The sequence below is a fragment of the Bos taurus genome, chromosome 2 (assembly GCF_002263795.3).
Source record: "Bos taurus isolate L1 Dominette 01449 registration number 42190680 breed Hereford chromosome 2, ARS-UCD2.0, whole genome shotgun sequence".
NCBI lineage: Eukaryota > Metazoa > Chordata > Mammalia > Artiodactyla > Bovidae > Bos > Bos taurus.
Genome location: NC_037329.1, coordinates 134,115,082 through 134,686,714, shown reverse-complemented (window position 1 = coordinate 134,686,714; position 571,633 = coordinate 134,115,082). Strand labels below are relative to the sequence as shown.

General features: G+C 52.5%; 2 protein-coding genes, 5 long non-coding RNA genes and 1 other non-coding gene across 8 annotated transcripts; 5 read left to right on the top strand and 3 right to left on the bottom strand.

Moving 5' to 3' along the window:
* Positions 1-22,967: 22,967 nt before the first annotated feature.
* Positions 22,968-24,312, bottom strand: LOC132343509 (uncharacterized). The gene is made up of 2 exons (XR_009492384.1): positions 24,076-24,312; positions 22,968-23,609 (listed from the first exon to the last, which is right to left on the bottom strand). It is a non-coding gene; the product is annotated as an uncharacterized lncRNA (long non-coding RNA).
* Positions 24,313-63,553: 39,241 nt separating this feature from the next.
* Positions 63,554-67,520, top strand: LOC132343508 (uncharacterized). The gene is made up of 3 exons (XR_009492383.1): positions 63,554-64,395; positions 65,656-65,721; positions 66,278-67,520. It is a non-coding gene; the product is annotated as an uncharacterized lncRNA (long non-coding RNA).
* A 36,856-nt stretch (positions 67,521-104,376) lies between these two features.
* Positions 104,377-105,408, top strand: LOC104971381 (uncharacterized). Its single transcript, XR_805212.3, has 2 exons — positions 104,377-104,753; positions 105,281-105,408. It is a non-coding gene; the product is annotated as an uncharacterized lncRNA (long non-coding RNA).
* Positions 105,409-129,566: 24,158 nt separating this feature from the next.
* On the top strand, positions 129,567-410,148 carry IGSF21 (immunoglobin superfamily member 21). Its single transcript, XM_024983246.2, has 10 exons — positions 129,567-130,041; positions 256,842-256,954; positions 319,689-319,810; positions 364,345-364,463; positions 394,116-394,231; positions 397,631-398,105; positions 408,093-408,178; positions 408,558-408,750; positions 409,160-409,198; positions 409,926-410,148. The coding sequence occupies exons 1-10, from the start codon at positions 129,972-129,974 to the stop codon at positions 409,997-409,999; spliced, it is 1,407 nt and encodes a 468-aa protein (XP_024839014.1). The 5' UTR covers positions 129,567-129,971; the 3' UTR covers positions 410,000-410,148.
* Positions 213,142-213,213, top strand: TRNAC-ACA (transfer RNA cysteine (anticodon ACA)). The gene has a single exon. It is a non-coding gene; the product is annotated as a tRNA-Cys (tRNA).
* LOC132343507 (uncharacterized) lies at positions 326,105-332,043 on the bottom strand. The gene is made up of 3 exons (XR_009492382.1): positions 331,796-332,043; positions 330,634-330,692; positions 326,105-327,639 (listed from the first exon to the last, which is right to left on the bottom strand). It is a non-coding gene; the product is annotated as an uncharacterized lncRNA (long non-coding RNA).
* Positions 410,149-467,950: 57,802 nt separating the features above from the next.
* Positions 467,951-486,853, bottom strand: LOC112443471 (uncharacterized). Its single transcript, XR_009492381.1, has 3 exons — positions 480,769-486,853; positions 472,038-478,812; positions 467,951-469,999 (listed from the first exon to the last, which is right to left on the bottom strand). It is a non-coding gene; the product is annotated as an uncharacterized lncRNA (long non-coding RNA).
* A 9,166-nt stretch (positions 486,854-496,019) lies between these two features.
* KLHDC7A (kelch domain containing 7A) lies at positions 496,020-508,752 on the top strand. The gene has a single exon (XM_005203361.5). The coding sequence runs from the start codon at positions 496,052-496,054 to the stop codon at positions 498,440-498,442; it is 2,391 nt and encodes a 796-aa protein (XP_005203418.2). The 5' UTR covers positions 496,020-496,051; the 3' UTR covers positions 498,443-508,752.
* Positions 508,753-571,633: the final 62,881 nt, after the last annotated feature.

Below are 571,633 nucleotides of genomic sequence, written 5' to 3'. Positions count from 1 at the left end.
AACTATATGTCATATGTATTTTAAACTTTTACCAAAGTCAAAGTTTCTTTGGTAACTTTGCCTCTCTGGTTTATCCAACCATGCATGAATTCATCCATCTGTCCGTCTGCCTAACTAGCATCTGTCCATCCATCCCTTCCCCCATCCATCCATCTGTCCTTCCATCTGTCTGTCCTTTCTTCTTTCCATGCCTCCATCCATCCATTTCCATGTAGTTTCTAGGACTTGCAAAATTATTGGATTTTATGCTGTCAGACGCTTCAAAATGGACGAACCTTGAGGATGTTATGCTGAGTGAAACCAGACTGTCACAAGAGGACAAATGCTGTACAATTACACGTGTGCGAAGCACTTAGAGCAATCAGATTCATAGAGGCAGGAAGTAGAATCGTGACTGCCAAGAGAGGGGGAGTTAAGACTGGGGAGCTTAGTGCTCAACGGGTATGCAGTTTCAGATTTGCAAGATGAAAAAAGCTCCAGAGGGGGACGGTGGGGATGGCTGCACGACAACGCCAGGGTGTGAACGCCGCTGAACTGTACACTTAGAAGTGGCTAAGAGGGTACATTTGATGTGTTTTTCTTACTACCATTAAAAATAAGTGAATTAATACAGAAAATCATCTGATTTCCCGAGCAAGCCTGTACAGAGTGCCACCCCTCACCCACCTGTTCAATCCAAGCTACCATTGGTCAGGCTGGGCCTGCAGTCTGGCCCCCACGCGTCCCCAGCTGGCTCCTCCGGTCCGCCTCTTGCTCTCTGGACCCCCAGCTCCCCAGGTGCTCATGGTGTGTGCAGTCATCATGGCTGTGCTTATCATCGCGCCTAACGCTGTGAGCATGCTCTGTGTGGGTCTGTCCCAGGTCCTCTGCATGAACTGTTGCATGCCCATAGGGGCAGCTAGGTACTGTCACTGCACCTGTTCTGACGGCGAGGAAACGGAGGCCAGGGGAAGTCAGGTAGCCTGTCCATGCTGCCCCGGAGACTGAGCTGCAGCACAGGACTCGGGCCAGCACGCTTGCCACCTCATCTGCCCCCAGCGTCCGTGGTTTGCCCACAGACCACACCCGCTTGGGTCCTTCCCCAGGGAGCAGGCTTCCTTGTTTCCCCGAGACCTTGTGGGCACCATAACGATGAAGCTCATCACTGCCCACTCCTGACCAGTGCGGACATGAAGTAAGGAATATGCAGTGCTGGCTGGGGCTCCAGTGAGGGGGGGCCATGAGGGCAAAATTGAAGGGGGTTCCCCAAATCTCAGTGATCAAGGTAAAGACATTTTAATCTTATATGTATTTTAAACTATTAAAATTTAATGCAAAAAACCCATGTTGGTGTTGTTCAGTCGTTCAGTCGTGTCTGACTCTTTGTGACCCCATGGACTGCAGCATGCCAGGCTTCCCTGTCCTTCACCCTCTCCTGGAATTTACTCAAACTCATGTCCACTGGGTCAGTGATGCCATGCAACCATCTCATCCTCTGTCATCCCCTTCTTCTCCTGGCCTCAATCTTTCCCAGTATCAGGGTCTTTTCCAATGAGTCAACTCTTCGCATGAGGTGGTCAAAGTATGGGAGCTTCAACTTCAGCATCAGTCCTTCCAATGAACACCCAGGACTGATCTCCTTTAGGATGGACTGGTTGGATCTCCTTGCAGTCCAAGGGACTCTCAAGAGTCTTCTCCAACACCACAGTTCAAAAGCATCAATTCTTCGGCGCTCACCCTTTTTTATGGTCCAACTTTCACATCTGTATTTGACTGCTGGAAAAACCATAGCCTTGACTAGATGGACAAAGCTTTGCTTGGATTTGCCAGCATGGATTTGTTGGCAAAAAATCCATGGTGAACAGAATATCAAAATTTGAAGTATAGACAAGATCTGATCCTACACCATCCTGCCTCACCTTCCTTTCTTTAATCCCAGTTCTGCTTTAACTTTACCTGTGGGGTTTGTTGAAGTGGGGCCATCCTCTGGCATGTTTGGGAGTGTCACTGATCCCACTGTGTAAGTAGCCATTCTTCTCTGCACTGACACATTTGGCATAGACGGTGTACTCTGGGGCAGGAGAGCACAGACCTGGAGTCTGTCTTGACCTCCACAGCTGTGTGGCCCTTGGCAAGTTGCCTAACCTCCCTGTGCCTCAGTTTCCTCTCCCATCAAGGGTGCCTCTAAGAGAACCAACATTGTGGTGCAGCCTTGAGAATTAAACTAAATAATGCATGCACAGCACCCAGCACTTGGCTAACTAAAAAGGGCAAGCTCTGGGAAAAAACGATTCAAGTGATGCTTCCATCCAGGGAAAGAAAAGCAAGCGTAGCGTGAGTTTATGTTAGTGGCATCACAAGCCATCGGCTTTTGTGTTTCCCTTTCTTGTTTTCCCATTGACATTTCTCAACCACCCCTGGCACAAGGGAGTTGGCACTGAAAGCGAGTACAGAGAAGAACAGGAGAGGGGCTGGAAGGACCAGGGCGGGCGGCGAAGCGGCTCACAGCTCATCGGAGCAAGGCAGCTGGCGGCTGCATTTTCCACCCTCCAAAGCTTGCACGTTGCTTGTCGACTTCAGCAGGAGACGCTCCTGGTCCTCCAGAAGCATGCTCTGTGGAGATGGCTACACGTCTGGAGGACAAAATGCTAGGGAAAGCGAGCTTCATCCCCCTGTGCTGTTCAGGAGTGTTCCGAAGGCCAGATGTCCAGGGGTGGATGGTCAGCACCTCTGCAAGGCCTGCTGAATCCTTTCTTTTTAAATTTTATTTTATGGAGTTCTTTACTGATTTATTTGGCTGCATCGGATCTCAGTTGTGGCAAATAGGATCTTGGTTGCGTGGCATGCAAGACCTTCTGCAGAGGCACACGGACTCTCCAGCTGTGGCGTGAAGGCTCAGTAGGTGCTCCTCAGCTTGCAGGATGTAATGTCTTGTCTGGGGATTGAGGGCTTCCCCAGTGGCTCAGCGGTGAAAGAATGTCTGGAATTCAGGAGCTGCAGGAGACGTGAGTTCAATCCCTGAGTCGGGAAGATCCCCTGCAGGAGGGCCTGGCAACCCACTCCAGTATTTTTGCCTGGAGAATCCCATGGACAGAGGAACCTGGTGGGTTACAGTCCATGGGGTGGCAAAGAATTGGACATGACTGAAGCGACTTAGCACGCGTGCACGGCAGGGATCAAACCCACATCTGCTGCATTGCAAGGCGGATTCTTAACCACTGGCCCACCAGGGAAGTCCTCCAGCTGAATCTTTTCATCCAGATGTGTCAGGTATTGCAATGACTGGGGGATGCGCAAGGCTCCTGGTCCTGGGGACCCTGCAGAGACGTGATCAATCCGGTTCCCCTCTCCAAACCGAGTTAAGCTGCTCTCTCCACCTCTCCAGTGTAGCCGTCAAGTGAGAATGAATTCCAGCCTCCTGAAGAAGAAGGCTCTGGCAGAGTGTTCTGTCCAAGAAGCTGCCAGTGGGGTGTCTCTTGAAGCAGTCACGGGGACGGAGCCCAGCTCGTGGTGCCAGAAGGAAGGGGCACACTTCTGGTTGCCTAGGGGCATGTTGGCCACTCGGCAACCTCATTCATAGGCTGGTTCTCAAAAGAATCTTGGGAGGGGGAGAAGCCACAATGACTTTTCTTATATGCAGCTGGGGAAACTGAGGCTTGGGGATATTAGGGGATTATATTGGGCCATCCAGGAATACTGGGCAGTGTGAGGATGGGCACTGTCGTTCATGGAGGGTGGTTATCTTCCAATATTCCACACTAAAAATCTAGCTGCGATGGTGTGACTTTTTCTTCTAGAGACATTGACCTGCCTCTCTCTTCTCAAGGACCAAAGAACTGGGGGGAAGTGGAGGGCGTGTCCACCACCCAGCTGTGGTGGGTGGGAGAGAGCAAGAATCAGCCCCAGCTCTTCATAGCAGCCTCAGCATCATCGAGCTCTGCAGCGGATCGTAGCACCCAGAGCAGCAGGGCTGCAAGGGGCCTTGTTGCTTCAGTTCAGCCCCCATCCAAGGTCCAACCAGTAAGCCCAAGGCCAGGCACAGGAAGCAGCCTGCCAAGGAGAGATGGTTGTTTCCTGGAAGAGCTGAGACCACTACTCAAGCCTTCTGACCCTTGTGATCAGCTCCTGGGGGGCCAGCCCCCCACTGGCTCACTCTGTGACTGTGGGCAGGTGCCCCTCCTCTGAGCCTGTGTTTCCCTACATGGATGGATGCGGGGGACGAGTCCCTGCTCTGGCAGTTGGGAAGTTACACAATAGTCAGCTGTGAACATAAGGATAGAGAGAATTCCTACTCTGTGCCAGATCCTGGGCTGGACTATGAGGCAGTCACAACTACCCCATCTGCCTGGAACGTGTCCTGACTTCCCCTCCCCCGGTGCCTTCCTCTGATTTCTTCTTTAGGCCAACACCCACTCAGTACTACCGTCTCAGCGAGATGTCACCTCCTCCAGGAAGTACACTCTGATGACCGATGCCCCACCTTCGTGTCCCCACCCAGCGTGAGGACCCTGGCATTGCACTGGTCACAGAAGGGGCTCACTGGCCGTTTCAATGGCTGTATCGCATTCTAGACGTAGAGACCTGAGCGTGTAGCCATCTTGTTCACCGTGGCATCTCCGTGCACGTCAAGGCGTCTGATACAGAGTATGCACATGATATGTGTCTGCTAAGCTTCACCAGTGAGGAATCTGAGGTAATAGAGATGGAAAAACCGCTAACTGCAAAGGACCCTTTCACAAGAGGTGTGAGGTCTTGCAATTCCATATCTCACATACAGAGGGCGATGCTGAACCCAAGGGACTGCCCCAGCGGTGGGGGCATTTTCGGCTAAAGCGGGGGTGATATTTGGAGGAAAGGGGGGTCTATGGCCTCTGCATCACGACACACAGAAAGGATACAGAGCCTGTTCCAGTGATTTCTGAAACCCGCATAGATTAATTCCAGCAATGGGAACAATTTCCTGGGGTTTTCAGCTCCTGGCCCCGGAGCTCTGCCCAGCCTGTGGTCAAGGGGTGATCAATCACAGTTAAACCTGATTTATTATTTTGGCTGCATTTTCTTCCCCTCTCCTTTTCTGTCCCTCCGTTGGATTTAATTGGATATCGATAACAGATGCAGGTGGAGTGAAACTCCGTGGTCCTGAGCTGGATGGTGCGCGGCAACTGTAGAAAGAGGATGCTGGAAGCAGGGGACGGACAAGCTTTTGTGTCAGGACTTGTGGGGTCCAGGCCCTGGGGCTCCGAGCGCCACTGCCAGCTCATGCATTTTCATCCCCCACCACTTCCTGCTCCTTCTGCCTCCACCTCTGTTTTCCTGGACCTGCCCATGCCTGGACTTGCTGGTCCTCCACGCCAGCCAAATCATTTTATTTCTCTAAGTCTCAAGCATTTTGAGCTTCCCTGGTGGCTCAGACAGAAGAATCTACCTGCAGTGCAGGAGATCTGGGTTTGATACCTGGGTTGGGAAGATCCCCTGGAGAAGGAAATGACAACCCACTCCACTATTCTTGCTTGGAAAATACCATGGACAGAGGAGCCTGGTGGGCTACAGTCCATGGGGTGGCAGAGTCAGACATGACTGAGTGACTTTCACATCCATTCTTTCAGGCATTTTAATGCAGGTCCTTCCTGGAGGGAGGTGGGACCCTTGGGGTTACTGTTCAGCAGACATTCAGAAACTGTTCACCTCCCGCCATGGCAGAGCATCCCCTTCCACTGATGAGCAGCTTTGACGAATGCAAAGTCAGCAGGCGTGATCCAGGCAAGAGCCTTAAGTATGCATGTGTCAGTTCTCTTGTGCTCTTATGACTAAGCAGAAGATGCTCAAGGCTCCAGAACAACCTCCCGAGGTCAGATCTGAACCCAACCTGCGTCTGGAGTACAGCAGCCACCCTAGTCCAGCCCAGAGCTGCTGAACCACAGCCAAGCTGAGCCCTGTGAGCATGAAGACAAATGCTTATGGTTGGGAGTTCCTGAGAGTTTATGCTATTTGTTACACAACATTATTGCTATAAAAGCCTGGCTGATGCAGAGGGTAGGGTGGGACCCCAGTGAGTGATACAGCAAAGCAGATTATTCTAGGCCATGAGACAGGAGACCTGGACTCTCTTGCAAACATTTCTGCTAACTCCCATGCGCCTCTGGAGGAGGAGGAAAGAAGCCAGATCCCCCCACTCCCCGCCCCGGAGGGCCGGGCACATGCTCCACGCACACCACGCGTCCTTTCATTCTGTCGTCACCGCTTCTGTCTTATCTTGACCTTTCTCTGTGTCAGGCAGGGCACTAAGTACTTATAAGGCTAATCAGGATTATGCTAAAGATGAAACTGATGCTTAAATGATTAATAGCTTAAGAGGCATTTGTCACATGCATACTGTGGGACAGGCTTGCATCAGGTTATTTCAATGTCTTGTTTCAATTTACCCTTAGCACAACCCACTAGACCGCAACTTGTGGAGCAGACATCACATCTGTTAGCTCACTGCTGTGGCCCCAGGGCCTGTGCATGCCTGGCACATGGGTACTCAAGCAGTTGTTGTTGAAGAGAAAGTCCTATGAGATAGAGGCTTGCATCAGTGTTACCTACCCCCACCCCCGGCCAGCAGCTTCCTTTCTACAGCTGCTGAAATTGAGGCAGGAGAGCTGGCCTAAGTGGTGGGTCTATCGTCTCAGTTGGGGGTGATGTTGCTCCCCGAGGGGACATTTGGCAGCACCTGAGGATGGTTTTGGTTGTCAGTGGAGGGCATAAGGTAGCTATTGGTGCGTAGCAGGCAGAGGCCAGAGACACTGCTCCTGTCCTACAGGGCAGTCCCGCAGAGAAGAATAATCTGACCTAGAACGTCAGTGGTGCTGAACGTGGGGGATTCCAGCTTGGCTGTTAGGGGAGTCTGGCCATGAGGGCCCCTGGGGGGGGCCTCTTTACCAGGTGGCACCATGGTAAAGAACCTGCCTGCCAAGGCTGGAGACGAGAGAGCCAGTCCCTGGGTCGGGACGGTCCCCTGGAGGAGGAAACGGCAAGCCACTCCAGTACTCTTGCCTGGAAAGTTTCATGGACAGAGGAGCCTGGTTGGACTGCAGTCCAGGGGGTCACAAAGAGTCGGGCGCGACTGAGCGACTGAGCACCACCACCAACTCACGCCCACGGCTGCCCTAACAACGGAACAAACTGGGTGACTTGAAACAATGGAAATCAGTTTGCTCACAGCCCTGCAGGGTGGAGTCCAACGTCGAGGCATCTGCACGGCTACACTCCCTGGAGGCGCTGGGAGAGCATCTTCCTCGCCTCTTCCAGGGTCTGTGTTTGCGGCACCCCTTGGCTCCAGTCTGCATCGCTCCAGCCTCTGTCTCCATCTCCACCCCACCTCCCCTCCTCTGTCTCAAATCCCTCTGATTTTTCTCTTAAAAAATGGTGGCTCAGATGGTAAAGAATCCCCCTGCAATGCAGGAGACCAAAGTTCGATCCCTGGGTTGGGAAGATTCCCCTGGAGAAGGAAATGACAACCCACTCCAGTATTCTTGCCTGGAGAATCTCATGGACAGAGGAACCTGGTGGGCTACAGTCCATGGGGTCACAAAGAGTCGGACACGACTGAGTGACTAATGCTTTAGATACTCTTGGATCATCTCACAGCCCCTTACATAATCTTACCTGCAAGGCCATTTTTCCAAATAAGGTAACATCACAGGTTTGGGGGATTTAATGCGGATATCTTTTGTGTGAAGGGACATTTTTCAGCTGCCTACAGGACTTCTTGAATGTGGACTTGGCCTGCTCTTCCACAGGTGTTATTTATATTTTATCTTCGTTCCAAGGAGTGCATGTTACTCGGTGTTGCTCATGGAGCACTGAGCTCTCCTGGAAGAATCGTCAGTGGGTCAGAATTTGCCCTCTGGCTTGAAAGCTCCTGCTCTCATTTTCAAACTTGCTTCTGGAACCCTACCTGCCCGTCTGGGCTCCGAGGAGCTCCTACTCCAAGGAGTGCCTGGAGATGCCCCCTGGACCAACCCTGCAGATGGTGATCAGGGGACATCCTGCCTAGATGACACGGGCCACCAGCAGCCTTTCCGGGTGAATACATCTTTCACGCATCTGGGGACGCTGGGTGGAGAGAGACCCAGGACCAGCCTCCTATGGAGACGGGGAGCAGATGGCCTTGCCCTGGGGTCCCTTCAGTCACTGCTGCTCCAAGAACTCCAGGTCTCCCTGTCCCTGGCCGTCTTCCCTCTTACTGGCCCTCTGCTCGATGAGCGTGCCCACACGCTGTGGGGGCTCCTGCCTGGGAGCAGAGCAGTAACGTGGAGAGACCCGTCTGGCCTGGTGGGCGCTTGGTGCTGTGGGGGAAGTCAGTAAGGGCCAGCGGGTGAGGACCGCGCCTCCGCCCGCCTCCGCCCGCCTCCGCCCTTGGTGCAGTCCCGTCAGTGCAGAGACCCGTGGGGGGCGCTGCACATCACACCATTTAATAAGCTCAGTAAACTTTCGTTCTTCCCCCTTTCGGTAATAACTCTATTGAATCGTAATTCACCCACAAGAAACTGAGTGTCTTTAAAGTGATGCATTGGCTATATTTTGACACATATACACCCGTAAAACCATCACCAATATGAAGACGATGAAAACATACGTCCCTCCTCAAAAGCTTCCTCGCGAACCTTTGTGATTCCTCTCTTCCCCTCCTCACCACCCCTCCCACCCCCCGGCAAATCACTGATCTGCTCGCTGTCACTATAAATTAGTCTGTATCCTCTCGAGTGTTACATAAGTGAAGCCTACAGCACAGGCTAGTTTTTGGTGTGGCTTCTTTCACTCAGTACAAGCGTTTTGAGCTTCAACCACTTTGTATCACGTATCAGCAGTTTGTTCTTTTTATTACGGCTAATAATGCATCTTATGGCCGTTCTACAGTCTGTGTATCCATTCCCCTATTGATAGACATGGGATCTTCCCGATTTTTCACGATTGTGAATACAGATGTTATGAACATTTATGTGAAAGTCTTGGTATGAACACTGCTCTTGCGTGGCTAAGCTGTGTCCAACTATTTGCGACCCCATGAACTGTAGCCCACCAGGCTCCTTTATCCACGGGATTCTCCAGGCAAGAATACTGGAGTGAGTTGCCATTTCCTTCTCCAGGGGATCTTCCCGACCCAGGGACTGAAGCTGCGTCTCCTGCTTGGCAGGTGGATTCTTTGCCACTGAGCCACCTGCGAAGCCCAGGGAAGGTAAAGGAACACAAGCTTGCTTTGCTCTTGGGTTAAACACTGAGGAAGGCTGGGCCATGTGGTGGGGCATGAGTAACTGAAAGAGCTGCAGACTGTTCTCTGAAGCGTCTGTGCCATCCCACTTCGCCCTCAGCAGCGAATGAGATTTCCTGTTGCCCCACATCCTCACCAACACTCAATGTGTCCACTTGTCCACGGTTAGCCATCCTAATACATACGCTGGCTTTAACTGGCGTTTACCTAATGCCTAATAATGCTGAGCGTGTGCGTGTGTCCGTGTGTGCACGCGTGTGCGTGTGTGTATGTGTGTGCACGTGTGCATGTGCATGCACGTGTGTGCACACGTGTGCGTGTGTGTGCGTGCATGTGTGTGCGTGTTTATTTGCCATCCAGATATCCTCTTTGGTGAAGTTTCTGTTTAAATCATTTGCCCATTTTTAACTGGCTTGTTGATTTTCTATTGCATTTTGAGAATTCTTGATTCCAGACATATCTTTTAGTAATAAATGATTTGTGAATATTTTTTCTCTGTCTCGGTTTTGTCTTTACGTAACAGTCTTTTTCAAAGAGCGTGAGTTTCCATGTTGATGAAGCCCAGTTTTTCAACTGGCTTTTTGATGGGTCATGTTACTGATTTGTATCTAATGAAATCTTTGCCTCACCCACAGTCTGGAAGTTCTTTCATGGTAGTGAGCCTGGCTGGTGAAGGACCTGCCTCACGCATTTCTTCTTTCTTGGGGATTAAGCTCAGTGTTTTGAAAACCATCGTTCGGTATATCTTGTCTGCTTTTTCTTATTGCTACTGCTGTTTTGGGCAGGAGGGTAGATCCAGTCCCCATGGCTCCACCCTGGTCTGAGCCCCCAGCCCATTTTTAAGGTAAGCGTCGCTTTCCTCACAGTGCCACCCATCTCTCAGTTGAGGAAGTAGAGTCCCGGGCCCCACAGCGCATAAATGGTAACATCGGGGCAGAAGCCCAGGGCTGCCCAGCTGGCTCGAGTCCCACTTGCTGCTGGAGATTTCTGAGTCCGGCATGCGTCTGGCATCTGGGACTGGCCAGCCCGGAGACTCCACCCAGTCTTGCAGGCTAGGCGCTGGCACTCTAGGTCAAAAGCAACCTCTGCGAGCTTTAGACGTCTAACTGTGGCAGGCGTGCTCGCTACATGTAGTGGGTGTAGTGAGTGTGTGTTGCTGCTCTAGCACGCACAGTCGTGTCCGACTCTCTGTGAGCTCACGGACGGTTGCCCGCCAGGCTCCTCTGTCCATGGGATTGTCAGGCAGGAATACTGGAGTGGGTTGACCTTTTCTCCTCCAGGGGATCTTCTTGACCCAGGGATCGAACCCACATCCCCAGTGTCTCCTTTATTGCAGGTGGATCATTACCACTGAGCCACCAGGGAAGCCCCTTAGATATTTAATCTGCTTACCAAAAATGTTAATTCTGACTCGACTTGCTCTGCGATGGGTACAAAAAATGCAATCACAAAGTCATAGGTTTTCTAAGACCTGTCAGATCTGGACTCCAGCCTTCTGATCCATGCCACTTCTACAGGAGGATTAAAAATCTAATCCTGTGTCTGTGGCAGACATCACCATCATCGATGGAACTCTTCCTGCTGAGCTAGGCTGCATCTCAAAATCCACTTTTGAGAACATCTGATACTCAGACAGCCCACCACCAGCTGACCAGATCAGCAGGTGAAACAACGCCCACTTGCATGTTGGTTCTAAAGCATTCTGGCCACGTGCGTCTCGCCTTGTGGACACACCTCATTTGACCAAGTCTTGGCCACCTCCTAAGACAGGGTGTTTCATTATCATCCAGCTGAGATGTGAGGGAAGAATTTGCCAGACAGGCCTCTCTTCCCACCTCCAAGCTTGTACCTGTCATACCTGGACAAGGATCCTCAAAGGGGAAAGATAGGAGGAGGTGGCCAGCTGGTGAATCTCGCCGTCTAGTTGGTCAGTTTCTCTGCTGAAGGTCTGTGCACACCCCAGGGGCAAGCAGGTGAAAGCAGATAAAAACCCAAGGGTGAGTCTGCACACAGCTCAGCCTGGCAGTCCAGACACCCAGAGGGTCCGAGCTCTGGCCTTGGATTCATGACTCAGAGCTGCCTCCTGGAGGCTGCTCTGCGGGTGCCCTCTGAGAGGGGCACCACAGGATGGAGGCCACCTTCTCCCCTCCTGGGCTGTGGGGAAGCCATGTCTCCCTCGTCGTGAGTCCTTGGCCTGGCGCTTGCGTGGACATGTGACCTAAGCCGAGCCGGTCAACATACCTCATCTGTCTGCTCACGTGTTGGATCAGCTTCAGGGGCACGGCCCAGCCTGGGCCGTGGAGATGCAGGCCTGGGATTCCGATGGGAATTGCTCTTTTCCACAGACTTGAACCCAGGAGTAGAACCTTGAGCCTTCATGGGAAGAAGCTGCCTGTCTGTAGAAAATGCCGGAGGGAGATGCAGAGCGGAGAGGCCTTGTTAAGCCCGAAGTCTGCGTGCTGGACGGCTCAGCTGTCAAGCCTACGTACTTCCTGGGCTTCTGAAGCGGGTGGGCTGGTGTTTAGACAACCAACGAGCTCTGACACGGACGACTGGGACTCCAGGCCCTGTTGGGCCCTCTCTGGCCGCCGTGTGCCAGCCCAGGGCCAGGGGCCATGAGGGGATTTGCTACCACCGGCATCAAATGCAAGCCTTAGCAACATGTCAAAACATTGGGGTACAGAGATAAATCCACCCAGTCTGTCCCTGGAGAATTCACAGCCAGTTAACACTGAATCACCACGTACAGCAAGTCATGTCCACACATTGTGGACACCTACCCAAGACGCTGGGAACTCAGAGGAGGGAAGCAAAAGCAAGGACGATGAAGCCCGTGCCCAGAGAAAGCGTCTAAGACAGCACCTGAAGGGACGCTGAGGTTAACGGCTCAGGTCCTGCAACAGTCCTGGGCTTAACGCCTGTGCAGCCCCTTGCTCGCTCTGTACCACTGGGCAAGTTAGTTAATGTCCCTGTGCCTCAGTTTCCTCACCTGTAAAATGGGCATCCACCTCAGGGATTATTGAGAGGATTAAATACGATAACCTAGGCATAGTGACTTCGTGATTAGTACGGTGACTAGAGCAAATGTTTAGAAAAGATATATCTATTATATTGTTATTATCTCACTGAGGGTGGGTGCAGGTACAGGAAAAAGAGGACACTAAGAAGCAGACATTCATAAAGGGGTTAGGTTGTTGCATTCAGGTTTGTGGAAAAGAAGGAAGGGTCCTGGGTAGTGGGACTGGGGTGGGTGATGGTGCAGAGGAGGGACAGAGTGAGGGGTCCACCCAGTAGAGCCCCCCGCCCACCGCCGGCGGCAAGGAAGCGGGCAGGAGGACAGGCATTAGCGCTCAGGGTGCGGGTCGGCCTGCAGACACCCAGCTTGTTGCTGTAAGCAGCAGCGCCGCATCTCTTCTTTAGGAGAAGGCTCTGCAGCCAGCTAACCCAGAAGTTGATTTGCTCGATCCAGCCAAGTTACTGGGCAACTCAGCAAGGAAACAACAGCACAAGAAACCTCGTCGGGCCAACTGTCTGGCGGAGGCAGGCAGGCACCTGGCATTCAACGTGCGTGCCAGGAGACGCTGTTATGCAAACACCGAGGCAGGTCTGCTGGGCACAGAGGCGCCCTCGGAGCCCAGCCTCCGGGAGAAACAAGAGAAAAGTCACAGGAGACAATGTCACAGTTATTTTTGCTTCTGATCACAGGGAGAAGAATGATGTTTACTCCTGCGAGCTCCTGGAGCAGTGGAAGAGGGAGTCTTCGGGAGGCCAGCGCCCTCCCACCCTGCACGCAACCCCTCTTCCACATCTAACCTTGAAGACTGCGGTTCTCCGGAGGATGGGGTGTTGACTCAGGAAGTCTGTCTGAATCCTTTGCACCCCGACTTCCTGGGTCACTTGAGGTCACCTTGGCCGGTTTGCACAAAGATACCACTGGCTCCTTGGGAAAAAGAGCATCTCCCTGCCTTCCTCCCCACTCCCCGCCCCTACTCACTGACCTGCTCTGCCCTCACTGACCGCCATCCTCACTCACTCCTTGGTTCCCGAATCCAGCCTTCAGATCACTCTTTTCTTTTCTTTCCCACTCACGCATCCTCATTTACACCTTCATGAAAGCTTTCTTGCTGCTTGGGTGCCAGGCATTGTGATTGGATGTGGGTGGCCGTGGTGGCCATGGCTGAGGTCACTGCAAGCGGATGGGGCTGCCTGTGACCGTGGGATGGCCCTAGACCTCCCTGGGACTATCCCCGCAGGCAGCTGGGCCAGGAAGAGACAGAGAGCAGGTGGGGAGAGCAGGTCAAGCCAGGGCAGCCACTGGGCTATGTATGGGCAACCTGAAGCAGGGTCAGGGAGACTTCTGGGCTCCCGACTCCTAAGCATCAGTGGCCTGGGATTGCAGCTCCAGATTAAACCACATTCTAACCCTCCCTCTTACCAGGTCTGGATATTCACCATCTCTGAGTATTTCAAGGCTTTATCATTTCCTCCAGGATATGCAGGAGGTTAGGGCCATGGAGGACCAGGAGAGGATGCAGGAGAGAAGAGGAGGTCTGGCAAAGAGAAGTTCGGAAGGCAGTCGTAGGAGACAGGCTTCTCAGAGCTGTGTACCTGTTGGTCAAAAGCACATGCTTTGGGGACCTCCCTGGTGGTCCAGTGGTTAAGGCTTCACCTTGTAACACAGAGGACTTGGGTTTGATCCCTGGTCAGGGAATTAAGATCTCCCATGCCGTGAAGCTCCAATACTTTGGCCACCTGATGTGAAGAGCTGACTCCTTGGAAAAGACCCTGATGCTGGGAAAGATTGAGGGCAGGAGAAGGGGACAACGGAGGATGAGATGGCTGGATGGCATCACCGACTCAATGACATGAGTTTGAGCAAACTCAGGGAGAGAGTGAAGGACAGGGAAGCCTGGCGTGCTGCAGTCCATGGGGTCGCAAAGCGTCAGATACGACTGAGCAACTGAACAGCAACAAAATATGCCATGGAGCAACTAAGCCCTTGAGCAACAAGTAGAGAGTCTGTGCGCCACAGCAAAAGACTCCGCGTGACTCAAGACCCAGCGCAGCCAAATAAATACATAAATAAATATTCTTTTAAAAAAAGACCCAAAATAAAACTCCGCATGTCTTAGACAGAGGTTTGGTGTCTCCTTTCCTGGCGTCTCATGTGAATACAAACATCTCCTGAGTTCCTGCAAACTAGGTACACTCTGAACGTCTTTTAAGTTACTCCAGACCCTGAAGGGCCACAGCCACGGGAAAGGGGTCCTGGAGTCTGTAAGTCAGGTTTCTTGAGAGAAGAGCAGCATCTTAGGCTTCTCCACTCCTCGCCCCTACTGCAGGGGCTGCGAGGGAAGATGTTTTCCTTCATTCGTTCATCAAACACATGTCCCTGCTCCGTCAGTTTCTCGGGACTCCCGTCGCAAGGTGCCATAAAGCAAGTTGCTGAAAATAATAAAGAATGCATCGTCTCAGTTCTGGAGGCCGGAAGCCCTGAATCAGGGTGTCCATCGTGTTCTGTCTGGCGCTCTGGGAAGGGTCTTTCCCTGGCTGTCCCCAGCGTCTGGCGGTGACTGGTGGTCCTCGACTCGCAGCTGCATCACTCTGCTCTGTCGTCACGGGGCCCTTCCCCCGGGTGTCTGTCGACGTCCCCCTCTTCTCATAAGGATGCCAGTGTGCTGGACTAGGGCCCACCTAACACTCTCGTCTTAACTTCACTACAAAGAAAGGACGCCCTTTCCAACTAAATTCACATTCATAGGTACCTTCACATTCATTGGAAAAGATCAATTCATTGGAAAAGACCCTGATGCTGGAAAAGATTGAAGGCAGGAGGAGAAGGGGACGGCAGAGGATGAGATGGTTGGATGGCATCACTGACTCAGTGGACATGAGTTTGAGCAAACTCCAGGAGACAGTGAAGGACAGGGAAGTTCACATTCACATTCATCTTCAACTAATCGTTTGTAGGGGGCACAATTTTACCCATGACACCGACTATGTGTCAGGCCAGGTGATGGTCATTGGAGGAAAATACTCATTGGACAGAATATTGGGGAACTGCTTTCCTAGAACTGATGACTCAGCGAAGCTGAAAAATTCCTGGGTCCCACGCTGGCTGGGACCTCCCAGCCGACCTCCAGCCTTACCTGTCTGGTTGTAGCTTCTAGTGGGGCCTCAGCCGCTCATCAGTAACCATAAAAGGAACAGCAGGCAGGATAAATCTCACTCTGAAATTAATGTAGCTCAGGAAAAAAAAAAAAAAAGTACATTTACTCATTTCAACTCCTTGTTGCAAGACTCATAAGTGAATAAATTCAAAATAAATGTAACCGGGACGAAGGGAGAAGCCACAATAAATGCGATCCTGTTGCCCTAAATGAAGACAGAGGCTCCAAGACAATATTAAATTCCATCCCTGAAGGCTCATTTCATTTCAGACCCAGATTTCCACAAAATCGAGTTTTCCGGCGAGCCAGGCCCGGCTTCTGCTCCAGCCTGCTCTGCCCCTGCCTCCTCCCTCTACAAGTGCCATTCCCCCTTGTCCACGCAGAGACTCTGGGTGCGCTGGTCCCTGCAGGTTACCTCCTCTGGTTCTCACCCAGCGGCTGGCGCACAAACTCCCCAGACGTGGCGACTTCCTCAGCTCTGGGAGTGAGGCTTCCGCAGCGCTCCGGGGACCCGAGACAGCTGCTCGGGCTTCTGAGCTCTGCATAGTGCTGTTCACATCTTCCTGCAGCCCAGGTGGGGCCTGCGCGGCCCTCCACTCACCTGTGTGTCTCCAGGACACTTTGGACCTGGGGGCTGGGAGAGCAAGAAGCAGGATGTTCAGTACTGAGCGTCCTGCTAGCCAAAGTGCGTCAGCTAGATCTGCCGGGGGTGGAGGAAGGTCTTTTTAAATACGTATTTTGAAATTTGTTTGTTTCGGTGGCACTGGGTCTCCGTCGCTGTGCACGGGCATTCTCTAGTTGCAGCCGGAAGGGGCTGCTCTCTAGCTGCGGTGTGCGGGCTTCTCACCGTGGGGGCATCTCTTGCTGTGGGCTCTGGGGGTGCTGGCTTCACTCACTGCAGCAAGTTCAGCAGTCATGGCACTGGGGCTTAGTCACCCCACGGCTTAGGTATCTTCTCAGACCAGGGATCCAACCCGTACTCCCTGCGTTGGCAGGGCAGGCAGATTCCGAACCACTGGACCACCGGGAAGTCCAGAGGCAGGTCTTAACTCGCGTCACGTCAGCCTGACAACGATGGATCCCATCCTCGCCCTTCATTCTGCGGACCCAGAGGCTTGACATCCTCAGGGCAGGGGAGGTTGGGTGTGTGGAAGGCAGAGAAAGGAGCAGCTGGGGACGAGGTCCCTAGCCTGCATGGGGCCCTCCTGCATGTACTGGTCTCCTCCGGGAAAGTTGATCCGGGCTTTATTCGTGGACGGAGGGTAAACTCAACCAAGCCAGGGGCTGTATCTGCCAGTTCACGCCCGGCACAGAGCCTGACACACGCAGGGCGTCACACACACTTGCCAAACGGATTAAATCACGCTCACTGACCGGTTCCCCACCTTAGTGATGTCACCAGCCAGGCGATCTTGGGTGGACTGTCCCTGACCCTGACCGTGGATCAGCTGGGCTGAGTGTTTCCCCATCTTCATGACTCAGCTGAACGGACTGAGGAGCTGGCGGAAGACTTTCAGGGAATCCAGCGAGCCCCCTGATGGAGCCGAGGGATGGCTGTCCCAGTGCCAACAGGCATGTCTGAGTCAGGACGCTGCCCATGGCGGGAGCTGCTTCACCCGCGCCCAGCCCTTCCCAGGGAGGTCGTGGCATTGGCCTTGCTACTGGCGGGAGTGGGGGTAGGTTTACTTTCAACAGTGGTGAGAGCTGCCATGGATGAGCGCCTACTGTGTGCCAACCCTTTCCCCAGGCTTCTCCACCTATTCTTCCAGCACATCTCATTCGAAGGCCTATTTGCTAGGTTTTGTGTTAGTAATGGTGGCTCAGACGGTAAAGCGTCTGCCTGCAATGCAGAAGACCCAGGCTCAATCGCTGGGTTGGGAAGATCCTCTGGAGAAGGAAACGGCAATCCACTCCAGGATCTTTGCCTGGAAAATCCCCAGGACGGAGGAGCCTGGTGGGCTCCAGTCCAGGGGGTCTCAGAGAGTCAGGCACGACTGAGCGACTTCAGTTCATGTTAGCAGTGCTGGGGATTGCTCTGGTGTCATGAAGTTTAGATTCTGGAAGGGGGTAGTATATTCTATTTTATTCTATTATGTTCTAGAGGGAAGTGAAAGTGAAAGTCACTCAGTTGTGTCCAACTCATTGCAAACTCATGGACTCTACAGTCCATGGGATTCTTCAGGCCAGAATGCTGGAGTGGGTAGCCTTTCCCTTCTCCAGGGGATCTTCCCAACCCAGGGATGGAACCCAGGTCTCCTTCACTGTGGGCAGATTCTTTACCAGCTGAGCCACAAGGGAAGCCCAAGAACCCTGGAATTGAATCGGGGTCTGCTGCGTTGAGCTCTCCGGTTGAGGGGAGTCATAAGTATTGTCACCATGTACTTATTTTTATTATATAAATTTAATTTTATTAAAATGTATTATACAAAATTTACATTATGTAAAAGTTATGTTCTGTTTCATATCATATCATGCTCTTCCCATTTAACCCTCATAATGACCCTGCCAGGGAGATATTATCTTCATTTCGTAGCTGAGAAGACAGGGTCAGAGCGATAAGTAATGGGTTAAGAGCTTGCAGCTGGGGGGCAGGCAGGCCGTGCTGTGAGGGGGCCTGGCAGGGGGACGGTGGCCCCGGGAGCGGAACAGACCTGGATTGGAATCCGAGAAGGAGACCTCATCCTCTGCAGACCTCGGTTTTCGGAGCTGGGGTGGTTTCCCTGTGAGGACAGCTGAACACATACCTGGGTTAGTGTGTGTGCTCAGCTCCTGGCTCGTCACGGGCGCCAGGCCAGAGCCACCTTCTTCACGGACATGGCCATGATCCCTGTGAAGTCAGGGCCAGCGGGCTGCTCTGGGCGGGACCCAGGCTTCTGGCCGCTGGTGTGGAGCTGCTGATGTCATGTCAGGGTGCGAGGACCAAGCGAGAATCAAACAGCCCACACCCCCTCTTGCACTGGGCTCCCCTAGTGGCTCAGACAGTAAAGAGTCTGTCTGCAGTGCGGGAGACCTGGGTTCGATCCCTGGGTTGGGAAGCTCCCCTGGAGGAGGAAATGGCAATCCCACTCCAGTATTCTGGCCTAGAGAATGCCATGGACAGAGGAGCCTGGCGGACTACAGTCCGTGGGGCTGCAGAGTCAGCCATGACTGAGCACAGCACAGCACAGCTCACCCCCGCTCGCACCAGAACCCCAGGCGGGGAGGGGCGGGGCTCTCAGCCCGCCTAGTCTCTTGGCCTCCCTCTCGCTGGAGGGACAGCGGGCATCAGGGTCAGAGGACAGACTCTGGACCCAGGCTGCTGGGCTCCAGTCCTGGTTCTGTCAGCGCCGCATGGACTGGGGCAAATTCCTTATCTGTTAAATGAGGTTTTACCACGGAGAGGTGGAGGGAAGGCCGAGCCTATGCACAGAACTCCGGACAGAGCTTGTCCCAGGGATCGTTAGTGTGCGGCTGCAGACCATGATGCAGAGGGCCTCCCCTCCTGATGAGAGCCGGGTTGACACCCAGCCCCACCACAAGGAACTGCAAACGAGTCTCAAAATGTCAGGGAAGTGGCGGCTTTCATCCAGAGAGGAGCCGGGCAAACCCCTCTCCCTCATCTTCAGCTCGGTCCTCTGGGAGCAGAGTCCAGGAAGCCCACCCTTGACCCTGACTCTCCTCTGCCCTCCAAAGGGTCCTGGTGGCTCACTCGGGCGATACGGGTGGCTGCCTCGGGATACAGTTCCCAGGACCATCGTCTTAATCATTCATTCCAGTTTTCTGAGAAATACTTAAGTCAGACTTTTTTTCCCCCTGCTTTTTGTTTTTAACGACTCAGTGGGTTTTTGTGTATTCACAAGGTTGTAAAACCATCACCACAATCAATTGCAGAACATTTTATCACTCTAGAAAGAAATTCCATACCATTTAACCATTACCCTCCCGCCTAACCTCCATTCCCCCAGGCACTGGCAACCATGAATCTGCTTTCTGTCTTTATAGATTTGCCTGTCCTGGACATGGCTTATAAATGAAACCCTACGCTACGTGGTCTTTTGTGACTGGCTTCTCCAGATTTATTTATAGACGCCTGCACAAATAGAGTTAGGAGGGATCTCCCAGATCATCCATCAGGTTTCAGGTCATCCTTCATCCTTCAGTGGGGCCAGAGTTAAGCAGTTGCCCCCATTCATTCATTCATCCATTTATCCATTCATTCAGCAGAAAACATTTATTGGATACCAGTAATATGCCAGGCTCTGGTCCAGGAAAAACAGAGATGCAGGCAGACAAGACAGATAAGTCTGGTACGTGAGGCCACGGTCAGTAAACACAAAAACACAAACAAGACAGAAGCTGTCAGGTTGCAACCAGCACTGCAAACCAGCGAGAGAAGGGAACGCGGGAGACTGGCCTCAGGGAGGGATGCTGCTTCGCCAGGTGGTCAGAGGAGGCTCTGGTGCGGGGGATACTTGGAGCAAGGGAGGCCCCGAAGTGAAAGTCTAGAGGAAGGGCATTCTGGGAAGGTGGACTGAGTTTAAGGACTGAGTCTGCAGTGGCCCGGGGTGCAGAGAAGGCCAGAGTGGCTACAGCATCGACGCAGGGGACAGCGGCAGGAGGTGAGGTCTGCCTTCTCCTGGATCTTCACTGCCGTTTATTCACTGCAGTGCGCTTGTTTGCTCATGGTGGGCTTTTCTTTCCTGGTCTGGATGGCAGGGTTCAAACGCTAGCGATCTCTTTATGCCTGGTACCCAGCCTGAGGCATGGTTCCCACCGTGATTTGGGTCAGCATTCTTTGAAGTGATGTCTTAACAGGGATCCCCATCACAGGCCTTTCTGAGAGCAGGTTTACCTAAATGAAGGTGGGGTGAGAGGCAGCTGCAGAACCCAGAAGGGAGTCAGGAGGGCGGACCCCGGGAGTGGGGCAGAACCGGGTCTCCCAAGACACGCTCTCCCCATCTCCTGCTTTCTGCATCATGTGGGTTTTTTTCCCCCACATGCCCTTGTTTCTTCTGTCATTTCTCCTTGAGAAGCAAGTTGTTTGGGAAAAAGAAAACCAGTTGCATAACTGTGTCTGTTGGCAGGCGTGTTCTAATTTTAAAAAATGTGTCACTCTCCACGCTGCCTGTCCCTTAATCAGGCAATTACTTTATGATGTAGTATAGTTAGGGAGAGGGAGAAAAAAAAAAAAACCACCAACCCTTGAAATCTAAAACACTTTCTTGTGGGGAATTAACTCAGTGGATGTTTGACTTGAGCTCAAGAATGTCTTTTGTTTCCCTTTCTAGATGACAAAGGGGACACCAAAGAAAGGTAATAACTTGGTATTAATCAGTCTCCTTCATTAAAATTAGCTCCTCAAGCTGAGTGTCATGGAAACAGTGAACGTGGCGAGGAAGTCTTGGGGGGCCGTGAAGAGGGGCCGTGAGGCTGTTTGTGGGAAGGGCAGGGTCGTTGTGTGGGCGCAGCTCCGGGGAACGCGCAGAGGCGGGGTGAGTGGCGCCGGCGCTGAAAATAGGAACATTGCGGGCTGCATCCTGCTCACGTTCCAGCCCTTGTTAAGCCTTTTCAATCACTCTGTCCTTTTCTACCTAGAGCACCCCTCTGATGTAAGTCTCGCTAGGCCCATTGTACAGCTGAAAACACCGAGCCTCGGGAAGCTCAGAGAATCTGCCCGCTGCTTGCAGCTGGGTGGGACGAACAGGGACTTGCACCCAGGTCTCCTGGCCCCAAAGGCCATGCTCTATCCCTGTCTAGTCTCTTCGTTTCTCAGTGCCCTTTGCCCCTTGCCAAGTCTTGGGGGCAGATCCCGGCAGATTCCCAAAGCCAGAAGGGCTGCCATGATGCCCTCTAAGTTTATCAAGAACTTAAACCATTTCTGCCAGATTTTCTGCCAAAGATGCCCTGAGTAGAAAGGCAAGTTTGAGATACCTAAGCAGCTTCTCTCCAGCACTCAAGTCTTCCACGGGACTCCGTTCCTCCCTTTCCAAGGGACCCCAACCCTCCTTTCTCCTGTGAGATCTGCTTCCCAAATCTTACCTGAGCCCCTCCCTTCATCAAAACACCCAGGTTTTGCATCTTTTCCATGGCTTCCTGGCTCAGGTCAAGTCAGTAAGCCGGGAGGTCAGCCTCTGTGCCGACTCACGGAGGAAGCGTGTGTAGCTGGAAGGCGAGGGGCGGGGTGGGGTGGGTGGGGAGTGAGGCCACTGTTCTAACTCTCTCTCTCTCTGAGCCCAAGCCCCGAGCCTCCTCCTGCTCCTCTAGAACTCTTCATTATGTAAAACAGCCTAGATAGCCATTATGGCTAATTCTTTCCCCAGTTATTCCTCACGTCTGTATCGAGTATCTGGGCTATAAACATGGGGCTGGCCATCACTGGAGGTGGAGGCTGGGGACGGGATCTTTTTGCAAAGACAATATTTTCACTGGTGAAAGTTGAGGGTGGTGAGGAAGCTTACTGTTAACACATCCTGTCTCTGTCCCAAGGTCACACGTGTTATAATAAGCCTGCCATCTGGAATTTGAACAGTGCTCTTTACTGGCTACAGCCGTGTCTTGAGACAGCAGGAAGTCCAGAGAACCCGTGAACACATCCCCAGCAAAGGATGGTGGGCTGTTGGTTCCCTGAAAGGCTCACGTGTCAGGGCAAGGGGACATTTTAGCCTGGACAGCCCCAGGAGGACCCTAAGACCTCTGACAAGTTGAAACGGGAACCCCTAGGCAAGTTATTGCCTCACATCAGGCTTTGTGACAACAGCAAACAATTATTAAGCACCTACTGTATACAATTGATGCTTTTGAACTGCGATGCTGGAGAAGACTGTTGAGAGTCCCTTGGACTGCAAGGAGATCCAACCAGTCCATCGTAAAGGAGATCCGTCCTGGGTGTTCATTGGAAGGATTGATGCTGAGGCTGAAACTCCAATACTTTGGCCACCTGATGCAAAGAGCTTACTCATTAGAAAAGACCCTGATGCTGGGAAAGATTGAAGGTGAAAGGAGAAGGGGACGACAGAGGATGAGATGGTTGGATGGCATCACTGACTCAATGGTCATGGGTTTGGGTGGACTCTGGGAGTTGCTGATGGATGGGGAGGCCTGGTGTGCTGCGGTTCGTGGGGTCGCAAAGAGTCGGACACGACTGAGCAACTGAACTGAACCGAACTGAACTGTGTACAAAGAACTTAACTTCTCTACAGACAGGGATAATCCCCTCTATCCATTTTACAGAGCTTCCCAGGTGGCGCTAGTGGTAAAAGAGCCCACCTGCCAGTGCAGGAGACATAAGAGATGCAGGTTCGATCCCTGGGTCAGGAAGATCCCCTGGAGGTGGGCAACCCACTCCAGTGTTCCTGCCTAGAGAATCCCATGGACAGAGGAGCCTGGCGGGTGAGGGTCCACAGGGTCTCAAACAGTTGGACACAGTGGAAGCAGCTTAGCAGCAGCAGCGTCCATTTTACAGATGAGAAAACTGAGTCTCAGAGAGGTTAATTCACTTGTTCAAAGTCACACAGCTTGTAAGCAGTCAAGCAAGGCCTTGAGCCTAACCTTGCTGCTGCTGCTAAGTTGCTTCAGTCGTGTCCGACTCTGTGCAACCCCATAGACGGCAGCCCACCAGGCTCCGCCGTCCCTGGGATTCTCCAGGCAAGAGTACTGGAGTGGGTTGCCATTTCCTTCTCCAATGCATGAAGGAGAAAAGTGAAAGTGAAGTCGCTCAGTCGTGTCTGACTCTTAGCGACCCCATGGACTGCAGCCCACCAGGCTCCTCCGTCCATGGATTTTCCAGGCAAGAGTACTGGAGTGGGGTGCCATTGCCTTCTCCGGAGCCTAACTCTGCCTGATATCAAAACCCACCCCCTGACCGTTACATCCTCCTGCTTCCCAACAATGAACACGGGGCCTGTCTTCCTATCTGCTGAAAGAGGCACAACCTCATTGCACTTTCATGGATGCAGCACTGGAAGCGAAAGTCTGTGATGTCTTCTTCCAGGACTTTGAGTAAGGCTGGACTCTGGGGCAGGCTGGGACCCCTCATCGGGTTACCATTTCAAGATCTGTGTAGCATTTGGTTACCGTGGCAAGAAGCTGATGTAGCCAGTTCGTGGACTCGTGCGTTCAGTCACTCGAAGTCATATTTTTTGTGTGCCCACGGCGTGCCAGGCAGTGTGATGAATGTTGCCATTGTGAGCACAACTCATTTTGTTCCTGCTGGCATGAAGTTTGCTGTTCTGTTGGGAAAATGGCATTTGACCAAGTAATTAAAACATCATATCTGTCAGAGTGCAGTGCTGTATTTTCAGAAGAAAGGGATTTAATACAGGGGATTATGTGTTTACAAAACCACTAGAAGGTCTGAAGAAGCAGGGCCTAGGCATGAGTCTCAGAACAATGCAGACGTCACCAGGAGGCGGGGCTGGGCCCTGAGGCCACTGGATGCCCTGCCATTCTGGGTTTGGAGCCACCACCACCGAGGGCACTGAGCCCCACACACCAGGAGGAGCTGAAGGGCCACCTGATGCTGTGACCCGGTGATGAGGGAATCAGCTCTAGAAGCTCTTGTGGCCACCACTCTTTCATGACACCCAGGATGCTCACTGCAAGGAACACCTGGGAGCTCTCTGCAAGAAAGTCACAGACATTCTAAGCAGTGGAGAGGGCCAGAGTGTGCAGAGAGGGCACTCGCTCCATGCTCACCTTGCAGAGAGGGCGCTCGCTCCATGCTTGCCTTGCAGATGGAAACCTCACTTTATCCTGCATCCTTGGTGCGAAGGTGTCTGTGGGACCAGGCTGCTGGCCACCTGGACCAGGAAGTGTGGGGAGAATAGGCATCAGGTCTCTATGGACAATATCCAGAGAAGTCGTGGTGAGGGTTGGGAAGGAAGACACCCAGGGCGCCGTGGGTGCATAATGATGGGATGCATCCAGCTTGTGGGGTCAAAGGCAGCTTCTCTCAGGAAGTGATTTCCAAGCCGAGGTCTTAACCGTAGAGCCTGGGCAAAGGCCCTGAGACTGGGGTGGAGGGTAGGCAAAGCATGTCTGTGATGGTTTGGGTGATTGTCCAACAAGTATCCCCCCCTCCCCCACCGTCTGAGTGGTTGGCAGGCACGTCCCAGCCCAGCAGCACTGGCTTTGCCATGTGCTTTGGTTTGGCCAGACATGACACATGCCTCGTTTGGTCTGGATTACTGCATTCGGGTGGTCCACTATGAGAGACACCCTCTAGATTCCAGAAAGAAAACGAAGTTTAAACGAACCATTCGCCTGAGCCCAGCCTCTATCAGCCAAACCCCAGCCAACCTGCAGGCCCGTGGACCTGGGAATAAATGCTTGTTACTGTCAGTCACTGAGGTTTGGGGTGGTTTGTTACGCAGCACTCAGTGGCTGTTGCTGACTGATACACAGTCTAAGCTCCTGAAAGAAAGCAGTTCAGTTTGACTGGAATGGGGGGAAGACTGGGGACCGCAATGCAAGAGGCAGGGGCACAGCTGGCAGGGGCTCTGCAGGCCCTGTTAGAGGACGGGGATGTCTCTCTTTCACTCAGGGTCCGGCCAAGGTCAAGACAGGTGAGCTGCCAGTGGCCCGTGGCAGGTCAGGGGCAGAGCGGAGGTGGAGCCCAGGCTTCCCGGATCCCACCTATGCCTGTCCTCCTTTCAGCTTATCTAAACGACAGCAGCAACCTCCCCACACTGCCTGTGTTCACCGTGATCGGTTATCTGCTGACGCGTCCAGTGCTGCCTGACTTAACCTTGTCAGTATCTCCACTCGCAGGTGAGTAGATGGGGCATCAGAGAGGGTCTGCGTTCTGCTCAAGTCCAGCACCCATGATCCCAGCCGCTGGGCACCACTGGCCGCTCACCAGCCTGGCTTCTCCTCCCAGCTTGCTGAACTGGACTGCCGGTGCCCTGGGCCCCACTTCCTGACTCTGGGGCTCTGTGCAACCCTGCTGGCTCAGGTTAGCTGCGTTTACACCTCAGGCGGGAGCGCTTGGGGACTGTTTGATGTCGGTGATGGAGAGGGTCAGTTCCCACTGTGCATTCCTGGTAATCACAGGCTTCTTTGTCAGCGGCAATCACTCCTGTGGGGGAAATCTCCTTCTCAGAAGGTGGCTCACAAAGAGGGCTTAGCCTGTGTCTAATGGGAAGTGACGGGGCAGGGGACAATGAGGGGAGAACGGAGGAAGGAAGACACGGGCCATTCTACTCTGGGCCACTGGAGGAAGGAGGGAGATGAGAGCTTCAGAAATCCAAGGAGAGGCTGCCTCTGGTCCGGCCGGGGCACTGGACCGCCTGGCGTCGCCTTCCCAAATTGGACTGTGCCAAGCACGGGGCTTCCCAGGCGGCGCTGCTGGTAAAGAACCTGCCTGCCAGTGCAGGAGATGTAAGTGATGCCGATCTGATCCCTGGTTGGGAAGATCCCCTGGAGGAGGGCGTGGCTACCCACTCCAGTATTCTCACCTGGAGAATCTCAAGGACAGAGGAGCCTGGCGGGGTACAGCGCATAGGGTCACAAAGAGTCAGACACGACTGAGCGACTCAGCTTGCATGCCAGCACGGGAACCTGTGGGATGCTGGCAGACAGTCTGCAGACTAGAGAACGCCGGTCGACCCTCTCCCACATGTCCTAGCTCTGAGCTTCCCGGGTGCACCGCAGTAGTGCACCTGCTGCACCCCTTGTCCTTCTGTGAGGTCACGTGACTCACCCTGGCCAGTGAGCCGTGAGTGAAGGTGCCACGCCTCACCCCTGGACTGGAGCATTTAAATGCCGGTGACGCCTCACCCCTGGACTGGAGCATTTAAATGCCGGTGACGCCTCACTCCTGGACTGGAGCATTTAAATGCCGGGGCACATCCTTCCAGGCCCCCAGCTGGGACGCACCTCTTGAGAACGAAAAGCAGGAGCCAACACCCCCGTCACCCTGCAGTGGACACACGGAAGAGGTGAGACGTATGCCTGTGTTGTCACAAGCCGAGAATATTCTGGAGGTTTTTGTTACTGCAACATAGCCGAGTCTAGCCCCACAGATAAAAAAGATTCAATGAGAAAGGGACACACTTACAAACCTGAGCTGTTTCTTAGAGATTCACAGGGCACATTACCTGTGAAGGGTCTGAGGAGGCCTGAAGAACAGAAGAGAAAACTTGTCTACGCTGGTTTACTTCAAGCTTTCCCAAATGTATAGACCAGCAATCCTTCCCACCCGTGGGACATCTTTCCGGGGACAGCGGGATGACATGGAGAATCTTCCAGGGTGCTCTCACAGACTCAGGAAGCACCTCTGAAGACATCTCATCTCAGACATCCTCCCACGAATGCTGGCGGGGAGGAAGTGGGGAAGGATCTGGATGCTCAGATCTGAGCGAGACAGTCTGCTTATCAACCTCAGCCTGCACCAGCTCCGTCTCCAGCGTGGAAAGTCGTCTCATCTCTCCCAACCCCGGCACCGTTCCTCTGCCTCCAGGCTCATGATGAGATGACTCTGCAACGTGCTTGGCACGGCAGAGGTGCTAAGTTGGCGGCTGCAGCTGTCCCCAGATGTGCCAACAGCTGTCTGAAGGGTGGACTGCAGCCATGCAGGGAGCACAGAGCCAGGATGTGTTAAACCTGCCAGGGGAGAGATAGCCAGATTTGGAAAGTAGCCTGGCAGTCTGTAAGGAGATCAGCAACACAGAAGACCTCACGCATCACCCCTGGGATATCCTGTATCTCCCCTGACATGGTGAGTCTCCCAGCTGAGCTTCCCACACCACTGCCGGAGCCCACCCTCTCCCTGCAGCCCCAAGGATGTGGCATCCTGCCACCAAGATCCTCCGCCGGGACTTGCATTGGCAGGGACCATGGAAGTGGGTTCTGATCGTCCCGATTCCAGTCAGACTGCTGTGGTCCTCGGGGCTCAGCTTTCCCTGTTGCAGCCACTGCCATCTTCCCGTGGAATCCCCCGGGATCCCATTTCCACCTTTGCCAAGGCCCACCCTCAGCAAGTTTTCAAGTTTAGACACCTGCTCCTGTGTCCCGCTGGGGACTAAACAACTGACTGCGAAGAATGTTGCTCTTTCCTCTGGGCCTCTGATGGCAGCAGTGGGGAGGGGGACTCATCATTTGTGTCTTGAGCCGTGGACTCTGCCCTTTGGATAACACCTTCGGTGGAGCCCCCAGACACACAACACAGGCGAGAGCCCCGCCCCTCCACGCCTTCCAGCTCACAGAATGGGCTCAAACCCACCTGAAGAGCCTCGCAGCTCACGAGCGGTGCATACCTCGATGAGATACATCCCCACCGCCTCTCCCGGGGACCCACACCCTCTGCTCCCTGGCGTCCCCTCCTCCCACGAATCCGCCTCCTGGCTCCTCTGCTTAGGTCAGAGGAGCCTGGCCTCTGTTTTAGAGGAGGGTTCCCCAGACACCTCTGCTGCTCAGGGATTCCAGGAGCTCACGATGGCGGCAGAGCCCCTCCTGTACTGTGGGCTTGCCCCCCACCAGCAGGCTCTGCTGCAGTTAGGTGCTGGAGGTGGGGGCGCAGCTGGGGATCCCTGTTTTTTCACAGCACCCCTGAGCTAAGACAGGCCTTGAGCTGTGCCCCAAACCTTCTTGGTGTAGGGGCTGGGCTATCCTCTCTGCCCCAGGAACAAGCACCGCAGGCCTCTGAAAACCCTGCTGGCACCAACCCCCTTCTGACCTGCTAGCTGAAGAGGGGAGGAGAGCTCGTTAGCGGCACATTAGCATTATTATTCAACGCAAGTGCGCTGCCAGGGCTTACACAAGGGAGCCGTCAGGAGCCCAGTCTACGGGCCTGCTTGTCCTTGTTTGAGACTTTAATCATCTCTGGAGGTGGCTTAAAAAGAAAAAAAAAGGTTATAATAATAATGATGGTGGTGGGTGGGGACAAGAGCATTCCCTCCTCATCCTGAGTCCTGGTGCCCAGTGGGATGGCCTGAGGGGGGCAGGGTGGCAAAATATACCCCCTAAAACAGCCACAAACTGGTAATAACAGACCTTGTGAGTCCATTCTAATCTGCTCCCTACTTCTAGACCTGGAGAAGGACATGGCAATCCACTCCAGTATACTTGCCTGGGAAATCCCATGGACAAAGGAGACTTGCAGATTACCGGCCGTGGGGTCACAGAGAGCTGGACACGACTGAGCAACTGAACAGCTACTTCTAGAATCACGCCCAGTTTCACATTTCTTCATGAGTGAGGATGGATTCCAGAATTTCACACCAGTCCCTTTGGGGGAGCTCTCCGAGGTGCGCACAGATCCTCTCCTGTTCCTTTTGAAATGGTTCACTCCCATCAGGTCATCTGAGATTGACCAGGAGAAAGAACAACTATATTATACTTAATAGAATCTTCTGCATCAGAGAGAACTCTTTTGGGAGCAAGTGACAGAAAAGATTAAGTCTAAAGGGCCCAAGAAACAACCACTACCGGCGAGGTTTTAGGCCACAGAACACAGACATTTGGGAGAAAGCTTCAGGTCTGGTTGGATCCAGGTGGCTCTTAAAAATACTGGCAGAATAATATAAAAATATAAATATGTTTATTTACATAAGGATAATACGTCCCTGGGTGTTCTTTGGAAGGAATGATGCTAAAGCTGAAACTCCAGTATTTTGGCCACCTCTTGAGAAGAGCTGACTCTTTGGAAAAGACTCTGATGCTGGGACGGATTGGGGGCAGGAGGAGAAGGGGACAACAGAGGATGAGATGGCAGGATGGCATCGCTGACTCGATGGACGTGAGTCTGAGTGAACTCCAGGAGTTGGTGATGGACAGGGAGGCCTGGCGGGCTGCGATTCATGGGGTCGCGAAGAGTCGGACACGACTGAGCGACTGAACTGAACTGAACTGAATAAGCCCCAATATAAAAATATTGGCATCCTCCTTTGCCATCACTTGGTCCTGTTTTCCTTCCTGTTGACTGCATTCTCAGGTATTCCCCTGATGGTGCCAAGCTTCCATCCCACCTTCTTAATGGGAGCCTCTTCCTCTTTTTGAACCAGTCCCTACTGAAGTCCGGCATTGACTCTTTGGCCTCCCATTGGCCCAGCTTAGGTCACATGCCCACCCCTGAGCCAATCATTGTGGCCAGGAGGAGGCGATGCTCTGATTGGACAGGCTTGGATCACATGTCCAAGCAAGCAGCAGAAAGGAGGATGACCCCATTCAAGTCACAGTGGACTGAGAGGGAGAGGAGGGTTGGGTTTCCCCAGAGTCAGGGGTCCATGTCCCAGAAAGGCAAAACCTGGATGGATATTTATATATACCGGTACTACAGATGGAACCGCTCAACATGCAGCGCCCGCAGTCACCCGCACGGCTTCCAAATCCAGAGTTGGCTGTATTTCAACCCCCACCCCAAATGAGGCAAAGCTCTCTTTATTAAGACGGCTGCCTTTATCAAATAGGGGTAGAGATCTTGGCAATGGTCAGCTGAAATTCAAGGACTCATAGATGCCAAGGTTACTCAGTTTAACCTTCACCTGAGGCTTCTTCCCTTTGCAGCCCGAGAGGTTGACCAGTTTCTGTGTCCAGGGAATTACACGTTTACACTGCTGGGGTCCACTGGACAGTGACCCCCTTCAGGGTGAGGATTTTGTTTTGTTTCTTTCTTTAATCCCAGGACTAAAGGACAGTGCCTGAAAATATATGTATTGTTGCAGAAATCAATAAATTTCACAACTGGCTGGTTCTGACTTAAAAGAAAATTCTCCTTATAAATGTATTTGTTGTTGTTTAGCTGCTAAGTTGTGTCCAACACTTGTATATTTAAAGAAAATTTAGCTTTTGAGGATTTTTACCCTCTGATTAGGACCACTCAGAAAAACATCTTCAGGGGACTACATGTCAGACATTTGATGCTACCAAGAATCCATCATCTCCATTCAGTCTCTCCTCAGGCTGCTCAGTGTTGGTTCTTTTAACTCCTTCCACAGGGTTTGATGACACCAACCTTATGGGAGAAAGTGAAGAGGAACTAAAAAGCCTCTTGATGAAAGTGAAAGTGGAGAGTGAAAAAGTTGGCTTAAAGCTCAACATTCAGAAAATGAAGATCATGGCATCCGGTCCCATCACTTCATGGGAAATAGACGGGGAAACAGTGGAAACAGTGTCAGACTTTATTTTTCTGGGCTCCAAAATCACTGCAGATGGTGACTGCAGCCATGAAATTAAAAGACCCTTACTCCTTGGAAGGAAAGTTATGACCAACCTAGATAGCATATTCAAAAGCAGAGACATTACTTTGCCAACGAAGGTCTGTCTAGTCAAGGCTATGGTTTTTCCAGTGGTCATATGTGGATGTGAGAGTTGGACTGTGAAGAAGGCTGAGCGCCGAAGAATTGATGCTTTTGAACTGTGGTGTTGGAGAAGACTCTTGAGAGTTCCTTGGACTGCAAGGAGATCCAACCAGTCAATTCTGAAGGAGATCAGCCCTGGGATTTCTTTGGAAGGAATGATGCTAAAGCTGAAACTCCAGTACTTTGGCCACCTCATGCAAAGAGTTGACTCATTGGAAAAGACTCTGATGCTGGGACGGATTGGGGACAGGAGGAGAAGGGGACGACAGAGGATGAGATGGCTGGATGGCGTCACCGACTCGATGGACGTGAGTCTGAGTGAACTCCGGGAATTGGTGATGGACAGGGAGGCCTGGCGTGCTGCGATTCATGGGGTCGAAAAGAGTCAGACACAACTGAGTGACTGAACTGAACTGAACTGACAGGGTTTGATTTGGAGTCCCTCTCCCCATGCTCTCTCTAGACCTAATCCCTTTGGCCATTCAGTTCAGTTCAGTTGCTCAGTCGTGTCCGACTCTTTGTGACCCCATGGACTACAGCACGCCAGGCCTCCCTCTTCATCACCAACTCCTGGAGTTTACTCAAACTCATGTCTATTGAGTTGGTGATGCCACCCAGCCATCTCATCCTCTGTTGTCCTCTTCTTCTCCGGCCTTCAATCTTTCCTAGCATCAGGTCTTTTCAAAGGAGTCAGTTCTTCACATCGGTGGCCAAAGTTTTGGAGTTTCAGCTTCGACATCAGTCTTTCCAATGAATATTCAGGACTGATCTCCTTTAGGATGGACTGGTTGGATGTCCTTGCAGTCCAAGGGACTCTCAAGAGTCTTTTCCAACACCACAGTTCAAAAGCATCAATTCTTCGGTGCTCAGTGTTCTTTATAGTCCAACTCTCACATCCGTACATGACTACTGGAAAAACCATAGCTTTGACTAGATGGACTTTTGTTGACAAAGTAATGTCTCTGCTATTTAATATGCTGTCTAGGTTGGTCATAACTTTCCTTCCAAGGAAGAGGGTCTTTTAATTTCATGGCTGCAGTCACCATCTGCAGTGATTTTGGAGCACCCCAAAATAAAGTCTCTCACTGTTTCCACTGTTTCCCCATCTATTTGCCATGAAGTGATGGGACCAGATACCATGATCTTAGTTTTCTGAATGTTGAGCTTTAAGCCAACTTTTCCACTCTCCTCTTTTCACTTTCATCAAGAGGCTTTTTAGTTCCTCTTCACTTTCTGCCATAAGGGTGGTGTCATCTGTATATCTGAGGTTATTGATATTTCTCCTGGCAATCTTGATTCCAGCTTGTACTTCCTCCAGCCCAGCATTTCTCATGATGTACTCTGCATTTAAGTTAAATAAGCAGGGTGACAATATACAGCCTTGATGTACTCCTTTTCCTATTTGGAACCAGCCTGTTGTTCCATGTCCAGTTCTAACTTCTGCTTCCTGACCTGCATACAGATTTCTCAAGAGGCAGATCAGGTGGTCTGGTATTCTCATCTCTTTCAGAAATTTCCACAGTTTGTTGTGATCCACACAGTCAAAAGCTTTGGCATAGTCAATAAAGCAGAAATAGAAATAAAGTAGAAATAGTTTTTCTGGAACTCTCTTGCTGGATGTAGAAGCTAAGGATGGGGAAAATTAATCTTCTGGAGAACTTCTTCTGTCCCAAGTACTTCACTTGAAAATGCATTCAGCTACTGACTGCTAACAGTATTATGGAGTTGGCACGTGTGTGTGCTAAGTTGCTTCAGTCGTGTCTTATTCTTTGCTACGCTATGGACTGTAGCCCACCAGTCACCTCTGTCCATGGAATTCTCCAGGCAAGAATACTAGATAGAGTGGGTTGCCATGCTCTTCTCCAGGGGATCTTCCCAACCCAGGGATCTAACGCACATCTGTTGCATTGCAGGCAGATTCTTCATCCAGAGCCATGAAGCCCAGGAAGTAGGTCTAACTGTCCCCAGTTTACAGATTTTGAACCTGGAGGCTCAGACAAGTTCCTCATTTGCAAAAGTCACACATCTGATAAGGGGGCAGACTCAGGATTCAAACCCGGAGTAGCCTGGCCCCCAAACCCAAACTCTTCTGGCAACACCATGAGTTCCTCCTAAAGACAGGGGTCTGAATTGAAGGTGTGCGAGCCAAAGCACGCCAGGGAGGGTCTGGCTGTGCACTGTGGAAGCTCTGGGTAAGCCTTGCCCAAACCGTCCCATTGCACTCCCTGTGCCTACCCTTCTAGATACTGCTTCCAGCATCCTGCAAGAACCCTCACACCCAGAAAGTTCTCTGTGTCCATCTGCCTGCTTGGCACAGCTGTATCTGCAGGGCACTGCGGGCAGCAGATGGGGGTCAGCGAGTCCAGGGCTAACGAGCCATCTTGGAAAAGGTATGCAGACGAGAAAAGGCCAGTGCAGTCCACTGCATGCCTACCTTCTATTCACCAGCTGTCAAGGGGGCTCACCAATTAAGTGGCTGTCTAGGGCTTTCAAAACCACTAATCAAACCTGCCAAAATCGTTTAAAAAGAGCTTTTTACCAAGTTTCTCTTCATTTATTTTTTAAGTGTGTTAAAAGGTTCATTAAAGATCTGCAAAGGATGAAGAAGCCCTTCTCCAGCTACCCTCCTCCCTCGCTCAGTAATTAAGAAAGCAGCTTCCCCCAACAGTGGCTTCTGTGCCTCCCGCGTTGGCAGCAGAAGATGCGGACGGGAGTTCAGAAGCGTCTTGTTAGCCTGTCTGCCTTGCAAGAATCGCTCGCTAATGGGAGATGCTGGGAGTTGGTAATTTGGTAAAAACGTGCTGTTATTGTCAACAGACGGCTTCTACAGCTCCTCGCCCGGGCCCCGCCTGCTCCATCTCTTGTACTAGGGACTCGGCTGGGAAACAATCAAAGAAGAGATGGCCCTCTGGGAGCCCGAGCAGAAGGTGTTCCCTTAAGGAATGCTCCCAAAGAAGTGGCATTTGGGAAGATGCAGCTCACATCCCCCCCAGAGAGAATGGCCTCCCTGCTACCATGAGAGCTGGGGCCTTGTGGGAAGGGTGTGGGTCCCGGAGTCAGAAAATCCTAACGTGGAGCCCCCATCTCCGCCCCTGAGTTACCCAGGGCAGCCGGTTTCATCTTTCGCCTCCAGGGTCCACACCTGTATCGTGGCGACAGCAGGCTCCTCCTTGCAGGACTGCCTCTGCTGCCCACAGCGGTCGCTAGCATCTCTGACACCAATGGGGCACTGGCCAAGAGGGAGGTGCTCTTGCCAAGGTTCCCCAAACACCCGTTTCTCAGACAGGGCCACTGAGGCTCATAGAGGCTGAGTGACTTGGCAGCGGCCACACAGCCAGGAAGCGGAATGGAACTTGAAGCCTTGTATGAGGTGCACGTCCTTGTTTCAGACTGCAGGTGCGTAACCACAGTGCGTGCAGAGGAGGCCCCGCGCCTGCCCGAGGCTGTGGAAACTGGGAGCTGCCAGGCTCCAGGAGCAGGGGGGCAGAAGGGGGGCAGAAGAGGGTGGTGGGTAAAGGGGGAGGGGGATGAGGGGGAAGGGGCGAGGAGGCTGGTTGGAGGCCCCGCAGCACGTCAGCCAACCCATGCACCTCCCACTTGGACCAGATGGCGGAGGCTCTGAGTAATAGACAGCCCGGCCCTTACCTAGCGTCGAAATTCCCATTCTAACAGAACAGGAAAGCTGACATGGACTGAGGGGAAAGGTACAAATAGCCAGCAAAGCCTGGTCCTCATTTATTCACCAGATATTCCTGAGCGCCTGCCCTGAGCCCTAGGGGGATGGCGGGGCGCTGTTGGAGGCCTCTGCCCAGAGTCCTTGCGCGGCTCCCAGGGCGGCTCCTTCCTCACCTGCCTGCCACCACGTCTCCTCTCCCAGGACGCCCCCTCCTCGTCGTCCCCCAGGCTGCAGGCCACTGCCCGGAGTCACCGCCCCCAGCCCCTCCTCCAGCGTTTCCACAACGAGCTTCTTGTTCATCGTCCTTCGGGTTTCAGATCCAGCGTGCTGCTTTCGAGACGCCCTCCCAGACATCTCCCCACCGCAGGGCCCTCCCTTCCCTTTGCAGTCTCTGTGTTTCCCTCCTTTCTGTCTGCTGTATACCTGTGAGCATCATTCACAGTTATTTCCTTATCCGTGTGCTTCCTCCACGTCTCAGAAACTCCTTGAGGAAAGGAACGGCGTCTGTCTTGTTTACCGTCGCATCTCCAGAGCCCGAACCCCAGTAGATTCTAAAAAGCACTGACTGTAGAAGCCACACACAGACAGTTTAACCTGCTGCTGGGGGCCTTCGAGGGGAATCACAGGCGGCATCAGCAGCTGGTAGGACCGAAGCGCTCCTCCCCGTGGGCTGGGGAACGACGCCTCCCTGGTAGGGATCCTGGAGCACAGATGTCGGGGTGCGGGAGCTTATGAAAATCGATGTGCACAGTAGCCGCGGTCTCTGGGCCTCGGGGCAGAGGGCCTGGCCCCACTCATGAGGCATCAGCGCCAGGGCTGCCGAGGATCGTGGCTGTGACAGCCGTGTCGTGGGCAGAGCTGGGCAAGCCCAGGGAAGCTGGCAGCTCCAAGGTTGGCCTGCCCACAAACCCCGATTCCAGTTTTTCACCTGCTGTTAGAGCAGCTGCAACTGGGCCCCTTAGCCAGACACAGAGAGGGGAGTCAAAAAAAGAGGAAGGGAAAAAACCCCACACCGATTCCCTGGGAAACACATTTGAAAACAATATTTCAAGGAACAAGGATCATGTGCGAGGCTCCAGGTAGTGCGGTGAGTGACCTCATCTCCTCCCCTGACACAAGGCCCTCCCGCTGCCGGGCGAGGCTGAGCTGGCTGCGCCTGGGCCTCCCCAGGCGGGAGCTTCCGCCAGGCAAGATGTTTCTCCTGGAAAAAAGCACCGATGCCCAGCCGGACCGGCAGGGGTCTGATGAACAAATGCTCTCTCCTCTTTCAACTTCTCGGGTCGATAGATGCTCCCTGAAGACTGCTGGGTTCCAGGCCCTGAGCCTCATGCTGAGAAAGCAGATGCAATAGACGGAGCCTGGCCCTTGAGAGGCTGGTAGTGAGGAAGGGGAGAGGAACACGGAAATCAGACAGCGGGATCACTGCGGAGGTGATGAGGAGCACAAACAAGGGCCATCGAGACAGGCCCTGAGACCCCACCCCTTCTCTGGGGGCTAAAGGTCAAGTGTCATGGGGATGGCATGCTAGATGAAGGCAAGGGCACCAGTTACCTCGGAGCATCACTGCCCTGAGGGCACCACCGTCCTGGGAGCACCATGGCCCTGGGAGCACCATGGCCCTGGGAGCATCACCCCTGGGAGCACCACCGTCCAGAGGGCACCACCACCCTCGGAGCACCATCGTCCTGGGAGCAACACCACCCTCGGAGCATCACTGCCCTGAGGGCACCACCGCCCTGGGAGCACCATGGCCCTGGGAGCACCACCGCCCTGAGAGCACCACTGCCCTGAGGGCACCACCGTTCTGGGAGCACCACCATCCTAGGAGCACCACGGCCCTGGGGGCACCATGGCCCTGTGATGACACCCAACTTACCCAGCTCCTCCGAGGCCCGAGGCTGGATCAAGGTACCTTTTTGGCACCAGTAACTGGTTCCGTGTAGATCGGTTTTTCCGCAGACTGGGAGGGGATGGTTTCAGGATGATCCAAGAGCGCTGCATTCACTGTGCACTTTATTCCTGTTCTTATTTCATCAGCTCCACCTCAGACCATCAGACGTTGGATCCCGGAGGTTGCGGGCCCCTGCCGTATGTGATGGAGGGTGAGCACAGAGGCTGTCCAGGGCTCCCTGTCGCCAGAGGTGAGGAGGGAAAGGGAGAGACCTGGAAGGTTCCGCCTGTGGTTGGCACAGGCTGTTAAACTGCGGTGTTACAGGGTGGCGATGGAACGATGGCTGTGAGTCGCGGTCAGGATGTGCGGTGCTGCGGAGGAGCTATTACCGTGGCTGAGGCTCTGATACCCCAGGAAAGGAGGGAGGTGTTGCTGATGGTGATTACAGTCGTGATCATAGTAGTCTGGATCCGGGCGTTCCCTCACCCTCCTGTGTCTCAGCTTCCTCATCTGTGCAACGGGAGTGATGCCTGCTCATCAGGGCTGCTATGAGGATTATTAAAAGGAAGCTCAAGATCCAGAAAAGGAACATGGAGGGGCAGATTTCAAGGTGGGAGGGATGTTTTACAGCTACGGTGACCATGAGAGTCTATCCTGAGGAGCTGAGTTTCCAGTGAAAGCTTGGCAATGGCCGATAATCCAGGTGGGATGCTGGGAAGGAGGGCGCTGGCCAGAACAGCTGGTAATGAACACAGGGCTCAAAAAGGTCACCATAGAGAGGGCAGCCGCGCTCCACTGTGCCAGCCTGCTGGTATCCTATGATCCGCATCTCTATTTGAAACTGTCGTGTTTACACGCCATCTTGTTTATTGTCCATTTCCTCTAACTAGGTCTTCAGCGCCGGGAGGGCCGCTCCTGGGTTCCAGTGCTTACAGTGGTCTGGGCCAGAATGGGCATTCGGTCACTGCCGGGTGGACACGTGAATGAAGCTGTAAACGATGCTGCTGTGTGAATCCAGCGAGGGCAGCCTTTCAGCGAGGCCATTGATCTACTAGCTCGTGGCCTTCCGAGAATTGAGTTGCTGACTTCTGGGGACACTGATCCCACTGATCCCACTGCATGTTGAGCGAGTGATGTTCCAAAGGAGGAGCCGTCCCCGCCTGCTTCCTTGGAGGTACTTGGCGCTAGGATGCTCCCTGCTATTATATCAGCGCTATTATCTCATCTGTCCTAGCCGGCGGGGCAAGACTAGTGACCCCGTTTTCCAGCCCAGGAAACAGAGGTTTGGGAGGGCGAAGTGCCTCTCAAGTTCACACAGTTGGGGACAGGCAGCATCAGTCCCCAAGCCCAGGGCTCTGTCGCCAAGCCCAGAGCTCCTTCCAGAAGCCCCATTCACCTCCAAGGTCATAGGCATGGATTGGTTATGCTCTCAGAGCAGTAGCTTCATTTCCAAGCTTTCTCTTCTGCCAAGTGTGATTTGTGTGTTGCACAAGGGGGTGCAAATCCTTTTCCTCTCTGAGCCTCAGTTTTCCCACCTGTGCTGCGTGCATGAATGTCTACACTTTCCTGCTTTGTACAAGGATAACCTCACAGTTGTAAAACCTGACTGAGTGCCGTGCAAATAGCAGGCGCTCACCTATGGCTTGACTCACCCCCTTTCCTGCCTGGGCTGCTATCCTCTCAGCCCCAAGGAAGAGAGGTTGCCAGGAAGCTGCTCTACAGATGAGGGTGTGGAGAGCAGACAGGTAGACCGGGCTGGAGAGAGGGACACAGGTGTTGGGGCGGCAGGCAGCCCAGGGCAAGGGCTGAGAGTAGGAGCAAGCACGGAAACCCAGAGCCCAGCAGGACTGATCGTAAGCAGGAAGGAGAAGAGCGCACACTTGCCGTGTCATATAAGTGATACACAATAATGATAACGTTGGTTTGCGTGTAGTGAGAAAGTCTGCAGGGACCGAATCACCTTGGTAATGGGTCGCAGATGTCAGCGAGTCATTTGTTTCTTGAGGGAAGAGCTGAGGTTTGTATTCTCTCTCTCTCTAACACACACACGCACACACCCAGGATGTCTCTCCAGGTGGGGAGAAGGGTACCGTGGTAGAGTGTGAAGCAGCTGGGAGCTCAGGAGAGGGGTGCGGTGGTGGTTGTCACTCGTCAGATACGTTCGTTCTCGTCTCACAGGCACAGGCAGGTTTGCATTTCCTGGCTCCCGTGTAGTTGCTGGGGAAGTGATGCAGGTCCCCTCTGGGCGGCAGCGCTGAACTGCTGGGGCGAGACCCTTCAGAATTGCCTTCTGTCGGTGGCAGTGCTTGTGGCAGTGTGTGTCAACAGGAAACTGCATCGGCCGGGGTCCCGGAGTGAACAGGAGGCAGCGCCACCTTCCCACTGTGCTGGGCACACAGCAGGGGAGAGGATCCACCCTCTGCCAGTGTGAGCCATGGAGGCTGGGGTGCCCGTCACTGCATCGTTACCCATCCCACCCCCACCAACACAGGAGCCTGCTTTGGGACCAAAGTCTAGGACCATCAGCCCCAGTCCATGGGGCTGTGCAGCTGACCAGAATCCTAGCCCCTCAAACATGGTTCCCCTGGCCAGATGGAAACTGCTGCCAAACCTCCAAGACAAGGAGATGGGTCTCTCAACCTTGACTCATCTGATGGCCTGGTCTCCCCACCACTTTGTTCTGCTGGTCGTACCACTGATCCAGAAGTTACAAGACCCTGTCCTGTTCAGGATATCTGATGGGATGTCCAGCATCATGGAGAGAAAAGGTGACCTGTTGGCTGAATTTTGCTTTTTCAATTACTTTTAAGGTCATGAGGTGTTGGAGCATTGTGGTTTTGGGGTGAGAGCCTGCATAATGCATAAGTGGTGGTTATCACAAACCGTGTTTTTATCCCATCCCCTTATTACAAGGTGGGAGATTTTGGCTCCCTGTGTTCAAGGTCATGCCCACTACACTGTGTTGTTTTAAACTCTCCCTAGAGTTCCTCTTTACATTTCTCCCAGACAAGTGGTCTCAGAGAGCCTGATTACTACCTACATGTCATACTTGGGGAGGTATAAGGAGTGAAGGGAACTTTGAGAAAGAAAACCTCACACCTGGGTTTAAATCTTACAGGAAAGATAATGATGGACACTCTTCTGCCAGGTGGGTGAAAATTTAACCAGCTCTCTGCTTCCCTTGTAATTATCTGGAAGCTCAGCTGGGGTCTTACCCCCAGAGTTTCTCGCTGTATGGGAAGAGCTGGTGCCTGGGAATTCTTCCCTGTAACCTCTCCACCTCTGGTCTTGTAAATAATCCACTCCTCGCCTCTCTTGCCGGGAGGTGCTGTTCTTCAGACCTTTAATCATGTCCGCAGCGCATTTCTGAATCCTTTCCAGTTGCCTCACCGCCCGGCATCTCTGCACAGATTGCACTTTTACTGCTTCCCCTTCTCATATATTCCACACTGACGTAGTTGGCCTAATAGCCCTCACAGCCTGGAAGCATAAATCATGTTTAAAAATGGAGCAAAGTGGTTTAGCATCTTCAGCTGGAATAATAATAACAGGAGGTAACACTGATGGAGGGTGCCAGGAATTGTGCCAGGGACCATGCCAGGGGCCGCTCCAAACACTCCAGATGAGTTAGCTTATTTCTTCCTCACCGCAACCCAGAGAGGTGGCATGGGTATTTTTCTACCGAGGAAACTGAGGCACAGGGCATTTCAGTAACTTGCCCAAGGTCATGCATTGGAGACAGTATCCGAGCTCTGTGTACTAAACCCTGGAGTCTTCCCTCTTAAACACTGCATTCTGTACTTCTCCAAAGGAACTCTGGGGGTCTTCAAATCCAGCCCTTATGAAGGACAAGGCACAGAGGAGCAAAGCAACCTTCCCTGACTCCCATGGGAAGTTAGTGGCAGACCCACTAACGGGCCCACTCCCACCAGTTCTGTTCCAGGCTTCCTACCTCCCTCCGGTGGGGAAGCCTTTGATTTCTACAAGGCTGCCTGGCTCTCTTTTCTTTCCTGCTCCACCCACAAGCCAGGCTTCCTTGTTCTTTCCAGAGACCCAGGCCCTGGGGAAGAGAGGAGCCCACACAATCTGCCCTGCTCCTGGCACACCTGGAGGTGAATCTCAGATGAGACACAGCCGCAGGAGAGAGGCATCCTAGGCACCATTGTTAAGAAATGCCAGCAGAGGGAGGGGATTCCCTCTGGGCCCTCAGGGCCTGGTGGAGCTGGCTAAGATTCTTTGAAGGAAAAAAGGACCACACACAGCTTGGCTGCACCCGGCTTCTTGTCCAAGCCAAGTCCAGACTCTGGTGAACTCCTCTCCAAGCCCCTCTGCTTGACAAGAGACAAAACAGATCCTTAAACAGAAATCTCAACTTGCCAAGGAGTCCTGGAGGAGAAAAGGTAAAATCAATTTTCAGTCAGGAACAGGAAAGTCTAAGGGGTCTTTGGGTCAACAGGTGAGAACCAGAATTAAGAAGAAAGCTCCCTGAGCTCTGAATTTACCTCCTCAATGACATATCGTGGAGCATTAAAACTAATCAGCTATGCAATGATTTTATTACATAAGCCAATAAAATGGAAAAATTAAATTTTCACTGTTCACTGTTAGGCTGAGGTTCTTGAACCTTATATTTTATAGCTTCATAGTTCTCGAAGAAGATTTTTTAAAAATACATTCTTCCAATTTGAACGGAGTTACTCTCAAATATTGCACGTGCATGTGTCTGGTAGGTAGACCTCTTGCTCCTGGTTCTTCAGTGACCCGCATTCCCCTTTGCTGCGTGACTTTAAAGCACAATGGCATTGCAGACATCCCTGAGGCACTGACCCTGGGTGTGGCCATGTGACTTGCTTGGACCAATGAAACGTGAGAGGAAGTGACAGAGCACGGTCATGTGTTTCGAAGTGTCCTCGGCAAACGTTTTGCCCTCCATCGTGAGCGGGGCATGCCCCACGCTGTGTGGTCTTGGAATGAGAAAGATGTGAAACAGACCTGAATCCAACCCACAGCTGTAGCCTCCACGAAGCCTGGAGCCCAGCCCTGCTGAGTTGTAACTGGCCCACAGACCCATGAGCACAAAGTCAATGCTTGTTTCTGTAAGGCATTTCGGTTTGGGGTTGTTATGGGCTTCCCTGGTGGCTCAGATGGTAAAGAATCCACCTGCAATGCAGGAGAGGTGGTTTTGATCCCTGGGTTGGGAAGATCTCCTAGAGAACGGAATGGTACCCCATTCCTGTATTCTTGCCTGGAGAGTTCCATGGACAGAGGGACCTGGTGGGCTACAATACATGGGGCCTCAAAGAGTCGGACACGACTGGGCACCATAATGCAGGTTTATTGTTACAAAAATGTATTACAATACAAATACTTACAGAGATGGACAATCTCGGAATCTGTAATTCAGAAGACACTTTTTCTTAATTAACAACATGACCGTCACTTATCAAGGACTTATTAAATGCCAAGCACCTGTACTAGATAATTTATATGCAGCATCATTTTCAATTGAGAAAACAGAAGCTCAGAGAGGTCAGGTAACTTAACCAAGGCCACTTAGCTAATTAGTGGTAGGACTGGGGTGTCTCCCTCAGATCTTGCTGACTACAAAAGACTCACTCATCCATGCTGCCCTCACCTCCTCAAGTTGGTCAGCCTCAACCTTCCGTGGTCCAGGGCTCTGTGACATTGACTCATCCTCCAAGATCTTTGCCAAGGTTTCTCTCAATGTGACTTCAAGCCCTTTAATTAAAATAAATTTATCTCCCCCCCCAAGATGCATTCCATCTTTGAACGTTTAGGGTTACTGGAAATTCTTCCTTATCTTGAGCCAAAACCTGTCTGTCCCTGGTCCTGATTGCTTCCTCCTTTGGGACGATGTAAAAAGAAAGCTGGAGCTCCGCGGTCTACACCCTGATCTTCTAAATGTCATTAGACAGGCTTTGCATTCATTGCATGCTTTCTGTTCTCTGAACTAAACCTCCCCACCTCTTTAGCTGTCCTTAAGAAACATATTTTTCGGTGAAATATTGCATACAGAAAAGTGCATGAGACATGAATGTGCAGTTTGATAAATAACGCTAAAGTGGGCCTCATAAAACTCTGTCCAGACCAGGAGCTGGAGTTCTGCCGTCTCCTGAAGAGCCTGTGTGTCCCTCTGTTTATTTTTGCTCCTCACCTGGCTGGAACCACCATCCTGACATTTATGGTGATAATTTCCTGGCTTTCCTTTATTGTTTTATTAGCTGTGCGTGCGTTCCTAAACAACATAGCTTAGTTTTGCCTGTCTGTGGACTTCATGTAAATGAATGTGGAAGTGCTCTTTTGTGCTCTGTTTCTGTTGATTCACATTTTGTTTATAAGATCCATTTGTTGTTACTTGCAGCTAGACTTCATTTCTTTTCCTTCCACTCTGTGAACACACTGCAATTTGCTTATCAGTTCTGTTGTAGGTGGTCATTTAGAATGTGCAGAGGCTTTGGTTATGGTACATGACACTGCGATACAGGTTCTGATACATGTGCTTTGGTCATATACCTGAGTTTCTTTCGAATCAGGGGATACAGGTGTCTTCAACTTAAATAATTCCCAGCTGATTTTCAAAGTGTTGGAACGTAATTCGTGTACCTATTAATAGTTTTTGTGGATGTCTGTTGTTCTTCTGTCTGCTCTTTGCATGGCTTAGCTTCAAGTAGCCTTGATCCTGGTGATTTGGTCTCCAGGTTCTCAGTGCGTTCCTCTTCAGAACGGGGATGCACTTATAACTATACACACATGCTCACCCAATAGTACATGAGCTGTGTGTAGAGACAAGAACGCATTCACTGTTCATGGTGGGAGATTGGGTCACAGGTCTGCCTCTTCAGTCTTTGGCTGGGAACAGGTTTATCCACACTCTCAGGCATGTGCCTGGGCATGGGTTTATTTCTCTGTCTCTTGAGCGGGGCTGAGCCATAGGCCAACGGAAAGCGAGCAGATACAATGCGATGCCCTTGTGCACTTCAGCTAGTGCCCTTTCTTTTGACTCTGCTATTTCCATGGACCCAGGAAAAGTATAGCTTTCCCTGGTGGCTCAGCAGGAAAGAATCTGCCTGCAATGCAGGAGACGTGGGTTCAATCCCTGGGTTGCAAAGATCCCTTGGAGAAGAAAATGGCAACCCACTCCAGTATTCTTGCCTGGGTAATCCCATGGACAGAGGAGCCTGGCGGGCTACAGTCCATGGGGTCACAAGAATTGGATGCGGCTGAGTGAATAAACCACCACCACAGGAGAGGTGTGAGAGCCACATGAGGTCCAGCAGTCCCAGCTGAACCCAGCGTCCATCAGCCAAGTCCCAAGCAACTAATCAATGAACTAGCTGAATGCTGTTGTTTTATGCCCCTGAGATTTTGTGGTGGTTTGATATGGAGCGATGGTTAACAATCATTCCCTTAACAATAGCTACCAGTGAGCACTTATCATGTGCCAGGCACTGTGCTAAGAACTTTATATGCATTACCTTGTGGAACTCCCACACAACCCCTCTGTAGAAAATACCGTATTCTCTCCATTTTGCAGTGGGAATCCGAGGCTCACAGAGTTTAGGGGACTGGCCCAAAGTCACAGAATTAGGAAGAGGAGGCACCAAAATTTATATTGAGTTCTCTGTGATTCAAGAGTTTGTCACCAGCTAGGAAAGAGGCAGGCGAAGGTCCTACCAAGGCATCAGAAGACCTGGGACTCACACACACTCAAATGGCCAGACTGAAATAGAGAAGCAGCCAGAGAGTAGGCCCTTTTCAGGAGCGCTGTCCTCATTGGCCAGCTCAGGCTGGCCCTTGGACTGTCTCCCTGATGCTGGAGTCTGGCCACAAGGCCACTGCACTGTCCTTACAGTGTTGACATGGAAACAGGGTAGAAACATGTCTGGGCTGGGTGGGAGTCCTGGTCTGACTTCCTACCAGTGGTGTCTCCCCGAGCATGTGACTCAGTCACTCAAAGCTCCATTCCCTCATCTATAAATAAGGAGATAAAAAAATTTTTTTTCCCCTGGAAACTTTGACCCAATTTACTGTCAGGGACAGTGCTACCAGGGATGGGCAGAATTTGTAAACGGCACAGCCCTCTGTTGCGGTTGTCATTTTTTACTGTTATGCTTGCAGCATGGGTCTCCATTGTGACCGAGCAAAGATGCTGATGCTGCTGAGCATCGACAGGGTTCTTATACATAAGGAGGAGAACCGGGAATGTTAAAAACAGCGAGAAGGGCAGAGATCACTCAGGTCTCAGGACAGCCTTTGGGTTGACTGATGGTTGTTCCTCTGTCTTCTCACCCAAGCTGAAAAGACTTGAGTTTGAGAGGGAAACATCCTCATTTCATCACCCAGAAAAAGAATCTTGAAGAGCAGAGGGATAGCCGGTGAACTGCTGAGGCTCAAGGGAGGACCACCCTTGGCCGGTCAGAGTCCTCCCGGGGCGCCCGCGCATCCTGCAGCCCCCGGAGTGGTGTCGTTCGGTGGGCTGGCCGTCTTCAGTGTCCTGCATGCTGCCAGACAGCTGGAAGGGGGGCCTCTGTGTTGACCTTCAACTTTTATGTGCTTTAGTTTCTGCAAAAGCCTCTTTCATTTCTCCCCAGAACAGCATCTGACAGCTCTCCTCACTCCTCTGTGTGCGATGGTTTCTTTGTTTGCTTGAATAAAGAAGCTTGTTACCAGGGAAAATGCCTTGGCAAGTGTCAGTGGAGATATCTGTTTCCTTGAAGAAACTCCCGTAAAACCTTTCAAACTGCAGCTTTGGAGTCCCAGAGCCCCCTGGATCCAGAGGCCTCTCTTTATTCCGTTACCTTCTTCAGCCCTCGTTGGGTGATTTTCCAAGACTCTCCTTTGCAGCAGGAAGGCTGAGCCCAACTCCTAGAACTGCTGGGGCACCCGGCGAGCTCACCTCCATCAGTGTGCTTTGCTTCTGGTTGACCCCAGGCCAAGGCTTCTGTGCCGGGCCGGAGAAGGGAAGGGATGTCTCAGGAGGGGTCATTAGGGGACATTTGCCTATTGTTACCCGCTTCAGAAGATTTCTCCAGGCCCTCCTGGGTGTTCACTAAGTTTCTAGCGTCTGGGAGTTACCTGAGCTCAACAGAGGGTGACGCACAGCAGGTGTGTCTGACTGTGGGCCGCAGGCCTCGATCCTCAGCAAAGACATTGCGAGACAGCCTCATCTTCTGCTCTGGTTTCCTTGCCCACTGCTCCTCCCCGGTCTCAGGCTTCGTCCATCGCACGCCCTCTGCCTTTGCACACAGGCTTCCTGCCCCAGGATGCTCCTCTTCCTCCCGTGAACCCAGTTGCAGCATCACCTTCTCAGGCACCCTTTTCTGACCACTCCGGAGGCCAGCTGCCTGCTCTCCCTCACGCCTGCTAAATCGATTCAGTCGTGTCCTACTTTTGGAGCCCCTGTGGACTGTAGCCCACCAGGCTCCTCTGTCCATGGGATTCTCCAGGCAAAAATCCTGGGGTGGGTTGCCAGGCCCTCCTCCAGGGGATCTTCTTGACCCAGAAACTGAGCCCATGTCTCTTAGTATCCCGCGCTGGCAGGCAGAGTCCTTTACCACAGCACACCTGGGAAGCCCAGAGCTCGCTCTGTGCCTGCTTTTATTTTAGGACTTCTCACGTGCTCTTGTAGTGATCTGCCTGGATGTTGCCTTGTTGCTCGGTCGGTAAAGAATCTGCCTGCAGTGCAGGAGACCCGGTTCAATCCCTGGGTCAGAAAGATCCCCTGGAGAAGGGAATGGGAACCCACTCTAGGATTCTTGCCTGGAGAATCCCACGGCCAGGGGAGCCTGGCGGGCTACAGTCCACGGGGTCGCAAAGAGTCGGACACGACTTCCCAAATAAACCACCACTGGATGTTCACCTCGCACCAGGCAAGAGCTCCTCGGTGGCCAGGAGCTGGTCTCACACACACTGCCTGGCACTTCACAGACACTGTATCAGTTTGACTTTCTAAGGCTTTACGTATGAGCCTCATCCAGGTTGGGGCTTCCTTGATGGCTCAGACAGTGAAATATCTGCCTGCAGTGCAGGAGACTGGGTTGGATCCTTGCTTTGGAAAGATTCCCCTAGAGGAGGGCATGGTAACCCACTCCAGTGTTCTTGCCTGGAGAATCCCATGGACAGAGGAGCCTGGGGGGCTACAGTCCACGGGGTCAGACATGACTGAGAACTAACACTTTCACTTCACACTTCCCATCCAGGCTGCCTTTGGCGCTGTGGGCACAGCAGGTACTGCGCAAATGGGAAGGGTGGTGAGCTGGCAGGGGCACACCATCATGCTGGCTTCCAGAGTTTTGGGCTCATAAACAACAGAAACAAATATTCCGCAGTAGCCCCCAAATGCCTGGAATGATCCACCTTCTCTGGGGCCCCTGTGTCTAGAGCCCTAGAAGAGAGAATCAGATGGTCCTGTTTATTTCCACTTGGATAAAGCATCATTCCTGGCTGTCCTTCCCTCCTTCCCGAGCCTCTGCAGAGGACCTAGGCTTCTGCTGCAGGCTTGGGCACTGGTCTTGGCTGCACCTGAGGTGACGGGTCAGCAGGGCCTCCACGCTCAGGGCTGCAGCCACTCTTCAGAAAGACTGTCTAAGGGGGACAGCAGGCACAGTGACCCCTGGGCCCCTCTCCAGGGCCACATGCCATTCACCGTGAGCACCAGGAAGGATCTCACAGGGGTCTCACTTTGCAATGGTAAGACACCTGGCCTCACTAAAGGAACTGAGACAAATAAATTTCAAGTCCCCATGGCACCTCAAAACCTGCAGGTAGTCAACAGAACATGTCTTTTTTTCCCAGTTCAGTGTTCCTGAAGATGAGATCTTAGCATCCAGAGTGCCTTGGTCCCCTAGCAACAAAAGCAGCTAAGAATATACTAAGCACTTCATTGGTATCAGGCAAGTATTATTCCATCCCACCCCACTTCCAGTTTGGTGCAGTCAGGCCCTAGGCCTGTCCCACTTGACAGATGTCAAAACAGGACTCAGGTTGGTGGCATGAGCTGATTGAGTGCATGGAGGGATCAGGTCTCGAGGCCAGTTAGACTCCGTAGCCCATGCTCCAGACCTGTGTTCTCTGTGGCCCAACCGGCATGTCCCAGCAGCCCTGGTCTCCAAGACTCACCCCTCGCCAGGCTCAGGTCAGCTCAGCCTACACCAGCTCCTGAAAGCTGCACATTGCCCCTGTGTCAGGAAGGGGAACATCCGACCCCATCTGCCTGCTGATGTCCAGAGGTGAGCCCCAATCCCAGCAGCAGGAATGGCTGCTCCTCAGCGCTTCGCTGCCTGGGAGGCCTGGGGCCGCCCTGGTCACCCGCGCGTTCCCTCAAGCCTCAGTGTCCTCCCATGCCAGGCTCACCGACCTGTGGATGCTCTTTCATCTCAGCTGTCTTCCTGGAGGCACCTTCTTTCTTTCTCTAGATCTGAACTCTGCTCACCACTGGCTTCACCAGTTATCACCTGTATAGACTGAACCTGGCCGCCATCAACCCCAGACATTGGTGGGAGTACTTCTACCCTCCATGGTAGCGCTTGTCCTCACTCTAGAGAACCCCCCTGACCCCCAAACACTGAACGCATGAACTTCTGGGCTCTGCCCTTTGGCCACATACTGCTGTGAGCAGTGGTAATACTAATAATCCAAGTTATTTATCATCGAATCAAGCATATGTGCCAAGCAAAGGGAGGGGACTTTATGGTTTATCTTTTCTAACCCTCACTAGGTTTCATGGTGCCCTTGTACAGATGAGGAAACTGAGGCTCAGTGGGAATGGATGACTCTCCTAAGGTGGCAGGGCTGACATTGTAGGCTCTCTTGGAGCCCAGCCTCTCTCTCCAACCCCTGGACACAGTGAGTGGACCATTTCCTTAAAGATGTCTCAGTTGAAGACATGGAAGCAACCTAGATGTCCATCAGTGGATAAATGGATAAGGAAGTTGTGGTACCAGAGAAGGCAATGGCACCCTACTCCAGTACTCTTGCCTGGGAAATCCCATGGATGGAGGAGCCTGGTGGGCTGCAGTCCATGGGGTCGCTAAGAGTCGGACACGACTGAAGCAACTTAGCAGCAGCAGCAAGTTGTACATATACACAATGGAATATTCAGTTCAGTTCAGTCACTCAGTCGTGTCTAACTCTTTGCAACACCATGGACTGCAGCACACCAGGCCTCCCTGTCCATCACCAACTCCTTGATCAAACTCATGTCCATTGAGTTGGTGATGCCTTCCAACCATCTCATCCTTTGTCGTCCCCTTCTCCTCCCACCTTCAATCTTTCCTAGCATCAGGGTCTTTTCCACTGAGTCAGTTCTTCACATCAGGTGGCCAAAGTATTGGAGTTTCAGCTTGAACATCAGTCCTTCCAATGAATATTCAGGACTGACTTCCTTTAGGATGGACTGGTTGGATCTCCTTGAAGTCCAAAGGACTCTCAAGAGTCTTCTCCAACACCACAGTTCAAAAGCATCAATTCTTCTGCTCTCAGACTTCTTTATGGTCCAACTCTCACATCCATACATGACTACTGGAAAAACCATAGCTTTGACTAGACAGACCTTTGTTGGCAAAGTGATGTCTCTCTGCTTTTTAATATGCTGTCTAGGTTGGTCATAGCTTTTCTTCCAAGGATCAAGAGCCTTTTGATTTCATGGCTGAAATCACCATCTGCAGTGATTTTGGAGCCCAAGAAAATAAAGTCCGCCAATGGAATACTACTTGACCATAAAAAAGAACACATCTGAGTCAGTTCTAATGAGGTGGATGAAACTGGAGTCTATTATACAGAGTGAAGTAAGTCAGAAAGAGAAATACAAATAATGTATATTAACACATGTACATGGCATTAAGAAAGATGGCAATGACGACCCTTCATACAGGGCAGCGAAAGAAACACAGACCTAAAGAACAGGCTTTTGGACTTGGAAGAAGGCGAGCGTGGGATGATTTGAGACAACAGCATTGAAACGTGTACGTTGCCATGTGTAAAATAGATGACCAGTGCAAGTTCAGTGCATGAAGCAGGGCACCCGAAGCCCGTGCTCTGGGACAGCCCAGAGGGGTGGAGCGGGGAGGGAGAGGGGAGGGGCGTTCAGGATGGGGGGACACGTTTGTACCCGTGGCTGATTCACTCCGATGTACGGCAAAAATCATCCAATATTGTAAAGTAATTATCTTCTAATTAAAATAATTAAAAAACAAAAGATATCTCAGCTTTCTCTAAGGCCAGGTGACCTCAGGCTTTAGTGCTCCAGGAAGGGACTAAACTGCTCTCCAGTCTAGAATCTCCTCTCAATACTCGTCCTGCTTTGATAAAAGCTCAGAATAAAGCCACCAGGGGTTCCAGCAACGGAGCGAGGATTTTATCTGTAAATTGCTACACTCTTGGGCGACCCTAGGCTCCTTCCGTACTGTAGACCAGCTGCTGACCATGAGCAACGTAGCAGAAATGGCGATAACGGCACAGGGCGACGTTTCATGAGCGTCTCCTGGGTACCTGGTCTGTGCTGTCTTCCACAGGCTCCAGAGAGAGCGTGTTCCCTCAGTGACGTGGACGTCACAGCAGCTTCAAGGATCCAAGGGACAAACAGTCTCTCTGTTCTTCTTAGAAGCCTCGACAGCCAATCTGTCAGCTGGTCAACCCGCCCCGTCCAGCCCGCTTCTTCCACCTTTCCTTCACCAGGTGACATAAGGAGGTTTTTGCTTTGTTGCAAAAAGTGGGGAGAGGAAAAAGGAAAAAAAAACACACTCTCAACAACCAACAAGAAATAATTAGTGCACATTGTGTCATTAAACACTAGACTTTAATTAAATCGCATGGAGATAAATACCTCTAACGACTGGAAATCTGGGGACCGTAGACAGCAAAGCACTCAGCATAATGGAGTAATAGACTCCGCAAATAGCGTCAAGTCAGGGATTCTGACTTGATTAAGAATCCGACTAAATTGGGTTGTCACCTCGGAGGCTGCACCTACTACCTGAAAATTGCTCATTATCTTCCCCATTTGATCTTCTTGGAGTTAACAAGCCTTTGCGGAAATCGGTCCAATGATCAAAGGACCCATTTATTTGGAATTCTTTCCTGTGTCGGGGTCCTCATCATTGCTGTCTCCTTCCCCTCTTTCTTATTCGCAATGAATCCTCACCTGGCAGCAGCCAGTGGGGAGGCCAGGCTGGAGGTGACCTCTGCGATGTCTGAGATGAGCGGCCCTCTCGTCACCCTGCTGTGGGGACCGAGGCAGCTGGCTCCGGGCGGCAGCGTGGGTGTCTCTCACTCTCCTCTGTCCCCGCCGGCAGCCAGCCCCCAAGTCCAGTCTCAACCTCTCCCTGGTATCTGATCTGTCCTTCTGTCTCCTGCTCCCGTCCTAGGTCAGCATGAGGTCATTCTCATCCAAGGATGAGGATGTCCAATCACGTTCTCATTCCCATCCTGCCCTGGCCAAAATGACACTGGTAAAGCCTAGGTGCTCAGTCGCTCAGTCGTGTCCGACTCTCTGCAGCCCTGTGGACTGCAGCCCGCTAGACTCCTCTTTCCATGCAAATTTCCGGGCAAAAATAGTGGAGAACTTTGCCATTTCCTCCTCCAGGGGATCTTACCGACCCAGGGATCGAACCTGGGTCTCCTGCATTGCAGGCAGATTCTTTACCGTCTGAGCCCTAGGGAAGCCCATATATAACCAAATAAATAAAACGTATAGTCTCTTAGAAAGTCATAAGAGCTATGGTAAAATGGGGGGAAAAAGTAGGGCAGGGCAATGATGATCAGAGTCCAACACAGCGATATTTAAAGGGGGACCACTCATTTGACCCCTTACAACAATCTTGTGAAGGAATTCGAGCATTTCACCCAATTTCCACTTGAGACAAGCGAGACCTAATTAACACGTAACTTACAAGGTGTTAAACTGCCAAGCAGGAGGAAGGCCTGGGGTTTAACATACATGAAGAATAAAAAGTTTTCTATAAGTTTTGGTAACTTCTGGTGATGGTGATTTTACATATAGTTGGTCATTTCAGTCGCTCAGTTGTGTCCGACTCTTTGTAACCCCATGGCCTGCAGCACGCCAGGCCTCCCTGTCCATCACCAACTTCTAGAGTTTACTCAAACTCATGCCCTCATTCACCCTGTGAATATTCAGCTTTCTGGCTCCTTAATGTGGAGAGCAGCATCTTTGAATACACTTCGTTTTTTTGTAGTTTGTTTACAGAAACTTGGACGCTGGAGACAGGAAGATGGGAGTGGAGTGCGCAGTGGGGCCCTAGAACCCTTGGGGACAGGCAGAATCTTTTTTGTGTAGGAGGATAGAGTGCTGTGATGTTGAAATACTAATGATCACCGTCACATGGCTGTATGTGCTCAGTCGCTTCAGTTGTGTCCAGCTCTTTGCAGCCCCGTGGACGGTAGCCCGCCAGGGTCCTCTGCCCACCGGATTCTCTAGGAAAGAATAATGCAGTGGGCTGCCATGCCCTCCTTCAGGGCGTCTTCTGGACCCAGGAATCGAACCCTTGTCTCGAGCACTGGCAGGCATTAGGTTACCACTAGCGCCACCTAGGAAGCCCCGATCACCATCATAGATTGCGTGCTTACTGTGTGCTGAGTGTTGTGCTAAGTGCTTTAGCACTAACTCACTCATCTGTTCACGCATCCAGCCTCCAACTCTGGAGATGAACAGCTGAAGCTTAAATTCTGGCTCTATTTCCAGTGCCCGACTCTGTGACCCTGCTAAACCTTGCTGATGCTTCAGGGTCCTCCTCTGTGAAGCAGGGTGACGGGGAGAAGTAGATAACTGAATACGTGTGACAGCACCAGGAACAGTGCTCGGCATGTTCTTCAGTTCAGTTCAGTTCAGTCGCTCAGTCGCGTCTGACTCTTTGTGACCCCATGGACCACAGCACGCCAGGCCTCCCTGTCCATCACCAACTCCCGGAGTTCACTCAAACCCATGTCCATCGAGTCGGTGATGCCATCCAGCCATCTCATCCTCTGTCATCCCCTTCTCCTCCTGCCCCCAATCCCTCCCAGCATCAGAGTCTTTTCCAATGAGTCAACTCTTCGCATGAGGTGGCCAAAGTACTGGAGTTTCAGCTTCAGCATCAGTCCTTCCAAAGAACACCCAGGGCTGATCTCCTTTAGGATGGACTGGTTGGATCTCTTTTCAGTCCAAGGGACTCTCAAGAGTCTTCTCCAACACACAGTTCAAAAGCATCAATTCTTCGGCACTCAGCTTTCTTCACAGTCCAACTCTCACATCCATACATGACCACTGGAAAAACCATAGCCTTGACTAGACAGACCTTTGTTGGCAAAGTAATGTCTCTGCTTTTCAATATGCTATCTAGGTTAGTCATAACTTTCCTTCCAAGGAGTAAGAGTCTTTTAATTTCATGGCTGCAGCCACCATCTGCAGTGATTTTAGAGCCCCCCAAAATAAAGTCAGCCACTGTTTCCCCATCTATTTCCCATAAAGTAATGGGACTAGATGCCATGATCTTAGTTTTCTGAATGTTGAGCTTTAAGCCAACTTTTTCACTCTCCTCTATCTCTTTCATCAAGAGGCTTTTTAGTTCCTCTTCACTTTCTCCCATAAGGGTGGTGTCATCTACCTTCTCCAAATCTCTCTAGGGGATTTGGAACATCTTGAGGATGTGGAAAAGGAAGCCCAGAGAGGTGCAGAGGTTTGCCCAAGGATTTACAGCTGACATTGGAAAAACCAAGTTCTGTCTGACTCCAGAGCCTATGTCCTTAATGAGGGCCCCAGACTGCTCCCAAGAGGGAGCACAGGTCCCCAGGAAGGCAGCCCAACTTAAATAAGGCCAGTGTGGATTTGTGTTAACTCTGCATTAGGGAGTGTACTATGAGAGAGGCAGCCAGGGTCTCTGGGAGGCTCAAACCAGCCACTCTCACAATGCTGCTAGAGAGAGGCCCAGCGAACCCTCCTTAATGAACATGTCAAAGGCACCTCCAATCAGCAGCTCTGGGCATTAAACCAGCCATGCAAGGCGATTTGAAATTGTAGTCTGGGCTCATACACAGAGAGGAAAGGAAGTGAGGCATGCGGTTGGTGGGTTGGGGTCTTCATGGAGCCCCTTCATGTGCCTTCACGCATCATTTAATCCTCATAGTCGCTGTGAGAGTGTCAGTCGTGTCTGACTCTTTGCGACCCCATGGACTATATGTCCATGGATTCTTCCAGGCCAGAATAGTGGAGTGGGTAGCCTTTTCCTCCTCCAGGGACTCTTACCAACCCAGGGATCGAACCCAGGTCTCCCGCATTGCAGGCAGATTCTTTACCAGCTGAGCCACAAGGGAAGCCCAAGAATACTGGAGTGGGTAGCCTATCCCTTCTCCAGCAGATCTTCCCACCCCAGGAATCAAACTGGGGTCTCCTGTGTTGCAGGCGGCTTCTTTACCAACTGAACTCTCAGAGAAGTCCTTCATTGTAACCAAGAGTTGTGCAAAGGACCACCCTTACGTAAGAACGCAGGGTTCGTCAGTATCGGGTAGTTTACCGGTGGTCACCCAAGCAGGAGGCAGGGTGCTAGGGTAGAGTTCAGGCCCAAAGCCCCGCCCCCACCCCAGGTCTATCACCAGGTCCAGGTGATGCTGAGCTCAGGCTACCCGTGTTCGCCACAGTTACTAATTGGCCAGTTCTTTCCTGTGAATATCAGAAGTGAGATATGGTCACATTCATTCACAACCAAGGCGGCCATGGGTCTGGGAATCCCAAACTTCTTAATGAAATTCCAAGGCACTCCAAGGTCTGCTGGGGTATCAGCTCTGGGAGGAGATGCGCCACCTCTGGGGACACAGTTGTTCTAGTGGAGTGTGACTAAATGCGATCTGGGTGACACTCCCTGGAAAGGAAGGGAGAGGGAGCATCTGTGGTTGTACACGGCCGAGCCAGCTTGTAGGAGACGCCATCTGACGGGGCTGTCTTTCTAGGAGGGCAGGGCCTGCGTCTGTTTCACCAGCGAGTCTCCCGGACCGTGGGTCTAGCAAAGAGCCTGGAGAATAGTCAGGGGTACCAACAAACAGGTGCTCTGGGACGACAGTAGCTTGCGCTCACTGGGTCCTTACTAGGATCTGGACACTCTGCTAAGCTTTTCACATGGATGTAACCTCAGATTGAACGTCTGAGGCCCATTCCCCACAGAGCCTGCTTTCGCTGGATTAATTGGACACAGGCACTTTTTAAAGCTCTCGTGTCTAGCCGAGGCAGGGAGCGTTGCTTTTCATCCTCGTCTCATCTAACCCTTCCAGTGGCTCCAGCAGGTGGTTGGTATTAATGTGCCCATTTTGCAGATGAGAAAGCAGGTGTTCAGAAAGTTTAAATAGCCTGTCTCAGGCCACACAGCAAGGAGGAGGTACAGTCCGAATCTGAACTGAGGCAGCCTGACTCCAGTACCTGGGCTGAACCCCAGAGCACACGGAATGAACGGAGGGGACAAGGGCATCCTGGGAAAAGAAGGAAGTGGAGGCGGGGTTAGGAAGCACCTGCAGAGGCCAAAGGCAAGGCAGCTGCCGTCAGCACGAACTCCTCCAAAAGAAAAGACTCCGCTCACGGAGAGACCCCATCCCGGGCTGTTTCTAGAGCAAGAGGGACACCTTTCTGTGCCCGTCGCCCAGCCCTTGGGTGAGAAATGTTTGGACTCGGGGCAAGTGTTCAACTCAAGGACAAATGCCTCACAGACTGGGTAGCAGCCCATCGCGGGGCCTGATAGAAAACAAAAACAAAAACAAACTTTCTTTTGTGACATAGCCCAGTTTACACAAGTTAAATAAGCATTTATGAAATTAATTGCTTGATATTGCATTTTACAAGCCGATGAGTACATCCGTGTACTGTTCACATTTCCCTCTTTAATCCCAAATATCCACTTTCCTTATTGTATCCTCTAATCAGCTTATCCTCTCCCCTTCTGACTGTAATGATCAGTGCCCTAGGGCAAAGCATTCATTCATTCATTAGCTCAGCCTGTATCTCTTCCGTGCCAGGATGGCTTCTAGATGCCACAGCATTTTCTTGTGGGTAACCACGCATCAAACCGCGAGGAGAGAGGGGGCCGGGATGCGTGCTGATTTTCGCTTGCCTTAATATAAAACAGGATTGCCTGCATTTCGGAATTCGCTAGTTTATCTTGCACGGCCAAAGCCCCAGTTACCTCTGCTTCACTAAGTCTTGAGATTGGTTTGGAACTTGAACATATATTCTTCGAAACCATTAAAAGTGGTTTAATTGGCTGCTCAGGGATGTCCTCCACTCTACTGTCTGCATGGATCATCCCCCTCCATCTCTCCCAAGAACTGGGAGGCTGCAAGCCCTCGCCTGGATGATCCACTCCCCTGGATTTATTAATCTTGCTCCGGGCCCCAGAAGCATCAGGCTTCACATTGCAGATCCAGCCTCTGTTCACAGCTGCTCATCCAAGTCCTACCAGAAATCCTACCAGAAATCAGAAACCCAACCAGAAATCAGAAATCCACTGGTACCCACTAAGCTTCACACAACGGGCAAAGCCAGAGTTCTTGTCTGTCAGACTCTTTAACAAGGCACCCCTTACCTTGATGAGCATGGAGATGGGGTGGCCCAAAGGAGGACTTCAGGAAGGAAGACAGATAGCCACCTAGGGTCAAGTAGCACAGCAGGCAGGCAGTGACCTCGGGGGTCATTGTCCAGATCTGTTGGTCAGCCACCAAGCATCTGTACAGACCCAGGGCTGGTTCACATGCAGGCTTTCCCGTTTCTTAGCTGTATGACCTCGAACAAGCCACACAATCCCCTTGAGACAGTCCGATTCTTGGTATCTCTGGAAATTAAGCAAAGCTATGATTTCACTTTCACTTTTCACTTTCATGCGTTGGAGAAGGAAATGGCAACCCACTCCAGTGTTCTTGCCTGGAGAATCCCAGGGACGGGGAGCCTGCCGGGCTGCCGTCTATGGGGTTGCACAGAGTCGGACACGACTGAAGCGACTTAGCAGCAGCAGTATATATATATATGTATATATATATATATATATATATATATATATATATATATGCATGCATGTGGCAAACTACAAGAGATTGGAAAGTGTTGGCACAATGGCTGGTTTATTTTTATTCTTTTTAAAAATTTATTTATTTTTATTTGGAGGACAATCACTTTACAATATAGTGTTGATTTCTGCTATATAGCAACATGAATAACCATAGATATACATAGGTCCCCTCCCTCTTGAACCCCCCCTCCCGCCCCCTTTCACCCCTCCAGGTTGTCCCAGCGCGCTGGGTTTGAGCTCCCTGTGTCACACAGCAGACCCCGCTGGCTGGCTGTCCCGCAGACCCCCCCACCCCTCCCACCCCTCCAGGTTGTCCCAGCGCGCTGGGTTTGAGCTCCCTGTGTCACACAGCGCACCCCGCTGGCTGTCTGTCCTGCACACCCCACTGGCTGGCTGTCCTGCAGATGGTGATGTGTATGTTTCCAAGCTCTTCTCTCCACTCGTCCCTTCCTCTCCTTCCCCTTCTGTGTCCACACATCTGCTCTCCACGGCTTATTAAATTGTCCAAATAGCATAACCTATTGCATCCTAAACCATTTTCAAGTCCATATTTAAGCTACTCAGAAAAGCAGGTTATTATTTTTAAAAGTCACTTAACGTTGACCAGACAGGACCTCTTAAAAGATGATGTCACCATCATGGCCAATACAACAGTTTTCCATGCTTCCTGAAACCCTTTTGCATATACTGATCTTGCTACTTCAGCACTTGCTCGCATGCAGACCAAATAAACACGCACACTTCTCATAGGGTGCGTGCGGGAGAGTAGCATCAACTTGATACAGCATCACACTCATTTCAAAGTCAAAAAATTGTACTACTAATAAAAGAGGTCCAAGACAAGAAGCTGTAACTGAGAGAGGGGCCTGAGGTTAGCGGTGCAGGGGCAATGAATGTAATGGGGAAAAATCCAGCAATCTGAAGATCTGCTGGGGATTGCAGAGTGGCAATGGCTGCTTTAGAATACCAGTGCCCAGTCACTGGGAACAGGACACCTCATTTTTATTTACTGTTATTTGTCAGAATGTGTCGTCTCACCCAACCCCAAAGTGCTACATGATGCAGACATGTGTGTGTTTGCATACACACTCAGTATAAACACACATGTACAATAAATGCATGTGTCTTTTACAAAGAGAGAGATATGGAAGTGACTGGAGATGTAGAGATAGAGACAGTGTATTTCTAGATACTTTCTTGAAGTCACTTCTAGATTCTGCTGCATACTTAGTAGCTCAGGCATGACCTTTGCAACACTTTGGACTGTAGCCCGCCAGGCCCCTCTGTTCATGGGATTTTTCAGGCAAGAATACTGGAGCGGGTTACCATTTTCCTCCTCCAGGGGCTCTTCCTGACCCAGGGATCGAACCTGCATCTCCTGTGTCTCCGGCATTGTGGGCAGATTCTTTACCTGCTGAGCCATCGGGGATGCCTGGAAAAGCCTTTGTTATATAACAGAAACTTACTGCATAGTTGATGAATGAATACATTTAAGAATCCAGGATTCGTGTATGTGTATGTGAGAAAGAGGATGTGAATGTGTTTCTATGTAGTTATAACAGTAACTCAAGGGACAATACCACATTTAATATAAGTTCCCAGCAAATAAAACTGCTAGAAAAAAATACTGAATAAAATACTGGAACACATAGATATGAATTTTTAATCTCCCCCTTTTCTTTCTTTCTCTTCCTTTCCAATTAGGGTTGCCAGGTAAACAACAGGATATACATTTAAAACTGGATTTCAGACTTGAAAATTAAATAATAGTATGTCTCAAATGTTGCATGGTGAAATATTACATGGGATATTTGGAGCTAAAAAATTATTCATCCTGTAATTTTTATTTGTTAAATCTGATGACCCTACCTGACCATTCCAGACAACAAGTCTAAATTCTAACCTTTTTTTTTTTTTAAACGTCATTTCACTACTCAGAGGCTTTCAGAGGGTTTTATTCACCTATGAGATCAGGAAAAACCACCTCCTGGCATCTGACCCTGCCCCCTGCCTCCCGCCCAGGGTGGATGCCTGACCACTGCTGGGTAAGCCCTCCCCTGCTCAGACCTGGCCTGGCCGCCTAAATGCCTGCAGGCAGCCGGGGGCAGAGACCGAGTTTGTTTTGGTTTGTAATTCACATTAGTCGATTCTCCCAGATAAAGTCACAAATCACCGGTCACGGAGTCCTGCTGTTTCATGCATACAGTAGTATCCTGCTCAGATTCAAGCTGCACGCCTACACAGAACCCTTTTCTCTACCTTTCCAGACACTAAAACTGCAATTAGCTTTTCTCTAGTCATGGAGGGGCTTGTAAAGAGCCTTACTGGAGATAAAGCCTCTGCTGTGGGTCAGCGGCTGTAACTCCTGACCTGGTGCGGGGGTGGAGCGTGTCACCCTGGCTCCAGGGATGGCGTGCAGGCTCTTTGGAGAGCATTCTCTCCCTACCAGACATCCCCAGGCTGCCTTGGGGGGTTTGGAAAGCACAGGGCTGAGAGTACATCAAGGAGAGGTAGGACTGGAAGAGGCAGAGAAAGGGAGGCCTTCAGGAAAGGGGCAGAGGCAAGGCGGCAGTCTGGTGGGACGGATGCAAGGTCCCCCTTGGGGACCACCCTCTGAGTATCAGCTCATCTGGAAAAATGGGATCCCAAGCCTGCTTCTCAGGGTGGTGGAGGGACATCGCGACGGTCTGTGAGAAATGCTCCTGGCAGTCTGCCCTCAATAGACGCTCACGTTCCTTTCCTCAATGCACAGCCTACAGGGGCACCTTGGCAGCCTCCTTCCAAGGCTGGCTTTCATCACGATGGCATGAAGCTGAAGCCACGAGGAGCATGCGCTCAGCAGCTGTCTGAGGCTCAGCTGATGCGAAGATATGAGACCCTGCCTCCAACGGCCTCGCCTGCAACGCATCCTGGAGACAACCTGAGGGCCTGACACCTCTGCCGGGTGGTCCACTCTGCCCTGGCCAGGCTCAGCAATGCCAGAAAGCCTAGGCTCAGCGTCCACCCTCCAAAAACCGCCTGTCACTCACCAGATTCTTTCCAGCCGCTGCATTTTCGGAAGAGCAAGAAGGCTGGCACCATGGCTGTGGCCTCATTTTACAGAAGGGGGATCAAAGCTCACAAATCTGATGTCACAAGAGCCGCTGGTCACCATGGTCACCAGGCTGAGCCGTTTGATTTCAGAGCTGGGATCTTCACCCTGGATCTCTGAAGAGGCTGGGGGTGGATTGTGGCTCCGAGAGCACAGGTTTCAAAGTGCCATTTTTTGTCTCCCTTTCACCCTGGGAATAGACTGCAGTCCCTAGCAGCCACACACCCCTGGGCCCCCGAGGCACCCAGATTTGCTTCGAAAGCAGCCCACAGCCGCTCTCAAAAGGAAGTCTCCCCACTCCCTCCCTCACAGCTACAGTTTTGTGTCTTTATTTTCCTGGGTGGGTTTTTCCTTTATTTCTCTCTGTAGCTCTGGTCCTCTTTCCCTGAAAATACAGTTAGCTGATATTAAAAAGAAACACACAATCACTAAACACATTTTATATCGTCTTTGAAGCCTAATGGCCTCCGGCTTCCAGATTGAGAAGTATGCAGTTGGAGTGCAGACCCAGATGAGCTGGGAAGAGGGGCTGCAGCGCTGCTCCCTGGAGCCCAGGGCAGGGGGAGGGCCCGTGGGGATCCTGGGCCCCTTGGAGTGGTGCTGAGTCCTAACGGGGAGGGGCGATGGCAGGGAGACATACACAGGGTCAGGAGGGAGGTGGTCCCCACAGGGCCCTCTGAAAAAGGGTTTGATCTCTCAGAGGCGGGGTAACTGGGGCTTCTTTCTCCAGACAGTCAGGCAGTTCAATTGCTCAGTTGTGTCCGACTCTTTGGGACCCCATAAACCGCAGCACACCAGGCCTCCCTGTCCATCACCAACTCCCGGAGCTTACTCAAACTCATGTCCATTGAGTCGGCGATGCCATCCAACCATCTCATACTCTTTCATCTGCTTCTCCTCCTGCCTTCAATCTTTCCCAGCATCAGGGTCTTTTCAAATGAGTCAGTTCTTCACATCAGGTGGCCAAAGTATTGGAGCTTCAGCTTCAACATCAGTCCTTCCAATGAATATTCAGGACTGATTTCCTTTAGGATAGACTGGTTGGATCTCCTTGTGGTCCAAGGGACTCTCAAGAGTCTTCTCCAACACCACAGTTCTGAAGCATCAATTCTTCAGCACTCAGCTTTCTTTATAGTCCAACCCTCACATCCATACATGACCACTGGAAAAACCACAGCCTTGACGAGACGGACCTTTGTTGGCAAAGTAATGTCTCTGCTTTTCAATATGCTATATAGGTTGGTCATAGCTTTTCTTCCAAGGAGCAAGGGTCTTTTAATTTCATGGCTGCAATCACCATCTGCAGTGATTTTGGAGCCCCCCAAAATAAAGTCTCACTGTTTCCACTGTTTCCCCATCTATTTCCCATGAAGTGATGGGACCAGATACCATGATCTTAGTTTTCTGAATGTTGAGCTTTAAGCCAACTTTTCCACTCCCCTCTTTCACTTTCATCAAGAGGGTCTTTAGTTTTTCTTCACTTTCTGCCATAAGAGTGGTGTCATCTGCGTATCTGAGGTTATTGATATTTCTTCCGGCAATCTTGATTCCAGCTTGTGCTTCATCTAGCCCAGCGTTTCTCATGATGTACTCTGCACATAAGTTAAATAAGCAGGGTGACAATATACAGCCTTGATGTACTCCTTTTCCTATTTGGAACCAGTCTGTTGTTCCTTAACTATTGCTTCTTGACCTGCATACAGATTTCTTGGGAGGCAGGTCAGGTGGTCTGGTATTCCCATCTCTTTCAGAATTTTCCACAGTTTGTTGTGATCTACACAGTCACAGGCTTTGGCATAGTCAATGAAGCAGAAGTTGATGTTTTTCTGGAACTCTCTTGCTTTTTCTATGATCCAGTGGATGTTGGCAATTTGATCTCTGGTTCCTCTGCCTTTTCTAAATCCAGCTTGAACATCTGCAAGTTCATGGTTCACGTACTGTTGAAGCCTGGCTTGGAGAATTTTGAGCATTACTTTGCTAGCGTGTGAGGTGAGTGCAATTGTGAGGTAGTTTGAACATTCCTTGTCATTGCCTTTCTTTGTGACTGGAATGAAAACTGACCTTTTCCAGTCCTGTGGCCATTGCTGAGTTTTCCAAATTTCTCAAGACAGGAAGGGGGGAAAGAAAGTTTTGTGCACCTCAAGGCTTCTGAGGTGGCACAGTGGTAAAGAACCCGCCTGCCAATGCAGGAGATGCAAGAGGTGTGGGTTCGAGCCCTGGGTTGGGAAGATCCCCTGGAGCAGGAAATGGCAACCTACTGCAGTATTCTTGCCTGGAGAATCCCATGGATAGATGAACCTGGCGGGCTACAGTCACAGGGTCACAAAGAGTCGGACGCGACTGAGCACACACAAGGCTTCAGGGGGCATGTTTGTATCAGGAGAAGGACCCAGAGCGGGAGGTGCTGAGGTTCTGAGTTCACATGGACTTGGGAAGTGCAGGTATATATGTGCCGGCGGGGGATGGCGGTGGTGTGGCAGATGTTGGCTCCGTCAGCCCCCTCCTAGAGAGCCGCTGGGGTAGGGACAGCAGCCCACATGCAGACACTCAGCCAGAGCACTGGGGCCACGAAGCCCTGTAGGTAGAGCAAAAGAGGCCCAGGCTGGTGGCGGAAGTTCCAGCCTATAGCAGACCCGCCTAAGCATGACCATCACTGACCTAGCAGACGTCCTCTGCAGCCTCAACTCCTCATCCTCCAAACTGGGCATTTAGCACCTAGCTCCCAAATTTCTGTGGAGGGTCCTCCTGGGAAAGAGATGCCCGCTCTACTTGCCAAATCCATGGAGCTGCTCCGACGTGGCCTCTAGAGCTCCAGATTTGGTCTCCCTCAAATCCACCGTTGAGCTTCCCAGGGGGCTCAGTGGTAAAGAATCCACCTTCCAATGCAGGAGACGCAGGTTCGATCCTTGGGTCGGGAGGGTCCCTGGTCAAGGAAATGGCGACCCGCTCCAATATTCTTGTGTGGGAAATCCCGTGGACAGAGGAGACTAGCAGGCACCGTCCAGGGCATCACCGAGAACCGGGCGCATCTTCGCAACAGAGCAGGCGCACACACATGCAAATTCTCTCTTGATTCTCTGGTTGCCCCTAGTCCCTCTGACCCTGTCTCATTTCCGCTTTAACCACCCCCATCTTCCCATCCATCTGCAGTTCCTCCCGCCCCATCAGCCCATAAGGCCTTTAGCTTGCTCCTGGCTTCCGGTAACAGAAGCCCGCCCAGGGCAGGGCTCGAGTTCTGACATCCCCATCAGTGCTCCACACGGTGCCAGGAGCTCAGCTCTGTTACTAAACGTGCGCTCTGTTCCGAGCCTGTGTGTGCCATTTCGTCCACAGATGGGAAACTGGGGCTCTGAGAAGCCTGGGGGCGTGCTGCCCCGTTGCCTGGGTGATTCTTGTTATCTTGGGTTCCCATCTAAACGGCCCTTCCTTAGGGCAGTCCTTTCTGACTCCACCACCCGCCCCACACACAGAGTCCTGGTAGCGCTAATCATGGGGCATTGAATGAATCGTTTCTTTGCTGGTTGCCTCTCCCTGCTCGTCTGTGGGAAGGGGGGCATAACTACATTGCTGACCTCTTTGTCCTGAATGCTCAGCATGGACGCCAGTTCCGAGAAGACCCCAGGAGATGTTTGCTCTCTGAGGAGTGAATGGCTTCCTGATTTTGCGCACCTCGAGCTCTCTGGACTTTCAAATGCCTCACGTGTAGGTAGGTGGGAAATAGGTCCCCAGCATCAGCTTGCTGCAAAGGTGGCTTTCTATTCCTAGGCCCTAGAAAATACTTTTAAAAAATCCACTTTCCTTCCTCCAATTAAAATGACAACATTCATTTAAAAAGCTACAAATAACAAAAGCTAGAGAGGGTGTGAAGAAAAGGGAACCCTCCTACGCTGCTGGTGGGAATCTGAGTTGGTGCGGCTACTGTGGAGAACGGTATGGAGGTCCCTCAGAAAACTAAAAGTAGAGTTACCATGCGATCTAGCAATCCCACTCCTACACGTATTTCTCGACAAAACTATGATTCAGAAAGATGCTTGCACCCGTATATTCACAGCAGCACTGGTCAAAATGGGCAAGCAAACAGCCTCAGTGCCCACCGGCAGGCGAATGGGTACCGATGCGGCGCATGTACACGATGGAATACTACACAGACGTCACAAAGAATGAGGCCCTGCCATTCGCAGCAACACGGATGCAATCCGAGATTAGCACACCGAGTCAGAAAGAGAAGGACAAATACCGTACGAGAGCGTTTTATGCGGAACCGAAAATATGACACAAAGGAACGTGTCTGTGAGACAGAAACAGACGCGCGAACGTGCAGAACAGACATAGCTGCGGGAGAGGGGCTGGGGGAGGGACTCCGCGGGAGGTCGGGGCTGGCGGCCGCGAGGCCTCACAGACAGCGGGCGGGCAGCAAGGTCCCGCTGTGCAGCGTGGAGAGCTATGTTCAGTGGCCTGTGATAAACCATCATGGAAAAGGATACAAAAGGGAAAGTATTTATATGTACAACTGAGTCACTTTGCTGCACAGAAGTAATGAACGCAGCATTGTCAATCAACTCGACTCCAATAACAACAGGGACATCATAGCACTTCACAGCGATCGGATTGGAGAACAGCTTTGAGTTGGTAATGCTGTGTATTGACAGCAGTGTGTGGAGCAGCGCGTTCTGGAAGGAACCTGGCAGCGTGAGGGGAAATGAACTGTCGCACCCCTGTGCCCACTTCAGCCCACTCCTGGGCACTCCAGGGAAACCCTCTCACAAGTCCCTGGGGGGATCTGGTATCCACTCTTTGCCGAGCAGTTGTCTCTCTGGAAAGCTCTGCAGCAGTCAGAGGCATCAAACAAGGTTTACACACAGGAGCAGAGATAGATCTTAAAAACACAGCATTAAGAGCAAAAATTAAGCAACAGAATGAAATCTGCAGTCCAATACCATTCATGTAAATGAAAGCCCATTCACCGATCGACGACACCACGTGTTTTATGGGAAGCCTCATGTGTAAGACACACACTGGAGGGGTTAGACTGGGGTTCTGCGGTGGGGAGAGGGGAGAGAGGGGGCCAGGGTGGACACCCAACCAAGCAAAGCAAGAAGGGGTGAGGCTGCGAAAGCACGAGGTGATACCGGGTGAGTGAGGGGTGTGGAGGGCTTGATGCTCTCTCCTTTCAAGGAAGAGGTAACCACTGACTCAGCAGCCTTTGACCTCCTCTTCCTCCTGTGGACTCCTGTGGGGTTAGAACAGATTTGGACAGGGTTTCTCAACTTCAGCACTACTGACATTTTGCCGGGGGAACCGTCCTGCCCCTTGTGGGATGTTTGGCAGCAACCAACTCTCCCCACCAGCTGCTGACAGCACCCACTGAGTTGAGACAACCAAAGTGTCTCTAGACTTCGCCAGATATCCCCTGGGGGAGCCGCTCCTGGGTGGGAACCACTGGGGGAGAATTAAAGCCTGGAAACCAAATCTTCCAAGTTAAGTGGCCCACACTTGCTTTGCACACACACACACACACACACACACAGACACGCGCGCACGCAGAAGCTCAGGGTCTGGAGCTCCATCTTGAAAGCTGCCAGCTTTGCTCGCACGTCTGAATCACGGCTCTAGAGATTCCAGTTACAGCCCATAACCGCGTCTGCCTTGGGCTTCCTCCTAATTTTAACCAGCAGCTGGATTTGCATAGGATATTTGCATCTGAGATTACCCATGGTTCTCTGGGAGACACAGTTGATAGCAGACGATGGCAAGAAATATATATAATTTCATTTCAGCTTGCAGGGGAGGAGGGGGAAAGGAGACGTGTTTCAGGAAGGGAGGGGACGCGTAGGAAATTGCAACGCCTTGTGCATTTGAAGAGGGGACGCAAAGCGGCTATTGCACTGGTTACTGGGCAGGAAGGGCTGTCTGCGCTGGGCTTGGGTATTTGGTGGGCAAATGAGTGAGTCTCACAGCAAATGGGTGGGGCTCCCTGTGGCTCCCTCAGGAGGGGACTGCTGGTCCCAGTGGAGGCAGACAGAGGGGAGGAGAGAGTGGCATAGATGGTCTCCAGACCAGCACAGAGACCCAGGCCCTGCCCCAGGAGCTCAGCCGCCCACCAGCACTGCCTGACAGCCTACTGTGTGCTTCTCCTGCGCTTTCTCCACGTGGGGCCGTTTCAGCCCGTAGTCCGCCCCTCTCAAGGCAAAGTTACCTTCCTCTTTTACTTTATTTTTTATTGGAGGATAATTGCTTTACATTGTTGTGTTTCTTTCTGCCAGACAACCACGTGAATCAGTAGTAACTATGTACATCAGAGGAGGAAACAGAGGCGCCTGGGTCTCACGGTTAGTACAGAACAAAGCTTGACTTAAAACCAAAACCTGCCAGATTTGAAAACCAGTCTTTTTCCCAACCCCTTGGTGAGCTATCGCTGACTTGCAAAGTGTATGTGCCACGTGGGCCAAGGCTTAACCGGTGAATTCCCTGCTCTCCTCACACCCATCTCCAGGCACCCAAGATTGCTCACACTCTCCACTTGGCTGACCCCATGCCTTGCAATCCTCTGCTGCTGCTGCTGCTGCTAAGTCGCTTCAGTCGTGTCCGACTCTGTGCGACCCCATAGACGGCAGCCCACCAGGCTTCCCCGTCCCTGGGATTCTCCAGGCAAGAACACTGGAGTGGGTTGCCATTTCCTTCTCCAATGCAGGAAAGTTAAAAGTGAAAGTGAAGTCGCTCAGTTGTGTCCAACTCTAGCTACCCCACGGACTGCAGCCTACCAGGCTCCTCTGTCCATGGGATTTTCCAGGCAAGAGCACTGGAGTGGGGTGCCATTGCCTTCTCCTGAAATCCTCTACCATCACATATAATTTATTTTTTCTCTGTCTCTCTCCCCTGCTCTAGACCAGGAACGTCTTAGGAGCAGAGAACATAATTGGCTCATCTCTCTCTCTAGTGCTCAAGAAATAAACATGGTAAAATCTGAGCTAATTTTTGACTGGGAACAGGAGAGGAACCAATCCACATCGCTGCAGTGGAATACTACCTCGTTCGGGAAGCTTCCTGATTTTCCCAGAAGGGAGAGACCGTCAGATGCGATCTTTGCTCTAAGTCACCTGTGGCAAGAGGCAGCCGATATTCCTGACCACATTTCACCGTGCATAGCTGATCTCTGTGAACCTGCTGATGACTCCTCAAGCCCAACTGCTTCTGCAGCCTCAGTGCCTAGAACATAGTCTTGTATACAGGAAATAGAATACAGAAGAATGGGTAGATGAGTGGATGGGTGGACGAGACGAGGGATGGATGGATGGATGGATGGATGCGTGGGTGGATGGGTGATGAAAAGGGAAGAAGGTAGACGGACATTATATGATGGGCATATGTTTGGATGGTGGTTTAATAGTTAAGTCAGTGGATACATGGATGGTGAATTTATGGATGGTAGCTGGATAGATGGAAGAAGAGCAGATGGTGGGGTGGGATGCTGGGATGTGAGAGAGTGAGCGGGTCAGTGAGTGGATGGATGGATGAAAATTTGGGTGAGTGGAATAATGGCTTGGAGGGTGAGTAACTGGGTGGTGGAGGCTGGATGGGTCTGTGGCATGGGAGGGTGGCTGGTTGGTGGGGTGATGGCTGCAGAGATGGAAAAGATGTCTTCCCGTCCCCCAACAGCACACTCAGCCCCCTTAAGTAAAACAGCCTGCCACCCTCCTTTCCCAGGTGCCCCTGTTAGTCTCCCTGCCTCTCCTGCTCCCTTCCACCTTCTGAGCGGGGGCTCCGAGGTGCCAGATGGACGCCTTCCCAGGCAGTGCAGCTCCAGTCTCTGCCTCTGTGCTGAGCCATTCTCGCTGCGCAGAGATTTAATGCTTAACTCCGGCTTCGTCCCGCTCCTCACCTGCCTGAGGAGGTAGAGGCGGCAATTTGCATGTTTATTAAATATCTCTTAGCAGGATACACAAGCAGCATTGCTACATCCCGCTCCCAGAGTCGTCCTGCTGGCAGACAAGACCGAGTGTGATCAGCGTGGCATCACTGCCCATTAAATAGCTGTTTCAGGGCCCAGAGGGCTACGAGGGGAGCCAGGGGCCGCGGGGCGGGCAGGCAGACGAGGCCCTGGAGGCTGGTGCTCTGCTGTTTCCCAGCTCTTGGGCACTGGGGAGTTTTCTGTTCTCCACCCAGGAGGAAGGGCTCTGAGGGGCTCTCTTCCAGCCCCCTGCCTCCACGTGGCACCCCTGAAATCCAACACTTCCTTTAGAAATTTCCCAGAGGAGAGGATTTAGAAGCACCTCTGTGTTTCTTTCGCTGCTCAGTTTATGCAGAAGTCCTTCCTAAAGTCTAAACCAAAGTGAGCCTGTCTTTGCATAGGTGCTTTGCTGCAGTGTTATCTTTGGCCAAAACGGGACTGACATCAGCACGAGTTGGGATGTCCCCTCCCAAGCAGAGCCACCCCATGAGGTCCAGCCTTGGAGCTAAAGTGTCTGGGGCCTGGGACCACCCGCCCTCTGTTATCTGGAAAGGAGGCCTCGGGGTGGGGACTGGGTGTCTGACTGGGGACCGGATGCGCTCTGCTATAAGCCCGGATGAACCTCCCCCTACAGACAGGGCACCCCGTCCCTTCCTCCCCTTTCTTGTCACGATTCCGAGGATGTGGTTTGTGCAGCCAGACATTCCAGGTGCTGACTGACCTGTCTCACCTCGTAGCTGGGTGACCTCGGGTAAGTGGCACACCCTCCCCGAGCCTCAGTTTGCTCATCTGAAAGTGAAGATGACAACGACACCCACCGTGTGAGGTGATCACAGCGAGTTCCGCGCCCCAGGACGTGAGCTGAGTAAGGAAGCTCCCCTGCCCTGAGCACCGTCCAGACGCCCTCCCCCAGGACAGCAGGAAAGGACCAGGCCCTGTACACCTGGATCTCCCACCCAGTGTCCCCCACGTGCAGTGAAGGACCTTCAGGGCTTAGCATAGAGTCTGACTTTGGACTGAACACCAATTGGTCGTTCCTGTTACGGAATCATGGAAAGTTAGAAGTCCCAAGTGAGGCTGGTTGCCTGCCTGCATTTCCCAGGGAGACGGGAAGAGCTCGGGGACGGGGATCTGTCCTGTGTCCTGTGCTGAGCGTGACTCCTCCCAGCCACCCTCAGGCTGGTGCTGCAAACACAGCCGCTCGACAGACGGGGAGACTGAGTAGCGGAGGGAGGAGGAGACACCCAGGACAGGACCGTGGTGAGCTGGGGACCCACACCTCGCGTGGCGTTCTCTTCCCAGACAAGTCACCAGGGGTCCTTGACTCAGAAAGAGCCCAGCGCTCCAGGAAGAGGAGACGGAGATCCACCAACAGCTTTTCGAGCTCCTTCTGCCCCCACCTCCCGCCCCCCGGAATGGTCCGGGCTACAGCCTCATAAACCCTCCTGAAAGCGCTCGTAAACACAGAGCCGGGCGGGCTCCAAGTCTGCTGCTGCAAAAAGCAAAATCTCTGCTCGTAAAGTAATCCCCATAAAAAAAAAAGACGAAGAAAGAAAGGAAAAAATCCAAAAGTAAAAACAGTAACATTCTCTGGGAGATAAGGAAGAAGAGGCTAAGCTTCCATGACCGGATGGTGAGGGGAGCCGGGGACCCTGGCCCAGAGGCCCCACCTGAAAGGCCCCAAGCTCGGGGAGCCTGGTGCACCGTGGTCCAAGCTGGTAGAGGGGCTGGGGTGGCTGGGGACGGGAGACGGAGGTGTTGAAGACTGGTGGTGTTTCCGATGATGATTTTAGCACTGAAACGGCTTCTGTGAGAAGGATGTTCACGTCCGTCCCCTCGCTGGGGCCACCAACAGTATCAGGGTTTCCAGGGCTGGGATACCCATCGCACAGATGCAGAAACTGGGCTCAAGGAACAGTAAGGACTCTCAGCCCGGGCTCTGGCCTGCGGACCCTGCAGGACTCCACACTGCTGCACTGGTGAGCCTAAGTCCCTGGAATAGATGGGGCCTGACTCCACCCAGCAAGAGGCACGCCAAGGCTTGGGAGGCACACAGCTGTGGGGTCCCAGGTGGGTGCGTCTGTCTGTCACCTATTACTCACGGAAAATGATCCTTCTTACCTCCCCTGGGGGATGAAACGATGCAAGAGAGGCACACACACAGGCTCTGGTGCCTGCTCAGGTGTACTGGGGCTCTGGGAACCCGGGTGGGCCAACTTGGCATCCTGGCAAAGCGACGTTTCCAGGCCCAGGGGCCAACATGACGCTTAGGGGTGGGGACAGACGGGCTTCCCAGGTGACGCAGGGGTGAAGAACCTGCCTGCCAGTGCGGAAGATGCAAGAGATGTGGGTTCAGAACATGGTCTGGAAGATCCTCCTGAGGACAAAATGGCAGCCCACTCCAGTATTCTTGCCTGGAGGATTACATGGACAGAGGAGCATGGCAGGCTACAGTCCACGGGGCCGCAGAGTTGGACATGAATGAGCATGCATGCGTGCACACACACACACACGTCACCAGCTTAGACTGGCATAAACCGCCTTTAGCCCTCTTCCACACCGACCCGGCCCCAGACAAAGCCGCCCCGCTCAGCTCCGAGCCTCCCCACCCTGGCAGCTCTTGCTCTTCTCTCCTTCCCCAGCCTTTTCATTCCCGGCCTTATCTCTTGCCCAAGACTCTCTCCTTCCCCGGCAGCCTTCTCTTGGCTGGCTTTTGTCTGCCAGGTTCGGCTTCCCCATCTTCCTGCTGTGCTGACAATCTCCTTTGCTCTCTCTCTCCAGGCCTGGGGGCTATTGTCCTCCTGCTGTGGGAGCGGGCTCTGCCTTCCTCTAGTGAAGACAACGTGGCCCAGCCTCCCCCTGGACCCTCCGGGGGCCCCTCCAGGACCCAGCCTCTGTCCCAAGTCCCGTCCCAGCCTTCGTCCCTCAGGGAAGCCTGACTTCGATCCTAGCCCACAGCCCCAGGGAAGAGTCTTATCCTTCAGGGAACAGAAGTTCCCCTCCCCGTCCCCTTTCCCAACCCAGCCACCCCAGCCCAGGGCGTGAGTTCAGTAAGGCAGCACCCTGGCCCGCGTACCTGTCCAGAGCATCTGTGCCCCCAGGACAGCAGGAAAGGACTCCCTGCACGTCTGCTTCTCCCGTCCAGGGTCCAGGGCCCGCAGCACAGGCAGCGCTGTTGTGAGTCAGACTCCCTGGTGGCTCAAACGGTAAAGAGTCTGCCTGCAATGTGGGAGACCCGGGTTCGATCCCTGGGTTGGGGAGATCCCCTGGAGAAGAGAATGGCAACCCATTCCAGTATTCTTGCCTGGAGAATTTCATAGACAGAGGAGTCTGACGGGTTACAGCCCACAAAGAGTCGGACACGACTGAGGGACTAACAGGAAGCACACAAGCAAAGCAAGGAGGGAATGGTCTCCCTGACTCTGACTCAGGGACCTCCGCATTAGAGAACGGGTCCCCGGCTCCCAAACTCACCACCCCCACTCCTCAGCTCCTGCTCGGGCAAAAAGCCAGTGCAAGCCGTGTCCTTGTAACCCTCCACCCCGGACTCAAAAACACTTGGGGAGGGGAGGATCCTAGCCCCCTACTCTAATAACCTATAAAATGGGGTAACAGTAGCTACTTGCAGGGCTGTTGGGGGAGCCTTTGCATCCGTGCCTGGCATCTGGTAAACACACACGGAGTCGTGTTTGCCGCTGCCGTGGTTGGCGATGGCCGTAATGCCCCAGGCTCCCTTCTGCCTCCAGCCGCACTTCCAGCCTTAGCTGCTTCTTTCCAGCCCTGGGGAGGGAAATGAGTTCCAGGTGCAGGAAACGGCAGTCTTCACGAGCAGAGGGCTGATCTCTTTTAAGAGCTGAAACGGTAATAGTGATATCAATGACTGCGTGCCTCCCACAAATGGGCTCGTGTAACCTTTGGCAGAGCCAATAAAGCAGCCCTCATGCTCACTCCTCCCAGACGACAGGCCCAGATTGGCACAGCAACTTTCCCAAGCCCACGGAGCCCCTTGCGGGCAGAGCACTGATCTGAATCTACAGCGGTGAGTCATCAGGCGGCACTGGGCAAGCCACTCGTCCTTTCTGGGCCTTAGTTTTCTCATCAGTAACATGGATGCCAGTGCCTACACGTCTGGGATTTGATGAAGACGGTGCTCTGGTTAAGATCTGCCGAGGAGGCCAGGAGCTGCTAAACCTACCCCGCCTGCAGAGAATTGAAATGCCAGAGCCCCCGGGGCTGCCTGGACTTGTTCAGGGGCTGGTTCCTCCCCGCCCCGGGTCCATGCTGACTCTTGAGGGCAGACACGCCCTGACCCTTTGGCTCCGGTGTCACTGCACTTAGGAGCGACCAGCACATCAGCCAGGCCGAGGACAAGCAACCGGAGACTCAGGTGGTGCCTGCCTGGTTCCTGGGCTCCGCCACTGGGGCACCTCGGCGGGGCTCGGGAGGGTGCGGACGAAGGGACAACAGGGTCAGGGGCTCCAAGTCCAGCAAAAGCAACCCTTTTAAAACCCCGGACTTCGCAGGTGTGACGCCCGACGCCGGAGAGGGAGGGAGGGCGGAGCCCCTGACCTCCAGCCCCGCCTGTCGCCCCTGTGCCTCGCCCCCTCCCTCAGGGGCCCCTGCGGGTAACGACGTCACTCGCATCTCACGGGGAGCCCCCCAGCCCCTTCTCTATGCCAGATGCCTGCTGGCAGCTTACACCCCCACAGCAGCCCCCGGGAGGGGCTCATCTCACCAGCCTCACGGTACAGGGGAGGGGCACGCAGGTTCTCCCAGGCTCAACCCCTAGTGGGCGGCAGGTCTGGTTTTGAACTTGAATCTGACTCTCAAATCTATGCTTTTTTTTTTTTTAAATAGCTAACCCGCCCTCATACAGGACCCGTCATTCATTTTTCTCATGATTCTGTGTCCACTTCCAGGTTTGGCACAGACCTGGGCACACTTTGATGGGGGTCGCCATTAGCACTGGGGCTGGGCAGACCTGGGTTCACTTTCTGACGCCGTGTCAACGATATAGAGTGCTCTATACACGACGCCTGAGGATGCTCCTGGGCACGTGTGTACGTGGTTAGTTGGTTAAGAGGCTGGTGCAATCCCCAGCTCACTCCTGACACAGGGTGAGTGTTGACTGTTTTCTGTGGTCTTGGGAATCCCTTGCATTTACCCAGAGCCCATTTGCATTTTGGGCCTTCCCTTCTGCTTGGGATTGCCTCTTCTTCCAGTTGGCCTTTTTCTACTCCTCCTTCCAAATGGTTCCTCAGGAAACCTGTCTGATCCCCTAGGCTGAGTTAGACGTGTCTCCTCCCTTTCTGGGCTGCAAAGTACCTTTAACAGCTCTTTCTTCCTGCTAATTGCCAATTACAGGTCAGTCTGGAGTATGGTGAGGTCCCTGCGGGCAGGGATGGTGTCGGATTCACGGCAAGTCCCCAGCGCGGTGCAGCTCTTTAAAAGCGCTTGGATACGGTTGTAGAGCAAGTGAGCGAGCAGGCGCAAGAGTGAACAAGGAGCACGCGGCTGACGGGGAGTCTGCACGGGTGGCAGCCCTGCCGTATTTGGGGTCAGAGACGTGGGTAACAGGCCCCCCGTCCCCAGGCACCCCACCCTCTCCCCTACCAAGGCCCCTCTGCTTAGCCTGCAAATCTGCTTGTTGTCCTTGCAGAAGATGCCGCCTGGTCATGAGTATAGAAGGTCAAGGCCACAGTGACCTCTGGACCCTGCAGCCGCTGGCCAAGGGGTACAGGAGGTCATGGGGTCAGTGTGACATGAGGTATCAGGGCTGAGCCTCCCTGAGAGACCAAGCCTTCCCTGAATTTGCCTGCGTTTTCATTCCACTTGGCTCTTCTCTGAGAAAGGAGAACACGTGTACCACAGTCCTGACTTCAGAAGTACACGCGCTCCTTCCTTCAAGCATCCGTCCCCAGAAACACTCTTGTCAGGGGAAGAGCTAGATTTATCGTGAATTGTTGAACACTCCCTGACCCTGGCCCAAGTCCATTCTCTGTCGGAGAAGCAAAGTTCTACTTGCTTTGCTTTGGGCATCAGCAAGAAGGTTTCTGGGCTTTCAAATACTGTCTTCCAAGAAGCTGGAGTTTGAACACGATCCCTTGGGTGATGCGTCCATTGGAGAAGCTCTTGCTGCAATTCCCCTGCATCGTAAAATGTCAGGATGTCTGCGGTCTTTATTTATAGACAGATTGCTTTTTCAACTTTTCCTCACTCCAGCATTTCGATGTGTTATTCCTGAAGATAAATGCACATTATGATTTCATAATAGAAATTGCATCTCTCCCCCGTGTCACCTCTAAGCTTGTGTATACATAAATATGGCACATTGCCTCTGACAGTAATTTAAAAGGCACTTTGGAGAACATATTGATCATGACCAGAGACCGGGGCTGGCATGGGCTAGATTTCGTCAAAGTCTGCCTCCTCCCGGCCCCCCACCCTCTCTCTTCGTCTTTGTTTGGATTCTGAAGCTTGGGAAGTTATGATTTCCATTTATCTTTGTATATCGAGATGTTTGTTTATAGGCACCATGGGCTTTCGGAGGGAGGAAGAAGTGAATTTTTATAACTCTAAAGTATAAACAAGGAGTGAAAAATGTAGCCTTCCTCCTGGAGTGAGTTCCCTGGAGGCAGGAATCCTTCAACTGACTCCGGGATAGACTGAGATCCTGTGAGGTCAGCTCTACCCACGGCCGCCGCGGGGCCACCTTCATTCCCTTCCAGATCATCATCACATGCTCCTGGGGCTGAGTTCTGGATCCAGCCAGAGCATCCTCCTCTCTGCTCACTTGTCTGCCTCCGAGGGAGCTCAGGACGTTGGCCTGCTCCCAGCCCTCTGAGCCACCCCTGGTCATTCCTGGAACCAACTAGCAGCTCACCTCTTCCAGGGAACATCCAGGATTGTTCAGAGCTGCATCTCAGCACTCCAGCATCCCACTCTCTCTGGAACCCTCCATACTCTTCCCATTTTAAAAATGATTTCTCTTTGGGCTGCTTTTAAGATCGCATTGTTCTGGGCCAGGTAGCTCAGTGAGCTGGAGGAAACCAAATAGAAATTTGTTGAGCATTTGTGGTACATCAGGCAAGTTCTGGGAGCCTGTCTCATTTAGCCCTGACAACTGTCTTTATGGGTTGGGTTTTATTCTCCCATTTTACAGAAGAGAAAACTGAGGTTCAAAAAGTCAAGCTGGCTATTTAAGGTCTTGAGCTGCTAAGAAGAGCCTTGATTCAAATCTCCAAAGACTCCATTCCCTCTGACACTTCTAAAGCTGATGGAGCTGGATCTGGTGGGTCAGTTTTTCAAGATGCAGATTAATGTTCCAGTCCAAAAGATTAGCCCCATAGCTGTCCACTGACAGCACCAGGCCTGGCTGAGTGTCCTGCAGACACCCATCTCTGGCCTCTCTGGCCCTCCTCCTCAGTCTACACTGGCCTCTTTCCTCTCTCTGCTCTTTCAACGTCAGTATTCCCTCCACTTTGAACTGGGACCTCTTCTCTTCTTCCTTTAACTCTTCCTGGACTCTCACTTACCCCCCCACTGCCAGCTTCAGTGACCGCTTTTCTCTTGGGGACCTTCCAGTCCCCCTTCCAGTTCAGATCACTCTCCTGACTATCTCTCCATTGGACATCTCCGCTGGGATCTCTTGCAATCCCCTCAAATGTAATCTAGCCAAGCCTGAGCTACACATCCCATCTGTGAGGGTACCATCTCCCGCACAGGTTGCTCATGCCAGAAACCGTGGCCATCACACCTGACTCCTTCCGCGTTAGCACACCCATTCCTTCCCAGCCCCCGTGTCTTCCTCGTCTGAATGCCTCGGGACCATCTCCTTTCTCTCTGTCTCCTCTTGTTCCGCTTTAATTCAGGCCGCCACTCATTCTGACCTAAGTCACGGCAGCGGTTGCCTAACTCATCTCTCAGTCCCCACTCTTGCCAATTCCAGTCCATTTTGCATATGAGAGCCAGGGTGAGAGTCCTCGAGCAAAAAACCAACCACATGGCTCTTTTGTCTGAGACCCGCCATGGTGCCCACTAACGGGCACTGGGCGTCCCCCTCTGTGTCCTCCTGCCTCGTGCCAGGCACGTGTGGCAGGCACTCAGTAAGCAGCTACCAAACGGATTCTCGGCCCTTTTCCTTGTGTCTGCTCCCTGGCTTTGTGTCTCTTGACTTTCCCTCCCAGCATCGCCCCTAAACTGCTTCAGCACCGTGCTTTGCCGTGGGGCTAAGGCTGTGGGGCCTGAGTTGGCCTTTGCCTCTGCCATTAGCAGTCTTCCCCTCTCAATTACATGGTAATCCCTGTTAAAATTACAAATTTATTTATAGTTTTTTTCCTTTCTTTTTTCTCCCCCACTCGGCAATTTTTACGGCTCATCGGCTGTAACAAATTCTACTTCATAAGGCAGAGACACGCGTTATTATTACCTTATGGAAACAGACAGCGGCAGCTGACTCCCATCTCCAGCCGGCGTGCTGTCTCCACGGATCCATGATGGTTTCAATCAACACCCCTGTGGGATTTGTTCCGCTCTTTGAGGACGCGAGCTTGTGGATGTGGAAATGGTGTTTCTGTCTCCATGCCAGATGGCAGCAGAGGCCCCGCCCGGGGTCCCTGGAACTTGGTGGCTGTTCTTTTGAGAAGAACAAGGCGGAGCAGTCTTGGTGATTCTGTTTTGTCTAGGAATAAAGAGACCACACTCCTGCACAACAGTGACTGAATATTGTTCAGTCTGTACTGTGATGGAAACCATACGAAGTGGGTGACAAAGACGGCCTCATTTTATTGAGGAAAGTGGCTCAGGGACCACATGTAACTTATCCAAGAGATCAGAAGGGTCGGGGGTCTCCAGGCCCCCAGAAGTGGGGAGGAGGCTCTAAGGGTATCCTGAGCTCCCTGTCACCCATTCATCTTTCATAGGATTCACTGTGAGGGCTTTAAATCATTCTCTCCTTCCTTCATTCATGAGTCCATCCATTCATCTTTCAATGCAAATGTACTAGCCCTGACTGTCTGTACTGCCCGTGTCAGATGCTTGGATCCTGGGATAATTCAGCCACAGGAGAACGGGGTGGATGCTATCCTCTTCCTCATCCAGTTAGAGGGCATCTTTATCAATTATAAGAATGCTCAGAAGGAAGATAAGGCTTCAGAGAAGTCAAGGATGAACGCAAAGAGGAAAAAGAGCTAACCACAGGTTCCCTGGGGTTGATTCCAGGGTGTGATTTCACGTCATTCTCACAGATGGTGGGATCAGAGGTCTTAGGAACACAGACCTTGCACACCTGACTCTGACTCTCAGCCCCTCCCTTCCAGCCCTGTGACCCCGGCCACGTGACTGACTCTCATGACCTTATCAGTGAATTGGGGATGCTACTAACTGTTGCTTTTAGCTTATCACGAGAAACAAAGACAGCATACTTGTGCCTGGTCTTTATTATTAATAAAAGTACTCAATGAATATTATTATCAGTAACCATATGAGGTTATCCCATTATTATCCCATTCAACAGGTGAGGGAAATGTGCCTAGAACTATCGTAACTTGCCCTAGAAAGCAGAGTCAACAGGAGAGTTAACCAGCAGAGTCTCAACAAGAGGCGGACTTCTGGAGTCAGCTCCAAGGTCTGTTTTCTCACCCATCCTCCAAGACCCCATTCTTATAATGCTTCCACACATCTGTTTGGCTATTACTATTAGTTTTGCCGGAGCTGGGGCTGGACAAACGAAGAGGTAGTGTGGGGTCAAAGTATTAGTCGCTCAGTTAGTCGCTTTGTGACCTCATGGATCCACCAGGCTCCTCTGTCCATGAGATTCTCCAGGCAAGACCACTGGAGTGGGTTCACATGCCCTCCTCCAGGGGATCTTCCTCACCCAGGGATTGACTGAACTGGGTCTCCAGCATTGCAGGTAGATTCTTTACCACCTGAGCCACTGGGGTCTGCCCTTCAGGAGCTTGCAGTCTTACAGAGTAGAAGGCTTTTAACAGGAGTTTGTCCACTTTCAGCACAGCCATGGAGACCTATGAGCTCGTGATAGTGGGTAAAAGGAGGAGGGAGGGGTCTCCTCAGCCAGGTGACAGAGGGAAGGGGCTGCCAGGAGAAAAGAATAATCACATCTGAGATGCGAGAAGGAAGGCTGGGAGAAAGATCGGGTCTGACCCCTCTCCTTTGTCGTCATATCGGCGTCTCCTTGCTCCTGACGCTGGGTGCCTCCTACACGCCGGTCAGGACTCCATTCTGGAGTCAGTGCCCTTCCTGACTTCCTGAGCCCTCGCCCCTCCCCGGGGACCTGCCTTCCTCTGTCCTCTGGACACTTGCCACCCTTGTCAGATCTTCAGATCGTCATTGTGAACGTTTACCTGCCTTTTCAGGACAGTAAACGTCCTCTTCTTCTCTTTCAGGGTCACTCCTGGTGTAAACACAAGTACCACCCATACAAAAGCACCTGGTGTGTTAATTATCGGATTGTTTTCATAACGAAAGCAAGATGCTTTTTGCAAACACATCCATCTGCAGGTCTATTGGACCTGCCTTTCTGGAGCTTACAACTGAAGGGCAGCCTGACATGTTCAGGGACTTCCCTGGGGTGACCCATAGGCTACCCTCTCCCACCTGGCAGGGTAGAGGAGGCTTAGGGGCTATGACAGGGGCTGTGAATGAATACTGGTAGGGATTTGGCTACTCTGTTGACTTCTTCCTGCCTCTGCTCCATTCTGGTCATATTTGGGAGGGAAAATCCATCATCAGGCATCCCACTGGTTGTGCGTGGAGTTGAAATTACTAGAAGGGCTTGCCTCTTTCTGCCTCACTTGAATGCCTGCAGAGACCGGGAGCTCACTACCTAAACAGCAAGCCCATTCCTGCGAAGCCTGGCTCTCACACCGTTTTCTTTCTGTGGAGACCAAATTGACAATTCTGCAACTGCTATCCATACGTCCTGGTTCAGCTTTAGGGAGCAGCACGAGTGAGGCTACTCCTTCCTGTCCACCTCAGCCGCATGGCCACCACAGGCAGAATACTTGTCCACCTCAGCCACATGGCCACCACAGGCAGAATACCTGTCCACCTCAGCCGCATGGCCACCACAGGCAGAATACCTGTCCACCTCAGCCGCATGGCCACCACAGGCAGAATACCTGTCCACTTCAGCCGCATGGCCACCACAGGCAGAATACCAGAGCTGGAAGGGACTCGCGGAATTCACTCCTCCAGCCCCGCCTTGTGTTACATGGGGCTGCGGTCACTGCACCTCTGAGCAGCTTGACGGCGTCTCGCTTTCCTCATCAGTGTGGCAAGGTCTGTCATGTACAGTGTCTGTCAGAGACCTAACCCCAGAGCTGGGGCTAGATCCTGGTCTCTAGCCTCCTCATTCACTGCCTTTGGTCACCACCATCAGACAGGATGGGTCTGCCTTCAGCTCTGTCCATAGCCCAGAAACCCCCTGCACATAGAGAGAAGCCCCAGCGTGGCCTGTGTGAGGTGCTGAGTGCTTTGTTTCAACCACATCTTCATCTTCATCCATCTGCCTAATTCGGCTCATGGGAGCTGTCCAGGGTGCTAGCTGGCAGCCTTGGGATCCAGGGAAGTTTTACCATCAAGTTAATTCTTGGGTTTACTCCCAAACCCAAGCATTAACCCACTTCAGTACTCTTGCCTGGAGAATCCCACAGACTGAGGAGCCTGGTGGGCTATGGTCCAGAGGGTCGCAAAGAGTCAGACACGAGTGAAGTGACGGAGCACACACCCGTGGAAGGGCTTGCTGACTCTTGGCTCCCATCACCCCTGAGCCAGGCTGGAAGCCCCGGGGTCCTTTCCCTGGCCCTCAGAGTCAACCCTCCCTGAGCCGTGGAGGCAGCCTGGCCAAGCAGAAAGAAAAGGCTGGGGCTCTAGAGACAAAATGCAGATTCCGTTTTCTGGCTCTTTCTCTCACCTGCTGTGGGAGCTGATTCAGAACTCTCCCTCCTCTTGGTCTCAGTGTCCTCATCTGTGAAGGAGTGATAAAAATATCCTACTCACAGGGCTGTGTCTGGGTTCCAAACAAAATAAGTGAAGGAGAGTCTGAGGTCTGGCACGTGCTCCCTGCTCAAGAGACCTGGCCTTCCCCACCCCAGCCCCCTGCACAGGCACCCCTGTCCTTGGCAAATCCCCCCAGACCTCAGCCACCATTGGCTCACACTTGGTAGAGCAGAGTTACCATGGCAACTCATGGGTTGTGCAGTTCCGGGTCCCTGTTCCCCCAGACTTGTCCCTCTCCATTCCTGTACCCAGCCCAGCCCAGCCCAGCTCAGAGAGCTGCCAAGGCAGCCAGATTGCACTGGGCTCCAGCAGCCCCATCCTCTGAGCCGACCCTCTGTTGCCGAGAGATTTCAAGGGGTTTAGAGCTCGGTGGACTCTATGGGCTTCTCTCAGCCAGCACAGGCCTCCTGCTCCCCTGCCAGCAGAGGCTTGGCCCTGCTGTGTCCCAGCTCCCCAGGACCCTCTGGATCCTCTTTGCTCTCTCATTAGGAAGACAGGCCGGGCTAAGACTGGTGTTTGGAGAACTCTTCCCTGCAGCAGCCCCCAGCCCCCACCGCTTCCTTCTATGGCCTGCCTCCTCCAACCACTGGCTCAGCAAAACCCCTCTCCACTCCCCCCGGCTGTGTCTGGGAGAGATGTCTCAGTGCATGGAGAGGTGGCCAGCATCGAGATCAAAGGACTCGGGTTCGAATCCTAGCTCCGCACTTCCCAGGTGCGTTAGTTGGCCAGAGCTGCCAGAACAGAGTACCACAAACTGGGTACAAGACGCCCTCCTTGTGGATGTGTCTGTCCAAATTTCCCCCTTTTATAAGGACGCCAGTTATAATGGATGAAGGGCCCACCCTCCTCCGATATGATTGCATCTTAACTAATTACATCTTAACTGATTACCAGGTAAGGTCACGTTCTGAGGTTCTTGGGGTTAGGACTTCCACACTTGAACTTTGGAGAGAGATATGATCCAACCTGTAGGACTAGCTCTGTGGCTAAGGGCAAGCCATCATCTCTCGAAGACTTAGAAAGGCTCATTTTGAACGTGGGAGTGAAAATAGCAAAGTCCTATTGCAGATGTTGTAAAGATTAAACGGAACAAGCACGCACATTGGTTAGCCTGGGGCTAGCAGATACTGGAGTCAATAACTGTAGCAGCTGTGAATTCCTGTTTGGAGGGCGATCCTTTTCCTTGGGGACCCTTTTCTTCTGGATGGGGGCAGTGAAAATACGGGTGAGTTCAAAGCCTTTGGGTCTCATTACTACAACCTCCCAGAAACCCTGGTAGGATCACGGATTAGGGATTCATTCATTGACCCCAGTTTATTCTACAGATGCTGGGTGCTTTATGCATTGCTATTTTATTTCATTCTTACAAATGTGTTAGTGTTTCCCTTTAACAGGTATGGAAATGGACAAGGGATGTGGCTTCCTCAAAGCCCAGTGGTGAAGCGGATGGTAGGGGCTGGGCTTGCAGTTTAGAGCGTAGCTGTGCCTGGCCTGGGGTGGGTACCTGCTTGGGAAAGTTGACCATTTCTGCCTGCAGTGAGCCACGCAAATCCTTCACTGACGCCCTGTAGCCCATTCCTAGAGGAGCTCTCAAGTCCTCCCATGCTGTCGGCACACGGCTTCCGCTTATAATTTTTTGTATTTATATCTTCTTTCCATTGCTTGTCATCAGGCTGTTTATCGGCATGCAGAGATGCACCCCTCATACATGTTAAATATATATGCATCTCTTTGTATATGAGCATGCCTTCCCAGTTATATTTATGCAGTTCCTCAGAGGATTAATTTAGCCAAATAACTGAAGCTATTTAGGTAGCTGACATTCACACTGTGATGGGAATGCAGGAGCTAAGTCAGCAAGATGCTGGCTCCCACCCAGGCCTCCCCAGGACTCAGTTTCCTTAACTTGGGGCCCCATGTGGCAGAAAGTGCAGGAGCTCCGCTAGCCTGGATTTCAAGTCCAGGTTCAGTAATGGGGAGCCGTGAACTTTGGGGAAAAGTAATCACCAACTGAGCCTCATTTTTTTCTTTTCAGGTGAAAGGTCATTTTTCTTACAGAGCTGTTGCAGACTTAATTGACTTAATGTGTTTGAAACTCTTTGTTCATAGTAGTTGCTATGTGCTGGTGGCTGCTTTCATTCTCCTCTTTCACCTCTCTCTCCCTCCGTGTGGCTCCAAGAGTAACTTAAGATAAGGTTAAAATCCCCTGGTTTGGCTCTTAAGGTCCTCAACTCTGTGGTCTTGAATGACCTTCCTTCCTTCAGAAATTATCCTCACACTGTGTTTGTATCATTGAGTTGGGATGGACATTGCTGTTGCTGCCCACCGTTCCTGTGCAAGCCAACCCAACAGCTTCAAACCAGCCAGCATGTGGTGGGCCAGAGCCCATTACCTGCCAGAGGGGCAGGCTCGGGGGGAGCAGCTCTCAACCAAAGTCTGAAGGGATGTGGGCGTAAGCACCCCAGCTGTGTTGCCCCGTGCTTGGACGAACTCACAGGTCTGTTTTAAACTCTCGTCCAATGTGCCCCAGTGGGGTGGAGTCCTGGTCGCCCAGAGTGGAAACCTTCTCCGTTGGCTTTCTTCTCTTTCTTTCCCTGTCTCACTCCCTCATGCTCCTGTAAGTGTGTTTAGGATCCCCTTCAAGATGAACTCTGCACTTGCAAATTCTTGTCTTAGGGTCTTTTTCTGGAAAAAACCCAGTTTAAGACCAGATGTGGTGGGGAGTGATGAGAATCTGGACTCTGGGGTCTCCCTCCCCCCGCAAATATTTTAATCCTACCTGAAAAGGCAGTGATGAGTTAATTACTTAAGCTTTCTGAGCCTGTTTTCTCCTTTGTAAAGTCGGGATAGAGTTACAGTTCCTGCCCCCGAGGGGCATGAGGTCACTGACCTTGATAACCACCCATGTTTCTCCAGCCCCTTGTACTAGACTTCAACTTGTTCCATAGCCCTCTTTACCCTCTTATTTTGGAGGTTACCCTCTTACTATTATTACCCTCTTACTATGGAGAAAGCAATGGCACCCCACTCCAGCACTCTTGCCTGGAAAATCCCATGGATGGAGGAGCCCGGTAGGCTGCAGTCCATGGGGTCGCTGAGTCAGACACGACTGAGCGACTTCCCTTTCACTTTTCACTTTCATGCGTTGGAGAAGGAAATGGCAACCCACTCCAGTGTTCTTGCCTGGAGAATCCTAGGGACGGGGGAGCCTGGTGGCTGCCGTCTATGGGGTCGCACAGAGTTGGACACGACTGAAGCGACTTAGCAGCAGCAGCAGCAGCATGGAGATTATATTATTTATTAAATTTAATTTTTTTCTACTGAAGTGTGGTTGACTTATAATGTGTTAGTTTCTGGTGTACAGCAAAGTGACTCAGTTCACTTCAGTTCAGTCACTCAGTCACGTCCGACTCTTTCCGACCCCATGGACTGCAGCACGCCAGGGCTCCCTGTCCATTACCGACTCCCGGAGTTCACTCAAACTCATGTCCATCGAGTCAGTGATGCCATCCAACCATCTCGTCCTCTGTCGTCCCCTTCTCCTGCCTTTAATCTTTCCCAGCATCAGGGTCTTTTCCAGAGTCAGGTCTACACATCCGGTGGCCAAAGTACTAGAGTTTCAGCTTCAGCATCAGTCCTTCCAATGAATATTGTTATACATATACATATATGTGTGTGTGTGTGTATGTGGGTATATATATGTATTCACATCTGTATATATATTCTTTTCAGATTCTTTCCATTGTGGATTATTGTAAGATGTTGAATACAGTTCCTTGTCTGTGCATGCATGCTCAGTCATCTCTGTCATGTCCAGCTCTTTGCAACCCTGTGAACCGTAGCCTGCCAGGCTCCTCTGTCCATCAGATTTTCCTGGCAAGAATACTGGAGTGGGTTGCCATGCCTGCCTCCAGGGGATCTTCCCAACCAAGGGATCAAACCTGCGTCTCCTGCGTCTCGTGCACTGCAGGCGGATTCTCTCCCACTGAGCCACGGGGGATCTGCTCTACAGTGAATCCTTGTTGTGTATCTATTTCACATGTAGCAGCTTGTATGTGCCAGTCCCAAGCTCTGAACTCATTCCTCTCACACCCCTTCCCCCTGTAACTATAAATTTGTTTTCTATGTCTGTGAATTAGTTTCCGTTTTGTAAATAAGTTCATTTACACCATTTTTCAAGATTCAGCTTGTGACATCATACAATATTTGTCTTTCTCTGACTTCGTGTGATGACCTCTAGGTCCATGCATGTTGCTGCAGATGACATTATTTCACTCTTTTTATGGCTGAGTAGTATTCCATTGTGCACATGCGTGCGTGTGCGTGTGTGCGTGTGTGTGCATGTGCGTATGCATGTGTGCTTGTGCGCGCGCGCGTGTGTGCATGTGTGCGCGCGCACGTGTGTGTGTGTGCATGTGCATGCGTGTGTGTGTGTGCGTGTGTGCATGTGCGTGTGTGCGCACACGTGTGTGCGTGTGTGTGCGTGCACATGTGTGTGTGCATGTGTGTGCGTGCGTGTGCGTGTGTGTGCTTGCACATGTGTGTCTGCGTGTGCGTGTGCATGTGTGCGTGCGTGTGCGTGTGTGTGTGTGTGTGCGTGTGTACTCATCTTATTTACCCATTCATCTGTCAGTGGACACTTACGTTGCTTGCATGTCTTGGCTATTATAAATAGTGTTTGTATGAACATAGAGGTGTATGTATTTTTCAAATTAGACTCTTCTCCAGATATATGCCTGGGATGGGATTGCTGGATCATATGGTCACTCTATTTTTAGTTTTTTAAGAACTGGATATGGAACAACAGACTGGTTCCAAATAGGAAAAGGAGCACCTCAAGGCTGTATGTTGTCACCCTGCTTATTTAACTTCTATGCAGAGTTCATCATGAGAAATGCTGGGCTGGAAGAAGCACAAGCTGGAATCAAGACTGCTGGGAGAAATATCAATAACCTCAGGTATGCAGATGACACCACCCTTATGGCAGAAAGTGAAGAGGAACTAAAAAGCCTCTTGATGAAAGTGAAAGAGAGTGAAAAAGTTGGCTTAAAGCTCAACATTCAGAAAACTAAGATCATGGTGTCTGGTCCCATCACTTCATGGGAAATAGATGGGGAAACAGTGGAAACAGTGTCAGACTTTATTTTGGGGGGCTCCAAAAATCACTGCAGATGGTGATTGCAGCCATGAAATTAAAAGATGCTTACTTCTTGGAAGGAAAATTATAACCAACCTAGATAGCATACTGAAAAGCACAGACATTACTTTGCCAACAAAGGTCCATCTAGTCAAGGCTGTTGTTTTTCCAGTGGTCATGTATGGATGTGAGAGTTGGACTGTGAAGAAAGCTGAGCACGGAAGAATTGATGCTTTTGAACTGTGGTGTTGGAGAAGACTCTTGAGAGTCCCTTGGACTGCAAGGAGATCCAACCAGTCCATCCTAAAGGAGACCAGTCCTGGGTGTTCATTGGAAAGACTGATGCTGAGGCTGAAACTCCAATACTTTGGCCACCTGATACGAAGAGCTGACTCATTGGAAAAGACTCTGATGCTGGGAGGGATTGAGGGCAGGAGGAGAAGGGGATGACAGAGGATGAGATGGCTGGATAGCATCACCAACTCGATGCACATGAGTTTGGGTGAACTCCGGGAGTTGGTGATGGACAGGGAGGCCTGGCATGCAGCGATACATAGGGTCGCAAAGAGCGACACGACTGAGCGACTGAACTGAACTGAACTGAAGTGAAGGAACTCTACACTCTTCTCCATAGTGGCTGCACCAATGTACACATGGAGTTTTTTTTAATAGACTTGTATATGGTCTTTTTTCACATAGACTGCCCTATGCCATCTAGAAGATCATCTCCATAAGCAGAGTCTCTGTTATTAATACTTAACTCGTTGCTGATTTTCAACACCCTGGACAGCACCAAGCTCATTCTACTTCTTAAAAATTACTAATATCATTGCTTTGCTCCTTCCTGCCTCTGATTTTGCTATAGCTGTTCCTATCACCTTGTATTTCTGTTCTATCTAAAGCTTTATTCATCCATTACAGCCCAGGAGGCTTCTCAGGTCAACTCTGACCCCTAATGAACCCTACTTCCTCTGAGATTCCCCACTGAGGCCCTTCCTTGGGGACACAGACTGAGGTCTTGGGCCTCAAGATAACACTGACTTGGTGCCTTTCCCCTCTCACCCTCCTTCCCAGGTTCTGGCTGGATGTACCCGAGGCCTCTGCAGCTTGCTCCTTTCCTTGGCCATCAGCAGCAGACAGAGGGGCTTGCTGACAACCTCTCCAGCTCCTGCCACGTTTGCAAGGCCCCATCAGTCTAGTGTGGAACCGCAAGGCTACAGAGTCTCTTCTGTTTCCCCTGGGTCCCCTGCCACACATTCAGCCTGTCCTCAGACTCCTCCTCACACAGACACCAGCTGCCCACTGAGCGCCTGCCACGCACCTGGCTCAAGGGGCTGCACTTACATGGGTCACTGAGCTTTGAGGCATATGGCCCCACACTTGCTCACGCTGACTGGATCCAGGATCAAGGCCTGAACCAGAGGCAAACACCCTGTGGACAGGCCGATGGGGAGCCTGTGAGGCAGCCTGGGAATACCAGCAGACTTGTGTTGAACATGTCCTGGGTACCAAGAACTCCCCTACACATGTCTTTGATCCTCACAGCCATCCTTTGAGGCCAGAGCTGTTATTATCATGTCCATTTCAAAGATCCAGAAACTGACTCAGGAACTTGCCTGGCATTATGATTTGAGCCAGCTCTACCAGACTCCAGAGCAGGTACTGGGAATAATGTACCACCCTTTCTTCTCCTTTTGGGTGGTGATTAACTGAAGAGCACAAATCCTCCTGATGAAACTGTGCAGCTCTAGGTGTCCTGCCTGCCACGAATGACTATGCATGTGTGTGTGTGCGTGTATGTGTGTGCGTGTGTGTGTGTGTGTGTGTGTGTGCATGCTGAAGGGGGCTAGCAGCCAAAGCCAGGAGATGATAGAAGATTTGAGGGCAGAGATCAGGAGCAGCGAGCTAATCATCAGCTCCTGAACGGAGCCCCATTCTCCTTGAGGCCTGGCCCAGCAGTAGCTGGAGGGCTTCCCATCCCCTGGGGAGAACCCCAAGCCCACCTGCGTCCCTGGTAACCCAAGGTTCCTATGACAGTGTTGCTACCAAGTCCAGCATCACACTCCACCTTTGAATGACATCATCCCAGCCGTAGTCTCCTCTGTCACCATCCTTGTTATCACTGGCATAGATGTCTTCTCCATGCCACTCACACCTTGCCTATCCTTACCACCCCACCACCCACAGCACCTCCTTCATTCACTCATTCAGCAAATATTTACGGAGCACCCTTTACATGCCAAGTGCTCTTGTAGCCACTGGGAGTGCAACAGAAAGCAAAACCAAGTGTCAGCCCTCAGGGACCTCCATCCATTGTCCTCGCTCCCTCCCTCCCTGCAAGACCTCGAGCATGAGCGTCAGCCCCTCTGCTGCAAGAGCATCGGTCATTATTCACCGAGCCCCTGCTCTGCGCGGCACCCCAGGCTGGGAACTGAGTGCGTAAGAGGCACCCACCCTTACAGCACGTGTGCTGCTTCCTCCTCTGTCATCTGCATGAAGGGAAAGCCCTCCTTGCAGGGACACCCCTCCAGTTTTCCCCCAGATGGTACCCCTCAAAGCCTGCTGCCGGCTGTTAGGCTGTCTGACCTACTTGGAAATCCTTTCATGCAAAAAAAAAAAAAAAGGAGCTGACGCTTCATCTCAGAGGCAGCTGCTGCATTTCTCCAGAGCAGGAAAGGAAATAAGACAAAGACTGGGCTCTCCTAAATTAAAAACATGCCCATGAGAAGCCAGAGAGGGGCTGAGGAGGACCCTGGGGATTGCAGAGGGCTCTGGCAGCCTCTGCTTGCAGCAACGCCTTGGCAAGATCACCTTAAGGCAAAACTGATGGGGCAGTAAGGACACATGGGTGGGGGCAGAGGAGCCCTTCTTCTCTGGCTGCAAATGAGCCCAGCCGTTCACCCAGGTGGCTCCCCCTGCCCAGCATCCCAGCTTCCTTCTAAGCCAGCTCTCCATCCATCTGTCCATATCACCGAGGGCCCATCAGCCCCCAGGGCTGGAATTCATTTAAATGGTATGTGAGCCGTGTGGCTAAAGTGCGTGTTAAGCAATGTTTATTACAATCAATAAATCATGGTCCCGTATCTGATTCAGAGACGGAAATAGCTCATGAGCCCGGGCCGCTGAGGAGAGAGAGGTGACCGCAGGCCCGGAGATAAGACAAACTCGATGAGGTCAGCCTCTCCATATCAGCTGCGAGGAGCTGGTATCCTGAGCCCTGATTCCATTTCTCCCGACAGTTCCTCCTCCCCGTCCTTCTCGGGGGAGCCTCAGGAGAGCCCAGATGGTCCGTGTTTCCCTCCTCTGGAGAGAAGGCTGGCCTGGGAGCAGGGGAGCGGCTTAGCTGGCCAGGTAGGTGCCTCACTAAGAGCAGGGCATGGAGGAAAGGTTGTTGGGCCGCCTTTGGCGACTTCTTTCTGATTGTGGGAGGAAGTCTGGCTCCATTCCCTGCAAGCTGGGAAGGGAGGCAGGGTAAGAGAAGAGGAGATGCCTTGAAATGCCATGACTGGAAAGTCTGCAGCTTTGAGTGAGGGGTGAGAAGTGCTGTGGGCAAGAGGTACCATATGGATTCAGAGCACAGCATTGTCATCACAAAGAACTGGAGCTCACATTCCAGCTTTGGTACTTCCTTGAATGAGTTCCCTAACCTCTTTGAGCGTCCCTTCCCTGTGTGTAAAGCAGGGGAAATACTATCACCTGCCTCACAGGAAGGTTGGGGAAACACAGTGAGTTAATGTCTACAGAAGCGCTCAGCACAAGGGCTACAATATGTGTTGTTGTTGTTGAGTCACTAAGTCGTGTCCGACTCTTTGTGACCCCATGGACTGCAGCAGGCCAGGCTTCCCTGTCCTTCACCAACTCCCGGAGTTTGCTCAACCTCATGTCCATTGAGTCAGAGATGCCATCCAACCGTCTCATCCTCTGTCGTCCCCTTCTCCTCCTGCCCTTAATCTTTCCCAGCATCAGGGTCTTTTTCAATGAGTCAGTTCTTCCCATGAGGTGGCCAAAGTATTGGAGCTTCAGCTTCAGCGTCAGTCCTTCCAATGAATATTCATGACTGATTTCCTTTACGATGGACAGGGTTTGATCCCCTTGCTATCCAAGGGACTCTCAAGAGCCTTCTCCAACACCACAATTTGAAAACATCAGTTCTTCAACACAACCTTCTTTATGGTCCAACTCTCACATTCCTACATGACTACTGGAAAAACCATAGCTTTGACTAGATGGACCTTTGCCAGCAAGGAAATGTCTCTGCAATATGTTTAGTGCCCATGAGTGGCATTTACCGTGGGAGGCCTGCTGCGGCCCGTGGAGTTGCAAAGAGTGAAGCATAATTTAGTGACTGAACAACAACTGTGGGAGGCTGGATAATGGCCCCAAAGATGTCCTCATCCTGATTCCCAGAATCTGTGAATGTTTTGCATATGGAAAAGGGATTCTGCAGATGCAAGTAGCTAAAGGAGCTAGAGATGAGGAGATTATCCTGGATTATCCAGTGGACCCAGTGCAATCACAAGGATCCTATTAGAGGGAGGAAGGGGAAGTTGGAGTGAGACGGAGGGGACACTGCACTGACCACAATGGAGACGGAGCAGGGGCCGCAAGCCAAGGAATGCCGGCAGCTCCAGACGCCGCAAGAGGCAAGGGAATAAACTCTCTTCCAGAACCTCCAGAGAGAACCAGCCCTTCCAACAGCTTGATTTTGGCCCTGTAAGGCTCATTTCAAACTTCTGACCTCCAGAACTGTAAAAGAACAAACCTGTGTGATTTTAAGCTACTGGTTGGTGATTATTTGTCACAGCAACAACAAGAAAACTAAGACTTGTGAAGTGTACAGGGGACCCCTCCCTGATGAGAGATCAGAGCAACAGCAAGAAAACTAACACTCGTCACAAAACTAACGATTGTGAAGACGATGATGTTGGTGACGCTATACAAACGTCTGAGATGCCTCCCAGGGTCCCTGGCTGGTACAAGCAGCTGCCATCAATCCCCTTGTAAGGTGAAACCTGGAGAGAGAAGACTCTGCTTGTGCCCATTTGGCATGACCAGTACAGACCAGGTGGGAGGTTGGAGTGTCTCTTGGACTTCTGATGCCCTGAAGGTGGCAGCCAAAACCGCGGTGGTCCCGGGCTTGTGGGCTGATACGCGGGCCATCTGAGACATTGAGCGGAACGGATTCATAGGACTCTGAGCTGTTGGTCAGAACTTGTACACTGGCTAGGGTGGCCACTGTTTGGAGCTTGGAGAAGGAAGAGATGGCAGGAGCAAGTTTTGGGGGAATCCAAATGCTGTGTGGGCAATTAAAAGTAAGGATTTGAGAGAATAGCCCGGAAACACATACATTACCATATGTAAAATAGACAGCCAGTGGGAGTTTGCGGGATGACACAGAGAACCCAAAGCCGAACCCAAAGCCGGTGCTGTGTGACCATCTAAAGGAGTGGGATGGGGAGGGGTTCCAGAGGGAGAGGACATGTGTTTCCCTATGGCCGGTTCGTGTTGATGTGTGGCAAAAACCATCACAATATTGTAAAGCGAGTGGCTTCTAATTAAAAATAAAATTTAAAAACTCAACATTAAAAGACTAACATCAAAATAAAAAAAAAGTAAGGACTTGGCAGAACCAGTTGTCAATATGGAGAGCTGGACAGAGGCTTGATCACAGAGCCGAGGCAGGGGACCCCTCCCTGGTAAGAGAGCAGAGCAAACTGTCTCTGATAGAGACACCTGACCCTGTTCCAGGGCTACTCACAAGCCCCCTGGCTAAGATGAGTCCCAAGCCTCAGAGTCAGGGGCGCCTACCATGCTGTCCATGAACTGCAGCTCCAGGAGAGAAAGACCAAGAGACTGTCAGAATGAGGAGTTTCATGTTCTTTTGAATTATCTTCTCTCCTGGATGAATGCATGAACCCAGTACCAGGTTCTCCTCTGACGAAGGCAGGGTTTTTGCTCCAAAATTAGACAGCCGAGCCATGCTCTGCAGAATGGCTTGGCTGGTGGGAAGCAGTGGATGGCACTTTCCTTTTCCTTAGGTGGAGCTGCCAGCTCTCCTGGAAGCTCCTTGTCTGTCCCATGAAGGACTGCGGTGGGCGAGGGAGATGGTGGGTGATGGTGGAGCATCATGCATGCTACGTGATGGACACTGGTGCCGTCTCGGGGGGAGATGCCCAAGAAGAGAGGGACGAGGTGTCAGTGGCCTGGGTGAGTCCAGGGTCTACACTGGTGGTTCCCAAGTGCTGATGCCTGGATGAGCCTCAACTGAATCACCCAGCGAGGGGAAGGGGTGTGGGTCTAAAGTATGGGCTTCAGGGACCTGCTCCCGGAGGAGACGCCTACTCAGGCGTCTGGGGTAGGACATCTGCAACTTTGTTGCCGCCCTCTCTACAGTGACACCCAGAACCTGCCCCCAGCCCCCTCTCGCATGATCTGGACCAGTTCCTGCTACGAGCCAGCCTCCCTTGGCTTCAGAGCTCAGTTACGACCCTGGCCCCCGGACCTGGCACGGGGCATGGCTCTTCCCCACACGCCTCGGGCCCCTTCCCCAAGGACTGAGGGAGCGGGTTTGTCCTTCAAATGGCATCCCCAAGCAGCTTCTTTTCTGACTCCCAGTTCAGAACAGCATTGCGGATGGGTCCCCGGAGACTGGGTTATTTTGCCTGCAGTGCCTGTACCCAGGGGTTGATACGGGAACTTGGGAGACGGGGAAACCGGTTTTGTCTTATTGGTTCTTATCTTGTGATCAAACTCATCTCTAGCCTGGCATCCCCAGAGTGTGGCAGGCAGGGCCAGAGCCCATCCAGAAGAGGTGCGATTATAACCTCATCAGGAGAAGACTGTGAACGAGGGGGAGGGAAGGGGCGGGGGAGGGGAGGGGAGACCGGAAAGAGGAGGAAATAGAGGAAATAATGGCAACCTCCTTCTTCCCCCACCCCCATGCAACACCCCCCCCCACCACCGCCCAAGCACAGCAGCTGGAAACGTGACTCTGATGCATAAATATAAAGATCTTCCTCTATTGCGGGGCTTCCCACTGGCATTTAGGACTGGGCAGTTCTTTGCTGTGGGCACTGTTCTGTGCGTGGAAGGATGTCTGGCAGCATCTCTGGCCTCTGTTCACGAGATGTGAGCAGCATCCACCTCCAGTTAAGACAACCGAAAACATCTCCAGATACTGCCAAGCATCCTCTTAGGGGCAAAGCTGCCCTTAGTGGAGAGCCACTGCCAAACTGCCGAAAACCCGCCGGTGGCCTCTCTGCTGGAGTGCGTTCTTGCTCCTAATTCCTCATCCATGCTTTAGCCACACGGCTTTGTAGTCCCTTCCATTGGGGGCTGAGTACACTTCCCCAACCCAGTGACGCTGGGGTCCAGCCAGAGGCTTGCTCGCGCCTGAACAAGAGCGGGAGACACGGAGTGGCCGTGCCGAGACCAGGCATTTAGAGCCGCCGCCTGCTGGAGCTCAGACCTCACGCGTGTGCCACCCAGCCTCTCAGGAACATCAGACCTGGAGGTGCCCACTGGCTCCAGGAAGACGAGGTGCGCGTGTGGGGCAAGTCTGCACCCCGTCCGTGGCTGGTGGCAGGCCCCACCAAGCCCAGGCTAGACGAGGCTGCCCCCAGACACCCCGCAGGTGAGTGAGTGAGGATACACGGTTGCTGTGCTAAGGCACTGGGTGGTTTGCTATGCAGTGTTATTGGCAATAGCTGACTATTACAGCTTCCTGTTGAAATCGGGAGAATCCTGAACTACTTACTCTGACTCATGAGGCTCTACATGACCTGGCCACTGCCTAACTCTCTTGGGTGTTGGGCAGGGGTGGAGTAAGCTCACCAGGGTGAAGGAAAAGCAAGAAAAAAGACCCTGACATTGAGTGGTACAAGCTGTTTGTATTATATATTTGGGGACCTAGAGATTATCTTTACTGAATGAAGTAAGTCAGATGGAGAGAGGCAAATATATATCGCTGATATGTGAAGTCTAATAAACAGAAATGAACTTGTTTCCAAAACAGTAACAGACTCACAGACATAGAAAACAAACTTATGGTTACCAAAAGGGAAAGGGAGGGAGGGGTGAGTTAGGAGAAGGGATTAACATATAAAATAAACAGCAAAGTGTTCAGTATCTTGCAATCGTCTGTGGTGGAGTCTTAAAAGACACATGTATGTTTGTATAACCGAATCGTGTTTTGCTATCCACCTGAAGCTATTAATAACGCAATATTATAAATCAGTTGCAAAAAGAAGGTCCTGGAGCAGGACCGAGATGGGGCCTTCAAGGGACAGAAACGTGCCCAGTGTTAGGCAGCGAACAGACCTCCTTTTGGAGACCTGGCGGGCTACGGTCCACAGGGTCGCAAAGACTCAGACATGACTGAAACAATTTAGCATGTATGGAGACCCGTCTTAAGCAGGTTTTCCATGGACAGAGGAGTGTGGTGGGCTGCAATCCATGGGGTCTGTCCCTGGGATTCTCCAGGCAAGCATTCTGCAGTGGGTGGCCTTGCCCTCCTCCAGGGGCTCTTCCCAGCGCAGGAATCAAGCCTGCATCCCTTACATCTCCTGCATTGGCAGCTGGGTCTAGTCAGAGTTAAAATCCAGGCCATTATGATGATAGATTCCGGGCGTGTCCTTGTCGCCCCCACCACAGATGACGATATTATTGAGTAAGCACTTCTTCTGGACCAGACGCTAGGCTAAGTACTTAGCATCCAGAATCAATCTTCCCATGCTAATGAGGGTAGTTCGATTATGCCCATTTTGCAGATGGGGAAATCAAGTTCTTACTTGCCTGAGCTCACACTAATAGTGGTAATAGAGAGAGAATTCAAACTCAGGTCCGCCTGACCCCAGAGCTCCAGCTCTCCAGCCACTGCCTGGTCTTCCCCTGACTAGCACTACACACCCAGCCATTTTCCAGAACAAATTTTCCCTTCAGGGAGCAGGAGAGACGTGCTGCCTTTCAAGTGCATGACACCTTCCGGAGACAAGTGTCACTGCGCTGCCATCAGAGTCTTCGGTGACTCTCAAAGGCCTGCTACGCGCTCTCCAGGTTCACAGCGCCAGCACCCTCTCCTTCAGCAGGGTGGGGTGAGTTGCTGGCTTATCTGAGGACAGGTCTCCGGGTGCACATTATGGACAGACTCCAGGGGGATGTTCAGACTCTGTAGTCTGGTCCCACGGTTAACGGGCAACACCAGTAGAGTGAGGCAACAGATAGGGCAAGGTAAGAGACTGGTTTTGCGGGAGACTGGCCGGGGCAAAAGGGTCTCCGGGAGGGCCTTTGGGGCTTAGGGGAGCTTTAAAGGATACATAAGTCTGGACTCCACCCCAACCTGGGATTTGGAGCTTAGGGCTGTATTTCTTTTAAGGTTTCTTCCATGCCCAGCTGGTTCCGATTTGCACCCCTGCTTAAGAATTTCCATCCAGGAGGCAGTGCTCCATGGAATATATTCTGCCTGTGCCACTCTGTTCCCATCACGTTTCGTGGCCAGGGTCTTGCTGTCACCTCCTCTTCCATGATGCCTTCCTGGGTTTATCATTCAAAGGCAGAAGCCTTTCCTGAACTCCTTTCTCCGTACCTGATGTTTGACCCTTCTCAAAGCACACCCATAGGGAACTCAGTCAGCTTTGTCCCTAAACTTTCTTCTGTTTCTTGGGTTCTCTGCCTCAGTAAGGCCTACCTCCATTCCTCCAAAAAGCCAGAAAAGGTGGGTACCACAGATGATTAAGGGTTGAGGCCTGAAACCGTGCAGTCAATCCCCCGAGTTTGTGGCATGGCTGCGCTTCTCTGGCTGTGTGACTATCAGCCAGTTATTTAACCTCGCTGAGCCTCAGTTTCCTAATCTGTAAGATGGGGCAGCAATACGCATGTACCCTAAGGATATGGTTACTGCTGCTACTGCTAAGTCGCTTCAGTCGTGTCCAACTCTGTGTGACCCCATAGACGGCAGCCTACCAGGCTCCCCCGTCCCTGGGATTCTCGAGGCAAGGACACTGGAGTGGGTTGCCATTTCCTTCTCCAATGCATGAAAGTGAAAATTGAAAGTGAAGTCGCTCAGTCGTGTCTGACTCGTAGTGACCCCATGGACTGCAGCCTACCAGGCTCCTCCGTCCATGGGATTTTCCAGGCAAGAGTACTGGAGTGGGGTGCCAGTGCCTTCTCCAGGATATGGTTAGGAGTCAATGCGATGACACACACAGGGTGCTGGGGCAGCACTCAGCACGCAGCGTGGCTCAGCCCGTGTGCAGTCATCCTCCTTGGGGCCTCGCTCTGCACTCCTTGTATCCAATTCACCCCCGAGCCCTATCATTCCTGTCTCCCAAACATCAACTCCATCCTCTTTACTCATCTCCATGGCAACCCCCTGAGCGCAGGTCACTCTGTGCAGGACAAGCACACTGCCTCATCCCTGGTCCCCTGCTTCCCTCCTACCCGCCTCTGACCTGTTCTCCACACAGTGGCAGGGGAAACGAACCTTTAAAAACACGGATGGGGTCGTGGGATCCTGCCCCTTTGCTGATAAAGCCTTCAGTCTGTCGCAGTGCGCGTCCTCTGCCTGGCCCTCTGTCCACCCCTCCCATCTTCCCTCGGCTCTCCCCCGCACATCCTCAAAGCTGAGCCAAGACATCGTCGTCTGAGGGGACCCTGATTCCCAGGTCAGATCCCGGGCTCTGTGCCTCCAGGGCCCGTCTCATGCATCCCCTGTTACAGCACTTTGTGTGCAGCGTTACCGTGACTGTCTCTGGTCCAGTCTGCTCTCTGGGCTTGAACACAACACCCCTCACTTGACACAAAGCAAACAGGGGATCGAAGCTCCCGCCGTATTTGTGATCAGCAACGCCCGCGTCACCTCTCTGGTCAGCTCCTACCGTCACCTCCTGCTATGACTGATGTCTGATACGGGAGCCGCCTAAGGCAAGGGCAAGTTAAGGCCTCAAGAAAGATGTTTCAACGCCTTACATCTTCTCTGCCACCCTCTCTTCTAAATCTAGGGACCAGCTGGAGCATTTCAGCCCATCTGTATGTGGTCTCCCCTCCCTTCCTCCCAAACTGTGATCTGAACTTGAAGAGCATCTCTGAAATCCCCTAGGGCAAAACCCTCTGCAGGAATGAGGGGGCGAGGCTCCTGAACAGCCTGGTGCAACAGGGCTGGAGCCATCAAATGACTCCCCAAATCCCAGCGCCCGCCCACACCCCCACACCTGAGGCTCATCTGCCCTGGTTGAGGCTCTCAGTACTCCCTGGAAAGGGCCTCCCAGGCTTCTTGTGGATTCTTACGGCTCACCCCTGGCTTTGTCTCTCAGGATTGTGCAGTAAGCACTTCTCTTGGGTGTAGAGTGAGCAGTGACTGGGATGCTATTTTTGGCCTACCCCGTCATCTCTTGGTTACCATCTCTGCCCAGCCAGCGTTTGGATCCAGGTCCAGCAGAATCCCATGCACAGAGGAGCCTGGTGGGCTACAGCTCATGGGGTCGCAAGAGTCGGACATGACTTAGTGACTAAAGCACCACCAAGAGAAACTGGGAGAGAGGCTTTGAGAACTCAACACTTAATTCGATGTCTTCCTTTTTTTCTTTGAGAGAGGTAGTGAACAAGGCGATTTTACATGGAGTAAATTTTTGCATCTGTCTGAATCCAGTCTGGAAAACTCGCCATCCCCAAGCATTGTGATGGGAATGGGTAAATTCCTATTGCCTTGAGGCTACCAACTTAGCCTCCTTTCATTTGCACTGAATCAGCCAAAACAGCAGACATCCCCAATATTAGGTGCCTTCCAGCCCAACGTTAGACCCGAAGCACATTCAAAACCAAAGAGATGTTTCTGAGTATTCTAAAATTGTTCAGACAACTCTCAGATTCCCAAGGGATGTAGGAAGTGCCATCTGCTCCATGACGGCCCCCGGGAAGATCACTTCCTTCCCCAAGGCTGGTACCGAAGGCTGTTTCTCTCTAAGCGGGGGAGTGGGCTCCATCAGCCTCAGAAAAGCTCCACAGCCATCTTTCCAAAAGGTGCATCCTCCACAGGACTCAGCAAGTCCACTCCCGCATGTGCACCCAAAGGAACGGAAACCTGGATCTCGAAGAAGAGTTTGCACATCTCTGTTCATGGCAGCGTGCTCACACCAGCCAAAAAGTGGAAGCAGCCCCAAGAACCAACCCATTCATGGATGAATGGATAAGCAAACTGTGGCATATACACTCGATGGAATATTACTCAGTGGGATACTGAAAAAGGAGGAAATGTTGACGCAGGCTCCAACACGGACGCAGCCTGTGAGGACACTGTATGCTTGGCTGCTCAGCTGTGTCTGACTCTTTGTGATCTGACGAATTGTAGCCTTGGAGAAGCGCACGGCATCCCACTCCAATATTCTTGCCTGAAGAATCCTGTGGACAGAGGAGCCCGGCGGGCTACAGTCTGTAGGGTCGCAAAGAGTCAGACATGACTTTGCACGCACACATGGAGTATAGCCTGCCAGGCTCCTCTGTCCATGGAATTCTCCAGGCAAGAATACTGGAGTGGGTTGGCATTTCCTACTCCAGGGGATCTTCCTGACCCAAGGATTGAACCCCCAGCTCCTGTGTCTCCTGCATTGGCAGGAGATTCTTTACCACTGTGCTGCCTGGGAGGCCGGGGAGGACAGTAAGCTCAGGAAATAAGCCAGTCACCAAAGGCAGTGTTGTGTGATTCTAATATATGAAGTACCTGAAGTAGGACAATTCACAAAGACAGAAAGCAGAAGGGCAGTTACCAGGGCGGGTGGGGAGGGTGGGAAATGGGGAGTTCTTGTTCAATAACTCCAGAAAGAAAGAAGACACAGAGCCAAAGCACAAACAACACCCAATTGTGGGTGTGACCGGTAATGGAAGCAAGGTCCGATGCTGTAAAGAGCAATATTGCACAGGAATGTGGAATGTTAGGTCCATGAATCAAGGCAAATTGAAAGTGGTCAAACAGGAAATGGCAAGAGTGTACGTCAACATTCTAGGAATCAGCGAACTGAAATGGACTGGAATGGGTGAATTTAACTCAGATGACCATAATATCTACTACTGTGGGCAAGAATCCTTAGAAGAAATGGAGTAGCCATCATGGTCAACAAAAGAGTCCGAAATGCAGTACTTGGATGCAATCTCAAAAACGACAGAAGGATCTCTGTTCGTTTCCAAGGCAAACCATTCAATATCACAGTAATCCAAGTCTATGCCCTGACCAGTAATGGTGAAGAAGCTGAAGTTGAACGGTTCTATGAAGACCTACAAGACCTTCTAGAACTAACACCCAAAAAAGATGTCCTTTTCATTATAGGGGACTGGAATGCAAAAGTAGGAAGTCAAGAAACACCTGGAATAACAGGCAAATTTGGCCGTGGCGTACAGAATGAATCAGGGCAAAGGCCAAAAGTTTTGCCAAGAGAACACACTGGTCATAGCAAACACCCTCTTCCAACAACACAAGAGAAGACTCTATACATGAACATCACCAGATGGTTAATACCGAAATCAGATTGATTATGTTCTTTGCAGGCAAAGATGGAGAAGCCCTATACAGTCAGCAAAAACAAGACCGGAAGCTGATTGTGGCTCAGATCATGAGCTCCTTATTGCCAAATTCAGACTGAAATTGGAGAAAGTAGGGAAAACCACTAGACCATTCAGGTATCACCTTAATCAAATCCCTTATAATTATACAGTGGAAGTGACAAATAGATTCAAGGGATTAGATCTGATAGACAGAATGCCTGAAGAACTATGAATGGAGGTTCGTGACACTGTACAGGAGACAGGGATCAAGACCATCCCCAAGAAAAAGAAATGCAAAAAAGCGAAATGGTTGTCCGAGAAGGCCTTACAAATAGCTGTGAAAAGAAGAGAAGCAAAAGGCAAAGGAGAAAAGGAAAGATAAACCAATTTGAATGCAGAGATCAAAAGAATAGCAAGGAGAGATAAGAAAGCCTTCCTCAGCAATCAATGCAAAGAAATAGAGGAAAACAACAGAATGAAAAAGACTAGAGATCTCTTCAAGAAAATTAGAGATACCAAGGGAACATTTCATGCAAAGATGGGCTTGATAAAGGACAGAAATGGTAGGGACCTAACAGAAGCAGAGGATATTAAGAAGAGGGGGCAAGAATACACAGAAGAACTGTATAAAAAAGATCTTCACAACCCAGATAATCACGATGGTGTGATCACTCACCTAGAGCCAGACATCCTGGAATGTGAAGTCAAGTGGGCCTTAGGAAGCATCACTATGAACAAAGCTAGTGGAGGTGATGGAATTCCAGTTGAGCTATTCCAAATCCTGAAAGATGATGCTGTGAAAGTGCTGCACTCAATATGCCAGCAAATTTGAAAAACTCAGCAGTGGCCACAGGACTGGAAAAGGTCAGTTTTCATTCCAATCCCAAAGAAATGCAAAGCCAAAGAATGCTCAAACTACCTCATAATTTCACTCATCTCACACACTAGCAAAGTAATGCTCAAAATTCTTCAAGCCAGCCTTCAGCAGTATGTGAACTGTGAAATTCCAGATGTTCAAGCTGGATTTAGAAAAGGCAGAGGAACCAGAGATCAAATTGCCAACATCCACTGGATCATCGAAAGAGCAAGAGTTCCAGAAAAACATCTATTTCTGCTTTATTGACTATGCCAAAGCCTTTGACCGTGTGGATCACAATAAACTGTGGAAAATTCTGAAAGAGATGGGAATACCAGACCACCTGATCTGCCTCTTGAGAAACCTGTATGTGGGTCAGGAAGCAACAGTTAGAATTGGACATGGAACAACTGGCTCCAAATCGGGAAAGAAGTACGTCAAGGCTGTATACTGTCACCCTGCTTATTTAACTTCTATGCAGAGTACATCATGAGAAATGCTGGGCTAGATTAAGCACAAGCTGGAATCAAAATTGCAGGGAGAAATATCAATAACCTCAGATGTGCAGATGACACCACCCTTATGACAGAAAGTGAAGAACTAAAAGGCCTCTTGATGAAAGTGAAAGAGGAGAGTGAAAAAGTTGGCTTAAAGCTCAACATTCAGAAAACTAAGATCATGGCATCTGGCCCCATCACTTCATGGCAAATAGATGGGGAAACAGTGGAAACAGTGTCAGACTTTATTTTTCTGGGCTCCAAAATCACTGCAGATGGTGACTGCAGCCATGAAATTAAAAGATGCTTGCTCCTTGGAAGGAAAGTTATGACCAACCTGCTGCTGCTGCTGCTAAGTCGCTTCAGTCATGTCTGACTCTGTGCGACCCCATAGACGGCAGCCCACCAGGCTCCCTCGTCCCCTGGGATTCTCCAGGCAAGAACACTGGAGTGTTCTATGACCAACCTAGATAGCATATTAAAAAAGCAGAGACATTACTTGGCCAACAAAGGTCCATCTGGTCAAAGCTATGGTTTTTCCAGTAGTCATGTATGGATGTGAGAGTTGGACTATAAAGAAAGCTGAGCACTGAAGAATTGATGCTTCTGAACTGTGTTGTTGGAGAAGACTCTTCGAGTCTCTTGGACAGTAAGGAGATCCTAAAGGAAATCAGTCATGAATATTCATTGGAAGGACTGACACTGAAGCTGAAACTCCAATACTTTGGCCACCTGATGTGAAGAACTGACTCATTGAAAAAGACCCCGATGCTGGGAAACATTGAAGGTGGGAGGAGAAGGGGACAACAGAGGATGAGATGGTTGGATGGCATCACTGACTCAGTGGACACGAGTTTGAGGAAGCTCCGGGAATTGGTGATGGACAGGGAGACCCGGTGTGCTGCAGTCCATGTGGTGGCAGAGAGTCGGACATGACTGAGCGAGTGAACTCACTCACTGTTCAATGGACGCAGAGCCCTAGTTTTGCAAATGAGAAAATTTTAGGGATCCGTTGCACAATAGTGTGAATATACTTAATACTCCAGAACTGTGCCCTTAGGTGGCTTCCTAGGTGGCATTAGTGGTAAAGACCCCACCTGTCAATGCAGGAGACATAAGAGTCGTAGGTTCGATTCCTGGGTTGGGAAGATCCCCTGGAGAAGGAAAAGGCAGCCCACTCCAGTATTCTTCCCTGGAGAATCGCATGGACAGAGGAGCCTGGCGGGCTACAGTCCATGGGGTCGCAAAGGGTCGGACGTGACTGCGTCAACTTCACACAAGTACACTTAGAAATGGTTAACATGGTCGAGTTCATGTTAGGCGGTTTTTACTGTAATTAAAAATTTTCAAGTATACATTATACATGTATTTGATTTTTTAACACAAAAGCAGAAGAGGCTCTTAATTCCTATGGCCTGGATACTGTTTTTTGAACATTCCCCCAAAAGTAAGGTAATATGCACAATGATTAGAATACCTAAACTTTACAGAGAAGCATAAATTATATCTATTTTTTAAAAAATTCACACTAAAAGGATAATTTACACCATTCTGGATCTTGCTTTTTTCACTTAACAATGGCTTGGAGATCTTTCTTAATCAACGCACGCAGCCCCATCATTCTTTTCAACAGTCCCACAATCATCAGAAGAGTGTCCATTATTTGAGCCCTTATTGTAGGTCACGTGTTATTCAAGCAACCAACATGCACTGACTGATTGAGTCTCCCCAGACTTTCTGAAGCAGGTCCTACAATCACTGCCTTTTATACAGAGACGGGTCCAGGGAGGGTCACTAGCTTGTCCAAGTCCACAGGGACGGGGGTGACAGGGCGGAAGCTGAGACCCAGAGGCCTGGGCTCCAGGTGTGGCAGCTTGACCCCAGCAGCAGGTGCTTATACCAACGAACGAGACCTTCCTACCAGTTCCTTTTTCATGGCAGTTCTGGCTGTTTTCACTCTTTTGCTGTTGTAAATAATGCTGAGTAAATATTTTTGCCTGTGTGCAGCATACATGTGTATGTGTGTGGGTGTGGGTGTTTATCTTAAACACAAATACAAGAAAAAGTCTACGGGGTAAATTCCCAGCTCTGGAATGGATGGGTTGAAAGATCTGTGCATTTCAAGCTTTGGTATTAGTGTCAAATCACCTTCCAAAGAAGGAGCATCTATTTACTCTCTCACCACTAATGGATGAGCGGGCTGGGGGGCGTCTCCTCTGAAGTGCGCACTGAGAATGTTCCAGGAATACCTGAGCAGGCGCATCGCTTTCTTTCTAAGAGCTGGCTTTTTGCACTTCACCAGTATCCTGGCTAGCTTGGACCAGCACCTAAGGGAGATCGAGGGCTGGACTTGGGGTGGGGTGTTACCCCAAAACCAGGACGGAGGAGAAGCAGCATGAATGACAGTGATGTCGCGACTCAGCCCTTGAATGCTGACGGGCCAGGCTCTGTGCGAAGGAGAGGCCACGCCGATTTCCGGTTCTCCTAGAAGACGGCAGCTTGCCTTAGGGTACCCGCACCCCGAGAGGACCCTGGCGACACTGCCCAAGGCTGCAACCCTGCTGCCTGGGAGGAGACCTGGACTGGGGTCCCGGCTCTGCAGTTAACTTGCTGTGGGACCTGAGTCAGGTTACCTTCCCCTGGGCCTCAGTCTCCCCATCTGTAATATGAGAAGGAAGTACTCAGGGCCCTGTAACCCCTTTCCAGCCGCACCATCATGCGATTCTGTGATTCTCCACATGGGCCGGGATTCCCGGAGACCTCCTTCAGGCTTGCGTGTCTCTGTGGAGCGCGGTGAACTCCATGCGGCCTGTAGCTGGGCCGCCTGGGGACAAAGCCCAGCTCGGAGTCGTACTAGCTGCGCTGTCATTGTTCAGCGTCTAAGTCGTGCCCACCTCTTTGCAACTCCAAAGACTGCAGCGCACCAGCCTCCTCTGCCCTCCACTGTCTCCCAGAGTTTGCTCAAATTCAGGTCCATTGGGTCGGTGATGCTATCTATTAGCTGTGTGTCCTCCAGCAAATAACCTAATCTCTCGGACTGTTGGTTCCTTCATCTGAAAGAAAGAATAAAATAGTTATGTGTTAGAGGTTTGGGGAGAACAGAGAGAATCCGTGTGAGTGTCTGGCATGTAGCAAGCTTCGCCATTGCTCCTACTAGCACCTCCTTTCCACTGGCACCCGGGGCAAGGAGACGCTGGTAAAGCCTGCTTCTTCTTGGCCTTTGGCTGCCTGGCTGAACAAGGCCCCTCACGCCTTGAAAGTCACCCATCACCCAGCCTCTGTGTGCCTGCCAGAGGTGGAGAGACACGTTTACAATTGCAAGTAACATTGGTAGAGGGGTCAGGGGCTCGCCAGGGAGTGGACGCTGTAGGAAGTAAAGAGGCCGGTGGTTCCTGCCTCGATGTCCCCGTCTCTGATCTGGGAAGGCGGCTGCTGACAGAGAGGTGGAGAGGATCCCGTGGGGTGCCCCTGCCCTCCTCTGTGGGAAAGCAGGACTGGGGAGACCCGCACACCTGGGAGCAAGGTCTGGGGCTGGCACCACGCAGCCAGCTGTCTGTGGGCAAACAGCTGTGCTCTCTGAGCCTCAGTTTCTTCATCTCTAGAATGGGCACAGCAGTGGCATCGCCAACTATTGTAAGTGCTACTAGAGCACTTACGCAAAAGCGCTCTGCACACAGTAGGTGCTCGTGACCGTTAGTGCACCTCGCTCCCCTGCTCTGCACACAGTAGGTGCTCGTGACCATTAGTGGGCCTCGCTCCCCTTCTTGGAGTCCAGGAAGCCCTGTGAGCAGAGCCCCAGCTTGCACGCCAAGAGAAGGCAGGCAACGGGGAGTGGCAGGCTCTGCCCCTTGCCCTAGCAGAGCTCTCGATCCCAGGGCCACCCCAAACCCTGTGCACAGCGAGCGGCACGCGTTGGCCCTCAAGGTCATTCCCTTGTGTCCATTCCTGAGAGGCACCTGGGGCCTCACTTCTCAGAGAGTGGCTGTGGACCAGGAGCCCCAGCACCCCCTGGGATCCTGTAAGAAATGCGCATCAGTGTCTGCCCTTTAACAAGGTCCCAGGGGGTTCACGTCCACAGCCAAGTTTGAGAAGTGCTGGATGGATCCTCGTCCCCATGGTCCCAGCTCACCTTTGCTGCTGTCTCCTGGGCCCAGAGGTCAATGACAGGAAGGAACGGATGTGGTCATTTCAGACCCGCAGAGGAGGGAGGAGATGCTCTGGAAGGGCGCATCACTTGGGATGCAGGTACTTCTTCTGGGATGGCAGCCTGCCTGTGCCCCCACCCCCACTTGCCCGGTCCAGGGGGCCGCAGGTATAGGGGACTGTGTCATCACCCAGCGAGCAGCCCTGGGAGGTCAGACTGCAGGACAGAGCCTTTGCCTTCCCACCAGCCTCCTCCCACTCCCCTGGCCCCGTGTCTGAGGGGGCGAGCGGTGGAAACTGACGCAGCTGGGGCCAGCCAGCCGGTAATGAGGCAGATCCACCAAGCAGCTGCTGCAGAAGGCGCATTAAAGATGCTTGATCCCACTTTAATAACCTGCCAGCCTGAGCGGCCAAACGTGGCTCAGAAGTTGTGGAACAAGAGGGCCATTTCTTATTATTTTTAATAAAGAGCTTTTCATAACTGACTTCATAGGTGCTATTAACATGCCGCATGTTTAATAAGATGACATGGTAACAAGGGGGCTTCCTCGTTCCTCATGTGCCGAAGAGGCAGGAGCATCTGTGGGCACGTCCACAGTCACATGCCAGCATGCACCACGCAGCTGGAGTGGTCCACAGGCCTATACACAGGGCTGCCTGGGCACCTGTGGACACACGCGTGAGCGCATGCGTGCTCTCACAGGTGTATGCATGCCACACACGTGCAAGTGCACGAGCCTGCAGCGGGAGCATGTGGGTCTGGTCGTGGGAACTGCACAAACACGCCCTTGTGACAAGAAAAGTGCATGTCCGTGCACACATGTGGCTTTCCAGTCCAGGACACAGAAGGGAAAAACGTGTTTGAGCTGTGTCTCCATGGACACACAGGAGTCCCCTCCCACGCGCCTCGCAGGGCAGCAGGGTGGGGGATGGGGTGCTGGGACCCCCTCCTCCCGCATGTGTGCCAAGCAGCCGCGGGAGAGTGGATCAGACCCGAGAAGGGTGGTTAGGACGGAGGGCCAGGCTGGCAGGAGACGGGAGGTAACCAGCCCGTGACGTCAAAAACACAGAGGCTGTGCTCCCGCAATGTCCCCCCAGGCCAGCCATTTTTTCAGTCCAGTGCAGGCATTAGCTGATTCCCCATCCTCGGGATGGAGTCGAGGACACGGTGAGGGGTGCAGGGCTCCATGACCAGCTCTACAGTCAAGGAAAATGCTCCACGGAGAGGACGGGTGAGTGACGGGGAGTCAGGGCTGGGGACTGTGTGTCCACCCCTCTAAGAGCAGAGGTGGGGGCAGACGTGGGGCGGGAGGGCTCAGGGTTCGCGGTGGAGAGGGAAGGAGAAGAAAAGGGGAAAAGAGGTGCTGTGTGCCCCGCGCGGGGTGGGGCAGCCCGAGGGTCGTGTGGGAGGCGGCGAGCTCCTGGGGCTTGGGGGGCGGGGTTCACACCCACTCTCGAGCCTGATGCCCACTCACTCTGGGAGGAAGGGAGGGGTCGGGGGCCCGTTTTCTCCACCGAGGTCTGGGAGGTTGCGCCCCAGGTGATGCTGCGGAGCCGGCCCCCTCCCTGGCCTGCGGGCTCCAGGGGAGGTGTGAGCCCTCTGGGGCCCGCAGGGCAGCCCCACGCCTTCCGGCCGCTGCCCTCGCTCCTCTCGCCCCTTTGCGGGCAGAGCCCGAGAGCCATGGGTCAGCAGCTTGCTTACAATGCCCCCGTGCCTGGCGACTGGCAACGAGACACCTGTCAGCCCTTTCATCCCCAGGCCTCTGTGCAGAAAAGATGAGAGGAGCTCTTGGCAGCATCGCGCGAGTGCGGATAAAGAAGAGGAGACGGGCGGGGGCGAGATGCGGGCGGAGGACGATGAATAAATCCACCGACGTCTGCAGAACAGACGAGCTTTTCTGCTTTCTGATCCGCATGCCTCTGAACACTGGGCGTCTGCAGGGGTCCCTCTGAGCGGCCGTTTTAATTCTGGCCTCTCTGCTCCGTGCGGCTTTCTGGAGCCGTCATCGAGCGAGCTCCCCGAAGGAGAGACATCGACAGAGCCGGGAAAGACAAAACTACGGATCCACGGCCTTCTTGGGGCTGGGAGGGGGTGGCAGGCGGCTGGGGAGCGATCGACATTCTAGCAGCTGCAGCCAGTGGGGCACTGGGCAGCCCAGGTCCAGACAAAGAGCCCAGATCCCTCTTCCCACCCCATCCTGGCCTCCTCCCCAGAGGCGGGTGGGAGGCTTTCTTGAGCCTTGTTCAAAGTCGGCCTCATACCTGCTGAGCCCTCCGAAAGGTCAGAGGCTCCTTCCCGCCGGGGTGAGCTTGGGCCTTGAAATTTAAAGGGGAGAGCAAGAGGCTCCTGGGGGCTTGTGGAGCTGAGGAAGATCAGGGAGGGGGTTTGGTTGGGACTATGGTGCTTGGGGACAGCAGGGGGCCCAGGCCTGCCTACAGAGATGAGCTACGCAAGCAGAGCACCGTGGTTACCAGCTGCGGCCTCAGCCGCCGAGGCTCGCGCACTGACCTACTTTCCCAGCCCTTCATCGCCCACATCGAGTGGCCGCCCCTCCGTGGACTGAGACCAGTGATGACCATGGACGTGTCTTAAGTGCTGCCCCTGGGCCCCTGCTGCTGCCCGCTGCTCTGCTCTGCGCCCCTCCCCTCAGGTTGCAGAGGAAGTGAAACAATGGTCAGAGAGGGTTTGTCCACTGCAGAGGGGCCGCACAATGTGATTATTTTAATTACTACTAGGAGGGAAGTACTTTTGTTACCATCATGACTGAGACATAAGTACCTGGTTTGAGTATGTAATTTCTGCCAGGTTTGCATAGGTTAAGTCATTTGCATAAAAACTTTATGTCATCTACACAAGAACCCTAAAGGGGAAATGTTATGATCTTCCTTTTATAGATGGGGAAGCTGAGTCTCAGTTAAGTGACTTGCTCAAAGTCACCCACAGTAAGTGGCTGGTCTGGATGGGAGCTATGGCTACCTGACCCCAGCTACACATTCCTTGTCTTCCCTCGGTGTGGGGAGTATTTAACCCTCTTCGTATCCCCCTTTCCCTGTCTCCCTGTGAAAGTCCTTTCTGCTGGTCATCTGTTCCCAGTTTTGCACCAGTGCAGGGACCTCTGAGTGTTCCTAGACCTTCGGTCACTTGCTATGACACCACTTTCCCCAGGGACTCTGAAATTCTCTCTGTAGGGCACTGGAAGTCGGACAACAGCTGATGACCATGTCTCAACTGGCCCCAGAGAGGGGGACCTCAGGGTCTGCATCCAGAGACCCTGCCAGAAACACCGAGTGTGGATTTATAAGCGCAACTGAGTGCACTGAGATGCTAGCCCAGGAGACCTCTGGGAGCTGGGGTGTGGAGAGGGCAGGGTCTTTTCTGGGTGTTTGAGGCCGACGGGAGGAAGGGCCTATGACACAGCCCCCGGAAAGTGGGCGAGGCCCTTGCCACAGCAGGGACCCCATTTCCTGCTCTGTTGTCAGCCCGCAGTCTGGGAAGTGGGCCCCCGCAGCCCCCTCCAAACATGGAATCAGCCTCCATCATCCATCCCTGGAGGTTGAGGGCGACATGAGAGACAGCATGGGAGACTGCCCAGAACCCGCACGTGGGAGTCAGCCACACACAGGAGGCCAGCCCCCCCCCCCCATCACCTATCACTGGTGGGATTCTGGTGGGCACTTTCCTCAGACTGAGCCCATCTGGGGCCGGATTTTTCCTATCTGTAAAATAGGGATAGTAAGATCTATCCCATAGATATTACAAAGATTAAACATGCACAGTCAGACACAGATATGAAGTAAGTGATACCGCCTGATATAGGTAGAGAGTTAGGTTCAACTGAGGTCCCCGGACACACGCCTGCAAGTCACCATGATATCTTTGAGAACAGGGTGACGAAGAAGAGGGGGACATTTGGGGCCACCAAGAATGGGATGAACTAACTTGGGTCACAAGCAGTGGGCAGGCAGCGGACAGAGGCTGGCCGACCACTTGGTAAGGACACTTTGGAGGGATTCTTTGTGGGCAGGGAGGTGAATTGGATGGCTTCTGAAATCCCATTCTATCTTCACAACTCTGTCTTACCTGGGTCACTCTGCTCTTCCCTGACTCTTAGCTAGACAAATGTCAGTGCTTGCTCAGCTGACCTGGGTTGGATCAAATTGAGGACTGGGCCGCTCTGCGAGGCTCCATGGTGCAGCTGCGTCATAGCAGGGGCTCAGCAAAGACTCTGAATAGTGATGATGAGGACAGACCGGCAGAAAAGCCCAAGGATGAGCAGCGAAGAACTGCCAGGGACAAGAAACAGCTCTTCCAGGTTAGTGTGAGAGTGACGCCCTGAACACTCTGCCACGCTGCTGGCACTGGGCTGAGGGCCGGGGGCTCCAAGATGAGCTCCGCTGAGTTCCTGCCTGGGCCACTGGGAGCCAATTCAAGGTGGCAAGGCTGTCAGAGGTGGATATGGGACACTGCAGGAGCCAGAAGAGGGGCCAGCCCAGAGGAGATGAGCCCTGAGACAATCCTCCCAAATAAAGTTAGAAAGAGTGATGGCTGAGAGAGATAAGATATTCCAAGTAGAGAGAAGGAGGTGGGGGGGGGATATATATATGTATATATGTGAAGAGTTGACTCATTGGAAAAGACTCTGATGCTGGGAGGGATTGGGTGTAGGAGGAGAAGGGGACGACAGAGGATGAGATGGCTGGATGGCATCACTGACTCAAATGACTTGAGTTTGAGTGAACTTCGGGAGTTGGCAATTGACAGGGAGGCCTGGTGTGCTGTGATTCATGGGGTCACAAAGAGTCAGACACGACTGAGTGACTGATCTGATCTGATCTGATATATATATATATGTGATATTCAGCACTGAGTACAATGCCTGGAAATAGCGGGTCCTCAGTAGACACTCTTCAGATGAATGATAAAGCCAGTGCTCACATATCACTTACTAATCTAACTTACATGTAGCCCTATGAGGTGGGCACTGTTATTGCTTCATAGATGGGAAATAGAGGCAGAGAGACACTAGCAACTTGCTCAAGGTCAAGTGACTTGAAGGAGCTAATAATCAGCAGAGCTGGGATTCAAATCTGAAAGATCCTACTGGAGTGAAGCCCTACTATGCTCCCTGACTGCTGAGCAGCACACTCTGTGCAGGGACTACACGTAGGCGTATGTTAGTTTCCTGCTGCTGCTGCTAAGTCGCTGCAGTCGCGTCCGACCCTGTGCGACCCCGTAGACAGCAGTCCACCAGGCTCCCCCGTCCCTGGGATTCTCCAGGCAAGAACATTGGAGTGGGTTGCCATTGCCTTCTCCGGCTAGTTTGCTTGGACTGCCCTAAAAGAGTACCACAGATTGAGTGGCTTAAAGGACAGAAATGTATCTTCTCACAATTGTGGAGACTAGAAGCCTGAGATCAGGGTGCTGGCAAGTGCGGCTTCTTCTGAGGCCTCTCTTCTTGGCTCGAGGATGGTCACCTGCTTCCTGCGTCTTCGCATGGTCTTCCCCTGCTGTGTGGCTGTGTTCAAGCTTTCTCTTCCTACAAGGACACCGGTTGTGTTGGATTAGAGTTCACCCTCATGGTCTCATTGTAACTTTCCTGCCTCTTTAAAGACCTTGTCTTCAAGTGAAGTCACATTCCGAGGCACTGGGGTTGTTAGGATTTCAACACGTGAATTTGGTTGGAGGGAACAATACAACCCCTAAGGGGTTCATGGCATAGGTGGGGGATGAAGCTAGAGTTAGAGGGATGGGAAGGACTCAAACCCTGCTGAGTCTTTGCAGGAAAATATACATCCAATTTCATCTGGAGACATGGGCCAGAACCTAAGCAGGACAACTAAGCCATTACGTGCCCTCAGATTCTTTGGCACAAGGATTACTTCAGTGGGACAAAAGCCATAGGACCAAAGGTTCCGCTTTGCAACTTAAAAACATGAAGAAGCGGTAACAGTAAAACATCACCGTCTTGCAATTCTGTACACTTGCTTTGGTCAGGGACGCGTGGATGGCTCCTTTTTAACTGCAACACATTCACATTTGAACATCTAGCAGGGTTAACTAGAACACTGTAAAATTAACCAAACCACTCCCCCCACCAAACTAAATTGATAAATGGTGCAGTTAAACTGGAAGGCGCCACTAATTACAAAGCAAGGAGAGAAGCAATTGAAAATCACAGCGTACTCAGGACCACCCTGCTGACTCGCTGATGACAGGGCGCCCCTCCGCTCTGACGCGGGGGACGGACCCCGTCTGCTTGAGCGTGCAAGAGGGGAGCTGCGTGAAGCCGTCAAGTGTGTGAGGCAGCCAGGCCCCTTCAGAGACAGACGAGTCTCGGGCCTGAGTTGGTGATCTCTGTTAATCACTCACTGCGTAGGTTAATAATGAATAGGTCTCAGCCTGAAGTCTAAACAAAAGCTCCTGGAAACCCGAGCCACTCGCCTGGAAGGATGAAAGGGAAAATCTGCATTATGAATTTGTTCCTGGCCCATCAACTGACCCTCAAGGTCCCCCAGTGAGCTATAAACAGGACTTTGAAAATTTCCTCTTGTAGAGAAAGAGCTCAGATTCACCACTCGCTGACCTGCATCCCAGGGCTGTATAATGTAATATGGGTCCGGATACAAATGGAACATATTTAAACACATCCTCAGTGAGAGATATAAGTGCTTTCTAAATCCATACTTTAAATCCCAAAGAAATTGAGTGACAACCTTCAACAGTCTGTATGTCTGCAGAAAGAGTTCTAGACAGAGAGAAAGAAGGCCTGAGGTCTGTTTATCTGTCCAGACCCAGCTCAGTGACAAATGAATATTTTAATCTTCTCTTACCTATAAATGTGCCCATTTATACAAGGCATGGCTAAGATTCTTCAAGGTCTGTGCTCCTGTGGATATCTTCTGTTACTTGTTCTGATTCCTTTCCCCATCCCCTCCCTGCGTTCGCTATTTACTGCTATATAACAAGTTATCTCAAAACGTGGAAGCTTCAGACCGCATGTTTTCAATACATCAGTTTCTGTGGGTCAGGAATCCAGGTGCCACTTAGACAGGGCCCCTGGCTGAGAAGGTCAGCTGGGGCTGTGGTGTCACCTTAAGGCTCAGCGGGGGATGGATCTGTGTTGAAGTTGACACCAGCGGTCACGGGCAGGATTCAGTTCCTCACAGATCTGTGGACTGAGAGTCTCAGTGTCTCAGGAGCTATTGTCTGGGGGCCTCCCTCACTTCCTTGCCACGTGGGCCTCTCTTTAGGGCAGCTCATGACAGAGCAGCTGGCCCCATCAGAGTGAGCAGGGAGGGGGCCAGAGAAAGTGCTTGCAAGACAGAGGTCACAGTCTTTTGTAACCTAACCTCAGAAACGACATCTCTTCACGTTTGCTCTGGTCTACCCCTAAGAAGCGGGCACTGGGTCCAGTCCACAGTCAAGGGGAGGACATTACACCAGGTTGCGGAAGCAAGAGATGGGGGCCACTGGGGGGGGACCGTTTTAACCACCCTGACTTTTTAAATGAAATTTTATTTATTCATTTATTTTGGCTGCATGTGGGATGTTAGTCCCTGGACCAGGGGTTGAACCCGTCACTACTCCTGCAGTGAAAGCATGGAGTCTTTACCGCTGGACTGCAAGGGAAGTCCCTCACTGGGAACCGTTTTAGAAGCAACCCACCATACCTCCCCTCTCCACTGAACTCTTGGCCCCATGGGTCACCGGAGACCACAGTTCTCCTTCCCGGACTTTTGCAAGAAAGGGCTCGAGAAGTGGGAAGCAGAGACGTGGACGAATGTGATGTAGGTCAGCCAAGCAAACCGCCTGGGATGGGTGCCCTAGGAGGAGGAGGAGGGAACGGACACAGATGGAGCCCCCCTACTATTACCGGGACTGCGACAGCCAGTTACCCGATGGGCACTGCATCTTCACCCCGCAGAGAAGCTGGGAGAGGTGCCAGGGTTTGACGCACATTCGACGGGACTCTTTCCAACGCTTCACGAGGTCTCTCGGCCCCAAGTCCTCCAACTCCAAACAACAACTTGGGGGAGAGAAAAGACAAAAAAAGAAGGATCTCCTAAAGCCTCTTTAAGAAGTTAACGGGGGATTCTCTCCATCCCATGGGAGTACCACTTTCTTGCTGTGGCAAGCTGGGGATACGGTGGGTGCTTTCTGACACGTGGAAGAGAAAAGCAGTGCACGTCTCAGTGGTCTTGCCTCTTTTCTTGCCTTGGACCAGCGGCATGAAGAAGCAGGCAACCCAGAGGGCGGAAGGCGAGATGCGGCGCGGTGCCTGAGGCCCACTTGGCCCGTGTAAATATTTAGTTAGTGTTGAACTTCAGCTCGGAGTTTGGCCTCAGGGATGTGGTTTCAACACCCTACAGCTCCCGGGGGTCGAGCCAGGGGGCTGTGGCCAGGTTGAGGCATTTGGGGCACAGTTTTAAAGAGGGCCTCATTTCTCAAGAGTGCAGGACAACCCTAGACCTGGCCCTGGGGTAGGCTAATTGGTTATGTGATTATTTATCCAGTGTCAGCCTCTCCGTCTACATGGAGGTTCCGTGTCTGATTTTGTCCGCCACTGTGTTTGCTGTGTTCCCTGTGGGGTCTGGCACTTATTTGTGGGATGAATGAATGAATAAGTCAAAGATTCAATCAATAACTCTCCACTGAGTGAGATTCTGCTTATCTGTCAAGGCCCAACTCAAAGGCTCTTTCCCCTGCAACCTTGCAGTGTTGCGGGCCCCTTCTTGTCTTCTCAACACACTCCATATGCCCCATGCCAGCCAACAGTGTGCCCATCAGCAAGATCCAGGATGGTGCTTAAAAGCTTGGGTGCCAGGTCGTACAACTGGGGTTCACATCCCCTCTCCATCTCGTTAGCTCTGTGACCTTAGCCGACTTGCTTAACTTCTCCAGATCTCAGTTTCCTCATCTGCAAATTGGAGACCATCATAGCTGTGTCATAAGGATTAAAGACACGGATACATGTTAACCGCTTAGGATGCTGCCAAATGCATAGCAAGTGCTTCGTAACAGCCGGCTGTTCCCCGCATCAGCTCGCGTATCATCCCGCACTGTAATTATCTGCTTGATTGGGTTGTGAACTCCTCAAAAGCAAGGACTGCAACTTACAATAGTATCTGTTCTCCAGGAACCCCACAGGCTGTATCTCCTGATTTATTTGTGGGAGGCTTAGCCTAAAGCAGACAGAAGGGAGCCTTGAACTCTGAGACTAGCTCTGTGACCTCTTGTCTCTCCACTCCCATTCCCCAATACCCCCATGTGGCACAGACCCCTCGGCCCTTGGAGATGCTTGGAACATTCTAGGCCCCTGGTTCCTACCTCCCCACCCCCTCATTAATCTTGATTAGGGAGTCCTTGCACCGGAGTTAATTTTCTTGTAGACGCCTATCAGTCATGTAGCAAGGACTCTCTCCCAAGCTAATGAGGAATCATAGGCTTGCCATGTTATTACTTATCTAATTAGCACACAGGCTTCTTTGGGGGTGGGGATGGGGGAAGGTCAGGGAAGATACCAGGAAAAAGGGAGAAAGTTGAGATTTCCAGGGAGATGGGATGTCGGTGGTGCGCCTCACAGGAGCGGAGGGAAAAGCCCAGCTCCTGGCTTCTCCTCCCCCTGGACTGGCCCCTGGAACTCAGGCTGGGCCATCGGGGGCTGCCCAAACTTGAGCCCAGGGCCCCATGGGGTGGTGGTCAGGCCACACCACCTCCTCCCCCGCCCCTGCCCAGGTAGTGAGAGCCCTGGCTTGCAGCTGGAAAGTCCTGGTGAGGAAGGCAGAGGCCAACTGGGCTGTTCTCAGGGGTCCGGGGATGTGGGGAGGCCTATTTGGCTGCAAGCAGGGAGGACTGTCAGGGCCAGGCTGGGTGACCAGGAAGCCAGGGCAGAGCATCTGCCTTCTCTAGGCAGCCTGCTCTTCTGCTCAATATTCCAATTCTAAAGAAGGAGAGGGATTCCCTGCCTGCCCCTTGGGGAATGGAAAGTGGGGTGATTGGGATGGTCCCATAGACTGACATTACAGGAGGACAGATCTGTCCCAAAGGATGGAGCCTCGCCTGGAGGGGAGAAGGCAGGCACGGTGTCATGCCCTCTCTGCCTGCCTCATGAGCGATTTTCTTTCGTTCGTCCAACAGAGAAAGCTGTGTTAGGAGCCCTGGAGATGCTGCACCTTGGAAAGGTCGGCGAGACCCCCCTCCCACCGTGCGTCTCCCGGGCATGGCACACTCTGGAGGGCGCACGGGTCACAAGGTTCCACCAGGGACGCAAGTGACCTGCAGATAGGGGGGTTGTGACATCCAAGGCAATTTCAAACCCGGGCGGGCTCAGGACCAGGGAGGTGGCACAGCCCAGCGGGTCAGGTGGGCTTTGACCACTGGCCATGTGACACGGAAGTTCATGTCTCTGGGTCTTACCTACGCACTTTTACAGTGACTGCTTCTTCAGTGGACTGACGTGTATCATATTTAGCAAGGACCTGGCACACAGTGGGTTCAGGATCCAGAATTAGGCCCAAGACGTTTGAGACTCTATCAGGGAATGGCGCAAAAGGTCAGGCTTGAAGGAGGAAACCAAGCCAAAGACAGGACAAGGTAGGATGGTTCTGGAAGGCCCTTTGGGTTGGAAGACATGAGGGTGCACGCGCTGATTTAAAGGCGGATGCAAAGCGAGCGGCAGAGCCATCTCCCCGACTGGCGAGGCCCGTGGAGTCGGTGGGTCCTTCCTCCATCGGACTAGGCACTGCCCAGGGAGGGTGTGTATCTCTCCCATCAGTGTGGTGTTTACCATCAGACTCCGGAGCCGACTGCTTCTGTTCGATTTTTTTTTTTCCCCAGCCACTTCTTAGCTGCATGGCCTTGGGTGAGCTTGTGAACCTCTTTGAGCCTCAGTTTTCATATCTATAAAATGGGGTAATGGCACCTACCCTGTAAGACGTGTGCGTGTAAATCCTTCCTTGCGTCTAAAGTGTTCACCAGTGCCTTCACCATCCTCTGCTGCATAACCAATTTCCCCAAAACTTAAGAGCTTCAAACAGAAGCATTTACTGTTGAATCAGGGGTCTGGACTCCAGGCATGGCTGAGCTGAGCCTCTGGCTCAGGGTGTCCCCCCAAGTTGATAGGCCAAGGCTGCAGTCACACCCGACTCAACTGGAAGAGGAGCCTGGGCCTCTCCAAGCTCTCTCCCGTGGTGGCTGGCGGCTTCAGCGCCTCACAGGTTATTGGATCAAGACCTCAGCCCCTCATGCTGTGGTGGGCCTCCCTTGGTTCCTTCCCACATGGGCTTCTCCAACGGGCAGCAGACAACATGGCAGCTGGCATCATTAGGGCGGGCGAGGGAGGGGCAGGTGGAAGCACCACCCAGACCAAAGCCACAGTTCTTCTGTGGCCCAGTCTCAGGAGTGGGTTTCCCAGGTGGCTCAGTGGTAAGGAATCCGCCTGTGAAAGGAGGAGATGCAGCAGACGGGAGTTTGACCCCTGGGTCAGGAAGATCCCTTGCAGGAGGAAATGGCAACCCACTCCAGTATTCTTGTCTGGAAAATTCCACGGACAGGGAAGCCACGTGGCCCACAGTCCATGGGGTCACAAAGGATTTGGAAATGGCTGAGCACGCACGCATCTCAGAGTGGAACCCTGTCCCGTTTGCTTGTTCTGTCCCGGAGAAGCCAGTTACTCGGTCCAGTTCATGTTGAGGGGAGATTACGAGGTGCAGACACGGGAGGTGGCCCCCTGCCGCTGGGACCCGCACGCCTGATGGGCTGTGTGGAGGGCTGGGTGAGGGGCACACCCTCTTCCTTCACGGCACCTCGCTAGCACCTGGAGAAACGCCTGGCATTTTTGTCCAGAACATGAGTAGGGCTCCCCTCGGGGCAGGAGCTGCAGGGAGGGAGTCCTCTCTCCCCACTGTCCTCCTCTGAGCACCCAGACAGGGCTTTGCTGAGCCCAGAATAAGCCCCCCGGAGAGCCTCCCCCCACCCCCTTGAGAAGCCTGCGGTTGCATTGCAGTGGTTCGCTCTGACCTCCCAGTGGGAGAGAAGGCAAATTCTACCCAGAAGGAGATGTGTGAAAATTGGATTTGCTGCCAGGGTCAAACTTCGCAGGGCTTTATCCCCGGCTGTCACCTGCCTTTGAAACAGAGAGCTTTCCTCCTGGTGGGAGCGCTCACTCGTGGCCGCTCCCCCAGAATCAGAGCCCATCAGCTTCCATCAGCCCCCATCCCCCGACCCCAGACGTTTCTAGGCCTCTCTCTCCGGCCCTGGTGGTGGCTCCTAACCAGTGTCATCGTCCCCCCGGACCCTCCTCCTTCCCATTTTTCACACAGCCGCCAGAAAGATTTCTCAACAAGCAAGTCAGGTGGCGTCATCCTCCTGCTGGGCGTCCTCCAGTGGCCTCCGCTGCCCTGGAATAAAATCTCGGCTCCTACCCATTCCCCCGTCCTGTCACCTCTCCTCTGGGAGTTCATCTAACACTCACCCTGGGCACCGCCAGCCATTTCCTGAGGCACCTGAAATTCTTCCTCCCTCAAGGCTTCTCTCCTGTTTCTTCCTCTGCTCTTGGCAGTGCCAGCTTCTTCTGATCCTTCTTATCCAGCCAGATTGCCACCTCTTCAAGGAAGCCTTCCCTGACTGCACCATGCTCCCATTATTACTGTTCACATCCTCCTGTTTCATTGCATCCTGGCACCGATCGCAACCTGTCATCATTTTGGCTTAGTTGCTAACCTGTTTACTGCCTGTCTTCCCCCATGATGGTCAGCTCCATGAGGGCCAGGAGGATGCTGGACTGGCCACAGTTTTGTCCCCAGAGATCAGCATGCCATGGGACAAACCAATTCCCCTTCTGAGGATTACAGCACGGTCTCGGCTCCCTTTCTGTCTGTGGGCTCACCTCCCCCAGCCCCCCTGTCCACAGCCTCCAGATGAATTCAGGTAAAGCACAGCTCTGAGCACTCCCATCTCTAGCCCTGACTGCCCAACGGTATCTGGGACACTTGGCTTCAGGTTCAAGGTCTGGCCCAATCATTTCCCTTACACCCTGCTCTGTTCAACTGGAATAAATATTTGCTGATTTCCTGAATGTCCCTTGCCTTTTTCTATCTCTGGGCTTAACCTGGTATTTCTCCCTCTACCTGGAAAGCATTTTTCTCCTTTAGAGACAGATGTGCATACTCATCGTGGCTCAAGTCACCTCCCCCAGGAAGCCCTCCCTGGCCGCCTTTTTGTGAAAATGGAGGAACTTGGTATCTGGGGCCAGGCCTGGATTCATGCCCTCTCTTCTGCCTTTTGCAGTGTGGCCTTGGGCAGGTCACCTCGAGGGTCTGGACCCGTGCAGTGGGAATAGTCAACAGTCCTGGCTGTCAGGGTTGCTGAATGAAATCCTCGTACAAAAGCACCTGGCCAGGGGCTGCTGCAGAAGAGGTGTCAGTGGCCATCGCCACACTTACTGGCGACCCCTGGCTCTCCCTCACACTTAATCCTTCCCACGATGCACTCGGTGGTGGGCTCGTCTCCCTCTGTCCTTCCCACGATGCACTCGGTGGTGGGCTTGTCTCCCTCTGTCCTTCCCACAATGCACTCAGTGGTGGGCTTGTCTCCCTCTGTCCTCCCACGATGCACTTGGTGGTGGGCTCGTCTCCCTCTGTCCTCCCACGATGCACTGGTGGTGGGCTCGTCTCCCTCTGTCCTCCCTGGGCAGGACCATGCCTGCTGCCCCTCCGTCCCCTAACTGCCGACAAGGAGCTTGCTTTGCACCGTGCAGGGTCCATGCAGAGTCTGTTGAGTGTTCCTGACCTTTCTTTTCCTCCGGATATTCTTCCTTTACAGAGAAAGCAGCCTGATGCCGTTGTGCACTCATTCACGCACAGAGCGTCCATCACATAAACGCATGAGCTTCTCATTTGACGGCTCCGTGGAACCTGCTTTCTAGAGTTTCGGAACTGCCTTTGTTTATTCAGCCAGCAAACATCTACCAGGGCTTAGTGTGTGGACCCCACTCCCCTCACTGAAGTCTCCAGCCTCCTAGCAGTCGTCAGCAGTTGCCAAGGACACGTGGTCCCCCTTTCCTGTGTCTGCAAGTTTTCTGGGCATGGTTCTTTCCAGCTCCACTCTGCATCTGCAAGGAGGCCCACGAGACACAGGACCCACGTGGGCAGAGGACTGTGAACCTGCCACAGTCGCTGCCAGCGTGAGGGTGTCGAGCCCCCTGCCTCCCAAGCTCCTGGTGCCTTCCAGCCTCTCTGGCCATGCTCACGCCTTTAGAGGCAGTCGGGAGTGCCTGGCAGACAACATCCCACGGAGCCTCCCTCCTTAAAGAGAACCGACCATGCAATCCATTGATTCTGCTTCTGGGTATGTATCCAAAAGAATGGAAAGCATCTTCACAGTGGAATATTCACAATAGCCAAAAGATGGAAGTCGTAAGTGCCTATCGACAGATGGCTGGATACATAAAACGTGGCCTGTCCATACAAAGGAATATTATCCAGCTTTGAAAAGGAAGGAAAGTGTACTATATTCTACAGCATGGATGAATCCTAGAGACATTACGCTGGGTGCAACAAGGCAGTCACTAATGGACAAATACTGTATGTCTATTACGTGTGAAGGACTTAGTCAAAGTCATTTGTATGAAGCTCTTAGTCAAAGTCATAGATGCAGAAAGTACAGTGGTGATTGCCATGGGCTGGAGAGCGAAGGGAGAATGAGGAATTACTGATAATGGGGATAGAGTCTCAGTTTTGCAAGATGAGAAAGCTCTGCAGATAGGTTGTTCAACAATATGAATATACTCACTACTGGACCAAACAGTTAAAAACAGTTAAGATGGCACATTTTATGTTGTGTGTACTGTACTGTAATTTAAAATGTTTTGAAAGCGAGACTGAGGCGAACAGAGAAGCCTTCCTGGGAAACAACCCTTGAGCAGGTAGGGACAGCCCTGTGAGAGCTGACCCTGGCCTCTGAGAGCCGCCTCCTCCCGAGAGTCCTCCAGCTTTCACTTCTATTACCGCCAAGTTGGCCAACCATCTCCTCTTTCTTAGTAGCCCACGTATGGAGGCACCTCCTTTCTACAGCTGACTGAGGCTGGTGCGTCCAGCTTTCTTGTAAACAGAAATAAATTAGAAAGAAAATAGAGAAAAAATCGAACTGGAAAGAACAGGTTTCTGATCCAACAATTGCCAACCAGCTCCTCCAGATTCTGAGCCCTGTGATTCCACACGGGCTTCCTCTGACGGCCTCCCTTAATTGTCCATTTGCAAATCAAGATGACTTTTCCTATCAGTTACGTCATGCTGGGCCCTCACCAAGTCCCTCTCCTTCTCACAGCCATGGCTCCCCTCGTCCGGGGACCACCGCAGCCTCAGAGGTCCGCCCCGCTGTCCCTGCCATGGGTGGGGGGCTCCCTCTCATCAGTGGGTGAGGGTGTTAGTCACCCAGTCATGTCCGACTCTTTGCGACCCCATGGACTGTAACCCACTAGGCTCCTCTGGAGCTCCATGGAATTCTCCAGGCAAGAATATCAGAGTGGGTTGCCATTCCCTTCTCCAGAGGAACCTTCCTGACCCAGAGATCAAACCTGGGTCTCACACATTGCAGGCTGATTCTTTACCATCTGAACCATGAGGGAAGCCCAACGTCAGTGGTGTTGGGTAACTTCCTTGTCCCATGCCAGCCTGGCCTCCGGGCCCTAAACTTGGCACTTGCCCTCCTGGGTTGTACCTCTTCTGACCTTCAAGATCCAGTCACGGGCATCTCTTCATCAGCAGCATACAGTCACGGGCATCTCTTCATCAGCGGCTGCGCCTCCCTACCCAGGGCAGTCACGGGCATCTCTTCATCAGCGGCTGCGCCTCCCTACCCAGGGCTGTGGGGCCCTCTGGGGAGATGAAAGCAGCAGAACCGAGATCCCGAGCCCTTGACTTTCTAGCAGCTCCGAGACAACTTGGCCCCTTGGGGGAGAGCAGCCTGCATCCCTTCCTGATCCTCCCACAGGCTGATATGTGAGTTCAAGAGACAAGAGGCCAGAGCTCAGCATCCTTTGCCCCACTGTGGCCCCGACCATGACCCTCAGAGAGCTCTCAGTGCTCCAAAATCCACTCTCTACCTGGGCACATCCCCCCGAAGCCTTTGATTTCTCTCTCTGACTCTGGGGACCCGGCAGATGAAAGTCATTCTCTGCTTCCGTCTCTGCCTGATGAAGGAAGGCTGAACCCAGCTTTCAGAGGTGGAGACAGCCTCACAGCCCCCTTGAGGACCCCAGGCTCACTCCCACCAGCGTCACCACAGGGCTGCTTAGAGGCCCACCCCGTGGGCTGGTGGCACATCCCCCAGCCCCAGTGTCCCGGCCATCCCTAGTGGCCGGTGGTCAACCCACAGACTGTGGTTCCCTTGTGGCCACGAGAAGAAAGGTGAGTCTTGCCCCTGATTCAAAGCCGGGCTCCTCTGCTCCCTATGGCCACACACACATTCCTCAACCGTTATGAGCGTTAGCTTCTCATCAGTAAACAGGGACGGCACACTGCCTCTGAAAGTGTCACTGTCGTGTCCAAATGCCAAAATACATGTGAAGCATCCAGCCCTGTAGCAGGTCAGCAAGTGCTGTTTCCCTCCTCCTCTCCACGATGACTGAGGCCGCCTGTGATGCCCACAGCATCCGATGCCTGTGTTACACCAGCCACGGTCTGTACCTTCACTAACCTGCTCCAAATGAATGGCTGGGGAGGAATAACGATCAGCTTCCTACAGTTGTATATTACAGTTCTCCAAGCCCATTGCAAATTCTTCATGGTTTTTGTTCTTTCAAAAAGACCGGGGAGGCTGACAGGGCAGGCATGATTAACCCCACTTTTATAGACCTCGACGCTGAGACCCAGAAGAAGCAAGAAGGATCTTTGGTCAAGGTCACCCCAGCTGGTAAACAGCGGGGTTAAGGAGAGATCTTAGATCTGTTCTTGTTTTAAAAATTTTTATTCTGAAAAGTTTGCCAAGGCGCCCCCTGGTTCTCAGGAGCCCACGAGGGCCCTGTTCTAAGGAGAACGGGCCCAGCGGTGCCGGCGAGAGCGGCAGCTTCGGGTCTCGTGGAGCCTGTGCCCCGGCTGAGCTAATTGCCATGCTCCCTCACACTCACACCGCGCCTGCCTTCCAGAGAGACCCTAAAGTGCTTCTGAGCTCCTCGTACATATTTATATGCCTGCGTGTGCGATAAAAATAAAACCACTTCACCCAGCGCTGAAATGCAGCCACTCGCGGTGTGAAATATGGGGCTTATGGAACAGTGGCAAGCAAAGCTCTCTGGAAGAGGCTCCTGTCCCTCCTGACATTGCAAGGGGGCTGCTGGAAGGGGGTGGGATTTAATTATCTTGATAAGTAAGTGTTAGACTTGGAAGCAGGGAGACAAGTGGTCCCCAGGCGCCCAGGACACCTTCGATCCTCTCTGGGATGGAGAACTACTCCTGCCCGAGGAGACAGAACTCTCTAAACAGCAGTGTGGGCCCCTTCACACACACCCCTGAACCTCACTCCCTGAGAGCCAGCCTGCAGGTTTAATGGACTTACTCATCTCCTCCTGGGCCCTGTAGTCCACCATGCACCACTTCTGCCCCTAAGGGAAGGTGTCAGGGGTCTTCAGTGATCTCACATGTCTTGGAACAGGAGCCAGCACCTCTGTCTGGGGTCCATTTAAGGCAGCCCTAAATTACGGCCGTCATGCTGGAGGGGCTGAGCACCTTTTCTGGACGTTCCACCTTTTCAGTGATACCTTGACTCTGTTCTGATTGCTGATGCTGAGCCTTACTCTGATGTCTGCCTCTCTCATCCCTGTCTCCCTCCTTCCTTCCTTTCCTTCGCCTCCCTGTGCTTTGCCCATCTCAACACTATACTCTTAACCCCCCGGGGCAAACAGAGAAAGCATCCAAGGCAGACTCCCAGAACTAAAGACAGCTAAAGCTGAGCCCTGGGGTCTGAGTAAAAGCCAGCCAGCCTAAAGGATGCGCGTGGCACGTGGGGCCAGGGTAAGGCAGAGGGAGTGAGCAAGACGGGAGGCTGGAGGGGCATTTCAGGCAGAGGGAACAGCATGTATAAACGCCTAGAATCAAGAGAGCTCTTACCGGCACAGCAGCCCCAGACGTGGGTCCAGTGCGGCGATAAGACCCGCGTCAGCTGTTCCCAGGGTGGTGGCTCTGGTCTTCTGGCCGTGGAGTCAGCGGAGGGTTTTGAGGAGGTCGTCCTGACCAGGCTGTGGCCCCTGGTGTGCCCAGGGGACCTGCAGAGTGGGTGAGCGGAGGCCGTGCTTCATGCAGGATCCGGTCCGGGGAGCTGTCCAGGGGACAGTTCTGAGACACTCCTTCCTTCTGTGAGAGCTTGAAGGGGTGAGGACTGGGGGCACCGCAGGAGCCGGGGGCCCGGGGAGCCATCTTGGAAGGAGGAGCTAAGCGAGCAGGTGGGCGGGGGCAGGACCCTGACAGTGAAGAGGCCAGGCGGGCAGACGCAGGTGGGCAGCCCTGACGTTGGCATTCGGGCCTCCTGCTGGGGATCCAAAGCCCGCTGACTGTGAGCCCCTCAAGGGCATGAACTCGCTCCTCCTGCCTCTGCTCCCCTGGCACCCAGATCAGCGCCTGATCCAGGGGCGAAGGCCTCCTCAATGCCCTTAGAGGAGGTGGGCACCTGTTGGAAGCCTTTATTTGGGGATGGGGCATCCGCTTTGCCCGTGGCACAGGAAGGGAGAGAGAAAGACAAGGAAGGTGGAAGTGGCCTCAGGCCCGGGTGAGACATCATCTATCAGGGAACTAGCCTGGCCTTCTGCCTCTTAGAAATGGGAACTCCGAAGCCCAGAGAAATGGAATCATCTCCCTGTAGTATAAGCTGAATTGAGATTTTCCTCAAATGTTTCAAGGACCTAGAAACTCAAGAGAGAAAGCAGACTGCCAGTGAGAGGAGGGAATTGTCAGGTCTCACCAGATGACTTTTGTAATTAACTAGAGCATTTCCATTACTGACACCGTTTTACTTCTGACTGAACAACTGATCTGGTTAGCTGGATCTTCCTCTTTTGTTTCCTGGCCCCCGCAGTAACTGTGACTCCGGCTTTCAGCAGAGTGGTCCTGGAGGTGCCAAGGAGCAATGTGAAATGTGCCCAGAGCTTCCATTATGACCTGGGGAGACAAGACGCCCAGGTGAACTGACTGAAGAGAAGATTGCTTCACTGTGTTGTGAAGAGTACATACACCTCAAATAGTGAGCATGCGGTGAGCCGACAATCTTGCTTTGGGTCTCAGTTTTCTCATCTATAGTATTATGGACCCATCACAGTATTGTGACTAAGGACTTTATGTATATATGTTTGTGACATCATGCCTCATTGTGAATATGCTAAAGCTTAATGGACTCTTGAAATAGGAAGCTGGTTTGTTTTACATAATGTAGACCCTCACACCTAAAAGGTTGTAAAAATAGAACAAATCACATATTGGATGTCGCCACCTGTTGTCTCTGGGTGGTATTGCAGTTTGGCGAGGAAAGCAGGAAATTCTGCCCTTAAGATCCCAGGCGGGACTTGACAATCATGGAGACAAGAGCGCAAAGCCAGGAATAAACTAATGTTGGCGAGTGCCATAAAAGATAAGTGAATTACAGATCCTGCTCACATGGACCTTTTCCTTTGGTTTGTGGTCAGGGCAACTGTCTGCTGAGTCCCTTGAGACCATGACCCTGGAGTCTCAGACCCTGCCCCTCTGCCCGGCAAAGTGAAGGAAGCTAAGGATGAAAAGAAGGAAACAGACCACTGGGGTAATGATAGTATCCTGTTGCTTCTTACAGAGGATAATTGCTACGGTTACTGTCTATTCAGTGCTTACATCATGTGAAACTCTGTCTCATTTAATCAGTGCGAGAGGTAACTTTCTCCTGCCCCCATTCTGCAGATGAGGAAACGCAAGCACAGGGAGGTGAAATAATTCGGGTTCTCAGGCTCCTCTCTTCCTTCCTTCCAGCTCGCTTCTTCCCTCCCTCCCTCCCTCCCTGCCTTCCCTCTCTCCAGCAGTTTTTCTCCTGAGCGCTATAGACAGGATTTGGGTCCAGGCAGGCCAGCTCCAAAGCTCATGCTTTCCCTCCTGTTCCTGTTACCTCTGTTGCCACCTTCTAACTATGACTAATACCTGTTAGCCCAAGCCTCTTATTTTTAGCAAATCCGATGATATAGGAGCAAGTGCAAATCTTTCTGATGCTTTCTAATCTTGACTCATATCCACTCCTCCATCCGCGTGCTTATCCACCCATCAACCCTTTCTCTAATCCATCTGTCCGCACACCCACCCACCATTGCCCACCCACCCTTCTTTCCATCTTTCCGTCTGTTCCTCCACCCGCATCATCCACCCGCAGCCTACTGGCCCACTCATCCATCTATCCAGCCTGTATGCTCACATCCATACATCTGTCCATCAACCATCCATCCATCCTTCTCCCACCCATCCATCTTTCTGTTCATCCATTCTTCCGTCCATCCAACACTTTCTTGAGCAGCTACTACCTGCCTGGCACCAGTAATAAAGAAATAAGTCAGATGTGGTTCTTCTTTTCGTGTTGCCTCTTACAGTCTCAGAAATATATAAAAGCAATGTGACCTCAGGTAAAGGGCCTCACCTGTCTCTGTCTCAGTTTCTTTGTCTATTCTATGGAGTTGAAAACAGAGCCTTCCTCTTAGGGTATTGAAGAGGATTCAATGAGTTAGTACAAGCTAAATATTTCAGAAAGTGCCTCGTACGTGGTAAGCACTCAAAGTGTCATCAGCTGTCAGGGGCTATTGCTCTTATCATGGTCGCTGTCATCTCCATTATCCCTATTGCAACTACCATGATAATTCAGGAAGAGATCAGGGGACATGCCCATGGTCAGAGCAGCATCTTCCAACCATCCCATAATCTACAAAACTCTTGACGTGAAATATGTCTAGGTATTTATGCAAAGAGGGCTCTGAAGCTAAACAAATCTGAATTTCAAGCAAATAAAACCAAAAAACTCTGTAGGATTTCTCATAGCCTTTAAAGGCTCCTGTGAATTGTAAATCTCCAAGATGTAGAGGATGAACTAATACGCAGCATTTCTCAAATATACTGAACCTCTGAACCCTCTTTCAAGGCATCTTTATTACAAACTTGCAAAACAAGTGGTTAGTGGGACCCAGTTTAGGGAGTCCTGGTCTCCAGGGTCAGTCTGCTTGTCTCCCCCTCCCCACCTCCACACTGGTCCCCAGGACTTAACTTCCTGTCCTGACTCCTTCACACATTGTCCAGGTTATTTCTCCAGACCTGTGATGCTGAGGTTCATTCAGCACCCACAGCCTTAGAATCCCCATGGAAAGCCTGCCAGGCTCTCCCTGGGGAAAGACCTGCTGGAGCTGGAGGTGGAGTTCAGGTGGGGTAGAGGTCCATTAAGAACATAGCTTTGGACTTAATTCCAAGCAGCCAACTCTGTATCAATTTGGGTCACTGATGTTAAGGCATCACTTTCAGTTGCTTTTAATTTAAACAAACAATAAAAAAAACTCAGTCTTGTCTGGGATGCAGCCTGGGGGATGTTTAATTCCCAGCATGGACAGGCAGAGAGCAAGATAAGAAGGAGCCAGAGGACTGCGTGAGTGAGTGTGTGAGTGTGTGAGTGTGTGTGTGTGTGTGTGTGTGTGTGTGTATGTGTTAGAGAGACAGAGATAGGGAGAAAAAGCATGTGTGGCTCTCTGAGACAGAGCCAGGGAAAAGCTCACACTGGATTCCTGTCCTCGGAATCCAACATTCCTCTGCCTTTGTCACTCTGGGTAATTCTTTTCACTTCTCTGAGACTCAGTTTGCTTATCTGTAAATTGGGCTTAGATCAAGCCGCCACAGGGGGCTGTTATGAGAACTGAACGTGATGAGAAATGCAGAGCACATTGGGCTTATGAAAGTTTTATTTTTATATCACTTTCCATGGGAATAGTGGCTTCCAGGTTCTGTGTGACCTGTGTGACAGTGTGTGTGTGTAAATGTATGCACACATCATGTGTGCATGTGTGTATCTTAGCCTGGAAGAGTATTCAAGAGCTCTGGCTCTGCACTTTGTGTGGGTTCAAATCTGGTCTTGTTATCATGTGGTACTGGGCAAGTTGCTTAGCCTCTCTGCCTCAGTATTCTCATCTGTAAAACAGGAACAACGATAATACTCACACCATACACTATTGTGTAGATTCATTGAGTTTATACACATTGCTTGGCATAAAAGGAGCAATTTCACAAAGGCTTACTACTCTTAGCGTTATTATCCAACCCCACAGGAGGGCCTACCCCAACCAACAGAGCCCAACCCTTTGGAAGCCAGGCTGTGGGAGGTAATAATAACCCGTATCCTTTCTCTCTCGGGGGACTGAACAAACTAGAGGTCACAGAGGACCCCAGGGCCCCTTTGACCTCTGGGGGTGTTCCCTAGGGTCAGGAGAGGAGAAATTTGCTTTGTGCTGTAGTGCCCTCTGTTGGGAGATCCAAGCTCAGCACCATGGACAGAGGGAGGCTGGGGGCAGACAGCCACGCCGCCAGCCGCCAGCCGCCAGCCACAGGGAGGTCCAGGGCTCCCACTCTGCCGGTGCCCCTGGAAGAGGCATGTCCCACTGTGACTCACGGATCTCGGTGCCAAGACTGCAGAGTGGAGGCCCCGCTGCAGGTGGCCCATCCATTAGGAGACAGGAGCCGAGAGACGTCAAGCGAATTAAAAGCCTGTGGCTGCCCTGAGTGACTTTTCCCTTGACTAAGTCACCCTGTGCCCTCCCTCTGCTCATCACGCCTCTCAGTGTCGTGGGTATACCTTTCTCTGGGGCAAGAGAATAGCATCCAAAGCTGTGTTTTGTGAAACAGGAGCTGAAGGAGTGTGTGCCCCCAGGAAAGGGTGTGCAGAGGTAGCAGAATTACCATGAACAATTGCCATATGGTAGTAAACACGCGCTTCACAGTCGAGCCCCTTAACTGTGCGCCTGGGCGGGATGTCCTTTATCTGAATGTGTAATCGAGGGGGCTGTTGACTCTCTGAAAAGGTTCACGGCCACAGGATTCATGCTAGCACTAGTCAGGTGCTGTCTTTGTTCAGTCGCTCGGTCGTATCTGACTGTTTGTGACCCCATGGACTGCAGCACGCCAGGCTTCCCTGTCCTTCACTATCTCCTAGATTTTGCTCAAACTCATGTCCATTGAGTGGGTGATGCCGTCCAACCATCTCGTCCTCTGTCGTCCCCTTCTCCTCCTGCCTCAGTCTTTCCCAGCATCAGGGGCTTTTCCAATGAGTCTTCTTCAGGTGCTAGCCCTGTGCTGAGAGCTGAGGAATGGAATGAATATAACACAGTGCCCTGCCCTCATTCATTCATTCATTCATCCACCCAACAAGTATTTGTTGAGGGCCTACTATGTGCCAGGCATTGGCTAGGAAGACCGATAATCTTAATTATTCCCAGGTGGCGCTGTGGTAAAGAGTCAGCCTGCCAATGCAGAAGATGAAAGAGACATTGGTTCCATCTCTGGGTCAAGAAGAACCCCTAGAGTAAGAAATGGCAACCCACTCCAGTATTCTTGCTTGGAAAATTCCATGGACAGAGGAGCCTGGTGGGCTACAGTTCATGGGGTTGCAAAGCCTGAGCAGCTGAGCACACACAGGGTGGTGTTAAAAGAGAGATTCAGAAGGTTGGGGATGAAGAAGGGTTAGCTGAGGTCTCCAATCCCCCACCTGACTCCCCAGCTCAAGCTTTGGCCCTAGGGGGCAACCTTTTCGATATCACGCCTCCCTTTCTCCTTGCTGGCTTCTCACCAGATGTCATTTGCAGCTGACTGACACCTTTGCAGTGCTCCTGCGGAGGTCTTTTTCCCAGCTGGTATGGACCTGGACGGGGAGGAAGTGTCACCAAGGAGGGTCCTGAAATCCCACAGATCCCTGGCTCTAATGGCAGACAATAGGGCTTCTGTGAGTACAGTCAGTAAGCCTCGCCTCTGCAGGGCTTCATCTGGCAAACTCTTGCCTGTCCACTGCACTCAGATTTGCAGCTGGGCCTACAGAGCAGGAATGCCCACGCAGGGATACCTGGCATTTACCTGAAGAACTCAGACCAACATGGGGGTCTTCCCAGCTGGATGCTGCCCCCCAGCCAGGAAGGCCCTTCCACAGGGGAGCTTAGCACCTACAATGGATCTGGATTCTGTCGGCCTTTTTCTGGGCAGAACTGGGGAGGGGGTGGGGCAGAGAAGAGGCAGTCAAGGACTGCACCTCATGGCATGGCTGGGGCAGCCCAGAAAGAAGGTTCAGGGGCAGAGGTGACCTCAAGCTGACCCTCAGCAGCTGGGACAAGGCGGGACCTAGGTGGGTGGGGGTGAGAGGGAGCAAAGAACAGCCAGGCAAGGGGAGAAGAAAGGGCCTAAGACGCCAGTGTTCAAGCCATATCCAGCCCAATCAGCCCGGCAGCCAATTAGTCTGATTCAAAAAAAACCCCACGTAGGGACAAACGGTAATCAAACACCTATTTATAAGGGTTTATTACGATCATCATTATTATTTTACCAAGAGGATCATTCTAAAGCCTGTCAGGTGAATGTACGCTTTCAGAGCTTCGTAAATGCAAATCCCTCCTTCCCCAGGGGTGGAGGGTGTGGGCTGCAGCCCCAGGAAGTGCCTTGGTGAGGCTTGTAGAGGGCATGTGGAGGGACCAGCTCCCTGCCCTGGGGCATCGCTGCACAGGGCTCTACCCACAGCTCACTGCACTCCCAACACACCGTCAAAGGGCTGCTGGAGATGGAACTGGCTTCATACCCATTGTCCACCTAGGTAAACAGACTCACGGTCTGATACGGCAACCTGGCAGAGATAGAGAGGCTGGGAATTCACCACAGAATGCCGGGAGTACAATTCCATGCTGTAAGCTCCCCCATCTAACCTCACCCCCTACCACTCTGACCTCTCCCAGGACTGGGACTTCTCCCCTCTCAGGAGACCACAAGACCATAACCAGGCCTGAGGCTCAATAGCTGGGGCGTACCCATGTGTGTGTGTGAGAGCATGTGTGTGCATGTGCATGTGTATGCATGTGAGCATGTGTGTGTGCATGTGAGCACATGTATGTGCATGTGAACATGTGTGTATGTGCTCGTGTGTGTGCACGTGAGCGTGTGTGCGTGTGAGCATGTGTGCACGTGAGCATGTGTGCGTGTGAGCATGTGTGCACGTGAGCATGTGTGCGTGCACGTGAGCATGTGTGTGTGCGTGCACGTGCGCATGTGTGTGTGTGTGAGCATGTGTGTGTGTGCACACGTGTGTGTGTGTGTGTGTGTGTGTGTGTGTGTGTAGTGGGAGGAAAAGGGTAGATACAAGTCCCAAACCCCCATTTTCAGGCCCAGGGAGAAAAGAAATGAGGTCTGCCAAAAAGGTGAAACTGGTCTCTGCCAGGAGGAAACACCTTCCTTACCCACTTCTGGCTGGATCCAAGAAAGTGGCTCTTCTCGAAAGAAAGGACAAAACGCACCCCAATCCACGAGTGCCTGGGGGGAGGGCAGCCATCATTCGGGAAGTTTCCGAACACCCGATGCCCCTCACCCTTAGTTAATAGGTGGCGGCGAGACCAGTACTCCGGGCCACACCCTGCCTGCTCGACTCCCCGGACCGACGGCCTCTCTCTCAAGGGGCAGGCGGCCTCGCTCTCCAGCCTGGGGACGAGCGCGGGGAGGGTGTCCCGGGATGGGACTCGGTGGAGCAGGATCGGACGGAGCTTGGTCTGGAGGGCAGGGCACTCAGTCAGCTCGGCGAGGGTTACCGAGCGACCGGGGCTGCGAGCGCGTAGAGTGAGGAGGGGAGCCTGGGGAGAGGGGGTGGGCGACCTGGAGGAGGCGAGGGGGGCGGGAGATGGGGAGCTCGCCTTGTCCCTGCAATAAATCGGCTTAGTGGCCGAGAGCCGAACGGCCCAGAAAGGATTAAAGAGAAGTCTGTATAATACAGCCGAGAGCGCGGCGAGGGGAGGGCAGGAGGGCGGGGGGCGGGGAGAGGAGGAGAGGGGGAGGGGCGGAGGGCGGGCGCGGGGAGGGGGCGCTCGCGCAGCCGGGAGAGGCGGGCGCCAGGCAGAGAGAGCGCGGTTCGGCTGCAAACTCCGGCGCTGCCGCCCAGCTGACTCCGGGCAGCGCTGGGCACCGCGCGCTGCCGGGGAGCCGAGAGCCGCGGCGCGCCCGAGGTCGTCCCGAGAGCAGGGGTCGCGGCGTCCCGCAGAGCCCGAGCCGAGCCCGGCGCCCCGGCGGCCCAGCCGCGGCGGCATGGGGGCGCCCCCGCGGCGCCCCACGCGGCCCGCCACCGTCTCGGCCGGAGGCCGGAGGCAGGAGCGCGCCTGAGCCCATGGCGAGGGGCCCCGCCGCTGCCGCCGCCGCCGCCGCCGCCACCGCCCCGCCAGCGCCGCCAGCTCCCGGGCACCATGCGAGCCGCCCCGAGCCTCCGCGGCTGCGTCTGCCTGCTGCTCGCCGCGATCCTGGACCGGGCGCGGGGTGAGTGCGAGGGCGCCGGCCGGAGCCGGGGCCCGGGGCGCGCGGGGGCGGGCAGCGGGGGAGGGCGCCGGCCAGGGGCACCCCGGGGACGCTTCGGGTCTGAAACCCGCGCTCGGCGCAGGGGCTGCAGAGCTGGTGGGTTTGACGAGGGAGGGTGAACGTCTCCTCTGGAGAGAACGCTCGCGGGTCTGTGCCAGGGTGTGTGCGCGCGTGTGTGTATGAGCGTGTGTCTTTGTGGCGTCCGTGTGAGGGTGTCCGGGAAGGCGCTGTGCGTGGAGAGGGTGCCGAAGTGTATCTGGAGATGTGAGTGTGTGTGATGGTGTGTGAGCGAGCGTCTGGAGGGGTGTTTGAGTGTCTGTGTCAATTACACAGAAAAGGTGTGTGTGTGAGAGAGAAGGAGTGTGAGCCAGAGTATTTGGGGGTGTGAGCGGGCGCCCAGCTTCTCGGTGAGGGTGTGAAGTGGGTGAGCCTGTGTCATCGTATGTGGGAGCGTGTTGACGGGTGGGTGAGTGTGTGAGGTGTGGCGTGGCACGCGTGTCCCAAGTGTACGGGTCTCTTTAGGGATACATGGCAGCGGGTGACTGTATTTCCATGGGGGGGGGGGGGGGGCGGGGCGCGTGTGCAGAGGAGGCGGGATGTGACCCTCTGGCCAGAGTGTACATTTCTCGGATGTGGAGGTGCAGGCGCGCGGGCCAAGAGTGTGTGAGCGTGCTGTAGAGCGTGTGCATCCAGTGTGGAGGGAGGCACCGACGCGTCCGGGGACGGGGGAGGTGTGAGCCGCGGTGCGTGTGTGTCCCGCGTGGACTTGGTCCCGATCGGGCTAAACCCGTTGGAAGGAGGGTTCCCGGAGCGAGTGACCGGTGCCTCCGCGGCTCCAGGGTCCAGGGTTCGCGGAAGCCTCGGGGCCTCCCGGCCGGCGCCGCCACCTGGCGGGTCTAGAGTGCTGCGGCCGCCCAACCTGGCGACCCGGCGCCTTTCGGGCAGAGCCAACTCGTCCGCTCAGAGCCGGCGGGAGCGAGGCTGCACCTGCGGAAAGCGGTGGCCCAGAGACTGGAGGTCCGCGCCCGCGGTTCGCCCCAAGCCTAGTCCCGAACCTGGACGCCCAGAACCAGGGCGTCTGGAGTCACATCCCGGCTCTGCCGCGGAGGGGCGGGGGATGCGCGCTGCCCAAAAGTAGCCGTTATGACCGGTGGGGTCTCAGCCCCCAGCCCAGCGGGTGATGGATATGGGAGGATCTGTTCTTTTCCGTGTGCCTTGCACTCCCGGGAGGTGCCAAGCCGGACTCTGAGAATGCCTGCCAGCAAGCGGTGCGCCCTAAAATAACCCCACCCGCTTCCACTCCGAGGTCCTTATAGAGTGCTTGATCCGCTGACGGGAGAAACTGCAGGATTTGAGCCTGAATGGTGGTCCTGCGGGCAGAGGAGGGGGAGGGGTCGGTGTAAATCAGGAGGAATGCAAGCCCTGTTCTTGGTCTGCCTACCCTTGGAACAACAGACTTTCCAAAGTGCATGGAAATCCGCCCCTTCCCCTCCAACTTCGAGGCGATGGCTCCCTCCCTCGGAAGCCTCCGGAGGGAAAGGTTATATGGGGGCGGGGACGGGGTGGTGCCCGGGTGCCAGAGCCACGGCGAGGACGCTGGGCTTTGTCGAAAGGCACTCGGAGCCTCACCTGGACACCGCAGGGAGCGGGGGTGGGGTGGGGTGGGGTTGGTTAGAGGGTGGGGGCAGGAGTGGGGCACCCCTTTCTCCAGATACGCAGAACCGTAAAGACTGGTCAGGGGTAAGGATGGCGACTAGAAGCAGAAGGGTTTAGTGGGGAAAGCCCGCTGCGTCAGGATCCCACCGCGCGAGTTCCCAGAACCTGCGAGCCGCGGTTCTTGGAGCTGCGGATACCTGAGCGGGTGTCCTGGCTCCTCCGCCCGCCGCCCACCTCTGCAGCTGGCAGGAGGCTGGGGCGAGCGCCTCTGGGCGAAGGGAGCCGGCCTGGCCTCTGAGCTCCGCTGCCCGGCGAGAGGGGAGAGCGCCGACTCGGATCGCAGACGGGCAACTTTCCGAGCGTGGGGCGCGGGCGGAGCCATCCCTTCGCTGCAGAGGAGATGATGAGAACGCGCCGGGCGCGATCAGTCCTTTGGTTCTCGGAGTCAGCGCCCGCCCACGGCGAGGGTACCAGAAGGGTTGGTACGCGCTGTAACAGGCCGTCTGGCCGGAGGAGGGCGCCCTTCCAGGACGTGACGGAGAGCCGCGCACCTGGCCCTTGGCAGGGCCGGGCCGCCTGCCAGCGCCTGCGTCGGAGGACGGGCGGGCGCGGAGGGTAGGGTCCAGGGCAAGCACTCGGAGACACGCCTGCCCAGTGCGGGGGCGACGGCGGTCACCGCTAGGGAAGGCACGGCTGTGCGCCGGGGCCGGTGCTGCACCGACAGCTCGCGGCGCACAGGGACTCCACTTTGGAGAGGTGGGCCTGCGCCTCGGGAGGGGAAGGCAGCTGGCGGTACACAGGACCGGCCGGGCTGAGGGCTCCTGCCCCTGCCCACCACTCCCCGATATCTGCCTTTCCAAGAGGAAAAACCCACACGGATTCTAACTCCTCAGACCCCGTTTAACCTGGCCTGGGCACTTCTAGGAGGGCAATCCAGCACTCGTGCCCGGGCGCTGGCCCAGGATACAGAGGGCCCCGGGGACTGGGAGCGCAGGGAGGACAGCGGTTCATAGACCTGCCTCCGAAGGGCAGCGGGGGGCAGGCCGAGGTAGGTAGGGCGCGCTAGAGGCCCCAGCCCTTCCACTTCCACTGGACGCCCTTCCACTTCTCTCTCGGCAGCAGCGTGTCAAGGGCTAGGTGGGATGCGGGGGCTGAGCGGCTGGGCCGGAGCTGCCGCCGCACCGGGACTGCGGGGGCTGCGCGCGCGCAAGCTGGTGTGACGCCTTCGTATATTTATCCGCTTCGCCATCTCCACCCCACGCCTGGCGGGCACCACCGGACCGCTGCCAGGTGCTCGGCGGGGAGTTAAGGGCCCGGCCTGGACTAGGTCGCTCCGCCCCTCCTCGCCCTGCCGCCCCGCCCCCAGCCGTAAGCCCCACCCCTTCCCTCTCAAGATGCAAACTGAAATTTCTCCTGAGAGGCTGAAGGAGTTCTTGCTTTTTAAGTGGAGAGAATGTTCGAGCTGGAAGCGACCTCCGAGATCACTTACTGCGGTGGTTCTGAAACGAGTAATTTTTAGCAGGAGAACCCTTTTAGAGTAGGAACTGATTACGGCCCCCTAAAATCCTAATGCCTTGGGCAAGATGGTAAGCGCCAAAGGACAGCGGCCCTGATGGAAGCAGATAATGAGACCCAGCATCGAACGATCTTTCCTCAACAGTCCCCTTAAACAATCTTAAGATTGCTGCTCTTCTAATCTCAGAGCTGGGTTTCTGTTTTTTTTCAATAGCCAAGATTACATGGATCAGCTGCTGTGTGGCCAGCACGCGCTGGCTGCTTCGCGGTGCTCATGCAGGGCAAGATGGGTTTAAGCGCCTCTTTTCACAGATTAGGAAACTGAGGCCCAGAATTTCAAAGTTTGTTCGTGACAGGCTGTCAAGTGTCTTCCAGGTCTCGCCTGGTCCGGCCCCTGGCTCCCGCTTTCCTTCCAGTGTTCCTTGGACAGGGCGTGTGGGCAAGGGCTGGCAAGGTGCCAGTGGTGCGTTAGATCCGCCTGCCCACCCCAGCTTGTCAGAACATTGTCTCACACAGACCTGATCTTGCTACAGTTGGGGGCTGGGGGAGGGGTGGGGGAGGAGATGAGGAGACTTGTTGCGGTTCCTGGGTGTTAGCAGCCCTGACTTCAAAACCAAACGAGGGCTGAGCAAAGAGGAGGCTGGTTGGTTCTGTTCACTGGGTTTCCTGGGACCCATGGAGGCATCTAACCTGGCTTACCGCCCCGTCCACCTCTACTCCATCCCCGGGCCACTTGAAATTCATCCATTCAGCCCTGACTGTGCCAGCTCTGGGCCGTATGTGCTTTGTTCTTCTTATCTTCGTTAATCCTTGTAACCATCCTGAGAGTTAAGGTTATTTTCCAGATGAGGAAGCTGAGGTTCAGAGAGGTTAAGTGGTTTGTCCGAGGTCACCCAGTCAGTACGTGGCAAAGCTGAGATTCAGACCCAGGACCGTCTGTCTCTTTCCCCCTGGGCTCTGCTGCCTCCTGTGAGAATGGGTCCCGGTCACTTCCTCAGCTCCAGCCACATGGACAGTTGCCATGTGTCCAGTGCCCTGTCTGGCTGCCTTTCTCCTTCCCAAGCCCCATTGAAGTCAAATTATCCAGTGCGTTCATCTGCACAGATGGGAGAGGGGACACCCCTCAAAGCCCTTGTCATCATCAAGAGAATGAGTGGGCATCTGTTGTGGGCAGGGTGCATCTGAAAAGAGAAAGACCTATGACCGTGACCATCGTTCCAGTGGGGTGAGAGGTCAGGCCCGAACCCGTAAAGATAAAAGACAATCCAAGTGGAAATCTGTTGATACCTGCAGGATGCCAAGTGGATTGACGTCTCCCAGAGGAGGTTTGTGGGGGTAGAGTGATTTCTTTGCGGGTGTTAGGGGAAGGCTTCAAAGGGGAGGGAGGACTTGAACTAGACCTTGAAGCAAAGGGAGGAGGTTAATAGGCCAAGGGCTCATGTCCCAGGGAGGGAACCCAGGTGAGCCAAGAGCCAGAGGCAGGATTGTGCTTGGTGGGGCCAGCTCAACCTCAAGGCTGTTACTTCTTGAGTCTAATTGAGGACAGGGAGAAAGAAGACTGATATTACTGGTAGCTTCCATTTATCGCACACCTATTAGATGTTCCTTATGCATTAAATGCCCTCAACAATTCATGAGGCAGTCTCAGTAGGCGTGTTTTACAGATGAGGACAATAGCCCCCAGGATACCCCCCAGCGCCCTCTTGCCATCTCTCTCTCCCTCTCTCTTTCCCTTCCTCTCTTCCCACTTCCTTCTTTTCTTTCTCAAACAATGAATGAGGCTCAACATCTTGTATCAGGGTAAGAACTGGGAGTTTCAAACCCAGGTCTAAAGCAATCCAAGGACAATGCTGCTTCCAGAGGACAGGGGAAACTTTATTTTTTCATCACAGAAGGAGGAATGCAGCAGCCTCTACCCTTCGCAAGAGGAGGCAAAGTCCCCCATTTTAAACAATGAATGTCAGTCCAAGTGAAACGCGTGATACCTCCTAAGAAGTATCTGTCCTCAGGATGAAGTTTCCGGGAAGGAATCAGGGGGATGAGACCCTGGAGCCCACCTTTACACTCACAGTAGGGTTCCCTAGCAGAGTGGGCTCAGGACCTACTGGCCAAGACTCCATGGATGCAGCAAACGAGTGCAACGTGCATGGGGCTAGAGGTGCGCAGAGTAGCAGCCCAAAGGACTGGGAAGGACACTGACACCCAGGAAGCGAGCCTGGGGTTTGTGGATCCGCCGGCCATTCCCACACCTCCTGGCAACACACCAGAGTTGCTTTGGGAGAGTATGCGCCCCCTCTCGTTTGCATGCCATCTTGGTAGGTGACGCAATCAACCGTGGCCCCACTAAGGCGAGTCCGTCTGACACACGATCCCTAGAATCTGGATACTGAGCAGACGAAGGCTGAAACCCATCGGAAGGTCCCCCTGATCAACAGGAGCCCCAGAGACACTGCACTTCTCTGGTTTCCCAAGGCTAATGACGACGGGATCTTCCTCCCAGGGTGCTATGGGCAGGACGCAATGAGTCATGACACACAGAGCTCTTAGCTCGATCCCGGGGGCTCAGATGACTGTCATCAGCGTTAACTGTGATTATGCCAGAGCTGCTCTGGCTCTAGTGAAGCGGGCTCCTGACACCTGCGGCTCCAGCTTGTTCCTGCATTCCATGACTTTCCCCATAATGTTCCACCAGTTACTTTTTTGTTTTTTTGGCTTGGGTTATCTGGAGTTGATTTCTGCCCTTTATAAGAAAAGGACCCCGCTTGATACCCTCCCTAGGCATGATAAGCCTTAGAGTTGCTGATTAGCCGGGCTTGGTAACTCCTGGAGGATGGTTCATAGTTTGCTGAATGGGGGTGATCAATTCCCCTACCTGCTCCCTGACTTCCCCTGGAGTTCTGAGGCAGTGTCCCCTGCCCACACCCACATGAGTGCACTTAAGACTCAAGACGCAAGTTGTTTCTCCCAGTGGAATGTGGGAGAGGCAGTTTCACTGTGACCCTCCCATCCCCTAACCTAGTAAAAAGTTCTGCAAAAGCAGAGACCTGTCCGGTTCTTCTCACTATTGAATCTTCCTCACAAACACACGATGGATACTTAATAAAGGCTGGTTGTGTGGATGAATAAGGCATCCTTGGCCCTTGGACATGTCCTGGTGCTGGGGCACGTGGGGAGGGTTTGGGTATGTTGCTTTCTACAGAAAGTGTATGCAAAGGCTTATGGCTTGTGGAATTCAGGCTGGATTCACAGATGAACTTCCTGTTGGTAAAGTTCTGCTCCTGGAACTGCCTTCTGTCTTTCTTGAAGACTCTCAGATAATCGATGTGACGAAGACTCTGATTCCAGACATCCTGACTATGCCTGCTGGTGGTACTTGAGCATTGACGAGATGCTCTGACCCCCATCCTTCCATTCAGATCTCATGTCAGATGTGAAGGAGGCTACTCTTGTGCCCATTGAACCAACAAGGGAAACTGAGCCTCAGGAAAATGAAAAGATGGTGGTAGGAAGTAGCTGGACTAGAATCCGGGTTTGTGGCTGCAGGCTCAGCCTTCTTCCCTCCCCAATCCATTGTGGTGCTTCCTTCAGCCCTCAGGGGTCTCCAATGAAACAGGCCAGCTCCGCATGAGCCCATAGGCCCCTAAACTAACCAGAGAGCTTGCACCGTGAGCTGGGTGCTGACGTAGCCACTTTGCTGATGTGACTCCTTCATCCTCCACTGCTATCCACGGGGAGGACACTGACGGAGCTGTGCTCACACCGCATGGGGCCCAGAGCTCGCTGTCTCTCCACCCTGTGGACCTGGCCTGCGCAGAGATGTCTTCCCCTCCTCCCCTACTTCCACCCTTTCTTGGCTCAAAGAGCAGACACCTGCCCTCAGCCGGTACAGCCCTGACTCCACATAACCTCCCTCCCAGGCTCTGCTTGCCCACTTCTTGCCCTCCACAGCCCCGCCAGCCCCTGCCAGCAGAGGCCACCTGTGCCTGCTGGCAGCGATACTTTGGGCAACACATTGTTTAAATAACTCTCCTCTGGGGCTGGACCTGGTCACAGGCTCGACTCCCTATTGAACAGAGAGCTGTTGAGGGCAGGCATCCCTGTCCCACTGGCTCTGGCATGAAGCCTGGCTCCGAGCAGATGTGGCTTCAAGATGTGTTTGTTGAATGACTCACTGATGGACTGAATGAATGATGTCTTCCCTGAGCCTGGGGTTTGGTCCAGATGCTGAGCCTGGGGCCTGTTTCCTGGCCCTGCTCAGTCACCTCTAGAAGTCCCTTCTGGTGTGAGAATGTGTCTACTGTCCAGCTCTGCCTGCCATAGCTCACCCTGGCATCATGGCTGGTGTCTGGGGGATGAGCCAACAGTGGAAGGGGAAGACCAAAGGGCTTCCTGTTCCTTCTGGGTTCTCCTTGGTTGGAGGGGCTGTTCTTCATTGCTGGTGGGTGGGAGGTTGGGGGAAGGAAAGAAATGGTAACTGTTATGTGGCAAGCCCCATGCTAGCTGTGTGCACACACAGTCATGAAATACTCCCAGAAACTCCCATTTGGGAGTTAACAGTCTCCTATTTTACAGAAGAGCAATGCAACTTGGAAAGATTATGTGATCTGCCTAAGGTCCCACTGCAAGTGGGGGGCAGAGCTGGATTCTTAAGCCAGGCGTTGATTTACACATCTCCCCCAAAGCCCAAGTTGGTCTTACTGGTAGCTTGAAGCTGACCACGGTGATTTACACCGTGGAGGTGGGCAAGCCCTGCAGCTTAGTGCTCTCCCCAGCCCAGAGCTGGCTGCTAAGCATTTCCCAGCCTGCCCCGGGCCTGCCCACCCTTTCCCAATCCCTGTCTCCGTGTGATCCAGATACTTTGGTTTCCATCTGAACTGGGTACAAAGCCTGGCCCGGCCACTCCCTCGCAGAGTAGACACTTGGGCAAATCAGTGCCTCTCTAGGTCACGGTGTCCCCATCTTTTGAAGATAGAGTGTAGCGTGGAGACGAATGGAACGACCCAGGAAAGCAGGCGTGTGATGGGCCCTCGGTCACCAGCCGGTCCCTTTCTCCTGGCCCCCAGGCTGGAGTCAGACGGCCACGGGGTCACTCTGAAAGGCTGGGGAAGCTCCTGTTTTCTCCTTCCTGTCCTGGAAGCTGCCTTTGCAGCCACGTCAAGGGATCCAGTCACTTCTGTTCATTGAGCAGCTGTCCCAGCCTTGTTCTGGATCAGCAGAGATATCCCCTAAGGAGTTCTGGCTGCTGGCAAACCCCATAGAGCATGGGCTCATTTGAGAATGATGAAAGATTATCTCTAATAAATGGCCGGTACTAGGGCACCGAGAGTAAACCCTTGGAAACTAAGGGGAGTGGCCCAGGAAGGCTCTGCGGGATTGGAACAAGCTTGACGGGTGGGGAGGGAACCCCAGGCCGGGTGGAGGGTGCATGTGCAAAGGCCTGGAGGAGGGAACGAGCACCCTGTTGGGCTTGGAGGCTGGGAGGCAGCTGGCCTCGCTTGAGCAGAAGGTGCTTGTTGAGAAGCTGGAAATGAGGTTAGAGCTGTTGGCAGAGGCCTGAGAGCTGGAGCGAGGGGTCTGGACTTGAGCCCAGGGGCTACGGGGGGCAGTTGAAGAGAAATGAGTGACATTCTCAGAGCAGGACTCTAGGAAGATTAATTTGGCTTTTCTGGGCCACCTGAAGCTGGACATCCTTTGGAATGCCTTTGTGTTATAAATGATGGCTCTGGGGTACCCAAAGAGACAATGGCCTCGAGGCAGAAATGCCATCGTTTGGACATTGTTCACCTCTCCCAGTGTCCACACCTGGCAAGGAGGGAAGACAAGGCCTCTGCCTAGAATGTGACTGTTCCAGCTTCGGCTTGAGCCAAGAGCGGCGGGGACAGCTTTTCCTGGGGAGAAGCTTCTAGATGCCCAGCAGGCGTGAGCTCTGCGGTCTGGCACGGGTTCAGATCCCATCTCCCCCATGCATCCAGTGTGTGAACTCAGAGAGCCTCTCTGTTGCTTCCAGCCTTGACTTCTCCAACTGAACAGGTGGCTCATCGTGGCGGCTTTGCGGGGTGCGGGCTGCTAGGAAGGGGACATTTACATAATTTGGGGAGGATCTGTATACAGGGTACCGAGCACAGAGTAGGCATGTGAAAAGCCGTTGCTGTTGTTATAATGATGTTTGGAACGTCCACAGGTTTGAAGAGGAAGAAGCATTTATAAGCCCCAGTGCCCAGGAGGAGGGGTATGTTGTAGGTTTCCCACACAGAGTCCTAAGCGAGTTCTTGGGTTTAGGACTGCAGAGCACCGGGCCAGGAGGGAACTGGAGAATTAAATGCACTGTCTCCGGTCTCCCATTTTAAAGCTGAGAAAACTGAGGCCAGAGAGGACCTCACACTGTGCATGACGTGTGTGTGTGTGCATGTGAGTGTGTGTGAGTGTGTGTGTGTGAGTGCCTGTGAGTGCCTGTGTGTGTGTGAGTGTGTGTGCGTGCGTGTGAGTGCGTGAGTGTGGGTGAGTGCATGTGTGTGAGAGTGTGTGTGTGTGAGTGTGTGTGTGTGTGTGTAGGCGGGATGGGGAGGTAGTGCTGGAAGCCAGGTCTTCTCCCTGGAGGTCCTAGGGGCGATCCTGGGGGCTCAATTGGGCAGACCCTCCACCTCAGAGCCTTGCGTAGGGAGCATCGGGGTCCCCAGGCTTGAGTGGGGATCTTGGCGGCACTCCAGCGGGGAGCACCCACCAGCCTCCGACATCACAGGAGCGGCTCGGGAGTCACCAGGGAGAGAGACAGCTGAGCCACTGGGCTTTTTTGTTGCTTTGCCAAGCTGTTCCTTCTGCCCTTTTTTTTCTCTTTCTGCAGAGACACTCAGCGCACCTCCGACGGGGCTGTTTGTCACCAATCACTGGCGCGTCCATTATCCTCCCGGCTCCTTAATGCTGCCCCAAAGGAAGGCGTCCATCGCCGGCTGCCCTGGCGTCATGCAGGGCTGGGCGGGGGAGGCAGCCCTGGCAGGGTGGAGACAGAGGCTGGCATGGCCAGAGGGTGGGTGGCAGTTGTCTCTCGAGCTGGTGCTCACTGCCCGAGTGTGCAGGTTTTTGTCAAGTGGGTATTCAGGCCACACAATAACCCAAGGCCAGGTGTCTGGTTCTACAGAAGCAGGTGATACATTGCTAATTGTCACCAGGCACCTAATGTCCCAGGCAGGGGCTAGGGAGTGAGGTGGGGGTGGCGGAAGCAACCACATCATAAAGGCTTCTTTGTTTGCTCGGGCAGCAGAGAAGTGGGCCTGAGCTCAGCTTGGAGAGGAAAAGGCACCGTCAGAAGGCGAATTCCTAGGGCCTGTGGCCTGACTGTGGAGCCTGGTGGGAGGAGAGGGGCAAGCAACCTGGTGGGGGAGGAATAAGGTTACTTGGCTTCCCAGGTGGCTCGGTGATAGACAGTCTGCCTGTCAATGCTGGAGAAACAAGAGACACGGGTTCGATCCCTGGGTCGGGAAGATCCCTGAGTAGGAAATGGCAACCCACACCAGTGTTTTGACCTGGAGAATCCCATGGACAGAGGAGCCCGGCGGGCTACAGTCCAAAGGGTAGCAAAGAGTCGGACACAACTGAGCGACTGAGCATCACAAACAAGGAAGAGCTGGTGGTTTCTGGGACAGTCCGAACGCAGAGAGCAAAGTGCTGTTGCAAGAAGCAGGGCAGCTCATTCGTTCATTCTCTGGCTCACCCACCGGTGCTCTGCTCCTGGCAGTCAAGCATTGTGCTGTTCTAGAGATCCGGACGAGAAGGAATAGACGAATTCTCGCCCTCGTGGGGCTTGCGGAGCTGTGTTCAACATGGAGCCATGTGTGACAACCCACATTTACATTAAAACGCAGCAGTGTCTTGGCTTTTGTTTAACCGAATTAAAACACATTTTAATTCTTCCGCCACATTTCAAAGGCGCAACAGCCACACGTGGCTGGTGGCTCTTGCGTTGGAAAGCACAGATGTGGATAAGATGCCTCCATCATTGCGTGAGGCTCCGCTGGACATCACGGGTCTAGGGGAGTGTCCCTCCTACTGCCAGTAAGTGACAGGAATCCCAGAGGGGGAGGGTCTTCCCGCTTCCTTCCCCAGGCCATCTTCCTCCTTGTGCCTTGTGCCGAGGAGAAAGCCTCAGGCTGATGCCATCAAGCTCTGACACCCTCTTGCTTGCTAATCTCATTTTCCAACAAAACAGGTGTGGGGCAGCACGCCTGCAGTGAGCCAGAGGAAGTCAAAGTTTTAATAACAGTGTTTTGTTTTCATTATGATTCTTTTCCAGTCATCCTCTGTTTAAGGCAAGTGAGACTGGTTTGCCATTTGGGGCAGTGATTTAAATTCTCTTTCCCTTTTTAAAAATGGCTTATTTAAGTTTTTTTAAAAAAAGAGTCAAGTTTAAGAAAAGTGTTAAGTGCATCGTGGAGCAGGTGGCACGCGAACGTGGCCAATCTGGGAGGTGTGAACGTCTGCGGTTGGGAAACCGCAGTTCCGATGGGATGACACAGGCTTTGGAGGCAGACACAGGAGGGCTGGGGCTTCGGTGCCGCTGTTGGTAAGCTCTGTAATTTGGGGACAATTTATTTCCCTCCTTATCAACCAGGTTCCAGAAGGAAACACCAAGCTCAGCCTGGGGGGTCCGTGGAGGGCTTCTTTAAAGGACTACCAGGTTCAATCCCCGGGTCGGGAAGATCCCCTGGAGGAGGGCATGGCAACCCCCTCCAGTTCCTGCCTGGAGAATCCCATGGACGGAGGAGTTTGGCGGGCACAGTCCATGGGATCCCAAAGAGTCTGGGACAGAGCTGAGCGACTAACACTTTCACTTTTCGCTGGCTTTGGGGTTTAGTGGGGGCACAGGGGATGGGGCAGCCCTTTGGGCCAGGATCAGTGGGGAGTTTCTACCGCCCGCAGACTGGAAAGAGGGCTGAGAGGAGAGGGCTGCAGGCAGGCCTGGGGCCCCGGGTGGAGGGATGCAGTCAACTCCTGGGGACCTGGCCGGCAGCTGGAGGAAGAGACACCCCAATTTCATCCTCCTCCTGCCTTTGGGTCTCTTGCTAGTGCTGCACATGGACGAAACTCAATTGCATGGATGCCCACGCAATTGGGCCGCCAGGCGCAGGATAGGTGGAGAAGGGGAGGGAGTGACCTGGGGAGCAGATAGCTGAGACCTAGCACCATCCTGCCCAACCTCAGTGTTCCCGTCTAGAAAACCGGGTTGTACGATGTGCCAGCTGAGTTGCTGACACGATGGAAGGAGACAGCGTGCCGTGCTCATAAGTGATCGGTCGCTTCTTACACTAATAACAATTGCAGTAATAAAATGCCTGCCCTTATGCCCCATCCTGTGCTGGACGCTGGATTTTCCTGAGCCAAAATGTAGCTCATGGGTCTGAGGCTTTAGAAACGGGGAACCGGCCTCCCAGGGGCACGGGAACTTGAAGGGACGGGTAACTTTGGGGGAGCGCTGCACTCTGTCGAGAGGGAGCGCCCGCACCCCTCCGCTGCCGCTGATGTGTCATCTCTGCCCCAGACTCTTCGACGTCCCCACGCCTCCCTGTCCGCTGGCCCATCTCGCTGATTGATCGCTCCGCCCCAGGGCACACCGATGCCTCGCTCCCCAGTCTATTTTCCACCCTGTTTCCCACGACGAGGTTCTTTCTCCTCAGATCCATTTAGGTCATCTTTCTTGCCATCCCCACCGGCTCTTACTATGTGTGGTTCGGTCCACATTTGTCCGGAACGGCCGCAGAGCTCCTTCCTTGCAAGGGTAAGGCGGGTGTCCTTCACCTCTGAGCTAGTCTTCCCGGAGGCTGCTCCTAACCCTGCAGGTGGGGGAGGAGGGAATTGGCAGTGAGTTAGCCCTTTGGATCGCCAGACCATTTATCCCTCACCTGAAAGCTAACCGTGCCAATTCCCTATTTAGAGGGATCTTCTCAGCGAGTAGCTGGAGTTTCAGGGGTGGCTGGCTTCTAAATGGAGCGACCATTTCTTGGGAAAACTTCCGCGGACAGTCCCTTTGGCTTGCTGCTCCTGAATTGGCTCAGGGTACTCTCCTCGGGTCCCTCTGTTTTCCTTTGTCCGGCCCATTTTTTCCATCCACCTTGACTGTTCAAATTGACTTTGACGAGGACTAATTTTGCCAGTTGAAATTCGAGACTCTTCGACATCCGGTGCGTTGCTGAAATTGCCGTGACAAATATCAGCAGCGATTTCTTCCCTGGCTTATTCTCTGAGGTGCTCCGGCCAAGACCGAGTGCCCCTGCCCCACGCCCACATGCCGTCTGCCCCGAGCCCGGCTGCTTACCCTGTCCCCGCGCAGGTCGGTCTCAGCCCTGCTACTGACTCAATGGCAGTGTGACCCTTTGAGAGCGGAGGGTCGGTGGCTCACTGGGGATCAATATTCCTTAGGGAAATCTCCACCAACCATCCCCTTGGGTCTCAGTGTCCCGTCGGTTGAGGTGACATTCCTTTGTTCAGCCGCCCTTCCATCTACCTGACTGTTCACTTTACCTTAGAAGAGGTTCATTTCCAGTCGAACATGGAGCCTGGTCCTGCAGGCTGGACCTCTGTGTGCGGGCTGCGGGGCGTCCATCCACCCACCCACCCATCGCAGTGCCGGGGGCCACCCCCGGCTGGGGCCTGAGTCTCAGGGGGGCCTGTGTCACCTGCCGTGCTCATGTCCCGGGTGGTGGAGTGTGGCTCTGCACCATCCCGGGGGTGCACTGCAGACGCTGCCAGACCCTAGTCACCACCTTCATGACTTTATCTCCATCCCACCCAGGTCTTTTCTTACATCACGATCGTCTTAAAATCAAACTTAAATCGATTCCCTCTTTTTGTCGCTGGTACGAAGGAGTAATGTACAGGCCTGTGGCGCTGAGTACATCTTTTTTCTTAATCCATATTAAAATGAATTTTTAAAAAGGCTTCCTTGTTCCATGTGACCTCATCCCGTGGGTGAGAATGGAGAACACTGGCTCGGTGGGAAGGAGACCAGCCTCAGAGCGACGAGCCCCAGGATCTGGTCTCAGCTCCTCCGTCAGCTGGCACCATCACTTGCTCCCCTCCCCGTCTAACCTCAGGTCCGTAAAGCAAAGGACTGAGTCTGGGTGGCCCAGTTCCAAGATTCTCTGGTGAGTAATAAGGTTGGGACGGAGAGTCCTGTCTAGGTCCAAAATACTTCCTTTAAGTCATGTTTGCGGACTTCTCTCATAATCCACTCATTAAGACTCTGCCTTGCAATGCTGGGGACGAGGGTTCGGTCCCTGGTCTGGGAACTAAGATCTCACGTTCTGTGGAGCAAAGTCCATGCACCACAACAAAAGACCCCACATGCCACAGCAGCTGCCTGCCACAACAAAGACTTCATGCAGCCAAATACATAAAATTTTTTTTTTTAAAAAGACATATTTGATGCCCCCGTTCCCACCCTGGGATGAAGTGTCCTGCCTCCAGGGGTGTTGCTGAGAGCAGCTGCGTCGGTGGTGAGGGTGCGCCCACAGCCACTTGCCTCTTGATGCACCTCATTTCGGTTCCATTCAGCAGCTGTTTTCTGAGCACCAGCCCTGAGCTGTGGCCTGTGCCAGGGCTGGCACCGAGGTACCAGCGAGACCTCCAGAAGTCCACAGTCCCCTGGGGCAGAGGAGCAGGCACGGAAGTAAATTACTGATTAATATTGTAGGCTCTGAAATGGCTCCCAAGTCCTTACGGGACAGCAGCAGAGGGGACGACTAGTCTGCCAGAGGCGCTGGGCAGTCAGAGAGGCTCAGCCACTTGCTCGGGTTGCACAGCTACTAGGTGGCTGAGCTCTGAACTCAGGGGGTCTCACGCTTTACCTGCCTTCTGCCCTCTCTGCCTGCATGCTTCTCTGCCAGAGACCCCTTCCAACCTGACCTTTGGTGATTCTGGGTCTCTCTGCACCTCCCCTCCTGATCCCACTTGCCTCTGGGGGAGGGGGTCAGGGGCTCGGCAGCAGCCCGAGGTGGCCGTGGGCCCCCTGCCTGGGCAGTCACTGGGTGGCAGCCGGCTCTGCCCTGTTGCCTCCGGCCTTGTTATTATTATTATTATTTCTTTCCAGCATGCTGCTAAAAGCTTCCCGCAGAGATCACACAAACCCAGCTCTTTAAAATTTAAAGGGCTTTACTTAAACAATGTTATTTCCCTCAGAAAAGAGACAGGAGAGGTATTTGCAGTGGATAAATTTAGTGCCGTGTGTGGGTCTGAGCAGATGAGTGTGGGGTTCGGTGGGTGTGGAGGTGGCCAGGGAGATGCTCCTGGCAAGGGGAGCGGCTGTGGCTTGTCACCCCTCCCTCTCGTCCCCACAAGAGCGCGACCTCAGAGGGGACCTGTTGTGCCCAGGGTTCTGGGGAGCACTGGGTGCCACTTGTGGGGAACCGCTGGGGGCAGGGGGATGTGAAGCCTGCGTCACAGGACCTTAGCCGGAAAGGCCGGGTGCCCCTAGCTGCGCCCCAGGACCTTCGCAAGGGCCAGAGCCTCTGCAGGAGCCTGCCTCCTTCCCTGGACTAAGACCTGCTCATCGTTCCAGTCTCAGCTTAGACGCCGCTAATTTATTCCACAAGCATTTCCTGTGCACCTACTATGCTCACAGCGCCCAGGGGCACAGCTGGCACCGTGACTCAGCTCCATGTTCCCTGTCCCTGGCGTGGTTCTGGCACAGAGCGGGCATCAGTAAGTGTTTATGGAACTGATAAGAGCCTGTGTGCATGCTGTGGGACCTGGCGGAAGGATGGAGTTGCCTCTCCAGAGCTTAGAGCCGCATGAGAGTCATATTGGGTTGGCCAAAAAGTTTGTTCGCCACCCCCCCCCCACCCCCGCCCAAATCTCGAACATCTTGTGGAACATTCAAACTTTTTGGCCAACCCCAGTAACAAAAGACATTTTGAACTCTGAATGAACCTATCAGGGCTGGCAGATTTACACTGACTCAAGGAAGAAAAGGAAAATTCCTTCCTTCTTTCGTTGGCCATATATCCATCCATCCCTCCCTCCAGCCATTCATTCATCTGACAAATTGGACACTTACTTTGTTCCAGATGGTGTGCTAGGCACTGGAGATATGGTGCTGAACAGAAAAAAAAAACGAAAAAAAGCCTGCCCTCCTGGAGCTTAACTCCCAGGCTGTATGACCAGAGAGATAGGACATACATGAGCACACGGAAAGAGGAAGCAATAACTGCGCTGGGGAACAGGGCTGGGGTGATGGCCAAGTGTAGATGTGTGCGGTCGGGGAGGGGCCCTCTTACTGAGCATCCGCCGTGTCTCCGACGCTGTGCAGCCCTGGCTGCAAGCAAGTGAAGAAGCACAGCCACTGGCATGATAAGTGTCAGGATGGTGAGAGCCGATGTGGCTGGAAGTGACTAGCACAGTTGCACCATTAATGAGGCTTCCGATGAAGTTCTCAGACGTGAGCTGGGCCTTGAAGGATTCAGTGTAGGCAGGATGGGCCGACCCATGGTTCTCAAACTGTGCTCCTTGGAGGCCCGGTTTCCCACGGAGGCGCCCTGCACCACTTCTGGCGGCCAAAGCATCAGGCAAAACAATAGCTGAGGGGGGAGTCCTCATCCCTAGATTGAGCCAGGAGTCCGCGTCGCCTCTTTAACAGACGGGCTTCAGCTCTACTCTGAATGAAAGACTTTGAAAATGAGTGTGTTGGCCTCCTGTTAGAAGAGTTCTCTGTTTAGGTTCAACGCTCATTTCATGTGGGGAAACGGAAGCCCAGAGGGGCCCGTGACTGGTACCAGGCCTCCAGCAGGAGGGGGCCGTTTCTGGGGGAAAGTCTCCGCCTGCTGCCGCTTTCCAAGCTGAAAGGGAGGCCTGTGAGAAAGCCCCCTCCCCAACCCCGGCCCTGGACCAGACCCTCGGCCGCTGCTCCCAGCTTGTCCTGTTCCAACCCCCAGCCAGCCCCAGGCTTCACTCTGTAAACCGTTCTCCTCTGCCTGCCCAGCAGATCTGCCCCGCCCCCATGGGAGCCTGGAATTAGACAAAATATTTTATGATCCTACGCTTCGTTATGCTTTATTAAAAGCGCCCGTACTGGCTTCTGCTGGCGCATCTGCCAGGCCCAGTCTTGGGGCTTCCTCCCCCAACCCCCCCGCCCCGGCCACCATCTCTCATTGCTGGTGGGGGGGCCGACAGCTGCCACCCGACCCCCACCACCTCCCCTCACAGAGCAGGGCCCCAACCTGGCTGACCTGTTCATGAGACAGAGCAGAAACCTGCCGGTCAAGGCAGACCTGGGCATTTAGAGAGACAGCGATAATTCTGAGTGTTCGCACACATAAGCCCATCTGGTCCTGTAGCCATACCCCCTCCCCCACTGGAGGGGACTGATTCAGAGAGGAGGAGGAGGAGTCCAGAGTTAGAGTCACCTGGTCCCGCCTTCTTGATCCCCTCCACGTGACCGTGCAGATCCAAGATCAGGCTGATGCCCCTCCCCAGACCGGTTGTCGCATCCTCCAGTGGCCAGAGGGAAGGCCCTGCACTTTCTCTTCAGCTGTCAGTTTCAATCTGGGAGCCAGGAGGGAAACCCTGGCATGCAGACATGCCTGGCACAGAAGGAGCTGTCCTCGTTCCTCCTGGTGGGATGTGCTGTGCCCTACTGGGGGCTCGGGGGAGGGCTGGGAACGCGTGGCCCACCTGGGTCTCACTGACAGCCGAGTCACAGCTGAGTGTGGCACTGGGGACAAGGCGTGTGACTGCTCTGAGCCTCCGTTTCTCATCCGGCGCCCAGGAGACACTGAATGCACAGTCGCCGTGGTTGTTGAGTCCCTCGGTCGTATCCAAGTCTTTGCAACCCCGTGGACTGCAGCACGCAGGGCTTCCCTGTCCTCCACCATCTCCCGGAGCTTGTTCAAATTCATGTCTGTTGAGTCGGTGATGCCAGCCAACCATTTCACCCTCTGTTGTCCCCTTCTCCTCCTGCCTTCGATCTTTCTCAGCATCAGGGTCTTTTCTAATGAGTCAGCTCTTCACATCAGGTGGCCAAAGCATTGGAGGTTCAGTTTCCTAATCAGTCCTTCCAATGAATTTTAAGGATTGATTTCCTTTAGGATTGACTGGTTTGATCTCCTTGCAGCAGAGACAGCGGAAATGCTTTTTTAATAGGATGCCCCACTAAAGGAGAGAGGACATTTAATCAGCTCTTCATTTAAGGGGAGAGGAAAGTGATAACCTTGCTTATGTTTATCAACATTATTATTATTATTATTGGCTAATATTAGTGGAGAACTTGTTATTCACTTATCAGATAGTTACTGATCTCCTGTCTGCCCAGGGAGAGTGAAAACATTAGTTGCTGGGTCATGTCGGACTCTTTACAACCCCATGGACTATAACCCACCAGCCTCCTCTGTCTATGGAATTCTCCAGGCAAGAATACAGGAGTGGGTTGCCATTCCCTTCTCCAGGGGATCTTCCCAACCCAGCGGTCGAGCCTAGGTCTCCTGCATTGCAAGCAGATTCTTTACTGTCTGAGCCACCAGGGTGCCCAGGGAGATGATACCAAACAGGACAGTCAAGTGCTTAGGCCTCACGGGACTGACATTCTGATGGATGAGACAGAAATAAACAAGTAGGTAAGTAGCCTGACTCTGGATGGTACTATCCTGCGAGGGGAATTCAGGGCTCTGGGATAGTCCAGGGCTTAGGACAGACCAGTGTCTCTAGACTGTGTGGTTCAGGAAGGCTTCTTGGAGGAGGTGGCTTTTGAGCAGAAAAGGGAGAACAAAAGAAGCAGGGAAAGCCTGGCTGAGCTCCTGACGTTGACCCTAGTCAGCTTCGGCTTTGGTGTCCCAAACCAGGCTGCATATTGTAGCTAACGTCTTCTTCTTATTATTATTATTCAGTTCAGTTCAGTTCATTTCAGTCTCTCAGTCGTGTCCAGCTCTTCGTGACCGCATGGACTGCAGCACGCCAGGGCTCCTTGTCCATCACCAACTCCTGGAGCTTACTCAAATTCATGTCCATCGAGTTGGTGGACATCCAATCATCTCATCCTCGGTTGTCCCCTTCTCCTCCCACCTTCAGTCTTTCCCAGCATCAGGATCTTTTCAAAGAAGTCAGTTCTTCGCATCAGGTGGCCAAAGTATTGGAGTTTCAGCTTCAGCATCAGTCCTTCCAATGAATATTCAGGACTGATTTCCTTTAGGATGGCCTGGTTGGATCTCCTTGCAGTCCAAGGGACCCTCAAGAATCTTCTCCAACACCACAGTTCAAAAGCATCAATTCTTTGGCACTCAGCTTTCTTTATGGTCCAGTTCTCACACCCATACATGACTATTGGAAAAACCATAGCCTTGAGTAGATGGACCTTTGTTAGCAAAGTAATGTCTCTGTTTTTTAGTGTGCTGTCTAGGGTACTGGAGTATAATTGGTTTACAATGTGTTTCTGTAGCTGACTCCTGTATTGGGATCCTCCCTGGAGCCTGCTCCCAGCACTGGGAATGACCACCTGCGCATTCCCTGACACCATGGCGACAGCACCCCCGCCAGGCCCAGAACAAAGGCCCCAGGGAAGCAGGAGGCGGGGACTGTGTGACGCACATTCTTGCTGCTGTTATTCAGTCGCAACTCACGTCAACTCTTTGCGACCCCGTGGACTGCAGCATGCCGGGCTTCCCTGTCCTTCACTGTCTCCCAGAGTTTGCTCAAACTTAAGTTCACTATGTTTATCTGACCATGTCATCCTCTGTCGCCCCCTTCTCCTCCTGCCCTCAACCTTTCCCAGCATCAGGGTCTTTTCCAGCGAGCCGGCTCTTCGCATCAGGTGGCCAAAGTATTGGAGCTTCAGCTTCAGCATCAGTTCTTCCAGTGACTATTCAGGGTGCATTTCCTTTAGGATTGACATTCTTGACCTGACCTTTAACTTTTGTAGATCCCTAGGAGGTGGGTCCTGTGACTTTCTGCATTTTGCAGACAAGGAGCCTGGGACCTAGAGGTGAAAATCTCAGAGCTGATGTGACTAGGGGCTGGCAGTCGAACCGCGGTCTGACTCAGTCCCTTCTGAATTAGTCTCCGCCCCGTGCTCCCTGGCTTGTATCTGTGTGTCCAGTGGGAGGACAAGGAGAGGGGAGAAGCCCACCTTTTCTTGTTCCACCTTGAACCCCCCAGGGTGCCTCTGACCTGGGGCTGGAGTCCCGAGCGGTGGGGGTGAGTGGCCGGGTGGCAGGCAGCCCGTGGAGTATTGATGGCCCTCAAAGTTGGCAGGCACAGGAAGGCAGAAAGGTATTAATTAGCAGTTATTCCCCGGCAGCGAGGAGATGGATAGAGATAAAGGTGGCAGCCTGCGCATCCGTTTTGTAGCAGCCGAGAAGCAACAGTAAATCAGTGCTATGAATCGATGCTGCAAGTAGGAGGTATGTTTTATTTATTTATTGGAGGTATGTTTTAATCTTATTGGCGGGATAGCATTACGGGGAGCGAGGCAGGAGGGCTCCTCACTGACGGAGCCTGGGTCAGGGAGGAGGGAGAGAGGGGACAGGGGCTTGGGCCAGTCCTTGGAGGACCCCCAGGGGGAACTTTGGCTGTCGGGATGGGAGGCAGGAGCGTGTGAGAGCTGGGAAGGCATCCTGGGCCGGCAGGGGGATCCCGCCGTCTTCCGAGGCCTCCACCACATGCCTAGGTCTGCAGTCCACCCCTCCATCCCTCCCATGAATGGGGGGCTCTGGGCTGGACATGCATTCAACTGCTGGGCACAAACGGGGTTCTCACTCAGGCACTGGCCCTCTCTGGGTTCTTGGCCTGGCCACACCCCTGCCCGTGGTAAAGGCTCAGAGGCTGAGGGATGAGGTGGTGGGTGGAGGGTAGGGTTTGGTGCCTCTGGATGGTGCGAGATCTGAGGGAGATGGGGGCATGGTCATGGCCTTTAGTCCTCCTCCCAGCAGCCACTGTGGTGGGTGTTTGGTCCCCATGCACCGAGGGGAACAGACATCGGAGTGAGGGACACGCTTGGGTGTGGCAGCGCCAGCATCCAGCATCATCTCTGACCAGCAAAAGCATCGATCACCCCCGGCAAAAGCCGCGGGAAAGCCTACAAGCTCCAGCCTCTGAGTGTGAGGAGGGGCTCAGAGACGGCCCCTTCTTCTTCCCGTTCCACTCCTGGATGCCGCTCTCCACACCAGGACACAGAGACTGGGAGGCAGAGGAAAAGGAGGGCAAACCAAACCAGGCAGGATAAATCCTAAGCACCCACTGCTCTGTTTCAGCCAAGGTCAGTGGCTGACTCCCTCTGAACCTAACTTTTCCCTACCAGACCTCTCGGGGCTCTTCTAGCTACAACATTCTCAGATTCTGTCTCTCCCTTCTTAAATTATCAGGTACTTGCTATGCCATTTAATCCTCTCCCTCGTTCCTGTGACACAAGCATTATTAGTCCCATTTTACAGATAGGTAAACTGAGGGACTCAGCGAGGCTTAAGGACTTGCCCAAGATTACACAGCTGGGGAGTGTCAGAGCCTGGATTTAGACCCGGGTGGGTCTGCTCTCAAAAGCTCAGCACTGTTCATTTCATGGCACCATCTCCTTGTCTGATAGTCATACAGGCATAGAGGAAAAAAATGTCGCCCGAGAAGGAACTTGACTCCAGGCCTTCAGTGGAGATGGGCAGCCCTTCTGTGGGGTTGCACTGGGGCTTCCTGCCCCCACTGCCTCCAGGACCTGTCCCTGTCTGTCTGCCCCTTGTCAGCCACTCTGCTCCAAGGCCTACGCCAGCTCTGACCACGGCTCTGACGCCTGAACGGGGAACCCCGAGCCCCTCTAGCTCTGGCAGCCTTGGGCCAGCGGACGGAGAGGTCTTGGAGGTCAGCCTGGGCCAGGCCTCCGAACGAAACTTGCTGCCTCCCAGGAGTGGAGACCCAGTGTCTCAACGATCTTGCTTCCTCTGGTCATGGGGGAAAGGAAAGGGCGTACTCACAGATTGAGAAGAGCTCCTCTGGAAAGACAGCGATGCTGAGGAAAGGGGGCCAGCCTGGGACCTCTCGTCTGGCTTGGGGAGGGGACACCAAGGGCAGACTTCTGGTTTTTCTTCTCCGTGTGTCTTGGTGACTGAAACACACCAGTGGCCCAGGGACAAACGTGCTGCCTCAGCGTCTGCACCCAGAGGCAGGGGCGACGTCACTCTTCCTGTTCACGCTGAGGGTCCCTATCTGTTCCCCTGCTGGGAGCCTGTCGTCACATAAAGTGAACGGACGTGGGAGTCAGGTTCAAAGCCTGACCTACTACCCGCCAGCTGTGTGACTCTGGACAGGGTACTTCAGTCTCTGTGCCACAGGTTTTTCATTCATAAATGGGAGCGACAATTAGCTACCACATGCAGTTGTTATAAGAAGAAAATGACATGTTTTTATCCCTTCATTCACTTACAGAAAGGTGTTCTGTAAAATGGAATTATATTAGATTGGGTAATGCTGCTATAACAAATAAGCCCCAAATTTCACTTGCATGGGCTCAGTACTTGTATTTTTAAGTTACATTGCAGGTATCTTTGTGGGTGGGTGCCTTTCCTCCATGTAAGACTGAGGGGTGCAGGCTTCTTATATCTTGTGACTTGGCCATCTCTTGGGGCTTCATAAGCCTCCTTTCCAGCCAGTGGAGTAGGGAAGAGAAAATAGAGAGGCATCTGGGAAATGTCATCTGTGTGGTGAGGGTGAGAGTTGCACCCAGAGACAGTTCCGTGTTCCAGGTCAAGTGGCGGGGGGCTGCTCTGTGTGTGTGTGTGTGTGTGTGTGTGTGTGTGTGTGTGTGTAGGGGTAGACAGATGCTGTCTCTGCTTCAACAGATGTCTTGTTCACTTTACTATCTCACCTACGCCATGAAATCAATAAAGACAGTGTTGCTGTCTGTCTTATTTACTCTGTCTTATTGCTTTTTGTAAGCCTAGTACCTAACATTGTGCTGCACAATATATGTACATACAGGTACTTGAACTGATGGATGGACGGGAAGAGAGAAGGATGGGGGATGGGGGTGGGGGTGGGGGGTGGGGGATGGAGGTTGGGGGATGGGAGTGGGGGATGGAGGTTGGGGGGTGGGGGATGGGGGTGGGGGATGGAGGTTGGGGGATGGGGGTGGGGGATGGAGGTTGGGGGATGGAGGTGGAGGATGGAGGATGGGGGGTAGGGGATGGGGGATGGGGGTGGGGGAGGGAGGTTGGGGGATGGGGGTGGGGATGGAGGTTGGGGGATGGGGGTTGGGGGATGGGGGATGGGGGTGGGGGATGGGGAATGGGGGTGGGGGTGGGGGATGGGGGTGAGGGATGGAGGTGGAGGATGGGGGATGGGGGTAGGGGATGGGGGATGGGGGATGAGTTGAGGGTGGATGCATGACAGATGGATGGGTGATTACATACATGATGGTTGGATGGACGGGAGACAGACGATTGTTAGATGGGTAGATGGATGAAATGATCCTTAGTGAGCCAAGCCACACTGACCTAGTCCAGGGAAACGCATAGATTTATGGTCAACCCTTTGGGCATTCTTGCCTCATTGACTGTTGGATTCTCATCACGAAGCAGGGTCTGTGACAAATGGCAGATTTTCAGTGTTTACTGATCGGAATTATTAGAGAACCTTTGGGAAGGTCAGCGTTTGACCCTGGGCTGAGTTTGGACAGCCCAGCCTTCAGACAGAGTATGTCTGAGGTGACCTAAGAATGTGCTACCTCGGAGAACTGGGAAATGAGTGCAGACTTTTGCACCATCAGTGGATCCTGGGCACTGGCTGCCCTTGGGGCTGTCAGGGAAGGGGATTTTGCAGATATCCCAGTGCATCTTTCAAAAATGCCCTGCCCTCACTTGAGTGGCTGGCGAGGCCCCTGGAGCTGCCCTGCTCTCTCCTCTGGTAGGGTCTGCGCCTGTGAGGCAGACACAAAGGCTCTGTGTGGTGGAGAAAGGGCTGGGGGTGGGGAGACCACCCAGACGGGGTTAAGTGCTTTCCTTGCCTCTTGCCAGACCAGTAGGAATTTGGCTTTACATTTTTAACCTAAATAGAGTTATGTTCATTCTCTTTCCCACTAGATGCAAAGCGTTTTTTTTTTTTTTTTTGAGCAATTAAGGAAAAGCATAAATCAGTCCATTTTTAAAAGCTCAGGCTGCCTTTGTGGCTAAAATTAGCGTCTCCATAAAGAAGGAGGAGGGAGTTGGGGAGAGAAAGCTGGATTTGGCTTTAAGACATCCATTCACTGAGGCCTGGGGGCAACGCCAGTCCTCTGCCCTGAGGCGCCCAGACCCTGGGAAGCCGGGCCCCCAGCCCCATTTGGCTTCTCCTGAATGGCACACCCTTTCTCTTCCAACCGCTGTCTTAGGTTCTTCCCAGTTCTCTGACAAGGTGGAAGGAGAGGGTTTGCAGAGTCTTGGCTTGCTCTTCAGCTTTGCTGCCTACCTGCTGTGTGACCCTGGGCATGCCATGCCACCTCTCTGAGTTCCCAATTTTTGCATCAAATAAATGCCACCGTCTCATCTTCAGTTCTGCTGTCTACCACCTGACCATCCACAGGCTGAGACCCACACAGCTCAGAAAATGAAATGATGGCCCTTCTCCAGTGGGTTTACAATTACCCATTCTTAGCATATGTCTTTGCTGTTTGACCACAACCGGCTCTGCCACTGGGCCGGAAGCCCCACAGGCCTTGTCCGCTGGTTGATTTCTGGCACACCGTAGGTACACAGCGAACGCATATTTCTTTCTTCGATTTTTTTAATTGTGGTAGAAGTCTCGTAACATACTGTGCCGTGCTAAGTTCTCCAGTTGTGTCTGACTCTTTGTGATCCGTGGACTGCAGCCCTCCAGGTTCCTCACTCCATGGGATCCTCCAGGCAATAATACTGGAGCGGGTTGCCACGCCCTCCTCCAGGGGACCCGGGGATCGAACCTGTGTCTCCTGCAGCTCCTGCACTGCAGGCAGATTCTTTACCGCTGAGCCACCAGGGAAGCCCCTAACATAACGCACTGTCTCCACCTTATTCAACTGTGCAGCTCGTGCAGCTCGGTGGTGCCAAGTGCATGCACTGTTGTGCAGCTCTCGCCCTCAGCAGCTCCCGAATGTTCCACCTTCCTAAACCAGAACCGTCTCCGCTAAACACTCGCATGTCCCCGCGTCCCCTCCACCTTCCAGCTCCAGCCCCTGGCGTCTACCAGTGTACTTTCTGAGGCTGTGTGTTTGACAATTCTAGGTTTCTCGAATTATGTAATCAAACAGCATTTGTCTGCACCTAACGTGTACTGAAGTGTGTTTTTAAGGTTAACGTAACGAAGGTCCTGCACAGAGATTGCACCTTCTTTCTGTTCCCTTGGGCTCTAAGTAGGTTCTCATTAGTTACCTGTTTTATACACAGCAGTGTTATTCATAATGAGCACATGGCCAGTCATCTTGGGCCGGTACCTCTCAGAACCTCAGTTTCCCAGCTGTAAAATGAGAATGAGAACTTTTTCTTTGCAGATGAGAACTGAGAACAATAGATTCTCTCTTACTGAGCTCACACGACCCACCAGGCTTCAGGGATAGAGCAGAGAGCAGCTCAGGTGTGGTTCACACCTTTAAGGCGCTACAGACTAGTGGGAGATAACGTCCATTTCAGTACCTGGAGCATCTGACAGTTCCTCTCAGTTGGATAACGAATGACTGCAGGTATAGAGTGAAGGAGCAAATGAATGAATGAGTGGAGGAAAAATCTTCTCCATTTCATGACTGCTCTTAGCTCTCCCTGCGTTTTTGCTGCTCATCATCTGGGGGACCTGCCCTTCATGCTGACAGTTTAGGGATCGGACCCCCTGGCTGGGCTGGCCTGCCACGCTCTTCAGCCCCGTCACCGCCCCCTTCCTCCAGGTCTGATTCTTCTCGAGACCCAGCAGGTTCAGCTCCCTGGGGGAGCAAGAATTACTCACGGTCGCTATCTGCTCATCTCCCTGGCTCTTATCTGGGACATAAACATTTAGGCAAGCACATTAGGCCAAAGCAGGCCAGACACGTGGGAACCAGATCCTTTTGACAAACACCTCTGGGCTTCTCTCGGGTTCGGCCACAGAGGCTATTCGCAGACACTGGCTTGTGTTCATCCGTGCCTCATCCCCAAAGGCCTGGCGGTGCAGAGCCGTGGGTCCTGAAAGTTCCAGTCCTCCATTCCAGGACTGGGCGGGTCAGAGTGCTGGGCCTGCGTCTCCCCCACCAGCCAGCTCGGCCAGGCGGAGGCACCCCAAATGGGGCCTCAGTCAATCGGAGTGAGGCGGAGAAATCCTACTTAGACTTCTACTGCCATGCCCGGGAGATTAGGGGATTCTCTGAAATTTAGATTAATCAACAGATTTTTTCCAGAGGAAAAGGGCGCTGTCACAGAGCATATGGTCCCCCCAGGACAGGCCTTCAAGGCTGTACACCTCCCCCAGCCCAGTGAACGCGTGCATGGGGCTCCCATCACAGGTGGGGGACTCACATCCCCAAAGAAGCAAAGGGACTTCCCCTAGGGAACTGACATGAAATGGGCTCTTTGGCGGGGCAGGCCTTACGCTAGGCGCCCCCCGATCTGTCTCCCCCTAACGTCACCCTACCGTAAGAGCTCTGCTCGGTCTTCCCTGGCGGTTCAGCGGTTAAGACTGTGCTTCCACTGCGAGAGGCACAGCTTCTATCCCTGGTCAGGGAACTAAGATCCTGTATGTCGTGTGCAGCGCAGCCAAAAAATTTAAAAAAAGAGAGCAAGAGATGCATGTGCAGCGTTATTACCCCCGATGGGGAAACTGAGGCCCTAAGGTATGAAGCCACTTAGGAGTGGTGAGGGGCAGGGCCATATTTTACACCTGGCTCTGGAAAACCTCCAAGTCCCTTCTCTGTGTTCAGCACTACGGGGCCCGTGGAGGGAGGCCGCTCTGAGGAGATAGAGATATAAAGAGAATCCATAACTATAATGTATTTGCATGGATTTCTACCACGTCTGAAGGATTTTCATCTATTTATCGTCTGGTGAAACCACAGCAGCCCTTTGAAGTAAGCAGTATAGCTGTTTATTTAACAAATATTTGTGTAGCACTTACTGTGCGCTGGGCACTTTTCTAAGCGCTTCATAAATATTAATGCGTTTAACCTGCATTAAAAGCTCCGTGAATCGGGCTCTGTTATTTTCCTCATTTTGTGAATGAGGAAGCAGAGGCACAGAGAGGGTCGGTAACTGCGTCAAGGCTGACCAGTGGGTGGCTGTCCCCACTCCAGCAGCCCGGCTCGCGGCGCTCCCGGCTCGCTCTGCGGTGGCCTCCACCTTCGGGAGGAGGAGAGGTCAGGCCCAGCGCAGGCAGTGACGGAGCAGGACAGGCTGGGGGCCGAGCCGGGGGCCACCCTCCTTTCCTCTGCCCTGGTTCCGCCAGGCCCCCTGCGCGGTGGGTGCCCTTTGTCTCGTGGCCTGTCTTGATGAGGCTGGGTCCGCTTGAGTGTGTCTGCCCGGGGGTTGCAGCTGAAGTGGAGGCAGCTCTGAGTGACAGGCAGGGGTGAGCGGGATTAGCAGAACTGGAGACTGTCAGTGCCTGAACCCCACACTCGGGCTACGAATCGGCGCGCTTTAAGATCCTTATCTCACTGCGGAAATATCATAATCCCTGCCAGGACATGCCGCCTCCCTTTCTTCTTTTCTGCAGCTTTGTCCTACTGTTTATCACAGTCTTTCCTTCCGATGCCAGCCCGAGAAGCGGGAGGGAGGGCGGTGGTACTCAGGGGTGTAGGGCCGGGACCCTAGGACGGCCTCTGGCATCGTCACCACTTGCTCTGGGGACTCCCATCGCGGTGGAGCCTGAGACAAGGATATGGGTGCAGCTGGTTTATTTGGGAAGGACCCCAGGGCTTCCCACGCGGTGCGAGTGGTAAAGAACTTGCCTACCAATGCAGGAGACTCAGGAGATACGGGTTCGACCCTTCGGTCGGGAAGATCCCCTGGAGGAGGGCATGGCGACCCCCTCCAGTGTTCTTGGCTGGAGAACCCCATGGACAGAGGAGTCTGGTGGGCTGCAGTCCATGGGGTCACACAGAGTCAGACACGGCTGAAGAGATTCAGCATGCACGCACGCACGGAGACAGCAACGTGGGAGAGGGCCAGGGAGATGGAAAAAGAAAGGAAGCTGGCACAGCTGTGTCCGGACGGCTGAGAGGCAGCATGGGACAGGCCCCAGGGTCCACCCCCGCCCAGGGCAGGGAGCTGGGGTCTTATCCTGAAGCCCCTATTCCTCATCGAGGGAGGGTCTGTGGGGGCGGGAGGGCTCTGGCCTGACACGCCTGGCTCCATCACCCAGGAGGAGCGGAGCCTCCTTTTGGGTCCGTGCAGGACGGACTCCAGCCCAGCGCCTGCTCCACCCGCCCCCTTACTGGGCTGCTGTCACCACCCCTTCAAGCAAGCGCTCACCGAGAGCCAGGTTCCTGCTCAGGGCCTTCCCTGGGTCATCTCACCTCCATCCCCTTGACATCCCTGTCTGCTTCCTACAGATGAGGAAACTGAGTCAGAGAGAGGGCCACATACAGAGCCTGCGGGAGGGTTGGGATTCAGTCCCCAGATGGCTCTTCTCCTGGTGGCTCAGTGGTAAAGAATCTGCCTGCCAATGCAGGAGACACGAGAGATGCAGATTTAGTCCCTGGGTTGGGAAGATCCTCTGGAGTAGGAAATGGCAACCCACTCCAATATTCTTGCTTTCGAAGTCCCACGGGCAGAGGAGCCTGGCGGGCTACAGTCCATGGGGTCACAAAGAGTTGGACACGACTGAGCACGCACACATTACCCCAGTCACTTAGTCATCGAGCGTTTAATAAGGGCTTCCCTGGTGGCTCAGCTGGTAGAGAATCCGCCTGCAATGCGGGAGACCTGCGTTCGATCCCTGGGCTGGGAAGATCCCCTGGCGAAGGGAAAGGTTACCCACTCCAGCATTCTGGCCTGGAGAATCCCATGGACCATATAGTCCATGGGGTCGCAGAGTCGAACACGCCTGAGTGACATTCACCTTCGTGTGCTCAATTCTGGCTGGGGCTTGAAAATCCACATTCATAATCACTGAATCCTCTTCAAACAAGCTCTCACCCTTTTTGAGTACAGAGACCATGTTTTCTAGATTCTCCTGGATGATCGCCGTTGCAAGTATTTTTAAAATCCTTTTCAATAAAGACAGTTTCTGACATATATAACCAAATGCACGCTAGTGTTTAAACCCTTGTAAGAACGTTCGCATAAATAAATTCACTCTTCCCTTCCCAGTGGGAAAGCCACATCTGACAAGAAATTCTAGTCTGGGTGGGGAAATGTGGTCCTTGAACCAGAGGGAGAGGGCTCTGATTCAGGCTCAGAACCTTGGGCTCTGGAGGGGCCCTGCCTGGCCTGCGTTGGGGTGAGGCCGGGGTCCCCAGCGAGGAACGCACACCGTGGCTGCCGGGTGAGGCGCCTCACCCACTCTCTGCTTGGCCTCCCAGGCTTCTTGCCCTCCTTCCCGTCTTCGTCCTTCATGCTCCCCTTCCCTCCTCTTGGGAGTCGACCCTGTTGGGCAGTGTGGCTCCAGGGTTATGACTGCAGACTCTGGAGCAGAATCCTGGGTTTGAGCCCCATAATGTGCTGGCTGTGAGAACCTGGATGCTCTGGCCTCAGTGTCCTCATCTGTGGTCAGTGTCCAGCCATAGCCCCGTGGCCTTTCTGTCTATCTGAGAGCCATATCTGCTCTCTGTGAATGCAGTGACCCTCTGCATTCTGGGGGTGGCATCCCTGGCCTGGACACCAGACAGGACAGAAGGAGGGGGAGCTGGTGTTCCTGGAACCAGTCCTCAGCCCAGGAGGGACGGCGGGTGGAGGGGGTGCTCCAGATCCTTGCTTGCGGTGGGATATTCCAGAGAAGCTCAGCGGGCGTGGGCTCCGTGGTGGGAGCTGGTGTGTTAACACAACGGTATCAGCTGCCTTCCCTTCCGCACTCCCTCACTAGTTTCCCGAGTCACCTCCCAAAGAGGCTACCTGCACTTGAATTCTTTTCTGAGTCTGTATCTGGAGGAGCTCAAATCAAGCCCTCATTCTACCTACCTTTGTGGGGATTTCACAAGTACCTGTTGGTCAAACACAGAACTGTGCCTGCATGTGCCTGGCCACAGAAGCAAAGGTCACTGTGATTAGTTCTCCAGTTGGTCGGATACACCAGAGTCTGCACCGTCCCTGGGCCTCGGCTCCTGCTGTTCCCTCTGCTCACTCTTTCCTTCCCTTCCTCGTCACCTGGCTTATGCCAAGACGTCCTTCTGGATTCAGTTCAGAAGTCACCTCTTCTTGGAAGCCTCCCCTGACTACACCTGCGTTTTGCTGGCTGGGGATCCCTCCTCCGCGCCTGTCATGGCGTTTGCACCAAGGGTTATACCCTCCGTGGACTGTCCCTTCTCCCCAGCCGTCCCGTGAGGCCGGAGGCAGCGCTCTTTGCCCTCCGGTTCTCTGCGGAAGTAAGGAGCGGGTGTGTGTGTCACATGCCTCCCTCTGTTCCCCTCAGCCCCTGGCATGTGTCTGCACGCAGCGGTCACGGACTGATGAAGGCTTGGAGCCCACACAGGAGAGCTGGCTAGGTCTTAGGGCTGTGAACCCCCGACGCCTTTCCCCACTTCCTCTCTCCTCACCGCCTCTGCGGTCACCCAGCAGTACAGGACACTGGGGCAACCACGGCTTGAAGAAGGGTGAGCATCCAAGGCGATGGGGATTGGCTTTGGGAGGAAGGGTTAGAAGGACCTTAAAGTCACGGTTTCATCTGGTCAGGAGAAGACAAGAGGGAGAAGGAGGAGGAGTTAACAGCTCTGGAAGCTGCTTTGCTTTGTTCCCATTTATGACGATAATGATGGTTATTCAACGAATAAGATCACCATCTGCCGATGATGATAAAAGGGGATGCAGATTGGTTCTAAAGCAAGAGACACTGCAGCCTGACACAAGATGGAACTTCCCACTCTCTGGTTGAGCAGGGTTGGCTGTCCAATGTCAGCAGGCATTGGATAGAATGAAAGACTCAGGGAATAGAGAGCCTAGAACATAGAGATGCAGACAGAGGAGGAACACTCAGAGACAGAAAGGAGAGAAATGGGGAGAGGCTGAAGCACAGCCATGGGTCTCCAGCAGCTGCCAGGCCAAAAAGAGCTCAGGACAGGGAGGGGCCTGGCGGGGGAAGGCCTTGCTCCACTGCTGACTTGCTGATTGACTTCAGGCAAGTCACTGCCCCTCTCTGGGCCTCGACTTCCTTATCTGTAAAATGAGGCTATATCGCCAACCAACTTCACCAACTATTGCCTAAGTTACTGAATGGAAATGTGCTTTACACCATTTAAATCACAGCTCATACAGAGGATGAGATGGTGGAATAGCATCACCCACTCAGTGGACATGAGTTTGAGCAAACTCTGATGGATGGTGAGGGACAGGGAAGCCTGGCGTGCTGCAGTCCACGGGGTCGCGAAGAGTTGGACAGGACTTAGAGACTGAGTGAGAACAACAAAAGCACATTTCAGATAAAAAGCAAAACAAGCCAACAGGGTGAGGAGAACAGAAGCAGAAGAGAGGCAGGCATGTGCTGTTGCAGACCGTGGCTGGGGACACAGGGAAGCTGCTGGATGAGCAGCGGCCTGCACCTAGCGGGGCTGCTTTGGGGGCGCAGTGGTAAAGAAGGCGCCTGCCAGAGCAGGAGACTCGGGTTTGATCCCTGGGTTGGGCGTTAACTTGGAGAAGGAAATGGCAACCCGCTCCAGTATTCTTCCCTGGGAAACCTCATGGACCATGGAGCCTGGTGGGCTACAGTCTCCAGGGCCACAAAAGAATTGGACATGACTCAGCGACTGAATGACCATTTATACCTAGCACTCCACTATGAGGATTCTTTTAATCCTCACAATAGCCTATGTGGGAGGCAGTGTCTCCATTTTACAAATGCGACAGCTGAGGCCCAGAGAGGTCATTTAAAGTATCCAGACTCACACAGCAGCAAGCGGCAGAGTCTGGATTAGAACTCAGGCCTCTCAGAGTCAAAGCCGTAGGTTGTCCCCTTCGCCATATCACCAGAGCTGCGATGGGGAGATGTCCCTCCTGTGTCTTATGGCCTGAAGGCCCTTCTCCCTCTGCCCAAAGTAAAAGATAAGAAGCCCACACCCAGGAAATCCATGGGCCCTCCCTGATCCTGCCCAGAAAGCCCTGCCCCGCCTCCCTTGCCCTCTGGAAGGAGGTGTCACGCCCGTTCTGAGACTTGGTCTCCCACCCAAGGAGAAGAAGCCGGGCACGAGCCCAGCAGATGAGACTCCAGCACCTCGGCCAATCCCAGCGGCCTTGCCAGGCGGTGGGCTGTGCTGACTGCTCCACCAACACTGGGCCTTGTTTGCATATATGCAAATTGAGGGGCTTATTAGCTCTTCTCCCACATGGGTCAGTCCAGGCCTCAGGCTGACCCCTGCACGGCCCGGTTTGAAGGCTTCACTAACCATGGGGACTAATGTCCTTCCAGATGAGGACTCAGCAGGCGGGGGTGGCCCGTGACCTCGACAGCTGAACGGCTCAACTGGGACCTGGGTGTTTTAATGGGGGTACGGGGGGCTGTGGACCGGGGGACCCCAGGATACCTCAGGGCCTGCCTGGGGCCTTCTCCTCTCTGATCTTGGCCCCACATGGGCTTAGTGACAGCAGAGGTCTGCTGTCTAGGTGTCAGGACGCCCGCAGTCTGATGGGCAGCTTCAGAAGGGGACCCCGGGCCTGCATCCTGGAGCCCAGCCAGGCAGCCGCTCAGAGAGCAGATATCACTGAGCCTTGTCAGGGCTTCAAGCCTTCCCCCAGCGCCCTCTACCACCAGGGCTGGCTCTTCCACCCTACGGCCGGGCCTCAGGCTGGGCCCCCATCACCCCGCCTGGATCATCTCAGCAGTCTCTCCCGCATCCTGCTTCCACTCTCCCCCGCTGCCTCCTCCTCCCTGCAGCCCAGCGGAGTCTTTCAAACTGCAAACCCAACCACCCTCTCCCCTGTTTAAAACTCTTCATGGCTCCCTAGTGCCCAGGCATAAAGCCCCAGCTCCTAACCCAGCCTAAACCCATTACATGGGTTTCCAATCCCAGCCTCTCTTTTTCAGTGTCCAGCGCTCTCCCCTCTGCTCCTGCCCCCTGAGCTCCTTGAAGGCAGGACCCAGTGCCGTAGGCTGACATGTCCTCAGAGCTTGGCCCAGAAATCACCTTCTCCAGGAAGCCTTCCTGGATGCTCTCCACTAAATCCTCCTTTTCTGCATTGAGTCCCGTAGGAATCATCTAATGCTGATGAAGAGGTGAGCCTGCAACCTCATTTCTGTGGCTCTATTAAAGGAGTCTGGGGGCTCCCCTGGGGGCTCAGATGGTAAAGAATCCTCCTGCAATGTGGGAGACCCAGGTTCCATCCCTGGATTGGGAAGATCCCCTGGAGGAGGGCATGACAACCCACTCCAGTATTCTTGCCTGGAGAATCCTTGGACAGAGGAGCCTGGTAGACTACAGCCCATGGGGTTGCAGAGACTCAGACTCCACTGAGCGAATAACACTTTCGTTAAAGGAGCCTAGGTTTCTTTCTGGGTGAGAGTCTTGCCTTCTTTGTTAGATGGGGAACTCTCAAATAATACAGGGGTGTGTCTCCTCCATCTGACGAGGGACCTCCCCAGGGAAGGGCTGTATCTATTCCATCAGACATATGGTGCTTCACCACGCCTGGGGCTCTGTCTCCCTACATAGAGGGGGAGCCCTCAGGGTCTGCGGTCCTTGTCACACTCTGATCTAAGGGGAACGTGAGTGTCCATTCTGTCTGATTTTGTTCCACGATGTTTTCACATGGTTGTCTCAGAAAAGACTCACACAGAGGAAGGGAGGCAGGATACAGGGAGCGGTCTGTCCCTGCTCCCTGGGACAGGGCCGCCTCTCAGGAAGTCTGAGCTGAGTGGGAAGAATCAGGGTCCATGGGGGACTCACAGACACCCCTCCTCTTCTCCAGGCCTGGAGCCAGGGCTTCACACCCTCTGCTCCCGATCCAGCCAGGTCCTGCCCAGAGAGGGAGACACTCCCCATTCCTTCCTGCCCAGGTTGGCTGACTCAGAAACAGCTGATTGGGCCCCACTCCCCACCCCAGAGGCAACCTGGCCCGCCTTTCCTTCCACACCTGGTTTCTGCATCTGCTCCATCCTGACTTAGACTAACCTGGGTCTGGAATCTTCTGGAAGCATCTTGGTCCAGTCCCTTAGTCCCCCGAGGAACCCATAAGACGTTCTAAGTCTGATGTGAAAAGCCTTCAGTAAATACAGCCATCAGACCACCATAACAGAATGCTCAGGACCCTGCAAAGCAAGAGGAGCCCCTCACCCCATCTGAGGGCTATCAGCAGTGATCTCTCTGCCCTGGAGCCACAGGGAGCCGGACAGACAGGGGCAAGGGCCGCGCTGGAGGGGCGGAGGGCTGGTTCCGGGTGAGGCCAGCGGGGCCTGGAGTGAGACACGTGTGCTCTCAGTGCCTCAGTTTCCCCACCAACGAGGCTGGAGGACCACGCCAGGACACAAGCCCCACGAGGGGTTATTATCACAGACGAATCGTGGGTGCCTCAGGAAACATTCCTTTCTGCTGTTTTGAATTATCTGACTTTTAAAAAAATAATTTTTTTTCTTCTACCACAAAAGTAACACCCAGAAGCTGGAGACAATTTGGAGCATTTAGAAAGGCATAGAAAGGAGAACGCCACCGCTCAGACGACCGCTGTGAACTCCGTGGTGATTATCCCGCCAGACGCTTCTGTGCTTGGAGACAGAGAATTCTGGAGGAGAAACAGAAAGGATTTTATGTGAAATTGTTTTTAAAGTTATCATGGGCTTAAGTTTTTGTGGGGAGATGGCAGCTTCTTGCCTTTGTTCCCTGACCCTTGCGTGGGTACCTGAAAGCTGCCCATTACCCTGTTTTTGCCACCAATTTCCTCGATTCATACTCCCTATAAACCACCACAGGGAACTTTATAGACCCACAAAGGCATTCAAAGTTAATGGCGAAACCAACCATGTGAAAACTCTGCCGTAAAATCCGCCTCCCTCCTCTCCCCAGAGCCTGAGTGACCCTGTCCCTCCCAGGTCCCTGGAGGCTGCCCGTTCTCTGCTGCCCAAGCGGCACCAGGTCCTGGGACAGGGGACGGGGTGGGAGGCAGGGAGAGAGTCCTCGGGGTGACCTTCCCGCTGCCAGGGCACGGAGCACGCACACGCCCTTCCCGGCACAACACGGAGGCAATAAATACCGGGGCTGTAATTTATGTAGATGTTTTGGAGTCCAAACAGAAGGGCAGGAAGGGGCTAATGAAATGACATCCCTCATGTCAGCTTCTCGGGGCAGGGAGCAGAGCAGGTTCATGGCATGTGGGGGCACCTGCCAGCTTGAGGATGGAGCTTAGATCAATCCCACCGCTGCCCTTGGGCGCCCCGGCTGAGGTCGAGGCTCTGTCAGGGGATGGATCCCATGATGGGGAAGAGAATACAGCCATACAGCCACTCTGATATTCATCCCTTCAATAAATATTTCCAGGCTCCAGTTCCATCTCTTTTCCAAGCCCTCCCAGGCGGAAAGGGAAAGACTGCCCAGCTTGGTCCTTTAGGGGAGAAATGTGTGGCTTCTGCCAGAGCAGTGACCAAAGCGTGGACGTGACCCTGAACTTGCTGCTGCTGTGTGGCCTTGGACAAATCGTTTGCCATCTCTGATCCTGTTTGGCTGTCCATCTACTAGAGAAGACAAGAGCATCATAAGAACTGAGTGCTATACCACAAGGAATGGGCCGAGGGGAGGGTGTGATAAAGGGCAGTTTCTCCCCACTCTCCGTCCTGTTTCCAACTTCTTGCAAGCTGTGAAGGAGCACAGAACCGCAGAACCCTCGCCTCTTTGTCTCCGAGTCCCTGTCTGGAAGCTCTGGACCGGGCAGGCTTAATCAGTTTGGGTCCTGCCCTTCCCTCTCTTTTGGGAGAAGAGGCTGGTGGGGTGCAGGGAAGGGGATGGGGATTATAGAGGAGGTGGGCCTCTCTGATCTGCTCTGGGCCCTTAACTGGCTCAGCAGGTGACCGTGGCTATCACTGCTTCTCTCTGGAGGGGCTGGATTGGAGCCCTTGTCCTTTCTCAGGGTCCTTTGGGCAGCATCACTCCCGGGCAGGGAGGGGAGGTGATGCTGAGCGGTGGGGCCGCCCCTCCCCCAGCTCCTCCACAGCCCTGCCACAGCCCTGCGTGGGGCGGGGGGCGGAGGGGGTTAGAAATACCTGCCTGTGTCCCCGTGGGAGAGGCCAACTATAGGATCGTTCCTTCAGCCTTGTTTGGCGGGTGAGGAGATGACCTGCTTTCCGGCCAAGGTCGGAGCCACAGAAGGTCTCAGGTGGGACCAGAATTTGGTCCAAATGAATTCAATCTCTCGGCCCCAAGCCTGTTCCCGGCTCTCTATCTATATAGTAGGTTCACATTCTGTGAGGGGCCGGGTGACATTACCCCTGATTAATAAATGGAGCAAGCAAGGCTCACAGAGGTTAGATGATTTACTCAGGGTCAGAAATAAAGCATGTCTCCCAGCAGACACCAAAAGAGAGAGAGAGGGGGAATCACCCATGGTTTCTCTCCTCTTACTTTGCACGTTTGGTCGAAGAACACGTCCCGGGCTGCTTTTCCCCCAGCACCACCCAGACCTGGCTGCCGCTGCCTCCCCCGGTCCAGGCCATCGCCCTGTCTGCCAGAGCCCCCAGCTGGTCTCTGTGACTGCCGCCCTCACATGCCTCCTTGAGTGCCTCAAAGAATCCTGAGAGCTGTAATTAATATGTAAATCAGGCCGAATCACTCCCAGGCTTAAAACCCTCCCAGGTCTGCCATCCTACTTGGAGTCAAATCCCCATCCTGCCTTGCCTGCTCGGGTAGGACCACCTCTCTCCCGCCTTGTCAAGCTCTCTTCACGCCCCTGCTGCTCCGGCCACACTGGCCTCCTGGCTTTCTTCTGGGTGTGCAGGGAGCTGTCCGGCCCGTGGGCCTTTGAACTTGAAGTTTCTCTGCTTGGATCACCCTTCACAGCATCATCCCATAGTTGCCGCCTTGTCTTTTCCCTCTTGCAAGACTCAGAGTAAGTCAAAGGGACTAGGACCTGCCTTCCCTGGCCCTAGTCGTTGAAATGTATCCTTCCCCCGCTTTCTCTCTATTAATACATTTGAATCATCCTTCAGGGTACTTCTCAATGTCCCTAAGAATTCCGTCCGGTCATTTCTCTGCTTGTTCATCATCTGATTCTTTGCTAGCACATATAATTATTACTATTGAAAAATGTGTACCTCCTACATGCCAGGACTGTTCTAGGTTTTTAGACACGATTCATTTAAATTCACAGCACCTCTGTGAGACTTCAGTTCACTCAGTCATGTCTGACTCTTTGTGACCCCATGGACTGCAGCACGCCAGGCTTCCCTGTCCATCACCAACTCCCAGAGTTTACCCAAACTCATCTCCATTGAGTCTGTGATGCCATCCAACCATCTCATCTTCTGTGGTCCCCTTCTCCTCCTGCCTTCAATCTTTCCCAGCATCAGGGTCTTTTCAAATGAGTCAGTTCTTCTCATCAGGTGGCCAAAGTATTGGAGTTTCAACTCCAGCATCAGTCCTTCCAGTGAATATTCAGGACTGATTCCTTTAGGATGGACTGGTTGGATCTCCCGTAGTCCAAGGGACTCTCAAGAGTCTTCTCCAACACCACAGTTCAAAAGCATCAATTCTTCGGTGTTCAGCTTTCTTTATACTCCAACTCTTACATCCATACATGACCACTGGAAAAACCATAGCCTTAACTAGAAGGACCTTTATTGACAAAGTAATGTCTCTGCTTTTCAATATGCTGTCTAGGTTTGTCATGACTTTCCTCCCAAGGAGTAAGCGTCTTTTAATTTCATGGCTGGAGTCACCGTCTGCAGTGATTTTGGAGCCCCCCAAAATAAAGTCTGTCACTGTTTCCACTGCTTCCCCATCTGTTTGCCATGAAGTGATGGGACCAGATGTCATGATCTTAGTTTTCTGAAGGTTGAGTTTTAAGCCAACTTTTTCACTCTCCTCTTTCACTGTCATCAAGAGGCTCTTTAGTTCTTCACTTTCTGCCATATGGGTGGTGTCATCTGCATATCTGAGGTTATTGATATTTCTCCCCACAATCTTGATTCCAGCTTGTGCATCTTCTAACCAAGTGTTTCTCCTGATGTACTCTGCATATAAGTTAAATAAGCAGGGTGACAACATACAGACTTCATGCACTCCTTTTCCTATTTGGAACCAGTCTGTTGTTCCATGTCCAGTTCTAACTGTTGCTTCCTGACCTGCATATAGGTTTCTCAAGAGGCAGGTCAGGTGGTCTGGTATTCCCATGTCTTGAAGAATTTTCCACAGTTTATTGTGATCCACACAGTCAAAGGCTTTGGCATAGTCAATAAAGCAGAAGTAGATGTTTTTCTGGAACTCTCTTGCTTTTTCTATTACCCAACGGATGTTGGCAATTTGATCTCTGGTTCCTCTACCTTTTCTAAAACCAGCTTGAACATCTGGAAGTTCACAGTTCACGTATTGCTGAAGCCTGGCTTGGAGAATTTTGAGCATTACTTTACTAGCGTGTGAGATGAGTGCAATTGTGCGGTAGTTTGAGCATTCTTTGGCATTGCCTTCTTTGGGATTGGAATGAAAACTGACCTTTTCCAGTCCTGTGGCCACTGCTGAGTTTTCCAAATTGGCTGGCATATTGAGTGCAGCACTTTCACAGCATCATCTTCCAGGATTTGAAATAGCTCAACTGGAATGCCATCACCTCCACTAGCTTTGTTCGTAGTGATGCTTTCTAAGGCCCACTTGACTTGACATTCCAGGATGTCTGGCTCTAGGTCAGTGATCACACCATCGTGATTTTCTGGATCGTGAAGATCTTTTTTGTACAGTTCTTCTGTGTATTCTTGCCACCTCTTCTTAATATCTTCTGCTTCTGTTAGGTCCACACAATTTCTGCCCTTTATTGAGCCCATCTTTGCATGGAATGTTCCTTTGGTATCTATAATTTTTTTGAAGAGCTCTCTAGTCTTTCCCATTCTATTATTTTCCTCTATTTCTTTGCATTGATCACTGAGGGAGGCTTTCTTATCTCTTCTTGCTATTCTTTGGAACTCTGCATTCAGATGGGTATATCTTTCCTTTTCTCCTTTGCTTTTCGCTTCTCTTCTTTTCACAGCTATTTGTAAGGCCTCCTCAGACAGCCATTTTGCTTTTTTGCATTTTTCTTGGGCATGGTTTTGATCCCTGCCTCCTGTACAATGTCACGAACCTCCGTCCATAGTTCATCAGGCACTCTATCTATCAGATCTAATCCCTTGAATCTATTGTCACTTCCACTGTATAATCATAAGGGATTTTATTTAGGTCATACCTGAATGGTCTAGTGGTTTTCCCCACTTTCTTCAATCAGTCTAAATTTGGCAATAAGGAGTTCATGATCTGAGCCACAGTCAGCTCCTGGTCTTGTTTTTGCTGACTGTATAGAGCTTCTCCATCTTTGGCTGCAAAGAATATAATCAATCTGACTTCAGTGTTGACCATCTGGTGATGTCCATGTGTAGAGTCTTCTCTTGTGTTGTTGGAAGAGGGTGTTTGCTATGACCAGTGCATTCTCTTGGCAGAACTCTATTAGCCTTTATCCTGCTTCATTCTGTACCCCACGGCCAAATTTACCTGTTACTCCAAATATCTCTTAACTTCCTACTTTTGCATTCCAGTCCCCTATAATGAAAAGGACATCTTTTTTGGGTGATAGTTCTAGAAGGTCTTGTAGGTCTTCATAGAACCGTTCAACTTCAGCTTCTTCAGCATTACTGGTCAGATCATAGACTTGGATTACTGTGATATTGAATGGTTTGCCTTGGAAACGAACAGAGATCATTCTGTTGTTTTTGAGATTGCATCCAAGTACTGCATTTCGGACTCTTTTGTTGACCATGATGGCTACTCCATTTCTCCTAAGGGATTCCTGCCCACAGTAGTAGATATAATGGTCATCTGAGTTAAATTCACCCATTCCAGTCCATTTCAGTTCGCTGATTCCTAGAATGTTGACATTCACTCTTGCCATCTCCTGTTTGACCACTTCCAATTTGCCTTGATTCATGGACCTAACATTCCAGGTTCCTGTGCAATATTGCTCTTTACAGCATCGGACCTTGCTTCCATCACCAGTCACATCCACAGCTGGGTGTTGTTTTTGCTTTGACTCCATCCCTTCATTCTTTCTGGAGTTATTTCTCCACTGATCTCCTGTAGCATATTGGGCACCTACCAACCTGGGGAGTTCCTCTTTCAATGTCCTATCTTTTTGCCTTTTCATACTGTTCATGGGGTTCTCAAGGCAGGAATACTGAAGTGGTTTGCCATTCCCTTCTCCAGTGGACCACATTCTGTCAGATCTCTCCACCATGACCCGCCCGTCTTGGGTGGCCCTACACGGCCTGGCTCATAGTTTCATTGAGTTAGACGAGGCTGTGGTCCATGTGATCAGATTGGTTTGTTTTCTTTGATTGTTGTTTTCAGTCTGTCTGCCCTCTGATGCCCTCTCCCAGCGCCTATCGTCTTACTGGGGTTTCTCTGACCTTGGATGTGGGGTATGTCCTGTCGGCCAGTCACAGAGAGGTACTCTTATTATCTCTGTTTTACAGATGGGGACACTGAAACCCAGAGAAGTTAAGAAATCGCCCAAGGCCATACAGCTGGTTAGTGGTAAAACTGGGATTTGAACCCAGGCAGGCAACCCTCTGCAGTATTATTGCCTGGGAGATCCCACGGACAGAGAAGCCTGGCAGGCTCTACAGTCCATGGGGTTGCAAGAGTCAAAGACAACTCAGTGACTAAACCGCCACCAGACAGCTCTAGATCCAGGCCGCAGCAGCAAGCTATAAGCTGCAGCTGGACAGGGGCCAGGTCTGAACTGTCCCCACCGTGGCCCTGGCGCCTGGTGCTGCCTTGCTTCTGCGGGGCCCAAAGTAAGTCAAAGGGACTAGGACCTGCCTTCCCTGGCCCTAGTCATTGAAATGTCTCCTTCCCCCGCTTTCTCTCTATTAGCACATATTAGCCATCCTTCAGGACACTTCTCAATATCCCCAAGAATTCCGGTCATTTCTCTGCTTGTTCATCATCTGATTCTCTGAGAGCACATATAATTATTACTATTGAAAAACGTGTACCTCCGTGTCTCTGGTTCAGAGAAGGAGCTCAGAGATGTTTATCGAGGGAAGGAATGTGCGTTATGGTGAGCAAGAGGTTGCACATTACAGCTGATTTCACTGCTCAGGAGTAAAGGGGAATAAAAATAAAACGTAGGGAAAAACCAAGCCTGTTCAGTTTTAAGAATGAATGTTTTATCCTTGAATGAGCGACGTTGTTTCTATTCAAGTACAGAGTACCTACCAGCCTTCCTAGCAAACAAGTTAATGTTTTATATCCACTTTAAAAGCCAGAGCATAATCCCTGTGCTTGAACTGCACATCCCCGCGTTCTTACAGCATCAGCATGACGTGCTTCCCAGTGTGTGTCTGCTGCGGTCTTGGGGACCTGTGATGGGCTAGAGGCACAGAGGGGGTTCCCGGTCACACTCCTGTGGCCCACCTTGCCTGCACTGACAGCCAGATCACATGTGTCTCCCCCAGGGGCTGCAGCTGTGGGTGACCCAGCCCCTGCTGCTGAGCACTGACAGACAGGGCCAGAGAGTCTTCGGGGGAAACGTGTGGCCCTCGTGGGGCAGCGTCTGGGGTTCAGGGGAGACCCTGGGGGCCGGGACGGTCCCCAAGGCTCCCGGGAGAGGGCCAGGCTTGAGTGGTCTTACAGGCAAGGGTGACATGCACGGGGGCGGGGGCGGGCTGTCCGGCACGGTTCAGAGGCTCGGACTCATTGCTGTGCTAATCATTAGTGTCAATACCGTGAATGTTCTCGAATCACGGAGCTAATGTTGCTAGTCATCAGGGGTGATATATCCTGACTCCGCCACTCTGGCTGGGTGCCCGACCTGCAGGATCTGCCTCTCCCACCGCTCAGCTCTCGGGGGCCGGCCAGTCCCACAATCGGTCCTAACAGACCTCTGTAACGTGGGCAGGTTCTGGAAACCTTGATGGCTTTTCCGAGGGCTCCTCCAGGGTAGGGCCCTGGCTTCATGTACCCGTCTCTCCGTTCTGGCTCCATCATTTCCAAGCTGTGTGACCTTGAGTGAGTCATTTCTCCCCTGTGCTCCTCATCTGTCAAGTGGGTACTGCAGGGCCTAGCATCAAAGGGAGCTCTGAGGAGTCTCTGAGATAGCATGAATGCAGCGATGGGCAGCACATCTGCTACAGGTTCCCTGTGTGCTAATGACTGTCATGGTTAAGTCATCTCTTCATTTACATAATAGCAGAAAGCAGGCTTTGGGACCAAGTTGTTCTGGGGTTCAAACTGCTGCCACTCATTCTGAACCTGGGTCTCTCTGGACCTCAGTTTCTTCATCTGAAAAGTGGGGATAAACTTCCCTATGGGGCTTCCCTGGTGGCTCAGCAGTAAAAAATCCACCTGCAGGGTAGGAGACACAGGAGACATGGGTTTGATCCCTGTGTTGGGAAGATCCTCTAGAGGAGGGCATGGCAACCCACTCCGGTATTCTTGCTTGGAGAATCCCAAGGACAGAGGAGCCTGGTGGGCTACAGTCCAGTGAGTCACTAAGAGTCGGACACAACTGAAGTGGTTGAGCATGCAAACTTCCTTCTGGGAGGCTGGGAAGATGAGAGATGGTCCGTATACAACCCCTGGTCCAGGAGACTGACGGTGGCTTCAAGTTAGGTCCGGGCTGTGTCCCAGTCACCGTGCTCCTCCCTCAGGGATGGGGGTCCCAGGATTCTGTTTCAGCTGCAGGTATCTGAAGATGGGTGCCCAGAGCCAGAAACACTGGCTTCCTGGAAGAGTTGCGTGTGGGGGCTGGGTGAGAACAGATTTGTAAATATCTGGTTCTGGGACCAGGTACTCCACAGACGTTCCGCCCTGCCCCCTCCCTGGGTGCTAAACCCCTTTCCCAGGTCCTCCCTTGGAACTGAGACCTCTGCATTCACAGCAGCACCTTCCAGGCACCCCTGTGATCTAGCTGCCCCATCAGGGCTGGGCACCCGACACCTCTCCATGGTCTCACCAAGTGCAGTCCCAGATGCCAGTGCCGTCTGGACTGTTCCAAGTGAAGAGTGTCTGGTCTGCCCCGGGCCTCTGAGCTGATAGCCCTTGTCGTTCTCTGTCGCCACGCCAGCCTCCCCACCTCGGAGCCTTAAAGGAGGAAAGCTGGGCAGTTTGATTGGAGGAAATAGCATTTCAGGCAGGTTATGTGAACCTGAGCAGGGTGGCCAGGTGGTGAAGGATGTGACTCGGCCCCCACGAACCACTGAGACTTCTGGGCCCCCGGGGCCTTTGCGCGTGCCCTGCCCTCTGTATGGAGTGACACTTTCTCACTCCAGCTGGGTCTCTGTTCAAGTGTTCCTCCTCAGACAGGCCTTCATTGACTACTTGTAACAGTCAGGGTGATTAACACTAGCTGCTGTAATGAACAACTCCAAACTCTTAGTGACAACACAATAAAAGTGAATTTCTTGTTCAGGCAAAATCAAAAGCATTTATTCTTCCCTTTATGCAGAGGCTCCCCTGGGTGGCTCACCTCCAAGCAGTGAGTCAGCGATCCCAGCCTTTTCTATCTCGTGTCTCTGTCATTCCTAGGACCCCCTTAGGGCTCCTCTGTATTTATTCTGCCAAAGAGGAACGAGAAAGAATACACAGAGCGTCTCAACTGGCATGCCCAGGGCGAGGATCAGATTGGCTCGCATCACTTCTGCCACATTCCAGTGGTCAAAGCAGGTCCCATGATCGTGCCCCACTTCAGTGGGACAGGAAGTGCACTCCCCAACAGTGTGTGGAGGACAGGGGTGAATACTGGCTGACCAATGATTCGCATGAGGGCAGGGGTCTCACAGGGTGTCTGGGGTGGAAGTGGTATCTGACACTTACGACCTCCTTTCATTGACCAGGCCCTGCTTAACCACAGGGAGCCTGGGAGATATTTCTAGCTGCATATTGGTGAAAAACAACAGTTTCTGCCCCACCACCTAATCAAAGGTAGCCCACTGGTGTCTCCCATCATAGATGACCAGAGAATTTGTCACCCATAGGGGACAATTTTAAACCAAAAAAAGACACTAATGATTCCACTGGACACAAGGCTTAAACCAGGGCTGCTCTGGGCCTTCCAGGACGTGTGGTCACCTGCTCTGGGCCTTCCAGGACGCGTGGTCACCTGCTCTCCATCCCCGGGGCCTGGATCATTGTTCTTTTTCCCTCTCGTCTGTACGTGACATTTATCATCTATCTATGTGGCCACTGGTCCACTGTCTGTCTTCCCCACTAGGATGTGGAGTCCATGAGGGCACGGCTTTTCTTTGTACACTGATTGCTGTCTCCTTGGAGCCTGAACCAGACTTGGCATGTCGCAGGGGCTCACTACCTGCTTGTCAAATGAATGAATGCAAATAGTCATCCACAGTCATTTTGCAAACCAGCTATGCATTAGCCCCAGTGTTCCTGCCCTCCGGGAGCTAAACTCTAGAGGGGAAATTAGACTTTGAATCAGGAAGAGTGAATTTCAGGGGCTCTGGGTGGGGTCAGAGAAGATCCTCCTTGGAGGCGATGTTTGAGCTGAGGGTGTTTAGAAAGCAGAGACTTAGTTCTGAATAGCTTTGAGCTCGTCCAGTTTGGCCTTTAGAGGCTGTGTGAGCCCACGTGAGTTGCTTGACCTCTCTGAACTTTAGTTTCCACACCTGGAAAGTGAGCTCAGGTGTCTGTACCTTTGCAGGGTGGAGGCACTGTCTGCCATCTTCCTGGTGATGGCAGGGACCCAGCAAGTGGTGTCGGTCGTCATCATTTCTCTTCTGTAAGTTTTAGACTGGAACTCCCATCCGGGTGGGTCTGGCCTCTGGCGGGGTAGGGGCACGAAGTTCCTGCCTCGCTTGTTATGTATTCACTGAAACTCACCAAGGACAGCTCCCAAGTCGCTCGTGATGGAGCCCTTGAGGACCCGAAGCTGCTTCCTGACGTGCAGCCCCTTGCTCTGGTTTCAGCGAGGCCAGTTGGTGATCCTGGAAGCTTACTCAGTCTCTCTGAACACTTTTCTTTGGAATAGGGATACAAAAAGCTATCTTATGGGGCTAAAGTGAGGATTAAAAGGATAATACAATTAAAGGGCCCAGCACAGCTCCTCCCCCACAGCTGGGATGTAAGAGCACGGAGGCTGACATTTACTGATGGCTGTCAGTGTGCCAGCCAACAGTGGGGACGTCCCCAGATTCAGGGGCTCCGGAGGTGAGCCCCCAAGGGCACCCAGGACCCACTCAACGGCAGCAGTCACGGGGCTTCCCGGCCCTGAAGGGAGGAGGGTGTCTCAAGTTTTGTTCATATTGTCCTCCGCTGGTTTAGAACAGGTGGCCGGTGGCAAGGAAGCTGGGAAAGTGATGGAGGAGTGCCCGGGCACTGCTTCAGCTTTGGTACAAACCGCGGAACAGTTATGGATGGCTTTGTCCTCTCGTCCCATTACCGTCCGCAGACGGCGGTAATTGGCTTCAGGAGGCTTATGCCAGCATCCTCGCCTCCACTCTGCAGAGGGGGCCCAGCCAGAGGGCTGGACTGGAGCTCAGAGCTGCTCAGGCATGCACAGCCCCAGGGGCATCAGAAGGCCCCAACCTGGCTGGTCACACCAGCCCTGCTCCGCCAAGCCCTGGCAACTTGGCTCACTAACAGGATGAAAGAGCAAGGTGTGGTCCCAGGGAGACCGTCACGGCGTGGGCCTGGGCCGGGAGTGGGACAGTGCTGACTCTGAGCCCATGGCCGATGGGCCACATCCTCCTGTAATGCTCATCGCCTGGGGATCGCCCGTGACGGTCCCCTCTACACAGATGTGGTGACCGAGGGTCATGTAGGGCAGCGATCTCCCGGGTGGGTCAGCCAGGGATGGCAAGGGGGTGGGGGTGGGGGGGCAGGGCCAGGACCTAAGTTCCAGGTGGTCCGAGACCCAGACCTGCGTCACTCTCGCCGCCCCGCGTAGCGTCGGCGTAACCCGTCACCATCCACCCGGAAGCACCGCGCTTTACCTCATTTCATTGGTTGCTGATGGAACAGGAAACCGCCTTAGTAACAAGCCCGTGTGTTCATTGGACACACTGAGGCCCGGAGCAGGGACGTGCCTTCCGCTGCCCCGTAGGGAGTTCATTGCAGGCCCCTGTCCACCCCTAGAGCTAACGTCGTCTAGGCCAGTTTCCTGTCACCTGTGTGTGCTGTGTCAGGGAATGCCGTGCCCTTAGGCAGGGCACACGCTCCCCTTTCACCCCGGTCCTCACCACTCCCTACTGCTTCCTCCTGGACGAAGTCGTTCCTATGTCCTGCCTGGTGCCCTCCACACGTGCCTCCCTGCCTGGGCTCCCCCCACGGGCACTTTGATAGAACCTGACGTTGGTGCTCTAGTCTCTTCTTTTGAGTACACCCTTGCCCCCTTCAAGGCCTGCCAGTCCCAACTCCCATTTTACACTTCCTTTCAAACTTCCCTCCTGCATGAAAACGTCTCCCCATTCAAAGCCCACTCCCGTTTCCTCTGATTCTGCTTGGTGTCGAAGGAAAGCCAAGGACAGGAGCATCAGCTGCTCAGCCATCTCTTCTCTGACCTTAATGCCTGGCTCAGGGAGGCTGGGGTCAGCCCTGTGCTCAGCGCTGGGTCCTGCCTGGAGAAAACACGTGTGTGTTTCTGATCACAGTGCGTCTTGTGCTGAGAAAGCTTCCCTTTCACGAGCAGGGAGGCTCATGTCAGAGGTGAGAGAGGGGCTCTGTCCCCGGGAAGGATCCACTGTGAGAGGCTGGTGATGGGCAGGGGCTGGCAGGGGAGGTGTCACTCAGGCTTCCTGTGGGTCCCAGCGGAGGCAGATAGAGCCAGGAGGTCAGAACCACCAGTTTCACTCTTCCTCCAGGCAGCCCTCCTGGACCTCTCCTGATTCTAGCCAGTCTCAAGGGTCTCCAGGAAGTTCCTCCTCTAAGGAAAGGAGAGGAAAGAGAAGAAAGGAAGGGACAGGTGCGAAGGGAGAAAAGTGAGTGCGGGGGAGGGGAGAGGATGGACTTTGGCTACACAAGGCAGGTCCATTTTCTTTGACTCCAAATGGCTTAGCTTATGCTGTTCCACCTGGAATGAACCCCATCCCCACCCCTTTTAACATCCTTCAACTTTTAGCCCAGAAACCACCTCTCTGCCTCCCTGCTTCCCTTCATCCCCCGCCCCCCGACTCCTGTGTTGCGTGGCACTTTGCTTGAGCCTGGGTTTCCTCCCCTGCTTGGGTGTCTGCACCAACCCCCACACTGTGACCCTTGGCAGGGGTCACTGTTACCCTGGCACCCAGCCCAGGGGGCCGCGCAGAGACCCTGACTAGTGTGTGGAGGTTGTCTGAGGGGTGATCCGAGTCTCCGCCTGGACTCTGCCACTCTGGGGCCCTGTGACCTTGGAAGAGCTGTCTGCCCCTCTGGGCCCCTGCTTGTCCGTCTGTGAAATGGAGGTAAAACTGCCTGCTCTGTGGGGATAAGAATCCAGCACCTGTGTATGCTTGGCATTTGTTAAGGGTTCATCAAACACAGCTATGGAGCAGGTAAAAGGGGGACCTGACTCAGGCCAGAGGCTTCCCTCATAGCTCAGTCAGTAAAGAATCTACCTGCAATGCAGGAGACCCCAGTTCGATTCCTGGGTCGGGAAGATCCGCTGGAAAAGGGACAGGCTACCCACTCCAGTGTTCTTGGGCTTCCCTTGTGGCTCAGCTGTTAAAGAATCCACCTGCAATGCAGGAGACCTGGGTTCAATCCGTGGGTTGGGAAGATCCCCCGGAGAAGGGCAAGGCTACCCACTCCAGTATTCTGACCTGGAGAATTCTACAGACTGTATAGTCCATGGGGTGGCGAATAGTTGGACACGCATGAGTGACTTTCACTCCTAACCCAGGCCAGCTCACCCACTCCTCCAAGGGCAACTCTGCCGAGGCCCCAAATGGAAGGGCACGGGGGGCATGCGGGGTCTAGGGTCCCCAAAGAGCTGGGTGCCGGGCAGAGGGCCCCATCCATCCCTCTCCAAAACAAGTGTGGGGACAGAGACCAGCTAGGCAACCCTGAAATTGGGAAAGTGACCCACGCTTGGGGGCTGGCGAGGGGGCCGTGGAGCCCCTTGAGTGGGGCAGGTTCAGGCCAGAGGAGGGCGAGCCGGGTCCCTCTGTGGGTCCTGAAGGCCCAGCTCAGCCTGGCCAGGCCGCCCCTGAGGCCTGGGCCGTGACCTTGGTGCAGTCTGGCTCCCAGCCCCGCCCAGGGCGAGGAAAGAGAAGCTAATAGTGGCGGGCGGTCGGGAGGCTGGGCGTTTAATTGATGAACGTGGCTGCGTGTTTGACAGGCCCAGATGCAGTGCGGGCGGAAGGTGAAGCATTAATACGTGTAATAGGTATTACGGTGCACCTCCGGCCTGGCAGGCCGTGTTTACCCAGCTGGGAGCTGATCCGGGTCTCATGGACATGCAGACCAGCCCCTGCCCTCTTGGGAGGGGCCGGGCCCGGCCTGGCCTTGCCCACTCCCGGGGCCTGGCCTGCCTGGGTGGGAGGGGGTCGCTTCCGGGGCCTGCATGAGCCCTAGACCTTTAAGGGGTGGCAGAGGCTTCCCTGGTGGCTCCAATGGGAAAGAATTCACGTTCAGTGCAGGAGACTGGGGTTCCATCCCTGGGTCGGGAATATTCACTGGAGAAGGAAATGGCAACCCGCTCCAGTATTCTTGCCTGGAGAATTCACTGGACAGAGGAACCTGTGGGCTGTGCAGTCCTTGGGGTCACAAGGGTCGGACACGACTCAGTGACTAAACCGCCACGGCCAGGGAGGGAAGGAGAGCGGGATGGGCCGAGTGGTGTGCGCACGCCCTCCCGCTTCACGCCCTCCCGCTTCACGCCCCTATTTGCATTTCATCCTTTCCTTTTCGTAGAAGAGGAAACAAGCTCAGAGAGGGTAAGCAAGTTGCTTATGGATGTACAGCAGATGGGTGGCAGAGCTGGGCTTCCACCCAGGCCCCCCTGGGTCCAAGCCTGAGTGCTGTTTCTTAGAAGGCAAGACCAAGGCCCCCAGGCCCACCCGTGACCCCCTGTAGTGAGGGTCCTAGGGGCAGTCTTTAGCATCTTGGATTTTTTTCCTTAATGTCACTTGAATGTTTAGTAACCAGGTTTCATAAAGAGGGCTTGGGGAAGACCCCAAGCAACTCTAGGTTTCCCTAACAGCCAGCTCTGTGGCTTTTGTCTCTGAGTCTGTGTAATCTGGGAAGCAGAGCATGACAGGCGGTAACGGTGTGATGGGCAGTGGGGTGCGGCCAGGGGCAGGGCAGAGATGGGGCTGAGGGCTGGAGTCAAAAAGACATGCAACAGCCCTGGCTGCAGCTTCCCAGGCCAGGACCCAGACTCCCCACTGCCCCGTCCCTCTCTGCCCCAGAAGACTTTTTGAGGAGGGGGGGTGGGGTTCTCGCACCTTTCGGGGTGCTCTGATGCTGCCCCCGTCTGTCTCCAGGCTGGGCTGGAGCAGGGCCCCTTCACGGTCCCTCACCTGCAAGGTGGGCCCAGGCACGTCCTGGTTCTCACGTCCTTCCGGGACCTCAGACCCTGCACTGCAGCCCACGCCGGGGGCTCGCCAGGCAGGGCACCCGTGGTCTCTCCATTCATGTCATCTTCTCAGCGCTCGCCCTGGCACCCTGCCTCCCGGTGGGGCTCCAGCAACACAGCAAACCTGCCCTTCCTCTTCCCAGGCTGCGGCGGTTAATGGGACGCTAAGTGCCTATTCTGCAGATGAGGAAATTGCAATTAAGGGAGGTTAAGTAACTTTCCCGGGGTCACATGTTTGGTTTGCCTGATTCCCAACACCAAGAATTTCCCACTTCATCAGCTTGCCTTTTTGATGGAGGGTACTTCCGGGGCAGGGGCCGACACCCCATCAGACTCAGGGCTCCCGCAGGAAAAGGGCTGGGTCTCCTCCGCCAGGGTAGGCGTTTGCTCAGAGCGGGAACTCTGTCTCCCTCCCTGGACCCTGAGCTTCCCAAGGGCACAGGCTGTACATCTCCCATCTGCCTGGGACCCTCCAAAGGTAGGACCTGAGCCTCCCCCATCAGACTGGGAATATCCTCTGGAGGCCCTTTCTCCCTCATCAGATTGGGATCTCCTTAAGGGCCAGCTCAGGGCCGCCCCCATCAGACTGGGAGTTCCCTGAGGGCAGGGGTGAGTCTGAGTGTCTCTGCCAGCCCTCCACCCCATGCCACCTCCAACTTGAGGACACCCAGCCCGTGGCACTCCTCAGCCTGACCATGCCCCGTGCAGGACTCACTCGCAGCCCAAGCAGAAGCTGCCAACAGGCCGCTAAGCCACAGTGCACCCCGGGCATTAATTAGTGTTGCCTCTGTTAAGTGTTTCTTCCCGTTTATGCAAATCAGCGAGGTAAGAGGCATATAATAAAGTGTTTGTGGTCTAATACTGTGCGGTAGGAAGGAAGATGAAATTTTAATTACTGGCTCCTAATTGGACGGACGGCTTGTTAATATCCTGCTGATGGGTTGTCTTAGCCGTTTGCCACCCACCCACCCAGGCCCAGGTGTCTGCTGACCCGCATTGCAGGGCTCCTCGAGGAGCCTTTCCGCCTGCCCTTGTCAGGGGTCATGCTGGGCATCCCTCTGATGTTGCCTTTGGAATCCCCACAGAGACTTGCAGTTTCTCTCCTTCTCCCTCTCTGCCTTTTGCAGGGTCTGAGGGCTCATGTTCAAACCCTCACTGTGCCGCTTGCTTGCTGGGTGACCTCGGGCAAGTCTCTTGCCCTCTCTGAGCCTCGCGTTCTTCAGGTTAAGTGCTGAAGAGCATGAAGTGGGGGCAGTGGGAAGTTGTCAGAGCTGGGTGTTTAGGAGAGGGTGAGCCAGGGAGGTCCTTCAGGACCCTGATCACCCAGAGACGGCAGGAGAGAGGGAGCCCAGCGAGAGTCTGGGGGAGAGAGGCAAGCGGGATGTTTGGGCAAGCTGGAGGTGCGTGCCACCCCGGAGTCAGAGGACGCTGAGGACCATCCCCTCCCACGCATCCCTCAGGGCTCTGCTCGGGCGGCTCCCCTCCAGGACCTCTGCCCCCCGGGGCCCCTGGGTGGAGGGTCCCTACCTTGGGTTTGGTGCAGGACAGCTGGGTTAGGCGACTGCCCCCATCACCCTGTCTGTCACCTGGAGCCATCACTGCACACTCATCATTCGTCCCTCCCCCGTCAGACTGCAGGCTTCATGGGGATAAGGTGTCTGTCTGTCTGTCCTGAAGCCTAGTGTCCAGCCCAGTTCTGGGACCCTCTGTTCATCCAAGACGAATTTGTCCAGTGAAAGAATGATCAGTAAGCAGGACCAAGTTCAGGCTGGACCTGTCTTCTGAAGACACTCTAAGCAGGGTGCAGTCTAGACTCTGGGGAAGATTGGCGATAGGGAGCCATGGAGGACTCTACACAGGGAGCGGGCGAAACGCTGTGATAAACGGCATCTTTGTGCATCCCCTCTGCCTCTCCTCTCATCCCCTCCCCTTTGAACATCCAAATCTTTACATGATCTCAGGTCACCAGATGACAAATTTAGAAGCACTTATGGATCTGCCGGCTTCCCTGGTGGCTCAGTGGTAAAGAATCCACCTGCCAGTGAAGGAGACCCAGCTTTGATCCCTGGGTCAGGAAGATCCCCCGGAGGAGGAAATGACAAGCCACTCAAAGAATCAGACATGACTTCACAACTAGTCCAAGAGTTAGTCCCTCAGCTGTGTCCAACTCCTTGTGACCCCGTGGACTGCAGCACACCAGGCCTCCCTGTCCATCACCAACTCCCAGACTTTACCAGGGTCCTCTGTCCCTGGGGTTTCCCAGGCAAGAATACTGCAGATGATTGTCATTCTCTTCTCCAAGGGATCTTCCCAACCCGGGGATGGGACCTGGGTCTCCTGTGTTGCAGGCAGATTCTTTACCATTTGAGCCATCAGGGAAGCCTGTTCAGTTCAGTCGCTCAGTCGTGTCTGACTCTTTGCGACCCCGTGGACTGCAGCACACCAGGCCTCCCTGTCCATCACCAACTCCCAGAGTTTACTCAAACTCATGTCCATTCAGTCAGTGATGTCAACCAGCCATCTCATCCTCTGTCGTCCCCTTCTCTTCCTGCCTTCAATCTTTCCCAGCATCAGGGTACTTTCCAGTGAATCAGTTCTTTGCATCAGGTGGACAGAGTATTGGAGTTTCAGCTTTGGCATCAGTCCTTCCAATGAATATTCACAACTGATCTCCTTTAGGATGGACTGGTTGGATCTCCTTGCAGTCCAAGGGACTCTCAAGAGTCTTCTTCAACACCACAGTTCAAAATCATCAATTCTTTGGTGCTCAGCTTTCCTTATAGTTCAACTTTCACATCCATACATGACTACTGGAAAAACCATAGCCTTGACTAGACGGACCTTTGTTGGCAAAGTAACATCTCTGCTTTTGAATATGCTGTCTAGGTTGGTCATAACTTTTCTTCCAAGGAGCAAGTGTCTTTTAATTTCATGGCTGCAGTCACCATCTTCAGTGATTTTGAAGCCCCCCAAAATAAAGTCTGTCACTGTTTCCACTGTTTCCCCATCTATTTGCCATGAAGAGATGGGACCGGATGCCATGATCTTAGTTTTCTGAATGTTGAGTTTTAAGCCAACATTTTCACTCTCCTCTTTCACTTTCTTGAGTTCTTCACTTTCTGCCACAAGGGTGGTGTCATCTGCATATCTGAGGTTTTGATATTTCTTCCGGCAGTCTTGATTCCAACTTGTGCTTCCTCCAGCCCAGCGTTTCTCATGATGTACTCTGCATATAAGTTAAATAAGCAGGGTGACAATATACAGCCTTTACGTACTCCTTTTCCTATTTGGAACCAGTCTGTTGTTCCATGTCCAGTTCTAACTGTCACTTCCTGACCTGCATACAGATTTCTCAAGAGGCAGGTCAGGTGGTCTGGTATTCCCGTCTCTTTGCCTGACAACAAACAGTGGATCTTCTAGGAGGGGCAGGGTCTGATCTGGAAAGGGCATGACTAGAGGGAGAGAAGAATTCCTTCGTACCAGGAATTTCACCAGACTGGCTCGAGGAGCATTATAAACAGGTAGAAACGCTATATCCTGAGTTTTTATTAATATGCAGAGCTGCCTCTTTGGAAAAGCACACTGGAGTTTGAACCTAGTTTTGAGACTTAACCATCTTTGAGCTCTTTCTGAGCCTCAATAGACTGATCTGTAAAATGGGCTCAATCTACAGGGTAGGTTGAGAGAACAATCAGCAAAGTCCTCAGCATATAGTAGGTGTTCAACAAATGATAGATATATTTATTAAATCTGCCATGATGAGCGGGACAGAAGAGGTGAGTGCCAGCTTAATTCCCAGGCCACCCAGGCGGGGTGCAGGTCTCTGGGGCGCACAGCTGCCTCTGCCACTTTCCGGCTGGGTGACCTCGCCTCAGTGTCCTTCTCTAAGTCATAATTTCTTTATTGGCAAAATGGGAAACCCGCTCACATGGCCTGGGCAGGTTTGAATGAGGAAACACACAGGAAGTGCCTGGTCTCAGAGCAGGGCCATTCAGAGAGCTGACAGCTGCTCCTGTCCTGGGCTTTTCACTCACTCAACGGAGGGAAGAGCAAGCCTTTTTCTCTCCCTACCAGGGATCTCGGTTTCCGCACAGACGCCCTCCCGGAATTGTTGCAACACCAGCCGAAGGTGTCTAGGCGCAGCCTTCCTAAACTGTAATGTGCTGGGAGGGTTGGGGTCACAGAGGGGCTGGTGGGTGAGGTCAGAGGGGCGGAGGCAGCTGCTCCCACAGGCTGTCTGCACCGGGCCAGGTGGCAGCTGGCTGTGACCCCACGGACCGCCGTACCCGTGTGGACACTGAGAAATAGCCGTGGACTCGGGACCACCTGCAAAGCCTCTGGGTCTTCCCCGGGGCTGGGGGGGTCTCCTGGGCTTGCCCCTCCACTCAGCTCTATTCCACCTGGGGGTCACAACAAGGCTAGGGCTCTGTCCTCCCCGATCTCAACCTGCTGCCTCCTTCTTCTCCACCCAGAGTGCTTGGGCGGCTCTCCTTCCCCACCGAGATGGGGGTGGGGGAAACAGCACTTATTGAATGCCTACTGAATATGGCAGGGCCTCTCCTGAGCGCCGCTCTCATCCTCAGGCTGCCGGTGAGGAAGCCGAGGCGGCTTGTGGGAGGCGGCGACATGAGTGAGCGTCCAAGCTGGGAGGGCGTCCGGGCCCGCGTGACTCCAGCCCTGTGCTCTCTCCCCGGGGCCTGCAGACGCCTGCTCGCCTCCTAGAAGGGGACCCAGAGCACCGGAAAGCCTCCCTCACCTTCACCCACCTCATTCCTTGGGCTCATCAAACAGAGCCCAAGGCGGCTGCACAGAAGGCCAGTGCTTCTTCCAAAGGCTGCGCCAGGGACAGGAGGACAGATAGGCCTGTGCCCGCAGGGACCCCCTGGCCATGAGGCCTGCCAGGGTTTCTAAAGAACAGAAAAGCAAGGAAGCAAAGTTAAAACAACAAAAAAACATTTGTTTGAATGGAAAGCAGAGGCCAGACAGACGTGCTCCTGACTCACACTGCAGCCCTCTAATGGGATAGAAGGAGGTTTGTCTTTGTGTTTAGAGGCCAAATATTTATTAAGTGCTTTGCAGAGTGATGGGGCCAGAGGCTCCAAGGCTTTGAAACCAAGCAGATGAGGGAGGCCTGGCTTTGAATCCCAGTGTCTCTTGAGTGCTGTGTGACCTCGGGCATGTCCTTCAACCTCTCTGAACCTCAGTTTTCTCAGCCACAGAAGAGAATCATCATACCCACCTTATAGGGTTTATTACTATATGTTAGGGACATGGCATTAGTCCTGGCATATTTACGGGTGTTCAGTAAATGTTCATTCCATTCCACTTACTATAGAAGCTTTAGCAAGCTAAGGATATGAAATTTACCAGCACTTGCCCCATTGACTAAGTTCACAGGAGGTGGTATTTTCCAGGAAGGATGACAGAAAGTGAGGTCCTGAGTTCAGGAGGGCTCTACTCCAGAAGACTCGTTGGACTGGGGCAGGGGCGGGGAGTGGTGCAGACCAAGACGTGAAGTGTCAGGGGCTTGGGGATACCCGTGATGGTGTGACACTGTTGGGGGGGCCTTTCAGGGTGGTAAGTGGAGGGTGAATAAAAGTTGGTTGGCAGGATGTGGATTCTTGGAGGTTGAATTCAATCCCCCATCACTCTGGGGTGACTCTGCTAACCTGGAGAGGTCTTCGTGGGGGTTCAAGGCCCCGTGGGAGAGGCGAGTGCCACATTCTAGAGTCAGAAGTCCTCAGCACCAAGCTTGGCTCTGTTGGTTACTAGCTGCTGACCTTGGACAGGACTGCTCCACTTCTCCAAAGCTGTTTCCTAAACTATAAAATGAAGATCATCACACTTACCTTGGCTGTTGCCCAAAAAAAAAGGAAAAGAGAAAAAGCTAAGTGCCAGGCAGGTGGTAAGTACTCGGCAAACAGTGGTGATTATGCTGTTATTGCTGTTGCTGTCCCAGGGGGAGGTCCAGGATGAGTTGCAAAAGGAACTGATATGGATGAGAGGGCAGAGGGAAGAGCTGGTGCAGGATGCGAGGCTCAGTGGCTCTGATGCTAAACCTTTGTGTCCTGGGCCCTGGGGACGTGGTTCATTGACGTGAGCCTGGCACGTTCACCCAGGGCTGGGGCAGCTCTCCACGTCTCTGGACAAGCCTGGTACTTTTCATGCACATTGGCTTCCGTTTCCCCAGCAGGAGGCAAGGCTCCTGACACATACTGTCCATCCACTCAGCTTTATGTGGAAGACCTATACTTTGCCATCTTCTCTTGGAAACACCATGGGAGCAGCCAGTTTTGATGGGTGGGGAAATCCATCTCCCTCTACTTTGGGGTCGGGGAGGGGAAGGGCTGGAGGTGATGGAAGTGTCCATCTGGGTCTTCTTTGTCTTTATGACCTGATGACAGCTTGGGGTGCTTCCTAAGTTAAGCATGAGCATAAGAGCTTTCAAACCCAGTATCAGGGCCCAGGATCCAACAAGAGATGTTTTCCAATTCCTGAGCATGTATTTAGTCCACAAAAAGGGAAATGCAGTGATAGCCATGAATTGATGCCTTCGAACTGTGGAGTTGGAGAAGATTCTTGAGAGTCCCTTGGACTGCAAGGAGATCAAACCAGTCAATCCTAAAAGAAATCAACCCTGAATATTCATTGGAAGGACTGATGCTGAAGCTGAAGCTCCAATACTTTGGTCACCTGATGTGAAGAGCCAACTCACTGGAAAAGACCCTGATGCTGGGAAAGATTGAAGGTGGGAGGAGAAGGGGGTGACAGAGGATGAGATGGTTGGCTGGCATCACCAACTCAGTGGACATGAGTTTGAGCAAGCTCCAGGAGTTGGTGATGGACAGGGAAGCCTGGCAGGCTGCAGTCCATGGAGTGGCAAAGAATCGGACAAGACTGAGTGACTGAACAATAACAGTAATATCAATCCAGTTTATTAGCTGATTTAGCGAATTACTTAACTAAAAAGAAGTGAAGAATGTGAAGAGGACAGAATCCAGTGGCGTGGGAGCACCCTGCGGCCAGCGCACGGGAGGACGGACGATGGTAGCAGTAGGTGGTGCTGACTCCCCTCTACAGCTCCCTGTGGGATGTGCCGTCACCAGTCTCTCGAGAGGTGAGGAAACGGAGGCGCAGACAGTGAGTAACTGTCTCTCCCAAGGTTAAATGACTAAGCAGGGGCAGGGCTGGGATTTGTGCCCAGATTTGACCGACTCCAGAGCACATATATTTCCCTTTTCTGACCTCCCTCCTTTTCCTCATCCCTCTTTCTTTCCTTTCTTCATTTTCCTTTCAACTGAGTATTACCGAGTTGCCATGTACAGAGTTGTCCAGTTTACATTACGCCCACCGTTGCCAGACAGCCCCTCCCTACTCCCCGCTGGTCTTGCCAACGTGGCATTAGCAGACCTTCGGGAATTTGGTCCATCTGATAAGCGAAAGATGATGTCTCAGTGCAGTTTTATCATGAATGAGGTTGAGCATCTTTTCATGTGTTTATGAACCACTTGTATTTCCTCTTTTGGTGAATATCATGCTGACTATTTTTGATATTAGTTTGTTGGTCTTTCTTTCTTCTTGATTTCTAGGAGCTTTTTATATATTAAGGATATAATCAGTAATAGGAAACTGTATTGGTTTGCTAGAGCTGCCGTAATAAGATGATATACGCTAGGTGGGTTCAACAACAGAGCAGTGTTTGCCCCGTCCTGGAGGTCAGAAGTCCACAAGCAAGGCGTCCGCGTGCTTGGCTTCTCCCAGAGCCTCCCTCCCCTTCCGAGCGGCTGCCTCCTCCTGCGTCCTCGAAGGCTCTTTCCTCTGTGCACGTTCAGCCCTGGTGTCTCCCGTGCGTCCACGTTTCCTCTTCTCTTAGGGGCCCCAGTTATGTTGGATTAGGACTCACCTTCAAGGCTCTATTTTAAACTTAATTACCTCTTTAAATATGCCCCGATACAGTCACATTTTAAGATGCTGGGGATCAGGGCTTCAATATAAAATATTGTGTGCATGCTCTGTCTTGCCTGACTCTTTGCGAATTAATGGACTATAGCCTGTCAGGTTCCTCTGTCCATGGGATTTTCCAGATTTGCCATTTCATCCTCCAGGGAATCTTTCCAACCCAGGAACTGAACCCATGTCTCTTGTGTCTCCTACATTGGCAGGCGAATCCCTTACCACTGAGCCACCTGGGAAGTCCTTCGGCATAAAATGTGAAGGGGACACAATTCAGTCCCTAACAGAGTCCTACATATTCTTTAAAGCCTTGCATGCATGCTAAGTCACTTCAGTCGTGTCCGACTCTTTGTGACGCTATGGACTGTAGCCCACAAGGCTCATCTGTCCATGGGATTCTCCAGGCAAGAATACTGGAGTGGGTTGCTATGCCTTCCTCCAGGGGATCTTCCTGACCCAGGGATCGATTTCAAAGCCTTCTTTGTGTATTTTTTCTATGTCCTAAAGCCTCCTCAAATCTCTGAATTTGAATATCTCCAGTCAGGTCTTATCTAGAAAACTGAGCCTTGTCTTGGCTGGTCCCCTAATCTGTCTCCTGAGATGGTGTGTCCTGGGGGAGGGGTGTGGCAGACCCTGGGGTCACTTTGACCTGGCCTGAAGTTCTGACACTTTACAGGGCAGCAGGGTGACCTTGGGCCAGTCACTGTCTCCGAGTTTCAGTCTTGCTTCTATAAATGAAGCTAATACTTGCGAGCTGGCAGGGTGGCTCTGAGGATAAAATGAGATGATGTCTATAAAACGTCTGGCCCATATCAGGGCTCAGTATGCTGTAACTGTCATAATTTTCTGTATGAATAGCTGCTCATTTATCAAGCCTCTGGGATGCGCAGGCATCAAGGGAGGGGCTGCAGAGGTGAATGTGTCCGGGTCTGTTGCTCTCAGGGGCTCCTGGTCTGGGATGGGGGTGGCCGGAGAAGCTAGGCCAGGCCCCACGGTCCTCCAAAGCGCATGCGGGAAAGGGAGGCATTCACAGTTGCTGTAGCGCACATCTGAGTTGTGAAAGTGGACGAGAATTTCTGCAGGTGGTGGGGGCGAGGGGAGAGGACACTGCCAGGGGAAGGCTTGTTATACCAGGAGCAGAGGCAGGAAGTGCAGACCAGCCTCACTGACGGTGTCTCCTTCCGTCTGGGGGCATCTGGAAGGGATGGAGTGGTTGGAGGTGGGCAGCAGCCTGGAGCATCTGTTGGGGAAACAGAACTCCCTCACCTGAAACAAGCGAGCTGCACACGTGTTGAGGGCGTGTGGCCACGAGGGTGTCGGTGCCTGTGGACGAACAGCCCTTGAGCAGACAGAGGCAGATCAGGCTCCACACCCGTGGCCGCGGGGCCAGTCACGGGCAGCCTGGCCAAGACCGAGCTTGCAGAAAGTGGGGGGTGCAGCCTGGCCAAGACCGAGCTTGCAGAAAGTGGGGGGCGCAGCCTGGCACAGACCTCTGAGGACCTGAGGGGGTGGGTCCTAAGCCGGAGTAGAGGATGACCAGAGACAGCACCAGATGATGAGGACTGGCCCAAGGGCCTCTGTCGGCTCCCAGGGCTCAGCAAGAGCTCCAGCACCTGGCACTCGGTCTCATCTAATTCTTGCTTCAAACCCGCACAGTGCGTATTTATTGGCCTCATTGTACTGGAGAGGAAACGGGACTCAAAAAGGCAGAAGAGTTTCCCTGGAGTGAATTAGAGACCAGGTGGTGTGCAGAACTGACTCATTGGAAAAGACCCTGATGCTGGGAAAGATTGAAGGCGGGAGGAGAAGGAGATGACAGAGGATGAGACGGTTGGATAGCATCACCGACTCAATGAACATGAGTTTGAGTAAGCTCCAGGAGTTGGTGATGGACAGGGAAGCCTGGTGTTCTGCAGTCCATGGGGTCGCAAAGAGTCAGACAGGACTTAATGACTGAACTGAACTGAAGTGAGGAGCCAGGCTTAGAACCTGGGGTGCCACATGCCCCTTGGTGCATCCTCATGCTGTACAGAAAGGGTCTCAGATGGGGACCTTTCCAGTGAAATCAGTTTCCAGGTCAGGGGTCGTGGCACCCTGACACCCCAGCCATTGGCCTGGCCGAATCCCCTCTCGGGACGCCAGCGTGAGGTTAGGGTGTGCCTTCTCAGATTCTCGGGACGCCAGCGTGGGGTTAGGGTGTGCCTTCTCGGATCCCTTTCTTAAAGGAAAAGGACGCCTGCCTTTCCGCCCAGTGCTGCAACCTCATTGTTCACTTTACCTTCTTGATCTGATGGAGGTGAATGTATACTGAGCTTCTCCTTTGAGCCCCATCCTTTCTGGTACAGAGGAGAGGAGGGGTCCCCCAGGGGATGCACTCAGTTCCCCGTAGCAAGCGGGGCTGGGTGGCCGGTGCACGGTCTCACCGCGGGGCTCCAAGTGCCTCTCAATTGTTTTGTCTGCTCGTGGGTCCCAGAGACAGGTCTCCTCCCATCGGGCCCTCACTCTCCCTGTTCTAGTTCAGCGAGACACCTTCATCTTATCTCTTGGAGGGACATCTGCTCTCCTTTTAAAGATCACGTTCATCGCTGGTTGGAAGAGACCAACAAGATTAGCTTCATGGTCCAAAATGTCTCCTGGGGGCCGGAGGAGACCTTGAGAGTTGAGCGGGTCCACCTGCCGCTTTTGGGGTGGGGGCTGGGTGAGGGAGCAGTGAGCCCTCTGAACTCCACCCAGGGTCTCCACCGCTGCCAGAGCCCCCCACCCCTCTGCCCGCCGCAGAAGAGCATCTGGCCGTTAACTTATATATAATAACCCTTAAACACTGCCATTAAGTCCCCTCTCATTCTTTTAAACTACCCAGGAAGGGAATTCAGGGTGATATATGGAGGCTTTTATGGCTGGTACTGGGCAGCTTAAGGACTTAGCGGCATGCTGAACACACACATTGTTGCATAAATAAGAATCGCTGTGATATCAAAGCATCACTCAGCTCAATGTCCGGGCATCCTTGTGGCCCTGAATCCCCTGTCTGCATCCGGAGTCGTAACCGCTCGCCAGGGACACTGAGGACAGATGCTGGCTCAGAGCTGGAGCCCTGGAGCCCTGTGATGTCACCACAGCTGGGTGCTCCAGAGATGCTGTCACTCTGTACCCCCACCCCCTCCTTCTTTCTTTAACGCAGTCTTTTCTCCAGTTCTCCTTCCGTGTTGCATGAGGCGCAGAGGATGGCAGTGCGTGGGTGCGTGCGTGCTCAGTCGCTTCAGTCGTGTCCGACTCTGTGTGACCTCGTGGACTGTAGGCCGCCAGTCTCCTCTGTCCAAGGGATTCCCCAGGCAAGGATGCTGGAGCGGGTGGCTGTGCCCTCCTCCAGGGGATCTTCCCAACCCAGGGATCGAGGCTGGCAGAGGAAAGGCACTGTCGTATTTGGGAATTAACCTACCACACGCTGGGCTCTCTACAGGTTTCGCACTTCAGATCTTCGATTGTCCAGTGTCGTAAAGGTTCTCCCATTTATAGCTGAAGAAAACAGTGACAGGCCCCATGTCACCCAGCCCGTGAGTGACAACGTTGGCCTGGAATCCTTCCTCTGTGCCTTTTCTGGAGGTCATCTGCAAGAAACTCGGGCTCTGGGGCAGGGACGGGGGTGGCTCTGGGGGGACTAGGAGCTCGCTGTTGGTGTCAGTCACTCAGTAGTCACCCCAGCTCTTTGAGACCCATGAACTGTAGCCTGCCAGGCTCCTCTGTCCATGGAATTCTCCAGGCAAGAACACTGGAGTGGGTAGCCATTCCCTTCTTCAGAGGAATTTCCCAATCCAGGGATCAAACCCGAGTCTCCCGCGTTGCAGGCAGATTCTTTACCAGCTGAGCCCCCAGAGGGGTGGGCAGGAGCCCTGAGGGGGCTGTAGACACAGCAGTGAGAGAGCAGGGAAGCGGGGCTCCTGAGCTTCTCTTTGGGTTTGCAGGCAAGGGCGCGGTGCTCGCCCGGGGGGTGCATTCTGCTGCTGCTGCTAAGTCGCTTCAGTTGTCTGACTCTGTGTGACCCCATAGACGGCCCACCAGACTCCTCTGTCCACGGGATTCTCCAGGCAAGAACACTGGAATGGGTTGCCATTTCCTTCTCCAGGCGGTGCATTCAGGAAGGAGCAACTGTGCAGTGTTACTGTCTAATGAGCAAGGTTGCCGAGGGGGAGTTGCTATGTCCTCAGCGGCCCTCCCTGCCTTCCCGTAGCAGGGGTCTCAGGACTCAGGCAGGGCCCTGAGGGCCCCAGCAGAGCCACCCTGCCGCCTCGGGCAGCGCTGCAGGACGGGCAGGGCTCACAGAAAGGCAAGTTCCCGGACATACACTGAGCTCGCCTGGCCCAGTGTTAGGTCCCAGGGCGGGGAAGGGCAGAAAGCTCTACAGCCAGGTCGCCGAGCCTGGAGAATCCCACTTTTGCCCTGCAGCAGCTGAAACCAAAGCCCAGGAAAGGCTTCCTCCTCCTGCTTTTCCGCTGACCCTCCTCCTCCTCTCTGCAATGCTGGTTGAGATGCCGGCCACTACGGGAGGAGCGGGCGGTCCCCTGCTCCTTCCATTTTACAAAGGCAGCCCGAGCGGTCAACAGCTCATTCCATTTTGTGTTGAGACCTCAGGGAAATCATACATTTCCTCTACTACGCCCCCCAGCCCGAGGGCAGCATCTCAGTTGGCAGAGCTAGCAAGCGGTTTCACTTGTGGCTGGAGCCCATGCTTCCTGTTCGCAGGGTAGCGAGTTCTTCCTGGCAGTTAGCTATGCCTGAGTAACTGGAAGGTGAGCTTATGGCCAGGGAGCATATGCTGCTTGTTGGGTAGGGTGAGCGGGCTTTCAAATCAGAGTCCTAGGGATGGGGGGGAGGATTGGAAGTGGGGTTCCTGGTACTAGAGAGTTTGGGTTCCACGGGTGGGTGCTTGGTGCTGCCAGTCTGGTGGGGGTGGCAGACAAGTTTGAAAATGTGTGGACTATAAGCCAGGGGTGGGCAGGGTCTTTATGAGTGAGGGCTGGAGGATGCATTATTCTGCAGGAGATGGGACCAGGAGGTGTTTGATGGAACAGCGTGCCAGTAAGGCATGGAGGTGATGGTTAAGGGCGCGGGCCAGCGGGCCAGATAGCTCTACGTTGAAACCCGAGTTCTGTTCCAACGCGCAGCACAGAGTAGACACCTGAGAAGGTCACGCTGGTGCTGGAAGGGCAGGAAAAACGTTCTTGTTAGAAGGGACGGCACAGGCACGGGCACAGCCAGACCCGATGCTGCGTCTGTGGAGTCCTGCGGATGATTAACGCGTGCAGTGGCTGGGGACAGGGCGAGGCCGGGTGAGGAAAGGGGGCTGAGGACCAGACCTCGCGCTGTGAGTGCGGTCTTATTGTGGTTGGCAAAAGAGAGCCAAGGATTAGTTTTGAGTAGGGGTTCTGGAAGATGACTGATCCACGGCTCCCGAATCCTTGTTGGCTGGCTACAAAAGACCCATTTGGGATGATACATAAAAATACAGAATCCAGAGTCTCGCTGCTGAAGAGTCAGATTCAACAGGCAGGATAAAGCCTCGCATATATCAAACGCCTTTTTCTTGCTTGGTTTTACTCTATGCGCTTCACTTTTACAAACCTCATACAATCATCACAGCAACGATTCTGAAGTAGACACTGTTATTATCCCCATTTTACAGGTGGAGAAAGTGAGGGCTACGTAACTCGTTCAAGGTGGCACAGCAACAATCGCCAGGAATGGGATTTGAGCCCAGGCTGCCTGACTCCAGAGCCCATGCTTTTAACCACACTGCTATCCTGTCTCTGATGTAGCTGGGGGAAAGCTTATTTTATCGGGCACCGCCCACCCACAGTGGCTCTAACAGGCTGCAGACTTGGGTGGGTATGTGCTCAGTCGCTCAGTCATGTCTGACTCTTTGTGGCCTCATGGACTGTAGCCCACCAAGCTTTTCTGCCCATGGAGTTTTCCAGGCAAGAATACTGGAGTGGAGTGCAAGTTCCTACTCCAAGGATCAAACTCAAGTCTCTTGCATCTCTTGCGTTGACAAGCCGTACTTTACCACTATCGCTACCTGGGAAGCCCCACAGATTTGGGACCCACGGGCATTAACTATGAGTATCCTTGCATTCAGAGATGGGGAAGGACAGAGGTGGCTCCATCAGGGAGGGCTTCCTGGAGGAGGTGGACTTAAGGATGTTAGGCTGGGGTGGAGGTGGGGAATTAGGGAGGAGGGCATTTTGGGTAGATGCGGAGCTTGAACAAAACCCAGGCATCACTTCTTCTTAACCTCTTCACTAAAGGCCCATCAGTAGAATTAACGGGACCCCCTTTGAATCCAGTGGCTGTGGGACAGGGCGGGAGAAGCCAAGGCTTCTACAGCAACCGGAGGGGGCTTGCTCTCCTCTCTGCCCTGGACCACGAAGCACCTGATGGTCCATGAATCCCCAGCAAGGATAAAAATAATGATGAATACTGTAATAGCCATGCGGAGGATGCGGTGTAGCAGACTGGTTGAGACCCAGTCCTCAGAGACTGGAAGTTCTCGTTCTGGCTCGGCCACTCACTAGCCATGTGACACGCTCCAGCGACTTTCCCCCTCTGAGCCTCAGCTTCCTCTGCTGCAAAATGGGAATTCGTAACCTGCTGGGGTTAAATGAGGCACAGTGCTTATCATAAACCAAAGCCGTTACTGTGACTTCTTGTCGCAGACTCTCTGGGTCACCCACCGAAGGATCCTCCTTAGTGAAAGTGAAGTGAAGTCGCTCAGTCGTGTCCGACTCTTAGCGACCCCATGGACTGCAGCCCACCAGGCTCCTCCATCCATGGGATTTGCCAGGCAAGAGTACTGGAGTCATGCAGGGATGTGGACGCAGAAGGGGGCACCACCTCCAGCCCAAGCACTGAGCCAATCCCAACCCTCCCACACCCTTTGCAAGTGGTTGGTTAAGTCATAGGCACCTCACACAGTTCTGGCCAATGAGAGGGAGTCCTCAAGGGGGCTGTGGAAAACATTCATGCCAACTAATAAAAAGAAGCACATGGGGAGAAGGGATACTTTTTCTTCCCAAGTCAGAGCTGAGTCTGCAATTGATGGCTGGGTTCACTGCAGCCATTCTGCAGCCATCAGGGGTACTAGGCTAACAGGCTGAGGAGGGCAGCAAAGACAGATAAATAAGGCTTGAGAGAGATAGAAAGAAAGATGGACAAGGCCTGGGCAGCTGAACTAACCAGCCCTAGAATTCCCTTAGCTCAACTCTTCTTATGTGGAATAATAGACTTTTCCATATTGTCTTAGCCAACTTGAGGTTTCTTGTTACCAACTTGTGGGCTCCCCTGGTGGCTCAGACAGTAGAGAATCGGCCTGCAATGTAGGAGACATGGGTTCGATCCCTGATTTGGGAAGATACCCTGGAGAAGAAGAGCAACTCACTCCAGTATTCTTGCCTGGAGAACGCCGTGGACAGAGGAGCCTGGTGGGCAACAGTCCACGGGGTCACAAAGAGTCAGACACGACTGAGTGACACACACACACACTTAGCACCCTGTGTTAAATAATTAAAGTTTATTAAGCCCCTGAGTGGCCCGGAGCAAGACTTTACATACATGTCATCTTACACTATCCTCACAATAATATCAATAAAACGAAACACGTGACCCCTCTTGCCTGAGTCCGCTTGTTGTCATTGTTCAGTCGCTCAGTTGTGTCCGACTCTCTGCGACCCCATGGACTGCAGCGCACCAGGCCTCCCTGTCCATCACCAACTTCCCGAGTTCACTCAAATTCACGTCCATTGAGTCAGTAATGCCATCCAGCCATCTCATCCTCTGTCGTCCCCTTCTCCTCCCGTCTTCAATCATTCCCAGCATCAGGGTCTTTTCCAATGAGTCAGCTCTTCACATCAGGTGGCCAAAGTATTGAAACTTCAGCATCAGTCCTTCCAATGAATATTCAGGGTTCATTTCCTTTAGGATGGACTAGACTGCTTGGGCTGCCGTGAAATGCCACGGACTGGGTAACTTTAACAACAGACATTTATTTTCTCACAGTCTGGAGGCTTGAAGATCAGAGTGCCAGTGTGGTCAGTTTCTGCTGAGGACCCTCTTCCTGGCCGGTAGACGGCACCTTCTTGCTGTACGCTCACACGCTCTCTCCTCGGTATATATTTGTGGATGGAGAAAGAGAAAGAAATCTTCTTTTCTTTGTCTTCTAGTCCCATTGGTTTAGGACCCAATGACTTCATTTAACCTTACTTCCTTAATTACCTGCTAAAACCCTTGTCTCCAAATACAGTCACACTGGGTGTTAGGGCTTTAACGTATGAACTGCGGGGGACACAGTTTTCAGTCCGTAGTCATTCTCCCCGCAAGACCATTCAGACTGACTGAGCGGGGGTGGCTGGCCCAAAGCCACACAGCTGCAAGGGACGCAGCTCAGGTTTGAATGTAAAGCTGTCTGAATTCCAAGGTGTGTGTTGTCTGCGCCAGTCAAGTGCCTCTGAGGTGACTGTGTGCGTGTGTGTCTCTTGATCCATGAGTCATTCCACTCTGAGATACACTGGATTTATCTATCTTCCTCATTTGTAAAATCAGCTTCACTGGAGGTATAATTTACCCACCCCAAATTCACCAACTTGAACCATCCAGTTAGAACGATTTTGACAAGTGCGTGCAGTTGTGGAAATACCACCACAATCAAGACGTAGAATAAATCCATCACACACCGCACCACCATCCCGTCATTCTCAGCCTTAGGCCCAGGCAATCGCTCACCCACTTTCAGCCACCATGATCTGGCCTTTTCCAGAATTTCATAGAAACAGGACCATAGTTTGTGTCTCCTGGGTCTGCTGTCCTTCACCCAGCGTTATGCTTTTGCGATTTATCCACGTGGTTCCATGTATCAACAGCGCATTCCTTTTTATTGCTGAGTAGCATTTTATTATAAGGATCCACCAGCTCTGGGTTTATCTGAATATAGAAATAATGCCTTCCACCCGTGGACACTGCAGGAAGCTCAGCCCCGCTGCTCCTCGATGTCCGTCTCCACTGAGTTCCTGTGGGGAATACACAGCGCAGGTAGCGATGCCTGGGGCCGTGGGGTTTGAGCTGCTCTCCACCAGCCGGCTGACGCTCTGTCTAGGACACTCCAGGGAAGGGATCCCACACTCCCCCGTCCCCAGTGCTCCTAGCCAGTGCCTGAGCATCTTCACAGATGGGCCCTTCTTTTATCCAGTCCCAAGCCTTCCTGCTTCATTACCAAGCTTCCTGCTGCTGATGAAATGGAAGCTTTGAAGCGAGAGGGGTGTTCGGTTCTGAAGGCAGGAGGAGAAGTGATAAGAAGACCCAGGAGTCCCTCCCTGTGTTCCTGGTTGTACAAAAAGCAGTTTCACAGCATACAGATGCTGCTGGGAGCTGCTCATCCCACTCACCCAGGGTCTGCTCACATCAGAGTGCACGCCCGCCTCTTGCCTGCCAGCGCCTGCATTTCTTTGCCGAAGGGCTTTCTCTGCCCGTAGGACCTGTTTTGTCTACCCCAGCCCTGTCTGCTTCTCCCCTCGGGCACAGTCACCCTGAGGCTTCTGTTCACACCCGCTCCACAGAGTTCTGCCGGGGGCCTGAGCCTCAGTCGCGCCCCCATGGTAAACGACCTGATAACACGCTTGGGCTGGCTTCTCCAGGGTCCTGGCTGTGGTCCCTGGAATTGCTCCCCTCCCCACCCCACCCCCCAGATAAATTGCATGCATGCAAATCCTTAGCCAGGTTCTGCTTCTGGGGACCATGTACTGAGCACTTTGGGCCGTGAGGCTCTGGGCTAGATTCTCTCTGCTCCGTTCTTATCACCAGGGTCCCCTGACGTAGGCCCCGGGCCACCGCTATCATCATCATCATTACTTGGCAGGTGGCATGATATGAGACCCCGAGAGGGTGACTGACTTGACCCGCGTCAAGTGGCCAACCCAGCTCTCCACCGCCCAGCACTCACCCCGCCCCTGCCCTTCACCCTCTATGTGCGTTTGAGACACTCCCTCTGCCCTGGGCGTCCATAGACCAGGATGCTGTCCCAGCTCCGCCGCAGATGTCCTGTATGACTTTAGGCAAGTCACTTGCCCGTTCTGGGCTCTATCTTTCCATTAGGGTCAGGAGGGCCAGAATTGCTTGATGCAAACCAGCCCTTCTAGCCCTGACGCTCGGTAAAATCTAAGGTCGAAGAAGGTGATTTTTGGACGAAAGATGCCCACCCGTTTCACCCACTGGGAGTCAGTGTGTAGAGTCAGCCTTGACAGATGGTGAAGAGGGAAAGAGAAGGAGTCGGAAGGGTTCCGGGAAGTGGGGTGTGGGGTCACGTGCAGCCCGAGGGGGACAATGGGGCTGGGGCACTGGGAGGGCAAGGCAGACTTCCCAGATCAGGGGCAGGAGGGTCAGCCTGGACTTCTCTCTCCTGGCTGGAAGTGTCGTGGGGACAACCTGGGGAGGGTCCCTTGTGTGGGGTCCCCTGAGCAGAAGCTGCTCCACATCCTGTTTCTTGGAGGGCCCACTCTCCAGGGGTCACTTCCTCCCCTAAGGCTCAGAGCAGCACAGAGGGGAGAGGGGGGTGAACTACGCCCGTGCCTGAACGATCGTGCTAACATGAATTCTCCAGCCCTCCCAGAGGAGAGGCGAAGGGCCCCTAGTGGAGGCCAGGGCTCGGGCCCCCTGGACCGGAGTGCTCCAGGGTGCTGGCTCTCTGCCAACCCCCTGACCACTGCCCCCCACCCCACACCACCCCACTCCCCGCCCTGTGGAGGAGGGAAGACTTGGCAGCCGGCCTGCATTTCTGAACCTGAATAAAGAAGCTCAGAGACGTCAAAGGCCTTAACCATGGGCACACGGCGAGAGCCTGCTTAGAAATCAGGCTTCCTGCTCCCTGGGCTGCGGGCTGTGTCCCGAGGGTGGGGACAAGAAGGATTGGAAGGCAGTGCCATAGCCGGGAGCCGCTTTAAACAGCAGAGAGCTCTGCAACCCGGGGCTTTGTGACAACCTAGAGGGGTGTCAGGGGTGAAGGCTGGGAAGGAGTTTCAAAAGGGTGGGGACATTGTATACTTATGGCTGATTCACGTTGCCTTATGGCAGCAACGAGCACAACATCGTAAGGCAATTATCTTCGAATTAAAAATTTTTTAAAAAGGGCTCTTCATTTGGCCAAATAGAGGCCGGAGGGGATTGGGCGTATCCTCAGCTGACAAATACCAGAGCTGTGAACAGCCATGCAGCCAGGGCTTCCATTTTTAGACACCTAGAGACCTCCTGAAAGAGGAGAGTGAAAAAGTTGGCTTAAAGCTCAACATTCAGAAAACCAAGATCATGGCATCCAGTCCCATCACTTCATGGCAAATAGACGGGGAAACAGTGGAAACAGTGGCTGACTTTACTTTTTTTGGACTACAAAATCACTGCAGATGGTGACTTCAGCCATGAAATTAAAAGACGCTTACTCCTTGGAAGAAAAGTTGTGACCAACCTAGATAGCATATTGAAAAGCAGAGACATTACTTTGCCAACAAAGGTCCATCTAGTCAAGTCTATAGTTTTTTCAGTGGTCATGTATGGATGTGAGAGTTGGACTGTGAAGAAAGCTGAGTGCCAAAGAATTGATGCTTTTGAACTGTGTGTTGGAGAAGACTCTTGAGAGTCCCTTGGACTGCAAGGAGATCCAACCAGTCCATTCTGAAGGAGATCAGCCCTGGGATTTCTTTGGAAGGACTGATGCTGAAGCTGAAACTCCAGTACTTTGGCTACCTCATGCAAAGAGTTGACTCATTGGAAAAGACTCTGATGCTGGGAGGGATTGGGGGCAGGAGGAGAAGGGGACAACAGAGGATGAGATGGCTGGATGGCATCACCGACTCGATGGACGTGAGTCTGAGTGAACTCTGGGAGTTGGTGATGCACAGGGAGGCCTGGCGTGCTGCGATTCATGGGGTCGCAAAGAGTCGGACACGACTGAGTGACTGATCTGAGAGACCTCACAGCAAAAGTAAGGGAAGGGCATGGACTCTAGAGCCAAACGGACCTGATTCCAGCCTGACTTTGTCCAGGCTCTGGATGGGTGATCTTGAGAGTGACTGGCTAACCTCTCCAAGCCTTAGAGGCTGCATCTAGAAAATGGAGCCGCGATGCCCACTCCTCAGACCTGTTGTTGAGACTGAGGGATACCGGGTAAGTAGGGTGCCGCACGGTACCTGGTGGATGCTCCCAGGGATGAGTTTCTCAAGGAGAAATCCTTAATTCCATTGACAGTTGTACAGCCTCTGATGTACACGGGCCCATCGCCTCCCCTCCTGCCACATAACCACACGAGCTCAGGAGGGCTTGCCTCCTATTCCCGGGCGAGGTGGGAGGAGCCCCTGAATCCCAGCAGAGGACTTGGAACACGTAGCAGTTCCCCAGAGAAATAATTTCTGATCCTGGGCAGCCACAAATACAGGTAAAACTTTGGCAGCTACCCCCAGCATGCTTGGAGCAGGGCACGGCAACCCTCCCCAGTAGTCCTGCCTGGGGAATCCCATGGACAGAGGAGCCTGGCGGGGCTACAGTCCGTGGGGTGGGACACGACTGCCCAACTGCCATTTTTGCTTTCCCGGCATGCAGGGGGCTTTGGGGGCTACCCTGAGGCTCCAGTGACCACCAGCCACGAGAGTAATGCAGCTACAACATTAACCGCGGAGACGTCAAGGCCACGCCCACGGCGTCCTGAGCTCTTGCTGGATGTGGACACTCAAAGTCCATTGCGTCCTCTAATTTTTCTAGACCCCTTTGAAGTTGGCAGGCATTTTTCTTCCTCCCTTTCAGAGATGAGGAAGCAGAGCGGGTCGATGACTTGTTGAAGTGTGTTAGCCTCACAGGCGGTTTTTCACCACGACTTTCTTTACTGAGCCCACTGACACTGCTTCTCTGGGAAGATGTATTGCTTGATCCGAGCAGCTGACTTGTAAGTGAAATTTCAGGACCAACCCTTCCACGAGCTAAGGAGGCCATGGACTCTGGAGGCCCGGAGGATCGAAAGCCGGCAGAAATCCAATCGGCTGACACTGGCTCGAGGGTCCAAGCCACAGGGCAGGAGGGCCAGAGCTCAGGATGTTGCTTCTGCCCAGAAAAGTGCTTGCAGAGCTCTGAGCACATGCCCAGAGACAGTGGGCAAGAACTCTGTGTGTGCGTGCGTCTTGGATAGGTGTTTCGCCCCAGCTGATTACTGCCCTGCCCCACCCCCTCATCTCTGTTCACAAACTTACTGATGTGGTCTGCGCTTTGTTAGGGGCTTCCCGGGTGGCGCTCATGGTAAAGATCCCACCTGCCAATGCAGTAGATGTAAGAGATGTGGGTTCGATCCCTGGGTTGGGAAGATTCCCTGGAGGAGGGCAACCCACTCCAGTGTTGTTGCCTGGAGAATCCCATGGACAGAGGAGCCTGGCAGGCTATAGTCCATGGGGTCTCAAAGAGTCAGACATGACTGAAGCGACTTAGCACGCACTCACACACTTTTTTTATCTGCTTGAATTTGCACAATGCCTGACATATGATTGAAAATCTTACCCCTCTCTCATCATCACTCAAGCTGAGAATTCCCTCCATTCGGAGCAATGACCCTGTGCATGGAAGGATGCCTGGGTCTTGGGCTGGGGGAGGGTGGCAGGTGTACTTTTCAAAGCAGTATCTAATATGCCTATTGCCGTCAAAGGATATCCTATAGCAGACGAAGCTTCTTGGGGGGTGGGGAAGACATTAGCAGTCTGAGTTTGAACCTCCTGGGGGTTGGACGGAGAGGCTCTGAGGTCAGTGAGTTACCTAGAGAGGCAGGGGTTGGGGCCGGGGAGCCTCCCCTCCAGGACTGTGGGCTGGTGGGGCATGAAGGTACCACACCGGGATGCCTGTTTTCTGTCTCGGCAGCTCTCATTGGTCGGTACTTTCGTGATCACGGAGATTTCAATCAGCTGTGACAGACATAACCTTGAAGTGTGAGGTTGTTGGGAAAGAGAAGAAGGGGAGACAGACAGGGAGAGAGGAGACACAGAGACAGGAAGGAGAGGGTCAGCAGGACACTTCCTGGCTGTCTGGTGTGCCAGCCGTCCGTCCATTTCTTGCTGACCTGCCATAGGTCAAAGACGCTGCAGTCAGGTCAAGCCTGACTTATGCCCAAGCCACCTTTGGGCATCCTTAATAACTCTTTGTGAGCAAGCTGTATTTCCTCCTCTTTATAGGCAAGGAAGTGGAACCTTACGGGGGTGTCTCGGCCACTGAAGGAGCACTCGGGTTTCCGCCTCACCTCTGCCTTCGTGGGTTCAAATCCCCGCCCCGCCTCTTACTAGCATGTGGTATCAGGCAAGCTGTGTAACCCCGTATTGCCTCCACGCCCTCATCTGTGAAATGGGGACGAGACTACAGACCCACTGGGGGCTGTGTGAGCGTTAAATGGGTTAATGTATGCGAAGCCCATGGAAGCGTGCCAGGCGCATATTAAATTCTGTACAAGCGTCAGCGGTTATTTGGTTATTGTTATTCTGTGTGTAGCTCATTCAGTGCCACTTGGAGTGTCCTTTTCCTCTCTCCTTCTCCCAGTTCCCCCTTCCTGACAGCTCCCTCTCCCTTTTAAAGTTAAGCCCTGGTGTCAGCTTCTCCAGCCAGCCAGAGACGCGGGCACCTCCCCGCCTCCCAGCCTAGGGGCTGGGCTCCTGGGGGGACAGACCTTTCTGTGGTATCCAGGCCCCTCAGAGCAGGCGGAGCAGTGTGGGTGATGGGGGCCGAGACGTGGAGCCCCCCGCCCCCCGCCCTTCTCTCTGAGCATCTGAGGGCATAAGTTAGATAACCGTGACACCTGTTTTAAATTAGCCTTCAGAAGCCTCCGACAGCTGAGAAATTATTTAACAGGGAAAGAATTGAGTACATGAATAAATATTAATATTAAATCACTGCTTCTCTAGATTTAAAGGGAAGGAAGAGAGACTCGCCAAGAAATGGAGACAGCAAGTCTCTAATAGATGCTCCCGAGTGTGGTTTGGAGAAGCGAGAGACGGGAGTCGGGAGCAGCAGGCCGTTGGGCCCCTCTTCCTGGCTGAGCAAGGCGGGGGCTCCACCCGTCGGGGGGCGGGCAGGGGGAAGGGGCTCAGGGCAACTCAACAGTAGCTCCTTTAACTCCAGCCTCCCCTGGCCAAGATCCTGAAGGGGCCAAGGGGCAGCCGGAGGGCAGCCAAGCATCTCATCACCCCTTGGGGCGGGGCTGGGGGGTGGAAGTCACACTGATTCGTGCGTCTGGCACGATCGCTTCTGGGAACCCATTCCTCCATGTGAAAATATTAAAATATCTCCTTTATGACCACACTGTATAAAAGCAAATACAAGTCAGGCTGGATTCAAGATTGTACATTCCTTATTGTTACATTCCCCACCCCCCAGCGATTATAAAAGGAACCCACATGAGAACAGTTTCTGCATCCCGGGCACCGTGCCCGCTGGTGCAGATGGGTGAATTGGTTTGCTCTGCCGGGGGTGGGGGTGCTGTTGCTTGACCTGGGGACGCCGGAACTGCTGGGGAGGGGCCGTCCTGGGGTGAGGGTCCCCCAGGGAAGGCACGTGAATCTTAGGGTTGTGCGAATTTGCAAGCTGGGACCTCATCTTTCAGGCCCAGATCAAATATCATATTAAGGAATAATAATAAATTAGTAGCAGTAATATGATGACAGTAACAAGTAGCTCACTTGGCCCCGGCTGCCCTGGAGTCCTGGGTGCCCCAGATCTGCCCGCGGCGCTGCAGGCTCAGGGGCCTGGTGTTCCTCTCCCTCCTCCTGGAGCCCTCTTCCCCAGCATCCCCTTGCCTCATTCCCTCTCCTCTTGGAGGGTCTCTGCTGTGAGGTCCTCCCCCCAGTGGGGCCCTTCCTGGCCTTTCTATCTAAACAGCCCCTCCCACCTCTTCACTCTTGTCTCCTTACCCTGCTTGACTCTCTCCATTGCTTAGCACTGATATCACATTATGTGATGAATGTAAATATATGAAACAACATACGTGTGCTCAGTCGCTCAGTCGTGTCCGACTCTCTGCAGCCCCATGGACTGTAGCCCACCAGGCTCCTCTGTCCATGAAGTTCTCCAGGCAGGAGTACTGGAGTGGGTTGCCATTTCCTTCTCCAGGGGATCTTCCTGGCCCAGGGATGGAACCAGGGTCTCCTGCAGGGCAGGCAGAGGCTCTACCGTCTGAGCTACTAGGGCAGCCCCACGATGGAATATGTACCACATACAATGTACGTTATCTGTATGTGCCTGGCTGTGGTCCTCTAGGCCGGGGGTCCCCAACCTCTGGGATCTGATGCCTAATGATCTGAGGTGGAGCTGATGTAACAACAGAAATAAAATGCACGATGAAGGTAATGCCCTTGAATGCCCTTGAATCATCCCGAAACCATTCCCCCCACCCCCCACCCTCCACGGAAAAATTGTCTTCCACAGAACCAGCCCCTGTGCCAACGGTTGGGGACCGCTGCCTCCACGAGGCGAGGTCTGCATCTACTCACCCTGTGTCCTCAGCGTTGAGGACAGTGCCTGGCATCCAGCGTGTGCCCACGAAGTATTTGCTGCACGCACAAACCAATGAGTGGATGGGACACTTGCAGCACACGGAAGGCACAGCCGCCGTGGTACCTGGCGTGCTGGCTTCAGTCCTCACCACTCCGCACGAGGAGCTATCACCTCACCAGGGATGCGAGGTCTGGAAAGACAGACGCGCGTGCCCCAGAGTCACATAGCTAGTAGATCAACAGCAGCCCTCGATAGGACAAGGTGTGGAAAGGCCCCAGGTGTGAACCAAGTAGGGGTCTGGAAGGTGCAGGCAGGGAGGCTGTGAGGTGCAGGGCTGGCTTCGTTTCCCTTCTGGGTCAAGTCTAGTCCTCCGGCTCCTGTGTGCTCTGGAGCCTTCCAGGCTGTCCTGTGGGAGGTGACCGGGAGTCGGGGGCCCTGATGGACGCACCTGCCCCCTACAACCTGTGTGGATGTCCCACCCTCCTGGCCTTAGTCTCCTGACCTGGGATTCGGGGGTTCAGGGTTCCCCTCTGTCGAAGCTCCTCACGAGGGAAGGGGAAGTACCTTCCTCATCTCTGCCCCCTCCTCCCGATCCCTGGCCCCGGGGCTGGTGGACCCTCTGTCTTCAGCCAAGCATGTTTTGCACCGTCCAGCACCTCCTGGCATTTCTGAAGCCCCATCCTACGTATGACGGAGACCATGCTGCTCCAGTGAACACCAAACAGAGGCCCAGCTCCTTGTCTGAATGTGGCGGCGACGTTGATGTGATGGAGCTTTTAATTAGAGGCCTGTGTGCACTCCCCCAAAGGCTGTTTTGGCCCAGGGTGTTCCGTCTGGAGCAGCCCAGACTCTGTGTGTGGTGATGACAACAAGGACCTTTGGGCTGTGCTTCGTACAGACGGGTGAGGCAGGAATCTCTCAGAAGGCAGGGGCAGCCATGACCCGGCCTCCATCTCCAGCCCCTCCCTGCTCCTGAGGTCCCGCCATGCCCTGGAAAGGCACCCTCCACCCAGAGGGGACAGAATGTCAGCTTGTTCTCTCTTGAATTTGTCCTCCAAGTATTTGCAGGGGTTGGTGGGGCGGCGGGGGAGGCCTTCAGAATTCACTGACCACCCCCCACCCCACCCAGGGGCATGTCTGGGCCAGCAGCGTGGTTGGGCCCCCTGGACTGGGTGCTTGGGCCCGGGCCACTTCTAGGCCAGTGCGAAGGCCTCTGGTAAGCACATCTTGAACCCAGTGCTGTCATGAGACCAGACAGAGTGGAGTGATGGCTTCCATTCATTTGGTGTCTGGTGAGCTCAGTTATAAGTAAGGAAAGTAGATTCAGAGAAGTTGAAAAACTCACCCAAACTCTCCCAGCTAGAAAGTTCCAGAACTGGACTGAGATGCAGATGTGTGGACATCTGCCCTACACCAGCAGCCCGTTTGACATCCTGTATGTCAGATCTGAACCCTTTCCCGATGGACAAAGCCCTGAGCTCCGGTAGGACACTCTTCTTTCCCACAGAAAGAAGAAGGCTCACCACAGTCTCCAGAAGGTATCTCTCAAGGGTAACTTGATGCTGCTTTTCCTGAAGCTGTGGCCTAGGTCCCATCTGCCTGCTGAAGGCCATCACGGAACCCCAGCCCTTTCCCTCAGAGCAGCTCTGAGCTGGAATTAGGTGACTCGTGAGATAAAAGGCTGTGTCTGTCTTGGTTGCCACTGTTGCGTGAATGGACGGACGCACGGATGGATGGATGGAAATGAGACTCATTCCCGAATTCCATTCTCTCAGCCCCCACCCACCCGCCCAGCTGTGCCCTCGGTTACTGCCAGGGCGGGGTCAAGCAGCACACATGGGGGGACTGGGGCCAATGTGACCAATGGGGTGGAGGCCTCTGCAGCTGGCAAAACTGCCTGCGGGCTCCACCTCTGCGTCCTCGCGCTTGGCCTGCGCTCCGGGCCCCTGGGCCTCGTCTCTCGTTCCCCTGATGAGTCACATCAGTCCCCATGATGGACCTGCCATCCCTGCCCTCATCCTGCAGACACGATGCCACCCTTTCTCACCCGCTGCAAACAGAAGGCCCGAGCGCTGCAGGAATCCACCCCTCCCTCCCAGCCGGGCTGCCCTCGCCGCCTTAATATCTTTTTCCTAATAGAATGCCCTGAACCCTGTGTGCTGGGCTAAAAGCAGCCTCAGAGGCCTCTCTGGGTAATTGCCCTGGCTGAGGCACGATCTCACCTTACGCTCGGGGTCGGAACCTGCTGGCTGGTCTGAGGATGCTGCTGGGGTGGGGGATGGAGAGCTGGGCCAGGAGCCACACAGCCCGGCTCTAGCACACTCTTCCACTCGGAGATTCCACTCCCCATTGATAATAAAGGAAAAGGGCTTCATTCCGTGAACTTTGCGGTGCCATCCATCACTGCAATTTGGGAATTCTCCCTACCCATTGAGAAAAACCCTGTGAGCACAGGCCACATCTGTGAACTGGTAAATTTCATGTTAAGTTATACCTCCATATAGCTGGCAAAAATGAATGCACTTGAGCAAGACATCTATCAGTCAAAAGAACATTCTATGGGCAATGAGAATCTTGTGCGTTTGGTACCCATGGGCAGGAGATCAGAGATAAGCCTGGAAAACCAGCACAAGCCCGATCATGCGGGGCCTTGGGCAGCATTCAGATCTCACAAGCTATGAAATAACTGTCGCTGTGTAATAACCAATTTCAAACTTAGTGGCTTAAAACAATTATTTACCCTCAAAACCATGGCCCTGTGGTTGGCTGAGATCGGCTGATCTGGGTTGGGCTCGGTGGGGCAGTTCTCTTTAAGCTGTGGGTCTGGCCGGCCTTGGCTCTGGGATTCTGGGCTGAGTTCAACTCTGTTTCACGTGTGTTCACTCTTGAGTCCCCGTTGAGGCAGCCGCAGCTCCAGAGGAAAGCCCTTCTCTTCTCTGCATGCAGAGTGCAACGCAGAAATCCAAGGGGCAAGTGCTGCTGGACAAGCCCCTCTCAATCTGCTGTTATCTGTCACCCCACTGGCCAAAACCAGTCACATGACCATAAACTGGGGGGTGGGGTGGGGAGGTAGGTTCTGCTCACAGGGAAAGGGAGAAAGGGTGGGTGTTTGCTGAACCCCAGTCCAAGTGATCACAGGCTACTTTGGTGTAACAGTTAAGAGTCAGGCCAGCGTGGGTTCACCTTCTGTTACTCACCAACCACGTGACTTTGGGCGAGAAACTTTCCCTCTGTCTGTGTCTTAGATTTGTCATCTGAAAAGCAGGTACCAGCAGACACAGCCTGTTCAGTCACATTAGGTCGGGCTTGCACGGGGTGAGCACCACAGGATCAGTCTGTTTCCAAGGCGCTGAGGGGTACTCCAGGTTTCTCTTTGTCATCACCCCCGATTCCCTACCCCCATCTTCCCCTCCTCTGGACCGGACCACCCCCCTCTCTCCCTTCCTAGGGTTGCTGCTCTCTTCAAATATTTGGAAACATCCCTGAAGTCCCCAATCTTTGGTCATGGTTCAGCCAGGCTACACGGATTTAGTTTCTTTAATCTTTCATTGTAAATTAATCCCTCTGAACCTTTAATCATTTTCCTCAAACGAGATTCAAATGAGACTCGTCTCTGGGCTCCCATCGTACCCAGGTGGCGGTCTAGTAACAGGCTGACATGACGACAGGGTTCTGGTCCTTTGGGGAGGGCGCGGCAGGCCACCCCTGAGACAAGGAGATCGGGCGCCTGGAACTTGACTCTGAACTGGAAGCCAGCCCAAGGTGCTGTTGTTGCCCTGCCCACAGGAGGGAGGGCCGTCTGGACCTGAGCGGTTTTGCAGGGGAGGCGGTTGAACACACGCAAGCTCCCTCTCCCAGCCCCTTTCGTCCCCCCTTATCCCTGACATGGACGTGCATCCTGCCTTGTTCGCAATGTGGATGATCCTCCATCTTAAATTCTTAGAGATTATAGCCCCTCCCTTTGTAGAATTCCAAAGCCTGGTGTGGTCCCGGATCTCTGGCTCACCCTTGCAGAAAAAAGCAAGGCATCTCCGCAGACCGGAAAATAGGTGGGGTGGACAGACCCGTCTGTGGGCTGCACCCGTGACCCTGGACGCGCAGAATGCAGGGACGCTCCCGCCCACCCTCTGTCAACCTCCGGGATGCAGGTTTAGAGCTGGCTGCTCATTTCTACACACCTTCTAGGAAATGCTCCCCCCACTGAGCTCTGAAGTGGTTTCTAAATATTAAAGTCAATGATCGGGAGAAACACGGAAACCAAGCGTGCTCCAGGCCCGAGGTCCTCCAGGCAGCGGGATCTACGTGGATTTGTAATTCCTAATGGCATTTCTCAGGCATTTAACTCACAGGTGGTATCACCCACTGACAGCTGAAGTATTGTTTCCTGGACGCTGGGCAGAGCCGAACTGCATCCCTCCTTCCTCACTGAGGATGTATATCCTGGTGCCTAAAGACAGATTTTGGAGTGAGACTTCTTGGGTCGGGATCCCAGCTCCACCACTTACTAGCTACATGGCCTGGGGCAAGACGCATTGCCACTCCGTACCTCTGTTTCCCCCTCTGAAAAATGGGTATAATAGTAACACCTATCGCATAGAGCCCGCTGTAAGAATGAGCGCATCACAGTGTCTGCAAGCGCCTCTGAGAGTATCAGGCTCAGGACACGGGCTTGGCGCACACTTCCCGCAGTTGTAGTTGCCGCTGCTCCCGCTAGGGGAGCCATTTCCGGCCTCTGAGCCTCAGTTTCTCCGCCTGGGAGATGGGCGTGCTGCTGCGTGTCTGTGTGTCTCCCGAGGGCTGTTGTGAGAATCAGGCGAAATAAAGCGGGTGAAAGTGCTTTTTGCAAAACAGCGACGCGTTTCCCGTTTGGAAAGATGGTTAGAGAGACGGCAGGGTAAATGTGCTGGCGATGAGGTGAGTGATGAGCTGTGATATTTAAATGAGAGTTTCTGAGCTCCCCGGAAGCCTTTTATTCCCCGTCCCCAAACACTTATTGTATTGGAGCATCTCGAAGCTTTCTCTGCTCTACCTGGGAGACTGATTTGCTCGAAATTGGCTTGGGGAAGGCAGAGCTATTAGGGGCAGGGCATGAAAGGAGTGCGGCTTACAAACCTTCCCTCAACAGAGAGTTCCCAAAGGATTGGGAAACGGATTGCCGGGTCTCAGTCACTCTCTGGCTTTCTCTCTCTGCATCATTCCACCCCACCTTAGAACTGTGGGGAATAAGATGGATACCATCTGTCTCAAAACCGAGTACTTGGAAGTCATCCTCCATACCTGTCTGTCCATTCTCTGAGGCCTTGTAAAGATCCCTCCCCAGGATCACTGGGAGCTGCCCCCTGCAGTCCCCCTCCTTGGGTGTGAAGTCCAACATCTCTCCCCCTGAATGTCTTCAGTAGCATCCTAGCCAGACCCCTTTCTCCCTTCTTGTCTTCTTAGAATCCGTTCTCAGAGTAGCAACTGCTAGGGTACTTAAAAAATACTAACCCAGGGAACTCCCTGGCCACCCGGTAGTTAAGATTCCACAGTGTCAATGCAGGGAGCGTGGGTTCGATTGATGGGTGGGGAACTAAGATCCCGCTTGCTGCACAGAGCAGCCAAAAGATAAAAAATATCCCTCGTGACTCAGACGGTGAAGAATCTGCCTGCAATACAGGAGACCTGGGTTCGATCCCTGGGTTGAGAAGATCCCCTGGAGGAGGGCGTGGCAGCCCACTCCAGTATTCTTGCCTAGAGAATTCCCTGGGCAGAGGAGCCCGGCAGGCTACAGTCCATGGGGTCACAAAGAGTCGGACGCGACTGCGCGACTAACACTCAGTACTTTCATATATACATTAATCTAATCCTTCCTCAAATCTCCTGGTAGCTTTCTTTTGCTTACAGAAAAAAGGCAACATCCCCTGAAGTAGCTACTGTTATTATTCCCATTTAAGAATTGAAGTGTAGCTGATTTATAGTAGTGTATTAGTTTCAGATATCAATGTTTTTATAGATTATGTGCTATTATTCCATGCTACAGATGAGGACACTGAGGCTCAGTCCAGGTAGGTACTCTGGCCCTAGGTTCCCCAGATCAGAAGTGTCAGGATTGGGATCCCGACCCCAGCAGCCTGGGTTCACCCCCCCTCTCCAGCCTCCTCCTGGGCCACTGGTCTCCCTGTCCCTCTGATTGAGCAGGTTCCTTATAATCTCAGGGTCTTTGCATATGCCCTTTCCACCACCTAGAATGCTCTTCCCTCCTCTCCCTGCCTTCCAGCCTCCACCTAAGGCCGTCTGGGCAGCTCCTGCCCCTCCTCCAGATCTCTATTTTCTCAAGGCAGGCCTCCTCAGCTGAGTCTAGGGTCTGTACACTTGCAGCACCCTGCCTTTCTTCACTGCATGGATCCTAATTGCAACCATCTTCTCTCTAATGACTCTTTGCTGAATGTCTGTCTCTCCCAAAAAAGCAACATCAAGATGGCAAGGGCCGTGTCTCAGCGCAAGGTGTTATAACAAATACCACAGCCACTCATTTCTCACAGTTCTGGAGGCTTGACGTCCAAGACCAAGGTGCCAGCAGGTGTGGTGCCCAGTGAGGCCCCTCTTCCTGCTCTCATTCAGGCACTTTCTCGCCATATGCCCACACGGCAGTGAGAGAGAGAGAGGGAGAGAGGGAAAGCTGGTCGGGTCTGGGAGGCCCCACCCTCACGTGTGTCTGCTGAGTCGCTTCAGTCGTGTCTGACTCTTTATGACCCCATGGACTGTAGCCTGCCAGGCTCCTCTGTCCGTGGGATTTTCCAGGCAAGAATACTGGAGTGGGTTGCCATTCCCTTCTCCAGGGGATCTTCCTGACCCAGGGATTGAACCCACATCTGCTGTGGCTCCTGCATTGCAGGCGAGTTCTTTAGCGCTCAGCCACCAGGGCAGCCACCCACCCTCATGACCTCATCTAACCTAATGACTTTCCAAAGACCTCCAAATATGATACATTAGGGGGTTAGAGCTTCAACATATTAATTTGGGGGTTCACAAGCATTTAATTCAGAATAGGGGATATATATCTTGCTCTGCTCTGGATCAGTGATTCCAAGCACAGTTCTTGGCACTAAGCAGGCACTTAGAACACTTGAGGAAGGAAGGAATGGAGGAAGGAAGGTGGGGGAGGAGACAGGGCGGGAGGGGAGGAAGGAAGAATAAGGAATCACAGTGCTCCTCGGACGTTGAATCTGGAGGTCCCACATGGATTTGAGGGCACCCCACTCCAGTCCTCTCGCCTGGAAAATCCCATGGACGGAGGAGCCTGGTGGGCTGCAGCCCATGGGGTTGCTAGAGTCGGACACGACTGAGCGACTTCACTTTCACTTTCATGCCTTGGAGAAGGAAATGGCAACCCACTCCAGTGTTTTTGCCTGGAGAATCCCAGGAATGGGGGAGCCTGGTGGGCTGCCATCTATGGGGTCGCACAGAGTTGGACACGACTGAAGCGACTTAGCTGCAGCAGCAGCAGCAGCTACAAACCCAGTCATGTCTCGAAAACTTTCTGTGACATCAGAGAGAACTGGATGAATCACCATTTAGTAAAGACTACTTTTTATTAAGAGTGACCTAACCGTTGGCAAAGTTGTGACTGGCTACGATACTTTCAACTTTTCTCGAAACATAAAAATAAATTTAAAAGAAAGAGGAAGCAAAAGTCATGTTGAACTGCTCTGATCTCCCAAGCAAGAAATATTTCCTTGGGATTAGATCCCTGCTATGAAATATTGCCCCATGATTAGATCTCAAGCCATGAAATATACCCATGAATTTAGATCCCCACCTTGGAAATGCAGTTTGCTGATTAGATCGCCCCCATGAAATATGGTCTTTGGGTTAGCGCATGCCCGTAAAATATGGCCTTTGATTAGATCACTGCGGAGAAGGCTGAGTTGCTGGCTGGGAGTGGGGACTTTCAAGACGTCCTCACGGGGTAGAATATAAATATGGGCAGAGGAAGTGGAAACAGCGGAGGTAAATTCATAGCGGTGACGTTTTGGAGCCTGGACTTCCTTGGAGGTTGTCAGCGGGAGGGGCGGGGACGGGGACAGGGCCAGGCTTGGAGACTCACCTCTGAGCCGGCCGCACCCCCAGGTGGCGACGGGGGTGGAGGGGACAGCTGCCGAGCGGGGCTTCCTGTGTGCCGGGCACCAGGCTCAGTCCTCAATGCCAATCAGCTCCCCCAGTTCCCAGGAGGGAGGTGACATTATTACCGTTCCTGTTTACCACTGGGGATGAAGGCACAGAAAAGTGAACTCACAAGCCCAAGGACACAGAGCTGGAACCTGTTAGAGCTGGGGTTTGAGCCTGGGGCATCTCCCCCTCGAGACTGACCCTGGCCTTTGGTTGGGCAAACCGCTGCCAGTCCTGGACTCGCCTGTAAGTGAGGGGCCGTGTGACCCCCATGGGCTAGTCCTGCTGCAGAGTTGAGGGGAGAGGACCCTGCAAGACGCAGAGGTGAGCTGGGTCACCCCGGCTCGCTCTAGGTGAAGACCAGAACCAGAGTGTGAGGTCAGAGTCCAGAGAGACATGGGGTCCAGCTGGGTTCATCCCCCAGATTAACCAGAGCTGGGCAGTGCCAGGGCCAGGCCTAACAGCAAGGCCTTCTAACTTTGAGGCAACCATCTCCTACTAAAGGACTTCCCTGGTGGCTCAGACGGTAAAGTGTCTGCCTACAATGCAGGAGACCCAGGTTCGATACCTGGGTTGGGAAGATCCTCTGGAAAAGAAAATAGCACTAACTCTGTAAGTCTCTCTCTCTGTCTCTCTCTGAAAGGAGCAGAAAGCTAAGTTTGGAGGCTGAGATCATTCAGCAAGGTGGTCTAGAGTCACCCTTCAGAGGGTGGGGAGGGCAGGCAGACCTGGGTTGCCACCCGGCTCAGAGCTGGTAACTCTGTGACTGAGCACTCTCACCCCCAGGCCTCTCACAGCCCAGCCTCTGTGGGGCATTGCCCTTGAAGGCCACCAACTAACCCCAGGCCATGCCTCCCCAAAGGCTGGCCTATCTGATGGCCCCTCGATGGATGCAAGGGCCTTGTGCTCAGGCCTCAATTCAGAGCAATGCTGAAGGCTCGTTTCTGCTCCCGAGACCCAGCGGGGTCTGGCCAAGGCACAGGGCTCGGCTGCCCTCTGCCTGCCCCTCCTGCCTCCCTCCGCGGGTGCCAGCTCTGACACCCAAAGAAATCGCCCTGTGCGTTATTTTCTGTCTCCTGGTCCGGTCCCCAGAGCCCAGCCCACCACAGACCCCAGTCTTCACCTCTGCTCCTAGCTTCTTCTTTACAGCACGGGGATGTGAGCGATCGACCCCTGGGCTGCTGGAGGCAGGCGTGGGGGGATGCGTGTGTGCTTGCCCAGGTCCTGGGGCACAGGCAGTGTCTGGTTAGCGTTCATCAGAATTCCGGAGGGGCATTGCCCAGCTGAGGGCTTTCCCAAGGAGCAGTTCTCTTGGCCTTCCTCCCTGTGCCTGCTCCGTGGTGCCGGTAAGCCTGTCCAGTGGGCTGTGGTGATGTCCGTCTGTCCCGGGCGATGAGGGGTCCCTGCAGGTCAGAGCGGTTCTCATCAGATGTGAGTTTGGGCCCGTCTTTCTTCCCTGGCACGGGTGAGGGCCGAGGGAGGGAGCTGAGGGCATGTCCTTATCTCGCTGGAGCCAGCTGAGCCGCCAGCTCTTATCGGGGATTTGTGAGCTTGTAAAACATGGCCAGCTATCACGCCATCTCCCTGGGGTGAGGGTGCTCCAGCTGGGCCTTATCATGGGGTGACCTCTGTCTGTGATGGAGGGGAGAGCGGGATCATCCTGGGCGGATGGCAGCCAAGTCCAGTGGGAAGCTGGGGTGGGGGCATCAGAGTGGACCAGAAGAGTGCACAATGTCCCTTCTCTCCTCTCTTCCCTGCGGAGGGATTTCAGACTGGGATGGCCTTCAGAGGTTCCAGGAGCCCACAGGGAGGAAATTCTGGGGGTAGGGGGAGAAAAGGAAGGCTGCACCTACCTCAGGAACCTGCTTGATTCATTCATTCCCTGTTACGCGCTCACTGGGTCCCAGGCTCTGGCCAGTGTGCTGAGTTCAGAGCGAAGTCTCAGACTTCCGGTTCTGCCTCTCGTGGTTTCTAGCTGTGTGACCTCAGACCAGTCACCTGTCCTCTCTGAGCCTCGTGTGTCCAATGGGAAAACAGTTCCCATTCCCCCAGGCTGTTCTTGGGATCCCTGGAGACAGCGGGTATGAAAGAACTGCCTTACAAACCATGAGGTTCCGTGCCCACAGGAAGAGGGGCTCGAGCAGTCAGCTTGGGGGCAGATGGCACCCCTGGAAGAACAGAAAAGAGGGCTGAGGGGAGTCCCAGAGTCAGAGCAGGGCTCGGGAGGTGGAGCGGATTCTGCTAGCGCCTCCTGAGGACTCTGGGGAGGGTCTGGGGTAGAGTGGAGACGGTGTTCCAGGCGAGGGGAGTGGCGTCCGCAGTCGGGGTGGACCCTGCCGGTCTGCAGGAGCGGGCGGCCTGAGCCCAGCAGGCCTGAGGCAGCCTGGCTGGACGGGGAGGCCGGTCCATCTGGTTCTGTTTTTCTCCTGTCATTTGGATGCTTTTGTGCTGAGTCCCGCATTTGTCACTGTGTCCCTGAGATTCTCTTTTGAACTTGGCATCTGCGTGGGGCTCCATCAGCTCCCCGCCTCCCATGTCCTGAGGCTCGGATCTGTTTGTGACCTGGGCAGCTGGTCTAGGGCTGTAGGTGGTTCCAGCTCCCTCAGTGGGTCTTGGAGATGGAGCGGGAGCTGGTGGGGCGAGGACAGAAGGCCTGTGCGGCAGGAGATGGCCCAACCTGGATCGGGCACGTGGCATCCGCCTCTCTGAGAGGCAGGAAACAGCTCCCCTTCCTCCCCTGGCCCCCAGGGCGCCCCCTTCTCCCTCTGCTGTGTCTCTCCCCTCCACCAGGTTTCATGGCAGAAGAGCCCAACCATTCCCAGCACTTGCTTTGGAACCAAACACTCCTGACCTTGCCCCTTGGCTCGCTCACTTACAGGCTGAGAATGCTTAGCTGGGACTCCGGGAGCCCATTCCCCACCTCTGTGGGATGAGGATAGCCCCGCTTGCCTGGGGCTTCCACCAGTGCAGAGGAGCTGGGCGCCTGCCCGCCCTGCCAGGGGTGAACACACACGGCCTGAGCACAGCTCTGGGCTGGGCCTCGGGAGGCTGCATCCTGAGTTTCCCAGGGCGTGTGAGTTCACCTCTGTCTGTGCCTCAGTTTTCACATCCGCACGATGGGAGCAAGGCCTGCCTCATAGAGCTGACGGGAGGAATCAGCGAGTGTGTGCATCTGTACAGCGCGTGGACCCCTCCCTGACGCAGGCAGCACTGCGACGCCAGCTCATCACCATCGTCGCTGTCACCAGCATGCTTGGTATCCAGGTGCCTTGCCGCGCAGCTGCCCTGGGACCACAGATAGAGGCCACCACCTGACCAGGGAGTCCAGCACCCAGCCAGGACCGTGCCTCTCGGTCAGGGTTTGAATCAGCGTGTGTGGTGGGGGGTGGGGATGACAGCTGGGGATCAGAAGAGCTGGGTTTGAGTTTCTCCCCTTGCTACTGTCTGGGTAGACTCTGGCTGGTTACTTTGGTGCCAGATTCCAGTAAAACTTCAATTTTTGCCTACTTTTGCCAGAAAATGGAAATAATCTCCTTCCTAAAGCATTTGTGAAAATGAAGTGGGAAGATAAACTTGATTATTTTTTGAAAAATGAAACGCAGATGGATTCAACTCATTCATTTAATACTAATCTGTCTATGGAGCGTCTCCTGAGGGGGAAGTGCTGTCCTGGAGCCGGGGATCCCAGTCCTCACAGAACCCTCACTCTGCAGCTGTCCCCAACTTTTCTGGCACCAGGGACGATTTTCATGGAAGACAGTTTTTCCAGGGACCGGAGGGGAAGGGATGGTTTGGGGCTGATTCAAGTGCGTGACATTTATCGTGCACTTTATTTCTATTATTATTATATCAGCGTTATCTCAGATCATCAGGCATTATTAGATCCCAGAGGTTGGGGACCCTTGCCCTAGGGGAACAAACTCCCCAAGTTCATGGGGTTGAGATAAGTGTTCATCACAGGAGGGGCAGAGGGCTGTGTCTGTGAGGAGGTGACATTTGACCTGGCAGCTGAACGAGGTGGTGACAAGCCTGCAGACGTGGGCAGGGGGATGACAGGCAGAAGGAAAGTGAAGGAGAAGTCGCTCAGTCGTGTCCGATTCTGTGATCCCATGTTCTGTAGCCCGCCAGGCTCCTCCATCCATGGGGTTTTTCAGGCAAGAATACTGGAATGGGGTGCCGTTTCCTTCTCCAGGGGGTCATCCTGACCCAGGGATGGAACCTGGGTCTCCCACCCTGCAGGCAGACTCTAGGTGGGGGAGCGGGGGTCTGCTTGAGTGGGGTGCAGAATGTAGAGGGAACCGTGATCAGAGAGCAGCCACTGTGGGCCTTGTGGGCCAGCCTCGGGGTCTGGAATCTGCTCCAAGGGTGGTGGGAACCATGGTGGGGTCTGGATAGGGGAAGGGTGTGATCTGGCAGGATGTTTGTCTACTTTGCTCATGCGGTATAGAAATATTCATTAGCCTACAGTGGGACGAGCTGAAGGAAAAGGAATTTTCCTGTGTGTGTGTGTGTGTGTGTGTGTGTGTAGGTTATTTGTGGGGTTATATGTGTGTAGGTTATAAGTGCTGTGCTTTAGAAGATGATCAGGAATCAGAAATGGATTGGAGAAGTGGCCTCTGAGATTTCTTTTGACCCACAGACTCTAGTTTTATGAACGAACAGTCATGTGGCTTGTTTTCCCAGTCCCCAGACCATAGGCGAATTTAAGGTAATAGGAGGAATTTAGGATGACGCTGGATGTGAAAGATGCTGTACCAAATAGGGCACAGGGCAAGCCATAGGAATTTCTGCAGAACGAGAGGTCTGTTTCAGGTGGACGGAGGAGAAAGCAGACACATATACTGAATTAATAAAAAGCAATGAGCGCTAACGTGTTCTGAACACCTACTATGCACAGGCTCCTTGCTAACCCATCTTTTGGCTGTTACACTCCCTGTATTAGTTTTCTGGGGCTGCCCTAACAAATTACCACCACCTGGGTGGCTAAAAACAACAGGAATTTATTCTCTCACAGCTTTGAAAGCGAGAAGTCTGAAATCAAGGTGTCAGCGGGGCCAGGCTCCCTCCAAAGCCTCCAGAGAAGAATCTTTCTTTGCCTCTTATAACTTCTGGTCAGCAATCCTCAGTGTTCCTTGGCTTATAGACCCGTCACTCCAACCTCCACCATCATCATGGCAGCGTGGCATTCCCCATGTGGGCATCTGTCTCCAGCTCTCCTCTCCTTACGAGGACATCTCATCTTAACTAATTGCATTGTCCTATTTCCAAATAGGGAGAGGGCAATGGCACCCCACTCCAGTGCTCTTGCCTGGAAAATCCCAAGTACGGGGGAGCCTGGTGGGTTGCAGTCCATGGGGTTGCGAAGAGTTGGACATGACTGAGCGACTTCACTTTCACTTTTCACTTTCCTGCATTGGAGAAGGAAATGGCAACCCACTCCACTGTTCTTGCCTGGAGAGTCCCAAGGACGGTGGAGCCTGGCGGGCTGCCGTGTCTGGGGTCGCACAGAGTCGGACACGACTGAAATGACTTAGCAGCAGCAGCAGCATTTCCAAATAAGATCTCATGCCCTGATGTTCCAGGTGGCCATGAATGTGGAGGGCTTTCTTAAATCCAGTATGCCCACTCTTCTGAGAGTAGACAGCTGGAAAGGGAGGAGCCTGAGTTCCAACCCAAGAGCGTCTTCGTGGAGGTTCGCTCCCGTTCTGCACCACCCTGCTGCCTCCCGTGGCGCGCCTGGAGCGTCAGCCGGCAAAGAGGTGCAAGGCGGCCTGGGGCGCCGGCCTCCTCGAGTGGATGGGCGAGGCTGGACTGAGCCGTGGTGGGAGATCAGACGAGATGGAGTTGGAATGAGAGTCCATGAGCTGCGCTTCTCCATCGTGAACTTGCCGTGAAGCCCTTTCCTCTAAGTCCTCCGGGTGCTCATCCTATTACGCCGTCAGCCCTTGCTCCGAGCCGCCTCAGCCCTGGTGCTGTCTCTCCCTGGAACCGATGCCATTCTCTCTGCACCTTCTCTTCTTGGACAATAAGTCTTATTCTCCTTGGCACTTAGCTTTGACTTCCTACAGGCCAGGCATCCTGCTTCGCTCTTCTGTGTTCCCAGCGCCTAACACGGCACATCGTGGGTGTGCTGTAAATGCATTCACTCCACAAATAGCTATCCTACCCGATTCTGCGCTGGAAACTGGAAACGTAGCCTGGAATGAGACCGTCATGGGGGAAGGGTCATGGGGGAAGGGCAGGGGATCGTGGCAGCCCAGAGGCAGAGAGGGCTCTCCCCCCAGGGCGTGATGGGTGAGGGGGTGCAGTGATGGAAAGGAGGCGGAAGATCCCTGAGCCTGGATCAAGCAGCAGGTGCAAAGCCCTGGGGGCAGGAGCAAGACCTCGGAGGTCTGCAGAGCTGCAGGCAGCTGGGTGGAGCCGGGGCCGTGTCCAGAGAGCAGTGGGAAGGGGCAGGGTTGATGGAGGGATCCCGGTGAGGGAGCTGGGATACCCCCCCCGCCCCCGCCTCCCTGAAACAGACACATCGGGGTGGGAGGAGGCACACGAGAGTTTTAAACAAGGGACTGAGTGTAGTAGAAACCTATTCCTGGTAGCAGGATGGAGTGAGGCTGGAGGCAGGGGAGCAGGAAGGAGGCCAGGCTGTGATCCAGTGGGCTGAATGGATTTGCTGGTGGCAAAGGGGGAAAGGGGGGACATGTGAATATCGCTAAATGCTCGATGAACTGAATTCCATACTGACCTGCAGGACTTAAGGCAACCTCAGTGCAAGCAGGAAGAGCTGTGTCGTGGGGAACTTCTGAGTCCTTGCTGAGTGTGAAAGAGGGTCCTTCCTGCGGGGGGCGGGGACGTGAGGTGCAGGGGGACGGAGGAGAAGCAGACTCTGTCTCCCACCACTTAGTGAGGGAGCGGGACTGCCCGTTCCTCTGTGCGGTAGGTTCCCGCCTGAGGTCAGAAGCCCCCAGCCGACAGGGGCTGGCGTGTCTGCAGGATCCACACACACTGCGTGACCAAGAGGTTACCAGCCGATACACGCAGATGCCAGCAAGAGAGCCCAGGCTCTGCCTTTGCAGCCAAACCTCGGCAGGAGGCTCCAGGAGGCCTGCAGGCACCACCCGAAACCCCCCGTGGCCGGCATGTATTTTCACTATGTGGCTGTGTCAGACCTTGAGTAGAGGCACGCGGATCTTTGTTGGGTCACGCGGGATCTTTTGTTGTGGCATAGAGATGCCCTGGTTGGGGCGTGCAGGCTCCAGAGTGTGCAGGCTTGGGTGGCTGCTGCGTGCAGACATGGTTGCTCCTGGACATGTGGGATCTTCCCCGACCAGGACTGAACCCACATCCCCTGAATTGCAAGGCAGGTTTTTAACCACTGGACCACCAGGGAAGTCCCGGGGCTGACATATGTTGCCATCTCACTGTTTACTCGATTCTGTGGCTCTATGCATCATCTTATCTGAATCGCATCACGGCCCCTTGAGGGGGGCAGTCATACCCATTTGTCAGATGCAGAAACTGAGGCTCCAGCAGGTGAAGTGACCTGCCCAAGGTCACACATCTAGGAAGCGGCAGAGCTGGGACTCGAATACTTGCTCTCCCGACTCCCAAGCCCAGACCTGTGCCTCCAACCCCTGGAAGATGCCCTTTACCCAGACTGCTGATCTCTCCAGAAGATAACCTTCTCCTTGAGCAGCAGAACCAGGTGGAAAGCACCCCACGCCCCCGTCCAAATGAGTGAGAGAAGGAAGACTGACGGGCTGGCTTCCTCTCTTTCCCTGGCTTCCCGTTACCAAGTATATATTTTTTCTAATCGGCCTCTCTGCTGATGGTTATCTGGCTTCGCGAGAGAGCGAAAGAGACTTTGTGTCAAATGCTGAAAAATGACTTTTCAGGCAGCCTCTCTGTCTCCTGAAAGAAGGTGACGTGCTCAGAGCATACAAATCACTCAGCGCTCGGGCTTCTCGAGGCGAGGAACAAGTGTGTTTAGATTGCTAAAACCACTTCCGTCCCTTCCCAAGGTCACAGGTAGGCAACCCCGCCTTGTCAGCACCTGGGGGGCAGCAGGGCCCACAGGGGAGAGCTGAGATGGCCCTGGACAGTGGGTCTAGGGGATGGGGGCCCCGGGAGGGGCCCCTGGATGCAAAGGTGTGAAACTCTAGAAGGAAGGCTGGCCTGGGATTCCAGATCTCCATCTGCCCATAGCGAGCTGTGTGACTTTGGAGAAGTTACTTAGCCTTTCTAGACCTTCGGATCCCCCACTGTATATACTCCCACAAACTCTGTGGTCAGCTTTGCCATTCATCCAGGCGGATGTTCTAATAACTGGTACTCAGTTCAGCTCAGTTGACTTCAGTTGCTCAGTCGTGTCTGACTCTCTGCGACCCCATGGACTGCAGCACTCCAGGCTTCCCTGTCCTTCACCAACTCCCGGAGCTTGCTCAAACTCACGGCCATTGAGTCGATGATGCCATCCAACCATCTTATCCTCTGTCGTCCCCTTCTCCTCCTGCCCTCAATCTTCCCCAGCATCAGAGTCTTTTTCTATGAGTCAGTTCTTCACATCAGGTGGCCAAAGGATTGGAATTTCAGCTTCAGCATCAGTCCTTCCAGTGAATATTCAGGACTGATTTCCTTTAGGATGGACTGGTGGGATCTCCCTGTTGTCCAAGGGGCTCTCAAGAGTCTTCTCCAACACCACAGTTCAAAAGCATCAATTCTTCGGCACTCAGCTTTCTTTATCGTCCAACTCTCACATCCATACATGACTACTGGAAAAACCATAGCTTTCACTGGACGGACCTTAGTTGGTAAAGTAATGTCTCTGTTTTTTAATTTGCTGTCTAGGTTGGTCAGAGCTTTTCTTCCAAGGAGCAAGCATCTTTTAACTTCGTGGCTACAATCAACATCTGCAGTGATTTTGGAGCCCCCCAAAATAAAGTCTGCCACTGTTTCCCCATCTATTTGCCATGAAGTGATGGGACCAGATGCCATGATCTTAGTTTTCTGAATGTTGAGCTTTAAGCCAACTTTTTCACTCTCCCCTTTCACTTTCATCAAGATGCTCTTTAGTTCTTCTTCACTTTCTGGCATGAGGGTGGTATCATCTGCGTATCTGAGGTTATTGATGTTTCTCCCAGCAACTTTGATTCCAGCTTGTGCTTCTTCCAGTCCAGCGTTTCTCATGATGTACTCTGCATAGTAGTTAAATAACAATATACAGCCAATATATACCCTTATTGGGGGTAACAATATACAGCCTTGACGAACTCCTTTTCCTATTTGGAACCAGTCTGTTGTTCCATGTCCGGTTCTAACTGTTGTTTCTTGACCTGCATGCAGAGTTCTCAGGAGGCAGGTGAGATGGTCTGGTATTCCCATCTATTTCAGAGTTTTCCACAGTTTGTTTCCACAGTTTATGCACAGTCAAAGGCTTTGACATAGTCAATAAAGCAGAAGTAGATGTTTTTCTGGAACTCTCTTGCTTTTTCTATGACCCAACAGATGTTGGCAATTTGATCTCTGGTTCCTCTTCTTTTTCTAAATCCAGCTTGAACATCTGCAAGTTCATGGTTCACGTACTGTTGAATCCTGGCTTGGAGAATTTTGAGCATTTCTTTGCTAGCGTGTGAGATGAGTGCAATTGTGCAGTAGTTTGAGCATTCTTTGGCATTGCCTTTCTTTGGGATTGGAATGAAAACTGACCTTTTCCAGTCCTGTGGCCACTGCTGAGTTTTCCAGATTTGCTGGCATATTAGGTGCAGCAGTTTCACAGCATCATCTTTCAGGATTTGAAGTAGCTCCACTGGAATTCCATCACCTCTACTAGCTTTGTTCGTAGTGATGCTTCTTAAGGCCCACTTGACTTCACACTCCACGATGTCTGGCCCTAGGTGAGTGATCACACCATTGTGATTATCTTGGTCATGCAGATCTTTTTTGTACAGTTTTTCTGTGTGTTCTTGCCACCTCTTCTTAATATCCTCTGCTTCTGTTAGGTCCATACCGTTTCTGTCCTTTATCGAGCCCATCTGCATGAAATGCTCCCTTGGTATCTCTGATTTTCTTGAAGAGCTCTCTAGTCTTTCCCATTCTGTTGTTTGCCTCTGTTTCTTTGCCCTGATCACTGGTACTGGTGCTCAGCAGTTCCCAGGGGGCAGAATTTACTGAGTGTCCACTGGGTCTAAGGAAGAGAATGGATTCCGGGACACACCAGAGGGGGCTTGGATTCAGGTTCTGGACCGGGTTCCAGTCCTGGTCCTAGCACTCAAGTGGTGTGACCCTGGGTTTGTGTCTGTCCCACTCTGAACCTGTTTCCTCATCTGTCAACTGGGGAATAATCAAGACAGCCTCATCAAGGGGCTGAGGCGAAGCAGAGGGTTCAGGATGCCACCTGGCACATTCTCAGTACTGACACTGTCACGGTGGCTGCTTCTTAGCTGTGCTGACCGTGCGGGTCTCCTAACCTCTCCAAGCCTTGGTTTCTTCATCTGCGAAAAAGGGGATAAGGATTTAAAAATGCAAAGTACTTAAAAAGCTTGACACATATTAGGATCTTTGTTGTTGTTCAGTCACTAAGTCCTGTCTGACTCTTTTCAACCCCATGGGCTGCAGCACATGAGGCTTCCCTGTGCTTCACCATCTCCCAGAGTTTACTCAAACTCATGTCCATTGAGTTGGTGATGCCATCCAACCATCTCATCGCTCTGTCGTCCCTTCTCCTCCTGCCCTCAGTCTTTCCCAGCATCAGGGCCTTTTCCATTGAGTTGGCTCTTCACATCAGGTGGCCAAAGTATTGAAGCTTCAGCATCAGTCCTTCCAATGAGTATTCAGGATTAATTTCCTTTAGGATTGACTGGTTCGATCTCCTTGCAGTCCAAGGGACTCTCAAGAGTCTTCCAGCACCACAGTTCGAACGCATCAATTCCTCAGCACTCAGCCTTCTTTATAGTCTCACATCCATACGTGACTACTGGAAAAACCATAACTGTGATTAGACGGACCTTTGTCAACAAAGTGACGTTTCTGTTTTTTAATACTCTGTCTAGGTTTGTCATAGCATTCTTCCAAGGAGCAAGTGTCTTTTAAATTCATGGCTGCAGTCACCATCTGCAGTGATTTTGGAGCCCAAGAAAATAAAGTCCGTCACTGTTCCCATTAGGGTCTTAATCACGCATAGGTGTTATTTTGGCTCTTTTCAGAAAATAGTTTGTTTTTACAATTATTTTTGTTGAAGTAGAGTTGATCTGCAATGCTGTGTTACTTTCTGCTACCCATCAACACAATTCAGACATGTATTTTGCTGTTGTTGTTTAGTCACTAAGTCCTGTCCGACGCTTTGCGACCCCATGGACTGCAGCACACCAGGCTTCCCTGTCCTTCACTGTCTCCTGGGGTTTGCTCAGGTTCATGTCCATTGAGTCAATGATGCCATCTAACATATATACATCCTTTTAAAAAGAACTGGGAGTTGGGATTGACATACATACACTATTCATACTGTGTGTGAAATAGATAACTGATGAGAACCTAGCATAGAGCACAGGGAGCTCTACTCAGCGCTTCTGAGCTGTGGCTGGAGGAGACTCTTGAGTGTCCCTTGGACTGCAAGGAGATCCAACCTTGCAACCAGTCCATCCTAAAGGAGATCAGTCCAGGGTGTTCATTGGAAGGACTGATATTGAGGCTGAAACTCCAATACTTTGGCCACCTCATGCAAAGAGCTGACTCACTGGAAAAGACCCTGATGCTGGAAAAGATTGAAGGCAGGGGGAGAAGGGAACGACAGAGGATGAGATGGTTGGATGGCATCACTGACTCAATGGACACAAGTTTGAGCAAGCTCTAGGAGATGGTGAAGGACAGGGAGGTCTGGCTTGCTGCAGTCCATGGGGTCACAAAGAGTTGGATGTCACTGAGCAACTGAACAACAACAAAAAATAAATACATAAGTAAAGAAAACAAATTCTTTTCCATTGTGGTTCATCGCAGGATTAAAATGTCAGTTTTTATGTGTAGGTGATACTTGGCGACCCTTCAAACACTTACTATGAGGAAATGTCTCATGGATCTGTCTCGGTATCAACAATGGATTGATGAGAAATTCCTATTTTCCAAGTGCCCGTGATGAGGGTCCACTCGGTGGCAGAGGCTCCACGAGAACAAGGGCGCTGTGGAGCTCAGGGCTCCGGGAGAATGCCCAGAGCAGGCCCTAGGAGACAGCACATGCTCTGGGCCCAGATGCCAGTTTCCTGGAATGCCAGTGGGTGGGCAGTGCCACCCCATGCAGAGGGGAGTGGCCTCCAGGGCAACAGGCGAGAGAGCAGTAGCCAGGCTCTCAGCTGTGGAGGGTGTTTCTCACTGGTCACCCCCATTTTTACTTTCCTGGCTAAAACGTCACAGAGAAACCACATAGTTGGGCCTTAAAAAATACAGGTGGATTTGTGATGCTGGATGAGGCCTGCTAGGCCTGTCTTCATGCAGTAGCAAAACAAACAGCCGTCCTGAGCCAGGAAACACTCTAAAATTAGGGAGCAGGCGGGCAGAACAAGGTGCCTGGGATCAGAAGAGAGAGCAGAGTATTAAAGTATGAGTCCAAGAATGGGCGCCAGGCAGGACAGGGTCTGGGCGTCACTTGACAGCTGGGTGGCCCTGGGTCTGCTACCTCTTGCCTGGCCCCACTTAACTCCTTGGGTGCTGCGAGGATCTAATGAAATCATGGAGGGAGAAGATTTGCTGTTTGCCAAGAAGCAGCATGAAGTGATGACAGGAAGGCGTCTCCCCGCCCCTCTGCCCAGATGCCCGCTGCAGCAGGAGCCTGGGATGGCGACGGGGGCGGGGCAGGGGGACAGTGAGGGAGCGGCTCTCGATCGGTCCCCCCCCCACTCCATCAGCCTCATCCCCTCCCCAGTGGGCCCAGGATTGAGGCCGGGATGCCCTGTGGAATGTGGGCCAGGTGCAGGGCCGGCGGCCTATGTAGCGGGAGGACTCAGAGAGGAGCACCTTGGAGAGAAGAGAAGCCTGATCCAGGTGGAGGGTCCTGGGGGCTGAGCAGAGACGGAGGCGTCGGGCGTGAGTCGACAGCTCGGGGGGCAGAGGGGCAGACGGTCGATACGAGTGGAAGATGGGGGTCCCGGCATTGAGGAGGGGGCCCGGCAGCAGCTCTCTTGGGGCACATGTCGCCTCAGCTGCGGGAAGGAGGGACGCCAGGCCCCGCGTGGATGCTCTGTGTCTCCAAGCTTGTAAATGAAGTAAAACAAGATATAGACCCATGTCCCGCTGCAGCAAACATTTTTATACACAGCTGAAGATGCACACTAATGTGTGTGCTGAGTCGCTTCAGTCGTGTCCTCCTCTTTGCAACCCTGTGGAGCATAGCCCGCCAGGCTCCTCTGTCCCTGGTTTCCTCCAGGCAAGGACACTGGAGTGGGTCGCCACGCCCTCCTCAGGGGATCTTCCAGACCCCAGGACTGAACCTGTGTCTCTTCCATCCCCTGCATTGGCAGGCCGGTTCTTTAACCGTAGTGCCGCCTGGGAAGCCCACACTGATGTATCAAACAGATAAAAGGGAGCCTTTCTGGTTAAAGAGTGGGTGTGAGACCCACACCCCATTTATGAGAGGCCCCCAAGTCTGCTCCTGCCACTTACCTGCCAGGTGATGGATTTGAATTATTTGACCTCTCTGAGCCTCAGTTTCATCATCTGTAAAATGGGGATAACGCTAGAACTTGGTGAAGATCAAGACAAAAGACGTGCCTGACGCAGAGTAAAACCCACATATGTCCCCATTACAACGGTGCTTATTATGGGACTCCCTCATGCTCAGGGACCCCCCTTAGATCCCTTGGGTACCACCCCTGGAGACATCTGCCAGAGGGCTCATCACGCAGAGCATCCTCTGACTCTGAAGTTCTCACCTCCTGGACCCGGTGAGTCCCTGGGTCGCTTGCTTAGCGATGCTGCCTTTGCGTGATGGGAGTGGCACCCCGTGCCACCATCTCCGTGGTTGTGGTGACAGACCCCAGAGGGAGTGGGCGGCAGCCCCCTACTCCTCTCCCCTGCGCCCCAGGTGCCCCCCTCCACTATCTCTCACTGCAGGCGGTCACAGCCACAACGCTCCCAACTTTATTTAATCGTCTCCATTGTCTGCGCCACGCCGGGTAATCTTGGCTAGGAACACGTGTTAACAGCCAGGCAAAGTTTTATCAGGAGCCGGCCTCCCTCCCTGCTCGGTCAGATAAGATGCTTACACTTCCTGGGCTCAGCTTGAACAGCGGATCCCATGGGAATTGATCCCCGGTAACTGCGTCATCAGCTGCAGGAGGACAGGCCGGGCAGGTGAGGACAGTCCTGGGGAGCTCCCCAGGCCCGGGTGAGGCCACTCAGGGCCTCTGCTGCTTCTCCTCCTGCCCAGGGGCCCCTTGCGACCCCATCAGGTGTAGGGCAGGGGGAAGGCTTGCCTTGGTTCTAGATTCAAATCCCATCTCCGCCTCTTCCTAATCGTGGGTTTGTGCAGAGTCATGTCCCTTTTCTGGGTCTTGGTCAGCTCGTTATAAAGTAAAAGAGCCATCTGCTTCCCAGACAAAGTGAGGTTAAATGGGATTATGAGCATGAATTATCTGGAACCTAGTAAGTAAACAGTTTTCCCCCTTTTCTTCTTACCTGTATTAATTTTCTAGAGCTGGTCTATCCAAGTGGCTTAAAACAGCAGATGTTTGTTCTCTGCAGTTCTGAAGGCGGGAAGTCCAGGATCAAAGTGTTGTCGGGGCTGTGCTCCCTCTGAGGACTCTAGGGAAGTGTCCCCCCAGCCTCCTCCAGCTTCTGGCGCTCCTCAGCCACCCTGAGCATCCTCGGCTTGCCGAGGCCTCCCTCCCGCCCCTGCCTCCATCCTCACAGGGCTTCCTTCCTCTGTGTCTCCGCGTCCCTGTTTCCCTCTCCTTCTGAGAACACCACCATGTTGCATCCAGACCCATCCTCATCTTGACTTGATTGCGCCTGCAGAGACCCTCTTTCTAAATAAGGTCACAGGTCCCAGGGATGAGGACTTTAGCATGTCTTCTGGGGAGAAGCGGTTCACCCCACAGCACCACCCCTTGGCCAAGCCCTGTCAGGTGGTGAAAACTCTGCTTGTCCTTGGAAGCAGCCTTTGTCACTAAGCTCACCTGCTCAGAGTTGCACGTGCCTCAATCTCATACCTCATCATGGCCTCCAAGAGGGGTGTGCAGTCAGTAGGTAACCCTTTTTCTCCTCTGCTGCTTCAGCCTGTTCTAAGCCGAGGACGGGTGTGTAAATAGGTAACGGTGTTTACATGAGATGGAGGGCCACGTCAGAGAGATGTGCCTTATGGACAGGAAGACGCAGTGTCCTTTCCACACTGGGGAGAAGCAAAATCAGGCGTGCTCTCAAGGGACGAGTTGCCGAGCCTGGAAGGATGCAGAGGATGAGAAGGGCCTTCTGGGCAGAGGGGGCGGACGGGGCAATGGGCTGGAGGAAGAGGTGCTCTTAGCTGTCCTGGGTGGGTGGGCAGCCCTGGGAGGCGGGGTCGAGCCTGAGTGTGTGCTGGAGGGATGAAGCCCTTAGGAGACGTGGCTCAAAGGGCAGCTGGACTGACCCCTGGAAGGACTGGATAAGGAGCACAGATGATCTTCAGGGACTGGGGAGCTAGAGAAGGTTGTTTGGTTCATTTCAGTTGCTCAGTCATGTTTGACTCTTTGTGACCCCAGGGACTGCAGCCCGCCAGGCTTCCCTGTCCATCACCAACCCCCGGAGCCTACTCAAACTCGTGTCCATGGAGTTGGTGATGCCATCTAACCATCTCATCCTGTTATCCCCTTCTCCTCCTGCCTTCAATCTTTCCCAGCATCAGGGTCTTTTCAAATGAGTCGGTTCTTCATATTCAATATTCCAAAGTATTGGAGTTTCAGCTTCAGCATCAGTCCTTCCAGTGAATATTCAGGACTGATTTCCTTTAGGATGGACTGGTTGGATCTCCTTGCAGTCCAAGGGACTCTCAAGAGTCTTCTCCAACACCACAGTTCAAAAGCATCAGTTCTTCTGCATTCAACTTTCTTTGTAGTCCAACTCTTATATCCATACATGACCACTGGAAAAACCATAGCCTTGACTAGACGGACTTTTGCTGACAAAGTAATGTCTCTGCTATTTAATATGCTGTCTAGGTTGGTCATAGCTTTTCTTCCAAGGAGCAAGCGTCTTTGAATTTCATGGCTGCAGTCACCATCTGCAGTGATTTTGGAGCCCAAGAAAATAAAGTCTGTCACTGTTTCCATTGTTTCCCCATCTATTTCCCATGAAGTGATGGCACCAGATGCCGTGATCTTAGTTTTCTGAATGTTGAGCTTTAAGCCAAGTTTTTCACTCTCCTCTTTCACTTTCATCAAGAGGCTTTTTAGTTCTTCTTCACTTTCTGCCATAAGGGTGGTGGCATCTGGATATCTGAGGTTATTGATATTTCTCCCGGCAATCTTGATTCCAGCTTGTGTTTCTTCCAGCCCAGCGTTTCTCATGATGTACTCTGCATATAAGTCAAATAAGCAGGGTGACAATATACAGCCTTGACGTACTCCTTTTCCTATTTGGAACCAGTCTGTTGTTCCATGTCCAGTTGTAACTGTTGCTTCTTGACCTGCATACAGGTTTCTCAGGAGGCAGGTCAGGTGGTCTGGTATTCCCATCTCTTTAAGAATGTTCCACAGTTTGTTGTGATCCACACAGTCAAAGGCTTTGGTGTAGTTAAAAAAGCAGAAGTAGATGTTTTTCTGGAACTCGTGTGGAGCAGAGGAAATGGTAGAATGAGAACTGCAGCTCAGAGGGCTAATTCAGCAACAAGAACATTTTAAGGATTTTGCTGAAGGGAAGAGAAGGCATTTCCACGGTTGCACACAATTGTTGCAGGAATTGTCAAGAGCTAGAGAAGTTTGTCAATTAGATATTTCCTCGTGGGGCCTTCAGCCTAGCTGGGTGGACAGCAGCCATTTCGACTCAGCCTTCCGATCCCGATTCCTTCTTCGTGTTAACAGTGGACCTGAGACGTGGCCCAGGATATCCAGGGTCTAGGCCTCAGATGCGCTTCCTCAAGGACATAGCAAGGGCGCTCCTATCCCTGGGGCCTGGCCCCCTTCTCCTCTGATCAAGGCCCGAGAATCTGCCTGTTTCCACTCACAGCTGCTCCCCAACCCCACTCCCAAGATTTTAACTTTTAAAAGTTAAAAGCTTTCCTGTTAGAAGCTCCTAGAAATCAGCAGCAAGAGGGCTCCAAAAGGCCCAGGCATCCACTTCTGTGAACCGTAAGTAAGTGGAATCGTTTATTTCTGTCCTCCAGTTTTGATTAAACCCACCTGCAAATGAGCCAGATATTAAATCCATGACCTTAAATCTCCGTCCCTCCGTGACCCCTCCCTCCCTCCTCTTACCCCAAGAGTGGTCAATTTAGTCCAGGAGAGCACCGACCGACTGGAAAATTCCATTCTGGGCCTGCCCAGCTCATTTCCCACTGCTGAGTGCCCTGCTGCCTCTTGACAATTTCCCTTTTAACTCTATTTACATTCTGGAAAGTACATAAGATTTCTATCATGTACTTTCCTAATGTCAATTTTCCGATGATGAGAATAAGGCTGTGAGCACCCATGTCTTCATAATCCTATTATAGTTCTCCAGGTATTCCCAGGAGCTGAGTGGTACCATGTCACTCCCCAGGGTGGGTGGGCTGGCGGGGGAGGAAGGCCCAAGGCCAGTGCGAGGAGCCAGAGCTCATGGGTGTTGCCTTTACTGTTCGTTGAATGACTGCTTTCATTGCTGTTAGGTGGCCCTTCTCCTTGCCTGAATGACTTTGTCATGTCTGATCGGAGCCGTCACACCTGCTAGGCTACTGTGAAGCCAAAGAAACAGATAAACACCAATCATGGCCCCCAGGGAGGGTGGAGAGCGTGGATCCCCAAGCCCTCATCTTCCCAGGGAGAGGCCCCTCGGGCCTGATCTGCTGGGCCTCCTGGGCTGGACCCTGGACGAGGGACATGTTTCCTGGTGCTCTAAGGGATTCCAGAGAACTTCAGAAGGAACAGGATTCGCATGTCCAGGGGTGTGGCAGTGGGACTCGGAAGCCCATGAGCTTCTGGGTGGGTCAGCGGTGGGCTTCCTCTGGAGGACGTTGGATGCCAGTCACTGGAGGAGTTTTGTGATCAATCCAGTTTAACTAGGAGGCCTCCAGCAGTGAGCTGGCCTGGGTCTCTTCCTCTGCCTCTCAGCCTCAATAAGTAGCTGCTGGGTGAATGAGTGAGTGAACGAATGCGCAGTATTTGAATACCCTTCAGTCTGACCTGAAGGAGATGTCTTCACTCAAAGTGAAGCCACAGAGTCTATATGAAAGGGGACAAGTTTGGGGTCACAGTCCCATCTCTCCCGCTTTTAACCCTTCCTAAGCCTGGGGTTGGCAGAGTTTCTCTATGGGGCCTGATAGTTTTGCAGGCCAAAAGGTAAAATCAAAGATATTCTCTGGATGCTTATATGGCCATTTAAAATGCAATCCTTTCAAAATATAAAAATGCTTCTTAGCGGGTGGCCCATACAGGAACAGATGGGCAGGATTTAACCCTGGGGCCACTCTTTCGCAAGTACTGCTCCTTGTTTCTTTAACTGCCGATCGTGACCAACACTCGTCTTGGTGGTGACTGGAGTCAGTCCATGCAGCAGAGGTAAGGCATCTGGCACCAGTTGGCACATGGTAACAACCCAGTCCTAAAAGCCATGTGGTATGGAAGGCTTCTCAGGCGTCAGACACCGCTCTGTGAATATGGACTCCTCTGGCCCTATGGAGTCAGGCACCAATTAGCACGTGGTAACAACCCAGTCCTAAAAGCCATGTGGTATGGAAGGCTTCTCAGGTGTCAGACACTGCTCTGTGAATATGGACTCCTCTGGCCCTATGGAGTCAGTGGGCTCTATTAGGATCTCCGTCTTACAGGAGAGGAAACTGAGGCTCAGAGTGGTACTTTCACTTGCCCAGGGCACAGCTGGAATCTGAACCCAGGCAGTGGAGTTCCAGAGCATGTGCACTTAACTGCTATAGGCAACCCCTCTAGGAGTCCTTGTTGCTGCTGTTGAATCATTCTCCAGCTTCCTAGAGACATCGCAAGTGAGCCAGTGCGTGAATCCTCCTCAGACAGTGAATGATACACAAGTTCCCCCGCTTGTCTCTGGCGTGTAGTGTTTCTCTTGCTTGACCACTGATCGACTGCCTGAGTCACAACTGCTCGGGTCTGTTGGTTTGACATCTCTGAGCACAGGCTCAGGGAAGGAGAGGCTGGGAAGGGAAGGAGGCCTGGGGATGGTTGAGTCAAGGAGGAGAGGCATCCAGCATATAACGCGTGTGCACGCGTGCCAAGCCTCGTCAGCTGTGTCCGACTCTTTGTGACCCTACGGACCATGGCCTGCCAGGCTCCTCTGTCCATGGGATTCTCCATGCGTGAATATTGGAGTGGGTTCCCGTGCCCTCCTCCAAGGGATCTTCCTGACTCAGGAATGGAATCCGCGTCTCTTATGTCTTCTGCATTAGCAAGCGGGTTCTTTACCACTGGTACCGCCCCGGAAGCCCTCCGGTACACAGACATGCAGGCAAAGCAGGCCGTGTCTGATTGCCTGTGGAGCCGGGACTGGTTTCTCAAGTCCTGAAAAGAAAAACGATGGGATATGGGGGTGAGGTGGGGGCAAGGACAGAAACTAGAGGGAAATCTTTTAAAAACTAGAATTCCCATGTGATTCGTGGCCTGGTTTCATCTTGGAAGCAGGAGAATGGACAGAGTGACCTCTCAGGGCTGCGTGCTGCCTCCCCGTTGGGCTGGGGCATGTACGACCCACCGAGGGAACTACTTCTTAGGCGCAAATGTTCTCTTTACAGTCCGGGTGTTCAAAACCCACTTTTAAATATTTTTTAAAAATAGACTGAGGTTGGAGATAGAGGATCTGAGAGGATTTACAAAAGTTGTCATTCTCTGGGCTAGTCTGAAAAAGGTTTAGCTTATCATGATGTTGGTGCTATGGAATGAATGTTTCTGTCTTCCCCAAAATTCAAATGTCGCCATTTAACCTACAGTGTGATGGTGTTAGAGGGTGGCACTTTGGGGAGGTCATTAGTTCATGAGGATGGAGCCCCCATGAATGGGAGTAACACCCTAATAAAAGAGACCCAGGAGAGCTCCCTCACCCTTTCAAGGACAAAGAGAGAAGATTTCTGTTTATGAAGCTGGATGAGGGCCCTCCCTAGTCACTGAATGTGTCAGTACCTTGATCTTGAGCCTCCCAGGCTCCAGAACCGTGAAAAATAAATCTCTGTTGCTTGTAAGCCACTCAGTCTGTGATGTTCTTTTATAGCAGCCTGAACTGACTGAGACAGAAGTAGAGTCATTAACATCTTTAAATCTAATCAGATTGGAGAGTCAATTCCAAAACCCCAGAATGAATTCAGAAACGTCGCCTTAAAATCCTCTTCCCCTAGAACCATTCTTGGTACCAAAATCTGTATTAGTCAGGGTTCCCCAGAGAAACAGAAGTGTGTGTGTGTGTGTGTGTGTGTGCTCAGTCACTCAGCTGTGTCACACTGTAGCCTGCCAGGCTCCTCTGCCCATGGAATTTTCAGGCAAGAATATTGGAGTGGGGTGCCATTTCCTACTCCAGGGAATCTTCCTGACCGAGGGATCAAACCCGAGTCTCTCTTGCATTTCCTGCATTGTGAGGCAGATTCTTTACCATTAGTGCCACCTGGGGAGCCCATGTATATATGTATGACTTTGTTCTTATGGAAACTGATAAGTCCCATGATCTGCCATCTGCAAGCTGGAGACCCAGGAAAGCCCGTGGTCTAATTCAGTCCAAGTCCAAAGGCCTGAGAACCAGGAGAGCTGATGACACAAATCCCAAGCTCAGGACAGAAGATAAGGTTAGATGTCCCAGGTCGAGCAGGGAGGCGGGAGGAAAAGGGTCAGACTCCTCCTCCCTCTGCCGTTTGTTCTCTTCAGGCCCTTCGTGGACCAGAGGATGCCCACACCCTTGGGGAGGGTGGGCAGCTTTACCAAGTCCACTGATTCAAACGCTAATCTCATCGGGAAACACCTTCACAGACACAACGGAGATAATGTTCAGTCGGACACCCCATGACCCATTCTAGTTGACAGATAAAATTAACCCTCACAGTTGGGCGTGAGAGGATTTGCATTTTCATCAAGCAGTACGAGTATCCCGGAGTCATGTTAAAGAGAGCGGAAATTTCAAAATAGTAACGGTGTCTTTCTCTGTGTGGTGGTTTACAAGAGGGAATTTTTTTTTTCTGTACAATTTCTAGTATTATTTATTTTCTACACTAAGCAAATGTTACTTCTGAAATCACCAAAGGAGAAGTCATTAAAGATAAAAATATTGATAAGAACAGGGCTGTGTCTCTTCTTCCAGAACCCAGTGGGAAGTTACCTTCTCAGTGGAAAAACCGTCCAGTTTATGCAGAGGACATTTGTCATCCAGGTCTTTGCCCGACTCCCTCTTATCTGACTGACAAAGAGAAGGATGGAAACGCGGACCCTGAGCAAGTGAAGCCTATGGGGGCATGACTCAAGCAGCCCATGCTGAAGGGAAGCAATCAAGAAGCGGTTTGAAAATAAAATACAACTCCAGCTTTTGTAGCCAGGAGATGCTGCTCGAGCATTTTGATTCCAAGCTCTGCTGAAACCCTACAGTCCAATTGGAACCAGGGGACAAGTGAATCAAGGTGACCCATATGCAAGCTTCTAATCAAAGTGTAGCCCAGAATCAGAGTTAGGGAAAGCTATAAGTGCTAACTGTTGAGGATGAGTGAGAAAGATACCAGATCCCACCTCAGGGAGTTCTTAAACATCTTGCTCCATAAGACAGTCTGTCTTAATGTTGAAGAATGGGCGTGTTGATTTGTTGTTTTCATTAAAGCAGTAGATGATACCTACCACAATGCCTAGCTCGTCGTAAACACTGTAAAATTTTGATGATTCCCAGATGCTGTCCTTGGGACTGGAGACACTGCAGTGAATAAAGCAGAGGAAGTCCATCCCCTCATAGAGCTGACATTCTATTCGGCAGGGTAGGAGGGTCTATATAATGGGTAATAGACAAAGGAATAAATTAAAATATAACGTTAGGCAGGAAAATAGTGTTATACAAAATAAAGCAATTTTAGGGATCGACAGGAAAGATAAGTGGGAATTTTAGGGAATTTTAGACTGGATGGTCAAGGAAGGCTTCTGTGGGGATAGGACAGTGAGTAGAGATCCAAGTGAGATGAGTAGGTAAGCTTTGTGCATAGCAGGGATGCGAGTATTCCAGGAAGAGGAAGTGGTGAGTGCAAAGGTCTTGAGGCAGGAATGAGCTTGTGATGTTTATGGAGAACCAAGGAGGGCAGCGTGGCTGAAATGGAGTGAGTGAGAGGAAGTGCTGAGAAGTAAGGTAGTGACAGTCCGGCCAGACTTCTCTGGACAGCAGCAAAGCTCTGGCCTGACTGTCCAGAGGGATGGGAGCTACTCGCCTGCTTGGAGTAGGGGAGTGACATGATTTGACTGATGCTTCAAAAGGATCTCTGGTTATTGCAACCTCAGATAAACATGTTATGTGCTCAGTCACTTCAGTCGTGTCCTACTCTTTGCCACCCTATGAAATGTAGCCCGCCAGGCTTCTCTGTCCATGAGATTCTCCAGGCAAGAATACTGGAGTGGACTGTCATGCCCTCCTCCAGGGATCTTCCAACCCAGGGATCAAACCAGTGTGACCTACATTGCAGGTGGATTCTTTGCTGCTGAGCCACCCAGAAAGCCCCAAACATATTATGTTAGCTTTTATTGCTACCTAACAAATTGGACAAACTCAGCAGCTTATAACAACACATTTCTGTAGGTCAGAAGTCCCTGTCGCCCAGGCTTAGTTCTCTGCACAAGTCAAAACCAAGGGGTTGGCTGACCGGGCTCTCATCTGGAAGCTCTGCGGGAGAACCCATTTCCGACCTGGTTAGTGTCATTGCAGAATTCAGTTCCTTGTGGGTGTGGGACCGAGGTCCATGCTTGCTTCCTGGCTGTGAGTAGGGGTCTTATCTGCTCCTAAAGGCTGCCAGCCTGTTTTCTTCACACCCAGCAGGGTATAATGAGTCTTTCCTGGACTTTGAATCCCCTTTGACCTATACACACGTGATGTATGATTTAGCTATGCTTGCCAGAAAGCTGGGTTTCCCAGGTGGCACAGTGGCAAAGAGTCCACCTGCCAATTCAGGAGAGTCAGTTTCAAACCCTGGGAAGATCCCCTGGAATAGGAAATGGCAACCCTTTCCAGTATTCTGGCCTGGAAAAGTCCGTGGACTGAGGAGCTGAGTGAACTGCAGTCCATTGGGGCCACAAAGGGTTAAACACTACGGAGCAACTGAGCACAGACACACAGCAGGAGCGATCTGAGTGCCTGCAGCCCCTCTAACGCGGACCTGGGAACTCTGGAGCAAAATCAAGCAAACAATACTAGCCTCTACTGCACTCTTGAAGCATTTATTAAGCACTTCTGTATTCCTAACTTCTGGCTTCCCTGGTGGCTCAGAGGGTAAAGCGTCTGCCTGCAGCGCAGGAGACCTTGTGTTCAATTCCCGGGTCAGGAAGATCCCCTGGAGAAGGAAATGGCAACCCACTCCAGTATTCTTGCCTGGAAAATTTCACGGATGGAGGAACCTGGTAGGCTACAGTCCATGGGATTGCTAAGAGTTGCACACGACTGAGTAACGTGTGTATTATGGAAGGATTTAAAAAAAAAAACAACTAACAGAAAATTTCATCCCACCAGGGAGCTGAGACTAATAATGCAGAAAGCAAGCTGTGGATCTGATAAAATACAAGGGTGCTCAATGCTAGAAGATGAAAAAGCGGGATGAGTCTAGGAGGGCGTGTGAGCCTGTTTATGCATCTCCAGCTGGACCGATTCACAGCTCTTTTCAGGTCTCTGGCCCAGTAACTAGCAGGGGTTTTACCCAAAAGAGCACATACTTTTCCAGTGAGTGAACAAGTGGATGAATCGATATTCTTCTGTGTTTCTACCTAAAAAATAGGGATATTGGCTTTCCCACCAGGTCAGAACGACGTGTACATTTGTAAAAAGCAAAGCAGGGTCAAATTCATGTCCTTTATTTATTTTGAGGGGGTGTCATAGTTTGGCTTCGTATGCCTGTAGGAGAACCATGGGGGAAGAGCATGCACATCAAAGGCATGTGAGTGGTCAAGATTCTTAAGGGCTGCCCCCAGTGCCCTTGGGAGGAAGGGCAAGGGTACAGAGGGTTGGGTGGGCATGCTGAAGGCAAACTCACCTTCGTAACTCAGCACAGGGCCTCTCTGCCTGGGAGCTGGCCAAGGGCAGGCATCAGTTCCCTAGGGAAGAAAGGGGTTGACCAGTTGTCCCTTGGGTCTAGGCCTAATATTTTAATGACAACTATAGGTTTTGTTTATAATATCCCCAAACTGGAAACCACCTAAATGTCCCTCGATGATCAAATGGATAAACGGATTGTGGCATTTCATACAACAGAATACCACCCAGGAAACATTTTTTAAAAGCACAAACTCAGGATAAATGCAACACGTAGATGAATGTCAAAAGCATTGTGCTGAGGAAAAGTAGCCAGACACCAAAGGGCACCTCTTGCATGATTCTATTTATATAGGAGGGTCGGGAGGAAGCAAAGCTAATCTAGGATGGAGAAGCCAGAATAGAGGTCATCCCTGGGGCTGGTGAGCGGGAATGCCTGGAGAGCATGAGAGATCGTGATGGGGTCCTGGGAATGGTTTATATTTTCATTTAGGTGGTGGTTCATCTGGGTGTGTAAGTGAGATTTTACTACATCTTATTACAGCATTTTACTGTAAATTATACCTATAAAAAGAAATAGAGTCGTTCTAACAGTGGTAACATCAATCACATATTCAGATGCACGTTAGCTCTGTACCTCTATTATCTCCAGCCCTGGGAGGTCCACATCAGATTCCTGCTTAATAGATAAGAAGACTGATGCGCCATATTCCAAGGGCATAGAGTTAGGAAGTGGTAGAGCAAGATTCTGGTCTGTTTTTACGGACTGCCTCAAGCCCTTTCCTACTGGAAAGGCTGGCTGGTTGGGCAGGACTTACCTAATACTTGCCCACGGTAGATTCAGCATTCTTTCGTAAGTTGAGCTAAAACTATCCAGTTGTTGGAGAGTTCCCTGTCTTGTTCTTGATTCTTGTCCTGATGATAAATTGGCCCATGGTCCACGCATCTCTTGCTTAGAGACCCCATGCCTTTCCACCCCCTCTAGGAAGCAGGACACTTGAGCCCTGGAGAATGGGAATCAAATGTCTCCAGCTCATCCCCCCCCCACCCCCGCAACTCCTTGTTCCTCGCCTAACCCTCCACTCAGTGACACGTCTACAATCTGTTCCTCGGTGTCCAGAAGGAAGAAGTGAGATGGTGAACAAATAAGGCCCAAATGGCCTTCAGGTGACAAGCAGGCGCTCTATAACCAAACAGATGTAATAGGCTGATGCTTATCTTGCAAGATGTGTGCATCTAGTAAAGTATTAATATGAAGACCAGATTGCTTCTCCTGCCAAGCAGGCAGAGCCAGATTAGCAAGGAGGGAGGCGCTGAATGCTCCCCTGGGAGGAGGGAGCCCTGAGAATGTCTCCTCTGTGAGCCTGGATTCTCACTTTGCAGAATAAATCCTTTTTTGCCAAGGGTGACCGTGAAAGGACTTTCTCCTAGGAGTCTCCTATCACAAAATCAAAATAGGTTCCAGGGGGCAAGAGAGACACTCTGAAGGAGTGAGCTGATCCATTTCAGGGGGAAGAAGTTTGGGTGGAGGTCAGGCGTTAGACACAGCTGTGCTGGGGTCACGCCGAGGGAGAATTTCCCAGCAGCCTACACTCCCAGCCTCAGGTGGCCGGTCCTGCCGTCTGGAGACGCTCCTTGTCTCCTGGGCTGGGAAGTCCTGAGTGCACAGCATTTTGCTTTTCTTCCTCCGTTGCAGGGCTTCTCAGCCTCGGTACTGCTGACATCTGGGGGTGGACAATTCTTGGCTGTGGGGGCATGTCCTGAACACTGCTGGATGTTCGGCAGCATCCCTGGCCTGTACCAAATAGACGCCCGTAGCAACCCCCCCTCCACTAGCTGTGACAACTGAAAATACCTCTCTAGACACTGCCACGTGTCTCCCTGGCCGGGGGGACTCCCCCCGGATGAGACCACTCTGCTTTATTGGATTGTTTCTAACCGCAGCTGTAAATGAGATGCGAGCTCTCGCTGGGCCAGGAAAGCTGCTGCTCTGATAGCTGAGCCGCTCAGCCTGAAGGCTCTGAACTCAGGGGCTTTGATTCTGCAAAACCAGCCCATTCCCTGATTCAACAGAGAGAAAACTGTCACATGTGTTTATTTAAAACTGATGCAGATCCAGAGAGAAAAGCCACACTTCATTCAGACCATGCCTTAAAATAATAGGTTGAAGGAAACAGAATTGTTGCTGAGCAAATTCCCTCTGCAAAGTTCCAGACCCTCTGGTGCCAAAGCGAGGAAATCTAGTCTAACCCAGGTTGCCTTTCGGAAGAGAAAAATGAAAGACCAAAAAATTAAGGATTCCTTTATTGTGCCTTTAGCTCCTGAGCGCAGCAATTAATTCTCATGTGCTAAAGGACTTCTGTGTTTATGAAGCATTATTATTTAATGTAGGCCTATTTTAAATTGTAATTTTTTTCATTAAGTTGCCTCGTTTTACTGATTAAGACCAGTTTATAACCTAGCTTAGACTGTGTTCCTTGAGTAATAACTATTTTTCTTTTAAAATATTCCTTAATAACCTCTCATCCATATTTTAAATTTTATTTTAAGTCAGAGGAGCTTCCCCGTTGCTCACGAATCTGGCCTCGTGATGCTGAGTGATGTCGGAGGATGAAGGGCCCTCTGTGTGCTTTGCTTCAAAAACCTCCGTAAAGGAAGCAAAACAGCATCGACCAGGAGATGGTGACTTCTCGGCCGCTACGCTCCTGGGGCTAATCCGGCCAGTCCAAAAAAAAAGTTGGGGGAGGTCATTGGCCCAAAAGCTTTCTAGCAAACTCTTTAAAGCAGCCTTGCTGATGAAAGAGGACGGGGGGCATGGAAAAGCGGGGTGGCTCAGGCAGGGCATGCTGCCCGGGTCTCCAGGTCAGCGCTGCCCTGGAGGGCCAGCTGCTGCACTTGGCCCTTGGCCTGGACCATCTCTCTGCGTCTGCCTTTCCCCTACCCCTCCCACTCCTAAGAAGTGCGGATGATCATCCCCCCCTGGCAGAAGTGGAAACTGAGTCTCAGTGAAACAGCTCACTCAGAGCTGGCCTGGGGCAGAGTCAGTAGCTGTCCCAGATTTGTCTGGTTGCCAAGGCCGCTGTTATAACCTCTTGGCACCAATGTCTGCGTGCTTAGTCACTCAGTCGTGTCCGACTCTGCGACCCCATGGACTGCAGCCCGCTGGGCTCTTCTGTCCACGGGATTTTTCAGACAAGAATACTGGAGTGGGTTGCCATTTCTTCCTCCAGGGGATCTTCCCAATCCAGGGATCGAACCCACATCTCCTGTGTCTCCTGCATTATAGGCAGATTCTTTACCCGTTGCGCCATCAGGGAAGCCCCCGGGCACTGGCGGTCCCTGACAATATCCACAGCTTCCCATTCGCCCTCTTCAGATCACTTTGACCTCTCCTGCCCCATCTTAGCGTCACCATTGCCCTGAGAAATAAGCACCATAAACCCCCTTTTCAGATGAGATGACTGAGGCCCGGCCAGAGAAGGAGAGGAACTTGCCCTCTGTGTCAGTGGGAGAATGAGAACTGAACCTGGGTTTTTGGGTTCAGAGTCTGGAGCTGTTTCCTTTTATTTTGGCACCTCCTCTGGGTTCCCCATGGTTGGCTACGGAGTCAGCCCTGACCTGGTGGCCCTGGCCCAGACAGGCCACCACAGAGATGGGCATGGCTGGGTGGGCATCTCATGGGCATCCTGCAGCCCATCAGTCTCTCATCTGTCTTTCCTCTCAGCTTTTCTTTGGATGCTGGACAGACCCAGGGATAAAGACTCAATGATTCCCCTCACCCACCCCTCAGGACACTGAGAAAGTGCTAGAGGGTGAACAGCAGGCTATCAGTTGAAAGGCCTTTGGAGAAAAGACAATGGGAGGCCGGAGGTCTGTTCTTTCCTCACTTGCTGATTGTCCGTGTGACCTCTGCCAAGGCCCTTCCCTTCTCTGTGCCTCAGTTTATCATCTATACAACAAAAAGCTTTCAACTCAAGATCATAAAAACCTCTTCCCTGTGCTACTCTGTGATGAAGAACTAAGGTCTGGGTATCCAACCCAGTGCAGCTGAACCCACTGATTAATTCTGTTACTTGTTCATTTGTCTGCCTGTTCACTTCTTTTTTTTTTTTTCATGAAGAACCTACTGAGTACATACTTTGTGCAACAGAGCAGCGGGTGTGTTAGCAGGATAACTGTCGGGACAAAGCACTTCAAAACCTCAGTGACTGTTGGCTGTAATAATTCTGTGTTTATTACGTTGTTGTCATTGTTCAGTCGCCCAGTTGTGTCCGACTCTTTGCAGCCCCATGGACTGCAGCATGCCAGGCCTGCCTGTCCTTCACCATCTCCCGAAGTGTGCCCAAGTCCATGCCCATTGCATCAGTGATGCCAGCCAGCCATCTCATTCTCTGATGCCCTCTTCTCCTTCTGCCCTCAATCTTTCCCAGCATCAGGGACTTTTCCAATGAGTCAGCTCTTTGCATCAGATGACCAAAAAACTGGAGATTCAGCTTCAGATTCAGTCCTTCCAATGAGTATTCAGGGTTAATTTCCCTTACGATTGACTGGTTTGATCTCCTTGATGTCTGAGGGACTCGCAGCAGACTTCTCCAGCACCACAGTTCAAAGGCATCAATTCTTTGGCGGTCTGCCTTCTTTACAGTCCAGTTTTCACAACCATATATGACCACTGGGAAGACCATATCCTTGAGTATACGGACCTGTGTCCGCAGAGTAACGTCTCTGCTTTTCAACAAACTCTCTTTGTCGTAGGTTTGTTTTTATTACATACAATATATTTATTATAAAGTTATCTTTATAATTAGTGGGCTTTTCTCATAGTTCAGCTGTTAAAGAATCCACCTGCAATGCAGGAGACCCCAATTTGATTCCTGGGTCAGGAAGATCCTCTGGAGAAGGGATAGGCTACCCACTCCAGTATTCTTGGGCTTCCCTGGTGGCTCAGCTAGTAAAGAATCTGCCTGCAATGCGGGAGACCCGGGTTCAATCCCTGGGTTGGGAAGATCCCCTGGAGAAGGGAATGGCAACCCACTCCAGTATTCTAGTCTTTTATAATGAACACAATAGCATTTTATTTCTCACTCATATCACTGTTGGGGGCTGTAGAAGGACATTCCATACCATCTTGTCATTCAGATAGCCAGATTTTTTCCATCTTCTGGTTTCATCCTCCTCTGTATCCATCAGGCAGCTGATACAGAGAGAGGATGTGGAGGATGGCACAGATTTCTAGAGGCCCATCCTGGAAGCCATATTCCTCTGCCAGGTTTTAGTCACATGACCCTACCAAACTGCAAGGGAGGCTGGGAAATGTAGTCTGGCTGAGTCTCTGGGAGGAAAAGGAAACGTGATTTGGGGAGCACATAACACAGAGCAGGCAGGCACTCTGTGCAAGCGAGGCACGGACGACTTCAGGGTGAACCTGGGTGACGGAGCCTGGGGCGAGCTGGTGCAGATGGAGGCTTGATTGGCAGGTCCAGCATCAGCTTCCTGCCACAGCCCATGCACTTGGCCCCGCTGTCAGCCCAGGGCATGCTGCCTGATGGACCGTTCCCCTGGTTGCGTCACCTTGCCTTGCCTGCATCTCCGAGGCAAGAGGAATGAATGAGCAAGCTCTGCCCTTCTCTGGCCTCAGTGTCTCCTATCCACAAACTGGGAAGAAAAATGACCCACCCTGGCTCTCCAGACCCTCCAGAGAATCCATCAGAGAAGCATCAGGTGTCTTCAAAGCTCCACAGAACAGCTTTCCCAAGCCTTCTTATTAATAGTAGAACCACATCATTATCAATAATGAAACACAAATTAATAATAAATAAACAAACTAATGATAAATAATACATATGTAATGAATAAAACATTAATACTACAAGGCTTTTGAGCATCTATTGCCTCTGACAGAGGGGAATTTGATTAGCTGGCTGGAAATCACAGAGGGGGAGTGTTTCAGAAGAGTCTGGGAGGTTTGGGAAGCCGTTGGACACCTGGAAGTGGCAGGCACATCTCCCTGCAAAGATGTAAAATGTTTAAGGCCCCTGGTGGCCCAGAACTGAGCTGACTTTCTGCTGGGGGAGGTGAGAACCAGGAGCCTGAGGGTGGGGCCTTCCCATCTAGATGTCTTTCCAGGGTTCAAATTCAGAGTGTAAATCCATAATCAAGTAAGACAAAAAAAAAAAAATCTTGCTGCCTCAACAGAACTGGATGTTGTGGCCAAGGGGAGGCTAACTGAAGATGTCTGTAGACTTTATTTCTTCATCCATGGATTCATTCATTCATCCAGTGTCTTCAGCGCCAACAGCCCGGCCAGCGAGAAGTTACTACGTCATGCTTTTGGAGTTCATCCTCCAGGAGCTCATAGTTCACAGTGGCGGCAGACAGACTGGCGAAAAAATAAAGGTGACCCCATGTAACATGCTAGGGTTATTTTTGATGCCATGAGAAGGGCACTTACCCAGGATTTGGGGGTTCAGGGTGCAGGGTAGGTGAGGTTAGGGTGTATGTCGGGCGGCCTCTAGGGAAAATGGTGTCTAAACTAAGATGTGAAGGGTTTATCGACGTGATGGAGGTAAAGTGACGGTAGGTATTCCACGCAAAAGGGACGGTGGGTGCCAGGACCCAGTAGCCAGACAAAGCATATTTCAGAAGCTCTAAGTAGTTCAGAATGACTGAGACTCAGCTTGAAAAGAGGCAGAGGGGCAAGAGATGAGCTGGAGGGAACAGGCTCTGAGTGTGGGGGAGGGGCTTTGGACTAAATTCTAAAGGCAACGTGCAGACAAAGAAGGATTTGGGTCATAAATGTGTCATCAGCTCGCTGGGCAGCAGCCCGGTCCGCAGGGCTCCAGGGCTCTGCCACTCACCATGCCCTGTGCTGTGCACTGCACATGTGTTAGTTCATTCATTACTTCATGTGTGCAGCCGCCGGGCCGAACACTCATCACACGCCAGATATCCTACAGGGATGCACGCCAGGCCGCTGACCTTAAGAAACTGCCGGCCTGATGGCAGAGACATACACAAAGAAGCCTGTGTTATACTACAGCGTGATGTGGACCGGCTGTGACTGAACTGTTCACAGGGGGCTGTGTTCTTAGACGAGGGCTCCCCCCATGTTCTTAGACCAGGGAGTGTCAGACCCCTGGAAATCAAGGATGGGGTGACTGTGGCATCGAACCTGGAAGGATGTGTACAAACTTCCCCGGTACGCTGAGAGCAAAAGGGCAGCCCGGGAAGAGGAAATGGCACGGGCTAAAAGAAGAGCTTGAGAACGTCTGGGAGGGCTGGGGCGTGGATCGCGCAAGCACAGGGAGAGACTGATTGAGTTGGAGAGGCTGAGAGAGGCCAGATCATTAGGGGCCCGGTTGGCCATGACAGAAGTGGAACTTGATCCTGAATTGGAAGGCAGTGGGGTGGGGAAATTGCATGACATTAACCAGAGAGGTGGCGTCGCCACATATGCATTTGAGAAATGTCGTGGAGACTCCAGTGTGGTGGAGGCATTGGAGGGACGGGGCTGGAGGCTGGGGACCAGCAAGGGGCCTGTGCAGGCCCTGGGCGGACGTCTGAGGGCCCACACCAAGGCAGGATCGGGGAGGGCAGACAACTTCTGAGAGCCATTGGAGAGGAAGAATTGATCCATCTTGGAGACAAATGAGCTATTAACCTCTGCTCTTCATTCAGAAGCTTTCTTTCCTTAAAAGGCCCCCTCCACCCTCTGTCCCACCTTTGTGTCTGCTGCCAAGGAGGTGAGGGCTGACGGCACCTGTTAGCCCAGCAGGGGAGGGTGTATTTCACACAACCCCCAGCACCTGCCTGAAAGATATGGCTGCAGTAATTGGTCTGTTGTAATATTTATTACAGCAGTAACTACACGACTGCAGCATCCCGGGAGGCTGTCGTCGGTGCCACGCTCTGGTGTTTGTCTTCATGAGGTGGGGTGACCTCTTTTCTTCATGGGTGGTGGTGCATGGAGCTCCTGTTACCACGTGGAGATAAACCCCAGCCCCACGGAAAGGGGAGGGTGGTGTGAGGAATCCTGTGGCCCTGACTTCCACGGTCCTCTCTGAAGGTGGAGCGGCTGCCACCACCCGACTGTCTGCCTACCCCGGGTCAAGTCTTGATGTGGTCCAAGCTGATTCTCCAGGGAAGAAGGGTCCTCAGAGTTCTCTGCACCACATCTGCGATCCCAGACACAGAAGAGGGTGGAACACTGCCTCTGTCCTCAGGGGACGTCTAGTCTGATGGCAGAACCAGCCCCTGCCCTCTGAGAGAAAGACGGTGTTCCCTTGCTTTTGACTCTTCTCTAGTTACTGTGAATCAACGAGTGTGACTTCGGTGACACAAGGTAGGCACTTCTGGGCTGCGGGAACTCTCCAGAGCTGGGTTCAGAGGACAGTGTGTCACGAACGGGAAGGGACAAATGCACCCATCCAGCCTCAGGTCGCTCACAGTCCCAGAAGAGGTCTCAGATCCATCATCTGGCCTTCCTGGAACCTGCCGCTGGCTTTGAACTTGAAAATGGCCTGGACGGTCAGTCATCTGCCTGCTCCGATGTGGAAGTGCTGCGTTCTGCAGTGGTGTATGACCCCCCTGCACTGCAAGAAAGATTTCTTGAGTGCTTCTGGGCACCTCATCCCTCTACCCACTCCTGTTCTCAGCTTCTCCACTTGGAAGAAAGGGACAGGGCCTCCTGTGGGATGGTGGAAGAGTGGTGGATTCAGATCAAAGGACCTTCTTGCCAAGCCTGGTTCTGTGAGATCACGAGAAAGTCATTCCGTATCTCTGAGCCTCAGTCTCCTTAACTCTAAACTGGGGGTGTTATTCCCCAGGGTTGCAATGGTAATCAATGAGCTAATAATTATAGATATCCTTTGAAAGCAGCCAGATACCACATGTTCATTTGCTTATTTTTTTTCATTCATTTAATGCATATTTATTGAGCTACTATTAATACTTATACTATTAAGTGCCAGGAACTGTTCTAATTTCTTTACTCCTTGGAAGGAAAGTTATGACCAACCTAGATAGCATATTCAAAAGCAGAGACATTACTTTGCCAACAAAGGTTCGTCTAGTCAAGACTATGGTTTTTCCTGTGGTCATGTATGGATGTAAGAGTTGGACTGTGAAGAAGGCTGAGTGCTGAAGAATTGATGCTTTTGAACTGTGGTGTTGGAGAAGACTCTTGAGAGTCCCTTGGACTGCAAGGAGATCCAACCAGTCCATTCTGAAAGAGATCAGCCCTGGGATTTCTTTGGAAGGAATGATGCTAAAGCTGAAACTCCAGTACTTTGGCCACCTCATGTGAAGAGTTGACTCATTGGAAAAGACTCTGATTCTGGGAGGGATTGGGGGCAAGAGGAGAAGGGGACAACAGAGGATGAGATGGCTGGATGGCATCACTGACTCGATGGATGTGAGTCTGAGTGAACTCCAGGAGTTGGTGATGGACAGGGAGGCCTGCGTGCTGCGATTCATAGGATCGCAAAGAGTTGGACATGACTGAGCGACTCATCTGATCTGATCTGATCTGAAGTAGTGATTAAAAGCCACAAACCCAAGGATTTCTGGTTATGGTGAAATGGAGTCAAGACCAGCATCTTTTTATTTTTCATCAATTCAGCTATGAGACCTGGACAGAATGTGTGTACATCTATTTGAAAAATCTGAAACATAGATAGTAGCAGGCAGTTTGGGGAAGAACACCAGAATTCAAAGCATATAATAAACAAATAAATATATATCCGGTAGTCATAAATATTTTAAAAAGAGAAGCACAGAGTAGAGAGTTAGAGAATAACAAGGATACAATTTTATATAGACAGGATGATTAGAAAAGGATTCTCCACAGCAGGGGCATTTGGGCAGAGGAAGCACTGAGGTCTTGAGCCACGTGAGTGTCTGGGGAGAGACTGTTCTGAGAGGTGGGGGCAGCAGGTGCAAAGGCCCTGAGGCAGGGATGCGCTCGGAGGAGTCAGGGACCAGCAGGGTTCACTGTGTGTGGAGTGAAGGAGGCAGAGGACAAGGGGAAATGAAATCTGAGGGGTGGGCGGGGTGAAGGTGGGCACGGAGGACCAGCTGGGATGCAGGGAAATAGACCAGTAGCTTCCCCAGTGGCTCAGCAGTAAAGAACCCTCTAGCAACGCAGGAGCCGTGGAAGACACGGATTTGATCCTTGGGGTGGGAAGATCCCCTGGAGGAGGGCACAGCAACCCACTCCAGTATTCTTGCCTGGAGAATCCCATGGACAGAGGAGCCTGGTGGGCTCCATGGGGTTGCAAAGAGTCAGGCACGACTGAAGTGGCTTAGCATGTATGCACACAACCCATCTGCAGCAAGGTACCTGGTTACCTCTGCTGACGGTAGGCAACAGGAGAAGAGAGGGAGGCAGGACCCCAGCTCAGCACAGTGTTCCAGGAGAGACAGGACACTGTTCAGATGCAGCAGCAGCTCTGGCCCCAGCCCTGAGCCTGCCAGCTCTCGCAGTCGCCTTGCCTAGATGGTGCCCACTTTCCTGCTCCAGGGCCCTGTGGGTCCAGCAAGTGCTGCTGGGCCTGGATTCTGCAGCCTCTACCCGTGGCTCCCGCTGCCTGTGGTCTCTGCTCTACCCTCTGGGCTGTCTGTTGACTCCTTTGTTATGTCTCATATCCTACCATCCCCGATGGGGCAGCCACTCACCAAGAGGGGCTTCCTGCCTGACCTCTCTGAGGAGCCCTAGAGGATGCTCTCAGATGACGTCAACATCAGTCCAAGCAGGTGTGGTCAAAGAGGCAGGTTCAGAAGGCATCTGGGGTCATGGCCCCTCTGTCTGGGGCTGCCTCGGACCACAGGGATGAGGTGCCTCTGAGAAGGCCCTCCTGGGAACAGCACCTGCTCTCATTACGGAACAGTCTAGAGGGTGGGCAGAATTAATTCATTTCTTCTTTCAACACATATGCAAATCTGGGCACTGTTCTAGCCATACAGGTGACACAGAGACAGTTGGCCCTGCGTACGGAGAACATATCATCACAGGAGCTTCAAGTGTCCTAAGTGGTCGGAAGGGAGGGGTGGTCAGGGGGACTGTGATAACCTGAGGAGTCAAGGAGAGCTTTCTTGTGGAAGTGAGACCTCTGTGACTCCTTGAAGGATGAGCAGAGTGAGGCCTTGGGACAGAGGGGATGCCTGTGCTGGGCCTGGAGAGGAGTCAGCGTCTGCACGTGATGAAGAGCAGACTCAGTAGGGCCTGGCTGGGCCGTGAGACCCAGGCCTGGGCCAGCTCACCTCCCTTTCTGTGGAGCGATGGGAAGCTCTGGAGGCCCTTTCCGAGGCCAGGGAGCACATTTTAAAGAAAGCACACTGGCTGCTGCTGGTGGAGGAGGATTGGAGGGCATCCACGGATGCAGGAAGCCCAGGACAAATCTCACAAGTTACATCTTAAATAGCGCCAACATCTCGCAAGCATTCACAAGGAAGCGAGGGCTGGGAGGCGTCAGCGTTTCTGCTCGCTAGTGCCTACAGCGGGGAGGGATGGGTCGCCTTACGACTGAAGCAGGTGGAGAGCTTTAGTGATTTAGCCCTCGCCATGGCCATGGTAGGCTTGTAACTATGGTGACCAACTTGTTTTGGTTTGCTGGGGACTTTTTAGTTTTAGCATTGAAAGCACGTGTCCCAGGAAACCCCTCGGTCCTGGGCAGACTGATAAAATCACCCTGATATAATTCATGCCTCTTTCCACTAAACCACGGTGGGCCTCTGCCCCTCCCACGGAAGCCCTCTACCCTTGGGGCCAGACATGAGCCGGCCCTCTGGACACATCCCCCACCCCGAGTTGAGAAAAGGGAGGGGCGCAACGCTGGGATGTCTCAAGGCGAGTTTCTGGATAGAGGAGCCGTTTGTCACCACCTCATTGGGAGGGTGCCTGATTCCTAAACATTGCCTGCGATTTTGCTAAATGTGTCTTAACGGGAGCAGCGTAAATGCTGTCAGAGATAGAGGGTGAGAGTGATGGTCCCGTTCGGGATAATGAACTGCTTAGTTAAGATGAATCCGTTTCCACTCCTGGGGTGGGGGGCTCATGCATCAGGGCTGATTGGTGGCAAGTTTAATGCCGAGGAAGACAGAGCTCCATCTTCAGCTGGTGGCTGATTCATGGACGAGTTCACGTCTCAGAGAAATGGAGCCGCGTCATATATGCGATGACGGTGTCAGGATTTGAGCTCAGTGAACATCTGACATGGGCTGATCAGAACTGGAAGACCCCAAAAATGCAGTTCACCCCTCATTTTGCAGATGAGAAAAAACAGGCCCAGAGAGAGGGGCGGCTCACCTGAGGTCCCAGAGCCGGCGGGCCTCCCAGCTGAGCCCACAATTCATCTCCTGTGCTTGTTCCCCCGGACCCGCTGCCTCCTGGCGGCTGCGTGGGCCCATCTCTCCCATCCCTGCCCTTCCCACCCATCCGGGGGCTTGCTTCAGCGATCCTGGCGGAAGGGGGCTCTTTTTTCACCTATGCATGATTTTATTTATTTTTTAGTTTAAAAAAATTATTGAAGTATAGTTGGTTTACAACTATGTGTTTATTTTCTGCTGTACAGCAAAGTGACTCAGTGACACACACACACACACACACACACACACACACACACATACACACTCTTCTTCATGTTCTTTTCCATTCTGGTCACAGAGTGCTGAATGTAGTTCCCTGGGCTGCACGGTAGGTCCTTCTTGCTTATCCATCCCGTCTGTAACAGTTCGCCTCTGCTAATCCCAGATTCCCTCCCCTCCCCACCCCCGCCCCCCGCAGCCACAAGTCTGTTCTCTGCACAGAGCGGGGCTCTTGGGGGCTCCTCTCTACAGCCTGTCCTCTGCTTCGTGTGGAGGGCTCCTCGTGGGTCTCCTGGCTCTGACCGCAGTCCGGATGGGACACCTGGCTGAGAGGGTCAGCCCTGAACCTTCTCCCACTCTCTCACTAGCTTCCACGTGTCAGATCCCACTCTTCCCACTTCCATCCAGGGACCGCCCTTCCTGGACGGTGGGGACCGGGAGGGAAAACGGATCTGGCGGAGGCTCAGGGGTGCCCCGCTGTGGGCAGGGCTCATGATGAGCAAATTCCTAAAACATGCTTCACCATGGGGGACGTCAGCATTATACACGGGGAACTGAGTCCTTAGCAGCCACACAACCTGCCTGGCGATGACTGAGTCGGGGGGTGAGTAACTTGAACCAGATAACTGACTTCAAACTTGCAGAAAGTCTGTGGGTAGGAGAAGCAAAGGAATTGGGGGAGGGTATTTTCAGAAAAAGAACCAAGGCAGGGTCTTCAGAAGGTGATGAAAACCTGTGAAACAGGAGCTGAAGGAACGCTCGCTGGACCTAGAGGAGAACTTTCGCTGTGTTTTTCTTTTGCAAAAATACTCCTTGGCCATGAACCGTCGCTCTTCCCTCTCCAGCGTGTGTCTGTTTGGGAAGGTGATTCTCACCCGTGACCCAGGTGTTGACGGGTAATGCAATCCTCGCCTGGTTCATAGGTTAGAAAGTCACCCTGCCACCTGCTCTTCCCTCCCTTCCCAGCCACTGATCCTGCCTCCAGACCCAACAGTTACAGTCCACGCATTGCCTGCAGCTTGTCCTGGCCTTGGCTAGGAAAGCCCCAGAGAGCCCAGCTTCGTGGTAAGGCTCTCAAGCCTGGAGGGAACGGGCCTCCATCCGGCGCTGCGGTCCGCCCCCACCCAGACCACTGTGTCTGCAGTCTCTGTCTCTCCCCGGCCATCTTCCCCCCGAGACCCAGGCCTCTGCTGAAGATGCAGTCGACACAACGGCCAGTCACAGGCGAGCCCCAGAATCCTCTTGTGACCTTCAAGTTTCACGACTGCTCTGAGCAGTAGCAAAGGGAAGACTGGCCTCAGTCAGACAGATCTGGGTCCAAATCCCAGCTCTGCTGCTTACCTGGCAGCAGCCCGGCCCTTCATCCCTCTGACCTGCCGTTCTTCCTTTGAGGCAGAGAAGTAGTATTCACGGGGTGGTGTGAGGACCGAGATTGCCTGCCCAGAAGGAAACTCAAAGAGCAGCACTCACACACTTATTTCAATACTCCACTGATATTAATGAAACTCACTTTCCAGAAGGAGAGGCAGATGTGCAAACAGACACACGCCCTCTCCGGTGTGACACACGCGGGAATCGCGGCATCCTACAAGGAAGGCCCAGGTAGGCTGCCGCAGGAGCGGTGGGAAAGTGGGAGGGGCATTTCTGGGAAATCCAGAAAGCGCCATGTGCCCAGGGAAGGAGGTTTTAATCCTTAGAACTGAGACCTCCTGCCTCTTCTGTGGCCTGGCCCTACCCCTCCTCTGCCCCAGCCGCTCCCAGGGGCTCCAATGAGAGGAGGGTCCTCAGCTGGGAGCGATTCACCCCCATCCCCCACCCTCTGTGACTTCAAGGAAGGAAACTTCAGGAGTGGGAGCCATGGTCACTTCCTGAGGGCAGCGTTTGCCAGTGTTTGCTCCAGTGACTCCGGCAGGGCAGGGACTCGGGGTCCTGCAGGGGGAGTAAACGCCTCCTTAAATCCAGCATGCTAGGCACCTCACCGGAGAAGGCAATGGCACTCCACTCCAGTACTCTTGCCTGGAAAATCCCATGGATGGAGGAGCCTGGTAGGCTGCAGTCCATGGGGTTGCTAAGAGTCAGACATGACTGAGCGACTTCAATTTCACTTTTCACTTTCCTGCATTGGAGAAGGAAATGGCAACCCACTCTACTGTTCTTGCCTGGAGAATCCCAGGGACGGGGGAGCCTGGTGGGCTGCCGTCTATGGGGTCGCACAGAGTCGGACACGACTGAAGCGACTTAGCAGCAGCAGCAGCAGGCACCTCACCTGCCCCACCCTCATCCTGGTCCTCAGTCACAGATGGGCTTCAGAGGACACGTGGTGCACAAAGGTTCCCACCACTGCCTGTTTGGAGAATCAAAAGCACACTCCAGTCTCAGGGCCTTTGCACGTGTGACGTCTTCCATCTGCAGTGCTTGCTCCCTAGAATCACACATGGCTCACACTTTGCTTTCAGTTCAGTTCAGTTCAGGCGCTCAGTCATGTCCGACTCCTTACGACCCCATGAATCGCAGCATGCCAGGCCTCCCTGTCCATCACCAACTCCCAGAGTTCACTCAGACTCACGTCCATCGAGTCAGTGATGCCATCCAGCCATCTCATCCTCTGTCGTCCCCTTCTCCTCCTGCCCCCAATCCCTCCCAGCATCAGAGTCTTTTCCAATGAGTCAACTCTTCGCATGAGGTGGCCAAAGTACTGGAGTTTCAGCTTCAGCATCATTTCCTCCAAAGAAATCCCAGGGCTGATCTCCTTAAGAATGGACTGGTTGGATCTCCTTGCAGTCCAAGGAACTCTCAAGAGTCTTCTGCAACACCACAGTTTAAAAGCATCAATTCTTTGGCGCTCAGCTTTCTTCACAGTCCAACTCTCGCATCCATACATGACCACTGGAAAAACCATAGCCTTGACTAGATGGACCTTTGTTGGCAAAGTAATGTCTCTGCTTTTCAACATGCTATCTAGGTTGGTCATAACTTTCCTTCCAAGGAGTAAGCGTCTTTTAATTTCATGGCTGCAGTCACCATCTGCAGTGATTTTGGAGCCCAGAAAAATAGTCTGACACTGTTTCCACTGTTTCCCCATCTATTTCCCATGAAATGATGGGACCAGATGCTATGATCTTCGTTTTCTGAATGTTGAGTTTTAAGCCAATCTTTTCACTCTCCACTTTCACTTTCATCAAGAGGCTTTTGAGTTCCTCTTCACTTTCTGCCATAAGGGTGGTATCATCTGCATATCTGAGGTTATTGATATTTCTCCCGGCGATCTTGATTCCAGCTTGTGCTTACTCCAGCCCAGCGTTTCTCATGATGTACTCTGTATATAAGTTAAATAAACAGGGTGACAATATGCAGCCTTGACGTACCCCTTTTCCTATTTGGAACCAGTCTGTTGTTCCATGTCCAGTTCTAACTGTTGCTTCCTGACCTGCATACAGATTTCTCAGGAGGCAGGTCAGGTGGTCTGGTATTCTTATCTCTTTCAGAATGTTCCACAGTTTGTGGTGACCCACACAGTCAAAGGCTTTGATGTAGTCAATAAAGCAGAAATAGATATTTTTCTGGAACTCTCTTGCTTTTTCCATGATCCAGCGGATGTTGGCAATTTGGTCTCTGGTTCCTTTTCTAAAACCAGCTTGAACATCTGGAAGTTCACAGTTCACGTATTGCCGAAGCCTGGCTTGGAGAATTTTGAGCATTATTTTACTATCGTGTGAGATGAGTGCAATTGTGTGGTAGTTTGAGCATTCTTTGGCATTGCCTACACTTTGCTTTACTCTGGCTCTTTCAAAAGGCCTCCTGGGTTGCACCCTGTCCAGATCAACCCTTCTCCCATTACTCGCTTTTGCTTTACCCTGGTTCTCTTTTTTTCATTACGCTTATTACGTATTAGATCACATTATGCTGGGCACATTTCCCATCATTTGTTCCTTTGGCTATTGTCTCCTCTGCTGGGCCGTCAGCAGGATGTGCCTGTTCTCATTACTGTATCCCTAGTGTCTGGCATAGTACCAGGAAGTGAATGTTGTTCAGTCGCTAAGTCGTGTCCAACTCTTGGCAACCCCATGGACTGCAGCACTCCAGGCTTCCCTGTCTTTCACTATTTCCCAGAGTTTGCTCTAATGTCCCTTGAGTCAGTGATGCCATCCAACCATCTCATCCCCATCTCACCTCATTCTCTCCTGGGATCAGAGCCAGGAGACCCATGAGGAGTCCTCCCCACGAAGCAGAGGACAGGCTGAAGAGAGGAGCCCCCAAGAGCCCCACTCTGTGCAGAGAACAGACTTGTGGCTGCAAGGGGGGCTGGGGCCCGGAGGGGAGGGAATCTGGGATTAGCAGAGGCGAGCTATTACGGACGGGATGGGTAAGCAAGGATTTACCGTACAGCCCAGGGAACTACATTCAACATGCTGTGACAGCCAGAATGGAAAAGAACATGAAGATGAAGAAGTGTGTTTGTGTGTGTGTGTGTGTGTGTGTGTGCGCGTGTCACTGAGTCACTTTGCTGTACAGCAAAAATGAGAGGAAAGAGTCGCCTTCTTCTCCCGCCTTCAGTCTTTCCCAGCATCAGGGTCTTTTCCAATGAGTCAGCTCTTTGCATCAGGTGGCCAAAGTATTGGAGCTTCAGCTTCAGCGTCAGTCCTTCCCATGAATATTCAAGGTTGATCTCCTTTAGGATTGACTGGAGGGAATAGATTCTCAATAAAAACCAGAGTTCCCACCATTTCCTCCAATGCCCGCTGGACTCACACCTGTGGTTCCCTCGGGGCTCGCCAGGAAACGGTGACCCTGCAAGTGGGCGTCCCCCGCCCCCCGGCCAGCCTCACACACACACACCATCTGTACCCACCTTGGGCTGGCTGGAGATTTATGCATCTGAGAATCTGTCCTTTCTGTCCCCTTCCATTGGGAGGGACCATTCTCTTGTCTTGAGCTCCTCAGCCATCTGGACAAATGATGCTCATCTCAATTGTAGTTCCAAAAGTGAGGGTTAAGGCAGCCCTACTGGAAAGGTGGGCCTTGGGTCAGGCTGGGTCAGAAGGGATCAGGCTCTGGTCTCCTGTCGCGCGCCCTCCCCCCAGCGACACACCCTTGTTGTTGTGTTGGATGGGACACGTTGCTGGCCCGCCCTCACTGCGTCCCTCGTTAGCTGTGTGTAGCATGGCAGAATGGCAGTCATAGTAGAATCGGAAGGTCTGGGTCTGAATCCCAGCTCTGCCACTTATAGCTACGTGATCTCGGCAGGTTACTGAGCCTCTGTTTCCGTGTGGGAAGTCGGACTAATCCTAGCTCCTGTCTCCTAGGACTGTCTTGACAATTAAGTGAGTGAGTGTGTATTGTGTGTGGAGTCCAGTGGCTGGCACAGAACGGGTGCCATGGAAATGGGAGCCACTGTTACTGCATCACACTTGGCTCGCCCCAGGGTCCTCCCTCCTCTTGGGGTTCCTCCTCCGGCAGGCGGCCTCCTTGTTTGTCACGGTCTGGCGCCCACTGGGCTTGGGGACATCACTGACCATCCAGGCTGGGCCAGGTTTCCCCTCTTCCCTCCCCTACGCCCTCATGGTCACCTGTCATCACCCTGGTCCAGTGGGGTCGTGTTGTGAATCTGCCCCTCCACTGTCCATTCCCAGAGAGCAAGGCAATGCTCAAGCCTCTCTGCTTCCTGGATACAGCCCAGGGCCTGCTCAGAGCAGGTGGGAGCACAATCTGGGGCAGAATAAATGAGGAGAGAAGGGGACAGAAGACGGTCCCTCCTTCCAGTTAGCTCGGCACTGCTCTCATGGGTCAGGTGTTCTCTGGGGCTCCCTGCGAGCCTGACCTTTGGTCTAAGTTAGAGGCTACCTGGGGTGAGCCCCAACTTCACTCCCTTTCCCTGGGCATTGGGAACTGAAGTTTTGGACTATAGCGGTCGAGTCTGCCTCCAGCTTCCAAATTGATCCCCTCGAGGTCGATTATTTTTTTTTTTTCTGCAGAATGTTGTAACCATTAACTTCCAGGCAGGGGTCAGACCCCTGGGCCCCATGTGCTCAGGTTGCCTGCACAACTGAAATCCCTGAGCCCATTCTGGCTACTTTTCTCATTAAGACAATCGGACTGGATTGATCCATTAGATCAATGGTTGGATATCAACCCGCAGGAAGCCAATCCCATGAGCCTGGATGATCAGCCCAAGAATGCGATCCTCCGCCAAGCTGGAGCGGGTTATTTGCCCTCAGGATGGGGCTCTGGGAGGCAGAGGGGTGGGTCAGAGGACTCAGCAGGCTGGACTTTGGTGAGGAGGCATCAGTGTGGCCTGGCTGTGTCTATCAGGAGAAGAGCTCTGGCTCCTGGGAGCTGGGCAGGGATTCCGGGGACAGCTGGTGTGTGAGAAACACCGTCTGTGCTTGCGGACGATCGAGACCCCTTCCCAGGTCGTCAGCCCGTCACAGTCCCACCACCCCACCCCGGCCCAGGGTTGCAAGGTGTGTGTGATGGGGGTTGGGGGTTCAGGAAGCAAAACAGCAGCTTCCCGGGTCTCTGTTCCTCTCTCACCAGGAGAAATTTTCTGAGGCTGGAAATGCAGAAGTACCTAGAATACCAAATCGGCATTCCAGGGTCTGGGTGCGTGGAATGCTGATGGAGTTTAAGGGTTGGCTAAAGGACACCTATGCAAATAGGTTTGGAAACACTAGTGTTAGCCGCTCAGTCTTGTCTGACCCACTGCAACCCCTTGGACTGCAGCCCGCCAGGCTCCTCTGTCCATGGGATTCTCCAGGCAAGAATATTGGAGTGGGTAGCCATTCCCTTCTCCAGGGGATCTTCCCAACCCAGAAGTCGAAGCTGGGTCTCCTGAATTGCAGGCAGATTCTTTACCACTGGAGCCTCCATGGAAGCCCTTGGAAATGTATTTCAGCCTGTTCATTTCCTACAGAGCTGACGCACGTTACAGCTTTCTAAAAGAAGGGGGAGGAGTGGTGTTGGATGGAAGGTCTGGGACATCTTACAGAAATACACTGAAGCGTAGTCAGCAGGGCCTGCTTTCACGGACAGTTCATCCCAAGGAGTGTCTGCAGGGTTGACGGGATCCCTGAGGGCCAGGGAGGTTCTCGGAAAGGGAGGCACCAGTGAGGAGGAAGTGAGGTGGGCGAGCGCCACTCACGTCCCCTCTCACGTGGACGCCAGTGCAGACAGCGCCACCTGCAGCCAGGGAGGTCCCCTCACGCCACCCATGCGCCAGCCCTCCGGGTCAGCCCACACCCTCACCACCCTCTCCCCTTTGCTCCACAGGCTACTTGACTGTCAACATTGAGCCTCTCCCGCCCGTGGTGGCTGGTGATGCTGTGACTTTGAAGTGTAACTTCAAGACCGATGGCCGCATGCGTGAGATCGTGTGGTACCGGGTAAGTCCCCTCCGCGGTCCGCCCCGCCCCGTGCCTCTGACCAGAACGGGGGGTGGAGTACCCGGAGCCTCTCTGGAGACCCTCGTGGGATCGGCGATGCCCTCAGCCCTCACCAGCCCTGAGCTGTCCTGCGCCCTCTGCTTGACCCCCGTCCTTTGCTGAATCCTTCTGCAAAGATCCCTCTGTCCAGGCTTCCCTTGTGACCTGAGTTTATCTTGTCCTGGCATCTTTGATGTTCCTGACATGCTCTTATGCTCAGGAGACCCCCTGCGAGCCGAGCATTAGTTACGAGCATGGAACGCACTGACTGCAGTGTAATTAAAGAACGCTTAAGGGTGAAGTTTGGGGCATGAGGGTTTGGGTAATGCTTTTGGCAGAGGAGAGAGAACAGGACAGCTTCCTGCCTTCTTAAAAATCAAATTACAGATGTAGTCTGCCTTCTAATCTGATTACACATAGGAGTGGTGTCTGGCATCCTGAGGTCTAAGGAGATCCTGAGAAGGGATGTTGATAAAGATGAGCAGATGTCCCATCTGCCCAGGGCCCTGATGTTGGCAACAGGAGAACCAGCTTGGGGTCTTAGGAGCAAGTGTTGGCCTTTGTAACCGCGGAGACACATATCTGTGTGTCTAGACCGGGCATCCCAGCCTGGTCTCACTTTGCCACGAGTAAGTCGAGGCTGGCTGGGCGCCGGAGAAGCTCGAGGTGGCGTTGACTTTCTTGCCATGTGGCACCCGGCTGTACATAGAACAGGGTACTGCCATCTTGGGTTGGGTGGAGAGCTCTGCCTCTATGAGCTACAACAGGGGTTGGCAAACACTCCTCTGGAGCCCAGATAGTAAACATTTTCCTCTCTGGGGCCCTATGGTTTCTGTTGCAACTACCCAGTTCTTGCTCCAGTGCAGAAGCAGCCACAGACAGCATGTCGATGAACGGCATGGCAGCGTTCCCGTAAAATTTTACTTACAGACACTTGAATTTCATGTACTTTTCACATGTCACACCGTCTTCCCCTTTTTTATTTTTTCAACCATTGAAAAAGGTAAAACACCACCCTGGGCTCATGGGTCACACAAAAGTGGGCTGGGGGCTGCCTTGGTCCACTGGCCATAGCCAGCCGCGGATCAAAACCCGACCCTTCCCCAACCTCTGCTAAGTTGTATTGCCCTTTCTTCAAAGTGAAGCCAGTGGGTGATACAGTCAAGTGGAATTGCTCTGGAGGTAGGGGGTGTGGAGTGGAGAGGGGGTGGGAGGTGGGGGTTGGGTGGGCACTGCTTGGTGATCAGGCATCTGGAAACGGTTCCTGAGCTCCTTCAAGCTACAGCCACACCCGCGGTGCGGTGCAAGGAAACCCAGCGGCAGAGGATCCTGCTGGGGAGTCCTCACCATCCGAGCCATCACTCAGAACTGGGCGCTTCAGCCTCTTTGCTGTCGGTCCAGCCTTGCTTTGAACCATCCTCTCCTTACTGTGCCTTCTTGCTTTGTCTGCCTTTGAGTCATCGTTTTCTAATCACTGTGGTTATGCTGGGCGCTGTGACCTGGGTTCCTTTTAACCAACATCATTGTTCTCGATCTTAGCGTTGTAGCCCTCTCCCATTTAGAATCACTCCAAGGACTCTCCACCCAAGCTCACAGCCTCCCAGAACCCACAGATGTGAATCTGACATTTGATTCCCCGAGGGCACCAGCTTCAGGTGAGGTTTCCTTCCTGGAGAGATCACTCGGGCCTAGAGCAAGTCAAGGCATATGTTAAGTAGCGCTGCGAACCTCATCACTAAGAGGCGTATTTACGTGATCCGGGAACCGCTTGGCTGACTCACGCTGTGAGCGTCTCATTAGCACCTGGCAGAGGGCTTCGATAAATTAACTCCGCTCGCTGCCGACGATGGCACTGCGTCTCTGCCCCGACCCTCCGTGGAGTGAAGGGCAGTGAGAGGCCTGCCCAGCTGGCAGAGAGAAACGCGGAGACCCAATGGGAACCATAGGGGTGAAGACGGGAGGCGTCTTGGAAACAGGAAAATACCAGCAGGCATCTCATCGCTCCCCCATCCCTTGGAGCAGCTATCTTCGCTCCTGTTGGAAATCGAATGTCCCTGCATCAGTGGTGAAAGTCTCCCTGCAGAGGTGGCTGCCAGGGTGCGGCCAACGGCAGTGCCAGGCCCGGGTGTGGGGAACCACAAGCAGCCTCCCTCGTGGCTCACCTCTGCGTGCTCTGAAAACCGGGATGCCCAGGTCCCAGTGCAGACAGAGACCCCCGCTTCCTCCTTCCCGCTCTCTACCCCAATGCTGAGCACCCCCAACTCCGTTCACCACACCACCCCCACCTCCATCTCTGCTTGTGATCCCATCGACTGCTTTAAAAATCAGTTATGTCTCTTATGGGTGCCGGGCCCTGCCTGTCAGGCTACGGGAGGCTGCACTGACTAATTTATTTCGTTTCACATCCTTTGACTTAAAAGCGTCTGGAATTGGGGTGGGGTGGGGGTGGGGTGGTTGCAGATGTATGCAAATCACATGCAAATCGCGCACTGAAGCCAAGTGCCCGGGCCCTTCTGATTCTGTGGCTGGAGTGCGGAAGTGGGGTCCCCGATGGGGTACTGTCCCTGGGACCCGGGGAGCCCTGCACGTCTGTCTGTGGTGGTGGGCATGGGACAGAGGACGGGACAGGAGCAGACGGGGGAGCAGCTCCACGCGATCAGTCCTCTCCTTCCTGCTGCCATTCTGGCCTCCCCTCACCTGTCACCTCCTATCCCAAGGAGCCGGCCGAATGGCCAGAGATGAGAGCCGACCACGATGGGGGCTCCAGGAGCCGAGACCAAGGCGGGGCTGCTGGAGGGACTGGGAGAAGCCTCAGTGGAAGCCCCTCTCCGTCCCGGATCGCCCCAGGCAAGCCCCAGAGCTTCATTCCCCCGCCCCTGTCTTCCCCGCCCCGGCTCCCGCCCGAAGCAGGGGCTGCCCAGCCTTGTTTTTTTGTTTGCTTTCTGTACGTGTGTTTGCTCCCCTCCCCAGCTTCCTCTGCCCGTCCTCCATGAATGAGCTCACAGAGCCCGCCTTGGAAGGAGATGAATAGATTACACAGGCCTGGCCAGTGCTGTGTCTCCAAGCCCTTTAGCCGGGAAAAGCAGGTCATTGTGATGAGGCTGCCTCTGCACGCTCGGCCCAGTGGGTGCAAAATGACCCAAAACGTGTGTCCCGTCCAGAAGCCTCCCCTCTGGTCCTAAAGGCATGAGCTTAGCAATGGGGTCGTCCTAAGCTTTCAGAAGTGCAACGAAGGCATTGGCTTCTTTGGGCAAATTGGGGCAGCTGATGGAGTGGTGTGAAGCAAAAGGGATCCTTCCCTCGGGGTCAGCAAGACCTCTGGCTCAGCATTTGGGGAAAGTCTTGGCTTATGGAGCCCTTAGGGCTGGAGGGTGAGCAGGGATATAGGAGGAGGTGGCAAGTGTCTGCACCTTGGACACTTTGCCCTGAGGTCGAGCCAAATTATAGACAAAGACGACGCAGCTCTAGAAGAGACTCAAGAAAGTGCACAAGATCAGAGCCCCTGGATCTTTGCTGTCCACTGTGGCAGCCACTTGTCACATGTCGCTATTTACATTTCAGTTCAACTAAATCAGGTTAAATTAGAAGTTCATTGCCTCAGTCAGACTTGCCACATGTGATTAGTGGCCACCGCATTGGGCAGAGCAGGTGTAGAGCATTTCCGTCACCACATAAAGTTCTGTTGGACAGCCTGCTGTGGATAATTGAGAAAAATGCCATGGCCCCTCCTTGGAATATCCTCTACTTTCCTGATAAGAGACGGAAAGTGGCTGCCCTTTGAGCCAGTTTTCTAGGCAAACTCACCCTACAGTGAATTTCAAAAAAAGTGAATTGTATTTGTTATGTAACTTACCATCACTGGATTGCAGGGAACAAGGGGACAGAAGAAAGATTATCATTCTTAAAAGACGTCTTTGAAAACAGAGAAGACATCAGGAAAGTGTTCAGGCCCCCGAGGAGCTGGTGTCATGGTCACCTCCCCACGTTTTCTCCACTGTTGTGTGGGTCTGCCTCCCAGATTTGAGCTTCACAGTCTTCTCCAGAGCTTGGGCAGATTACTTTTACCTGCCAAGTATACAGTGGCCAATAGGGCGAGGGTGCAATCCCACGCTTGGCCAACAGGAGGCAGTCACCTTACAAGCAACCGACTTTAGCATTAAGATTGGACCTGGCTCTAGAGCAAGGCTTCCCTGGTGGCCCAGAGGTTAAAGCGTCTGCCCACAATGCGGGAGACCTGGGTTCAATCCCTGGGTCAGGAAGATCCCCTGGAGAAGGAAATGGCAACCTACTACAGTACTCTTGCCTGGAAAATCCCATGGATGGAGGAGCCGAGTAGGCTGCAGTCTAGTCCATGGGGTTGCTACAAGTTGGACACGACTGAGCGACTTCGCTTTTCACTTTCATGCATTGGAGAAGGACATGGCAACCCACCTCAGTGCTCTTGCTGGAGAATCCCAGGGGTGGGGGAGCCTGGTGGGCTGCCGTCTCTGGAGTTGCACAGAGTCTGACACGACTGAAGCGACTTAGCAGCAGCACAGTATTCTTGCCTGGAGAATCCCAGGGGTGGGGGAGCCTGGTGGGCTGCCGTCTACCGGGGTCTCGAAGAGTTGGACACGACTGAGCGACTTAACTTTCGCTTTCACTTTGGTTCTAGAACACAGAGCGTCCCTAATAGTTCAGTTGCAGGAGACCCCCTGGAGAAGGGATAGGGTACCCACTCCAGTATTCTTGGGCTTCCCTTGTGGCTCAGCTGGTAAATAATCTGCCCACAATGCAGGAGACCTCGGTTTGATCCCTGGGTTGGGAAGATCCCCTGGAGAACGGAAAGGCTCCCCTCTCCAGTGTTCTGGCCTGGAGAATCCCATGGACTGTATAGTCCATGGGGTTGCAAAGAGTCAGACATGACTGTGTGACTTTCACTTCACTCCAGAAAACAAATGATAAATGTCATCCTCTTCTTAGTCATTTCTATCCATTTCTACCTGAACTTGGAGACTCGTTCAGTGATTTTGCTGACACTAATCTGAGTGACTAGCATTATTGAACACTTACTCTGTGCCAAGCATTGGATTGAGAGCTTTACAGACATGGCTACATTTCATCTGGGACTTCCCTCATGGCTCAGATGGTAAAGAATCTGCCTGCAATGCAGGAAACCCAGGTTCGATTCCTGGGTCAGGAAGATTCCCTGGAAAAGGGAATGGCTACTCATTTCAGTATCCTTGCCCGGAGAATTCCATGGACAGAGGAGCCTGGCGGGCTATAGTCTGTGGGGTCGCAAAGAGTCAAACATGACTGAGCGAGTAACACTTCCTTAACATTTCATTTTCACGTTGACACTGAGGCTGGTGGAATTGTTAAGCCTGTTTTTCAGATGAAGACACTGAGGCCATCCATAAAGACTATGTCTTGGCTCATGCTGCCCCTTCCCGACTTCTGCAGGAAGTTCTAGACACTTCCTCCTCTGTGATTCCTCCTTGGGGGTTGTGGGTGTCTGCACTCCAACTTGTGTCTCATTAGGTCCAAACACCTGTCTGCCCACTGGGTCGTGAGCATCCCGACCACAAAGGCCACATCTTTTCCCCACTACATCCACCTGCCTAGTGGAGAGTCATCTCAGTAAATATTTGTTACATGAATAGACATTAGACATGGAAATACACATTTTGACAGACCATGCCAGGTAGCCCATTCCATATCAGGTGGGCTTCTGTGTCCAGCCGATCGTATCTGTCTGCTCAGGGACTGAGTGTGAGTCTTTGTGTACTCTGGGGCCTTTATGGAGTGTGGGGTTGGGGGGAAAGGAACATTTCTTATTCGGGAATGCCAGCTAAACTCATTTACTTGGCGGGCACCTGCCCGGCAGGCAGAGCCAAAGGTCTGTTACTATCATAGAAATCCATTGAACAACCACAGAGAATCCTGGGAATTTAACCTTTCACAGCAGTTGTATTTTATCATCTTTCCTTTGTTTCGTCTCTTTCCTTCACGATTTGTTCCCCAGAGCTGCGCTGGGCCCAGGTTACGAGGCCGCGGTCAGAGCGCCATGGAGCTAGATAGAGGGGCGATCTACTGAGAGTGATAAGGCTGCCGCTCTCAGAAGCCCCTTATCGCGCCTCCTCCACCTGGTGGGGACTGTGCGCCTCGGCGTTTGTTTAGTGGCCGGAGATGCCTCCTCCACGATGCTGCTTGGCCGGGGTGAGGTCCTGCTCTGGGGCTCCACTGGCTGCCTCTGCAGTGAGGGCTTATGGCTGCTCTGAGCCATTAGAGAAAGGATTAAGTCCAGAGGCTGGGCACATGACTTTGGGCAGTGACCTAACCTTTCTGCTTTAGAAACCTCATCTGAAATTGGGCATGAAACCACCTACATTGTAGGTATAAATGAGATAATGTCTGCAACTAAACAAGCCCAGTCCCACTTCAGTCCTTATATTCCACCCAACTAAAGCTCACGGGAGTGGTTCAATAAATGGTAACCATTTGTCCTCTCGTGTCTCTTGGTAGCAAGGGATCCAGAGAAAGAAGGTGTTGTGGGAGGACTGCCATGATGAGGTTCCTGAGTTCCATCCTACCACCCGCCTTGCCAACAAAGATGGGCAGAGGTGATACTTAAAGCTGGTACCCTCTTTGTCACTATATGGTTACACTGAATGGTGTACTCACTGGACTTAATTCTTGGAAATGTTATCATATGGCTAAACCATTCCAATGGATCTTAGCTCTCTCTGAGCTTCCCTTGTGGCTTAGCTGGTAAAGAATCCACCTGCAATGCAGGAGACCTGGGTTCGATCCCTGGGTTGGGAAGATACCCTGGCAAAGGGAAAGGCTACCCACTCCAGTATTCCATAGAGTCCACGGACTCTATAGTCCCTGGGGTCGAAAAGAGTCAGACACGACTGAGCGACTTTCACTTTCACTTAGCTCTCCCTGAAACAAGAAGTTATTTCAGAATGGCTTTACTGGCATTGGCTCTCTGTCAGCCTCAGTCCTTGACGATGTTTTGTTGTCTGATACAAAACGGAAAATGATGATTATAAAGGGTCATTACAGTCCGATGATATCATAAGGGCAGGAAGGCAGGTATACTCCTGGTGATGAGTGGAGACCAGGGCCCAAGTCCCAGAGGACTGGGCTGCCTCACTCCTTGGCCCCTCTGGCTTGGAGCCCAGCCTGGCAGCCACTCAATCTGGCTGCTCCTTGTTACCCTCCTCTCTGGTCTTACAGATCCAAGGTCTGGGGGAGGGAGGGATTAAGGAAGACAAGAAGCCGTCTTCACCGAGCCAGGGTGAAGCTGGCTGAGCTGCCGTGCCCAGGTCTCCATCCTTCCCCCTGACCTCCCACAGGGGCAGGCTTTTCCTGATGAGGAAGGTACCATACCTAATTTTGTCACACCAGTCACATGAGAAGAAAGAGAAAGTACCAGAGAGAAGGCCCACCAAAGGACAACTGATCGTAGAATAAGCGTAATGACACACGGAGAGGAAGCAGGCATCTTTCCAAGTCTAGTTCGATTGCAGTCTTTTAATTCCACCCTCAACCATAGACTGTATTCGTCCTGAAGCCCTATCAGACACCTACTCCGGGGGGTGGAGTGATGGGAGCAACTTTAAGCTCCCTCTAGAGGTCACGGAGTGAATTGCTACTCTTGCAGCCCCGATCCTTGGTCTTGAAGGGAAGTTCGGTTGCAAAGGAGCAGGAGCTGTCCATTCTGCCCTTTAGAATTTTCAGAGGGGCTAGTGAAAGCATACCGACAGCTGAGCCTCATCCTACAGTTACTGCATCATAATCTTCTGGATTGAGACCTGAGGACCGAGTCCTGGACTTTGGGAAACTGGTAGAGGAGTTGCTCCATTCATTCATTCAACATTAGTTCAGCACATGGTGACTAAGATAGATAGTTTGAGGCACTGGGAGCACATCAAGAAACAAGACAACAAGATCCTAAATTCATGGAGTTTACCTGGGGGCCTGGGGGACCAGGAAGCAGCTAAAAAGATAAGCAAGAAAACACCAGATAATGTCAAGGGCCTGCTAAGTCACTTCAGTCATCTCCAACTCTTTGCAACTCTATGGACTGTAGCCCGCCAGGCTCCTCTGTCCATGGAATTCTCCAGGCAAGAATACTGGATTGGTTGCCATGGTGTCCTCCAGGGGATCTTCCTGACCCAGGGATCGAACTCAAGTCTCTTATGTCTCCCGCAGGCAGGCGGGTTCTTCACCACCAGCTCCACCTGGAAAGCCTTAGATGATAAGGGCGGAGCACGTCATTGAAATAGAGGGATGTGATAAAAAGGGATGGGATGGTCAGGAAAAGACTCCCATTTAAACTGAGACCTCAAAGGCAATAAGGACCCCACCATGCCAAGAGGGGTACATGGAGCACTCTGGGCAGAGGAAAGAGCAAATGCAAAGGCCTGTGTTGGGCTGAGCTTTGTGTGTTCAAAGAGCAGAAGGAGAGCCCACTGCATGGCCGGAATGAAGTGAGCGAAGGAGAATTAAGAGACAAGGTGAGGAATAGGGGCAGGACCACTCATGCAGGCCTCGAGCTTCAAGCCATGGGGTCTGGAGTGGTTCTAAGGGCAGCAGGAAGCTTTGGAGGGGTTTTAAGCGGGAAAGTAGCAGGATCTGGTTACCTTTACTGAAAGATCATGTCTGGTTGAATGGACCATGGGACGTAAGACTGGAAGCAGGGTTATTATAACAGTTCAGGTAGCACAGGCTTGGGAGAGGATCAGGCCCGCTGTAGTGGAGATGATGGGAGGGCAAAGAAGCTCTGCTGCGACTTGTAGGTTGAGTCCAAAGGGCTGGCTGACATGTGGAGGGGGAGGGGAAGGCAAGACTCAGGATGGCGCCTGGCTTTCAGTTTCACCACCAGATGTGGGATGGTGCTGCTTACTGAGACGAGGGGCACACGGAGGAGAAGGCTGGAAGGGCTTTTTTGTCAGCCATGTTAAGCTCCAGGTGCCGCTAAGATGTGAAGAGAGAGCAGTCCGAGGAGCAGAGGAAGCTAAATCTGGGTTCCTGGGGAGAGATTAGAAGAGATTTACCCTTGGAGGTCAACAGAGTATGGATGGACCTAAAGCCATGGGCTTGGATGAGATGACCTGGGGGAGGGGGCAACCGAACAGCACCCAGAGCAGACCCTGTGCACTCAGAATTTAGAGACAGAGAAGTAAACCAGTGAGAGATTGAGAAGCAGCAGCCAGCAAGATATAAAGAAAGATGATGGAGTAAGGTGACCCGGACCCCCAAGGAAGAAAGTGGTCTAAGAAAGAGAGAATAGTCATCTGCACCCAAAGCTGCAGGGAGAAGACTTAAAGGAATCAAGGAATGTCCATCAATTTGCAACATGGAGCCCGCTGGGGGCCTGGACCAGAGCAGCCTCCTTGGGTGGAGGGGGGGGGGGGGGGCGGGCAGATGCCTGACTGGAGTGGGCTCAGGGGGCACTAAGACCAGCTGTGGCAAAGCCTTGAGGTTTAGACTATTAAAAGGATTTGACCTTGGACTTCTGGGCAAACCTTTGCTGATAACGCAAAGACACCATCGCTTCTATTTGGTCCATCTCCATTTGCATGTGGTTCATCAGCTAGCAAATGCGTTACGTGTTCCAAAATCCCCCAGGTTGCTACCCAGAACTGATGGCATCTCTTTTCAAGGCTGTGAAGGTGGTTGCATAGGGGAGTCTAGAGGGATACAGCAATGCACTTGGTATTTGAAGGAAAGATCCCAGCTCTATCCTGCCATGAACTCAGTGGCCTGTGGATGTCAGCCATTCCCAAGACCCTGCTCAGCACTGAGCATCATACATGGGGCTGGAGATGCAAAGAAGGAGACGGTGGACCCCCTTCCCTTCAGGGAGAACTTCCAAGTCCAGGCATCATTAAATTGTAAAGATCTGTGATTCATTTCCCCTAAGCGTCTCCCAAGTACTGCATTTCGGACTCTTTTGTTGACCATGATGGCTACTCCATTTCTCCTAAGGGATTCCTGCCCACAGTAGTAGATATAATGGCCATCTGAGTTAAATTCACCCATTCCAGTCCATTTCAGCTCGCTGATTCCTAGAATGTTGACATTCACTCTTGCCATCTCCTGTTTGACCACTTCCAATTTGCCTTGATTCATGGACCTAACATTCCAGGTTCCTGTGCAATATTGCTCTTTACAGCATCGGACCTTGCTTCCATCACCAGTCACATCCACAACTGGGTGTTGTTTTTGCTTTGACTCCATCCCTTCATTCTTTCTGGAGTTATTTCTCCACTGATCTCCTGTAGCATATTGGGCACCTACCCACCTGGGGAGTTCATCTTTCAGTGTCCTATCTTTTTGCCTTTTCATACTGTTCATGGGATTCTCAAGGCAAGAATACTGAAGTGGTTTGCCATTCCCTTCTCCAGTGGACCACGTTTTGTCAGAACTCTCCACCACGGCCCGTCCGTCTTGGGTGGCCCTACACAGCATGGCTCATAGTTTCGTTGAGTTAGACGAGGCTGTGGTCCACGTGATCAGATTGGTTTTCTGTGATTGTGGTTTTCAGTCTGTCTCCTCTCTGATGGAGAAGGATAAGAGGCTTACAGAAGCCTCCTGATGGGGGAGACTGACTGTGAGGGAAACTGGGTCTTGTCCTGATGGGCGGGGCCATGCTCAGTAAATCTTTAATCCAATTTTCTGTTGATGGGCGGGGCTGTGTTCCCTCCCTGTCATTTGATCTGAGGCCAAACTATGGTGGGGACAGTGAAGATAAAGGCGCCTCCTTGAGAAGGCCCCACAGAGGCACCGCTGCACTCAGGGCCCCCGACCCTGCAGCAGCCACCGCCACCCACGCCTCCGCCGGAGACTCCTGGGCACTCCCGGGCAAGTCTGGGTCAGTCTCTTGTGGGGTCGCTGCTCCTTTCTCCTGGGTCCTGGTGCACACAAAGTTCTGTGTGTGCCCTCCAAGAGTCTGTGTCCCCAGTCCTGTGTAAGTTCTGGCAGCTCTATGGCGGGGTTGCTGGGGACCTCCTCCAAGAGGGCTTGTGCCACACCCAGATCTGCTGCACCCAGAGCCCCTGCCCCAGTGGGCAAAGCTAGGGGAGATGATGGAATTCCAGTTGAGCTATTTCAAATCCTAAAAGATGCTGCTGTGAAACTGCTGCACTCAATATGCCAGCAAATTTGGAAAACTCAGCAGTGGCCACTGGAAAAGGTCAGTTTTCACTCCAATCCCAAAGAAAAGCCACACCAAACAATGCTCAAACTACCTCACAGTTGCACTCATCTCACACGCTAGCAAAGTAATGCTCAAAATTCCCCAAGCCAGGCTTCAGCAGTGTGACCTGTGAACTTCCAGGTGTCCCAGCTGGATTTAGAAAAGGCAGAGGAACCAGAGATCAAATTGCCAACATCCATTGGATCAAAAAGAAAAGCAGGGGAGTTTCAGAAAAACATCTACTTCTGCTTTATTGACTATGCCAAAGCCTTTGACTGTGTGGATCACAACAAACTGTGGAAAATTCTGAAAAAGATGGAAATACCAGACCACCTGACCTGCCTCCTGAGAAACCTGTATGCAGGTCAAGAAGCAACAGTTAGAACTGGACGTGTAACAACAGACTGGTTCCAAATTAGGAAAGGAGTATGTCAAGGCTGTATATTATCACGCTGCTTATTTAACTTCTTTGCAGAGTACATTATGTAAATGCCAGGCTGGATGAAGCACAAGCTGGAATCAAGATTGGCATGAGAAATATCAGTAACCTCAGATATGCAGACAATACCACCCTTATGGCAGAAAGCAAAGAAGAACTAAAGACCCTCTTGATGAAGGTAAAAGTGGAGAGTGAAAAGGTTGGGTTAAAACTCAACATTCAGAAAACTAAGATCGTGGCATCCAGTCCCATCACTTCATGGCAAATAGATGGGGAAACAGTGGAAACAGTGACAGTTTATTTTCTTAGGCCCCAAAATCACTGCAGATGGTGACTGCAGCCGTGAAATTAAAAGACGCTTGCTCCTTGGAAGAAAAGCTATGACCAACCTAGATGGTATATTAAATAGCAGAGACATTACTTTGAGAACAAAGGTCCGTCTAAATGGCAGCAGCGACTGTCCAGGGCTTGTGAGGGTGGCATGTGGGGAGTGTCATTGCCTCCACCCGTGTGTCACCAGGGTAGCACTCAGGATGGGTCCAGGAGACCAAGAGGCAGCAAGGCTGCGACAGAAAGCCTGTGGTCCTTAAGCTTTCTGGGGACCCAAGCAGGCAGGGATACTGCAGTCAGCCTTAGGTGGGAAGAGTCGGGTGATTTGGGCTCAGTGCAGATGCCACAGGCCAGTCAACCCAGACGGGTGCACAGACACCGTCGGATGGAAGAAGGAGATAAGAGGAAGTAAAGAAATGCTTGCTTTGGCAGCTCTTCATGCTGTCTCTGGTGCAAGGGAAGGGGTTCTGACCAGAGAAATCTATCCTCTTTGGGGGATTAAGATCAGGTTTCTGATATTGGCAATGAGACCATTTCTCTTCTTGGAGATGCTTACCTAAGGCTGATAAGAGCTCTTGGCTCCCGAACTGTTGGGGCGAGGGGCGGGGGTGGAGTTGGAGTGGATGATCGAATAAACAAGACTTCCTGCTGGCACGCGTGTGGACCCCACCAGTAACAGGCTCCCCCGCTGCATGTCCGTGCAAAGAAGACAGGACAGACTGCAGATCCAAGGTGGGTGTGTTGATGGGGAGTTTGTCCTCACCAAATGCACAGACAAGAAAAGACCAGTGGCTGGGGGCAAACTGTCCTGCTGTGTGACTTTGAGCAAGCGACTGCCCCTCTCTGAGCCTCGGGAGAGTCATCAGTAAAATGAGAGTGAAGTGAGATGTCTCTATAGGATGCGCTCTCTCCTGCTTTGCAGCCAACACCCTTTCCTTGGTTTCTTCACCCCCAGCAGACCCAGCCCGGGGGAGGGGGCTGGCCCTTCCTGGTCGGGTTCTGCCTGGAGTGAGGTTTAGGCAATTTTGCATCCGGGCGGAGATCCCGGCCAGAGACGCTGTCAGGCCTCTGAGCCAGTGGATGCCAGAGCTATATTAAGCCCAGAGCGTGATTTCCAGCCGACTCTGCCTGGCTGAGCTCTGCTGGGTTTAAGTGACAAGGGGGCTGACTTAACTTGTCAGAGGAGGATTAAAGGTGAACTTCCGCTCCAGTGCGCCAATGACAAAGGAACAGGACTGAAATGAGAGCCGGCTCCCAGAAACCCAGCTCCACATCCTCCTCCCGCCTAAGTCCCTCCTCCCCTCCTCTGCCCACCTCCTCTGTGTCGGGCGCATCGGCTTTATGTGAAGAGTGGCGGTGTCTTCTCCCCAGGGGCCTCAGAGGTGTCCCCAGGGCCATCGCACAGCCACCCGGACGCAGACAGGCACAGCCTGGCCCTCTTCTAAAATGCACTGCAGCTGCCCCGCACTTCGCGAGAATTCCCTGTCGCCTTAAGAACCAAGCACAAGGTCACTGGCACAGCACGCGAGGTCCTTCACTCAGCAGCCCCCTTGGCTGCTTTCCTGCAGCCTTGCGGCCTACCATGTCCCCACGTGGGCCCGCCCCTGGAGTCACGTGGCCTGTCTGCGGCTCTTGGAGCATGCCAGCGCTCTTTCCCACCTCCACGCTGATGCCAATGCTGCATCCTCTGCCCTCCAAGACCAGCAAACCGTGACCTGCCCTCAAGGTCAGCTGCAGGGCTACCCCCTGAGACCTTTCCCCATCCTCTGTTCCCTTCCATCTTCTTCCTCATGCAATTGCCATGACCCAGGCATCTTAAAATATTCAGAACTCTACCTTAGAACTTAACACACTGGACGATCACACTCATTTATGCAGCAGGTGTTTCTTGAACACCTACTATGTGCCAAGCATTCAGACTAGAGCACTGAGTAAGGGCAGTGATGTTGCTGAAAGTGTCAGTCGCTCAGCCACGTCTGACTCCTTGGGACCCCATGGACTGTAATTCACCAGGCTCCTCTGTCCATGGGATTCTCCAGGCACGAATACTGGAGTGGGTTGCCATCCCCTTCTCTGGGGGATCTTCCCAACCCAGGGATTAAACCCAGGTCTCCTGCATTTCAGGTAGATTCTTTACTGTCTGAGCCACCAAGGAAGCCCAAGAAACATTGGAGTGGGTAGCCTATCCCTTCTCCAGGGGAACTTCCTGATCCAGGAATCGAACCATGGGGTCTTGTCTTTACGGAGTTTGTAGTTAAGCAGGGTAACAGGTATGGCCTAGAAGACTGTTAAATTTCTGTGAAATTGTGGTAACTACTCCCCTAAAGGACAAGTGCCTGCTAGCTAAGAGCTCACAGCAGGGGGATTGAACGTTGAATGTCTCCCTTCCAGAATGTAACTGCGTTGTTGGTAAAGACCGGGTGTCCTGTTTGTGTCTGAGCACATAACTCAGAGAATGAATGAATCGGTGAGTGACCGCCAGTGTGACTCTGAGGGACATGGAGCTAAACTCTTAGTTGATGAGGTGAGTAATTTTCTTGCACGTGGAGCTTCTCAACAATGGATGGGATGCCTTGGAGACTGTGAGTTCCCTACCCCTGAGAGTGTCTAAGCGAGAGTTGCAGTGGCTACCTGTCGAAAGTGCAATGAAGAACTTCCTCGATGGTCCGGTGGTTAAGCATCCACCTGCCAATGCAGAGGACACGGGTTCAATCCCTGCTCCAGGAAGACCCCCCGTGCCACGGGGCAGCGAATCCCCTGCACCAGCTACTGAAGCTGGCACACCTAGGGCCCTTGCGCCAGAGCAAGGGGAGCCCTGTGCTCCACAGCTAGAGCGTAGCCCTTGCCCACCACAGCTCGAGAAAGTCCGCATGCAGCAGTGAAGACCCAGAGCAGTCAAAGATAAATAAATGTATGAAAAAAATTAAATGCCATAGAAAGGATTTATGTCTTCTCGGCCCAAGGGAGTCCAGAGCAGGATGACCCTGTCCATTTCAGCTCCGGAATTCTGCGCTGCATCAAGGTCAGCTGCCCAGTGATGACGTCATGGCAAGGCGGGGGTGGGCCTCCGGCCCACTTGGCTAGACCACCCACCAAGTGTGGGACACCAGGAATCGAGAAAGTCCTAGATCCCCCAGGAGGAGGGTGGCTGTGGATGTTCTGGGAATCTGCTTCATGTGGGTGCCGCACCCTTGAGTGACCATTCAAAGGAGAGGAGGTGTCAGATGCCTGGGGGCTGAGAGGGCACGGGTGTGTGTGTGAAGAAGTTTGTAAGGGTGGAGAGCAGAGCCAGAAGAGCAGTCCACAGCCGGAGGTCTGGTCAAGCACAGCTGTGTCCACGCCACCCTGCCTGGGACTTATCATCGAGGCCTCTGCATTGCTGTTGGGGTGTCTAGCCCCTCCCAGCCTCTCAGGCACATCTCCTGAGTTTTCCTGTGAAAGAAGAGGCTTTGGGCATTCAGAGACCTCAGGGAGTCTCGGGAGGAGGGTGACGACTGGAGGCGGATGGACGGGTCCCTGCAGGCTGGACCCTCTAATTCCCATGTCTGAGCCTGGAGACTGAGCTTAGAGGCGGGTAAGCAACTTGCTCTGAGTTGTGCTCCTAAGGAGGAGTTGGGTCAAGCTTCAAACCGGCTCTCTGGCTCCAAAGCCTGTTCTTTCTTTAGCTTCCACTGAAGGCAAGAGTAGAAGGGGATGATAGAGGACGAGATGGTTGGATGGCATCACCGACTCGATGGACATGAGTTTGAGTAAACTCCGGGAGTTGGTGGATGGACAGGGAGGCCTGGCGTGCTGCAGTCCATGGGGCTGCAAAGAGTCGGACACAACTGAGTGACTGAACTGAACTGAACTGGAGGTCATAAATACCCTCCTGGGGGTGGGAAGGATTTCCACCTGGAGTGACAGGCAACCTGGGGGCTGAACCCTGCTGGCATGGGGCTCCTCTCTCTTCCTCCTCCTCATCAACGCCGTCACTATGGTTTAGGCTATGTCAGGGACATTAACAGAATCACCCCACTGGGTCCCCACAGAAGCCATCTGATGCTGATACTATTGTCCATTTTAGGGATGGAAACACTGAGGCTCAGAGAAGTAAAGCAATTGACCCCAAGCCCCGCAGAGAGTAAGATGGAGCAGAGTCCGTCCTCTGGCCTGACTTCCTTGCAGCAGGATCTTCTCAGCATCCACAGAGCGGACTGGGGCCATCTGGATGCCTCTTGGGGAAGCACCTTAGGTCTGGCACAGGGCTTGCCAGAGAGGGCCAGGGGCCAGGGTGAGGCTGGCCACCTCAGGATGCCCTTATCATCACACAGCCGCAGCCACCTGTCTGCAGAGGCGGCGGTACAGATCCACGCGGGGGCTGTCAGCACTGAAGGAGGACCCCGGGGGGAAACACAGCTTCCGCCTGCAGAGACGACACAGGCAGCATGGTTCACTTACCCCGAGACAAACACACAGGCAGAGGAGACAGGTGGAAAGGACAGGACCCTATCCTTCCACACCCTTCCCTGCACGCCCCTCCCCGCACACACACACACACACCCAGGGCGCCTGCCCACGTCCCTCAGATGAACATGGCAAGATGTGTGATGCTACTGTCCAGAGCTGGGTCTGGGCAGCCAGTCTCCGCAAATCCTGCTGATGAGGGAGACAGCTGGCCTGGATTAGTGTGGAAAATCTGAAATGGAGACCATCCTTCAAGAAATGAATATGTTGATTATTATTATTGTTGTTATTTTGCAAGGCAGTGGAGTAACTCAGATGAGTCAAAACAAGTGTTGTCAAGTGGGATCTTGGGGGACCTGCTTTCATGGTGATAATAATCACTTTAATTGGCACATTAATTATATGTGAGCAGGTGCTTCCAAAATAATTGAGGGTGTTGGAAAGCTGTTTATTTCCACTTAAGGAACAACCTGTGCAGAGCTGTGGTTGCAACACCGAGATGCCGGCCCAGGCTTGTGCTCTGCTAGGAGAGCCACCGAGCGGAGCCCCGCCCTAGTCTGGGGCTGTTTCGGAATAAGGAGGGGACAGAGGGCATGACCAGCAGAGGCCAGGGCACGTACAAAGGCCCCGAGGGTGGCCCATGGAAATCCCACTGGGCGCTGGTGAAGAACAGAGGCACAGGAGAACGAGGAGGCTGAGAGCAACAAGGAACCCAAGCGGAATGAGCCAGAGTTGAGGCTCCAGGCAGTGGAGCTTGGCTTCTGTCCATCGGGTGCATTCAAAGGATTTTAAGCAAAAGAGCAGCATCATTCAGTTTTACAGATCTCTGGGCCTCTCCTGGAAAATGTCTGATAAGCATCTCAGACTTGATACGGCCAATACAAAATTCGGTATTTCTCCCCCAGACCCATTCCCATTGTTTGCCATCTCAGTAAATGCCATCACCATTTATCAGGCTCACTTCAGTTCCGTTCAGTTCAGTCGCTCAGTCATTCGTCCAACTCTTTGTGACCCCATGGACTGCAGCACAGCGGGATTCCCTGTCCGTGACCAACTCCCAGAGTTTACTCAAACTCATGTCCATTGAGTTGGTGATGCCACCCAACCATCTCATCCTCTGTCGTCCCCTTCTCCGCCTGCCTTCAATCTTTCCCAGCATCAGGATCGTTTCTAGTGAGTCAGCTCTTCGAATCAGGTGGCCAAAGGATTGGAGTTACAGCTTCAGCATCAGTCCTTCCAACAAATATTCAGGACTGATTTCCTTTAGGATGGACTGGTTGGATCTCCTTGCAGTCCAAGGGACTCTCAAGAGTCTTCTCCAACACCACAGTTCAAAAGCATCAATTCTTTGGCTCTCAGCTTTCTTTATGGTCCAACTCTCACATCCATTCATGACTACTGGAAAAACCATAGCTTTGACTAGACAGACCTTTGTTGGCAAAGTAATGTGTCTGCTTTTTAATATGCTGTCTAGGTTGGTCATAACTTTTCTTCCAAGGAGCAAGCATCCTAATTTCATGGCTGCAGTCACCATCTGCAGTGATTTTGAAGCCAAAAACAAAACCTCTCACTGTTCCCATTGTTTCCCCATCTATTTGCCATGAAGTGATGGGACCAGATTACTTAAGCCAAAGGGATATTTCCTGCTCCCCCATTCCCTTCTCTTGCTCCTGCCCCCACCCCACAGCTCTTCCCTTGAGTCAGCCCTCAAAGCGTACCCTGAATCCACCTGCGTCTTCCCAGCTCCTGGTCACAGGAGCCTTTGTCACTGCCTGGACGTGGCAGTCTCCCTTCTCCTGCCCTCCACCACCCAGCCTTGGTGGTGTTCCTTAAACACCCTGCAAATCCACTGTTCCTAAAAGTCCAAGGTGACCGACTTGATGTACAGAACCCTCTGTTTGGTGGTGTTCCAAAGAGGACCACCCTGTGCCTCAAGGAGTGCGTGGACAAGAGGTGAAGAGGCCACTTAGCGAAAGAGGTGCCGGAGGCGGAGCGATCTGAATTCAGTTCCGGGCCCGCCTCCTTCTTCTGCTCCGTCTCTCAGCCTCCACCTCAGTGCCTGTGAGATGGGCGGATGATAACGGCACTAACCTCTCAGAATTACCCCAGTTTGAACAATAAATCACGCTGTCTGTTGCCCACTCCCAGCTTACAGAAGTGTTTTCCATATGTTAGCTCGTGATGGCGCTCTAGTTTCCCGGGCACACAGGCTGCAGGATAGCGTGCCAGGACCCCATCCGGGTGTCAGGCTGAGATGGCAGAGGCGGGGGTCTCTGCTTTGAAGGGGTCGTTGCAGGGGCCTTCTGCATCTGAGAGCACGTGCTGGAGGGGGGCCAGCTGGAGGCTGGAGGGAAGTCGTTCCGTAGCTCCCTCGAAGGAACCCAACCGCTTTGCAATAGAGCAATGGCTGAACTATGCTGGCCTTTCTAAGCGATGCTGTACTCTCTACCGATTCATCTGTCAGCAGTTAGCTATCGAGGGTCCACTGTGTCCCAGGCAGGGTGCGAGGTGCTGCTGTAGAGAGCTTCTGCCTCGTGGAATGAAGGAAGTCGTCACGTTTGCACCTTGGCCTTTTATGCAAGCGTCTTACTGACACTTGTCAGTTCTAATAGGCTTTTTGTTTAATTTCCATCTTCTGGCGACTCATTGGAAAAGACTTTGATGCTGGGAAAGATTGAAGGCAGGAGGAGAAGGGGGCAACAGAGGGTGAGATGGTTGGATGGCATCACTGACTCAATGGACATGGGCTTGGGCAAACTCTGTGAGACAGTGAAGGACAAGGCAGCCTGATGCGCTGCAGTCCACAGGTCGTGAGGAGTCAGACAGGACTGAGTGAGGGAGCAACTATATTGTTTGCAAACGACAACCTTTCTGTTTCAACACCTGAGAGACGATATCTCATAGTGTATAAAAGCACATGTCCTGGGACCAGATCACTGAGATTCAAATCCTAGCTTTGCCACTTAGAAGCTTTGTGACTCTGAGCCAGTTACTTTAACTCTCTGCGCCCGTTTTCTCATCCCATTCAATGAACTTAGGACAATGCCTGGCACCGTATAAACATTGGTATTGTTATTACTCATTGAACTTATTGTAATTTCTTACTTTATTCCATTGCCTGAAACCTTCAGAATGCTTACAAAATGTTTCCTTGTCTTATTTTTTTTGTAGGATTGCATTTAACATTCCGTGTGGTATTTGCTGCCGGTTACCAATAAATACTATTTTTGTCATGTAAAGGAAGTTTACTTCCATTCCAATTTCACTTAGAGTTTTTATAACGCAAAATTAATTAAGTGCTTCTTAAGAATCTATTGAAATAATCATATGGTTTTTCTCCTTTAATTTACTAGTGTAATGAATTATGTTGATAGTTTTCATAATATTGAGCCTCCATTGGGTTTTTATAATTTCTTTGAACAAATATCGTGTGTCCCAAATTAAAAGAACTCTCAAGTATTTATATTTTATTATTATAAATGGAATTGTTTTCATCGGATTTTCTGTGGATCTCTGGGATATAAGAATGTACTGCAATTGATTTTTTTGTGGCTTTATCTTGCATCCAACAAATTAGATGAATTCATTTATTCTCTTTAATAAGCATGTGGTGGCTTTCCTTGTATTCTTCAGGCATTCAATTTCCTCAGCTGACATTTCATGTCTTCCTTTTTTTTGCATTTTTTGGGTAGATTTCACTTATCAGTGAACAAGTATGTGATGAGCTCCTGGTATGTGCCAGGCACTGAGTCAGGCTCTGCTTCCTCGATTACTCTTGCTGTGTTTGGAAGATGAAGTCGTTGGTATACCTTCTTCGGCAGATGTATTAAGAACAGAGGTCTGAAGACTGGAAGGAATCCCACCACGTCCCAAATACACTTAGATTCTGATCAGGATTCAAACACCATTAACCCTCATGCCAAGCATTCTCCTGACTGATGCCCCCCTCTTTCAAGAGCAGGAATAGTTAACCTTGAACCCCAAGGGGAGCCAGAACTTTGCAACCAGACATTCCTGCGAAAAAGTGTCATTTCTTGCAGGGAAAGGGAAGATAGATGCCCTGACTCTGAAACCTGGCCTTGAACTGTTCAGCTCTCTGTCCCTCTTTCTGCCTTTGAATCTGGAACTTGCTTGAACTAAAACGGTGCTAATATCTCAGTTCATTTTTTTCCCCAAGCAGCCCCAAGGGGCTGAGGATGGAGTTGCAGCAGGCTGTGCTCCCAGGCTCGCCCCCTGAACCTGTGGGTGATACTGTCTTGCTCCCTGAATGAGCATCTCTTAGAGACTGTCTGCATCTCGGTCCCCAACAGGCTCCACTTTGCCCAGTGCTCCTGCTGCCTCGGGCCCCATATCTCCTGCCTGTCGTCCTGCTCTTGGTGCTTTTGAGCTCATTACCCCGTCTCATCACTGGGCAGACAGGCCCCCTCCCTTTGCCAGCATCTCACATCCCTGGGAACTTGTATCTTGTAATCTCCCTCCATCCAACACCAGTCAACTTAATTATCCTTGTGGAGCTTAGGACTGCAGCCTCCGGCTCAGCTTCTGCGGTCTCTCCGCCTCCGGCTTCCCGCAAAGATGGCAGCCGGTGTCTTGCTGTGATGTCCCTGAAGTCACGCCTGCCTGACAAGGCAAAGGGAACCGACACAGCGTGGGCCCTGATCCCCCAGCCCCGCACTTGGGATGCTTCGTATCCATTCACACCAAACTGCTGTCTGGGTTTGTGGCAGCCTGTTTAGCATGGCCTTGTGGCACTAAAGGGCTGTGCTGCCCACACAAGCCCCAGGCTTGAGAGCCTCCCAGGGTCCCAGGCAGCCCTGGGGTTCAGCCCCCACTCCAGGTTCTCAGAAGATTTGGGGAAATTCATCAGCTGCTGAGGCTATTTGGAAGCTGCTTGGGTTTCAAGCAAGAGAGAACAAATCCCTCCTGGTGATTTATGTCCTGCCAGGCTTTAGGCTAAGAGTTGTCCATGCACCACCCGAAGCAGGAGCTATAAGCAGCCCCATTGCACAGATGGGGAAACTGAGGCTCGGATGTGTGATTTCCCACAAGTGCAGGGCTGGAACTCAAACCCAGGTCCTTCTGACCCTAGAGCCCCATGCTAGCTGTATTCTCGTTCTCCTGAGATGGTCAGTCAATGTGTATCTTCCACTTCCCAGGGGCTGCTGGCCTAGGTGACCCAAGGGTGAGGCCAGCTCTGTTAGGCTTCCAAAGTCAAGACAGGGGCTCTGACCTGTCTGGGGGCTGGAGCAGCAGGTGCATATTCTTCCTTCTCTGGGCCATCAAAACCCCACCTGGGACCTGCCCCCCACAGTCCCCCCCGCTGCCTGTCTTTGCCACCCTGTGTTGTGGCGGAGAAGGAGGGCATGTCCTTTGAGTGTGAGTTTCCAGAGCACTTGGCAGAGTGGGGCCTCGAGGGATGGGAACAAGGGATGAGTTCCCCGAAGCCGCCCCGGAGCTCCAGCCAGCGAGCCTCGACCAGGAGTAGCTTGCAGTGGGGGTGGCAGGTCCCAGCCTCCAAAGCCTCTGTCCCCTTACTTGGAAAATGAAGGGATTAATGCCGCCTCCCCACCCCGCCCCGAGGGACTGTGAGGATAAAATGAGAGCATTCTGGCAAGTCCTCACCATCAGTTCAGTTCAGTTCAGTCACTCAGTCATGTCCAACTCTTTGCGACCCCGTGGACTGCAGCACACCAGGCCTTCCTGTCCATCACCAACACCCCGAGCGACATGAGTTGCTCATGTCCAAAGAATCGGTGATGCCATCCAACCATCTCATCCTCTGTTGTCCCCTTCTCCTGCCTTCAATCTTTCCCAGCATCAGGGTCTTTTCAAATGAGTCAGTTCTTTGCATCAGGTGGCCAAAGGATTGGAGTTTCAGCTTCAGCATCAGGCCTTCCAATCAATATTCAGGACTGATTTCGTTTAGGATTGACTGGTTTGATCTCCTTGCAGTCCAAGAGATTAAGAGCCTTCTCCAACACCACAGTTCAAAAGCATTAATTCTTTGGCGCTCAGCTTTCTTTATAGTCCAACTCTCACATCCATACATGACTACTGGAAAAACCATAAGCTTGACTAGACAGACCTTTGTTGGAAAAGTAATGTCTCTGCTTTTTAATGTGCTGTCGAGATTGGTCATAACTTTCCTTCCAAGGAGTAAGCATCTTTTAATTTCATGGCTGCAGTCACCATCTGCAGTGATTTTGGAGCCCCCCAAAATAAAGTCAGCTACTGTTTCCACTGTTTCTCCATCTATTTGCCATGAAGTGATGGGACCGGATGCCAGATCTTAGTTTCTGAATGTTGAGCTTTAAGCCAACTATTTCACTCTCCTCTTTCACTTTCACCAAGAGGCTCTTTAGTTCCTCTTCACTTTCTGCCATAAGGGTGGTGTCATCTGCATATCTGAGGTTATTTATATTTCTCCCAACAATTTTGATTCCAGCTTACCATAGTGCCTGGCAAATAATATCAATCACAATATAATAGAAGCGAACATGTACTGAGCACTGGTTTGAGACTAGACACTGTCCAAGTGCTTCATGTATGTTAGCTCATTTAATCCTCATAGCAACCCTACGGGAAAGTACTCTCCTTGGCCCCATTTTACAGATGAGGAGACTGAGGCACAGAGAGGGAACAGCTTGCTCAAGATCATACAGCTAGTAAATTAAAGAGGTGGGATTCTAACCCTGGAGATTTGGCTTCAGTGTCTACACTCATTTAGAGTGAGTACTCGAAACACCAGCTGCTTCCCCAAGCCTCTCCTCCCATGCATTCGCAGTCTGCCCAATAGAGAGTGAGCAAAAAAGAGTGAGCCCTCAAGTGGAAAAGCCAGGCATGGAGGTGTCTACAGGGCATGGAGGGTGCTTTCCTAGCCCTGGGGAGAGGTGCCCGCAGAACACGCCAAAGAAGAGGCCGCCAGCTGGTTGGGATTGCCGGTGTCCCACAGCTGGGTCTGCCCCCGCCCCGCCTCTGTCCCTCGCACGCTCCCCACTGGGGCTGTGCACACAGGGGGAGCCGGCCCGTGCTGGCTGACTGGACTTTGAAGGGAGACACTCCGATTCATTTCAAGCGGTCAGAATTAACCCCTCTGTGTGTCTCTAAACTTTGCACAATGTGGGGGTGCTCTGGGCAGACGGTCGGAGGCCGCCTCTGTGGCATTGTCAAAGTTGTGCAGCCTGATTTATAGATGCTTCTGTGGAGAAACAACGCCAGGATTTTCCATTAGACCAGCACAACTCCCAGCTGTGAATTTCTAGACCATTAGAGGGGAGGGGGCTGGGGAAATGCCACCTACCAAAGCGGACAGACAGCCTCCCTCATGGGGCCTTGAGAAATGACCCAGCATCTTGCTTTTGCCCATTGCGGTCAAAAGCGCGGTGGGCTTATTTAGTCGCTAAGTCGTGTCCAACCTTTTGCAATTCCGTGGACTGTAACCCGCCAGACTCCTCTGTCCATGGGATTTCCCACGGAAGAATACTGGAGCAGGTAGCCATTTCCTTCTGCAGGGGATCTGCCCAACCCAGGGATCAAACCCACGTCTCTGCTTCGTTGGAGGATTCTTTACCGCCAAGCCCCCGGGGAAGCTCTGGACCACGGTCCTCAGGACACAGGTTAGACAAGGTGCAGTGGCACCACATGGCGAGCTCCCTGGAGCAAGCTGCCCTCGGTGAAAACCTCGTCCATCCAACATCCCACGTCATTTACTTAACAGATATTTCATGGGCACCCGAGGCGCCAGGCTCTGTGGTAGGTGCTGAGAGGACAGCATGGAACAAGACAGGTTCTCCCTGCCCCCAGGGAGCTTCCATCCCATTGGGGAATGCAGCCAGCATAGATCGGAACCGTTTGTTGGGTGATGGAGAGGTTATGTAGTATGCACACCCAACCCAGACTTGAATGGTCAGGGCTGGCTTCCCAAAGAAGGAAGGTAGAAGCTAAGAGTTGCAGAATGAGATAAACTTGACCAAAAGCTTGTGCAGGCCCCCTGAAAGGGGAGAGATTACGGCAAGCCGGAAAATCAAAGTGGGCCATCTAGCTGGGGTCTGGATGGGAAGAGGTGAAGAAGCAAAAAGCAACTGGAGGGGTGGGTGGGCCTAGATCAGGTATTCATCTTGATAAGATGCTTGAACTTAACCCTGAGGGCAAAGAGGGGAACCCTCTTTCATGCAGAGGAGTGGCAGGCACTGTCCAGCGTCAGGGGTCTCCAAGCTCCGGGCCAGGGATCGGTTCCTCCTGTCGGGTCAGCGGCAGCACTGGATTAGAAATGAACTGCACGATAATTGCAATGTGCTTGCTCCTCTTGAAACCCTTCCCCCGACCCCACCCCACCCCCGGTGGAAACACTGTCTTTCCTGAAATCGGTCCCCCGGTACCGAGAAAGGTTGGGGATGGCTGGCTGGTCTCTGGCGGCTGTGAGGTTAATGAGGGGCGGCTGGGTGGAGGTGGAGGCCCACAGGGCGGGCTGGGGGCTCTGGGCTGGCGGCTGCCGCAGGGATCCAGGAGAGCCGTGAGGGCAGCTGAGTGCGGGGGATGGCTGGGGGCCCAGCAGAGGGAGTAAGACGCTGCGTGGGGGGAGACGAAGGGACCTCAGACAGGAGGTGGCGTCCAGGTGGGCTGAGGCCTGGGCGCCGGCGTCATTTCACCAGGTGGAGCAGGTGAGGGGAGACGCCAAGCGTCCTGGCGGGCGGAGCTCTGTGCAAAGGCAGCTCCTGGGCAGCCTTTCTGAGCTTGGAGGGCGTGGCTGGACTGCTCGCCCCTTCAGCCCCTTCCCGAGCCCAGCTCCGTGCTAGCAGTGTCTCTCCTCGCCCTGGACGGTAAATCTCTCTGGTTGAAGTAAGAGAAATGGGCAGAGAAGAAGCTCCAGCCTTAGGCTCCGGGGCTTGCTCTCATCGTAGGTCTGGCCGCCCCCTCCCCCCACCGGCTCACGGGGGCGAGCTTGGGGTCTTTGACGCAGCAACGGAAACCCGCTGGCGCAGGAGTCGGCAGTGGTCAGAAACTGCACCCCAGGCCCCGAGTCCCCACTGTCTCCCCTCGGCGTGTCCTCAGACTCACTTCCCGCCGGCAGGGCGAGCCGCGACAGCATCCGCTTCCCCTGCCCGCTGGCCCCCCGGCCAGTCTGCTCGCCGTCTCTCACCCGGGGGAGGTGTGGGTGGCCCCTGCTCACGCCTCCCTGTCTCTGTCTCTGTGTCCTCCGTCTCCCTCATCCCCTCCCTCTCTCCCTCTCCTGGTGAATTCGCAGGTCCTCTGACCGCAGGCGCTCCCCTAGATGCTGCTTTGTAAATGCCCCGGGGATCTGCTCAGGTGCGGGGACTCTGTCTTTAGCCGCAGCCTGCGTGTTCTTTCAGAAGAAAAGGACCGCATCTTCCCCATCCGACTGGGAACCCCCTAGGGCGAGGGCTGAGTTAACAGAAATTGCTGAAGACAGAGTAGCTGTCTTCTCTGTGTTGGATCATAAACCCTATGTAATTAAAATATCTTCAAAAGAGGCAAAAATTAGAGGAGAAAGAGGATGTGTGTGGAGTTAGACAGAGCCAGGCGGAGCACTGTCATTGACTGGTTTTGACTTCACTGGGCCTCAGTTTCCTCTTGGGCTGAATCCCACCTCGCGCAGCTATAAAAGTTAATGCTCCTGGTCCAGGAGCACTAGCCCAGTGTCCACCATAAGCCGGGAGCTATTCTAGACACCTGAAGATAGCGGTGAATAAGGCAATCTCCTTGCCTAGTGGGGTGGGGAGAAGACCATTCATTAGTTAATTAGCAAGACAGTATCAGATGGTGGTAAGTGTGGGGTAGATAATTTAGGGTAATGTGAGAGAGGGTGCCTGGGGCTTCCTAGGTGGGCTGGTCAGAAAGGTGTCTTTTAGGAAATGACAGTGACACAGCTCTGTATGACCAGGAGGGGTCAAGCAACAATCTGAGGAGGAACACGGCAGGCAAGAGGTGTCTGTGGAAGGCTGAGCTTGGCGACACTGTCCAGAGGTCAGATGTGTGCCTGGAACACGGTGGGAGGGGGCGGGGCGCAGAGAGGACACAGGTACACGTCACACAGGGCCTTACGGTTCTTATTCATCGTGTACTGTGGGGCTTGGTGGAGAGTTTGAAGTGGGGAGTGATACGGTTCAAAGATCATTCACATTTATGTTCTGGAAATAATTCCCCAGCTGTTGTTCAGAAGGTGGGCTGCAGGAACGTGTATGAGTCAGGATGGCCTAGGTTGTGCTGCATTAACAAAATAACCCCTAAGTCTCAGTGGCTTGATGCAACAAAGGTTTGTTTTTTGTTCACAAAAAGCTGGGTCTGGTGATCCGTCTCCAGGGCAGCTCTGCTTCATGAGGTGGCTCGGGAACCCAGGCTTATTTCCCCTTGTGGCTCTGCCCTCTCATGGTGCATGGTTACCTCCAAAAGAGGACGCTTTTGAAGGGTCCGTGGAATGGTTTAGGGCGTTTCTGCTTATATTCTGTTGGCCAGAACTCTGCCACATGGCTGGAACTGCAAGGGAGGCTGGGAAACGTAGTTTGGCCAGATGCCCTGGAAGAGGATAACATGGAGATTTGGTGATCACCCAGCACTGTCTCTTCTAAGGACCAGAGTGGAGAGAAGAGTTAGGAGGCTCTTGCAAAAAAAAAAAAAAAAGGAGGCTCTTGCAGCCTTCCAGGTGAGGAATGATGGCAGCTCAGGCATACATAGTAGTGATGGGGATGCAGAGAAATGGATAGATAATGTAACATGGATACACATCTGGTACTATGCTGGACCAGGAGGCCTCTACTAAATTTTTGTTGTTCAGTTGCTCAGTCGTGTCCAACTCTTTGCAACCCCATGGACTGCAGCACCCCAGGCTTCCCTGTCCTTCACCATCTCTTGGAGCTTGCTCAAACTCATGTCCATCAAGTCAGTGATACCATCCAACCATCTCGTCCTCTGTCATCCCCTCTCCTCCTGCCTTTGATCTTTCCCAGCATCAGGGTCTTTTCTAGTGAGTTGGCTCTTTGCATCAGGTGGCCAAAGTATTGGAACTTCAGCTTCAGCATTAATCCTTCCAATGATTATTTAGGACTGATTTCCTTTAGAATTGACTGGTTGGATCTCCTTGCAGTCCAAGGAACTCTCAAGAGTCTTCTCCAACACCACAGCTCAAAAGCATCAATTCTTCAACCTTCAGCCTTCTTTGTGGTCCAAATCTCACATCCATACATGACCACTGGGAAAACTGTAGCTTTGACTACATGGACCTTTGTTGGCAAAGTAATGTCTCTGCTTTTTAATATGCTGTCTAGGTTTGTCATAGCTTTTCTTCCAAGGAGCAAGTGTCTTTTAATTTCATGGCTGCAGTTACCATCTGCAGTGATTTTGGAGCCCCAGAAAGATAAAGTCTCTCACTGTTTCCATTGTTTCCCCATCTATTTGCCATGAAGTGATGGGACAGGTCATTGTAATCCCATGCAATGAAAACATTTAAATTTTCCTTCACAGGATGAAGTCAAAGTCCCCAAGTGGCTTTTTCTCTGATTCCCTAAGGTCAGTAGGCCGAGATACTGTCTAATCAATGCTTTGAAAAGACATGGTCATAAGACCCTGGAGCTTTAGCCCTGGAATGGCTTTTAGAGATGTCCAGGACTAACCTCTGTATTTATCAGGTGGAGAGAGTGGCCCAGAGAAGGCCATGGACTTGCCCCAGCTGTCAAGGTAGCCACTAGGACCCCACAGGCCTCTCCACGCTATCAAGCGACTTCTGGATTTCTCCTTCCCCAGCAAATCCTAGAGGACAAGCCGCTGGGGACATGCCTAGGGCAAAGCTCCTCTCTGGGCCATATCTGGTGAGATCTAAGCGGAAGTGGAGGAGGGGAGGAGCGGGGCGCTGGGGCTTGCTGCCCCAAGGCTGCTGTCTCTCTTTTCCATCTCCAAGCTCCTGAGCAGCAGCAGATGCGTTGTGAAAAAGACCGTGGGTCCTAATCCCTCCTCTGCCACTTCTTTGCCGTTACACCTTGAGTTAGTTATTAATACTTAACCTCTCTGAACTTTAGACTTCTTTTCTTTGTAAAGGGGGCTCGCGTCACTGACCTCTTGGGGTTGTTATTAGGACTCAGCGACGTAGTGTAGGTAAGGAGTCTTAAGTTTAGAGCTTGGCATCTAGGAGGGGCTCAATCAATGGGAAGAATTGCTGGGAAGGTTTGCCACGCCTGCTCTACTTAACCTTCTCGTGCCCTTGACCCTGGGTGCTGACTCTGCATCATCTTGTCAGAGACTTTTCCAGGATTAGGACACGTTCAGGGCGTCACTTCACTCCTTGATAACGAGTACTTCTCCCTTCCCCAAGAAGCATCTTCGTCCACCACATAAGGTCCACGGTGCCCAGAGATCAAAGGGCCCACAGGAAACCCAAGTCCCCTGAGGGGTTACTCTATTTCCTGGCAGCCAAATGTCCTTAAATAGGCTCCTGTTGTTTGCCTTGGGTCAAATCTAGAGGGGAAGGGAGAGAGGACACTCACACCCTTGAGGCCTGGGCCAGACCCCAGGCTTCTGGCTACACCCCATCCGCCTCTTAGAAGGTACAGGGGGGTCCTTCATCTCTCTGTGGTCCTGCCCAGGGAAACTCCAGGCTGAATCCTGCCAGTACCTAGAATTCAGCACAGGCGCTCAGAGGTAGTTCAATAAAGAGAATTTTAAAGCCTTTTAATGCTTAGCAGGGAATCTGTCCTTTGCCAAATCACCAATTAAGGGGACAGGCCAGTTCAACATGACTTTATTACTAGCATTTTATCTGGAAGAAGAGACACGGGGAGGAGGTGCAGGCAGTGAAGTTTCTGGGCCAGCCTTCTCAGCTTCCTTTGGTAGTGACAACCATCTACAGTAACTAGGCACCTCCCACCTTGAAGGCTCCAGGGAGAAGCCAAAGGACTCCTTGACGTTTTCCCCACCCTTAGGAGCTTGCAGAGCAATGGAGTGAAATTGATCAGCGATGGCTTCCTGAAAGAGGCAAACTTTTTAAGCTGAACTGTGAAAGATGAGTAAAGTTATTGGAAAGTGGACAGAAAGTAGAGGGCATTGTGGGCAAGGGGCCCTGCAGAAGCAAACCAGGCTCATGGGAGCTAATAAATAATATTTTAGGGCACTTTCTATGTCCCAGGATTGTGCTAAGCATTTTACAAGTGGTAAATTTTTCCAGTTCTATGACACAGTTTCTTTTTTGTTACCATTATGTAGATATAGAGACTGAGGCTTAGGAGTTTCAGCCCAATTCACACTTCTAGAAAGCGCCAGACCCTGGGAGATGATCTCAGTGCTTCTGCCTTTTAAGTCCCAGGCTGAAAAGTGGAGGAAGCGATGTGGAGGGATTAGGAGAACAGGGGCTGTGAAGCAGACAGAGTCCGTCTTTAACTGATGTTCACAGATCCCCAGGTCCCTCTTTCTGAGCCTCCCAAGGACATCTCCGTTCATTCCTCCACCCATCTTCCCACTCACCAGATCTAGACTTACCGTTTAAACTGACCTGGCCTAGGCCTTGGTTCCTCTTATCAGCTCGCTTCTTCCTTCTGTTCCAACAGGCACTCTTGGAAACTGTTACTGCCAAAGGAGTGAATGTCAGGTGGCCTTCTCAGGTTGTAGCTGACTGTCTTAGAATTTCTCATCAACCGCAAAGTAGACTGTTGTGTACACTACTCCTGGACATAGACTGCCTGAGGCTGGCGGCTCTGCACCATTTCTGAAACCTTCAAAGATGCTTTGTCTGTGCTAAAGCCGATAAGAGCATGGTGGTCATTCAGGTGTTTATCAATCCATCCATCCATCCATCCATCCATACCTACATATATACATGCATACACCCATCCACATAGTCATCCATATTTCTATTCATCTATCCATCTGACCATCTATCCACCCATCCATTCACCTATCCATCCATTGGCCCACACATTCATCCACCACTCATCCATCCATCCACCCATCCATCCACCCATCCATCCATCCATCCACTTATTCATCCATTCATCCACCCATCATCCATCCATCCATCCATCCATCCATACCTACATATATACATGCATACACCCATCCACATAGTCATCCATATTTCTATTCATCTATCCATCTGACCATCCATCCACCCATCCATTCACCTATCCATCCATTGGCCCACACATTCATCCACCACTCATCCATCCATCCACCCATCCACCATCCATCCATCCACCCATCCATCCATCCATCCATCCACTTATTCATCCATTCATCCACCCATCATCCATCCATCCATCCATCCATCCATACCTACATATATACATGCATACACCCATCCACGTAGTCATCCATATTTCTATTCATCTATCCATCTGACCATCCATCCACCCATCCATTCACCTATCCATCCATTTATCTATCCATCCATTAGCCCACACATTCATCCACCACTCATCCATCCATCCACCCATCCATCCATCCATCCATCCACTTATTCATCCATTCATCCACCCATCATCCATCCATCCATCCATCCACCTATCCATCCATCCATCCACTTATTCATCCATTCATCCACCCATCATCCATCCACCTATCCATCCACTTATCTATCCATCCATTTGCCCACACATTCATCCAGCACTTATTTTGAGCCAGTGGCCTTGTCCTCTTTATGCTGGGCACTCAGTACTGTAGGCTGGAATTTTCTGGAAAATGGAAAAGTTAGTTTATTCAACCCATCTCCTTTTAGGCTTTGTCAAATGATAGATGCTCTGAATCCACAAAGTGAAATATACCAATCTCAGGACAAGTGACAGGCCTGGCCCTGCCCAGACCAGACCCGTTCTTCCAGCCTCCAGCCCCTTCCGCTGTGGAGAAGTGGGTGGAGAAATGATCCAGCATCTGAATTACAGGGTGAGAGACTGAGGCTTAGAGGAAGGGGCTGAGCCTGCCTCAGGAACATTAGCAGTGAGAAGCCAAACCTCCTCTCACTTCACTGGCTGTTCGCTCAGGGCCCGCCCGCTGGCGCGTGAGGATTTCCTCACCATCCCAGCAGAGCGTTGCTCACAGCCCTGTGCATGCCTGCTGCAAGTCTGTGATTGTGGACAGACAGGACACCCTGGCAGGACACACAGGGGGCAGGATGAAGACTTGCGTTCCTCACCCTGAGCGTCTGTGGTGCTCCTCGCCTTCGCAGGCCTCCCCTCCCCTGCACCCCTCGCCCTCACTTCTGCGATGCTCTCTGCTCTTAGTCACTCCCTCTCCCTTCCTCTGTAATTCCTCTTGATCTCACCCTCTATTCCTTTTCTTCTTCCCGGCTTCTCAGATGTCAAGAGTCATCCTTAAGCCCTCCCTCCTCCTCACTCTGCATCCCCAAGCAGTCTCCATCTAAGTCCTGCCAATTCCACTTCTTAAATCTGTCTCAGATGTGCCCACTGCTCTGCACCCTGAGGCCCCCTGTTAGCCCACTTCCTCGTCACCCTTTTCGGGATGTCTTTCACCGCCTGACCTGCCCAGTGGTGTGGGTTTGCCTGGCCCCCAGGCAGCCTCCTTCTTGAAGCTAGAGGAAATATTCATGATGCACATACAATGAAGTTTCACTACATAAAACCCTGAAGCAACCGGCTCTTGGCCTCAGATTGGAGTTTTACTCTGTTCCGCGCCCTCCAGGATCTGGGCCCTGCCCACTTCTCCACCTCATTTTTCCACAACCCTCACCCAGACGCTCCCACTTGACACCCAGGCCACACAAAGAAGTCTTCTAGTTCATCCCAATAAGCCACACCCTCACTTCCCTGGGGCCCATTGCCTTTGCTGGTTTCTCTTCCCCAACAAGATTCACTCTCCTCTCTCATTAGGGTCATTCTGGCTCATCTGTCAGCTTGGAAACCTTTTCTCAGGCCCTAAATCTGAATCAGACACCTCTGCTGAGCAGCAGTGCTCCCGCCCACGCCTCTAAAGCACAGCACTTATCAAAGTGCATCTGAATTGCCGTTTAACTGTCTGCCTCCAATGCTGGAGCCCCAAGGGCTCAGAGGGCGACAGGCTTCCAGTTTCCCCAAAGAAAGCCTAAGGCCAGATCCCCAAGTCACAGTCCCAGGCCACCACTGAAGCCGGTTTCCAGGGCCACTGTGGGAGCTGTCCATGGTGCTCCCGGCTCCCATGTTTCATTGAGGGGTTTCCTTGATCAGACACCGTCTTGGAGGTGGCCTACGCTCTTGGATATTCCACGAGGGGGAGGGAAAGGCCCCAGTGTGGCCTTGTAAGTTCACAGTATGCACTACCTGGGGGATTTGAATTTGCCTTCATGTTGAAAGCTCAGTGGGAACGCTTCAAGTCTGCTGATACCAAACCTACTTCTTGGCATTTGGCCACATTTCTGAGAATGAGAAGGGGCCATTCCAGCAGCAAATAATTTAATAAAGAGTTTCTCTGTCCACTGGCCTAATCACCTCTCCTTGCCTCTCTGAGCATCAGGGAAATGGAGACCAGGTCACCTTTCTGACAACCCTGGCTCAGGTGCCACAAGCCCTCTTTACTCTATATAACACACCAGGAACCGCTCACTGTCTCTGCGGCTCATGCATGTCAGTTGCTTTCCCTTTTCTCTCCAATTCGGCCCTTTTGATAATTTTGGATTAGCCCACTTTCTTGAAAGCTGATTTCCATTTGCATAATCCTCCCCTCTTGGAGTTGCTAGGTCCTCAGTGATAAGCTGATGGGCCAGAGCAGTCAAGCAAATTATACTCTTTGCTCTGAACAGCCGTTGGAAGTGGAGGAAGTTATTTTTTAAAGAAGACATGTACTTTATTTTTTATCTCTATATTTCTTTTGACCAGTGGTGTCATCTCAGTTTTGGGTGTGCTGGCTAAAGCTTCCTGGAATACATAGATCTTTATCCAACCACAACAGGCAGGATGAAAATTAGACCTAAGGGAGGACTTCCTAACAGTGTCAATGGAGAAAAGGCATGGGAAGCTGCTTGTAATGACAATGCATTACACTTGGTTTATACGAAGCCTAGTTCCATCTGTCATCTAATTATTTTCCCATGAAGGGCTGTAGCCAGGACAGGCGTCTTCCCCAAGTGAGAGTCCAGACGTCTGAAGGTCAGCGAGATCATATGTCAAGTCGCGGAGGGCACTGGAAGTAACGCCCCCGATTCCAGTTGCTATGGTGCCCGGCCGCGGAGGGCACTGGAAGTAACGCCCCCGATTCCAGTTGCTATGGTGCCCAGTCGCGCAGGGCACTGGAAGTAACGCCCCCGATTCCAGTTGCTATGGTGCCCGGCCGCGGAGGGCACTGGAAGTAACGCCCCCGCTTCCAGTTGCTATGGTGCCCAGTCGCGCAGGGCACTGGAAGTAACGCCCCCGATTCCAGTTGCTATGGTCCCAGTCGCGCAGGGCACTGGAAGTAACGCCCCCGATTCCAGTTGCTATGGTGCCCGGCCGCAGAGGGCACTGGAAGTAACGCCCCGCTTCCAGTTGCTATGGTGCCCGGCCGCGGAGGGCACTGGAAGTAACGCCCCCGCTTCCAGTTGCTATGGTGCCCAGCGCACTGAGCTCCAGTCCAGTCCACACACGCCCGCCACCCGCTGTGTGGCGGAAGCCCTCACCCTACAGACCAGCACACCTCTTGCCGAGGGCCTGGTGCGTGTCAGTCCACACGGCACAGCCTGGGGTGCGTGGCACAGACCACAGACCTAAGCAGAAAAGGGACGAAAGAATAGTCAGGAGGGAAGCGTGTCCTTCCTCTCCAGCCGCACTGTGCCCAGTGCCCCGGGACACGGGAGCCTCCCCTCCCCACCGTGAGCCTTTCCCCCGGGGGTCTTCTGAGGAGCCCTGGGCCAGGAGTCCCTGCCCCACCCCTGCAGTCTGGGCTCACTCACAAGTGAATGCACCCTTCCTTGAGCTCAGGCGGCCTCCAGGCTGCCGGCTTCTGTTTATACAAAGTGTGAATCATCCTGTCAGGCCCTCCTGTGAAACCCAAGGACCACTTGCACGGGGAGCCAGTTAGCGGCCTCCGTTGGTCTGTTCCAGTCCCCCAAGACAGCGGCATTCCTGGACATTACCGAAGGCCCCAGCTTCCCGCGGTGACCCCCGCACCTAAGAGACACAGGCAAAGATGGAAGGGGGAGAGGGGAGGGACTCCCCTCCTTTGCTGGGCTGTGCTCTCCAGAATGTTTTCCAGGGGATGTTTGAGAATTAAAATGGTTTCTCTCCACCTTCTCTCTACTTCTCTGCCCAGGCTAAGGAGTGGAATGCCTCAGAGGCGGGAGAAGGCGTTTCACAACTTCTAAGGGCGAGGTTCCAGTAACCTGGGCCTCGGGAGTCGGCAAAGCCAGGCGGGGGGCTGGAAAGAGCACTGCACTGGGAGCCTGGAAGCCTGGGCTCTAGTCTGGATTTTTGTCTTAAGCGCAAAGTTGGGATGACATCATGTGCTCACTGGACATGAGTCTGAGCAAAGTCTGGGAGATAGTGACGGACGGGGAAGCCTGGCGTGCTGCGGTCAATCCATAGCGCTGCAAAGAGTCAGACACGACGACAGGGAAGCCTGGCGTGCTGGGTCAGTTCACAGCACTGCAGAGAGTCAGACACGACGACAGGGAAGCTTGGTGTGCTGGGTCAGTCCATAGCGCTGCAGAGTCAGACACGACGAGCAACTGAACGACAGCAACAGAGTTTAAGCTTGAGCTCATTTGAGTCTCTTCTTCCCCGCGTGTAAAATGAAGACACCAGCGTCAAACTGTGTGAGGAGAGGACCCTTCCTGAAGGCAGAGGTGTTACACTGGGAAGACCTTGGACCTGCACCAGAGCCCTGGCCCTCACACGTGCCAGCTGGGTGACCTCAGAAGCTTGTTTCACCCCTTGAGACTCGATTTCCCCATCTGTAAAATGGGAAGATACTTCCAACCATGTGACTTTGCGAGACCAACGTCAGGCTCCTGCTACGGTGCTCAGCACCTAATGAGTGCTCATCACCTCTCCCTTCCCATGAATCTGGGTTCCCGAGCAGCTTTCTGCAGCTGAATCCCAAGATGTGCCCAGGCCTGAGTGCTCACCTGAGCTCCATGGTCGGAGGAGCCAGGCCCAGCTCCTTCTTCCCTCCCTTTCCCCTTGCCTCTGATGGGGCGCTTCTGAAACCAGGTGAAACACTAGTAAATATTGAAAGAAAGGAATATTGCAGCTGAGGCTTTGGATGTGTAAATAAAACAGCAAAAGGAAAAGGCTTGACCTCGGATTGGGTGTCTACCAGATCCCCTGAGGCTGGGACACACTGCTCAGGCTGGTTTATGAAGGAAAGCTTGGTTTACTGCGAAGACGAGGTACTTTGGGGCCAACCCAATTCGAGTTTGCATCTTGATTGTCCTTTTGGGCATCTCTGTGATTCTCCATGGGACCACTTGGAGCCTCACTTTCTTCATCTGTGAAATGCGAAGATCCGCACCCACCTCCTAATAGTAAGGATTAAAGAGAAAGTGTCTGGTAACGTTCATGGCATCTCAGTTCAGTTCAGTTGCTCAGTCGTGTCCAACTCTTTGCGACCCCCAAGGTCTGCAGCACACCAGGCTTCTCTGTCCATCACCAACTCCCAGATCTTGCTCAAACTCATGTCCATCGAGTCAGTGATGCCATCCAGCCATCAATCTGGGGAGGGTAGATTTACGAGAAAGCTCTAATGTAGTGCTGTTGTCGGCTGTAGCATGGACTCCAGACCTTTGAATTGGGGGCGGGGGAGGCAGCACAGAGCGAAGGATCCAGTGGAGACTGGTGACCAGGATCGGGGACCCTGGAGGGAGAAAGAGGGGCAGGCAGGATGGGGCAGCCATGTCACACTGAAGCTTTTCTAGTGATGAGGAGGCTGGGGTTCTGACATCTTCTGTGGGCTGGGGCTCAGGGCCACCCTTGGGGGTGAACATTAATGCCCAGGAGAGCTTGTGCTGTCTCAGCTTTCTTCTGTCTTCACTGTGAGCACGGTGAGGTGAGAAGGAAGAGATGGGGGTCTCCACTCCCCCGACATCTCTGCTCGGCATCATGGGGTAAGGGAGCCAGTTTTGGACTGAGCATCTCGGTTCTGGGCCCAACTCTGCCTCTTAGTAGCTGTAGGACGTCTGGGGTCTGGTTTCTACCATGATATGAGTTTATCAGTTTATCTCTGAGATCCTTTCCTGCCCAGTCTTTATTTGGTAAGAGTATATCAGAATCCCTTGTGACTCAGGTGGTAAAGAATCTGCCTGCAGTGTACGAAACCCAGGTTCGATCCCTGGGTCAGGAAGATTCCCTGGAGAAGGGAATGGTTACCCACTCCAGTATTCTTGCCTGGAGAATCCCGTGGACAGAGGAGCCTGGCGGGCTACAGTCCCAAAGAGTCAGACATGACTGAGCGACTAACACTTTCACAACACTTTCATCTCAGAACCATAAACGTCCCCAGCCCAGCAGGCTTAGGTAGAATGTAGAGCAGGCTTCTCAAAAGAGGCAGCCAGAAAATCCCAGGGAGTTTGTAAAAAATGCAAGTTCCAAGCCCACCAAGGGCCCCGAGCAGCCTGGGGATCTGTGTCTTTCTCTGCCTGCCCATCCCCCAAGGACTCACACAAATTGCATTTGGGGAAATCCCAGTGAAAAGACTGGAGAATGTTCTCTTCTTCCCTCTTTTCTGTAACCAGTTAAACAAAGCCACCCAGCCGGGCCAGGGCGCCTGATACTGGTGCATGTAATTTCTAAGTGGGAACAACAACTCATCAAATGGAACGGTTTACAATTGCCTGGGATAAAACTATTTTCTTTTCAATCTTACCCGGGAAGTGACAGATAATAACCAGCCTGGAGATTGTAATATTATTAGGGCCAAAATAAAATAAAACCCCTTAACTGCTTCCTCTTACAGAGTGAAGCCAGATATTTTTCAATTCATTTAAATAAAGTAATTGTTTTCCTTGCTCATTATCTTAAATTCCCAGCAACCTGCATTCCCCTCCCTCCCTCTGAATAAGGGGATGGTCCTTTGTTATCTCCTGTTGTCTCCCAGTAGGTCTCGAATCTTTGATGCCTCTTCCACTTTACAAGCTTCCTGTTGAAACCCACCAGCAAGAAGCCCAGCATCTATAAACCACCTTTTGCAAGCTTGCTCCAGCCCAAGCCCCCACCCCTTAAATTAAATGAGATAATACACACAAGCCATATAGAATGAGGCCTGGCATACAGCAGGTGCCCAACTAATGCTTAGTGCCATTGATAATAATATTGAATAGGGTGCACTTGAATCCCAAGATTTTTTTTTTTAATTTTGGCCTCACCACACGGCTTGCTAGATCTCAGTTCCCCAGGCTGGGATTGAACCCGGGCCCCAGCAGCTGAAGCCCAGATTTCTGACCACGAGGCCACCAGGGAACTCTCAGAATCATCCCATGATTCCTGTCACACTACAAATGCGAATGGGAATCTGAGCCCTCAGGCACATCACTGGGCACGGAGCCTCAGTTTCTCCAGCTGTGAAATGGGGAGAGAGAGTGTAGATAGAGGGAACCCAGAGCAGGGATCAGGAGGCTGGTATCCCTTTGCAGGACACCAGGACAGACCCTGAGCAAAGAGTCAGAGGCCTTAAGGCTACATCATGTCCTCATTATATCTACGAACAGAAACATGCAGATGAGTGGGGGGAATCCATCTGATGGACCATTTGATTTAAATGAAACCTCTCCATTCCTAGGCGTTTTATTTCAGGTGTTTCTCTGAGTGCAATTTGCCTCTCGTACACTCCTGTCTCCTCTTACCAACTGTATTGACTTATGCTGTATGCTAAGTCGCTTCAGTCGTGTCTGATTCTGTGCGACCCCATAGACGGCAGCCCACCAGGCTCCCCTGTCCCTGGGATTCTCCAGGCAAGAACACTGGAGTGGGTTGCCATTTCCTTCTCCAATAATGAAAGTGAAAAGTGAAAGTGAAGTCGCTCTGCCGTGCCCGACTCTTAGTGACCCCATGGACTGCAGCCTACCAGGCTCCTCTGTCCCTGGGATTCTCCAGGCAAGAGTACTGGAGTGGGGTGACTTAGGTGCCCCCTTATCCTGCCTTTCCCTTCACCTCCAAAGAGAAAGGGCCATGCCCACTTTTAAGGGCCATGGTGAATTGTCCAGCTGACCTACCACACAGTGGGCAACCCGTACACAGAAGCTATTGTAGCGGCCATTGAGCACAGCGTTTGCTTGGAGAATCCCACGGTCAGAGGAGCCTGGTGGGCTGCCATCTATGGGGTCGCACAGAGTCGGACACGACTGAAGTGACTTAGCAGCAGCAACTGTGATTCTTACTCTATTTTTACACAAGCTTACAACCCTTTACCTGCGACCCAGCAATCCAGAAAGATCTGAAAATTAAAAGCTGTTTTGGTGAGCCAGTTACGGCCAAACTGGACTGACCTGAACTGACTTGGTGGCAAAACCCAGCCTGAGCGAAGGGAGCCGATTACGGTCTCTATTTATCTCATTAATGCTGCCATCCAGACATTTCTCTGCAGACATATTGATGTGGGTGACTAGGGAGTGATTCCTTGGCCCCCTGGGCGGGTTAGGTAATATACTGAGCAAGCAGCACATCAGCCTTTCAGGAGGAGGATGAGGCCTGAGCTCCGGAATGCGTCTGCTGCAGGGTCGTGGACGTGGGCTGTGGGACCAGCGTCCCCGGCAGGCACTTACCTGCACCCCGTGTGGCCTCTGGGTGCCTCCTGCGAGCTTCCACTCCTGGGAAGTCATGGTTTACGGGCCGCCCTTTGACTCACAGGCGCACAAACCCAGTTCAAGCCCATTCCCTCAGGCACGCTTTCCTGCATGCCTGTCCCCACCCCCCCAGCACGCTTTCTCCCAGCATCCCCTTGCCCCTTCCGCCCCTCCTTTGGGGTGCTGAGTCTCTGTTTTCACGTCCTGCATCATCACCCGTTTCCAGGCGGATGTCTGTGCCCACCAGGCAGCGGGCAGGGAAAGCCTGCCCCCACGCTGCACTGCTGCCTGAAGTCTCCGCTCTTCACGCAGGTTCTTGGTACCAGGTTCGCCCAGCCAGGGGTCTCAAAGCACAAGCACGCATTTCCCAGTCTTGTCTGCTCCTTCCTGGAGCTCCCGGACTGAAGAGCAGGCAGAGGCCCAGCCAGTCACCTCTTTCCAAGGTCCTGGATCTTCCGCGGGCATTTTCTTCAATAGGTTTTTCTTCTGAGCCTCAGAGATTAAGAGCTTGGAAGAGACCGCTGAAGAAAGGGTTTTCAGTAACCATGGTGAAGCCAGAAGTGACTGGGGGTGGGGGCTTCTTCTTACCAGCCTGTGAGCGGGTGAGAATGACCCAGAAATGGATCCTTGCAGGCTCTGCTAGCTCTGGAACACAATACTCAGTTCATGTTTATTGACCACTCGCAATGTGTCCAGCTCTGTCGTAAGCACACTTCACACAAAGCATCTCATTTAATCCTCACAGCTCCCTATGAGGTGACTTCTATTATTACCCTTACGTTATAGATGAAGAGATGGAGGGTCAGAGAGACCAGGTTGCTTGCTCCAGATCGCACAGTCCGTGCGCGGTGGAGCCAGGAACTGACCCCAGGCTGTTGGAGCCCAACTTCTTGGCCATGTACCTGTCAGTTACCTACGGCCATGGTGGTTCCGTGTGACTGATGAGCGCAGACTGACCACAGAGGTCGCGACCATCACTCTTTTGCTCACATTATCTGCGAGTGATGAACTAGATAACTCCGTTTTCCTGGCTGTGCTTGTGTATGTGTGTGGGGGTCGGCTGACGATTGATCACCCCAGACACTGCTCTCACCCTAATGGGAATGAGTCGTTTAATGGGTACAGTGGGATGCCCATGTAATCGGAAAACAAATGCCCCTGAACACTGAGGGCCAGCGGATTTGGAGAGACACAGGAAAGACCTGTCCCAAGAGCATGGGCCTGAGTGGGTGTTCTGGAAGAGGTGAGACTTGGCTGCCATCAGGAAGGCAGAGGGAGCTCCTAGCTGGACCAGGATTAGAGGGTGGAAGATCAGGGGAGAAGGTGGGAAGCGGATTTTCCAGCTCCTTGGCCTTTTGTGAGTTTCCTGCCTACCCGGTCCTGGCCTCCTGCTCAGAACCCACTCTCTGAGGGTCTTCTGGAGTTCCTCTGCTGTCCACTCTGCACGGCCATCCCTGTGGGGACAGGTAGCCCTGGGCTCAAAGGGCATGTGCAGGGCGGGATTGGAGAAGGAGGCCCTGCGCCCCTTGTAAACATGAAGAAAGGAGGCGGGGATTCCAGCTGATGAGTCCAGACATGTGTGGCCCGGGGTGAAGGAAGCGTCCCTTGCCTGCTGTCACTCTGCCCTCTGTTCACTCGGCCTCATCTGCTCATTTTCCGGTTGAGGAGATGGAACTGGCAGAGGTCAGAATGAACGCCTGGGTCTTCCAGCCTCAGTAGCAGAGTCGGCACTGAGACCCAGGTCTCCTGACCCGCAGGGCAGATTTCTTCCTAAAATGCTAAAAAACACCCCAAAGCTTCTCTCCCTGCGGGTTCCCTGAACCATCAGCATTGAGGTTTCCTTTTCCGGTGTTGCATAGGAGGCTCCCAGGTGGCGTAAGTGCTGTGGAGCTCTGGATGGGGTACCAGGCACCCCGGGGCCCCCAGGGAGTGAAGCTGAAGCAGAGACGAGCCCGAAGGCAGGGCTCGCCTGTGGCCCATCCTGAAGAACACCTGCACTCAGGTGGGAGGCCCGAGGCTGGGGTGGTGGCTTGCCTGTCTCTGCACCAGCCCGGCTCAGGGTGGTCACGCTCCCACACGGCTTGGAGTGGAGGAAATTCCTTATCGCCAACTTGTGAAACCAAAGCCAGTTAGGTCTTCCCAGGGCTGGAAGCAAGGGGAAGGACGGGAGCCTCAGACCTACAGCTGCCCTCCGTTCCGGGGCTCCAGGGTGGGGACAAGGACAGCAGCCGCACGGCTGTGCCTCGGGCTTCTCTGGGTGGAAGACGGTCGTTTGTCGCGCATGTGCCCCCGCGGCGGGAGTGCCCCTCGGCCCTGTGGATGGCAGATTCCACAGGTTGAAACACACACAGGTGTGCCTTCCTCTGCAGTAGCTCCGGGGCCTTCTGCACAGAAAGCCCTCCGCCGCTGCCAGTTCAGGGTGATCCTTCTTCCCGAGTGGGTCGATTGCTCCCGATGTCTCGGGCTCCTCCACCCAGCCTCTCCGTCCAGGAGCAAATGAGCTGTAAACAAGCACGTCAGGACGTGAAAGGCGCAGCTACTCAAGGTGCAAGCGAGGCCAGAGCAGCGCTGGGAAGGGGGCTCTGATGGAACTGGGGGTCTTCATCCTCTGAGGGGCCCTGATGTCATTTGGGGGTGAGAGGGACTGCACGATGCTGATGGGGTGACAGGCACGGGTAGGTGGGATGCCCTGCGGGGCCTCTTGGGCATTTACCTGAGGCTTTGGGGCGACGTCAGCCCCTCCCTGGTGGCATGTCACGGGTGGCATGCTTGGGGAGGACTTCCTGAAGGAGGAAGAGCAGTGTCAACAAGTTCACGGGGGAGAGTTGATTACGGGCTCATCTCAGCCAAGGAGCAGTCTGAGCAGAAGGTCCTCTCTCAGCTGGAAGCTTCCCCAAGTCCAGAGGCTGCCCCTCTCCATGTGAAGCTGTCTCCCCATCAGACGGGGAGCTCCGTTAGGGTTGGAGCTGTGTTTCCACCATCGGACTGGCAGTTCCCCAACACTAGGGAGTCCCTGGGCTTCCCCAGTGGCTCAGCAGTAAAGAATCTGCCTGCAATGCAGGAGCCACGGGAGAGTCAGGTTTGATCCCTGGGTCGGGAAGATCCTCTGGAGGAGGGCATGGCAACCCACCCCAGTATTCTTGCCTAGAGACTCTCATGGACAGAGGAGCCTGGCGGGATGCAGTCCCCAGGCTGCTGGGGTCGCAAAGAGTCAGACATGACTGAGCAACTTAGCACGCTTGCAGGGAGTACTTGGCTGCCATCAGACCAGCAGCTCCAGGAAAGCGGGTGCTGAAACACCCCCAGTCGGAGGACATACCCCTCTACCACCCTAGCATCAAGGAGAGGCCTTCCTTTCTCTCCACTGATAGCCCCAGGCCTTCACTGCCCTGTACGGCAGCTTTGGGGAAGAATAGAGGCTTCCAAGAAGGCAAAGATAGCCACGGACTTAGCAACTCATCTGTGCGTGACCTCTGGCAAGTCCTCTCCCCTCTCTGGGGCCCAGCTCCCCTCAACACACACCAAGAGGCTGTCCAGCCCTTCAGAAACATGCTTCTGACGCTCTGAACTACCTCCGCGCTCCTTCCAGGGGGAAGCTCCTCCCTTGAGCATCTCCGTGGCCCCCCTGCAGGCTGTTCAAGGACTCCGCTCCTAAGCTGAGCCAGATGATGTCTCTGCATCGGGGCTGCCTGCTGGCAGCTTCATCTCCCACCTCTTTGAGCCTGGAGCATTCCTGGTGGCTGAATTACCAGCCCTGTGGGGAGACAAAATTAAGGGATTCCGCACCCTCTCTGTCCCCTCACCCCCGATTCCCAGGGAAGTGGCTCTTTGAAGACCTCAGTTCAAACAAGAGAGATAATTAGGAGGCATCTGTCCTGCCGGCTTGGTGTCTCGCAGTTATCTTTTCTCCAGCCCCAGATATTCTAGGAAGAATGGACAGAGGACTGGGGGAGCCACCCTGGATGACCCACTCTCCTTCACCTCTCTCTGGGGCAGCTGGGTGCAAGAGGGCGCCTTTTGGAGCATAAGTCAGATCGAGACGCGTGAGCACACAGCTGGCTCTAGGCAGGTGGTCTACAGGCCCAGCCCCTCTTTCCCGTGGCCCCCCCACAGGCTGCTCAGTGCCCACCACTGACTAGAGGCCAGGTTTCTGACCATAACCGTGGAGATGACAGCGTCAGCCACCCTAGAAACAGACCAGGCTCCCTGACAACGGGCTTCCTGCCGTCCAGGTGGTCCCCACCAGGAGAGGAGAGATCTCAGGCTCCTTCACATCAGTGTCTCTCAGAGATTTCAACAGGAAAAAAAGCAGCCCGAAGCGGTGCCATTGAAGCTGTCATTCTCTGCTCACTCGTGGGCCACATGTGTTATTTGCTGCTCTGGTAGCATTTCTGCAAATTACACATCACTCTCCCACCAAAGCTGCACCTTTGACCTGGCCGTGCAGGTAATTTCCAGGCCTCACTTAGCGGGCCAGTGGGCTGTGGAGGAAAGCAGGAATGGAATACACCTTGGACAGCAGGCCCAAGAGGAGGAAAAATGTGGGGAAAAGAGCTCTGAACAGCCCAGCTGAGCTTGGAGAGACGGCTCCTCTGCCTCACCTCAGAGTAAGGGACAGAGGATGGGCTTCCAGGGACTTTTCACCAAGCATCGTCGAACAGTTGCTTGCACACTTCTCACGACGGGGAGCTCACCACTCACTGGAGGCACGGCATTTCATCTCTGAGTTTCTCAGACAGTGTAAAGTGCTAATTTGACACAGATGGGATCTGTCACCCTATAACCTCAATCTGACCCGTGGGTGACAGATAGGGTGACCAGCTTATCCCCATTTACCCAGGACTTTGCTAGCTTTAGCTCTGTAAGTCCCGCAGCCAAGGCCTCCACTAAGGAAGCCCAGCTTGTGGTTTTCTTGCCACTCTGGAGGCGCAAAAACCAGAGGTTCTACACCCTGATGAGCCTCTCCATCCCAAGCAAATCTGGACAGTTGCCGCGTTACATAGAAAAAGCCTCTGTCCACTTTCATGCTCCACTGGATCACCTTCTGGAGGCTCAAAGGCAGTCACGGTGCCCCCGGGCACCATGGGAGATCGGGGTGACCACCCAGGGATGACAGTGGCTGGTCCGGTCTCTAGAAGGAGCAGGATGGAGGAGGGACCGGGCTCAGTCCTTGGCTCAGGCCACCTGTACTGCTTCTCAGCTGGGTGGCCGCGGCCTCTCTGGGTTACAGGAAGATTGCTGTCTCACGACTCATGGATGTGGAGAGGTTTCAAGGAGATCAGGTCTGGGAAACTCCAAGACCACGATTGCCCCTGGCCGGCCCATCACTCGGTGGGTCGCTGCAGGGAAGGAGGGCTTCTTGAGAAGCTGGTGGGTTGAGGCCGACGGGTGCACTAAAACGCTCCCAGTGAGAAGTGGCTGGGGTTACAAGCGGCTTCCAAGCCTGGCTCTGCCACTCCCTGACCATGTGACCTTGGGCCAGTCGATTCACCTCTCGTGGCCTCGGTGTTTTCATCTATAAAGTAGGAAGAGTAAGACCCAAACTTCACAAGGTAGTTGGGAGGATTTGGGGCGAAGACACATGTAAGGCCTTAGCACAATGCCTGGGGAGCTCGCGGGCACAGTCTTATCTCCGCTGCGGTCGTCACTGCCGTGTGTCATTTGCTGCACTGACGCTGTTCACCCGCTGCCTAGATGGCCGCGACAGTCCCGTCTTGCGTTTTCTGGCTTTGAAATGAGTGATTTGGAGGAAATAGGATCTCTGGCGGATTAAGCACGTCCCCTAGTTTCTTGCCAGGCTGCCCAGAAGTGGTGGGGGAGAGGGGACTTCCGCAGCCTTTCCCAGCCTCGCCCACTGAACAAAAGAGGCATTGTAATTCAGGGCTGCGCAAGGTCTGAAAATCCTTTAGAATTTCTTCATCTGGCCTTTAGAAATGCATTAAAACTGCTCTGATGACAGGGATATGTGAAAGGAAATGGATCGGGGGCCTAGCGTCTGTCTACCTCACGTCGTGATGGGAACTGCTGTCCTCCCCACAAGACTAGGGAGCCTCCGGCCAGGTCTTCCTGCCCCCGTGGGCCCTGCAATCCCTTCTCCATCAGCAGCCACAGGGATCTTTAAAACAGGTAAATCAAGTCAGAGAATTCCCCTGCTTAAGACCCTGCAACGTCTCTCCTTTGCAGCCAGAATACGATTCAGCCTCCTGCGACCAACCAGCCTTTAAGCCCTCGTGTGGTCTGGCTGCAGGTGGGTCTCTCAGCTGAGCCCACAACTCTCCGCCTTGCTAACTCCACCTCTGCCACATCAGCCGCCTTGCTCTTCTCTCCCAGCACAAGCTCATCCCATCTCGGGGCCTCTACAGTGGCTCTGACGTCTTCCTCCTGGAAAACGCTTTTCCAAGCTGGTGCTTTACCACTTGGGGTTTGCGTGTGGGGGTGTTTTGTTTTGTTCTTCATTGTTTTTGGAGTACAGCTGACTTGCAATGCCGTGTGAGTTTCAGGTGATCGCAAAGCGAATCGCTTGTACATATATCCACAGTTTGTAGAGCCTTTTCCCACACAGGCCATGACAGAGTACTCCGTAGAGTTCCCTGCGCTTTACCGCCCTCATTGCTTACTCACTCAGTTTTGTGTATGACTCTGTGACTCCAGGGACTGTAGCCCACCAGGCTCCTCTGTCCGTGGGATTTCCCAGGCAAGAATGCTGGAGTGAGTTGCCATTCCCTTCTCCAGGGGGTCTTTCCGACCCAGCCATTAAACCCATGTCTCCCGCATTGGCAGGCGGATTCTTTACCATCTGAGCCACCAGGGAAGCCCGTGCTCTGCAGTGGCTACTTGTTGGTTATCTATTTTATATGGAGCGGTGTGTATACAGCCATCCCAACCTTTCAATGTCTCCCTCCCTGCCTCTTATACCCTGATAACCATGAACTTGTCTCCCACATCTGTGACTCCATTTCTGTTTTGCAAATAAGTTCATTTGTAGCATATTTTTAGATTCTACACATAATCGGTACCATATGATATCAACATATCATATGACATCGACATTTGTCTTTCTCTGGCTTACTTCACTCACTATGAAAATCTCTGGGCTCGTCTTCATCTGAGTTTTAGAGAAGGCTCCTCTGGCCTTTTATTGAATCCCCAGACCCCTCTCCAGCCTCTCACACTCTGGTTTGTTTGCTTCATGGCAATGATCACTTGAAATTGTATCTCTCTTTTGACTTTCTATTTATTTGCAATCCCTCTTGGTACAATGCACGCTCCCTGAGAGCGGGGCCCACGTCTGTCATAAAGGTGATTGGCATGGAGTAGTAACTATTGGCAGCATCATCGTTTCATTTTTGCCATAACCCTGGGAAGGTGGCAGTGGCACCTGGACTTTGTAAATGAGAGTCTGAGGCTCACGGAGCCAGTGAAGGGCCTCAGTCGCTCAGTGGTCCCACGGGACTGGACCCAGGATCGTCTGACCCCAAAGCTCACTGTTTCCTTTTTTCTTTCTTGTAATCACCCTGCCAGTGAAATCCTCACTCTCTAGGGACAAAAAAATAACAAAACACAGATCTATAATGAAAAGCAAATGGAATTTTTTTTCCTGTTGTAATAACACCAAACGTTCGTTCAAAGCCAGGTAAAGATTTTTTTTTTAATATACTGGGTGATTTTTATTGAACAGTTTCCTTGTAATAGGAAACCAACACCAACCTCTTCCATTTTGTCTCCCTCAGAGGAAATAAGCCAGCCACTCCTCCCCCACTGACCCAGCAGAGAGTGACTCCAGCTGCCCGGGGCATCCTTCCGGGCCCGGTCAGGAAGCCGGGGCTGAGTCCTCACTCCTGGGCATGGTTGAAATGGGCCTGGCCTGGGAGTTTGCATATAGCTCTTCTCATTTGTCTGCTGCTGTGTGTCTTGGGGCAAGTCGCCCAACCTCTCTGTTAAAAACACCTACCAGGCCCATTTCAAAGACGATGGCGGGCTCAAGTGGAAAAAAAAAAAAGAATTGTCAGCATAAGGCCCTGCAGTTGTGAGCTGTTCGCTGGCATCTGTGTATCTTGTCACTGCTCTGGGGATACACAGTGTTGAACAAACGGTCCCAGCCCTGCCCTTCTGTAGCTTGTAACCTGGGACTCCCGCCTGGGTGCGTACCACGGAGCTCCATGAAGGCTGTCATCGTGCTGCCTTCCTCACACTATAGCCCCAACGCTCAGCGCAAACCTTGCCTTTTAGTTCAGGCTCAATAAACAAACATGCACAGGTGTGCTGTGGGGCAGGGCAAAAGAGGAGCAGCTAGGAAAAGCTTTTGAGCTGAATAATCAAGAGGAAGCCAGAGAGACTTCCCTGGCGGTCCAGTGGCTAAGACTCCACGATTCTATTGCAGAGGGTGCAGGTTTGATCAGGGAACTGAGTCCGCATGCCACGCAGTGCTGCCAAAAATAGAATGAGCCAGAGTCAGACAGGCAGACGGATAGGAGGGACTTATATTCCAGACCAGCAGTTGGCTACTTATGGTCCAAAGGCCATATCTAGCTCACCGTCTTGGTTTTACAAACAAAGTTTTATTGGAACACGGCCACGTCCATTAATTTGTTAACAGATTACCTCTGACCGCTTTTACAGTCTAACAGCAGGGCTCCGCTATAACAGCTGAGGCTGTAGCGCCTGCAGATTCTAAAATATTTACTACCAGGGAAAGTTTGCTGAGTCTTGATTAAGACGCATGAATCAGGGCTTCCCTGGCATCTTGGTGGTAAAGAATCTGCGTGCCAGTGCAGGAGACACAGGTTCCATCCCTGGACCGGGAAGATCCCACCTGCCACAGGATAACTAAGCCCAAGGGCCACAACGGCTGAGCCGACACCCTGGACCCTGTGCTCTGCAACAAAAGGAGGCACCGCCACGAGAAGGCCACGCACCGCACCGAGAGCCCAGCCCCCGCTTGCTGCAACTCGAGGAAAGCCCGCGCAGCAGTGAAGATCTGACACCACCAAAAATAGATCAACAAACTAAAAAGTGTTAAAGAGCACAAAGGAATCCGACCCAGAGAACCCCTGCTTGCTTGGAAAGAGGATTGGCTACGTAGTTTGTTTGGCCCAGTGCAAAATGAAAATATAGGGTCCTTCCTTTGCAAATGATTACAGATTCCAAGATGGCAACAGCAGAGCATTAAACCAAGTGTGAGATCTTCTCAGAACAGAGCTCCATGCCACCGCGTGGACGGCAGACCACGGACGCCTCTCTCATGCTCTTTCTTGGAGGACCGTCCTGGGAGCAGAGTTATGCGGAGAAATTATGGCCCAGGGCTCCATGCTGGGGCTCAGGGTCTCCAAGCCCCAGGTTTCCCAGGAGCTCCTGCTCCACAGGGCATGAGGGGGAAGGACTGGCTTCCTCTCTCAGCTCCTCTGCACCCCCATTTCATGGAGCCTGGCAGTGATGAAGAGGCAGAGATGGGCTCGGCTCGCCCTCCCCTGCCAGGTGCCTCCTGGTGATCAGACATGAAGCAGCGGTGGGGAGAAACATGACGGCTTAATGGGAGCCTCTCTGATGCTGGTTCCCACACACGCATCTGAACAGTCTGATGGGGTAGTGGGGGGTGGGGTATGGGACCCCTCTTTACGCAGCTATGGGATAGCCAGACAAAGAACAGGATCTAGTGGAAACTTGCCGAGCTGGGTAGCCACTCAAGTTCAGCTCCCTGGAGAACACTCCATGGGACGTCTTAGTCCACACCCCCCAGACCCACTCTCAGCTTCTCCATCTGCTGTGCCTGAAGGCCAACCCAGACCGCTAGCACCGATGGGTGTTCTTGCCCACTGGTTAATGGGAGGCACCTGCAGGAGATGGGGGCAGGCTGGCAGGTGGACATGAGGACAAGGTCTTCATCCCCCAGCTCTTCCCTCCTATGTCCCTCTACCTAAACTCTTGTCGGGTAGCCTTTCCCCTCATCTGCCACTCTCTTAGGGGCAAGTAAAACCCCCACTCCTTTGCCCCTTTCCCTCTGCTATTAAATAGCCAGCAGCTCTTGCTGGCCCCTGGCCCAGGTGCCAGGCATGCCTCACTGGGATCCCTCTGCTCATATCTTTGTAAATAACCCTGAAGCTTCCTCATTTATGCTCTTTGCATGTTTCCTGCCAGACCCCACCTGATACAACCTCTTGCCCTGCATGCCCAAATGTGACTCCAACCCGAAGCTCTCACAGCGCGATGGAGGTGGCCCTGGCGGGTGGAGGCTGGCATGGCGTCCTCCTTGACAACAGGAGGAGCACACTGCCATGGTTATTGCTGCCTACAGATCACACCAAAATGCAGCATCTTAAAGCAACGGCTATGTTATCTTATCACACAACTGTGTGGGTCTGGAATTCAAGCGTGGCTTGGTTGGGCAATTCCAGTGCTTTAAATGGCATCAGCAGGGGTTACTGGTGTCGTGTTTGGTTTGGCGGTTGGTCTAGTCTGCAGGAGTCAAGGCAGCTTTACTCTCGTGTAGGCAAGGCTGGGCTTGTAGGTCCCTCTCCCCGTGATGTGGTCTCTCTATCGCCATGGCCAAAGACAGGAAGTGGGTGCCTCCAGCCTGCTAAGGTTTGGACATGGAAACTGGTATACTTTTAGACATTGCACTGATCAAAGCAGTCACAGAATGTGCCCGGCTCAGATGGAGAGAGCACAGATCCCCCATCTCTCAACGAGGGAATGTCAAAGAGTGTGGCCCCATCCTTAATCCTCTACATGACAGTCATCTTTCCAACAACTGGTATCACCTTCTCTGTTTGCTTAACGCTGGGCTCATAGAACCATTGTCCGGGGCCAAATTCACCCTGAAGATTGCTCTAGCTTGCTATACACCGGGGGTTTTGTTTTTTAATTAAATGACTTTGGACCTCCATAACCTCATCTCATCACTGGGCACACCACTTTTCCCTGTCTGCCAGACGCTCAAACTCAGGTTTCCGCCTGAATCCTGGGGCCTATAACTCTGTGCTCCTAGATTAGCAGGCTCAGGGGACAAGTTTATTCTGACGGGCTCATGCCCTGGGACACAGATACACCCAGATAAGCTGGGCTCTTCTATAACTCAGCTCTCCCAGCCTTATTTCTAGGAGGGAATGCTGGTTCAACAGACACTGAGACCTTATCTGTTAAGACTCCCGAGATGAAGCCAGCATGGTGTTGGAAAGAGCGCTGCCCGGGGGGAACAGGAGCCAGTGTTCCTGTCTCTGCGCTGCCGGTGTGACCTTGAGGAGATCACCTAGCCCCCGCCCCCCCGGGTTGCTGCTTCAGCATCTTGCAGGACAAAGGAGAGGGCACAGCATCTCCCCGAGTTTGCAGCCCAGCTCTGCCGCTTATCTTGGACAGGTCACTCCATCACTCTGGCCTCAGTTGCCGCCTCTGAAAACTGGGGACACAAAGAGCATCCCACGGAGCTGTTGTGAGGATGAAACACAACCTGCGGGGCGCCTGTTTCCTAGCAGGCACTCCGGACATGCTTGCCTGCCTGGAGCCATCAGAGCCCAAGGTCTGAGCTGGGATCACGCACCTCCGTGTCTAGCGCGACGTCTGACATGTAGTAGGCACTCGGAAAACACTTGCTGATATGAACTGACTCTTGGCAAACGAAGCAGTAGCGAGAGAAACAGAAACACTCACCCATTAAAAAACCCGTGTATCAGCGTGTTCTTGGCAGCCGTACGCATAGTAGAGCCCAATCAGAAACTACCCAGGTGTCTATTAACAAAAGAACAATTGAACAAAGCAGTCTCGTCTTCTGATAAAATGCTACTCAGTGATGAAAAGGGATTGCCTGTAGGCACATCAAACACGGGTGGATCCCAAAAATATGATGCTGGGAGAAAAAAGCCTTTTCTAAGAACTACCTGCTGTGTGATTGCTCTTATAAGACATTCTAGTTACGTGTTAGTCACTCAGTTGGGTCCGACTCTTTGTGACCCCACCAGCCTCCTCCGTCCGTGGGATTCTCCAGGCAAGGATACTGGAGTGGGTTGCCATTGCCTTCTCTAGGACATCTTCCCAACCCAGGGATCCAACCTGGGTCTCCTGCACTGCAGACAGATTCTTTACCATCTGAACCACCAGGGAAGCCCTATATGACATTCTAGAACAGTCAAAAAATGATGTGAGGAAAATCAAAATAATTGTTGCCTCTGGGGGCAAGAATTGGCTAAGCAGGAGCAGAGGAATTTTCTGGAGTGATGGTGGTGTCCTACATCGTGAAAGAGGTTTGGGTTACACAGGTGGGTGCATTTGCCAAAACCCATTGAGTAATGCCGTCTGGGTTTGTGCATTTCACTGTATGTAAATTTTACCAAAAGAGAATTGGGAATAAGTGTACCTCTAATGATATGCAGGCTGCAAAAGCAAAATGTGGAGGTATCAGAAAGCACCAGGTAAAACTCAGATGGATGGGTGGGTAAAGGGAGAGAAATACACGGTAAAGCAAGCTTGGTTAAGTTCACTGTAGATGTTGGGCAGTAGGAATACTGATGTTTGCTTTAAAATTCTTTGCGCTTTTCTGTATGTTTGAAAATGTTCAAGCCAAATGATAGGGAATAAAATATGATGCCGTAGGACCAGGCCGGGGCAGTGGCGGGGGGCAACGAGGGCAAGGCCACGCAGCCTTGACAGACATTAAGACTGGTGTTCAGGAAAGTGGAAGTCGGCTGTGAAGACACAGTAGAAAAAGGATTGAATTCCCCGAGCTGAGTCTGGACGGTGGGCACGTCAGCAAACCCGATGACCTCTCTGTGACTCTGTGTCCCCATCTGCAAAATGCAGACAGCTCTGCCCACAGGGGTGTTGCCGGGTGTAAACGAGAAGCCAGAAGCAGTGAACAAACAGGGATTCACAAGGAGCTGGCAGGAAGCAGCCTGATTCTCTCTCCAAGCAAGCCTGACCCCACCTCCTCATTGGGATCTCAGCCTAAATATGAAGTTAAGCTCCAAACACAGGTTTCCTCTGGCTGCCTAATTTGCTGTGGCCGCCACCTTCTCCTGGAGGAGGAAATGGCAACCCACTCCATTTCCTTGTCCTTGCCTGGAGAATCCCACGGACAGAGGAGTCCGATGGGGTGCAGTCCGATGGGGTACAGCCCATGGGATTGCCCAGAGTCAGACACGCGTGAGCACAGACAGCAGCAACCGCCTCCTCCATCCAGCAGTTTTCCTTGTCTGTCGGACACTTCCCCCGTCTGGTGCGTTTTTTCCATCTTCCTTACCTTGGTTTCTTATCTGTCTCCTCCCACGAGCATCAGTCTCCAGGAGAAGAGGGAGTTGGACTTGTTCATGACTTCGCCTTAAACGGTCTCTGGCGCATAGTAGGGATGCAGTGATTCTTTGTTTAAGTAAGGAAGGAGTGAGCAGGGTTGGGTAGGCTTTAGTCTCACCCCTCAGATCGCGGAATTCTGCCACCCAGAGTTTGCCCGTTGCTAATACCACCTCCATGAAATAGCAGGAAGTGAGTTTAGAGACGGCCATCTCTGCCCCCATTTAACAGATGAGGAAACTGAGGTTCAGGGAGAGAAGGCAAACATCCCAGCGTCCGCTGTCACTTAGGGGCTGAGCAGAGAGGGGGCTCTCGCCCTTGCTGTTTCTCTCCAGCAGGCTTCTGGGGCTGACCAGGGCGGCCGCAGACAGACCAACAGGCAGACAGGCTCCGCCGAGCCAGGCCGCCAGGGATGCTGTGTGCTGGTGCGCCCCGCCCCCCGGGTGGCAGGCGGGCGGGCTGGCGCAGGCGGCTGATGGGTCGTGTCTGCCAGTCCGCCAGGGCCCAGCCACGCCGACACAGGCCAGTCACCCGCAGCGCCTGCCGGGTGTGGACGGCCAGCAGCCTGGCATGGGAGGTCCCTGCCGACACCGGCAGCCCCTTCCGACCGCGCCAGCACTGTCCCCATGGTGACCCTTGCTGGTCGCGCGCTGTCCACACAGATGTGCTCGCTGGCCGGCAGCTCGGGGGCGGCTTGGGGGCCGGGCGCTGAGTGGGGCGCTGCGGGACGCTGGCAGGATGTCGTCCAGAGGGGACTGCACGCAGATACACGGATCCCGGGTCAAAGGTGGGACAGCCGTGCCTCCACCCCCACCCCCTGCCCGAGCAGCTCGTGGGATCCCAAATCAACCGCAGCCCTGAAAAGGGGGCTGGAAAAACGATCTTCCCTCTGTTCCAGAGGTCTCTCCCCAGCCCAGACCTGCCTGGCCCAGCTGGGCTGCCCACACATAGTCAGCAGGACTGTTCTGACCCTGGTGAAGCTGTCACTCCCCTGCTTGAAGTCTCAGGGGCTCCCCACCTTCCTGCAACAAAATTATGGCCATAATAGTATCTACTAAAGAATATTTACCTTGCTAAGCATTTTACAACGAAGGCAGAAGGAGAAGGGGCGGCAGAGGATGAGACGGTTCGACACCGTCACTGACCCAAGGGACATGAGTTTGAGGAAGCTCTGGGAGGCAGCGAAGGCCTCTGTGACAGGCTTTCAGGAAAACGGAAACGTTCAGACCTTGCTCCCACCTGGTCAGGGCATGCTGCTGTGCACAGATGTGCGAGTCCCTAGCATCTATCCAGACCCGTCCTGGCCCCACCGTTTTTTGCCCGCCGGCCCCCGCAGCGAGGGGTTTTAGGGTGACGTAGGAGACAGTAAGGGAGGACTCGGCGCCCCGTGTCTGGTGGGGTTTGGGGCCTTTGGTGCTTGGGTCCTGACTGTGGTTTTGCATTTGACTGGTTGAGCCGGGGGTGGGTGATGGCAAAGAGACAGCGTTGTCGGGATGGCGTTTCCTAGCCTGGCATTTCTCACGCACGTGCTCCCCTCACACTTGGCGGGATGGCGTTTCCTAGCCTGGCATTTCTCACGCACGTGCTCCCCTCACACCCACCCTAGCTGACGTCCCCTGTCCCCGGCCTGGAGCAGGGAACAGGGAGTGTAAACCGGGCTTCCGTCATGGGTGAGGCGGCATTCGTGCGCGCAGAGGGGCACACACACTGTGAGCCCACAACCCGACACGCAATCCTGAGCGTGCACACACCGTCTTGCTGACACACCCCCGAGCCCTCACGCTCGCCCCCAGGCATCTAGAACCACACGAGACAGTCTCACCAGTGCCGTGCTTTACACACACGTGTGCATCCTTCCACGCAACCCAGAAGCATGTAGATCCATCCACTCGCCCTTGCTGGCACACGTCCGTCCCCACAGCCCCGAATACAGGCTTTCTCACTTGCACTGGTGCTCAGTCACAGGAGCTGGCCTCCAGCAGCCCTGGGCACCCCTTGCGCCCACACCCGTTGCACACACACCTCCTCACACTTGCATAGGCTCCTGTCCACGTGCGTCAGGCCCACAGAGCCAGCTGCCGCCCCCCCTGCCTGCCATTCTCAGCTGCCTCCGGCCCGGGCCCGCCCCGCACCTCATCCCCGAGCTGCTGTCTGCCTTTGCACGGTAACCAGATGAGACAAGGCAATTTATGACACCAGCTGTCTCTGTCAAAACCGGATCTCCCACACGCACGAGGGGAAGCCAATTACCCCGAGCCCAGCCCTGCCAGAAGCCAGGGCTTGCAGGGAGATAGAGTGGGGGTGGGACCCGGCCACCCGGAGGGGCGTGGTGGGCGGCACCTGCTTTCCCTGGGAATCCGGCACCCTCCTCCTCCAGGCCCCGGGGGAGCCTGTCCTCTCCTCTCTGTGGCTGCCCCCTGCCCCCGCTCCCAGGGCAATGCAAGAGCAGACTCAGGGCAGAGAGCAGGTGGGCAGGGAGTCAAGAGGAAGAGTGGTCCAGGGTCACCATGGCAACAGGGAAGGCAGGAACCCTGTGGCCCTCCCGCTACACAGCGAGCCGCAGGGAGGCCGCGTCGCTGTCCCCTCTTGCTCTCCACTTCTGCTCTCCCTGCTCCTCTCTGAGCAGGTGCCCGCACCCAGCTCACATTTCCCTCTGCCTAGAATCCCCACTCCCTTCCTTGTCCCACCCCAACCCTTCACCCAACTCTACCACTAGCTGGGCCACTTCCTCTCTGGACCTCAGACTCGGACCCAGGTTCAAGTCCTCACTCCTCCACTGACAGCCTGGGCAGCCTGGACGAGCAGCAGCCCTTCACTGCCTTTAGTTTCTGCATCTGTACAAGAGATTTTGTTTCTATAGAAATATTGACCGAGAGCCCCCTCTGTCAGCAACTGTGCTCTGGGCGGGGGAGATACAACGCTGAACGAAATGAAGTCTCAGCCCTCCTGGGCTTCAGATTTTGCTGGAGGAGCTGGAAGACACCCACTGCAGACAGTTAAGTGAGATGATTCTTCACCGGTTCATAAGCTGCGTCCGCAGCAGCTGTCCCAGAATCAAGCATAGCTCTCGAAAGGAACTCAGTCAGTAAGCGAATGCCTGAACGCACAGCCGGCTTGGCCCCAGTGCTGAGGCTGACTTGATCTCAGCCTTTCTCCAGCAGTGTCTGATCTAGCGTCACCTTTGCGGTCCTCAGAGGGCGCTTTCTCCGCATAATTTCTGAGTGGTTGGATGGAGACATGTCTAAGTAGACTTCAGAACACTCCTTCTGTTGCTGACTCATTGATTCACTCCACAAATGTACGTTAAGGGCAGACCATGTGCCAAAACCTATGCTAGGCACTCGAGGTTGAGTGGGGTGGAGAGGAGACTTCCAGGTGCCAATCGCATGGCAGAAGTTTCTAGATGTGCTCTTCACGTTTTACAAGATGCTTTCACATATAGGCATTTCACAGGTTCTTTTTAAGGCATTTTTAACAACTCAGTCGTTTGGTCATGTACAACTCTTTCTAAACCCATGGACTGTAGCCTGCCAGGCTCCTCTGTCCATACAATTATCCAGGCAAGAATACTGTAGTGGGTTGCCATTCCCTTCTCCAGGGGATCTTCCCGACCCAGGGATCAAACCCAGGTCTCCTGCATCTCAGGCAGATGCTTTACCGGCTGAGCCACCAGGGAAGCCTGGGTCTGATGAACTTCTTACAGATAAGGAAATTGAGGCTCCAAGACTATTGGTGACTTGCTTGAGAGCCCAGAGCCAGCAGTGACAGCCCCCACGGGGGAGCTGAGCCTCCTCATGCTTGGCCCAGAGCTCTGGCCACCATTCATCACTTTCAGCGTCCCTCTCCCTCAACGACAAGCCTCTAGGGCAGCCGTGGCTCCTGCCCGTTCTAACAGCCTGGGAGCCGCCTGGAACCTGCTGGTGCTGGGATTTGAACCTGAGCCGGCCTGACTCCCGAGCCCAGGCGCCATCGCTCTTCCATGGCTAATCAGTTCATTAAAGCCCTCCTTGCAAACGCTCCCTCTCACTGCCCAGCCACAGAGACCTCAGCTGCACCATTTCCAGGAGAGCAAATTCCTTCCCGGCTGGAGAGGAGTTGGGATAATGTAGGCAGGCGATTTAAACAGCTGCGGTAAAATACACCAGTGGTTTTCACTCTCTGCCACCATTACACTTTCCAGCCGCGGCGGGATTGGCCCATAAGTGGGATATCAAGTTTATTACAGCTATTTCCAACCTGTAATTGGTTTTGCGGAACACAAAGAGGAGGAGGTTCGGGGTAGGGGGAGGCGATTCCCCCAACTCCTTTTTCTTTTTTCTTTTCTGGATGATGGCACCCAGGGACATTGGGAGGAGGCTAGAGTTGGAGACTTATTTGTTTTTCAAATGGAAAACCCCCGTCAGCCCCGCAGGCTCTCTCGCTGCTGGCTGGATTCAGTCCGTTTGCCACACTTTGGTGGCTGCACTTGCAAAATCAGCTCAGCCCGGCTGAAGCCAGATGTACTGGTCGGGGGGCAGTAGGGGCCCTGAGGCGGGGTCAGGCAGCCTTGGGACCCGGGGGCGGCTGCGGAACCTCGGCTGAGTGGGCAGGGCATGTGGAGGTGCGGCCTCCGGGGCCAGCTGTTCCAGAATCAGAGCATCTGGGCATTCAGAGTAGAAACGGCCCTCAGAGCTCACCCTGCCCCACATCTCTTCACTGAGCATTTCGGGAAACTGAGGCCTGGAAAGAGGAGAGATGCAGAGCGATTTAGAACCCAGGTCTCCGTTCGCTGTAGCTGATCATTCAGAGAACCAATACTAGCCGGGGTTCTTGGTCTTTCCAGATCAATAGAAATTGACTACAGGACAGACAAGAGACTCAGGCAAGGCTCCCCTGGGCCCCTGCTGCATCGGGAGGGAGAGAGAGCAAGTCACAGGGGGAGGGGGTGCTGGCGAGAACGGATCCCTCAGGTGGGCTGAGGGCAGGGGTGTGTCCAGAGGGCTGGCTTGGGTGCCCCCCCTGTGGCTTGAGTGCACGGGGGCATGGGGAGTTCCCTGTCTTCGCTCCCGGCACCTGATCTTTGCTCCCAGTTCTTTAGAAGTGGCAGTTGGTTTTGGGGGTTTTTTTTGGTCTTTTGTATCATTTGGTCCAGAATTTGCTCCCGCTGCAGCATCCACGCAGTCATGTCTAGTCCCACAGACTTTCTTAGTATTTTTGAGAAGTTTGTCCAGGTGGAAGCATGGCAGCAAAGGGTCCCGGGTCCCAGCCTGTCTCAGGATGGCCCCCGAGAGACAGCGCGTCAGGGGCACACGGGTTCTCTCTGGGGCATCACCACACGGATGGTCCCGCCACCTTCCCCGTGGGGCCTGGTCCTACCAGGAAGCCCCATCCGACCCAGGCGTGGCCGCAGCAGGCTGTCCTGAGGCCAGTCTGTGCTGTCAAGCAGCAGGGGTGGCTTCTCGGTTCCTCGTGGGGTCCCCAGGGCCTGGCACGTGGTGCGGATTCAACTCGGTTCAGTTGCTCAGTCGTATCTGACTCTCTGCGACCCCATGGACTGCAGCACGCCAGGCCTCCCAGTCCATCACCAACTCCTGGAGGCTGCTCAAACTCATGTCCATTGAGTTGGTGACGCGATCCAATCATCTCACCCTCTGTCGTCCCCTTTTCTTCCCGCCTTCAATCTTTCCCAGCATCAGCTCATTCGTGTAGCAAATACTTACTAAGTACCATGTGCCCAGCTCTGGGGGGCAGAGCGTGAACAGGGTAAATAGAGACCCTGCCCTCACAGAGTATATGTTCTAGAAGTAGCTCACATTCAAAGCCTGTTTATTGACTCAGTGAAAATCTGTTGAATGAATGGCTGAACACACAAGCCCGTCTCCCTCTGGAGGAAGGAAACCCCACACGTCTTCAACTCTCCAACAGCACCTTGTCTGCCCCTGCCAGCCTTGCCATCCTCTGTCCTGACTTCCTGGCCCCACCTGCCCTGGGCTCTGGGAGACTGTCTTGGAGTCTCTGCGACCAGCCTGCCACCCCGGTCCTTGCTCGGAGCCTCCTCAAGCTCTCTCTCTGGGCTGATGCAATCATACAAGTTCAGCAAGTTTCCGGGCCTCTGTGCTCTCTCCCTGCAAGCATGGACCCCTGCTTTCCATCCTCGGTGCCCACGTTGGCTTCCGGCTCCTTCCACCTGTCCCCCTCCCCAGGGCTGGACCCTTTCTTTCATTGACTGATTTTCTGCATACTCTGGCTTTTCAGCAAGCGATATTCTGCTCTTTAGCCCTGAAGAGGGAAAAGGGACACAGAAAAAGCGGTGACTAAGAAAAGTATTAGTGTTCATAACAGTTGGTATCTCCACTGACCACACACCAGGCGATCTGTCCCAGCCTTGTCTCGTTTAATCTTTCCAAGAAGATAAGTCGGGTTATCCCCATTTTACAGATGCGGGAACTGAGACTTAGGTGCTATAGCTTGATCAAAAGTACCAAGTAGTAACCGAAAACCAAGGATTCGACTGGTGTGGAGGAAGTCAGTCTAGCTTCTTGCTCAAGCCTCCCATAGGAGGGACAAGCAGCCTGAGACTAGGTGCTCCCAGAAGAGGGCCCACCTCCTCCAGGAAGACTCCTGCGATTGCCCCTTCCTCCAAAGAAAGCCTCAGCTCCTCCGTGGGCCTCAGATGACACTTGTCTAATGCTTGTTGCTATAGCCGCGGTCTCCCTGGCTCTGGCCTCTCACTTGGCCGTGGGCTGTGCTATCTCCCATGATACACAGAGTCTGAGAGTGAATTTCGAGTCCGTTACTTTCCTTTACCCTCCCTGAGGCTGAGGAAGACTGGCGAGGCGGTGGCAGGGAGCTGGGACAGCAGATCCCTTGGGTAGAAGGAGTGAGTGCTTGTCTCAGGCTGCCAGTGTAACCACAGCGGCCAGACACAGCCCCAGAGAAAAAGATGTAAATAGAAGGAAAAGAAAGCTAGGTGCGTCCTTGAAACTCCCCGTCCCACAGCCTGAAACAGCGATTTATGACTCAAATAATTCTTCGGTGTTTTATCTGGGGTGTGTGGGTACATGTGAGTGTATGTGGGGTGTGGGTGTATTTTCCCAGCAATAAAAACCTCAGTCCCGGAGAATAAATTTGAGGAGACAGTTTTACTGACAGATTTTTTTTACCCTCCTTTGTATAATAAAAAAAAAATGGAGTGAAATTTGAGATTGGGACGACAGGGCTGCCACATTTTAGGAGGAGATAAAAAAAGCAGCGCCTGAAGGGAGGTGAGGCTGCAAGTCAAATGGGCGGGATGCCTTCCACTCTCACGGCTGTAGCAGAAAGTTCCTCACACCTCCGCTGGCTTCTGGCATTTTCCCTCCTAACGAGGCAGCCGCTGAGGGTAAAGAGAAGGGCAGGGAGGCGTTTAGTTCATTCACAGCCCTTGGCAGCCTAGCGGGTGGCGTGTGAACCCTGATCTGGGAGCCAGCACTCCGCCAAGAGCTCGGTGTGGGACCTCGGCTGCATCACCTTGCCTCTCCAAGCCTCAGTTTCCTCATCTGCAAAATGGGGAGGTTATGGTCCATTCTGCTATATGAAAAGGGAGGGACTTCAAGCAGATTTCCCAACCTTGGATCAGATAATTCTTTGTGGGTGGCGGGGGGAGGTTGTCCTGTGCCTTGTAGGAGGGTTACAGCTTCCCTGCCCCTGAGTTGTGACAACCAAGCCTGGCTCCTGACATCGCCAGATGTCCCCGCGAGGAGGCAGTAAAATCGTCTCCCAGTTCAGGGCTCTGGTTTAAAGGCACTTTGCTCCTCTCCCTCCGCCGTCTTGATTCCCCATTTGGGAAGCTGGTGAGAGGCGAGGGGAGAGACCAGGGATGGGACAGCCTGGCTCCTGATGGCCCTGCGTGCTGCCTGCCAGTCGCTCAGCCCTGTCTGACTCCTCGAGACCCCATGCGCCGCAGCCCGCCAGGCTCCTCTGTCCATGGGATTCTCCAGGCAGGAAGACTGGAGTGGGTTGCCGTGCCCTCCTCCAGGGGATCTTCCCGACCCAGGGACCGAACCTGCGTCTCTATGTCTCCTGCATCGGCGGGCGGGGTCTTTACCACTAGCGCCACCGGGGAAGCCCTGCACCGCAAGCGCCGTCAAAAAAGCGTGAAGCCCCCGGGGAGGAAGCAAGTGAAGTGTATGCGCTGCGGATGAGTCTGCAGGAGACACAGTGGTGTGAGCTCGGAGAAGCCTTGGAGTGGCAAGTCACTGCTGACCCCTCTCGGGGTCCCGGAGCTTGCGAAGGTGTTGCCGTCACTCTGAACCCCGCCAGCCAGGGCTCCCTGGAGACCCCAGCACTGCAAAAGGACTCCTACTCTCACAAACTTGCAGTTTCAGGAGGGTGATCCATACTGGCATTGCCTGTGCCTGGCACACAGCTGGCACTTGATAAATGCTGGCTGGATTGAACTGAATCTCTGTTCTCTGAAGTGTTAGCTGCTCAGTCATGTCTGATTCTTTGCAACCCCATGGGCTGTAGCCCACCAGGCTCCTCTGTCCATGGTGGTTCTCCAGGCAAGAATACTGGAGTGGGTTGCCACGCCCTCCCCCAGGGGATCTTCCCCACTCAGGGATCGAACCAGGTCTCCTGCATTACAGGCAGATTCTTTACTGTCTGAGCTACAGGGAAGCCCCCAAACCAGCAGCAAAACCACCTTGGCCAGACAGATGTGGTCCAAATCAGCTGGGATCCAGACGTGCCCAGGGTGGCCCAGCTGTGCCGAGGCCGGTCCTCCCAGGGAGGTGGAGGACCCAGTGCTGCCTTGGCTAGGCTGGGCGGCAGCTTTCAGCATCTCCCGCATCCCTGAAGCCCCTTGGAGAAACCCCATCCCTGGCCGCCACCCTCCCAGCCCCCTCTCCTGCCTCCAGCACACAGTGCCGCAGGGAGTTAATTCCACTTCTCCAGGACCAGGCATGAGGCCTCCCCGGTCGCAGGCTGTTAGCACGGAGCCCAGCTGAGTGGTGAGAGGCTGCAAGCTCCCGGCCTATAATAGAGTTGCTGAGACAAGCGGAAAACTGCAGCCGGGTAAACAGATAAATAATTGAAACAGTGACAACACGTACCTTGCTGCTTTGTGGAGTAACACTTTCATTAGCGGGGAGCAGCCCGGCCCTGGGGGTGCGGGCAGGCGGGCGGTGGGATCAGGGCACGCTGGGGTCCAGCTTTTAATCAGCTGTGAGCAGCTGGGCACCGAGCAGCCTCTGTCTTCCAGCGGGAGCTTTATTGCCACCTCCCGGGAGCCCCTGCCTTCTGCGGCCTCCGTGTCCCTGTGTGAAATGGGGACCTCGTGCCCTCCCTCCTCGCCTGTGCCGAGGGCAGCCGGAGGCAGGCAAGCCCCCCACCGTGTCGTCTTCTCTGCATCCCCCGTGTCAGTCAACTGGGTTCCTCCCAGGCTCCCCCGGGTTCCTTGGTCTCCAGACAAGTCCCTTCAATCAGAAGGAGCTTGTAAACAGAACCTGAAGCTCTGTGCCTCCTCGGCCCTCAGGAGAGCTGAGTTCTTTTGCCTACCAGGCCCTCCCTAACGAAGTCCTCATTTCACTGACTTCACTTACTCTCCGCCCCAGGTACTCTGAATAGGCTCCTTTCACTGAGCACGCGAAGTTCTTTCCCACCCCAGGGCCTTTGCTGCTGCTGCCCTTTCTGGCTCGAGAGCCCTCCCTGCGGGTACCAGGCTGACTCCTACTCTTGCTTCAGAAGACAACTGAGACTTTGCTTCCTTCAGGAAGCCCTCCAGGGTTACTCTGTCTGCAGGCTGGGTGCTGCCCCGCCTGTGGACTCCCTTGCTATTCTGGCCCTCCCCCTTGTAGAATTTATCAGAAATTGTTGCCGCTTAGCATTTTGAAATTATACGAGATCTCAGCCCAGGGGGACTGCTCCCCGATCCCAGTTCCTCTCCTCTCTTCCTGTTCAGCCTGTTCCACCTTTTCCTCTCTCTTTGGGCAAGGACGGCTTTGGGCCAAACACATTTACGGTCTCTGCCCCAGGCGGGGCAGCGCCCCAAGCTTTGGTCATCATCTTGGCAAGGCCGATCGGTGGGATCACCAAAGTGGCCTCACCTGGTGCCCTGGGACGAGCCCGAGAGAAGGGTGGCCCTGCTCCTGCTGAACTGTCGGGCCTCAGGGAGGGCCTTGAGTTCAAAGCCTCAGCCTGTACATCGTCAAGTGGGGACGGAAGACCCGGGAGGGTAAGAGTGACGCTCACGACACCTCCCCCAGAGAGTCCTCCGGGGCTGCCTGCCTCTCCACAGCGTCTCGGGAGCCCAGCCTCTGCCTCAGGAAAGGCGGTGCTGGCTGAGCGCTCACCCCGGCTCCTCTGTGCTGCGTTGCAGGTGACGGACGGCGGCACCATCAAGCAGAAGATCTTCACCTTCGACGCCATGTTCTCCACCAACTTCTCCCACATGGAGAGCTACCGCCGGCGCGAGGACTTGGTGTACCAGTCCACGGTCAGGTGAGGGCCGCGGCCGCGGGGCGGGGGGCCGCCTCGCCAGCCTTCTCACGCCCACCCGCAGTGCCCGCGGGCTCGGGAGCGGTGTCTCGGGAGGACCCTCCATGGGCTTGGAAGGCAGAGCTGGGGCTCGCTGCAGGAGAGGGGCCCCTTCCCGAGGGGTCATCCCCTGGACGAGGGTGAAGGGCAGGGGTCAGGGGGCCGCTCGGCCGCAGGGAGTGGACCCTGCACGTTGGCCTCCCGGGCACTCCTCCAACAGTCCCGCAAGGTGGGGTTCTCCAAACCCCGTTTCCAGGTGAAGACTCTGAGGTCCAGAGAGGGTGAGCAAATAACCAAAGGCCACACAGCCAGGAATGCCAGAGACAGGAGGTGAACCGGCTGCGCCGGGTTCAGACCCCCGTGGAGCACGTTCTGTGGTTTCCCACAGGCTTCAAACTTGGGAGGGAAACAGACCCTGAACAACCAGACCCGAGGTCCAAAGCAGCACCAGGATGGGGAAGGAAGAGCCCTTGCGGGTGGAGATACTTAGTATTTCTGCACCTGCCCCCTTTGCTAGAAGACTCTAAGGTAGCGGATCCCAGTCCAGGCCCTGCCGCGTTCCCATCTCTCCCTAAAAAGCCCCATTCCTATTTTGGCACTCTGATACTTTATATTTGCTGGGTCCCGCTCCCTTTGATCACCTGGTAAACTCCTCGTCAGCCTTCAGAACCCAAGCGAGCAGGTCCTCGGGCGTGACACGTCCTTTAGACAGTCCCTCACCCCAGCAGAGCTGACCTTCCCCAAAGTCAACGGCCGCGGCTCCTCCAGTACACCCCCCACCGCCAGAGGGGGTCTCACTGCGTTAGTGAAGAGACGCTTCGGCACTGGGCGTGCACAGTTTTACACACACAAGTGTGCATGCTTTCTCACACTGCATAGCCAAATGCTTTGCCTGGTTGCTGTTCGGTCACTTAAGTTGTGTCCAACTCTTGGCAACCCCATGGACGGCAGCACGCCAGGCTTCCCTGTCCTTCGCTGTCTCCCAGGGCTCACTCAGAGTCATGTCCGTTGAGTCGGCTCTGCCTGGTGGCCAGGCAGGAAGTGGCAGTCTGCTCCCAAGCTAGAGGACAGCTTGCCCTGTCAGGCCTGGCAGGAGACGCTGCCTGCTGACTCGCATGCTGCAAGCTGACTTGCTCTATGCTTCGTGGGGAACCTACCACATCCCTGCTTAGTGTCTTATTCCTGACCCACCAGGAGGATAAGGCCCCACTCTCCTTACCCAGGTTTTTCAGAAGGAAAAAGCGGTCTCCCCACCACCTTGTATCCTCAGCTCTCAGCACGAGGCTCGACACACAGCAGGTGTACATAAAAACACCTCGTATCCTCAGCTCTCAGCACGAGGCTCGACACACAGCAGGTGTACAATAAAATGTGCAAATTGAGCGGACAACCCTAGCACCCTCCTTGGCCCTTTGGGCCTCAGTTTCCCCACGGGTAAAATTAGAAAATGGGACAAGAAGATTGCCAAGGGCAGAGCCAGTCTGCAGAGAGAATCTGGCCTGTGGGCCTTCCATGCCCGCTTAGGTAAGAGCCGAAGGTGCGTGTGCTCCCCTGGAGGACCCTTCTGGGTGCTTCCTTTGGGATTCGTGTCAGGAGCTCAGACTGAGCATTTATTGGGTGAATCTGGTGAGAATGTGGACTCCAGAAAGATGTACAAGCCGCCACACAGACGCCTTCATCTATCTATTTATGATTTCTCCTGCACCCACCTCCAAAAAGAATTTGGGTTATCTCTGAGCACACCCAAGACAAGCAGGCTGGGCTTCCCAGGTGGCGCTCGTGGTAAAGAACCCACCTGTCGATGCAGGAGATGTAAGAGACATGGGCTCAATCCCTGGATTGGGAAGGGATCCTAAAGCATGGCAACACTCTCCAGTATTCTTTCCTGGAGAATTCCTTGGACAGAGGAGCCCAGTGGGGTACAGTCCATGGGGTTGTAAAGAGTCAGACACGACTGAAGCAACTTGGCACACATACACGCAAGACAAGCAGGTTACCATCAGAACGCAAAGAAAAAGGTGAAAACTCATTTTGGAGAAGAAAACATTCTGGGCGGCACAAGTGATCGCACCAGTGAACGTCTGGATCACCCCAGGCTTCCCAGAAAGCGTCCCCACCCGCCCCACCCCGCCTGGTGCCCACGGCCTCTGAAAACAACAGCCCCTGCATCCCGTCACTGTCAGCCCCCCACCCACTCCTGACTTCCCTCGTGGCTCAGCAGCAAGAGCCCGCCTGCCAATGAAGCCGGTGCTGGAGACACCTGTTTGATCCCTGGGTTAGGAAGATCCTCTGGAGGAGGAAATGGCAACCCACTCCAGTATTCTTATCTGGGAAATTCCATAGACAGAGGAACCTGGCGGGCTACCCTCCATGGGGTCACAGAGCTGGACACAACTGAGCGCACACACACACACACACACACACACACCTGCTCCTAGAAGTGTGGGTTCCAGAGTAACTCCCTGCCTCTGGTTTCTGAGCCAGGAAGGAAACTCAGGGACTGTCCGAACATCCCGGATGCCCTCCATCTCACGCATCCAGATTGCAGCCCTGGCGTCCAAAGGCCTGGTTCAAACCCCAGCTCAGCTACTTCCTGCTGAGTTACCTTTGACCACAAGGACCTTGACCTCTCTCGGCCTTGGTGTCCTCACCTGTTAAAAGGGCTTAATATGGTTGGTGTTGACTTAAAAAGCACGCGCAGTGTGCGAGCTGCAAGTTAAGTCTTACTCGGGGCACCGTGAGGGCTGCAGCTCTGGGAGACTGCGCCAAAGAGGAGGGGGAGGTGACTCTGGTGGAGGCGGTGTTCGTGCAATCAAGCACTTATCTCACTGAAGGTTTTCTGCTCGTCACGAGGGGCTGACGTCACCGTGAAGGGATTTAGTGCTTTTCCAGATATGAGGAGGTGCAAGGATTGGACTCATGAAATCAGTTCCTGAAAATATCTAAGTATTTAAAGATCTGTTCCACATCCTGGAACACGTGTGTGCTGTGTGTGTGTGAGCGTGCATGAACGTGCAAGTGCTCAGTTGCATCCGACTCCTTGCGACCCTGTGGACTGTATCCCACCAGGCTCCTCCGTCCACAGGATTCTCCAGGCAAGAATGCTAGAGTGGGTCACCACTTCCTCCTCCAGCGGATCTTTCCAACGCAGGGATGGAACCCGCACCTCTGCGTCTCCTGCTCTGGCAGGCGGGTTCTTTACCACTGTGCCCTCTGGAGCACAAAATGTCTCATTCCTGCTGTTTACCCTGAACTTCCCTGAAGGCGTGTCGAAGGTCAACAGCTGCAGCTGCACAGGATTCCGTCCCCACAGAGGCAGATGCCAAGTGCCCTTGGCAAGCGCCAAGTTGGCACTGACATTGCCTTAAACAGTCGTCGTGGGGTTTTGGTGAGACTCAAGTCTGATGGCCTGAGTTCTAAACCCGGCTCCTCCAGCCCTTGCTGTAGTGTAATCTCTCGGGGTGGTAACTCTGTGCCCAAGTTTCCTGATCTCTGAAAGGGGACGACAGGAAGAAGCTCCCAGCAGCCCCGCGAGGCTCTCACGAGTTAGTAATCCCTGTAAGTGCAGCCCCAGCCCCAGAGCCGTGCATGTCTGCTGTTAGTGCCTAGAAAAAAGCCTCTGCCTCACCATTAAAAAAAAAAAAAAAGCTGCCACCTTTTTCTTAATCTCATAAAGCTCCTTATGCACACTCTTTCCCTTAATCATCACTAACGACACCTTGACCGCAGCAGGTATTGTTCTCATTATTATTTTCTATGGTCCTGAGTTTACAGATGAGGTTGAAATTCAGTTCGGGACTCACCCAAGGGTCCCCCACTGGAACAACATCAACTTGCTCAGACCCCAACCCGTGTCATCCTAGCCCTCCACCGTGCAGCCTTCCCTGTTTTACAAATGAGGAAACAGAGGCCCGGAGGGGAGGAGACTTGTCCAGGGTCACAGACACAGCGCAGTCGTGGCCGGAGCTCACTTCTTCCCCAGGCTTCTCCCAGGACCTCAGGCACCAGGGGGGTCTCCCAGGCCGAGAGAAGCAGAGCAGGGGGCCACAGGGACGGGAAGGAAGGGGCAGACCCTCTCGGGTCTGATCTGATTGTGGCCTCGAGGCCACAGAGCAGCTGTGCTGGGAACCTGCTCCTCAACCTGCAGGGCTCATTCAGGCTGTCGAGGGGCAGGGGCTCCGCATTCACATATAAATGAAGATATTTGCAAATTAATGCGTCTCATCTAGAGAGAGTCCCAGCTGCACAGCTGTGTGGGCCGCTTCCTCTCCAGCAGGGAGAGCGGGGTCAGAGGAGGCTGAGAAGATGAACCAGAGTTGGCAGAGAGCAGTTCCTGGGCGGCCAAGGGAGCCCTAGGGACTCCCAGAGCTTCTCTTGCCACCGGTGGGGGGCCCCGAGGGGTGGGCGCTGGGTGGGGTGCCAGGGCTTCTGTCCCAGGTGGGGGTGCAGGTATAGGACCCCAGTTCATGATCTTTTGGGCAGGTCACCGCCCCTCCCAGGACCACCCCCCCACCGTAAGATTCCAGGTATCACATGCCTTTCTAGTTCAGAGCCTCAGAGCCCAGAACTTCCAGCTTGGAACTGACAGCAATTTACCCCTTCAAAGAAAAAAAAGAAAGAAAGTGAAGTCACTCAGTCGTGTCCGACTCTTTGTGACCCCATGGACTGTAGCCTATCAGCCTCCTCCATCCATGGGATTCTCCAGGCAGGAATCCTGGAGTGGGTTGCCATTTCCTTCTCCAGGAGATCTTCCCAACGCAGGGATTGAACCTGGGTCTCCCGCATTGTAGGCAGACACTTAACCATCTGAGCCACCAGGGAAGTCCAAGGGATATTTAATTGAGCACTTCTAAGAGATGGCATGATGCAAGATGCTGGGGATCCAGCGAGGAACGAGAAAGACTGGCCTTTACACTCATGGGGAAGACCGAGCGGAAACAAAAGAAGCAAGACGACTATAAACGTATCGTGACAAGCTCTACAAAGTCTTGAGTCCAGTGACAATCCTGTGGTGGGGGAGCCGCTTGCAGGGTCAGGAGGAGTAAGGTGCTGGGGTGCCAGGCAGAGCCTCCCAGGATGGGCGCCCTGGGCTGAGACCTGTGGGCTGGGCAGGAGACGTCGGCGGTGGGACGAGACGGGTGTGCAGACATTGGAGCCCAAGTGCCGGGGCGTCTGGGGACAGCCTGGCCAATGACCGGCGGGCGGTGTTGGAAGCAGCACCACACTCTTGCACCTCAGGTGCGGCTATTCCGACACATCTTCCCCACTGTCCACGCATTCCCCAGCTGGACCAAGGCTCAGCTTCCCCCTGGAATAAGCTCCAAGAGGCATCCGTGTCACCTCCCTTCCCCCTCCATCCCCACTCTAGGTCCAGCCTCCCAAGTAAGCCACCGGCTCCCAATCAATTCCTTGATTCCAGTTCTGCCTCTCAGGGGCCACTAAGTGGGGACAGAGGATGTCAGCGACAGTCCCACCTGCTGGCCTCCTGCACGTCCATCCATCCTCCCCACCCGTCCTCCCAGGCCCGGCCTCAGACCCCGTTCACCTGTTCCATCAGCCGGGCACAGGCGGACAGATGGGTGGCTTCCCCTACCGATGGGGAGATTGTGTGGGCAAAGCACGTTAATCCCTGCAGTGCGTGGCCATCCCCAGATGGCAGTCGTGACCTCCTTGGAGGTCCCGGTGAAGCACAGCAAGCCTTCCCTGCCCCTGCTCCCCCCTCCACAGGGCGCCCCCTCCATTTCCCGAAGCCCTCTGTGGTCCCTGTCCCATGCCATCAGCCCAGGGTGTCTCCAAGAACACTGAGCAGGCTTCACCAGCCCTCTTTTGTCCATGAGGGAAATCTAGACTCAAGGGGTCAAGAGTGTGCCCTTCCCATGCCTGGCCCACCTCCCTTTGCCAAGGCCCTACTCATCCTTCAGTTTCAGCTGAAATGCTGCTTCCTCCAGGAAGCCCTTCCTGACTGCTCAGGCTGGGGCATCTCCCCGGTGTCTTTCCACCCTCAGCCCACCCCCCACCTCCCTGCCCTGACACTGGGTATTCAAAGTGCCTCCCGCACTTGACTGGAAGTCCCATGAGGACAGGGATTGGGGGTGATGTTTTCACTGCTGTCTCTCCAGCCCCCAGCCCAGCATCCCCTGAACAATTTGTAGATAATTGCAGAGTGGATGAGTTAGTGGTGGAAGGCAGGGTGGATGTCTTCCACTAATGCTCTCCCTGCTGTGGAATAAACTTAGGAAGATGGAATTCAGGCTTCCGCACCTTTCCCCAACATGGGCATCATTTATTTATCACAAAGGAATCGAGCGATTGCTGCATGTCAGGGATGGTGCTGGGGATAAGATGGTGAACGAGACATAATCAGATCTGCTCTGGTGAGCCTTGCAATTCAGGGGGTGAGAAGAGACAGATGGTAAAAATGTGTTTGAAAGAATAAGGAAAATTATCTACAGTTGGTGATGACTGCATGAAGGCAATAAGGGAAGGTGATGGAGAGGATGAGAGTCAGGGAATACGTGAGGGGGAGCGTGATACAGGGTCTCTCACGGGAGACGACACCTGAGCCGGGATCTGTAGGGTAAAAGGGAGCCAGACAGGTGGGGTGGAGGTCGGGAGGGCATCTCAGGTCAAAGCCATGGCAAGTGCAAAGGTCCTGAGGCGAGAAAGAGCTTGGCGAGCTGCCAGAGGACCAGCGTGGCCAGAGTTCAGGAGCACGGAGACACATCGGCCTTTCTTCTCTGCGTCCTGGAAGCCAGGGGAGGTTAGGGCCCCATGTGGTGTGTGTCGTGTGACGCTCACCCTGGTTGCCAGGCGGAGGGTGAGTTGGAGGTCCCAGGAGAGGAAGACAGTGCAGTCACTTCTTAAGTCTCAGGACTGAAATTCCATATCTGAGCTAAGTTAGGAGAGGGAGCGGGACCCCTGCCTCTGGCTGGCCGGGGCCAGGAGGCAGAGGTGGGGCTGGGAGTCAGCCTTCTCCCTGGGGTCTGATGTCCATTCTCCATGAACACTTTACGGTGTGCCGGTCCCAGAGCCGCCCCCCAGCCCCGCAAAGCTGCAGGAGGTTGAGAACAGCTGGGAAGGTGGAGCAGAGCCAGGGGGCTTGGCGCTGAATGTGAGAGCACAGCTACACCTCCTAATTCATATTTATCGGGAGGGAGGTGTGGGAGACATCGGGTAAATGCAAGAAGAGCCGGGAGGATTGAGGATGCGAGAAGAAATGCCACTTCCTTTATTACTCGGAGAGGCATGTGTTCACGTATCCCCTGGATAGCTCGTATTGAGCATTTGCGGCTTCCCGGCACGGACGTGGGGGCGCGGTGCTCAGCGGCGGGCACGAGGCAGCCTCCGCCTCCGTGAGCTTAAAGCCTGCTCCCCCGCCCCCACCCCCACGAGCCCGTAATCTCCTCAAGGCTCTGCTCCCTCCTTTTCATCTCAGTGACCCCAGAGCCTACTTGGCATTTAGAGAGGAACTATAAATATTTGTGGGATGAAAGGAGAGAGGAGATAAAACATGGAGATAAATAGCGAGCAATTCAGGTGGTCAGGTGATGGCCGTCGCGGGGAGGATGCAGATGTAATGTGGCGATGAATCAGAGATGGGGAGACTGGGTGAAGGTGGCGTTTCAAGCGGCCCTTGAAGCGTATGTAGGTTTTTTAGACAAAGGAGCCCAGGATGCTGCAGGTGGAGGCCACGGTGTGTGCAAAGGCCCGGAGGCAGGGAGGGGAGGGCTGACGTCTAGTGAGGCTGCTCTGCGTGGGCAGACGGAGGTTCCCAAGTCTCAGCTCTCTGGAATCTGCTCAAAGGAAAAAACAGAGCTGGTTTTTAAATAGACGCAGTCACTATTGGGTCCCAGGAGAAGAGAAGGGTTTGCTTCCCTTTGAAGTGTTCAGGGTCCCTTCTGTAGTGTCTGCTGTTACCAGACCGGGCAAGCTCCTCCTCCGCTGTTGGTACCAAGAACAGTGTGCTTTGACCCTTGGTGATTTGCAAGAGTGAATTGGGCAGCTCGCCTCCCTCTATCGGGGACCACACGTCTCTTGTCTCGAGGACATTCAGAACCCGTGCTGCTTGTTCAGGAGATGGTCCTTCATTTCTTCATTCATTCAAGCACTCAGCAAGCACACGCTGGATCCCTGTTATGTGCCGGGCTGCCCTACTGTGCGCTGGGAGAGCGGATGAACTCAGATCCTGCCCATTCAGAGTCGTCAAGGTCACATCCAGTCCTTGACCTGCAGACCCACGCCTCCCTCCCACCCCGAAATCTCCCATCCAGGAATTCGAATGAGCCAGAGTGATGTTTCAAGGAGAACCTTGAGCCCTTTCAACACTCTTTTCGTAATGGCTGCCTCTGAGCCTCATCAGAATTGAACACCCCAGGTCTCCAGCCCCAAGGAGCAGCCGGGTCTCCAAATCAAACCCAGGGATTATTTTAGGAGTGGGGGCTGCAGCCCGCCTCCCAGGGAATTTTCAGCCGAGTGCCTTCCTCTCAGCCCACCACGGCCCAAGGAGAGGCTGCCGGTTACCTCGCCTGAGCGCAACAAACCCTCGGTGGTGGTGGCGGCGTCTACACCACGGGCCGATCAGCACTCCACCTACATTAGGGTCACCTTGGGAGTTGCTTAAAAATATCAATTCCTGGGCCCCACCAAGATGGCATTTGATTCAAACAGCCTGGAGCAAGGCCTGGGGAAGCAGTCTTTTAAAAAGTCTTCCAGGTAAAAGACGTTGGCAGCGAGGTTGGAAAGCTCTGCTGCACACAGCTCTTCCCATCTGCTCCGATGTGCAGACAGGGCCAAAGAATTCCACAAGAAGCGGCTTTAGAATTAGCTGGTGCAGATAATTCTACTTGCTGCCGGCAGCCTTGGGCGACAATGTCCTAAAGCCCCCAGGGGCAAGACTTGTTTGGATTAAAGATGCAAGCTAGCTGGAGCAGCCAGGGACCTCCCAGTCCAGGGTGTCCTCCCAGGCACCAGCCATTCCCAGAGCCTCAGGGGTCCTCACCCCCAAATACCACGCGTTGTCCATCAAAAGACTGAAGACAGAAGTTTCTCAGGCAGTGGGGCCTTGATTGGGAGTGGGGCCCCGGAACAAGATATTCTTGCTATAGCTTCCCAGGATTTACCCAAACGTGGAGGGAACCCATGTTTCCTGAGCCAGAGCTTTCACTGAACCCCATCCCAGACCTCCCACCCTCAGAGCATCCGTCAGAGAAGAGTTCTGGCCCCGCCCTCTGTGTCAGGCCCACAGGAACTGCTCTTCAGAGATGCCCGCTCTCAGCCACCCCTCCCGGGTCCCGTCTCTTAGAGCTCGCCGCTCCCTTCTTTGTCTCTAGATCCTCAGCGCCTGACACAGGGGCTGGGATGAGAGCCCAGGGCCTCAGTAAATGTTTCCTGAATCAATAGGCTGACAGGTTATCCAGATATGGAATGATCATTTTAGACAATCAGCAAAAACTTTTTTCCCATCCATCATCATGTTTAACCACTGCAACCATCTCATGGAGTGCAGATCTCAGGCTCACTGGATCCTGTTTGTACAGACGATGACACGAAAGAACAGAGCGGGGCGGTCACTTGTCCAAGGTCACACAGCTTGTGCATGGGGAAGCTTGAGTTCCCACCCAAGCTATGGCATTCACAGGGGCCCTGGAGCCACAGTAGGCCTCTAGACCATCAAGCGCAGGCTTATCCAGTGAACAGTTAAGAGTGACCAGCCCGTGCCAGGCCCCCTGGCAGGCGCTGGGGATTCAAGCGACTTAGTGACAGTGGGTGACCTGTGTCTTCATCCTGACACATACATGAGGTCACACACGCATGCTGGCACACAGCGGATTTGCGGTCCCAGCCGCTTGATGCCTCCAGGTACGAAGCTGCCAGGGTTAGTCATCACCTTAAAAATAGATGCTGCCTGGCAGTTCCTGGCCCCTCGACACCCTGGCCAAGGAGACCTACTGACGCCCGATCCTGGCCCCAGAAGTGCGACTCCCAGTTCTCCTCGGCTGCCTCCACCGGCGGCATCAGTTCCGTGCAGCTGCTGGGAAATCCATTTAGGCGAACATGCTTCCGCGGCTCTGCCCACGTCCCCACTGAGCGTGACAGCGCCCCCGCCCCGCCCTGCTCACCCACCCCGCCCCCCCCGCCCCCGCCACTGCTCCTGGTGCTGACACGAGTCTCCCCTCCTCTCCTCCAGCGGCCGTCTGGCCTTCTTCACCTTTTTGAAGCCCAGCAGTGGGTGCAAACCCAGCCCTCCCCAGCCCTGTTGCCCCCACGCAGAATCAGTGCTACTGACGGTTCTCCAGGAACATCCTGTGCGTGGCATTCAGCTCTCCTCAGGCCAGGTCGCAATCATCCGCTCACACAAACCTGCCCCTCCCTACCCAGCCGGGGCGGGCCAGCATCGCTAGCACATGGTGGAGCTCAGGATGCTGCGAAGGACAGGTCCTGCCTCCTTTCACTTCCCACCATTAGAGGCTGATCTTCTCGTTTCTTGAATTTCCGTCTTTTTTTCTGCTTCCGTGGTTTCCCTTTCTTAGCATGACCTCCTCTTCTTTACTTCAGCTCCCCGTTCCTCTCTCCCGCGCGGGGGCTCTGCCCTCCCGTTCTCTGCCGCAGAGTACAGGGGCACACACACAGGCACAATACATTTCCCTCTCCTCTCCCGGCACGTTCTTGCCTCTCTTGGCTTGAAGCCCCTCTGGGGCCCCAGAATCTCCCCAGCAGCACAGACCCTGGGTCCCAGGGCTCCGGGTGGGTCCCCACCCACCCTGGGGGTGCGGATCAGGGGTGCTTACCGGGGATTGGATCTTGGATTAGTGGAGACCTTAGGTGCAGTGACCGAGGCGGACGTGCTCTGTTGAGCCCACAGTTGGCACGGATCAGCGTGCTGCACCAACATGCCCTCATTCTCTGTTTGTCCCCGGCCCACTAGGCACCCCTGGGACCCCCAGAACGCACCCTTCTCACCAGGTTCTCTGCTGGGGAGGGAGGCGCTTGCAGAGCTGTCTGCTGCCCTCTGGTGGTGCACTCGGGTATTGCAAGGAGGGGGCCCTACCTATGCTGCCCCCGCTGGTGCACTCGGGTATTGCAAGGAGGGGCCCCACCTATGCTGCCCCCACCCCCGCCCCACCCCCTAATCAGCGGGGATGGGTCTTCTCCCTCAAGACAAGGAACTTCCTTTCTTCACCTCTAAGACCTCAGTGTCCAACACAAGGTCTCAGTAGAGATCTGTTAAATTGATGAAGTGAGGTGAAGTGAAGTCGCTCAGTCATGTTCAACTCTGCTACCCCACGGACTGCAGCCCGCCAGGCTCCTCTGTCCATGGGATTCTCCAGGCGAGAATACTGGAGTGGGCCGCCATGCCCTTCTCCAGGGGACTTCCCGACCCAGGAATCAAACCCAGGTCTCCTGCATTGCAGGCGGACGCTTTACCGTCTGAGCCACCAGGGAAGCTGACAGGTTCTCTAAATATGGAATTATTTCAAACGGTCAGCACAACTTTCCCATCCATCATTATCTTGAACCCTATGGAGTTTAGATCTCAGACCCTCTCTATGGGGACCAAGCTCAGCCCAGAGAAGGGAAGTGACTATCCCAAGAGCTGGGAGAGCTTCCCTATCTTGCAGAACTTTCCCCCTCTGGGGGACTCCCCAGGCAATGGGCCTGAGCCCCTATGCCAATGGGACCTGGGTCAGGGGAGGGGTGGGGGACAGAAGGGTAAGAGAGTGGGGGAAGTGGAAGTGTCAGTCACTCAGCCCGTGTCTGACTGTGACCCCATGGACTGCAGCCCACCAGGCTCCTCTGTCCATGGGATTCTCCAGGCGAGAACACCAGAGTCTAGCCATTCCCTTCCTCAGGGGGTCTTCCCAACCCAGGTTTCCTGCATCGTGGGCAGATTCTTTATCATCTGAGCCACCAGAATCTGGACGGGGCAGGCTTTGGCAATTTGCCTTTTACCAGGGGCCTTTCAGAGACAGTGTCTTCATCCAGAATCAACCCCGAGGAACTGCAAGCCCGGCGTCAGGCGGCACCCATGGTGGGGGGGCAGTGACAAAATGCAGTTCTGATGACGGGCTGCTCGCATCACGGTCAGGGAGCGCCCTAAGTGTTCATTCGCCGTTAAAAACTGTTTCTTAACTGAAGACCTCGGGGGACGGGCTGCTCGCATCACGGTCAGGGCGCGCCCTAAGCGTTCATTCGCCGTTAAAAACTTTCTTAACTGAAGACCTCGGGGGACGGGCTGCTCGCATCACGGCCAGGGCGCGCCCTAGGCGTTCATTCGCCGTTAAAAACTGTTTCTTAACTGAAGACCTCGGGGGACAGGGTGAACACGGCCGGTGAGAACCTTGTCCCCATGGAGCCGACATTCCTGGGGTTTTGCCGGAAGCACGGGGTGCTCTTGGAGGCCTGGATGGCAAGATGAAGCAGCCACACCAAGGCCAGGGAGTGAGGACTCCAGCAGAGGGGAAACAAGGGCCTGGGCTGGGAGCAAGCTCCACGTGACAAGAAGAGCGGAAACGACCCCAGAGAGGCTGGGTTGATGAGCCCCAGGAGGAGGTGGGAGACCAGGAGGAGTCAGCAGCGGCCAGATCTCGGGAGCAGCTTCTTGAACCTGACCTTCCCAGCAGTCGCTTGTTCCAAAGCAGATTCTCCTTCTGCGGGCCTGGGGGAAGGGCTCAGAGCCCGTGGCTCCAATCACCCCCCAGACGAGGCCAGTGCTGCATCCAAGGTCCACGTCAGGAACATCCGGGGACTTGACACACTCCTGATGCCCAGGCCACGCCCCGCTGGTCAAGCCAGAACTCTACGGGCTTGGAGGGGAAGGTGGTGGGGTGGAACACGACCGGGGCTCAGCTGTTCAAAGCCCCTAAGGTGATTCCCACAGGCAGGCAGGTCGAGAACCGCTGCTGTAGAACATTCTGGGTCACGAGAGTTTGAATTGTATTCTGGAGGCCATGAGGAGCCCTCGAGGTTGATCTTGCCTCTATGTGTGTGTTTTTGAAAGATCCACCTTAGCTATTGGCGAGGTCGTGAAAGCGGAGGCTGGGAGACCCAGGAGGACAGGTGGCGATGAGCTGGCTAGGGTGGGGGTGGGAGGGGGGAACGGGCGAAGAGCGAGCAGGACTTGCGGACAGACCGGAAGTGGAGGGACATCGCAAGAGAGGATCTGGCGCTGGTGTCCGGGGCCAAGACCCCACATTTCAGTGCAGGGGCTCCTTCCTGCCGCGTGAGGACAGGCAGACCAGCTAGGGCTGCGTGTTGGGTGCAAAATTCGGTTCTGATTGGACCAGGTTAGACATGTCTGTTACCACTTCCCTGTAGCTCAAATGGTAAAGAATCTGCCTGCACTGCAGGAGACCTGGGTTCGATCCCTGGGTCGGGAAGATCCCCTGGAGGAGGGCATGGCAACCCACTCCAGTATTTTTGCCTGGAGCATCCCATGGACAGAGGAGCCTGGCGGGCTACAGTCCTTAGGGTTGTGAAGCGTCAGACACGACTGAGCGACTGACACACACACAGCAGACGTGTCTGTGAGACACCAGAGCAGAGACGGCACGAAGGTCACTGAAAACAGAGGACACGAGGGAGGGTCTGGCCCGCAGAGGTAACCATGCGAGCCGCCGACACAGACACCAGTCCAAGTCGCTGTGGCCTCCCAGGGTCGGGACAGATCTGCAGGAGCTAGGCATCACTTCCAACAGACCTCCTCATGCTCCAGATGAGAAAACAGAGGCCAGAGACTGTGGATGGAGTCCCTGAGGTCACACAGCAAGTCAGCTGCAGAGCTGAAATTCAACTTCTGACGCCTAAAGGGGAGTCATTTCCATGCCACAGAGCTCAGGGCAACTTCCCCCGAACCACAGCCCATGGACAGAGTGGCTGAGATGACAAATACTGTATCTGCAGCCAGAGAACCAGAGCTGTTAGAAATTATCTGCACACACACGTACCCACACACACAGACACTCACACACATATTATCCTCTTCTAAGTAAAAAAAATCAATAACCCGAATGTCAGCTTTATTACTAATTACGCAACTACTTTATTGCTGGTATTAAAAAAATTGAAGGCCAAAAATGTCCAGGAAAGACTTAATTTAGTAAACAGTTTAGAACAAAGTATTTGTCACCGTGGTATGTCTTCACATTAGAATTTGCTCCGGGTGATTCAAAGCTCCTCTTTAATATATTACTGCGGTCTAATAAAGTCCCCAGGTTCTGGGAGAATCTTCCTGGCCTCAAAAGGTAATTGTTTCAGGAGGTGAGGATTGGGTGGAATGAATGGTGGAGGGGAGCCTTGCTGAGCCTAAGGGTCCTGGAAGAGCTTGGCTGGGAGAAGGCAGGAGACAGGAGTGTGCATTTCGTCAGTGGATGCGTGAATGAATGAGTGTGGGCAGGAGTAACTCCCAGCTGGATCACTCGCTTGCTGCAAAAGCTAGTCTTAGTCCAGGAGAAGGAGTCACCTGAAACCTGCCACCAGTGGAAACCAAGGAGAAAGCGTCAGTGGGCCGTGAGCCTCTTGTGCAGAACTGGCTCCCGTCACCTCCAAACTGAAGTGAGAGTCACTCGGTCGTGTCTGACTCTTTGCAACCTCATGAACTATACAGTCCATGGAATTCTCCAGGCCAGAATGCTGGAGTGGGTGGCCATTCCCTTCTCCAGGGGATCTTCCCAACCCAGGGATCGAACCCAGGTCTCCCGCATTGCAAGCAGATTCTTTGCCAGCCGAGCCACAACGTTGCCTCCAAACCAAATGACAAAGACTGAGATGATGGAGCTATACCACCTAAGGCTGCAGGGCGTTCTTCTCATTTTACATGAAGCAGAGAGGCACCCAGAGAAGTTGGATGAGGACCACACAGCCCATGAGCGATCTGCAATGGAGAGGCTGGCTTCTGACGACCAGTGTCCTTCCCGGCTTCCAATGCCTTCCATCCTCGGCGGAAGGAGCCCCCATCCTGACCCAGTCCCTCTTATCCCTTTGCTCCTGGTTGCTTTTCACAGCGTTGACTGCTATCCGTCTGCCCAGCATCGAGGCCAGAGCCCAGGGGTGTAGTCCTGAGTCTGCAATGAAGTTGTGATGTGGCTTGGCCAGTCACTCAACTTCCCAGAGCCTCCATCCCCCTTTTTCCCCTGATGCCCTTCCTGGCCGTAATGTTGTCCACTCCGTGTCCCCTGCACTAACGGGAATAGGCGATGGACCTGGGCCAGGGCCCGGGAGACAGATGTCCAGAGGTTACGACATGGGGACCAGCCCAGAGCGCACTGGCTTCTGTGTGTTCCCGTTTGGATTCTCCAGGGAGTGCAGCTAGTCCGCACTATGGCAATTTCCTCGTGAGCTAACACTCCTAATTATGATTTGGAGAGGTTTGGGGAGGCTGAGTTAATTGATTACATATTTCCTTCCTTGACAGGGCATTCGTTCGGGCATGTCTTTTTTTCCCTCTCTCTTCCCCTCCTAGGTTAATGTTCCTGGGCATCGTGAGTGTTTTGTGGGAGCCATGGGACTAAAGCCGGTCATAACTCTGCCCCCTGCTCAGCTACCCTGCCAGGGGCTTTCGAGCACTTTAATTTAACTTCCCTGGATTTTTGCTTCCCCCACGAGAGCGATGCTATAGACAGAGCCCTGGGATCTGAGAACTAACAAAAATGCCAACGCCAGGGTTTATCAGGCTCGTAGTCTGCGCCATACCCTGCTGGAAGTGCTTTACACACACTGACTCCTAAAGCCTCGCAGTGTCGGGGCTCTTACCACCCTCACTGGTGGCTGAAAAGATGGAACGCAGAGAGAGTAAGTGATTCGCCCAAGGCCACACAGCCAGCAAGCGGCCGAGCCAGGATTTAAGCCTACCAGCTATGTGAGAGGTCAGAGGCAGAACACAGACTCTCAGCTCTGTAAGTGCTCCAGCAATCTCGGGGCACCGGGGTACAGGGCCCCACTCGACTGGGATGTGGGTGGATGTGCCGCTCTGGTTCGCCTCTGCCCGATGCACTCCGTGGTGACACTGAGCGGGGTTTGGAGCCTCAGCTTATTCATTGATAAGAGAAGACTGATGAGTCCAGCCCTTACCCTGAGCTGTGGTGAGGGCTGGTAGGAACTCTTACATCATTTCTGAGCCCCTCGGATGAGCCAGGCGCACTTTAAGAAGAGCAGGAAGACATGATCCCAGAAAAAAGATCCCTCACCTCTTCCAAAGGGAGGGCTATTTGCTGAACACCAACGTGCTTTAAGGGGTTCCCTGGTGGCTCAGAGGGCAAAGAATCTGCCTGCAACGCGGGAGACCCCGGTTCAATTCCTGGGTCGGGAAGATCCCCTGGAGAAGGGAAAGGCTGCCCACTCCAGTATTCTGGCCTGGAGAATTCCATGGACTGTAGAGTCCATGTGGTCACAAAGAGTCGGACACGACTGAGCGACTTTCACTTTTTAAACCTTTTTCGTGCACTGTGTCCTTCCAGCCCCACAGCATCCTGTAAGGTAAACTGAGCCTCGTGTCCCATTTTACAGATGAGGGAACAGAGGCCCAGAAAGACACATAAAGAGATAGTTGCAGGGACCTCTCTGGTGGTTTAGTGGTTCCTGCTTCCTACGCAAGGGGCACGGGTTTGATCCCTCGGCAGGAAACTAAGATCCCACGTGCTACACAGCCAAGAAAATAGTTTACAAATAAATAAAACAGCACCAGTTGCAACAGCATCAATAAAGATGATATTATTTTTTAAAAAGAGAGAGGGCTGCAGTGCAGTGTGCAGAGCTCTGGGATGGACCGTGGGGTCCGGGGCATGCGGGTGGCCTTCCATGCCCGGGTGTCCACATGCCCAGGTTGCAGTGTAGGCATCTGTGGGCCTCCTGGGGCTGGGGGCTGGGGCCGTGGTGCCCGCTTTGGGAGCTCTTCCCTGTGGGGTCAGAGGCCAGGACCCAGGGCCCCCGAGTGTGTGCCCACCCTGTTGCCATCCTCACTGACCAGACCAACCTGGCCACCCGGAGCCCTGCCCTCTGCCCTCGACTCCCTGTTTCCCACTTCCCCCAGGGGCATGGGCCCCCATTTCCTGGCTTGACGTGAGTGTGGTGGGAAGGCAGAGGGATGGCCCAGATGACCCTAAGAGGTCTCTTGGACAAGCAGGGTCCAAATCCAACCCCAGGACCTGTGCCTCCTGCAGGGACGGATCCAGGACTTTAAGCGGCAGCTGGGAGTGGCGGAGCTCGGGCCCACGTGCTCGGGAACGCTGTCCAGAGCTGTCCTCGCGGGATCCCGCTGGTGCCTCGTGTGCACGCTCACACTGGCTCACAACTCACTCACACTCACACTCACCCTGCCACAGCGGGATCTGGGCTTTGCCACCCGCTGCTTCTCCCCACTAGAGTCACCGAGAAAGAGCAGGGGGTGCCCACACGGGGTCTCTCTGGGTGTCTGATGCCCTCAAAGGGATCCCAAGCAGAAATGTGACCTTTCCTTTCATCTTTGTGGCTGCCAATGGTAATAACACCAGCTCATTATTACGGCAAACGTTTGTCTGGGGCTTACTATGTGCCAAGTGAAAACTCACAGCTACGGAGGAGATAACCGCTATCAGTCCCATTTTACAGATGGGAAAACTGAGGGGCCAAGTGATTCGATTCTTTACCCCAGGTTATGTGTGGGGCAGAGCCAAGACTTGAACCAAGCAGTCTGCTTCACTGGACCTCACCCCCTCCAGTCACGAAGGGCCTGGAAGTTCATTCACTTGCTTGTTGCTGGAGTCTGGGGAGTCTGGAGCCGGGGGCCAGGCCTGCTCCGTAGAGCTGTGGGACCTTGGGCGGAGCACTCTGCCTCTCTGAGCCCCTGGCCGTACTCTTCCACGGTGCTTGGTTTTACCCCAGGAGGCCGCTCTCGTCACTGCCTCTGACCAGCTGCTGACAGCCTGCCTTCTTTGCCTCCGCAATGTACCAGCAGAGAACACCAGTCATGAGGGCTTGGAGGTGCTGAGGTCTGACAGGGAAATCCCAGGGTGCCCTGGGAGGGATGGAGTTGATGGGACTAGATCAGAGTAGGGCCCAGCGGAGCGAGCTGGCAGGGGAGGAGAGACGGCCTGGGCTGTGTCTCTGCGCCATTAGCTCTCCCCGCGCTGTTTCTCCCCTGCTCGCCAAGGCTGTGATGTCAGCTTGGGAGACCTGGGGTGGGGAGGGGCAGGTGAGTCCCCACCAGCTGCTCCAGCTGCTGCTGGACGGCGGGGATGGGGGCGTCTCCTGGACTCGTCGTAAAGCCTCTTTAGATGCCAGTCAGTGTGCCCCCAGCCTGCTCACGGCTGCGTGGCCCTCCTCCGCTGCTCAGACCTCATCAACCCTAGCTGCTCCACACTCCCAGCCTCTTGGAGACCAAGCCAGCCAACTCCAGGTGCCTCTGTGAGGCTTCTGAGGCTCTCCCCCATGAGGGGTCGCCATCTACTTACTTGCCTTTTACATCAGGGTATAACATACATGCAGGAGACTGGGGTTCGATCCCTAGGCTGGGAAGATCCCCTGGAGAAGGGAACGGCAACCCACTCTAGTACTCTTGCCTGGAGATTCCCATGGACACGGCAGTCCATGGGGTCACAAAGAGTCGGACTCAACTGAGTGACTAACACTTTCACTTTCACAGCACACACACAGGAAAGGGCTTCATCAAGGCTTCATCTCATCTCTAGCTTAGGGGATTGTTACACAGGTATATACCCTGCTGCCCACCCACCACCCAGATCAGGATATAAAGCGTTTCCAGCATCCCTTGAGGTTTCTCTCCACAAGAGGAAAACGTGATTCTGACTTCTAAATCAACTTAGACTGGTTTTCCTTGTCTTTGCTCTGCACACAAATAGAATCATGCTTTCTGCATTTGGCGTCTCCCTCTCGGCACATCCGGGCGATTCGTCTCTGTGGTGGCACAAGGCAGCGAGCCGTCACTGTTCGTTGCTGTGTAGTGCTCCGTTGCCCGGATCAGCTTGTTCATCTATCCATTCTCCCGCAGAGGGGGATTGAGGGGAGTTGTTTCAAATTTTTCACAATGACATGAAATCACTTGTAACTTGAGTCTTCATTTCTTTTGGGGGTATCCCTGTGAGGCGCTTCAGGAAGGCAAATGTTCAGCTGGGTTGACGCTGCCCATATGGGTTTATTCAAGTTATTGCAACACAATACTACTAACTGCATGTCTTAAAAAAGCAGAAGTTAATTCCCACATAATTCTAGAGGCTAGACATCTGAAATCAAGACATCACCTGGACCTTTGTTAGGAATAATAAAGCTACAACATAAGGAACGCTAAAGACAGAGGTGACATGATAGGGTCCCCCTGGACCTGGGCTCCTGGCATTGGATTCCAGTTCTGCAACTTACTGGTGGTGGGACCCTCCGCAAATCACTACCTCTCTGTTCGTCAGCTTCCCCATCTCCAAAATGGGCATGAAGACAGTTCCGTTCAGTTCAGTTCAGTCGCTCAGTCGTGTCCGACTCTGCGACCCCATGAATCGCAGCACGCCAGGCTTCCCTGTCCATCACCAACTCCCAGAGTTCACTCAGACTCATGTCCATTGAGTCAGTGATGCCATCCAGCCATCTCATCCTCTGTCACCCCCTTCTCCTCCTGCCCCCAATCCCTCGCAGCATCAGAGTCTTTTCCAATGAGTCAACTCTTCGCATGAGGTGGCCAAAGTACTGGAGTTTCAGCTTTAGCATCATTCCTTCCAAAGAACACCCAGGACTGATCTCCTTCAGAATGGACTGGTTGGATCTCCTTGCAGTCCAAGGGACTCTCAAGAGTCTTCTCCAACATCACAGTTCAAAAGCATCAATTCTTCGGTGCTCAGCCTTCTTCACAGTCCAACTCTCACATCCATACATGACCACAAGAAAAACCATAGCCTTGACTAGACGGACCTTTGTTGGCAAAGTAATGTCTCTGCTTTTGAATATGCTACCTAGGTTGGTCATAACTTTCCTTCCAAGGAGTAGGCGTCTTTTAATTTCATGGCTGCAGTCACCATCTGCAGTGATTTTGGAGCCCCCCAAAATAAAGTCAGCCACTGTTTCCCCATCTATTTCCCATGAAGTGATGGGACCAGATGCCATGATCTTCGTTTTCTGAATGTTGAGCTTTAAGCCAACTTTTTCACTCTCCTCTTTCACTTTCATCAAGAGGCTTTTTGGTTCCTCTTCACTTTCTGCCATAAGGGTGGTGTCACCTGCATATCTGAGGTTATTGATATTTCTCCCGGCAATCTTGATTCCAGCTTGTGCTTCATCCAGCCCAGCGTTTCTCATGATGTACTCTGTTTAGAAGTTAAATAAGCAGGGTTACAATATACAGCCTTGACGAACTGCTTTTCCTATTTGGAACCAGTCTGTTGTTCCATGTCCAGTTCTAACTGTTGCTTCCTGACCTGTATACAAATTTCTCAAGAGGCAGGCCAGGTGGTCTGGTATTCCCATCTCTTGAAGAATTTTCCACAGTTTATTGTGATCCACACAGGTAAAGGCTTTGGCATAGTCAATAAAGCAGAAATAGATGTTTTTCTGGAACTCTCTTGCTTTTTCCATGATCCAGCGGATGTTGGCAATTTGATCTCTGGTTCCTCTGCCTTTTCTAAAACCAGCTTGAACATCAGGAATTTCACAGTTCACATATTGCTGAAGCCTGGCTTGGAGAATTTTGAGCATTACTTTACTAGCGTGTGAGATGAGTGCAATTGTGCGGTAGTTTGAGCATTCTTTGGCATTGCCTTTCTTTGGGATTGGAATGAAACCTGACATTCTCCAGTCCTCTGGCCATTGCTGAGTTTTCCAAATTTGCTGGCATATTGAGTGCAGCACTTTCACAGCATCATCTTTCAGGATTGAAATAGCTCAACTGGAATTCTATCACCTCCACTAGCTTTGTTCATAGTGATGCTTTCTAAGGCCCACTTGACTTCACATTCCAGGATATCTGGCTCTAGGTGAGTGATCACACCATTGTGATTATCTGGGTCATGAAGATCTTTTTTGTACAGTTCTTCTGTGTATTCCTGCCACCTCTTCTTAATATCTCCTGCTTCTGTTAGGTCCATACCATTTCTGTCCTTTATTAAGCCCATTTGTGCATGAAATGTTCCCTTGGTATCTCTAATTTTCTTGAAGAGATCTCTAGTCTTTCCCATTCTGTTGTTTTCCTCTATTTCTTTGCATTGATCGCTGAGGAAGGCTTTCTTATCTCTTCTTGCTATTCTTTGGAACTCTGCGTTCAGATGCTTATATCTTTCCATTGCTCCTTTGCTTTTCGCTTCTCTTCTTTTCACAGCTATTTGTAAGGCCTCCCCAGACAGCCATTTTGCTTTTTTGCATTTCTTTTCCAGGGGGCTCGTCTTGATCCCTGTCTCCTGTACAATGTCACGAACCTCAGTTCATCAGGCACTCCATCTATCAGATCTAGTCCCTTAAATCTATTTCTCACTTCCACTGTATAATCATAAGGGATTTGATTTAGGTCATACCTGAATGGTCTAGTGGTTTTCCGTACTTTCTTCAATTTAAGTCTGAATTTGGCAATAAGGAGTTCATGGTCTGAGCCACAGTCAGCTCCTGGTCTTGTTTTTGTTGACTGTATAGAGCTTCTCCATCTTTGGCTGCAAAGAATATAATCAATCTGATGTTGGTTTTGACCATCTGGTGATGTCCATGTGTAGAGTCTTTTCTTGTGTTGTTGGAAGAGGGTTTTGCTGTGACCAGTGTGTTCTCTTGTCAAAACTCTACTAGTCTTTGCCCTGCTTCATGATGACAGTAGTGCCCACCTCTCAGAGTGTTGGTGTGGATTAAATGAGTCAGAGCTGGCACCGTGTGCACGAGAGGAGGGTAGTGGTGACTGTGTGCTCGGCACCTTATATGGATGTTGGTCTCTGCCACATTCATCCAGCAATATTTGTCAAACGCCTGTGGCAAGCCAGGCATGGTGCTGGGCTCTGGGGAGACAGTGGTGAGCAGTCGAGGTAGGCATTATTATTGCTCCCATTTTACAGGCGAGAAAACTGAGCCCTGGATCGGCTAAGGACTTGAGGCCACATGGCGAGAAGCGGAGAAGCTGGTGTTTGAGACCAGACAGTCTGCACTCTGGGCCACTGTCCTTTACTGCCTTTTTAGTTTGCAGCCCCAAGACCCAGAGTCTTGGAACTCTGCCCTGAGCCTTTCTTGAAAACTTGGAAACAATTTCAAAGCAGGTGTCTCTTCCTTTATTAAGGCCACCTCGGGAAGACATGAAAATTTGGCTCTGATCAAATTAGGCCCATGTTGTGATATAACTTTCTATATTCACCATAAAGCTAATAAACTAATAAATTAGACAGAATGAAAATATCATTGGGCAGGACGGCGCACTAAAGCATGGCTGTAATTACTCTCACGGCCGGGGCCAATTTCTCAAATTTCGCCTTGGCCAAGTTTCCTCAGCTCACCATGTCCCTAATAAGGCATAACTCACTCTATAAACATTAAATTGACGTATTCATTTTAAATTGCAGTGGAACTGAAAACCACCTTGATAAACCTATTCTCACGCATCTGCTTTCTCATGAACATGGCCCAATGATTTTTTTTAACAAATAAACTATCTGATCTGTTTCAGGCTTTCCCATCTTTGAGCCCCTCCTGGTTGATCCTCCCTTACCATGATTCCAACTTTAGAGATTGGACTCACCCCCCAGAGGCTAGCGGAGGTTGTCTTTTATGTAGAAAGATGATTCATGTGGAATTAATAATAATTATGGTGCTGACATTTACAGAGTGTGTATGATGTGGATACCTTGGGCAGGGTCTTCTCTATGACCTCCGTACACTTGAATTTGTTTAATCCTCAAATATAAGCTGTGAGGGCGATCATTAAGAGCTGCTTTTTGCAGATGAGGAAACGGGGGATCTGAGAAGGGAGGTGACTTGCCTGAGGCCATGGAGAGAATGACTTGGAGCAGGGCTGAGGTCCAGGCAGGGTGGTCGAGGGTCTCACCTGGGGTCTTACCTGAGGTCTTACCGCTATCCTCTCCCACCTCTCGGTGAGCCCGCTTGGGCAGCGAGGAATTCTGGCTGCAATTCTTTTGTAGAATTTTGTAGTCAAAACAATTCTTTATTTTTTTATATATATTTTTTAACTTTTAAATTTGTATACAATTTTAAAGGTTACTTTCCATCTATTACACATGTGCGCTATATATTATTACAAATTGCAAAATAATGGCCGTACTCCCCATGTTGAACGATACACCCTTGAGCCTGTCTTACACTCGCTGGTTTGTACCTCCCCTCCCCGACCCCATATCTCCCCTCCATCCCTCCCCGCTGATAACCGCCTTGGCTTTCTGCGTCTGTGAGTCCGCTTCTTTCTCTTGTGACATTCACAGTTGTATTTTCAGATTCCACGTGCAAGCAGTGCCCTGCAGCATCCGTCCTCCTCTGCACTACTTCCACCTCTGAATCCATCCATGGTGCTGAGAATGGCAACATTTTGTTCTTTTCATGGCTGAGTAGTGCTCCCTTGTGTGAGCCTGTGTGGTCACATTTTCTTTATCCATTCATTTGTCGATGGGTCCTTAGGTTACTTCTGTATCTTGGTAACTGTAAATAATGCTGCTACGAACTTCCTGGGCCTTTATCTTTTTGAGTTAGTTTTTTGTTTTGTTTTGTGTTTTTCAGATATATACTCAGCAGTGGAATTGCTGGGTTATATGGTAGTTCTATTTTTAGACTTCGAGAAATCTCCATACTGTTTTCCAAAGTGACTGCACCTGTTTACATTCCCCTCAACAGAAAACACATTTCTTGAGCGGCGGGAGGCACTCACACCTGAGGAGCGGGAGCTAGTGCAGGCGGAGGTCTGGACGAGCAGACAGCAGTTATTGGGGGCTGGGAGTGCACAAGGGTTTATCTGGTTTTCTTGATGGAGACACAGGAGGGTTTCTTGATGAAGATGCAAGCTTGGGTGGTTTACCAGAAATATTAGGGGCTGGGGAAAGGTAGATGGCAGATAAAGACACAGGGGGAGGCACCCCTGGTGGAGGGCAAAGCAGGATCCAGGGGTCCTGGACCCAGAGTGCTGCATCCAGAGACCTGTGGCTGAAGCGAGGGCCAGGAGTGTGGGCGAGCTGGGTGGGAGGAGTCCCAGCATCAGGGCCAGGCACCCTGGTCCACGTACAGTCTCCCCGGCTGCTCCCTCTGCCCCGAGGTGATCACACTGCTTCAGCCAAGGGCTGTCCCTGAGCTGACGCGAGCCGGCCCGCTGGACCCACCGGACCCGGGACAGGACGGGGCGCTGGCTCGGGCAGGAAGTGTGGGATCCGGGGTTTGATGGGGCTGCTCTCCCCGGAGATGAACTGGGACTGGCCCAGTTCCTGGGCACATATGCGAGCTCCCTGAGGCCAGCTTCTCGTGTTTAAACTGGGAGTGGTGATGCCTCCACCCAGGGGCTTTTCTACAGAACTCATGCTCAGCCCTTTATCCAACTTCGCTCTTTGGATATGTCTCAGGCAAATTAAACTCAGACGAGACTCATGTGGTCCCCTCTCGGCTTCTCCTGGTCACTTGTTTATTAAAGGACCCTGACATCGCTACCGGCTGGAAACTCGGGAATTATCCGCATGCTTCTCCCTCCCTCCCTCTCCAGGTGCAATCAGACACCATGTTCCACGCCTAACACCTCCTGAATCGATTCCAAGACAGTTCATCTCTCTCTATTTCTCTAGCTCGACCAAACCATTGGCGTTTCTCATCTGACACCACTGCAATAGCTCCGAACTAGTCTGTCTGTCCCCACGCTAAACCTTCCTCTTCCTGTTCTCTGCTTGGCGGGGCCAAAAGTGCAGACTAACCGTGCCGTGCCTCCATCATCACGCTCCTGTGACTTTCTCCAGTGACTGCCGCTGTTCTTGGGGGAAAAGCCAAACTCTTTAACGTGACCCAGGGGACCAGGGCGGACCCCCGCCTGCACGCCCTTCTGCACCTTGTGCCACTGCCATTCTCTCCGTGGGTCTCCCCTAGTCTCTTTAATGACCCTCATCCCCCGCCCTCCCAGGTCTTTCACACTCAAGTTCCCTTTACCTGGAGCCCGCCTCCATCCTCCTCCGCCACCCGCCTCATCTGCCAAGTCCTGCACTTCTGGCTTCTGCGTTCATGCCCCTTCCGCAGAAAGCCGTTCCTGATGTCCCCTGCAGCTCGGTCAGGTCCTCCCACTGTCCATTCCAGGACTGCCCTGGGTGCCTCATGAAGTCCATCCCACGATTTTTTAATTTTTACATTAATTTTTATCGGAGCAGTTGTTTTACAATGTTGTGTTGGTTTCTACTGCACGGCGAAATGAATCTGCTGTATGTACACATATATCCGCTCTTTTTCATCATGCTATTAATTAAACAGGCTTCCCTGGTGGCTCAGACAGTAAAGAATCTGCCTGCAATGCGGGAGACCCAGGTTCAATCCCTGGATTGGGAAGATCCCCTGGAGAAGGAAACGGTAACCCACTCCAGTAGTCTTGCCTGGGAAATCCCATGGACAGAGGAGCCTGGTGGGCTACAGTACACGGGGTCACAAAGTCCATGGGTCACTAATACAAATACGTGTTAATTAAACACACATTTAGGTGGTTAGCTCCAAGCCTGTCTGGAACACTAGAAAGTAAGGTCCGTGAGGGCAGAGATCATTCCTGTCTTGTTCCCTGTTGTCTCTCTACCTGCCGTTGTGGGGAACACGTGGACACTCATCGCAGAATAGTTGGATGCATGGACAAACGGATGAGGCGTGTTTGAATGGATGAGTCGACAGACAGTTGGATGGACGGATGGATGAACTGGTGGGCGGATGGATGGATGGATGGATGATGGACGGATAGACGGTCGGATGGATGCCTGGAGGTTTCATGAGATCCTGTACAGAAGCCCCCAGCATAGGCACAGAAAAGTCACTTGGGGTCTATCAGGTTGGAAACACAAATCCCTGCCACACTCCAGTGTAGGGATTCCCCCTTGCCTCTCAGGCTCACTTTCTGGAAGGCAGAGGCCCTGATGGGGAGCCATGACCCCACAGCCAGTCTGAGACAGGGGTGTGACAGAGGGCAATTGGGGTCCTCATCCTGTACCAGTCTCTGGGCCCGGGCTCTGCCAGGCAGTGATGCAGAGCAGGGGGCAGGAGACCCAGGGATCCGGCAGAGCAGAGCTGTCAGCGTCCCCGCCCTCCCCGCAGGCCGGGGCCACTGAGCGCGAGGTCCAGAGCTGAGCGCTGAGCAGTGGGGTCTCCCCTGCCGGGCCTGACCCCTCGGTGCCTTCCAGAAGCCTCAGTTTCCCCCTCCCCTTGCTCAGGCACCGAGAGGGCCGTCTTTCTGCTCGGGACTCCACGCAGACGCGCTTTCATCGGTTGCCCTCTCTGACCTTGAACACTGGGGGCGAGCAGTTCTCTTACGACCTCGCGTGTGACGCTGCCCCTCCGTTCCACACGGGGGCGCTAGTCTAAGTCCGGCCTCAGTCCGCCCTAGGATGCCAATCCCTCCAGGTAAGACCTCGACTTATCTTGCGTCTCGCATCGCTGATGGAATAGCCAGTGTTTCAGTGTGACCTTGGACATGTTACTTAACTTTTCTGTGCTTCAGTTTCCTCAGCTATTAAATAGGAATGTTAATAACAGTCCATAATACACGAACAGCACATAATAGCAACCGCAGAGTTGTTTTAGGGGATTAGACGAGCTAATACGGGTGAAGTGCTTAGAACAGCGTCTGGCACACGGAAGAGCTTTATGTTACCTACCATCATCCAGCAAAGAGAGGCTGAGCACCAGCATGTGCCTAGGACGCTCTAGGCTCTAGTTCTCGGTTCATAGTTAGCCTTAAAGGGCAGAGCCCACTCCCGGGTCCGTTTTGCAAAAGCAGTGACATCTCTCTCTGCTGCTCACTCTTGGTGTGACCTCGGGGGCGGGGGTTCACATAACCTCTCTGAGCCTTGGACGTCCCTGAGTACAGGGCCTGCCCTTCCGCGTCTGCTGGGCATTAGAGATGGAGTGAGTAGAGGGCTTAGGACCAGTACATGCTCAACGGCTAGTGGTTAGTATTGTTCATCCCAGCTTTCTTCCCAGATCAGCACCCTCTAGTCCGAGGTCTAGGAGTAGAGAAAGAACTTCCCATCCTTTGCCGAGACCATCATCTCGCTCCTCAGCTCTGTCTTGGGAGGCAGGTGTTATGCATTTGATTTTACAGATTACAAGACAGAAACACAGAGAAGTTAAGCCATCTACCCAAGGTCACGGTGCTTCCAAGTGGCAGCTGAGATCTGTGGGATGCTACCACCCCGCTCTTTGTACTCAGCCACTCCTTACCTCTGAGAATCAAGACCACCAGATCCAAGAGACCTCCAAGCCAGGACAAAGCCTTGAAGACCCAAAATTTCATTTGAAAAAGTGAATTCTCTTCTTTGCTCTTGAGTGTTGTCAAGAGCAGCATCTTCTCTCTGTGTGTGCCCCAATGACATCGTGTTCCTGGGACTCCTGGTCCTTTTCCTTCCCTCACCCAGCCTCTGGATGGGATGAATCCAGATGAGATACATCCTTACCTGGGTACCTCAAAGAACAGCAGAGGATGGCTGTGTGATTGGAAGAAGCATAAACACTGGTATCACTGATGGTGATCAATAAAAAAGGCAACTACAGCAAGCATGGCCTTAAGTAGGCATGTTCCGCGTGTTACCTCACCTAACCCTGGCGAAAACCCATAGGAAAGGCGCTGTTCCCATCCCCGATTTTAATGGCAGGGAATAGAGGCACAGAGAGGTAGAGCTAGTAGGTCTACCTCATGTCACACAGCTAGTAGGCGGAAGAGTCGGGATTCAAAGCCAGGCTGGAGTCTGTGCCACCAACAGCACCATGCTGGGCATCCAGAGCGTTGAGGCAGGCGCCTGTGGTGGGTCTGGAGTGTGCACGAGGAAAGTGACTGTCACACGGAAGAACTTCCTCAGAGCCCGGTAACTGAGGCGTGGTGACCGTGGATAGCTCCTCCCAAACCAGGACCGTGGGTCGCACCACACCCAGGCGTCCGTTGGCATCTCTTTGGGCGAGTGTAGCTACTGTTCCATGACATTAGAGCAGGCGTTGCCCTTGGCCCCTCCTCCCGGACCCAGGTGGGTGGACAGCTGCGTCTTTCTTCATCCACGCTTTCTCAGCGCCGCCACCAGCACCACCTCCTCCTCACACTGGTGATCAGCAGAAAGAACAGATGGTGGACGCTTTGGTTTAGCGTGATGCATTCATGAACATTCACCAGGCCATTGCTCACTTCTGCAGGCTTGACTCCGCTGTTAAGGGTGTGTGTGTGTGTGCATGTGTGTGTGTGGTGTGTGTGCGCGCACATGTGTGCATGTGTGTGTGTGTGCACACATGTGGTTAAACAGGACTGTTCCTGTCTCGGCCTTGTTGAGAATCCAGGGTGCTTATTCCAGAATCTTAAACCCGGTGGGGCTTGGAGTGGGAACGCCTCTGCGCAGGTGGCTGTCGCTCCAGCTCTTCACGGCAGGATCAGCTCTGAGCATCTGACGGTCCCCACTCTGCCCCTCCCCTCCTCCTTCAGTTCCCCAGTAAGCCCTTCCTCTCGTGGAGCCTCACTCAGAAACCAGGGATCACAGGTCAAAGCCAGCAATAAACAAGTTCTGTTTGACTCACCCTGAGATTTTTTTTAATTTTTTTAAAAAAAGCTCAAAATTAAATCAATGACAAACATTTGAAAATCAGATTTCACATACAAATCTTTATTTTTGACTTCTTTTTTTAAAAATGATGATGTGGCCTTTTTATTTTACCAGTTATTTCCAAATGATAGCAATTGACTCCCTTAAGTAGTAGCTAGATTTAAACCAAGGAATAACCGCTTTATTCCCCACAGTGCACACCACTCTCTGGGGCCTGAAGCTGTATCTATTGGTATTAGTTTTGTGGCTACAAGCCCCAAAAATCAAAGTAAATGTGTCTTAAATTAATTAAAAGGGCTTTCCTGGTAGCTCAGCTGGTAAAGAATCTGCCTGCAATGCAGGAGACCTCCCAGTTTGATCCCTGGGTCAGGAAGATCCCCTGGAGAAGGGATAGGCTACCCACTCCAGTATTCTTGGGCTTCCCTGGTGACTCAGACAATAAAAAGCATGCCTGCAACGCAGGAGACCAGATCCCCTGGGGGAAGGGAACAGCTACCCACTCCAGTATTCTTGCCTGGAGAATTCCATGGACAGAGGAGCCTGGCGGGTGACAGTCCATTGGGTCGCAAAGAGTTGGACGTGACTGAGTGTCTATGACAAATTAGTCAAAAGTTTAGTCTTCTTTCTCCTGAGTCCCATGTAATGTCTCCAGAGCATATAGGATGTTCCATGGTATTAGGGACCCAAGATCCTTCACTTCTGACACTCTCTTGTGTATGACCTCCTTCTTAAGTTTGCCTCAAAGTCCGAGAAGGCTGTTTTAGCTCCAGCCCTTGGGACTACATTCCAACCAGGAGGAAGGGGTAGTGAGAGAAGAATGCATCTCCTCCCTTAAGGCCCCTTCAGGAAGTTACACAGAACACCTTCACTTACACCCCACTGGTCAGAATGCAGTCACATGGTCACATCTGCTGCAAGGGTGACTGGGAAATGTAATCTTTATTTCATGCAGCCATGTGTCCAGCCACCAGGGTTCTATTACTATGAAAAGAGAATAGCTGTTGAATTGCGGAACTTTCTTACACAGTCCACATGTAAGCTTGTGGAGAGGAGACCTTGTCTTTGACTTTGTCTCTGAGGTCCTGTTACTTCATTGGTGACTAGCATACCGTTGTTCATCTCATGGAGTCGCTCTGAGGAATTCGCGAGGAGACGGTCACTTTGTTAAGGCCTGTCTCCCCCAACTAGATAGAACCCCAGCTCCATGAAGACAGTGATTTTTGTTTGCATTGGTCACAGCTGTACCTAGGGCAGGTGTGTCTAGCAGCACGTAGGGGAGGCCCTGACACATAGTAGGGACTCAGTGAAAATATACTGAATGAGTGAATGAGTCAACAGATGTGTCTTGAATGTCGTCTGAGTCCGAGGCACTGTGCTGGGTGTGAGACGGAGCAGGGAGCAAGATGCCTTCCAGCATTCACATCCCCATGGCATCGAGCCCACAGCTGAACACACTAAGATAAATACCTATTACCTTGGATGAAATCTCGGTGCCAGCCAGAATCCAGGCGTTTTAATTTTGTTTTGACAAAGAGGCTGATGGGAGAGGCTGGAGTCTCCCAGCTGTGGGCGGCCCCGGGGCGCCCTGGCCTGACCTTCTCCCCCTTCTCAGCCCCCACGTCGTGCAGGACAGTAAAACATAATTGGCTTGCCCTACTTTTTAAGAGAATCCAGATTGAAGAATTGGGTTTTTTGGTGGGCTGACCTGTTTAAGAGCCTTAAGAGGAAGCTGGGAATTTCAATTTTCCACTGCCAAAGCAAGGCTGTTTTTAGCTCAGCTTTGATGAAACAGCGGGAATCAGGTTCGGCCCTGGGTCACCCATCAGCTGACCTGGTTGGGAAAGGCCTCCTGAGGGGCCCCGGGCTCAGCTGCAGGCTTGCAGGGAAACCCGAGGTTTGTTTTATTCAAACGGAGTAATTGGTCCTGCTTTGAAGCAGCGCCGGGGCCGTCTGAAGGAGACAGGGAGCGTTAGGCCATGCTCAGATGTTGGGCCCTCTTCACGGGCTCCTGGAGCCAGGCAGATCCGAGTCTCCACCCCAGCGCGCTCAGGCTTTAGCTGTGTGACCTTAGACAAGTTGCTTGCCCCCTCTGGGCCTCAGTTTCCTAGTCTGTTCAGTGAAGTCTGTCATTTCTATCTCCCTGGGCAATTGTAGGTATGAATGACAGAAGGTCCGTGAGCTGCCATGTCCGTCGTGGACTCTGAGGCTGCCTCCCCTGACTCTGTCCCTGCAGGAGGCCAGGCTGATTGACAGCCACAGCTGGGGGCATGGGGGGCAGGCTGGCTCCAGCCCCAGCAGGTGAGGCTTCTCCGAATCGCAGTGCTTTGGTGTGCCGTCTGCTTCTCTAAGGGTCAAGAACTATCTTTGAGCCTCTTTTCTGATCCTTCTGTCAGACTGTGGTTGAAGGGGTTGGCCTCTGGGCCACTGCGGTCCCATATTAAAGGGACCCATGTGAGGGATTCTTGCTGGAGTTTGCTTCCAGGAAAAAGTGGTCCCTGCAGACGAGGCGATCTGACCTTGGTCACCGAAGGTACAGCCGGGCCATGCACCCAGGGACCTATGCTGCTGCCTGCAGCTGGCGGGAGGCCCGGGCAGAAATCATTGCTCTAGAGCCTCACCCCTCTCCAGCCTGGGGGAGTGGGTTTCCATTCTGCCGCTGATTTTCTGCCTGGGGGAGCGACCTTGCAGAAGCCCAGAACCCAGAAAGGTAACAAGCATGTGCATTCCAGACATCTACTCTGGAGCCTGGCCGCCAGGGTACAAGCCCCAGCTCCACCATCCTTTGGCTGTGTGACCATCAACAAGGTCTAAACAACAGCCCCGTGCCTCAGTTTCCTCTTCTGTGAGCTGGGCTGATGATACTGGTACCCAGCTCGTGAGGTTGTTGTGAAGGCCGATCTTTACTGATGGGGAAACCCAGGCACGGATGTGAAGTGACTTGTCCCAGATCCCTCGACTACAGCACTTGAAGGCTGGGAGCATCTGACACTCGGGAAGCTCCATTATTATCGTTACTATCACTTTTCTCATTCCAGAGCTTCTGTGAGGGCTAACAGAGGTCAGGTCCATGCGCCTCCCAGGTGCCCTGCACACAGTGGGTGCTCAGTGAACCATGCAAAGATGAGCGAGGCACACGTTCCTGAGCCTCTCCCTGTCCAGTGGCCTGACTCTGCCTCACACACAGTAGGGGCACAGCCGTGTTCACTGAGCACAGTCAGAGTGATCGCTGACGCCAGGAAGGGCCTGGGTCCCTGGGACAGCCACGGTCCACACCGTCCCCCTCCTGCTGAAGGCAGGCTTGTTTCCAACGGGCTTGGTGTCTTCCTGATGCCAGCTCTCACCCACTGCCAGGTACAGAGGCAAAGACAGATTCTGGTTAAAAAGCAAAGTGCCCCTGGGGCTAGAAGGCAGGCAGCCAGCACGGCCCCCTGGCCTCAGCCCTTCCGCCTGGCTTCCAGTTGCCTCATCACCCAGCTTCCCTGGTCCGAGCTCCCTCTGGCCCGTCTCTGGCTTCTAGTTCCCTACCGCCCAGCATCCTTCTCCACAGGGCATACGCCCCACGCCGAGTGCTTGCGGGGCCTGGGGTGGCAGCGTGGGGTGGAGACGAGGGGGAAGGACTGTCCTGAACCCTCGGGCCCTCCCGCCCTTGCCCGCCTCCCAGCCCAGACCCTGTGTTGAGTGGGCTGACCATGAGGGCCTAAATGGATCAATCAGGATGTGGAGGAGAGAGTGGTTTCCATGGCAGCGGCAAGAGGCTAGAGAAGAGAGGCCAGGAGCAGAAGGGGAGGGGAGAGAGCGGGAGGGGTCAGCACGGGAGGAGCGGGGAGGGGGACGCCGCAGGCCAGAGGGGCAGGAATGGGGTCAGCAGAGAGACGGGGAGCTGGGGCTGGGGTTCGGGGCCGAAGCTCAGGGCAGCAGCTGAGCAGGGTGGGAAGGGCCAGGATGGACGGCACGTTGACCCCCACCTTCCATCAACCGGGCGTCAACAAGGCCAGAGCAGCAGGGACCAGTGATTCTAAGTGTCATCATCCTGCATCCCGGTTACTAATTCCTGGGCATCCCAGGCTAGGATCCCTCCATCTAGAAGTTTCCTTGGGAATTCACCTTTGGAAGATTCAATTTGGTTTCCCACAGGCTTTTTCCCACCTTGGAAACAGGTCAGTTCCCATTGGCCTACAGAGAAATGCCAGCTGCCCTCTCTGGAGCAACCCTCTGGGCAGGAATGAGGGAGCTTCCAGAGTGATCTTGTTCCAGCCTCAGAACAAAAGGCTCGCTATGGCGGTGATGCAGAAGCCAAGGACCTGCGAGGCAGGCAGGGGACCGGCCTGAGGACACGCAGCCCGCGGGGGACGAGCTGTGTTTGGATAAGCATCCCGCCGCCCCTGCACCTTCCTGTCCAGCACACAGGGTCCCTTCTGGGTGAAATGCTAGAACCGAGCAGGGTGTGGCTCAGGGGTGAGCCAGCGGGAGGCAAGCCGAGTCCCTGGGAAAGTCAGCGGAGGGGCAGGGTGGGGTCTCGCGGGTCCTCACCCTCAGCATAGCGAGGGGCTGTCCCTCTGCAGCACTTGGACCCTAATTAATGCTCACAGGAAGGAATTGCTCATCCACAAATCTGGGCCAGGAGCAGAGCCCAAGGTGGGTCTGAGGTCCCTGGATGGGTGGAGGGTGGAGACCAAGGCGGGAAGAGTTGGGAAGGGCGCTTACCGGTTCTGGAACTTCTCCCCTGGCCCCTCCTCTATCTTCCCTCTCCAACCGCTGGGCCTGCATTTGATCAGAAGCCACAGAGAGTTTCATCCCCACTGAGAGGTTTTATGACGGAAACCATTTTCAGGTTGGAAAGAGGGATGGAAACCGCGCTAATGGCTTTTTAAAGGTTTGGGGGAGGGGGAGAGTTTAGGCAGTTTCTGGAAAGAAGGAGAAAACACACAAAGAAAAAGGGAATAAAGCTCTCAGCGCTGAGGGAGGGGCTTCTGGGGTTTCCTGCCCAGAGGTCCCTCTCCCTCCTCTCCCCCGGTCCCCCTGTTCACCTCTGCCTGGGGCTGCTCAGGTGTCCCCAGGTGAGCCCACCGCTTTCAGACTGGCCAGACCCTCGACTGGCTCCTCGGCCCGAGCGGCAGTCTGGAAGCCGGGTCCCCAGCTGTGGGCTTGCAGCCCCTTCGAGCAGTTCTGACGCGTCCTTCTCCGACCTGGCTCAGGGGTGAAGTTGGGCCCGCACTCTCCAGCTCTGCGTTGTAGAATAGCACCAGAGTTTTCCGTCTCTCTGAGACCCTGACTCACAGAGCCTCCAGCTTGTGGTGATCACAGCAGTAGTTCGTGAAAACCCATTCTGTTCCCCCACCCCCACCCTGTGGGGGCTCCGTGAGCCCATCACCGACCTCAGACAGCCCTCAGGGGCCGTCTGGGTCTATTTCCCAGGGCCCTGTCTGGGTCAGCTGGCACCGGGCGCCCGCCCTCTCCAGCCGCAACCTGCTGCTCGCTGCTCTCTGGACCGAGTCAAGCCACTCTCTGCAGTGAGCTCATTTGTTACAAGGAAGGTGGCCGACATCCTGATTCCCTGAAGCTGAAGGGTTCCTGGAACACGGGATCTTCAGTGCTAAAACTGAAAAGTCTTAGACAAACCAGAACTTGCTAGCTGGTTAGGACCGAGGCTGGGAACTTCCATACGGTCCAGGGGCTGAGACTCCGTGCTCCCAACGCAGAGGGCCCAGGTTCAACCCCTGGTCAGGGAACAAGCTCCCACGCGCCACAACTAAAGATCCCGCGTGCTGCTGTGAAGACAGAGGATCCCGTGTGCTTCATCTAAGACCCAGGGCAGCCAAATACATTAACATTTTAAAAATAGACCAGGCTGGACCAGGAGATCTGGTACTAAGGAGGAAAACTCCCAGGCTCATCCACGTTCAACCTGTCCCCATAGGACAGATCCATTCACTGGGGGGAAAGCTCTGTCCTCCACCAGCCTCTCTGCCTGGCACACTCCCCATGGCTGCACACCCGTCCTGGGGAATGTCTCCCCAGTCTGCTCCTGGAAAGGGCTTACCGGAGGAGAAAACCCAGGATTTGGTCCAAAGGAGGAGAAGGAATGTTTCTGACTCCTCGGGTCACAGGCAGCTTCCCCAAGAGTGCAGTAACCAAGGGAGACTCAGGTCTTAACATTTTGGGTGACTTTAGCCAAGTCCACGCCAAATGGGATGAGACCCTTTGCCCTGGACCCAATTCTAGGCTCTGGGACCCACCTTCTCGGCTGACCTTGAGGGTAGACTCACCTCCAGGAGGCAGAATGAGATTCAGCGTCAGGTCAGTGTAAAATGAGAGTGTTGGAGGCCACCTGGCCAGCTTCGTGGCAGCCTCTGGTGGTTTCAAGGACCCGTGCAGAGCTGCAAAATCCATCCATCTCAAGCAGATTCCATTCAACCATACCGTCGGTGCCTTCCAGGCTCCAGGTTCTGTCGGTTTGGTGGAGCCAATGAAGGGGGCCTCCCCAGTGTGTCTAGTGGGAGAGGGCAAGTTTAAACAGATGGATGGATGCAAGGCAGAGGGAGGAGGGCTGAGGACCTGAGACCTACCTGGAGCTCTTTAGAAACTCCTAAGGCCTGGCCCAGAAACCTACTCGAATCTTCATTTGAACCATATCCCCAGGGGATTCTCCAGCACATTCAGATTGGAGCCCAGTACCCCAGGACCTTCTCAGGGTCTCCTGTAGAGGATCCCATCCCAAGATAAGACCTAGATGTAGACACACCCTTTCTTTCCTGTCCACAGCTGCTTTCTCAGACCTGCCAGTTGCAACAAATGCTACCCCCAGCAGCCAGTCCGTTTCTGACTGCGTGGGGAGGTGTGTGTGTGTGTGTGGTGGGTGGTGATTGCAGCCATCCAAGCCCCATGGAGGGAAAGTTAGACGTGATGAGGGCGGCTGGGTGGTGGGGCTGGGGAAGCAGCTGGGGCCGGCACAGCAGGTACATCCTGGGGCCACTGGACCGAACCAACAGATCTGGGCTGTCCGTAGGCTCCCACCCAGGCTCCGTAAACTGCACAGGTGTGCGGGAGGGTCACGTGCCTCGACCCGCACCCCACCCTTTATCGGAGAGCGGTGTCTCGTTAGCAAACAGCCCGGCAGCACCCAAGGCTGCCAGGCCTCGTGGCCGATTCTATTAGCTCTGCCTCGGAGCCCTGCAGAGACGAACGGCATGCTGCAATTGTGCCTCTAGGGTCACAGGGCCGTGACATTTAAACCTGGGGAGGAAGCAGGTGTTGGAAGGAGGGAGAAGCAAGGTCTGGGCCTCGGGGAGTGTGCAGCCAATCGGGAAGCATGGCAGGCGCAGGAACAGTAAAACTTCATTCCTTTCTACTTGAGATCTTTCCAGCAAGCATCATGGACAGCTGGGCAGGCACCCGGCTAATAGCATTGCGGGGGGTGTGTTTAACCTACTTGTGAGAACGAACTATTTCCAGGCTCCTTAGAAGCTCCGTTTCTATGCAAACAATGGTTATACAAATGAAAGGCTCTCTCATCTCTTCAGTAAAGCAGAGCCTCAAAGGACCAATCGCTACCTGAACCTTTTCCATTAGCCTGGAACGAGGTACTGTCTACATAAACGAAAACCCCTGCGTGACAGAATGCTTTTGAAACAGGGTAGACTATCAAAGTTCGGTTCTTACAAGTCTTCTTATTCCGCTGCTGAATTTTGGCAAGAGATGTGAGGCCACATGCCCCTTTCTTCCCTCCACCCCACCCTCCCCTCCTCCTCTCTGGGTTCAGGGCCTGATCAAGGAGGGTCCCACGGTCAGACTGGGTTTGGACCCGATCCTCCAGTGGCTAGAAGCCATGGGGAGGTTTTAAATCGAGAGAGCCAGAGCCTCACTGTGATAAGGCCACTCTGGCAGCAGGGAGGGGACTCGGGCAGGGTGATGGCAAGAATGAGGTTGGAAGTGGAGCGGGTCCAGGCAGAGCAGAATCCGCAGGGTGGAGGGAGGGCGCTGACCGCGGGTCACCTGTCCTGCCAGCGCCCGTCCCCTGAAAGAAGACGGGAAGGAAAGGGAAATGTCACCCACATTGTCCTCATAGGGAAGTCCTGCAGCCTCCCGCTCCTTCCCTGGCCTTTTTATCCATGCGGCCACACCATGCCAATAGGACTTGCTATTTTGGCTTAGAGCAGCATCTTAAAAGTAGAAATAAGGTAATGTGCAAGGAGCTGCTTCTAAAGGAAGCACCCCAGGTAGAGTGTGCAGAGCCAGAAGGCCATAAAAAGCCCAGAGGTCCTCATACCACCTCTGTGTGAATGCAGGCAGGCTGTGCCCTCACGTTAAAACGCGCCCAGCGGCGCCTCCCTGGTGAGAGCCCGGGACAGGTGAGAGTGTGCTCTCACAGAGGCCTGTCCATGGAGGCTCACAGCAGCTGTATTTGTTGTGGCCAGAGAGCGGCCCAAGCATGCATCAACAGGTCAGCGGATAGATCGGAGGGGGTGTTCCTGCCACGGAGGCTGCTCAGCCTTAAAAAGGGACAGACTAGTGATAAAGGCAGCATGCAGGAATCTCAATAATGACGAGCAAAAGAGACCCAACAGAAAACAGTGCACGCTCTACGGTTCCATTTATACGAATCCCTGGAGATCGTGAGCCTGGCGCACAGTGGCAGATAGTGGACAGGTGGTCGCCTGGGGTCAGGGGCAGAGCAGGGGCACGAGGAAGCTTTGGGGCGATATGTTTCCTATCTTGACTGTGGCGACGGCTTCGGCGGTGGGTATACATGGCATGGTGTGCATGCTCAGTCACTCAGTCGTGTCCAACTCTTTGAGACCCCATGGACTGTAGCCCAACAAACTCCTCTGTCCATGGGATTCTCCAGGCAAGAACACTGCAGTGGGTTGCCATTTCCTTCTCCAGGGGATCTTCCTGACCCAGGGGACCGAACCTGGTCTCCTACACTGCAGGCAGATTCTTGACCATCTGAACCACCAGGGATATTCAATGCTTTATTGTAAGATAGACTTTGTGTTGGATGGTTTTGAGCAACGATAGGCTAATGGTAGTGTCCTGAGCACATTTAAGACAAGGCTAAGCTTGAGATCCAGTAGGTTAGGTGTACTAAATGCATTTTTAGCTTGATCTTTCCAACTTTTAATGGGTTGATCAGGATGTGACCTCATTGTAAGTCGAGGAAGATCTCTGTTGCTCTGTCTCCTTCCATGCTATGCACTCCACACTGCAAACACAGAAGATGCTTAAGAGTTTATTTCAAAATTTTAATCCATTAATGGCGTAGGGAAAATCTGACAAGCGCCAGGCTCTTCTCTAAGTGCATATGCATTTCATTAATTTAGGTTTCAGGTCTCAGCAAAAGTCACTTACTGGGTCATCTGATTCACCAACAATACGGGAAGAGTAGCTCTAAATTCTGCAGCCTGCTTCCTCCCAGCCCCGCCCTCTGCTCCCAAGTCCATGATCTCCAGTCTGGGAGAATCTAGAACTCTTCCCAGTGGAGAGACAACGTCAGGAAAGGAAGGATGATCGGAAGTTGTAAAGTCACTGAGTGTGGAGAATGTGACTACAAAGGGCTCTGCAATTAAGGGGCCGCCGCGAGGTGGGAGAAGGGAATTTAGGAAAATAAAAGACCATCCCATTTCTCCCGGCAGGGAGGAAGCAGATGGCTCTTATTACCTGGAAAGGTAATGAGGCTCAGAACAGAAAATACGCTGAAGAGCAGCGGAGGCAAATTCCAGTCTCTAGGAGCTCAAATTAATTTACTGGGGAAGGAAGATCCGAGAAGCAGTGTGGGGTTGGGACTGGAGCATCCAAAGACCTCTCCTGGGTCTTGGCATCCATCAGACTTGGTTCTGGATCACAGCGCCCACCTACTCCCTCTGTGACCTCACAGCCCCTCTTCTCTGGATGCCTGTTTCCTCATCTGTACAATGGAGAGAATATTATTGCTATATAATACATACCAGAGCTGGTTTTAGACACTGCATTATAATCGGGTGGTGTCAAGGATCCAAGGAGATATGGTATCACAATGCCGCTCATTGTAAATCTCTGTAAACATCAGCTCCTCCCAAAGTCTACAATGTCATAAGGCAGGTATTGTAACACTCATTTATGAGCTGGAGAGACCAAAGCTCAAAGAAGCCAAAGAACTTTATCCAACCTCATGCAGCTAGGCAGGTGCAGAGCCCAGACCAGAACCGAGGTGCCCAGCTCCTGGCCCTGGTAGCTTCTGCCACCCTCATTCATACAGAGGATATTCCCGGAGAACCTACCATGTGGCCAGGCTCACCTCTAAGGAGCTTATCTGCTTCCCTGGGAAGGAAGACAAATGGGTACCAACGTAGCAAGATATGGATAGGGTCGGTGCTCCAGACAGACACAAGCCTGGGGAGGTGGAGAGGGACTCTGTCTGCACTGGGTGTGGGCAGTCAGGGCAGCCTGCCTGGCAGAGGCAGCACCTGAATGTGAAGCCTAAGGGCCACTAGTTACCTAGTGATTCTGGTCCATTGGACTCTCAAGCCACATCAGCTCTGAGTTAAGCCCTTGAATTATCCCACATAATCTTCTCAACTGTCTGACGGAGAGGGGTCATGAATGGGGAAAGCAACACTCGACTGCCAGGCTTTGAAAGAGGGCTAGAGGCTTGTCGTGGGAACAAGAAAGGAAGAGTGGCCCAAGCCAAGGGAATAGGCTGGACAAAGAATCGCAGATGCAGGAAAACGTCCTGGCATCTCTGTGTGCACCTGCGCAGGCCCCGAGCCCTAAGCTCAGCGCGGGGCACAGTGCACAGCAGGTGTGAATACCCGTGCTCAACATGGACTGCCTACGGCCCTGGCCCTGGCCCTACGGGACCCCCAGTAACCAGGCTGTGCCCGGCCTCGCCTGAGCCACGGGGGCGGTGGGGACAGCCAGTGGGGCCCTGGCTGTCTCTGTGCCCAGCTTTTCAAACACAGAGTTACTCGCCCTTCAGAACCACTGTCAGTGTTAGTAAACCCCAGCTGCTAAAGTGTATTACACTGAACTAGCCAGAAACCTTTGCCGTTATTAATGGTTTATTGATTGCAGCCCATGGCTGATGAGAGTAGGTCTCCTCACCCCCAGGCCCCTCGGGGCCCTGCTATCTGCAGAAGGCCTTCTAGCCGGCATGCAGATCAATGCCACTCAAATCTGGAGAAAAAGGGGGTCTCCCAGCCACTTAATCCACTTTAGAACGATAACAGTGAAGGCACAGGCTCAGATGAGGCGCTGAGAAGAGGCGGATTGGTCCAGATCAAAGCTGAGTGGGAGCTGCTGAATCTGCAGACAGGAACGAGCATCTGCCTTTGTGGGGGGGAGGGGACGGGGGTACCGCATGGTTTGCAGCAGAGAGAGACTCACACCACGGCTTTCTGGAAGGTCTCGCCGTCCACTCATTTTGCAACTCTTGTCTGAGTACCTACCACGATGACAAGCATGGGGCAGGGCCTGGGACACACTGGCAAGCCAGCTAGTCACAGACATGGCCTTCATGGATTCTTACTGTGTGTGGTGGGGGAGGAGGATGCCTGTGAGTCACTAATGTAAGCCATTAAGTTACAATGTAGACAAGGACTGCTAAGCAGAAACCTCCAGAGACCTGCTGTAAGAGTTAGCTATTGCTACATAACAAGCAGCCCCAAATCCTGATGGTTTAAAGCACCAGCCATGTACTCTTGCTCAGGAGGCTAAGGGTTGGCCAGCTTTATTCCCGAGCGTGGCCTTGCCTGGACCAACTGAGGAAGTGTGACCTCCCTCCACTTACTCTCAGCCTCCATCAGAGGCTTGTCCTCAGGACAGAGGCAGAGGATGGAGAGAGAGGGGTAGGTGGAGAGGGAGAGACAGAGATCATTCTTTCGAAACTTAAACTTGGAATTTGCACACCGTCACTTTCACCACTATTAGCTGAAGCAAGTCATAAGGCCAAGAATGGGGAAATAGATTCCTCTTCTAGGTAGGAGGACTTCCCTGGTGGCTCAGGTCAAGTAAAGAATCTGTTTGCAATGTGGGAGACCTGGGTTCAATCCCTGGGTTGGGAAAACCCCCTGGAGGAGGGCATGGCAACCCACTCCAGTCTTCTTGCCTGGAGAATCCCATGGACAGAGGAGCCCGGTGGGCTTCAGTGAAGAAGACTCCACTTCTAGGTGGGAAGAGCTATGAAGGCATTTTGCAAGATACAGGGAGGCTGTTAATCCAGGTTATCACAGGAATCAGTCCTCCACGGCCACCTAGTCCAGGGGGCCACTCTCTAAGTAACTGTGTGACTTGGAGGTTGTGGCCAGAGGAAGAAGATGCACGATTGGCGGGAAAACAGACTGTGCAAGCAAAAGTACTAACTCAGAAAAGAAACCTGGCTCGACACACCGTGAGTGTCACCGATAATGGATCCTGCGTGGGCTTTGAAACGGAAAAGAGACATTAGTGGGAAAACTGGTGTAATTTGGGTAGAGTCTGGAGTTGAATAAATAACAATGCATTAATGCTGGTTCTTAGTCTGACAACTGTACTATGATCGTGTAGGAGTTAACAAAGGGGGACACGTGAGGGGTGTTAGGGAACTCTGTTCTCTGGGCAACTTTTCTGTAAATCTAAAATATTCCAAAATCAAAAGTTTGTTTTTAAAAAGGAGCTTGGCACCTGGGAGGGATGGAAGCAACAGCACTGTCCCTGGAGGAAGGAGGGCTGAGGCGTGGCGGGAACCAACTGTGCTGAGGCTTGCTGGCCCAGATAAGAGTCCTGGTCTTCACCTGAGGGGCAGAAAGAAGCCTTGGGAGGGCTTTAGGTAGAGCGCCGCCATGAATCCCATTTGCATTTGAAAAGATCTGGGTTCTACCTGGAGAAGGATCGAGAAGGAGGTTAGCATGGCAGAGAAGCTGGTTAACTGTTCCTCCTGTATTTCAGGTGAGACAGAGGTTGACTCTGCAGATACAGGGAAGAGGATGCTTTAGGACACGTCTAGGAGGTAGGACCACCTGACCTGCCTCCCGAGAAGCCTGTGTGCAGGTCAGGAAGCAACAGTCAGAACTGGACATGGAAAAACAGACTGGTTCCAAATAGGAAAAGGAGTACATCAAGGCTGTGTATTGTCACCCTGCTTATTTAACTTCTATGCAGAGTACATCATGAGAAACGCTGGGCGGGAGGAAGCGCAAGCAAGGATCAAGATTGCCGGGAGAAATATCAATAACCTCAGATATGCAGATGACACCACCCTTATGGCAAAAAGTGAAGAGGAACTCAAAAGCCTCTTGATGAAAGTGAAAGAGGAGAGTGAAAAAATTGGCTTAAAGCTCAACATTCAGAAAACTAAGATCGTGGCATCCGGTCCCATCACTTCATGGGAAATAGATGGGGAAACAGTGGAAACAGTGTCAGACTTTATTTTGGGGGGCTCCAAAATCACTGCAGATGGTGACTGTAGCCATGAAATTAAAAGATGCTTACTCCTTGGAAGGAAAGTTATGAGCAACCTAGATAGCATATTAAAAAGCAGAGACATTACTTTGCCAACAAAGTTCTGTCTAGTCAAGGCTATGGTTTTTCCTGTGGTCATGTATGGATGTGAGAGTTGGACTGTGAAGAAAGCTGAGCACCGAGGAATTGATGCTTTTGAACTGTGGTGTTGGAGAAGACTCTTGAGAGTCCCTTGGACTGCAAGGAGATCCAACCAGTCCATTCTGAAGGAGATCAGCCCTGGGATTTCTTTGGAAGGAATGATGCTAAAGCTGAAACTCCAGTACTTTGGCCACCTCCTGCGAAGAGTTGACTCATTGGAAAAGACTCTGATGCTGGAAGGGATTGGGGGCAGGAGGAGAAGGGGACGACAGAGGATGAGATGGCTGGATGGCATCACTGACTCAATGGACGTGAGTCTGAGTGAACTCCGGGAGTTGGTGATGGACAGGGAGGCCTGGTGTGCTGCGATTCATGGGGTCGTAAAGAGTCGGACACAACTGAGCGACTGAACTGAATGGAACTGAAGAGGTAGAACATTCAGGACTTGGTCGCTGACGGTGTTTAGGGGAGCAGAGAAACAGGAGATACCAAGGATGGCACCTGGAGTATCACTTGGATCCCTGGTGGAAGGCAGGACCGCTCACGGAGCTAGGGGACTCGGCAGAAGGAGCATCCAAGGAATAGTCCCAGGCAAGCAGCTGCCCAGGCAGACGTCCCCAGCGCGGTCGGCTTTACGACCTGCGTGTGTCACCTGAACACGAGCACCGTGGCTGCCCAAACACGCCACCCGTGTCCCTGCCTCAGCAATGCGCCTGCTGCACAGCCCACCTATGGGCCGTTGCCCGTGTGCTTCCACCCATGTGTCAGCCGGGTCCTTATTATTTTCTTACACTGCTTGGGTAGCTGCCAGCTCCATGTGCCCCGAAGCCTGCGTCTTCACAGAGATGTCACCTGCGCAGCGTCACCTACGCCTCAAGTGGCCTCTGTAACAGACACTGTAAGCGTCACCTGAACACACCACTCTGGGGGTCTGCCACTGCCAGCCCTGCCCGGCAGAGAGGCACTTTATTTTTTTCCAGGCTAGCTGAGTTACCAACAAAGAAAACAGTTCCCGGAGGAAAACAGTCCCCCGCTGTTTCTGCTGTCACCATGCTCTTTTCCTTCGAGACGGGAGACAGCATCTTCCCCACCAAGCTTCCCTGATGAAAAGCTCCCCATCCTTGAAGTCCTTTCGTGACAAGTCGGTAGACCAGGTTTCAGCCTCCGTGTATTCTGTGGAAATGCAGATGTTTGCTTAGCTAACGTGAGCTGGGCGGTGAGCAGCAAGGAGCCATGGTTAGATGGGTTGGCTTCCTTCGTGAGACCCCTGGATGGGGAGAGGCTGGGAGCCCAGGGGTGTGTGTGTGTGTGCGTGTGTGTGGGGCGGGGCACGGAGGTGTGGGTGGGGGACCGTGAGTCACAGGCCAAGGGGCTGGAAGACAAAGGTGGGGGTGGGGACAGCTGAAGAGAGAGGGGAAAGGCGTGGCCTCGGAAGCAGCAGGTGTAAGAGAGGCTGGCTGACCGAGAGCGACCTGAGCTGGCGCGGGGCTGGGTGTGAAGGCGGACTGAAGGACACGCCTTGGCACCAGCAGGGCTGGGACAGGCGTGCGGGCCTCGGAGCCTCCGCCCGCCCTTAGCCACCACCCTCTCACCCCGCCAGGCCTCTGGTAGGACCGCAGGGCCAGAGTCACGGGTAGGGCCCTGTGCTTGGCACTTCCTGGGGTTCCCTGAGCATCAGCTTCTTCTTGGAGCTTTCTGCGGCTGCGTGAGAACCCCCAAGACGTGAGCGCAGAGACCTTCCTTCTGTCGTGGCCAGAACAGGCCCCTTGTTGGGTGCTCCATGAGGCCCAGAGAAGGCCGGAACTCGCTCCAGGACGCACGGGTTTCCCCGTCGCAGCTGCATGGCCTCTGAGCTCCAGGTCAAAGATCCTCCCCTTCCGAGTGTCCAGATCTCACTTGCCAGAAGCCCCCTCTCCCAGACAGGCATCACAGCATCCAGGAACCACAGGCAGTAGCCCCTCGACCATCTCAATGCGGTGTTCCTGCTTCCAGAGGTCCTGAGATCACATCGTCACATGTAATCTTCACTGCAGGCCACCCCTTCACCCTCCGGAGCCTAGGGCACAGGGCCTGGGTGCCATCGATGTTCCGTGAAGTCGCTCCCGCTCCCAGCAGGGTGCGGGTGTGCGCTGGTGGGTCCAGGAGCGTTGCTGAGAGAACGCTGGACGGTGGGGCTTTGGGGGTTGGTCTTCTCGGTGCTGTGACTTCCGGCCCCGGACGACGGGTCTCCATTCTGCTCCTCTGTGCCACCCACAGGCTGCCCGAGGTCCGCGTCTCCGACAACGGCCCCTACGAGTGCCACGTGGGCATCTACGACCGCGCCACCAGGGAGAAGGTGGTCCTGGCGTCAGGCAACATCTTCCTGAACGTCATGGGTGAGTGCGGGGCTGTGGGCCCTGGTGTCGCCGCGTGTGTGCACGTGTGCCTGAGTGCGTGTGTGTACACAGGCACGTGGAGGGGCTGGCCCGGGAACCTCCTGCCCAGATGCCCACTGTACTGGCAGGAGACCCTCTTCTCGCCTCGGCTTGCCCTTGAGGGCCCGAGGCCAGCCGTGCCCAGGCGTGACCTGTAGCCTCCCAGGAACCCCTTCTCCTTCCAGCACTGACACCCGGGCCTTAGGGAGGAGGGGCTCAGCCTCATCCCTGGAGCCCCATGGACTCATAATTTGGTGGGCGAGAATTTTACCAGGAGACCACCCATGTACCCGGACTCGGTGCTTTGAAGAGGCTCTGATACATTGATTAGGACAAAAGAGGACCCGAAAGGGCTCTGGGACTTCCCGGGGGGCAGCAGCCTGCAGCGGCCTCTGGGCCTCAGTTTCCCCTTCTGTAAGATGGGAGTGAGATGCAGGCCAAGTGGAACATCATGGACCTCCCAGCTCCAGGCTCTGCGACCTACTGAGGTCACAGGGAGGAGACGCTGAGCTGTGTGGACCCTTTTCCAGGTGGAAGCCAGGAGCCATGTTCCTGGAAACCCTGTGGGCAAAGTGCAGTGGGGGGTGGACCCTCCCCAGCGGGGTGAGACTCCAGGAGCCTCCGGGGCACGGGAGGGGGTTGAGACAGGACCTCAGCGAGGCTGCACATGCACTGCAGAGAGAATGTCCCCTCCGTGTGCTTCCCGAGGCCTTTCCCAGAGCACAGACACGTTGGCGGGCAGGTTAGAGAGCGTGCTAGACTGGACGTCGGCGTTCCTGGGTCTCCACCCTGCGTCTGTGCCTCCATCTCTCCATCTGTAAAATGTGGACAAGCATACCAGTGCCTGTCTCTGGTGGGTGTGGCCCCATACCCCGCCTCGGTTTCCCAGCTTGTAAAACGCAGCCTTCTCCCAAGTGGTCTCAGAAGCCCCTGCCGGCACTGGCGGTCTCGCCAGACGCACTCCTGAGTTCTGGGTCAGCCCTGCGGCCAGGATTCTAGGCATGTGGTCTTGACTCCAGACTGTGTGTTCCCTGCTTTCCTCATCCAATGACATATATCAGGGAAACAAAGCTTGCTGTACTCGGGCCAGCAGTGAAAGCACAGAGGCCCCGTGGAAAGTGACTGCTTCTGGGAAAATGGAAAACCTCCAAAGGCCCGACCTCCAGAGGGACGCCGAACCCCACAGAGTGGCAGACTGTGTATTCTGGCTTCCGGGGGTCGGGCCGTGCTGGGAGGGGCTACGCCAGGGAAATCTCCCCTTTTGCAGTCACCCACCCACGGAACAGCTCCTGTGTATTTCAATAAGAAATGTTCTCAGCGTCTGGCCCCGAGCAGGTCACATCAAGGAAGCCAGTGAGGAATGAAACTCTGTCCGATCGAGGGGCTCCCAGTCTGACGAGGGCCATAGGTCACATCAAGGAAGCCAGTGAGGAATGAAACTCTGTCTGATCGAGGGGCTCCCAGTCTGACGAGGGCCATATTCTCAATTGTTTACGCATCAGATATTTGTTGGGAACCTACTATGTGCCAGGCAGTGGCCACACGCTTTCGGCAGGAAGCATCTTTGTCCTTAGGGAATGTGAATCTGTGCGTGCTGTGGTTTAGTCGCTAAGTCGCTGCATGAGGCAAGTCTAAAACATGAGCATAGACAGGTAAGTGAGATGACTGTGGGCTCACTCTCAGTTGCTCAGTGTCTGACCCTTTAAACCCCCCTGGACTGTAGCCACCAGGCCCCTCCATCCGTGGGATTTCCCAGGCTAGAATACCAGAGTGGGTTCTCATCTCCTTCTCCTGAGGAGCTCCCCGACCCAGGGATCAAACGTGCGTCTCCTGCACTGCGGGCGTGTTCTTTACCACTGAGCCACTGGGGCCACTTACGAGACAACTGTCGATAGTGATGAATATTGAGAAGAAAATCACGCAGGGTTATGGGGTCAAGAGTCACTACAAGTGGAGTGGTGGCTGGTTTAGAAAGGGGGCTCCTGGAGGCCATGCACTTAAGTGCTTTCCAGACTTCCCAGTCAACCTGAGGGGAGGGACTCGTTACCCCTGTCTCGCAGACACAGATATGGATAGGCACGAGAGAGCTAGCAACTTGCTTGAAGGCACACAGCGAGGATCACGAAGCCCTCCTGTGACATCAGGCCACTTCGTGCTGGGGTCAGAACCCAGGCCTCTTGACTCCCAGGCCAGCTGGGTTGCACAGATGGAGGCAGCGTAGGCGGTCCGGGTGTGGCCGTGTAGACGGTCCAGCTGAGGCAGTGTAGACAGTCCAGCTGAGGCAGCGAGACAGATGGAGGCAGTGTAGACAGTCCAGCTGAGGCGGTGTAGACAGTCTGGCTGAGGCGGTGAGACAGATGGAGGCAGGGTAGATGGTCCAGCTGAGACAGTGTAGACAGATGGAGGCAGTGTAGACAGATGGAGGCAGTGTAGATGGTTCAACTGAGGCAGTGTAGACGGTCCAGGAGGCACATGGTCTCACCAGCTCACCGAAGGATCCTGAGCCGGTTCCTGCCCCCCTGGGCCTGGTGCCCTTCTTCGCACAGTGAGGAAGTGGAGGGAGGTAGCCCTACGCCTCCCCCGCCAGCTCCCACGGAGGCAGAGGTCTCAGGGCCCAGCCCGGGGTGCCCAGCTGGCCCAGCGGTGTGCTCCCAGCAGGCTCTGGGGGCAGAGGCTCTGAGCCTCTGGGCCTCTCCCAGGGCAGGTGGCGGTCAAAGCAGGGATGGGCAGACAGCTCGTGAGACCCCAGTTACCGAGCAGGAGGCTGAGCTACCAGGAGGGACCAGAGAGGGGCAGGCAAGAGATGCCACCCTCCCCACCCCAGTGCCCCAGAAAGGCTCTGACCCCTGGACATTCAGGGCATCCCAGGTGGGGCTGCCCTAGAATAGCCGCCTCCCCCATCTCGGTCCATCCTCTGACTGTCCTGCTCAGAGACCACCGTGCTTGTCACCAGTCTCTCCAGCCCTGTTACCCCTGATGGGTCAGGCTCGCCGGTGCTCACTGTGCCCACAGGCCTGGATACCCTGTCCCACCCTGGCACGTGCCCGATGGTGGGTGACCCTCCTGCTTCATGCACGTTTTCTTACGGAATCCTAGGGACAGCTCTGGGAGCTGGGAGATGTTGTGACCCCTGTTATAAGAGGAGACGGAGGCTTAGGGAGGGAAAATGATTTATCTAGGGTTGTAACAGCCATCTGAGGCCAAAGCCCACGGTCTAAACTAGCGGTTCTCAAACTTGAATGAGCGTCAGAAGCACCTGGCAGGCTTATGAAGATACAGCCCCTAATTCAGCAGATCTGGGCAGGGCCTGGGGATCTGCATTCCTTACAGGCTCCCTGATGATATCAGTGCCAGGACCACATTCTAGAACCGCCGGCCTAAACCTCTAAGTCTTCCAAAAACACTCATTCTGTAATATCTCTGTTGGTATCATTATCTCTACATGTATCAGCAGCTACTCTTATTTATAGGCAAATATATTTCTCCTTCCTCCTCTGACTCTCACCTGCCCCCAGACACGGGAGAATGCCCCATCCCTTCCACATACAAGATAAGGACACGCGGGTTTGGATCTGAATCCCAGATCCACCGGGTGACCTCGGATTCATTGGCCTCCCTGGGCCTCAGTCTCTCCATCTGTAAAATGGGGGTAAGGATGCCTCCTTCCTAGAGTGATTGTGAGGTTTAAATCAGAAAAGGTTTGCAAACACCTAGCCCAGCCTGAGGTGGCCAGGAGGCTCAGTAGGTCTGATTTCACTGTCTTTATGCACACCATCTTGGCGTGCCTGCTCTCAGGCACGGATGTGGCTGCCTGCTCCTGGCCCCTGGTTTTAGCCCTGGCACAGAGAAGTCTCGTCCACTGTTTCTTATTCCAAAGAGCCTTAAGCCAGTCTGAGAAGTGAACGCTCACAGCTTTGTACACCGTGCTCCTTGGAAAGGGGGCCCAGGTCCTGGGAGTCAGGGCGGCCCATCCTGTCTCTCCATCCTCCTGTGGGTCTGCCCATCCTGGGAGGAGCCAGGACACTTCCCAACCTTGAAAAGGACAGCCACACCTCACCCCTGACCAGTTTGTCCCAATTCCACGGTACTTCCAGCGGAGCCTTTCTCCTGATTCTCACAACAGTCCCTAAGGGGTAGGGTTGCTGGTATCCCCAATTCCCAGATGAGACGACTGAGGCTCAGAGAGGAAAGACCCCACTGGTGGCTGCCCCAGCCCCGGAGTGGCTTGGCTTCTGAGGCTCACCAAGGTCCAGACTGGAGAGGGAAAGGCTGCAAGAGACCGAGGCGCTGAGTGTAGGGAGTGTAGAGCGTATCATCTCCTGTGACCCAGCGGCCGCATCAGACCACGAGTCAGAGCCTGCACTGTGCACGCTGCGTGGACCCAGGCGCAGAGAAGCGAGTGGCTTGCTCAGCCAAGACAGCGAGGATTCAATGACATAATCCACAGTATAGAAGTTTCTGAGCCCCGGCACAGTCTGAGCGTTCCATAAACAGTACCTCTCTGCCAACTACTATACATAAAAGAGACACAGCGGCCCTCCTACTGCAGAGCACAGGGAGCTATGTTCAGCATCTTGCAATAAACCATAATGGGAAAGAGCATGAAATAGAATATGCATATATGCATCCATATATATACGTATGTATATGTGCATCCACAGGAGCGGGTGTATGTGTGTGCGTAACTGATGCACTTCGCCGTACCCCAGAAATTAACACGACACAGTGATGTGTAAATCAAATCATTCCTTGGTTCCGTCCAAAGGTTAGGCCTCTGTGCTTTCGCTGCAAGGGCCTGGGTTCAGTCCCGAGTTGAGGAACTAAGATCCAGGAGCTGTGCTGTGTGGCCAATAATAATGATGATTTCTTGAAAAACAGTGCGTGTGTGTGTGTGTGTGTGTGAGTCGCTCAGTCTGTCAGACTGTTTGCAATCCCATGGACTGTAGCCCACCAGGCTCCTCTGCCCGTGAAATTCTCCAGGCAGGAATCCTGGACTGGATTGCCATTTCCTTCTCCGGGGCTCCTGCAGAGGAAATGAGAATTAGACGCCTCAAGTCCAAGGGAGCCTCCCCGGACTCTCTCAGAGTAAATCGACTATACTTCAATATGCGTAAATACATAAATACATAAAAATAGTATCTGTCACCATAAATAGTGTTCATGTCAGTTGAAAATCAGGCACAGTTAGAAAGGTTTAAATTTTGTGTCCCCCTCCTCCCCCACGACTCTCTTCTTTAAACAGGCAGCTTTCAGAAATGAAAGCCGACTCATTGTTTTGACCCGTCCGTGGCACGACGTAGAAAGATCCCATTCTGTCACACTCATGGACACAGTGACCTCCGAGCAAGTGGAGGTCATTGGAAGCTGGGGTCTCCTTTCAGCCACCAGGGACCCTAAGGGCTGTGGCAGCCAACAGCAGGGCAAGACAGCTCCTGCCCCATTTGGGGGACCGTGAGCGGGGCACCGAGGCGCTGAGCAGCATCCACCCCTGCCCGCACGAGCCTCACAAGCCCAGAGCGGGTCCACGGGAGAGGCGGGCGTCCTGGTCTGCCACCACCAAGACGGCATCCGTCTGGAGCATTCTAACGCGCTGTTTCCAGAGGCCTCGGGGTGGAGATCAAAATGCACGCGTGGCTGTAATTTCACGCCTATAACACCCCCGCTCTGTGGCGGGGAAAGACATTTGGGAGCCCCATGGGTGACACCGAGGGTTCGCACTGCACACAGTCATTAAAATGTTTTTATCCGAGCCGCAGATAAATTGTAAGCCAATTTGAAAGTTGCGTGCTGGGCCCCGGGAACGCATTATACACAGTCATGGAAGGCTCGCTGAGGCTCTTCTTGGGGGTGTAGGTCATGCAGGGGAGCGTGTTCAGCCTGGGATGTTACAATCAATTAAATGTTGAAGGGCCCAGACACCCCCACCCGCGGAAGCAGAAGAGGCTGTTCTTGTGGTTCTGCCGCAAGACCGAGGCACAGGGCTTCTGGGCCACCCTCCCCGGGCAGAGCTTCCTCCGTGGGGCCTCGAACCCAGAGCCAGGAATCAAGGCCCCCAGCAGGCAAGCCCTCTGTGCCCGTCCCTGTGCCCTGAGTATTGAAGCTACAGTTCGTTGCGTGACTCTCACGAGTGCCTCTCAGAGCAGGTGTTGTTATCCCCATTCTACAGATGAGGAAAGGGAGGCTCTGGGAAGTTAACGGGCTCATCCACCTGAGTGCCAGAGCTGAGGCCCCCCCGCAGGCCTGCCCAAGACCACAGCTGAGGTTCCTAACAGCTTCTCTGAGCCGCTGACCTTGGTACAAGGACTGTTGGTGATGAAAGTGCCAAGCGAGCACAGGGAGTGAGGGGGCAGGGAGTGCAGAACAAAGAGCGAGTACCCTGCGGAGCCTGCCCCCCAGCTGGGAGCACCTCACATTCAGAACCCAGTGGGGCTCTCGTTCGTTCAGGGGCCTGCAGGAGTGGGGGGCAGGGAAGAGCACGCCCATCAGTGCCCCCACCCTGCCCGCTTCTCCATTCCTGCACCCAAGCCCCTGAAGCCATTCTCCCATCCACGACTACCCAGGGCCCCTCACTACTCAGGCCCTCTGAACAGAGTACTGGACTTGGAGTCCAGCTGACCTGGGTCCAAATCCAGGTCAGTGTGCACGTGTGACATGGACAGTCCAGTACTGAACTTCCTGTCTGGTAAACACAATGCCAGAATGTCTTCTTTTGTTCAGATATACTCAGTTCAGTTCAGTTCAGTTGCTCAGTCATGTCCGACTCTTTGCGATCCCACGGACTGCAACACGCCAGGCCTCCCTGTTCATCATCAACTCCCAGAGTTTACCCAAACTCATGTCCATTGAGTCAGTGATGCCATCCAACCATCTCATCCTCTGTCGTCCTCTTCTCCTCCCGCCTTCAATCTTTCCCAGCATCAGGGTCTTTTCTAATGAGTCAGCTCTTTGCATCAGGTGGACAAAGTATTGGAGTTTCAGCTTCAATATCAGTCCTTTCAATGAATATTCAGGACTAATTCCTTTAGGATGGACTGTTTGGATCTCCTTGCAGTCCAAGGGACTCTCAAGAGTCTTCTCCAACACCACAGTTCAAAAGCATCAATTTTTTGGTGCTCAGCTTTCTTCACAGTCCAACTCTCATATCCATACCGGACTACTGGAAAAACCATAGCTTTGATGAGATGGACCTTTGTTGGCAAAGTAATGTCTCTGCTTTTTAATATGCTGTCTAGGTTGGTCATAGCTTTTCTTCTAAGGAGTAAGCATCTTTCAAATTCATAGCTGCAATTACCATCTGCAGTGATTTTGGAGCCCAAGAAAATTAAAGTCTGTTACTGTTTCCACTCTTTCCCCATCTATTTGCCATGAAGTGATGGGACCAGATGCCATGATCTTAGTTTTCTGAATGTTGAGTTTTAAGCCAATCTTTTCACTCTCGTCTTTCTCTTTCATCAAGAGGCCCTTTAGTTCTTCTTCTCTTTCTGCAATAAGGGTGGTGTCATCTGCATATCTGAGGTTATTGATATTTCTCCCAGCAATCTTGATTCTAGCTTGTGCTTCATTCAGCCCAGCGTTTCTCATGATGTCCTCTGCATATAAGTTAAATAAGCAGGGTGACAATATACAGCCTTGACATACTCCTTTCCCTATTTGGAACCAGTCTGTTTTTCCATGTCCAGTTCTAACTATTGCTTCCTGACCTGCATATCGGTTTCTCTTTCAAAGATCATCTCTTTCAGAATTTTCCACACTTTGTTGTGATCCACACAGTCAAAGGCTTTGGCATAGTCAACAAAGCAGAAATAGATGTTTTTCTGGAACTCTCTTGCTTTTTCGATGATCTAATGGATGTTGGCAATATGATCTCTGGTTCCTCTGCCTTTTCTAAATCCAGCTTGAACATCTGGAAGTTCACGGTTCACGTATTGCTGAAGCCTGGCTTGGAGAATTTTGAGCATTACTTTGTTAGCGTGTGAGATGAGTGCAACTGTGTGGTAGTTTGAGCATTCTTTGGCATTGCCTTTCTTTGGGATTGGAATGAAAACTGACCTTTTCCAGTCCTGGTATATTAGAAGGTGATTTGGCTGTCCATACAGACAGACATTTTAAATGTCAATTTTTCATTCATTGACTTATTTACTAAATATTTATTGACACCGGGTACATTCCAGGCGTTATCGGATGTATGGGAACTCCGCTTCGGTAGTTGGACAGACAAAATTCCAAGTCCTCCGGGAACAGACAGTGCAGGGAGGAAAGCAGACACGAGCAGTAGACAGCCAGGACTGCAATGTGTGAGAAGGCAGTCAAGCAAAGCAGAGGGAAGCGGGGCTGTTGTAAACAGAGTGAACAGCAAGGTCTCTCTGAGACGCTGAGGAGATGACCCTCCGAGAAGGTGAGGCCTGAGCCATGTGTGGATTTCATGCTTTCATGCGACCAATTCTACAACCACTTGCTTACTCAGCATCTCCCGGGTGCCAAGCATAGTTCTAGGAAATGAAGACACAGCTCGTGGAGGGAGGCAGTTCATGGCACAGATGCAGAAGCAGTTTGGGGACCTTGCTGAGTCCCCAGGGCTGCGGGTAACATATGATCCTGACCTGGGTGGCTCCAAAGAGCAAAAATGTATCCTCTCGCAGTTCTGGAGGCTAGAAGTCCAAGATCAAGGTGTAGGCAGGGCTGTGCTCCCTCTGACAGCTCCAGGGAAGAGTCCTCACTTGCCTCTTCCAGCTGCTGGTGGCTGCTGGCAATTCTCAGCATCCTTAGCTTGTGAACGCATCACTCCGGTGTCTGCCTCCATCCTCACCTGGCGTCTTCCCTCTGCACATCTGTGTCTCTGGGTGCCAACTTCCCTCGTCTTATAAGGACACACAGTGTTGTATGAAGAACCACCCTCATCTATCGTGACCTCGTTTTAACTTGGTTACATCTGCAAAGATCCTACTTTGAAATAAGGTCCCGTTCACAAGTCCCGGGCAGTAAGGACTACAGCACCTTTTGTGAAGAGGTGAAAGTGTTAGTTGCTCAGTTGTATCCAGCTCTTTGTGACCCCATGGAGTAGAGCCTGCCAGGTTCCTCTGTCCATGGAACTCACTAGGCAAAAATACTGGAGTGGGTTGTTCTTTTCTCCAGGGGATCGTCCTGACCCAGGGATCTAACCAGGGTCTCCTGCATTGCAGGAGGACTCTTTACTGTCTGAGTCACCAGGGAAGCCTTATCTTTTTGGGGGGAGACACAGTTAAACCCACAACAGTAGCTGAGCCAGGAGGAGAAGAACAGCTTCACTTGTCTGATTTCAAAGCCCACACTCTGGGCTCCCAGCCACATGAGGCACTGTTCACGGTGCGCTTGCTCACCTGCCGGGCACTGTGCTGAGCTTTTCACAAGTTAATTTACTGAACAGTCACGAAAGCTCTGGAAGGCAGGTGCCACCGCTTCCCTTTTGACAGGAGAAGAAGCTGAGAGGTTATACCACTCACCCAGGCCACCCAGCCTGGTAGTGCCAGCGCTGGGGTGAGTGCATCCCAGACTCTTAACCACTCCACTCGACTGGCAGGCAGAGCATTGATAAGTATTAATAAAATGTTCTCTCTTAGGATCCCTGTGTCTGTTCTAGAGGCTTCCAAGTGCGATTGGCAGATAAAGGTAGAATTCTGCACCCCGAGGCCACAGTGGCACCAAACCACACTAAAAGCTTTTCCAAACCTGGGGCTGGGGGACACGACTTCCACCCCAGAGAAAGGCTGATAATGAACTTTGCACAGCTTGTCTTTTTCATCAGTTATGTTTTACTGAATTTTTATTAAGCAATCTGGTGCTCTTTTCCCCTTGTTTTCTTATTTCAATTGATTTGTATTGTGATAGAATTCACATAATATATAATTCACTCATTTAAAGTACATGAGTCAATGGTTTCCCGGCCAGGCCTCCTAGAAGTAGGCTCAGTCTCTGTTACGCTCCCCGCCCCAACCTGCCGATAGCCCTCTCCAGCCCCAGGTGAATTTCTTCTAATGGAGTGAAATAATCAGAGTCCAGAAAGAAATCCCCACATCTGTAGTCAATTGATTCTCGACAAGGATGCCAAGACAGTTCTGTGGGGAAGGAAGAGTCCGTTCAAAAAACCGTGCTGAAACAACCGGAGAGCCGCACGCAAATAGCAAAGGTGGATGCTCCCTCACATCATGTGCAAAAATCAACTCTAAATCCACCATCAGTCTGATGTAGGAGTTGAAACGATGAAACTCTCAGAAGAAACGCACAGAAGACTGTGACTGTGATTCCACTGAGCCGATGTCTGTCTCCAGTGTGACCCTGCTGCCCCTCTGATGTGGACTTGGGGCCACAAGTCCACGAGACGCCTCCCCCCACCCCTGCACCCCGCCCCGTGGCCACTTCCTGCAGTTCTCCCACCAGGAAGCACTCGCCCTGGGGCTGGTGAGCGTTACAGGCCTGCCTGGAGGGTGACAGAGGCTGAGCCCACTTCCACGAGGCCGGGCCAGAACCTGGGGTTTCTGGAGAGATCTGGAACTCTGCTTTCAAACCAGATTCTTTAATTTTTTAACGGTCATACTCCATTTATATTTGTTATAAAAATTGGCTGTTCCCCCTGTTGTACAATTATCCTTGTAGCTTATTTCTTCTTTTTTTTTTTAAATTTTATTTTCTATTGGAGTGTAGTTGCTTTACAATGTTGTGTTAGATTCAGGTCTACGGCGAAGTGACTCAGTTATACATATCCACATATCTATTCTTTCTCAAAGTGTATTCCCATTTAGGTTATTACAGAATGCTGAGTAGAGCTCCCTGTGCTCTACACTGGTCCTTGTTCTCCATTTCATATATAGTCGTGTGTATACTGGGCTTCCCGGTGGCTCAGCTGGTAAAGAATCCGCCTGCAATGCAGGGGACCTGGGTTCGATCCCTGGGTTGAGAAGATCCCCAGAGAAGGGAAAGGCTACCCACTCCGGTATTCTGGCCTGGAGAACTCCATGGACTGATAGTCCACGGGGTCGCAAAGAGTCGGACACGACTGAGTGACTTTCACTCTCTCTTCTGTAGTGTGTGTATTAATCCCAGACTCCCAGTTTCTCTCTCCCCAACCCCTTGTACTCATTTTGTACCCAATAATTTGCATCTCTTACTCCCCTACTCTTCTACATTGCCCCTCCCCCTTCCCTCTCCCCAGTGGGGAGCATTCGTTTGTCCTCCACAGCTATGAGTCTGCTTCCTTTTGTTATATTCACGCTTGCTGTGTTTTTCAGATTCCACATATAAGTTACATCACACAGTATTTGTTTGTCTGACTTATTCTAGTATTTAGCATATTTAGCTGTTTAGCATAATACCCTCCACGTCCATCCATGTGGCTGCAGATGGCAAAGTTCCGTTCTTCTTGACGGCCGGGCAGTGCTCCACCGCGAAGCACATCTGCTTTATCCGTTCATCTGTTGATGGGCACTGAGGTTGATGCCATATCTTAGCATTGTTGTGAATAATACTGCTATAAACATTGGGTTGGAGGAGGCAATGGCACCCCACTCCAGTGCTCTTGCCTAGAAAATCCCATGGACGGAGGAGCCTGGTGGGCTGCAGTCCATGGGGTCACGAAGAGTCGGACATGACTGAGCGACTTCCCTTTCACTTTTCACTTTCATGCATTGGAGAAGGAAATGGCAACCCACGCCAGTGTTCTTGCCTGGAGAATCCCAGGGACGGGGGAGCCTGGTGGGCTGCCATCTATGGGGTTGCACAGAGTCGGACACGACTGAAGTGACTTAGCAGCAGCAAACATAGGGTACATGTATCTTTTTAATTGGTGTTTTCAGATATATGCCCAGGAGTGAAATCGCCGGGTCCTACAGTCACTCTGTTTTAGCTTTGTGTAAATGAGTGCAGCTATTCTTGGAAACAGTAAGGCCAGATTCTGGAACTTGAGTCTGAATTCCCAGCCCAGTGCTCCTCTCTAAAAACAGGAGCACCTCCCCAGGGCCAGTCCCTGGAGTGTCGGGAACCTCTCTTGACTTGAACAGGGGGAATGCCTCCAGCTCCAAGTAGGATGGGGGGAAGTGAGGGCCTGGGCAGACCCGGCACCCCTCAGAGACCCACCGCTGCTCCCCAGGCCTGAGCAGAGCCGGAGAAGCGCAGCTCTGCCTCTCTGCAGGCTGCCCGCAGAAAGCGGCTGCAGTTGGTAGGATCCAAAGCCTGCCCGTGGGGCAGGCCGGCTGTGGGGCCCCGGTGGCTCTCTGCAGACCAGTGTGCAGCTGGGGCATACGGTGCTCCAGGGGCAGGTCATTCAGCGGAGGGAGGTGGCTGGTCTGAGAATCCCTTGGGGTCCCCAGGCAGGCAAACTGGGAGCCATCCCTGCAGCCCCCATCGTAGTCCAGGCCACCTGCTGGGTGAGAAATGATCGGCTCATTCCTCTGTCTTGGAACGGGAGGGGATGAGCCACCTGCTGGGCTTGAACTAATTACAAGAACCAGCCCCAGGCGACTGCAGTGGCCCCGGGCTCCAGAGAGCACAGGCTGCTGTCAGGAGAAGATGGTGGGGGGCGAGTTGGGAATCTGGCCAGAGCTGCAGAGGTGTCCTGGGGTGCGGAGGGGAAGAGAGTGGGAACCCAAACCTCCACCTCTCTCCCCAGATGCCCCCAGGGTCCTGACTCTGGCGCTTCTGGCCGCCGGGCAAACACCTGGGCTCCTCCAAGCCCTCTCCCTGCCCCCCAACCCCCCACGCCCCTGAGTGAATGACAGTAATTGTGTGTGCGTGCACGTGTGTGCTCAGTCGTGCCCGGCTGTCTGGGACCCCATGGACTGTAGCCTGCCAGGCCCCTCTGTCCATGGAATCCAGGCCTGAATACTGGAGTGGGTTGACATTTCCTAATCCGGGAAATCTTCCTCACCCAGGGGTTGAACCTGCGTCTCTTGCTCTCCTGCGTTGGCAGGCTGATTCTTTACCAACTGTGCCCAAACTGGGAATAGGAGAAGGCTGGGTAACCCCAGTTGAAGAACTGCTCCTCTGCTCCAGAAGCTGACTAGAAACAGCGTTCACCTCCCAGGAGAGTTGACGGGTGGTCAAGGGTACAGGCCTTGGATTCAGCCGTGAATTTGAAACCCAGCTCTGCAACTATGAGTCATAGGAGTGGGAAGTGTTTATCGAGCATTTACTGCACCCCAGTATTCTTCCCTGGGAGAGCCCACGAACAGCGGAGCCTGGCAGGCTACAGCCTCCGGGGCGCAAAAGAGTCAGACAAGCCTGAGTGACTAAACAGCGGCAGCGAGACACCAGGCGAGGCCCTGCTTTACACCTGCTCGCGCGCTTGTCAGGGCAGCCCTCTCGGGGAGGGTCTTCTGTTTTCTCCCCATTTAATACCTGTGAAAACGGAGAAGCTAAAAATCGTCCAAGGGCACAGGTCCAGCCAGGCTACAACCTGGACTCAAGCCCAGGCAGGCTGGCTCCAGAAGCAGTGGGTTAGAGGACTAGCCGCTATCTACGCTCACAGGCTATTTAATCTCCTTGAGCCTCAGTTTTCCTATCTGCTAAATGGGGATGGCAGTAGGGCCTTCCCTGCTGGGCTACGGTATGTAAAGGCTTGTGTCCCAAGCTCATAGTGGTGAGCATTCGTGGAAAGGGTAGTCATTCTTCTCACCCATTTTGCCTTAACCTTCACCCTGGAAATGTCAGTGGGGCCAGGAAACAGGATCAGAGATGTGGGAAGTGACACCAGCCCAGTGGGAGCTCTATAAGCCCGGCAGTGACGACTGTGGCCTGTCACCCTGGGCCCTGGTGAAGGAGATCCGGCAGGGACTGACCCAGCACCTTGAGTCCAGTCCCACCCATTATGCAATCTTGCCATGACTTTTCCCCTCCAAGCCTCAGTTTCCCCATCTGGGAACCGGGGGTGACGAAGATTCCCGTTGGGGAATAATGAAAGTTCCCCTTTCCTAGGGCTGTTGTGGGGCATAAGGACGATGACGCTTAGCCTGACCTGCTGGTAGGTTCTGGAGGTGGGGAGGGCAGTTTGGAGGGAAGATTTGGCAAAAGCCAGCCCAGGGCTCAGGCAGAAGAGGCTAGACATGCCAGGCATCTTTAGACAGAAGCTGCAGGTCATGGAACTGATTGGAAAGCTGGGAGCAGATGCAGAGGACGTGACGAGACCTGGCCTGGGCTGGAGGTGCTCTCCGGAGAAGGTGCCAGTGAAACCGCACGCCTGCCTTCAGCAGAAAGTGGCTGTGGAAAATGGGCCACTGGAGTGGCGGGGACAGGGCTGCTGTCCTCGGGGCCTCTGCAGGCCTTCTCCCCACCAGTCAGAGCTTCTGGATGGGCAGCAGGGAGGCTGAGGCAGCTGGCTGGGCTTGGCTGCCAGAGGGAGGGCGCAGCCCAGAGGACCGAGGCTGGAGCGGCCAGGATCTTCCAGAATGGACACGGAGGCTATTCAGAGACTGAGCACTGCCGTCTTGAGTGCCTGGACCTGGCCGGGGACTGGGAGAGAGGCTGCTCACTCTGCCCACCTGCCCACCCACGGGCCCCCAGCCAGCTGAGGTCACCGGCTGACAGCTCGTTCAGATAGGGGCTGAACAGATGGGTCTGGGGCTCAGAGGAGCACTTTGGAGCTAACTGGGCTGGGTCATGCGTCAAGGACGGTCACTTCCCAGCCTCAGCCTCGAAGGCCAGAGCCTGCTGACTGATTCTGGGACGGGCTTCCAGAATCCTCTGTCCCTTCCTCTCTGACCACAGCCCTGCTGACCGCAGCCCACTGTGAACTCAGCAGCAGGCCCAGCACAGCCCGTTAGCTCCCCAGTTGTCCCCTAGTCTACCCATCCTCAGATGACCCTATGCTGTCTCAGTTAGGGGGGCAAACTACAGCTGGATCAGAGAGGGCAGGGCATTTGCCTGATGTCACACAACTGTGAGTGGGCTGGGATCTGAGCTCAGGTCTGCTGAAAGGCAGAACCCCCGATTTTTCCACGACACAGGGCTGCCAGGAAGACGGGGTGACATCGCTCCTCTCTGATGTGGGGCAAGGTGGCAGCCATCCAGGCCTCAGCCAGGTTCCAGGGCTCCTCTCGATAAGACAGCATGCGATACTTGGGCTGCGCTCTCAGCCGCTCCTCCTAGGCATCTGGGAATTCAGCAAGATCAGCGTCTCCATTTTACAGCAGAGAAAACCGAGTCTGCGCATAAAGGGAAGCCTAGAAGCGGAACCTGAAGCTTCTCTGATTAGCACTGTCCCTCCGTGGGGACGGGAGGCCCTGAGCTGGGGAGGAGACAAGGCCCTTCGAGGCACGAAGGGACATAACCCCTCTGAGCACGATCACAGCTGGAAGGAGCAGACAGCGTAGTGAAGCAAAAGGAACTGTTTTGTGGGTCTTGTCCCTGGGACCACAGGGCTGACGTCACCAGCCCTTCTGTGAGGGAAACGCACAGGCCATTTGCTCATTCATTCTTCACACTTACAGGTCCTTGATTCAACCAATATTTATAAGCCCCTATTATGTGCCTGCTGTGGAGGAAGGACCACGAGCCATCTTAATACGGGATGGCCAGGACATACGCTGCTGCTGCTAGTCACTCAGTCGTGTCCGACTCTTTGCGACCCCATGGTCGATAGCCCACTAGGTTCCTCTGTCCATGGAATTCTCCAGGCAAGAATACTGGAGTGGGTTACCTTGCCCTCCTCCAGAGGATCTTCCCGACCCAGGGATCAGGCAGATTCTTGACTGTCTGAGCCACCAAGGGAGCCCTGGGACATACGATATTAGTGATGAATTTTGCAGTTTCAAGGAGGCAACTATAGCTTCAAGCACTTTATAAATTGATTTACTCTTCACAGCTCTAGGAGGTAGGTACTTCCAGCACTCTCATTTTAATAAACGAGGCAACTGCAGCCCAGAGAGGTTAAGTAACTCACCCAAGGTCACACAGCAAGTGAGCGGCAGTGCTGGGTTTCCAAACCCAGGCTGCCTGGCTAGGGAGCTTCTTTATAGCCTCACACAGAATAGCCTGTCATGTCCTCCTAAGCTGAGCTAGAGGTTCATCTGCTCCCAGAAATTGTCAAGCAGGTAGCTGCAGTCCCCCAAGGCTCTCACCAGCTCCCCGGACCTTCTGCATCTCACAGATCTGGCCTCTCTCCACCTACTGTCCACCCAGTTCGACTCTAGCCTCTCGAGCCCACCAGAGCAGGCCTGCAGGTGTGCCATTAAACCTTGACAAGTGTGAGGCCCACGCGATGCTTTATCCTTTCCACCCCTGGGAGCTGGATTTAGTGTTTCTGGCAGAAGGTAGACCTCCCCTGCCTGGGACAGGCCCCTTAATTACAAGTGATATGTGGCGGGCGAAATGGTGGTGCCTCAGGCCCGGTGATTTAAGGAACAAGCGCAAGGCTGAAGTTACAGGTGTTAACAGAGCTGTAGCAGGAGCCGGGGGAGCGGGCTGGGGCGGCCTGGGAAGCGGTGAGCCAGCCCTGGACGTGTCCGCTGCCTGTAGAGCTTCCTGGGGCGAGGGAGGTGATCCCACCGCCTCACTTCCGGCCCACACTGCACGTGCGCTTGGCCTGGGAGTCCGCGCTCCCGCAGTGAGCCCCTGGGCTCAGTCTCCCCGTCTGTACACAATGAGGCAGGGTTACCTCCCTCGCTCTCTAGGAGTGAAAATCTTCACAGCAGATCATCGTAGCAGCAAAAGCTAACACGGACGGACAGCTCGTTTTGCGCCAGGATTGTGCTAAGTTCCTTATGAGCGTTTTCTTGTTTAATCATCGGGGGTAAGGGAGTGGTTGTGGTTATTCCCATTGTACAGAAGAGGAAACTGAGGCTCAGGGAGATGAAGCAAGTGGCCCAAGACTGCACGACTAGCAAGTGACCACGGAAGAGATTTTCAGCCCTTCCCTCTGACTCCAGAGCCCGACCTCATCTCTAGGTTCTGGGGATAATGAGAAGGACGTAAGGCCCAGTGTTGGCTCTGAAGGAGCCCCCGAATGATGGGGGAGACAGAGAAGGTCACAGGTTTCCAAGATTCCAGCAGATGGGGAATAAGAATGACGGGGGAGGGCTAGGTTGCTAGGTGAGGGGTGTGGGAGCCCCCAGGAAGGGGGCGTTCCTCCAGGGGGTGGCATCTGGAAGGCTTCATGGATGAGGAGGGAGTGGAGCTGGGCCTAGTAGCCTGGGGCAGACAGGCCAGGGGGCATCTCTGGCCGCAGGAGCCCTGGAAGCGATGGTGTGGGAGCAGGGACGCCTGGCAAGTATGGAGCACTCCTGTGTGGCCGGACCCCAAGGAAGGAGCCGGGAGTAAGATGCGGTAAAGATGGCCACAGTAACAGCACAGCTGGCATCTGCTCAGCGCTCGCCGGCGCCAGGCCAGGGTCTAAACTCTTCACGGCAGCCCCCGTGGCCTGCTAGGATCCGGGCTGCACGCAGGTCAGCAGCACCGAGCAGGCACAGCTCCATCCGTCTCTACAGCTGCTCCCCACCGCGTGCATGGCCTCCCAAGTCCCGCCCCGGCCAGACCAGTGGTGGCGGTGCCCTCTCACAGGAGCGTGAACCCTACTGTGAGTCGTGACTGTCAGGGACCTAGGGTGCGCGCTCCTTCTGAGAATCACCCTGAAACGATCCTCACCTCCCTGGTCCGTGGGAAAACCGGCACCCGGTGCCGAAAAAGTTGGGGACCACCGCTTCACACACTGCTCACCAGGACTCTGCCAAAGAGACACGGAGAAAAGAGGCACAGAGAGGGTAAGAGACTTGCCAAGGCCACCCCGCTAAGAGGCAGCAGAGCCAGGAATGGAACGCGGGCAGGCTGACTCCCGAGCCCACACGCGGCCAGCTGCTGTGCCCGGTCCCTGCAGGAGCAGGGAGAGGAGACGTGAGGGCCTCCTGGGAAAGCCTTCTCGCTTGCCAAGCTGTCGTGGGCCCTGTCTGCCCTCTGTGCCTGGGCTGCGTCTGTGAGGCGAGGGCAGGGCCCTGACTCCAGAGACGTCTGTCCAGGGATGCCGGGGCCGCCGGCGTGGGCCTGGGATGCTCCCTGTGGCAGCCGTGGGATGTGGGAGCGGGGCTGAGAGTGGAGACAGTCTTCACCGAGGAGCTCCGGCCAGCCGTGCCTCTCAGCTGGGTCTCCCTGGATCCCAGGCCCACGAATGGAGACACCCCACCTCCTGAAGCTCCCCGTCAGGGAGAGCCTGGGCCCTGCCCAGCTGACCCCCCTGCCGTGTGATGGCTGGTCAGGACGGCCTTCCTCCTCTCCAGCTGTGAACCCTCCGGCTGCTCCCTTGGGGCTCCCCACATAGAGCCACAGGCTTTGTGAACTGAAGGAGGCTTTAGGACCCACCTAGGCCAGCCCCTTCACCTGACCACAGAGGAAACCGAGGCCCTGAGACAGACCCCACAGCACGGGAGAGGCAAGGCTGGGCTGGGGGCTCAAGCCAGACCTGGGTTCAAGCCGTAACCTTGGTCCTTACTGGCTGAGTAGCCATGAACTAGTGCCTCTGAAAATGGAGATCATAATTCCTACTTCTGGGTTCTGCGAGGCTCTGATGCGTTTAAGCATTCAGCATGGACCCTGCCTCAGATGAGCCATGATGATGGTCAGGGGCCTCCCACCTGCTGTAACTCAGGACCCCTTGGGCCTGGAATCAGGGCTCAGAAGAGGGTGCTCACTGGGCAAACCTGTGCCCCCCGTCACCCCGGCAAACATCAGCACAGCCCCTGCTCGCTGAGGTTTCCTTGGTGACGCGCATGGGGTCGGCAAAGCCCAGACGCTGGTCCGACCAGAGATGGAGGTCACTGTTCACAAGCCTGGTGGCCAGCGGAGGCAGGGGCTTAGCAGATACCGGGCATCGTGCAAAGCCTGCCACAACCTAAGCCCTGTGAGTCAGGTCCTGTGTGATGCCCATCTCACAAGTGAGAGAACCGAGGCCGGAGCTGACCAGGCCGGAGATGAGCACAGGGAGCTCGGAGGCGGGACAGTGGCCCAGGCCGCAAGGGCTATGAAGGGCCAGGGGAGAGGCTGCGGGGGCTGGAACTCCGGGACGCCCCCACTCCCAGATCAGGCCACCCCGCCCTGGCCAGGAGTTGGAGCCCTGCTAGGAACGAGCTTGGCTCTGCCTCGCCCCACTCTTGGAAAAGACGCAATCAGATAGATGTGTGATAGAGCTGGTAGAAATAAGTGTTCATCGACAAAGCTGGGTGATGGCCTCGTGAGTGTTCATTGTACAGTCATTTGCGCTTTTTGATAGGCTTGAATATTTTCGTAGTAAAATGTCAAGGAGGAAAAATAAAACACACAATCCTCTTTGCACAAAATGCCCCTTCTGCACAGCCCTTCCCCTCCCCTTCACTCTCGCCTCCCCTGGAAATCGCTTTATGAGACTCAAGCAGCAAGAACGATTTACTTGCCCTCTGACTCAGGAAATCAATCCTAAAATGCTGACGGGACTGGAAAGACTGTCTGCAGAGCCCTCTGGGAAATCTCCCGCTGGAAGGGAGGGCTTTGAGCTGGGGATTTGGGGGGCTGGGGGCTCTGCTGGGAGGCTGGTGGCCAAGTGCTTCAGCCCCAACAGGCGCCCGCAGGAAGGTGCTAACATCACCCTCACCTTATGCGGGAGGCCCAGGAAACCAGCACCTGCCTAAGGGACCCACTGCCTGTAAGCAGAGGACCTGCGACCTGGGGCCAAGTGACCCCACTGCAGGGTGGGGAGGGCCAGGGACGAGCCCTGTTCCAAGTCTCCAAACACTGCGGCTGATGCTCACGGGGACACAGCTCTGTTGGAAGGGACAGAGGCCTTCCCAGGCTGGGGAAGAGGACTTGAGACCCACCCAGAATCTCCAGGCTCCAGCCCATTGTTCTCAGAGGCTTGAGGGGTGGTGGTTAATGGAATAGCCTGAACTTGAAGTTGAACTTGAACAGGAAGAACTTGCGCTGAGTGCCACTGCCACAGGCCAGATCTCAAATATGCTTGCCCGCTTGCCAAGGCCTCCCCAAGATTACGCAGGCTTCCAGAGTCTTCTTTAATAAAACTACAACGATGCAACCTGGTGAAATCGCCCACGTGTGTAATACACACCTCTGGGATACACTGGAAACATCCCCCCACGTAGCCAGCCTTGCTGCTATTTAAAATGGGCTCCTGTCACACCCCATAGACTTCATCTCTGCCCAAATGGCACCTGTCATGGGCCTGAACACATTCAGTCTATTGCCACATAAGCTGCAATGGCGTGGCGGGGCGGGGGCAGTTCTCAAAACACACTTCGAGAACGTCTGGGTTAAAGGCATCGGTACAAAGTAGCACAAGCGTGAAACGCAGATCCAACGGCAGACCTGTGTCCTGGCCTCCCCGCTACCCTTTTGGGTGTGTGTGTGTGTGTGTGTGTGTGTGCGTGCATATACGTGTGTGTTGTCTCTGTGTTACGCATATGTGTGTATGTGTATATGGGGCTTCCCTGGTTGAGCTACTGGTAAAGAACCCGCCTGCAATGTAGGAGACATAAGAGACGCAGGCTTGACCCCTGGGGCAGGAAGATCCCCTGGAGGAGGCAATGGCAGCCCGCTCCACTATTCTTGCCTGGAGAATCCCATGGACAGAGGAGCCTGGTGGGCTACAGTCCATGGGGTCGAAAAGAGTCGGACACGACTGAGCGACTTAGCACGCAGCACACGTGTGCAGATATGTGTGTGTGTGTATGTGTTTGTGTGTGTATCTGTGTATATGCACATGTGTGTGTGTCTGTGTGTGTTTATCTGCGTGTTTTGTGTGTGTTTATGTGCATGTATCTGTGTCCGTGTGTGTGCACAGGCACACGTGGGATTTTATTTCTCCATCAGCAGTAGCCCGAGTTGGGCCCCTCTCTGCCCAGCCTCACCGATTCACCGCCTCCCAGGCCGTACCACCCCCTCCCCCAGAGCAGCCAGCCAGAGCCTCCGGTTGGGGTTGTTAATTTCACCTCCGCCACTTGGAAAGCACAACAGCTGGCAGGGGAGGGGCGAGGCAGGTGAGCGGTGCCGGCAGCCGGCTCTCTGCAGAGAGGAAGGCGGGTGGATGGGTTGTGCCCGCGGCCGATGGGGACCCTTATGGCCCTGCTCCACTCAGAAAGGCCCCCATCTCCAGGCAGGGAGGCTCTGGGCAGTGGCCGCCGACCCCGCCAGCAACCCGGGCCCCGGATTCCCAGCGCATCCGCACGCAGGCTCCCGCCCGCTCCCAGGGTTGGGGGCTGCGACTCGGCTCAGCAGCTGCCACATAAACGGCCCCATTGCAGCTCGAATGAGTACAGACGCTGCGCTCCTCTCTCCTGTCACTGACGGCGGCTCCATTTGGGGGCTTTTTGTCAGTATTTTTTCCCCTTGGCTGCCATTACTACTCAGTTCAATATTTAATTTTCCCATAAACCGAAGAGTTGTGCTGCTTCTCTCTTCTTCTTGCTGGAGTCCCCCTCCTGCTGGTGGCTTCCTGCTTCATCAGGCTTCTGCTGGGAAAGAGGGGCGCGGACGTGGCTGGGATTTCAGTCCTTCTGAATCGGGCGTGGAGGGCGGGACACCTACGTCCCTCCTCCCTGCTCACTCATCTGACAGATGTGTGCCGAGTAAACCCCTGCGTCAGGCCCTGGGGTTGCCGGCGCTAGACAATTTCTGTCCTCATGGTGCTTACGTTCTAGTGGGGCGTGTTGGGAAGAGACAAGTGTGTGAACTAATATATGAAGTAACTGCGCCTCACGATGCACTCCATGAAGAAATGACAAGTGCTGTGACAGGTAACAGAAGCAGCACCTCACTCGGGCTGGGAGGTGGCATTCGAGCTGAGACTTGAAAGATAAGCAGGACCCAACCTTGCACAAAGCTGAGAGCAAGACTTCAGGCCAAGGCAGCAGCAGAGGCAAAGGCCCTGGGGTTGAAATGTGCTTAGGGTGTTTCTGGACCAAAAAGTCTCAGATGTTTGGAGCATGGTGTTGGGGGTGGGGGGGGGCAAGACAAAGCTGGGGGTGGGGGCAGGGCCCACGGCATCGCGAGGTCTTGTGGGATTCCTTCCAGGGGCCAAGTGCTTGTTTGTATGGAGAAGCAGATGAGGGAAGAAAGCAAACAGGAGTTGAAACTGAATCCCTGTGTGGCAGGCTTGTATTAGCTCTGAGGTTAAAGCAAAGTTCTAGGCTTCAGAAAGTACACAGTCTAGTGGAGAAACAGACATGGGCCTGGAACAGAATGATAAGCACCCAGGCAGATGTCAAGAACAGGATGCTCCAGGAATTCAGTCTGGCAAAGTCCTGGAAGGCTGCCTGGAGGAGGCAACCTAAGCCCAGACCTGAAGGATGAAGCAGAGTTAACCAGCAGAAGGGCCAGGATGTGCAGGCACAGGGTAGGTGAGCAGGGCAAGGAACCCTGGGCAGTTCGGTGTGGCCAGAACAGAGAAGGCTTCCTGGAGGAGACGCTCTTTGGAGCACCATCATGAAGAAGCAGAGAGAGACTGCAGAGAGGATGGGAAAGGCAGAGAGAGGTGGGACTAAAAAAAGAAAAGAAAAGCGAAAGAAAGAAAGAAAATAGAAACGAGGAATATTTATATTCATTAGCACTTTTATACTGAGAGAGTGGTTTTCTTTCTTTTTTAAAAAAATATGCTATAAAGACTAGGAACTGATTGAAAAAGAGGGCAGTCAATAGAGCAGGCATGCTGAGAGAAAAAGAATGGATTTTTGCAAATAATATAATTTTGAACTTGTCTTTTCCTCCTCCCACTCCTCCCCAAAATCTAATTGATTACCACCCCTTGATAAATGACACCCAGAGCAGGAGTGTGTTCAGACCAATTTAGAGTGATACCCAAGGAACAGCAGAGACTCTCCCTTCCTCCAGACCATAGCCAGTCTTGGGAGGGAGAAGAAACTCCCCTACACGTCCCTCCCAGCCCAGGGAGAAGTGAGGGCAATTGAACAGGTGATACAAATGACCCCTTCTGTCGGTGTAGCACTTCACCATTCTTGTAGAAGGTTCCTCTCTGTATTCTCATTTGCTGCTTCTCTCAAAATCTTCGAAGCTGAACGTTTGGCAGGATGTGTTTTATTGAACCCATTTTATAGATGGGAAGACTGATGCCCACGTGGGTCAATTGATTTGCCCAAAGTCCCATGGGATATTGGTAACAGAACATGGGCTGAAACCTTGGCCTGACTCTGTCTGAGCTGGTTCCCTAGGGGGAGTTTAGGGGGAGCTTCATGGTACAGAGAGAATTTAACTTCCCTAGATACAGTTGAAGACTCAGGCCTGCTGGGGTTTATATCAGAACAGGTTTGTGTTCCCGAATTGCAAAAGCCACACATGATTTACAGAGCTAAGAGCCATCACATTATCTGCAAAGTGAGTTACGATGACCGAAACAAAGTTCTGCTTTCAAGAGAAAGACAGGCAATATTTCAGAGTTAATTTCATAAAACTGATCACCGACCACTGCCTCACTGTACTGATGTTAACGGTCGAGTCTAAAATGATTTCCACTTCTGCCCCACTGACGGACTGCAACAGGGCCTGCCATGCTGTGTGGCCGCTGCATCCAGAGCTGCTTTGCCTTCCCGGGTGCTGGACAAAATCAGTGGAAGAAACTTCCATCAGGAACTCTCTCTTCTTAAGGCAAAGTCAAAAATTAACTGGGAAGTCTGGCTTGACTCGGGGGTGGTGGAGTCAGGGGAGCTCTATGGTGGTGTTTGACCATGATGGTGAACTTGTAGAACTGGGGGCCTCTTTCTCACGCACAGGGCCGGGATGACCCAAGTGTCATGGTCTGTCCATGTGGTTTATAAATTCAGACATAAGCTCTGCCTACATCCAGCATCTTACTGCTACAACCACTGCTGACTACGATTTCTCCCTTGTGTGTGCTTAGTCGTTCAGTCGTGTCCAGCTCTTTCTGACCCCATAGACTGTAGCCCCCTCCCCACCAGACTCCTCTGTCCATAGAATTCTCCAGGCAAGAATACTGGAGTGGGTTGCCATTTCCTTCTCCAGGGGATCTTCATGACCCAGGGATGGAACCCACGTCTCCTGCATTGGCAGGCGGGTTCTTTACCATGGAAGCCACCTGGGAAGCCCGTATTTCTCCCTTGCTCAGGCCACATAGACCTACCTGCTCAGCATCTCTGAGGAGGGCCATTTCAGGTGCATGGTGTCCGCCTTCCCCGACCCAGGAGAGCTTTGCACTAGCACGGACATCCTTGAGGACCCCCTCTCAGAGTCCACAGGAACGAGGCACTTAGAGTGAGCACACAGGCTACTGTTGCAGAGGAGTGCGGAGCCACTGGAGATCCAGGGGTCTTTGCGGAGGACTCTTCGCCGTTATATGCACCCGAATCATAGCCAGGTGGTCTTGCCCTGTCCTGCTCACTCTGCAGCTCAGCTTTGAATTTGGGATCGTTGTTGTCCGGGATACTTATGCCTGGGACTGCCTCTGTTCCTGGGTCCACGGGATCTATTCCAGGCACAGAGCCAGAAGAGGACCACTCACCTTGACCTTGGTCAGAGATTGTAGCAGGGCTGGGGATCGTGAGCAGGGAGAGGAGGCTGGAATTGGAGGAGGGGAGTGATGGAGACAGATATGAGGGAGCGCACAGAGACGGACTGGAGATGGGGGTAGGGGAGAGAAATGGAGCTCGGATGGAAAAGGGAATGGGAGGGGGGTGGAGAAGGAAGAGAGACGGAGCTGGGCTGGGGGTGAGAGTGGGGTTGGAGGAGGAGGTGAAGACAGACACAGAGACGGAGATGGGGGCATGGAAGTGGTCGGGGAAGAGTAAGCGGGAAGGGAGGCTCCAGACTGAGAGCCCAGGGAGCAGCCGTTCCTGGAGGTGAGAGCACTGAGCACAGTCAAGGGAAGGGAAGAGAAGATGCAGGGAAGAGGGCAACGGCGACACGCGGAGCGAAGTGCCCCAAGGCCGCCAAGGACTCCCAGCAGAGGCTGCCTGCCGACCGCCTGCACTCAGGGCCCGCCAGTGGGCAGCAGCAGGCAAGAAGCAGCGTGATACTCTCCCAGAACACGGCAACAGAGGGACGCTTCGACGGAGACGGTGGGAAGCCTGGGCCTCCACGCTGACGTGAGCAGCTCTGCTGTGCCATCGTCCGCACCACGGAAATCCATTGTCTCAAGAGCTTGATTAACTGTACATGTGGCTAACACCTGCTCAGAAGCATAACAAGACACAGGAACACGGCTCCCAATCAGGGTGTGTGTGGGTGATGTGCGTGACTTGGGTGCAGATCTGCAGAATGTGTGTGTGTGTGTGTGTGTGTCTGTGTGTGTGTTGGGGGAGGGGGCGTTCGTGCTGTGCAGAGAATCCTGGACAGGATCTGGAGGGCCTAGCTGCCAGTCCAGGCAGTGCCACCGACTGACGGTGTGCCTACAGGCAAATCTCTCCTGCTGTCTGACCTCAGTTGTGCTCATCTGTAAAATGGAAGGCCAGCGCTCCCCAATAGAAATCTGCCTTTAATTGCAAGTTTTCTCAGGACCACATTAAGAAAAGCCTTGAAAAGTGAAAATGAATGGCATAGCATATTTATTAAATCCAATATCCCTTGTATTATTTCAGGAAGTAACCAACATAAAATATTCATGATATACTTAAGGTGCTTTTTAAAAAAAAAAATTGTCTTCCAGATTCAGTGTGTATGTTACGCTTATAGCACATAGGATCATGGGAAAGCCACATTCCAAGTGCTTAGTAGCCGCAGAGGCTGGGCGGCCACTGTACTGGGCAGCACAGATCCAGGGCAGTGTCTGGCCGCCTCACTAAACTGTGAACGCCCCCAAAGGCAGAAATTTTATTCTCCCAGACAGTAGCAACGGGCCTCAAAGACAGAACATTAATACATCCTTCTGATAAATGCATCTGACATGCACTTTCAATATGCTTTCAGGCACCACTTTCTTATTTATTTATTTGGCTGTGTTGGGTCTCAGTTGGAATTTTCATTGCTTCACGCAGGATCTTGGTTGCGCACAGACCCTCTAGTTGTGGCCACCAGAGTTGGTTGCTCCACGGCAGGTGGGATCTTAGTTCCCTGACCAGGGATGGGACCCACATTCCCTACACTGCAAGGTGGATTCTTAACCACCCACCAGGGAAGTCCGAAGGTACTAACTTTACTGAATTATCAGCACTCGATAATTCCATTTTGCAGGTAAGGAAACAAGTTCAGAGAAGCTGAATATCTTGCCCAAGGTCACATAGCTGGAAGTGGTACAGCTGGTCTTTGAACCCTGGGTAGTGTGATCTACGGGCTTCCCAGGTGGCGCTAGTGGTAAAGACCCACCTGCCAATGCAGGAGACACAAGAGACGTGGGTTTGAGCCTTGAGTCAGGAAGATCCCCTGGAAGAGGGCATGGCAGCCCACTCCAGTATTCTCGCCTGGAGAACCCCATGGACAGAGGAGCCTGGCGGGCTACGGTCCATGGGGTTGCCCAGAGTCAGACACAACTGAAGCGACTTTGCACACACACACAGTGAGATTCAGGGTCCATACTCTTCACCATCGTCCTATACTCTCTCTTTCATAATCGTGATACAGATGATACCAGTTAAAATTGTTCAAGCGAGCTTACTATGTGCTGGGCACCTGGTAAGCATCATCCCGTTTACTCCCCAAAGCCTCCTATACGGAAGCTTCTAGGTATCTGATTACTGCTTGCTCAGTGAAAAAGAAAGAAGGAATGAGTGACTTTTAAAGGTGCCCCCTGCCTAGCTCTGAGCCTCTAGAATTCTTGGAGGGGATACTTATCCTTACATATTGACCACCATAAGCAGGGCCAGAGATAATCACGCTGGTTGGTTGCTGGTTGGTTAGTCATTCAGTTTTGTCCGACTCTTTCACGGCCCCATGGACTGTAGCCCGCCAGCCTGCTCTGTTCACGGGATTTCCCGGACAAGAACACGAGCGGTATTTCCTTCTCCGGGGGCTCTTCCTGACCCAGGGATCAAATGCGTGACTCCTGCCTTGCAGGTGGACTCTTTATCATCTGAGCTATCGGAGAAGCCCCACCAGAGACTTTTGCTAAGCTCTAATTGACATGGTCCCTTGATCTTTGGGGCACCTGAGTTAAACAGAGCCACCCACAGGAGCAGTTCCCCCGGGATCTCGATTAGAGGTCTGCTTGAGAACTGAGCGTGTCAGGTAAACGAGCGTCTGCAACGGCTGAAGTGTGCACTCAGGGCTAAAGGCGCCAACAGACACAAGCTCTTTCCTTCTTTCCAAAGACGGAGGGGGTGCGGTTTCACACGGCGTTGGAGCCCTGGGGTCCGGGAGTTCCGGTTTCAAATCTAAACTCTGTGAGCCCCAGAAGGTCACTTCACCCCTTAAGTTTCCCCATCGGTAAGACAGGAATAAATAAACCCTTTCTGTAGACTCATGGTGAGGCCTAAATGAGTTAACACACGTTAAGGGCTTAGAACAGCTCCTGGCTCCTAACCTTTGGCCACGGTTGGTTCTTGCCGTGGAATCCAGGCTTGCAGCGAGTTCTAGAAAAGTTAGATTGCAGGCTCTGTGACGTGTGGATAATTGAAACATTCTGGTGTATCTCTCCCGGCTCGGAGTCCCTACCCCACTTCCCATCTGCTTCCTCCCGTCTCACACTTAATTACAGTTCTCCATCTATTGTTCTCCCCATGTTTCCTGTTTGTTCTGCTTCCCTTGCGACAGCTCGTGGTGGCTGTCTGAGTGAATGAACGGTTCATACCTGGCTTCGTCTCACTAGACCTTAAAATAGAGTTGCCAGGCGCCTGTCGCCCCCGCCAGACTGTGAGCCTCTCGAAGTGCCGTATCCATTTCATCACCAAGCGCCTACGGCAAGCACCTGGCACCGTGCCCAGCACCTAGTAGGTGTCAGGAAACGTTCGTCGGATTTAATTAAACTTAACTGGAGTGAAAACCCCTTGCAGAAAGGAAACACTCACCCCTCTGCATTTTCTCTGCACCCCCCACTGCACCTGACCCAAGGCTACAAGAAGCCAGAACTGACAGCCTTTCCTAAGCAAAGGCCTAAGATTCCGGCTCCTGTCCTGCGGATGACAAGGCGGCTGGAGAAATGAACTGCAGGAATCCTATAACCAGTGAATTCCTAGCATGCACTGAGCCCTTTCATAGCGATTTACTGGTTCATCCTTCGAATATGTCTGCCAAGGATTAGTCCCATTTAGCAAATCGGGAAGCTGAGGTTCACGGTTTTGGTAATTTGCCCAAGGATGAAATGGAGGTGGTGGTGACCTCGCTGAAACGCTGGCTCCACATTTGAACTCTCAATGTCGCGTGGTGCCTGGGGGCACCGGCTTTGGCAAACCAGCCCGTGGTGGGCAGTGGGGACAGGGCAGAGAGCTGGCAGGAGGCGGGACCTGCAAAACAAGCCAACTTTAGGGGAAAAGAAGGAAGAGGGCAGGCCACTGGCTTTAAATACCTCAGAGTCACCTGCTCTCGCTCTGCGGTCGCCATGGTCTAGGCTACCCATCTCTCTCGCTCCGCGGTCGCCCTCTCGCTCTGCGGTCGCCATGGTCTAAGCTACCCATCTCTCTGGCTTAAATAGCACTCTGTGTTTCCAGGCTCAGATCATGTTCTGCTCTTGTTTGAAGCTTTCAATGGCTCCCTACTGCTCTCAGGACAAAGAAAAACTCACAACCAGCGCTGGGCTGGTAAACCTGCTCTGTGGGAGCCCGGGAGGGGGGCAGGGGAAGGAGAGAAACAAGGAAGTCCTGGTTTGCAGTGGCGGCTGATTTCCATGGTGTAAGGACGCCCACTGGGCCATCTGTTTCAATCTAGCAGCAGTTTAAGAACTGGTTCACAATTCCCAGGAATGTCACAGTCAGCTCTCAGGAGCTGGCGGGAACTGGGCCCCGCACACCGCTGTGAGCGGTGACCCACTATGGTGCCCTGCAAGTCTCCCAAGTCCCACTGGGTACCTCATCCCCCACCTTGCCCTCCCACCACAGCGTCCTGCCTCTCACTCCCCTCCCCCCGCCCCCCGAGCCAGCTGCCATGAGGCTTTTGCACATGCTGTTCCTTCCACCTGCCACACTTGTCCTCTGCCTGCTGCTGCTTCCTCAGATCACAGCACAGGGTCACTTCCTCAGGCCTGGGTGGGGCCCTGCACACTTGGCTACACCAGGTACCTGATGCCCTGAGCACAGTGGACCATGGTGGTCTCTCCATTCCCAGTTATCTTCCCCGCCAGGCTGTAAGCCCCAGGTGGCAGGGCCCTCATTTGTATGCCCAGCAGGGACGTCATTCTCATGGCAGTTGATGGCGGGGGCACCCCCTGGAATTGTGCAACATTTGTCCTCTGCCAAAGCACCTATTGGGTTTCCCTGGGGGCTCAGCTGGTAAAGAATCCGCCTGCAATGCGGGAGACCTGGGTTCGATCCCTGAGTTGGGATGATCCCTTGGAGAAGGGAAGGGCTACGCACTCTAGTATTCCTGTCTAGTGAATCGCATGGGCAGAGGAGCCTGGCGGGCTACAGTCCAGGGGGTCACAAAGAGTCGGACGCGACTGAGCGACTTTCCCTTTCACACTTTTCACCACACCTAGCAGAGGACCTGGCCTGGCCTAGGTCATCCCTGAATTCTTTCTGAACCTTCCAGTGAAGCCTCGCTCTCCCTGTGCTTCTCTTTGGGTAGCTCCGCCCACCTCCATCGAGGTGGTGGCCGCTGACACCCCGGCCCCCTTCAGCCGCTACCAAGCCCAGAACTTCACGCTGGTCTGCATTGTGTCGGGAGGGAAACCGGCGCCCACGGTGAGTACCGCTGCAGCCGCCCCTGCTGTGTCCCCTCCTGTGTGGCTCATCCAGCGGCCGTGTCAGCACAGAGCTCACCGGCAGAGCGAGGGGCAGAGGCCGCTGTCCGCGAAGGGGCGCTCTGCTCTGTCTGCCTGGTCTGACCCTGCCCGCTCATCTGACCCACCCGGATGTCCGTGAGTCTCTCTTGCTTCCTGGTGAGGTGAGGAGGACCCCCACGTCTCCTGGACCCTGAAGTCCCTGAGCTGCAGTGAGGGTGATCTTCAGGAGATCCCAGCTTCAAGCACACCCCTACCCCAGTAACTGAACAGGTGGAGACTGATGAGGCCCCGGGAAGGGAAGCAAAGTGGAGAGAGGCCCCCACTGTGTCCGTGACAGCGCTGGGGCTCAAGGTCGTGCCCTGCAGCCCCAAGTCCAATGAGGAGGGCGGGAAGGAAGGAGCGAGGGAGGGAGGGAGAGGAAAGGGGGAGAAAGGAAATGGGGACTCTCTGTTTTGGCCAACTCCTTACTAGACCCACCCCACCCACTTTGGGGGGGGCTTCCCTGCTGGCTCAGCAGTAAAAAGTCCACCTGCAATGCAGGAGATGGAGCTTCCATCCCTGCATCGGGAATCTGGAGGAGGGCATGGCAACCCACTCCAGTATTCTCGCCTGGAGAATCCCTTGGACAGAGGAGACTGGCAACCCCCGTCCATGGGGTCGCAAGAGTCGGGTAAGACTGAGCGAGTAAACGTCACCGCCAACCACTCTGCGGTCTGCTGGTGCAGCTCCTGAGTTATTGTCACAGCAGCTTGAAGTGGGTGGGGGAGGATAGGACCTGAGGGCATCCGGGGAGCTGGCTTCCAGCCCTGACGTCACTTGTACCAAGTGACCCTGAGCAGGAAAGCCCCCCTCTGCTTCTCAGGCTTTTTGAGGAGGTTTAGAGTGTGGACAGTATTACAGCTTTTCAGCTTTTTTAGAAGCAGCAGGACCTGTTTGATCTAAATGAAATATACATGGAAGCCCTGTGTAGAAGATCTTTAAAAGTGAAGGAAGGGCAAGTTGCCCTAATGGGTCCTGAGGCTCGTCTGTGGAACCCTTAGGGCTCCCTGCAAACTCCCCTGGTGGCTCAGCTGCTAAAGAATCCCCTGCAATGCAGGAGTCACAGGGGATGTGGGTTTGATCTGGGTTGGGAAGTTCCCCTGGAGGAGGAGGGCACAGCTACCCACTCCAGTATCCTTGCCTGGAGAATCCCCATGGACAGAAGTGCGGCGGGCTGCAGTCCATAGGGTCACAAAGAGTGGGACACAATTGAGCGACTAAGCACAGCTCACGGGGCTCCCTGAACCGTATCGAGAGCACATGGGGTGCATGCCCCCAAGGCCCCTTCCAGTTTGACCTTGTGAGTTTCACACATCACAGGGATTAGGAGGCATAGAGTGGAGTCAGCAGCTTCCCTGGTAGCTCACGTGGTAAAGAATCCGCCTACAATGCCGAAGACCTGGGTTCAATCCCTGGGTCGGGAAGATCCCCTGGAGGAGGGCACGGCAACCCACTCCAGTATTCTTGCCTGGGAAATCCCATGGACAGAGGAGCCTGGCGGGCTGCAGTCCATGGGGTCACAAAGTGTTGGACATGACTGAGCAGAGTGGAGCCATGGGCAGGGGGAGTTGAGTCCCAGGTGGGGAAGTGGTTCTCCTTCCAGACCCCCGACTGTCTCACAGGTGGGATCCATGGAGGGTGATCCTGGGACCTGGGCCAGTTCACCCCAGGCTGTAGCCCAGGGAGACCCAGCTGCCCAGGACGGGACAGGAGTAAACAGGTGTGAAGCGAACCGATACAGGGCAATAAGCAGGTGCCCAGAGGCATAGCGGGCCGTGGCGGGGAGCAGAGTGCGCCTGTGATAAGGTCCTGCCCCTGACCTTACAGCCCCAAGGACACAGACCAAAAGCAGCCTCAAAGCCAGCAACCAGTGAGGGCAGGACATGGTCCCAAGATTTCCTCCTCGGAACCCATAAGGAGGTCTGGCCTCCCTAAAGGGAGACAAGCTGGTCTTTTTCCCCAAAGAAAAACACCTTTTCTGCACAGCACACACACACAAAAATTCTGCTCACAGTCCCGAGGCTGCCAGAAGACCTCCCCTACCCCACACCCCTGCTTCAGCCCTCTGGCTCCTGCCATTTAAGACATAGCAATACGAAATTCAAATATACAGGAGATCCTCATCTCCCCGCATTCCAGGCACCTTATGTTTGCCTGGGACGTCAGAACTTGAAAGAATTCTTTGATATAAATTACAAACCTGCTTTTGAAGCACTTTTCAAAAAAAAAAAAAAAAAGGAAAAGAAAGAAAACCCCCAAAGCTGGCTATTATGTGCATAAGAGATTCTTCGCTGGAGCTATAAACGCTGACAGCCTCTGCGCACCCCACATTTCATGCACTCTCCCACACCCTCCTCCGGGCACCTCCATCTCCCTTTCCCCACCGCCACCAGCGTCCCCAGAGCTGCTTCCTGGCCTCCCCTCTCCCTGCCTCCCACCGATTTATTTATCTCATTTATTGAAAAAAATATATACACCCAATCCCCACAGGCCTCTGGCGTATGTACCAAAATAAAAAGACAGCAAATTAAATTAAATGCCGCCTCTCAAAACTCGAAGTCCATATTAGCAGAGAAAGCGCGAGGATGCCGGCTTTCGCCCCATCCTGCACCAGCACCCTCCCACACACACACACACACCTCTCCTCCTCCTCTGACATCTCATTTACTCTCTGGTGCCCATCTACCCTCTTGCCCTGCTCTCTCCAGGTGGACAGGGACCACCCCCTTGCAGCCTGGGGTTGGGGGAGGGCTGCCAAGGGCTGTGTCCAGGGTCCTGTTTTTGCTCACTGTTTCTGAGCACCCAACAGCCTCAGGAAGTAGGTGTTCGTATTCCCTTTGTGGGCGTGCGTGCTAAAGTCGCTTCAGTCGTGTCCAGCCCTGTGCGACCCCATGTACTGCAGCCCGCCAGGCTCCTCTGTCCATGGGATTCTCCAGGCAAGAATACTGGAGTGGGTTGCCATTTTCTCCTCCAGGAGATCTTCCAGGGCTCGAACCTGCGTCTCCTGTGACTCTTGCCTTGCAGGAGGATTCTCTACCGCTGAGCCACTGGGGAAGCCCCAGTATTCCCTTTACAACTAAGGAAACTGAGGCTCAAAGAAGCTCATTGGCTCAGCCTCTGCCACCAGAGCCTGCGTGTCCCCATTGACGCGAGCTGCCTCAGAGCGCCAGGGGTGCTGGAGGGGGAGGGGCAGAGCGGGGTCCATCCAGAAGGCTACGAGGAGCAGGAGGGGCCTCCTGCAGCCAGTCCCTCTGAGAGCCCCTCGGGAGGTCCCGGCCACTGGGGCCAAACCTTCCCCCCACCTTCCTTGTGATTTCAGGTTTATTTCAAGCGAGACGGGGAGCCCATCGACGCAGTGCCCCTGTCGGAGCCGCCGGCGGCCAGCTCTGGTCCCCTCCAGGACAGCAGGCCCTTCCGCAGCCTCCTGCACCGTGACCTGGATGAGACCAAGATGCAGAGGTCCGTGTCCCTGCTGGACGCTGAGACCCGGGGCGGGCGTCCCTCCACGGAGCGCCCCTCCCGCAGCCTGACCCCAGATCCCAGCAGCGTCATCCAGCCGACCACCGAGAGCATCCCGGAGACGGTGGTGAGCCGCGAGTTCCCCCGCTGGGTGCACAGCTCCGAGCCCGTCTACTTCCTGCGGCACAGCCACAGCCCGGGCAGCGACGGCACGGTGGAGGTGCGCGCCCTGCTCACCTGGACGCTCAACCCACAGATCGACAACGAGGCCCTCTTCAGCTGCGAGGTCAAGCACCCAGCTCTGTCGATGCCCATGCAGGCCGAGGTCACGCTGGGTGAGGCCCGCTGGGAGCCCCTCTGCAGCGCCCCCTCCTTGCAGAGCCGGGCGGTGGGAGCCTTAGAACAGGGCGGTGGGCCGCCGGCCACCCCGGAGACGGGGAGAAGACGGAGCAAGCCGGGGTTCGGGTCGGGCACGGAGGTCAGGGGCAGGCTCTTTGGGAGGTTTGCTGAGCTGGGTTGGAGGACATGGGAGGCTATGGGGGGGTCTGGGGAGTCGGGTCCAACAGGATCAGGAATATGGAAGCCTCGGGAGTTTGCTATATCAGTGTTAGAAACAGGGGCTTTTCAAGGTTGAAGATGGGTGGAAGGTGCCAGTCCCAGGGAAGTTTGCTGCGCGAGTGAAGGATACACAGGAGTTGGGACTCGTAAGATAGGGTTGCTGAGTCAGGTCAGGGAAAGATGAGGACATGGACGGGACAAGGGGAGTTTTCTCGATTGAATAAGAGACTCACGAGCCCAGGGAAGAGTTACCAGGCACGGATCATGAGCGTGGCAGGCCGCAAGCTGGTCGGATCAGGGTCAGGACTGCTAGCGGTTATGGAAGCTTGGTCAGCAGGGGGGCGGGGAACGTACCCGCTGTGGGAGGGCACCGCTCTGGCTGGGCACCACGGAAACCCTGCCACCTGCAGGGATACGGGAAGTGGCTCAACCAGGGAACCAGAGCCCAGGGTCATCTCAGCCTGAGAATCTAGTCCCCAGCCGGGACCTGCTTCCTCTTCCCGCGGAGCACCAGCTTGGCCTCTCCCCAGAGCAGCTCCCTAAGATCTGATCCATTTCCCCTTATCCATCTCCCAGCTTAGTAGCGGCAGGAGAAGCGATGTGTGGAATCTTCTCTAGAAATATGAGACCCTTCAAGCCAGAGTCTGTATTGACTGCGGTGGGGTAGGGCAGGGAGATGGCCTCAATGACCCTGTACTGGTCTCCTCTGCCCACAACACTCTGGACCTGACTTTCAGCACCCAGCAGCTCAACTCACAGCCCAAGGAGCCTGGGCTTGTCCCTGCAGCTCCCCCAGTGTTGAGAAGTTGCCTGGAAACACCCGCAGCCCCCAGCCCAGACCCCCCACGACAGGGAGAGGGAACAGTGACTGCTGGCAGCTGAGACCCCAGCCTGTGCCGGGCGGGCGGCGGCGGCAGGCGATGGCAGCGGTGTCCAAAGGGCATCTCTGCTTTCAGCTGGCCCACCAGAAAACCCAGCAGCAACTCTGCACCAGGCACCAAGAGAAAGGTGTACATGCACACCTACTGTGCGCCAGGAACATATGCCAGGGTCCTCTCGTTCACCCTTCACAGGCAGTTTACCGTGCAGGCCCATTTTACAGGTGAGCAAAACTGAGCCTCACTTTGGTGGGATCCCTTCCTTTGAGCCACCAACTTATAAGCAGCAGAGCTGGAATTTCCAGCCATTCTGTTGGTGCCTTCTCCACTTCCCCCATGCCAGCCACTGAACCTACCAGCCCCAGAGCTGGGCACCCTTGCTGGCTATGGGTTAGTTCTCTGAGGACCCATAAAAAAGTCCCTTTGATTCCCAGAGGCCACTTGCCCACACAGAAAATGACCATAAGGGCTAACTAGCATTTACTGAACACCTACTGCATACCACAGACCGTCGCTTTCCTCGTACAAACCCAGCGGATACCCCGATTGTTAACCCCCGTGGTCACTGAATGAGATTAGGGCTAGCAGTGTCCCATACAGAGGAGGCAACTGAGACCCCGGGAGGTGAAGTGCGGTGTCCGAGGTGAGTGGGGCGGGGCAGCTCCAGCTGCCACTCGCTGAGCTGCCTCGGGCATCTGCTGTCACAGCACCTGCCCTGTGAGTACTATTTGCTCTTCATGCCAGGGAAACTCGGTGAGCACCCGCTGTGGGCAGGCCCTGTGTCAGGCGCCAGGGTCTCTCCCATGCAGAGCGTGCCCAGACCCCTCTCCCAGCCTTCCCACTTTGCCAGGCAGCCCCGCCCCCCCTTTCTCTGGACCCTCCATCCTTCCCAGAGTGCTTTCTTGCGTTTGAGCCTCCCTGTCCGCAAGATACAGTCTACTTCCAGGCTGGGAGTCAGAGCAGCCTCAACCTCTCATCAGGAGGCTTTATCCGTGGAGGCCACCCCTGGCCTCTCTTGCCAAAGCCTTGGCTTCCCACGAGAGGGCTCCCTGGCCCACCCCAAGAGAATGAGAAAGTTGAGAGCAGACGAGGCTTCTGAGCAGCCGGCTTCCATCCCCGTGATGGAGCAGTGCTGTGCCCAATCTTCCTGATGCCCACCCAAGTCACGTTAGAGCACCTGCCTGCCCGGCCCTAGGTTCCAGATGGTTCCTGCCTCCAAGTGGAGCCACCTTGACATGCACCCCCAATCGTCCTCACCAGAGCAAGAGAAAGGCCCGCTCACAGGCAGTGGACATGACGGACACGGGATCAGGGGACCCGGCAGGGCCACCCAGGGGAAGGGGCCAAATAAGCTGTGTGAGTGAAGAGACCCTCAGGCTGGCTTCCTGTCTCATCTCAACCACTGCCAGTTGGTAGGGTCTCAAGCTTTTTGGGACTCTGAGCCTCGTTTCCTGACCTGCTGAGCGGGAAAAGCTGGTGTATGTGTGGGGCGTACCCTGGAACCGGGCTCTGTTCCAGATGCTTTCCCCACAAGATCTCCTTGCAGGACCCTACGAGGCGACTGAGCGATGCCATCAATATCCCCATTTTATAAGTGAGGGGACCCGGGCTGAGAGCAGCTCTCCTTGGGTCACCCAGCCAGGTCTGACCCCAGAGCCTATGCTCTTAACCACTGCGCCCTACTGCTCACTGGTGTGGCTGTGGTGAGGAGCCAGGGAGCCAGTGGCTATGGCCAGTGGATGGTGGTGTGAGCCAGAGGTGTCCTGAGTGAGGGTCTGTGTGTCACACGATCAAGGCATCCTGCACTCTGGCCATGGCGGGGAGAAAGCACGCTGCAGGAGATGACCTCAGGGCACACGTGCCAATCAGCTGCTCAGGACTTTAAAGGTCAGGCCGGCAAGGGCTGGGGTACGCCTCCCTGTGCTTTCCCTTTGTGTGTGTGTGTGTGCGTGTGTGTGCACGCACGTGTGTGTGTGTGTGTGCGTGTGTGTGTGCATGCCTGTGAGTGTGCGTGTGTGCGCACCAAGCTGCCTCAATCGTGTCCGACTCTGTGACCCTATGGACTGTAGTATTCCCCCTGCCAGGGATGCCCCTCAGCTCAGACGCCACTGTCCCCAGGAAGACAGAGGCCTGGTGCTCCTAGAGTCCGTGTCAGGAGACGGCAACTACCTTCTTCCCATTGATCAAACCAGAACGCTTGGAGTCACCCACTTCTCCCCACTTTCCTCCTACCCCACAGCCAAGCCATCCTTGAAAGTGAAAGCCACTCAGTCATATCCAACTCTTTGTGACCCCATGGATTATACAGTCCATGAATTCTCCAGGCCAGAACACTGGAGTGGGTAGACTTTCCCTTCTCCAGGGGATCTTCCTGACCCAGGGATCGAACCCAGGTCTCCCATACTGCAGGCAGATTCTTTACCCCTGAGCCACCAAGGAAGCCCAAGAACACTGGAGTGGGTAGCCTCTCCCTTCTCCAGCAGATCTTCCTGACCCAGGAATTGGGTCAGGGTCGCCTGCTCTGCAGGGGGTCCTTTACCCAGCTCCCTGGCAGCTCCCCCTCAGAATCGACCCCACCACCACCCCGCCTCATGGTTTCCTGTCCAGCCTCCCCATCTAAGCACTGGCAGTTCACGCTGGATCCGTGCAGCAGCCCCAAACTGGCCTTTCTGCTCCCGCTCGGGTCCTTTTCTATCCTCCACCCTGACCGATCTACAATATAAATCCACGTACACACCCACCCAAAACACTTTGATGGTAGACAGATTGATAGAAGAGAAGACAGTCCAGAAACAGACGCACATACAATGGATTTTTGACAAAGGTCCCCCCAGGCTGTTCAGGGGGAAGACAGAACTCTTCTTAACACGTGGGCCTGGAACTACTGGGTACACTTAAGGAAAAGATGGACCGACCCCTACCTTGCACACACACGATTAATCTGAGATGAGTCACAGACCTAAATGTAAAACCCAGCATCGTAAAAACTTCTAGGGCAAAACACAGGAATATATCTTTGTGACATTGGATGTCTTAAAAAGGTCACAAAAAGCACTAAATGCAAATTTGAAAATTGGTGAATTGGACTTAATCAAAATTCAGATCTTCTGCTCCTAAGAAGACACTTTCAAGAAAATGAAATGAGGTGAGATGAAGAAGCAAACTACAAACTGAGAGAAAATACTCTCGACACAGATACACGATGAGGGATTTATATCCTGAATATATAAAGAACCACTACAGATCAATAACGACAAATTTTTAAAGAGAGGATATACAAATGGCCAATCAGCATATAAAAAGGCATATAAATAACATCATTAAGGAAATAAAGACTAAAACCTAAGGAAGATACTGTTCACAATGACTAAAATGCCTGCAGTAGAAGGATGGACAGCACCAGATGCTGGCAAGGATGTGGGACAGTAAGAACCTTCACACCGCGCGGGGTGTGTGAGGGCGCTGCCGCTCTGCAAACTGGTAGCTGCTCACAAAGATAAGAAGACTCCTCTCTGGCCTATGACCCAGCAATCTCACTCATAAATACTTGCCCGAGAAAAAGGAAAACATACGCCCACGAAGACTTGGGGCTTCCCCGGTGGTGCTGGTGGTAAAGGACCCACACGCCAGTGCAGGACTCGCAAGAGACGTGGGTTCGATCCCTGGGTTCGGAAGAGCCCACGGAGGATTCAATGGAAGCCCACTCCAGTACTCCTGCCTGGAGAATCCCATGGACAGAGGAGCCTGGCGGGCTACAGTCCACGGGGTCTCAGAGTCACCCACGACTGAACACCCACAAAGACTTGGGTGTTCACTTCTCATCAACACAGACGAGTAAACTCCTAAGACACCAACATCGTGGGTGAAGCTCAGAACACTGTGCGGCAGCGTGCACCCCGCACGATTCCGTTTGTGTGAGCTGCTAGGACACAGACGCGACCTCTGAGGATAGGAATCAGAGCAGCGTTTACCTGTGAAGCGACCTCTGAGGACAGGAATCAGAGCAGCGTTTACCTGTGAAGCGACCTCTGAGGATAGGAATCAGAGCAGCGTTTACCTGTGGACGGTGGAAACGGACTGGGAGGAGGTCTCGGGGGACCTCTGGGGGGGATGGGAACGTTCTCGAATTTGACCGGGAGAGTGGTTACACAGGTGTTCACATGGAGTAGGGTTTATCAAATTGTGTTCTTAAGAACAGCGCATTTCCCTTCTGCGAGCTTCATCACAATTTAAGAATATATGAAAGTCAAACAAAGCAACCCAAAACAGACTGCATCCTGTGTAAACTTGCACCCCCACGGAGCTCATCTTTCACGCTCTCCTCTGCTCCATCTGCTCCTGCCACAGGGTTCTCCTTACCCTTCCCTGAGCATGCCCAGCTCAGCCCACCGCCATGACTTTGCACTGTCCTTCCTTTCTGCCTGGAATAACCAGATAATCTGAACCCCTCCTTCACTCAGGTCTCTGCTCACATTTTCTACCCAAAGGCTCTTCACTTGAACTCTCTTTCCCGGTCTCGTCTTGGCCCCCCTCGAAATACTTCCCTTGCTTGTTTTCTGGCATTGCATTTATCTCCATCTGCAAGTGTATGAGAGGCTTCCCAGGTGGCTCAGTGGTAAAAAGAATCCACTTACCAGTGCAAGGAGATGCAAGAGATGAGGGGGGATTGATCCTTGGGCCAAGAAGATCCCCTGGAGGAGGGCATGGCAACCCACTCCACTATTCTTGCCTGGAGAATCCCATGGACAGAGGAGCCTGAGGGGCTACAGTCCATGGGGTTGCAAAGAGATAGGCATGACTGAGTATGCACGCATGCAAGTATATGATATGTTTTCTTATTGCCTGGATCTTCCACTGGAATTTAAGCTGAATGTGGATAGGGTCTTATTCACATGGTACAGGGCTCAGTGAAGATTAAACAAGGTGGTGCATCCGAAGTGCTTCCCATAGTGACAGAGTAAGGATTCAGTGAATACAGGCTACTGTTCTTATTCATTATTGTGTCCCCAACATTGCCCTGCATAGTGGCCAATACGGATTAGGTGTCCAGTAAAGAACCAGATACAGCACATGAGTGAATGAGTGGGTGGGTGAGCTGATTAGCAGGTTTATGGGTAGGTATCTGGACAGATGACGGATGGATAAATGGATGCATGGGGGACATGGTGAGGGGATGAATAATAGGATGGAGTGATGAGTGGATGGAGGGATGGACAGAATGAATGCTTGGAAGGCTGGAGGGATGGATGGATGGATGGATGAGTAAGTGGGTGGATGAGTAGGTGGGTGAGTGAGTAGATGACTGTCTTCGTGAAGACCCAGAACTCCCACAGTGAAGGGCCTAGAAGAGCTTTTCCACGAGATTTCACAAGGCTAGTATTGCAGCACAACGCTGAGGGAGTAAAGACAGCAGTTATAAAACCGGGATCTCGTGCACGCCCCTGAGCAGATGCACACCATTTCACATCTCTGTCTCGTCCCTCCCACTCACTGTCATTTTCAGAACAGTTTCTCCAAGAGTGGGGGAGTGGCCTATTCTCCCCATGTACAGGGGAGAAAACTGAGGCCCAACAAGCTGAACCGAGTCATGCAAATCACGTAACCAGGGACTGGAAGACAGGCCTCAGTCCTGGGTCTCCAGACTCCCACTCTTTCCACATGTCCAGGAATTGAGAGGAAGGAAATCTCAGGGACAGAGAACCTTCCTGTGGGTCTTTTCAGCGATGAGCTCTAGGGGCAGGAGAACGGGCCCAGGACCAGCCTGTCAGGAGCTGCTGAAGGGCGTCAGCGTGCGGTGGAAGGGTGTGGGTGGTGGCCGCTGGCCTCCCAGCAGCTCCTGCTGCAGGTCAGAGGGGCTGCCTGCCACCAAGGCTCTCACTGGCTGGCAGCTGCCAGGGTCAGGCCCGGACGTATGAGGGCAGAGCAGACCCCTCACCTACCCACCCCATGCCCCTCAGGGTTGGCTCCACCCGGGAACGCAGCACAGCAGGGGAGGGGTCTGGCTGCCCACATGCAAGCAGCTTCCCGGGCTCTGAGCGCCCCTCTAAAGACCGATGCACGCTCAGGTCCTGCTCCGGCCAGGTCTTCGCTGTCTGACCTCCTGGGAGCCAGTTACGTAACCTGCAGAATGAGTTTCATGGCAACTTGCTTCGTAAGCATCAGGATGAGGGCGAGGGCTGGGGACGGTCCTAGAACGGAGTCTAGTGTGTGTCAGGCGCCTGATAAATGTGAGCTCCCTCTCCTGGGGGCCCGGAAGCCCAGGCCGGCCTGAAGCGGGTGGGCGGGGCCTGTAGAAAAGCCGGCAGTTGGGAGTCTGACCCAGGAGCTGTCTGCTCCTTCTGCTCACGGGGCAGTGGGGGGCGGGGGAGGGGGGGCTCTTCTATGCCCCCTGCTGGCTGCAGCGGGACGGTGCCGCCCGTGCAGGACAAGGAGAGAGACCTTCGCCCGCAACGCTCCTCACCTGCAAAGGGACCTTGACCGCGCTTGAAGTTCATGAAAAAGGCGAGAAAGTGACTCGGCTCCCCTAAGCCGTCCTTGCCTTATGAGGACAATCTCAAGACGCTGGAGGTTTAAATGAGATCATGCATCCCAAGTTGCTTAACGGAATGCCTGGCACTCAGGATGTGCTGGACAAATGCCTCAAACCCACACCGTCTCCCAGCACTCCTAACAGCCCAGCGTGGTGGGCGGGCAAGGGTGGTCGTGGCTGTTCCCATCCTGCATTTGGGGAAACGGGGGAAGGGACTGGTCCGGGGCGCACAGGGACTCCTCTCCTCGTGGTGGACGCAGCAGTGGGAACCGCCCCCGTCTCCCCCATCGCTCCGTCCCCTGGCGCGGGCCCGCTCTTCCCCCTGACGCGTCTCTCTTCCCCACGAGGCCCTTCAGATGTCTTGCTCTTGATTTAATTAACAGTCCTTTGGTGTCATTCTCAGAGAACGAAATTGGCAGTGCCTGGGAGATCACTCGCGTCCGCCAGCTGCTCTGAGTTCTTCTCTGAGAGCTCTGAGTGGGAAAGAAAGGTTTCCGGAGCTGGTGGGGCCGATGAGGAAATCCTGGGGCAGCCCCAGAGCCTGGTGACAAAGCTCTTCTCCTGCTGCCACCCCTGGAAGGTGCTCGCGGAGAGAGGCACACGAGCAAGGCAGTCCGATCTAAAGCCTACCTCTTTCCCTGGCCCAGAAATCTGCAGGGTCTGGCCCAGCCCACACCCCCATTACCCCCGACCTTCAACCTCAGCGCCACGACCTAGCTGTTCCCTCCACCTGGAACACTTTCTGGGAGCTTCCTCTCAGCTGACATAGCAGCTCAGAGGAGGAGATACTCAGACCCTGACTCCCCACTGGTCCGAGTCTCCACGATGCTATGGCTCTCTGATAAGCTCTTGTTCACCTACTTACTTTGTGTCGAATGTCTCCCCTACCAAAGTGTGAGCCCCGTGTCAGCAGGCACACGCCTCCATCACCACCGTGTCCCCAGCCCTGCCGAGCAGCTGGCTCAGTAATTCCTTGCTGGATGAACGAGTAAGTGATGGAAGGATCTGGCAGACATAAGCTTGGTGTGAAAGCCACGGGAGGAGAAACTGGCTCTGTGGGTGACCTTGGATAAACCCCTTCGTTACCCGTGGGCTATGGTTTTTCCAGTAGTCATGTATGGATGTGAGAGTTGGACTATAAAGAAAGCTGAGCACTGAAGAATTGATGCTTTTGAACTGTGGTGTTGGAGAAGACTCTTGAGAGTCCCTTGGACTGCAAGGAGATGCAACCAGTCCTCCTAAAGAAGATCAGTCCTGAGTGTTCATTGAAAGGACTGATGTTGAAGTGGAAACTCCAATCCTTTGGCCACCTGATGTGAAGAACTGACTCAATGAAAAGATCCTGATACTGGGAAAGATTGAGGAGGGCAGGAGGAGAAGGGGATGACAGAAGATGAAATAGTTGGATGGCATCACTGACTCAATGGACATGGGTTTGGGTAAACTCCGTGAGTTGGTGATGGACAGGGAGGCCTGGCATCCTGCAGTTCATGGGGTTGCAGAGAGTCAGACACGACTGAGCGACTGGACTGCACTGAACCCCTGGGCTTCGGTTTCCCGGTCTGAGACCTGGGAGGAAGAACCCAGTGATCTCCGTGGCTCTTCCTCCCCTGATAGTCTCTAGGCCCGCCTTGGGCGCCGTGTCTCCCAAGTTCAGAGACGTTAAGGGGCTTGAAAGAAGTGATGCCAGATGGGGAAGAGAATCAGGACACAGACCAAGCCCAAGGAAGGAGACGGCTCCCCTCATATTTTGGTACCTTCCCCTCACCTCCAATCCAGAGATTCCAGAAGAAAAAAAAAAATTGTGGGTCAGACTAACCTGGAAGGAAGTGCTCTGGGGCAGGAATGACGAGCCGCGACGTTTGGCCCTGGTGCTTGCTCATGGTGTGACCTTTGGCAAATTGCTTCCCCTGCGCCTCAGTTAACTCAGCTGTACAATGGGGACGACACGGCAAGACCCCCCTCACAAGCGTTGAGTGCTCATAGGAGTTTGAGTTTCTAGCAGTACTGGCTGCTGGAGCAGGCTCCTCCCTGTTTGCTGCTGAGTCATCTCCAGGTGGCACCTCCCTGGGGCATCCCCGACTCCCCGTCCCCAGGGCGTCTCTGATCTGACGTCTTATCACACCGGCTGGTGCTTGTGTTCTGCCCGCACTGAGAGTGAACCCCACCAGGGCAGGGGGTGTGTTCTGGGTGCCATTAAGTCCCCAGTTCTCAGCCGGGACTCGGGAACTGTGTGTGAGTGAGCGCACTGGATGGGAGCCTTGTCTTCCGTTCCTCCGCCCCTCCTTTCCTTGCCGAGTCCCCTCTCCCCCGCGCAAACACACAGCCCTCTGACCCGGCCTTTTCCTCCTTTACAGTTGCCCCCAAAGGACCCAAAATCATGATGACGCCTAGCAGAGCCCGGGTCGGGGACACTGTGAGGATCCTGGTCCACGGGTTTCAGGTCAGCCTGGCTCTGATCTGCTGGGAGGGGGCGGGAGGTGGGCGGGGCCCCAGCTTCCCTCCCGTTGACTTCCAGCACTGCCAGCGGGCCCCAGTCTCCGTTGACTTCCAGCACTGCCAGCGGGCCCCAGTCTCCGAATCTGCCTGACGGCAGAGTCGGCTTTGCCCGCCCATCTGCAGCTCAGAGCACGCGCGGCACGTGGTCTCGACCTTCTTTTCAGCCCTAGAATCCTCTTCTTCCCAAGGTTCCGGGCAGCCGATCCCAACCCGTCGATGAGAATGTGTTCCCCGCGCCCCGCCAGGCCCTGCCTCTGGCCCCCTTCCCGCTCTGGCAGGAAGGGTCCTCCTGTGACTCCGCCCTCCCCTGCTCTGGCCAACAGAACGAGGTCTTCCCGGAGCCCATGTTCACGTGGACGCGGGTGGGGAGTCGCCTGCTGGACGGCAGCGCCGAGTTTGACGGGAAGGAACTGGTGCTGGAACGCGTGCCCGCCGAGCTCAACGGCTCCATGTACCGCTGCATGGCCCAGAACCCGCTGGGCTCCACCGACACGCACACCCGGCTCATCGTGTTTGGTATGCTGCGCCAGACCAGGGGATCGGGAGGGCTACCCAGGGATGGGTGGGGTTGTCCCAACGAGGTGGGCGCAGCAGGGGCCTGAGTTCCCCAAATTTGCCCCGAGGAGGCGCCCGCAGTGAGGCACTGGAGCGCTGCGGGGGAGACAAAAGCAGCTTTGGAGCTCGGGAGCCCTGGGCTCCAATCTCAGATTTCCCACTCGGTGATGGGGCAACCCCGGGCAAGCGGCTTCCCCTCCCTCAGTCTCTCCATCTGTAGAATGGGCCAGTACCTCCCAGCCCGCAGACGCCGTGTGCCTGCCCTGAGCGGCGTGGTGACGGGCGCTCAGCAGGTGCTGGATAAGGGGCCTCCTTTGCCAAGTTCTGAATGCTGTCCGTGCTCTACTTCTCTTTCTGTTCTTCCCGACAGAAAACCCGAATATCCCAAGAGGAACAGAAGACTCAGATGGTAAGTCTCCAACCCTGGAGCTTCTAGCGTGAAAGCTCTGGTCCCCCAAATGCTCCCTTTGCCTGCGCTTGCCCCTCCCTCAGGCCTTAGGCGCGTGATTGTCCTCTAGTTGGGCAGAGTCTGGGTCAAAGGTCAGGAGTGGGCACTAAAGCCGTTAAGGGGGACCCAGTACCCCTAAGCAGCCAGCAGGGATCTCCAGGGACCAGGTCTTTCTGGGACCAGCTTCCATGACCCCAAGAGGATGTGTTCAACCCTGACCCTGGGGTTGTGGTCTGGGGCCCTTGGCCACTTCGCAGGATGCTGGGCACACAGACCAATGCGTCAGCAGGGTCCTTAATGCTGCCCCTGTCTCCAGGCTGGCCCTGACCTGGAGACCAGCCCGTGGGGCCCGGATACCCTTCCCAGGCCTGCAGCCCTCCCCTCCCCGCACTGAGCTGACACCACATTTCATGATGCATCCCCCCATATTCCTGGTCCGCACTGTAGGGTCCTGGGGGCCCCCAGGGAGCCCAGCCTCAGCCCAGCAGGCCTGGGACAGGGAAGGGATCACACATAGTCAGCTGGGACCGACAGCAGGGCTGGGGCTGGAATCCAGCGGACCCCAGCGCTGAAGTGCAGACTCTCATCCGGGGCCCTCCGGAGCTCTGTGGTCCCCAGGGCCCACACCCACCCACGCCCCCGAGAGAGGCGGTGCGGGGCCCCTGCCCTGACGCCGCCCCCTGCACAGGTTCCGCGTCTGGCCCCGCTGGCGTCCGGCTCACCCTGGTGCTCGCCCTGACAGTGGTTCTGGAGCTGACGTGAAGGCACGGCCTCCACTCCATCTGGCACTGGCATCTCTGCGACCGGTTTTCCTTTCTTTTTTAAACTATTTCCAGTCTTGTTCTTAGTCTCTTTCTGTCCGTGTCTTGGCTCCTTCGGTCAATTTAATTAATATAGAACACTTTTCCCCACCTCCGTCTGTGGCTCTGTATTCTTCATGTTCTATAGCAGCAACAGGGCGCCTCCCGGCACGCAGCCTTGGGTCAGGCAGTGACAGGGTGACAGACGGCATGCTCTTTCCCGGAGGTGGGGTGCAAGGGCAGTGCCTTGTCTCATCCAAATCCAGGCGTGAGAGGTTGCCAGAGACTCAGGAAATCTAAGCTCCCTCAGGGCCGGTGTAATAGTCAGCTCTTGCCACAATGACCCTACATAACAAAGCAACCCAAATCACAGAGGCATGAAATAACAGGCATTAATAATTATGTTCTCAAGGCAAGAATACTGGTTTTCCATTCCCTTCTCCAGTGGAAACAGTGTCAGAATGTGTTTTGGGGGGGGCTCCAAAATCACTGCAGATGGTGACTGTAGCCATGAAATTAAAAGACACTTACTCTTTGGAAGGGAAGTTATAACCAACCTAGATAGCATATTCAAAAGCAGAGACATTACTTTGCCAACAAAGGTCCGTCTAGTCAAGGCTATGGTTTTTCCAGTAGTCATGTATGGATGTGAGAGTTGGACTGTGAAGAAGGCTGAGCACCGAAGAATTGATGCTTTTGAACTGTGGTGTTGGAGAAGACTCTTGAGAGTCCCTTGGACTGCAAGGAGATCCAACCAGTCCATTCTGAAGGAGATCAGCCCTGGGATTTCTTTGGAAGGAATGATGCTAAAGCTGAAACTCCAGTACTTTGGCCACCTCATGCAAAGAGTTGACTCATTGGAAAAGACTCTGATGCTGGGAGGGATTGGGGGCAGGAGGAGAAGGGGACAATAGAGGATGAGATGGCTGGATGGCATTACCGACTCGACGGATGTGAGTTTGGGTGAACTCCGGGAGTCGGCGATGGACAGGGAGGCCTAGCATACTACAATTCATGGGGTCGCAAAGAGTCGGACACGACTGAGTGACTGAACTGAACTGAACTAAATAATTATGTTCATGTTCAGGATGAAGTGGTTCAGCTGATCTAGTCTGGATTCTGGAGGAGGAAATGGCAACCCACAGCAGTATTCTTGCCTGGAAAACGCCATGGACCAAGGACCCTGGTGGGCTACAGTCCATGGGGTCACAAAGAGTCAGACAGGACTGAGCACAGCACAGCAGTCCGCACTCAGCTGGGCAGCCCTGCTTCAGGAAAGAGGCTGTCTGGGCTGGATTCCAGGCTTGGGGTTGGACTTGGGTCTCCTCACTGGGTGTTTGCTCTGGGGCCCAGGCTAGGGAGGTGGTGGCTGATCCTCTTATGGTGGATCATCAAAGCTCATGAAAAAAAATGCAAGCCAGGCAAGTACAGTCACCGCCTCTGCCTATCGTGTCCACTCTCTTCAGCCAGAGTAAGTCACATGGCCAAGGCCAGCGTCATCAGGGTCACAGGTAAGTCAGTGGTAGAGGCTCCAGAACTTCTTACTCAGCTACTAGACGGTTTGCCAAGCCATTCAGCTGTTGGAGGGAAGGACCGAGAGTGTCTGGGGGAGGGTGGCCTCTCTGAGCCACGGCCCAGACCTGAGAGTCACCAAGGAGAGACCTGGAAGCGTGTGTTATTCAGCCAGGAGAAGCTGGGCTGCAGTAACACACTGACCCCAGAATCTTACTTGATTAACACAATAAAAATTTATTTGGGGCTCATGAAAAGCCCAGGGCAGTCTGGGAAGTCCTCTGCAACATGCGGCTTCTGGAATCTGCATGGCAGAGGAGAGGGCTGGAGGATGAGAGCGGCGCACAGAGTGATACCCTGCAAGGACGTTCATGCTCTTGTTAAAGTTTTTTTATAAACTTTTCATTTTGTCTTGGGGTATAGCTGATTAACAACGCTGTGACAGTTTCAGGTGAACACCAAAGGGACTCAGACATACCTATACATGTATCCACACACCCCCAGTGCTCCTGCCTGGAAAATTCCATGGGCGGAGGAGCCTGGTGGGCTGCAGTCCATGGGGTCACTAAGGGTCGGACACGACTGAGCTACTTCACTTTCACTTTTCACTTTCATGCGTTGGAGAAGGAAATGGCAACCCACTCCAGTGTTCTTGCCTGGAGAATCCCAGGGACGGGGAAGCCTGGTGGGCTGCCATCTATGGGGTCGCACAGAGTCGGACACGACTGAAGCGACTTAGCAGCAGCAGCACGCACCCCCAGAGCTCCTCCCATCCACGCTGCCACATGACGTGTGCTGTACCATAGGTCCTTGTTGGTTATCCATTTTAAAGACAGCAGTGTGTCCACGTCCATCCCAAACCCCCTAACCATCCCGTTCCCCACCCCCCGCCCCAGCAACCATAAGTTCGTTTTCTAAGTCTGTGAGTCTCCTAAGATGCTCACATTCTAACCCCAAGGACCTGTGAATATGTTACCTTATGTGACAAAAGGGATTTTGGCCAATGTGATTAACTGAAGGAGTTTAGGATTAACTGGGAAGATTGTCCTGGATTATCCAAGTGGGTCCAATCACAAGGGGTTCCTTATAAGAGGGACACAAGAAAGCAGCAAGTAGGGGAGCTGTGATTACAGAAGCAAGAGCTCGTCATGATGCCGGGAAGGGGCCATGAGCCAAGGAATCCAGGCAGCCTCGAGGCTGGAACAGGCAGGGAAACACTCCCCCCTTGAGCCTCCAGAAGGAACCAGCCCGCCAACAGTTTCCCTCTGTCCAGCTCATCTCAGACTTCCCACGTCCAGGACTCTCTTAAGAGAATAAATTTGCCTTGTTTTGAGCCTCCAAGTTGGTGGATAGGAAACTGGCACAGCCACCCAGGATGTTTTCCAGGCTCAGGCCTCGCAGTGGCATGGTGGTAGGGTTTAGTTGCTCAGCCGTGTCCGACTCTTGCGACTGCATGGACTGTAGCCCACCATGCTCCTCTGCCCGTGGGATTTCCCAGGCAGGACTACTGGAGTGGGCTGCCGTGTCCTTCTCCAGGGGATCTGCCCGACCCAGGGATGGAACCTGCATCTCCTGCACTGCAGGCAGACTCTTCACCGACTGAGCCACAGGTGAAGCCCACGGGGGCAGAGACCACACCTATCACATCCCACTGACCTGGGGGATGTGCCCTCTGCCATTTCCACTGCATTGTTTTTTGGGATTTTTTGGCCAACATGAGCTATAAGGCCAGCCTGGATTTAAGGGATGGCGTAATCGATTCCACTTTTGGGTGAGAACTGCAGAACCATCCGGCATAGTGTGTGCATACAGGTCAGGAGGCAGAAGCAGGGCTGTGTTCACAATCGACCCCAGCCCCACACTCTGAACCTGACATTCTAGAATCTTGGTTTCCCATCCACCACGTCACATACTCTCATTTCAACGGGGAAGCCCAAATGTCTCCTCACGGCAATTTCTCTTTTAAAAGTGTGACAACTAAATGATCCATTCACACAATACATATTTGCCTGCCTGCATCTTGCCCGCAACAGCAAAGAAGTTGATTGTCGAGTGTTGAAAGGTCTCTCAGATCCATCAGTGTCAACACCCAGGCCAGCTCGGCAGCGACCACCGCACAGCACCACCTGCCCCTCAGCCTTCTTCCTTCTTCCCCAAAGCCCCGCTCTGTCTCACACGAGCCGCCTGCCGCCACCCCTGCTGCCTGCCGGCAATCCTACCTAAGCCAGTGCTGCACCATGCCTTTGCCTGTTTTCTGGAAGGAATAAAACAAGATTTGTTCCTTCTTTTTACCTTAATAGAGGGAAGCCCATGTAGGCATGAAATTGGAATCACTTTGCCCTATTAACAGCTCTGGCGCTGGGTTCCACGGCCCTTAAAATGCATCAGCATCTCAGCAGCAAGTGAACGAGCCACGTAAAGTGGGAGGGGACACGCCCAGAGAGAGTCATCCGGGAGGCCAACCGTCTGCAGGGACGGGGCGGCCATCTGCTCTGGGCTCTGAGTTTGAGGACACCGAGCCCTGAGCAGGCTGGAAAGGGTGATTTGTCCGACCCAGGACTGCAAGGATGCAAGGTAGGATGGGTGACGTCAAGCCCAGCCTGACAGGGAGACAGATCCTTCCTTTATTTGTCTACCTGGCTACTCACTCATTTGACAGACTCTGACACCCCTCCGGTCTGGCTGCACGCCAGGCAGGGGAAACCCCAAGACAAGCTGGGCAGATCCTGCCATAAAGAGCAGCGAGTCCCTGCAGAACGACAGACTCCAGGAAAAGAGGAACTGAGATGCCACGTGACAAGTGTTAGAACAAAAACATCAGAGTGCAAGAGGGTCACAGAAGGGGTGCAAGGCTGTCCCCCCGGTAGGTCCGGGGGCGCTTCCAGGAGGCGGTGACCTGGCGGCCAGGCCTTGAGGGAGAGGAAGGAGCATCAGAGTCAATTCTGCCACCTTCCCAGTTTGGCTCCAGGTCAGTGGGTCCAGCTGTCGGTTGGTGCAGAGACCCCTGCTGGGCCTTGAGGGGGCCAGCCCCCTTCCTAGCGCATCAGCTAGGGGGTCAGTCCTCCTCCTCCCGTCAGCCTAGCGCTCGAGTCAGGCTCATCAACAAGAACGTGGAAGCTGGGGTTCCCCATCACTAGGTCACAGGAAGTGGGGGTTGGCACATGACACTTTGCCGGAGCTGCCCCTTCCGGGGAGGTGGTTCCGGGGAGGTGGTACTGGTGGCCTCTCTGCCCACGTGCCTGCGAGAGGAGTCAGGTCTGGAGTCAGCATCTTCTCAGCCTTGGGGTACCTCGGGGCCCACAGCACCCCCAAGGGGAGTCACACTGCTCCTCTGCCCTGCCCCGCCTCATGGTGCCAGAGACCATCCTTCCTGATTCTACCCTGGCCAAGCAGGAGCGTATCTGGGGACCTGCCCACCCCATGGGCTACTGTGATGCGAGCCACCGCCTCCAACCCGAGGTCAAGGCCACCCTGTCTGAAGGGAGACCCGGAGCCGTGAGCCATGGCTCCTACATGAGGACCCTGGTTCAGAGTTGTCGTCCTGACTCCAGACAGGCTGCAGGTTTGATAAAATGCTCACGTGAACACAGAGCAGAGAAAACAAAACCCAAAACAAGGGTCTCTGCGCTCTGCCCCTGAAGGAGAGCTGACCGCCCCGGTGACCCCTAAAGCTGGATGCTCACCCGTATGTTTCTGGGATGGAGGCAGAGACGGGAAGGCTGGTGTGGAGGCCGACTTTCTCAGGAGCCCTGATGCTGCTGGTGGAAAGGAAAGGGAGACAGGGATGGTCCTGAGTGATAAGAAGGTGGGTGGAGGGAGAGAAGGGTGGGGGGAGTCTAGAAAGAGCAGAGAGAGGAGCCAAGGATGCGCTGGCTTGGAGAGGGGAGGAAGGGGAAAGAGAGCGGAAAGGGGGGAACCAGCCAAAGAGCTGTTCAGGGTCCGGGGCGTCAGGCCCACCCTGGGATCGGACATCCTAGAGAGACAGGAGGGTCCAGGAGGAATTTGTGGATGGGGGTGGTGGGACAGAGAATAGGGTCCCTGCAGGGAGTGATTCTGAAAAAAGGAACTCTCCAGTCCAACTGGGCTCCTGTGAAACAGAGATCAAGAACCGGACGGAACGAGCTTAAGTGCTGAATGAGGGAGAAGTAGATAGAAATGAAACAAGAGACAGAAGAGAGAGAGAAAGAGAGAGACAGGCAGAGCAAAAGAGACTAGCCCTGACACCCAGGGGGGGCGGCTGAGCCGCAGACCAGCCCAGAGCTGGGGAGTTTTCCAAAAGCACTTAAGCTATTATGTCAGCTATTACGCCCTTGGTCTCCTCCAGGGAAGACAGTCCTGAGTGATGTGTGGAAGGAAATGGATGTGCAAAATACACGCATTTTTTCCAAACGGCCCGATCGCCAGCGACAGGCCTGAATGTCAGCACACACAGCTGCACCTGGCCCTGGGGCTGAGCTTTGTGGAGGCCACCTCCCCCACCTCTCCTTTGCTCCCTCCGCCCCCTCTCCTCTGCCCCAGGTGGGCTGTCCCCACCCCAGGCTCCCATTCCCTCCTGCCCCTTCCTCCGTGGATCTGGAACCCCAGGGCCACAGACAAACACCTTTTTGGAAGAGCCCTTCCCTAATCGTGCATCCCTACCCTCACCTTCTCAAACAACCTCCCCCAGAGACCCTCCTTCTCTGACCACAGGGACTGTCCTTCCCCTGTGACAGCCAGGGTCTTGAAAGGCTTTGGAGTTGAAAGTCTCTGAGGACTTGGACAGCAGCTCAACCACATTCCCACTGCAGCATCTTCAGCAAGTGGCTGAAGCCATCTGAACTCAGCTCTTCAACTATAAAATGGGGATAATTATGCCCCGTAAAGCTGACGCTAGATGCAAAGAACCCTCCTATCAATGCAGGAGACGTAAGAGACGCGGGTTCAATCCTTGGGTTGGGAAGATCCCCTGGAGGAGAGCACGACAACCCACTCCAGTATTCCTGCCTGCGAAATCACATGGACAGAGGCGCCTGGCAGGCTACAGTCCACAGGGTCAAAAAGAGTCAGACACGACTGAGGCAACTCAGCTCACATGCACACACATGGATGTGCGCAACAGATTAAACAGCAACAGTTCCACACGTAAGAATCTGCATAAATATCAACATCCTACATTTAGGCATTTACCACGTACCGGGTCTTCTCTACCAGCTAAAGGCTGTGCCAAGCACTTTGCACGTATCGTCTCGTTTGATCTTCACGACAAGCTTGAGGTACAGGAAGCATTAGAATCATTTTCCAAGCAAGGAAACAGGCTTAGAGTGGCTACGTGACCGCTGAAGGCCACACAGGGAAATAAAGGCCTGGAGTGAGATCTGGACCTAGGATAGGTGCACCCGATACTGTGCTCGTAGCTGAGAAGCCCAGCAGAGTCAGGTGGAGACCAGAAACTCAGGGATTTCCTTCTTCCTTCCTTCTCCCTGGACACTCCTCCAAGGCAGGTGGCTCTTCTAAAGATTCTAAGGATCTCATGATGGTCAGTCCAGGGCAGGACCCTGTGGCAGGTGTTTAAAGAGGTGAGCTCTAAAGCCAAACTCTCCTGGACTCAAATTTTGTCTTGAAAAGCTGTTGACTAGCTGGGTGGCCTCAGGCTATTTTATAAAAAACGTCTTTGTGATTGGGTGGCCTGTCTCTAAATGAGACTCATAACCTACTCAGCTCTTGGGGCTGAATGAGACGGCGCATATAAAGTACTTAGGGAAAAAAAAGTCTGGCATATAGTACGTGCTCAATAAATATCACCTGTCATTACCACTCACTTGGCACAAGATGCTAACATTAATCTCCATCCTTTAGTAATAGATAAAAGATATCATGTGGTCCTTCCCCCCAAGGTCACCCTGTGCCTTTAAATCATGCCAGCCAAAGGAGAGGGGAGTGAAGAAGAAAGATGGGAACAAAGGGAGAGGAACCTACAGTTATGGAACTCAGATTCTTACAAGGCTGTGTCAATCGGTGCCCACCACAGCCTTCCAAGACAGGCGCTCCATACTAGTTTCATAAACAGAGCAAGGCGGAGCCTCGGGGCGGGAGGGGGCCGGGCCCAGAAGCACGCAGCTATGGGTAAGCAGGGACCGGGCTGGAAATTCCATCCTCTTAACGCACATCTCCCTCCCCTCACATGGAGTGGGAGGATACAGCCTCCCCCCACACCTCACATCCTCTGGGGATGCCAGCAGAGAACCACCGTCTCCCATGGCCAGGGCAGCCTCAGGGACAGAAGCAACCTAACAGAAAAGGTTAGGAGGAAGGAGGGGGCAGGCACGCCCTCCAGAGCCGCTGGGTGCCACGTAAGGCCCATCCCTTACCCCCTCCAAAGGAATGACCACCCCCTTCCAGCTAAAGCAGACGTGTGTGCATGTCTTCGGACGGTACGCAAGCATGCAAGTCACGACCCCATGGATGGCAGCCCGCCAGGCTTCTCTGTTCATGGGGCTCTCCAGGCAAGAATACTGGAGTGGGTTGCCACGCCCTCCTCCAGGGGATCTTCCCAAGCCAGGGATCGTACCTGCATCTCGTACGCCTCCTGCGTTGGCAGGCAGGTTCTTGATCACTAGCGCCACCTGGGAAGCCTTCAGAAAGGTATGCTGAGTCTCAAACGTCAACCCGTACTACAGCTGGGAGACAGAGGCCCTGAGCAGCTCGCCCTGGGGTCACAGAAGCTTAGCGGCGACGTGAGGACCAGAAGCTGGGTTGACTCACCCTCACCCTTTTTACTGGAATGACACGCGGTGATCTGCCTGGTAAAGTAAATATCAACGCACCCACTGGGTGCCTCTTTCACCTCTCTGGGGACCTAGGAATCTGTACCAGGGGAGAGTTCCAGCACTGACCAGTCTCACAGGAAGGGAGGAAAGCTTCTGCAGCCAGAATGGGCCTCCCCAAGGGGCTGGGGACTGTGCCAAGCAGGCTGAGGCCCCAGCCTGGTGGGCCCCCTGCTGCCTCCTCCCAGGATGAGAGCCGTCTACCCTGGGGGACCCAGACGGGGACCCACCCTCAAAGGCAATGACCTTGATCCCGCTCAGAACCCTCCTAGGCTCAGGATACGGATTCGGGTTCTAACAACCCTGAGGGCTTTTGTGAGAGGTTCCGGGGAGAGATCCTGCAGGAATCCAGGTCTGAAATAACAACTTTGCTTCACTGGGCACCTGCTTCCGTCTTGTCCTTTTTGTCCCTCAGTTTCTCCTAAAATATATATATATGAGTGAGTGTGTGTGTGTGCCTGCGAGTGTCTGTGTGTGTGTGTGTGTGCGCACGCACACACGCTTTGAGGTTGTTCCTGGGGGACTATTAACTAAGAATAATTTATCCAAGAAATTTGTTATGTTAGAATTACCAATTAGATATGATTATAACTTGCCATGGCTAACACGGCACTACGGTTGGAAATCTGAATCCCATTAAAATCTAATTAGCATATATTAAGTCGAAGGCGGTTTTACTGCAGTGCGCCAGCAGGTCTGAGCAGCGCTGGGCCCAACAGGAGGACTCGCTGCCCACTTCGGCACGCGGGCCACGTTGCCCATGGCACCCAGAGGACGCCAGGAGGGCTCTAGGCAACTGTTCCTAAACTGGGGAGCAGATGGTCCACGCGACAGACAGGGCAGCTCAGAGAGTGGACTTGCATTCCAGGCTCTGACCCTGGATGAGTGGCCAGAATCCAGGGAAAAGTATCTTTGACTGGACAAGACCCTGATGCTGGGAAAGACTGAAGGCGGGAGGAGAAGGGGATGACAGAGGATGAGATGGTTGGATGGCATCACCGACTCAATGGACATGAGTTTGAGTAAACTCCAGGAGTTGGTGATGGACAGGGAGGCCTGGCGTGCTGCAGTCCATGATGTCGCAAAGAGTCGGACACGACTGAGCGACTAAACTGAACTGAACTAACACAGTCAGGGTACTCTGGGGTCACAGCTCTGGGCTAAGGTGGGGGTGATTTTGGTAGCCCCTGGGGGCAAGTTAGCTTTGGGGCTGAATGTTAGCCTCAGAGATGGATCCTTCCCTGGCTTATGGGCATGGTGGTCCTGGATGTGTAGGACTTAGCTGCTATCTCCTTGGACCTAGAAAGCCCCTGGCTCAGGAATAAGGAACACTTGCTGGGCTCCTACAGTGGGGCTTACTTTCTTATTCTCACTTAATCTTCATAATCAAGAAAAGACCCTGATGCTTGGAAGGATTGAAGGCAAAAGGAGAAGGGGGCAACAGAGACTGAGATGATTGGGTAGCATCACCAACTAAATGGATGTGAATTTGAGCAAACTCTGGGAGATAGTGAAGGACAGGGAAGCTGGCATGCAGTTCTTAGGGTTGCAAAGAGTTGGACTCTGATTAGTAACTGAACAACAACAACAAATCCTCTTAAGAAATCCAAGAGAAAGTTCTAGTATATGCCCATTTTACACACAGGAAACCTGAGGGTTAAAGGGGTTAAGGAATGTTTTCAAGATCATGTAGCCACTAAGTGGCAGAATCAGCGTTTGAACACAGGTGACTCTTTTTTAAAAGCTCTCTCTCCTAACATCTTGTTGCTGGAATAAACGACATCCACTGTAGAAGGTGACTGCAGCCATGACATTAAAAGACGCCTACTCATTGGAAGGAAAGTCATGACCAACATAGACAGCATATTAAAAAGCAGAGACATTACTTTGCCAACAAAGGTCCATCTAGTCAAGGCTATGGTTTTTCCAGTGGTCATGTATGGATGTGAGAGTTGGACTGTGAAGAAGGCTGAGCACCGAAGAATTGATGCTTTTGAACTGTGGTGTTGGAGAAGACTCTTGAGAGTCCGTTGGACTGCAAGGAGATCCAACCAGTCCATCCTAAAGGAAATAAGTCCTGAATACTCACTGAAAGGACTGATGCTGAAGCTGAAACTCCAATACTTTGGCCACCTGATGCAAAGAACTGAGTCATTGGAAAAGACCTTGATGCTGGGAAAGTTTGAAGGCGGGAGGAGAAGGGGACAAAAGAGGATGAAATGGTTAGATCACCGACTCAATGGACATGAGTTTGAGTAAGCTCCGGGAGTTGGTGATGGGCAGGGAGGCCTGGCGTGCCGCAGTCCATGGGGTCGTAAAGAGTCAGACGCGACTCAGCGACTGAACTGAGCTGAACTGGTCAGGTCAGGCTTGATCAATGCCCGCTGCTGCCAGGAGGGGGAGACAGTGAGACACGAGGGAACAGGGCGGACCGGATGTGTTAATGGTGTGTTAACGAGTGTGTTAATGGTGTGCTGAGGACAGCTACAAGGTCACCAGGGGACGTTCCAGGTGCGGAATAAGACCCCCAAACGATGGTGCTCCATGAAGATTGCAGTCATCCAACCACAGGTTTTTGAGGGTTAAGGGGGAAAAAATCCTTCTTTTGTGCACAAACTTATAGAACCAGATTAGATTATTACTAGCAGATACTGTCTCGCTCCCTCCCACCTCCAGGATGATGAATGCTTCACCTCTGCCCTTCCTTCTGCCTCCCCCACCCTGCTGATGTTGGGCATGGCCACGTGGCTTTCTCTGGTGCAATGTTTGTGGGTGCTCCAGGAGCAGGGACTTTGGATCTGCTTGACTGTTAGGACTTCTCCCTGGCATGTCTGTCATCACCAGGAGAACACGCCTTGGGCACCCAGGCTTCAAAGACGATGAGGATGAGAGATGCACAGAGCGGATCTGGTCTCAAGCCTTAGCTTGAGGCCAAGTCCAGCAAGGCCAGTCTAGATCAGCTGTAGCCCAGGGGGCCACGAGGCAGAACCAATGCTTCTTGCTAAATGCCACTGAGGTTTGGTGGTTTGTTATACAGCAAGAGCTGACTGACACACCCAAGCTGAATAAAGACAAAAAGCAAGCTCTGCTGATCAAGCGAAGGAGACGGGACAGAGCCCTGCTCTCGCCCCAGAGGCCCCTGCCCGTCCACCATCACCAGCCTGACATCTAACCTCGTCAGCAAATGCTTTGCTTCAGCTGGTTTAGCCTCCCAGCCCCGGACCACACATCATTTCTGGACTTTCTCCCAGCGTCTGTCCTCGTTCCCCCTCCCCCCACCCACTCTGCCTCCCTCAAAGCACACTCAAACTCAGCAGGGGCCTGAGTTATTCCCCAGCCTGCTCCTCTCTGCAAGCTCTGGCCTCAGCCCTGTCCCATTCCGAGGCTCCTTCACCCTTAGCCGGCTGGCAAGGGGGTGAAACGTGGAAGGAGGTTTCTGGAAGCTGCCTGTCCCAGTCTGCATCCCACACTCCAACTGCCGCCCGAGGCCTAGTCACACCTGTGTCCCCAGACGCCTTCCACATCTTCCCCCAAGAGCTGGGCTGACTCCCTGCCCCAGCCCTGAGCCCGCAGGAGGGACCCGAAGCCCAGTGACCCACAGAGCCACACTGAAAGCCCAAGCTGCACATCTTCCCAGTGGCCTGGAGCAACCCGCTACTTAGTGGGACTGAATTATGCTCGGGAAGAGGGACATGCCCTGGGGGTTGGGGCCAGGCCTGGATAGGTGTCACCAGGAGACACGGGAGGAGCGAGACGTGGAGGAGACGGCCCCCCAAGGAGGCCTGGACAGGCCGGCCCTGCCCCTCTGTGGGGTCCTGGGAGCATGTGAGCAATTCCCGCTCCTTCAGCCTCTGTGTCGAGCTGAACCTTCCAATAAAAGGACTGCCTACACCTCCGCTGGGATCAGCTGGTGTGAGGACCGGGACCAGACGAGGGGCCACAGGCTGGGAGCAGGCAGCCCCACGTCCCAGTCTTTTGCGGGTTACACATTGAGGGGAGACGTCCGCACGGCGCAGAGGCTGCCGAAGGAAGGCATCACAGACCGAGGGGCTTAAAGCAGAGACGCGCGTCCTCCCCTCTGGAAGAGGGAAGACCAGGGCTGGCTCCTCCCCGGGCCTCCGTCCTGGGCTTGGAGGTGGCCACCTTCTCCCTGTGTTTCTCTGGTGGAACTCTACCCGCACAGCAATGGAAAGAAGCCCGCGACAGCTGCGGGGCCCAGAGTGGACGGAGGCCGGGGCGTGCCGGTGAGGAGAGGGCGCAGGCGCAGAGGAACGCGCGCTATGCGCGTGCCGCCACGCACCCGAAGACCCGCAAAGCGAGCCTCGGCTCTCGGAGGTCAGGCACGCCGCAGTTACCCTGGAGGCGGGAGGCGACTGCAGGGGCCTGGGGGGCCCTTCCGGGGTGCCGACCGCGTCCTGGTTCTTGGTCCGGGCGCTGCTTTCAGGGCCGCCTTCAGCTGGTGAGAGCCACTGAGCTGTCCTCTGCAGGCTCACGCATCGTGACTTTGGGGAACAGCATCGTGCGAGCGTCAGCTTCCTGGTTTGACGCTGTTCTGTGGTTATGTAAGATGTCATTGGGAAAAGCTGAATAAAGCGTGGGAACCTGGCGCTATTTTCGCTACTTCTTGTGAGTCTCGAGTACTTCAAAAATAATTTTTTTATAGTGCTCTAAATAAAAACGATAAAAGCAAGACGTTTTAGGTTTCTTTCAGGGTTTAGTAACATGTCCAGCCCCAGGGGAGCTGAAATAAATTTTAGATTAAAAAACAAACAACGAAGAATTATGCACTTCTCCGTGCATGTTGCAGTTCAATTAAAAGTTAAAAAGCAAAACAAAACTGCTGCCAGTTTCTGAGCTTTTCCAAAAGGAGAAAAGTTGCATTCACAGAGTACATATGATGTGCTAGAGATTTCTAGGCACTTAAGCCAAGGTAACCCATTCGTCACTCTGGTGTGAGGGAAGTCACAATTGTGTCCATTTACAGATGGGAACACTGAGGCTGGAGGGAAAGCAAGCTGCTCAGTGACACACAGCTCAGTCAGGGGTCAGCCGAGGTTCACACCGACGCTGGCTGCCTTCAGAGCCCGCCCTTGTCCACGCCCTAGCTTGGCTCGCTCAGAAGGACGCCTCTCCCTGCTCCGTGGCCCTGGACTGCCCTGCTCAGCCTTACCATGAGGCAACCCCCCAGACACATGCTCCCCACTCCCACCCGCCAAGATACCAATGTAGGGTTTTCCAAGGGATGCCCGCCCCACCTGCCAAGCTCTTTGGCTGGCACTGACCCTCGGACCGTTACCATCACCATTTTTTGCAGTGCTGAGCATACAGCTCTCCTTCCTCAGATCCCCAAAGACCCCGAAGCCCATTCCACACTGGAACTCCTCCCACCCACACGTATGCCCACCCCCAGCACCAAAGTCCCCAAGACACTTGGAGCTTGGACAAAATTCACTCATTTCTCCAGCCAGCCCAGTAGGGAGGATTCCGCCTGCTCGTGGCTATGGGCCCGAAAGTTAACCTGGGTTAGCCTGTCCTCTGAGTTGGGGCTTGAGCAGCACTTTGAGGGACATTCGGGCATCTGGGGACAAAAAAAATACAGCTGGAGGAAGGGGAGTTGATGATGATAATTTCTTCCTCAAAGACCATCTCTCCAGGTGGACTGAGGTCAAAGGTGAAGACAGGCTGTTGCTGACCTGGGGAGTCGGTGACTCTGGGTTTGGGGCACGTAACTAAGATGCAGTTTGTCTGGGTCCTCCTGGCCTGGCGACCACAAGAATGCCATAGACTACTGCAAGATGCTGACAGGTGTTCCGTCAAGGGAGCCTGTGCGCATTCAGGCTGGAGACATTTTATCACTGAAAGTCTTCTCAAAGCCTGTATAGTGCTAACGGGCCCCGGAGTCTCTGAGACAGCCCCATCCGCTCTTTTGGACAGTGCCTCAGAGAAATGCGGGTCCCAAGCCTTCGGCACAGATGTATCAGGGGCCGTTCTGGAACAAGATGAGAAAGGAAAGAACTTGCCGTGGTGGTAAGGTGATAGGCACAAGTATTGCTGTTCCCATTTCGCAGATGGGGAAAACTGAGGCCCAGAGAGGGAGAGAGACTTGCCAGGTCAGCAGGTAAGTTCATGCCAGAGCCCACCCTCGATCTCAACAAAGTGCTCTTCTCTCTGCCCAGGGCTGAGGTCAGGGGGGGTGGAAATCTGCTCAGAGAAGGTTTTTCCGGGTTCCATGGTGAGAAAGATGCAGTGTCCAAGCTGCCCACCAGGCCTGGGGGGAGGAACCAGCTAAGCCACATCATTTATAACTCTCCTGGAACATTTCCAAAGCTCTTTGAAAACTATTCATTATCTTTTCTTTAACAAAATGACATCATTATCCTCTTTAATCTTTACAAACTTTCTTTAGGTCTCGGACATTAAAGCCTCAGCAAGACCATGTGATTTGTCCAGGGTCCCAGGTCCCACTGATGCCTGAGCAGGGTGGTCCCTCCTGGGGTCCCAAGATCCTGACCCGTGGACCAGCTCTCCGTCGACACGCCAACCCCCCGCCCCCAGGGCAAGACCTGGGTCTTGTTCAATTAGACGGCCCCATCACCCCCACCCCAGGGGCCGTGTTGTCTGGAGGGAAGCCCAGGCTCCCGGTGTAGCACCCGACAGAGGCTCTCACTGAAGGGATGACTTGGGGCTCAGATCTCCGTGTGTCCCAGGAACTGCTGCTCCAAACTGCATCTCTCCTCCCCTCATTATGGCATCAGTTCAGTTCAGTTCAGTTCAGTCACTCAGTTGTGTCTGACTCTTTACGACCCCATGAATCGCAGCACGCCAGACCTCCCTGTCCATCACCAACTCCTGGAGTTCACTCAGACTCATGTCCATCGGGTCAGTGATGCCATCCAGCCATCTCATTCTCTGTCGTCCCCTTTTCCTCCTGCCCCCAATCCCTCCCAGCATCAGGGTCTTTTCCAATGAGTCAATTCTTCGCATAGCCAAGGTCAAATGCTGGGCCAGCAGCCTGGGGGTCTGGCTGCTGCTGCTACTGCTGCTAAGTCACTTCAGTCGTGTCCGACTCTGTTCGACCCCATAGACGGCAGCCCACCAGGCTCCTTCGTCCCTGGGATTCTCCAGGCAAGAACACTGGAGTGGGTTGCCATTTCTTTCTCCAATGCATGAAAGTGAAAAGTGAAAGTGAAGTCGCTCAGTCGTGTCCGACCCTCAGCGATCCCATGGACTGCAGCCCACCAGGCTCCTCGGTCCATGGGATTTTCCAGGCAAGAGTGCTGGAGTGGGGTGCCATTGCCTTCTCCAGGACTCCTTAAAAGAGGGGACACCTTCGTTTTGTTTAGCGAAGGAGGAGGTCACCTGGGATCCGGATTCCACTTCCTTGGGAAGACACACACCCTCTCTTCTAAATCAAGAAGGCAAGTCACCCGATAACCAGAGATGCAGTTGATCAACCCAGCTTTATCCGTCAGATCAGTGGGTCTCACACTTTACCGTGCCCAGGAGTCCTCTGGAAGCAAGTGGGTGGTGCAGACAAGCATTCACAGAGCAGGCTTGAGGCTGCTGTCATTTGCCAGCCTGCTTGCAGACTGGCCCTTGGCTGGCCTCTGGGCACTCGGATCTGGAGAAGGTTCTCGCCCATAAGAGCCCTCGTGTTGCCTGACCCATTTGGTGCAGACTGTGTGCTCGACGCTGCACCTGCTTTTCTTCTGAGAGTCTGGAGTTTTGGAACATGCCAGGCAGAATGTGCCTGACTGGCCAGCCCCCAGTTCAATCCCTGGGCTCCCAGCTTCTGAGGATTCCCCCGCTGGAAGACAGCACTTCACATGTGTTCTCACAACTCAGTGCTAGGGCGTTAGCCTGCCTTGTGGGACTCTAGGGGCGTCCCAAGTGGCGCTAGTTGTAAAGAACCTGCCTGCAACGCAGGAGATGTAAGAAACACAGGTTCGATCCCTGGGTCGGGAAGATTCCCCTGGAAGAGGGCACGGCTACCTACCCCAGTATTCTTGCCTGGAGAATTCCCATGGACAGAGGAGCCTGGCAGGCTACAGTCCATAGCATCGCAAAGAGTCGGCACGACTGAAGTGACTTGGCATGCACTGAGCCCGTCAGTCAGGCTGGCACGCTCGTGGGACTCCAGGGAGAGGCTCTTGAACGCTTGCGTCTCATTTCCTCTGGACACCCTTCCCCAAGCTGCTTTCCCTTTGCTGAGATCGCCGTTTCCTTCACTGTAATAAACCATAGCCGGGCATGCGGAGCCCTGGGGGTCCACCCAGGGACCATCGCAGCTGGAGGGGTCCACCCAGGGACCATCGTGCCTGGAGGTGGTCCTGCCCGCACCCACGGCCATAGGGAGCTGTTCTAATGCAGATTCCAGGTCATCCATGGGGCCTGGGGCAGAGGCCTGGAAATCCGCACACAGTCTGGGTGATTCTGAGACCAAGAGTCTGCGACCCTCACTTGGAGAAACACCACTTCCTGGTTCTACGGCAGCAGTTTCATTCAGGAAAGGGTTATCTGGGGAGCCATCTTCTTCCGAAAACTTCTCTGCAGTTCTCTGGGGAAGGAAGACCATGGGACTGGGGAAAACTTGGGAGTTCTCTCCGAGAATCCACGTCACCCATTTGTTGCCTCCCTGCCCTTCCGAAGGAGAGCGCAGAGCGTGTGCCTGCAGCCGTTTTCACGCAGCTGCCTGGGCATCCTGGCTGTACTTCACCACGCCGGGGGGAAGAGTGCCTTCCCCAGCCACGCCCTGGAAACTGTCAGATGAAGAGGCTCAGAGGGGCGTGGGGGGAGAGGAAAGAGGGGCCCAACTGCTGCCACGGAAATGGGACTGGACTCCAAGGTGCTACTGCCTTTTCAAGCTTCCTTTCTGGTGGCCAGAGGGGCAGCCCTCTCTGCCCAGGCCAGAGGGGCTGGGGCGATCAAAGGTCATTTCTGGCAGAATAGACATCATTCTCAAGGTGCTAATGACGCTGATAGAAACGTCCAGTCGTCCTGACTCAGCTGTGTCACCAGTCGCTTGAGTGTCAAACTGGATGCCAGTTAGGACCTCTGTGCTGCCCAGATCCCTCCTGATTCTCCGGTTTCATAAGCCTGAGTTGTCTTCAGTGTGCCTCAGGCTAGTGGGCTCCAGCATCAATACCTCAGAACCACAGTGATCCATTGAATCGATTCAGAGTCATGTTGACACAGTGAACACTCACGGAGCACCTAGTCCATGCCAGGCTCTGTTCTAGACCCGGGAGGCACAGCCGTCAGAGGAATGGGCAGAGACCTCCTGTGGACCTGACAGCCTAGCGTGGGAGGCAGACGATAAACAAGATAACCAAGTAAAATGTACTTTAGAAAATACATTCTAAAGGTCCGTCTAGTCAAGGCTATGGCTTTTCCACTGGTCACGTATGGATGTGAGAGTTGGACTACAAAGAAAGCTGAGCACCGAAGAATGGATGCTTTTGAACTGTGGTGTTGGAGAAGACTCTTGAGAGTCCCTTGGACTGCAAGGAGATCCAACTAGTCCATCCTAAAGGAGATCAGTCCTGGGTGTTCATTGGAAGGACTGATGCTGAAGCTGAAACTCCAATACTTTGGCCACCTGATGCGAAGAACTAACCCATTTGAAAAGACTCTGATGCTGGGAAAGATTGAAGGCAGGAGGAGAAGGGGACGACAGAGGATGAGATGGTTGGATGGCCTCAGTGACTCAATGGACATGAGTCTGAGTGAACTCTGGGAGTTGGTGATGCACAGGGAGGCCTGGCATGCTGCGGTCCACAGGGTCCCTATGAGTTGGACACGACTGCACAACTGAACTGATCTGAACTGAACTGAGAGAAGGATAAAGCCCAGAAAGAGAACATGGCTTACCATTGCAAGCGGGTGATGGGTGAGGACTCCACCACCTCTAATCATGAGAGGAGAACACAGCCGCTCATGTCCCAGGGCTGGCCTAGGAATCAGACCAAGGAAGACAGAGGACCTGGAATCTGGCTCTGCAGGAGAAGCTGAGAAGCCAGAGGTGACTACGCCGAGAGATAAATTGAAGCCAGGCTTGTAAAGAGCTCAGCAAGTTAGAAGGGACAGTGACAACATAACCATGGCCCTTTGCCCCTGTCCTGCCCGTTGCGGAAAGTGCTGGAGCATGGCCCATGCGGAGGCTGATGGTGCAACGGAGGGAAGTGGCTGATTACCTGTCCCCCGTGAGCATGAAGGGTGTTGTGGTTCAGTCACTCAGTCATGCCTGACTCTTTGTGACCCCATGGACTGCAGCACACCAGGCTTCCTTGTCCTTCACCATCTCCCGGAGTTGCTCAAACTCACATCCATTGAATCGGTGATGCCATCCAACCATCTCATCCTCTGCTGCCCCCTTCTCTTTGCACCTTCCATCTTTCCCAGCATCAGGGTCTTTTCCAATGAGTCAGCTCTTCGCATGGATTATCTGGAAGCCATCAAACCTTCAGCAAAGCCCTTTGGTGAACCAGGAAGGTGGGCGGGGTGATGCACTTGGCGGAGCAGCTGGCTCCGTAGTCATGGTGCCCCCGACCCTGAGCTGGCCAGAGCAGGAGCCTGAGTGGACCAGCCCAGGGGAGGGGCAGAGAGGGGGGACCCCTCTTCTCCAGTTGCCGAGTGCTCCCAGGGGCTTGGTGCGTCATTCTGCATTTGACAGGGGCAGCGTGGAAGGTAGATTCTCCCCCTTCTTCATCTCAGGTTTGGAAACCGAGGCAGGGTGGCCCTTCTCAAGATCCTGGGCTGCTTCCCGACAGGCAGGGCTGGAACTTAGGGTGCTGAGCATCACGAGGTGTCCTACCAGCTGTCCACTGACCCAGCTGGGGGTGTCCTGAGGCTGAGCGCGTCAGACCCTGAAGGCTTCTCGGAACAGTCCTTGCTTTGGAGGCCCCTCCTCCGAGCCCCCGCCAAAGAGGAAGGTAACATTAACAGAAGCAAAGGGGCCCTGGGGTTCAGGTTCCCAGGCCTGTCTGAGACCTTTTCAGGGGCTCACCTGAGCCTCATCAGCCCCGTCTCACAGATGGGAAACGAGCACATGCCTCCTCGGGCTTCTGCGAGCGCGGAGTGCACTCAGAGATAAAACACACTTAACAAAGCGGCGAGGAAAGGCGTGTTCCGTAATTACAACCCATTTTATGATGATGATACCTGAGTGCAGACTCCAGGTCTCTCACAAGATTCCAGATCAGCATTTCTAACTCCTCACCACTGTAATCAATTGACGAATCTGGCGGACCACCCATCCTGGGTACGGGTGCTTCAGGGCTGCAAAACAGTACCATTCTCCCAGCTGCCCATGAGGATCCACGGGCTGGTTACAGACAAGAGGCTCAGAGGACACAGATGGGGCCACATCCGGGCCAACCTCGGGGATGACGACAAGGGGTCATGAGAGGTCAGTTCAGTTCAGATCACTCGCTCCCCTGTGTCCCCTGTGTCCGACTCTTTGCGACCCCATGGACCACAGCACGCCAGGCCTCCCTGTCCATCACCAACTCCTGGAGTTCACCCAAACCTGGTCTTCTCAAATGGGTCAGCTCTTCACATCAGGTGGCCAAAGAATTGCAGTTTCAGCTTCAGCATCAGTCCTTCCAGTGTCAGAGGAGGGAGGAAGGGCTGACGTCGAGAGAACAGGGAGGCTCTGGCCAGGCAGAGGCTTTGTTGCTGCTGTTCTGTTCTTGATTTTTTGGCTGCTCTGGGTCTTCCTCGCGGCGCACGGGCTCTGTTGCTGCACGTGGGCTCTCTCTAGTGTGGAAGCAGGCACTGCTCTAGTTGTGATGCACGGCCTTCTCTCGTGGTGGAGCGCAGGCTCTTTGCTCCCAGGCTTCGGTAGGTGTGGTGCACGGGCTTAGCTACCCCGCGGCACGTGCGATCTTAGTTCCTGGACCAGGGATGGAACCCAGGTCCCCTGCGTATGCAGGCAGATTCTTAACCACTGGACCACGAGGGAAGTCCCTAGGCAGAAGTTTTTAAATTGGAGGGAGCATCAGATTCACCCTCAGCTGGTAAAGAATCCGCCACAATGCAGGAGACCTGGGGTGGATCCCTGGGTTGGGAAGATCCCTTGGAGAAGGGAAAGGCTGCCCACTCCAGTATTCTGGCCTGGAGAATTCCACAGACTCTATAGTCCATGAGGTCGCAAAGAGACAGACACGACTGAGTGACTTTCACTTTCAGATTCATCCAAGGGGTAGACTAACCAGGGCTGCAGCTGCCTGGTCTCCACCCCAGGCCGTCCTGGACAGGAGCCCAGGAAGCTGCCTTTTGACAAGTCCCCCAGGGTTTGGCCACAGGTGGCTCTCCATTCCCCACCCCCGCTTGATCTTACACCTCCAGGCCTTTGTGTTTGTGGAGCACGCCTGCCTCAGGGCCCTTTCTTCCCTGCCTGGCTCTCTCCTGCGCATCTATCGGGAGCGGCCTCGGAAAAGCCCATCGCATCCTTCCTGCCACCTCCACCCAGGCACAGCTGGACCACATTCATCCCCAGAGCAGCATCCTGGCCCCGAAGTCAGGCCGACTCCAGCTGGAGGCCCTGCTCCCCCACTGATGCATTGCTTCGGCAAAGAAGTCATCTTCTCTGAGCTTCAGGGTCTTCAGCTGTAACACGAGTATAACATATTCTAGAAGTATTGTGTCAGTTGCAGGAAGCAATGTATATACACATTGCTTCATACAGGAAATGCTCAACAAACAGTAGCCAATAGATCAGGAGCGTTAATAATTAGAGTGAGAGCAATGACATCTGTTGGCGTGTGTCTCCTCCCTGGACTGGAGGTTCTAAGGGGACTGTGTCATACCCCTGTCTTACTCCTGGCTTCCACCACGGGGCTTGACATGGAGTAGGTGTTCACAGTTGACCCTTGAACAACATGGCTGTTGGGGGTGTTGACTGCCTCCTGCCCAAAGCAGTTGAAAATTCACGTTTCACTTTATAGTTAACCCTCTGCATTCATGGTTCTGCATCTGCAGATTTGATCAACCTTGGATCACATAGTACTGTAGCATTTGTAGAAAAAAATCTGCACATTAGACGCCCCTCGCAGTTCAAACCTGTCTTGTTTGTGGTAGTGAATTCCAAGCATTAATGACTGTAAGGAATTTGGGGGAAGTCAGGGAAGGCTTCCAAGGGGAGGTAAATACTGGTTCAAGTTGGAGACATTTGGAGGATTTAGGTGGGGTGTCAGTTAACTGTGGCCTCAATTATGCTGCGGAATAAGCAAGCCCCAGAGCTCAGTGGTGCAGACAGAGACCAGCCTCACTGACGCTTGCCTGGAGCTCTGCAATCAGCTGGGCTGCGCTGAGGGCCTCAGCCAGGACTCTGTTCCCCGAGCCTGTCATCCTTCTCTTGGGGCCAGCGGGCTAGCTCAGGAGTGTTCTTGCTGAGACTGTGGCAGAGGACCAGGGGGGCAAGCGGAACCATGTGAACTCTCCCAAGACCCGAGCTGACTACTCGCAACAGCCAAGACACGGAAGCACTCTAAATGTGCGTTGACAGATGAACGGATAAAGCACCTGCGGTACATACACACGACGGAATACTACGCAGCCATAAAAAGAATGAAATGATGCCATTCCCAACAACATGAATGGGCCTAGAGACTGTCATGCTAAGGAAAGTAAGTCAGAAGAAGACAAGTACCGCATGACATCACCTACGTGTGGAATCTAAATGAACTACGACACAAATGAACGCATCTACAAAGCAGACGCACAGACAGAGGGAACAGACTTGTGACTGTCAGAGAGGAGGAGTGGGGAGAGGATGGAGTGGAGTTTTAGCGGATGTAAGCCGTTACATAAATAAACAAGGTCCTACACATAGCACAGGGAATCATTGGGTTGGCCAAAAGTTCATTCAGGCTTTTGTACCTCCCATGGAAAACATCCAAACCAATGGTTTGGCCAAGCCAGTACATCTTGTGATAACTTCTAGTGGGAAAGACTATGACAAAGAAAGTATATGTATGTATGTATGTACAAATGAATCACTCGGCTGCACAGAAGAAATTAACACAACTTGTAAGTCAACTCTGCGGTTGTGGTTGCTGTTCGGTCGCTAAGTCACGTCTGACTTTGCGACCCCACGGACTGCAGCACACCAGGCTCCCCTGTCCTTCACTGTCTTCCAGAATTTGCTCAAATTCGTGTCCACTGAGTCAGTGATGTTATCCAACCATCTCATCCTCTGTCGCCCCCTTCTCCTCCCACCTTCAGTCTTTCCCAGCATCCGGGTCTTTTCCAGGGAGTTGGCTCTTCACATCAGGTGGCCAAAGTATTGGAGCTTCAGCTTCAGCATCAGTCCTTCCAATGAATATTCAGGGTTGATTTCCTTTAGGATGGACTGGTTGGGTCTCCTTGCAGTCCAGGGGACTCTCAAGAGTCTTCTCCAGCACCACAATTTGAAAGCATCAGTTCTTTGGCACTCAGCCTTCTTTATGGTCCAAGTATAAATCAATTATACTTCAATAACATAAACTTAAAAAAAGAGACTCATACTGAGAACTGGACTCACTATTACACCCATCTCTTTTTATTAGCCAAGGTAAGTTCTCTCCCCCAACTCAAAGTCAGAGGGTGGGAAATATCTTCTAGCTTTTAATGGGAGAAACTGTCGAGTCACATGGCAAAGCGTGCGGCTCCAGGGAGGGCGGAGGCAGTGGGATTAAACCACAGCCGCGTGTCAGTGGGCGCAGAGGAGGGAGGAGGGTGCTCTGTGGGACGGGAGGACAGAGGAAGAGCAGAGACGCCAGCCCAGGACGCCCACCGCGGGCTGGAAGGTCCCGCAGGGATGGGCCGTGGAGGTCGCTCGTACCCCAGGACTGTTAGAGCATCGCTCCTTCATCCCTTCATTCATCTGTCCATTGAACGACTTTCACGGTGGGCCCGCTGTCTGCCAGACTTTCTTCTCAGCACTGTGGATATCATGTCAGCAAAATGAATCAAGGTCCCAACCCTCCAGAGGAAGAGGCTCCACTTCTTTTTCTGGCTCCTCCACCAACTTGCTCTGTGACCTTGGGAAAATCGCTGTCCCTCTCGGGGCACCCCAGCCACCACTCATAATACCTTACGTTTGTAGAACACTTTTAACTTGATCAAATCATCCTCTCCTAACATTCTCTGTGAAGCATCGGAGACCGGTTTTATTACATCCCTGATTTGACAAGTGAAACTCTAATGGCTATAAAATGCACAGCTCCTTGGAAGAGCTCTCCGGAGAGAACTCGGGGGGCGAACCCCTCATAACAAACCCAAGGATTCTCTCTACAACAAAGCTGGTCCCTGGATAATGGCAGACAGTTGTCATTTCAAACAACGTTTGGGGTCACACAATTCCTGTGTGACCCAAGGACTGGGACAGCTTCCTTTATCTTCCCTTTTATTAAAAAAAAAAAAAGCCACGGCTCTGAACATTTCAAAGATTACTGCAGAACTTTTCCAATTTAATTAAAAAGAGAAAAAAAAAAAAAAAAAAAACTGCCTCTCCCTAACCGGCTTCACAAATGACAGACTTGAAAATGGGGCGTAAGCCAGGCTGCACAGAACAGCCTGATCACGCGAGCTCCTTATTTAACAAGGAGACACTCCACCACCTTGGAAAACCGGGCTGCGCGTTTTACAAGAGGAAAGAGGCAGAAGGCCCACTTCCTCCCTATCCCATCAGATCTGCCTCTCAGCTTAGGACTGGGGTCAGGTCTAAAGCTGGCTTCTCTGCCTGGGAATCTACATATGGCAATGCCCTCTCCTTATGCAGCTTCTATCAGGGGCGTATACCGCCTCACAGATGAGGAAACTGAGTCTCAGCCAGACAGCAAGTCACTGCTCGTAACAGCAGCTGAGCTGGATCCCAGTTCAGACCCATCTGAAGCCATACACTGTGCTCCTTTGCCTTTTCTCACAACACCTCTCTCTTGTATGGGCTAGGGGGACGTTTAATACGGCAGCGCAGCTGGAGGCCAGGTTCAGTGCCTGCAGAAGGAAGGAAGGGAAGGCCTTTTTTACCATATCGTGTGGTGTAGATGTGGAACTGAATTCTAAAGGGGCACCTTCCTGAATCTGCAGGGCAGCACCCCGGGTCCTTTTCAGAGCTGGGAGCTGTAGCAGATGCCATGGGTGCTCTGCCCCATCGTCTTGGCCCCCCAGAAGTAGCTCAGGCGGGCAGTCCCCTACACCACAAGGCTGTCCTGCCTCCAACAGGACATCTCTCTGTCTGCAGGCTCTCTGTGTCAGGGCCAGCTAGGAGTGTCAGGGAGTTAGTACTCCCACCCCCTCAACCCTCAACACCGATGTATGTATCTGTTATCTACTGCTGTGTAATAGACAACCCCAACTTCAACGACTTAACGACCATTTATCTGCTGGTGATTCTGCAGCAGGGCTGGGCTACGCTGGAAGGGTCTCACAGGCTCACTCCTGAGTTCCAGTCATTTGGCGGCTGTCCTGGACTAGCCGGCCCAGGATGCTTGGCGGTTAGGGGCAGCTGTGGGCTGGGTGCCTCAGCCTTCTGTTAGGAGAGTCCGGGCTGTGTGTATGATGGCAGCCGCGTTCCCAGAAAACCAGCCCCTGAGTACAAGCGCTCATCAAGGCTCTGTTCACATCACAAGTGCTCAGAGCCCATTGGTCAGAGCAAGTCACATGGCCCAGCCCAGTGCCATGGGCGGGGCTCTCTGCCAGGACGTGGACTCAGAGACATGAGGTTCCCAGGAAGCTGTTAATGAGCAATCTCCCCCAGTGGGTGAGGACGCCAGCTCCCTCATCTCCAGTATGACAGTTCTTAGGTGTGTTCTTTTCATTCTCTTGACGTCCCCAGAAGGCCTGAGCCCAGGTGTCCACAGCTGCAGCCCACTCACAGCCAGTTTTAAAGACTTCCTCTCTTCACCGGCTCACTCTACCTCTGGCTCACTGAGCCTCCCAAAATCCCTTCCCCAGTAACCCCACCTGCACTCAAGTCCCTGTGTCAAGGTTGGCTTTGGGGAGCCCTAAATGGGGACTGTAAGCACAGCCAGGAGTCAGAATCCCAAGCCTGTGTTTAATCCTGTCAAACTGGCCCCTGGGAGGGCCGGATGGAGAGAGGACATGCTGGATGGATGAGAACATGGCTTTCAGGGTCCTGGGCGGGGCCTGAGAGCCGTATGCAAAGGGGGGGCGTGATCAGCAGACAACTCCTGCCCTCCAAGCCTTGGCCAGGCTCCCAGGGATGGACCAGCCTGGCTCAGGGGCGGAGACCTGCCCTGCCCTGCCCAATAAGGGACGGAAAGACAAGACCCTGCAAAGGCGTCTCCACGCTAGGGAGGACCCTGGTCCCCACCAGACCTCCTTGGTCCAGCTGGGTCCCTAGAGCTGGGCTCACACTTTGCTGGCCTGAAACAAGCGCGCTTTTCCTGAGCTCTGTTTTCTCTGATTATGCAAATCTCCCATCCCAGCGTAAGCAAAGCAGGCTGGAAGTGGGGCAGCTTGACGGAATAAGAGGGCAAAACGACAGATTACAGCCGCCCACTCTGGTAAACACAGGTTTAATTGCTTTTTCAGTGAGGAGAGAGGGAGGGGGCAAGCTCAGAGATAAAACAAATTCCCAATCAGTTGTGTCAGGGCTGCGGAGCGGATGGTGAGAGCTCAGAGCTGGGAGCAGGGGGCTCTCACCTGGGGGAGGAGGTGCCCCGAAGACTTGGAGGAACCCCCTGGGGAAGGCAGCGACAAGGGCGGGCGCTCTGCCTTCAGGTCAGTGCGGGTCAAGGGCAGGGGAGAAGCCAAGTGTCGGCATTCTCGCCTGGATCTTTAACAACAACGAGAATAATAGTTCCTCACACACATACACACACACAACATTATCTCACACCTATTGTGAGCTTACTGTGTGCCAGACTCTGGACTAAGTGCTGCACATGAATTAGTTACTTAATCCTCATAATAGTCCTGTGATGTTATTACCATCTACTTCTTAGAGATGATAAAAAATGAGGGAACTGAATTTAGAGACATTAAAAAAAACTATCGCAAGGTCATATAATGAATAAAGAGGAAGTCTGGGATCCAGACTCAGGCCTGTCTGACGCCAGTGACTATACCTTTAACCGCTAAGCAAGCAACATCCCTAAATACTAGTGCACGGGTCCAAGCAGCAACTCCAGTTTGTCATCACTTGCTCTAACATCCCTAAATACTATTGCACACACCCAAGTAGTGACTCCTGTTTGACGTCACTTGCTCTGTGCTAGTCCCCCAAACCTACATGCCAGGCTAGGAATGAGGGATGGTTCCTGCCCTGGAGAAGCCCGTGATCTGATGAGGAAGGGAAATGTACACATGGAACATTACAGTGACAAGGCCTTGGGAAGGGAACAGGACGGGGTGAAGCAGTGCCCAGAGTGCCTGCAGAGGTTATGACAGGCTTTGCAGAGGAGGCCGCCTCCGAGTTGAGGCTTAAAGGATGAATCAGATTTCACTGGACAGGCCAGGAAAGGGAAGATGGAGCAGCATGTAGAAGGTCCTCTGGTGAGCCAGTAGCTAGCAGGCTCTGGATCAGCCAACAGCCAGGACACAGGGCCCGTCGTGGAGGACGAGGAGACCAGAGTGAGAAGAAGGCAGGATCACGCTGTGACGGCCTCAGCAGCCAGGGGAAGGTTGCTCCTAATCCCGAGGGCTAGCCTTCCTCCAAGCACCATCTGCTTTGACAAGATGCTCCCAGAACAAGGAGGTTCCGTGGCCAAGAAAGTTTCGGAAGCACTGTACTCTTGCGTTCCTTCTGGGAGCTGCAGAGGTTTCTGAGAAACCTCGTAGTAAAGAGAGCTGCCACACGACTGTCGACAAAACAGACAAAACACCAGGACCTCCTGCGGAGCACAGGGAGCTGTATCAGTGTCTCGTAGTGACCTGTAATGAAGAAGAGTCTAAGAGAATATGTATCCTTACGTACAGGTATAAGGACAGGTACCTAAACGTGTGTGCATAACCGAGTCACTCTGCGGTACACCTGAGATGAACGCAATGCTGGAAACCAACTCTCAAATCAGATCAGATCAGTCGCTCAGTTGTGTCCGACTCTTTGCGACCCCATGAATCGCAGCACGCCAGGCCTTCCTGTCCATCACCAACTCCCGGAGTTCACTCAGACTCACGTCCATCGAGTCAGTGATGCCATCCAGCCATCTCACCCTCTGTCGTCCCCTTCTCCTCCTGCCCCCAATCCCTCCCAGCATCAGAGTCTTTTCCAATGAGTCAACTCTTCACATGAGGTGGCCAAAATACTGGAGTTTCAGCTTTAGCATCATTCCTTCCAAAGAAATCCCAGGGCTGACCTCCTTCAGAATGGACTGGTTGGACCTCCTTGCAGTCCAAGGGACTCTCAAGAGTCTTCTCCAACACCACAGTTCAAAAGCATCAATTCTTCGGTGCTCAGCCTTCTTCACAGTCCAACTCTCACATCCATACATGACCACAGGAAAAACCATAGCCTTGACTAGACGGACCTTTGTTGGCAAAGTAATGTCTCTGCTTTTTAATATGCTATCTACGTTGGTCATAACTTTCCTTCCAAGGAGTAAGCGTCTTTATATTTCATGGCTGCAATCACCATCTGCAGTGATTTTGGAGCCCAGAAAAATAAAGTCTGACACTGTTTCCACTGTTTCCCCATCTATTTCCCATGAAGTGGTGGGACCGGATGCCATGATCTTCGTTTTCTCAATGTTGAGCTTTAAGCCAACTTTTTCACTCTCCACTTTCACTTTCATCAAGAGGCTTTTGAGTTCCTCTTCACTTTCTGCCATAAGGGTGGTGTCATCTGCATATCTGAGGTTATTGATATTTCTCCCAGCAATCTTGATTCCAGCTTGTGTTTCTTCCAGTCCAGTGTTTCTCATGATGTACTCTGCATATAAGTTAAATAAACAGGGTGACAATATACAGCCTTGATGGACTCCTTTTCCTATTTGGAACCAGTCTGTTGTTCCATGTCCAGTTCTAACTGTTGCTTCCTGACCTGCATACAGGTTTCTCAAGAGGCAGGTGAAGTGGTCTGGTATTCCCATCTCTTTCAGAATTTTCCACAGTTTCTTGTGATCCACACAGTCAAAGGCTTCGGCATAGTCAATAAAGCAGAAATAGATGTTTTTCTGGAACTCTCTTGCTTTTTCCATGATCCAGCGGATGTTGGCAATTTGATCTCTGGTTCCTCTGCCTTTTCTAAAACCAGCTTGAACATCAGGAAGTTCACGGTTCACGTATTGCTGAAGCCTGGCTTGGAGAATTTTGAGCATTACTTTACTGGCGTGTGAAATGAGTGTAATTGTGCTGCAGTTTGAGCATTCTTTGGCATTGCCTTTCTTTGGGGTTGGAATGAAAACTGACCTTTTCCAGTCCTGTGGCCACTGCTGAGTTTTCCAAATTTGCTGGCATATTGAGTGCAGCACTTTCACAGCATCATCTTTCAGGATTTGGAATAGTTCAACTGGAATTCCATCACCTCCACTAGCTTTGTTCATAGTGATGCTTTCTAAGGCCCACTTGACTTCACATTCCAGGATGTCTGGCTCTAGGTGAGTGATCACACCATCGTGATTATCTGGGTCGTGAAGATCTTTTTTGTGCAGTTCTGTGTATTCTTGCCACCTCTTCTTAATATCTTCTGCTTCTGTTAGGTCTATACCATTTCTGTCCTTTATCGAGCCCATCTTTGCGTGAAATGTAAAGATGGGCTCGGTTTACTTATTTTCAGTAGAAAATAAGTAAATAAAAAGAGAGCTATTTATCTCTGCTGCAGCTGTGTTGTTTTTATTGTTTAGTCCCTAAATACTCTCCAATTCTTTGCTAAGTTGTGTCTGACTCTTCTGCGACCCCATGGACTGTAGCCCGTCAGGCTCCTCTGTCCAGGAGATTTTCTAGGCAACTATACTGGAGTGGGTGGCCATTTCCTTCTCCAGCGGATCTTCCAGAACCAGGGATCGAACTCGTGGCTCCTGCCACATTTCCAGCACTGCAGGCAGATTCTTTACCACTGAGCCACTGGGTACTGCTGAGCCTAGTCACCCCCAAGCCCCTCTGACCCCAGAACCTCCCCTGACCCCTGAATAACACCCTGGGATCAATATTCCAGGGACAAACACTTCAGGAAACATCTCTGTGAGTGCCAAAACCAGGGCAGTGGCAGGGAAAGGTCGTGGGCCCGTTGCTCCTTCCCGTACCTTCAGGCCCTGAGAGGCCTTCAACCAGAGGACGGCAGTGATAATAGTAACTAACGTTAGCTGAGCTCTTGCCACGCCCTGACCTGGGCCGGGGCTGAGCGCTCTGTGCACATCTCACCAAATCACCATACCGTCACGATTCCCATGTTACAGGCGGGGAAACGGAGGCGCAGAGAAGTGGGGACTTGTCCATGGTCTCTCACTTACGGGGAGCCAGGGTTTAACCCTAGCCCACCAAACCCTGAGGTCCTAGGACCGCCTCTTTGCTGTAGCTGCAGGCTGCAGGGAAGACCCAAACCTACATCAGGAAGAGACGAGACAGGAGTTTTTCTCATTTAGGAAAAATTACCCAGGGGCCAGCTCCTCCACCCTTTGTGGAGCCAGCATCATTTCTAAACTAACGAAGTCGAGTCAACCCAACACCGCAAACAATTCCAGGCTCTCATTTTGCACCAGGGGCTCTGGGGGGGGGGGGCGGTGAGGGGACAGTCAGTCCCTGGCTGCCAGGAAACCCACTCCACCTGGAGACTCGGATCCCAGAATTCCTGAGCAGAAGGGACTTTGGAACTCGGCTTGAAAGAAAAGCCAAATAATAAGACAGCACTACACACACATTAGCAAGGCCAACATCAGGAACACGGACACCACCCAACGCCGGCGAGGGCGTGGAGCGGCAGGACCTCACAGGCATTGCTGGTGGGAATGCAAACTGTCGAAGACAGCCTGACGGCGTCTTACACAACTAATCGTGCTCTCACCATGTGACCCAGCAATCATGCTCCTTGGCATTTAATAAAGGAGCTGAAAACTTACGTCTGCACAAAACCTGCACGTGGGTGTTTCCCGCAGCTTCATTCATAACGGCCGAGACTTGCAGCAAGCGAGACGGCCTTCAGTGGGTAAGTGGATGAAGACACCGTGTCACATCCAGACCGCGGGGCTCCACTCAGCACTAAGAAGAAATGAGCTACAGTGAGAGACTTTATTTTCTTGGGCTCCCAAATCACTGCAGATGGTGACTGCAGTCATGAAATTAAAAGACACTTACTCCTTGGAAGGAAAGTTATGACCAACCTAGATAGCATATTCAAAAGCAGAGACATTACTTTGCCGACAAAGGGCCATCTAGTCAAAGCTATGATTTTTCCAGTAGTCATGTATGGATGTGAGAGTTGGACTATAAAGAAAGCTGAGCACCGAAGAACTGATGTTTTTGAACTGCAATGTTGGAGAAGACTCTTGAGAGTCCCTTGGACTGCAAGGAGATCCAGCCAGTCCATTCTAAAGGAGATCAGTCCTGGGTGTTCATTGGATGGACCGGTGCTGAAGCTGAAACTGCAATACTTTGGCCACCTGACGTGAAGAGCTGACTCATTGGAAAAGACCCTGAAGCTGGGAAAGATTGAGGGCAAGAGGATAAGGGGATGATAGAGGATGAGATGGCTGGATGGCATCACCAACTCGATGGACGTGAGTTTGAGCAGGCTCCGGGAGTTGGTGATGGGCAGGGAAGCCTGGCGTGCTGCAGTCCATGGGGTCACAAAGAGTTAGACATGACTGAGCGACTGAACTGAACTGAACTGACCAAGCCATGGAAAGACATGGAGGAAACTAAAATGCTTATTACTAAGTGAAAGAAGCTAACCTGAAAAGTGGCGTGATCCTGACTAGACGACAGTCTGGAACAGGTGAGACTATGGAGACAGTGAAGAAGATCAGTGGCCGCCAAGGGTTTGGGAGCGAGGGGTGAATCTGCACAGAGGACTTTTAGGGCAGTGAGACTAATCTGTCTGATGCCACAGACGGCTTCCCTGGTGACTCAGACGATAAGGAATCCATCTGCCGTGAAGGAGGCCCGGGTTCCATCCCCGGGTGGGGAAGATCCCCTGGAGAAGGGAACGGCTACCCAGTCTGACCTTCCTGCCTGGAGAACTCCATGGACAGAGGAGCCTGGTGGGTTACAGTCCACGGTCAACAGGAGCCGGACACGACTGAGCGACTGGCAGGTTCACTTCTTGACAAGTGGATACGGGTCACTTGACGTTTGTCAGAGCTCACAGAATGTTCTATGAGTGACCAAGGGTGAATCTGAACGTACACTCCGGACTCTGGCTGACTATGACGTCAGTTCAGTTCAGTTCAGTTGCTCAGTTGTGTTCGACACTTTGCGACCCCACGGACTGCAGCACGCCAGGCCTCCCTGTCCATCAGCAACTCCCGGAGTCCACCCGAACTCATGTCCATTGGGTTGGTGATGCCATCCAGCCATCTCATCCTCTGTCGACCCTTTCTCCTCCCGCCCTCAATCTTTCCCAGCATCAGGGTCTTGACTGTGATGTAGGGGTTCACAAATTATAACAAATGCAACACTCTGGTGGGGAGGCTATGTGTGTGGAGGCCAGGAGAGGACGGAACTCTATGTACCTTCCCTTCAGTTTTACTGTGAACTGAAAACTGTCCTTAAAAAAATTAAGTCTTAAAAAAAAATAAAGGCAAGAAAAGCTGAAGTCCGATTCCCAAATTTAGACCTGGGGGTGGGAGCCCTGAAGTTCACTTGCAGAACCTTCCCTCCAGGATCCCCAGGTAGGAGAAATGGGAACAAATAAAGCACTTTGAAATCACAGAAGGAATGACTTTTGGCTGGAAAGGCCCCTGCAGAGATGGGCGGGACCTGAGCTGGAAACTCGGAGAAGGTCTGAGGTCACAGGGTTCCTGGTGTGCTTAACGAGGCAGCTTCTGGGAGGTGTGGGGTGGAAGCGATTTGAAGAAAAGGACAAAAGCTCCATGCTCACTCACACCCAGGCCCCCCCAGCACCCTCCTCCAGCCCTTCCTGGGCTGCAAGGACCAGGCAGGTGGCCAGACCCCAGGGGCCAGGCCTGGCTGCTTTCTGTGGCCAGCACTTGAATATCTTCTCTGAAACTGGAGAACTTCCTCCTGCCTGACCTGGTTGTTGCTGGCAGACCCGGCCTGAATTCAGGGGAACAAGGAAAGCTGGAAATGCCACCGTGAAAAGGTCACCTGCCCCGAAGCCTGTGATCCAGCCAAGTCAGAAATGCACCTGGCCCTTGGCGCAGCCTCCAAACACAGACCAGGAAATGCTCTGTCTAGCGCCTGCGAGAGGTGGCATGGGACACAGTGCCCCTGGATGGAGGTTGGGGGGAAAAGCCATCATGGCCTGCACTCTGCTTCCGAAGCTGTGTGACCTCGAGAAAGCAGCTCTCCCTCTCTGAGCCTGGATCTCCATCCACAACGAGGGGATAGTGACGTATGCATGGTGAGTTTCTCCGGAGACGGTGGTCGTGGCCCTGTCCTGTTAACAGTGCAGGGTCAGGGACCACAGAAGCGAAACCGTAGGTACCACCGGAATTCACGGTCGCACAGGAGGGTCAGTCACTGCAGCAGGTGCCCGCGGCAAAGACAGGGAAAGATGCTGAGTGGCCAAATGCAGGTCCTTCGTTCTTACCCTCTTTCGCGAAACTCCTAGGGTTTGAATCAGAACACAGTGGGGACAGCATTTTAGACAAGCACCCCCACCCCAATATTTCACCATGAAGCCAGAGGATTGTAGCATGAAGCAGAGCCCCAAGGGCCAGTCCTGCCTCAAGCTTAAGGATCATTTGGAGGTATATTAACTATGATGTGAAAACCCCTACTATGTGTCACCTACTTCTCAGAAATGATTTGCAAGTATAAGCCCTTCATCCTTGCCTGCTCGGTCGTTAAGTCGTGTCCACCTCGTTTTCGACCCCATGGATTGTAGTCCACCAGTCTCCTCTGTCCATGGGATTTTCCAGGCAAGAACACTGGAGTGGGTAGCCTATCCCATTCTCCAGGGGATCTTTCCAACCCAGGAATTAAACCTGGGTCTCCTGCATTGCAGGCAGATTCTTTACCACTGAGCCACCTAGGAAGCCCATCTGCCCTTCGGGTTCTATCTGTGAATGGGGACACCCAGAACAGTTGAGTGGTCAGCTCTTGTTCACAGTAAATCAGAGGCAGGTCAGGCTGCCAGTTCGGGTCTCTCTGAAGCCCAGTCTCTGCCACTGCTTCTCGGCTTTGCAGTGTAGAGGGAAGACTGAAGGAGTTTTTGAGTGACGGCCGCTTCTGAGCAATCCCAGAGGCCTTCCTGGAAGGGGTGGGGGTTCCGGGAGAGACCCAAACAGTGCACCAGCCTCCCAGGCAGCGCTGGCCCAGCCACGGGGCAGAGAGAGAAGAGCCTTCTGCCTGCGTGGGCCTCATTTGATCTTTGTCTCTGCCGCCTGGATTTAAGATGCACCAACCCCCGGTGCTCCGGGGGGTTCATCTAAACATGATTAAACAACCATTAGGCCTCCGCGGTGGGGAAATGGAGATTTACAGACTTCCAAACCTCCATTTAAATGCAAATGCAGCATCTCGCCCGGAACCACGGATCCGAGCAGCGTTAAAGTCACCACGTCCCTTAGCTCCCACTAGGCTGGGCCGCCTCAGGCCCCTCCCACCCTTTAATCCGAGGGGCGCTGTGAGCACCTGCCTTCCCTCACCCTCTGCTGCCTTTCCTGGGAGGTGGGGTATGCAGATGTTAACCTCCAGTCCAAGCCGGGATGACCTTGTCAAGGTCACACACACAGCTGGGAAACCCAGGAGCCAGGACTCAATCCCTGACCTGCTGGCTCTGGAGCCTCGGGAAGGCCCGGCTCTGTGTCAAGTCACATCCCCTGGGCCCTTGGAGCAAGGGGCCCAGGAAATAAGTCATTGAAGTGAAAGCAAATAAAAACCTACCCATCTTGTTCAGCTCAGAGCGACAGGGGCCATTTACTTGAGCACCTACTATGCGCCCTGGTGGCGCTAATGGTAAAGAACCCGCCTGCCAACGCAGAAGCGAGAGACGTGGGTTCAGTCCCCGGGTCAGGAAGATCCTCCGAAGGAGGGCACGGCAGCCCACTCCAGTGTTCTCCCCTGGAGATTCCCATGGAGAGAGGAGCCTGGCGGGCTGCGTCCACGGCGTCGCAGAGTCAGACGCCACTGAAGCGACTGAGCATGCGTGCTACTGTGTGCCAGCAGAGAAGGAGTCATTCCATCCTCCCAGGACCTCATGTGGCCGGCTTCAGGATCTTCATTTTTTTTTTTTTTTATTCTGGATAGGATCTTCATTTTTAAAGGGGGAGATTCAGAGAGACTCAGGTGCGGAGCCTGCCGAGCCTCCCAGTGCTGCCGACTCCCAATCTAACCACTTCTCCGAGCTCTGCAGTTCAGTTCCTGTGTGACCTTTGGCAAGTGACTTGACCCCTCTGGGCTTATGCTTCTGGATCTAACACGGGGATAATAATGCTATTCACCTCATAGGATCTTGGATCTGGGGATTAATGGACTTGGTCTGAGTCAAAGAACTAGGAACATTGTCTGGTTAACAAATATTAGCAACACTTTCTACACTCAGAAAGTTCTGGGTGCCCTAAGAGGGGTCTAGACATCGTGGGGGGTGGGGAGGGTTCAAGAGGACTTGGATTTCGTGCCCTGGGGGTAAAATCAGGGACAGCCTCTTGGAAGAGGCATGTAATGGGTCTCGAGGGTGGACAGGGGAGGGAAGAGCTGAAGGACGCAGGGGTCGGGGAATGGGCAGTTGTCTAGTGAGACCGATCCTGGGTGGCACCTATAGGACACGGGGGCAGGAGGGTGCAAAGGTCAGCAGGGGGCAGGCTGGGCAGGCCTTACACTCCAAGCTGGAAAATGAGGACTGTGTTCTGCAGGCAGGACTGAGTTAGATGGGCCACAGATAATGTGGTGGGCAGGGAGGGGAGGGCACTGGGGAGTGTTGTCAGGAGAGTGACCGTGGCCGTGTGCCCGCTGATGCTGGCATCAGGCCGAGTCAGCGTCACACACGACCTCATTCTCTCCTCAAAGCAGTCCTGTTGGGATTTGCCTACCACTCATGTTTCAGGGACTCAGCTGTGGCCCAGAGGCGTGTGGGACCACACCCAAGGCCAGGGAGGTGGAGCTGGCCTGCAGACCCAGGCGGGTACTGGTCCCGCCCAGCCCCAGCCCTGCTCCTCTCTGATACCCAAATTTCCTGTCTCAGTGCCTGGAATAAAGAGATGCGTGGGTAACCAACTCATCCTGGTTTGCTCGGGACTCTCTGGCTTGAAAATAAAGTCCCTGGAAATTCTCTTGTCTTGAGCCAAGCAGGCTGATTGGTCACCCCAGAGACGACCCAGAAATGGGACAAAGGACTAGGGCAGTGGGAGGGGGCTGAGAGAGTGACGGATAAAGTCGTTTGATGTGTTGAGTTCATCCCCAGGGAGCAGGTCCGGTCACCGCTTTGACACAAGGTCAGGCCAGAGGCCAGATCTGGGCTCACCCGCAGAAACTAGGGAGCCCCCAGAACCAACTCAGCCACCCGGGCCAAGCCATGAGAGAGCGAGGGGTCCATCTTGAGGAAAGGTCCTCCTTCCGAGGCTCAGATGGCTCAGAAAGAACACGAGGCTCTCGGTCCTGCCTTCCAGCCAGCCTGCCAGGCAGGGCCCAGAAGACCTTTCTGGAACCTGGATGGCTCCTCAGCTGTGGGCCTTTATGGGGCATCTACTCAAGGCTTAGTCGCAAGAACTCGCATCCGCGCTGGGATATTTTCCAGCCGCAGGCCTCCCTTGGTTTCTGGGATCTGTCCAATTGGCCAGCAGGGAGAAAGGAAAAAGCGGCTCTATGTGCTCCTGTTTCTGTCCCCTAGGCACCTCCTGCCGGCCACTCCATCCCTAGACACGGCTCGCTTCTGACCCTTGGCCTCAGAGAAGATGACAGAAGGTGATGGGAGTCGGGTCAGCTGTGCCCCCCAGGCCAGCATGCCCCCTGGGAGAGGCCTGAGCTAGGGTTGTCAGCTGTGCCCCCGAGGCCAGTATGCCCCCTGGGAGAGGCCTGAGCTAGGGTTGATGGGAAGAAAGCAACAGCTTTCCCATTTGGCATCGAAGTGTAGACACATCCCTCGGGCAGGGACAGGTGGCCCATCCACTCCCTTGGCCTGAGGTCTGGGGTCAAGGGAGCACAGAAGACCCCAAACAGTAGGTCTGCTGTGGACAGCCGCCGACTCACGCTGCGACCCTGAGCAAGTGGCTTCCTTTCTTTGGCCCTCAGTTTGCTCACCTGTCGAACAGGGCCTGTAGCACCTGCCCCCAGGATGTCCGCTGCGGGGTCCAAGGGCAGAGCCTGACCGAAAGACCGTGTGAGGGGGTGTCAGAGAAAGCAGGAGAGGGGCGCGAGGCGGAGGGCTGAGAAGGGCGACGGGGCACTGATGCGGTGTTCCGAGGAGGGGCCCAGCTGGGTGGATGGGAAAAATGATGAGACAGGTGAGAGCGTGCTGGAAGGGGAGCCGGAGGTGGGCTCCTCAGTCAGCTTCTGTGTCCCTGGCCGTCCCCTCCAGGCCTCCCCGCCCCTCCCAGCCCCCGTGAATAATCGCAGAGGACCCGGCCCCCAGGGCTTCTTTGTTTGAAACCCTCCCGGTGAATTATGCAGGAGGCTGTGGGAGACGCAGTGCTGGGATCGCTTCATTATTGATGAGAGATGACGGGTCCTCTGCTGACAGCCTGCCTAAGAGATATGATTAACTTGTAAAAAATTAATCACCGTTCTTGGGGAGGACACAGATTCAAACCCCGAGGAGCGGTGTTATCGATGTTCCCTAATTTCAGGGGACTTTGAAAAGGTTTTAGCGCAACTTGGAGGAGACAATTAAATTCAATCAGCATCACACGGGCTGAAATGTCACTCCCTCCTGGGAGGCAGGCACGGGGTGGTCCAGGAGGGAGGGGCTCCAGGTGGATGCGGGGGGTGTCTTGGGGACCCCGGCCTGACTCTTTACCCCCCGGGAGGCTCCTTCCGCTCTGTCCCCTCTCCAGGTGATCTCATGCTCACCTATGGCATCAATTACTGCCTAGACTCCGATGACTCACACATTTATGGCTCCGGCCTGGACCTCTCCCCAGAGCTCCCCATTCGTGCACTCAGCTGCTTTCTCACCACCTTCTCTGGGATATCTCAAGGGCGCCTCCAACTCCAAGTGGCCTCCCACCCACCCCCGTCCTCCTGCCTCCCCCCCTCCTGGTTCTCCTTCTTAATGAAGGGTACCACCCTCACCCGACCCCAGCGCCAGCACCCCTTGCTTTCACTCCTGAACAGTTCCGGAGTCCCTCCCCCGCCACCCTAGCCCGTGCGCCTTCCTCTCTCACCTGGATGGTGTCGGTAGCCTCTCCCCATGTATCAGACCCTCCTGGCCTCTCGCCTCATCCTCAGGGCCTCTCTGATTTCACCCGAGGCTGGAGCAGACAGCCCCTGTGGGGTCTGATTCCCTGCCCTCTGGCATGGCCTGGTCTCAGCATGCCCCATGACTGTTGGCCCCGGGAGGGGACTCCTCTGATGTTGCTGGGGGTGAGGGTGGAGAAGGTACTGGGCTCATGCCCAGCTCAGAAGTGTGGGGACATCAGAACCCCGGAAGGATGACGCCCCAACCTCCCATTTGAGATGGGTGGGCTATTCTGGGAGCCCGGGGCCGACAGCAGAGTCCCAACAAAGCCTGTCTCAGGCCTGGTTCATCCACCACTCCTGTCTGCAGAGATGCTCCTGCAGACTCCCTGCCCCTAGTTCGGCTCTGCCTGCGAGGGGTCCTGGGCTAAGACACCCTGCTTTCGCTCTGGTCCCCTCCCTCCTGTTCTCCCCACCACATTCATTATCTTCACAAACACATCCGATCACATCATCCTCCTCCTTAAAGCCTCCAAGATTTCCCGGTACTCTCAGGACAAAAGGAGACCCCCACACATGGCCCCCCAAGAGCCCTCCCACCCCGTACCCATTCATGTACCCCGCCCTCGGCCCGCATGTTCCCTGTGGCCGTGGCCTTCCCACCGCAGAGCCTCTGCCCAGGCTGTGCCCGCCGCCAGAGGTCAGTGGCCTGGCCTCCTCCGCTCTGCAGCTCACTCACCCTCCAGCCCTCGCCCAGCAGCGGTGTCTGCCAGGGGTCCCCTTGACCCCCTTGACGAGGTCAGACCTCTTCTCTCATCAGTTCTCGTGACCCTGGACCCCTCTCCACTTATTGCTAATCAGCGCTGCAATTTCACAGACTTCACTTTATCCCTGAGGGATGATTTGATTAAGGTCTGCCTCCCCCATTAGGAGGGGGCGTTGTGAAGGCACGCTGTGCCTGGCAACTTCGGGGCCAGCGCAGTGACAAGTTAAGAAAGGACGGGCAGACGGAGGGAGGGAATCTACCTCCAGCTGATTACAAAGCCTCCTCTACGTCAAACCACTTCCCAGTGCAAACAGAGAAATCAAAGCCACCTAGCGAGGCCGCCCCTAAACCCCAACGTTATTCCCTTTACCCCCCCCATACACCTCTGGGCTCCAGCCAATCCCAGCTGTTTGCACAGCTCCATTTGGTTTTCCTTCGGGAGGGCCCGTTTGAATGTGAGCTCTGAGAGCCATAGCGGCTCGGGCACACAGCAAGTTTCCCGGAAAGTTTGTTGACGGAGTGAAGGGCCTTCCACGCTGCCCAACCCCCGGCCCACGCCCCTACCCCTCCCTGCTCTGCCTGTCTTGCTCCTGAAAACTGTCTCCTACATGTCAGGTGCTCTGTGGGTCTGTTCTGGGCACTCCCCACAGACGGTCCCATTTTACAGATGAGGCAAATTGGAGCTCAGACGTAAGCCATTTGCCGAAGTCACAGAGCCTGAGAGGAGCAGAATGTGGATATCAACCCAAGCCTTCACCGGGCCCCCTGCTCAGGGTCCTGCCTCCCCTCACCTCCGGTGTCCAGTCTCCCTTTTCCTGAGGGCCCAGTTCAAAGGCCCGCTCTTCCCGGAAGCCTTCTATGATCACCCTGTCACTGGCCCTAAGAAGTGCTTCCCACCCTGAAAGGCCACCAGAGCCTGAGTTAGTTGGTTTCGACTTCGATTTTCTTTTAAGAGCTTTATTGAGGTATAATTTACATGCCATCAGATTCACCCGCTTTAAGTGAATGACTTAACGATCAAGCCTGTTTTTATCTCCGGACCTGACGTGTATTGATTTCTGGCTGTGGTCATTATGCACACACAACCCCCAGCTCCCTGCTGAGGGCGGAGCCAGGGCACCCACATCTCTGGGCGCCCCCTCTAGCAGGGCCTGTATCCTGAAGGCTCTGAGCAAGGTGAGCATGCCCACCCCTCTGCGGGACGGGGACCTGGAAGGAGGACAACGCCTGACGTTTCACAACGGCTGCTGGAGACCAGCCCTGAACGAAATATTCCATGTGTGAGAGCCAGACAAGCGCAGAGGTCCCCACGGGGTGGGGCGCATGGCCCCCGTCTCACAGACAGGGACAGGGACTCGCACAAAAGGTGAATAACGTTCAAGGGGGCATCCCTGATGATCCAGGGCAGGGGCCCAGGTCAGATCGGGGTGCAGGGGGCTGGGTCAAACCCTCAGTTAGGAGACTAGACCCCACAAGCCACCACTAAGAGTTCACACGCTGCGACCGAGAGACCTGGCAAGCCGCGAAGAAGATCGAAGGTCCTGTGAGCCGTGGCCAAATAAACACGTAATTAATTTTTTTTAATCACATAGCAAGTAGCAGCGCTGGGATTCCAACCCAGGGGTCTGTCCCCAGAGCCTGGCTTTTACCCACAGGACTCTGGTGTTAGGACAGCCAGGTGGCTGTCCTGCCTGCTCAGGGCACAGGACATTCTATTGCAAAACTGGGACAGTCCCAGGCAAACCGGGCCACGAGGGTCACCCTCCGTGACGTTTACGCTTCTCGTTCCAGTCGAGTCCGCTCTGAGCTCGTGAGGGGCTCTTTGGATGGCTGGGGCCCCGCTGCTCACTGGCCTCTGGGGCCATGGTCCAGGGCTCCTGGGAGACCACTCATGGCTCTCCTGGACCCCACCTGCCAGATAGGGATTCCTGGGGGTGCTGGGTGTCAGGCTCCTGGGGTGGAGCCAGGACAGCCAGACTTGGAGCTGGGGCCCCATCCTGCCACCAGGGGCTCCCACGGGCCTGGAGTTCAGGACAAAGGAGAGAGGAGGAGCAGCGTGGGCGCTTGAGGAGAGGCTATTCTTTGGCTGTTCTCAGTGTGCTGAGAGGCCTTGCCACAAAACCCCTCACCTTGCCCTTCTGTTCAGTGAGTAGAGCCCTGCTATGCAACCTCATCCTAAGGGCTTGACAGTTTGCTAAGTGGGCTCATATTCATAGTCCGATGGGGCCCACAACAGCTGAAGACCAGGAATGACAATCCCATTTGATCGTTAACAAGACGAAGGCTCAGAGAGGCAAAGTGACTTGCCTGAGGTCACATAGCTTAAGAAGTAGCAGACCTGGGTCACACCAAAGCCAGCGCGCTCCAAATCGTCTCCAACTTGCTCTATGACAAGGGGAGGGTGGGCAGCAGAGGCCTGGGCCGGGCCTCCAGTCCAGACTGGGGCAAGCATGGGCATCCTGTGGAGGAGTGAGGTTTACTTCAGATTTAAGATGAAGGAATTCCTTTGAGGTCAGCCATATGGCTGCACGAGTCAGGTGAGGTCCCAAGGAAAGAGGCAGCCTACCTGGTCATGTAACTAAGCAGCAGCCGAGAGTCAAGTTCTCAAGTGAAATCAACCTAGATTTATAGGAAAAGAGGGCCCGTCTTCCTGTGGGCTCCCGTCTCCTAAGTTTCCAGTCTTGGCCAGCCTCATCGTACCTTCATCTAGATCTTAGTCCCCCTCCTTTTCCCCAGGCTACCACCCACCAGAAAGTCCCCTTCCTTCCGGGAGTCCCCCCGGTTGCCCCTTCGTGACAGGTGCAGATACAGCTAACACGTATGGACCATTACTGTATACATAGCACTGGGCGATGAACGTCTGTATATCTATTTTTGTAGTTCTCACAACAGCCCCAGGGTAGGTACTGATCTATATGCACCCCGGCACACAGGCGAGCCTGAGGCTTAGGGAGCTGATCATTGGCCCGCCCTCTCTCTCACTGCCGAGCTTCTTTCCCCATCCTTAGGACAAGAGGAGCCAACACAGCTGGTCCAAGGTGGGAACCAGGAATGTACAGTTTTAGCAAGCACCCCAGGCAAGTTCTGTGCTCTCCCATTCACAGCTGGGGGAAGCTGAGCCTCAGGGGAGGTTAGAACCCATCCAGGCTCGCTCAGCTCAGACGCTGTAGAGCTGAGACGTAGATGCAAAGCCCAGGCTCCCTCGTAACTGAAAAGCAGGATACGTGCTCCCTGCTGCCCGACACAGAAACCTGGGGTGTCGGGCTGGGAGGCTCAGGGCGGGAACGGGTGCCGACCAGACCCCAGCGCAGGCTGGGTCCAGGGCCCCTGCACTCTGGCCTCCCAGAGGCTAGGGAGTCGGCAGCCAACGACCGAGGTCCACCTCCACCTGCAGCCCCCAGAAGACAGAGATGCACTGACTGGAACCGGAGCGGCTGCATTCACCTGCTTGAGGAGCTGCAACCACTGGCTGAGTTTTAGTGATGCTGAATTAGCAGCTAAGATGCTGCCAATCTGAGCGCGTGCCTGGAATTGACTGCATTAGCCTGTAACGGTTCCCAGAGTGTCTTTGCCTCAGGGCTGGGCAAGAGAGAGTCAGGGGAGGAAGGCAGAAAAGACACCAAGTGTGGGTACAAATGGGAGCATCTGAAAGGAATCACTGAGTACTAAGACTTTCGGGCTAAAGGAAACCACGATAGGTTCCCCGCTGAGCACTTGACTTTGAGCCCACCTCCTCCTCCACGTGGACTAGGTGTATCTAACAGTCACAGCAAGGGTAATTATCACCATGGCTGGCATTTTCAGGGCACTTAACAGATTCGTTTTTCAGTCTCTAAGTTGTGTCTGACTCTTTGAGGCCTCATGGACTGCAGCACGCCAGCTTCTCTGTCCTCCACCATCTCCCAGAGTCTGCTCAAATCCGTGTCCACTGAGTCTGTGATGCTATCTAGCCACCTTATCCTCTGCCACTCCCTTCTCCTTTTGCCTTCAGTCTTTCCCAGCATCAGGGTCTTTTCCAATGAGTCAGCTCTTCGAATCAGGTGGCCAAAGTATTGGAGTTTCAGCTTCAGCATCAGTCCTTCCAATGAGTATTCAGGACTGATTTCCTTTAGGATGGACTGGTTGGGTCTCCTTGCAGACCAAGGGGCTCTCAAGAGTCTTCTCCAGCCCCACAGTTCAGAAGCATCACTTGTTCAGTGCTCAGCCTTCTTTACAGTCCAACTCTCACATCCTTACCTGACTACTGGAAAAACAATAGATGCCAGAATCTAAGTGCTTTTCAGGTATTAACTAATTAATCGAATCCTCACAACAACTCTACATGGAAAGTACTTGCGGTTGTTGTAACATACAATCACAAATTCCTTGCCATTCAGCCCATCAAGAGGCATGGTCTGTGTTCCCTGCCCCCTTGACTCTGGTGGGCCTGGTACTACTTCATCTAATAGAACGTAGTCGAAAGTAAGGCCATGTGACTTTAAGAGCTAGATCAGCAGAGGCGAAGCAGCCTCTGCCTTGCTGGTGGAGATGCTCGTCTTGGAACCCTGAGTGTCCACACGGGGAGTCCGACTGCTCTGAGGCGGCCGTGCTGTGAGGGAGCTCAAGCTCCAGGCACAGGCCGCACGGTGCTCTGGTCAGCAGCCCGAGAGGGGTCCACCCCCTCCAATCATCCGAGAACGCAGACGCAAGCCAGTTCCTCTCTGCCCATCTTAATTCCCGACCTCAGACACCACAGACGTAATAAAGTGGCGGGCACTCCTCGTTATGGACTTTTGGGGTGGTTTGTTACGTGGCAGGAGACAGTCAAAAGAGTGCTATCATCATCTGTGTTTTCTAGTTGCGGAAACGGATGCACCACAGGTGAATGAGAAATTAAGATTCAGCCCATAGCAGTCTGGTCCCAGTGCCCATGTGCTTAAAAACCCTCAATGGGAGCTGTTACTCATCCGGCCCGATTTCTAAGCCACATTGACTCCCAAAACTCACTTTAGCAGGCAGAGATAATTAAAAGTAATTGCATTCTTTACGGAATTCTTTCAAAGTATATTCAAGGTGATCCCCAAATTCAGTTCCCAACCTTGTTAAGAACCCTTCTGTTAAGCTCCCTCCTGGCCCACTTGGCTGGAATGTGCTTCTCCTCAAATCTCTTCCCCCCCACGGACCCAAGTCCTCCACTCCAGCCCTCCACATTGTATTTCCCAGCGAGGGCAGAACTCCTCCTCTTTAGGAACGGGGCCCAGGGGCCCAGGCTGGCAGGTGTGGGGTTCTCCTCCGAGAGCAGCGTGCACGTGAACTCTCTGGTAATGTTCCAGCCTCCCACCAGGGTCATTTTCGTCCTGCCCCATGGTGGAAAGCCCCCAGCCCTTCCTGATCATTTCAAAAGGTTTCATAATACCACAGTTTTCCCAGAACTTCCCGGTGGGTTGAAGAAACCCCAATATTCCAAAAGGCAGTAGCTTTGCCAAGAGCCCTCCTCTCTACCTGGATGTTCCCCCATAGGCACATCTAGTTCAAGGCCCAGCAGTGATGCTCCTTCTACCTCCCACCAGAGAGCTCTGGGTTCAAATCCCTGCCCAGTGCTGTCTGGCCATGTCATCGTGGGCCCTAGCTTTCTTATCTGGAAAATAGGGATAATAATAGCACCTACTACCACTGACCAGTGCCTTCCATGTGTCCAATACTCAGTAAACGACACCTTTAAAATGGCATGTAATTGACCCATAAGTAAACGCCCAATAACTCTTGGTCATTAAACAAAGTCAACAAGGATTTCTTATTTTTTAGCTCCCAGAGTTGGGCCGGGTCAGGGGGTGGCAATTAACCTTGTCTAGCTCCGGCAAGACTTGGGGGAAAGCGGTATCCTCTCTGTTTGTAGATTTGTAAATCGGCGCCAACTTTCTGGAGAACAGATTTGACGAGGTATGGCAGACGCTGTGCTGACTGTGCTTGTTGTCTGTTATCTCTGCTGCCTTGGCCTTCTCCAGTGCCTGCGTAGTACTAGGCATGCCACAGGGCTCAGGATGTCTCGAATAAATGAACGAATGAATAGGCAAAAATAACCCAGGATTTCTTTTTCTAAATTTTTTAATTGATGTATCATTGACCTACAATGTTGTGTTAGTTTCCCATACAGCGATGATGCAGTTATACATATAAATATATATATATATATACTTTTCCAGATCCTTTTCCATTACAGGCTGTTACAGGATATTGAATGTAGCTCCCTGTGCTGCACAGTTGGGTCCTTGTTTTTTATCTGTTTTATATAGAATAGCATGTATCTGTTAAAGCCAAATTTCTAATTTATCCCTATTAGGTGAGCCTAATACACAATTGCTACTAAGAATCAATGCCATACTTGTTAGCAAAATTGTTTGTGCAAAATATTTAATGAGTATTGTTTATAGCGGTAAAAAAAAAAAAAAACAGAAACAGCATCGCATGTATTGATCAAAGAAGGTGAAGTAAATGATGATGCCGCCAAGAAGCTCTGCCATCCTAAAGGATAGTGTGGGGTGTACCCACTGGTTCTGAGCAAGAGAAGCAAATGGCGACACAGCAAGTTTAATTTGATTTAATTTGTGGAAAACTGTTGGGGGGGACAAAGGAGAAAGTCTAGAACGGTGGTCACCTTTTCTGGGAAGTGTGAGTCCAGGGGTTGTTTTTCTCTCTGAATTGTTTGGATTTTTAGAGGGAAGATGGCAAAACACTCTGGTGACCAACACTGTGGATGACTGAGGGAGGGAGACCACTTTATTATTGCTACAGCAACAATATAAGGATTATATATTATATATAATGCAAGGATGATAACAATCACATTAGTTACCATGCATTAAGTGCTCCCTCTGTGCCTGGTCAAATGTGCTACATTTAATTATCACCAGAACCCCTATCAGGCGGTATAACCAGGAATACCAATTCAATTGATAGGTATTTGCATGATCAATAATGATGACCACCAAAATATGTGTGTGTGTACTCTAGGTTTTATAGCCCATATGTATATAAAATACCTTGTGTGTGTTACTGTATGTGATCATTATGACGACCTATGAGACGGCTGGCTATCACTATCCCCATTTTACAGATGAGGAAACTGAGGCACAGAGAGGTATAGTAGCTTGCTCAAGCTCATCATGCCAATCAGCAGCAAAGATAAAAATTGAGCCCAGGTGTTCTGGAGATCCATGACCCCAAAGCTGGCCTGAATCCCAGGTGTAGGAAGCAGACGCTGATAGGCAGGGTCACACCGCGAGTTGGGGCAAGGCCACACCTGGCCAGACCGGCATCCTTGGAGCCTCTTGCTGACTCTGCTCCCCTGGCTGCCTCTGCGGCTTCTGCTCCCTCTCCCCGGCAGCGCTCAGCCTAATGAATGCCTCGGAACTGCTAAGTGCCTTGTTTGACAGGTGTTTCTAGATCACAAACATTTTTTCCTCTTTCCTTCTCAAACTCTCCAAGGAGCAAGTACTTCCCAGGTGAGAAACTATATTAACTCTATTTTATTACTGTAATTATAAAATATATTTATGTTAACTATATTCTATTACATTCTCCAGAAGAACTATACAAAAAAGATCTTCACGACCCAGATAATCACGATGGTGTGATCACTCACCTACACCCAGACATCCTGGAATGGGAAGTCAAGTGGGCCTTAGAAAGCCTCACTACGAACAAAGCTAGTGGAGGTGATGGAATTCCAGTTGAGCTATTTCAAATCCTGAAAGATGATGCTGTGAAAGTGCTGCACTCAATATGTCAGCAAATTTGGAAAACTCAGCAGTGGCCACAGGACTGGAAAACGTGAGTTTTCATTCCAATCCCAAAGAAAGGCAACGCCAAAGAATGCTTAAACTACAGCACAATTGCACTCATCTCACAGGCTAGCAAAGTAATGCTCAAAATTCTCCAAGCCAGGCTTCAGCAATACATGAATCGTGAACTTCCAGATGTTCAAGATGGTTTTAGCAAACGCAGAGGAACCAGAGATCAAATTGCCAACATCCACTGGATCATTGAAAAAGCAAGCAAGTTCCAGAAAAACATCTGCTTTATTGACTACACCAAAGCCTTTGACTGTGTGGATCACAATAAACTGTGGGAAATTCTGAAAGAAATGGGAATACCAGACCACCTGACCTGCCTCTTGAGAAATCTGTATGCAGGTCAGGAAGCAACAGTCAGAACTGGACATGGAACAACAGACTGGTTCCAAATAGGAAAAGGAGTACATCAAGGCTGTATATTGTCACCCTGTTTATTTAACTTATATGCAGAGTACATCATGAGAAACCCTGGGCTGGAGGAAGCACAAGCTGGAATCAAGATTGCGGGGAGAAATCTCAATAACCTCAGATATACAGATGACACCACCCTTACGGCAGAAAGTGAAGAACTAAAGAGCCTCTTGATGAAAGTGAAAGAGGAGAGTGAAAAGATTGGCCTAAAGCTCAACATTCAGAAAACGAAGATCATGGCATTTGGTCCCATCACTTCATGGGAAATAGATGGGGAAACAGTAGAAACAGTGGCTGACTTTCTTTTTGGGGGCGCCAAAATCACTGCAGATGGTGATCACAGCCATGAAATTAAAAGCCGCTTACTCCTTGGAAGGAAAGTTATGACCAACCTAGATAGCAAATTAAAAAACAGAGACATTACTTTGTCAACAAAGGTCCGTCTAGTCAAAGCTATGGTTTTTCCAGTAATCCTGAATGGATGTGAGAGTTGGACTATAAAGAAAGCTGAGTGCCGAAGAATTGATGCTTTTGAACTGTGGTGTTGGAGAAGACTCCTGAAAGTCCCTTGGACTGCAAGGAGAGCCAACCAGTCTCTCCTAAAGGAGATCAGTCCAGGGTGTTCATTGGAAGGACTGATGTTGAAGCTGAAACTCCAATACTTTGGCCACCTGATGCGAAGGGCTGACTCATTTGAAAAGACCCTGATGCTGGGAAAGATTGAGGGCAGGAGGAGAAGGAGACGACAGAGGATGAGATGGTTGGATGGCATCATCGACTCAATGGACATGAGTTTGAGTGAACTCCGGGAGTTGGTGATGGACAGGGAGGCCTGGCGTGCTGCGATTCATGGGGTCGCAAAGAGTCAGACACAACTGAGCAACTGGACTGAGCTGAGTTTTATTATTTTCTTGATGCTCTAACATCTTGGGGTCCTTGCCAGCCAGGAAGAGCCAGATCCTCCCAGGGCAGGCTGATTCTTAGAGACAGAAAACAATCCCCTTCTACAAGTGAGCCTTTCATAGGCAAATCAACCCATTGGAGCCCACTGCCCAGACTCACCCCCACTGCCCTCCGATGTCACTCCATGCCCTGATCACCTGGGGGCAGGTACCGGCCAAGCAAGGATGTTCCCCGCAGCCCAGAGTCCCCTGAAGTTACTCAAACTGGCCAGTCCTACACCCGCTCAGCCTGCCACACCCGCTCCTTCCCGTGAAGACCAGAGCAGAGGCTGCTGTGCACGCCTGCCCCGGCCTCTGCCTCCTGACTGCCCCGGTGCTTCCCCATGTGACCCAGCAGGGCTTCTCCCTTCCTCCAGGGAGCTATGAGGAACTGCACTCTTTTCCATGGCAGTCATCTCCCCGTCTGTTGGCCTCACTGCTTCTGAATAAGAATAAAACCTCCATTTAAAACAAAATACCCCAGCCTGCCCTGGGTGAGCGACGCCCCACCCAGGGAGGCACCTGCAATGCCATGCGTCTCTTGCTCCCTCCGTCTCCAAAGCCCCTTGGGCTCGTCGTAACTCAGGCTCCATTCTCTTTATCCCCGCCTCAGCCAGGGAACTTTCACCTGCTAGTGGCTAAGGGTATGAGTTCAAGACCCAGCTGTGCCATGTCCAGGCTGCGTACCCCAGGTCAGCTAATTCAGCTTTCTGAGCCTCAGTTTCTCCATCGGCAAAATAGGAAAAGAATTTCTTCATCACTGCCTGGCACCTCCAAGAAAGGTCAAAGGGAACCAGGACTGGTCAGTGCCTGTTCCGAGGACCCTGTGAGGTAGGCGTCAGGACCCATTCTGCTGAGGGAAAAACTAAGGTTCTGAGAGACATGTCTTCCCCCAGGTCAGGTGGAGAAAACCCAGCGGAGCCCCAGGAGAAGTCCATCTCGCTGACCTCTCCACTCCCGTCAGCAGGGCTGGGATGAGCTGGGGCAAGCCAGATGGCCAGGATGCGAAACAGGCAGGCAGCTGCTCCCAGGTTTGTGCGGTCAAGAGTGGGTGCTGGCTTCCATTGTAAACCCCAGAGGCCTCACTTGCCTCAGCCTAACCCCAGCCAGGCTCCTCAAACGCACAGCCCAAGCCCGCCTTCCTCTCCCAACACTACCCCAAGTGCTGGTCTGGGGTCCTCGTCTTCTATGATCAACCTACAGGGAAGCAAACGGCCTCCTGGTGACAACCTCTTCATATACACGAAAAGCTGAGGCTGGGTTTTCTCTGTGTGTGTGTGTGCACGTGTGTGTGCTTTAGAGGGTGGGTTCTTGATATTTCCTGGGCCCAGGGGCTGGAGGAATCAGGGTGATACAGGACAGGATGGATACCCACCAGAGTCGTCAGCCCAGAACCCTGCCCACGACCCAGGACGCTGTGCTGTGCTCAGTCACTCAGTTGTGTCTGACTCTTTGCAGCCCCATGGACTGTAGCCCACCAGACTCCTCTGTCCATGGGATCCTCCAGGCAAGACTACTGGAGTGGGTTGACATGCCCTCCTCCAGGGGATCTTCCCCACCCAGGGATCGAACCCACCTCTCTTATGTCTCCTGCATTGGCAGGCGGGCTCTTCACCACTAAAGCCACCTGGGAAGCCCCACCTAGCACCCGGAGGGCAGGTTCCAAGGGAGATGTTCTGTGCTTCTCCCCGTCTCAGGGTTCGGAAGAGTCCCTGTTAATGTCAACCCTTGCGGCTGGCTTCTGTTTGCAACCCTAATAAAATAGCAGCTGCATGGTCCAGTCTCACAAGCAAAGGAACCCAGGCCAGCAACCGAACAATCATTTCAGAATAATTCAAGTCCTTTGTTTATATTTGTTTATATCAACAGGTCACGCAGACCACAGCAGCAACTCTTAATTTCTCCTTCTTACCATCCTGTTATCTCTGTTCTCCGCCATGCCTCCCAGACCCTCTCCCTGAAGTGCTGGCCCTTGTCCCTCCTTCTTTCTTCTTACTGCACATCACGAAAGCCCGAGGAGCTGGTCTGGTCACCGCGGAGCCTGCCTCAGAGGTAGACATTATGAAGACTTGAACAGGCACAGCCAGAGTACTCTGCTAGACTGAAAGCAAGCAGCCACTAACCTTTTCTACCTTGTCACACACATATGGCCCTTTTTTATCTTCACAACAGACCAGCTCCCTCTGCTTCTCCCCCATCTCTGCAAAGGTCAACACCATCCTTCCCACTGCTTGGGTCCAAACCCCAGGACTCAGTTCGTCTCTTTCCCATCTCCTACATTCAATCCATCAGGACGGGCAGTGCTTGTGCCTCCAAATACATCCTGATTTTTGCCTGTCCCTCGTCTCCTCTGCTACTCCTCTCAGTTACTGCGATAGCCTCCTGCCTGGTCCCCCGTCTCTATCATTTCCCACAAGTGGAGTCTATCTCCCCATAGGAGCCACAGTGATCGCATTGCAATTCAGAGCATGACATTCCTCTGTTCAAATGTGCTGAAGGTTACACGTTCCCAGAATAAAATCCACCCTGTTCACCAGGGTCTCCAAGTTTTTCCATGATGGTTCCTGGTTCAGTTCAGTTCAGTCACTCAGTCGTGTCCGACTGTTTGTGACCCCATGGACTGCAGCACGCCAGGCTTCCCTGTCCATCACCAACTCCCGGAGTTTATTCAAACTCATGTCCATCGAGTCAGTGATGCCATCCCACCATCTCATCCTCTGTCGTCCCCTTCTCCTGCCTTCAATCTTTCACAGCTTCAGGTCTTTTCCAAGGAGCCAGTTCTTCACATCAGGTGGCCAAAGTATTGGAAGTATTGAAGTTTCAGCTTCAGCATCAGTCCTTCCAAAGAATATTCAGGACTGATTTCCTTTAGGATGGACTGGTTGGACCCCCTTGCAGTCCAAGGGACTCTCAAGAGTCTTCTCCAGCACCAAACCTTCTAAGTCAACTTTCAGCTCGAATGTTGCTTCTTCCAACACCCCTTTCTGCTAATCCTCTCTGAAGGTGATGGTCCCCCTGTCTCAGGGCCCCTCTCAACCTCTCACACACCACCCTCTTTTGTGGTCTTTATACGGCCAGTTGCTGATACTGTCTCGTTTCCTTATTCATTTCCCATCCACCCCTCCCAATTAGTGAGTGAGCCCACTGGGACCTGTCCCCATTAAACGCTGCCACCCCGTGTCTGGCACGCTGTCTGCCTCTTTTTCCTTTAAAGCACTTCTTTATTTCGGTTGTGCTGGGTCTTTGTTTCTGGGAGTGGGCTTTCTCTAGCTGCAGCAAGGGGGCTTCTCTTGCTGCAGGGCATAGGCTCAGGCACACGGCTTCAGTAGCTGCAGCTCTCTGGCTTTGTAGTTGTGGCCCACAGGCTTAGTTGCTTCGGGGCATGTGGAATCTTCCCGGACCAGGGATCAAACCCGTGTCCCCTGCATAGGCAGGCAGATCTTTATCCACTGTACCACCAGGGAAGTCCCATGGTCTGGTTCTTAATAGACACCCAATAAATGCTTTTTGACTGAGTACGTGAAAATACGAATGAGTGCCCCGGGGAAAGGCATCTGCTTTCCTGTGGCAGCAATAACAGGAGACAGGCTTGTTCTGATTTCAACAGTGAGGACAGTCCCATCCCACATAACGGGGTCTAGAGCTTGTGGGGGTTCCAAGTGCAGTGTGATCGAGGTGCTGGCTCCATTTCCCTGTGGTTGCCTCAGCACAGCTCTTTCGCAAGCACGGGATTTATCCTCAGACTGGGCTGCCCACAGCAACAGGAGCAAGAAGATCCCACCCAGGAGAAGAGAAGGACAGAGAATCAACCACAGATGAAGTGTTCCCTCCGGTCTACCAGGACCACTGCCAGAGGTTGATCGGCTCAGGCCTGGACTCCTAACCAATCACTGGAGACCATGGCTGTGTCTGGTGTCTTTAATGAGGACCACCCATGCCTGCCCCTGGCCATAGGGTCTGCTTCCCCTATGAAAGAGAGCTTCCCTAGTGGCCCAAACGGTGAAGAATCTGCCTGCAATGCAGGAGATCCAGGTTCAATTCCTGGGTCCAGAAGATCCCCTGGAGAAGGAAAGGGCAATTCACTCCAGTATTCTTGCCTGAAGATTTCCATGGACAGAGGAGCCTGGTGGGCTACATTCCATGGAATTGCAAAGAGTCAGACACGACTGAGCTAGTAACTTTCTTTTCCCCTATGGAAATGGGCTTCATAGGGAAGAATGCTTGAACAAAACAGGAGTGTCCTTAGAAGGGTTCTTAGGAAGGAAGGGTGGGGAACAAGGTTGGAAGTCAGCCATACAAGATCGACTATAGCATCATCACCCCCATGTCACCCATGAGAAAGCATCTGCCAGAGAGTTTGGGTTCTGTGCCCAAGATCAGAAACTCATGTATGGTTAAACCTGGATTTGAACCCAGACCTCTCTGACAACAAGGCTCTTAGTGAACAGGCTCCAAGCCCTCCCAGACTGCTTAGACCCCTGGGTAGAAGTGTGACCAGTGTTGTTCACTCTCTAGGACACAGGGAAGTGGCAGGACCCCTCTAGTGATACAACAGCCCTAGAAAGCTGACTCGGGCCCCACAGTGTGCTTCTGCTCAGAGCAGTGGGGTCGTCCCTCACACTTCCAGGAGCACTAAGTGCTGCCCTTCCCAGGGGTCGGAGCCTGGTCCCCAGACTCAGAGGCATTTACAGTCAGCCCAGCCCTGGGGGTGTCCCACTCCCCGTGCCTAGGCTGCAATCCTCCCTAGTGAAAAGTGAAAGTCACTCAGTCCGTGCCTGACTCTTTGTGATCCCATGGACCGTAATCCACCAGCCTCCTCTGTCCATGGGATTCTCCAGGCAAGAATACTGGAGTGGGTTGCCATGCTCTCCTCCAGGGGACCTTCCTGACCAGGGGTCGAACCTGGGTCCCCAGCATTGCAGGCAGATTTTTTGCCGTCTGAGCCACCAGTCCTCCTCAAGTGGGATTCATCTCTGGGACTTAGCCTCCTCCATCCCCTGCATCCCCCAGATTGTCGTTCCTTCAAGGTAGGAACAGTCAGAATCTTCCTGAGCTTCTCCGCTCACCACGTTCCCCCTCACACTTTCCGTTCCAGCCCTGCTCCCTTTTGCCTCCACAACTTCGCACAAGCTGTTCCCTCTGCTTAAAGCGCCGCATCCTTGATCTCCTCTCCTCTCCCCAACCCTCACCTCTCCTTCAGCCTCCCTCACTTCTTAGCTTGTGACCTCGATGAGTTACCTCCCTTTGCTTTCGTCTTCTCATCTGAGAAGCAAAAACAACAATGGAAGTGCTGTGGAGATTAAATGAGAGAACGTTTATAGAGCATTTAGAACCCCGTTTGGTATGCAGCAAGCGATCACGGAAAGGGTGCACTATGATTTTTATTACCTCCATTATTCTTCAGGCCTGAGTTTAAGCATCACTACCTCTGGGAAGCCCTCTCTGACGATCTCTGCCAAGCCAGAGTTACTCGACTTGCTCTGTGCCCACAAGCATCCTGCTTAGAGTAAGAACCCATCGCTTAAAATACCAAAGTAGCGATTTACTCTTCTCATCTCTGACAGCAAAGATGATCGTCTCTCTTGTTTGCTCCTGTATCTTCAGCACCTAACACACTGCCTGCCACATTATCGCAAATGAATAGATCCTCGCGAAAAAGAGCGTGAATGAGCAGCAGAACAAGCAATTACTCTTCACACCACCAGTAGATTCCCACAGTGGTGGCCAGGGCTTCCTCCTCATCTGAGAATAGCTTCCTTTCCTCCCCTCCCCTCCCTGCCCCCTGGTGAACACCAGCCCGGAGTTTAGCATTCACAGCCTGATGAGCACTTTCTCCTCTCCCCAGCCTGCCTTTCAGAACAGATGCCTCTTCCCTCCCAATCAGTCCTCTCTGCTGCTGCACCTGGAGCTTCATCAAAGGACTCTGATTTCCCTCCCTCCACCCAAGCCTAACAGACACATTCCTGCTGCCAAAGGGGCTGACCCCTCCCCACCTGGCTGGGCCCTGCCGTGGCGGGGAAGCCAAGCCTGGCATCACAGTCCCACACCCCAGTCCTTCCAGAACCATGCACACCATTCACATAGGTGCAGACAATCCACAAAAGCAGATGGGAATCCAGGCAAAGATAATCCAAAAAACCAGTGGAGGATCCAGAAGTCATTTCTATTTAGCTTTGAAGTGCCTTCAGCGAACTTACTTTTCCCCCCACCACAGATTTCAGTCCTTAATCCACTTTGACTTCAGCTGATATTGAAATGAGTCTGCCTGCCCTGTGCACACACTGTGGAGACAACCCCAGGATACATCTGACAGCCGTAAGGAGAAGTTTTAAGTTTGCAATTGGCCAATGCCAAGAAGCAGGGCCTGTTGGGGTCCAGAGGCCCCCAGAGGTGAAGCAACCCCAGAATCAGACCGTGAAAAGGCCCCCACCCTGCTGCCTGCCAGTCTCGCCCCTCTGGGAGAGCAGAATTCCCAGAAATAAAGAACAGGTCCTCTCCACCGCCGCCATCACACACGTTCATGCATGTTTGTGAACACACACACTCACACACTGGAGCAGTTTTTCCCAGAGGAAAGGAAATCAAGATTGCTTCTCATTCACCTGGAAGAACTTCTCAGAACCCTCATCGAGGGCAGAATTCCTAGCACTCTTAAGAGGAGTGAGAGGTCTTGGTCGCATCTCCATCCACCCATCTTCCCAGCCGCTGGAAACATTCCCTCCTTTTATGTGGAAGAAGAAATGTATTGGAGGCTGTGTGTCATACTTAATTGGCTGGCTTACCTGGAGCATGTCACTTAACCTCTCTGATCCTCAATATTCTCTGAAAAATGGCTGCTAATATCTGGGCTTTCCTGGTAGCTCAGCTGGTAAAGAATCTGCCTGCAATGCAGGAGACCTGGGTTTGATCCCTGGGTTGGGAAGATTCCCTGGAGGAAGGCATGGCAACCCACTCCAGTATTCTTGCCTGGAGAATCCCATGGGCAGAGGAGCCTGGCGGGCTACAGTCCATGGGGTCACAGAGAGTCAGACACGACTGAACAACCAAGCACAGCACAGCACAGCCTGGTCCGCTCACCTCACCAGGTGGTTCTCAGCGGTGAATGCAGAGTTATCTGTGGGCATCGCCTTAGTGACCCCACCACCGTAATGGTAGCAAATGTGAGTTGAGCACTCACTATATACCAGCCCCTCTTTGCAGAGCTTTATATATATTAACTCACTGAATCCTTAAACCACTTCCTAAAGCAAGTGTTAATATTCCCATCCCCCTTCTAGAGATGCAGACACGAAGGCTTAGAATGCTTGCCAAGCAGCCCCAGGTACCCCAGAGCCAGGATTTGAACCCAGCAGGCCTTGCATAACAGCCACCCCAGGGGCTCAGTGCAGCAGGAATTCAGGGACAGAGAGCGCAGGACGTGGAGACGTCTGCTGGTGGGGAGGCCCCTCCTGCCCTTTGGAAATGAAAGCGGCCAGGCTGCTTAGGCCAGCCGGGTTAGTGACCCCAGAGAGCTAGGCCTTGGCAGGGAGGGGTAGCCGTGCCAGCTCGAGACCACCAGCTCTGCCTCCCCTCCACTCCCATCTCCCCTGGCCTTGAACATTCCCTCCCTCGTTAGACAAACCTCCATTGGAGGCCTACCCTGTGCCGGGCCCCGAGGGAGGCTGTGGACACCACCAGGCCCCCCTGAGAATCACCTGCCCCCTCCCCATTACTGCAACCCAGAAAGCCCCCACACTGGCAACATGCCCAGAGGGGCCTGATGGACGCCCCTGACTCAGCCCCTACTCCTGGACAAAGCCGAAGGGTAGGAATGTGGGGGCATTGTGACCCTTATTTCTATGGTAGGGTGAGAACATGGAGGAGTCACATGTGCTCACATAGTCATGAATACTTCACCTGGAAGTGGCACTCACATTCCATTGGCTGGAACTAGTCATGTGGCTCCTTCTGGATGCAAAGGAAGCTGGGAAATGTAGTCCTTTGTGCCCAGGGAGGCAAGGAGAGTCAGATCTGCTGAGCATTCTCCTCTATAATGCTTTTTTTTTTTTTTTTTTAATTCATGGGCTTCCCTGGTAGCTCAGCTGGTGAAGAATCCAGTTGCAATGCAGGAGACCCTGGTTCAATTCCTGGGTTGGGAAGATCCCCTGGAGAACGAAAGGCTACCCACTCCAGTACTCTAGGGCTTCCCTGGTGGCTCAGCTGGTAAAAATCTGCCATAATGCAGGAGACCTGAGTTTGAACCCTGGGTTGGGAAGATCCTCTGGAGAATGGAAAGGCTACCCACTCCAGCATTCTGGCCCGGAGAATTCCATGGACTCTATAGTCCATGAGGTCGCAAAGAGTTGGACATGACTGAGCGACTGTCACTAAATTCTTTTATTGAATGAACATTTCTTCAAATTCTATAAAAGTGAAGTCACTCAGTCGTGTCCAACTCTTTGTGACCCCATGGACTATAGCCTGCCAGGATCCTCCATCCATAGGATTTTCCAGATCAGAATACTGGAGTGGGTTGCCATTTCCTTCTCCAGGGGATCTTCCCGACCCAGGGATTGAACCTGGGTCTCCTGTATTACAAGCAGACTCCTTACTATCTGAGCCACCACGGAAGTCCAATTCTATAGTGCCTTCCTACTTTCAAAAGTTTAACACACATGATTTCATACAATCCCACAGATACGCTTTTACCCCTCCTATGCTTACATTGCCCTTCCCCCCACCTCTTCCTATTGGAAGCCACTCATTTGTTCTCTGTATCTGTCAGTCAGGCAGTTCAGTCCCTCAGTCGTGTCCAGCTCTCTGCGACCCCATGGACTGCAGCACGCCAGGCCTTCCCTGTCCATCACCAACTCCTGGAGCTTACTCAAACTCATGTCCATCAAGTTGGTGATGCCATCCAAACATCTCATCCTCTGTCACCCTCTTCTCCTCCTGCCTTCAGTCTTTCCCAGCATCAGGGGCTTTTCCAATGAGTCAGTTCTTCGCATCAGGTGGCCAAGTATTGGAGTTTCATCTTCAGCATCAGTCCTTCCAATGAATATTCAGGACTGATCTCCTTTAGGATGGGCTGGTTGTATCTCTTTGCAGTCCAGGGACTCTCAAGAGTCTTCTCCAACACCACAGTTCAAAAGCATCAATTCTTCAGCACTCAGCTTTCTTTATAGTTCAATTCTCACATCCATACATGACTACTGGAAAAACCATAGCTTTGACTAGATGAACCTTTGTTGGCAAAGTAACGTCTCTGCTTTTTAATATGCTGTCTATGTTGGTCATAGCTTTTCTTCCAAGGAGCAAGCATCTTTTAATTTCATGACTGCAGTCACCATCTGCAGTGATTTTGGAGCCCAAGAAAATAAAGTCTGTCACTGTTTCCATTGTTTCCCCAACTATTTGCCATGAGGAGATGGGACCAGATGCCATGATCTTAGTTTTCTGAATGTTGAGTTTTAAGCCAGCTTTTTCACTCTCCTCTTTCATTCTCATCAAGAAGCTCTTCAGTTCTTCACTTTCTGCCATAAGGGTGGTATCATCTGCATATCTGAGGTTATTGATATTTCTCCCAGCAATCTTGATTCCAGCTTGTGCTTCTTCCAGCCCAGCGTTTCTCATGATGTACTCTGCATACAAGTCAAATAAGCAGGGTGACAACACACAGCCTTGACGTACTCCCTTCCCAATTTGGAACCAGTCTGCTGTTCCATGTCCGGTTCTAACTGTTGCCTCCTGACCTGCATACAAATTTCTCAGGAGGCAGGTCAGGTGGTCTGGTATTCCCAACTCTTGAAGAATTTTCCAGTTTGTTGTGATCTACACAGTCAAAGGCTTTGGCATAGTCAATAAAGTAGAAATAGATGCTTTTCTGGAATTCTCTTGCTTTTTCTATGATCCAACAGATGTTGGCAATTTGATCTTTGGTTCCTTTGCCTTTTCTAAAACCAGCTTGAACATCTGGAAGTTCATGGTTCACCTACTGTTGGAGTCTCACTTAGAGAATTTTGAGCATTACTTTGCTAGCCTGTGAGATGAGTGCAATTGTGTGGCAGTTTGAACATTCTTTGGCATTGCCCTTCTTTGGGATTGGAATGAAAACTGACCTTTTCTCTGATTCTGTATCACAGTGCTTTTATTTTATTTTTTAACTTTACAATATTGTATTGGTTTTGCCATATATCAACATGAATCCGCCACAGGCATACATGTGTTCCCCATCCTGAACCCTCCTCCCTCCTCCCTCCTCCCTCCCCATACCATCCCTCTGGGTCATCCCAGTGCACCAGCCACAAGCATCCAGTACAGTGCTTTTTTAAAACCTGTTATCATTATCTGTTACCATACTTAATCCTCACAGCAATACTCAGCAGGAGATATTATGCCTGTTTCACAGATTAGAAAACTGAGGACCTCTCCTCTGATCCAAACACAGGAACTTTATTGTAGGGATTTTCAAAAGCTAATTTTGGCAGCTCCAAGATCTTTTGTAATTTCCTTCCTGCTTCTCATCTGTGTTCTGGACCCGCTGTTCTCAATCTGGGTACTACAACACACCCAGAAGTGTTCCCCAAGCTGTTGGCCATTAGCAAAGAGCAGGGTATAAAAATTTGCAAATTATTTGCTTTGCTAAAAAAATATATGAATTAGTGTAAGTTCAAAGTTAATTAACTCCAGGATGGCAACAATCTCTGGGAGGTTGTGAATAGGAGGATTGTTAGAATAGAAGCAGATACCCATGGGAGTATTTTTCCCTTGGGAATTTGAGTCTCTGCAGACAAGGGGCTGGAACCACTGCTCGCAGCAGCTGAGAGTTTCAATCCGATGCCCTCTGCAGAGCATCAGAGATTTTTATGTGGCCATTTGAGAGAAGGCATCAACCATCCCATTGGACAGAACTGTGGTGATCTGGCCGCATTCTGGAGAGAGAAGCAGGGGGCAGAGCTGAGCACAGACCCAAGAGTCAGGCTGATCTCAGAACACTGGCCCATTAACCTCCTGAGCCTCAGTTTCCCCTTCTGTAAAATGGGGAGAGAAGTGTCTACCTGCCAAGATCACTGAGAGGACTAAGTAAGACAATGCCAGGATAGCACGTGGCAGGTGCTCGGCTGTCTCTCTTGCCCTTCTCTTCTCTGTCTGATGGATGTGTGGCATGAGGTGCTGTGTGTCGTGATAAACCCAGGGGCAGCAGCTACATGCACCTTCATCTGTCAGGGAATGTTTAAAATACTGTATTGAAAAAAAAATGGAAACGAGTTAAATATTCGGTACAGAAGATTGGTTAAATAAACTCATTCAGATTGATGAAGACTGTACTGCCAAATGTTTACAGGGAATTTGAAGCAGCAAAGGAAATGTTTATGACACAATTTTGAGAGGAAAAAATAGGGCACAATATGGCACATACAGGGCAGCATCAACTGTACAAAAACAAGAGCTCCGCGACCTGGAAAAACGTGGCAGGGGGTCATCTCCCTTTTCTTCAAATTGTGTTCCATTTCATGTGTCTTTTTTGCTGCAATTTCAGTTCTTCTTATATCAGTTTCATATTTTAAGGTATAACAGATTGAGATGAGAAAACTATCCTTTTTTAAAAAAAATGTAAATGTGGAGTTTCTGTGGGTGTCTGTTGCCCTCGTATGTCAGAGACCCGATTGTCAGGTGTTGGGTGAGATTAGGATGAGGAAGGCATGGAAGGAGAAGCAGCAAGCTCTGCGGGGAGGACAAGACTGAACTTGACCCCTTCCCTTCTCCTCCCTCGCTGTGTGACCTTGGGCAAGTCATTGAAATTCACAGAGCTCCTGGGTGCTCACGGTTCAAATGAGGGTGAGCATTTCCCCTCCCCGAGGACCCACACAGACAAATTGCAAAATCTTTGGCACAGAGTCGACGTAGAGCAGGGGTTCAATACACACTGATCTCTCCCTCTCTGTATCCCATGGGTATTTCCGGGCACGTGGCTGCCCCATCACCCAGATCGGGACACTGGCACCTGCTTCAGAGGCTTTTGGCTCAGGATTGATGTCTGCTTTACTTGCCACCAACGTGGATCCCGTGCCTGCACCATGAGTGCTTCCCACAAACCCTTGGGCTCCTGAAACTTGATTGCAACTCTCTGTGCGAGTCACGGAGTGTAGCTGTCGACAGCTTCATGTTCAAAGCGATGTTGAGTTATGGAGCAGCTGCTTCCTTTATCAAGAGCCTTTGAAGTCCAAACCTCAGCAAGCAGGGTGATTGGAGAGGATGACCTTGAAAGGTTCTCTACAAGCCAGGGGTCTGAGATTCTCTTCGGCGCTTTCATCACATTCCCTGGGGGGTAAAGTGGTCTACACTGAGCTGCACCAGCCGCTGCCACAGCCTGGGACGCTCACACTCCCCTCCCCTGGCTCCCCACTGCCTGCCTATCTTCCAAGGCGCCACACAAGCGTCACCCTCCTCTTGAAGTCATCCTGAAGCTCACAGCTCTCCTTTCTGATGGGCTTGGAGCACCACCCCCCAATTCTTTTCTACATCCTCAGTAGCATAAGCACCTTGAAAATGACTATCAAGCCCCTGGACCCTGGACTCCTGTACCCAAGGCAGGATCTAGCCCAGAGCAGGTGCTGAAGAGATTCTGGATAAATTAGTTAACCCCATTCCCCCCACCAGAGATCATAGCTCACGAGTAAAGCCAAAGCTTCACTGTGGCAACCCTAGAAAGGATCAGATATACAATGATTATATCTCTGTGCTAGGCACCCGCTAAGCCTTTCATGACCCCCTTTAATTCCCCAAAAGTACTCCAGGAGGAAGGACTTACGGTCCCCATTTTACAGATGAGAACACTGAGGCCTGGAGAGTTTAAGTGACTTGCCAAACATGTGGCAAGTTGGCCCTGAGGCTGGACTCTCCAACACTCCTCTCTGTCACGTGTCTATCAGAGAGCAGGAGGCTCTTTCCAGGAATTTAACTATTTCCCTTTGAGGACACAGGATGGGCTACAAATAATGACTCGAAGTGTAATTGACAAATTCTGAAATTCACCCACTTTAAGTGCAGAATTCAATGATGTTTAGTACATTTTATAGAGTTGTTCAGCAACCACCACAGTCTAATTTTTGAGCATTGCCATCATTCTAAAAAGAAACCCATTAGCCAACACCATGCATTCCCACTCCCAGCCCCAGGCAACCACTAACGTACTTTCTGTTGGGAACATTTCATATAAACAGCATCACAGCATGGAGCTCTTTGTATTCGGCTTCCTTCACTGAGACAGTGCTTTTGAGGTTTATCCATGTTGCAGCACATATCAGCACTTTGTTCCTTTTCACTGGCATCTAGGGATGCCGTCATACAGGTAGGCCATATTTCGGTTATTCATTAAACACTTGATGGCCATTTGAGTTGCTTTCAGTCTGGGGTTGTTTTGAATAATGGGGCTGCCACGATGTTCACACACAAGTCTTTGGGTCGGAAATCCTAAGGTTGGGATTTCTAGGTTACGTGGTAAAATTACGCTTTACTTTTCAAGACACCGCCCAGTTATTTTCCGAAGTTGCTGCACCATTATGTATTCCCACCAACACTGTATGAGGATTCCAATCTCTCCACATCTTCACCAGCCCTTGGTATCACCTACTTTTTAAAAAAGTGTACCCAATCTCCTGGAAAGTGGGAAGTGGCATTTCATTTTAGCTTTAATTTGCCTTTCTCTGAAGAATGATGATGTTGAGCATCTTTTCATGTATTTATTGGCCATTTGTGTATCTTATTTGGTGAAATATCTATTAGGACCTTTTGTCCATTTTTAATTGTGTTATTTGTCTTCTTGTTGAGTTGTGAGAGCCTGTTTTTTTCTTCCCTGAAAGCCACATTCTCAAAATGGCTTTAGGGAGAAGAGAGGAGGTTATTTGGTGGGAAAACAGATCTGAGTTTAAACCTGGGCTCTACAGCTTTCAGGCTCTGGAATTTCAAACAAGTACCTCTAGTTCACTCCATTTCAGTCTCTTCTGTTACAGACCAGAGATAACAACATCAGTTGCAATAATGCAAACAAAGCATCAGCATATAGTAGGGACTTATCCTCTATATGCTCAGAAATATTTATTTAGCCCAGCTGTGTGCTGAGCACCGTTGTTGAAGCTAGGAATACAGCAGAGGATAAGACAAACAGCCTAGCCCTCGACCTCACGGAGCTCACATGCTAGAGATGGAAACAGACAATAAACAAATGCAAAATAAGCGTATAATATAATGTCAGAGAGTGATAGCTGAAAACAATCAAGGTGGGGAGACAGTGTGTCCAGGAGTGGAATGACCTGGAACCTTCCTGGGTAAGGCGGTGATCATCAGAAAGCTGTTTTACCTGCACGTCCGCATGGTCCACCAGATGAGTGGCTGAAACAGAGGAAGAGCTTCTTCTCTCTCAATCATCACCAGGGCTGGTTTCATGGCTCGGCTTCTCAAGGTCAACCAGGCACCCAGACACCTTCCACATCACGGCTCTGCTCCCTCCTCCAAAGCACGCAAAGCGGCTGGCGACCTCATGCACACTGCAGGCTGCAGGAGGGAGTGAGAAGGAGGGGCACATGCCTTCCCTTCAGGAAATGCCTGAAGTTGCTCACACCCTTTGCCTCCCTATCCACTCGCCAGCACGAAGTCACATGGCCACACCTACCTGCCAAGGGGACTGGGAAACAGAAGCTGTATTCTGGGGCCCAGTTAAAACTCAGGCATTATATCACCTCGAGTTAAGGGATGATACTGGGAGGTATCAAAGAGTCCTTGCCATGGGTCATCAGGGAATACTCCTCTGAGGAGTTGAGCAAAAATCTGAGTGAAATGGAGGGAGCCAAGCAAGCTTCTGCGGAAGGGGCATTCCATGGCAAAGACAAAAGGAGTTCGAACATTCCTGAATCAGGAGCAAGGTTGGGGTGTTGGATGGAAACCAAGAAGTCCACAGTGGCTAGAATGGAACAAGAAGGGGGAAACTTGGTAAAAATAATAATAATAATAAGTTTGGTAAAACGACCAGGCCAGATAACATTGAGGAGGGTAGATTCTACTCTAAGTGGAAGACAGTCCTCTAGACAGCTATGAATACAGGACTGACAATCTGAAATGATCTCATTACACAAAGAGGGCTCAGACAAGAGCTGGGACCTAGGTAGAAGGTGAAAAGTGGTCAATGTGACATATCTTTTGGAAGGACAGTGAACAGGACTTGTTGAGATGGATATACGTGCAATACGCAAAAACAAAGGGAATCAAAGGTGATCCTGTTTTTCAGGTTGAGCTTTTATCTCTTACAGGTGTGTGGCCAATTATGATAAGATTAAGGGTTCATCAGTCTAAAAGTCAGTCCATGCCCCCTCTTCTGCTCCAAACCCACAACGCATTCCCACTTTTGTACAATGGGCCGGGTGCTCTCACCTGACCCTTGGAACCGTCCCAAGAGGTAAATGCTGCTCCCTTTCTGTTTAGATGAAAACACCAAACCAGGAGGCGTAAAGTGATGTTTACAGTACCATACCCTGTGAGTATGGTCAACAAAAGAGTGCAAAATGCAGCACTTGGATGCAGTCTCAAAAACGACAGAATGATCTCTGTTCATTTCCAAGGCAAACCGTGCAATACCACAGTAATCCAAGTCTATGCCCCAACCAGTAACACTGAAGAAGCTGAAGTTGAACGGTTCTATGAAGACCTACAAGACCTTCTAGAACTAACACCCAAAAAAGATGTCCTTTTCATTATAGGTGACTGGAATGCAAAAGTAGGAAGTCAAGAAACACCTGGAGTAACAGGCAAATTTGGCCTTGGAATACGGAATGAAGCAGGGCAAAGACTAATAGAGTTTTGCCAAGAAAATGCACTGGTCATAGCAAACACCCTCTTCCAACAACACAAGAGAAGACTCTACACATGGACATCACCAGATGGTCAACACCAAAATCAGATTGATTATATTCTTTGCAGCCAAAGATGGAGAAGCTCTATACAGTCAACAAAAACAAGACCAGGAGCTGACTGTGGCTCAGACCATGAACTCCTTATTGCCAAATTCAGACTTAAATTGAAGAAAGTAGGAAAAACCACTAGACCATTCAGGTATGACCTACATCAAATACCTTATGATTATACAGTGGAAGTGAGAAATAGATTTAAGGGCCTAGATCTGATAGATAGAGTGCCTGATTAACTATGGACTGAGGTTCATGACATTGTACAGGAGACAGGGATCAAGACCATCCCCATGGAAAAGAAATGCAAAAAAGCAAAATGGCTGTCTGGAGAGGCCTTACAATAGCTGTGAAAAGAAGAGAAGCGAAAAGCAAAGGAGAAAAGGAAAGATATAAGCATCTGAATGCAGAGTTCCAAAGAATAGCAAGAAGAGACAAGAAAGCCTTCCTCAGCGATCAATGCAAAGAAATAGAGGAAAACAACAGAATGGGAAAGACTAGAGATCTCTTCAAGAAAATCAGAGATACCAAGGGAACATTTCACGCAAAGATGGGCTTAATAAAAGACAGAAATGGTATGGACCTAACAAAAGCAGAAGATATTAAGAGGTGGCAAGAATACACAGAAGAACTGTACAAAAAAGATCTTCATGACCCAGACAATCACGATGGTGTGATCACTGACCTAGAGCCAGACATCCTGGAATGTGAAGTCAAGTGCGCCTTAGAAAGCATCACTACGAACAAAGCTAGTGGAGGTGATGGAATTCCAGTTGAGCTATTTCAAATTCTGAAAGATGATGCTGTGAAAGTGCTGCACTCAATATGCCAGCAAATTTGGAAAACTCGGCAGTGGCCACAGGACTGGAAAAGGTCAGTTTTCATTCCAATCCCAAAGAAAGGCAATGCCAAAGAATGCTCAAACTACTGCACAATTGCACTCATCTCACACACTAGCAAAGTAATGCTCAAAATTCTCCAAGCCAGGCTTCAGCAATATGTGAACCATGAACTTCCTGATGTTCAAGCTGGTTTTAGAAAAGGCAGAGGAACCAGAGATCAAATTGCCAACATCCGCTGGATCATGGAAAAAGCAAGAGAGTTCCAGAAAAGCATCTATTTCTGCTTTATTGACTATGCCAAAGCCTTTGACGGTGTGGATCACAATACTGTGGAAAATTCTGAAAGAGATGGGAATACCAGACCAGCTGATCTGCCTCTTGAGAAACCTGTATGCAGGTCAGGAAGCAACAGTTAGAACTGGACATGGAACAACAGACTGGTTCCAAATAGGAAAAGGAGTACGTCAAGGCTGTATATTATTACTCTGCTTATTTAACTTCTATGCAGAGTACATCATGAGAAACGCTGGGCTGGAAGAAGCACAAGCTGGAATCAAGATTGCCAGGAGAAATATCAATCACCTCAGATATGCAGATGACACCACCCTTATGGCAGAAAGTGAAGAGGAACTCAAAAGCCTCTTGATGAAAGTGAAAGTGGAGAGAGAAAAAGTTGGCTTAAAGCTCAACATTCAGAAAACGAGGATCATGGCATCTGGTCCCATCACTTCATGGGAAATAGATGGGGAAATAGTGGAAACAGTGTCAGACTTTATTTTTCTGGGCTCCAAAATCACTGCAGATGGTGACTGTAGCCATGAAATTAAAAGATGCTTACTCCTTGGAAGGAAAGTTATGACCAACCTAGATAGCATATTGGAGAAGGCAATGGCACCCCACTCCAGTACTCTTGCCTGGAGAATCCCAGGGACAGAGGAGCCTGGTATGCTGCAGTCCGTGGGGTTGCTAAGAGTCGGACACGACTGAGCGACTTCACTTTTACTTTTCACTTTCATGCATTGGAGAAGGAAATGGCAACCCACTCCAGTGTTCTTGCCTGGAGAATCCCAGGGACAGGGGAGTCTGGTGAGCTGCCATCTATGGGGTCACACAGAGTTGGACACGACTGAAGCGACTTAGCAGAGATAGCATATTGAAAAGCAGAGACATTACTTTGCCAACAAAGGTCCGTCTAGTCAAGACTATGGTTTTTCCTGTGGTCATGTATGGATGTGAGAGTTGGACTGTGAAGAAGGCTGAGCGCCGAAGAATTGATGCTTTTGAACTGTGGTGTTGGAGAAGACTCTTGAGAGTCCCTTGAACTGCAAGGAGATCCAACCAGTCCATTCTGGAGGAGGTCGGCCCTGGGATTTCTTTGGAAGGAATTATTCTAAAGCTGAAACTCCAGTACTTTGGCCACCTCATGCGAAGAGTTGACTCATTGGAAAAGACTCTGATCCTGGGAGGGATTGGGGGCAGGAGGAGAAGGGGACGACAGAGGATGAGATGGCTGGATGGCATCACTGACCCGATGGACATGAGTTTGAGTGAACTCCGGGAGTTGGTGATGGACAGGGAGGCCTGGCGTGCTGCGATTCATGGGGTCAAAAAGAGTCGGACACGACTGAGCGACTGAACAGAACTGAATCCTGTGAGTGGTGGATACAGGATTTGGAGCTGACTCTTAGGACCAAGCTCTTACGTGTCCAGCCAAGGTCAGCAGAGCCCACGGCCCCCTTGAGGTTGGGCGGGAGTTGCTGGAAGTGCACTAGTGTTCGCTTTGGCTCAGGTCCCCTGATGTCCCTCCAGCATCCACCTACACACACGCAGGCTGGCACACACAGACATCTGTACATGCGTCTAGGCGCACTCATACCGCCCCTCTCCTCTCTCACTTCTTCATTTGGCACTAGAAGCCCAGCAGAGGGTTCAGCCTGCCAGTCTAAATGGCCACGACACTGTTGTTGTCAAAGGTACAGTGTTCTTTCCATCCGTGCATGGACACCCAGAACTTTTTTACACAGTGCCTTTTTACACAGGAGATCTCTGAGCCCTCGGTGGGGACTGCAGTTTTCCCAAGACCTCATTGGATGGGGCCTTGGAAATCATGGGGCTCTTCCCCAAGGCTCGCCCCTGGAGATGTACAATACATACAGTTGGGGTGCCAAGAATCTGTCCAGGCTCCCGCTTTTTCCTGATGTTTCCTCTCTGCTTTGTGGCTAAGAACAAGGACCCTGGAACCAGACTGCCCGGGCTTGAATCCTAGCTTGACTGCGTATTAGCTTTGTACTATTGGGCAAGAAGTTTAATTCCAGAAGCCTACTTCATCTGAGGACTGCTGACCATGAGAATACCTAGCACAAGGGGTTCTTAGAATTACATGCTTGGATTGGTGCCTGGCATGTATGGTAAATGTTAGATGACATTATTATTATTATTAGATGGCTGTATATTAAGCTGATGAACTCTTTCCAAGGTTGATCCTGGTAAAACCTTCTGATTTCATGTGAACCAGACTAATTCTGTCGGTGTTAATGTCTCTTTTCATCCATCATTCTGCGGTAAAGCGTATCCTGACTCATTTTCATACTCGTTTCACCTTGCATCCTCAGCTTTGCCTTTCTTCCTTTCTGTCTTCCTTCCTTCCAGGCCCCCTGACTTTCCTTCTGTATAAGTTACGCTCCTACCTCAGTGCCTTTGCATACCCCTCTAAAGCAGAAACTCTCTGAGAATAAGACACTTGAAGTCGCAGAGCCGAGATTTAATCCCAGGTCACCTCCCCAGAGACTGAACACTGAAGCCTGTGCCAGAGGCCTCCTTCCCTTCTCCCCCCTCCCAGTGCCCTGTGTTCCTCAGCCAGGGCTCTTCCCTTGGGGATACACATTCCTGATGGAGGTCTCCTTCCCCCGGAACTGTGAGCTCCATGAAGGCTGGGCTGAGGTCCACTCTGCTCATGCAGCAACCCTGGTACCCAGCATGTAGCGCTTAGCACATACTTACTGAATGAATGAATGGATGCCTGCCTGTCTCTGCTGCATACGTGATCCCCAAAGCAGAGACTGCATCTTCATCTCTGTATCCCCAGGGCTCTGCAAAGTGCCTGGCACCGGAAGTCATCAGTGTGCACACTGACATGAAACTGACCCATCTTCCCAGCACGTTCACCGCCGCATGACCTCGCACGCCCCCTCTCGTAAGGCAACTACTAGCCTCCAAGCACCCACACGTGTCCATGCTTCCAAACCTTGTTCATTCTATCCCCTCTTCCGAGAATGCCCTTCTTCCTTCTCCATCTGCTGCAAGCTTTTTCGAGGCCTTGGGTAAACCTTCAAGGCGGTGGGTAAACCTCCACCATTCTCCCCTCCTGGGCAGGTTTTGGGCTTTCTCCTCTGCTCACAGCACATTCCTCCACTTGCTGTGCCCTATGGGATGGAGTGTGACTTTTTTTCCTGCTAAACTGTGAGCAGAGTCATGTCTTATTCATTTGTACACCCCAACCTGGAGGCCAGGGGCTCCCAGAGACAATGTAATGCACAAGAGATGAATAGATGAGCAATCACCCTGGCTCACCAGCCCTTCCCAGCACTCCACCGTGGCTGACATGCTTCCAAGGTATTAACATATGCAATTCACAGGAGGCGGAATGGCTGTTAACAACCCCATGTTAATAGAGGGGGAAAGAGAGGCCCAGAGCGGTCAGATACCTTGTCCAAGAATGAAAGGGAAATCTCTCGACTGTACAGGAGTGCTGGTGGCCGTGCGCGTTGCCACCCTAGGTGACGTGGAGATTGCAGAGGAGTTGGAAGGCACTGCCGCTCTTCCCAAGCCTTCTACACAGCTGTCAGCAACTTGTCATTCCTGGGGCCACAGGAAAGAGGACCCCTGCCCATCAGGAGTTCCCCACCCCACCCCATGAGCAGCCCTGAGGACTGAAACCGCCCCCTTGATGATCGTTTCAAGCTAAGACTCCAGGGTAGCCTGCGGAGTGGCTGGCACCCAAATCTGCTTATACTGGTACCAATAAAGCAAATCCTGAATCATCCAGGAGGCGTTGCATGCCCTGTTCTTGGGGAGAGATTTGGAGCCAGCAGGAAGGAGTCTCATGGAGGCCCCAGGCTGCAGGCCACGTTCTGTCCTCGTGGGATGCCAAGTCTGACAAAGCTCAGCAGCATCTCTGCACACAGGTGCTGAGTAACCAGGCTCTGCAGCTGGGTTTTCAGAATCTCAGCTGCTTCGGGGGAATTTATCTTTCCTGTTGAATGGGGGATGAGGGACCAGGGCTCTGAGAGTAACACAGACACAGGAGCTGGGGGAGCCAAGTTGAGTCTCTGCTTCCCTAGGGGAAAAAAAAAAAAAATGAGCCTGGGGCAGAAAGACAAACAAACAGGAGAAATAAAGCAGGAGCAGCTCCACCCGGTGCCTCCTTAGACTCTCAGACAATGAACGACCCCCTTATGTCTTCCGTGGGAGGCCCAGAGGTGGGCTTCTCCCAGGGGTCGGGGAGCAGGTGGCCATGCAAAGTGAGATGCAGCCCCAGAGAGGCTGGGGCTTCGGCCGGAGCCCAAGTCCCTCCGCCGGCGTGTCTCCACACCTCCTGCCTGAGTCCCCTACTGCGGCTGTCCCAAATCCCCACCACAGTGTGGCTCCAGACAGCTCACACTTGTGGTTCCAGAGTCCAGAAGTCTGAGACGGGGCTCACTGGGCCAAGCTCTGGGTGTCCGCAGAGCTGTCTTCCTTTCTGAAGGCACCAGGGGAGAATGTTTCCTTGCTTTTTTTAAAGATTTTTAGAAGCTGCTCACATTCCTTGGCTTGTGGCCCCATCTTCCATCTTCAAAGCCACTCGTGGCCTGGCCTGTCTCTCTCACGTTTGCTCGCCCTGACCGTGACCTTCCCGCCTTCCTCGTCCCCTTGTAAGGACCCTTGAGATTACACTGAGCCCATGAAGGGTGTTGCTCAGGTGCTAAGTCACGTCCAACTCTTTTGCGACCCCGTGGACTGTGGCCCACCTGGTTTCTCTGTCCATGGGATTTCCCAGGCAAGAATACTGGAGTGGGTTGCCATTTCCTTCTCCAAGGGAATCTTCCCAACCCAGGCATCCAACCTGTGTCTCCTGCTTTGAAGGCAGATCCTTTACCGCTGAGCCACCACCCGGATCACCCAGGGTGAGCTCCCTTTCTAAGGCCAGCTGATCGGCAACTCTTGTTCCATCTGAAGCCGTAATGCCCCTCTGCCACGTGACCTAACGCACAAGCTCCAGAGATTAGGGTGTGGATGGCCTTGGGGAAACCATTACTGTAGCACCACACCCCCCACCCCATATCCAGTTACTATTTTGGGCGGTACCCTCTGTGTGCCCGGCACTTTCAATAAGTCATCTTAAGTTATTTCTTCCTCTCAACAGCCCCAGGGGGGTCAGGGATGCTCCACTTCTTTCCAAGGAAGAAACTCTTGGAGAGTCAAGCCACATATGAATTTAGGGGGTGGGGAGGCTGGGGCCTTCTTTCATACAAAAAAATTATTGAAAATTATGTTTCCTGACTGTGTTAGTATAAACATGAATATATGCAAAGTGGCCAAATTCAATTTTTAATTTCTGATTTTAAAAAGAAATTGACAAGACTTCCATGGTGGTCCAGTGGTTAAGAATCTGCCTTGTAATGCAAGGGACACAGTTTCAATCCTTGGTCCAGGAACTAAGATCCCACGTGCCAAGGAGCGACTAAGCCCACGCACGACAGCTACTGAGCCCACGCGCTGCAACCAGGATCCCACGTGCCGCGACAAAGATTCCATGCGCTGCAGCGAAGACCGACACACCCAAATAAATAATAAGTAAAAGAAATCAAAACATGTCCCGGCCGCCTGAAAGTGTGGCAGGCTCTTGCACAATGGCCAGTGTGCCAGGTGAATAAGCAGAGCCTGCGGGCCGGCGAAGGGACCCAGCAGGGTTACGCAGCCAGCAAGAGGTGAAGCCAAGGTTACACCCGGGAGGCTTCTGACTCCACACTCTGGTCACTCCACCAGTCACATGGCCACTCCGTTAGCATCCAGGCAAGTCTCTGCAGAGTCAGACTCACAGCCATAGGGGCGCCAGAGGGTCTTCTTTTACACGTTAATGCACGTGCCCAGAGAGGGGGTGCGGCAGCTCAGAGACACACAGCAGGTCAGTGCGCAGCCAGGATGAGGGCCCGGCCTCCTGACTGTGCCTCAGGACTCTTCCCTGCCCCCTCCTCCTTTCACACGCCTACCCTCTGACCTTAAAGGCTCCTAGCTCCTGCATCCCTGCACTCACAGTCACAGATGCACGTCTCCACACACCGTGTCACCACGCACAATGTCCACATAAGCCTCGGCCACTGCAGCGCTGACCGTCTTCTCCCAGCGGTTAGCATTCACCCCACACGTTCATTTTACAGAGGGGAAAGCAGGCCAGGCCAGGACCACCCTGATCAAAGCCTCTCGGCCGCTGACCAAGAACGCCAGTGCGGCATCCAGCCCAGACCCCCGACCTCCAGGCCTGGCCTGCAAGCGCCCGCAGCGCTGATCACAGATGGCAGGAGCTGGCCCGAGGGCCCCCTTGCCCCTGCCCAGCTGGCAGAGACGAAACAAGGCCACGTAACCGGAAAGTTCTGAGAGAGCCATTTCCAAGCCCTCAGCGTCCAGGCTTGGCACAGTCGCTGCCTCCAACTCAGGCTCAGAGCAAGAAAAACCAGTTCCAGGAGGCTGCCCCGAGGCTTCAGGCCGCCTTCCGCCCTGACTGTAACTCTGCAAGGGGAGGCCGGGGGCCTCAGTGCCCAGCCTGGGGGGGCCTGGGCCAAGCCCGAGGGTTTGGCCTCAGTCTGCAGAGTGAACTGTCGGCCCCCAGGCCCCTCTGGCTTCCCCCCACACTATTACCTCCGCTGAGCCTGTTTTCCCACCGGGGGGAGTAACACTGTGAGTCGACCTCACTTCACTGGGCTTCCCAGGCACTGCATTTCTCACACAGCTCAAAGGTTTGCAGCCTGTGTCAGACAAGCCCGTCAGCACCATTTTTCCAGAATCATTTACTCACTTCCTGTCTCTTGGCCACATTTTGGTAATTCTCGCAATATTTCAAATCCTCTGCAAGCAGAAAGATTATGACTCGTTGAAGGCTCAGAAGATGGTTAGCACTTTTTAGTGATAAAGAATTTTTGAATTAACGTATGTACGCTGTGGCACACTCAATCGACTACAGTATCATGTAAACAAGTTTACATGAAACAGGAAACCGAAGATTCGGGTGACTCGCTTTATTGTGACATCTGCCTCATCGTGGTGGTCTGGAACAGAAGCTGAGGGGTCTCTGGGGCCTGCCTGTGGTGCCTACCCCGCAGGATTAAACGAGGTGCTTAACACAGGGCATGGTGCCTGCTGAGAATTAGAAGAGGAACGTGAAGCGGCTGACACTCAGGCTGGTTCCGAAAGCCAAAATGGACCGATGGGCTCACAAAGGACTAAGTCACCCTCTGAGGGGAACGTTACAGGGGTAGACGCCAAGGCCAGGGAGGAAGCAGAGGATGGGGCTCCCCAACCAGAGACATTCACAGCAGCCTCTGGCACCATGGAGAGACCTCTGACCTGGCCCCCAGACCGACAGGATCGGATTCTCCACCCACTGTTCCATGGGTAGAACAAGTGTCTTGCACCACAGGGCTGAAATTTCCAATTCCCCACCCATTTTACAGATGGTAAAACTGAGGCCACAGACACAGGAGTCACCGGCCAAGATTTCATGATGATGCCAGGACCCAAACCCAGAGTGCCCTGACTTTTGAAGGCACCGACTGACCAATAGTTTGGAGACGCCGAATCTCTGAATCACTCAGCCATCCTGGGGACAGTTTTCTACTTTTTCTTTTCTTTCATCTTTCAGCATTATCCGACATCTAACTCAACACAGCGGACTTGTCCCTCCAGCCCTGAGAACAGCTTAAAGAAAGAATGGATTGCTGAGTCCACTCCCCTCGTCACCCCGACACTGTCCTGCTCCAGGCATGATCACACACGTCTGTCCTCCCTGAGTCGTCCCCCGCCCCTGACGTCCTTCCTCTGCGGCCTCTGGGAAGCTACACCGCCTCCTTCCAGACCTCCTCCGACCCTCCCTGATGGATCTTGGCCCTGCAGATACCAGCCCATTGGCCCTAACCCCTGGGCATTTAAACGACCTAAAGACTCCCTCTGGACGGTATTCATTTGCCGTGTTAATGAGATAATTGATCTGTTCTCATTTACTCATTTGTTTATTCAACAAAGGTTTCCTGAACACCAGCCAAGAGTCAGACACTGCCTCTAGTCACTTACCTCCTAGTGAGGGGAGGGCAGCCGCCGGGAGGAATCACTCAGGACTTTGTCACAGCTGTGAGGTGCTGGGCATCCCAGGGGATTCAGCAGGGCGCCTGTTCCAGCCTCAGCTGCCCTCCCAGTGGAGGGACCTCGTCATCGAGGAAAGAGTCTCTCCCGTCACTGCGGGCGCTCTCTGGAGGTGAGGGCCCTCGAGGTGTCTGAACCATCTTGTGCCTCCTCCTGGGTGGCCGTGGGGTTTGCGGACAGTGATCCTGGCTCTGCCGCCCCTGAGTGAAGGTTTGGATAGAGTCACTTCCTCTTGGGTCTTGGTTCCTCTTTTGTGAACAGAACTGGGGCTCCTACCTCATCGATTCACTGCTGGATGGAGAAGTAGCCCCCAAGTACACGGAGGGAGTGAGGCCAGCTGCAGGGTACGGGGTCCCTGAGCTCACCTTCCGGAGCAATGGCCTAGAGCAGTGGCCCTGGAAGATGCTCCCTTTTCTGTGGATTTGGGAGCATCGCCTCCTCTTGTGTGGTCTCTGCGCTATGACCTGTAGGGCAAGAGGGTTGGACCACGTCCCTCCCAGGCTGCTGGAGGAAGCCTGCTGCCTAGAAACGGGACAAGTCGTCAGGTCTCTGCCCTGAGTGGTCTGGGCTTCATCTGTCCCCTCCCTGCCCACCGCCATCCCCAAGCTCTCAGACAGCGATGAAAATGGGAACACAACACCTCTGAAGATGGAGAATAAAATAAGCACTATTCACCCATCACCAACTAAAGGGATGTGGAGGAAAAGCATTGGGCAAACAGCCTCGCCATCCTGCACCATGGAACCCCGAGGGCCGAGCTGGACTGTCTTTAAATTATGGACCTTGGGAAACTGGAAGGCAGAAGAGAGAAGAGAACCACGCTCCCAGGAAGTGGGGGACAGAGGATGGGGCCCCCGGGGGACCTGGACAAGGACACCTAATGGAGGCCCCCTCTCCCGACTGGAACCACCACCTCCCTCTTGTCCCCTGGTTCTTGGTGACTATTGAGGCGGGCAGTCCCACACCTTGTATTATTTTTGGAACGTTCCATGAAAGTTAATAAAAGAAAGCTTCAACTAAAATTGGAGTCAGGAGGGCCTGTAGAAGGAACTCTCACACCCCACCACTCACCGTCAATTACCCGAAACAGGAAGACATCAGTTATCCCAACAGAAAAAACATCAGTCACTGACTCCAACAGAAGAGACATGCCTTGCGCTCCTCAAAAGGCAGGCCAACTACTTTATCCAGAGGGAGGAAGACTTCCTTCTTGCCCAGCAGCAAGCCCATCCCATCCTCTGCTGCACCCTTCTCTTCTGCCTTCAATCTTTCCCAGCATCAGTGTCTTTTCCAATGAGTCAGCTCTTCGCCTCAGGTGGCCAATTAGATCTTTACATTTACTCAGTTAAATGTTGTTTTTTAACAGTTTCAATCATGGGAATTCTTTCCTTGGTTCTTATCTCGAGCTTTCTTGCTGGAAGTCCTAGAACTCATTTGGTCTCCGGTCATTCCCATCTAGTTGGAGACTCACTCTAGCCAAGTCAACATTCCATACGTTTTCAAGTGTTTGGAACAATCGCTACACACAGACCTCAGGGCTTTGGCACCAGGGGGCCCTCTGGTTTGACTGTCTTTTCCCCACCTGTCCACCTATCATATCCCTCATGAGTCAGCTCTGAGACGCCCCTAACCCCGCAAAGCCCTGGCTCTTTGCTCCTTATTCCCATCGCACCTCGAGCACCCCTGCCGTGTTTCATGGTGACTTTCTCTGATGCTGTCCTGTCCCTCTAGAGTTTCTGGAGGGTGGGGTGGATCTAAGAAGGCAAGAGGGTCTGAGGCTGAGCTTCCTATCTAAGGTGACTGACCCTCTCTGAACTTCAGCTTCCCATCTACAAAGTGGGAACGATCCATTCTACTGTAATTCTACCTGGGCTGCATATTAGCCAAGGATACTGACACTGGCTCCTGCAGTCAGTTCAGTTCAGTTCAGTCGCTCAGTCGTGTCCAACTCTTTGCAACCCCATGGACTGTAGCACGCCAGGCCTCCCTGTCCATCGACAACTCCTGGAGTTTACTCAAACTTATGGGCATTGAGTCGGTGATGCCATCCAACCATCTTGTCCTCTGCCATCTCCTTCTCCTCCTGCCTTCAATCTTTCCCAAAATCAGGGTCTTTTCCAATGAGTCAGCTTTTCCCATCAGGTGGCCAAAGTATTGGAGTTTCAGCTTCAACATCAGTCCTTCCAATGAGTATTCAGGACTGATCTCCTTTAGGATGGATTCGTTGGACCTCCTTGCAGTCCAAGCGACTCTCAAGAGTCTTCTCCAACACCACTGTTCAAAGGCATCAATTCTTTGGTGCTCAGCTTTCTTTATAGTCCAACTTTCACATCCATACATGACCACTGGAAAAACCATAGCCTTGACTAGACGGACCTTTGTTGGCAAAGTAATGTCTCTGCTTTGTAATATGCTGTCAAGGTTGGTCATAACTTTCCTTCTAAGGCAGGAAATTAATTTCATGACTGCAGTCACCATCTGCAGTGATTCTGTAGCCCAAGAAAATAAAGTCTGACACTGTTTCCATTGTTTTCCCATCTATTTGCCATGAAGTGATGGGACCAGATGCCATGATCTTAGTTTTCTGAATGTTGAGTTTTAAGCCAACTTTTTCACTCTCCTCTTTCACTTTCATCAAGAGGCTCTCTAGTTCTTCTTCACTTTCTGCCATAAGGGTGGTGTCATCTGTATATCTGAGGTTATTGATATTTCTCCCAGCAATCTTGATTCCAGCTTGTGCTTCATCCAGCCCAGCATTTCTCATGATATACTCTGCATATAAGTTAAATAAACAGGGTGACAATATACAGCCTTGATGTATTCCTTTTCCTATTTGGAACCAGTCTGTTGTTCCATGTCCAGTTCTAACTGTTGCTTCCTGACCTGCATACAGATTTCTCAAGAGGCAGCTCCTACAGTCAGCAAGCCCTGAAATCTCCGTGGCTTAACCCAATGCTTTTGAACTGTGGTGTTGGAGAAGACTCTTGAGAGTCCCTTGGACTGCAAGGAGATCCAACCAGTCCATCCTAAAGGAGACCAGTCCTAGGTGTTCATTGGAAGGACTGATGTTGAAGCTGAAACTCCAATACTTTGGCCACCTGATGTGAAGAGCTGACTCATTGGAAAATACCCTGATGCTGGGAAAGATTGAGGGCAGGAGGATAAGGGGAGGACAGAAGATGAGATGGTTGGATGGCAACACCAACTCGATGGACATGGGTTTGGATAAACTCTGGGTGTTGGTGACAGACAGGGAGGCCTGGCGTGCTGAGGTTCATGGGGTCACAAAGAGTCAGACACGACTGAGTGACTGAACTGAACTGAACCGAACCCAATACCAGTTTATGGTCACAATCTGGTCCCAGATGGACATGTGGCCTCTGAGGTCACCTCGGCAAGGAGAGTGAAGGGAGGAGGGAGCGAGAAGGGAGGAGGGAGAGGGAAGGGAGGAGGCCGCCCAGGGCTTCTTCACTGCCTCAACCCGGAAGCCACTCAGGTCACGCCCACTTGCTCTTTCTAGGCCGTAATTCCATCCAATGCCCCTGCCACTACAGAGGGGGCTGGGAAATGTAGTTTTCCTGGGTGCGCAGGAAAGGGAAACTGAACCGGGACTTGGCCTGGTTGGACTTAGCCTATGGTGGACACATAGCCTTGTCTCCATGTATGGGTGAGAACGAAATGACAAAGAATGTGGGCTCCAGGTGCAGAGGCTGGCACAGAGTAGGCGCTCCGTGACTCTGGGCGCAGAGGCTGGCACAGAGTAGGCGCTCCGTGACTCCGGGCTCAGAGGCTGGCACAGAGTAGGTGCTCTGTGACTCTGGGCGCAGAGGCTGGCACAGAGTAGGTGCTCCGTGACGCTGCTGCTCATCCTCCAGCGGCATCTCATCCGCAACCCAGCCCAGCGTCTGGCCCCCAGCCGAGGTCAGGTGGGTGCTCTGCACAGCACCCCACCACGGACCCTGTCCCCAGGCTCCCCTGGCCACTCTCCCCGCAGCCTCCCCTCCCGCCTCTGCCCTCAGCTTGCCTGGGGCTGCTGTCTCCCCCTTCGGCACCTGGACCACTGTCTCTTTTCAGAGCATTGATTTGCAATCGGCCAGAGCAGCTCTAAATGGGCCAGTGAGGCCCCTGTCTGTGCTGAGTTCGCTCCATTTAGAGGCTCGGGGCTGTGGAACGCAAACCTGTTCTGCCTCTCTGGGGCCAACACCACCTCCCCAGTCCCTGAGAGACGCAAGAGTCACATCCAGACTCGGGGCTGCCGCAGCTGCTTTCCTAACCAGGGCTAGCCTCGCTCTCTCCCACAGGTCCTTCTGCTGGCTTAGACGAGTAGCCGGGAGCCATGGCCAGGCTCATCAGGTTCTCCCACCCACTGGGGGTGGGCAGGAGAGGGTCTCTGCTTCTCCCCCACCTGATGGTCTCTTGAAAAGTACACAAGATTCGGGGCCTAAAGAGAGAGTGGTCCTTGACACACGGCAAAGCAACTCATCCAATCACCATGACAACTTATATAAAAACAGGTTTTATCGGCCCCAGTTTACAGGTGAAGAAGCTGAGCTCAGAGGTCACCAAGCAGTGTTTTCGAAACTTATCTGGCCAGAAAACCTTTTTTCCTACATGGAGTAAATGCAAAACACTTTAAAACATGCCCCCGGGCTGGCCTATTTTTACCCTAAAAGTTGATTTGACACATCCATTCAAAAGCTTAGCATGCGCTTCTCCTAGCTCAGGGGTTCTTAACCAGAACTCCAAGAGTCTGGGGCCTTCCAGAATTTGCATGTGAAGTATTATGTGTAGTTGGACTTTTCCAGCAGGGTCTATAACTTACAGTAGGTCTCCAGAGGGCTCTGGGACCCAGGAGGAGTCAAGAACCGCTGCCCTGGTTTGGGTCCCTACAGAGAAGGCCCAGTTTTGATCTGGGGTTTTGCAAAAGTGAATGGAACAGCAAAGATGTGGGGGAAAGCACCAGGAGCGGGAGAAATGGCCCGTGCAACAGCAGGGATGAGGGGACAGTAAACAGATGAGCTTGGCTGGAGCAGAACGCGTGTTTGAGAACAGTGACAAATGAGGTCGGGGCATTGAAAGGACCTCGGAGAATAGGCTGAAGCATTTCGATTTGATAGGAGCCATAGGACATCTTGGGGCCCGCAGTGGCAGCTCAGAACATGGCTTGTGGAAGACGAAGGCAAGAGCAGAGGGGATAGATGAGCTACCCTGATGGGGCTCCAAGGACAGCCAGCTCCAGGGAGCGTGTCGCCCCCGGAAGGGCATGTGGGGCTGGTGACAGCCTGGAGTACTGCAGGAGGAGACTTGAGCAACGACACAAGGGGACACAGCCTGGTTTCAGATCTAAAGGGACCTGGTTTGAATCTCAGGGCTGCCATTTGCTAGCTGTATGACTTTGGGCAAAGAACTTAACCTTTCTGAGTTTCTTCCTGGTAAAACAGGGGTAACCATGCCTGCTTGGTGAGACTGTGAACATTCATTTCAATGAGAAACTACCTCTGAAGCACTTAGCCAGGGACAAGCCCCACCACCAGCCCTTGACAGTAATGGGTTCCAGCACAATCCATCAAGGCATTCTACAGACATTGGCCAGCCCTGCAGAGCACCTGCTCCAGGTGCCCTTCCCAGGCAGCCTCTGTGTTTCCTGGCAATAACCCCAGAGGGATGATGTCATGCCTGTTTGAGAGATGAGAAAACAAAGCCACAGGGATTTTCAGAATCATCAGTGATGAACTGTGGTGTTGGAGAAGACTCTTGAGAATCCCTTGGACTGCAAGGAGGTCCAACCAGTCCATCCTAAAGGAGACCAGTCCTAGGTGTTCATTGGAAGGACTGATGCTGAAGCTGAAACTCCAATACTTTGGCCACCTGATGCGAAGAGCTGATTCATTGGAAAAGACTCTGATGTTGGGAAAGATTGAGGGCAGGAGGAGAAGGGGACGACAGAGGATGAGATGGTTGGATGGCATCACCGACTCAATGGACATGAGTTTGAACAAGCTCCGGGAGTTGGTAATGGACAGGGAGGCCTGGCGTGCTACAGTCCATGAGGTCGCAAAGAGTCGGACCCGACTGAGCAACTGAACTGAACTGATATTAAGGTTGTTGTATATTAAGTGATGTATATTAAGGTAGTTGTAAAGGGATCAGGGACAAAGGTGTTACATCTCTCGGACTCAGGGCAGGAGAAGACCCATGCTCCTGATGGTATTCAAAGTCACACAGTTGATTGGTTCTTGGGATTATGAGCATGTTTATAGAGCTTCACTGGAGAAGGCAATGGCACCCCACTCCAGTACTCTTGCCTGGAAAATCCCATGGACGGAGGAGCCTGGTAGGCTGCAGTCCATGGGGTTGCTAGGAGTCGGACACGACTGAGCGACTTCGCTTTCACTTTTCCCTTTCATGCATTGGAGAAGGCAATGGCAACCCACTCCAGTACTCTTGCCTGGAGAATCCCATGGATGGAGGAGCCTGGTGGGCTGCAGTCCATGGGGTTGCTATGAGTCGGACACGACTGAAGTGACTTAGCATAGTATAGCATAAAGCTTCACATAGGGATCCAGTTAACAGGAGAATTCTGATTTTCTGAAGCTGGAGTGAGCCTGAGATCTTGCATGCAGACAGGGTTTCTCCAGAGTGGCTTTGGTATAAAAGTGACTTGACCTTGAATAAGAAACTGAGCCTGTTTTCTTATCCATGGACTGGGTCTTGCCTCCCCTGTAGGGCTCTGTGAAGATTAAAGGAGACAGTTCCTGCAGCCCTGGCAGAGTACAGAGCCTGACACAGAGTGAGTAAATATTAGCTATGATTATAATTATTGTCATTATTACTCTCACTCTTGGCTCTGAGCTCTCTGGGAAAGCTCTGCCTCCCTGTAGGCAGGCAGAGGGTTATGCCCCATACTCAAACCTCACAATGTTCCCTTCGCTTCAGTTCTTTCCACCCCAGGAGGAAAAATCAGGATGCAATCTGCCATTTCAAACAGCACAGCACCCATGAATCATTTCGCATTCAATTTCCCCATCAAATTCACAGGCACGTATCATGTACCATTGTTCCATTTCCTAATGGTCTGTGCAGTGGAAATTGTAAGTAGGACCTTTCTTCATGCCCTTGGCATTCCCAGCTCTGTGAAATCCCTTTCCAGGCCAGACCCCTTTTTTTGATGGCTATACCGCGCCCTGTCCTCTCCAAAATCCTGGCCTCACTCGCCCCTCATCCCTGCTCATCCCAGAGAGTCCAGGCACCATGGTGATGATTCCCCTTGGAGAGCAGTGCCGGTCCTACTTGGGCTCCTGTGGAGGTGAACTTTGGTAGCTGGTACCAGAGTGGGCTGGGTGGATGCTGGGTCCAGGGCCAGAGAGGAGGCCATTCAGGTCCCACCTGTTTACCACTCACAACTGTGGGCCCCGGGTGAGTGTAGAGAACTGTCACGCCACCTTCAAATACTGAGTGCTCTTCATACAAGCGGCAATTTATCCTTGACTTGCTCTTCTACCCCGAGACCCAGTTCGATGCCCTGGGTTCTAGGCCCAGCTGGATAGACAGCTAGGACTTAGCTTCCCCACTGGGTGAGAGCCATTTATGGACGGCCCTTCTGGATTCAATAAGTCCATGTTCTCATTCAAGTGTATATGTGTGTGTGCAGGTGTGCATACGTGTGCATTCATTTACAGGCATATACACGTGTGTGTTTGTATGTGCATGCATGGGTGTGTGTGTGCATGCATGTGCATTCGTGTGCATGCATATATAGAGGCATGTGTGTTTATGTGTATATGTGCATGTATGTGTGTGCATGTGTGTAAAAGGCCACACAATTCCCCAACTTCTTCTCTGACATCTCCACCCGCTCTCTGCACAAACAAACTTTACCTCCCAGAGTGCCCACGCCCAGCTCCTCCCAACCTCGGACCCTCCACTCAGACCCTCACCCACCTGGGATCGACTTCCACCTTGGAACACACAGGCCCGTCAGACCGAGGGGACCAGAGGAGGCGCCAGCAGGGGGACGCAAAGCCAGTCACGGGAAGATGGGTCGTTTATTTGCATGGCACGCATTTGTCTCTGTTTTATCCACCCCCTGAGCCAGCCAAAGAGTTCTCAATTTATCCTGCCCGCACAGAGAGACCAGATTGGCGGCGTGTGCGCACATCCACAGAAGCCTGATATAGACTTCCAATTATCTTTTAATTTCGCTCCTGTCTTCATTTGTTCATTTCACTTTTTCCAAATGGACTGGAGGGGAAAAAAAAGCTGTAATTTATGGAGTTTGAAGTCTGCTGGCAGGAGTGCTGTGTTCACCTGCCGGATGGGATTAGACTTAGGTTAGTGACTGAAGCTCACTCCCCACCGCCTTTGGGGGAGCCAGCTGCCTCTGAGAGGCCCCAAAGCCCCTACTCTCCCACTTCTGGCTCCAACTCCCTGTAGTAACTATATCCTCTTATTTTCTATATTTTCCACCCTCTGTCATCTGGGCCTTCTGAGCTGACTGTGAGCTCCCAAGTTTAGCTAGTTCCTAGCAATGGCAAATGACTCACCCAGGAGCACACTTATCGTATGCAAATGAACCCAAAGGCTTCCTCCAACCACCTCCTTCTAGGCTCTCACAGGGCTCTTACACCCCAGGGCCAATATTCCCCTACCCTAATCACTCCAGGAGAAAGCTGAGTGCCTAAGAATTGATGCTTTTGAACTGTGGTGTTGGAGAAGACTCTTGAGAGTCCCTTGGACTGCAAGGAAATCCAACCAGTCCATCCTAAAGGAGATCAGTCTTGGGTGTTCATTGGAAGGACTGATGCTGAAGCTGAAACTCCAATCCTTTGGCCACCTGATGCGAATAACTGACTCACTGGAAAAGACCCTGATGGAAAGATCGAAGGCGGGAGAAGGGGGCAATAGAGGATGAGATGGTTGGATGGCATCACCAACTCAATGAACATGAGTTTGCGTAAACTCTGGGGATTGGCAATGGACAGGGAGGCCTGGCGTGCTGCAGTCCATGGGGTCACAAAGAGTCGGACCTGACTGAGCGACTGAACTGAATCACTGCAGGACCGGGGAGGTGACAAATTAAAATAGCCTCAGGACCCCTGCTCTTCTGCTTACCCTGTCTTCCCCAGCCCTTCACACGAAAGACAGGACAAAGTCTCTGGCTCCCTCTTTCCCTCCCCGCTCCGCCTCCTGCTGGCCCTGGTGCTTCCTCACACGGCCCTGAATGGCACTTGGATGGGGCTCCTCTAGAGAACTATGAACAACAAGCCGTCTTTCCAGTAGCCGCACCTCCCGATCTGTTGGCCTCAGCATGTTATTGTCCAGCCACTAAGTTGTGTCCACCTCTCTGTGACCCCGTGGGCTGCAGCACGCCAGGATTCCCTGTCCTTCACTATCTCCTGAAGGTTGTTCAAGCTCATGTCCATTGAGCCGGTGACACCATCCAGCCATCTCATCCTCTGCCGCCCCCTTCTCGTCCTGCCTGAATAATAATAAAGCCTACATTTTATAACAATCTCAGGTGGCGGTGGTCACTGAGGACCAGAATGGAGGGCGTGCAGGGGGAAGCCTCCTTTAACGAAGGTCTCCTCTGGGCTCAGATGTTTCACAGGTGTTACCTCCACCCTCCAACGAAGGAACTGCTGAGCCGGGGTTCACGCCAGTGCCACCTCCCTCCACCCTCATGCTCCTTCACCCTGGTCCCTGCACCAGCATAAGGGCCTGGTATACGGCCAACATCTGGTAAATATCAGTCACGTCAATCCATCAGCCCAGGTCTCCCAGGCGGCTCAGTAGGTTAAGAATCCGCCTACAATGCAGGATACCTGCGTTCCATCCCTGTGTTGGGAAGATCCCTCGGAGGAGGTCACAGCATCCCACTCTAGTATTCTTGCCTGAAGAATTCCATGGACAGAGGAGCCCGGCAGACTACGGTCCATAGGGTTGCACAGAGTTGAACACGACTGAAGTGACTTAATACATACGCACGCAGTCAATCTGTCTATGCCCCCTCTTTCTTTGTATGCATACTCAAGGCTAAACACCTTTCTGGAATTCTCTCCTGACCTCTCTTCCGACACCCCTTGCTCCAGACTCCCTGGCCATCCAGTCTAGTCTGGTCTACTTTGCCATGAACACCTGTTGACAAATCTCCGTGTTAATGTTTCCACTGTGATGCACTGTGGCTTGACTGTGTCTCAGGCGTATGCACCAGCTTCCAGACCTGCAGGGAGGTCCTTCCCCGGGGCTGGGACTGTGTCTTCTGTTCCCAGGGGCCATTGCACTTTCCCCTGGCCACCCAGGGGTCTGGCCTGGCTACATCTAACATCCGGGAGCACAGTTCAAATGGAAAGAGCAACTGTCTGACTCAAAGGCTTGAAGGCAGAGCTGGAGGGGTGGACTCCAGGACGCATGAAGCCTTTGTTGGGTGGGAAGCAGCCCCTCTAAGGAGCTGAGGCCCTGCGTGCTTGGTGGCATCTGAGAGGTCAATGCCAGGCCACAGCAGACCAGGGCGGGTATGCAGTCTCCTCTCTCAGGAGGGAGATGCGCAGAGCCGCCCTGACTGCGGGAATGGTGGCCTGGCCCCTGGGGGGACCCAAGCCAGTCTCCAAAGCCCTGATTTCACCACTGGACAAATCATTTTAATTCTCCTTTATAACTCATCCTCTCTGTCCCAGAGGAAGACAAACGGGCCTTGCGGTTAGAGACACCTGGCTATAAATCAAGACTCTGCCGCTGACAACCTCAGTTGACATTGGTGCATGATCTCTCTGAGCCTCCATTTCCCCACCTGTAAAATAAGGGTGAGGACAATACCCACCTCCGTGGATGCCCAGGAAGACCTCACTCGTGCAAAGTACCCAGGACTCATTCCCCTTGCCCGATACTCACCTGGGTGGTACAGAGGGCAACCAACTACTCACCCATCACCCAGCAGACGAATAAAGAAAACCGACTGACTTTTCATTCCTCTACCCACTGGAAATCTCCTGAGATGATTTTTAAAAATGAGGATTTCCTGGAAGCCACACGGAACCCACTGAATCGTAAAATCTGGGGGCGGAGCTTGGCAATCTGTGTTTCTAAAAATCATGGTGAATCACTATTTTGACAGAGATGGAAAGAGAGGAAACAACACTCTCTCAGAGAGGTCACCAGTGGGACAGGCTGAAAACTTCTGACTCCCAGAGCAGTCATACCTGTTGGACGAACTCAGGTCTGTAAAAGTCTGGAGTCTGGAAACAAAAGGTAGAAGTCCTCATTTGCAGGCAAATTGACATGCCCTTGGAGCTGCCATAAAAAGGGGATCACAATTCTTTTCCCCAAACGGGATAGTGTGAGTCATCCAGAGCGTCCACCCATATCCTCCCGGTGGAAGGCACAATCAGCTTGGCTTTTGTCCCAGTGGTGCCTCAGGCCCCAACGTTGAGCTTCCCTGGAGACGTAGAATCCAGCAAGCAGAACGGAGTGTACTTGGAGCCACAGCCCACGTGATGAAGGCTGAAAGGGGCGAGTGAAAGAACAGGAGAACAAGAAGCAAAGAAAAGATGATGCCGGAAGGATGGAGGCGCTGGGAAGGAGGTACAGGAGGCAGCCTTTGACCTGACCCTGAGGGTCGGACCAGCAAAGACAGGGGAAGGCGGCCTGCGCCCCAGCCCAGATGGCGGCATGCAGGGGGCAATCAGGAGATGACCGTGGAAGGTGAACAGATGGGAGCACGGGGGAGTTGTGAACAGCATAGTAAGGAATCACGCTTTTCTCCTCAAGTCAAGGCTTCGGAGCCAAATTCCTCCAAACACGTTCCTGTTCCACAGAGTGGCTCTTATTCTCATTTTTAAGCTAAATGCCAACACTTGGAAGTGGAGAGTGACAGCGTCTCTGGCATCGGGGGACCAGGCAGCGGCGGGCCCACCCACCGGCACCCTCGGCATCCACAGGCAGCGTGAGGCTGAGACCCCCATCCTGGCCTCTGGGGACCCCGGAAGGCCCTGAGTCTGGGGAGGGGCAGAGTCACGCCAGTGCCTCCAAAGGTCCAGCCGATGGCGATTCACACGAATGACGACGGCGAGAAAGAGGAGGAGGAGGAGTGGTCGACACCGACCAAGCCTTTACACGGGAGCTCGGCCCCGCGCCCTTTACACGCACCGACCCGAATGACGATGGCGCCGACGCGAGGAAGAGGAGGAGGAGGAGTGGTCGACACCGACCAAGCCTTTACACGGGAGCTCGGCCCTGCACCCTTTACACGCACCGACCCGTCTTGCTCTCACCACAACCTACGAGGGGCTGTTAGCCCCATCTTTTCAGATGAAGAAACGGAGGCAGAGAGAGGTGGACTGACTTGCCTGAGGTCACACAGCTTGGCGGCAGAGCCAGGCACTGCTGCGACGGGAGGCGAGTGAGGCTCCCGCAGCCTCTGACTGTGTGAGGCTGTCTGGTTCCAAGCGTGAGGATGAGCCTCATGTTTGTCCCTGATCTAGGTACAAACACCGTGTTTCCCCCCAACTCCAACCCCAAGGCTGGTTTTCTCAGGCACCTCATCAGGCAGGGAAGGAGGGCAGAGTCATTCAGGAGCCAGGTCAGGGGGCTTGGCCCAGCTCCCGGCTCCGCCTCCCTGGCTGCTGACTGCAGACCGACCCCGCCGTGGGGACCCACCGACCTCAACAGGAAGAGCGCAGACCCAGAAGGATCTCTCACCACACCTGCCGTGGCGCCACCTGCTCCTCAGCTCACCACACCCAACCTCCCAGCCCAGCGGATTTGCAAAAGAGAAAACAGGACAGACACAAACAATCTCCCACCCCGAGCGTTCCCTAGCATCGGGTGACTGTTTGACCGAGAGCTTCCTCCCTCTTCGAGTGCCCGCTGGACGTGCCCAGCCCCCTCCGGCCGCAGCTGGCGTGGGTGGTGATCACAAGCTCAGCCTCCTCCGGGCAGATGCCTCCCACCCCCAGGGAAAAGCACCGAAGGATCCCAGGGAGGCCAGCCACCTCACTCTGCCAGCCCCGGGCCTCGGTGGCCAACTCTGCCAGCTCAAAAGTCACCTTTGCTTCAATTCTTCACCGGCCCAGCCAGAGCTCGCCCCAAACCCCCTCCCACTCAGGCCGGCAGGAACCGGGAACCGTCCCCTATTGGGCAATCATTAATCGGATTCTTGACATTCCTCTGCCCCAGGTCTGCTTGGGAACATGCTCCCCAGAGGAGGAGGAGCAGAGGCCCAGGACTGGCATCTGGACATGCAGCTGACGGGCCAGCTGGTGCTGTCTGCCGCTGCCCTGCTCCTGCTGACCGCAGCCTACAAGCTGTACAAGTCCAGGCCAGCCCAGGCCCTGCCGCGGGGGGCGGACGCCAAGGCCGAGGCTGAGGCGGAGGGAGGGGGCTCCGGGCAGCCTGCCGCCCAGGAGGCTGTTCCCGGGGCACCATGGTGGGACCTGAGACGCCGAAGGGGAAGCAAGGGGACCACAGGACCGCCAGGCTGCAGCTGGGAGAGGACGGAGGCCTCCAGAGTCCCGGCCACCGGAGCTTCATCTGCAACCTCAGAAGCTGGAGAGGCTGGGAAAGCTGGGAGGAAACATGCTGGAGAGGAGCACGCTGGGCAGTGCCCGGACTCTGACCTGCCAGCTCCTCGGTGCGGAGACCAGGAAGCCGGAACAGCTGTGGACGGTAAGCCCGAGCTGCCCCATCGCCCCCATCAGTGCAGCGAACCCCCAAGCCCCCCAGCTGGCCTCCCTGCCATGGAGAGCGGCCGTGTGGGTGGTGAGCTCACTCCCAGGCAGGACAGTGGACCCCCCAAGCATCCAGGGAGCGGGGAGCAGGAATCCCCCCATGAAGGTGAGGTGGCCCACCGTGAAGGCCAGTGCGACATGAACAACACCTGGGTCTTTACCCACGCGTCAGGGGTCCACAGGGAGGAGGCAGCGGCCCTCCAGGCTGCCTCAGACCTGGGCCTGGCCCTGCGTCAGCGGGAGGGCGCCTCCGACGCTTCCTACACCTTCTCGTCCATGGCCCGGGTTCGAGTAGAGGAGAATTTCATACCGGAGAAGGTGGAGGGGATCAGGCCCAGGCTGAAGGGCAAGGTGTACGATTACCACGTGGAGTACACCTCTCAGGCCACCTCCAGGAGCAGGCTGGCCCCCGGAACAGCCGCCTCGGCAGGGGCTCCAGCCCCTGAGTCAGTGTCAGGCCCCCTGGGAACAAGGATAGCGTCTGGACGGCCTGCTGGTGACGGAGAAGGCCGACAGGAGACCGCTGCCTCCCCCGGGTCTGACCCCTCCGGCTCCACGCGAGGCTTCAGCCGCAAGGAGAGCCTCCTTCAGATCCTGGAGAACCCGGAGTTTCAGCTACAGCTCGATAGCTTTGGGGACGCTGCTCCATCCTGCCCAGACCAGAGAGCCGCGCCCACCCGCCCCACGTCCCAGGATTCTCCTGAGTCCAGCTCAGCCGGAAGCCGCGGGAAGCCCCACGTGCACTCTGTGGCTGGCACCAGTTTCTTCCACCCCCCGCTCAGCCCTGGATCAGCCCTAGAGGTCCACCTGGATCTGGGCAATTGCTACCAGGCGCTGGCCTTTGCCAAGAGGAAGAAACTGGAGCCCCTGAAGGAGGCCGCCTACAAGGTGATGAGGGACAACTACCTCCAGGTCCTGCGGAGCCCCGACATCTACGGGCGCCTGAGCGGGGCGGAGCGGGAGCTGGTCCTCCAGCGCCGGCTCCGGGGGCGCGAGCACCTCGTGGTGGCCGACGTGTGCCCCCAGGACGGCTCCGGCCGCCTCTGCTGCTACGACGATGAGCGGGACGCCTGGCGCCCGCTGGCCCGCCTGCCGCCCGAGGCTGTGTCCCGGGGCTGTGCCATCTGCAGTCTCTTCAATTACCTCTTCCTGGTGTCCGGCTGCCAGGGCTCCGGGCTCCAGCCCTCCAACCGCGTCTTCTGCTACAACCCGCTGACGGACATCTGGAGCGAGGTGTGCCCCCTGAACCAGGCGCGGCCGCACTGCCGGCTGGTGGCCCTGGACGGACAGCTGTACGCCGTCGGGGGCGAGTGTCTGAACACGGTGGAACGCTACGACCCTCGCCTGGACCGCTGGACCTTTGCGCCGCCGCTGCCCAAGGACACCTTCGCCCTGGCGCACACGGCGGCGGCGAGCGGGGGCGAGCTCTTCGTCACCGGGGGCTCGCTGCGCTACCTGCTGCTGCGCTTCTCTGTCCGGGAGCAGCGCTGGCGCGCCGCGCCCACCGGGGGCGGCAGGGACCGCACGGCCGAGATGGTGGCGGTCAGAGGCTTCCTCTATCGCTTCGACCTCAACCGCAGCCTGGGCATCAGCGTGTACCGCTGCAGCGCCAGCGCCCGCCTCTGGTACGAGTGCGCCACGTACCGGACGCCGTACCCCGAGGCCTTCCAGTGCGCCGTGGTGGACGAGCTCGTCTACTGCGTGGGGCGCCGGCGCACGCTGCGCTTCCTGGCCGACAGCATCTCGCCCAGGTTTGTGCCCGAAATGCGGCAGGCCTTCCCCTCCCCGCAGGGCACCCTCCTGCCCACCGTCCTGACCTTGCCCGGTCCTGATGTGCCCCAGACCAGGGTCTAGTAGCCCGTCTGCTGGGCTCCTTCTGCAAGACTAGACGGAAAAACACCCCCTACCCATCGCGGCATGGGCCATTTCTGGGAGATCGGGGCGCAGGGGAATCTGGCCGGCAAGAGGTGAATTTCAGTCCCATCTCCTCCACAGTCTGGGCTTCTTAGCTGCGTCTTTGCCCTCTTTGGGCAGCCACCCTAGTGTGAAAATGAAACAGAGGACTGATGTTCTGAGGCCCAGGGTGCCCATGTCTGCAGGGTTGACCACCACCTTGCTTGAGGTCTGAATTTGGTGGGGAGGGGGGTACCAGGATCCTAGCAAAGTTCAGGAGCACAGCCTTATCACAGGCACGGTTCCAGAGGTTTTTTGACTCCCAGTGACCCCTCAAGCTGACCCTGCTGGATCTGGGCCAGCCCTCTCTAAGCCACCAGGGCCTCTTCCTAACCATTGGCCACTGAGCCCCAACCTCCAGAAGCCCCTGGAACACACACAGGTGGAGAAAATTGAGGGGGGCTGTTCAGCAGGACTAGGACAAGCCCGGGGAGCCCCAAGGGGCCTAGCCAGAGGGAGCGATGGCTGGAGGAGCAGCAGAGCGCCAGTTGAAGCCGCCCACGGGAACTCTTGCATGCAGAGTGAATTGACCGAAGCCCACTTTGCTTTTCCTCATTACATGGAATTCCAGTATACTGGAAAGAGGAGAAGCCTCCACGTTTAGCATCCATTTATAAAGGGACATCTGCTTGCAGGGTCTACTGAGAATACAGTTGATGGCAAGGAAAAAATAAATGTGATCCAAGGGCCACCCTCCTGCTGGGCCCATTGTTATTTGACCACCACACTCTCTCCCCAGATCTCAGAACCCTTCACAGTACAGCCACTGATGCGACTCAGCCCTCACCTTGGGAGCTGGGGGCAGCCCTTCCAGGGGGTGAGAGGTGATAGCATCCTTTGCCTTCCCTGAGCCTGTGGTCGCCTGGTCTGCCTCATCAGACAGGAGCAGGCCAGGGAGGGGCAGGCCCACGGTGGAGCTGAGGGACCAGCAAGTTCTCCTGCTGCACCGAGAGACTGGGTCCTCCTTTCACAGCAGGTTTGGCAAATTCTCAAAGGGAGGAAAGCTTCCACCCTTGGGAAGTTACCTCTTCTTCCCAGAAGGAAGGGAGAGAGACTAGTCCAATCTATTACCATGGCGCTGATCCATCTCCAAGGGAGATGCATATACCGACAGGAAAGCAGTCATGCTCTTGGTACCAGCCGGAAGCCAGGAGACCCGGGACTACTTCTGAAGTGAGCGGCGGCATCAGGAAAGAGGAAGAGAAGGCAGGTGCGCCTCGGTGGGCCTGACAGGTGGGGAGGTGGGAGTGCTCAGACTTTGGCATCCCTGTCTTGAAAACGGGAAGGACAATCTGTGTCCTGCTCTGCCTGGGGGATAAAGGTGAGCACCTGGCAGGAGCTTGTGTCCCTGCAGCTGCTGGGACTGAGCTGGGGGTCTTTTTGGAAGAGGAGGGATTGGAACAAAGAACCAGAGGAGGTTGGTGTAGAGATGAAACCTTTCCTTGGACCTCAGAAGCCCACCTTTCCTATTCTAGGGCTTGGGAGGTGAGGCAGCTTAGTTTATTTCTAGGCTGGAAGCTGGGGGAGGAAAGATAGCTGAGACTATGGCTGGAGTCTGGGAGAGTGACTGCCTCTCCAAACCCACTCGACCACCAAGGCCATGCTCAAGTTCATAGTCAGCATGTGTTCATGGACCTCCCAGGGACCCGGAGGGGAGGGGAGACGTGATGCCCGGCAGGGGAAAGGGTGGAGAGCCCCATCTGGGAGCCGGAACAGGTAGAACCAGATCCAGGCCAGAGGCAGGCCTCCGATAAGGAGCCAGGCAGAGGACAAGACCTCAGCCGAGCTGGGTAGGGCATGGGGGAAGGCTCCAAGCCAAGGGTGAGAGCTAGGGCTCGCTCTGGGAAAACCTTCAGAAGCCCGTCACATACATACCGCAGGGACTAGGGAAACGGATCAAGGGGTTGAGCAGCAAAGCTGGCTCCAGACCAGTGGTGGTGGCCGTGTTCTTCGTGACCAAGGGAGAGCTGAGACTCGGGCCGAGGCTGAGACAGAGTGGTGCCGCGCGTCTCGTCTGCCTCCCGCGCTCCCACGGCAGACATCCCTGACCGATCGCCGTGTCCTTTCTTGTTGAGCTCTTTCCATGGCCTCAGAGCTATTTCAGCACGGGGCCCAGGAAGTCATTACCAGCAGATCAGGGCTAGTGCGTTCCTGGCCTGGGTCTCCAGAGCTGGATTTAGGGATGAAAGCTGTCAGGGCAAGGTAGTCCGGGGGCCTGCAAAGACCACCTGGGGCTGTGACAGTTAGGGTTCATTTTGTTGTTGCTCAGTCGTGTCTGACTCTTTGCGACCCCATGGACTGTAGCCCGCCAGGCTCCTCTGCCCATGGGATTTCCTAGGCAAGAATTCTGGAGTGGGTTGCCATTTCCTTCTCCAGAGGATCTTCTCCACCCAGGATCAGACCCATGTCTCCTGCATTGGCAGGCAGATTCTTTAGCACTGAGCCACCGGGGAAGCCCCAGGATTCATTTACAGAATGTTTAAACCAGGCGCTACTCCGGGTGTTAGAGACACAGCACATCCCTGTCCTCGTGGAGCTCGCACTCTGGCTATGGAGAACAGGCAGTTAAAAAAAAAAAAAGCAAGTACATAAAGAAACAAACAGCAGCCATGCTGCACACAGTCGGCAGAGGAGAGAAGGAGGGGCAGTGGGGTGGTGCGAGCAGGCTCCCTGACCAGTCGAGGCTGTGCAGAGCCCTGAGGGGGCATCCTGCAGAGACCAGGGCTCCGGGCCAGGAGGGCTGGCCTGCCTCCTGAAGGGCTTTGCCATGCCAGTGGGGGCGGAGAGCAGGACTGTCTCCCAGGCGCTCCATCTTGGTGCGTGAGGAGGGCAGGAGCTCAGCTCTTCTGCTTCCACCTTTACCTATAAAGGAGAGAGTCCCGTTACACTGACATTCTTGAGAGAGGGGCCTTGGCTGGAGGTAAGCTACATTCCCCAGAGAGAAGCAGAGTTTACACATTTAGGTACTGAAGTCGCTCAGTCGTGTTCGTCTCTTTGCGACCCCATGGACTGTAGCCCACCAGGCCCCTCCGTCCATGGAATTTTCCAGGCAAGAGCACTGGAGTGGGTCGTCATTTCCTCCTCCAGGGGATCTTCCCAACCCAGGGCTCAAACCCAGGTCTCCCACATTGCAGGCAGACACTACCGTCTGAGCCACCGGGGAAGTATACGCATTTAGGAGAGAGGGTCAGAATAACACACGATGCCCCATCTGAATACGTCAGCCAGCCCGTGTGGCTCCGTGCTGGCAGAGTCCAGGATCTCCACTGGCCTCTTCAGTAGCCGTGTCCGCTGTCCTCTCGCCCTCGGCCTCAGAGTGGCCTGTGTGTCGCTTGGCTTTCTCCATGGCTCATCTGTCCTTCTTTCCTAATGTGAGTTCTTTCTTCTTTAGGAAAACAAAAACCTTAAGTTCGAGTTGTTTTGCACATTAGGCCAACCATGCCATTATAGAAAAAAACTGGAAAATAGAGAAAGGTATTAAAAAAACTCCCCAATTTTCCACCCAAAGACAAACCCCCGCTGTGGTGTGGGTCCCTCTGGTCTGTTTTCCTGTGTGTGATTTTTCTTTGGCTTGATTTTTGCCTCGGTGTGATTATGCTGAATATACAATTCAGTTGCTTCCCTTTTTTTTTAACTTAGCGTTATAGAATAAGCATTTTCCCGTGTTATTACAAACCCTCGGTAAACATCATTTCAATAGTTGCACAATATTCCATCCAGTGGACCTGCCATGGTTTATTTAAACATTCCCCCTCCGTCAGGCCTGTAGATATTTTTTTTTTCCCTGTGGGTTTCTTTTTCCGTCATAAATAAAGCACCCTTTGTTTTCGCGTTCCTCTCTGTCTGAGGCCTCCATCAATATTTACAAGAGAAGCAGTTCTGTCTGGAAGAACCAGGTTGCTGAAACAACCATAGCACCGCAGCAGTTGCCTGCCTGGGGCCTGGGCCCCGCTCTTACTGCAGGGCTCAGAGCTGCCCTTGAGAATGGCCAGTGGGAAGGGCGAAGCCGGAGGCCCTGCTGCCCTGGGGATTCCTGGAGCTAGAATGTAAGACAAGGGTTCCCGCCCTGCACGCCAGGCACTGAGCGCTCGCTTTTTACGCCTCCCCTCACAAGCCCATTTTACAAGTGAGAAGAGTGAGGCTCAGTGAACACAAGGACACTTGCTAAAGACCCTCAGTCTCCTGAAAAGCTTCCTTGACCCTGGCCTGCCCACTCAGCACGCCGTTCTTTCCCTTCCTCTACCGTGAGGCACAGAGCCAAGGATGTGGCATCCGCTGTCTCCTGCCCCTCATCCCTGTCCATCCCCCACCGGCCGATGATGCTCTATCCTTGAAACTGGAACTCAAAAGAAACTGTCCTAAGCTCCCCAATCCTCCACACCTGCATCTATCAAATGGGTTTGCTACTGCCAGCCTCGAGCGGAGCTGTAAGGACTGGTCCCGGGGCTGCTCCACGGTCGGTCCCAGAAGCAGCATCGTCTTCTGCAGGGAGGCTGCCCTAACCCAGCTCAGGGGAGGGATCCCTCATACTCCCACTGCCCTTTCGTAGTGGCCTGGTCCCGTGGAAGGAGGTCGTCTGACTTTTAAGCTCCAGATGCCCCATCTTGTTTAACAAAGTCTAGGGACTGGGGGAGGAGGCTTGAGCTATGCATAGACCATCCAGGCTTTGAGATGAACCTCTGCAGTCCTTCAACAGGGTGAGAGACTGGCTGACCTGAGTTTCTCAGACTCAAAGCGTTAGGCATTTCCCCAGGGCATCCGACAGCAGTGAAGAGCTTCAGAGGCTGCTCAGAGCCCCTGGAAACCTTGAGAAGGTGCACAATGGTACAGATGGGAGGGTAGGAGCCCCTCAGAGTACCTGGGAGACCCACGTGCTGTCTGGCCTGCAGATAATCAAAGCCACAGCCAGGCGCCCAGCACGCCCCATCTTTGTCATCCTTACCTGGAAGGCACTTGGGGCCCCAGGGTTATCCTCGGAGTCCCCTGAGGCTGTGGCTCCAGCTAGAAGGAGCCCCCCAGGCAGACAGGAGGCTGCAGTGGAGGAGGAGTGGACAAAGGGGGCTGAAACGCAAAAGGAGGCGGTGCCCCCAGGGGTAGGAGATGAGGCGACAGGCAGCTGGGGAACCAGAAGAGAGGACCGCCGCAGGGCGAGTCTCTACAAACAGCTCCCAGGCAGACTCAGGTTTTTGACAAGTGGGATGTGGGTCAAAATAAAACAAAAATGAAAAAGTGATGGAGTCTTGGTCGCCTTTTTCTGTGTGTGCAGGGAGGCAGTGGAGACACGGATCTTGTCCCAACAATGATGACAACCATATTCCCCCGCTCTGGGCTCTGTGCAAACCCTTAACCGTCATTCCCTCATCAAATCCTTCCTGGAACACCTCTGCCAGGAAGTGATTATCCTCATAATACAGGGGAGGAAACGGAGGCAGGACGTTTCACAACATTGAAAGTTATTATTTGAGACCTATTCTAAAATCTGCCTTTGTTATTAAAAAACTGGAGGAGAGAAATCAATCACTGAAAATACATTTATTGAGTACTAATGGCGTTAGGGGTAAAGAACCCACCCGCCAACGCAGGGGACACAAGAGATGTGGATTCAATACCTAGTTTGCGAAGATCCCCTTGAGGAGGGCATGGCAACCAACTCCAGAATTCTTGCCTGGAGAATCCCATGGACAGAGGAGCCCGGTGGGCTATGTCATAGGGTCACACAGAGTTGGACACGACTGAAGTGACTTCACATGCACACATGCAGGCTGTGCTTATATGATTTCATTTTATTCTCAAAACCACCCAGTAGATGGCAAAATGAGCCAAATTCTCCCCTTCCCATCAATTTCTCCACCCTTGATCTGGCCATGAGACTTCCTTTTTTTTTTTTTTAATATGTATGTATTCTTCTACACTTACTTTTTTCTATTTAATATAATGTTCTCCTATGTTTTAGCTGCACCATTCAGCTTCTGGGATTTTAATTCCCCGACTAGCGGTTGAACCTGGGCCACCACAATGAAAACGCTGAGTCTTAACCACTGGACTGCCAGGGAGTCCCCAATACTTGCTTTTAATAGCTTGGACGCTGGGTTTACCCTCTTACTCTTAAAAACCCTGAGATTTCCACCATGGGCACAAGCCTGGGCTAGCCTCCTGGACACGTGGGAGACACGTGGTCTGCTTATCAGTTCCCCCAGTCCACAGTCGGCCAAACACAAGAGCCACTGACCACAGACACCCCAGCGAGCAAGCCCAGCCAAGACCAGCAGACCACCTGGCTGAACCCAGCCCAGAGTGATGTGAATGAAAAGTATTGCCGGCCATGTCAGTAAACAAAGGGCGTTGCCACCCTCAAGCCATCGTTGTAGCCCTCGGGACAGCGAGTCCTGAGGGAGCACCGGACGGAGTCAGGATGCTCCCTCATCCAGCAGTCAGCCCCTGAAGCCACCCACAGAGGTGCGCATGGAGGAGATCCAGGGCAGGACACAGCGCGTAGTGGCCCCAGACAGCGGAGGCACATGTCAAAGGACTGACAGTGAGCCAGACTCTAAAGCACCAAATGCCGTAACTTGAGATAGCTAATGTTCCTTAATTAACAGTAATCTTTTGGTGTTGTGACTACCTGGTTTTTGTTGCAAAACCTCCTATACTTCCTGAACTCCCTCCCTTACCTCTTGGGAGCAGTCCCTCAGAGTTATCTGAGATGCTGTGTCCTGGGCTTAAGTCCTCAGTTTGTCCATTACATAAAACATAACAGGCTTCTCAGGTGGCTCAGTGGTAAAGAAGCCACCTGCCAATGCAAGAGATGTAGGAGATGCAGGTTCAATCCCTGGGTTGGAAAGATCCCCTGGAGTGGGAAATGGCAACCCACTCTAGTTTTCTTGCCTGGAAAATTCCATGGACAGAGGAGTCTAGCAGAATGCAGCCCTTGGGGTGGGAAGAATCAGACACAGCTGAGAACAGCACAGCTTAGCCTCAACTTTCAGGGTCTTTGTTTTTCTTTTAGACAACAGGGCCAATTTACTGATGCATGAACAAAACATCAGGCTGCGGGTTTAAACCACTACATACTGGAGTGGTTGGAACTCAGCAATACGCAAGCGATACAGCACTGCTGTGAGACACACACTTATCACTATTTTATAGCAAAGGAACCTAAAGTTCAAGAAAATGACCTGACTTTCCCATGCAGACTTTTAAAAATGTGCAATGTGAGAGTTGCCAGTTAAGCTTTATTGGGGACAAAATGAGAACCTGAGCGTGGGAGACAGCATTTCAGATAGCTCTGAGAAACTGCTGCAAGGAGGTGGGGAGAGGAGCTAGAATATATATAGGAGTTTTGCCACAAAGGCAGGTAGTTGGGAACAACAAAAGATTGTTGTTAAAGAAGCCAGGTATCTCAAGTTAAAATTAGCACTTTGCCAACAAAATTCCCTCTAGTCAAAGCTATGGCTTTTCCTGTAGTCATGTATGGATGTGAGACTTACTTGGACTACAAAGAAAGCTGAGCGACGAGGAATTGATGCTTTTGAACTGTGGTGTTGGAGAAGACTCTTGAGAGTCCCTTGGACTGCAAGGAGATCCAACCAGTCCATCCTAAAGGAGATCAGTCCTGGGTGTTCTTTGGAAGGACTGATGTTGAAGCTGAAACTCCAATACTTTGGCCACTTTATGGGAAAACCTGACTCATTGGAAAAGACCCTGATGCTGGGAAAGATCGAAGGTGGGGGGAGAAGGGGACAACAGAGGATGAGATGGTTGGATGGCATGGGTTTGAGTAGGCTCTGGGAATTGGTGATGGACAGGGAGGCCTGGCATGCTGCAGTCCATGGGGTTGCAAAGGGTTGGACATGACTGAACAACTGAACTGAACTATGTATGAGATGATGCAAGATTCTGGCTCACTGAAATCATTCCTTTGATACACACCTCAGCTATCTGCAGCCAGTATCCTGTGTTTTCACATCCTGAGTGTCCTCAGGGCTCACCGTGGAGAGTGGCTGCAGTCTGGTGGCTGCTGGATGGCAGGTATCCTTTCCTTCCTGAGCTTCCCCAGGGCTCACCAGCTCAACATCCATGGTGGCTGCGATTGCTGGTTACATCCTGGTTTACTTACATGGCAGGAAGCATTCCATCTCTCAGCCTGAGCGTGTGGTCTCAGCATCCCTGGCCAGGTTGTTCCCCACGGGTCAATCAGGGCACCTCACGCCACACGCTTGACCCCCCAGCGCTTCAGCCTCGGTCTGCCCCCAGGGAGCTCCCCACGGGTCAATCAGGGCACCTCACGCCACATGCTTGACCCTCCAGTGCTTCAGCCTCGGTCTGACCCCAGGGAGCTCCCCACGGGAGCGAGAATGTCTCGTCTGCCTCCATCCTTGGCACCAGCCTGGAGCAGCCCCACCACTTGGCTCACAGGAAGCTGAGCTGCATCCTGGTTTGAAATGCATCGTCAAGTCCTGTGGCTGGCTGTGCAGCACTGCCCAGATGGGCTCATTCGCTGTCTCCAAGAAGCACTGTGTCATACCTTCTGCCCTTTCCTGAAACACCCTTCCTGTTGGCATGCAGTATCAGGGCAGAGGGGCTTCTCAGCTCCTACAGTCCGGAGCACAGAGGTTCTGCCGCAGGTGTCAGCTCCTGTCCTCTGCCCACAAGAAGGGCAAGCCGCACCGCCAGGGGAGGTACCACTCCCCGCAACCCTGGAGGGCCTGACTGGCAGGAGGTGGTATATAAACACCCCAGCTCCCTCAGCCCCAGGTGGGAACTCAGGCTCGGTCTGTACACTGGCTCCTAGACAACAGCCCTTAACAAAGTCACTCCTGTCCAGTGTATTGACATTGCAGCCTGCTCCTCCTACCTCCCAGGGACTGTAGCGGAGGCACACTCTCCTTCCCCCTACCCACTCCCTCTTACCTTCTTTAGGCCTTCACAGCCCTGGCACCAACCGCCACCCCTGTTTCAAACAAGCTCTGGCATCTCTCATCTAAAAAGAAAAGCCACTTTTACATGACTCGCTGGATGGTGCAATAAATTAAAAGCACGAATACGCTCTAGAAGGTTAAAAACACTACACAAATATAATGTGTCCTGATTTGTAATGAGTGTCAAAGTGATGTGGCAGCTCTGCGCTCCTGAAAACAGTTTATGTTCTGAAGCTTTGTGATTGTTTCTCCTGCAATCATGTTTATACTATCACACTTAGCAATCTTGACTTTGTAGAAAATAGGAGGGTTAGCTTTCACTTGCCCTCAATTTGAATCATAACAAATTCTGAGTGAACTCTTTAAAAAAAGAAAAATGCCTGCTCTTACAGAACACTTTCTGTCTTATCTGAAGGAGCAAAAATGTTGGATTTTGTACATAGAACCCTTTAAACCCCTGCCTGGTATCTTTCAGCCCCCTGATGTCACTTTCCAAGCCTGGTCTGTCTCCCCTGGACTACACAGTGGGGTAGGTTTGTGAGGAATGATGGCAAATTAGGGCAATACCAACCTCAAGGAAACCAGGAACGTCATATCTTTAAGCTGTCTTAAAAAAAGCATTTTAACTGGGGTAAAATATACATGGAACCACTTGAAAATGTACGATTCAATGGCTTCAAGTACTTTCTGGGTGTCGTGTGTCTATGTTTTATCTGGTTACAAAAGGTATACAAACATTTATTGTGCTGACAAACAGGTACGGACGTCCCTGTGGTCCAGGAGTTAAGAATCCACCTGCCAATGCCAGGGCCACGGGTTTGACCCCTGGTCCGGGAAGTTTCCACGTGCCGCGGAGCGTCTAAGCCCGTGAGCCACACTCCAGAGCCTAGAAACCTGTGCACCCTAAGTAGAGCATAGCCCCTGCTCGTCGCAACCAGAGAAAGCCCACGCATAGCAACGAAGGCCCAGTGCAGCCAAAAATAAATCAGTATACACTCTTTTCAGTTCTTCAAAAGCAAACAAAAAAAGTTATTGCAGAATATACGAATGGGAAAATACAGAGAAGCCCAAAGAAGGCAGTAGAGGTCAGCCCCACTCCAAAATAATCCATCACTGTTTCTGACATCTTTATTTCTAGGCTCTTATTAAAATAATTAAAAGCAGCATCTTACTCTGTATTTACTGTATAATTGACCTTTTCTGCTATCAGAATATCGTGACTGCTTTCAAGCTTGAAGGGTGTGTCACTGGATTTCTTTTCATTGTGGTAAAATATAGATAATCTAAAACTCACCGATTTGGCCGTTTTTTTCAAGTGTGCAGTTCAGAGGCAGTAAGTGTGCTTCCGTGGTCGTGCACCCATCCCCATCAGCCACCCCCTGAACTTCTTCATCCCAAACTGGAACTCCATGCTCGTTAAACCCTAAGGCCCATTCCTCGCTCCCCACCCCCGCCCCTGGTAAGTGAAAGGTGCCTTTGACTTTGGAAAACGTCCCTTACAAGAATAAGGAAGTTCTCTGCTCCATCAGCACAGATGATTAGAAATGTGCCTTAAGCACAAAAACACACTGGGCTTCATTCATTCTGGAAAGTTCCACAAACTACGCAGAGCCCAGCTCAGTGGGATACTCTGGGGCAAAATAATCAATAGCTTATTTATCAAAGATGGCACGGCCCGTTCCTCATTTCCATGGCAAAAGACAAACGGAAAAGTGATCTCTCTGTTCCCTGTGAACTTGCTCCATCCTCACACTACACTCGTTGCTTTGAGTGCTTTAACAGAACTGTAGTTGGGAGAAGGTCAAGGAATAAAACATATTAACTATTGTATTACGTTGTGGGTCCTAATTATGCAATTATGTGCCCTTAAGATGGATGCTTATTCCCACTGCTGAGCATACACACCAAGGAAACCAGAATTGAAAGAGACACGTGTACCCCAAAGTTCATCGCAGCATTGCTTACAATAGCCTGGACATGGAAGCGACCTAGATGCCCATCGGCAGATGAATGGATAAGAAAGCTGTGGTACATGTACACAATGGAGTATTACTCAGCCATTAAAAAGAATGCATTTGAATCGTTCTAATGAGGTGGATTGGAGAAGGCAATGGCACCCCACTCCAGTACTCTTGCCTGGAAATCCCATGGATGGAGGAGCCTGGTGGGCTGTAGTTCTGGGGCCGCTAAGAGTCAGACATGACTAAGCGACTTCCCTTTCACTTTTCACTTTCATGCATTGGAGAAGGAAATGGCAACCACTCCAGTATCTTGTCTGGAGAGTCCCAGGGACTGGGGAGCCTGGTGGGCTTCCGTCTATGGGGTCGCACAGAGTCGGACACGACTGAAGCGACTTAGCAGCAGCAGCAGCAGCAGCAATGAGGTGGATGAAACTGGAACCTATTATACAGAGTAAAGTAACTCAGAAAGAAAAACACCAATATAGTATATTAACACATATATACAGAATTTACAAAGATGGTAACAATGACTATATGAGAGACAGCAAAAGAGACAGAGATGTAAAGAACAGACTTTTGGACTCTGTGGGAGAAGGCGATGGGATGATCTGAGAGAATAGCATTGAAACATGGATATTACCATATGTGAAACAGATCGCCAGTCCAGGTTCAATGCATGAGACAGGGTGCTCAGGGCTGGTGCACTGGGACGACCCTGAGGGATGGGATGGGGAGGGAGGTGGGAGGGGGGTTCAGGATGGGGGACACACGTACACCCATCGCTGACTCAGGTCAGTGTATGGCAACAGCCACTACAAGATTGTAAAATAATTAGCCTCCAATTAAAATAAATAAAGTAAAAACAAACAAACAAACATGGATGCTTATTAAATGTCCATCCCTGCATGGTGCTGGGGTCCTGGTTGTGAACAGGTTGGATGCATTCTCCTGGGGAAGCCAGGAGTGCACAGGTGAGCCACCTCATGAAGTGGAGGCAGGCCGGCGTAAGCTCAGTGCAGGAAGCGAGAGGAGAGAGCCGGAGAAGGGCAGGAGCGACGGGGCTCGCTGTGATCCAGCTGGCTTCTCAGAGGAGGCGGCAGTGAAGCTGTGCATGAAAGATGAGAAGGACTTAGCCGGGAGGGCGGCAGAAAAACGAGGACCGGGAAAAGAGGAGGGGCGGCCAAGAACAAGGGCCCTGTGTCCGCGCCAGTGAAGGCCGGCGTGGCTGCGGAGGCGCGGGAGGCAGGGCAGCCCGGCCACGGGGGGCGCCTGCACCTGTCAGCTGGAGAAAGAAGGCTGGATTCTATCTTCAGCCCAATGAGAAACCTTCAGATAATTTTTCTTTCTGTTTGTCAATACGCTTTTTATTTCAGCAAAGTTTTTAGACATAAAGTTGCAAGGATAATACAGAGAATCCCCATATATCCACTGTTGTGAAGGTCTCACATTAACACTGTCCTTTGATCACAGCTAAGGAACCAACACTGATACATGGTCACTAACGTAAGTCTACACTTTATTCAGGCTTCTTGTGTTTTTCCTCCATGTCTTCTTTCTGTTCCAGGGTTCCACCCAAGATGCTTAAAAAATAAAAGGTTATTTTTTATCTTTTTCTCTCAAGTTGAAGTGTAGTTGATTTACCATGCTGTGTTAACTTCTGCTGTATCGCTAAGAGGTTCGGTTACACACACATTCTTTTTTATGTTCTTTTTCATTATAGTTGATCCCAGGGTATCGAATGTAGCTCCCTGTGGTGTACCGCGGGACCTCGCTGCTCATCCACTCTGTAATAGTGTGCGTCTGCTAACCCCAATCTCCCACCTGTCCCTCTCCTGCCCTCCTCTCCTCCTCGGCGAGCACAAGTCTGTCCTCTATGGCTCTGAGCTCGTTTCTGTCTTGCAGATGCATTTACTTGTGTCATTTTTTAGATTGCACACGTAAGTGACCCGTGTGGGGTTTGTCTTTCTCTGTCTGACTTACTTCAGCTAGCATGATAGTCTCTGCTGCCGCTGCTGCCAAGTTGCGTCTGACTCTGTGCGACCCCACAGACGGCAGCCCACCAGGCTCCGCCATCCCTGGGATTCTCCAGGCAAGAACACTGCAGTGGGGTGCCATTGCCTTCTCTAGGCCCACCCATATCGCTGCACATGGCATTCTTTCATTCTTTTTTATGGCTGAGTGTGTCCCGTGGTAGACTGTGGCCACATCCTTATCCGTTCGTCTGCAGATGGGCATTTGGCTTGTTTCTGTGTCCTGGCCACGGTGAACGGCACTGCTACGAACAAGGGGGTGCGGAAGATGCTACCTTGCTTTTGGATGGCCCATCTCCTGAGGGTCCTCTGAGTAGTGACGGCTTCCCAGACCTTCCTTGTTTGGGCTGACCTTGACAGTTGGGAGAAGTGGTCAGGTGTTCTGCAGACCGTCCTCAGTTTGGTCTTGTCTGGTGTTTTCTCCTGGGTTGTGGGTTGCTCGCCTGGGGTTGCAGGTCATGGGAGGAAGACCACAGAGGCAAAGCCCACTTTCATCACATCACATCAAGGGCACGTGCAATCCATACGTTGGTCACTGTTGACGTTGTCCTTGACCACCTGGCTGAGGTGGCATTTGCCCAGCTTCTCTGCTGTCAAGGCTCTCTCTTTCCCTTCCTTTCATGCTCTGCTCTTCAGAAGGAGTCACTGCGTGCAGCCCACACTCCCAGGACAGGAAGCTATGCTGCACCTCCTTCATGGGAGGCTCCATAAACTATTTGGAATTCTGCTATACATTCTTCTTCCCCATTTATTTACTTATTCAATTATCTATGTCAGTATAGACTCAGAGGCCCTTTTTTACTTTGTATTATGGGTTACATTTTAAAGCTATGTTTCTTTTCTTTTTTCATTTATTTTTAATTGGAATGTCATTGCTCTGGGGGCTTCCCAGGTGGCACAGTGGGTGAAGAATCCACCTGCCAGTGCAGGAGATGCAGGTGCAATCCCTGAATCGGGAAGATCCCCTGGACTAGGAAATGGCAACCCAATGCAGTATTCTTACCTGAAAAATTCCACGGGCAGAGGAGCCTGGTGGGCAACAGCCCAGAGAGTCGCAAAAGAGACAGGCACGACTTAACAATAATCACTTTACAATGCCTACTTACTTTCTTACACAAATCAGCCCAGCCTTGGCTGCTAGGAGCTCTTTCCGCTGACCCTGTGTCCCTCGATGCATCCCCATTACTCTGATTCTTGAGCATTTCCTTATTTTCTGTCACTACCAGATGCTTCACACACATCTAATATTCTCCCTGCCCAATCCTCTCGCTTGGAGATCCGCCATTTCTCCACGGAGCCCTAGTCCCTCTTATTAGAGAATGGTATTAGAAGCCAACATCTGGGCACTGGGGCACAGAGGCTTTTAGGCGCCAGCGTGCCATTATCTGATTTCCATTCTAAATGCATTCCACTGGGTGCTGTGGAGACAGCCTCTTGGTGGTGGCCAGAGAGAAACTGATTCCGGTTAGGAGGACATCACAGTCATTCGGGTGAGACGTGTGGGGACCCACTGGAGCCTCAGAGTTAATATGGAGACCGAAAGAAACTGTTGGTTGCTCAGTCGTGTCCAGCTCTTCACGACCCTATGGACTGTAGCCTGCCAGACTCCTCTGTCCATGGGATTCTCCAGGCAAGAACACTGGAGTGGGTTGCCATTCCCTTCTCCAGGGGATCTTCCCCACCCAGGACCAAACCCACATCTCCTGCACTGTAGGCAGATTCTTTACTGTCTGAGCCACCAGGGAAGCCCCAGTATGGAGATTATGTTAAACTAAAGACATATGAGATAAACAGATGCAGGAAGAAGACGTCTCAGAACTTTATCTCTCTGAAAGCAAAAAATTCTGAGGGTGAAACTATGGTAAACTCCCTTCTCTGAAGGAATCACATGGCCGTGAAAAAGACGGGAAAGATGACTTGCACCTGCATAAACAAACATATCACCAACGTTCTAATTTCTTGTTTGTTCCCCTTGAAACTCACTTGTTCTTCATATCGAAGCCTCTGTTCTCTCCTCTTTTTCCTAAACTTCAGCAGTTGGGCAAACTATTTGTTTTGTGAGCTCCAATACACATATGAATCAATTTAGTTGGTTTTTTTTGCTTCTTGCGAATCTAGCATTTGTGAGTTTAATTTGCATGCCCTCAGGGACTGAGCCTAAGAGGTTTTTCTTCCCTGATGGAGACAATGGCCTGAGCTACACAGGGATTCAAGGTCAGCTAGAGATGGGTTCAAGTGATGACAGTCCGTCTAGTCAAGGCTTTGGTTTTTCCATTGGTCATGTATGGATGTGAGAGTTGGACTATAAAGAAGGCTGAGTGCCAAAGAATGTTGATGCTTTTGAACTGTAGTGTTGGAGAAGACTCTTGAGAGTCCCTTGGACTGCAAGGAGATCCAACCAGTCCATCGTAAAGGAAATCAGTCCTGAGTATTTATTGGAAGGACTGATGCTGAAGCTGAAACTCCAATCCTTTGGCCACCTGATGTGAAGAACTGACTCACTGGAAAAGACCCTGATGCTGGGAAAGACTGAAGGCAGGAGGAGAAGGGGACAACAGAGGATGAGATGGTTGGCTGACATCACTGACTCGATGGATATGAGTTTGAGTGAACTCCGGGAGTTGGTTTTGGACAGGGAGGCCTGGCGTGCTGCAGTCCAGGGGGTCTCAAAGAATCAGGCATGACTGAGCGACGGAACTGACTGACTGACGACAATACACCACCAGCTTGCCCCCCTGGCCAGCCCCCTTCAGCCCCCAGCCCAGCCTATCTCTACCAGTCAACCCTTCCAATACGTGTCCTTTCTCTTCACTTTTCCTGAACTGGTTTCTATTGCTTACAACCAGGAACCCTAACCCATAGAGCCTAGCAAGTTTCCCCCCTGACCTTGTCGACTTAAAAAAATGCACAGCATGAGAGTTGCAAGTTAAGTTTTATTTGGGGCAAAACCCAGGAGACAGCACTTCAGATAGAGAAACTGCCCCGAGGAGGCAGGAGAAAAAGCTCGGTATATATGTGATTTTTGGTGAGTGGAAAATACATGCAATCAAGAACATATTTTTTTTCCAGAAGGTTTCTACTCGTCTTGTAAAACCTTTACTAGTCATGAGGAACAGTGTCACCATGGAGAAGGAGATACAAGGACTGGGCTCATAAAACCAGCTCCTGAGAACATCTAACCATCTGAAGACCTGTCCTGCCAATTTTCCCAGAGCACAGAGCCCCTCATTCCTGCTCTCCACCCTGAACTCTTTCAGGGGTGTTGCAGGTCAGCAGCACGTGATTTAATCTCCGTGGAGGTAGATGGCAAGCTCCCACGGCACATGCCGATTTGTGGCTGACAACCTGTATACTGGGCTCTGGAGGAAACCATTCCACCGCCCTCTGACTCTCACAGGGAGCCCAGCACACGCTTGCCGAGCCAGATTTCTGCTCCCGAGTAAACAAGTAAACAAAGCAGTTGGCTGCGTCATGGGACGCCAGCGACGGGCCTGTGGGGCGCGCCTTGGAAACCCACTTGAGGAAATAAATTGTTTGCACGTTCTTCCCCCACATCCGTTTGCGTGGAAACAATTACTGTGCTAATTAAAACTGAGTCTTATCTGTTCATGAAAGTAAGCCCAGCAGACCCTCCAGTTGGCAAGACAGGGTTGGCAGAAAGTTGGAGGTTCTCTGGTACTAGAAAAGAAGGCATTTCATTCCCCGTCAAATGTTTAATAATTCAGGTGACTGCAGAATTTGGCTGGCCCTCCATGCAATAGGCTTGAAATAGTGAGTTTGGCAAGCACAGGGCCATCAACATCCATATCCCAGTTCTCAAGAGTGAGAATTTGTCGTCTTTCTCCCTGCCTGGCCTGGCTGGAGCGTGCCTTCCTCCATAAAGGAAAGGTTTGTTGCTCAAATTAATAGTACAAACAAGATTTCAGAAGGGAACGTTTAACCTACTTAAGAGAACACGCTGTTCTCAAGCAATTAGTACTATTTGCACACAATGAATGAGCTAATTGCAGATAAGCCTTATTTCTGCTTTGAAGAGGGATCCAGCAGGACCCACATTAGCAACACTTTGCCAACGGTTAGTTAGTATCACCACATGTTCCTGCAAGAAATAATGTCACAATTCACAGAAAGCAATCCGCTCTATTCAGATTTCTAAGTCATTCTCAGTAATAGTCACCAAGCCTTAATGTTGGCATCTGTAAAATGGGGGTGAGGGCTTCCCTGGTGGCTCAGATGGTAAAGAATCCACCTGCAATGTAGGAGACCTGGGTTCAATCTCTGAGTTGGGAAGATTCCCTGGAGGAAGGCCTAGCAACCCACTCCAGTATTCTTGCCTGGAGAATCCCATGGACAGAGGAGCCTGGTGGGCTACAGTCCACAGGGTCGCAAAGAGTCGGACTCGACTGAAGCCACTTAGCACACACACATGCGCTTCTTCATAGGGCTGTTGTGAGGAGTTATTGAGTGCATTTATGCCCATAAATAGCAGCTAAATTCACTCTGGCCTTTCCCCAAATTTGGTCAAATGAGCAGACAGATTCCTGGCTCAGGTGCTGATGGGGACAACCAGGCAACCTGCTGAGTCTCGATTCAGCAGACTTTGTGTTTACAAGAAGAAAACAGCATCAACCTTCAGTCCGAGCTCCACTACCAACCGGCTGGGCCACTTGGGACCAAGCCTTTCTCCTCTGTCAAATGAAGTAGATGAATTAGCTTTGTGGTTTTAAACTCTAAAAAACAATAAATATCTTTGCCTGCTTATATTCTGTCAGGGAGGAAACGCTTTTCCTCTGTCCTTTTAGGGGTGTTCCTGAGGACCCACAAATTAAACTAACAAAAAACTTTAACAGAATAAAAGGCACAGAATCTTTATTAATATATATGTATGTACATGGGAGTTCATAGAAAAGAACAAAAACTCAAAGAGGCAGTTAGACCCAGACTGTTTGATGTTCTTTTAACAAAGAAAAGAGGGTTTAGTCTTCAAGGGACAATGAATTGTGGGAAAGTGACTAAGAAACATGTGGGGGAAACTGATGGGAAATGAGAGCTATGTTAATAAGGTGTGTTTACAAAAACTTATCTTGGTGTCCATTAGCCATCTTTGAGCGTTGCTCCTCTCTCCTCAGTACTGGTGGAAGGAGAGATCTTCCTCGAAGGGGAGTTTATATCCAATTTTTAGGCAGATAAAGGGAGGGCAGAGAACTGTTCTTACATCTGGTGATTCTCGACTGCCTCCAGTGCAAAACAACCACATGTCAAGGTGGCATACTTCAGAGGTGTCTTCTGCTCCCCTTCAGTTCCGAGTGGAACCACAGCAAGAATGGACTCAGATGCGTCTGTAGTGTTGAGGGACTCCATCCCAGAGAGTCCTGCAGCTGAGCTCTCCTAGCCATGGGACCCTGAAGCCAGGGAACATCTGAGAAGCCAGATGGAAAAATATTCCCTCCTCCTTCATTCATCCCAAGAACATTTGCTGAGCACGCATGCAAGATACTGTCTTCGTTATTGTTCTTCAGTCGCTAAGCTGTGTCTGACTCTGCAACCCCATGGACTGCAGCATGCCAGGCTCCTCTGTCCTCCACTATCTCTCATGTGTGTGCTTAGTCACTCCATCACGTCTGACTCTTTGTGACTCCATGAACGGCAGCCTGCCAGGCTCCTTTGTCCATGGAGATTCTCCAGGCAAGGATACTGGAGTGGGTTGCCATGCCATCCTCTGGGGGATCTTCCCAACCTAGGGATCGAACCCCCATCTCCAGCATCACAGGTGGATTGTTTACTATTTGAGCCACCAGGGAAGCCCCACTATCTCCCAAAGTTTGCTCAAATTCATGTCCATGGAGTTGGTGATGCTATCTAAGCAATTCATCCTCTCCTGCCCCTTCTTCTGCCTTCAATCCTCCCTAGCATCCAGGTCTTTTCCAGAGAGTCAGCTCTTTGCATCAGGTGGCCAAAGTATTGGAGCTTCAGTTTCAGCATCAGTCCTTCCAATGAACATTGTCTTAGGCATTGCAAATAAATAACTAAATGAACAGGATGATTTCAGATGGTAAGAACTGCTATGAAGTCAATAAAATAGAGTGCTGTGATAGAAAGGGTCTTTATGTTTCTGAGAAGTCTATTCAGAGGAAAGGATTTTAGCACAAATAAGTTCATTAAAGAAGTAATTCCTGGAAACATGGATAGGGGAGTGAGCCAAGGAAGGGAGGAAAATCAGTAAAGGGGTTGTACAAGGTTCAATCCTGTTGGCAAATTCAGAGAGCCATTCAGGGCACGCCTCAGCCATTCAGGGCATGCCTCAGCCTTTCAGGGCATGCCTCAGTCCCACCTGAAAGGAGAGGAGACTAGAGTATTTATCCACCAACTCTTATCAATCACTGTTTGGGGGTTGATTTCAGGGAAGAACCTGGTAGCTCAGATGGTAAAGAATCTGCTTACAGTGCAGGAGACTTGGGTTCAATCCCCGGGTTGGGAAGATCCCGTGGAGAAGAGAATGGCCACCCACTCCCGTACTTTTGCCTGGAGAATCCCATGGACAGAGGAGCCTGGTGGGCTACAGTCCGTGGGATTGCAAAGAGTCAGACATGACTGAGTGACTTTCACTTTCAGGGAGGAAAGCAAGGAAATTCCCTGACACTTTCAACTGCACGTGGACAGGGCTGCACTGGCTCACAGACAGAGCCTCAGGCAGCCAAAGGAGGGGGCAGTTGGAAGTCAGACCAACACACAATGAAGTGGCTGAAACTGAAGGAAGGGCTCTGTGCAGAGAAGCCACGGCGTCCTGCAGAGAGCAGGCGGTTGCACACTCAGCGGTTTTCAACTACTAAGTGCGCTGGAATTTTTTTTTAGGGGTTGAGGGTGAGGGTGAGCCATAAGATTCTGTTTTCTCTTTTTCTTTCAAAGACATTTCAGATTTACAGAAGACCTGCAAGAATAGTATGAAATGCTTTTTTCCCCCTTAAACTTGTACTCTAGAATAGCTTGGTGACAGGACGCTTCATCTCTCCCAAATTCGTTAGTATTTATTCCCTGCAAAGAAAGACATTCTCCTGCCTAACCACAATGAAAGTGAAAGTCACTCAGTCGTGTCTGACGCTTTGCGACCCCATGGACTATACAGTCCATGAAATTCTCCAGACCAGAATACTGGAGTGCGCAGCCTTTCCCTTCTCCAGGGGATCTTCCCAACCTAGGAATCGAACCAGGTCTCCTGCATTGCAGGCAGATTCTTTACCAAATGAGCTATCAGGGAAGCCCAACCTAACCTCAATACCACTACCCAAATCAGGAAATTAATACAGATACATTACAACCATCCACCCACAGAGCCCAGTAGTCTTAATGCTGTCCTTTATGGCAGGGAGATCTAACAAGGATCCCACATCACTGAAGCTCTCTTGACCCTTTTGACAATTTTAAGTCAGTTATTTCATAGAATGCCCCTCATGTGCGGCTTGTCTGACGTTTCCCAGTAATTAACATTATGCGTTTTGGCAGGAATGCCACAGGAGTGCTGTGAAGCTTTTCTCATTGCATCCTATCAATGGTACACAATTCTGATTTGTTTTATTTCTGGTGATTGCATCATTTGATTAAGGTGGTGGCTGCCAAGTTTCTCCATGTAAAGTTACTCTTTTTCCCTTTGTAATTAATAAATACGCGGTGGTGAGGCACTCTGAGCCTATGTAAATGTCCTTTTCTTCATCAAACTTTCACCCACTAGATTTTACACTCATTGATATTTCTTGGCAGAATTAGTTATTACTATGACAGTTGCCAAATTGTGATTTTCTAACCTTATCATTCCTTCTACATTTATTAGCTGGATTTCTACTGTAAGACCTTTCTCCTCTCCCCACTTGTTTATTCATTCACTTATTTATATCAATGGAGACTCATGCTTTAATTCCTGTTTAATTCAGTGGATTGTAATCTGTTATTGCTGCTGCTGCTGCTGCTGCTAAGTCACTTCAGTCGTGTCCGACTCTGTGCGACCCCATAGATGGCAGCCCACCAGGCTCTCCCGTCCCTGGGATTCTCCAGGCAAGAACACTGGAGTGGGTTGCCATTTCCTTCTCCAACGCATGAAAGTGAAAAGTGAAAGTAAAGTCGCTCAGTCGTGTCCGACCCTTAGCGACCCCATGGACTGCAGCCCACCAGGCTCCTCCGTCCATGGGACTTTCCAGGCAAGAGTACTGGAGTGGGGTGCCATTGCCTTCTCCGAATCTGTTACTAACAGCACCTATTTTGATGCTCAAATTCTCCCAAATCTGGACAATGGGAGCCCCTTCAAGCTAGCATCTGTGTCTTTTTCGACACTTTCTCATCCTTCTTTGAGCAGTCCCTGACTTCCCAGCACAAAAAGATATGCTAGCTTATCTTGTACATGCTCTGCTCCAGCTTGGAATCAGCCATTTCTTCAAGGACTCCTTATTCCTTTTAGTGGAGAAAAATATTTCCAAACAAAGATCTGGGTGTTAAAGGTGTTTATTGCTTTGGGGTGTTGGTGCTTCCAGACCATCTCAGTGATCACAAACAATTACTTCTGTATCTATTTTTCATCTCCATCTACCTATGAAAAATATGAGTTCACCCTGATACCTCCAAATCCAATCCAATAACCCAGGATTTATTCTAGTTTTTCTCCCTTTCCATATTTGTAACCCCTGTTACAAATATGAGACAATGAGAAACCTGGTTCCCCATTATCCTCAATGTAGCTAATGACTGGATCAATCCTCCCCATGTAATAATCTCCATTGCTACTACTGCCCATGCATGCAGTTGTCCTCTGCATCCTGCCAGGGCACTTCCCCCACCAAGCCCCCTCCCCGCGTCCTCTCCCACACAAACACCCTCCCCTCTGCTCCAGCCCAAACACCTCCCACCAGCAGCCAGACCACAAGCCCCTTGACCCTCAATGCAAATGTCTACCTTGCTCGTCTCAACCCAATAGCATTCGAACTCCATTTTTCAGAAGGACAGATAGAAAGAAGGAAGGTGTGAGCTGGAAGTCGACTTCTGGCGGTGCAGCCTGTCTGAGGTTGGGTTCTCTACAAACAGTGCCTGAGAGCAGAAAGCACATGTGCGTGACTTCCTGAGGAAATGCTCCCAAAGGAGGTTAGCAAGGCGGCAAGAGAGGCAGGAGGGAGAAAAGCGAAGGAGCCACACCAGAGGAGAGACAGGCGCAGCTTGATCCACTCGCAGACGGGCCTGGGATGAGCAACCTCATCAGGAAAGAGAAAGGTCTTTGTGGGGCAGCAGCAGCCTCTGCCACACATCCATTTTCTCTTACTTTAAAGGAAACCAAGGCTTCCATTCTGGACACACTAAGAATGTGTGACAAGGGTCAACAACGTTTGCTCTCGAGAGCCTGGATCACAAATATCTCAGACTCTGAAGACCGTAGAGTCTCTACCATAATTACTTAACTCTAACTTCTAGCCCTCAAGACAGCAAAGAGATTATGTAAATGAATGGGTGTGCTTGTGACCCTATAAAACCATATTTATAAAAACAGAGGGCTATATTTTGCCTTCAGGCCACAATTTGTGGAAACCTGCACACTCTCCTGCCAAGCTACGAGCCCCAAAATATCCAGGCACTTTGGGGTGAACAATTACAAAATGTGTGATGTCTCTCTAAAACAGCAAGGTTCATTTGTTGCGGCTCTTACTATTGCCTTTCAAGGCCTAAGCGGGACTATCTGAGAGGGATTCAGGGAAAGGAGATCCAGAGCTCTACATTTCCCCCAGTTTGGGATCTGCAGCTGGATTAAGGGGCAAGCTGGTTAGACAAGGGCCTGAACTCTCTAAGAGGCCTGAGCAAAGCCCTGGAACAGAAAGATAAAGGAGAAAGCCAAAGTGAGTGGCTTTAAAACAACGAGAAAAGCTCACGCAAAAGTATGAACACAACCCCTGCCTCACACCACATACAGAAACTGATTCTAAATGGCTCAAAGTCTTAAATGTAAAAGTTAAAACTATAAAGGTATCAAGAAAATACAGGTGTGAGTCTTTGCAACCTTGCATTAAGCAAGGGTTTCTTATACATGACCCCTAAAATGGGAGCATAAAAAAAAAAAAGCTACATCAAACTTCATCAAAATTTAAAACTTTTGTGTGTCTAGTGGCACAGTGATGGCTACTCTTGTTCCCCCAAATTGTAGTTATTTAAGCAAGCACCCGTCTGGATGTTGCTGTGAAGGCATTCTGTAGATGTATTTAACATCCATAATCAGTCAACTTTAGTTAAAGGAGAGCAGCCTCCAACTGTGGGTAAGCCTCATCCACTTAGTTGAAGGCCATAAGAGCAAAACCGGAGGCTTCTGGGGAAAAGGAAATTCTGCCCCAAGAATACATTATCTATCCTGCCTGAGTTTCCAGCCTGCAGTCCTGCCCCGTGAATTTCAGGCTTGTCAGGTCCCACGATTTCATGAGCCAGTTTCTCAAAATAAATCTCTTCTTTGTTGCTTTTATTGCTTCTGCTTCTCTGGATACTCTGGCTGATACAGACACTCTCAAGATAGTACAGAATGGGGCTGATCATATATCTGAGAAGGGTCTAGAAGCCTGAATATATAAAGAACTCTTACATCTCAACAATAAAAAGCAAAATAACCTAATTTAAGGTTGGGCAAAGATTTCCAATAAGCCTTTCTCCAAAGGAAATATATAAACAACCAATAGGCACATGAAAAGATGTTTAGTATCGTTAGTCCTTAGGGAAATGTGCTTTCCTTCATGGAAAGCTTATTGAGCTTCTTGAAACTGTGGGTTTATAATTTTCACCAACTTTGAGAGCATTATGGCTGTTGTTTCTTTAAATTACTTTTTATCGTCTTCCCCTCCTTCTGGGTCTCAGATGTTCAGATCAGATCAGATCAGTCGCTCAGTTGTGTCCGACTCTTTGCCACCCCATGAATCACAGCACGCCAGGCCTCCCTGTCCATCACCAACTCCCGGAGTTCACTCAGACTCACATCCATCGAGTCAGTGATGCCATCCAGCCATCTCATCCTCTGTCGTCCCCTTCTCCTCCTGCCCCCAATCCCTCCCAGCATCAGGGTCTTTTCCAATGAGTCAACTCTTCGCATGAGGTGGCCAAAGTACTGGAGTTTCAGCTTTAGCATCATTCCTTCCAAAGAAATCCCAGGGCTGATCTCCTTCAGAATGGACTGGTTGGATCTCCTTGCAGTCCAAGGGACTGTCAAGAGTCTTCTCCAACACCACAGTTCAAAATCATCAATTTTTCAGCGCTCAGCCTTCTTCACAGTCCAACTCTCACATCCATACATGACTACTGGAAAAAACCATAGCCTTGACTAGATGAACCTTTGTTGGCAAAGTAATGTCTCTGCCTTTCAATATGCTATCTAGGTTGGTCATAACTTTGCTTCCAAGGAGTAAGCGTCTTTTAATTTCATGGCTGCAATCACCATCTGCAGTGATTTTGGAGCCCCCCAAAATAAAGTCTGACACTGTTTCCACTGTTTCCCCATCTATTTCCCATGAAGTGATGGGACCAGATGCCATGATCTTCATTTTCTGAATGTTGAGCTTTAAGCCAACTTTTTCACTCTCCTCTTTCACTTTCATCAAGAGGCTTTTGAGTTCCTCTTCACTTTCTGCCATAAGGGTGGTGTCATCTGCATTTCTGAGGTTATTGATATTTCTCCCAGCAATCTTGATTCCAGCTTGTGCTTCTTCCAGTCCAGCGTTTCTCATGATGTACTCTGCATGTAAGTTAAATAAACAGGGTGACAATATACAGCCTTGACGTACTCCTTTTCCTATTTGGAACCAGTCTGTTGTTCCATGTCCAGTTCTAACTGTTGCTTCCTTACCTGCATACAAATTTCTCAAGAGGCAGATCAGCTGGTCTGGTATTCCCATCTCTTTCAGAATTTTCCACAGTTTCTTGTGATCCACACAGTCAAAGGCTTTGGCATAGTCAATAAAGCAGAAATAGATGTTTTTCTGGAACTCTCTTGCTTTTTCTGTGATCCAGCAGATGTTGGCAATTTGATCTCTGGTTCCTCTGCCTTTTCTAAAACCAGCTTGAACATCAGGAAGTTCACGGTTCACATATTGCTGAAGCCTGGCTTGGAGAATTTTGAGCATGTGAGATGCTTTACTAGCGTGTGAGATGAGTGCAATTGTGTGGTAGTTTGAGCATTCTTTGGCATTGCCTTTCTTTGGGATTGGAATGAAAACTGACCTTTTCCAGTCCTGTGGCCACTGCTGAGTTTTCCAAATTTGCTGGCATATTGAGTGCAGCACTTTCACAGCATCATCATTCAGGATTTGGAATAGCTCCACTGGAATTCCATCACCTCCACTAGCTTTGTTCATAGTGATGCTTCCTAAGGCCCGCTTGACTTCACATTCCAGGATGTCTGGCTCTAGATGAGTGATCACACCATCGTGATTGTCTGGGTTGTGAAGATCTTTTTTGTACAGTTCTGTGTATTCTTGCCATCTCTTCTTAATATCTTCTGCTTCTGTTAGGTCCATACCATTTCTGTCCTTTATCGAGCCCACCTTTGTATGAAATGTTCTTTGGTATCTCTGATTTTCTTGAAGAGATCTCTATTCTTTCCCATTCTGTTGTTTTCCTCTATTTATTTGCACTGATCACTGGGGAAGGCTTTCTTATCTCTTCTTGCTATTCTTTGGAACTCTGCATTCAGATATTTATATCTTTCCTTTTCTCCTTTGCTTTTTCCTTCTTTTCTTTTCACAGCTATGTGTAAGGCCTCCCCAGACAGCCATTTTGCTTTTTTGCATTTCTTTTCCATGGGAATGGTCTTGATCCCTGTCTCCTGTACAATGTCACGAACCTCCGTCCATAGTTCATCAGGCACTCTATCAGATCTAGGCCCTTAAATCTATTTCTCACTTCCACTGTATAATCATAAGGGATTTGATTTAGGTCATACCTGAATGGTCTAGTGGTTTTCCGTACTTTCTTCAATTTAAGTCTGAATTTGGCAATAAGGAGTTCATGATCTGAGCCACAGTCAGCTCCTGGTCTTGTTTTTGCTGACTGTATAGAGCTTCTCCATCTTTGGCTGCAAAGAATATAATCAATCTGATGTTGGTGTTGACCATCAGGTGATGTCCATGTGTAGAGTCTTCTCTTGTGTTGTTGGAAGAGGGTGTTTGTTATAACCAGTGCATTTTCTTGGCAAAACCCTATTAGTCTTTGCCCTGCTTCATTCCGTATTCCAAGGCCAAATTTGCCTGTTACTCCAGGTGTTTCTTGACTTCCTACTTTTTATTCCAGTCCCCTATAATGAAAAGGACATCTTTTTTGGGTGTTAGTTCTAGAAGGTCTTGTAGGTCTTCATAGAACCGTTCACCTTCAGCATCTTCAGCGTTACTGGTTGGGGCATAGACTTGGATTACTGTGGTATTGAATGGTTTGCCTTGGAAATGAACAGAGATCATTCTGTCGTTTTTGAGATTGCATCCAAGTACTGCATTTCGGACTCTTTTGTTGACCATGATGGCTACTCCATTTCTTCTGAGGGATTCCTGCCCACAGTAGTAGATATAATGGTCATCTGAGTCAAATTCACCCATTCCAGTCCATTTCAGTTTGCTGATTCCTAGAATGTCGACATTCACTCTTGCCATCTCTTGTTTGACCACTTCCAATTTGCCTTGATTCATGGACCTGACATTCCAGGTTCCTATGCAATATTGCTCTTTACAGCATCGGACCTTGCTTCTATCACCAGTCACATCCACAGCTGGGTATTCTTTTTGCTTTGGCTCCATCCCTTCATTCTTTCTGGAGTTATTTCTCCACTGATCTCCAGTAGCATATTGGGCACCTACTGACCTGGGGAGTTTCTCTCTCAGTATCCTATCATTTTGCCTTTTCATACTGTTCATGGGGTTCTCAAGGCAAGAATAATGAAGTGGTTTGCCATTCTCTTCTGAGTGGACCACATTCTGTCAGATCTCTCCACCATGACCTGCCCATCTTGGGTTGCCCCACGGGCATGGCTTAGTTTCATTGAGTTAGATAAGGCTGTGGTCCTAGTGTGATTAGATTGACTAGTTTTCTGTGAGTATGGCAGCCGGGAGGAGCAACCCATGCCCGAGGCCAGGGGCAGTGGCTGGGAGGACCAACCCCACGTCCAAGGAGCCAAGGCTGCATGGGCGCAGGAGGGCCTAGAGGAGCTATCCCACGTTGGAGGTCAGGAAGTGCAGCGGTGAGGAGATACCCCTTGTCCAAGGTAAGGAGCAATGGCTGTGCTTTGCTGGAGCAGCCGTGAAGAGATACCCCATACCCAAGGTAAGAGAAACCCAAGTAAGATGGTAGGTGTTGCAAGAGGGCATCAGAGGGCAAACACACTGAAACCATACTCTCAGATGTTAGACCATTTGATATTGTCCCAAAGGTCAAAGTTTTTTTTTCTACTATTTTTTCTGCATATGTATTTTGTTATTGACAGCTTCAACTGATGTTTTCAAATCCATCGATCTTTTCCTCTGTAGGCTTTGCAGGCATGCACGCTAAGCCTTGTCAGTCGTGTCCAACTCTTTGCAGCCCCGTGCACTGTAGCCCGCCAGGCTTCTCTGTCCATGGGATTCTCCAGGCAAGAATACTGGAGTGGGTGGCCATGCCCTCCTCCAGGGGGTCTTCCCGACCCAGGGATCAAATCCAGGTATCTTGTGTCTCCTGCATCGGCAGGTGGGTTCTTTACTCCTAGCACCACTTGGGATGCCTCATCTGTAGGCTCTAATCTGCTTTTAATCTCAGCAGTATTCTTTTTCAATTCAGGTACTGTAAGACTTGCCTCACTGACTTCCCTTTCCTCCCATGGCGGTCCATGCCGCCTTTTCCTGTACCTGAAAATCCATAGCTTCACATGTTTTGTCTGATTTTCTAGTTGTTTAAGATGGAGGGGAACTTCATTCTTATTTTCCATTATGGCCTGAAGCAGAATTCAAACAGGTTTTAAGGCCAGCGCAGTTTTTACTTTCTCTTTCTGGTAGCTATTGTTAGTGCAAAGGAACGCAACAGATTTCTGTGCATTAACCTTATATCTTGCAACCTTCCTGAATTCATTTATCAATTCTAATCATTTTTGAGTGGGGTCTCAAGGGTTTTCTATATAGAGTATCATCTGCATATAATGACAGTTTCACCTCATCCCCTTCAGTGTGGATCTCTTTTTTCTTGTCTGATGGCGATGGCCAGGACTTCCAATACTTTGTTGAATAAAAGTGGTGAGAGTGGGCATCCTTGCCTTGCTCCCAATTGTAGCAGAAACGCTCTCAGCTTTTCACCATTGAGTATTACATTGGCTGTGGCTTTGTCATAAATAGCTTTTGTCATATTGACATATGTTCTCTCTATAGCCACTTTGGTAAGAGCTTTTATGCTGAAATTTTATCAAATGTTTTTTTCTGTATCTGTTGAGATGATCATATAGCTTTTGTATTTTGTTGTGGTGTGTCACATTGATTGATTTGTGTGTGTTCAATCACCCTTGGTGACTCTGCAATGACTCCAACTTGATAGTGGTGTATGATTTTTTTATGTATTTTTAGATTCAGTTTGCTACTATCTTGCTGAGAATTTTTGCGTCTATATCAATCAAAGATGTTGGCCTGTAATTTTTTTTTTTTTGGTATTGTCTTCGTCTGGTTTTGCTATCAGGGTGATGGTGACTTCATAGAATGACTTTGGGAGCATTCCCTCCTCTTCAGTCTTTTGGAAGAGTTCGAGAAGAATCAATGTAAGTTATTCTGTTTGGTAGACTTCCCATGGAGTCATCCAACCCTGGAATTGTTTTGCAGAGAGTTTTTTTTTTTTTTATTACAGATTCTATTTCATTTTTAGTGATGTGTCTGTTCAAATTATCTGTTTTTCTTCATTCAGTTTCAGCAGGCTGTATGTCCTGAAAGCTTGTCTTTCTCTTCTAGATTGTCCATTTTGTTGGCAGAAGGCAATGGCAACCTACTCCAGTACTCTTGCCTGGAAAATCCCATGGACAGAGGAGCCTGGTGGGCTGCAGTCCATGGGGTCGTGAAGAGTTGGACACGACTGAGTGACTTCACTTTCACTTTTCACTTTCATGCATTGGAGAAGGAAATGGAAACCCACTCCAGTGTTCTTGCCTGGAGAATCCCAGGGATGGGGGAGCCTGGTGGGCTGCCGTCTATGGGGTCACACAGAGTCGGACACAACTGAAGCGACTTAGCAGCAGCAGCAGCAGCAGCAGCAGCAGTATTTTCTTACGATATCACTTATATCTAGCATTTTAAAACAATACAAATAAAGTTATTCACAAAGCAGAAACAGACTCACAGAAAAAGAAGAACACCAAGGGGAGGGCGTATGCTGGGCTGTGTCCCGCCCTCCGTGGCCCTGTGGACTGTAGCCTGCAGTGTGCCTCTGCCCATGGAGGCTTCAAGCAAGAATCCTGGAGTGGGGCACCATTTCCTACTTCAGGCGATCTTCCTGACCCAGAAATTGAGCCCACCTCTCTTGAGTCTCTTGCATTGGCAGGCAGATTCTTTACCACGAGAGCCACCTGAGAAGCCCCTCCAAGGGGATAGGTCAATTGGGAGTATGGGATTAACAGATACACACCGCTACCTATAAAACAGATAAATAGCAAGGATTTAGTGTGTAGCACAGGGATTTATATTTAATATCTTGTAATAACCTATAATGGAAAATAATCTGAAAAGGAGTGTGTGTGTCTATAAACATGTGTATTTATGTATTTCTGAATCACTTTGCTGTACACCTAAAATTAACACAATATTGTAAATCAACTGCAGTTCAATTTTTTAAAAAACCCCAGCACAATAAACTTTTCTGGGCCAAGTAGCATGGCATGCAGGATCTCAGTTCCCCAACCAGGGACGGAACCCACGACCTCTGCATCAGTAGCACGGAGTCTTAACCACTGGACCCCAGGGAAGTTCCCACAATGAACTATCTAAATTTGCAGATGAAGACCCAAGAAGCAGATTCTGGTAAATGATTTGACTATGATCAGCTCCTAAGAAGGCGGGTTTGTTCTGCATGACTTTGACTTTGTTGAACAGGCTTTGCAAATGTGAGGCCCGAGCCGGTTGTTCGGTACACAGACTGAGCTCCACCACCAGGAATCGCCTTCTGCCTCCCCTAGAGTTTGGCTGCTCTCTGAAAGAAAGGGTGAACAGATACTGAACTAACTTCCCTTAAAGGAGCACAAAACTATTAGCCTACCCAAGACACACTCATGTCTCCAGCTGCCCTGGTGGGAACAACAGGACCCGGGAAAGACTAGTTTCTGGGTAATCAGAAACGAGAACTCTCATTTGAGTGATCGTTCTGCATGCCAGTCTAAACACGTCACAGTGACCGCGGCCACTTTCAGGGTGGTCAGTCTTCTGCACGGCCTACAGGGAGCGTCCTTTGAGACCTGGCAGCCCTGTGGCTCCAGCCCTCCTGGCTCCTCGTGCAGACCACCCGTCTTGTGTGACCAGCCTCTGTTTGTGTGGTTTCTTCCCCCATTCAACCTAAGCTGCCTTCTCCTTTCATAGCTGCCTAGAATAAAAGTAACAACACTTCCTTCCTTATCATTAAAACAAGGCACGGGGCAGGGAAGGAGCTTAGACTTAACACCAAAATGCTATCGCAACAGGGACGTTCACAATCAAGGCATTTCAGCTGAGCAGGAATGACTCTGTGCGACTCGGGCCCCTGCCGTTGCCTTGGGTTGGACCAGGCAGCTTGGATCCTTGACCCCCAAATCCTGCAAGAAGATAGATCAGGTGTTAAGTCTCAGCCTTATGAGCCTCAGTGCTTCCAACACTTAACTCCTGAAGTAATCGATATGTTACAGGCTAAGTCCGAGGGTCCAAGGAAATCTAGATTCAAGTTTTGGCTTCCTCATTCCCCGGCTCTGTCACTTCAGATAAGTTTCTCTCTCTCTCGCTCTTCTCTGACCTTTAGAGATTTGTCTGGGACATGAATGAAGACGACCCCTCCAGAGGCGGTTGTAAGATTAAACAAGATGGTGACTCAGACCCGAGCCCAGCATGTGAACAATGTTCACTGAGCATCCTCAGTGGTAGAAAGAGGAGGCACCAGTCTAGCGGTGGGCACGTGAAATGCACCAAGGGAACATGTCATGCAAAGATGGGCTCGATAAAGGACAGAAATGGTGTGGACCCAACAGAAGCAGAAGATATTAAGAAGAGGTGGCAAGAACACACAGAAGAACTGTACAAAAAAGATCTTCACAACCCAGATAATCACGATGGTGTGATCACTCACCTAGAGCCAGAAGTCCTGGAACATGAAGTCAAGTGGGCCTTAGAAAGCATCACTACGAACAAAGCTAGTGGAGGTGATGGAATTCCAGTGGAGCTATTTCAAATCCTGAAAGATGATGCTGTGAAAGTGCTGCACTCAATATGCCAGCAAATTTGGAAAACTCAGCAGTGGCCACAGGAATGGAAAAGGTCAGTTTTCATTCTGATCCCAAAGACAGGCAATGCCAAAGAATGCTCAAACTACTGCACAATTGCACTCATCTCACACTCTAGCAAAGTAATGCTCAAAATTCTCCAAGCCAGGCTTCAACAGTACGTGAACCATGAACTTCAAGATGTTCAAGCTGGTTTTAGAAAAGGCAGAGGAACCAGAGATCAAATTGCCAATATCCACTGGATCATGGAAAAAGCAAGAGAGTTCCAGAAAAACATCTATTTCTGCTTTATTGACTATGCCAAAGCCTTTGACTGTGTGGATCACAATAAACTGTGGAAAATTCTGAAACAGACGGGAATACCAGACCAGCTGATCTGCCTCTTGAGAAACCTGTATGCAGGTCAGGAAGCAACAGTTAGAACTGGACATGGAACAACAGACTGGTTCCAAATAGGAAAAGGAGTTCGTCAAGGCTGTATATCGTCACCCTGCTTATTTAACTTTTATGCAGAGTACATCATGAGAAACGCTGGACTGGAAGAAGCACAAGCTGGAATCAAGATTGCGGGGAGAAATATCAATCACCTCAGATATGCAGATGACACCACCCTTATGGCAGAAAGTGAAGAGGAACTAAAAAGCCTCTTGATGAAAGTGAAAGAGGAGAGTGAAAAAGTTGGCTTAAAGCTCAACATTCAGAAAATGAAGATCATGGCATCTGGTCTCATCACTTCATGGGAAATAGATGGGGAAACAGTGGAAACAGTGTCAGACTTTATTTTGGGGGGCTCCAAAATCACTGCAGATGGTGACTGCAGCCATGAAATTAAAAGACGCTTACTCCTTGGAAGGAAAGTTATGACCAACCTAGATAGCATATTCAAAAGCAGAGACATTACTTTGCCAACAAGTCAAGGTTATGGTTTTCCAGTGGTCATGTATGGATGTGAGAGTTGGACTATAAAGAAAGCTGAGCACCAAGGAATTGATGCTTTTGAACTGTGGTGTTGGAAAAGACTCTTGAGAGTGCCTTGGACTGCAAGGAGATCCAACCAGTCCATCCTAAAGGAGATCAGTCCTTGGTGTTCATTGATAAGGTTGATGCTGAAGTTGAAACTCCAATATTTTAGCCACCTGATGTGAAGAGCTGACTCATTTGAAAAGACCCTGATGTTGGGAAAGATTGAAGGCAGGAGGAGAAGGGGAGGACAGAGGATGAGATGGTTGGATGGCATCACCAATTCAACAGACATGGGTTTGAGTGAAGTCCAGGAGTTGGTCATGGACAGGGAGGCCTGGCGTGCTGCTGTCCACGGGGTCGCAAAGAGTCAGACACGACTGAGCGACTGAACTGAACTGAGTCTTGCCACTAGGCTGAGGCTTTACTGCTGACCTGCTGGAGAACTTGTCATCATTGAGGCCTGAGCAGGACCTTCTGTTTTTGGCCCTTCTTGGCACAGTTGATATTATCAGACCAGCAATTCAAGTTTCTCTTTGGCATCCAGCACATGAATTAATTACTACATGGACTCTGCGATGTGGAACACTTTCTCTGATCGAATAAAGAAAGGGAAACTCATCTGGCTGCCTGGTTTGTTGGGTGATTTTTTGCAAGTAACTCTCACAAACAAAGGAAGGGGAAAATCTATATCTGAACTGACTTCGATATAGTGCAGCCAGCTGGGACGCTGGCCAAAGTTTCTGGGCTAGAAATGAAAAAGGAATATTTTTTTCACTTCTCTGCAGGAGCCATTCTGCCTTTAGGGCTATGTATTTCATACAGGTCACTACTGGCTCTCACACTTTGTGGGTTTGGGGGAGTCTCAGTCATAATTCCAAATCTTTTTCTCAATGCTGTTAAAATTATTGTCTGTGTAAATAAAGGATTTATTTTACAATTCCTGTTGAAATGACTAATTCAGATGAGAACCGGGCCTCACCACTGGCTGGTCTAGATTTGTGATATGTTCCCCTTGCCCCAAAACCTAATGAGCAAGAAGCTAGATGGTGTTGGATCCTGGTGGTTTCGTGGTTCCCGGACAAAAAGCAGGAGGTTTGCAACTGACTTCTCCTTGTGGCTTTGGTCACACTAAGAATAAAAAAATATTTTTGAAAGAGCAAAAAATAAAATGTTATTCACTCTCCCACTGGCCAGGATTTATGGATGATCGAGGGGCTGCAGTACATATAAGCCTCTCCGTGCTTTCTGTGGTCAGCTGCCCACCTGGCTACTTTGGGACTGGGATTAGGGCCAAGGTATAGATGTGCCTGTCAAAAGGCAAAACTCACCCGCTCAGAAGTAGTATCAGAAAGTCTAGAAAACAATGTCACACTTGTTTCTGTACTCTGCTGCATAGAGCTTTTACCTCATAAAGGGTCACATAATTCCCTGCTTTGTGTAGAATCTGGGGCTTCCCAGATGGCTCAGTTGGTAAAGAATCGCCTGCAATGCCAGAGATCCCAGTTTGATTCCTGGGTTGGAAAGATCCAGGAGAGAAGGAATTTAGTAAACAAAACCCTTCTCAAAATCTCTGTGCCCAATCCATTCAGTGTGACTCCCGGGCTCAGAATGCAGCGTGAGCGCTGTGTTAAAGAAGCTGCAAACAATTTGTTCTCTTGCGGAGATCAGTCACTATCCCCCGCCTCCGGCCCATGCCACTGGTGCATAAATGGTGCAGTTAAATTCCACACACACTGCCTAAGAGCCTTCAACTGCTAGGGCTGGGCGGGCAATGTGCGTTCATGTGTGTGTGAGTGTGTGTGTGTGTGAGTGTGGGGGGGGGTGGAGAGTTTCAGGGATAATAAATAAAACGCAGTGCTTCCGCTGCTGCTGCTAAGTCGCTTCAAGTGACTGCCCTCCAAAACTCACCTCTGGACACAGCAAAGTGCCTTTCAGACGCTCAAGGTTGAGACAACCAGCAAATTGACAACAGGTCCTCCTGGCATCCCCAGAGGGGTTTGCCACACTGCAGAAGCACAGGACGCATGGGGGAAAGAGGACACGTGGCCTGGGGGCCTATTTTAGATGTCATTCACACCTCCCACCTCCCTCTCTGTCCCTTTCCTATGTAACCAGGGTAACCAACATTATCACCCCAACCCCCGTGGGTACAGCAGACAGGCCACCGGAAGGGCAACACTAATGAAAGATGCTATCTGGAAAACCAATGCCAAGCCAAGCTGACATAATTAGCTGCATTTGTGGCCCCTGGGGTTTGGCAAGCAAGGATGGGGTGGGAGGACAGTTAGGGAAGGAGGGGGACACCCTCCCCCGAAGCTTCTGGAGCAAAGAAAGCAATTTGGATGGCATCCAGTTAGGGGTAGTCACTTTCCAAGTGGCTATCTAATTAGTGCCTTCCCAGCTTCCTAGAGACGGCTGCACATGGCAAACAAACAGGATGCTTAGCCTCCCCTTAGCTCCAGCTCGTGGGCTTTCAGGTTGTCAACAGCTTCAAATTCAACCTTCATTGCTGCTATTCCGATGCCAAAGGGTATTTTTCCCCAAAAAAAGTGCCATTTGCATCACAGCATTTGGACTGCAGCTTAATAATGTTGTTGACATCCCAAATACCCCCAGAGCCACTCTAAAAGAGTCATTAGTTCTCTGAGGTTGATGGGAAAAGGAAAAACATGCATGCAGCAACAAATACCCTTTTTATCTGATTCTCAATTTTCCAGGAAGCCAACTTCCCTTCTCTATGATCTTCTCAACGAGCCAAGAGAGTAACCAGGACTATCCTTGTTTTCCTCACTGTAAAAGAGTTTAATAACACAAACACCCTGAAAAATCGTTGTGAGAATCTTTGACAAGGACGCGGCTTGTAGATGCTCAGTGATATGAGGCGATGGTGACAATCACCATGACAGTGACGGTGATGCTGATGATAGCCGTGACGATGACGATGATGATGGTGATGCTGATGATAGCCGTGACGATGACGATGATGACGGTGATGCTGATGATAGCCGTGACGATGACGATGATGACGGTGATGCTGATGATAGCCGTGACGATGACGATGAGGGTGAGAATAGTATGTGCTTCTCTCCCGTAATATTGTTTGCCAGGGCAGGAGACCTAAACAACAGAACGTAAGAGGAGCTGTTGGCTGAGGCACCCCCGCACTGGTGCTCACTGCACAACGACCCCAGACGATGATAATTACCGTGAGCAGGGAATGCATCTTCAAAGGATTTTAACATGTTACCTCGCGCGCCCTGCTTCTCTGCTCTGTGAGGGAGTTACTATTACTACCCTCAGTTTACTGGTGAAAGTGCTTCCCTGGGGACTCAGACGGTAAAGCAATGAGGGAGACCTGGGTTCCATCCCTGGGCTGGGAAGATCCCCTGGAGAAGGGAAAGGCTACCCACTCCAGTATCCTGGCCTGGAGACTTCCATGGACTGTATAGTCCCTGGGGTCACAAAGAGTTGGACACGACTAAGCAACTTTCACTTTCACTTTTGGGGCTTCCCTACAGGCTCAGATGATAAGGAATCCACCTGCAGTGCAGAAGACCTGCGTTCGATCCCTGGGTTGGGAAGATCCCCTGGAGAAGGGAACTGGCTACCCACTCCAGTATTCTTGTCTGGAAAATCCCATGCACAGAGGAGCCTGGTAGGCTACAGTCCCATGGGATTGCAAAGAGTCAGACACAGCTGAGCGACTTCACTTACCAGAGGGAAAAAAAATGAGACCCAAAAGATTAAGAACCTTGCCTAAGATCCCACAGTCTTAAGTGAAACAGCCAGGTCTTGAACTTGAGCCTTAGCGATGGTAAATCTGCTATTCTTCCTGTGCAGAAATATTTCCTTCCAAGCACTTCAGGGAGTATGGAGAGAAGTTGATGACACTGACTGGGGGTAGTTTCAGCACATGGACTCTATCAGCGAAAGACATCAAGAGACAGAGATTTGAGACAGAAAGAGAGTGGGCTGGTGACATCTCGTGCTCACTTCACCAGCCTGCAGGAGAGATGGGAAGTTGATACGAGCTCAATGAAAATGCAGAATACATTTAAAGAAATGGTTTCCGTCATCACTTGCTGTATGATAAACTATCCCGACATTTAATGGCTCAAAATAACCACGTTTTATTGTTTCTCACAGTTTAGGAAGTCAGGAGGACAAAGGCAATTCTGCCCTAAGCTATGTCAACTGGGCTGCAGCCCTCTGGGGGCAGACTAAGCAGAAATATCCAAGATGGCACACTCCACGGCTGGCTGTTGGCTGGGATGTTGGCTGGAGAGCCTTGGGTCTCCTCTTCATGGCCTCTCTAAGAAGCTTGGGCTTTTCTCACAGTGGGGCAGCTGGGTTCTAAAAGGGAGACTCTCAAAGGCGAGCATTACAAAAGAGAGAAAGAAGAGGCAACCAGTTTTCCTAATACCTGGACTCAGAAGTCACAGAACATCGCATCTACCACATTCTATTGACCAAAGAGGTCCCAAAATTCGGCCCACGTACATTCAAAGAGAAGGGGAATAAGCTTCACCTTTTGATGTGACAGGAGGCATGTGTTGGAGGGGAGGAACTGATGATAGCCATCTTTGAGACGAGAAGCTGAGCTGTATCATTTTCAAGTAGTATTATCTCATTAGAGCAACGCAAGCGGGAATAACCATCATTTTCTGAGTGAACGCGTGCACAGGGGTTGGGTCATCTCTATTCTCACCACAGGGAGGGATCTTAGAGATTACTCGCTTTGTCCAAGGCATCACACCTGGACACAACACTCGGAGGAAGGAAAAGGGCCACCGTCGCCTGGACGTCCTTCTTGAAGAATGAAGACTTTTCCTGGCAGCCTCTTCTCTGCCCAACAGACTTCCACTCACTTTTACTTTACTTTGGCCAGGATTGAACTGTATGTCCACTCCTAAGAATGTCACTAGTGAGGGCACCTCGTGTAAGCTAGTGCTTCCGCACACAAAAATTGGTATTTGTGCCCCCCTCTAGGGAGCCATCCCGAGAGCTCTGATGACCCCACCCAAGCCTAGCTATCTTGAGGGCTGAAGGGGTTGGTCACTCAGCTTAAACAATCTCGTGGGTGGTGGTGGAAGCATGGATGCTGGGGAGTCAACCCCAGAGACCAGTCTAGCTCGAAAGGGGCAAAACCAGGCCCAAATCCCCGTCTTTCCATCCCAGAGCCCACGTCTCCATTACTCCCTACCTTTCCATTGTTCATCTGTTCTCAGAACAGGTGGAACGGGAAAGGAAGCTCAGGCTTCTTGCCTTTGCTGGCCGTGCTGGTGACTCAGGGATGCTCATCAGACCCTTGAGTGGGATGTGTTCCGTGTGTTTGTCTCCAAAGTCCCTTCCACTATAGTGGGCAACTGAGAGCAGCACTCCCAGCACAGCCTCTTCAGAGGCCAGGAGAAACTGTTCTCCTGCTGGCTGGGGCTTTGAGTGGGTTTGGACCGCATAGAGACAGGTGGGCTCTGATGGGCACCAGATGCTCTGAATCCCTCTGCCGGAATCTGTCCCATCCACAGTTTTTCTCTGTCGTGTCTGAGTAATGATGCATGGATATCTTAAAGGACATACCTCCTCCCTCCATCAGACCAAATCCAGACCTCCCAGTTATAGCTCTTGGGAGAGAAGTCTCAGTTTGGGGAGGGGTGGTGGTTAACCAAAGAGCCCGCAAATGTGGGCTGCAACATCCAAGTTGGCTACTTCATGCACGTGCCTGGCACATCAAATTCCTCATGTGACCTCTCTCTCCAGCTACTTGGGGCTCAAAAAAGTACAAAAGCAAAAGCTTCCTGTCCTTCTACTGGCTAAAGTCAGTCACTGGGATGGCCTCAAACCAACATGGAATGAAATCACACAAGGCCGTGGATGCAGGGAGCCATGGTTCATGGTGGCCATCTTCAAAGACTATTGACCACACACATAAAATAGTAAGAAGACCCAGCTGTTCAAGCTAATATATTGATTCCAAACTCTGTGGTGAGTTCACCTCAATGCATTTAATCCACTATTAAGTCAGAAATGTGATTTAAAGTTACATTTCTCCCTCCCTGGTTTAATGCCTTCAGAGTCCATGCCCGCTCATCTGCACACTTTCTGCTATTGTGAATTGCTAAAACATTTCCATTCTTCAGGTGCACGAGATGCTTGGGTCTAACTTTAATCACCGCCCTCGAGGCAGCAGTGTGATGAAGGCAGTCAGGAGGAAACATGGCTTCCCTTTGTAAAGTGGAGGTCCTTCCACAATTTCCAAACAAGGCGGGATTCACTGACAGGGTATGTTCAGGGAATTTCAGGGTAGAAGATATATCGGTCCTTAAAAGCCATTTAAAAAGAAAAAAACAACTCAATTCCAGGACTCTTGTAAGAGTGGGAAATCTCAATCCCCACTCTTTTAAACGTGTCCCAGCTCCCACTTAGAGAGCCTGCTGAGGCTGTGAATTCAACCCGGATGCATTGTAGTTCAAAGACCTGCAGGTTTGAGCAATGCAACTGCTTTCAGCGACGCTTCACCTGTGGCTAACGGGGACGAGCAATTACTTCTAAGGCGGCCGTACAAGGCCCCTCATCCTCTCCCCAGACTTGGAGACACAAGTGCAGAACCCTGAGCTTCTCATTTCTCTGTTTAGATCGTACTGTTATACAGTTAGAACAGCCAACGCAACTGACACTGCTCGTTTTCCTCGCTCTTGCTCTGCTGGGTTGTCACAGCAGACTGCTGGTCTGCCAAGGCTTGCCATCAGGAGACCATTCCTTCCACACCCTATCCTTCTTGCCAACTGGATCCTCACTGCCTGCAAATACAACCGTGTCAGGCAGCCCACCCCCGAGATTTCCATTCCTTGACAATCTGCAGTGTACAGCCTAGGATTGTACACTAGGATTCAGTTATAGATGTTGTTGATAGGAATTACACACACTCAAGGTAGGCAGGAGGAGACCTAGCATCAAGCACTAAGAGGCTTATGGAGCACTGGAAGAGCAAGAGAAGCAGGCTCTGAGCTGAGCTCAGAGGAAAAAACCCTCCAGTTTCCAGAACCCTTCTATCTCTGCTGTGATCAGAAAAGCTTCCTCCTCCATTGCCAAGGAAACCAACAATTTAGGAAGCTGCTTAATGGTGCTATCTTTTCATGACCCATGCCAACAAAACGAGACATCTCGTGCCCTATCCCTTCCCTTTAACTCAGTTCCAAACCCAAGTCTTGCACAGGAGACTGTGATGGGTGGAGCCTAAGTCACATCTGAAACACTGGCTGTGAGGGAGTCTGGGAAATCAGCTTTTATTTTCCCAGCCTCCATAGTTCAGGAACACACTCAAAGGATGCTGGAATCAATGTTGAACAAATAAATCCATATCATCCACGCCACAGCCAATCTTTTCAGACCTGAGTAATTCTTTTCCTGAAAGCCTCTCTCAGAAATGTGCTTTTGACTCACTGAGGGAACGTTTCTCTCCATGTCAGTTCAGTTTCACCAAGGACTTAGAACTGCACTGTGCTAGCCCCGTGATGAGAGCTGTATCTACGGAGAGGAGTAAAGCCAGTCTCCCATCCTCTCTGAGCTCATAGTCTAAAGAAGAAAGCAAGGATTTCTTGGTGGTCCAGTGGATAAGACTCCACGCTCCCAATGCAGGGGGCCCCGGTTTGATTCCTGCTCAGGGAGCTAGCTCCCGCATGCCCCTGCTAAGCCCGCATGCCACAGCTACAGAGCTGGCGTGCTCTGGAGTCCACACGCCATGACTAGAGAAGCGCGTGTGCCACAGTGAAGACCTAGCTCAGCCAAAATAATAATAAGAAAGAAATTAACCTTCTAAAAAGTAAAGATGGATGGAAACAAACAGAAAGTAAGCTGGAAAAGACAGCAGAGACAGTGGGGATGAAGCTGATTCTGTATCACGGGGTGTATGATATGCTACAGCTTTTATATCTTTATAAATCAGAAAAACTTTTTCAAATCTCTACCCTGCTGGGTGGGCAAGAAATACAATTTCAACTCTTTCTGAGACCCTATTGCTTGTCCCCAAGGGTTCAGTCGAGGTCCCAGGGTCTTAACAGCCCAGAACTTTGTAGAGGAAGTAACTGATTGCATTTTGTTGCTGTCGCTGCTCAGTCACTAAGCCATGGCTGAGTCTTCGTGGCCCGATGGATTGCAGCGTCCCAGGCTTCCCCACTTTTCTTTCAGGCCAGTGTCTCCACACCACACCTGGGCACGGTGGCCTCAATGAAGCCGGTAAGACGGAGGCTCTGGGCAGCCACTCTCTACACGTCTGCCTTCTTGCTGGGGTGACTGTAAGGGGCTGGGGTTCTGGTACTCACTCCTTGGGTTTCCATAACAACCTCTGTGCCATTCCCAGCCCTGAGGGAAATTCTCCAAACTTCTCCTACCAAGCCATTGCCACCTCCTCTCTCTCATCTACTCATTGCCTTTCCCTTGAAGATATCTCCACAAAGGGGCGTTAGAAATACAATACCCCCAACTGTTTGGCTGAGGCAAGAATAACCCTGGTTTCTCTCTCCATGTGAGAGCACAGCAAGAAGGCGGCCATCTGATAACCAGGAGGAGAGTCCTCAACAGGAAACTAAATTGGCTGGTTTCTTTGATCTTGGACTTCCCAGCCTCCAGAACCGTGAAAAATAAATTCCTATTGTTTAAATAAATATATATATACAAATAAATAAAAACCTGACACCCAAACCAGACAAGGACAGTAAAAGATAGGAAACATTTATGATCGTGGACACAGGAAAGTCTAAGTAAAATGTTGGTCAATGGAATTTAGCAATATGTTTAAAATAGCAGTACACCATAAACTGAACTGAACTGATAATTAAGTAGGCTTTATCTTTGAAATGTCACGACAATAACAAAAGCTGACCTTCATTAAAGGCTCACTACAGGGAAAAGGCGGGGAAAGAAGGGTGGGTGAGGAATTTGGGATTGACATGTGCACACTACTATATTAAAAAACCAACAAGGACCTACCATACAGCACAGGGAGTTCTGCTCAGTAGTCTGTAATAATAGATAGGAAAATAATTCCAGAAAGAATAACCTAATGACTTTGCTGCACACCTGAAACTTACACAACATTGTAATCAACTGTGCTCCACTGTGAAATAATTTTTTAAAAAAAGCTTATTACATGCCTTTCTAATATCGATACTTAGAATCAATGAGAATATACCCTCATGTTCTCCAGTTTGAAAGGAAACTGAAATACAGAGAATGTAAGCAGCTTGCCCTAGAAAGTCAGATACTTCAGCAATAGAAAACCTGTCTAAGAATTTATCACAATAACAGTCTAAGAAGAATAATCATTTTCTCATCCCAATAGTTTCATAAATCATCTGAAAAAATTTTGAAACTAGTCTATCATTAAAAAAAAAAAAAAAACCTGGTTCTAACCTCTGAGAATCCACTTGTCCATAAAGCAATGGAAACACTGGCAAAAATCTATCAAAATCACCTTTTTCAGAGCTATAAATTAAAGAAAGCTATGATAATCCAAGGAGCATTTATTTAAGAAGAAGAGCTGACTCCTGAAAGTATCAGTGAGGTTCATGGCATTTTAGCTTTCTCTGTTCCAATGTTTTTCTTCCTAGTTCCATATCTTTGAAAACCAGCAGCCATAGAACCACAGTAGCTATAAAAATCAGTCACTGCAGGAGGCACAATGGGTTTGGATCTCCTCAAAAAGCTCCAATCCCCAGAAAAGTGTTACTATTTCACTTGTCTTACAGCTCCCTGCAAAAGTCCTATTTTCAAGACTTGTTATTATTTGACCTGACTCAAAGCCTGCTCAGTGGGAAGAGCCCTAAGCCAGAGCATTTGTCAAAAAAGTTTGGGGGCAATTGTTTAACATCACAGATGCCTGAGGTGGTGACACCAACTGAAGCAAATAAAAGCCTGGTCAAAAATCTTAAATGAAAATCTGAGGAATGAGATGCCCGTGTGGGGCCTCAAAAGCCTCCAGTGTATCCCTAGGAATCTGTAATACCACACACGTGTGTATGACTGTGCACACGATCAGATGAGACCAGAGAAGGTCCTTCTCTCTCCCTCTGCATGACCGTGGAACCCGAACAAGCAGAAAGCCAAGGCTCATGCACAGCTGTAAAATGCCAGAGTGTTGAACACATCCAAAGAGTCCCTTGGCAAAGGGTAGATTTATTGATCCAAGGCATTTAAGGAAATCTCTACCCAATTATTATCTGAGCACAAAGATAAACAGGGAAAGCCTTGAGTGGCTGCAGATGACAGGGAACAGATGTCAAATAGTTAGTCCAGGAAAGTCACTAAATAAACAAACGGGAGAATGGGGGAAACACAACAATAACAATAAACTCTGGGAAGGTGGGGTGGATCTGATTTCTAGAGATGCCACATTATGCCATTAAAAATGTCCAGCGTTCAACAAAAAATTTCAAGACACACAGAGAAACTGGAAAGTAGGGACTATACACAGAAAAACAAATCAATAGAAACTATCTTTGAAGATACCTAGATGTTGGGCTTACTAGGGAAAAAAATCTTTAAATTAGCCTACATAAATATGTTTTGAAAGTTAAATGAAATTATGTCTAAACAATTGAAGAAGGGGATTGGGAGCAAGATGGTGGAATAGGTAGACACGGAGCTCACCTCCTCCCACGCACATAGCAAAACGACAACTTTTCACAGAGCAGCTGTCTCTGAGAACAACCTGAAGACCAGCAGGAAAGACTGTCCAGAGCTAAATGTAAAGAAGGAGCCACAGTGAGACAAGCGTGGTGAGGGGCATGGGGCAGCAGAGATGTGGTCTAATCAGGATCCACACTCCCTGTGTGGCAACCTACAAGTGGGAGGGAAATCACAACAGTGAAGCTTCTCCCAAAAGAGCACGGAGTCTGAGCCTTACATCAGGACCCCCAGCCTGGGGGCCCTGCACTCAGAAGACAAGCCCCTCAAGTGTCTGTCTTTGAAAACTAGGGGTGCTTATGTTCAGGACAGCCAGAGGGCTATAAAGAACCGACACTGCTCTTAAAGGGTACATGTGAAACCTCACTCACTTTAAGTCCTGGCACAGAGGCTGCAGTCTGAAGGGTACCTGGGTCAGACCTACTTGCTGATCTTGGAGAGCCAGCTGGAGAGCAGGAGACAGCTGGGATGCCCTTCAGGGACTGAGACGCTGGTCGCAGCCATGTTGCCATCTTGATCTACATGCTGGCACTGGCACTGCCTGGCACCACCTGGGGATCCTTCCTCTGGTCTATTAGTGCCAGGGGCCTGCCCTGCCCCCTAGAACACCTGCAGCAATCACTCCCATTACAAGAAAAGGGCACACACAGCCCACACGGAAAAGTTTACTAGGAAGGCTTAGTAGCAGATGTGCATTGACAGAAGAAAGAATCAGCAAACTTGGAGATAGGTCAATTGAATTTACCTCTTCTGTGGAATAGAAAGGGAAAAAATAGGAGATATATAAGCAGAGCATCTGAGACCTACAGGACACCACCGAATATATCAGTGCGAGAGTAATAGGAATCTGAAAGACACTTGGAGAGAAAGGAGCAGACACACTGCTTGAAGAAATAATGGTAGAAAACCTCTCAAATTTGACTTTTTAAAAAACAGCTGCGTACACATTTAAGAAGTTCAGCAACTCCAGGCACTATAAACTCAAGCAGATCCACAGTAGAATGCATCGTCAGTCCAGTTCAGTTCAGTCAATCATTCGTGTCCGACTCTTTGCAACCCCATGGACTCCAGCACACAAGGCTTCGCTGTCCATCACCAACTGCCCATCACCAACTCCCAGAGCTCACTCAAACTCATGTCCATTGAGTCAGTGATGCCACCCAAACATCTCATCCTCTGTCATCCTCTGCTCCTCCTGCTTTCAATCTTTCTCATCATCAGGGTCTTTTCAAATGAGTCAGTTCTTTGCATCAGGTGGCCAAAGTATGGGAATTTCAGCTTCAGCATCAGTCCTTTCAATGAATATTCAGGACTGATCTCCTTTAGGAGGGACTGGTTAGATCTGCTTGCAGTCCAAGGGACTCTCAAGAGTCTTCTCCAACACCACAGTTCAAAAGCATCAATTCTTCAGCGCTCAGCTTTCTTGATAGTCAAACTCTCACATCCATACATGACTACTGGAAAAACCATAGCTTTGACTAGATGGACCTTTGTTGGCAAAGTAATGTCTTTGTTTTTTAGCATGCTGTCTAGGTTGGTCCTAGCTTTTCTTCCAAGGAGCAGTGTCTTTTAATTTCATGGCTGCAGTCACCATCTGCAGTGATTTTGGAGCCCCCCAAAATAAAGTCTGTCACTGTTTCCATTGTTTCCCCATCTATTTGCCATGAAGTGATGGGACCAGATGCCATGATCTTAGTTTTCTGAATGCTGAGTTTTAAGCCAACTTTTTCACTCTCCTCTTTCACTTTCATCAAGAGGCTCCTTAGTTCTTCTTCACTTTCTGCCACAAAGGTGGTGTCATCTGCATATCTGAGGCTATTGATATTTCTCCTGGCAATCTTGATTCCAGCTTGTGCTTCTTCCAGACCAGCGTTTCTCATGATGTACTCTGCATATAAGTTAAATAAGCAGGGTGGCAATATACAGCCTTGACGTACCCCTTTCCCTATTTGGAAACAGTCTGTTGTTCCATGTCCAGTTCTAACTGTTGCTTCTTGACCTGCATACAGATTTCTCAGGAGGCAGGTAAGGTGGTCTGGTATTTCCATCTCTTTAAGAATTTTCCAGTTTGTTGTGATCCATACAAAGGTTTCGGTGTAGTCAATAAAGCAGAAGTAGATGTTTTTCTAGAACTCTCTTGCTTTTTCGATGATTCAATGGAGGTTGGCAATTTGATCTCTGATTCCTCTGCCTTTTCTAAACCCAGCTTGAACATCTGGAAGTCCACAGTTCACGTACTGTTGAAGCCTGGCTTGGAGAATTTTGAGCATTACTTTGCTAGCGTGTGAGATGAGTACAATTGTGCAGTAGTTTGAGCATTCTTTGGCATTGCCTTTCTTTGGGATTGGAATGAAAACTGACCTTTTCCAGTCCTGTGGCTACTGCTTAGTTTTCCAAATTTTCTGGCATATTGAGTACAGCAATTTCACAGCTGCACTTTAAAGATTTGGAATAGCTCAACTGGAATTCCATCATGTCATTAAATGCATTATAGCCAAACTATCAAAAGACAAATATAAAAAGAGGATCTTGAAAGCAGCAAAAGAGAAGCAAGCAATCGCATACAGTGATCCTCAATAAGATTAACAGAGGAATTCTCATCAGAAACCATGGAGGCCAGGAGGCAATGGATGACATACTCAAACTGCCGACAGAAGAAGACTGTACACCCGAAATTCTGTACTCACAAAAAGTGTCCTTCAAAAATGAAAGATAAATTGAGATATTTCCAGATAAATTTAAGTGGAGGAAACTTGTCACTAGGAGACAAAATACTAAAGGAAGAGAGTCCTTCAGGGTGAAATAAAAGGATGTTGGAGAGTAACCAGGCTCCACACAAAGAAACCAAGAGGAGGGACAGTAAGTAAACATAAGACAGTATAAATGCGTTTTTGTTACCTCTCTTTCCTTTCACCTCCTCTTCTATCTGATTTAAAAGGCAACCGTAGAAAGCAGTAGTTGTAAAGCCACGTTAAAGAGATTATCACGTATAAATACGCAATCTGTATGCTTCCAGGTCACACGAGCCGTAGAGTACCCGCCTGCCAGTGCAGGAGTCATAAGAGGTGCAGATTCGATCCCTGGGTCGGGAATTCCCCTGGAGGAGGGTATGGCCACCCACACCAGTATTCTCCCCTGAAGAATTCCATGGACAGAGAAGCCTAGTGGGCTACATACAGTCCAGAGGGCTGCAAAGAGTCAGACCTGACTGAAGGGACTTGACGTGCATGCAATGGCACGAAGGAGAAAGGCGAGGTGGAACTGTATTGGACTAAATTTTTGCATAGTTTTTAAAATAGGTTAATAGTAATCTAAACTGGATTGTGTTCATTAAAAATGTTAATTTTAGTACCCAGAGCAATACTGAGAAAATAACTAAAAATATATAAGTAACCAAAAACAACAGAGGAATGAAGATAGCTCACAAGATAATATCCACTTAACACAAAATAAAGCACTACAGAGAAATAGAGGGACAAAAAAGTAAGACATACAGAAAACAAATAGCAAAATGGGAAATGTAAATCCTACCTTATCAGTAATTACATGTACACAGATTAAACACTGAATCAAAAGGCAAACATTAGAAAAATAAGTTCTAATTATTCAATATTATGCTGCCTATTAAAGACCCACTTAACATTCAAACACATAAATGAAACTATATATACAATTCCATTTACAATAGCATCAGAAAGAATAAAATGCTCAGGAATAAATTAAACAAGAAGTACAAGATTTGTATAATGAAAACTAAAAATATTGTTGAAATTAATTTTAAAATGCCTACATTAATGTAAAGACATTCCATATTGGATTGCAAGATTTAATTTAATTTTTTTTAAAAGCAAACCTCTTCAAACTGAGCTACAAATTCAGTTTAATCCTATCAGAATCTCCCTACCTTTTGTCAATCCGTATTGACAAGCTGATCCTAAAATTTGTGGGGCAATAAAAGGGATGCAAAATGGCCAAAACAATCTTGATAAAGAAGAACAAAGTTTGAAGACTCGCACCTTCCAGTGTCAACACCTCCTACAAAGCTACGGTTGTGAAAGCAGTGAGGTACTGGTGTAAGAACAGATGTTGTTCAATGGAACAGAAGTAAGAGTCAAGAATAAACACCTATCATCAACTGTTGTCAAGACAATTGAATGGGCAGTAAGAATCTCTTCAACAAATGGCATTAATATCCACATGCAAAACAATGAATTTGGACATAACATGATAAGCAAAATTAACCCCAAACTGATCCAAGGCCTAAATGTAAAGGCTATAACTACGCCATTTTTTCGAGGAAACAGGTATAAAACATCAGGATCTCAGATTAGGCAATGGTATCTTAGATATTACACTTAAAGCACAGAAGAAAATTAAAAATTTTGTGCATCAAAGAACACCACTAAGAAAGTGAAGAGATAATCTTCCAAAGAGAAGACAATATTTGAAAGTCATATGTCTAATAAGGAAGGGACTTAAATCCAGAATATATGACAAAGTCTTATTACTCCATAACAAAAAGACAAATAACCAATTTCTTTTTAATGGACAAAGGACTCAAGTAAACAATTTTCAATATATATATAGAGAGAGATAGATATAGGCAATGAGAGCATGAAAAGATGCTCAACATCATTAGTCATTCAGTTCAGTTCAGTTCAGTCTCAGTCGTGTCCGACTCTTTGCGACCCCATGAATTGCAGCACGCCAGGCCTCCCTGTCCATCACCAACTCCCAGAGTTCACTCAGACTCACGTCCATCGAGTCAGTGATGCCATCCAGCCATCTCATCCTCTGTCGTCCCCTTCTCCTCCCGCCCTCAATCTTTCCCAGCGTCAGGGTCTTTTCAAATCAGTCAGTTCTTCACATCAGGTGGCCAAAGTATTGGAGTTTCAGCTTCAGCATCAGTCCTTCCATTAAACTCCCAGGAATGATCTCCTTCAGGAAGGACTGATTGGATCTCCTCTCAGTCCAAGGGACTCTCAAGAGTCTTCTCCAACATCACAGTTCAAAAGCATCAATTCTTCGGCGCTCAGCCTTCTTCACAGTCCAACTGTCACATCCATACATGACCACAGGAAAAACCATAGCCTTGACTAGATGGATCTTTGTTGTTTAGGAAGAGGCAAATCAAAACCACAGTGAGATAGCACTTCACACCCACTAGGAAGATTATAATTGAAAAAAAATCTGGAACCTTCCTACACTACTAATGAGAATTTAAAATGGTATAGCCATTTTGGAAAACAGTTTGGCAATTCCTCAAAAAGTTAACACTTACAATATGATCCAGAAATTTCATTTGAGATACTCAGGAGAATTGAAAACCTATGTTAATACAAAAACTTGCACACAAATGTTCATGGCAGCATTATTCACAATAGCCAAAAAAGCAAAAACAACACACATGTCCGGCAAAGGGTGAATGGATAAATAAACTGTGGTACCCGATACACCCGTACAAGGAAATATTATTCAGCTGAAAAGAAGAAGGAAGTTCTGACACAGGCCAACAAGACAGATGAAGCTTGAAAGCATCGTAGTAAGTGGAAGAGGCCAGCCACCACAGCCCACACATGCCAGATGACTCCATTTATACCAAGTGTGCGGAATAGGGAGCACACAGAGACAGGAAGTAAAGCAGTGATTATACAGGCTTGGGGAGAGGTGATGCGTGGGATGCCTTTAAGGAGTCATGAAACCGCTCCAAGATTAGATAATGGCGATGGCTGTATGCAACACTGCGAATATCCTGAAACTTACTGGATTGTATTCTTTAAAATCGTAGACTTCACTATATTATTTTTATCTCAATAAAGCTATTATTTAAACAAATAGTAAAATAGAAATAGAGGAAAATTCCTTCACTTGATAAAATCATACCTACCTGCATTCTGTAATGGGGCTTTCCAGGTGGCTCAATGGTAGAGAATCCAATTGCCAATGCAGGAGATACAGGAAATGACAACACACTCTAGTATTCTTTTTTTTTTTTAGGTACCCTTTTATTTATTTATTTTTACTTTTTATTTAGTTTTTGCTTTTGAAATTATAAAAACATGATAATACATTTACAGGAGACTTGGAAAATACAGAACAAGTTTACATATAATTCCACTATATATTGTAATTATTTTTAAGTAGATAAATTAAGATTTTCAGTTGGAGTTTCAATATCAAATTCTCAAAAATTAATAGAATGATTATACAGCAAAGTAGAAGGATATAATAGGCCTAAAAAGTACTATGGCCCAATTCAACATAATTAAGATTTATACTACTTTTATACAACAGCAGGATATACATTCTATTCAAGTTCCCATAGACTATAAACTGTTAACAGGAGACATTGGAACATATACAGGGACATAAAACAAGGTGCAAAAATTCATGGTCTAAAAGTGCTGAAATCACACAGAGTCTGTTTTCTTATCACTGTCACTCACCTCAGTCGCTCAGCCGTGTCCGACTCTTTTCGACCCCATGAAACGCAGCACGCCAGGCCTCCCTGTCCATCACCAACTCCCAGAGTCCACCCAAACCCATCTCATTGAGTAGGTGATTCCATCCAGCCATGTCATTCTCTGTCGTCCCCTTCTCCTCCCGCTTTCAATCTTTCCCAGCATTAGGGTCTTTTCAAATGAGTCAACTCTTTGCATTTGACTCAAAGTATTGGCCAAAGTATTGGAGTTTCAGCTTCAACATCAGTCCTTTCAATGAACACCCAGGACTGATCTCCTTTAGGATGGACTGGTTGGATCTCCTTGCAGTCCAAGGGACTCTCAAGAGTCTTCTCCAACACCACAGTTCAAAAGCATCAATTCTTCGGTGCTCAGCTTTCTTTATAGTCCAACTCTCACATTCATACATAACTACTGGAAAAACCGTAGCTTTGACTAGACGGACCTTTGTTGGCAAAGTAATGTCTCTGCTTTTTAATGTACTCTCTAGGTTGGTCCTAGCTTTTCTTCCAAGGAGTAAGTGTCTTTCAATTTCATGGCTGCAGTCACCATCTGCAGGGATTTTGGAGCCCCAGAAAAATAAAGTCAGCCACTGTTTCCACTGTTTCCCCATCTATTTCCCATCAAGTGATGAGACCAGATGCCATAATCTTGGTTTTCTGAATGTTGAGCTTTAAGCCAACCTTTTCACTCTCCTCTTTCACTTTCATCAAGAGGCTCCTTAGTTCTTCTTCACTTTCTGCCATAAGGGTGGTGTCATCTGCATATCTGAGGTTATTGAGATTTCTCCCAGCAATCTTGATTCCAGCTTGTGCTTCTTCCAGTCCAGAGTTTCTCATGATGTACTCTGCATATAAGTTAAATAAGCAGGGTGACAATATACAGCCTTGACGTACTCCTTCTCCTATTTGGAACCAGTCTGTTGTTCCATGTCCAGTTCTGACCGTTGCTTCCTGACCTGCATACAGGTTTCTCAGGAGGCAGGTCAGGTGGTCTGGGATTCCCATCTCTTTGAGAATTTCCAAGTTTATTGTGATCCACCCAGTCAAAGGCTTTATCACTGTGGAAGTATGTTTAAAATCCGTATCAAAAGATATTTGAAATTAACCCACATATTTTCAAGTGCAATGTGACATTGACCAAGAGAGGTCTTCAACTTAACCCCCGAAAGCCTCATAAAGTTAGACTGAAAAAACACAGAGGTTGATTGCAGAGAAGAAAGCATCTAAGTGAGAAATTACTATCAAATATATTTTTTTAAATCCAGTGTATTTGGAAATTAAATGTCCACTTTTAAATGATGGCCCACTCCAGTAATCTTGTCTGGAAAGTCCCATGGACAGAGGAGCCTGGCGGGCTACATACAGTCCATGGGGCACAGAAAATCATGCATAACTTAGTGACTGAGCACACACGCACATACTATAATGTTTAATCTAAAGTAGGTATTGTATGTGCAATGATAAAATTGTTAAAATGTTATAATTGCAGTCAAATATAAAATAAATATGCTTGCTATACCTATCCTGGTGGCCCAGACGTTAAAAATCCTCCTGCAACGCAGGAGACCAGGGTTTGATCACTGGGTTGGGAAGACCTCCTGGAGGTGGGCATGGCCACCAACTCCAGTATTCTTGCCTGGAGAATCCCATGGACAGAGGAGCCTGGTGGGCTATAGTCCAAGGGATCTCAAAGAGTCAGACACAACTGAGTGACTAAATACAGCTTATCTATTTAGGCAGCAGTGTGCTAGAGACCCTAGCTAGCAAAATAAAACAAGAAAAATTAGATAAGGAACAAGAGGGAAGGAAAGAGGAAAGAAGGAAGGAAGTATTTTTGGTGGATGGTATGATTGTTTACACAGGAAATCCAAAATAATCTATGAAAAATTGGAACTAGAAAGACAGCTCAAGTTTCTGGATTCAAAATTCAATAGTGTGCCTATATGTCTGCAACAGTCAACTAGAAAATGTAACGGGAAGAAAGTTCCCAGTCATAAAGGTAAGAAAAACTACAAGTTACTTGAGAATAAATCTAACAAAAGATGAGAGAGACCTTTAAGGACAAAATTATTAAAAGTTACTGAAGGACATAAGAGAAGATATGAAAAAAATGGAGAAATATAACATGTTCATGCATGGGAAGATTCAGTACTGTACAGATGTCAACTCTCCCCAAAATTAATCTATAAATTCATTGCAATTCCAAACCAAATCCCAAGGGAGCTTTTCTCAGAGCTTGACAAACTGATCCTAACATTAATCGGAAATGGTTAAGGACAAAAAAGAGCCAAGATGAAGAACATGGGAATGGAACTTTCCCAAGTAGATATGAGGACTAACTATTAATATAAAGCCATGTGAAATTAAAATAATGGGAGAGTTATGCAGGATAGACAGTCTATCAGGGGAACAGACCAGAGTTCTGAGGCAGTTCTCTGTATTTACGAGGAGTTAGTCTATGTCAGAGGTAGCTTTATACATGCATATATCATTGAGGAAAGAAGATTATTCCACAGATGGTATCAGACAATTGGTACCTTTACATGGAACTTTTTAATCGGATCCTTACCCCACACCACATCAAAAATAAAGCCTGAATGGATCAAAAGCAAAACTCTAAAATTAGTGTGAGGAAATACAGTTGAGTGTCTTCATGATATGGAGCTAGGAAAAGATTTCCTAAACCAGTAGCAAAAGATAGAGATCATAATGAAAAAAATTAAATTTGACTCTATCACTCAAATTTCCAGTATGCTAAAACCACACAAAACAAAAGTTGAAACCCAGCAACACATTTGGAGAAGATGGTTGCGAAAGGATAGAAATGGTAAAGAAATACAAATAGAAAATACAGAAGAAAACACAAAGGGCTGAAAAACATATGCTAAATAGGCAACTTCACTACTAACCTGAGAAATAGAATTTTAAAAATAAAATTGAATTCAGTGCATACAAATTATACTGCCCCCACCCCATCCCTCAAAAAAACAATGTAGGCCTGTCCTCGTCCAAGCAGGATCTCTCATGCAATTGGGACTAACTGTGCCTGGGAAAATCACCCTGGAAAACATTGTTGCTGCACCTAATACAGTCAAACATTCACCTGTTCTACGATCCAGCACTTCTCCTGCGAGGTGTGTATAGGCCTAGGAATCCATGCACCGTGTTGACTGAAAGTGAAGAGAAAAGGCCAGAGCAGCGCTCTTCAGTGGGGGAGCATCCTTATATGACTCGTGTTATATACATGGGGTGGAGACTTAGCACGAGCGAACTAGGCCTGTGGGCATCAGCATAGACAGAGGTCACACACGGTATTGGGTGAACGTGGCAAACTCCAGAAGGTTAAGTACAACATGGCAGTCATGCAATGTCTTCAAACACACAAAATCCATACCTATTGTTTTAATGACAGACACATACAGAAAATGTTCATGTAAAATCACGAACAGCAAGGACTGAAAAACAAGTCCTGATCGTGACTGCCTCTGAGGAATGAGGAAGAATTGGGACTAGGAGGGGAACAAAGGGACTTCAGGTTTATTGGTCTTTTTTAAAATTCTCTTCATTTACAAATGGACGTGAATCACATAGGGCAGGGTTAACATTCACGAATTCAGAGATGTAGGTAGAAGGAAGACTCTCCCTTCTCTCCCTCCCTTCCATCTTTTCTTTCTAATACAAATAGATACTACCAGCTTCTCCATCCTCCACATAGGGGAGGAGAATTCAGAGCTAAAAGTAAGCTATTTTTTCTGAACTCCTTCTCTTACATATCCTAATATTTTGAAATAAGGATCAGGAGGCTCCAGAAAACCTTCCATGAAGAGGTGATACTTTAACGGGGTTTTGATGAATGAGTGGGAGTTCCCCTCTGTGGACCAGGAAGAAAGGTGGACAGTGGACCTCCAGGTAGAGAGGAGAGTGTGTGCAAAAGTTCAGAGACTTTAAATGACCTGCATGTTCAGGACTGATCAGCAAAATAGGCAAGGAGGTGGAGGAGAGAAGCAAGAATAGTGTCCAGGGCCAGATCCAGGAGGGACTGGTGAGCCAGACTAAGGGGCACAGATCTGACCTCGTGGGCACCAGAGACTCGGGGTAAAAGCGTCCTACAAGCCAGGACATTTTGGTCTCCGCCTGCCACTCTCCAAGACAGAACAAATTCCACACCACTTGGAGTGGGTTAAGCCGGGTATGCCATTCCAGGGGAGGGATCCTCTTTCTTCTTAAAGTGCCAGCTCAAGAAACCATGTCAGTGAGGGTTACAGTGGGCCACTTGGCACTGAGCGACCACATAGAGAAGCCAGCGACTGGCAGGGGCTGCCCCCGCTCACCAGCTACCCAGTGCCTGAAGACCACAGTGACCCAGAGGGATTTCAGCTCCTCTACCAAAAAGGAGAAAGTCCCTAATCCCACGGAAAACTGAGCTAAGGTGCAGACCTCCACCAGGAATAGTGGGGTGAAGGGACTCAGTCTTCTCCGGTTGACTGTGCGGCTAGCTCAGAGTCCGTCACCAGGGTCACTTCGGGTCATTCTGCAGACCGCACTGCAAGCAGCAAAGGGCCATGGCCGGGATTTTTATTTTGTTTCTTTGTTTTCTGGCCACACTGCATGGCTTGTGGGATCTTAGTTCCCCGACCAGGGATCAAATCTGCGTCCCCTGCAGTGGAAGTACAGAGTCTTAACCACTGGGAAGTCCAGGGAAGTCCCCAGGCTTGTATTTTTAAAGCCTGGCATAAAGTAAAAGATGGCCTGAGGGAAGGGAGCAGGGCCCCATTATGACTCCTGCTCTTGCCTTCATGGGCCCCTTCTTCCATAAAAAATACTAAAAATTCTGTTTTACCACCATGTTGGTATAAAACCAAATGTGTTACTATTATATATTAAAACATTTTCTTTGACCTAAAAGTTAACTTTTTTCTTCTGATTTTGAAAGAAATTAAAGCATCTTCATGGGCCCCCTAGGAGTATCGTGAGTCAGTCCTAGGCACTGTGCCTAGTGGGAAAGTCAGCCCTGGGCAGGAGACACAGGGAGACTACGCAGGAGGCATCACCACAGTCACTGGGGCAGGTACCGACACAGTCGCCATGGTGATGGGAAGTCTGGGCCAGGTGAAAAGGACGCTGGGGAGCCAGGACCAGAGCGAACACAGAGAGTCCTCGTGGAAGAGGAAGGACGCAGGGGAGAGGAGGGGAGGAAGGAGCAGAGGCCGGGAAACCAGAGAAGGGCCTCTGCCTCCACATCTCATGCAATATGAATGAAGACCGAGAGAAGGAAACTAATTGGAACCGTTTGCAGCCTAAATGCATCTGCTTTCTCATCCCACCAACGGGACTGCCCCACTTGGGAACTAGGCATCCATAACACTGAGCATTTAGGAACTTGCTCTCTTCTGAGCACGTTGCTGCTAATGAGTTCCCAGGAGAGCCCTCCATGCCAGAGCAGCAACCCAGGCATTCAGGAACTCCAGAGCCAGGTACGGGGCAGAGAGCTGGTCCCCAACAAGGATGTAAGGATCCTTACAGCTTCATTCGTCAGTGGGCAGGCTGCCCAGCTGGCATCGATATCCTACACACAGCCTGCACCTCAACCAGAGCGGGGACAGGGCCCGGCAGGCCGGCTGCTGTCAGCATGTCACTTCTCTGCTGAGCTGAGCCAGCAGTGGAGACAGAGGAATGAATCCCAATTAGGGGCTGCCTCAAGCTGTGGCAGGATGCCAGCGAGCCTCCCCAGCTACCTCTGCAAGACACCCACACACCCACATAACCACACACACACACACACACACACACATTCCTTTCTCTTATTCTTTCTTAGAAAGCTGGATCAGCATTCACTGGCTCAAGTTCTAGTCCAAATCCCTGGGCTCAGCTCCCTACACAGCAGAGAGAACACAGGGATATGGGCCTCATCTAGAAATTAGCTTAATACTCTCCTCAAACTGGTATGACTTCCTTACATCTACCTCACTGTCCCCCCAGTAGAGGCACTTTGCCAAGGGGGCGTTTGAGTGCCCACCTACTACTGATCACAGCCCAAGTCTTAACGCAACCCCAGCTGCTCTCAAACTTCAGCGTGCATCAGAACCACCCGGAGGGCCTGTTAAAGCAGAGTGTGGGCCCCCACCCTCCGAGCCTGTGATTCAACAGCTCTGGGTGTGGAGCCTGAGATCCTGCATTCCCAGTAAGCCCCCAGATGCTGCTGCTGTCCTGGGCCTTCACTTTGAGAGCCACTGCCTCTCGCTGTCTTCCATCCTGATCCTATTCTGCCTTTGATCTTCTCGACTGTCCTCCAAGTCCTTTAATCTCCTTCTCCTAATCCTCCTGCCTGGGATTTTGGTCTAGTCTTCCCACCCAAGCCCTTGGTCCTCGGGGCTCCAGTACATCCTTGCCACCTGCAGCACCTTAGCTAATGGCTCTCCTTGGTCCAGCCCCACTCCAGGAGGATAGCCCTGCCTCTGGTGTGCATGGGTCCTTTTGTTTTTTAGAAGCACCTTTAGAGCTTCCCTTGTGGTCCGGTGGTTAACAGTGTACCTTACAACGCAGGGGACAGTGGTTTGATCCCTGGTCTGCAAAGACCCCACCTGCCTCAGAGCAACTAAGCCTGGGTGCCACAACTACTCTAGAGACTGCAGGCCACAACGACTGAGCCCCACGCGCTGCAGCTGCCAAAGCCCACGTGCCTGGAGCCCATGCTCCACAGCAAGAAAACCCGCCAACGCAAAGCCCCACTCTCCTCAACTACAGGAAGCCCGCGTAAAGCAATGAAGACCCAGCACAGCCAAAAATAACTAACTAAATAATATTCTTTAAAAGCAAAGGCCTCATTTTCAATACTCGAAGGGACCCTCTGTCCACACTAGGTGCTCATCAGACAACCAAACACAACCACAGGGTCCCTCTACACCCAGCCGGGGGATTCCTGTGTTGGTCTCGCTGTAGCCTCACAACAAGCCCTCTTTTATGTATCAGGAAACTGAAATTCACATCACTTAATGACTGGCCCCAAAATGCTGGTTACATAATAGAGATGAGGGTCCAGCCAGGTCTTCTTAAGTCTGATTCCCTGCTTTTCCCACTTCCAGGAAGCTCCGGTATCTGTTGGGAATGCTTTTGGCTGCAAGTAAGACATGGTGACTGCAGCCATGAAATTAAAAGATGCTTACTCCTTGGAAGGAAAGTTATGGCCAGCCTAGATAGCATATTGAAAAGCAGAAACATTACTTTGCCAACAACGTTTCATCTAGTCAAGGCTATGGTTTTTCCAGTGGTCATGTATGGATGTGAGAGTTGGACTGTGAAGAAGGCTGAGCACCGAAGAATTGATGCTTTTGAACTGTGGTGTTGGAGAAGACTCTTGAGAGTCCCTTGGACTGCAAGGAGATCCAACCAGTCCATTCTGAAGGAGATCAGCCCTGGGATTTCTTTGGAAGGAATGATGCTAAAGCTGAAACTCCAGTACTTTGGCCACCTCATGCGAAGAGCTGACTCATTGGAAAGGACTCTGACACTGGGAGGGATTGGGCGCAGGAGGAGAAGGGGACGACAGAGGATGAGATGGCTGGAAGGCATCACTGACTTGATGGACGTGAGTCTGAGTGAACTCCGGGAGTTGGTGATGGACAGGGAGGCCTGGTGTGCTGCAATTCATGGGGTCGCAGAGTGGGACACGACTGAGGGACTGAAGTGAACTGAAGAGAGTCTCCAACAGTGGCTGAAGCCCATGAAGGTGTGTTTTTTCCCTGCCTTCCCACGTAGCTTCTCAGAACTCCAGCGGTGAGGCATTGTGGGACTGGGTTAGGGGTCACGGACAATCAAGGGGCAGGAAGTGCTGTGGTTCTTGGGCCTGGCTCTTGGGGTCACAATATGGCAGGCCTCAGGACTAAGACACCCCATGACCACACACAGGAGGCAGCACACAGGAGCAGGCAAGAGACGGAGACCTTTTCTGGCTGGTTCCTCTCTTGTCAAGGAGGAAGCTCTCTCCCCTTCAGACCTCCTCTTCCATCTCATTAGCCAGAACTAGACAGGCAGGGAAGTTCTGCTGTTAAAGAGGAAGGCAGTGATCGCTCTGGGGTAAGCAACCATGACGATGTGCCACGGCAGCCTTCAGAGATAAATGCCCGCTGGATCCTGGGGGTATCGAATGGCCAACACATTCAAGCCCACTGGGCTGTAGGACCATGATCCACATCCTGTCCCCCTTCCCATACTCAGAGTCCAACACAGTAAATCTCTTTGCTTAACACACACCTACTCCCTCCAAAGTGCCTGCTGTGTATCACACTCCACCGCAGACAATGAACCAGCACAGCCTGCTGAAAAGAGCGAGAGATTTGGAGCCAGGCCAAATGGTCTTCGAATCCTCTCATTTCCAAGCTATGTGACCCTGGGCAAGCCCCTTCACCTCTCTGGCCCTCACTTGTGTTTTTACAGAGGGACCATGAAGACCTGATAAGATAGCATATAAAAAGCACAGGACACGCGGTCATTCAGGGGATGAGAACTGACGGTAATGACAGGAAGACGGCACCAAAAGGACATGAAGGAAGGGGCAGCAAGTGGGTGCTTTTGTCAGTGGCTTTCCCACGTGGCACCCCAGCAAACGGATCAGATCTCACGCTTGGAGGGGACAGGACCAAAGGAGTCACCATCATTCACAGCTTCAGTTCCTTCTGAAGGCCGTCATTAAGAATATAGAATGGGGACTTCCCTGGTGGTCCAAACGGTAAGACTTTGAGCTTCCAATGCAGGGAGCACGAGCTCAATCCCTGGTGAGGGAATTAATATCCCACATGCTGCGCAGAGGAGCCAAAAGAATTTTTTAATTAAAAAAATATATAGAATGATGATAAGAATGATAATACTGCCTACCATTTATTGAATGACTACTTTGTGGCTGGCACTGTGCCAGAGCTTTATATTAACTCTTTACTCCTCATAGAAGTCCTAGGAGATGGGTAATATTATTAACTCCATTTTTCAGTTGAAGAAACTGAGGCACAGGGAGCTTACAAACCTAGACCCCAGCAGCCCCTGCCTCTGGTGCCTGAGCCCTCGCCACTATGGCACACGGCCTCCCTAGGATAGATTACAAGCATCTCTCCTATTCATGGTCTCCATATGGCAGGTGCCATTAGCTCACCTGGAGAATATCCAGATGAAATTGAGTTTGGAAATAGTCCCACTAAGAGGAGCAGCCAGAAAAGCATCGTCACAGCCCCATACCCAGGGCAGCCTCTTTGATGAGGGAGATGCTTCACTCTTTACCTTGGGGGGCTGCGGGCAGAAGGGCACAGGCTCCAGGGATGCCAGCAGTACCCTCCGCTCTTGGCTGTATTTCTTCTTTATTGTTGGCATCCTGCATCCCCAGGCCATGCTGCGAGGCTGGGCACCAGACACACAGAGATGTACCAGAGTCACCCTCAGTCTAAAGCGTTTCAAGGTCTAGGAGAGGATGCAGAAACAGCCAACAAAGACAGATGTTTGCAAGATTGGCTGCAGCAGCCCAGAGGGGAACCTCTTACCTAGCCTTGGGCAGGGGGTGGTCAGGGAGAGCTTCTGGAAGATGCTCGATGCTGGCAGAACAGAAACCAGTTAGGAAAAGCCTTCAGAAAAGATAATGAAACAGCAGTGAACACTGTGGCAGGGACTTTACTAAACATTATCCAAGTTAATTCCCCAATTTTCACAAACAACTCAATGAGGCAGTTACCCCAGTAATTTCCATCAAACAGTGAAGAATCTGGGGCAGAGGAAGGCTGAAGAACTTGTCCAAGTTCATGGAGACAGTTGCAGTGTGGCCAGGATCTGGTTCCAGTTTCTGTACTCCCGGCCTCCACATGTGCTGCAGAACAGTCTCTGCAGCAAGCAGCATGTGCCAAGGCCAGGTGCCAACAACAGGGCCCACCCAGGGACAGCCAATCGGCAGTGGCGAGGCTGCAGTCAGCAGGGTGAGTGCTGTTCAAGCAGCAGCTGTGACAGCGTGGTCAGCTCTCTGACAGCTGGGCTCATAGACCTCACCCCCAAAGACCTGAACTGGATGCCAACTGCAGCCTTCCTCCTTGCCCCAGCCCCTCCTAAAACTTCCCCTGGCTAATTGGGAGAGTGGCAACTACCCAACCCACCAGGTAGGACTCCCCACCTGTAACCACCACTCACCACCAATCGCCCCTCACTCACCACTCTGACCCCTCACTGGTCTGTTATCCATAACACATTTGCCCAACTGACGTACGCCCTTTATGGGATTTTTTTTACTGTATGCCCTCAAGTCACTTCTGGCTGATTTGCTAAGGGCTGGACAAAAATCCGAACTGGTTCAGCAGATAAACTAAGGGATAATTGTTCCTCTTGCAGGAGGATTAACCACAAAATTCTCCCAACAGAAACTCCTTTCAGTGCCAGCGCAACACAGAAATAGTCTACTTTAAAATCAACCCACACATGTTGGGCCTATTGATTTTGCTGATTTGTTTTTATGTACAGTCTCATTCTGCCAAAAAAAAAAAAAAAAAAGGCTTGAGGCAATTTTCTCAATACATGTAACCAGAAACAAAACATAGATGTAGAGTCTGGATAAAGGAAAAGCAAGAGTAAATGAGGGGCTACTAAGTTATGAAATGCCGCGTCCTTTACGATCTGCTTGAGTTGGATCACTTTCTGAGTTCGAGCTTCCTAGTAGCCAAAGCAAGAAGGGCAAATATATTCAATAGCTGGATTCCCAGGGCTTGTGCAGGTAAAACAAGACAGTTGCTCCAGGAAGGAGGAAGAGAAAGAGGGGTGGGGGGAGAGGTAGAAGAGCGAGGAGGAGGAGGAGGAGGAAGACTGGGAGAAGCAACAGTGGCCTGGGGTTTCTGGTCCTGGGATGTTAATCACACACTGGATTTGGCCAAGGTTTGTGGGGAATGCAGAGGGGAGCCCTGACCCAACCAGACCTGGTCTGTGCATAGCCCCCAAAGCAATGTACTTACTGGATAAAGACCATCCAAAGGTCAGGTTCTGTTGCTGCCTGAAAACACTGGTCCGGGCTGGCCCTGCCCCAGGTCACCCTCCTGAGTGAGCAGAATCAGTAGGGGGTGAGTGGATGCTTATCTTCCAGAGCCCAGCACACTCAGCCCGTGAACATCTCTTTCCCCTTGAGGTCCAATCCAGTCACACGTGAGTCAGATTGTTACTGTTCAGTCACTGGGTCATGTCTGACTCTCTGCAACCCCATGGACTGCGGCATGCCAGTCTTTCCCACCCTTCACTATATTTCCCGGTGTTTGCTCAAACTCATATCCACCGAGACAGTGATCCCATCCAACCATCTCATCCTCTGCCACCCCCTTCTCCTTCTGCCCTCAGTCTTTCCCAGCATCAAGGTCTTAGGGTTGAACAAATTCCAGCTTTGTTGGGTCTCCACCAACAGCCGGTGGTCCTCCAGTTACCCAGCCCTGATAGCAGGACTGATTGTCTCTGAGCTTGGATGGACAATGGTCCCCAGGGCCCACCAGGGTACCTCCCTGAGGAGTGAGCTACCTTCCCCTGGACTCCTGGAAGTTCTTACTCGTAAGATAAGAATGAGGCGGCTATCCTCTTTCAAAGCCCTTCTAGATGCCAGGCATTGTGCACAACACTCGAGATCTGTCTTGCCTAATTCTTCCTCTGTGAGGTCAGCATCTACAGCCCCAACAACTTCTTGGTGCCCAGACTCTTCCAGAAGTTCCTGGGTACTCACACTCAACGTTTTTGAGATGACCCTCACCGCAGTCTCCTTCAGCCTCTCCTCCCACCCTCTGGCTGTGTTTCCTGTCTCAGGGAATGGCAACGCCACCCAATTGCTCAGTTCACAACCTCACGAGTCACTTTCACCCCTACCCCAAGCTCATTTCCATAACAAATCCATCACCAAGTGCTGTTAATTTACCTCCTAACTAGCTCTTGAAGCCCTCACATCTCTCTACTCCCTCTTTCCTGATGGGCTTCTTCCTCCCGTGTGGACCACTGTGAGAAATTCCATCTCAGCTCCTCACATCAGCTCTGGTTCTTCTAGCTTTCCTTCATCCTGCACAGAACAATTTCGCCAAGACACAAAGCACATCAGATCACGTCAGTCCCATTTAAAATCCCTCACTGGCTTCCCATTGCTCCTAAAACGCAGCCTACAGTCCTCAGGGTCAGGAACAGAGCTTGCCCCTCACCACCTCCCAGCAGCCCCTTGAATCTCCCTAACCCACCCTGCCCTTCTCCACTCTCACCGACCACCGTGCCAGGCTGTCCCTGGTCAGGCTGTCCATTCTGCCCAGCACACCCTGTGCGCCATTCCACCCAGACAACTCCTGATATCCTAGCCATCACCTCCTCCCGGGAGCCTTCCCTGAACTCCCTGACCAGTTGAATCCTCCTCACACTGTTGTGTCCTTTGCTAGAGTCCCTTCCTCTCTCCTGAGGTCTATATCCCAGTTGGGAGGATGGAAGCCCAGCAGACTGGCTTCAGAGTCGGCACTACTGCCTCTGACACTATTTGTTGCGTATTTTATGAATAGTTAACAGGCTTCCAGGAGGCTGATTATGGCTCCCAGTGATATCAGACCTTAATCTCTGGAAGCTGTAAATGTCACCTTCTTTCAGTTCAGTTCAATTGCTCTGTTGTGTCCGATTCTCTGCGACACCATTGTCCATCACCAACTCCCAGAACTTACTCAAACCCGTGTCCATCGAGTCGGTGATGCCATCCAACCATCTCATCCTCTGTCGTCCCCTTCTCCTCCCGCCTTCAATCTTTCCCAGCATCAGGGTCTTTGCCAATGAGTCAGCTCTTCACATCAGGTGGCCAAAGTATTGGAGCTTCAGCTTCAGCATCAGTCCTTCCAGTGAATATTCAGGACTGATTTCCTTTAGGGTGGACTGGTTGCATCTTCTTGCAGTCCTCGGGACTCTCAAGAGTCTTTTCCAACACTATGGTTCAATTCTTCAGTGCTCAGCTTTCTTTATGGTCCAACTCTCACATCTATACATGACCACTGGAAAAACCATAGCCTTGACTATGTTGCCTTCTTTGGAAAAGGGTTTTTTACTGGTGTGATTAAGTTAAGGATTTTGAGATGGGCAGATTATCCTGGATTATCTGGGTGGGACCTCCATGCCGTCATGAGTGTCCTTATAAGAGCTAGGGAGAGGGGGATTTGATACACAGAGGAGCAGGTAATATGAGGATGGAGCAGAGAGAGATTTAAAGACGCTGGCCTTGAAGGCTGGACCGATGCAGCCACGAGTCAAGGGACACCCACAGCTGCCAGGAACTGCAAGAGGCCAGGGACAGATTCTCTTCTTGAGCCTCTGGAGGGAGTGCAGCCCTAGTGACACCTCAATTTCAGCTCTGAGGCACCAATTCGGGGCTTTGGGACTCCAAAACTGTGAGAGAATAAATGTGCGCTTTTCTAAGGCATGGGGTTTGTGGTGATTCATTACAGCAGTTGCAGGAACCTAATACAGGTTCATCAGTGATGAAACTGAGGCTCAGAGAAGAGAAGTAACTTGCCAAGGTCACACCACTGGCCCATCCCAGTCCCCAGCCCTCTCCTGGAAGAGAAAGTAGGTTCCCCACAGTGAAGCCGGAGGAGGCTGAGGTCATCTGGGAGCAATGAGGCTGAGCAGCCCTCCACGGTAGAGGGGAAACCAGCCCACCTGAGCGAGTTCCCGCCTGGCCTGCCTATGCCTCTTGCTTTGGGCCGCAGGAGATCCTGGCACACCCCTCCTACCCCCTTGCAGGAGCGAAACATGCTCAGGAGTGGATTCTTCCCCAGCATATCCTCCTTGGAAAACCCAGCAAGTGGTAGCAGGGAGTTCTCCAAAAGCGCCCGGCTCCACGGCCTCGGTGCTCCTAGGTGTGCAGCCCGCCCGCTGACGGGTCACTGCAGAAGCTCCTGGCCCCTGCCTCTTCGTCTCCTCCTTCCCTTCCTGCTGCTCCGATCAGAGGTTTATGAAGAAGGACAGTCCTGGGTCACGCAGAGGATGACGCCAGAGAGGACCTCACCTTGCCAGCTGGACTCACCAGGAGAGGCAAAGACAGGGAGGACAGCATAACCACCCTGCCACATCCCACACACAGGCTGCCTGCTGTCACTCGAGACCCCCGGCAAGCCCCCAGCATCCCTGCAGGACACGTGGTCCTATTCCTATTTCACCGTCAGGGAAACTGAGGCTCAGAGAGGCAAAGAGCTGAGCTCAAGGTTATACAACTAGCAGGGCTTCCCTGGTGGCTCAGCGGTAAAGACTCTACCTGCAATGCAGAAGATGTAGGAGATATGGGTTCCATCCCTGGATCAGGAAGATCCCCTGGAGGAGGGCATGGCAACCCACTCCAGGATTCTTGCCTGGAGAATCCCATGGACGGAGGAACCTGGAGGGCTACAGTCCATAGGGTCGCAAAGAGTGGGACACAACTGAAGCGACTTAGCATGCACACATACAGCCAGCAAGCGGTCAAGTTGGGATTTGACCAGATCTGCTTGTTGCAAGTCTATTGATGTCTGCACTCACCTCTGACCCCCAGTCCTGGCCTGGGAAAGATCGCTTCTCCCTTTAACAAGGAGGGCTCCCCTGGGATCAGCCTTTGCAGCCTCTCCCCTACTCCATCTCCAGCAATCCTTCCACTCTGAGTTTCCGTTTATCATGCCCCAAATGAAGAGGCCATCCAAACCAGCCCAAGCCCTCTCTCCAAGCACACTCGTGCACAGCAAATGCAAGACTAGATGAGGAGTTGTTTCTCAAGTAAAATGCTGTGCCTGGGATTATTATTGTAAATACTGCGCACTCAACTCCTGGTTTCCCATGCTAATGGGACGGAGCAGTGGTGCAGATAATTAAAAAATGCATTTATATTTGGCTTCAGAACACGTTTCTGTTCTTGTGGGGGAATACGGGAGGCTCTGATGCTCCAGGAATCCAGTGTGACTTCGTAATCTTTCTGCAAAAAGAGAGAGAGAGAATTAAAGATACCTGCCTTGAGAAAAACCAGGCAGCCATCCCACGCGCTGCCCATCCCACAGCTGCCGTTTCTGCTGACGATGAGAAATGTCACTGCCATCACGACGTGAAAGTACCCAGCACAGCAGAGCTTCAGAGTAAATGATTTTTGTCGTTTTAAGGTGCTGAGTCGGGCAGTGAGTGGGGGTTGTTGTTTGTTACGCAGCAACAGATAACTGATACACATTCCTAAGAAATCCGTGAAGTCTCTCAGTTTCCTACAAATTCCCGTCCACTTTGGGGTCCAACATCCTGTTTCCTCTAACCCCTCCATCTGGCCCCCATCTTTCTCCCCTCACTGTTCCCTTCCCAGACCTGAAAGCCATCTTTTTCTCCTGATATCCTCCGAATAACTTACAGGGCTTTTGTGTATGGGTCAGACTTTCCTGAGGGCTTCCTGGGGCCACTGGTGGTAAAGAACCTGTCCGCCAGTGCGGACCTGGGCTGCACCCGTGGGTCGGGAAGGGCCCCTGGAGAAGGGCACAGCAACCCACGCCAGTACTCTTGCCTGGAGAATCCCATGGGCAGAGGAGCCTGGGGGGCTACAGTCCATAGGGCTGCACAGAGTCGAACCAGACTGAAGCAGCTTAGCATGCACACATATAGCCAGCAAGTGGTCAAGGTTAGGGTTACGGAAGGTCTGAGGAGCTCTGGAGGCAGGGGTTTCCAGTCACAGGATGTCAAAGGTCTTAGGTTTGGGCACTAGAAATCTCTGTTTCTAAATCATATTTGGTCGTCCCCCCAACAGCGTTCTTCTTCAGCTTCAATCTGCCGATTTCCCGCTCCCTTCCCCTGGCCTCTGTTCCCAAATTCCCGTGCCTCCGAGGTTCCCATGCAAATCATGGACTGCTAGTTTAGCTATCTGCCACTTCCAGACGCTTCATGCTCTCTGAGCTTTATCTTCTACCCTCGGAAGATTGTCAAACGATCCTCCAAAACAAAAATTGTTTTTTTCCCTAAGGGAACTCCAAGGCCAGATGTTAAGTTGACAGTTGCACTTTTAAATTCTGCTATATAAGTGAGAGAGGACACTTCAAGCTGTCCATCCGATTCCCTGCTTTTCTTTCTTCTTCGATTAATCAGGACAGTTAATTCTCCAGCCTCCTTTGCAAGCCAAAGTGGACATGAGATGTAATTATAGCCCACAAGATGCAAATAGAAGTCTGCTGGGAATTGGTGAGAATGTTTATCCTTTCCTGATATAGGCACTATCCCCTTCCTCCTGTGTCTTCCTGCCTAGGAAGTGGACACAGTGTCTGGTGGGGCAGCAGCCACCTTGTAACCAAGACGATGAAAGTCACGTGCCCAGGATGGCCGAGTGGAAAGACCGAATGGGGCTGCAGCCTCGAGGACTTTCCTAAGCTGCACCTTTACTGCTGGATTCTGGCTCTACAGTTGTTGGGGAAAATAAACCCCTGTTTGTTGGGTTTCCTGTCTCTTGCATCTAAATGCAGTCCTATCTGTTTCAATAAGTAATGGCATCTTGATTTCAAAACCCCTTCCCTTTAACTGCTGCCTCTTCTGGTAAATGGACGACGCTGTCAACCGCAGCGTAGATATTTAGCAAAGTTGACAATGATGTCAATTAAAAGTGTTCGAGCCATGTCACCTGCAGCGATAGAGAGCTGTCTGTTAGCGGAGTGCAGATGGGAACCTCAGGCCCATCTCAGTGTAGCCGGAGCCTCCTGAGGGAGGAGAGGGTGCTTCTGTGGGGGTCACACCTGGTGCTCATCAGTGGAACGAGCGTGTGACAGCCGAACACAGAGGCGGAGGAGTGAGCTGAGAGAAGGCTCACGGCCTCCTGAGCAGTCGCTTCACTTTGGGATGGCCCAGGGGAGGTGGGTTCATCTGGGTACCTGGCCAACAGGTAGAGCCCTGGGGAAGCAGCCTGGCAGCCGTGGGTCCTTGCACCTGGCTCCCTTCCCAGCCCCGCCACTGGGAAGGTGAGTAACCCAGGAGGGCACAGACCTCGGCTTTCTTGTTTATGAAACGATGATATTAATCGCTCCGTCTCACAGAGTCAGGAGCATTGCCTGAGACAGGCATGGAGCATGTGCTGCCCGCTCACAATAAGTGCTCAAGAAATGCTTGTGTCACTGCGGCTACCCTCAAGGAGGCCGTTTCGCTGAGTGAGTCAGGAGGCCAACGCACGATGGCCACTCAGCAGAGAGCACCCTGCCTGGGCTCTGGGGAGAGGTCGGCCGTGGCGGGGGTGCAGCAGGAGCAGAGAGAGACGTCCCTGCTTGGAGCTCACAGCACCCAGGTGTTCCTGACCCCTGCCCAGACCCTCCTCCTCACCCCAGTGCGTCAGAATTTGTCTACGTGTTCACCTGTCTCACCCGACTGGGAGCTTAGCTCAGTACCTCTAGGGTCTGGCAGAGACCAGGCAACAATGAATGGTCACAGAAGGAGGGACAGACAGAGACAGCACAGGGACTGATCTGGTAGAAACTTGGGTGACTCTGAGCTGCCCCCAGCTCCCTAGAAAGAGGACTTAATGTTGGGGGGCCCACCAAGCTGCAGAGGACTTCCGGGGTGTGGAGAGGGGCCATGTCAGTGGCGGACAGAGGCGGACAGACGTGGGAGAGGGCAGAGGGCAGGTCCAGCAATTATAGGGGATGTGAGAGCTGGGCCGTAGAGAAGGCTGGGCGCTGAAGAATGGATGCTTTTGAATTACGGTGCTGAAGAAGACTCTTGAGAGCCCCTTGTGCTGCAAGGAGATCAAACCAGTCATTCCTAAAGGAAATCAACCCTGAATACTCATTGGAAGGACTGATGCTGAAGCCCCAATACTTTGACCACCTAATGCAAAGAGCTGACTCGTTGGAAAAGACCCTGATGCTGGGAAGGGGAGGCCAGGAAGAGAAACGGGCAAAAGAGGATGAGACGGTTGGATGGCATCATCAACTCAACAGACATGAGTCTGAGCAAACTCTGGTACATAGTGAAGGACAGGGAAGTGTGTCATGCTGCAGTCCATGGGGCCACAGAGTTGGACATGACTTAGCAACTGAACAACAAAAAGCCAGAGATGACTGAGACCCACAGTAAGACAGGCCCCATCAGCAGAGGGTGAGTCTGACCGCTCCCAGAAGCAGGGTTGCTCGGACCAGGGAGAGAGCAGGGGGCGTGGAGGCTGGAGCCTCTGGTGGCCCCAAGTCCACCCTGTGCCTCAGTTTCCCCGTCTGCAGAATGGGTGGTTGAGCAGGATGACCTCTGAAGGTCTGTCCAGCTCTGACAGCTGGGATCCAGAAATGGGCTACACTCGGGGTCCAGACAGAGGCTCCTGCTAGAGCCCAGGCCTGGCCTCCTCACTTGGTGCCCTGAGACTGCCAGGGCCACTCTGGCCTTGAAGGGCACGTGGACCCCATCCCAAAAGGCTGTGAGCAGAAAACACCCCAGAGCCTCAGGAACAAGGGGAAGAAAACATCAACAAACGAAAGATGAGAAGCTTTCTGCCCTGAGATACTCAGGAGCTAGAAGGAGCTTCGTCTCCTAACTCCCTCCCTCCCTCCCTCACTCAGTCCTGCCCTTCTGGCGAGTCAGGCAGGTGGGCGATAATTCATCAGACTTGGGTGCTCTGTGCCCGGCCCTGCACTGTCATGAATCAGCTCAGCTCAGTCGCTCAGTCATGTCCGACTCTTTGTGACCCCATGAACCACAGCACGCCAAGCCTCCCTGTCCATCACCAACTCCTGGAGTCCACTCAAACCCATGACCATTGAGTCCGTGATGCCATCCAACCATCTCATCCTCTGTCATCCCCTTCTCCTCCTGCCCTCAATCTTTCCCAGAGTCAGGGTCTTTTCCAATGAGTCAGCTCTTCACATCAGGTGGCCAAAGTATTGGAGCTTCAGCTTCAGCATCAGTCCTTCCAGTGAATATTCAGGACTGATTTCCTTTAGGATGGACTGGTTGGATCTCCTTGCAGTCCAAGGGACTCTCAAGAGTCTTCTCGAACACCACAGTTCAAAAGGATCAGTTCTTCGGCGCTCAGCTTTCTTTATAGTCCAACTCTCACATCCATACATGACCACTGGAAGAACCACAACATAAATAAGCTGCTCCAAAGCCCACATTTTAAAAGCAAAACTGACCCACATTTTAAAAGCAAAAAGAATTCTAATCTGAAGCAGTAATGACGGTCGAGAGGTGTGTTCTGGTGAATTGGGGTGAGGCCCTTCCTGCCCAGCCCTCAATCCAATTTTTCCCAGACTGTTCGGCCATCAGAATTGTCCTGGAGGACTTCCCTGGCAGTGCAGTGGTCAAGACTCGGTGTTTCCAATGGAGGAGGTGTGGGGTTCGATCCCTGGTCGGGGAATGAAGATCCCACATACTGGGCAGAGCAGCCAAAAATAAACACAGAAATTTAAAACTGTCCCGGGAGCCTCCCCTAGTCCCAGGTATCCCAGGATGGTTGGTCACTGTCATTGGAGGGGGTGTCCCACGCCTCAGAGCTTGTAATGGAGGAGGGGATGGGGGAGCCCTCAGGGGAGGCTTTGAGGATCGGGGGGTGCAGAAGTGGGATGAGGTCATTTCCTCCCCCCACCTCCTGGGCTCTGCATCTGGTGGTGTCCCCCCACCCCTCTGAGCAGGACTGTGAGCTTCCTGCTGCTACACCTGGGGACCAACAGGAAGCTACAGTCTAAGCATCCTTCTCAGCTGAGAGCCCAGTGGGTGCTGAGAGCGCGTGCCGGCTTCACGCTCCCCTCTCTGCCTTTCCTTGCCTTGGTCCCAGGGTGACCCAGAAACCCCCGGCTGGGTACGACGGCCCTCGCAGGGCCAGCGCCTCCCCGCGCACAGCCTGCTGCACCAGCCCCAGATCCCTGGCCTCTCCGGGGGGCGTGACCCCCACTGGCCCCCGGGCCCGCCATCGGCCTCCTGCTGCGGCACATTGATGTACTGGCCTAATATTCCCGGAATTATGGTTTGCTCCATGTTTTGTTTTCTTGAACAGCCCCTGGGAGGCCTCACTATTTTGCTTTGAGTGTGGAGACCTACTGCTATCTAGCCCCGCTGATCACTCCAGCAGAGCCGGGACGACGCCCCGAGCACACAGCCTGGAAGGACTCAGAGCCCAGGGCCCAGCCGCCCTGAGAGCACTCAGCTGCGGCCCTCAGATGCCCACCCAGGGGGCCTGCGCTCCTCAGCACCGCCTCCTTCATCCTGCTCCAGGACCAGGGGTGCAGAGACCTGGCCTGGCCAAGCCGAGGGGCCAGCTCTCCTCCTGACTTGATTGCCTTCTTCCTTTTTCCAGGGTCTCTGCTTTTAAAAATGCTTCTCCAAGAAGCCTTATGCCCTTCTCCTTAACCCCCTCCAGCCCCCGCTACGACGCTGCGCAGCCTGGTCAAGACTCCCCATCTCTCGGCATCTCATTTTGCTCCTCTTCAAAACGAGGGTGCAATTTCCTTACTGCTTACTTCTTAGGTATTAAATATTTAATGAGCAGCTACTATGTGCTAGGCTTTGTGCCAGGCTCCCACGCCTTAAGGCTGTTTTAAAACAAGAGTAACAATGATAATAACAACCGAGCTACCCTGCGCCAGGCACGGCACTAAACGTTTCTCCTCCTCCTTCGTCGCCTTCATCATCCTCTGCCTGGCTGACACCAGATGCATGCCACGTGCAACCCACCGCTCTACAGGGTTTTGTTCACTTCTGCTTCTTTGTCTTTGGCTGCGCTGCATGGCATGTGGAAGTACAGAGTCTTCATCGCCAGACCACTGGGTGGGTCCCGACACTGCACTGTACTGATTGTGGATTTCAGTTCTTCTATCTGCACAGCAGAGCTATGAGAGATTAACTATTAGGATCCTTACACTGCAGAAGAGAAAGCTGAGCCTCAGCGAGGCCATGTGACTCCCCCAGGGCATGCAGTTTCTAGGTATCAAGGCAGAGAAATCAGAAGATGCTTCGCGTGGCAGCAGGAGCTGGGGAGATGCAGCGAGATGAGCCAAGGAGCTGGACACCCTCCTGGTCTGACCACAGCCGGATGGGATTGAGGCACCCAGACCAAACCTCCAGGATGCTGAAAGGCAGTTCTGAGCCACGAGTGCCCTCTTAGGGAGGAAAAAGGCAAGAGCCTTGGACCCTCAAGCCTTCAGCCCCTTTCTGGGGCACCTGCCAGTTCCCTGCCCGTGGGCCACCATGGCACGTTCAGCGGCATCAGTCCTGCTGACCCCATCCCCGAGGAGAGTCACGCTGGGGGACGTGCCATGGGAGGAACCCTGGTCCTGCAGGTCTCAGGAGGCCCCAGGCCTGTGGGAGAGGCCTTCGCCTTCAGGAGGGAGTGCAGATGCGAGGTTAAGGCGGCCTCCCGTGGGGGCTGACCCCCGGCCTGAAGAGCACCCCGCCACCTCCCTAACCAGGGGACCTGGGGAGAGCCGCACCCAGGCTGCCACCTCAGGTAAGTCACCTCCCCCCGTCCATTCCCCACCACCGAGAGCCAGGTGGAGGCCTGGACTCCGAGCTGGGGAGGCAAGGTCCACACCAGGCCCTGCCCTCCATGAGGCCAGCCGTGGTCAAGCCCCCTGGCCTTCCAGCATGTAGTTCTGCTCTTCATCAAAACAAGAGTGCAGGGACTTCCCTCGTGGTCCAGTGGCTAAGTCTCCACGGTCCTGATGCACGGGGCCCGGGTTCGATCCCTGGTCAGGGAACTAGATCTCATATGCCAGAGCTAAAGATCCTGTGAGCTGAAGCTAAGACCCAGCACAGCCAGACAAATAAATAAAATGAATATCTTAGAAAAGAGTGCAATTCCCTACCTTTATTTTTTAAATACTTACTTCTTTGGCCGCATCAGACCTTCGTTACGGCACAGGGACTCCCTGGCTGTGTCACGAGGGCTCAGTCCTTGCGGCTCATGGGCTTAGCTGCTCTGCAGTTTGCAGAATCTTTGCTCCCTGACCAGGGAGCAAACTCGTGTCCCCTGCATTGCAAGGTGGATTCTCAACCACCAGACCCCCAGGGAAGTCCCCTCGTCTTTCTTTATGTGTTCAGCAAACACTTATTCAGAGCTCCCATGTGCCAGGCTCTGTGCTTAGTCTTCAGGCTATTGTGGGAAACAAATAACAGTAACAATAATAAGAACAACATTAATAATTACCAGCCTAGGATATTCCCTGATGGCTCAGTTGGTAAAGAATCCACCTGCAATGCAGGAGACCTCAGTTTGATTTCCGAGTCATGAAGATCCCTGGGAGAAGGGAAAGGCTACCCACTCCAGTATTCTTGGGCTTCCCTGGTGGCTCAGCTGGTAAAGAATCCACCTGCAATGCGAGAGACCAGGGTTTGATCCCTGGGTTGGGAAGATCCCTTGGAGAAGGGAAAGGCTACCCACTCCAGTATTCTGGCCTGGAGAATTCCGTGGACTGTACAGTCCATGGGGTTGCAAAGAGTCGGACATGACTGAGCGACTTTCACTCACTTAGGATATGCTAAAAATGAGTTTCCTTCAATAAAAGCACGGGGGAGCGGTTGAGATCCAGGCATGAGGGTAAAGCCCTCTCTGCTACTGCCCTAACTGTGTGACCTTGGGCAGATCGCCTACCCTCTCTGTGCCTCAGTTTCCTCACTGTAAAATGAGCGTGATGGTAGTTCCTCCCCCGCCGGATTTGAGGGTCGCGCAGGTCAGGGTCCCAGCACAGCACGTGGCGGCCCCTGCAATTGGGATGGCTTTTCTCTGAGTCCCACAGGACAGGGCACTTAACAGCACTTAGAGGTGGGCAAGGAACTGGGGCGGCTTGCCCTCACCCTCTCTTCCACCTCCCCTCTGTGGCCCTCCCTCGGGCCTGTCTTCTCTGGGGTGGGATTGCGCCCCAGCCTCCTAACAGCCTCCTGGCCTCCAGCCTCATCCCCTCTGCTGTGGGCTGGACTGTTCCTCCCACTCCCGTTCATATGTTGAAGTCCCAACCCCAGGAGCTCGGAATGTGACTGGAGTTAGAGACAGGATCTTTAAAGCAGGAATTTGGCTGAAATGAGGTCATCCCAGGGCTTCCCACGTGGCGCTAGTGGTCAAGAACCCGCCTGCCAGTGCAGGAGGTGTAAGAGACGCAGGGTCAGTCCCTGGGTCGGGAAGATGCCCTGGAGGAGGGCACGGCGACCCGCCCCAGTGTTCTGCCTGGGGCATCCCATGGCCAGGGGAGCCGGCTGGGCTACAGTCCGTGGATCACACAGAGTGGGACACGGCTGAGGCGACTCAGCACTCACACAGACCCGAGGCCGTTCCACTGAGCCCCACTCCAACCTAACTGGGGTCCTTATAAGGAGGGGGGATTAGGACACAGATTCTGAGGGAAAGCAGTGTGTGGACTGAAGGGGCGGCGGCAGCCTCTAAGCCACAGAGAGAAGCCTCAGAGGAGACCAGCCCAGCACTTTGGCCTTCCGGCTCCAGAACTGGGAGGAAATCAGTTTCTGCCGTTTCAGCCTCCGGTCTGGGGTACTCTGTTACGTCAGCCTGAACAAGCTAACACAGCCTCCCAGCCGTCTCCAGCCAGCTCACCCACCGGGTTGATCCACCTCTGACGGCAGGCTGTCTTAGGATCATGCCTCTTCTGAAGCAAAACCTCTCTGAGCCCCCAGGATAAAGGCCACCCTCCTCAGCCCAGCTTTCGGACTC

What these genes read in the sequence shown, in the direction of transcription:
- KLHDC7A (XM_005203361.5), top strand. Translation starts at nt 496,052, where the DNA reads ATGCTCCCCAGAGGAGGAGGAGCAGAGGCCCAGGACTGGCATCTGGAC.
- IGSF21 (XM_024983246.2), top strand. Translation starts at nt 129,972, where the DNA reads ATGCGAGCCGCCCCGAGCCTCCGCGGCTGCGTCTGCCTGCTGCTCGCC. An exon ending in CACCCGGCTCATCGTGTTTG is followed by an intron (nt 408,751 to 409,159) that starts GTATGCTGCGCC and finishes TCTTCCCGACAG; the next exon opens with AAAACCCGAATATCCCAAGA. An exon ending in AGGAACAGAAGACTCAGATG is followed by an intron (nt 409,199 to 409,925) that starts GTAAGTCTCCAA and finishes CCCCCTGCACAG; the next exon opens with GTTCCGCGTCTGGCCCCGCT.